The sequence below is a fragment of the Scyliorhinus torazame genome, chromosome 14, assembly GCF_047496885.1.
Source record: "Scyliorhinus torazame isolate Kashiwa2021f chromosome 14, sScyTor2.1, whole genome shotgun sequence".
In the NCBI taxonomy this organism is placed as follows: Eukaryota; Metazoa; Chordata; class Chondrichthyes; order Carcharhiniformes; family Scyliorhinidae; genus Scyliorhinus; species Scyliorhinus torazame.
The window spans coordinates 70,811,920-71,388,635 of record NC_092720.1 but is presented as its reverse complement, the minus strand read 5'-3'; the positions used below and the strand labels follow the sequence as shown (position 1 = coordinate 71,388,635).

The 576,716-nt window shown below is 47.3% G+C and overlaps 3 protein-coding genes and 1 long non-coding RNA gene across 6 annotated transcripts in view; 3 read left to right on the top strand and 1 right to left on the bottom strand.

The window, feature by feature from the left end:
* Positions 1–2,674, top strand: part of LOC140389803 (NADH dehydrogenase [ubiquinone] 1 beta subcomplex subunit 5, mitochondrial-like) — an 11,317-nt gene extending 8,643 nt beyond the window's left edge. Inside the window, exons 4-6 of the mRNA XM_072474339.1 lie at positions 115–176; positions 1,484–1,590; positions 2,473–2,674. Of these exons, the coding sequence (XP_072330440.1) occupies positions 115–176; positions 1,484–1,590; positions 2,473–2,593 (290 nt within the window). The 3' untranslated portion in view covers positions 2,594–2,674. The remainder of the gene's footprint in view (positions 1–114; positions 177–1,483; positions 1,591–2,472) is intronic.
* Positions 2,675–31,978: 29,304 nt separating this feature from the next.
* On the top strand, positions 31,979–228,800 carry LOC140389801 (ubiquitin carboxyl-terminal hydrolase 13-like). Its single transcript, XM_072474337.1, has 21 exons — positions 31,979–32,267; positions 46,938–47,063; positions 67,957–68,017; positions 92,026–92,147; positions 94,908–95,050; positions 97,214–97,398; positions 106,923–107,017; positions 109,285–109,472; positions 118,305–118,376; positions 123,474–123,567; positions 147,702–147,827; positions 156,205–156,358; positions 158,328–158,502; positions 177,054–177,142; positions 177,850–177,972; positions 195,232–195,375; positions 195,927–196,096; positions 198,777–198,930; positions 206,178–206,262; positions 207,373–207,716; positions 226,388–228,800. Exons 1-20 carry the CDS (start codon positions 32,157–32,159, stop codon positions 207,464–207,466), a joined length of 2,511 nt encoding a protein of 836 aa, XP_072330438.1. The 5' UTR covers positions 31,979–32,156; the 3' UTR covers positions 207,467–207,716; positions 226,388–228,800.
* Positions 228,801–248,540: 19,740 nt separating this feature from the next.
* On the bottom strand, positions 248,541–542,368 carry LOC140389799 (PEX5-related protein-like). Of its 3 annotated transcripts, XM_072474334.1 has the most exons (14): positions 542,215–542,368; positions 431,135–431,239; positions 358,468–358,579; positions 343,300–343,509; positions 333,173–333,296; positions 317,033–317,132; positions 309,648–309,743; positions 302,973–303,089; positions 301,738–301,881; positions 287,024–287,094; positions 275,880–276,077; positions 275,549–275,714; positions 274,538–274,695; positions 248,541–252,453 (listed from the first exon to the last, which is right to left on the bottom strand). In XM_072474334.1, exons 1-14 carry the CDS (start codon positions 542,233–542,235, stop codon positions 252,255–252,257), a joined length of 1,821 nt encoding a protein of 606 aa, XP_072330435.1. In that variant the 5' UTR covers positions 542,236–542,368; the 3' UTR covers positions 248,541–252,254. The 3 variants fall into 3 exon arrangements, with proteins under 3 accessions (XP_072330435.1, XP_072330436.1, XP_072330437.1); XM_072474335.1 differs by lacking the exon at positions 431,135–431,239; XM_072474336.1 differs by lacking the exons at positions 358,468–358,579; positions 431,135–431,239.
* LOC140389800 (uncharacterized) lies at positions 309,198–351,944 on the top strand. Its single transcript, XR_011934481.1, has 3 exons — positions 309,198–309,334; positions 334,597–334,681; positions 351,647–351,944. It is a non-coding gene; the product is annotated as an uncharacterized lncRNA (long non-coding RNA).
* Positions 542,369–576,716: the final 34,348 nt, after the last annotated feature.

Below are 576,716 nucleotides of genomic sequence, written 5' to 3'. Positions count from 1 at the left end.
TTCACTAGTGAATAAAAAGTAAATTCTCAAGTGCCATGACAAGAGTCAATTCTTCTTGGGAAGAGAAAAAATGTTTTTTTTAAAGGAATGTGTCAATGGTGTTGCATTTCACAGGTGAGGCTGAGCTTGCAGAGATCCCTGAAGATTATGTTCCAGAGCACTGGGAGTACTTCAAGGTACAATATGTTTCTTCTTATGAAAGCTCGCTGCCAACCATGAATTGCAATATTTCTTAACTGAGCTCAGCACAGTTTTAGATATACATTAATTAACAGTTAAGCTTGGCTGTGGAGGCATATCATCCCACTTTTTGTTGACTCATCTATAGAGGACAATAATCTAACTCCATTTAAAATAAAAGAAGCATGTGGAGATATTAAATAGTGTTGGGAGAGTGTTTAAATCTGTATGGCAGGGATGTGGGAAGTCTGGACTTGGTACTATAGAAGGAGAACAGAATTGATAAAACTTGGGGAAGGGGAAAATGGTCTTCTGTTGAGAAGATATTAGAAAGGACAATGGTAAATAGGCTTTGAGGTAGTGGGAACCCAAAATCTGATATGGAAAGGACAAAAGCTATTAGAAAGTTAAATGAGAGGTTGAATTAAATTTTCACAAATAGTCACAATTAAGTGGCATATCTGATTTGAAAACAAAATTGAACATTTTAGAAATAATAGCTATGGAGGGTGTCATGATTAGGGATATTGTTGTTTAAGCTGTAGTAAGTTTCTGGTAACACTTCTGTCTCCTATGTCAGAAGGTTTGAGAATTGAAACCCCATCAAGGACTTGTGTGCATATCCTAGATGGCACAGTATTAGGGAGTGCTCCAATGTTGAGGTTGACATCTTTTAGATCCTTTAAGTTTATCTAGATTATGTACTGAAGTCTCTGGGGTGGATCTTGAATCGTAACTTAAGAAGTGTGAGTGCTAATACTGAGCTGTCCCTAAATGTGACTTAAGGCTTGTATACTGAGATTGTCAAAGAAGAAGCATAGTCATAGAATTTACAGTGCAGAAGGAGGCCATTCGGGCCATCGAGTCTGCACCGGCTCTTGGAAAGAGCACCTTACCCAAGGTCAACACCTCCACCCCATCCCCATAACCCAGTAACCCCACCCAACACTAAGGGCAATTTTGGACACTAAGGGCAATTTAGCATGACCAATCCACCTAACCTGCACATCTTTGGACTGTGGGAGGAAACCGGAGCACCCGGAGGAAACCCACGCACACACGGGGAGAACGTGCAGACTCCGCACAGACAGTGACCCAAGCCGGAATTGAACCTGGGACCCTGGAGCTGTGAAGCAATTGTGCTATCCACAAGTGCTGGCTATGGAGAAAATTCATCGAGGAATTATTTTCTCATCTGCTGTAAATTCTGGGGAAGAAATGAGCAGAAATAAGTTTTTAATAAGGTGTTTAGATACCTCTTTAAAAGTAATTCCATGTCTGTAACACTATTTTCTATTTGCAGCACCCCATAACCAGGTGGATTTCAAAATATGTCTATGACCCACCTGAGAAGAGTTATGAGAAAATGATGGCCCTCATTTCTATTGAAACAGAGAAAGTAGACCTAAGGTAAGTTAGACATATATATATTTGTGATAACAACATTGCCGTCATTACTTTTGAAGCTGTATATTTCAAAATCTATACTACAACTGAAATTGTCTTGTACAAAATGACAGTGGTGGTATCAGCTTGCCAAGCATTCATGTAACACAGGCATTTAAAGATGAGACAAATGTAACTTTCAAACAATAACTACTGCTGGTCGTTTATAGAATTTAAAGCAATTGACACAGCTGAAGTCTCATTTACATCTCCTATGTTTGTCAATTCTGATTCATTTGACATAACCCATTACCCCTCAGTCTGCATCTACTAATTTTGGTGAGGAAGGATTGAATGCGAAGAAGTGCTCTTCTCAAGAGGCAGATTTACATTACTAATAATAACCTTTTATTGTCACAAGTATGAAGTTATTGTGAAAAGCCCCTAGTCACCACATTCCGGCGGCTGTTCGGGTAAGCTGATACGGGAATTGAACCCGCGCTGCTAGCCTTGTTCTGCATCACAAACCAGCTGTCTAGCCCACTGAGCCAAAGCAACCCATATAACCATGTGGATCAGCACTTCTACTTCGAGTAGCACTTCTACATAGGAGTATGAAATCAGAAATTCTTCAAAGTTGGTGTGTATTAGAACTTTTTGAAATCTAAGGCAATTGGTAGGAATTGTGCAAACATGGCACATCAGTAATCAGTTTATTAAGATAAATGTTGGGAGAGGCCTGGGAGCAAACACGCTCCTCATAGCCTTGGTGAATGCATGATTCTGGGGACAGGATCAAAAATGTTTAACAGATTGTAAGTTCGTTACCTTTTAAATACATTAAAAACAGTTTGGGAACGAAGTGTTTGGATTATTTAATTTGTGTTTTGCTTTCTATAATTGTAGGCAGAAGCATCTTGAGGTTCGCCGTCTGATGAGAGAGAGGGGTGATGGTGCTTGGTATCAATATGAAACTCTGGATAAAAATTTGATAGATAATTCTCAGAAGACAAACCCAGATTATTAGGTGAACAAAGATTGCTGGAGAATGCTAATTGCCATTCAAAGAATATGTGAAAAAGTTGTTTAATAAATTATATCATGTCAATATTTGCATCAATATTCTTTTGACAAATAAAGTCCCTCTTGGGGGGGGGAGGGGAGGGGGGATCCATGGAGATTTGGGCAGCCGAGGGTGAAGGAGTTCTACTCACACATGCCTAAAGTGTATTCCCGGATTGATTTCTTTATTTTGAGCAGGGTCTTTCTGGCTGGAGTAGTGGACACTGGGTATTCAGCGATTACAATCTCAGACCATGCTCTGCACTGCGTTGACCTGCAGGTTAATGAAGACAGTAATCAGCGCCCGCGCTGGAGGTTGGATGTGGGACTTTTGGCGGATGAAGGGGTGTGCGAGCGGCTGAGGAAATGTATTCAGAGCTACCTGCAAGTCAATGACACGAGGGAAATTTCAGCAGCGGTGGTGTGGGAAGCACTGAAGGCAGTGGTCAGGTGGGAGCTGATCTCGATCCGGTCCCATAGGGAGAAGGTGGACAGGGCAGAGACGGACGACTGGGAGATACAGGGACGGTTCGGATTCAGGCGGGGCTTTATTGAGTGGGTCAGATTACTGTATCAGGCTCCTCTGGCAAGTGTATGGACGAATAGGACAACATCGGACTATTTTAGACTGCACCGGGGGACGAGACAGGGATGTCCCCACTGTTCTTTGCGCTGGCTATAGAGCCATTGGCAATTGCTCTTGAGAGCCTCGAGGGGCTGGAGAGGACTGGTCCGGGGGGGGGGTGGAGCACGGGGTTTCGCTCTATGCGGATGACCTACTTCTGTATTTTACGGACCCAATAGAGGGGATGGAAGAAATCATGAGGACTCTAGGGGAATTTGGCCGGTTTTCGGGGTATAAGCTTAATATGGGAGTGAGGTATTTGTGGTCCAGGTGAGGGGAAAGGAGAGGCGACTGGGAGAACTGCTGTTTAGGTTAGTAGAGGGAAGCTTTAGGTACCTAGGCACCCAAGTGGCTCGGGAATGGGACCGGCTGCATAAATTAAATCTGGCCCGGCTGGTGGACCAAATGAAGGACGATTTTCGGAGATGAAACACGCTTCCGTTGTCTCTGGCTGGGAGGGTGCAAACGGTGAAGATGACAGTCCTCCCGAGATTCCTATTTGTATTTCAGTGTCTACGCATCTTTATTCTGCGGTCCTTTTTTAAGCGGGTCAACATAGTGATCAAGGGCTTCGTCTGGGCGGGCAAGACCCCGTGAGTAAGGAAGGTAATGCTTGAGCGGAGTTCAGGAGAGGGTGGGCTGGCGCTGCCAAATTTTCGCAACTATTACTGGGCGGCTAATATAGCCATGATCAGGAAGTGGGTGGTGGGGGAGGGGTCGGCATGTGTGCGTATGGAAGCAACTTCCTGTAAGAGCACCAGTTTGGGGGCTGGTTTAGCACACTGGGCTAAATAGCTGGCTTTTAAAGCAGACCAAGGCAGGCCAGCAGCGTGGGTTCAATTCCTGTACCAGCCTCCCTGGATAGGCGCCGGAATGTGGCAACAAGGGGCTTTTCACAGTAACTTCATTTGAAGCCTACTTGTGACAATAAGCAATTTTCATTTTCATTTCATTTTCAACTGCGCCTCTGCTGTTCCCGCCAGCACGGTACTCCACCAGTCCAGTGGTGGTGGCGGCCCTGAGAGTTTGGGGCCAGTGGAGGTGGCATGTGGGAGCATCGGTCTGGGCCCCAATCTGTGATAATCACCAGTTTGCCCCGGGGAGTATGGACGGGGGGTTCTGGTTATGGCGGAGAGCGGGGATTGAGAGAATGGGGGATATGTTCAAAGAGAGGAGCTTTTCGAGTATGAGGGCGTTGGAGGAAAAGTTTGGGTTGGCGAGGGGAAACAAATTCGGGTATCTGCAGGTGCAGGACATCCTTCGTAAACAGGTGTCAACCTTCCTGCTCCTACCGCTAAGGGGGATTCAGGACAGGGTAGTTTTCAGAGGGTGGGTAGGACAAGGGAGTGTCTCGGCCATTTATAAGAAGCTTATGGGATTGGAGGAGCCGCAGACCGAGAGTGGGAGGTGGAGCTGGGAGGTGAGGTAGAGGCTGGTCTATGGGCAGATGCGTTGAGGAGAGTCAACACGTCCGCAACATGTGCCAGGCTCAGCCTAATACAATTTAAGGTTGTTCACCGGACTCACATGACAGTGGCCCGGATGAGCAGATTCTTTGGGGTGGAGGACAGGTGCGCAAAATGTGCGGGAGGACCGGCGAACCATGTCCACATGTTTTGGACATGTCCAAAGCTTAGGGGATTTTGGCAGGGGTTTGCGGACGTCATGTCCACGGTGTTAAAAACAAGGGTGGCGCTGAGTCCAGAGGTGGCGATTTTCGGGGTGTCAGAAGACCGGGGAATCCAGGAGGAGAAAGAGGCGGACGTTCTAGCCTTTGCTTCCCTGGTAGCCCGGAGACGGATACTATTAGCATGGAGGGACCCAAAGCTCCCGAAGTCGGAGTCCTGGCTATCGGACATGGCTAGCTTTCTCTGTTTGGCGAAAATCAAGTTCGCTTTGTGAGGATCACTGTTAGGGTTCACCCAGAGGTGGCAACCGTTCAACTTCTTTGCGGGAAATTAATCGCCAGCAGACAGTGGGGGGGGGGGGGGGGGGGGGAGTAGTTTAGATTAGAGTAGGAGATCAATAAGGGTGGGACCTGTACGAGAGGTAAATGGCTTTTGCACTATGTTTATGGTTTCATTGTTTATATTGTTTATTTTGTTGTTGTTACTATACCAAAAATACCTCAATAAAATGTTTATTAAAAAAAAAACTTTAGAAACACCATCACATTCAAGGATATGGGACAAAGACTAGTAAGTGGGATTAGGGGAAGTTATCTTCAGTGCAAACTCGATGGACCAAAGCCCCTTTGCTGCACTGTACTGCTCTATGACCTAGGGTAATGCTCTGGGGACCTGGGTTCAAATCCCACCACTGCAGATGGTTAAATATTCAAACGATGATCATGAAACCATTGTTAATTGTTGTAAAAACCCATCTGGTCCACTAATGTCCTTTAGGGAAGGGAATCTGTCATCGGTACCTGGTCTGGTCTCACCTACATGTGACTCCAGATGAGGTTGACCCTGAAATGGCCTAACCATCCACTGGCAAGTCAGGATTGAGCAATAAATGATGGCCTAGCCAGCGACCCCCACAACCCATGAATTTTTAAAAAATTAAGTAACTGTGGAAAGTTGACAAAAGTGATTGTGAAGCTGGTAGATCATTGTAAAATCTCAACTGGTTTACTGATATCATTTTAGTGAGGGAAACCTGTCATCCATTCAGTTGTTCCACACCAGTACGATTGACTTTTAATTGTGCCTGAAGTGGCCCAGCAACCACTGTATGAAATCACTGTGGCGACTAAGAATGGGCATTAAATTCTGGTCTTTCCAGTGTCAATCCTATCCTGTTTTGTAAAATGAGGAAAATAAAGGTGGAGAAGAACATTTATGAAATGGGTGATAAGAGGTGTGCTTAATGCTGAGTTCCTTGGTTCTTGGGGTAACTATATTGGGACTGGGGTGAATCAGATGACAGCAGATTTTGGAGGGGAAAATTGACTGGGATTTCTACTCACAATTATAGTTCACTCGTCCCGATTTTCTGTGGACAGGATTAAATAAGGCAATGTCAACATTTTGCCAACTCATTTAATGCCTCCCATCTTCCTGCCCTAACACAGAGCTTCCCTTTTGTTCTTTTCCCCCACCCTCCAATTCTTGACCTCAAAACCCAGTATTTCGCTGTTTGGATGAAAGGTCATGACCCGAAACATTAATCCTGTTTCTTTCGCCACAGATGATCCCTGAACTGCTGTGTGTTCCCATCATTTTCTGTTTTCATTTCAGATTTCCAGAATCTGCAGTATTTTACTTTTAAATATCAAATTTAATTTGATTATTTTGTTATAATATTTTAAGATCTAGTTTTAATGGTAATGATCAAGAAAAAATAGCACAATTAAAACTTTTTTTGGAATAGTCGCACAGTTCAGTTACTCACAATTTTAAAAAATGTTTTCACAAAAATTATCTTTACATATTGCCAAAGCTGTATTTTCTGTCGATCAGTTCATATTGTGAGCCCTCCAACATGCATTCTAATACATTTCCAAGTAGGAGGAATTTCATTTTAAGTGTCTTTGAATGTTTATTTCAAAAAATTAAAAATAACAGGGATTGAAATGTCTATGGTTATGAATATTTGCTACTTTTCCTATAGATGTCTGTCTTTTACTGCCCTCTACTGTAATAATCAATGCACTGCAAATACATTACAGATATTCTCAGCATATTCCAACTGGACAGAAATTTAGCCAGATAATTCTGTAGTCATTGACACAACATTCTAATAGGGTTGTACCCAGAAATAATAAATTGATGTAGACATTCTAGTTGCCACAATTTCAAAATTCAACCTTGCATGACCTCTTTCCGATTATCCTTAGCATCTTAAAATATGGAAACGTGCCCAGGGTCCAGCTGCGAAAATGTTGACACTTCCATGACAAAAAACCTCTGTAGTCAATTTGATTGGTTGAAGTGCAGTCACTATTCAAATTCTTCCAGAGGGTCATGTCAGATGGGAATTTCAGACCAATAACATACTTTCAAATGTAGTCTTTAAACTAATGTGAATTCCAGGACAGATGATAGGCTGTTTCACAGCCTAAATAGCAGAATTTTGCTGTGCTTTAGTTCATGTTGTCCCTGACATCTCTGAAGCATGCATTTTTTTAAAGGCTCCCTGTGGATTTGTCACATTTCAACCAGAAGTCATTTTTGGCCTGTTTTATTGGCAATATGATTTGCATTGTATTCACATCATTGGTTTATTGTCACGTGTACTGAGGTACAGTGAAAAGTATTGTTTTGCGTGCAGCTCAAACAGAACATTCCGTACACAAAAAGAAAATACATAATAAGGCAAACATAAAATACACAATGTAAGTACATAGGCACAGGCATCGGATGAAGCATACAGGAGTGTAGTACTACTCAGTAAAGAAGATGTGCGAAGAGATCACATCAGTCCATGAGAGGGTCGTTTAGGAGTCTGGTAACACCGGGGAAGAAGCTGTTTTTGAATCTATTAGTGGGTGTTCTCAGACTTTTTTTACCTCCTGCCCGATAGAAGAAGTTGGAACAGTGGGAGGGATCTTTGATTATGCTGCCCACTTTCTCAAGGCAGCGGAAGGTGTAGACAGCGTCAATGGATGAGAGGCAGGTTCATGGGATGGACTGGGCGGTGTTAACGACTCTATAGTTTCTTCCGCTCTTGGGCCGAGCAGTTGCCATATCAGGCTGTGATACATCCAGATAGGATGCTTTCTATGGTGCACTTGTAAAAGTTGGTAAGAGTCAATGTGGACATGCCGAATTTCCTTCGTTTCCTGAGGAAGTATAGGCACTGTTATGCTTTCTTGGTCGTAGCATCGACGTGGGTGATCCAGGATAGATTTTTGGTGATGTGCACCCCTAGGAATTTGAAGCTGTCAACCATCTCCACCTCGGCCCCATTGATGCAGACGGGTGAGTACAGTGCTTTGCTTCATGAAGTCAATGACCAGCTCCTTAGTTTTATCATTGCTGTCACCCCATTACATTCAACTTGATCCTCTTCTTTTTCAAAATGGGAATTTTTGGGCAACTTAGGAATGGGATGAGGAGCATGTTTCTTTCATTGTACTTTATTTAAAACATTTTTTTTATTCCAACAAAATTATCATTACTACAAATATAACCCCAATACAACAGAACCAATCCCAATCCAACTTGACTACACCCTCCAACACCCCCCACAGGTTCTCCCCACATAAAAAGACCCTAACAGACTGACCAACCACCCCACTTCTCCCCCTCCATAATAGCTGATGGTTGGCAATTCCCTGAAAAAGGCAATGAACGGCTGCCACCTTGAGTAAAACCCACCCACCGGCCTCCTCATCGCATACTTGATCTTCTCAAGGTACAGAAATTCCATCAGGCCTCCTAACCAGGCCAAAGCCTTAGGCGACACCGGAGACCTCCGTCTGAGCAAGACTCGCTTCCGGGATATTAGCGAGGTGAAGGCAAAGACATTTGTCTTCATCCCCGTATGCAGCATCCACCAATGGCTATGTCTCCAGCATTACCAACAGAATCCTGGACACCATTTCAGAAAAGCAGACCCAAAAATTAACAAGCTTGGGGCAAGACCAGAACATGTGCGTGTGATTCGCCAGCCCTCTAGAGCATCGCTCACACCTGTCCTCCACCCCCGAGAAGAACCCACTCATACGTGCCGAGGTCAGGTGCGCCTTGTGCACCACCTTGAACTGTATCAGACTTAGCTTTGCAGATGAGGTGGTGAAGTTAACCCTATGAAGTGCCTCACTCCACACTGCCACCCCCGAAGACCAAACCCAGCTCATCCTCCTGACGAATGTGATATAAAATAGTTACTTTAGAGATATTAGTTACTGTAATGTAGAGATAGGCCAGTCTCATTCTGGTGAGTTCACAGACAAAGGATTTCAGACCGCATGGCAAAGCAAGGAGGAGGTGTGTCCACCAAAGGAGGAGAAAAGGATGCTGGGTAATAGGGGCCAGAGGAAGGGATTGGAAGTGAGCCAATCAGAATGTCTTGACTAGGTCAGGAGGGGTATAGGATGACCTATGGGAATCGTGTATGTGAAACTTGATACCATTTGAATTGATTTGCAGAGATCCCTTTGTCTCTTTGTTCATTCGCTTTCCGGGGTGTAGGAGACTGGATGTGTCTCATGCCTCTGTGAAATGAATCAAGCTTGCAAGCCAAATAAAATAACTAATGCTGTACCTGCAAATCCATCTCGACTTTTATTGAGGCCAGACTGACGGGTAAAGAAATTTGGGATTTGTCACTCCCACTTTCTCTTTACTTCTTCCAGCGATGCCTGCTCCATCGCCAACATCTGCCCATAAATGTCTGAGATCCTTCCCTCCCCTAGCTCGTCCAAGGACAGGACCCTATCTATAAGTGAGGGCGCCGGGACCAAGGGAAGTAAAGGAAGCACCTTAGGTACAAAATCACGCACCTGAAAGTATCTGAATACATTTCCTCTCGGGATCTGGAACTTTTCCAAGATCTCATCTAGATCGACAAACCTCCCCTTCAGAAACATATCCCTAAACCTCTCAAACCTCTCCCTCTCCCATTCCCTTAACATTTAATCTAGACAAACCTATGGTTCCTGCAAATCGGCGCCAACAGCGACAGGCAGCCTAATTTGAAACGCTACCTAAATTAATTCCAAATCCTCAAAGAGGCTACCACTGGGCTCATCAAAACGTTTACCAGAGAGAATGGGAGTGGAGCAGTAGCAAGGGCCCTCTGACTCGATCCTAAGCATGAAGCCCCCTCCATCCACTCCCATACAGAGTCTGGATCCTTAAATCACGCTCACACCTTCTCAATGTTTGCCGCCCAGTAATAACACAACAGATTAGGTAGTGCCAATCCCCCCCACCATGAATGTCTATCCCTTTGCAGAAATGTCCCATGAACCCAAGGGGTCTTACCTGTCAAACAAAAGTAGATATTAACTTATTGACCCTACCAAAGAAAGCCTTAGAAAGAAAGACTGGGAGACACTGGAACAGAAACAAAAACCTTGGGAGAATATTTATCATCACCGTCTGTACTCTTTTTGGCAAGATCAGAGAAGGGGCATCCCACCTCTTCAAATCAGCCTTCACCCCATCCACCAGACTGACCAAGTTAGGTTTATGGAGCGAGGACCAATCTTGGGCCATCCAAATTCCCCTTGCCCAACTTCTGCCTTGTGTTGTAGCCACCAGACACCACTCGCAAGAGGGGATCCTACTCTATCATATTGCACCAATTTCTACCCAAAAATGACCTATTAACCGGGCAGGAAGGGCCAAAACATCAAATTCCCAAGCTGGAGCTACCGCATGTGTTACTGCTCAACTCATAGCCACCACCGGAAGTCCCTCTCATTGTGCTTTTTATCCAGCACTATACCTTAGAACGTTTGATTTTAAATGTTCAGTTTTTACCATCAGACTATAAGTATTAGAATGGTGTCAGTTGTGATGCACACAATTTAATACAACCCAAAACAGTCCAAATTATATGACCAAGAGAATGGTAGCTTTGTGGTAATGTTACTGGACTAGTGATCAAGATGCGTGGTGGAAGGGAGAGAGGAATTCAGCGAAACTACAATTACTAGGGAAGCCGTACTGAGAAAACTGATGGGGGTATGACCTGACAAATCTTTGGGTCCTGATAGACTTCATCCTAGGATCTTAAAAGAGATGGTTAATGAGGTAGTGGATGTGTTGGGGTTAAGTTTCCAATATTTGCTAGGTTCTGGAAAGTTTTTATCACACTGAAAAGTAGAAAATATAACCCCTCTCTTCAAGAGGGGAGGGAGTCAGAAAACAGGAAACTATAGGCCAGTTAGCTTGGCATCTGTCTTGGGGAAGGTGTTAGAATCAATCATTAAGGAAGTTGTAGCTGGGTATTTAGAAAAATACAACAGTAAAAGGGAAGAGTCAGCATGGTTCTGTGAAAGGGGCATCATGCTTAACCAATTATTGGAGATGGAATAATATGTGCAGTGGATAAAGGAGAGACTGTAGAGGAAACATGCTCTCCACATGCAATCTGTCAAGACCCATCAAAATCTTATATGTTTCAATTAAGTCACCATTCACTCTTCTAAACTCCAGTGGATACAGCCTAGCCTGTCTCACCTTTCCTCATAAGACAACCCACCCATTTCAGGTATTAGTCCAATAAACCTTCTCTGAACTGCTTCCAACGCATTTATACCCTTACTTAAGTAAAGCAACCAATACTGTACACTATACTCCAAATGTGGTCTCACTCATGCTCTGTACAACTGAAGCATAACCTCCTTACTTACTTCCACTCATAATAAGTTAAAACATTCCATTAGCTTTCCTATTTACTTGCTACCCCTGCATACTTTTGTGATTCACTAGACACCCAGATTCCTCTGCACCTCAGAGCTCTGTAATCTCTCACCATTTCAATAATAAGCTTTTTTGTTCTTCCTGCCAAAATGGACAATTGCACATTTTCCCACATGATGCTCCATTTGCCCGATCTTTCTCTTAATCTATGTGTTTCCTTTTTGTAGCCTCTTAGGGAAAAAATATCCAGCCTGATCCACTGGTGGGATCTTCTGGTTCGGCTAAAGTCGAACCCCATGTGAGTTCTCCAACGGTGTCATGAGGAATGTAAATGACCATTGACTTTGGCTGGACCGGAAGATTCTGCTGGCAGCTGATGGAGAGCTGCTTCTACTGTGAGAAAACCCACCATGGGGAGGCTGGAGAGTTCTGCTCCTTATGTCACCTCTACAACTTTCCTACCTATTCTTGTGTCATAAGCAAATTTAGTAACTATTCCTTCAGTCCTTACCTCCAAGCCATTTTTTAAAAGTTATAAACAGTTGATGTCCCAGCACAGATTCCATGTGGCACACCACTTGTTGCATCTTGCCATCCTGAAAAAGACCCATTTATGCCTATTCTCTCCTTCCTGTTAACCGACCAATCTCCTATCCACGCCAATATGTAACTCCCTATAACATGAGCTTTTATTTGCCACCATAACGTATGATATGGCACTTTATCAAATGCCTTCTGGAAATCTAAGTACAGTACATCCACCGGTTCCCCTTCATCCACAGCATATGTTACTTCCTCAAAGAACTCCAATAAGTTAGTTAAAAATGATTTCCCTTTCACAAAACCATGGTGACATTGCCCCAATTACCTTGTGTAGCCATCTGGGATGGCCACTTCCAACTAAGTACAGAGAAACTCGCAAAGCCTAGCGGGTAAAATGGACAAGCCAAGACTCAGGCAGGCTCAGAGCCTGAAATGCATATTTGTAAGCAAGAAGGCCAGACGGTATCGAAACTCCGTCCAATTAGCATTTAAATGGGGCCGATTAGCATTTGATGGCCCGTCTTCACCAAAACAAAGGACTGGTACTCGAGCAACCGGGACAGTCCCAGACATTTCGGCGCCACTCCCTGTTCAAGGGAAATGCAAACAACGGGGTTCGTGACCGCTTGGGACACGCCCAGCCATCCAGATCACCGCCCACTTATTGGTTAGGAATCGAACAGAGTGATCAGGGATCACCCAATTAGTGGGGCCCAAACCGGAGGACCGTCCAAAAGAGCGCGAAAACCCCTAAGTATAAGAAGAAGAGTCCGCCACATGTTCATTCTCTCTTGGTCCTGGTACCCCGGTCACGGCCATCTCCAAGTGCAGCAACACCAGAAGCAATTCCAAGTTCAACGCTCGCTACCAGACGGATGAGCCTAGCTGAGCAGCAGCTACTCCTTCAGACTCGATAGATCCAGAATCGAACAGCGGCCACTCTTTCTCTGACCTAAGCCCGGCCCGAAGTTAAGTACAGGTTGTCTTAGTCGGTAGATGTAATTAACTAGTAGTGTTTATGTTGCATGACTAATTGTGTGTAAATAAAGTATCCTTGACCTTGAACTAGCTAACTGGTGTTTGGCTCTTTGATTGATAGCCGGTTGGAACTTGTGGTGGTATAATTTGCTACCTGGCAACTCTAAACATTAGGACATAGATAACATAGAAAGAAGGGCAAATTCACTGATTGCCATAATTGGAACAGAGCCACAGAAAGGACAGAGAAAAGAGTATAGGAAAGAAGTCACAACACTTGCCCTTATCCAAGTGCCCTGCTATAACTTCTTTAATAAAGCTTGTAACATTTTCCCAGTGACAGATGTTAGCTAACTGGCCTATAATTTCCCACTTTCTGTCTTCCTCTCTATTTGAATAATAGTGTTATATTTGCTATTTTCCAATCTAATGGGACCTTCCTTGAATCTAAGGAGTTTTTGAAAATTAAAATTAATGCATAAACTATCTCACTGCCCACTTATTTCTTTAAAAAAATATATATTCTATTAAAGTTTTCGAACACAATTTTTCCCCCTTACAAATCAACAAAAACGGTAACATGATAACTGATAGATAACACTGTTAAAATAAAATAGTGAACTAACAAAATAACGCAAAATAGTGCCCCCCCCTCACCCCATCTAGAACACAAACAATTTACCCCCCCCTTCCCTCCCCCCTCTCCCCTCCCCCCCCACCCCCCCCTCTGGGCTGCTGCTGCTGGCTATCTATTTTCCCCCTAACGTTCCGCTAGATAGTCGAGGAACGGTTGCCACCGCCTGGTGAACCCTTGAGCCGATCCTCTCAGCGCAAACTTCATCTGCTCCAGTTTTATGAACCCTGCCATATCGTTTATCCAGGCCTCCACGCTGGGGGGTTTCGCTTCCTTCCACATGAGTAAAATCCTACGCCGGGCTACTAGGGACGCAAAGGCCACAATATCGGCCTCTTTCGCCTCCTGCACTCCCGGCTCATCCGCTACCCCAAATATAGCTAACCCCCAGCTTGGCTTGACCTGGACCTTCACCACCTTCGAGATCACTCCCGCCACTCCCCTCCAATACCCCTCCAGTGCCGGACATGACCAAAACATATGTGTGTGGTTCGCCGGGCTTCCCCCGCACCTCCCGCATTTGTCCTCCACTCCGAAGAACCTGCTCAACCTCGCTCCCGTTATGCGTGCTCTATGTAGCACCTTAAATTGGACCAGGCTAAGCCTGGCACACGAGGAAGAGGAATTTACCCTACTTAGGGCATCAGCCCACAAACCCTCCTCAATCTCCTCCCCGAGCTCTTCTTCCCATTTTTCCTTCAGTTCTTCTACCAGCTCCTCCCCCTCTTCTCTCATCTCCCGGTATATTTCGGACACTTTGCCCTCCCCGACCCACACCCCCGAAAGCACCCTGTCCTGGATCCCTTGTGTCGGGAGCAGCGGAAATTCCCTCACCTGTTGTCTCGTGAACGCTCTCATCTGCATACACCTAAAGATATTCCCCGGGGGCAGCTCATACTTTTCCTCAAGCGCTCCCAAGCTCACAAACGTCCCATCTATAAATAAGTCTCCCACTCTCCTAATTCCTGCCCGGTGCCAGCTCTGGAACACTCCGTCCAACCTCCCTGGGGCAAACCTATGGTTGTTCCTGATCGGTGACCACACCGAGGCTCCCAACACACCTCTCTGTCGCCTCCATTGCCCCCAGATACTTAATGTTGCCGCCACCACTGGGTTTGTGGTAAACTTTTTCGGGGAGAGCGGTAGTGGCGCCGTCACCAGCGCTTTTAAGCTCATTCCTTTACAGGACGCCATCTCCAGCCTTTTCCACGCCGCCCCCTCTCCCTCTATCATCCACTTACGGATCATCGCCATGTTGGCGGCCCAGTAGTAGTCGCCCAAATTCGGCAATGCCAGTCCCCCTCTGTCTCTGCTACATTGCAGGAACCCCCTCCTTACCCTCGGGGCCTTCCCTGACCACACGAAGCTCATGATGCTCCTATCTATTTTTTTGAAAAAGGCCTTCGTGATCAATATAGGGAGACATTGAAACACAAATAGGAACCTCGGGAGGACCATCATCTTAATCGCCTGCACTCTGCCCGCCAGTGACAGCGGCTGCATATCCCACCTTTTAAACTCCTCTTCCATTTGCTCCACCAGCCGTGTCAGATTGAGTCTGTGTAAGGTTCCCCAGCTCCTGGCTATCTGAATCCCCAGGTATCGGAAGTTTCTTTCCACTCTCCTTAGCGGCAGGCCATCTATCCCTCTACTCTGGTCCCCAGGGTGTATCATGAAAAGCTCACTCTTTCCCATGTTAAGCCTATATCCTGAGAAATCTCCAAACTCCCTCAATATCTGCATAACCTCTGTCATCCCCCCCACTGGATCCGCCACATACAGCAGTAGGTCATCCGCGTAGAGTGACACTCGGTGTTCCTCTCCCCCTCTAACCACCCCTCTCCATTTTCTGGAGTCTCTCAGCACTATGGCCAGTGGTTCAATTGCCAGCGCGAACAGTAATGGGAACAGCGGGCATCCCTGTCTTGTTCCCCTATGTAGTCGAAAATACTCCGACCTTTGCCGATTTGTGACTACACTTGCCATTGGGGCCCCATAGAGGAGTTTAACCCAGCTGACAAACCCCTCCCCGAACCCGAACCTCCTCAGCACCTCCCATAGATACTCCCACTCTACCCTATCAAATGCCTTCTCTGCATCCATTGCCGCCACTATCTCTGCCTCCCCCTCTGCTGGGGGCATCATTATCACCCCCAATAGCCGTTGCACGTTGACATTCAATTGTCTCCCCTATACGAACCCTGTCTGATCTTCGTGCACCACCCCCGGGACACAATCCTCTATCCTCATTGTCAGCACTTTTGCCAGCAACTTGGCGTCCACATTTAGGAGTGAGATAGGCCTATAAGACCCGCACTGCAGCGGGTCTTTATCTCACTTCAGGATTAGTGATATCGTCGCCTCTGACATTGTCGGGGGTAGGGTCCCCCCTTCTCTGGCCTCGTTAAAGGTTCTTATCAGCAGCGGGGCCAACAAGTCCACATATTTCCTATAAAATTCCACCGGGAACCCGTCAGGTCCCGGAGCCTTCCCTGCCTGCATGTTCCCCAGCCCTTTGGTCACCTCGTCCACCCCAATTGGCGCCCTCAGGCCTGCCACCTCCTGCTCCTCCGCCCTCGGGAACCTTAGTTGGTCCAGAAACTGCTGCATCCTCTCTTTTCCCTCCGGGGGTTGGGACCTATATAACCTCACATAAAAGGTCTTGAACACCTCATTTACCTTCCCTGCTCTCCGCACCGTGGTTCCCGTTTCATCCCTAACTCCCCCTATTTCCCTCGCCGCTGTCCTCTTTCGAAGCTGGTGTGCCAACAGGCGACTCGCCTTTTCCCCATATTCATATCTCATCCCCTGTGCCTTCCTCCACTGTGCCTCTGCCCTCCCTGTGGTCAGCAGGTCGAACTCCGTCTGGAGTCGTTGCCTCTCCCTGTATAGTCCTTCGTCCGGGGCCTCCGCATATTTTTTATCCACTCTCAAAATCTCCCCCAGTAATCTTTCCCTTTCTTTGGCCTCTGTTTTCCCCTTGTGAGCCCTGATGGAGATCAACTCCCCCCTGACCACTGCCTTCAGCGCTTCCCATACTACCCCCACTCAGACCTCCCCATCATCGTTGGCCTCCAGGTACATTTCGATACATCCCCGCACTCTTCCGCAGACTCCCTCATCCGCCAATAATCGCACATCCAGTCGCCAGAGTGGACGCTGCTCACTCTCCTCTCCTTGTTCCCGATCCACCCAATGTGGGGCATGGTCTGAAACAGCTATGGCCGAGTACTCCGTTCCTTCCACCCTCAAAATCAGTGACCTTCCCAAAACGAAGAAATCTATCCGGGAGTATACCTTATGGACATGGGAGAAAAAGGAGAACTCTTTGGCCAGCGACCTAGCAAATCTCCACGGATCTACTCCCCCCATTTGGTCCATAAACCCCCTAAGCACCTTGGCCGCTGCCGGCCTTCTTCCGGTCCTGGATCTAGATCTATCTAACCCTGGGTCTAGCACGGTGTTGAAGTCCCTCCCCATTACCAGGTTTCCTACCTCCAGGTCCGGGATGCGTCCCAGCATCCACTTCACAAATCCCGCATCATCCCAGTTCGGGGCATATACGTTGACCAGCACGACCTCCATTCCCTGCAGTCTGCCACTGACCATCACATATCTGCCCCCGCTGTCCGCTACAATGTTCCTAGCCTCGAACGACACCTGTCTCCCCACCAATATGGCCACCTCTCTATTCTTTGCGTCCAGCCCTGAGTGGAACACCTGTCCCACCCATCCTTTCCTTAACCTAACCTGGTCCGCCACCTTCAGATGCGTCTCTTGAAGCATGGCCACGTCTGCCTTCAGTCCCTTTAAGTGCGCGAACACTCGGGCCCTCTTAATCGGCCCATTTAGGCCTCTCACGTTCCACGTGATCAGCCGGACTGGGGGGCACCCACCCGTCCCCCAGGCGGCGCATTCCCGCCTCGACCACCTTTTCTCTTACCAGCTCCCTTTCGATCTCCGCAGCAGCAACCCAGTTGTCCCCCCTCCCCCCCCTCCCCCCCCCCGCTAGATCCCCATCTAGCATGGTTACTCCCCCATATTGCTTCCGAAAGTCAGCTGACTTCAACTGACCCCAGCTTCTCCCGCTCTCTCCTTGACCCCCCCCCCCCCGTGTGAGGAGCCATCCTCCTTGCGCCTATCTTCCCGCCATCATGTCTCTGGCGCGGGAAAAGAAAAAGAAACCCTGCGCTTTCTAGAGCCATCCCGCCCCCCATGGCGCAGCTCCCCCTACCGCCCCGCTCGCATTCCCCGTCCCCCGCCTGTGTCTCTTCTTCCCCCCCCCCCCCACCGGCGCCCACATTTCTCAGTGTCCCCCCTCCCCAATTTACACCTCTATACATCAGCATTTTCGTTTCCCCTCCAACATCAGCCCCTCAGTTCTGGTCCAGTTTCTCTTTTTGAATGAAGGTCCATGCTTCCTCTGACGTTTCTAAATGGTAACGTCTGTCCTGGTGCGTGACCCACAATCGCGCCGGCTGCAACATTCCGAACTTCATTTTCTTCTTATGCAGCACCTCCTTGGCTCTATTGAAACTCGCCCTCCTTCTAGCCACCTCCGCACTCCAATCCTGATACACTCGTATCACCGCATTCTCCCATCTACTACTTCGTACCTTCTTGGCCCATCTCAGAACCACCTCTCTATCATTGAAGCGGTGAAGTCACACGATCACCGCCCTAGGTGATTCTCCAGCCTTTGGTCTCCTCGCAGGGACCCGGTGGGCCCCTTCCTCTTCCAAGGGGCCGAGGGAGCCTCAGCTCCCATTAGCGAGCATAGCATCGTGCTCGCGTAAGCCCCGCCGTCAGCTCCTTCCACTCCCTCGGGGAGACCCAGGATCCGGAGGTTCTTTCTCCTTGATCTGTTTTCCAGGACTTCAATCCTTTCGATGCACTTCTTATGGAGCGCCTCGTGCGTCTGCATTTTGACCGCTAGGCCCAGGATCTCGTCCTCGTTGTCCGTTACCTTCTGCTCCACCACACGAAGCTCTATCTCCTGGGCCTTTTGTGTCTCTTTAAGCTCCTCGATTGCCTGTAGCAACGGGGCCAGCACCTCCTTTTTTAGCAGCTCCACACACCGTCTTAAAAATTCGTCCTGGTCCGCTCCCCATGTCGCCCGGGCTCCCTCCGACGTCGTCTTGCTCCTTTCTTACTTCTGCCGCTGCCCTCGAGGATTCTCCGAGATCTGGCCGCCGCCGATATTTTTCTTTTCCACTGGGGGGGGGGGGGGGGGGACTCCCTGTTGCCTCACCCCACACCGGGTTTCGTCAAAAAAGAATTTCCCATTGGGGCTCTTAAAAGAGCCCGAAGGTCCATTTAAGCTGGAGCCACCGAAACGTGCGGCTTAGCTGGTCATCGCCGCAACCGGAAGTCGACTGGACACTTATTTTAACAGCCTAGAATGAAGTCCATCAAGAGACGGGCTCATAGCTCCAACAATTTACTCAATACTACTTCTCTGGTGACAATAATTTTCCAGATTGCTTCCCTCCTTTCCATTTCCTGCTTTATAGTTTTTTCTGGGAATGTTACTTGTGACAGTCTAACGACCTGTTCCAGGCAAAACTTTGCTTTGGGAACAGATGAAAATTTACCTTGTGCTCCACTAGGTGTTGAAAGAACAACATGGGTCATCATATTGTGTTCAAAATTATGAATTAGGAAAAGCTAATTTATAATGTTTGGTAATTGCTAACTAAAGGGAACAAATTTCACATCATCACCCAAAAATAAAAGAAATGTTTAGGATTATTTTTTGATATTAAGTGTTGATAGCTTATGGAATTCCCTACCAGGAAACAGAAACAAACTTTACGAAAAAGATAAACATAACTTACATATGGAAGATGCAAGGGAATGGAACTGAATTGAAAAACAAAAATGTTGGAAACACTCAGTAGCTCAGGCGGAAAGAGAAACAGTGTTAATGTTTTAGGTCAATGACTTTTCATAAGTTCTTTAGTTACCAATTTACCAGTCATTGGAAATTGCTTTTCTTGATCTATTTTGTCCAAGCCTCTCAATTCTAAATACTATCAGATCTCATAATAGTCTCACTTTGCAATGAGATTGGTTGGATTTATATTTCTGAGAGCTGGCAAGCCTCAATAAGTCAAATGGTCCCCTGTGCTGTAAAATTCCATAGTTCTATGACACAAAAGTGCTTCACGCCATCTCCATATGTCTTCATAAATTTCACAGAATTTACAGTGCAGAAGGAGGCTATTCGGCCCATCGAGTCTGCACCAGCCCTTGGAAGAACACCCCACTTAAGCCCACACATCCAACCTATCCCCATATCCCAGTAACCCCAGCAAACCTTTTTGGACACTAAGGGCAATTTATCATGGCCAATCCACCTAACTTGCACATCTTTGGACTGTGGGAGGAAACCGGAGCACCCGGAGGAAACCCACGCAGACACGGGGAGAATGTGCAGACTCCGCACAGACAGTGACCCAAGCCGGGAATCGAACCTGGGACCCTGGAGCTGTAATGCAACTGTGCTAACCACTATGCTACCGTGCTGCCCCACGTCAGCATGTATCTTGAGTACAACCAAAAACAGTTGCCAACACAAACATTTGGTACAAAATATAATTTTGATTTGTATATAATTTATTCTTAAATACATGTTTTCTCAACCAAAACTGCATTTCACAGAATATTCATTTATGTTTCACTGATGAATGTTAAATTTGAGCTAAAACAAGAGCTATGTTTCAAAATTACATTACTTTCTTCACTGACATATAAATTGCAATAAAATAGATTTGGAATTTACAATTTTTCTAGTTACCATTCCCTTCACATTCAAATAATTGCCAGGGAACTTCATAAAACAGTATTTTTAAGGAAGTCAAGATTTGTTTCTTAATGTTTTGTTTTGTTTGTTTTTGCACATGGGGTGTCAAATTAATGACGAACCATTTGAGTTCACACGAAGATTTTCAGCCTAGGTGTGTTGGAGAGCCTGTACAGTGCAGTATAATTTAATAACCAGCATTTGACAATTGATTTAATGAACACTGTTGGGCTTTCCTACCTCTATTTAGGAGTTTCTCTCAGTGACTCTCAACCCATAAGGCAATGTGTTAAAATACTGCTGTGCTACCAGGTTGTCTTAAAGAGGAAGCCTTTTGAGATCTATTTCAAATTTTTAGTGCAAACCAGATCTTAATTTAGATTTTATTTCTGCCAGGTTAGATTACAAGGAGTAGAGAAAAATCTGGACCCATTTTAGAGTTTGTGGTGAAGTAACTAGGTTTCTATGGAAAGGTGAACTATATGACAAATCTTGTGTCCTTTTTTTTGTTTGATGCAGAATTTATTCATTCCAATCATTTGAGAGACATAATTTGCAGTCAATGGACTTTTCAGTGTTTTCGATGGTTATTTTTGCGACGATTGTACGGTAGTAGGTCAATTAATTAAAAAAAATAATTTAGAGTACCCAATTATTTTTTCCAATTAAGGGACAACTTAGCATGGCCAATCCATCAACCCTGCACACCTTTTGGGCAGACTTATGGAGACTGTGCAAACTCCACACAGACAGTGACCCGGGGCTGGGATAGAACCTGGGTCCTCGGTGCTGTGAGGCAGCAGTGCTAACCACTGCACCACCGTGCCGTCCTGTACCGTAGTAGATCAAATTGGCAAACTTACTGGATAGTTTATTCCAGCATTATTTTAATGTAAATATATTGACTTTTGTATTGTCAAACAAGCTCCCAATTTTTCATTTTTGTCACTGTTATTTCTAGATTGAGGCAACAGTGAAATCAACTACACTTGTGGAAACTTGACTCTGCAGTGCACAGCACTCAAGCTTAGTGAGTCACACTAGCCTTCACCATATAGTACCAAATTATCCTTTCAATGCAGTGGTTTAAAAAAACAACTGATAATGACTTCCCCAGGTGCTGTTTATGATGAGGTAAACAGATTTGTTTCTACGCAGCCATAATTTAGTTTGTTTATGAGTCTAAAGTTCTGTAATCTTGTAATAGATGCAATATGCAATTGTGTACTACCTATTGATTAGAATGGCAGCTGAAGGTTTTTAAACTCCATTCTGTCAAATAAAACCTGATGTACACATCATCATCAGTGTTAATTAGTGTAGAATAATTATGCCAATAGCACCTCTGCACAATGAAATTGTACATGTTCTAAAGATTTGCTGTCACAATGAGGATGAGATTTGCTGCTACAATGGGGACAATTAAAATAAAGTCAACTTGCTACAGTATCAATTTATCCTATTAATACTCTTGCTCTCTTGTTCTGACTCAGAACAGATGAATAGTCTGCACTTTCAATTCAAATGATTACATAATTCAATTGTTACAGTGCAAACAAATTACTTTGAATCATCAGTAGACTGCATCTAAATCTAAATGATAACAGACCAGTCAATACTTTTCTTCCCAACATCTTCAGAGACATCATCCAAAACCATGTCAGGTTCCACATGCAGTACTAGCTCTATCATGTTCTTTCACTCTCAACTTTTCCATGTCTCCAATTTGGCTCACTACTTGACCGACATCCAATACTGGATGAGCAGAAATTTATTCCAAATAAATATCATCAATATCGAAGCCATTGCCTTCGGTGTCTGCAACAGGTTCTGTTCCTTAGCTACCAAGTCCATTCACCTCACTGTGTGTAGCTGAACCAAACTTCAGCTTATAACCTTGGTATCATCTGATGCCAAGTTGGGCTTCCATCCACATAGCCACTGCATCACCAAGACCGCCTTCTTCTATCGTTGGAACATCACCCAGTTCCTCTGCTGCCTCAACTCATTTGTTGCTGAAACCTTCATCCATGTTCCCTCAGAACTTGACTCTGTCAATGATTTCCTGGCTAGCCGCTCAGCTCCCACCTTTCATAAACGTAAGGTCATCTAAAACTCTTGCTGCCCATACCCTAACTCCCACCAGGCCCCATTCAACCATCACATCTGTGCTTGATGACTGACATTGGTTCATGATCTGTTAATGCCTCAATTTTAAAATTCTCGCCCTTGTTTTCAAATTCCTTCATTTTCTTGCCCCTCTCTATCTCTATAATCTGCTCCAGTTTCATAACCCTGAGATCTCTTGCGCTCCTCCAAATCTGGTCTTTTGCTCGTCCCCGAATTTAATCATTCTACCAATGGTGGCTTCAACTGCCTAAGACCTAAGCTCTGAAGTTCTTTCCTAAACCACTTCATTTCTCTTTCTCCTTTCTCATGTACTATCTCTTTGACCCTGGTTTTAGTCATCTATCATAACATTTTCTTATGTGGCTCAGTGTCAAATTCTGTTTGACAATCAGTCCTATGATACTCTTGGGACACTTTACTACATTGTCATCAAAGGAATTATACTGTCCGGAATTCTCTGGCCATTTGCTGGTAGCGGGAGTCTCTGGTCCCAACAGCAGTGCACCCCCTCCCATGGGCTTCCTGGCAGTGTGGAGTGGCTTCAATGGGAATTCTTCTTCACAGCGGCGGGAACAAGAATCCTGGTGCCAGCGGATGGCCCGCCACCTCTTGCCGATGAGAAACACTCGGCTGGGAGGCAGGAGAATTCAGCTGATTATTTTAAGTTGTTGTCGTACATTTAGTGTTTGAACCGGAACTGTTTCCGCAGGATTCCATGTTGCATACTTTGAAAGTATCAAATGTATTTAATACTTGATAATGACTAGTTGCACTCTGCAGTAAAATTACTATTGAATCCTCTTGGCAATCCATGTCTCATAACAATTGATACACTTTGTAAGGTTACATTTAAAAATTACAAACACATTAATAAGTACAGATACTTGAATAGATTTGACGTGGAAATAACTTGAAACAAAGATACATTTTGAAGTCCATAAAAACAATTAGACAATTAAATGGAGGAGGAGGCTCCACAATCATTCCTGCCACTAATTTTAGTGGAGCCCAGCATGCTAGTGTAAAAGACAAGGCTGAAGCATTTACAATCATCTTCATCCAGAAATGCTGAGTGATGGTCCATCTCAGCTTCCTCTTGCACAATTAAACAACTACCATGAGGTGGAGACTGCATGAACATCCCCAGTAGGTCATTGACAGTGCTATAAAATGACACTTGCTCAGCAAAAGCCTGCTCATCAATTTTGGGTGGCACGGCTGCACAGTGGTTAGCATTGCTCACAGCGGACTTCCGGTTGCGGCTATGCAGAGCTCAGTCGCATGTTCGGCAGCTCCCGCTTGGAACGGACTTTTGGGTTCTTTAAAGGGCCCCCAACGGAATTTCTTCGACATTTCCCGGTGTGGGAAGAAGACTGCAACATTTCCCCGACAGTGTCCCCCAGGAATGGTATGTCTCTTGGTTACCAGACCTGGCAGAAACAGTAAAAGATTTGGCTGGAGCTGCAGGAAAGATAAAAGCCTCTTCAGCATGCAGGCGGGGGAAGGGCAAGCTTAAAGGCTTCAAGCTGACTTGAGGGCCTTTATTAAAGGTGAATTCTAGCAGCAGAGGGAACAACTGTGAAAAGATCTCACCAAAGCCATTGAAGAAGCGGGGACGAGGCTTCCGGTGGCGGCCATGGAGGAGTAGGTCGCACATTCGGCAGCTCCCGTCTGGAACGGACTCTCAGACCTTTTTCAGGAGTTTCCACAGACTTTTTGGGGCAGATTGGTGAAGCGAACACTGCCTAAAGGATTCCCTCTCGAGACTTCCGGTTGCGGCTATGCGGAGCTAAGTCGCACATTCCCGCGCCGAAGACTGAGGGGGGGGGGGCCAGGGCGGGGAAGCGAGGATTGTTTCCCGTGCTTAGAACGGAGGGGGGGGGGGAGGGGGAGAGCCTGTGGATGGGGAGCGGGAGAGGAGGGTGTGCCACACAATGGGAGGAGTCGAAGGGGAGGCGGGAGTGGCCGGGGTCAGCAGGAGTCAGCTGACTTGTGGAAGTGCAATGGGGGGAGTAAACCAGCTAGGATGGGTCGTAGCCCCGGAAGGGGGGGGGGGGGGGAATCGAGTTGCTGCTGCTAAGGTCGAGGAGGAGCTGGAGCGAGTGGGGGGGGGGTCGAGACGGGGGGAATGCCGCTGTGGGGAACGGGCCGGGTGTGGGGTGTGGGCGCGCGGCTGCCCGCGGAGAGGTCATGGCTAGTCGGCGGGGGAGGGGGGCAGGTAGCCCCCTGATCCGGCTGATAACCTGGAAAGTAAGGGGACTGAATGGGCCGGTTAAGTGGGCCCGCGTGTTTGTGCACCTGAAGGGGCTCAAGGCGGATGTGGTTATGCTCCACGAGACACACCTGAAGGTGGCAGACCAGGTAAGACTGAGGAAAGGGTGGGTAGGTCAGGTGTTTCACTCGGGGCTAGATGCCAAAAATCGAGGGGTGGCGATCTTGGTGGGAAAGAAGGTGTCATTTGAGGCGTCGAGCATTGTGGCAGATAATGGCGGTAGGCACGTAATGGTAAGTGGTAAGTTGCAGGGAGAGAGGGTGGTACTGGTCAATGTGTATGCTCCGAGCTGGGATGATGCGGGTTTTATGCGGCGTATGTTGGGTCGGATCCCAGACTTGGAAGTGGGGGGCCTGATAATGGGGGGAGACTTTAACACGGTGTTGGATCCTGCACTGGATCGCTCCAGGTCTAGGACGGGTAGGAAGCCGGTGGCGGCTAGAGTGCTGAGGGGATTTATGGACCAAATGGGAGGGGTGGACCCTTGGAGATTTGCAAGGCCGGCGGCTAGGGAATTTTCATTCTTCTCACATGTCCATAAGGCTTATTCTGGATATCGACTTTTTCATTTTGAGTAGGCCGCTGATAGCGAGAGTAGAGGATACCGAGTATTCGGCAATAGCCATTTCGGACCACGCCCCGCATTGGGTGGACTTGGAGATGGGGGAGGAGCGGGACCAGCACCCGCTGTGGCGCTTGGAGGTGGGGCTGTTGGCGGACGAGGAGGTGAGTGAGCCAATCCACTTAACCTGCACGTCTTTGGACTGTGAGAGGAAACCGGAGCACCCGGAGGAAACCCACGCACACACAGGGAGGATGTGCAGACTCCACACAGACAGTGACCCAAGCCAGAATCGAACCTGGGACCCTGGAGCTGTGAAGCAATTGTGCTATCCACAATGCTACCGTGCTGCCCCTGATTGGGCTGGAGGAGCTGATCAAAGGGATAGGAAGCATGCAGGCGGGGAAGGCACCGGGGCCGGACGGTTTCCCGATCGAGTTCTATAAAAAATATATGGACCAGTTGGGCCCGCTGTTAGTTAGGACCTTTAATGAGACAAGGGGGGGGGGCTTTACCCCCGACGATGTCCCGGGCACTGATCTCCTTGATCCTGAAGCGGGACAAGGATCCCCTGCAATGTGGGTCTTACAGACCGATTTCCTTGCTGAATGTAGATGCCAAGGTGCTGGCGAAGGTCTTAGCCACGAGGATTGAGGATTGTGTGCCCCAGATCATCCATGAAGACCAGACGGGGTTTGTGAAGGGGAGACAGTTGAATGCGAATGTGCGGAGGCTTTTGAACGTTGTCATGATGCCGGCGAGGGAGGGGGAGGCGGAGATAGTGGTGGCGATGGACGCTGAGAAAGCCTTTGATAGGATAGAGTGGGGGTACCTGTGGGAGGTGCTGAAGAGGTTCGGGTTTGGGGAGGGGTTTGTCAGGTGGGTTAGGCTGTTGTATGAGGTCCCGATGGCGAGTGTGGCCACAAATAGGAGGAGGTCCGAGTACTTTTGGTTGCACCGAGGGACGAGACAGGGGTGTCCCCTGTCCCCCCTGCTCTTCGCACTGGCGATTGAACCCCTGGCTATGGCACTGAGAGAGTCGAGGAACTGGAGGGGGTTGGTGGGGGGTGGGGAGGAGTATAGGGTGTTGCTTTATGCGGACGACCTGCTGCTGTATGTGGCGGACCCGGTGGGAGGAATGCCAGAGGTAATGAGGATCCTTAGAGAATTCGGGGACTTTTCGGGGTACAAGTTCAATATGGGGAAGAGCGAGCTGTTCGTAGTTCAGCTAGGGGACCAGGAGAGGGGGATTGGCGAGCTCCCACTAAAAAGGGAGGAGAGGAGTTTCAGATATTTGGGGGTCCTGGTGGCCAGGAGCTGGGGGGCCCCGCATAGGCTTAACTTTACAAAGCTGGTGGAGCAAATGAAGGAGGAGTTCAAGAGGTGGGACGCGTTGCCGCTGTCCTTGGCGGGTAGGGTGCAGTCAATCAAAATGATGGTGCTCCCAAGGTTTTTGTTCCTGTTCCAGTGCCTCCCCGTGTTTATCCCGAAGGCTTTTTTCAGGTGGGTTAACAGGAATATAATGGGGTTTGTGTGAGCGTGAGGGACTCCGAGGGTGAGAAGGGTGTTCCTGGAGCGGAGTAGAGATAGGGGGGGGCTGGCGCTGCCCAACCTCTGTGGGTATTACTGGGCCGTCAATGCGACGATGGTGCACAAGTGGGTGATGGAGGGGGAGGGGGCTACATGGAAGAGGCTGGAGACGGCGTCCTGTGTGGGTACGAGTCAGGGGGCGCTGGCAACGGCACCGCTGCCGCTCCCTCCAAGGAGGTATACCACGTGCCCGGTGGTGGTGGCAGCCCTCGAAATTTGGGGGCAGTGGAGGCGGCATAGGGGGGAAGTTGGGGCCTCGGCGTGGACCCCATTACGGGGGAACCACCGGTTCGCCCCAGGAAGAACAGGTGGAGGGTTTTCTGGGTGGCACAGTGCAGGGATACGAAAGTTGGGGGACCTGTTTGTGGACAGGAAGTTCACGAGCTTGGGTGAGCTGGAGGAGAAGTACGGGCCCCCCCGGGGAACACCTTCAGGTACTTACAGGTAAGGGCGTTTGCCAGACGGCAGGTGGTGGAATTCCCGCGGCTACTGTCACACACAGTACAGGACAGGGTGCTCTAGGGGGGGTGGGTGGGAGTGGGGAAGAGCTCGGAAACGCGGATGCAGGAGGAGGAGGAGGCCTCGGTGGTGGAGTTGAAAGATAAGTGGGAGGAGTTGGGAGAGAAGATCGAAGAGGGGACGTGGGCAGATGCCCTAGGGAGGGTGAATTCTTCCTCTTCATGCGCGATCCTCTCAATCATCAGCAAAGTCCAATTAAGCAATTGGACAATTAAACAACTACCAGGTGGTGGAGACTCCATCAGCATCCCCATTCCCAGCATTGACAGTGCTATCAAGTGACACTTGATTAGCAATAGCCTGTTCATCAATATTCAGTTTGGATTCTGTCAGACCCACTTGACTCCAACATCATTATAGCGCTGGTCTAAACACAGACAAAATAGCTGAATTCCAGAGGAGGTAGTGAAAGTGACTATGTTTGACATAAAAGCTGTGTGTGGCATCAATAAGCCCAACCAAAGTTGAAGTCAATGGGAAGGAGGGGGAAATCTCTTCAATAGATGGAGTCACACCTAACACAAAGGATAATGGTTGTGCTATTGAAAGTCAATCATTTCAGCCTCAGGGCACTGCTGCTGCAGGAGTTCCTCAGGGTAGTGTCCTGGGCTCATCTACATTCAGTTGCTTCATCAAGATCTTCTTTTCATTAAATGGCAGAAGCGGGGTTATTTGCTGATGATTGCACAATGCTCAATATAATTCACAACTGTGAATGTGCTCGTAGATGCAGCAAGACCTGGTAAACATTCAGGCTTGGGCCGATAAGTGGTAAGTAACATTCACACCATGCAAGTGGCAGGCAATGACTGTCTTCAACAAGAGAGTATCCAACCATCTTCCCTTGATATTCAGCTACATTGCCATTGCTGAATCCCCTACCATCAACTTCCTGGAGGTTATCATTGATCAGAAACACCTTAACTAATTATATAAATACTGTGACACAAAGAACTTGGCACTTCAGACAGCCTAGACGATTATAGGGATGAAGTAAAAAAGGAAATAAGGAAATCAAAGCGAGACCATGAAATAAGATTAGCAAGTAGAGTTAAAGAAAACCCAAAGGTGTTTTACCAATATTTAATTTTAAAAGTTTAGTTAAAGAAAAATTAGGACCTTCTAGAGATGATGAAATGAGCTTGTGTGTAGGCGCAGAGGCTGTGGGAAGGATTTCAAATGAATATTTTATCTCTATATTTACAAAGGAAATGGATGATGCAGATATAGTAGTCCAAGAGGAACACTTTGAGATATTGTATGGGATAATCATAAAGAGAAAGGAAGTACTCGAAGGGTTGGAATCCTGGAAAGTTGATAAGTCGCCAGGGCCAGATGGACTGTTTCCGAGCTTACTGAAGGAGGGCAGGGAGGAGATAGCAGATGCTCTGAAGATGATTTTCCAATATTCACTATATACGGGGGAGGTACCAGAGGACTGGAGAAATGTAAACGTGGTTCCATTGTTTAAAAAGGGATTGAAGGAAATGCCAAACTATTACAGGCCAGTTAGTCTTATATTGGTGGTGGGCAAATTAGTAGAATCAATCCTGAGAGATAGGATTAACTGTCACATAGAAAGGCATGGACAAGTAGGAACATAGGAATTAGGAGCAGAAGTAGGCAATTCAGCCCTCTGAAATTCGTCAGATCGTCCTTAACCTCCTCAACATTTCCGTACTTTTATACTCCAGTCCTTTTGCAATAAACACTAACATTCCATTTGCCTGTTTAATTACATACTGTACCTGCATACTGACTTTCTTCAATTCATGAACAAAGACACCCAGATCCCTCTGCCCAGATGCATCTTGAATCTGCTTTCCATGTAGATTATAATTTGCCTTTCTAATTTTTTGGCCAAAATGGATAACCTCACACGTATCAGGGATAGTCAGCATGGATTTGTAAAGGATAGTTAGCATGGATTTGTGAAGGTCTTGCCTCACAAATTTGATTGAATTATTTGAGGAAGTGACAAGAAAGGTTGATGAAGGTTGTGCAGTGGATCTTGTGTACATGGATTTTAGCAAGTTTGACAACATGGCACTTTGGTCAAAAAAGTAAAAGCCCATGGGATACAGGTCAATGTGGCAAACCGAATAAAAAGTTGGCTTAGTAACAGGAAACAAAGGGTAATGGTCGCTGTTTGCCCTTCCTAATGGAAAGTTGTTTTGTGGTGTTCCACAGGGCTCAGTGTTGGGACCTTTACTGTTTCTGTTATATATTAACAATTTGGACCTGAAAGTGAAGGGCACGATTGAGAAATTTGCAGATGACACAAAAATTGGCTGAGTGGTGGATAGAGGATACCTATAATCTCCAAAATGATATTGATGGGTTGGTGGAGTGGGTGATAAAGTGGCAGAGTGAATTTAATACCGAGAAGTGTGAGGTTATGCATTTAGGGAGGTCAAACAGTTATAGGGAGTACACAATAAATGGGAATATCCTGAGAGGGGTAGATGAAGTGAGAGCTCTTGGCGTACAAGTACACAAGTCCTTAAAGCAGCAGTTCAAGTAGACAAGGTTGTAAAGAAAGCATATGGAATGCTTTCCTTCATTGGCAGAGATAGAGAACATAAAAATAAGGATACAATGTTGAAATTGTGTAAATCACTGTGAGGCCGCAACTGGAGTATTGTGTGCAATTCTGGTCAACACATTACAGGAAGGAATTGGTCTGGAGTGAGTGCAGAAGAGCTTTATAAGAATGTTGCCAGGGCTAGAAAAGTGTAGCTACGAAGAGAGATTGGATAGGTTGGGGTTATTTTCCTCGGAACAAAGAAGGCTGATGGGTGACTTGATTGAGGTGTGCGAAATTATGAGGGGAAGAGATAAAGTACCCATGGAAAAAACACAACCTGTTAGTGTCCAAGTCACACACTAGCTCACTTGGAAATATATTGTTGTTCCTTCACTGTTGCTGCGACAAAATCCTGGAACCCCTCCCTAACACCACTGTGAGCGCACCTACACTGCACGGACTGCAGCAGTTCAAGAAGGTGGGTCACTTCTCAAGGGCAATTGGGCTGGGCAATAAATGCTGGCCTTGTCAGCGATGCTCATTCCATGACTGATTTAAAAATGCAGTATCTTGGAATAACCACATTTGGATATATTTACAATTACCATTTTCTTTTCCATTGATTGGAACACCATGCGTTTCCTTCAAAAGATCTACAAGTATGTAATACTTACCAATGTTTTCTGTACGATCTAGCAAATAAATATTTTGCTTTCAGCCTTCCTTATGCTATGCACCACTTAACTGACAGGTGAACAAACAGGGAAACTTGTTCTTAGGCTATTGTCCATGGAATTCTGAAATTAGATATACGAATGTGTGCCAGAATTATCGCGGATGACTTTCCTTCTACTTTTCCTGCCATATTCATGGGAAATGAAAAACTTAATTGCCTTCTAGATAAAGCATTCTATGAACAATACAAATAAATAGTTCAAGTATCTCTATTTCCTGGTTGTCGGATATCAAATTCACAATGGTACCTTATAAAGATATTATAAGAATCTTCAAACTGATTCTCTGGAATCTTTAAACTGATTCTCTATTTTCCCTTTCTAACCAGTTTTGAAGTCTTCATGCTGTCTAAATATTTTCTTCTGTGTTCCACTGAACCGGAAGGTTTGGATTTGAGAAATGCAAACCCCCTTTGGGGGGTTTACTTTACATTCCTGCACTGTACCACTGGTCTATGCTACTTCACTCATCTGCAGACATCGGAGGGCTGCTGGTCCCCTACATGCCAACCATGTCTTTCCTAGTTGCTCGCATTTCTATGCTGCTTCTTATCCAGAGTATAGATTTACTTTATATTCCTGCACTGTACCACTGGTCTATGCTGCTTCACTCATCTCAATGTATTCCAGTTCAGCTCCATTAACTGCTTCCTCATTGTCTCAAAATTCACCTGCCTAAAATAGGTGTATTTTCCTGATGCCGCTGGGGTGGATCATGGGGACCGGCAGAGCAGAACGTAGAAGGGTAACCAACTGTTTCTCTCCACAGATGCTGCCTGACTTCCTGAACATCTCCAGCATTTTATTTCAGGTTTCCTGCTTCTGCGGTATGTTGCTGGGTGGTGGGTGGGTGGGGGGGATTAGATCAGCTGTGCTACCTTCTGGCAATAACCTCCGTTATCTAATTTCTTAAGGAAGTGAAATCTCAGTATGAACACTTTCAATAATGGGGTCTTTGCTTAGCCCTGACCTCCTGGGTGATTAATTGATGGGACGCCACATTGGGCGGTGGAGGTACAGGCAGATTTGTTGGTACACCGACTGACATTGTTGGTATTTAGGCATTCACAGTCGGGTCTCTGACTTGCCTACCTAACTCCCCGCCCCCCGGTCGGGTATTTTTTCAAGCAAAAGCGTCAGCAGGAGGTCCGATGGCTGGAGGGAGGGCTACGAGTTGGCTCTGGTTTAAAAATAGTCTGCCGTCCTGCAGTCTCTCTGGTCGCCCAGCTCCAGCTCGCTTCACAATCAATGTCTGCCCTGAACAGCATTCTGGGTTAGGAATGTCAACATGGCTGCAGACATCGGAGAGCTGCTGGTCCCCTACATGCCAACCATCCGAGTGCCGAGATCAGGGGACAGGGTGTACAAGAGCGAATGTGCCTTCTCCTTTGACTCCCCAGTAAGTAGGCAGCGGTGGGGCGGGCCGGCCGCGCACATGGGAGGCTTTCTCGTTTAAAGACGGCAAGTTTCATGCTGATATGTGAATGACTGCACCAACTTGCGATGCTGATCTGCATTTGGGAACTTGCTGATTTAGCGACAGGCTCTGGACCGCGTTGCTTCTCTGAACGCTGTTTGAGAAAGCAGTGGACAATGTGTGTGAGAGAGACAGGCCGAGGGGCCACCAACTCAGCAATCTAACGGGACCTGAATATAACGGAAAGGATATCAGGGGGGAGGGTGTGTGTGTACCCTGGTCACTTCAACCGAAATAAGGAGGAAGGCAGTGTGCCGGTCGCCGGCAGTCAGGCAACTAGTATTCCAACCTGTCACTTGTATTTAGACGAGCAATCTTCAAGTTAAACAGGATCTGTGAGGCAAACCTGAAGTAAAAGATGTTAACATTACCTCTGGAAGGAAAGGCAGTTAAAGCCAAAGATGGAGGAAAATAAGTTTCAGAACTTCTAAACTCTCGTGTAAATTGGACATTATGGCACGGAAGTAATAGCGCTTTATTTAATTTAGATAAAACAGAAGTGTTAAAATGTGGTAAAAGGTGACTCAGCTGTTTGGCGTTCATCAACAGTGCCTGAGACAAGTTATTTATATACAGAGATTTTGGGCTCGGGTGTCGCAGCTCTTTTTTTTGTCCTGAAGATTTTGTGTGTACCGATTAATATTAAAAAAAACAAGGAAGTGAATCAATTTCATTAACAATTTATTCTGGAATAGTAAACACTTCGTATGTGGTATTTTTAGTTGTTATATCTCGTGTTCTTTTATTTGAGGTGTAATGTGATCACGGTGAGTACAGAGCGTGTGTTGTACTCCATCAAGTGGCTACAGAGTATATGGAAAGTGCTCACATCCCGCTATAAAATCGAACCCAGAGCCAGTAATTGATTTGTCTTATAAATACTGGTTAAATGTTTTATTTGCTGTTTTTAAGCTCACCTGATGAAGGAGCTTTGCTCGGAAAGCTAGTGATTCCAAACAAACCTGTTAGACTTTAACCTGGTGTTGTAAGACTTCTTACTGTGCCCACCCCAGTCCAACGGCGGCATCGCCACATCATAGCTATACTAACACTGCAATGGAAGGCTAGGGAGGATCTTAAGAGGTGGGATACACTGCACTTAATGTTGGTGGGGAGGGTCCAAGTGGTGAAAATGAATATTCTGCCGAGGTTCTTGTTTATCTTTCAAGCTCTCCCGATCTTTAAACCAAAGGCCTTTTTTTGGAAAGTGGACACGATCATTTCTGACTTTGTGTGGGCAGGAAAGGTGCCGAGGGTGGGGAGAACCCTTCTCCAGAGGCAGCGGGGTGGGGAGGGGAGGGGGAGCGGTGGGGGGGGAGGGGGAGGGGTGGGGGAGGGGAGGGGTGGGGGGAGGGTGGGGGGAGGGGTGAGGGGTGGGGGTGAGGGGTGGGGGTGAGGGGGAGGGGTGGGGGGGAGGGGGAGGGGTGGGGGGGGAGGGGGAGGGGTGGGGGGGGAAGGGGGAGGGGTGGGGGGGGAGGGGGAGGGGTGGGGGGGGAGGGGGAGGGGTGGGGGGGGAGGGGGGGGAGGGGGAGGGGTGGGGGGGGAGGGGGGGGAGGGGGAGGGGGGGGGGGAGGGGGAGGGGGGTGGGGGGGGGAGGGAGGGGGAGGGGGTGGGGGAGGGGTGGGGGTGGGGGTGAGGGGAGGGGGAGGGGGGAGGGGGTGGAGGGTGGGGGGAGGGGGAGGGGTGGGGGGAGGGGGTGGGGGGAGGGGGAGGGGGAGGGGGAGGGGGGGGGGAGGGGGTGGAGGGGAGGGGTGCGGGGGAGGGGAGGGGTGGGGGGGAGGGGTGGAGGGGGTGAGGGGGAGGGGGAGGGGAGGGGGAGGGGTGGGGGGAGGGGGTGGCGGGAGGGGGTGGGGGGGAGGGGTGGGGGGAGGGGGTGGGGGGGAGGGGTGGGGGGAGGAGGGGTGGGGGGGGGGAGGGGTGGGGGGAGGGGTGGGGGTGAGGGGAGGGGTGGGGGTGGGGGAGGGGTGGGGGTGGGGGGAGGGGTGGGGGTGAGGGGAGGGGGAGGGGTGGGGGTGGGGGAGGGGTGGGGGTGGGGGGAGGGGTGGGGGAGGGGTGGGGAGGGGGAGGGTGGGGGTGGGGGAGGGGTGGGGAGGGGGAGGGTGGGGGTGGGGGAGGGGGAGGGGGGGAGGGGTGGGGGAGGGGGTGGGGGGAGGGGTGGGGGGAGGGGGAGGGGGGGGTTGGCATTGCAGAACTTGCTTCATTATTATTGGGTAGCGAATGTGGACAAGGTGTGGCAGTGGTGGGAAGGAGAAGTGGTAGAGTGGGTTAGGATGGAGGCAGAATCATGTAAGGGGTCTAGTTTGAGGGATATGGTGATGACAGCATTGCCAAGGCTCTGAGTAGCTATTCGGGGAGCCCGGTGGTGCAGTGCATGGTGAAGATATGGAATTAGTTGAGGAGGCATTTTAGGTGGAAGGGATGTTGGTGCTAACACCGCTGGACGAGAATCATGGATAGCGGGGGGGATGGATAGTGTTTACAGGAGGTGGCGAGAAGTGGGGCTGGTCAAGGTGAGGGGTCTGTATTTGGAGGAAGGGTTTGCCAGTCTGGAGGAGCTAAGGGAGAGGGTAGAGCTGCCAAAGGGGAGTGTGTTCAGGTATCTGCAGGTTAGGGACTTTGCGCGAAAGGTCTGGAGGGGATTTCCTAGGTTGCCGGGATACACACTGCTGGAGCGACTGCTGCTTCCAGATGTGGAAGTGGAGGGAAGAACTGGGGATATATACAGTGGCTGGGGGAGCAAGGAGACAAGCGGGTGGTGAAGATCAGGGAGAAATGGGAAGCAGAATTGGGAGGGAAGATCAATTGGGGACTATGGAGTGAAGCACTGCGTAGGGTAAACTGGACCTCCTCTTGTGCAAGGATGAGCCTGGTACAATTTAAGGTGGTGCACATGACTTGGGCGAGAATGAGTGGAAAATTGGGAAGATTCTGGGTGGGAGTGTTTGCAGTCTTAGCCATAGTGGAGGAAGAGGTGGACCCGGACCCCTTGGTGGCGATGTTTGGGGTTTCAGAGAAGATACAGAGGAGGGGAGAGGAGGAAGGCCAATGTCGTGGCCTTTGTCTCTCTAGACGGCGGCAAATTTTTCTGGAGTGGTGGTCGGCATCGCCACCGGGGGTAGCAGCTTGGTTGGGTTACCTGTACGACTTCCTGCGATTAGAGAAGATAAAGTAAGAGTTAATGGGCTCTTCAAGGGGGTTTGAGGAAAGATGGGGGATGTTTGTTACCATATTTGAGGGGCTGTTTGTCTTGGGGGGGGTGAAAAAGGGTAAAAGTCTGTATTGATGATCGTTGGCAGGTACGTTTCCCGGGGTGTTTATTCGCTGTAACCTGTTTTGATCATGTTTGTAATAAAATACATCTTTTTAAAAAAAACACTGCAATGAAGTTACTGTGAAAAGCCCCTAATCGCCTCACTCCAGTCCTGTTCGGGTACACAGAGGGAGAATTCAGAATGTCCAATTCACCTAACAAGCACGTCTTTTGGGATTTGTGGGAGGAAACCGGAGGAAACCCACGTAGACATGGGGATCAGGTTGGATGACAAAGTGGGAGGAGACTCATTTGGAGCATCAGTAACATCAGCGTTCATAAATATTGGGTCTTTAACATAGTAACATGTCTTAGGTTGCTGAACAGGAGTGTCATCAAACAAAATTTGATGCTGAGTCATACAAGGAGATGCTGGAATAAATAACCAAAAGTTTAGACATGGAATTACATTTTAAAGAGGTTTTTAACAAAGGAGGGATAAAGAAATGGAGAAGTTTGTGGACGGAATTCTAGATCTTGAGTGTCGCGACAACTGAAGGCATCATTGGCAATAGTAGGGCGCTGGATATGAGAGACAAGCATTGGAGGAGAGCCGAGAACTTGGGAGAGTTGTCCATTACAAACCCACTAATCCTCAATGTGTAAATCATAATTCCAGTCACCAGGGAAAACAGTGCTGAACATGCAATTCTGTTTGTAGTAGTGAAGAACTGAGGGCAAACCACATGAATTTAATATACATTGCTGTGACTTTGCAGTGGGAGGTCTTAAAGAATTCTATTATGTTATTTTTTTTGCTAAATCGTTGAAAAGCTTTACAGCATAGATGGCATCTATTCTCAATAAAATATTTTTATTTGCACAAAGTTGATTGCTGACAGTGTGACAAGTTTACACATTTTTGTTATAAATGGGGAGGTAAGAACTTGTGGTGGGAAAGGTTGGCACAAAACTGGCACCAAGGAGTAGGGTTTGGAAGATCATATAAAATGATTTAGAAACCATACTTATTTGCCACAAATGTGATTACACTGGACGAAACACACTACAAAAACTGAACAAATAGACTCGAAAATAGAAATATTCAGAATCAAATTCCGAATTAAATCAAAAGTATGAATTGATATTAAATAGTACATATATGGCAAAATCATTTACCTGATTTGAAGTCCAATATTGTTTGGAAAAAGTATGATGTCTCCATATGCAAATCATATATCTCTGCTAACTTTGCTTACTGTTGAATTCTAAATTTTATAAGGAGTAATAATAGTGTTATAATACTGCTGAAAAATAAAACATTAGCTAGGTTTGTGGGAATAACAACTTTTATATTTCTATAGAATCTTGAACTTAAAAGTTCACTGCTTCACAATGGCGTTAATAAAGCCACTTAAGGAGATATTATGGCTGATCACCAAAATGATGGCTGATCACCAAAATCTTGACCAAGGAGGTAGGTTTTCAGGAGCATTTTAAAAAAGAAAAAGAGAGGCAGAGATATTTAGTGAGGAAATTCTCGAGCTTGGGGCCTCTGTAGCTGAAGGTATAGCCAACAATGATGGAGGGAATAAAATTGCGGATACTAAAGAGGTCCAAATTGGAGGTGGGTAGATATCTCCGGGCTGTGGGCATGCCGGAGATAGAGGTGAGTAGAGGGTGAAATTTGAAAACCAGGGTGAGAGTTTTAATATCAAGACATTGGCTCCTGGTTAAGCAATTTAGGTGAGCATGCACAGGATTGGTGGGTAAACAGGTGCCACTTAGGACACCGGAAGCAGAGTTTTGAATGACTTATTTTGCTGAGGGTAGCATGTCGAGGGCCAGGCAGAAATATGCTGGAATAGTCAAGGCCGCAGCAATAGATGAGTGTTTCAATAGTGCAGGAAGTATTGTGGTGTTTCAGAGATTGAAATAGCCATCTTAGTCATGGAACAAACGTGGTCAAAAGCACAAATCCGGGTCAAATGCACCATCGAGCTTATGACCAATTTGAACATGAGACCACCGGAAATTAGAGCAGGAGTAGGCAATATGGCTCCTCAAGCCTGCTCTGCCACTCACTAAGATGGTGGCTGATTTGATCTTGGCCTTACCTTCACGTTCCTTCCTGTTCCTCATAATCTTTGACTTCCCTACAGTTCAAGAACCTGTCCATCTTAGCCTCAAAAAATGTTAATGACTCCGCTACCAGAACTCTCTTAGGTAGAGAATTTCAAATATTCACAACTATCTGAGAGAATGAATTTCTCTTCATACCCATCTTAAATTGACAACCGTTTGTTCTGAAACTATACCTCCTAATTCTACACCCCGAAAGGAGGTTCAGCCGTAGACAATTATCAAGGAGAGAGGAGAAGTTGGTGGGTTGTGGCAAGGATCTGTTACGATCCAAGTTGATGTTATAACTGATGTGAAGATTCCAGAATTGAACCCTACCACAAAAGACCGTAACTTATTTTATAAAGCTTGGAGGACCAGAGTCACAGTACCGCTAATTAGGTTCAACAAAAACATTTAACTATGAAAACATTGGATTATAATGCAATACTGCTTTATTCCCCTTTAGCTTAACAATTACACACAAGTTTTAGGATTAACATGGTTTACAAAGTACATATTTAAGCTACAATGGTCTTATTTAAACACAAAATCCCTTTTAAGCATCCAAGATGATTCTGATCAATACATACACTCTGCTCTGAACCCAAGTTAGTGTCTGTGAGTCAGGATCCCTCCAGATGATTGTCACATAAGAGTTTACAAACTTTACTCCCAAAAACATGCTTTCAAATCTTCTCTCATAATAATGCTTTCCCTTGGCAGTTTGCATTCTGAAATCCAGTCCACGTTTTCCAAATTACACTTTTAAACAGAGCTTCTGCTCTACCTTTAACAGCAAATCAAGTCCAGGATTTTCAACTCCCCCTTTAGAATTTCTTTTTCTTGACTGCTGTACAAACTGTTCACAATTGCTTTAATACTTGATTCTCAGACACTAGAAAATGGCATCAAACATTTCATTTACCACTGAAGTTTGCTGTCCCACTTCAAATTTAGTTACTGAAATTGTCTCTTTAACTCCGAACACTTTGTTTATTCTTCTTTGAATTCTTCTGAACAATACCTTGGTCTCTATTCTCTTAACTCCAGCCGTCTGAAATATTCTTTTTGTCCCAATTTCCTCATTATCTGGACTGTAACTTGTTCCTTAGGAAGCTTGCATCTTTGCAACTCTCTTGTCCTGTATAACTTCTCCTGGCAGAGTTGAGAGATGTTCACTCCCCAGTGTGCTGTCTCCACATGCAATATGTGCAGCTAAAACTAAGACTTAAAAGTTTTTCTGCCTTTCAAGTACTGCAGTTGCTAAGCAATGACTGCTACTACTATTTATTCTTCTCGCTGTAACCCATTCTAAGCACAATAGAACCACAGGTGGAATTAAAATCAAGCCCTACAAATACAAACACCTTTGTCCAGCATGAATTTAACTGTAATAATTGCCGTTCCATGCACAGAAGCACTACATTATACACACTTAAATCTATACCTCATTTCTAATGTTTACCAGCACAAATATAAATCCATCAAAACTACCTTTGTTTTCCTAACAGGTCAAATACAATGGCTTTGGTCTTCCCAATATTTAATTGGAGGAATTTCCTGCTCATCTGGTACTTGATATCGGACAAGCAGTTAAATTGGACAGACTAATTAGGAGCCGCATGCAGAGTTTGTGACTGTAGTATTATTTGTTATAAGAGGGCTTTTTCCCTACATGCCAAATAATTGTGTATATTTTTTTCCATGTTTTAAGAAGCAAAATGTCACAAGTAATTTGAATTAGGCAGCTTATGATTTCTGAAACATGATATAAAGGAAACGTGCATTAGATGTACCATTTTCACATAGCGACATATAGATTTTATATAGATAATGAATTAAACAACACACCAGGCTAGTGCACGGTCAATTCCAGCCCTAAGTGACAGCTTATAGTCTATGTTCAGGCCTCTGCAGTCCAAAAGAACAGAATCCAGAGGCTTGCTGGAGGAAGAATCAGCCCTCACAGTGGCCTTCTGGAGAGAAATTGGCTGGATCTTTTTTGGAGAGTGTTAGTTGGATCTCTTCAGTGGGCTGCCAGACTCAAAACTGAAACCAAACTCAAGCCTTGAGACTCTGGGATCAGATTCAATCACCAAGTGTTACCGGGCAGAGCACGGCCTTTTGGGCTAATTCATTGGCCACCAGTCAATCAATCAGACCGAGCCTTCACTGATGCCGGCCAGCCTGCAATCACCAGTTTAAATCAGCACAGCCTTCCTGATTCATCTGTTTGAATTAAGGGTACAGGTTGCTTGCCTTAAAATGAGGTGCCCATCAATCATCCATGGACCAAACGTTTTCCAGTGTCAGCCATGGAGTTATTGGCCTCACACAATGTGGCTGCTGGCTGAGTTTGGATATTTTGGCCCTTTCTGCCCATTTTACAGGGAAGTTTCAGTTGGAAAAGTGGAAATACGTGGTATTCTCCTTCTGTGGGGAATGTCGAAGGGGTACCAGATGAGGAGTGTGACAAACAAGCGACACTCTTCAGACCAGGAGAATGTGCGTGGCTCAGCTGGGGAAAGATGGCGGAGGAACCTATGGTGTCATTACCCGCACATCGCCCACACAATGGCTGACAGAGCAGTTGGCTGAATTGCTTGCCGCTGAGTTTAAAAAACAGAGACAGGCAGCCTCCGAGGACCTGGCGAGGGTGCTAGATTCGGGCTGCCCTGGAGAGAGTGGAGCAGAGTGCTTCGGTCCAAAAGGTGGGGGAGACGGGGACCGAACATGAGGATCGGATTGCCTCTTTGGAGACAGATACTGACGATGGCAGATGGTCAGAAAAAGTTGAGGGAGGAGTTCGACGACTTGGAGAACTGCTCAAGGAGGCAGAATTTGAGGATCGTGGGACTGCTTGAAGTTATTGAAGGTACGAAGACCACGGAATATGTGGCCATGATGTTCGAGAAGTTAGTGGGGGAGGGGGCTCTTCAACCGCCCTCCTGAGCTGGACCGGTCACACCGGTCGTTGAGGAGGCAACCAAGAGTGGGGAAGCTGCCACGGGCAATTATTGTGAGGCTGCACCGGTACCTAGACAAGGAGAAGATTCTGAGGTGGGCGAAAGAGATGTGGGAATGCATCTGGCAAGGCAATACGGTTTGAATTTACCAGGACGTAGGAGCGGAGATGGCCAAGCGAAGGGCCAGGTTTACTAGGGTAAAGGATTTGGATTTGATTTATTGTCACGTGTGAAAAGTATTATTCTGCATACAGTCCAGACAGATCATTCCATAATTGGAAAAACAATTAGGACTTGCGTAAATACACCGGTCCTATTCAGGAACAAGGTATGGTTTGGGATGATGTACCCTGCTCACTTGTAGGTCACACATGGGGAAAGGAGTACTACCTTGATATGCTGGAGGAGGCGAGTAACTTTTTAAGGGATTATGGACTGGGGCAACTTTGAAGCCTTTGGATTCTGGTTGAGTGTGCCTGTGACCTGGACTGGGAAAATGTTATTCAGTGGAGGGGAGAGATGGTATGTTTTCGCTTGCGTTTGTTAAGTTTGTTTTTGTTAGTATTACCCACTCTGTATTGTTAATTATGTTGAAGATGAAGTTTGCACTATTCTCCTCCCTGCGTTTGGAGGTGTTGGTGTTGGGAATATTAAAATGTGTGGGGTTTGGTGGGGAGAGGTGGGGGGGCCATGTTATAAAGGAAGCAAATCCTTTGTCTCGGATGGGGGTCACCATGCCACCAGGTTTGCTAGTTAATGGAAGCAAACTGGGAGGGGGAGTTGTGCTGGGTTATGGGGGGTGGGGGGAAGGGGGGTTGGTTTTTCAGGTTCTTTTTGTTTCTTTGTTTTCACTTGGGGTGGGAGGGTGGGTCTAGGGGGAATGTTTGTTTGGGGGGGGAGGGGGGAGTGACTGCCGTCGAAGGTTTCTTTTTGGTGGAGATGGTGAGAGGAGGATGACGGTAGGCATCTTGAGGCGACCTGGGTGGTGGCGAGTTAGGAGCCTGGGGGATCCCATTGAAAATTGGATAGGCTTGATTGGGGTGGGAGGTGGGATATAGAGCCCCCCAACCAGACTGGTCTCGTAGAATGTTAGGGTTCTGAATGGACCGTCCAAGAGGTCCCGTATTTTCGCTCGTTTACCCTTGTTTAAAGAGTAAACAAGGGTAAATTTGATTGATTTTATGCAGGAGATGCAGCTGAGGATAAAAGGTCATATGAGGTTGAGGAAAGGTTGGGTGGGGCAAGTGTTTCATTCAGGGTTGGATATGAAGGCAAGGGGGACGGAGGTGTTGACTAGTAAGAGAGTGGCTTTCTCGGTGACTGGTATAGTGGGGAACTCTGGGTAGATGTGTCATGGTGAGTGGGAGGTGCCCTTGGTGCTGGTAAATGTTTATGCCCCCAATTGGGATGATGTGGATTTCATGAAGGGGGTGTTGGCAAAGATTCCGGACATAGACTCGCATTGGTGATTATGGGGGTGGGGAGGATTTTAACACCGTTCTTGATCCTAGGCTGGATCAGTCATGCCCCAAGTACATGAAGATATCGTCGATGGCAAGGGAATTGTTGGAGTTTATGAAAGGGGTGGGGTGGGGGGGGGGAGCGCATCTGTGGTGGTTTGGGCGACTGAGGGCAAAGGGATATTCTTCTCGCATGTGCATTGGGTGTTTTCCCGAATCAATTTCTTTGTTTTGGACAAGACGCTGTTGGCGGGTGTGGTTTGAGCAGAGTATTCGGCGATTCTGGTGTCGGACCGTGCACTGCATATCATGGGTTTGTGTGTAGAAAAGGGGGCGTTTCCTTCCCGATAACGCCGGTCCCCTTGCTATTGGAGGTGGTACTGTTGGTTGGGGGGGGAGGGGGGGGGTGGGGGGGGGGTGTTGGAGAGGGGGGTGGTATCGGCGATCTATGGGAGGATTTTGGAGGAGGATAGGGTGACCCTGGAGATGATTAAGGCTAAGTGGAAGGAATAGCTGGGGGAGGCGATGGAAGAGGGACTGTGGTGTGAGGTGCTGCGAAGGGTGAATGCCTCAATCACATGTGCAAGTTGGGCTGATACAATTGAAGGTTGTGTCACAAAAGCGAGGATGAGCCGGTTCTTCAAGGAGGTGGAGGATGTTTGTGAACGGTGTGGGAGGGGTCTCGCAAACCATGTACATATGTTGGTCCTGCCTGAAGCAGGAAAGGTGTTGGGAGGGAGGTATTTAACATCATCTTGGGGGTGTTGCATGTGGATTTGGAGCCGGTTCCCCGAGAGGCCATTTTCGGGGTGTCGGACTGGCCCGAGTGGAAGGCGGGTGCGGGGGCAGACGCTTTATCCTTCACCTCACTGATTGCTCATAGGCAGGTCCTGTTGGGGTGGAGGTCTGCTTCTCCGCCCTGTGCCTCGGTGTGGCCAGGGACCTGCTACAACTTTTGACCCTGGAGAAGGGGGGCGAAGGAGGGGTTCTACAATTCATGGGGTTTGTTTATCATGCACTTTCGAGAGTTGGTTGCCATTGAACATTAAGGGGGAGGAGAGAGGGGGGATTTGTTTGTTATTGGCTTTTTGTTTTTAACCTGTGAGTCGATGTGCTGTTTTGTTGTTGTTTCTCTTTTTTTTCCTGTTTGTAAGGTGCAAATTTGGCAAAGAAAAATATTTTTTTTTAAAAAGGGGGGTTTCCAGCGATCACAATGGAGGCTAGATGGAGGATTGTTGTTGATAAGGGGCATGAGAGGTTAGGGGTGTCTATATGCACTGATGTGAAACTTAATATAAATAAGGTGTCTGCCTCCGTGCTGTGGGAGGCACTGAGGGCGATAATTAGGGGGGGGAGTTTACTTCAATCAAGGCGCATAGAGATAAGGTGGAGTGGTTGGATAGGCAGAGGTTGGTGGAGACCATTTTAGCAGTGGATCGGAGATATCAGCGGCCCCTGAGGAGGGGTTGCTGAAAGAGAGGAAGAAGCTCGAGATGGAGTTTGAGTTTTTGTCTCCGGGGAAGGCAGTGGGGCAGTTGCGCCAGGTTAGAAGGCCGTTTTATGAGCACGGGGAGAAGGCCAGTAGACTGCTCAAGTACCAGTTCAGGTGGCGTTGTGGTAAATTGGGCAGACAGGGTCGTCATTGAGCCGGCGAAGGTGCATGAAGTGTGTGAGGCCTCCTACTGTGGACTGTACAGGATGGAACCCGCGGTGGGGTTGGGGCGGGGGGAGGCCTTGGGCCCGGATAGATTTTCAGCAGAATTCTATAAGATGTTCACTACTGAGTTGGGGCCTTTCCTAGTGGAAATGTTTAATGATTCAGTTAATAAGGGGGAGCTTCCGGCTATGCTGAAACAAGCATCAATTTCGCTTGTGGTGCAGAGAGCGCACATGACAATATCACAGTTGCGTCATTTTCTTCCGGACGTGGAGGATAAATGTGGGCGGTGTTCAAGGGGGCCGGAAAACGACACTTAATAAGAACATAAGAACATAAGAGCATAAGAACTAGGAGCAGGAGTAGGCCATCTGGCCCCTCGAGCCTGCTCCACCAATCAATGAGATCATGGCTGATCTTTTGTGGACTCAGCTCCACTTTCCGGCCCGAACACCATAACCCTTAATCCCTTTATTCTTCAAAAAACTATCTTTATCTTAAAAACATTCAATGAAGGAGCCTCAACTGCTTCACTGGGCAAGGAAGTCCATAGATTCACAACTCTTTGGGTGAAGATGTTTCTTCTAAACTCAGTCCTAAATCTACTTCCCCTTATTTTGAGGCTATGCTCCCTAGCTCTGCTTTCACCCGCCCGTGGAAACAACCTGCCCGCATCTATCCTATCTATTCCCTTCATAATTTGTATGTTCTGGTCATGCCCAAAGTTGGTGGAGTTTTGGGAGACTTTTTTGGAGGTTTTGTCAGAGATTTTGGGAGGGAAGGTGCCCCTGAACCCGTGGGTGGCGATATTCAGGGTGTCGGATGATCCGGGGATGCAGAGGACAGGCTGATATGTTGGCCTTTGTCTCCCTGATAGCCCGGTGGCTGATCTTGTTAGAGTGGCAGACTCGGGAGCTGACCAAAGCAGCAGGTGGATGAGTGACTTGGCGCAATTCTTACATTTGAAAAAGATAACATTTGCCATTAGGGGGTCAGAGGAGGGGTTCTTTGCGAGGTGGAGGTTGTTCGTCACCGGTAGAGATTGGGGGGTGGGTGGGGGTGGAGTGTTGTGTTTGGGGTTATCGTTGTTTTATATTATGTATAAACTGGGGCATGTGAGGTGTTAAGGTGTTGAAGCATTTTTTTTTATTATGGCAAGTGTGGGTGAAGATGGATGTTTCCTGTTTTTTTTTAATAAAAAAATTGAAAATGCCTTGAATAAAAAAGTGCAACAGCAAAATAGAAGAAAGGAGAAATAAGGGAATATGCAGGAAGGGCCCTTACATGAGAGAAAGATTAAATCAGTGGCCAGAGGGATTCTCATTAACAAACACAGAAAACATTTTGCAACACTGAATATGCATGTGATTCCGGCAATTCTGCAAGGTGACCCAGTGATACGTTCCGCATTTCAGCTACAAAGAAGACCCTATGTATTTACTACTTTTTTGATTTGTATCCATTTATATAACCAAAGTTTCTGTGTAACAATAGTGAAACTGTTTTCTGAAGATGCATACTAACTAGAAATATATTTAAAATTAATCTACTAAATATCCACAGTCAACATTAGTTCCATTGTCAATCCTTTAAAAGTGCTACATTTGCTTTTATTATTTTTATTGGGATGTGACCATCACTGGCAATATTGTCCTCGAGAAGGTGGTGGTGAGCTATCTTTTAGAACTGCTACAGTCCACCTGGTGAAGGTACACCCACAGTGCTGGAGTTCCAGGGTTTCGCCTCTGACTTGCTCTTATCGCAACAGTATTTATATGGCTAGTTCAATTCCGTTTTGGGTCAATGATAACCCCCAGGATGTTGATAGTTGGGGATTCGGCAATGGTAATACCTTTTAATGTCAAAGGGTGATGGTTAAACTCTCTCATGAATCAGCCCAATCTTAAATGTTGTCCAGGTCCTGCTGTCTATGGTCATGAAGTTCTTCAGTAGTTGAGAAGTTGTGAAAAGTGCTGAATATTGTGCATTTATCAGCTAACATCTCTACTACTGACCTTATGATGGCGGGCAAGTCATTGATGAAGCAGGTGAAGATAGTTGGGCCGAGAAACTCCTGGGTGATATTCTGGGACTAGGATAATTGGCTTCCCACAACCCCAGTTATCCTCCTTTGTGTCAGGTAATTGTGTTTTCCCGTGATTCTCAGTGACTAAGGGCTGGAATTCTCTGTCCATTCACTCTGGCAGGATTCTCCGGTCCCGCTGAATGGTGTTTTGGATCAGCACCAAATTCTCCATTCTCCATGGCAGCGGTGGCAGGATAAACTCGGATCGGAGAATCCCGGCCAAGGTTTTCTACTGTTCCTTGATGCCACACTCTGTCAAATGCTGTATTTACGTCAAGAGCAGTCACTATTGTCTGACCTCTTGAGTTCAGCTCTTTTGTTCGTGTTTGGACCAAAGCTGTAATGAGGTCAGGAGCCGACCTGAGCATTGGTGAGCAGGTTATTGCTATGTAAGTGCCACGAGATAGCACTGCTGATGACACCTTCCATCACTTTGCAAGTGATTGAGGTTAGACAGATGGCCGGGTTGGATTTTTCCTTGTTGTGAACATGACATACCTGAGCAATGTTCCACACTGCTGAGCAGATGCCAGTGTTGCAGCTGTGCTGGGACAGCTTACTTAGGGGCACGGCTAGTTCTTGAACAAAAGAACTGTTTCTGGAATGTTGTCAGGCCTCATGGTCTTTTCTGTATCTAGTAACTTCAGCATTTTATTCATATCTCATCGGGTGAATAGAACAGGTTGAAGACTGGCATCTGTGATACTGGTGACCTTGGGAAGAGGGTTTTAGAAACATGTGTTGGATTAGCTCAACCTTGCAATACTGACATTGCATAATAAAACTTCTCCCATCAGTATACCAAAATGACATTGGTCATGACAGAAAGATATTACTGGTATGTTTTTAATCAGCAAGTAAACTGAATGTGGTTTAATGCCATTTTTATGATTTTGCAAAATGATATATATCATTTGAATTATAGCTTGGAGTTTAGCCTGTATATGACACTGAAGTTATTTGCCTTGCTGCTCCAAATTTTAATTTTCTCATTTATTTTCTTTTGTCTTTTAAGATTAAACCAATTGTGTCTTTTGTTTAAATTGCAGGAATCTGAAGGTGGCCTTTATGTGTGCATGAGTACTTTTCTTGGGTTTGGAAGGGAACATGTAGAGAGACATTATCGCAAAACTGGGCAATGTGTCTACATGCATCTGAAGAGAACCATAAAGGAGGTAACAATGGTATCAGTAACATCCAAGAAAGTTTATTTTTGACACTTGCCATCTTTCATAAAACAACTTTGATTAAAAAAATAAGATGCTTATGTGGAAGTGACATAAAGGTTGTGCTCTGTGCTGTGGCATAGTGGGATAACCCTGCTGCTTCACGGCGCTGAGGTCCCAGGTTCGATCCCGGCTCTGGGTCACTGTCCGGGAGTTTGCACATTCTCCCTGTGTTTGCGTGGGTTTTGCCCCCACAACCCAAAGATGTGCAGGCTAGGTGGATTGGCCACGCTAAATTGCCCCTTAATTGGAAAAAATTAATTGGGTACTCTAAATTTATTTAAAATAATAAAATAAATAAAGGTAGTGCTCTGACGAAGCTGGTGATGGTCAATGTACTTGTGTTTGCATATTAGGAATAGGCTGTTCTAGGGCGGCACGGTGGTGCAGTGGTTAGCACTGCTGCCTCACGGCACTGAGGACCGGGTTCAATCCCGGCCCCGGGTCACTGTCCGTGTGGAGTTTATACATTCTCCCTGTGTCTGCGTGGGCTTCACCCCCACAAAACCAAAACGATGTGCAGGATAGATGTAAATTGCCCCTTAATTGGAAAAAAAGAATTGGGTACTTTAAATTTAAAAAAAAAGGAATAGGCTGTTCTAGGATCTTTGGCAATTCAAACTTCTTTTTCTTTAAATTGGGTTGAAAATTGTACTTGAATGTAACGTGTTATTTTAGCTGACCCTTTCAAAAGATCACTGCTTTAAACCAAATAGTTCACCCATTCCTCTTGAAACAAGTCTTCTTAACACGTAAGGAAATGTAATCATTTTCTTTCACTTAATTCCTAACATATTTTCAAATTGAAAACAGGCACCATTTTAACAAGGAAAGGTTTTACTCTATGTACATTTCAAAAGATTGATCATTTAATATTTTGTTTAAAGGCCCTAATTAAGGATACATTATATATTCTTCTAGTGACCAGAAATTAAGGAATCCCATCTGGGAAGGGAAGTTCTGTCCGGTGAATTTCATTGGATTTTGGGAATGAGCCACAAACTGTTTTCTTTTCAATGTAGATGAGCATAGCATTTGGGATGGAGTAATTGCAGGCAAAAAATACACCATGTAGGGTAGCTCAAAGGTATTAGAGGGGGGAGAATCTCTTGGAGGTGGGGAGAAAATCTAAGAGGTATTTTTGAGTTTGCTATTACGCTTGGTTGAATTGTTGGGATATGCTTGACAGCCAATATAGTGCTGCTGAAGTACCCTGGGTTAATTGCCTATAATTTTGTTCCAGCAACATTTGCTCACTAATCGAGTTGCCCATGACTTGATGTTTAAACAACATCTTGAAAGCAGTCAACATATTTTTTTAAAAATAAGTTGACCGTAATTATCTTTCCATTGGATATGTTTTCAGCAGAGTTCACCATTGCGTTGGTTTATTTGATTGAAGCTGGTAATATTTCTGCTTATGTTCCTTATTGCTAATTTCTACACCTGTTAATAGATTTGTATCGTTGTGTTTATTTAAATGGCTTTCCTTTAATCTTTGATCATTTAAACGTAATATTTTGCAGCAAAATCAGAGAATACTGGATAATCTCAGCAGGTCTGACAGCATCTGTGGAGAGAGAAGGGAGCCCATGTTTTGAGTCTGGATGACAAAGCTTTGACATAGAGCCACCTAGACTTGAAACGTTAACTCCCTTTTCTCTCCACAGATGCTGAGACCTGCTGAGATTATCCAGCATTTTCTGTCTTTCAATTCCAGCATCCGCAGTAATTTGCTTTTAATATTTTAGGTCCGACACTTTGATTTTTGCTGTGTAACACAATGGAGTTTCTTTTGAGATGAGCATTTAATGTAAGAAATACAAAATATGATGAGTCAGTAAGAAAGAAGGCTGATGGAATCAGGAATTTTGAAAGTACCAGTAAGTTCATGCTGGGAATTCCATACATACTTCAGGTCCAAGATTTTGAAATACTAAGATGTTGCAAATCAGATGCACTCAGCCTGAGTGAAGGCATTAAGAGGAGCATCCAGAACTTGAGGATGGTTGAAGGAGTGTGGAATGGTTGAAGGTATGGCAAAGCACAAAGAAGATTGAAGACCAGGGCAAAAGCAGAGTGGCATGCAAAAATAAGACAAAGTACATCAAAGGCTTGATAACTTGGTACTGGAGAGCGGTAGAAAAGTGAAGCTTGGAGAGAAGAACTTGAAAGTATTGGGGAGAGTGAATAATAATACCAGGAAGGGAAAAAAAATATCATAGCCTGTTGGAGCACATTCTGTCAAAGGCATAGGGCAGAACTTGCCCAAAATTTGGCTAAGGGTCAGTTACGTGTGAAAACCGGCGCGAATCCCATCGGCAATTTTTAGGCACTATTGGAAAATGAAAAATTCACCGCATGAAAAATGCCACGCCTGTGGCACAAAGCGCCTGATTCGCCTCCCCTGGGAGGGGGAGGGGGGGGGTGGCAACTGCGCAGTTGTACCAAGGGGACAGCTCCTCAGCACTTGTTCACAATCAAGCCAGGAGGATGGTAGCGAAGAAGCCTGTTCCCCGCTTCACTGGAGAGGGACCTCACCCGTCTGCTTGATGCCTTTAGAGGAGTGTAGGGGAACAATCTATCATCAGACTGGCAGGAGACTCTCCAGCATGATCACAAACACCGCCTGGGAGACGGTGGGAGCACTGGTGCACCCTCCAAAAGAGGAGAGAGGTGCAATTCTGCAAAAAGATGAAGGACCTACTCCCTTTTGCCAGGGTATCCTCTCTGATCTCCACCTTGCCGTCAGCCCACGGAATGTAACCTCGACCCCACATGCTGTCACCTAGCAGGGCTCCAGCACTGGACCTCCCACAAGCTTCCTCACACTCCCTCGTATTGTTCCCCTCACAACCCCTCCGTGCTTACGCGTCATTTCCTCACATGCCAGTTTTCATCAACGTCTGACCCGCCAGGCGGCCAGCTGCCATCCTCCCTAATTGTGTTCCGGCAGCATTATCATATTCACAACCGCCGTGAGCGAGTGAAGGCAATTGGTGGAATGCCTGGGCTAAAGATCCTGACTCCTTTTGAGGAGAGAGCCCGGGAGACCACAGGGGAGGAGCAGGTGTGGGTCTGTGCAGAGAGCGAGGTGGGCCTGCTAGAGAAATGTGAGGGGCCACTGCAGATTCATCCACATGACCAAGTTCAAGTGCGTTCTGTGAATCCCAGACCATTGACTTGGCCATGTATCATGCTTGCCTTGCAGGCACATCATCCAATCAGCTTGGCCTATCCATCTGCAGGACCCCACTGCCCATTCGCAACATGACTTCGTAGAGGACGTCGAAGGAGGACACCAAAGGTGCATCGCAACTATCACCCTCACCATCCACCAGTGTGGAGACATAGTCCTCGGTACGTGATCTTACCAGACAGGCTTCTGGTGAACACCACACGGCTTCTGATGCACATCTGGTCGAGGCAGGAACTTCCCAGGGATCGGACAGATGGAGGTCTGCTGCATCCCAGGGCTCGGCTGTGCCCCAGCCAGGTGCCGTGCCTTTGGACATGTTCATCACTAAGATGCTTAAGATGCAAAGGCGTCTGTGTGGAGTTTGCACATTCTCCCTGTGTCTGCATGGGTCTCACCCCCACAACCCAAAAAGATATGCAGGGTAGGTGAAGTGGCCACTCTAAATTGCCCCTTAATTGGAAAAACAGAATTGAATACTCTAAATTTATTTCAAAAAATAAAAAGGATGCAAAGGCAGAGCCAGGAATACCAGGAGGTTGCGTCAGCAACACTCCTGCAACTGCAAGGCTGGATGGAGGGACCTCAAAGCCTTCTGTCACAGGAGATAGTGTTGGCAATATGTGGCACTCAGATTAACACTGCAAGGGTGGCGTCCGCAGTGGAAACCCTGGGGCTCGAGGTCAGATCCATGGCAGGAGATCTCTGAAGCATGGCTCAGTCCCTGAGAGCCATGGCTGAGGGCTTCAACTGCATAGTGCTGGCGATGGTGGGTTCCCAGGGTTGGAAGCGCCAGATGATGTTGAGTCATTTGGAGCTCACCCCAGCTGCTCTTCCATCACTTGGATTAACCCAGGAGCCCCCAAGCACCCGGAGGGGGGAGGATCTGCTGGAGCACACCCCGGGGCCTTCCATCCAGTAGACCCAGAGACTGCCCAGTCTATCTGAAACCCCCTTACCTGAGACCGGCGCAGTGGGCAAAACAGGGCTACAGCACCAGTGCCACCCGAAAGCAGACTAGGCCCACTAGAACCCAGCCCTCCAGAGAACATCTGCCAAGGACATCTCCAGCAACAAGGCATGGAAAACAGAAGGCTGCCTCTACCTCTAGTGTTCATCCTGGGGAAACACCTAGATGTAGTGGGAGGGTTCGGAACTCTAAGGAATTGTCGGGGCACAGTATGGGTATGGGTGAAGTTAGGCACTAGCAGCTGGGGACCATTGTCACATGCTGATTTGCCTCTAACTTAAATATTATTGTCACTCACAACTTTAATGCCTCAAAATCTTTTAGCCAACCTCTCAGTGGCATAGTGCTTCTCCCCATCTGGACACAGCAGTGCTCAATGGGTCTCCCTGCCTGCCAGACGGTTGGGTCCTCTCAGTCCGATTGTTTCATTCACAGTGATAGGACTCGGGCATGATTAATGAACTCTAGACCGTCGCCCTTAATCCCCCTCTAGAGCAAAGGGATAAAGGAAATTAGCGCAGAACCTCACTCTGGCATGAGCCGGAGATTCAATGTGTTGGCAGCAGATAGGCAGAAGTGAGACGTGAGCAGCAGCAGAGGAGCATCACAGCTTGTGAGGAAAAAGGATTTACAACTAAAATTTCTTTGGACGAAAGATTGTATTCCGAATTCTAACTTTGAAGAGTGATTTAGAGTAACTTGGAAAATGGATGACTGAATCCAAGTGTACAATCTCGGGGTATGACTACCCACCATTGTTTCATGTGTGCCAACCCTACGACCAATTGAAGAATGAAACTACCATATGGACATGGTTTAAGTCCTTGACCAAGAAAAACAAGGAATGACCGTGGCACCTTCATTACCGTACAAAAGCAAAGTAAGAGTATTTTCTGAATTGGTGCCGGAGCATTTAAACTCAGCTGAAAGTTTGAATACATTATTGACTTTCATGGATAAGATTTACAAAAAGGATGACTCATTGAGTGTGATGAGGCCTGGTCAGATTATGACAAATTTAGAAATTCAGAGGATACCTCTGAGAAGAGTGTATCGTGGAATTTAGCATACTGCATACAAGACTACAAAAGTTCAGTCTAGAAATTCCTCAGTCAGTGCTATCATTCAAGTTATTGAGCTGTGATAAAGTTACAAATGTGGGTAGGTTTCTGGTTTTGACGGGAGTTACATTTGCAGAAAGACACACCCGGTTAGGACAAATGTCAGAGGCTCTTCCTGGGCAAACATTCCTCCCAGGCAGCCTTCATGACACAAATGGGCCGACCAGCAATAAGACAGATTATGGGAGACACGATGTTAACTGGATGGCAATGTGATTTAGAAACAGGCCGTAAGCGTCTATATAAAAGATTTATAACTAAAATAACAAGGACAGAAACACCTTTAACATTATGGCAAGAGGAGTGAATTGTGAAATTTCAACAGAAAAATGGACCCAGGAATGCCCAGGGTGTGGTCAACTGGTATTTTAAGTGAGATTCAAAATTTAATTGTGCAGTGAACTGTCCTGAGTGATATATTAGGGTGTTTGAAGCCAAACACGAGACAGAAGACTGAGAGGAAGAACAAGAGGAAGATATTGACTAAGGAGAAGGCATTGTTTTAGTGATGAGAAGTTTCAGTTCGGTGATGGTCACAGAGATCTTCAATTATGCCATATTAGGCAGCAGATGAACATCGACATAAGAATTGGCAAGTCATGTTGCAGCTGTATAGAACCTTAGTTAGGCCACACTTAGAGTATAGTGTTCAATTCTGGTCGCCACACTACCAGAAGGATGTGGAGGCTTTAGAGAGGGTGCAGAAGAGATTTACCAGAATGTTGCCTGGTATGGAGGGCATAAGCTATGAGGAGCGGTTGAATAAACTTGGTTTGTTCTCACTGGAACGAAGGAGGTTGAGGGGCGACCTGATAGAGGTATACAAAATTATGAGGGGCATAGACAGAGTGGATAGTCAGAGGCTTTTCCCCAGGGTAGAGGGGTCAATTACTAGGGGGCATAGGTTTAAGGTGAGAGGGGCAAGGTTTAGAGTAGATGTACGAGGCAAGTTTTTTACGCAGAGGGTAGTGGGTACCTGGAACTCGCTACCGGAGGAGGTAGTGGAAGCAGGGACGATAGGGACATTTAAGGGGCATCTTGACAAATATATGAATAGGATGGGAATAGAAGGATACGGACCCAGGAAGTGTAGAAGATTGTAGTTTAGTCGGGCAGTATGGTTGGCACGGGCTTGGAGGGCCGAAGGGCCTGTTCCTGTGCTGTACATTTCTTTGTTCTTTGTTCTTTGACAGTAGACTGGTTGAGATGTTACCTGGACTAAGTGACAAATATTGGAACAAGGTTAAGGAATTTGAAAGATGCACGCGTTTCAGATTTGGGATGATAGCCTTAAATTGCTAAAAGAGAAGAAATGCTGTGTTAAGATGACTGGAAGGAATCCTTTTATTCGCATGGAAGTTGTATCCAGCAAAAAACCTTTATGATTGTGCCAACAATCGATGAAAAAGCTCATATGAAATTTGACATGGAAAATGACAAGACCATCGCATTTGAAAAAACTGTGGACTTACAATTTTGTAACCTTGCTAAGGTCGCACTTGGAATATTGCGCACAATTCTGGTCGCCACACTACCAGAAAGATGTGGCGGCTTTGGAGAGGGTGGTTTACCAGGATGCTGCCTGGTCTGGAGGATGTTAGCTATGCGGAGCGGCTGAATAGACTCTGACTGTTTTCATTAGAACGACGGAGGTTGATGGACGGCCAAATAGAGGTCTACAAGATTATGAGGGGCATGGATAGAGTGGATGGGCAGACACTCTTTCCCAGGGTGGAGGGGTCACTAGGGGGCATAGGTTTAAGGTCTGTGTGGCAAAGATTAGAGGAGATGTAAGAGGCAGGATTTTTACACAGAGGCTGGTGAGTGCCTGGAACGCGCTGCCAGGGGAGGTTGTGAAAGCAGATACATTAACGGCATTCAAAAGGCATCTTGACAAATGCATGGATAGGATGGATGTAGAGGGATACAGCACAAGGAAGTCCTGAGGGTTTAGACCAAGGGTGGTACCATGACCGGTACAGGCTTGGAGGGCCGAAGGGCCTGTTTCTGTGCTGTATTGTTCTTTAATACATCAAACTTATAGAACAGATGAGTGATAAATGTGATAAGAAGTATAGAAGACAGAATTGTAACCCATAGTGAGTATGGCGACAGATTTTAATGAAGTTGTGGCTATGGATGTTAAGGTATGGGATAAAAAGAAGAACATTTTAATTTTACACTTTGTAGACTTGACAACTAGGTTTAGTCAGTCGATGATCATATGTAGTAAAGAAGATAATTGTGGAACACATCGTAGAAAAATGGATAGTGACCAGACTTGGGCCACCGGCAAAGTTACTCACTGATAATGGCAAGGGGGGGGGGGGTGGATTTTCTAACTATGAATTTTGGGATATGTGTGAGACCATGAAGATAATTGTTATGAATACAGCAGCAGAAAGCCCATTTAGTAACAGGGTGTGCAAGATAAATCATGCTGTGATAGATTAAATACTTCATGAAATTTTAGCAGATAGGCCAGATTGTAAATTAACTTTGGCTTTAGCATGAGCCGTCCAGATGGTAGGGGGTTACAGTCCAAATTAGTTGGTTTTTGGTACAAACCCCAAAATTTCTTCAGTCATGAATGATCATCCTCCAGCTTCTGAGGGGCTACGAATAGCTCTACCTTTTCTGAGCATTTAACTGCTCTGCAAGCGGGCAGAAGAGCATTCCTTAAAGCAGAAATCTCAAAGAAGTCTTTGAGGCACAATGTACGGCCATCGGAACCTATTTTGAAGCAGGGTTATGCAGTATACTATAAAATAGATGGATTTAATAAGTGGTAATGTCCAGGAAAGGATGCATGGAAAGGTCCAGGAAAGGTTATAGGTACAGATGGTAAAACAATCATTTTGCAGCATTGAAACCAGACAGTTCAGGTACACCTATCAAGATTACAAGTGGGCACCGATTGCAAGTTTGCAGAATCAAAAAGGTTATTGAACATGCTGAGGAACCAGGCATTTCTCATACACATGTGTCACAGAATTATGAGGACCAGATTGTGGAAAGTGACAGTGTTTCTGAAGGGGAACATAGTAATTCTGACCTGATGAGGCTACTTGTCCGAAAGGACAACTGCCAAAAATTGACACTTATTATGGGCCATGGTTTATCAACTCCAAAATGTATTCTGGAGTCCACCTGACCTATAACTTTTTATTGATTTGGGCTAAGATGACCATTCCTTCCAGGTGATATTCAACGGACTTCTTAGGTGCTTTTAATAAAAAAAAACAAGCATTATTCTAAGAATTTAGTTAACATTTGTATAAACACACACAGCAAGAAGTTTTATCAATTACAAACATAAATAGCCCACACAGCTACAGTAATTTATGTATAACCCTTAATGAATTCCCCCTTAACTGTTCCAATTCAATAACAAAATCCCATAAACAAAAACATCCTTTTTACCAAACCAACTACAGTAATTTACGTATAATCCTTAATGAATTCCCCCTTATCTTTTCCAATTCAATAACAAAATCCCATAAATAAAAAAAGCCTTTTTACCAAATCATCAGATAACTATAATCAGTGAGTTACTTCCTTGAAAAAACTCTTTAAAAATGAAAATAGAGAGACAGGCCAAAACTTTCTGTCTGAGTCCATAGCAGCCAAACGTTTTGAATTCCTTCCAGAAAGTAATTATCTCTTTTAGGTTACCAAGCAGTCTGGAACAGCTTTTAAAAGGAAGATAAAGAAAGACAGTTCTTTCAACCTGTGCTGTTGTCCAAAGCTCAAAGCGATAGTGAAAACTCAAAACCCAGAGAGCCAGAACCCAGCTTTACCCACACAATGACATCACTGAAGCCATGTGATAAGACAAAACCTTTAACAAAGGGACACTCCCATGACACACTAAAGTGACATACTTACCAGAAGGGGCCAGTCAGTGGAAGGATGCAACTATTGTTGATACAGCAGGTAAGGCCACCGGAAAATATAAAGATTGATTGAATATACAAAATAAAAGGAAGGTTAGGCCCATGGATTGGGAACATGAAGTTCAAAAATGGAGAGCACAGAAACACTGTGTCAATTTGGACCATACGTCTAGCGGTGGACATGCCCATAGGAAAAGATCAAAGACTGTTGAAAGAACATCTCGATAGGAAGGGGAGATCAAGCAGCAGCAGTCTGGCAATGAGAGATGTAAGGCAGGATAGAGGGTGCAGCTTAAGTCAATAAATAATGTACAGATTAGGAATGCTAGAAAGAGCAGAAGCCCAAATGATTGAGAGATCGTAGATGATAAATTAATAAATCATGAAAAACAGCAGGAACTGCAAAGCTGGAAAGAATTTGGGATGTACATAGAAGTCCCAGATAGATGGATAGCATGGAAAAGGTGCTTCCTGATGGAACTTAAGGCCAAAGCAGGCTGGTGGTACAAGATTTTGAAGAAAACCTGGGTGACCAAGATGTAAGGTGCTTCGTCTACAGCAGGAAAGGTTATTTTGAAGATCCTCTTGGCTCTGTTAGCCATAAATGCATGGGAATGCAAGCTGATCAATATTAAAGCTGCTTTCTTACAGGGGCATCCTATTCAAAGGGAAATTGTTCTTTGTCCTCCGAGAGAGGCGCCAAACACAGGAAGGGTATTCTGGAAGTTATATAAATGTACATATGGGTTGAATGACACCTCCAGTGTTTGGTATTCCACCCGGGTCAGTTTTGTTAAAGTTGACTGTCTTCAGTTGAAAGCAGATACGGTGATGTTTTATTGGCACCATGGAAGCACCTTCGTGTTGCATGTGGATGATTTATTGTGGGGTGGTAGTAAAACGGGTACTAGAGAATAGGGAGGTTGGCAAGATCAAGTGGGTTGATAGAAGTTACCAATTATCTAACTGATGGAAGAAGGAGCTAACTCGCATTATTAAAGAGGGGCCTCTTTTCCTACAGGGAAGAGAATGTGAGGGTAGATAATTCTAAGAAGAGGTAATAGAGTGCATTTATTGTAGAAACAATATATATATTTGTGTTATGGCAGTTTAGGTCAAATTTAAAGATGATTTTTTTTTCTTTGAGATGGGGTACCTTGTTAGGAAAGAGTTAATGTTCCCCAGTGCTTAAGCTAGAATTGGAACTTTAATTGTTTAATAGACTACACATATTGTTTGTTCGACAGCACACATATATTTAAAAGGGCTCCAGGTGGCATTGTGGAGTGTTGGAGAAGTGATTGTTGAACACAATAAACTCGGAATTAAAGAAGTGAAGACTTGCTTTCTAGTTATTATGGTGTTACCATTGGAGCTTAATAGCCTATGGTGTACCTCGAATATTCCAGGGATCAGCGACCGGTTGAGAATGTAGCTGTCATTGACACTCCCTGGAAAATGGGCACAGTTGTTCATGAAATGCATATGATGGTCACTTACCAGCTGGATATTGAGGGAGTGGAACCCCTTCCGGTTGATGTCATGGGGCATGGAGAGTGACAAGGGTGCAGTCTGTTGGCCTTTGCACCTATGGCAAACCAGCTATATGGCAAACACTGTGGCCCTCTCACCCTGCCGGGCCTGATCCAGGTCAAAGTGGATGTAGTCCAGAGTTCATTCGTACAGCAGATGCATTTCTGGGTGAATACCTGTGAAATACCCAGAGGTCTCCCGTGGATCTTTGGTAGGAACCAGCGGTGAAGAGCAGGCAGGAGCGGGTCTCCTCTGTCGCCATGTGGCACCAGGTCCGCAAGGACATGGCACAGGTTGTGCACAATCTTCATAAGGCAGCGTCTTCAGCAGCACACAGCTCCATGAAGGACATAGGAGCTCGATAGACCCTTGTTGTTTTTAGCACACGTTGCTGATGGAGTCTGTGCTCCTCCAGAGCAGTGATTTGTAAGGCAGCCTGCTCCACTGGCTCCATCCTGATATCGATCAGAATCCTGCGAGGGGTGAGAGAGCAAGAGAGTCAGGTTGGTATTGCAGCTGCTGACCATAATTATCTCCTCTGACCCATTGGCCTTCCTTACCTGGAAGCAGCCAGTCCCAGAGCTTCGCTGGCAGTGATTGCACATTCAGTTACAGGACAGTGAGCAGGTTATTGCTAAGTAAGTGCCATTTGATAACGCTGTTGATGACCCTTTTCATCACTTTACTGATAATTGAGAGTAGACTGATAGGGCGGTAATTGGCCGGGTTGGATTTGTCCTGCTTTTTGTGTACAGGACAGACCTGGGAAATTTTCCACTTTCCAGGTAGATGCCAGTGTTGTCCCTGTACTGGAACAGCTTGGCCAAGGGTGTGGCAAGTTCTGGAGCACTATAGTCTTCAGCACTATTGCCGGAATATTTTCAGGGCCCATAGCCTTTGCAGTATCCAGTGCTTTCAGCCGTTTCATCATATCACGTGGGGTGAATTGAATTGGCTGAAGACTGACATCTGTGATGCTGGGGACCTCTGTAGGAGACCAAGATGGACCATCCACTTGGCACTTCTGGCTGAAAATTATTGCCTTTCCTTTTGCACAATTGTGTTGGACTCCATCATTGAGGATGGAGTTAATTTGTGGAGCCGTCTCCTCCAGTGAGTTGTTTAATTGTCCACCACTATTCACGACTGGATGTGGCAGGACCGCAGAGCTTAGATGTGATCTGTTAGTTGTGGGATTGCTTAGCTCTGGCTATTACTTGCAGCTTATATTGTTTGGCATGCAGGTAGTCCTGTGTTATAGCGTCACCAGATTGACGCCTCATTTTTCAGTGTGTCTGGTGCTACTCCTGGCATGCCCTCCTGCACTCTTCATTGAACTAGGGTTAAAGCTCTGGCTTGATGGTAACAGCAGGGTGGGGAAATGCCGGGCCATGAGGTTGCAGATTGTGGCTAAGTACAATTCTGCTGCTCCTGATGGCCCACAGCGCATGGATGCCCAGTTTTGACTTGCTTGATCTGGTCTGAATTTTTCCCATTTAACATGATGATAGTGCCACACAATACGATGGACGATATCCTCAATGTGAAGACGAGATTTGTTTGGGTAGGATGAGGTCCAGTATGGTTTTCCCTTTTGTTGAGTTCCCTCGCCCTCTGTCACAGACCTAGTCTAGCAGCTATGTCCTTTAGGGCTTGGTCAAGAGTGGTGTTGCCGAGCTACTCTTGGTGATGGCCATTGAAGCCCCCTACCCAGAGTAGATTCTGTGCCCTTGCCACCCTAATTAAGACCATAAGACCATAAGACATAGGAGCGGAAGTAAGGCCATTCGGTCCATCGAGTCAACTCTACCATTCAATCATGGCTGATTTCAACTCCATTTACCCGCTCTCTCTCCATAGCCCTTAATTCCTCGAGAAATCAAGAATTTATCAACTTCTGTCTTAAGGACACTCAATGTCCCGGCCTCCACCGCCCTCTGTGGCAATGAATTCCACAGACCCACCACTCTCTGGCTGAAGAAATTTCTCCTCATCTCTGTTCTAAAGTGACTCCCTTTTATTCTAAGCCTGTGCCCCCGGGTCCTAGTCTCCCCTGCTAATGGAAACAACTTCCCTACGTCCACCCTATCTAAGCCATTCATTATCTTGTAAGTTTCTATTAGATCTCCCCTCAACCTCCTAAATTCCAATGAATATAATCCCAGGATCCTCAGACGTTCATCGTATGTTAGGCCTACTATTCCTGGGATCATCCATGTGAATCTCCGCTGGACCCGCTCCAGTGCCAGTATGTCCTTCCTGAGGTGCGGGGCCCAAAACTGCTCACAGTATTCTAAATGGGGCCTAACTAGTGCTTTATAAAGCTTCAGAAGTACATCCCTGCTTTTATATTCCAAGCCTCTTGAGATGAATGACAACATTGCATTTGCTTTCTTAATTACGGACTCAACCTGCAAGTTTACCTTTAGAGAATCCTGGACTAAGACTCCCAAGTCCCTTTGCACTTCAGCATTAGGAATTTTGTCACCGTTTAGAAAATAGTCCACGCCTCTATTCTTTTTTCCAAAGTGCAAGACCTCGTACTTGCCCACGTTGAATTTCATCAGCCATTTCTTGGACCACTCTCCTAAACTGTCTAAATCTTTCTGCAGCCTCCCCACCTCCTCAATAATACCTGCCCCTCCACCTATCTTTGTATCATCGGCAAACTTAGCCAGAATGCCCCAAGTCCCGTCATCTAGATCGTTAATATATAAAGAGAACAGCTGTGGCCCCAACACTGACCCCTGCGGGACACCACTCGTCACCGGTTGCCATTCCGAAAAAGAACCTTTTATCCCAACTCTCTGCCTTCTGCCTGACAGCCAATCGTCAATCCATGTTAGTACCTTGCCTCGAATACCATGGGCCCTTATTTTACTCAGCAGTCTCCCGTGAGGCACCTTATCAAAGGCCTTTTGGAAGTCAAGATAGATAACATCCATTGGCTCTCCTTGGTCTAACCTATTTGTTATCTCTTCAAAGAACTCTAACAGGTTTGTCAGGCACGACCTCCCCTTACTAAATCCATGCTGACTTGTCCTAATCTGACCTTGCACTTCCAAGAAGTTAGAAATCTCATCCTTAACGATGGATTCTAGAATCTTAACAATAACTGAGGTTAGGCTAATTGGCTGATAATTTTTCATCTTTTTTCTTGTTCCCTTCTTGAACAGGGGGGTTACAACAGCAATTTTCCAATCCTCTGGGACTTTCCCTGACTCCAGTGACTTTTGAAAGATCATAACTAACGCCTCCACTATTTCTTCAGCTGTCTCCTTTTAGAACTCTAGGATGTAGCCCATCTGGGCACAGAGATTTATCAATTTTTAGACCTCTTAGTTTCTCTAGCACTTTCTCCTTTGTGATGGCTACCATATTCAACTCTGCCCCCTGACTCTCCTGAATTGTTGGGATATTACTCATGTCTTCTACTGTGAAGACTGACGCAAAATACTTATTTAGTTCCTCAGCTATTTCCTTGTCTCCCATCACTAGATTACCAGCGTCATTTTGGAGCGGCCCAATGTCTACTTTTGCCTCCCGTTTGTTTTTGATGTATTTAAATAAACTTTTACTATCATGCCTAATGTTACTGGCTAGCCTACCTTCATGTTTGATCCTCTCTTTCCTTATTTCTCTCTTTGTTATCCTCTGTCTGTTTTTGTAGCCTTCCCAATCTTCTGACTTCCCATACTCTTTGCCACATTATAGGCTTTCTCTTTTGCTTTGATGCATTCCCTGACTTCCTTTGTCAGCCATGGCTGCCTAATCCCCCCTCTGATAACCTTTCTTTTCTTTGGGATGAACCTCTGTACTGTGTCCTCAATTACTCCCAGAAACTCCTGCCATTGCTGTTCTACTGTCTTTCCCACTAGGCTCTGCTCCCAGTCGATTTTCATCAGTTCCTCCCTCATGCCCCTGTAGTTACCTTTATTTAACTGTAACACCTTTACATCTGATTCTACCTTGTTTCTTTCAAATTGCCGACTGAATTCTACCATATTATGATCACTGCCTCCTAAGTGTTCCCTTACTTTAAGATCTTTTATCAAGTCTGGCTCATTACATAACACTAAGTCCAGAATGGCCTGTTCCCTCGTGGGCTCCATCACAAGCTGTTCCAAAAAGCCCTCCTGTAAACATTCAATGAATTCCCTTTCTTTGGGTCCACTGGCAACATTATTTACCCAGTCCACCTGCATATTGAAGTCCCCCATGATCACTGTGACCTTGCCTTTCTGACATGCACTTTCTATTTCGTGGTGCATTTTGTGCCCCTGGTCCTCACCACTGTTAGGAGGCCTGTACATAACTCCCATTATGGTTTTTTTGCCTTTGTGGTTCCTCAACTCTACCCACACAGACTCCACATCATCTGACCCTATGTCGTTTAGTGCTATTGATTTAATTTCATTCCTAATTAACAAGGCAACCCCGCCCCCTCTGCCAACCTCTCTGTCTTTTCGATAGGTTGTGAATCCCTGGATGTTTAAATGCCAGTCCTGAACCCCCTGCAACCACGTCTCTGTGATGCCTACCACATCATACCTGCCAGTCACAATCTGGGCCACAAGCTCATTTACCTTGTGCCATACGCATTTAAATACAGCACCTTTAATTCTCTATTGACCGTCCCTTTTTGTTTTCTTAGTGTGGTGGACCTTGGTTTACTGAGCCTTTCCATACACTGTGTCATATTTTGTGAGATGGGGACTATCGTAACCTCTCCTGAGTTCTGTCTTTTCGTGCTTTTTTGTATTGCTAAGCAGCTACGCTTCCCACTGATTTCTTCACCTCTTGGTTCCCTGACTTTCCCTTCCCACCCAGTATCTAGTTTAAAGTCCTATTGACCACCTTATTTACTCTTTTCGCCAGAACACTGGTCCCAGCTCGGTTCAGGTGGAGACCATCCCAATGGTATAGGTCCCCCCTATCCCAAAACTGATGCCAGTGTCCCATGAAAAGGAACCCCTCTTTCCCACACCACTCTTTCAGCCACGTGTTAACTTCCCTTATTCTTGCCTCCCTCTGCCAATCCTGCTCACAAAGGATACTATCTATCCCCCTGATAATAGAATCCCCTACAACTACAACTTGCCTATTTACTCCCTCCTCTTGAATGGCCTGCTGAACCATGGTGCCTTGGTCAGCTGACTCATCCTTCCTGCAGCCCTGTTCGCCATCCACACAGGGAGCAAGTGTCTCGTACCTGTTGGACAGGGTCAAGGGCTGAGGCTCCTGAGTTCCTGACTGCTGGTTCCCTTTACCTGCCTGACTTGCAGTCATACCCTGCTGTCCCTGGCCACTGGCAGGATTTAAACTACTTACTCTGACAGGTGTGACTGCCTCCTGAAACACAGTGTCCAGGTAAGTCTCCCCCTCCCAGATGTGCCTCAGTGTTTGAAGCTCAGACTCCAGCTCATCAACTTTGAGCTCGCTCTTCAAGCAGCCAACACTTACTGCAGATGTGGTCGCTGCAGCTCGCAATGGGATCTGCCAGCTCCCACATCAAGCAGCTGAAGCACATCACCTGACCAGCCATCTCTAATTAATTAATTAGTTTAATTTAAGTGTACGAGTTTAGCTGTGTGTTTTTTTTAAATTTGGGGCAGATTTGCTATCAACCAATCAGATCACAGCTTCCCTCTGACGTCACTTTTGGGGAAACAAAGTGGAAAACAGGAAGTTACCATTAGGTTTTTATACTCACACAGAGACTGCTCCTCCTCCTCCGAACGGCTCCCGGAACTAGGCCCGAAAAAAGAGAGAGAACAAAACAGTCGGGAAAAAGCACCTTCTCCCACTCTGCACCGAATTACCTCACTGCACCAAATTACCAAGTTTCAAATTCCCCACTCTGTATGTGTCTCACTCACTCAGGCTGTGTCTCTTTGACCTGCACAACACTTCCTTTGTTTCCTCCCAAGTGGTGTTCAACATGGATTCATCAGTTGATGGTGGCCGGCATGTGGTAATCAGCAGGAGGTTTCCATGCCGATGTTTGACCTGAAGCCATGAAACTTCATGGGGTCCAGAGTAGATATTGAACACTCCCAGGGCAACTCCCTCCCGACCGTGTACCACTGTGCTGCCACCTCTGCTGGGCCTGTCCTGCTGGTGGGACAAGACATACCCAGGGATGGTGATAGTGGTGTCTGGGACGTTATCTGTAAGGTATGATTCCATGAGTATGAGTGTGTCAGGCTGTTGCTTGACTAGTCTGTGAGACAACTCTCCCAATTTTGGCACAAGTCCCCAGATGTTAGTAAGGAGGACTTTGCAGGGTCATCAGGACTGGGTTTGCCTTTGCCAGGTGCCTAGGTTGCTGCCAGGTGGTCCATCTGGTATATTTCCTTTTTATTGACTTCATAACGGTTTTTATACAACTGAGTGGCTTGCTAGGCCATTTCAGAGGGCATTGTCAACCACATTGCTGAGGATCTGGAGTCACATGTAGGCCAGATCCGGTGAGGATGGTAGATTTCCTTCCCTAGAGGACATTAGTGAACTTGCTGGGGTTTTAAACTACAATTGACAATGGTTTCATGGTCATCATTAGACTTTTAATTCCAGATACTTATTGGATTCTATTCGCACCACCTGCTGTGATGGGATTTGAAACTGGTTCCCCAGAGTATTACCCTGGGTCTCTGGATCACCAGTCCAGTGACAATACCATTGCTGGCCGTCCTATGATATCTTATGAAGTAACCATTCATCTTGCAGGAACTGAGCCACAGCTCATTGACAGCTATTCAACAGTAGCAAGATTTTCAGGTAGTCTGGATAATAATTCTTCTCTTTTTGTCCAAGAATGTTAAAGTCCGCTATTGATAGTTAATACAGCAGAGTCTGGAACTGATAGCTAGGACCTCTTAGTCCATTACACTTGGCTCTGAGGAGGATATTGTCTTTACACTTACACCATCAGTGCAGCTTGACTACCAATTGAAATTTGTCATTGTTAGTTCAGTGTGAAGTGAAGCTTATCCTTAGAGTTTTGAGTACCAAATTGATGACAAGAGCATCCCAGTGGAAAAAGATTATTCATTGACCTCACATAATGACATACCATTATAAAGCACACGAGAGGATTGCTTAACGGATGTGAAGTTATTGGTAATGAGATGTATTAACTAGATTTTGGAGACTCTTCTAACAGTGGGAGAAACAGCAGGTGAGGATTCTGACAGATGATGCCAAGATATGGAGAATTAAGAAGAAAAGCTGAAGGGGAAATTGATGGAGGGGTAGGGGTTGTTACAGATCAGAAAGAAAGACTCTTTCCTATTTGCTCATTAAATTTTGTTCTGGAGATAAACGGCATATTCTGGGCTCACAATGATGGTTTTAGGGAGCGCAGGTCAGAGAATCTTGGGGGAATAAAGCCTGGTCAATAGCCAATGCATCTTAACAGTGTGGTTTCCCATTGGAACCACAGAATCAAGCCTCACTGCTGCAGTAAATTCAGTTTCTCAGCGGAGGTTCACAGCAATAAAATAAATGATGAATGTGATTTAAAAAAATTTTTTTTTAGAGTAGCCAATTAATTTTTTTCCCAATTAAGGGACAATTCAGCTTGGCCAATCCACCCACCCTGCTCATCTTTTTGGGTTGTGGGGGTGAAAACTACGCAAACAAGGGGAGAATGTGCAAACTCCACACGGACAGTGACCCAGAGCCGGGATCGAACCAGGGACCTCAGCGCCGTGAGGCAGCAATGCTAACCACTGCGCCACCGTGCTGCCCTAATGTGATTTTGATGGTGTTGGCTAGGACCTTTTCTTTTTTTCAATTAAGAGGCAATTTGAAAAAATGAAATGAAAATCGCTTATTGTCACAAGTAGGCTTCAAATGAAGTTACTGTGAAAAGCCCCCAGTCGCCACATTCCGGTGCCTGTTCGGGGAGGTTGGTATGGGAGCTGGTATGGTACTTAGCGTGGCCAATCCACCTACCCTTCACATCTTTGGGTTGTGGGGGTGAGACCCACGCAGACACTGGGAGAATGTGTAAACTCCACACGAACAGTGACCCAGGGCCGGGATCGAACCCATGTCCTCGGCGATGTGAGGCAGCAGTGCTAACCACTGCCCCGCCGTGCCGCAAGATGGCGAGGACCTTGTGGGAACCAACGGGATATAGAAGGTTATAGGTGGTTGGTCTAGATAGGGCACATGATCAGCACAGGTTTGGCGGGCCGAAGGGCCTGTTCCTGTGCTGTATTGTTCTTTGATCTAACTCCCTCCTCCCCCTTCACCCCACCTCTAGCAACTAATGGTGACCAGATCTTTAAAGTACAGAATAAATGGCTGCAATCTCCGGTAGAACCCCTCAACTGCTGCCCTCACTGTGTACTTGACTGTCTCGAGGTATAAAAGCTCCATAGGATCCCCCAGCCATACTGAGGCATTGGGCGGAGAAACTGACCTCCACCTGATCAGCCCCTGCCTTTGTGCAATCAGTGAAGCGAAGGCCAGAACATCAGCCCCGCCCCCGTCTGCAGCTCCAACAGGTCTGACACCCCAAATATGGCCCCCAAGGGACAGGGCTTCAGTTCAATTTGCAGAATCGGTGACATGGTGCTAAAGAAGGGGATACAGAACCTCATGAGCTTAGGAAATGACCAGAAGATTTGCACATGGTTAGCCTGACTCCTCCCATAACGCTCACACTTACCCTCCACTCCTGCAAACAACCTACTCATCCTATACCTAGTCAAAGGGCAGCACGGTAGCCTTGTGGATAGCACAATTGCTTCACAGCTCCAGGGTCCCAGGTTCGATTCCGGCTTGGGTCACTGTCTGTGCGGAGTCAGCACATCCTCCCCGTGTGTGCGTGGGTTTCCTCCGGGTGCTCCGGTTTCCTCCCACAGTCCAAAGATGTGCAGGTTAGGTGGATTGGCCATGCTAAATTTACCCTTAGTGTCCAAAATTGCCCTTCGTGTTGGGTGGGGTTACTGGGTTATGGTGATAGGGTGGAGGTGTTGACCTTGGGTAGGGTACTCTTTCCAAGAGCCGGTGCAGACTCGATGGGCTGAATGGCCTCCTTCTGCACTGTAAATTCTATGATTCTATGAAATGAACCCTATACACTACCTCCAACTTTGTTAATCCTAATCTTGCACACAAAGGTGTAGCATTCACGCTCCGCAAAGCCTCGCACCATACCCCATTCTCCAATTCCAACCCCATCTCCTCCTCCCAGATTGTTAAAATTGAATTCAAATTCTCAAACAGTAGGATTTATACTTGTGTTCTGTTGAGTTAGTATCTCCGACTGCTGATTATTCATCCAGTAGCATAACAACTACACTACTCTGCGCCTTATCTGCAAAACCCAGTGAACTCATGGGCTGGTAACACAGGGATAAGCCTTTAACAGAAATATTCCTGAATATTTTGAACATTTAAAAATCAACTGCTTGTGCTTTTATGCTGTTATCTTACGTTCCTAAGAGTTCCTCATTGGCAGATCATCAGTTTAATTCTCTTGTGCTTTATTTTTATGCCCCTTATCTGTTGTTGCTGTTCCTCTGCGAGGATGATGCGCATTAGTGTATCAATATTTGAGAAGTTTCCTACGTGATATAATATAAATAATTTCTTTGTAACATGCTTTCAGCACAATAAACATGCATTATGAAGTTGTATAGTGTTAGACAATTCCAAAAATGTGTCTGACACAATCGATTAATTGATCGATTCATATTTATTGTCACATGTACCGAAGTACAGTGAAAAGTATTTTTCTGCAGCCAAGGGAACGTACACAGTACGTACATAGTAGACAAAAGAATAATCAACAGAGTACATTGACAATGCCACATAAACAAATAGTGATTGGTTACAGTGTGAAACAAGGGCCAAACAAGAGCAGCATAGGGTGTCGTGAATAGTGTTCTTACTATCGCTGTAATTCTCAAGTATGTGTGTTGTTACAGTCTAAAAAGATGCTCAACAAATGTTGGAACCTTACTGAATACTTAAAACTAACCATGTTCGACTTTAGCTGCCTTTTTGATGTAACTGTCATGTTAACTATTGAAAAATGAGAAAACACAAACCTCTTTGTGATAGTTGACTTAAATCTCACAAAACGGTTTTCTTTATTTCAAAATTATAGAAGGCCACTGGAGCTTCTGGTGGTGGGATACCCAAGAAGAAATCTCCTCGCATTGTACTTGGTAAGCTGCAACTGTGAATAATTCCATTTACTGATGCATAGTATTTCTGATTATTACTCTGAATAACAATTTAACAAAAGCAGGTTTTGCAATTTTTTTTTTTTTGCTAAACAATTTTATTGAGGCATTTTGGCATAGTAAACAACAACAATACAAAACAGTGTGTAAAGAACAATCAACATAGTGCAAAAGCCAGCTCCCCTCCCTAGCCTAACTACCCCCCCTAATCTACGTTGCCCTAACCCCCCCGCTCCCCGCTGACGATTAATTTTCCGCGAAGAAGTCGATAAATGGTTGCCATCTCCGGGCGAACCCTGACAGTGACCCTCTCAGAGCGAACTTAATTTTCTCCAGACTGAGAGAGCTCGCCAAATCCGATAGCCAGGCCTCCGACTTCGGGGTCTTTGAGTCCCTCCATGCCATCAGAATTCGTCGCCGGGCTACCAGTGAAGCAAAGACCAAAACGTCAGCTTCTCTCTCCTCCTGGACTCCCGGGTCCTCCGAAACCCCCAAAATTGCCACCTCTGGACTCATCACCACCCTTGTTTTCAGTACCCGGGACATAACATCCGCATCCCTGCCAGTACCCCCTGAGTTTTGGATATGCCCAGAAGATGTGGACATGGTTCACTGGTCCTCCCGAACATCTGGCGCACCTGTCCTCTAATCCAAAGAATTTACTCATCCGGGCCACTGTCATGTGGGCCTGGTGGCCGACCTTAAATTGAATCAGGCTGAGCTTGGTGCATGTTGCGGTCGTGTTTACCCTGTGTAGCGCATAAAGACTCCCGAGAGACGAATAGAGGTGAAGTCGATGAGGCTTTATTAAGCGTGACTTGTTCCCCGCAGTTCAGTAACAGACTGGCCTGCGGAGGAGAACTCCTGGTTCTTATACTCCGCCTTCAGGGCGGAGCTAGAGGTCAACAGCCAACCAGGACCCGGGATCTGTCAGCCAATGACATCACGGCTTCACAGTCCCACATAACCCCTAATGCATACTACCACATTCACCCCTTGTTAAAAATGAACCCGGCGGGATGGTGCTTCGCATGGTGGTAGAGGTTTACAAGGCTGGTCCTGGGAGGAAAAACTTTTGCATGTCATCACAGTATGTACAGGGTATTTTTTTGTTTTGAACTATTTACTGTATTCGTAAGAGGGAAAAAGGTAAAAAATTCTCGTTAAAGTCCACAACATTCTAGTGTTACACCGATGCCACAAGTGGGTCGGGCGGTCTGGTCGTCCTTGTCGATCGCCTCAGCCCTGGTGGTGGTGGTGCTTGTTCCAGTGTTGTCGCCTCCGGGAGCTTTACGGTTTCTGCTTCAGCTTCACTTCTGGTCGGACCTGGGAGGAGGACCGATCCTCCCGGGAAGGGGGCTGTCGCGGGGTGCGCCGGTGGCAGGGAGGGGGTGATAGGTGTCGGGGGGATGTGCGTGTTGCCGGCGGGCGCCAGATCTCGCAGGGAGACCGTGTCCTGTCGGCCGTCGGGGTACTCCACGTAGGCGTACTGCGGGTTTGCATGGAGGAGGTGAACCCTCTCGACCAACGGGTCCGACTTGTGCGCCCGCACATGTTTCCGGAGCAAGCTGGGTCCTGGGGCCGCCAGCCAGGTCGGCAGCGATGTTCCAGAGGAGGACTTCCTGGGGAAGACAAGGAGGCGCTCATGAGGCGTTTGGTTAGTAGTGGTACACAGTAGCGACCAGATGGAGTGGAGGGTGTCCGGGAGGACTTCCTGCCACCGTGAAACTGGGAGATCCCTGGACCGTAGGGCCAGTAGGACGGTCTTCCAGACCATGCCGTTCTCCCTCTCTACTTGCCCGTTCCCCCGGGGGTTGTAGCTGGTCGTCCTGCTCGAGGCTATCCCCTTGCTGAGCAGGAACTGGCGCAGCTCGTCACTCATGAAGGAGGACCCCCTGTCGCTATGGACGTATGCGGGGCAACCGAACAGTGTGAATATGGTGTTAAGGGCTTTAATGACTGTGGCCGCTGTCATGTCAGAGCAGGGGATGGCGAAGGGGAAACGGGAGTACTCGTCCACCACGTTCAGGAAGTATGCGTTGCGGTCGGTGGAGGGGAGGGGCCCTTTGAAATCCAGACTGAGGCGTTCAAAGGGACGGGAAGCCTTGATCAGGTGCGCTCTATCTGGCCTGAAAAAGTGCGGTTTGCACTCTGCGCAGATGTGGCAGTTCCTGGTGACTGTACGGACCTCCTCCACAGAGTAGGGGAGGTTGCGGGACTTTATAAAATGGTAGAACCGAGTGACCCCCGGGTGGCAAAGGTCCTCGTGGAGGGCTTGGAGACGGTCTATTTGTGTGTTGGCACATGTGCCGCGGGATAGGGCATCGGACGGCTCGTTCAGCTTTCCGGGACGGTACAAGATCTCGTAGTTGAAGGTGGAGAGCTCGATCCTCCACCTTAAGATCTTGTCATTTTTAATTTTGCCCCGCTGTGCATTATCGAACATGAAAGCTACCGACCGTTGGTCAGTGAGGAGAGTGAATCTCCTGCCGGCCAGGTAATGCCTCCAATGTCGCACAGCTTCCACTATGGCTTGGGCTTCCTTTTCCACTGATGAGTGGCGGATTTCTGAGGCGTGGAGGGTTCGGGAGAAGAAGGCCACGGGTCTGCCTGCTTGGTTAAGGGTGGCCGCTAGAGCTACATCGGAGGCGTTGCTCTCGACCTGGAAGGGGAGGGACTCGTCGATGGCGCGCATCGTGGCCTTTGCGATATCCGCTTTGATGCGGCTGAAGGCCTGGCAAGCCTCTGTCGACAGAGGGAAGGTCGTGGTCTGTATTAGGGGGCGGGCCTTGTCTGCGTACTGGGGGACCCACTGGGCGTAATATGAAAAGAACCCCAGGCAGCGTTTTAGGGCTTTTGAGCAGTGAGGGAGGGGAAATTCCATGAGGGGGCGCATACGTTCTGGGTCGGGGCCTATTATCCCATTGCGCACTACATATCCCAAAATGGCTAGCCGGTTTGTGCTAAAAACGCACTTGTCCTCGTTGTATGTGAGGTTCAAGGCTTTAGCGGTCTGGAGGAATTTTTGGAGGTTGGCGTCGTGGTCCTGCTGATCGTGGCCGCAGATGGTTACATTGTCGAGATACGGGAACGTGGCCTGCAACCCGTGTTGATCAACCATTCGGTCCATCTCTCGTTGGAAGACCGAGACCCCGTTTGTGACGCCAAATGGGACCCTTAGGAAGTGATATAATCGCCCGTCTGCCTCGAAGGCTGTGTACTTGCGGTCACTTGGGCGGATGGGGAGCTGATGGTAGGCGGACTTGAGGTCCACGGTGGAGAAGACCTTATATTGGGCAATCCGATTGACCATGTCGGATATGCGGGGGAGAGGGTACGCATCTAGCTGTGTGTACCTGTTGATGGTCTGGCTATAGTCTATGACCATCCTGTGCTTCTCCCCTGTCTTTACTACTACCACCTGTGCTCTCCAGGGACTATTGCTGGCCTGGATTATGCCTTCCTTCAGTAGCCGCTGGACTTCGGACCGAATGAATGTCCGGTCCTGGGCGCTGTACCGTCTGCTCCTAGTGGCGATGGGTTTGCAATCCGGGGTGAGGTTTGCAAACAAGGATGGGGGCTCAACCTTGAGGGTTGCGAGGCCGCAGATAGTGAGTGGGGGTATTGGGCCGCCGAATTTGAAAGTTAGGCTCTGCAGGTTGCACTGGAAGTCTAATCCCAGTAATGTGGGCGCGCAGAGTTGGGGAAGGACGTAGAGCCTGTAGTTTTTAAACTCCCTCCCTTGCACCGTTAGGGTCACTATGCAGTAGCCTTTGATCTGTACGGAGTGGGATCCTGCAGCTAGGGAAATCTTTTGCGCACTGGGACGGATGGTCAAAAAACAGTGTCTTACCGTGTCGGGGTGGATGAAGCTTTCTGTGCTCCCGGAGTCGACCAGGCATGGTGTCTCGTGCCCGTTGATCAGCACCGTTGTTGTCGTCGTCTGGAGCGTCCGGGGCCGTGCTTGGTCCAGCATCATTGAGGCCAGACATGGTCGTAGTGCTTCAGCGTCTTCCTCGAACCACGTTGAAGCGTCGATGCTGGGGTCCATTGTTGCCGTCCAAGATGGCGGCGGGGGTGAACAAAATGGCCGCCCCCATGCATCGCACATGACTGGGGGGTCACAAGATGGCGGCGGGGGTGGACAAAATGGCCACCCCCATGCGTCGCACAGGGCTGGGGGTCCCAAGATGGCGGCGCCCCTCCTCCCCTCGTGGTGGCCGGGACCCAAAATGGCGGCGCCTGCGGGTCGCACATGGAGCGCTGGGGGGGTTGGGGAGCGTTTGAAATGCGCAGGACTCCTTGTTCTCCGGGGACAGCGGTGGCCGGGACCCAAAATTGCTGCGCCTGCGGGTCGTACATAGGGCGCTGGGGGGGTTGGGGAGCGTTTGAAACGCGCAGGACTGCTTCTTCTCCTGGGACAGCGGCGACCTCCCGGGACCGGCACACAGCCGCGAAATGGCCCTTTTTCCCGCAGCTCTTGCAAATCGCTGCGCGGGCCGGGCAGCGCTGCCGGGGGTGTTTCGCCTGGCCGCAAAAATAGCAGCGGGCCCCCCCGGGACGACTTGGAGTCTGAACCGCGCAAGCCTGTGGGGTGGGGGGGGGGGTTTGTCGCGACGGGGGTCCACGGAGCCCAAGGGGCTGCCGCGCGGTCTGGGCCGTACGCGCGGGCGTTTCGCGCGGCTACATCCAGGGAGGCTGCAAGGGCCCGTGCCTCTGAGAGTCCCAGCGACTCTTTTTCCAAAAGTCTTTGGTGGATTTGGGGAGAGTTCATACCTGCGACAAAAGCATCGCGCATCAACATGTCCATGTGTTCAATCGCGTTTACCGGCGGGCAGCTGCAGGCCCGTCCCAAAATTAGCAGCGCGGCGTAGAATTCGTCCAGTGATTCTCTGGGACTTTGCCGTCTCATTGCGAGTTGGTAGCGTGCGTAGATCTGGTCCACTGGGCGAACATAGATGCTCCTTAGTGCTGCGAATGCCGTCTGGAAATCCTCTGCGTCTTCTATGAGAGGGTAAATTTCCGGGCTTACCCTCGAGTGCAGGACCTGTAGTTTCTGGTCTTCTGTGACCCGGCCGGGGGCCGTTCGGAGGTATGCTTCGAAACAAGTCTGCCAGTGTTTAAAAACTGCTGCTGAGTTCACTGCGTGGGGGCTGATCCTCAGGCATCCGGGATGATCCTGAGCTCCATAGTCCTTTAAGCACGCTTAATAAATTGTAGCGCACAAAGACTCCCGAGAGACGAATAGAGGTGAAGTCGATGAGGCTTTATTAAGCGTGACTTGTTCCCCGCAGTTCAGTAACAGACTGGCCTGCGGGGGAGAACTCCTGGTTCTTATACTCCGCCTTCAGGGCGGAGCTAGAGGTCAACAGCCAACCAGGACCCGGGATCTGTCAGCCAATGACATCACGGCTTCACAGCCCCACATGACCCCTAATGCATACTACCACACCCTGCTCAACGCCTCCGCCTATAAGCCCTCTTCTATCTCACCTCCGAGCTCCTGTTCCCACTTAAGCTTCAGCTTCTCGGCCTGCGACGACTCTGCCCCCATAAGTTCTTTGTATATATCTGAGACCCTCCCCTCACCCACCCATCCACTGGACACTACCCTGCCCTGCATCCTCCTAAGTGGCCCCTAAAGGATGGAATCTGTCTGCGTAGAAAGTCCCGCACCTGCAAGTACCTGTGTGGTAGTCTGTGTAGAGGTATTACGGTACCTGGTAATGCTGGAACACCATTGGTAGATATTGCATGTTTCCTATTGGTCAAGCTGTATGGTAGCTCCGCCCTGCAAGGCGGGGTATAAGAGCCTGTGCCATCCCAGCAGCCTTCATTCTGTACCTGAGCTGCTGGGGGAAACATCTAGTTTATTAAAGCCTTCAGTTGGACTACAACCTCGCTTTAGTGGTCATTGATCGTGCATCAATTTAATAAGCTAGATTTAAAAGGATGGAGCTCGAATCAAGCCGGAGTGTCTGCAACTCAGTCCCCACGCGGCGAACTCAGCGGCAATCCTCAAACATTGGCTGGCGTGTTTTAAAGGATATCTTGGAGCGGCCAAAAACACACCCACGGGAGAACAGAAAATGCAAGTCCTGCACTCGAGGGTGAGCCCGGAAATTGACACCCTCATCGAAGACGCGGAAGACTTCAATGCAGCAATAGAGCTGCTAAAGGGCCATTATATTCGCCCGGTAAACCAGGTCTACGCCCGACATCTGCTAGCAACGAGGCGACAAATCCCTGGGGAATCGCTGGAAGAATTCTACCATGCGCTCCTGGTGATGGGGAGAAACTGCAGCTGCCCGCAGGTTTCGGCGAGCGACCTCATATGAGTCTTGATCCGGGACGCTTTCGTGGCAGGTATGCTATCCTCCCAAATTCGCCAGCGATTGCTGGGAAAAGACACCCTAGGCCTCAAGGAGGCACGGGCCCTTGCAGGTCCCCGACCGCGCGGCAGCCCCCTGGGCAGCATAGAACCCCTCCGCAGCTGACCCCGAGACATCTCCCATTCCTGAAAAGCTTGTGCTGCAAAGCGGCCTGGCAACGCCAGGGGGCCCCGCTGCTACTTTTGCGGGCAGGCCAAGCACCCCCGGCAGCGGTGCCCAGCCCACGCATCCACCTGCAAGGGATGCGGTGAAAAGGGCCACTTCGTGGTGGTACGCCAGGCCCGTGTGGTTGCCGCGGTCTCCGGCGGCGAATGCGGACCGCTACCACAAACCTCTCCATGGTCCCCGTGCGGCCAGCGGGCTCCGCCATCTTCCTACTCCAGGGCCTCGTGCGGCCCCTGGGCGCCGCCATCTTGTCCCGCGGACGCCACGTTTGATGGACGGGCGCCGCCATTTTGTGCACACCCAGCCATGTGCGACCAATGGGAGCCGCCATCTTGGATGGTCTCCCAGGACCCCAGCTCGGCTGAACGCACACCGCCCGAAGAGAACACTCAGCTGCTGAGATTAGCCTCGGTGACCCTGGATCATTCCCGGCCTTGAACACTCTCAACTGCTACAGCAACAGTACTAATCAACGGGCACGAGACGTCCTGCTTAATCGACTCTGGGAGCACGGAGAGCTTCATACATCCTGATACGGTAAGGCGCTGTTCTCTCCTCGTCCACCCCGTTAATCAAAAAATCTCCCTGGCCTCCGGTTCCCACTCAGTAGAGATAAAGGGGTTTTGTGTGGCAAACCTCTCTGCCCAGGGAAGGGACTTTAAAAATTACCGGCTCTATGTCCTTCCCCACCTCTGCGCGGCCACACTCCTAGGTTTAGACTTCCAGTGTAATCTCCAAAGTCTAACTTTCAAATTCAACGGCCCTATACCCCCCCGCACTGTCTGCGGCCTCGCGACCCTCAAGGTCGATCCGCCTTCCCTGTTTGCGAACCTCACCCCGGATTGCAAACCCGTTGCCAATAGGAGCAGACGGTACAGTGCCCAGGATCAGATCTTTATTCAGTCAGAGGTCCAAAGGCTACTGAGGGAAGGAGTCATTGAAGCTAGCAACAGTCCCTGGAGAGCTCAAGTAGTGGTGGTAAAGACCGGGGAGAAGCATAGGATGGTCATTGACTACAGTCAGACCATCAACAGGTTTACGCAGCTGGACGCGTACCCTCTCCCCCGCATATCCGACCTGGTAAACAGGATCACGCATTACAAGGTCTTCTGCACGATGGATCTTAAGTCCGCCTGCCACCAGCTCCTCATCCGCCCTAGTGACCGCAAATACACTGCCTTCGAGGTAGATGGGCGGCTCTACCACTTTTTAAGGGTTCCCTTCGGTGTCACCAACGGGGTCTCGGTCTTCCAGCGCAAGATGGACCAAATGGTTGACCGGTACGGTATACGGGCAACATTCCCGTATCTGGATAATGCCACCATCTGCGACCAGCAGGACCACGACACCAACCTCCGAAAATTCCTCCAGATCGCAAAGATCTTTAACCTTACATACAACAAGGATAAATGCGTGTTTAGCACCAACTGCCTAGCCATCCTCGGCTACGTAGTGCGAAATGGAGTTATAGGCCCTGACCCTGAACGCATGCGTCCCCTTATGGAGTTCCCCCTCCCTCACTGCTCCAAGGTCCTGAAGTGCTGCTTAGGGTTTTTCTCTTACTAGTGGGTCCCCAACTGTGCGGACAAGACCCGTGGCCTTCTTCTCACGTACCCTCCATGCTTCCAAAATCCGCCACTCCTCAGTCAAAAAGGAGGCCCAGGCCATAGTTGAAGCTGTGCGTCATTGGAGGCATTACCTGGCCGGCAGGAGGTTCACTCTCCTCACTGACCAACGGTCGGTTGCTTTCATGTTCGATAATGCACAGCGGGGCAAGATTAAAAAAAAACAATAAGAGCTTGCGGTGGAGGATCGAACTCTCCACCTACAACTACGAGATCTTGTATCGTCCCGGGAAGCTAAACGAGCCTCCTGATACCCTGTCCCGCGGCACATGTGTCAACGCACAAGTGGACTGCCTCTGAGCCCTCCACTAGGACCTCTGCCACCCGTGGGTCACTTTTTCCACTTTATCAAGACCCTCGACCTGCCCTACTCCATCGAGGAGGTCAGAATAGCCACCAGGGACTGCCAAATCTGCGCGGAGTGCAAACCGCACTTCTACCGGCCAGAGAAACCGCACCTGATAAAGGCTTCCCGTCCCTTTGAACGCCTCAGCATGGACTTCAAAGGCCCCCTCCGCTCCACCGACTGCAACACGTACTTCCTGAACGTGATTGACGAGTACTCCCGGTTCCCATTCGCCATCCCCTGCCCCGACATGACCGCAACCACCGTCATCAAGGCCCTCCATAACATCTTTGCACTGTTCAGGTTCCCTGCTTACATACATAGTGATAGGGGGTCCTCCTTTATGAGCGACGAGCTGCGTCAATTCCTGCTCAGCAAGGGCATCGCCTCGAGCAGGACGACCAGTTACAACCCCCGGGGTAACGGACAGGTAGAGAGGGAGAACGCAACGGTCTGGAAGACCGTCCTACTGGCCCTACTGGTCCAGGAATCTCCCAGTCTCCCGCTGGCAGGAAGTCCTCCCGGATGCCCTCCACTCCATCCGGTCACTGTTTTGTACCACAACCAACCAAACACCTCATGAACGTCTCCTTGTCTTCCCCAGGAAGTCCTCCTCTGGGACCTCGCTCCCGACCTGGCTGGCAACTCCCGGACCCATCCTGCTCCGAAAACACGTGCGGGCGCACAAGTCGGACCCGTTGGTCGAGAGGGTCCATCTTCTCCACACTAACCCCCAGTACGTCTACGTGGCGTACCCCGATGGCTGACAAGATACGGTCTCCCTACGAGAGCTGGTGCCCGCTCCGGAGCCCCACGCACACCCCAGCCATCAGTCCCACCCTCCCTCCCACCAGTGCACCTTACAGGAGGATAGGTCCTTCCGCCAGCCCCGTCTTGGCCCCCCCACTCACCGACGCACCCCGCAGATGCTCCCTTCCCAGGTCAACCGTTTTCCCCACCAGCGCCGTCTAGGGGTGCCGAAGCTGCCACAGAGATCCAGGCCACGCTCCCGGAGTCACAGACGCCCGAGCCTCTACCGGAGTCAGCACCGAAGCTGCGACGATCACAGAGGACGACCAGGGCCCCTGTCCGACAGATTGTTTCATTTTAAAGTGTATAGTTAATTATGAATCATAAATTGTAAAAAGTAAATAGAATTGTAAATAGTTACAAAACGCTGTACGGAGGTATTACGGTACCTCCATAACTATAATCTCTACCACGTTATCATGTTGTAATATCAGGCCACCACCCCCGCCGGAGTCTTTTTTAACAGGGGGTGAATGTGGTAGTCTGTGTAGAGGTATTACGGTACCTGGTAATGCTGGAACACCATTGGTAGATATTGTATGTTTCCTATTGGTCAAGCTGTATGGTAGATCCGCCCTGCAAGGCGGGGTATAAGAGCCCGTGCCGCCCCAACAGCTTTCATTCTGTACCTGAGCTGCTGGGGGAAACATCTAGCTTATTAAAGCCTTCAGTTGGACTACAACCTCGCTTTAGTGGTTATTGATTGTGCATGAACCTGAAATCATTCCCTCTCGCCAGCCAAAATTTCTCCTCTAGCGCCCTCGGTTCCTCTCGAGCATCAATCTCTTCACCCACGGGGACTTTCCCGCCCACACAAATCCCATAATCATTTTATTGACCTTCTTGAAAAAAGACCGTGGAATGAAAATGGGGAGACACTGGAATACGAACAGGAATTTCGGGAGGATCGTCATTTTAACTGTCTGCACTCTCCCCGCTAGCGTCAGTGGGAGCGCATCCCACCTCCGGAACTCAACCCTCATTTGCCCCACCAACCGAGATAAGTTCAACTTGTGCAGACGGCCCCGCGCCACCTGTATCCCTAAGTATCTAAAACTGTCCCCTCCTCACCTAAACGGCATCCCCCTCAGCCGACCCTCCTGGCCCCTCCCCTGGACTACAAGCACTCACTTTTGCCATGTTCAGTTTATTCCCTGAGAACGGGCAAAATTCCCTCAGGATTCCCATGATTTCATCCATCCCCGCCACTGGATTCGTGATGTATAAGAGCAGGCCGTTGGCATACAACAACCCCCCCCCCCCCCCCCCCCCCCCCCCCCCCCCCCCCCCCCCCCCCCCCCCCCGTACCAGCCCCTTCCAACCCCGAGAAGCTCTCCGGGCAATTGCCAGCGGCTCTATGCTGACGCAAACAGCAGTGGGGAGAGGGGACACCCCTGCCTCATCCCTCGGTACAGTCTGAAATAGTCAGATATCATCCTATTCATCCTCACACTCGCCTCCGGAGCCTGGTACAGCAGTCTGACCCAGTCGATAAAGCCCTCCCCGAACCCAATTCGTCCCAGCACCTCCCATAGATAGTCCCACTCAACCCGGTCGAAAGCCTTCTCGGCATCCATTGCCACAACTACCTCTGCCTCCCTGCTCTCCGGGGGCATCATGATCACATTCAGCAGCCTTCTTAGGTTGGCCACCAGCTGCCTGCCCTTGACGAACACGGTTTGGTCTTCCATAATAACGTCCGGCACACAGTCCTCAATCCTAGCCACCAAGCGCTTGGCGAGTATTTTAGCATCTACATTGAGCAGAGAGATCGGCCTATTGGACCCACATGCCTCCGGGTCTTTGTCCCGTTTCAGTATCAGGGCGATGGTGGCCTGTGACATCGTCGGGGGGTAAAACCCCTCTGTCTCTTGCCTCGTTAAAAACCCTAACCGGCACCAGCCCCACTATCTCAGAGAACCTTTTATAAAACTCCACTGGATACCCATCCGGCCCCGGGGCTTTACCTGATTGCATGGCCCTCAAGCCCCCAATATTTCTTTGGTCCTAATCGGGGCCCCCAGCCCGTCCACCAACCCCCTACCCACTTTTGGGAAGGTCAGTCCATCCAGAAAGCGCATCATCCCCTCCGGCCCCGCAGGGGGTTCCGAGGTGTAAAGCTGACTATAGAAGTCCCAGAACACCTTGTTGAGCCCTGCCGGATCTCCTACCAAGTTTCCCCCCCCCGTCCCTGTCGATTACCTTCCCTATTTCCCCGGCCGCCTCCCTTTTCCTCAGTTGCTTTGCCAACATTCTACTGGCTTTCTCCCCATGCTCGTAGATCGCGCCCCTTGCCTTCCTAATCTGCTCCACCGCCTTACATGTGGACAACACCCCAAACTCCGCCTGTAGCCATCATTATTCCCTTAATAGCTCTGCCCTCGGGGTCTCCGCTTATCTCCTGTCTACCTGTAAGATCTCCTTTACCAGTCGGTCCGTTTCTGCCCTGTCTGTCCTGTCCCTATGTGCTCGAATCGAGATCAGCTCCCCTCTCACCACTGCCTTCAGCGTCTCCCAGAGCACCGCAGCTGAGACTTCCCCTGTGTCATTGACCTGCAGGTAGTTTTGCATACATTTCCTCACCCTGTCACACACCGCCTCGTCCACCAACAGACCAACCTCTAGCCTCCATTGAGGGTGCTGATAACTTTCCTTACAGACCTGCAGATCAACCCAGTGCGGGGCATGGTCCAAAATAGTGATCGCCGAATATTCTACGTCTGTCACCCCCGCCAGCAAATCCCTGCTCATGATTAAAAAATCAATTCGGGAATACATCTTATGAACATGTGAATAGAACGAAAACTCCTTCCCCGTCGGCCGACTAGCCCTCCATGGATCAGCCCCCCCATTTGCTCCATAAACCCCCTCAGTTCTTTTGCCATTGCCTGCACCTTACCCGTTTTTGAACATGACCGGTCTAGGCGAGGTCAAGGACTGTGTTAAAATCACCTCCCATAATCAGCCTGTGTGAGTCCAGGTCAGGTATCTTCCCCAGCAGTCTCTTAATAAAATCCACATCGTCCCAATTTGGGGCATATACATTGACCAAAACTACCCTCATCCCCTCGAGCTTAGCACTCACCATGACAAATCTGCCTCCCCATTTGAGATTGTACTACCCACCTCGAATTGCACCCGTTTGTTAACCAAAATCGCGACCCCCCCTGGTTTTAGTGTCCAGCCCCGAATGGAAGAACTGGCTAATCCAGCCCTTCCTTAATCTGACCTGGTCAGCTACCTTCAGATGAGTCTCCTGAAGCATTATTACGTCCGCCTTCAGCGGCCTCAGATGTGCGAACACACGTGCCCTTTTTACCGGCCCGTTTAACCTTCTAACGTTCCAGGTGATCAGCCTGGTTGAGGGGCACCGTGCCACCCCCCCCCCTTGCCGATCAGCCATCTCCTTTCTTGGAGCCGCCCCTAGCCCCGTGTCGCGCTTCCCCTGGCCCGCCTCCTGGCAGCCCCCACCTCCGACCTCCTCCATGTTACCAAACCCAAATCCCTCCCTTGTCAGCAGATCAACTACCCCCCTTTCCCCCCCCCCCTAGCAACAACACCCTGTAACCTAACCCCTGCCATAAACTAGCTATATACACGCCCCCCCACCTGGCTTCCGTAGACCAGCTCACCCAGCTAGCCTGATGACTCTCGACTCCGGCGCCAACAGGTCTCCCACCTATTGTTCCCTCTGACCCATCCCCCCCCCGCCCATCAACACCACTTCGCCAAACCAGCCATCCTCGAGCAAATGCTCTGAAGGAAAAAAAACCCAAGGAACAAAGAAAGCCCCGCCGCTAATGCAAATCGAATAAAACAAAATAAATAATAGGCACTTCCAACCACCCTGATCAGAACACAAAAAGCCCCCAGCACCAAAAACCGTAACTACCCTCTTTTTCCAGTGAAAACTCGAGTACAGAAGAGAAAAAAAACAACACAACACAAGAAAAACGTGTAAACATCGCTTAGTAACTTTTTAACTTGAGTCCAAAAAGTCCTCCCTTCGTGCGTGACCCAAAGGCGCGCCGGGTACAGCAGCCCACACTTCACCTGCTTCTTAAACAGAATCTCTTTGACTTGCCTGTAGCCTGCCCTCCTCCTGGCCACCTCCACGCTCAGGTCCTGGTATATGCACAGGACACTATTGTTCCAATGGCAGCTCCGCGTGTGCGTGGCCCACTGTAGCACCCGCTCCTTGTCCAGGACCCTGTGGAACCTGACCACCATCGCTAGTGGGGGTGGGGGGGGGGCCTTGCAAGCACTCTGTGCGCCCTGTCCACCTCCAACGGGCGAGGGAAGACATCATCCCCCAACAGCTTCTGGAACATGTCTGCCACATACGCCGCGGCATCCTCGCCCTCAGCGCCCTCCGGAGACCAACGATTCTCAAATTCTGCCGACGGAACCTATTTTCCAGGTCCTCCACCTCTCCAGGAGCCTTTTTTGTTGGTCTTTCAGCCTCTCCATCTCCACCTCCACCACCGTTTGGTGATCCTCATGCTCCTCCAGCGCCTTTTCCAGCTTCTGGATCGTCCGATCCTGGGCATCCAGCCTGTGCTCCAGGCGCTCGATTGATTTCTGAATCGGGTCTAAACTGTCCCGTTTCAGCGCGGTGAAGCCTTCCTGGATGACCTTCAGCAAATGCTCCGTTGTTGGCTGGGCTGTCTGCACCGGGGTCCGGACATCGGCCATATTGTCCTCAGCAGCAGCTTCCACACTGCCCTCGTTTGCCCACTTCTTCAACTGTTTGCGATTCTTTCTGCTCCTTAATTCCATACACCTGTGTCTGGAGTCAGTGCCTGAGTGCCTATGCCTTCAGATCCAGCGCTCAAAAGTACAAAAAAGTCGGGGGAAAAGGTCCAAAAGTCCGACTGGATCGAAAGCCACCAAATGTGCTACTTACTCCCTCATAGCTGCCACCGGAAGTCAGGTTTTGAAATTTTTGTAGTATAAAGCGTTAACAGATAGTTAGATCTAAAAATGATGTACTGCTGACATCAGTCAGTCAAGTGTTATAGGCGAGGTTGGAATTATGCCTAGGAACAACATGCCTTCTCTGTAACCTGTTTAGATGGAGTACTAATAAACAAATATTAGACAGGCAAATACCAGTGTATGTCTACAGTCTGTCTATTGACAAAGACCCATGCCTAGAGTCCAAGGTAGAACAACACATATCAGAAGATGGTGGCAGCAGTGGACTCAATGTAAAAATCATGTTGGCGTTATTCCTTTTGGCATCAATAAAAGTACATACTTATTGAATGGTGATGTTGGCATACTTATAGGGATCCTAGAAAAAAAGAGATGATCCTCCATTTGAACCACTCATTGTTTTTCATGCAACAATCTTCAACCTTTTAGTTAGAAGCAGTAGAAATACATCCTTCAGAAGTTTATATACTCAGCTGTAAGTTCCTTTCTTTCACAGAGATACCAACCACCAGGCCCCCAGGTACAGACTGATTAAAGTTATGAACCTCTTAGTTCTTCACAAAGTAAGGCCAGTCATGGCCGATGCAGAAGGCATTGCAGCAGACATCCCCACGAAGACCAGCCGGACCTGAATTGGCTCTTCCTAGAAAGTGACGAGGAAAAATCCATTGTAGTACTGAGTAATCTGGAGGTTGAGGTCATAACAGGAAGCAGCGAGTCGTGATAAGTGGGTCTTTCTCAAGTTAGAGGGCAATAAACCGTTAAGTGCCACTGGGACCAGTATTGGGGGTAAGCCGCCTTCTTGCTCTACTGTAGCCCATCTGATGTAGGTAATCACACAGTGCTATTAGAAAGGGAGTTCCAGGATTTTGGCACAGTGGCAGCGAAGGAATAGCGCTTGCTCTTCTGCCGTTGCCCTTCTGGATGGTGGAGATTGTGGGTGTGGAAGGTACTGTTGAAGGAACCTTGGCAAGTTGCTGCAATGCACCTTGTATAATTTACACACTGCTTCCTCTCTGTGACCATGGAGAATGGGTAAATGTTTTAAGGAAGTGGGTGAGGTGCTGATCAAGTGCGTTGTTTTGTCCTGGATGGTATTGAGCTTCTTGAGTGTTGTTGGAGCCTCACTCATCCAGGCAAGTGGGGAGTATTTGATCATGCTCCTGGTATGCTCCTGCATATGGGCAGGCATTCGGGAATCAGAGGTGAGTTAGTCACTACAGAATCCCTAGCGTTTGACTTGCTTGTGTAGTCACAGTATTTGTATGGCTGGTCAAGCTCAGTTTCTGGTCAATGACAGCCCGCAGGATGTTGATGGTGTGGCAAGCTAAAAGCAAAAGGCTGTGGTGCTGAAAATCTGACCTAAAAATAGAAGGTGCTGGAAAAACTGAACAGGTCAGGCAGCAGAACTGAGAGAGAAAAATACATTATGAGTCCAATCTGACCCTTTGCAAGTACAGAAATCCCCTTCCTAACAGCACTTTATGGGCACCCACACCATATAGATTTCCTTGGCTCAGGTAAATGGCTCACCACTAGCTCCTTCAGGGCCTTTAGGGATCGACATTGAATATTGGCCTCAGCAGTGGCACCTGACCTTCGTGAATGTAAGAACTAATAAGAATTCAAGCCTTATCCCTTGTACCTGTTGGAAGCATGGAACTTCAGCTGCAGCTTCTTGTCTCTAAGTAGATGGGCACCGTATCTGTATATGCAAGGACATGCTCTCGTGCTTGGCTGTAGCGCTTAGATTCATCTTGCAGTTTGTATATGTGATAACTTGAGACCACGAAGCAGATAGTCGAATGCTTTGCTTAAAAGAAGGAACTTCTTTATATAAATGAATAACAAAGTTTGACAATAACAGTAGCTCAGCAGAACAGTAAATAGTAACAGTAATAACTATGAAAACAGGAGCACTAGTAAAAGCACGTCTGGCTTACAAGTCACCATCTTGCAGACTGAAAAAACCCGCCAAAGCCCGCACCTGCTCAGAACCCTTAACAGACATCAGAGAAACAATTATGTGGGAGAAAAGCTTACAAGATCACTCTGTACTCAAAATGTACTCTGTAATAGTATACAATTTCAAATTTTCAAGAACATAGCCAGATATGATTTGGCTTTTTTGAAGATGAACTGTTCCAGCCAAAGAGGTGAAGTGGGATCTGTAATGACTTGGCCAGGCCTTTGAGATTGGCCAATTAGAATACGAGTTCCCTGATTAGTGGCCCAATAAAGAAACCCCTTTCTATGTATATAACAAGGAGTGTCAGATCCTCTACACTCCCAGTGTAGACAGCAAGTTGAATGCACCTGGTAGTTCGGCTGTTGGTTTTGTAAATAAAAGGAATTCTGGTGACGGGACTTCTGCCTCCGTGGACTTATTACAGTGGCGACGAGGAAAACGGAACGACCCGATGGAACCTGCTCATTAGCAGCCGCCACATCTTCAGGGTAAGCCACTGACAGGCAAAATGCCTTTATTTGGGAAGTTGGATTCTTTTGACCCTGGAAGACTGGGCCCAATATGTAGAGTGGATGAAGTACTTCTTTAGAGCAAATGACATAGTTCCGGATGAAAAGCAACGGGTCATTTTGCTGACCGTGTGTGAGTCAACAGTTTTTGCCATTATGCGCAGTCTCACTTTTCCGGAGGCACCGGACACGAAAACTTTCCAGGAATTGGCGGACTTAGTAAAAGAGTACTATGACCCTGAGCCACCTCTGATCTTGTGAAGGTACCGGTTTTACTCAGCATTCCGAGTCACTGGGGAGTCAGTCACTAACTTTTTAACAAGATTAAGGCAATTAGCCGGGGCTTGCGAATTTGGCCTGACGCTCAATAAGATGCTCCGAGACTGGTTGATGTGCGGAATAAATATTCAGCAATACAAAATTGTCTGCCAGCAGAGGCCGCGTTTGATTGCAAACCAGCATTACAGCTGGCTTTGTCCTTAGAAAAAGCAGCAAGCGGAGCGCATGAGTTACAGGGTACTCGATGGAGGTAGACACCCACACCAGTGAAACTGTGTTAAGGGACTACCGCTGGGGGATAGGCAACCCCACAGCCACCCTCAGGAACGACTCGGATACTAAGGAACCCAGGCCCACTCGCAGAACCGCTTCCAAGCAAGGGTAAATTAGGACCAGACAGATGGCAGACCCTGCAGCTTTTCACACGGCATGATATTGTAGTTGTTGCCAGAGATCGGAGTCAGAGAGAAGAAATAGAGGCCCAAAACCAACATCTTGGAGAAGGATACATAGGCCGGGGTACAGGAGAATCCACACACTAGAAGTCCCACCTACCTTCGACGAGGAACGACTAAATTGTGTAGCGATGGATAAATCAAAACCCATTAAATTAACCATAAGGTTGAATGGATGTCCCACATTAATGGAAGTCGACACAGGAGCAGCCATATCAGTGATAAAGGAAAGAGTATTTAATAAAATTCGTACTGGACTCCAATCTTCATCCCTAACCAGGACCTCGCCAAAACTGAGGACATACACAGGGGAACCACTGAGAGTGTTGGGCACAACACATGTGGCTTATGGAGAGCAACTGGTTCGGCTGCCTTTAATGGTAGTGAAAGATGCGGGACGAAGCTTATTGGGACGAAATTGGCTGGATTAGGTAAACGTTTTCCAGCAGATACCAAGAGGTTTTCTGAGAAGGGCTTGGAACAATAAAGGCGACATAACACATGGATCCAGAGGCAGTCCCAAAATTCTATAAGGCATGACCGGCACCCTTCGCGTTAAGGCAGAAAGTTGATGCGGAAATCAAAAGAATGGAGTGGGAAGGAATAATAAAACTGGTCTGTTTGCAGAATGGGTGGCACCCGTGGTGCCTATCCTTAAGCCGGACAGCTCGGGCGCCTTTGTGGCGATTTCAAACAAACGATTAATCGCTACTCACAACTGGACAAATACCCAATTCCCCGATTGAGGATTTGTTGCAAATCTGGCTGGAGGACTCTTATTCTCAAAGCTGGATATGAGCCATGCATATCTACAGCTGAAGCTGGGTGAAGATTCGCCAAAATTCTCAACGATAAACACCCTGAAGGGCCTTTTTCAGTATACAAGATTACCTTCGGGGTATCGTCAGCTGTGCGATATTCCAGAGGACAATGAGAATATATTACAAGGTTACCACAGGTCGCCATTTACCTAGACGGTGTACTCATTACAGGAAAAACAAGGGCAGAACACTTGCAAAACCTGGAGGGAAACCTTAAGAGGTTTTCAGCAGTAGGCGTGTGCCTAAAGAGGGAGAAATGTGTTTTTCTAGCACCTCAAGTAACTTATCTGGGGTATGAGGATGAGTCAGGGCTACACCCTTATGGAGGATCGGGTGAGGGCGATTAAAGATGCCCCAACCCCCACCACAATCCAGGAGTTGAGATCTTTTTTAGGACTGGTGACATACTGCGGAAAGTTCATACAGACCAGGGCTTCCATCCTGGACCCCTACACCAATTACTAAAAAATGGGCAAGCCTGGGAATGGTCCGCCCACCAAGTCAGTGCTTTCAAGAAGAGTAAACAACAGATTTCCTCAGAAAATGTCTTGGCACACTATGACCCCAGGAAAGAGTTGGTGCTGACTTACGATGAGTCTCCATATGGCGTTGGGGCAGTTCTGGCACCAAGTTTTATTTCACCAGTACCTGTATGGCCGGAAATTCACAATAATCACAGACCGCAAGCTGTTGCTAAGGTTGCTGAAAGAAGTTAAAGCGGTGCCACCAATAGCTTCGGCCCGGATCCAACGCTGGGCCCTACTACTGCCAGCGTACCAATATCAACTATCAACTGGAGCATTGGCCAGAAACCCGGGAACCTGGGTGGCAAACGCCGATGCATTAAGCAGGCTGCCATTACTGGACACCCCGCCATTGGTACCCAGAATAGAAGAAAAAGTGATGACACTACATTTCCTGGGCACCCTTCCAGTGGGTGCACAAAACATTTGTTTGTAGACACAAAGGGACCCGGTTTTAGCAAAAATAAAACAAATGGTGCTAACGGGGGAGATGAAAAGACTGGTCCAGGTGGAATTCCACCCCTTCTGGAGCAGAAGAGAGCAGATTACTGTGGAAGACGGAATACTGCTATGCGAAGCTCCATAATAGTTCCAAGTCAAGGCCGTCGAGCCATACTGGCTGAATTACATCATGGGCACCCCGGAGTCTGAAAAATGAAGATGCTGGCCAGGAGCTATGTCTGGTGGCCGGGCCTGGACACAGACTTAGCGGCATTGGTAGGTCGGTGTCAAGAATGGCAATATTGGCAGAAGGTGCCACCGGCAGCCCCGCTGCACCCATGGGAATGGCCGGGTAGACCATGGTCGTGACTTCATGTTGATTTTGCAGGCCCGTTTATGGGTTCAATGTTTTTTGTGATAGTAGACGCCCATTCCAAATGGCTGGATGTCTACAAAATGAACTCTGCAAACACAACAGCAACCATCAAAAAGCTTTGCACCTCTTTGCAACACATGGTATCCTGGAGGTGTTAGTTTCAGATAATGGATCAGCTTTCCCCAGCCAAGAGTTCACAAAATTCATGAAGTCACATGGCATTCGGCACATAAGGACAGCACCATACCATCCGGCATCAAATGGGTTGGCGGAGAGAGCCGTCCAGACCCTAAAAGTCGGGTTGAAAAAACAGTCAGCAGCATCAGTAGAGACTAAAGTGTCGCACTGGCTATTCGACTATAGGGCAACATCACACGCCCCAACAGAATAGCACCAACAGAGTTTCTCATGGGCAGACGACTACAAACCAGGCTGAGTCTACTATTCCCAAATTTAGGCGGAAGAGTTGAACGATACCGAGAGGCCCAATGCAGGGGCCTCGACAACACTCGCCGAGAAAGGCAGTTCAACGCGGGTGAAAAGGTATGGGGTCAGAAATTATGCCAATGGTCCCATGTGGGAAGCAGGAACGGTGAAGGCCAGGACAGGACCTGTGCCATATGAGATACGTGTGGGAGTAGTAAAAAAGCACCTGGAACAGGTGCGGGCCTCAGATTTGTTTCCTCCCCCAGAGCTGACTCAGACCAACAAACAGAGGACTGTGTAGAGTCCTCCCCGAAAAACTATTCACGCCCATCCGGCACCACTGGTGAGGACATAACACTCGGATATGGACACCATGGATGACGGCGCGGCTGTCCCCCTGTGGCCGGAGGAAGGGGGCGAACCGCCCCTCAGGCACTCTCATCGGAAAAGACCGGTGCCTAGCCATTATACCCCCATACGTCGGAGGCCACAGTGGAGGATCCGGACCGGCACAGAAACAAAGCAGGAGACCCGTGAGCCACGAGGACCACGGGAGATCCCAGGACTTTGGGGGGATGGGTGTAATGACTCAGGCCAGGCCTTTGAGATTCGCCAATTAGAATATGAGTTCCCTGATTAGTGGCCCAATCAGGGAATCCCTTTCTCTGCATATAATAGGGAGTGTCAGATCCACTGCACTCCCAGTGTAGACAGCAAGCTGAATGCACCTGGTTGTTCGGCTGTTGGTTTTATAAATAAAAGGAATTCTGGTGAAGAGACTTCTGCTTCCCTGAACTTATTCCAAGATCCTGTTTGTTATATTTAGAGTAGGTTGTGCAGATTTTTGTACTCTGGGTGGGGGAAGGCTTTCACCCTCCCCCATACATTACTCTATGACACAGAATACCCCAATCAGAAGTATGATACCAGAGATAGGACAGGAAATATTTAGTTTGAATTATGACAGGCAGAAGGTCTCTACATAAACAAAGCTTTGATAATTTTGGTTTAGAGTGTGTGAAATAAATATCCACGTGTATAGAGGAACAAATAGCTTTCGCTAAAAAAGCCTGTTCCTCCAAGGCTCCAGTAAGTTTATGGAAGTATATCTTTTCTAAAAAATTGAACAAGTTTGTGTAGAAAACTTTTACTTTTAATGAAGGCGTTCTAACCTCAACTTTCACAAAATCTCATCCATGTTGTTTGCATCAGACATAAATTAGCAGTTATCAAAATATAAGAGTTCAGTTGGGTCATGTTTTTGGAATAGGAGAATGTGTAAAGTAGAAGTTTATTGCAATGGTTCTTCAGACTTTTATGTAAGTTATTATTTTGTAGGAAAAGTGTCGTATTTGGTAACACATATTTAAAGAAAAACAAATATTCAACTCAGGCTGACATGTCATCTCTAAGCCTTGGAGATTTCCACAGATGATTCCTAATTCATATTTGATTGCTATCGTAATGTTCCCTTTGATGGATCCAGCATTCTTATGAACACATCATTTTCATAAAAATAGTATGTTGTCATTTAGTAACTGTTTGTTGCTTGCCATTTCAAATTGAGGGGCTGGGTTGCAAAGGATCTTCCATTTGAAATGAAGAAGGGATGGCTCATGATTCCAGTGTATCATCAGCAGGCTAATTCGGCTTAATTACCATCCACTCAAACATATGTACGTCATCGTATGACAGTAAAAAGTGTATTTGTTGGCTGAGTCTGACAATAGACGGCAGCTGTTTAGTCGAATGAGCATTGTGCTGTAAACAAAATCCAGTGCTGGCACAATAATAAAAGGGCCATGCCTGGTATAGATTTAGATTTGTTACAAATTGACTGCAGGAATAATCATGACCAAAATAGTTTTGGTCTCGATGGTCGAAGGCCAATTTACAAGTTTCCATCTGGCGGGAACGGGATTATTGAAGGGTTTTGAGGAGGTCCGAACCATCATGGCATATGATGCGAAGATGCTTCAGCAAGTGTGGCTGAAAAGAAATGTAATTGTTAAGTCAGGCAGAAGAAAGTTCACCAAACTGTCCCTTTGTGATTTTATTAGGGACACTGGAAGTACAGTGAGAAGGATTGATGGTCCTGTGCCCAAAGTACGGTGGTGCAGGACAATGCAAAGAATAAGAATGTTGTGAAAGAGAGCCTTACCTCATCAGTCCTGGTGAAACCATTGAGATTCTTCCTGCAGTGCAGTAACGTCCTTGGAACAAAGCTAGGTCCTGAATGAAGCCATGATTTCTGCTACCTCAGGAAATTGGTTTTCACAAACCAGTATTGATGAATGTATCTTGCCTTTGAATAGTACCATGTCCACTGCATTTCCTGCCTTCTCAATGAGCTGCCCTATAGGAGCATGATAGTGCTGGTAGGTTGGCAATTATATGTCAGTTTTCTACTGTGTGAATCAGGAGTAGAATCGGGTCAGTTGACTCATCTCATTGCCAAACCCTTCCTTAACTTGGACTGGTTCTGATCCAAGGGGCCGAATGTTGAAGTAGTGTGCTAATCCAGTCTCCCATTCAGTCCTCTGTTACTCACTTTTCAAGTTTCATTGTGGGGGCAGCACGGTAACATTGTGGTTAACACAATTGCTTCACAGCTCCAGGGTCCAGGTTCAATTCCCCGCTGGGTCACTGTCTATGCGGAGTCTGCACGTTCTCCCCGTGTGTGTGTGTGGGTTTCCTCCGGGTGCTCCGGTTTCCTCCCACAGTCCAAAGATATGCTGGTTAGGTGGATTGGCCATGCTAAATTGAGCTTAGTGTTCAAAATTCCCCTTATTGGTGGGTGGGGTTACTGGGTAATGAGGATAGGGTGGAGCTGTGGGTTTAGGTAGGGTGCTCTTTCCAAGAACTGGTGCAGACTTGATGGGCCGAATGGCCTCCTTCTGCACTGTAAATTCTATGAGAAGGAAAGGATACATGAAAAGAACAAAAGAATAAAGAACAAAGAAAAGTACAGCACAGGAACAAAACTTGCCTCGTACATCTCCTCTAAACCTTACCACTCGCACCTTATATGCCCCCTAGTATTTGACCCCTCTACCCTGGGAAAAAGCCTCTGATTATCCACTCTGTCTATGCCTCTCATTTTGTAGACCTCTATCAGGAGTTCCAGTTTTCATTATATCTTGAAGTAATTAAGGACCACAGTCATGACTGGGGCAGTATTGAGTTGAGGTGTATCATAATTTGCCAAAATGGCATAAAAACACTAACTCTGTAAACCATGTGCCTAATTATAGGTCAGCAGATGTTGAATCTTAATATTTGTGAGTCATTGCAGACAGAAATAAATGCTAATTTTCACTCCACCTGTGGATTTGTTGCCATTTAAAAATAGGGAAGAATTGCACAGATTGAACCGGTGCAGATTTTTGATTACAAATTAAAATCCGAGTGGTAGGAGCCATGGTTTCTGGTACTATCTTTTGATATGATTTGCCACCAAAGGTACATAAAAAGACAAACCTGTAGCCAATCTTTAATGGTCATGTACATTGAAATTACAGCGTTATGAGTGTTTATTTCATTCAACTTTTATTCCATCTCTCGAGCAGCTGTGATGCCAGTCAGAGATGACATACATTCGGTCATAGAAGCTGATGTGATAACTTACCTTATTTTATTCCTGCATTGTTATTTTTTACTGAAGTGACTTTTAATTTAAAACTTAAATAAAAACCATAACTGAATATTGCAACAGCTTCTGATTGACATTTAAATCACATGTATACATTGCAGCTTTCAGTTCCTATTGCAGCTTGTATATGTTGCTTGAAGCGTGGAGGGAGCAGGAACCCTCCGCTCAAACATTTGTGTTTGAATAAAGTAACCTTTGGGTAAACAACTTCAGCAGTGATCTGTTTCTTCTAAATTTTATTCCTTTTTATTTCCTCTCTCAGAACTGGAGAAGAATGAAAACATCAACAATGAAGATTATGAGTGCGAAGATGAAGCTAAACTTGTTATATTTCCTGACCACTATGAAATTCCTTTGCCAAACATAGAAGAATTGCCAGCGCTGGTGAGTGAGTGTGTTCAGCAACATATATTGTCCATCTCTGACATGCTCAGGATCCTTTGAATTTGGGGTGGGGAGAGAAGGTTGAAGGAAGAAGTACAACCCTTTTAGCCTGAGCATGCTAATCCTATTCTAAAGGAGATAGAAAAATCAGCAAAAAATGTGGTGTATAATTTAAGGAAACAGTTTTTAATACACAGGTCAAAGTTAGCCAAGTTTCTGTTTACATTCTGAATATGGTTTTAATCAAGAAGTGTAGAATGTGAAGTAATTTTACATCGCTGTCAGCATGTGTGAGATCCCTTTATTCTGGAAGTATGTAACTAATTCAGAGCAAATAGTTAAATCAGAAATTATACAGCTTAGCTTTGAAATGAAAGTAAGACCATACATTCGAAAAATGAGGGCATGCGCTGTGGAATGTTACAATAAGACTATGATACCCAACTGCACACCCTGCATGTTGATGCAAAGCATTGGAAAGTGCTTGGGATGCTTTAGTTTTTTTGTCATTCCAACATTGATGACTTGTTCAGTGCAAAGGAACAAAGGAGGTTGATAGATTGTAGGGGACAAAACGTCCCCATTGCTGATGACAACCTGATGACTACCAACGGGAACGATGGAATCGCGTACACATGTGCATATGGCAAGTTGTGGAGAGAACAGTCGTGCTCAAATTATGCTTCCAGTGCCTGGACAGGTCACGGAAGGAGGTGGCGAGGGATCAGTTTACAATGTTTGCCAACCAAAGTGGTGAAGATTTTGGCGGCCTGCTGTGCACTGCACTATTTTTTCCTCCTGGATGGGTGGTTATCTTTAGCCTGGCAGATGAGATGGATGTCACCTTGCCACCCTGAAAAAGGCAATGCCACAGTAGGAAAGGTGGCTAGAAAGCTGTTGATAGCTCACCTATTTGGATGCTGATAGCTGCCAGAACCCCTAAAAATATTTTTAATAAACTTTGAATTTAAGTCTTTTCAGAAGTTACAGTAACCTGTGCTTATAAAGTAAAGGTGCTTATTCTCATGCTTATTCAGTTTGCAGGGAGAAAAACCATTGGGCTTCAACTTCACAAGAGCCTAGATGCATCATTGATATTACTGTGTAGTTATAGAATTGAGGCAATTTGCAGCCCACCATTGTGTGATGTTAGTTGTGAGCATAAAGATTCAATTAACATCATCCATTGTCAAACCCGCCATTGCCATATTTTCTGACACATTACCACATTGGCATTGGAAACGTCGCCTGAGTATAGAAAATAAAACAATTATCGTACTACATCAACATGCTCTTTGGAGTTCACTGCACAAAAATATACTGGCCAATCATGCTCAGAAACACCGATTATGCTGCAGAGACAGTCTGTTCTCCGATTTTGGAATTTAACATGGATGATCTTGCTGGCTCAGAAAGTCTCCCATAGTGTCAAGTTTCTCATAATTCATGGATCATATGGTCTTAAGTTATTTGTTGCTATTTATAACAATCTGTCCCTCGCAGCAAGAAACAGGAAACAGTAAAGGAATGTGTTCAAAACCTAAATGCTCAATGAAATAAGGCCTTGTTTGGAACCAATGAACATTTTTCTTCCCTTTCCTTCCAATGTTATGGGGAATTGATGGCTCATACTGGGGTGCCAATATGTTAGCAACTGAGACCTGGAATTTCCAGCCCTACCTGCCACCTGGGTCTTCTGGTCCTGCCAAACATTTATGGACTTTGGGCTGGTTCATGTTGGGTCCTGCCAGGCAGGGCTGGAAAATCCCGCCCTGAGTATCAGCAGACGTTTTGACTTTATAGAGCATAAAAGCGGAATGCAATCTTGTCCACCTATAGGCTGTGGTAGCTCGAGGCAATACCAGGGAGACTTCCAGTATAACTGAACAAGAGTTTATTGGTAGCAAGTGAAAGGTAAACTATATACAGGCTCAGAGTCACTAAACAGGTCTTCACTCTCTGGTTCCAGGCTCCACTCTGCCCGGGACCCTGCTTCCAGGGCCCCGCAGTTTTTCCCCCATTGGTCAGGATTCATGTGCTCCCACGGGATAGACCCCAAGACGGTCACGTGGGCCATGTGGAAAGGTCCCTTAAAGGGACCATGTTACCACATACGCCCTTTCTAACAAATGTTACTGTATAATGATGATAATGGGCAGACCAAAGCTAAGATGGTCTGAGCTCCGTTGTAAGAACTTTTTGGTAATTCGAATAATCAGTAGCTAATTCCCCCAATAACTCTTTCAGGATCAATTCTGTGATTCTGAAAAGGTTAACGGTACTCCCGCAAAGTGGGAGCTGTGATTTTAATTGTGATTTTAATTTTATTTTCATTTTAATTTGCTCCAAAGGAAAGCTAAAACTATTTTACGCACACCACATAGCTCAGCTTAAGCAGCACCGATGTGAGACCATTCTGTAGATTTGGTATAATTTTAACTAGTATCAGTATCTGTGAAAGCTGCCATATTTAAAATGAACTAAAAGTCAATTGAATATCAAAAGATGCTGAACACTACAGTACGATGTGAACATGATGGCTCAGCATTGTTATCGTGGTGTTTTGTATTTGGGTGCATTGTTAAAAAGAAACTGTATTTTGTAAAGATACCTTGATATATTATCTTGCAGATCAGTCTTCAGTAGAATTCCAAATATACTTTTGATTTAAGTTGCTCACAAAAAGCTGCTGTCTTAATTTGAGAAACTTTATTGAGTCATTATTTTAACTGACTCACTTCCTCGTTCCCATCCCACCAGGTGACAATAGCCTGTGATGCTGCTCTTGCTGCAAGGTCTCCATATAGAAGACAGGACTCTGATTCTTGGGAAGAAGAACTCAAGGATTCAAAGCATGAAAACAATCTTCAACAACTGGACAATGGAGTCCGAATCCCACCCAGGTCAACAACCTTCCCTACACCGAATGCATAGCTGTGACTCAGTCAGTCTTCATTTTTATTTGTTTTGAATATTGTTCACTTATAAAATCATATATATTCATAAGGAACTTCTAGTGAAATGATGGAGTAAAATAAGATGCCATTTAAAATTGCTGAAACTTCCTGCTGTTTCAGTAGAGATTTCCTCACATTGTTTTATAACTGAATTGCCTGAAATAAGAACTTGCATTGATATAGATCCATAGAATCCCTACAGTGTAGAAGGAGGCCACTTGGCCCATTGAGTCTGCACCAACCCTTCGAAAGAACACCTCACCTGGGTACACTGACCCACCGTATCCCTGTAACCCCAGTTAACTGTGGACACTAAGGGGAGATTTCACATGGCCAATCCATTTAACCACATCTTTGGTCAGTGGGAGGAAACTTCGGAGCACCCGGAGGGAACCCACGCAGACGCAGGGATAACATAAACTCCACACAGGCAGTCACACAAGGGTCAGAATGAAACCTGGGTTCCTGGCATTGCGAGGCAGCAGTGCTAACCACTGTGCCACCCTGCCGATATAGTGGCTTTATGACCAAAGAATGTCCCAAAGTGCTTCATAGCCAATTAAGTAAAATGCAATAGACAATTTTAGCACCACAAGTTTCAATAAATCGTAGTGGGATAAGATTAGATCAACTATTTTAATGAAGTTAGTTGAGGAATAAAGGTTGACCAGGAGAACTCCCTTTTTCATATTCAAAAAATATCAAAGGTTCTTTTACATCCACCTGAGAGGGCACAAAGGGCCTCTGTTTAATATCTCTTCCAAATGAAGGCATGACTTGACAGTGCTGCACAAGCTAAGTTTAGTGTTCAAGTCTCTGCAGCTTGAGCCTTGAATTTCTGATGCTAGACTATTGTCTGCCAAATAACGCTATTACATCCCATCACTGGCTAACTATAACAGTGCACAACATTGATGAGTTGAGTTGTGATACTGTCAGCCTACCATTTCATCAGTAGATTTTTCCTTGAGACTTGATAGTTCTGCACTTTCACTGCTGAACTGTTACTGAGGTAGGGGTTGATATATGTGAAGTTATTGATACATTTTATGCTTGGGAAAGGGAATAATGGGATATAACTTTCGATGGTGTGGCAATTGAGTCAGGCTGCCAATTCGCTCGAAGTTAGGTACCTGAAAATCCAGCGATCCTATCTCATCCAACTTCCAACTCGGGCTGGGACACGCATGGAGTCTGCTATTGTGGACAGTTCAGACACAGATAAGAAAGCCACATCCCCACTTTTACAGCACTAGCTGCCTTAAACAGGTAAGTTTGAAGGTCCAACCAAGTTTAAAGGCCTTTGACAAGTGAGGGAGGATAAGTGGGTAGGGGTCGCATGGGGTGGGATTGGCTGGGTCGGGCAAGGGGGGATGGTGGTCGAGAGTGGGTACTGTGGATGTAGGTGGGAGTCGGGAGTCAGATCTGGTGGGATGGAGTCGGGCTGGTGGTGGGGAGTCAGGAGCTAGGCCTGGTGGCAGGTGGTGGGGGAATTCAGCAGTTGCAAATTGGGCCTGGGCCTGGAGGGGGTGTCAGGGGTAGTTGGGGAGGTATTGGGAGGGGATGGTGGAGTTCCATGAGGGGGTCAGGATGCGCCAGTGCTACAGTTAACCAGAAGCAAATTCTTCTAACTGTTTCTGGGTAACTATTGCTGTAACACTGTCAGGACCATCTGAAGTTTGAGAAATAAATTGCATTTTTGGATGGTTCCAAGTGCAGCACAGTTGCCCATTGGAAGTTTAAACTTCCGAAGCAATTGCTGTACAATCCTTCCTGGGTGTAATCCGGCGGGGGGTGGGATTCCCAATGCATCTTTGGAGCTAGATACATTGTCCTGGAACTGGGAATTTAGGGTATAACTTTGTCATCATGCTATCACTAATGAGTAATATTGTTATGGTATTCATAACTTTGTATTGGATAAATTTTCATCAGATTATTCCAAAAATGATTGATGGACTTAGGTTTTGCAAAAATAGAGCAGTCAGATTATTGAATATATTTCGAGGATATTTTTGTAATTATTTGAGTTGATTTTGAAAGCAAGAAACATTGGTATAACTTAAGACAGTGTTTTATCATCTCGTCCTCTCACACAATTCCTTACAGTGGCTGGAGATGTGCCTGGTGTGACCTGAGAGAAAACCTTTGGCTAAACCTGACAGATGGCTCCATATTGTGTGGAAAATGGTTCTTTGATGGCAGTGGTGGAAATGGGCATGCTCTGGAACATTATCGTGAGACACGTTATCCTTTGGCTGTGAAACTTGGAACCATTACTCCAGATGGCGCAGGTTAGTTATTCCTCTTAAATAATCAGATGTCATTTGATGACCTAGTCTATTGAATTATGACCTCCTCTTCCGGCACTGATTGTGAAGTGGGTCCTTTTGAGCTCTCTGATATGTAAATCGAGAAAATGCAAGTTGTACTTTGCATTCTTCTTCTTGCTGAATGCAAAATTGAAATTGCCTGTGGTCCCTTCTGACCCCCTCCCCCACCCTTGTGTCCTCCCCCTTTCCCTACCCCCCCCCCCCCCCCCCCCCCCCATCAACTTCAGCTGTGTTTGTTTGTGATCGGGGAGAGGGGTTTGTCCGCCCCCACCCTCCCCTCCAATGGCATTCCCTTTTTGTGACTTCCCAGCCTTTCTTCCTTCTCCTCCAAGCCCCCTGCCTCCCACCGGGTTGCGCATTCCTTTGGTTCCCCCTCCATCTTTGTTTTCCCCTTGTCTTTCCTCTTTTTCTCCCTCTCTTTCCCGTTTTCCTATCTTGCTCCCCATTGTTGGCCATGAACAGGTTTTGAAACAGGCCGACGAACTGCCCCCATGTATTTAGGAAGCCTTCCTCCGACCCTCGGGTGGCATACTTAATCTTCTCCAGGTGGAGAAATTCTGAAAGGTCCGCGAGCCAGTCTGCAGCTGTGGGTGGTGCTGCTGATCACCAGCCGAGCAGGATTCTCCAGCGTGTGATTAGGGAAGCGAAAGCAAAGGCATTAGCCCCCTTCCCCATGTGTAGTTCTGGTTGCTCCGATAATCTGAATATTGACACTATTGTGCATAGCTTCATCCTCGCCCCCCCACAACCTTGCCTCAGCAAAGGCTATTCAGAACCCAGCAAGTTTGGGACAGGCCCAAAACACGTGGGTGTGGTTGGCCGGGCCCTTCTGGCACCGCTCACATTTGTCCTCCACCTTCGGGGAGAACCTGCTCATTCGGGTTCTGGTCAGGTGCACTGTGCACCACTTTGAACTGCATTAGGCTGAGCCTTGCGCAGGAGGAGGTGGCATTGGCCCTGCTCAATGCTTCGCTCCAAAATCCCCAACCCGCCTCTGTCCCCGGTTCATCCTCCCATTTCCGTCTGGTCTCGTCCAGTGGTATTCAAGCTCTGCCCAGTAACTGTCCGTATATTTTCCCATATAGCCCCCCTTCTTTGCTGCTTGTGCCTATCAGGTCCTCGAATAGTGTGGTTTCTGGGGCCCCGGGTACCCTACTGTCTCCTTGCGTAGGAAGTGTTTTATTTGCAGGTGCCTCATTTCCTGTCCTTTCGGTAGTCTCCACTTCTTTGTCAGTTCGTCCAGTGTCGCCAGTCTGTGCCCTCCGTAAAGGTCCCTGACAGTCAGTGTGCCCCGTCACGTCTCCCTCTTATGACGGTGGTGTCAACTGCGAAAGAGGGCAGCAGCGAGGGAGATAGGAGGAATTAGGGATGAAAGGGGAGACACTGAGCGAAGGGCAGGAAAGATAAACGAGGTGTTTAAGACCTTTTATGAGGAACTGTATAGGTCTCAGCCCCCAGAGGGAGAGGAGGGGATGCGGCAGTTCCTGGACCAATTGAGGTTCCCGAAAGTGGAGGAGCAGGAGGTGGAAGGCCTGGGGGCACCGATGGAGGTGGATGAGGTTATTAAGGGACTGGGAAGCATGCAAGCAGGGAACGGGTTTATTCGCTGGGTTAGGCTACTTTATGGGACACCAACGGCAAGCGTAGTTACAGGTCGACATAGATCGGAGTATTTCCGATTATATAGGGGAACAAGACAGGGATGCCCGCTGTCTCCATTGTTGTTTGCATTGGCAATCGAACCTCTGGCCATGGCGTTGAGAGACTCCAGGAAATGGAGAGGGGTGATTAGAGGGGGAGAAGAACACCGAGTCTCGTTATACGCGGATGACCTATTGTTATACGTGTCGGACCCAGCGGGGGGGATGATAGAGGTTATGCGAATTCTGAGGAGGTTCGGGGAATTTTCGGGGTATCGGTTAAACATGGGGAAGAGTGAATTATTTGTGATACATCCAGGGGACCAGAGTAGAGAGATAGAAGGCTTACCGCTGAGGAAAGTGGAAAGAAACTTCCGATACCTGGGGATTCAGATCGCTAGGAGCTGGGGAACCTTGCACAGACTTAATCTGACACGGCTGGTGGAACAAATGGAGGAGGACTTTAAGAGGTGGGACATGCAGCCTTTATCGCTGGCGGGCAGGGTGCAAGCAATTAAGATGATGGTCCGCCCGAGGTTCTTATTTGTATTCCAATGTCTCCCTATTTTAATCACCAGGACCTTTTATAATAAAATAGACAGGAGCATTACGAGCTTTGTGTGGGCAGGGAAAGTTCCGAGAGTAAGGAGAGGGTTCCTTCAGCGCAGTAGGGACAGAGGAGGACTGGCACTACCGAACTTAGGAGATTATTATTGGGCCGCCAATGTGGCAATGATATGTAGGTGGATGATGGAGGGTGAGGGAGCGGCGTGGAAAAGGCTGGAGAGAAGGTCCTGTAAAGGGACGAGTCTAGAGGCGCTGGTGACGGCACCTCTACTGCTCTCACCTAAAAAGTACACCACGAACCCGGTGGTGGCGGCAACACTGAACATATGGGGACAGTGGAGGCGACAGAGAGGGGTGCGGGGAGCCCTGGTGGGATCCCCTATCAGGAACAACCATAGGTTCGCCCCAGGAAGAATGGATGGAGGATTTCAGAGTTGGTACCAGTTGGGAATTAGGAAGGTGGGAGATTTATTCATAGATGGGACTTTTGCGAGTTTGGGAGCATTGGAGGAAAAGTATAAGTTACCCCGGGGAAATGTCTTGAGATATATGCAGGTGAGGGCGTTTACTAGACAACAGGTGAGGGAATTTCCGCGGCTCCCGACACAGGGGATACAGGACAGGGTGCTTTCAGGGGTGTGGGTCGGAGAGGGCAAGGTGTCAGAGATTTACAGAGAGAGGAGGGAAGAGGGGGAGGAGTCGGTGGGCGAACTAAAAGGAAAGTGGGAAGAAGAATTAGGGGAGGAGATAGAGGAGGGTATGTGGGCTGATGCCCTAAGCAGGGTAAACTCCTCTTCCTCATGCGCCAGGCTTAGCCTGACTCAATTTAAGGTGCTACATAGAGCACACATAACGGGGGCAAGATTGAGCAGGTTTTTTGGAGTGGGGAACAGATGTGGGAGGTGTGGCGGGAGCCCGGCAAACCACGCACATATGTTTTGGGCGTGCCCGGCACTGGAAGGATATTGGAAGGGAGTGACGGGAGTGATCTCGCAGGTGGTGAATGCCCGGGTCAAACCTAGCTGGGGGTTAGCTATATTTGGAGTTGCGGAAGAGCCGGGAGTGCAGGAGGCGAAAGAGACCGATGTCGTGGCCTTTGCGTCCCTCGTAGCCCGGCGCAGGATCCTACTCATGTGGAAGGAGGCGAAACCCCCCGGACTGGAGGCCTGGGTAAACAATATGGCGGGGTTTATTAAACTGGAGCAGATAAAGTTTGCCCTGAGAGGATCGGCTCAAGGGTTCACCAGGCGGTGGCAGCCATTTCTCGACTACCTAGGGGAACGTTAGAGGGAAGACAGATGACCAGCAGCAGCAACCCAGGGGGAGGGGGGGGGGGGAGGGGGGGGGAAGGAGGTTTAGTTGAATATTGGGCAATTGAGAATGAGGTTTTGTTATTTGTGTATTATTATTATTATTATTATTATTGTTAAAAGTTAAAAATTTCTGTTTTGTTATTGTTATCGTTTCGTTTGTTTTGGAAGCGGGAAAAATGTTGTTCAGGGAAAAAAAATGTCAATAAAATATATTTTTTAAAAATTTAAAAAATGACGGTGGTGTCTAGCATGACTGGGGGGAATTTGTGATTGCTGCAGATGGGGGCCATGGGGGACATCTTAGTTAGCCCGAAGTGTTGTCTCAGTTAGGCCCATGTTATCAGCATGACCACTGGGCTCATTGTGTACCTTGTTGAAGGGGATGGGAGTGCTGCTGTAGCCAGGGCCCGGAGGGTCGTTCCTTTACAGGAGGCTTCCTCCATCTGTACCCACTCTGAGTCGGGTTTGTGTACCCATCCCCTCACTCTTTGTGCTGTTGCTGCCCAGTGGTAGTATTGTAGGTTCGGTAATGCCAAGCCACCTTTGATTTTCCTTCTTTGCAATGTCGGTTTGGGAATTCTTGGGTTCTTACACCCCCACACAAACGCCATGATTAGACCGTCTACATTTTGGAAAAAGAGCTTGGGTATGAAGATTGGTATGGATCTAAACAGGAAGAGGAACCTCAGCAGCACGTTCATCTTGATCGTCTGCACTCTCCCTACCAGGGAGAGTGGGAGTGAGCCCCACCTCTGTAGGTCCTTTTTTACTTCCTCCACCAGGCTGGTCAGGTTCCACTTGTGGATCTGTGTCCAGTCTCTGGCTATTTGGATCCCCAGGTAATGAAATCTGTTCTGGGCCGTTTTAAACTGGAGCCCCTCCAGCTCTGCCCCTCTCCCAATTGGGTTCACTGGGAATGACTCACTTTCGCCCAGGTTACGTTTGTAGCCCGAAAAGGTTCCAAATTCTTTGAGGATCTGCAGTATTGCCTTCAGTCCCTCCTGTGGCTTTGAGACATAAAGGAGCAAGTCATCCGCATAGAGTGAAACTATGCTCTCTGTCTCCTCTCCGGATGCCTTTCCAGCTATTCGCGTACAGCAGGGTTATCGCCAGGGGTTCGTTCGCTCGCGCGAACAAGAATGGGGACAGCGAGCACCCCTGCCTTGTTCCTCTCTGTAGCTGGAAGTATTCAGAGCTTATGGTGTTGGTTCAAACGCTTGCCTTGCGAGTGTTGTACTGGAGTCTCACCCAGGCGGTGAATCCTGCTCCTAGCCCAACCCGTTGCAGTAACTTGAGGAGGTACTTCCATTCAACTCTATTGACGGCCTTTGATGCGTCCAGGGAGACGGCAATATCCACAGTTAAGTATGTGGCCCTCCACGGCTGACATTATTACAACAGGTCTGAGCAATTAAGACCCCTTCAGATAACAAAAGGTGAGTTAAGTTGTGAAGTCGGCATATTATTATGGGGAGCAAGGGTAATTTTTTCCACTCTCGCTACAAAATTCTTATTATAAGATTTACACTGTGCCCATCCTGGGATGACAAAGATGAAGATACTAGCAAATAGCTATGTGTGGTTGCCTGGGATGGATACTGACATCGAGAATCTGGTCAAACAATATGACGGTGGCACAGTGGTTAGCACTGCTACCTCACAGCACCAGGAACCTGGGTTCTAATCTGACTATGTGTGCAGAGTTTGCACTTCCTCCCCCTGTCTGCGTGGGTTCCCATGGGTGCTCCGGTTTCCTCCCACAGTCCAAAGATGTGCATGTTAGGTGGATTGGCAATGCTAAATTATCCTGAGTGTCCAAAAGGTTAGATGGGGTTACGGGGATAGGGTGGGGGTGTGGGCCTAGGCAGTGTGCTCTTTCAGAGGGACGTTATGGACTCGATGGACCAAATGGCTTCCTTCCACACTGTAGGGATTCTATGTTTCTATGAAATGCAAACAAAAATTGTCATCTGCGGCCCTAATGCACCCTTACGAGTGGCCAGGTCGACCACTGGTGCATCTACAAATCGATTTTGCGGGCCCATTCATGGGCACCATGTTCCTGCTCATAATAGATGTGCACTCCAAATGGTTGGACATATACAAAATGACATCCACGGCCTCATCAGCAATGGTAGAGAAACTGTGGCAGACATTCGCCACCCACAGATTGCCCAAGGTGCTAGTCTCGGATTTTGGGCCTGAATTCACTCGCAAAGAGATCCAGCATTTCTTGTGAACTAACAATGGTGAACATCTTCGAACTGCTCCCTACCACATTGCTTTGCATGGACTGGCTGAGCGAGCCGTCCAAACATTCAAAGCTGCCCTGAAGAAACCGTCATCAGCCTCTCTACAAATCAAACTGGCCTGTTTCCTGATCGCCTATAGAACAACACCTCATGTCACCACAGGTATTATGCCTGCCGAGTTATTCATGAGCAGACGTATTAGAATAAGGTTGCATCTCGTATTTTCGGATTTGGCAGAGAGGGTGGAAGAAAAATAGAACATACAGAAGAGGCATCCCAACTCAACAAAAACTGAGAGAATATTTGAGGTGGATGACGTTTTATAAGTAAAGAATTTTGGTGCTGGTCCACATTGGATCTCTGGAATGGTCGTGGCCAGAACAGGTCCAGTGTAATATGAAATAGCTGTGCAAGGTAAAAGGGTGAAGAAACACCTGGACCATTTGAGAAGAGAATCGCACACGGAGCCAGTGGGGCAAGTCCAACCCCAGAATGCCTGTCAGTGATATTGCTACGGATGAAAATAATGCTGCAGCAAACTATCCTGAGGAAGAGCTAAGTGATGTTCCAGTGGGAACTAGAGAAGTTATCTGTACTGAAACACCGTTACAAGTCAAGAGTCAACCAATTGAGCTTCAAATCAAATTTACTTCTCCTCCGGAGCTCCGCTCATGAATTACGATGCTCCCAAAGGATCAGGAAGTCCCCAGACCGACTTACCTTATAAAGTATTGTTAAGTTCCATTTGTTGTATAATATTGTAAATAATTCCTGTCATAATATCCACTCATGTATATAATGAGATGTAGACAGGCAGTGATTGACACACAGGATAACCAATGAACACACACGACACAGAACAACCAATCACCACCACTATAAAGCCCACAGGGCACTAAGACCCTCTCTCTCTCTCTCTCTCTCACAGGACACAGCTACTGAGATAGTTAAGAGTGCACAAGCCAGTGAGCACCATCTCCATGTGGTAGAGAGCTAGTCTGGTCAAGCCAGTAGGAGGTTATCAGTTAGACTAATAGAGTGTCAACCCACAGCAGATTATGTACAGCAACCAGTAGGTTCAATAAAACAGTGTTGGACCATCTCCTGTGTCGGAAGCCTGTTTCTGGTTTCACTGCATCCAGTTGCAGTCACCGTTGAACCAAATCACTTAACACAGCAATTCCATTGTTATTAAAATGTGTTAATCAGGAACTTAAAGGGAAAGCAATATGGTTACGCGCCCCTTTAAGGGGTGAGTTCTCTGAGGGTTATGTGATCCCTTGGCCAAGCGGGCTGGAGCGTGTGAATCTTGGGGTTGTGCAAGGGTTTTCTGTGCCAATTTGGAGTCTGGAGTTGTGGAGTACGGTAAGCCTTTATCTCACTCTCTGTAAACAGTTACTTAACCTTAATAAACTGTTTATTTGTTGATCTACTTGGTGGTCACCAGGCTTACAGGATACTACACCGGGGAGTGTGCGGAAGGTCGGGTGCTTCGGCCCTGTTAGGTGGCAGCATGTGGGGTCCAGGTGAAATTCCGAGGTGATGGCAAGATTGATTGCAGAGAGGATACAGGCAGCACTTGCTCTGGTAGAACGGAGTCAGTCGTTTCCCTTCTTATGGCATTCACCCCTGTCCTCTGTGGAGGGTTCTGGCACTGACCAGAGCTGCCACCATCTCCCTGGTGGGGTTTGGTATCTTGCTGCACTGTCTCCTGCCAGTCTGAGGGTGGATTCTTATCCTGCCCCCGCCCCTGCGTCGGGATAATCTGATGTTTTGCACTTTTCATATGGGAAAATTGTTTCTCAAAAGTGCATAAAAATTGTGTTCCGGATCGTGCCCCCGGGGCCAGGGGGATTTGCACCGGTTTTTGTGCTGAAAGTGACACTTTGTCATTTGTTTTGAAAACTCCCCCTAAAGATTTTCCCCAGGTTGGTGCTGACTATTTTGAATAGTACATATTTTAACTTGTTGGGAGAAAGAGGTTTGTTAGCATAGTGTACACTTCCAGGCCCAGCTCCATTAACAAAATTGCCATCTTGTGCTCAAGAATTGTCTTATTCTGAGTCTTGCCATATTAGTTCTGGAAAAACATGTCCATTCTTTCAGTATTGGAACTGAGTGGTTTTTGAACCCACTCATATGCTTCGACCATTCTGATGTATCTCATGAGCACAGCCATATTGTCCAATTTCAAAGTTCAACAGTAACAGGGGCACAAACGATTCCAATTTTGCACTCCTAAAGAGTTTCTTCATGGCTAATCTTTTTTTCCATTTAATATAAATGCAACGATGAAGAACCTCCTAATGTTTTTCCTGCAGCTGTAACAATGCTATGTTGGGGGTGGGGGGGGGGGGTGGAGCAGCGGTGATGACCCCGGATGAACCAGCCCTGTCAGGTGGAGATCCTGTGAGAGGATGGTCATGTGATCAGTGAGAGGGAAGGATCATTTTGGCTGACATGCACAACTCACTGGAGCCAGGTCACCTGGATGAGGTGGCAGTGGATCCTCATCTCTGTGGTGCTGACCAAGCTCGCTGTCGGTAACTGCTCTATCCTCAGTCAACCCCGCGATCTCCGGGCCCCTTCTTCAAAGGACTCTGATGTCCAGCACCCCGCCGCCCTCTGGGCCCTTTCCTGGCTAATATGTGCCAATGTCTCCTGCGGGACAAAGAAAGGGCATTGTGAGCTGTGCACCTATTGCATTGTTGGAAGGGGGGAGCTCTATGGCAGGTGACATGTGTGAGCACCGCTGCTGGGCATGGCTAGGTTGTGCTGTTGGTCGCTGGGGCAGAGGCACGATATGGGGTGATGTGAGGTTCCGAACATCAACCTGTTTGCAGAAAAGAGGGGCTGGGGAGATCAGGAGGCTGGCAGGCAGGAGCGATGCCGGTGTCAACATACCCGTGCAGCCCGATGGAGGTCGTTGGTCTTCTTTCTGCACTGGACTGAGGTTCTCCTGGTCATGCTGCCCGAACTGACGGCTGCTGCCACTGCCTCCCAGGTGGCATTGGCGGTCCTGTGGCTGATCCATCGACCCCCTCGGGGGAACAGGATGTCCCGTCTTCCCTCCATGGCATCCAGCGGCCTGGCTAGGTCGAGCAGGTCTCCAGTGTGGCATGGCTGTGTGCTGAATGGACTGTGTTCAGAGGGTGTAGTTTATGTGCTGCTTCCCCTTGTTAGCGAGGAGCTGCTGGGCGCAGTCCAGGCGAATCAACTGGCAGGATGGCCATTTCTGCCATGAAGCCCATGGGGGATCATTCCTGGCCCTAATTGATGTTAGATACTGGCTGCGGTCTCGCGGGATCGGCTGTCGAGAAGAACCCGGAAGTCGCGCCCGCTACCGTGCTAGTACTTCTCCTATTATATCGCGATTTTAGTCTTGGGTTCCACTTCCAAGTGATTAGTGACAGTGGCCTAGTCTGCTCTGAACAGCCTGGCGGGAGTGTGACTGTGTGGTGCACCACAGAATCTGTCTGAAATCTCTGCCATCCCAGCAGGCAGGCCACTGAGAGCTGGCGGGTTTGGTCAGCCATGGTCCCTGCTGCTGTGTGTTGCTGATATTTGTGAACTCACCCCATCCTTGTCGCCAGAATTTTAGGTGCTATTTTCCACCTTTTAGCGCACATTTAGTTTTTTTTTTTACCTGCACAAGTGTAATTTCAAAGAAAATCTCATCCTGTAACATGTTTTTATTTTTGTTAACAATGCAGATGTGTACTCATTTGATGAAGAGGAAGCTGTACTGGATGCAAATATTGCAGAACACTTGATGCACTTTGGTATCAACATGTTGAAAATGCATAAGGTATGTGGAACATATTGCCACACACTCCTGATAAGGAGACAAAATTAGATGGTTCTGATCAGAGTCAAAATAATGGACCAGTCACCATCTTATTTCTGACCATGAATAGAAACTGGGTCAGTGAAATAAAATCAGATAAGCCAGGTCTTATGTGTTGGGATAAACATACTGAACACGAAAATTGCACTGAATGAAAGTCACTTTTTGGTGAATGTTGAAATGATCAGGAGATGTAACTTCCCACCTCCTTGGAGGGAATCAAAAGAAAGGTTGAGATGACAAAAATGTGTGATTGTCCCCAAACAGCTGTGTCTTTTCTTTTTTTTAAAAAATGTACTTTATTACAAACATGCATCAAAACAGGTTACAGCAAATAAACACCCTGGGAAACATACTTCCCAACAATCAACTATACAGGCTGTATAGATTTTTCCCATTTTCACCCCCATCCCCCTGCGAAGAACAGCTCCTCAAACACGGTCACAAACATCCCCCACCTTTTCTCAAACCCCACTGTTGAGCCCCTCATCTCATACTTTATCTTCTCTAACCGCAGGAAGTTGTACAGGTCACCCAACCAAGCCGCTACCCCTGATGGCGATGCCAACCGCCACTCCAGCAAAATCCGCCGCCGTGCAATCAGAGAGGCGAAGGCCACGACATCGGCCTTCCTCCTCTCCATGAGCTCCGGTTTCTCTGAAACACCAAATATCACACCAAAGTGTCATGGTCCACCTCCTCCTCCACTATCCTGGCTAAGACTCCCGCCCAGAATCTTCCCAATTTTTCTCAACCCCAACATGTGCGCATGATTCGCTGGCCCCCGCCCACAACGCTCACACTCATCTGCTACCCCCTGAAAGAACCCACTCATTCTCGCTCGAGTCATATGCACCCTGTGCACCACCTTAAACTGTATCAGGCTCCTCCTTGCACAAGAGGAGGTCCCGTTTACCCTTCGCAGTGCCTCACTCCGCACTCCCCAATTGATCTTCATTCCCAACTCAGCCTCCCATTTCTCCTTGATCTTCACCACCCGCTCGCCTCCCTGCTCCCCCAGCCACTTATACATATCCCCAATTCTTCCGACCCCTCCACATCCGGAAGCAGCAGTCGCTCCAGGGTGTATCCCGGCAACCTTTCGTGCAAAGTCCCTAACCTGCAGATACCTGAACTCAGTCCTCCTCGGCAACTCTACCCTCTCCCTTAGCTCCTTCAGACTGGAGAACCCATCCTCCAAATACAGATCCCTCACCTTGACCAGCCCCACTTCTCTCGGCTCAAACCTATGATTCTCGCACAGCGGCGTTAGCACCGACATCCCTTCCACCCTAAAATGCCGCCTCAACTGATTCCATATCTTCACCGTGGACTGCACCACCGAGCTCCCTGAATACCTACTCAGAGCCATTGGCAATGCTGCTGTCACCATAGCCCCCAAACCCGACCCCTTACAAGATTCCTCCTCCATCCTAACCCACTCTATCCCTTCTCTTTCCCACCACCGCCGCACCTAGTCCACATTCGTCACCCAATCATAATGAAGGAAGTTTGTCAATGCCAATCCCCCCTGCTGCAGCTGTGCCTTTTCATCTTGCAACCTGATTACAGTCAACGTGACCTTGGCACTGGTATCTGCCCTTGTCTGTGTGGGTTTCCTCCAGGTGCTCCGGTTTCCTCCCACAGTCTAACAATGTGCAGGTTAGGTGGGGATACGGGGATTAGGGTGGGTGCGTGAGCCTAGGTAAGGTGCTCTTTCAGAGGGTTAGTGCCGACTTGATGGACCGAATAGCCTCCTCTGCACTGTAGGAATTCTATGGTTCTGTTGGAGGGAACCCCTGACTAGATTTGTTGCTCATTGACAAAAACATCTCTATTTGAACCGATTTGCAGACAAGTGCAGCATGCTGGCACAGTTTAAACTTGCATATAGTGAATGTATATTTAAGTAGATTATAAAACTGCTTTGTTAAGTTAGGAGGAGGGTGTAAGATTGGTAGCAATCATATTGTTCTTGTTAGCACCGACCATTTTCTTCTTTTATGCTTGCTGGTGAAAGCACCGATCAGTATAGGGCAGAGTGGGTTGATTGGAATTTTGGAGTAGAAGGAGCTGCTTTTTAAGACAGCTTCAGAGGATAGGCAAGGTAGTAATCATTCATTGTAAAAAATGCAGCTGTATAATATCTGCTGATTAATGTTAGTGGATTGCATAAAGATTTGTCAAAGTGTGTTATCAGGAGATTATTTATTACATCTGTTTGATAGTCAGAAAATGTTAATCCTGTCGATGATATCAAGCCACGAATCAGTGAATGGGAAATGGTCCAAGAATCTGGTATGAAGTTGAAGCCAATATATGGCTCTGGATACACTGGCATCAAGAATCTTGGAAACAGCTGCTACCTCAGCTCGGTAATGCAGATAATCTTCAGCATCCCTGACTTTCAGAGAAGGTGGGTTTAAATAGACGTTTGTGTTCTGTGTAAGATAATGCTGTTTAGAGAGACATATTTTTGATTTTCTGTAGTTTGTTTACCATAAGATAGTAACTGTTGCTCTGTTGCTCCCCGCTGTGGAGTCGGGTAATTCCCGGGAGGCCGCTGCATTCGCCTTCAATCTCGTTAATGAAATCGAAGCGAATGCAAATGAGGGTTAATGATATTCTCGCCATATTTGGGCGAGTTCCAGAACTCCCCATCGGGAGCGGGTCCGGTGAATCGCAGACACGGTTTTGCCCTCTCGGTTATTCACCTGGAGGGCCCCGATCCACGCCAGGTGCAACGCGGTCGCTGAATCACACCCATGTCTCAGTGAGGATTCTTCATTGAGATTGGTTGAAGAGCCTTGCTACTTCTTGAGCTGCTTACTCACGGCACAAATGTCCTGCAGAGGGCACCGTACTGGAGCAGATGCTGGATCATAGCCAGTCCCCTCTCAAAAGTCCGTGAAAACTCTTGTTAACGAGGTGAATTGTAATGCCATTCCTTCAATGCTGACCACAAAACCTGAGCCTATTATTCCTTCAAGTTCTTCTTTCAAAGTATTTTACTCAACTCTACTCTTCAAACTAAAAGATAAAAATTGTGGAGAATTGACAGGTTTTTTTTTACAGCCATGAACAGCATCAAATACTTCCATTTCTCGGTAAAGTATGGGTTAATACAGATCAGCGAGTCAGTTCATGGTGCCATATATTAACAGGAAGGGGTTCCACTGCCTGAATATTCAGATTGTGTGCGACCACCACCTCCAAATCGTACATGTATGTGCCGGTACCCTGGGAGCATGCATGACAGCTACATCCTGGGCACTTGGAAACCCCAGTGTCTTTGAGGACCGTCCCCAACATTGAAGGGTTGGCTCGTGGGGGACAAGGAATACCTGCTGAGGTCATGGCTGATGGCGTTGGTGCGGAGACCTGATATAATGAGGCCCACGTTGTTACCCGTGCTGTCATTGAGCGGTGCATCAGCCGGCTGGCAATGTGGTTCCGATGCCATGACTACTCTGGCGGTGCCTTGCAGTACACCCTCCAGCGGGTCTCTCGCTTTGTGGTGGTCTACTGTGCCCTCCACAATCTGGTACAACAACGGGCCTACATGCTGGAGGAGGAGGTGGAGGGACATATGGCCTTGGCTGAGGAGAAGGATGAGGCGGTCTAGGAGGGGCTGAATGACGAGTCTGAGAAGGAGGCGAAGGATGGAGGATAGTTGGTGGCAAGGGTCTGACATGCGAGGAGGACGAGGAGGCCTGCCTCGCCTCCAAATTCTCCTAGAATGAGGTTGTGTCCATCAGTACAACCCCCACCCCCATTTTCCTCCTCCTCCTCCAGCCTCCCCCCACCGATCGCAGCACCCCCTCCCTGAGTACACTGTTCCCCCTCCAAGGGTGACCACTAAAGCGAGGTTGTAGTCCAACTGAAGGCTTGAATAAGCTAGATGTTACCCCAGCAGCTCAGGTACAGAATGATGGCTCCTGGGGCGGCACGGGCTCTTATACCCCGCCTAGCAGGGCGGAGCTACCATACAGCTTGACCACTAGGAAGCGTACAATATCTACCAATGGTGTTCCAGCATTACCAGGTACTGTAATACCTCTACACAGACTACCACATTCACCCCTGTTAAAAAATGAGTCCAGCGGGGGTGGTGGCCTGATACTACAAACATGGCTACGTGGTAGAATTAGTTATGGACGTACCGTAATACCTCTGTACAGCGTTTTGTAACTATTTACAATTTATGATTTAAATTTACAATTTAAAATGAAGCAATCAGTCGATCGGGGGCCCTGGTCGTCCTCTGTGATCGTCGGAGCTTCGGTGGTGACTCCAGTGGAGGCTCGGGCGTCTGTGACTCCGGGAGCGTGGCCTGGATCTCTGTGGCAGCTTCGGCACCCCTAGATGGCGCTGGTGGGGAAAACGGTTGACCTGGGAAGGGAGCGCCTGCGGGGTGCGTTGGTGGGTGGTGGGGGGGGGGCCTAGACGGGGCCGGCGGAAGGACTGATCCTGCTGTAAGGTGCCCTGGTGGAGGGGAGGGTGGGACTGGTGGCTGGGCTGTGTGTGGGGCTCCGGCGGGCGACAGGTCTCGTAGGGAGACCGTATCTTGTCGGCCGTCGGGGTATCCCACGTAGGCGTACTGGGGTTAGCTTGGAGAAGATGGTCCCTCTCGACCAACGGGTCCGACTTGTGCGCCCGCACGTGTTTTCGGAGCAGGATGGATCCGGGAGTTGCCAGCCTGGTCGGGAGTGAGGTCCCAGAGGAGGACTTCCTGGGGAAGATAAGGAGATGTTTGTGAGGTGTTTGGTTGGTTGTGGTACAAAGCAGTGACCGGATGGAGTGGAGGGCATCCGGGAGCACTTCCTGCCAGCGGGTGACTGGGAGATCCCTGGACCGTAGGGCCAGTAGGATGGTCTTCCAGACCGTTCCGTTCTCCCTCTCTACCTGTCCGTTACCCCGGGGGTTGTAACTGGTCGTTCTGCTTGAGGCGATGCCCTTCCTGAGCAGAAATTGACGCAGTTCGTCGCTCATAAAGGAGGACCCCCTATCACTATGTATGTAGGCGGGGAACCCGAACAGTGCAAAGATGCTACGGAGGGCCTTGATGACGGTGGTTGCGGTCATGTCTGGGCAGGGGATGGCGAATGGGAACCGGGAGTACTCGTCAATCACGGTCAGGAAGTACGTGTTGCGGTCGGTGGAGGGGAGGGGGGTCTTTGAAGTCCATGCTGAGGCGTTCAAAGGGACGGGTGCCTTTATCAGGTGCGCTTTCTCTGGCCGGTAGAAGTGCGGTTTGCACTCCGCGCAGATTTGGCAGTCCCTGGTGGCTGTCCTGACCTCCTTGATGGAGTAGGGCAGGTTGCGGGTCTTGATAAAGTGGAAAAAGCGAGTGACCCCCGGGTGGCAGAGGTCCTCGTGGAGGGCTCGGAGGCGGTCCACTTGTGCAATGGCACATGTGCCGCGGGACAGGGCGTCAGGAGGCTCGTTTAGCTTCCCGGGACGATACAAAATCTCGTAGTTGTAGATGGAGAGTTCGATCCTTCACCGCAAGCTCTTATCGTTTTTTATCTTGCCCGCTGTGCATTATCGAACATGAAAGCAACCGACCGTTGGTCAGTGAGGAGAGTGAATCTCCTGCCGCCCAGGTAATGCCTCCAATGTCGCACAGCTTCTACTATGGCCTGGGCTTCCTTTTTGACTGAGGAGTGGCGGATTTCGGAAGCATGGAGGGTATGAGAGAAGAAGGCCACGGGTCTGCCCGCTTGGTTGAGGGTGGCCGCCAGAGCTACGTCAGATGCGTCGCTCTCGACCTGGAATGGGAGGGACTCGTCGATGGCGTGCATCGTGGCCTTTGCAATGTCCGTTCTGATGCGGCTGAAGGCCTGGCGGGCCTCTATCGACAGGGGATAAGCTGTGGATTGGATCAGGGGACGGGCCTTGTCCGCATAGTTGGGGACCCACTGCTCATAGTAACTGAAAAGCCCTAGGCAGCGCTTCAGGTCCTTGGAGCAGTGAGGGAGGGGGAATTCCATAAGGGGGCACATACGCTCAGGGTCGGGGCCTATAACTCCATTTCGCACTACGTAGCTGACGATTGCTAGGCAGTCGGTGCTGAACACGCATTTATCCTTGCTGTATGTAAGGTTAAGGATCTTTGCGGTCTGGAGGAATTTTTGGAGGTTGGTGTCGTGGTCCTGCTGGTTGTGGCCGCAGATGGTGACATTATCAAGATACGGGAATGTTGCCCGTAAACCGTACCGGTCAACCATTCGGTCCATCTCGCGCTGGAAGACGGAGACCCCGTTTGGTGACACCGAAGGGAACCCTTAAGAAGTGATAGAGCTGCCCATCTGCCTCGAAAGCAGTGTAATTGCGTTCACTAGTGCAATGGGGAGCTGGTGGTAGGCGGACTTAAGATCCATCGTGGAGAAGACCTTGAATGCGCGATCCTGTTTACCAGGTCGGATCTGCGGGGGAGAGGGTACGCGTCCAGCTGAATAAACCTGTTGATGGTCTGACTGTAGTCGATGACCATCCTATGCTTCTCCTCGGTCTTTACCACCACTACTTGAGCTCTCCAGGGCCTGTTACTGGCTCCACTGACTCCTTCCCTCAGTAGCCTTTGGACCTCTGACCTAATAAAGATCCGATCCTGGGTACTGTAGCGTCTGCTCCTGGTGGCGACGGGTTAGCAATCTGGGGTGAGGTTCGCAAACAGGGAAGGCGGATCGACCTTGAGGGTCGTGAGGCTGCAGACAGAGGGGGAAAAGGGCCGCCGAATTTGAAAGTTAGACTTTGGAGATTACACTGGAAGTCTAAACCTAGGAGTGTGGCCGCGCAGAGGTGGGGAAGGACGTAGAGCCGGTAATTTTTAAACTCCCTTCCCTGGACTGTGATGTTTGCTACACAAAACCCCTTTATCTCTACTGAGTGGGACCCGGAGGCCAGGGAGATTTTTTGATTAACGGGGTGGACGAGGAGAGCACAGCACCTTACCGTGTCGGGGTGTATGAAGCTCTCTGTGCTCCCAGAGTCGATTCAGCAGGACGTCTTGTGCCCGGTGATAAGAACAGTCGTTGTAGCAGTTGAGAGTGTTCAAGGCCGGGACTGATCCAGAGTCACCGAGGCTAATTGCAGCAGTTGAGTGTTCTCTTCGGGCGGTGTGTGGTCAGCTGAGCTGGGGGTCCATCCAAGATGGCGGCTCCCATTGGTCGCACATGGCTGGGGCTGCACAAATCTATCTAACATGGCGTCCGCGGGACAAGATGGCGGCACCCGGGGTCCGCACGTGCCCCTGGAGTAGAAAAATGGCGGCGCCCGCTGGCCGCACGTGGACCGTGGAGCGGCTTGTGGTGGCGGTCCGCATTCGCCGCCAGAGACTTCGGCAACCGCACGGGCCTGGCATACCACCACGATATGGCCCTGTTTACCGTCCCTTGCCGGTGGATGCGCGGGCCGGGCAGCGCTGGCGAGGGTGCTTGGCCTGCCCGCAAAAGTAGCAGCGGGGCCCCCCAGGGTTGCCAGGCCGCCTTGCAGCACAAGCTTTTGGGGGAATGGACAATGTCTCGGGCTCGGCTGTGGAGGGGTTCCACGCTGCCCAGGGGGCTGCCGCGCGGTTGCGAACCACCGCGGGCGTTTCTGGAGACCACATCCAGGGAGCCTGCAAGGGCCCCTGCCACATTGAGACCTAGAGTGTCTTTTTCCTGCAATCGCTGGCGGATTTGGGAGGACACCATACCTGCCACGAAAGCGTCCCGCACCAAGAGTTCTGTGTGGTCGCTCGCCAAAACCTGCAGGTAGCTGCAGTTTCTCCCCAACACGAGGAGTGCATGGTAGAATTCTTCCAGCGATTTCCCCAGGGATTTGTCTACTCGTTGCTAGCAGATGTCGGGCGCAGACCTGGTTTCCCGGGTGAATATAATGTCCTTTTAGCAGCTCTATTGCTGCATCGAAGTCTTCCGCTTCCTTGATGAGGGTGTAAATCTCTGGGCTCACCCTCGAGTGCAGGACCTGCATTTTCTGTTCGCCCGTGGGTGTGTTTTCGGCCGTTCCGAGATATCCTTTAAAACACGCCAGCCAGTGCTTGAAGATTGCCGCTGAGTTCGCCGCGTGGTGGCTGAGTTGCGGACACTCCGGCTTGATTCAGAGCTCCTTCCTTTTAAGTCTAGCTTATTAAATTGATGCACGATCAATGACCACTAAAGCGAGGTTGTAGTCCAACTGAAGGCTTTAATAAGCTAGATGTTTCCCCCAGCAGCTTCGGTAAAGAATGAAGGCTGCTGGGGCGACATGGGCTCTTATACCCCGCCTAGCACGGCGGAGCTACCATACAGCTTGACCAATAGGAAACATACAATATCTACCAATGGTGTTCCAGCATTACCAGGTACCGTAATACCTCTACACAGACTACCACAAAGGGTTTGTGTAACATCACTCCAGGGTGATGTGTCTGTGTTGGCACTGATGATAACTCACTGTGAGGAAAGCTCTGGCGCTCCTCAGTTTCTGTTAAACTCTCGCAGGAACTCTATTTGATAGGACAGTGCCACCTGGAGTCGACTTCTCTGTCACCCAAGAGATCACCTCGCAGGAGAGCTCCGGTGAGACCACCATTGAGGTATCACAGCTATTGCCCACACCTTCCACCAGTGCAGAGACACCTCAGTGGACTCCTGACTTTCTGCTGACAGCGCGCTCACACCCATCCTCTGAACGGGGTCTGTATCGGAGCCTTTTGACCTTGGACCACTGTGCCCGGAGGGGTGGGTAGGGGGTGGGGGGAGTGAAGGGCAACAGGGGATGGGGGTGCAGGCAGGCCCGCTATGTAGATTCATGTGACAGAGACTTCACATGTATGAATGTGACATATTTTAATAGTGAACATTTCTCTGACAGATTTCCATTCCCCCTAGCTACAGATAGTAACCTTCCAGTGCCATAGTATCCTTGGTGGCACACCCTGGGTTGACCTCCTGCATTGCCTCCCTGATGTTGCCCTGTGGGACTCCATAGGATGGAGGGGCAGCTGGAGTGAGCTCGAGGCCTCTGAATCATCTGGCACTGCCAGTCCTGGAGGCTCCCCATTGTCTGCACCATGGTGTTGACGCCCTCACCGTAGCTCCTCAGTGACTGGGCCAAGCTCTGCAGTACCTCGGCAATGTACATGTATGCAGTAGCTGGAATATCACTGACGCCACCACCTGAATCTCATGGCTGTGCCCTATCATCTGCACCATCTCTGGGAGAACCTTGTCCAGAGGCTCGGCATCTGGCTGGGACCCAGCTGAGTCCTGGGATCCAGCTGACCTCTGACTGCTGTCTCCCTTGGATGTTCCTGCCTCCACCTGATGCATCAGTAACTGTGTGGTGCTCACCAGATTGTGCCCCAGAAACCTGTCAATTAATGCCGCCCACTGAGATGTCTCTGCACTGGTGGAAGGTGTGGGCAATAGCTGTGATACCTCAATGGTGGTCTCACCGGAGCTCTCCTGCGAGGTGATCTCTTGGGTGACAGAGAAGTCGACTCCAGGTGGCACTGTCCTATCAGATAGAGTTCCTGCGAGAGAATGAACAGCTCCGTGAGAGGGATGGATCATTTTGCCTGACACGAACAATTCACTTGAGACAGATCATCTGGGTCATACCTCGTGGTAAGTGACTGTTCTCTCCTCAGGCAACCCCGCGGTTTCCAGGGCTAGTTCCTCATAGGGGGTGAGGACTCAATTCTCCAGGATTCACCCCCCCCCATCTTGGCCCTTTCTCGATTGTTATGGCCCATCTTATCCTGCGGGGGCAAACAGAGGACATTGTGAGCCGCATGATTGATGGGTCGTGGGGGGAGGTCTATATCAGGTGGCATGTATGGGTGCCAGGGGTTCTGAGTACCAGGCCCGCAGATCGAATGTGGGGAGGGTGCGAGCTATCAGCCAGTGAGTGGTGGGGGGGCGGGCGGGCGGGGGTGGGGGGGGGGGGGGGGGGGGTGGAGGTGGGGGGGGTGGGTGGAGGTGGGGGGGTGAAGGGGGTGGGGGTGGAGTGGGGTTTGGGAAGTTATGGGGTGGTAGGCAGAACAGATACCAGGAGAAAGGTGGTAGCTTACCCTTCAGCCTATTGGAGGTCATTCGTCTTCTTCCTACATTGGATGGTGGTCCTCCTTGTCATTCTGCCTGCACTGACAGTCGCTGCCACTGACCCCCAGGCAGCATTGTTGACCTGTGCTCCGGTTTCCTCCCACAAGGCCCGAAAGACGTGCTGTTCGGTAATTTGAACATTCTGAATTCTTCCTCTGTGTCCCGAACAGGTGCCGGAACGTGGCAACTAGGGGTTTTTCACAGTAACCTAATTGCAGTGTTAATGTAAGCCTACTTGTGACAATAAAGATTATTATTATTCTGCTGGTCCTCAACCCCCTTGAGGGAACAGGGTGCCCCACTTCTCATCCACCATGTCAAGACGCCTGACGAGGTCGGCATCTCCAAAACGAGGAGCAGATCTGCGCACTGCAATGCTTATGTATTGACTGGGAGTGAGTGGTGAGGGAGCGTTTAAAAGCAGCTCCCCCTTGTTAGCGGTGAGCTGCTAAGGCACAAGTTGGTCAAATCAGAGAGCAAGGGAGCCAGTAATGTTGAGAATCTGTGGGGGCTCAATTTGAGCTTTTATGTGTCATTGAATACAGGCCGCAATCTTGCCAACGCGGCTGTCATGAAACACCCCATCAAATGCGCCCAAACTGGACTTTGAAATTTTGCCATTGAATCGCACCATACAGTTTAAAGCAGAGAGTGTAAATCATATTTAAATCATGTACAGAATGCAAAATAAAGTTTGAGGGGAAAAATAATAGGATGAAGACAAAGGAAAAAAATTACAAAAAAGAGATAAAAAGAATTACATTCATTTTACATTTTTAATTTACGACACAATGAACTTCTGAAGGAATGGAATTCCATCTTAATAATAGGTTTTCAGGACCAGAGAGGTTGTTTGGGAGTAACAGTCATTTATCATCCAGTTAAAACTTCACTTACCCCTGAATGCACCAATCGTAACTTTTCCTGGTGCCTTTACTGGGATTTACTGGATAAGTACCCCAATGATTTCTATTGATCAGGACTGTTACAGCACAGCCTATGAGGAGGTAGTATATTTCTGACAGCAAACTCTGGATTTCCATGTTTGTGGTTGTCAGATTGCCTCTATTATAATGGTGAATGTTGTTAGTCTCCCTGATATTATCTAAGCAAATTCCAAACTATCATGACGTAAATACTCTGCACTTGTTTTGCAGGTATGTTGGAAACCTCCAAAGAATATTTGATTATTCCCCTCTAGATCCAACTCAAGATTTTGATACACAGATGTAAGTATTAGATTTTGTAATAACACTGTACTTGTCCAGCTGTGTCTAAGTATATTTGTCAATTATCAATAATTTATTTAAGGGGGGGCGGCATGGTGGCACAATGGTTAGCACTGCTGCCTCACTGCGCCAGGGACCTGGATTCGATCCCGGCCCTGGGTCCGAGTGGAGTTTGCACATTCTCCCCGTGTGTGCATGGATCTCACCCCCACAACCCAAAAAAAGATGTGTGGAGTGGGGGGGGGGGGGATTGGCCACACTAAATTGCCCCTTAATTGGGAAAAAAAGAACTGTGTACTCTAAATTTAAAAAAATAGTAATTTATTTAAGACCGGGCTTTGCATCTTTGTAATTGTGTTTTCTAGGAGCAACATTGCTCACATAAAATAGGCAAAAAAACAACAACTTTTAAGCACATAACTCAGTAGAAATGTTTTGAAATTATTCTGTGTACGATTTCCAACTTTTACTATTCTGTGTACGATTTCCAATTTTTACCAAGATTTTGCTGATCGATAGCCAGTTCAGTTTGCACTCTGAACTTCAGAGGTTTTATTTTTTTTCTTTAAATGGCAACTGTGGCCACGTTAATGTTCTTTCCAGGACATCGCTTTTGAGATTATGGGTGACTCAAATTGCTCTATTTGAATATCACAGTTTAAAGCACTTTGGCTAGAAATATTACTGAATGAAAACTGTGAAGTTGTAATAGAAGCACAATCCTGAAAATGCTAGAGATGTGAAATACAAACAAAGTGTTGGAAATACCCTGGTTTGGCAGCATCCGTGGCGATGAAGATGATTCGTCAGATCTGAAGGAAGGAAGAAATGTGATGGTTTTATGCTGTTGAAAGGGAGGAGGGGCCAAAATAAATGGAAGTTCTGGGATAAGGTAGAGGACAGGAGAAATTAAGTGATAAAGATGTTATGGCACAAAAGGCAAAGGGGGTGGTAATAGTTGTAGTAAAGAAACAATGCATTTGTACAGAGAAAGTGTGCATGCCAGAGTAATGAACAGCTCTGTTCAAAAGTAAAAACAAGAGAACAAGATTCAAACTAGCAGAGGGCAAATAAACAGAATCAAAATGGGGACAGAATTCATGGTGCAAAATTGTTGAACTCAATGTTGACCTGAGAAAGGATGTAATTTGTCTCGTCAGAAGATGAAGTGCTGTTCCTCAAGATTGCGTTATGCTTTATTGGAATGTTGTAGCATGCCAAGGACAGAAATGTGAGCATATGAGAGGAAGGTGGTAAATTAAAATGGCAAACAACCACCAACAGCTCAAGGTCATGCTTGCAGACTGAGCGGACGTGTTCTGAAAAACAATCACCTAATCTGTGCTTAGTCTCCCCAGTGTAGACGGCACTGCATTGTGGTGAATACCACTAATTTGAAAGAAGTACAAGTAAATCACTTCTTCACCTGGCAGAAGTGTTTGAGCCCTTGGCTGGTGAGGAGAACGGAGGTAAAAATGCAGGTGTTACACCTCCTGCGATTGCAAGGGAAGGTGCCATGGGGTCGATTGTTAGGGGTGATTGATTGAGGAGGGGACCAAGCTGTCATTGGAGGAATGCTGATGGTGAGGGGAAGATGCGGTTGGTGATGGCATCCTGTTGTTGGTGTTGGAAATAGTGGAGCATCATCCTATGTAAATGGAGGTTGGTGGGGTGGAAATTGAGGACATGGGAACCCTAGTTCTAGGAGGGCAGTTATAATATTGAAGTTAGAATATTGACTATGCATGAGGTGAAGTGGTAATTTATTGTGTTTTGAAAGAGAATGGCCTAGACAATAGTTCATTGACTTACTAAGAGCGTTAAGTCACAGTAATAGAATTGAACAGTAGGTGAGAGAGTGAAAAAAATTTCACACCCACATGTTCTGGTCATGTCCGGCACTACAGGGGTTTTGGGTGGGGGTGACAAAGGTGCTTTCGAAGGTGGTGGGGGTCCAGGTCGAACCAAGCTGGGGGTTGTCTATATTCGGGGTTGCAGAAGAGCCGGGAGTGCAGGAGGCAAAAGAGGCTGATGTTTTGGCCTTTGCGTCCCTAGTAGCCTGGCGCAGGATACTGTTGATGTGGAAGGAAGCCAAGCCCCCGGGTGTGAAGACCTGGATAAATGACATGGCAGGGTTTATAAAGCTGGAACGGATTAAGTTCGTCCTAAGGGGATCGGCTCAAGGGTTCACCAGGCGGTGGCAACCGTTCGTCGAATACCTCACAGAAAGATAGAGGGAATGGAAAAGAAGAAGACAGCAGCAGCAACCCGGGGGGCGGGGGAGGGGGGAGGAACCAGAAGGACTCTCAGGGATGTTAGTGTATAAGTATAATATGTATAGGTTGTTGTTATAGGTAATTGTATACTGGACTGCTGAATTGTATTTTTGGAGGGTATTTATTTGGGACAAGGCAGTTGCCATTTAGTTTTGTTTTTTAATTTTGATGTTGTTTATATATTATTTATTTCTTGTTTAAAAAACTGGCCATTGTTATTTATATTGTTTATATTACTGTGTAAAAGATACACAATACTGTTATGGTTGGCCAAAAATTTTGAATAAAATATATATTTTTAAAAAAGAGAGTGAAAAAATTGTCATTTGGGGATGAAATTCAATGGTGTTAAACCCAATGGTTACATTAAGATCATACCTGTCAGTGTCCTCCCAGTGCTAGAATTTGTGTCGTCGGTAGGAAGGCTTCTCGTTAATATAGGAAAGACCGGCACTGCTTTGGGCGCATTTCCAGTGCAAGCCTGCTTGGGGATAGTGTGGGATTGTTCAGGTAGCACACTTCTGACCCTAGACTAAAACAAATTCTTCTTCAGAGGCTCAGGGCGTTTTGCTGGGGTCTCCACTAAACAAGGCTCCATCTCTTCCTTTATGGAGGTCAATGCGCCTCATCTCATTTTGTGTATCAGCGTCCACTGATATGTCAGGCCCAACTGAACCTGAGGAGTGGTAACTCCTGGCTTAGTTAATCCCCTGCCTCTGTCCCCTTCTTACCTGTTAAGGGAAGATGATGGTTCTCTCCCATGCAAGGCAAGCAGGAAACGTTTAGAAACTCCAGATTTCTGAGTTGTTGAGCTAGTGTCTCAGCAGGAGTTACAGAAGAACACCTTGAGGAATGCCTTTTCACCATCTGGTTTACCACGAGTTATATTGCTGAAAAGAGAGACATGTTGCCAAAGTCTTGTACTGATCATGACAAATACAAAAATGACAAATTTCAAACGATCACAGCAGTTTGGCACCTTTTCTCTTATGGTGCAAATTATTGTGATTGCCTTTGTCCTGATGAGTGCCAGATGTAAAGCTTCAGCAACATGTCTCTCTTTTCAGCAATATTCAAGTTCTGTTCTGCCAAGCGACTAAAGTTAGAATTTAATGATGTATTTCTAAAGAGCAGAACAACCTATTAATTAGCTTTTTAAAAAAATGTGATTAAGAATTATAAAAAGGTTGCATTCATTCAGGTGCCAACTTATCATGAGTGCCTTGTGCAAAAGGTAATTGAGCAAATTTTGCACAATAAAAAAGCTAAATAAATGGTGATTGTTCAAGGTAACTCCTGACGACTTTGCAACGTGGACATAATTATTTTGATCACGATTCAGGAAAATGTCACCATTTGCCTTTCTCATGATAAAACAGGCAGCCGTGCAGCTGTGGTCAATTGACAATTTCGCAAAATGCACTTAAAATAGAAGTTACGAAGTAGAAGAAGGTCATTCAGCCCATCATGTTCATGTTGGCTGTCTGCAAGAGCAAGTCCACTAGTCTCAGAACCCTGCCTTTTCCCTGTGGCCGTGCAAATTTTCTCTAATTATTCAATTCCTTTTTGAAAGATCCTACCGATTTATCAGTGTTGAAAAGTTTCTTTTCTTTTCACTTTTGATGAAAACACCAAATTTAAATCCCAAGAATTTTTTGGGAATGCAAGTTTATGCGGAGTTTGGTAGTGATCAAAGTGATGTGTTTTTTCCCAATGGAAGAATCGCACGTTATGGTCGGGAAACCTGCCCTTCCCGCTGGCTGGGTCTCCCGGTCCTGTCGAAGGCGACCTCTCGCGGAGTGTTCTCTGGCAGCGGGCGGGCCAGACGTATAAAACTCTGTACACCTCATTGGAACAGGAAGATCCCGCTGGTGAACGTCCTCTGCCAGCAAACACGGTTGCGGGACAATCCCAGCCTATGCTCTTAGACCTACATGATTGTAAAATGTACTCATATTTGCTTGTTTCATTTTTCTTATTCACAATAGCGCCACTGGATAAAGCACCTCCCAGAGCAGATGTAGACTAGTTTGCATGATTTAATGGTATATCCTTCACAGAATTGTTACGGTACAGGAGGAGGCCTGCACACCGGCTCACGGAGGGTCATTATTAATGTCATTTTTCCACAGTTTTAATCTCTTGTTACCCTGATGTGTCGTGACCTAGTTGTTTCATGAGCACCTGACCTACTCCTTCCCTGCACCTTCCCTGCACCAATACCACTCCAGAATTTTTCCCCCTTGTTTTCTACCACCCTGACATCTCCACAAAATTTGTTTTGCTCTTTAGGATCCAAAATATGGCCTGCAGCCTAGTGATACGCTGGGGTAGTGGTTGCCTCAGGAATTTAGAACAGAATGCGTTTACCCGGAATAAAAATTGTGGAAAATAATTTTGCATTGGAAGCAGTATTTGAAAATGGCATTATACATAACACAACACAACCCCCTAATTAAAGGAACAAGGAAGAGAGAGCACCGGTTTAAAATAATTTGCAAAAGAAGCAAATGTGATGGGAGACAAAAAACTTTCACACGCGTGGTTCGGATCTGGAATGCTCTGCCTGGAAGTGTGGTGGAGGCAGGTTCAATTGAGGCATTCAAAAGTGCCTTAGATGGTTACTTGAATAGAAACAATGTACAGGGGTATGGGGGAAAGGCAGGGGTATGGCACTAAGTCATCATGCTCATTTGGAGAGCTGGTGCAGACCAGATGGGCCAAATGGCCTCCTTTTGCCCCATAACAATTCTGCCATTCTGTGAAGATATGAAAACAATGTCTTGTAGATGATTGAACTGAACATTCTGATCTTGCGCAGGGCCAAGTTAGGACGTGGACTCCTCTCAGGCCAGTACTCTAAACCTCCAATGAAATCTGAGGTTATTGAACAGGTGATGAAAGAAGAATACAAGGTATTTGATTATCTGTGTGCTAACCTGATACCTAGTATGTCAAAGACGGTGTGCCAAGTAAAATAACTGGTTTCACACCATATGGTATTGCATGCTGCAAATCTTAAAGAGACGTGTTGTGTGGCATTGACACAGCTTTGGGCATGTTGTGGCATGCTGAATGTGATGCAAGCAATTCTACTTTCAGTACTCCAAATAGTGGGGGCACTCAATGCCAAAGAGGTAACAAAGTCTCTGGAATTCATTTCAAATATTATTGTAAGTAACTTATGGGCAACTTTGCAGCCAAAAATGCTCCATCCTTCCGCTGCACATTTGCTGGAGCTCCAGTAGAAGGTTGGAAAATAGGCCAGTGCTCAGGCGCATGAGTCTCATACGAACATTGGGGATTCTGCCGGGTTTTCTAAGGAGAAGGGGCTACGTCAGGAGGGGAAAGGGACAAGGGTTAGGACTCCCATTCAAGAACCAACCAAAACAGCATTGGCAGCTGGTATGCCCAGAGAGAATAGGAATACTTTATCGTGAAGGGTGCACATGGGCTTCGCCTGAAGGTTCAGGCCAGGATCACTGCTTGGATTCAGGAATTTAATCCTAATTTTCTTTTAAGTTAATGCAGCTGTGAAAATGGTTCCCTAGTAAAGGAGGCTGCTGGGGAGCTCTTCAGGAGGATTGAGGAATAGGGGTGCTGACTACTACCCTTAAAAGGACATTTTATATTGTAGCTCTGTGGGCAGGCACATAGCTGAGATGCATACCAGGATGTGTAGGCATATATCATTACAATGTGAAATAAGGACCCTTCTGCTGACTCAGAAAAGCCCACTGGAATAAGTGACAGAGGCTATCTGAGAGGGATCCAGGTGTAATTGCTGGGGTCACTTTCCAACAGACTTTTAAGAGCTCTTAGCATTATGGAGACTTAAAAACAGTTTTATTTCTGGCAATATTCTCACACTCTACTGCTTCTACTTTTAATTGAAAACTGATCACTTCCATAAATATTTTAATTGGTTAGCTTCAAGTCAGAGCCATTTGAGTTTTTATTGTTCTATATGTATTTCCAAATTGAACATGCTGAGATGGTTGCAATGAACCAGGCCATTATTTGGGGGAAGTTTTTGATTGATTGAAATGACACTTTTTTCCTTGTGCAGAGAAGTATCATTTAATTGGTTACTGTACCCACTAGTTTTGTATTTGTTGAATTCTGGTTACCTTAACCTATTCTGAACTGAACTAATGAAGGATTATAAAAATGTTAAAGAAACATTGAGTGCCGCTGCCGAAATGACCTGTGTGCGGGGTCTACCTCCAGGGGCTTGGTGAAGCCCTCCTTGCTGACCAAACTCCCGAGCATCTGTGCATTGTATCCCAAGGGATTTCTTCCCTCCGTACCCTCCGTCAACCCCACAATCCTCAGGTTTGGCCGATGTGAACGGTTTTCTTGGTCGTTAACCTTGTCCATCAACCCCTTCTGGGTTATGACCAGCCTTGCCACCTCGGCCACGAGTGCCGCAATCTGGGGCCGGATTCTCCGATCCCCCCACAGGGTGGGAGAATCCCCGGGGGTGGCACGAATCCCGTCCCAACGCCGGCTGTCGTATTCTCCGGCGACGTTTTTCGGGCAGCGGGCGGGACTCACGCCACGCTGGTCGGGGGCCATTGGCAGCGGCTCTCCCAGCGATTCTCCGGGCCCCGCTGGGCCGAGTAGCCCTCCGTTTTTGGCCATGTCCCGCCGGCGTGGGTTACGCATGGTCCCACACCGCGGGACATGGCAGGTAAGTCAGCATGGGCAGTCCTGGGGGGGGGGGGGCCGATCCGACCCTGGGTATGCCCCCACGGTGGCCTGGTCCGCGATTGGGGCCCACCGATCTGCGGGCGGGCCTATTCCATGGTGGCACTTCTTCCTTCCGCGCCGGCCCCTGTAGGGCTCTGCCATGGCCGGCGCGGAGAAGAGAACCCACCATGCATGCGCCAAAATACCACGGCCGGTCTGCGCATGTGCGGAATCACGCCGGCGGTTCCGCGCATACATGAGATCACGATGGCCGTTCTGCGCATGCGCGACCTCACGCAGTCCCTTCGGTGCCGTCTGGAGCAGCGCCAACCCCTCCGGCGTCCACCTAGCCCCTGAGACAGGTGAGAATTCCTCACCTTGGGGGCCCTTTGACGCCGGAGTCGTGGCACCGGTTTTCCCGCAGGCATGGGGACATAGTCACCGGAAAGAAGGATCCCGGCCCTGGTCCCCTTGGTCCGTGGCGACTTTTTCGCGGTCCCATGTCGTCGCCTTCTGGGACTACCGCCTTCGCTCTATATTGCCCATTGCCTCTCTCATGGTGTCCGAAGCGGCCCCACTACCGCCACAACATCCACCATGTGGTATTTTATCATCTTCTCTCTATGTTTCTGGAACTCGGAGCTATTGAAGCCCATCATTCTGTCCATCAACGCCTGGGTCTGCACTGGGAACTCTGCGGGGTCACTCCTCACTGGTTCTGTGCCTCCATGTGTGTTTCCCTGTTCCGAGGCTGAGATTTCCTTCCCCTGGTCTCTACAGGCTTTTCGGCTGGGCGGCTGATTTTTTTTCCCATCCTGCCTGGCAGTGCGATCGGTGGGGCGTTGATTTTGGGGGGACTTCCTGAAACTCTGGTGCCCATTTGTTGGGGTCAAAAAGTCTTAGTCGGTGTTCTTAGACGAGAGCCACTTTTCGTGGGACTGCTCAGCTCATGGCCACCGCCGGAAGTCTGATAACTATACATTTAACGAGAAACATAAGGTTGTGGTTGTTGCCATGCTTGAATTGAATTAAATTGTAATTTAATCACTTTTATGGTGGAGTCCTGAGGAAGTAGTTCCGCTCTGCTTCACGTTGGAATTTATTCAGGCCTTGCCACTTTGATTTACATTCATAGTTTATCATAAATGATAGATGATTTATGCTTCACATTGATACTAAATCTGTGGATTGTGATTGCACACTGAATTTAATCGTTTGACATTAACGGCTTTATGAACATGAGGAACTCTACTCAGCACATGTGATTATCCCTCTGCAATGGTGTTTTATCTTGGTTCCCATTTCTCTGACAAAATAGCCTGGGTTTTAATTTAGAGGTTCCTCCTGTGCAGTGGGGCTGTTGTGAGTTTGGGAAACGTACAACAATAGATTTCCTGACTGTCTTTCAGAATTTGACTGCAAGATACCTTTGAGTCTGATTCCCACCCACAGGAAGCCTGATTACCAGATAGGTGGGCTTTTGGTTGGGAAGCCTGCTTTACAGGGTTTAGGACTGCTGCCTCACAGCACCAGGGAACCTGGTTCGATTCTGACCTTGGGTCACTGTCTGTGTGGAGTTTGCATGTTCTCCCTGTGTCTATGTGGGTTTCCTCCGGGTGCTCCGGTTTCCTCCCACAGTCCAAAGATGTGCAGGTTAGGTGGATTGGCCATGCTAAGTTGCCCTTAAAGGTTACATGGGGTTGCAGGCATATGGGGGGGGGAGAGGGGAGGAAGAGAGAGGGGGGGGCCCTGGGGCTAGGTAGGGCGCTCTTTCAGGGAGTTGGCATAGACCCGATGGTCCGAATGGCTTCCTTCTGCATTGTAGGGATTCTATGATAGAGCAGGCATAAGTGGAGGAGGGAGGGGGATTGTGGGGCGGTAGGAGGATTATTGGGAAAGTGGATCCAGATATTGGGAAGGCCTAGATTGGGGGTTGGAAAGGGATTAATGGTGGTTTGTGAGAAGCAGATAGTGGTTGGGGCAGGGTGGGGATTGAATGTGGTCAGGAGCAGTTAGAGGTCAGAGGGGTATTATGGTAAATACCACTGGTCACACACTACATGTATTATGGTACTGCCACTGTACTACAGTTAACACAGTAAATTCCTGCCAGCTGGCTCCTCCCAGCAGGCGCTGTATACAAGTGTATGCTCTCCTGCGCTGCTTCCATTCTGGTTCCAGATGCAGGAGGCTCAACATCTAGTGCAATAAAGCCTCAATTTATTGTACTAGAATTTTAGAGATGAACGTCTTAATCAAGCCTGATTGCCTGGAGCTGAACCCTCACGCAGCCACAGCCACCTTCAAGCACTGGCTAGCCTGCTTTGAAGGATACCTCTGAGCATCCACAGAAGCCCTCTCAGACCCGCAGAAGCTCCAGATCCTCTACTCACGGGTGAGCCCACAAGTTTTCCCCCTCATTCGGGATGCACCCACCTACACGGAAGCGATGACGCTACTAAAAGGACAGTACATCAGGACTGTGAATCAGGTGTTCGCCAGGCACCTCCTGGCCATGAGACGGCAACTCTCGGGGCAGTCTCAGGACGATTTCTTCCGTGCTCTCCGGATACTTGGTTGGAACTGTAATTGCCAGGCAGTGTCGGCAGTCCAACACACAGAACTGCTGATCAGAGACGCTTATGTCACGGGCATTAACTCCAATTACGTTCGCCAACGGTTATTGGAAGGGGGTACGCTCGACCTTACAGAGACCGTGCAGCTCGCTAACTCCCTAGAAGTGGCCTCCCGCAATCTAGAGTCCTACACCTCCGACCGCGCGGCATCCTCGTGGGCATCATGGGCCCCCCCATCTTCCGACTCAGGTACGCCGCAAGCCTACGGCGTGCGGCAGCCAGCCAACTCCGGAGGCCCCAAATGCTATTTTTGTGGCCAGAAGAAGCACCCCAGACAACGCTGCCCAGCGCTGAGCGCGACCTGCAACGTGTGTGGCAAGAAGGGCCACTTCGTCTCCATTTGCCAGTCCCGATCGGTCGCTGCCGTTTCCAGGCCCAGCATCACTACACCCCCCATGTGCGATCCAGGGGCGCCAAATCTTCGCCGCCGCCCGCCACGTGCGGCCCGTGGGCGCTGCCATCTTGGACGTTGTGTGCCGCCACCTTCGACGACATCGTGGACCGCGCCTCAGGATCCCTGCTCGCCTGACCGTTCGCGGCCCGCCGATACCTTCGCCACCGCCGATCAGCCCAACATCTCCCACCATCTTCTGCAGCTCGCCTCCATCACCCTTGATCAGTCTCGGCCCCGCAACCTTGCGACCGCTACGACGACTGTAAGGATCATATGGCATGAGACGACCTGCCTCTTCGACTCCGGGAGCACAGAGAGTTTCATCCACCCTGCTACGGTAAGGCGCTGCTCCCTCCCGGTCCTCCCCGTCACCCAGAAAATCTCCCTGGCCTCTAGATCCCATTCTGTACGAATCCGGGGGGTACTGCGTCACGACCCTCTCCGTACAGGGGGTAGAGTATAGCAACTTCAGACTCTACGTCCTCCCCCACCTCTGCGCTGCTCTGTTACTAGTTCTCAATTTTCAGTGCCACCTCCAAAGCCTTACTCTGAAGTTCGGCGGACCCCTGCCCCCCCTCACCGTCTGTGGCCTCAGGACCCTGAAGGTCGATCTGCCCTCACTTTTCGCAAACCTCACGCCGGACTGTCAGCCCGTCGCCACGAGGAGCAGACGGTACAGTGCACAGGACAGGACCTTTATCAGGTCGGAAGTCCAATGGAAGTCCCTAACTTGAAGGTGGTTTGTGGAGGAGCTGTTGTCAAGTGACACTTAAACCCGAAACACTTCTTCAGTGTTTCCCTCCCTACCCCCTCCTCTAACCAAAAAACCCCCAACTGCTGTCAAGAACAAGAGGAAGGCTTGAGGGCAGGTAGAAGTCGAAAGAGGTTGAACCGTGACATCACAGCCTGCAGGTAAGGGACTGGCTGGTGACTGGTAAGTAGTTTTTCTTTTATTTTCCCTCGGGTGTTATCGTGCGGGGCGCAGAGGTTGCTGAGTGAGTGCTTGCTGAGAAGGGGAGTGAATAACAGGTGAGCTCTTTCTTTCTTTCTTCTATTTTTATCTAGAGGGGATGGCAGGGAAGGCAGTACAATGTTCCTCCTGCAGAATGTTTGAGGTGAGGGACGCCGTCAGTGTCCCTGCTGATTTCATCTGTGGGAAGTGCACCCATCTCCAGCTCCTCAGAAACCGCGTTAGGGAACTGGAGCTGGATGAACTTCGGATCATTCGGGAGGCAGAGTTGGTCATAGATAGAAGCTTCAGGGGTGTAGTTACTCTGAAGAATAAAGATAGATGGGTGACGGTGAGAGGGACTAGGAGGAAGCAGTCAGTACAGGGATCCCCTGTGGTCGTTCCCCTTAGTAACAAGTATACCGCTTTGGATACTGTTGGGGACGACGACTTACCAGGGGTAAGCCATGGGGTACAGGTCTCTGGCACAGAGTCTGTCCCTGTTGCTCAGAAGGGAAGGGGGGAGAGGAATAGAGCATTCGTCATTGGAGACTCCAAAGTTAGGGGGATAGATAGGAGATTCTGTGGGAACGAGAGAGACTCGCGGTTGGTGTGTTGCCTCCCAGGTGCCAGGATGCGTGATGTCTCGGATCGTGTTTTCGGGATCCTTCAGGGGGAGGGGGAGCAGCCCCAAGTCATGGTCCACATAGGTACCAACGACATTGGTAGGAAAATGGATAGGGATGTAAGGCAGGAATTCAGGGAGCTAGGGTGGAAACTTAGATCTAGGACAAACAGAGTTATTATCTCTGGGTTGTTACCCGTGCCGCGTGATAGCGAGACGAGGAATAGGGAGAGGGAGGAGTTGAACACGTGGCTACAGGGATGGTGCAGGAGGGAGGGTTTCAGATTTCTGGATAATTGGGGCTCATTCTGGGTCGGTGAGACCTCTACAAACGGGACAGTCTACACCTGGACCAGAGGGGTACCAATATGCTGGGGGGGAAATTTGCTAATGCTCTTCGGGAGGGTTTGAACTTGTTCAGCAGGGGCTTGGGAACCCGAATTGTAGCTCCAGTACACAGGAGGTTGAGAGTAGTGAGGTCATGAATAAGGTTTCAAAGTTGCAGGAGTGTACCGGCAGGCAGGAAGGTGGTTTAAAATGTGTCTTCTTCAATGCCAGGAGCATCCGGAATAAGGTGGGTGAACTTGCGGCATGGGTTGGTAACTGGGACTTCGATGTGGCCATTTCGGAGACATGGATAGCGCAGGGACAGGAATGGGTGTTGCAGGTGCCGGGGTTTAGATATTTCAGTAAGCTCATGGAAGGTGGTAAAAGAGGGAGAGGGGTGGATTTATTAGTCGAGGACAGTATTACGGTGGCAGAAAGGGCGTTTGATGAGGACTCTTCTACTGAGGTAGTATGGGCTGAGGTTAGAAACAGGAAAGGAGAGGTCACCCTGTTAGGGGTTTTCTATAGGCCTCCGAAAAGTTGCAGAGATGTAGAGGAAAGGATTGCAAAGATGATTCTGGATAGGAGTGAAAGTAACAGGGTAGTTGTTATGGGGGACTTTAACTTTCCAAATATTGACTGGAAACGCTATAGTTCGAGTGCTTTAGATGGGTCTGTTTTTGTCCAATGTGTGCAGGAGGGTTTCCTGACACAGTATGTAGATAGGCCAATGAGATGCGAGGCCATATTGGATTTGGTACTGGGTAATGAACCAGGACAGGTGTTAGATTTGGTGGTAGGTGAGCACTTTGGTGATAGTGACCACAATTCGATTACGTTTACTTTAGTGATGGAAAGGGATAGGTATATACCGCAGGGCAAGAGTTATAGCTGGGGGAAAGGCAATTATGATGCGATGAGACAAGACTTAGGATGCATCGGATAGCGAGGAAAGCTGCAGGGGATGGGCACAATGGAAATGTGGAGCTTGTTCAAGGAACAGCTACTGCGTGTCCTTGATAAGTATGTACCTGTCAGGCAGGGAGGAAGTGGTCGAGCGAGGGAACCGTGGTTTACTAAAGCAGTTGAAACTTGTCAAGAGGAAGAAGGAGGCTTATGTACAGATGAGACATGAAGGTTCAGTTAGGGCACTCGAGAGTTACAAGTTAGCTAGGAAGGACCTAAAGAGAGAGCTAAGAAGAGCCAGGAGGGGACATGAGAAGTCTTTGGCAGGTAGGATCAAAGATAACCCTAACGCTTTCTATAGATATGTCAGGAATAAACGAATGACTAAGGTAAGAGTAGGGCCAGTCAAGGACAGTAGTGGGAAGATGTGCTTGGAGTCCGAGGAGATAGGAGAGGTGCTAAATGAATATTTTTCGCCAGTATTCACACATGAAAAAGACAATGTTGTCGAGGAGAAAACTGAGATTCAGGCTACTAGACTAGAAGGGCTTGAGGTTCATAAGGAGGAGGTGTTAGCAATTCTGGAAAGTGTGAAAATAGATAGGTCCCCCGGGCCGGATGGGATTTATCCTAGGATTCTCTGGGAAGCCAGGGAGGAGATTGCTGAGCATTTGGCTTTGATCTTTAAGTCATCTTTGTCTACAGGAATAGTGCCAGAAGACTGGAGGATAACAAATGTTGTCCCCGTGTTCAAGAAGGGGAGTAGAGATAACCCCGGTAACTATAGACCAGTGAGCCTTACTTCCGTTGTGGGCAAAGTCTTGGAAAGGTTTGTAAGAGATAGGATGTAGATAGACTGTGATCACAACTCAGCCTTTTTGACCTTTCAACAGCTTTTGGCCTGGTCAACTATTTTTCTGAAGAATTATCTCATTATTGGCCGAATAGCAAAGTGGGTGGGAAAAATAGGATGGAATCCGTCGGCCCCAAGAGAGGCTTCTAAGAGAGGCCCCTAAGAGACAGGATGTATAATCATCTGGAAAGGAAGAATTTGATTTGAGAGAGTCAACACGGTTTTGTGAAGGGTAGGTCGTGCCTCACATACCTTATTGAGTTCTTTGAGAAGGTGACCAAACAGGTGGATGAGGGTAAAGCAGTTGATGTGGTGTATATGGATTTCAGTAAAGCGTTTGATAAGGTTCCCCACGGTAGGCTACTGCAGAACATACGGAGGCATGGGATTCAGGGTGATTTAGCAGTTTGGATCAGAAATTGGCTAGCTGGAAGAAGACAAAGGGTGGTGGTTGATGGGAAATGTTCAGACTGGAGTTCAGTTACTAGTGGTGTACCACAAGGATCTGTTTTGGGACCACTGCTGTTTGTCATTTTTATAAATGACCTGGAGGAGGGCGTAGACGGATGGGTGAGTAAATTTGCAGATGACACTAAAGTCGGTGGAGCTGTGGACAGTGCGGAAGGATGTTACAAGTTACAGAGGGACATAGATAAGCTGCAGCGTAGGGCTGCGAGGTGGCAAATGGAGTTTAATGCAGAAAAGTGTGAGGTGATTCATTTTGGAAGGAATAACAGGAAGATAGAGTACTGGGCTAATGGTAAGATTCTTGGCAGTGTGAATGAGCAGAGAGATCTCCGTGTCCATGTACATAGTTCCCTGAAAGTTGCCACCCAGGTTGAGAGGGTTGTTAAGAAGGCGTATGGTGTGTTAGCTTTTATTGGTAGAGGGATTGAGTTTCGGAGCCATGAGGTCATGTTGCAGCTGTAGAAAACTCAGGTGTGGCCGCATTTGGAGTATTGCGTGCAATTCTGGTCGCCGCATTATAGGAAGGATGTGGAAGTATTGGAAAGGGTGCAGAGGAGATTTACCAGAATGTTCCCTGGTATGGAGGGAAGATCTTATGAGGAAAGGCTGAGGGACTTGAGGCTGTTTTTGTTAGAGCGAAGAAGGTTAAGAGGTGACTTAATTGAGGCATACAAGATGATCGGAGGATTGGATAGGGTGGACAGTGAGAGCCTTTTTCCTCGGATGGTGATGTCTAGGACGAGGGGAATCATAGAATTTACAGTGATGAAGGAGGCGATTCGGCCCATCGAGTCTGCACCAGCTCTTGGAAAGAGCACCCTTCCCAAGCCCACACCCCCACCCTATCCCCATAACCCAGTAACCCCACCCAACACTAATGGCAATTTTGGACAATAAGGGCAATTTAGCATGGCCAATCCACCTAACTTGCACATCTTTGCACTGTGGGAGGAAACCGGAGCACCCGGTGGAAACCCACGCACACACGGGGAGAACGTGCAGACTCCACACAGACAGTGACCCAAGCCGGGAATTGAACCTAGGACCCTGGAGCTGTGAAGCAATTGTACTAACCACTGTGCTACTGTGCTGCCCTTAGCTTTAAATTGAGGGGAGCTAGATATAGGACAGATGTCAGAGGTAGGTTCTTTACTCCGAGAGTAGTAAGGGTGTAGAATGCCCTGCCTGCAACAGTGGTGGACTCGCCAACACTAAGGACATTCAAATGGTCATTGGATAGACATATGGATGATAAGGGAATGGTGTAGATGGGCTTTAGAGTGGTTTCACAGGCCGGCGCAACATCGAGGGCCGAAGGGCCTGCACTGCGCTGTAATGTTCTATGTTTCTATGGGAGGGGGTAATTGAAGCCAGTAACAGCCCCTGGAGAGCTCAAGTGGTGGTAGTTAAGACTGGGGAGAAACGGACTTCCGGTTGTGGCTATGCGGAGCTAAGTTGCACGTTCGGCAGCTCCCGCCAGAAACGGACGTTTGGGCTCTTTTTAGGGGCCCCAGCGGCATTTGTTCGATGGTTCCCAGTTTGGGAAGGTGATAGTAACATTTCCCCGGCATTGTATGGATTGGACCAGGAGTGGAGCGGTGAAAAAAGTAGTTTTGGAGTGGCGAAAAGTGCGAGGGAGGAAAATCAAGATGGCGGCGGGTGGAGGCCAGGTAGCGTGGGCGCAGTGGTCGCAGGAACAGCAGGAGTTTCTCCAGCGCTGCATCACGGAATTGAAGGCAGAGCTGTTGGGGCCGATGAAGGCTTCGATTGACAAGCTGTTCGAGACCCAGAAGGCCCAAGGGGCAGCAATCCGGGAGGTCCGGGAAAAGGCCTCGGAGAACGAGGACGAGATCTTGGGCCTGGCGGTGAAGGTAGAGGCGCACGAGGCGATGCATAAGAAATGGCAGGAGAAGTTCGAGGACATGGAGAACCGGTCGAGGAGGAAGAACCTGCGGATTCTGGGTCTCCCGGAGGGAGTGGAGGGGTCGGATGCTGGAGCATACATGGTCACGATGCTGAACACGTTGATGGGCGCGGGGGCCTTCCCGGCGCCCTTGGAGCTGGAGGGGGCCCACCGAGTCCTGGCAAGGTGGCCCAAGCCCAATGAGCCGCCGCGGGCGGTGCTGGTGCGGTTCCACCGCTTTGTGGACAGGGAGTGTGTCCTAAGGTGGGCAAAGCAGGAGAGGAGCAGCAAGTGGGAGAATACAGAGGTCCGGATATACCAGGACTGGAGCGCGGAGGTGGCGAAGAAGAGGGCCGGGTACAATCAGGCTAAGGCAGCTCTGCGTCGGGAGGGGGTGAAATCTGGAATGTTGCAGCCGGTGGGACTGTGGGTCACTTTCAAGGACCGCCACCACTACTTCGAGACGCCGGAGGAGGCGTGGACCTTTATCCAGGCCGAAAAGTTGGACTCAGATTGAGGGTCGGTTGCGAGGGGATGTCGAGAAGGGATTGATGTGATTGTTGTGTTTTGGGGGGATGTTCTGTTCTGTTTGGTACTGTTTTTGTTTTTGGGTGCTGGGTGGGGTAGGGTGAAATGCTTCGTAGTGGGGGTTTGGTGAGAGTGTGCGCATCAGTGGTTGAAAGAGGGGGCCCCATTGGGGGGGAGAGGAGGGGGAGACCCGAGGTGGGGGAGCTGGGATCAGGCCGCGAAAGGGAGCTGCGCCTGAGGAGGCGGGGCCGGCTTGGTGGAAAGCGCGGGTTTTTTCTTCCCGCGCTAGGGAAGGAAGGGAGCGGGGTCAGGGGGAGGGGTGGTGCTGGAGTTCCACCCGCTGATGGACAGGAGGAGGGGGGGGGAGGGGAGATTCTCACACTGGGGGGGTCGATGGGGTGGCGGGAGCGGCCGGGGTCAGCTGACTTATGGGAGTTCTATGGGAGGAGCAACGCAGCTAGTGGGGGGTCCTAGCTGACGGGGGATGGGGTGGGGGGGGGGTGCTGGGTTGCTGCTGCATTGGCCAAAGGGGAGCTGGAGCCTGAAGAGAGAGTCTGGGTGGGGGGTCTGCCTCTGGGGGTAAACGGAGAGTGTGGGAGGCGCGGGCACGCGGCTGGCCTTGAAAGGGAGATGGCTAATCGGCAGGGGGGGGGGGGGCGGGGGGGGGGGCGGGGGGGGGGCAGGAAGCCCCCTTTTCCGGCTGATAACTTGGAATGTGAGAGGCCTGAACGGGCCGGTCAAGAGGGCCCGTGTGTTCGCGCATCTGAAGGGACTGAAGGCAGACGTGGTTATGTTCCAGGAGACGCATTTGAGGGTGGCAGACCAGGTTAGGCTGAGAAAGGGGTGGGTAGGGCACGTTTTCCACTCTGGGTTGGACGCAAAGAATCGAGGGGTGGCGATTTTGGTGGGGAAGCGGGTGTCGTTTGAGGCGCTGAGCATCGTGGCAGACAATGGAGGTAGGTATGTGATGGTGAGTGGTAAGCTGCAGGGGGTGCGGGTGGTCTTGGTGAATGTGTATGCCCCGAATTGGGACGATGCCGGATTTATGCGGCGCATGTTGGGCCAGATTCCGCACCTGGAGGCAGGGAGCTTGATAATGGGGTGGGGGTGGGGTGGGGGACTTTAATACGGTACTGGATCCAGCATTGGACCGCTCTAGATCCAGGATGGGTAAAAGGCCGGCGGCGGCCAAGGTGTTGAGGGGGTTTATGGACCAGATGGGAGGAGTGGGCCCATGGAGGTTTGTTAGGCCGAGGGCCAGGGAACTCTCTTTTTTTCCCACGTCCATAAAGCCTACTCCCGGATTGACTTCTTCGTTTTGAGCAGGGCGCTGATCCCGAGGGTGGAGGACACGGAGTATTCGGCCATAGCCATCTCAGACCATGCCCCGCACTGGTTGGAGCTCGAGCTAGGGGAGGTGAGGGACCAGCGCCCGCTGTGGCGCCTAGAGGTGGGTTTGCTGTCGGATGAGGAGGTGAGCGGGCGGATCCGGGGGTGCATTGAAAGGTACCGAGAGGTGAACGATAATGGGGAGGTGCAGGTAGGGGTGGTCTGGGAGGCGCTGAAGGCGGTGATTAGGGGAGAGCTAATCTCCTCTAGGGCCCACAAGGAGGGGAAGGAGAGGAGAGAGGGGGAGAGGTTGGTGGGGGAGATTTTAAGGGTAGCTAGGGGATATGCAGAGGTCCCGAGGAGGACTATTCGAGGAGCGACGATGCCTCCAGGCCGAGTTTAACCTGTTGACTACCAAGAAGGCGGAGGTGCAGTGGAGGAAGGCGCAAAGGGCGGTGTATGAATACGGGGAGAAGGCTAGCCAGATGCTGGCACCAGCTTCGGAAGCAGGAGGCGGCGAGGGAGATTGGAGGAGCTAGGGGGGGGAACACGGTGTAGAGTGCGGTGGGAATAAATGGGGTATCTAGAGACTTCTATGAGGGGCTGCATAGGTCTGAGCCCCGACGGAGGAGGGGGGGATGCGTCATTTTCTGGACCGGCTGAGGTTCCCGAGGGTAGAGGAGGGGCAGGTGGCGGGGCTTGGGGCACCGGTAGGTGGCTGGAGGAGCTGACTACGGGGCTGGGAGTATGCAGGCGGGGAAGACACCGGGGCCAGATGGGTTCCCAGTGGAATTTTACTGGAAGTATATGGACCTGTTAGGCCCACTACTAGTGAGGACTTTTAATGAGGCGAGGGAGGGGGTGTCCTACCCCCGACGATGTCCAGGGCGCTGATCTCGCTGATCTTGAAGCGGGACAAGGACCCTTTACAGTGTTGTTCATATAGGCCAAAATTTTGGGGCAGTGGAGACGCCATGGGGGGAGGTAGAGGCTTCGGTGTGGTCCCCGATCCGAGAGAACCATCGGTTTGTCCCGGGGAGAATGGATGGGGGGTTCCTGAGTTGGCACAGGGCAGGTATTAGAAGGATGGGGGACCTGTTTATAGATGGGACGTTTGCGAACCTTGGGGCGTTGGAGGAAACATTTGGGCCCCCCCCTGGAAATGCCTTCAGGTACATGCAGGTAAGGGAGTTTGTAAGACGGCAGGTGAGGGAATTTCCGCTGCTGCCAGCACGTAGGATCCAGGATAGGGTGCTCTCGGGGGTGTGGGTTGGAGAAGGCAAGGTCTTGGCGATCTACCAGGAGATGCAGGAGGAGGAGGAGGCCTCGGTGGAGGAGCTGAAAGGTAAATGGGAGGAGGAGCTGGGGGAGGAGATAGACGAGGGTTCGTGGGCGGACCCCCTGGGTAGGGTAAATTCTTCCTCCTCTTGCGCCAGGCTTAGCCTGTGTAGCGCAACAATTACTCAAGTCGAGAAGAAATGAAAGATATGTAGAACTCGTTTGGCGATTCTCTGGGGATTTGCCGTCTCGTCGCGAGTCGGTGGCGTGCGTTCACGGGTACCGTACTACCCCTAATACATACCACCACAGCCTGATACAATTTAAGGTTCTGCACAGGGCGCAAATTACTGGGGCAAGGCTGAGTCGTTTTTTTGGAGTGGAGGACAGGTGTGTGAGGTGTTCGGGGAGCCCAGCAAATCATGCCCACATGTTCTGGGCATGCCCAGCGCTGGATGGGTTCTGGAGGGGCGTTGCGAGGACGGTGTCTAAGGTGGTAAACACCCGGGTTAAGCCGAGTTGGGGGCTCGCACTATTTGGGGTATCGGACGAGCCGGGAGTGCAGGAGGCGAAAGAGGCCAGTATTCTGGCCTTTGCGTCCCTGGTAGCCCGGCGGAGGATTCTGCTACAGTGGAAAGATGCGAGGCCCCCAAGCGTGGAAGCCTGGATCAGCGACATGGCAGGGTTCATTAAATTGGAGGGTAAAATTTGCCTTAAGAGGATCTGTGCAAGGGGTCTTCAGGCAGTCGCAACCGTTCCTAGACTTTCTAGCGGAGCGTTAGGAGGTGGTCAGCAGCAGCAGCAACCTGGAGGAGGGGGGGGGATACTTTGTGTTTACTACTGTGCTTATTATCGTTTAATGGGGGGCTTGTATATTGGGGGAATACGTGACATAGTTATAAGATGTTTATTTATGTGTTCTTTCTTTTTTCTTATTTCTGTAAGGGGGGGGGTTTGTTGAAAATATGTAAAAATTTGAATTAAAACCCCCTCCCACGCATATCCAACATGGTCAATCAGATTGCGCAGTATCTAGTCTTCTCCACAGTTGACTTGAAGTCCGCCTATCACCAGCTCCCCGTCCGCCTGGAGGACCGCCTCTGCATTCGAAGCAGATGGCCGCCTCTTTCAGTTCCTCAGGGTTCCCTTCGGCGTCACCAATGCGGTCTCGGTCTTCCATCGAGAGATGGACCGCACCGAATGGTTGACCAGTACGGGCTGCGGGCCACGTTCCCGTACCTAGACAATGTCACCATCTGCAGCCACGACCAGCAGGACCACGACGCGAATCTCCAGAAATTCCTCCATACCGCCAAATTCCTTAACCTCACCTACAATAAGGAGAAATGCGTTGTCCGCTCCACCTGCTGAGCTATTCTTGGCTACGTTGTGGAAAATGGAGTCCAAGGGCCCGACCCCGACCTCATGCGCCCCCTCCTGGAACTCCCCCTCCCCCACTGCCCCAAGGCCCTGAAACAATGTCAGAGGTTCTTCTCATATTACGCCCAGTTGGTCCCTAATTATGCGGACAAGGCCCGCCCACTCATCAAGTCCACAGTTTTTCCCCTGACGGCTGAGGCCTGCCGGGCCTTCAACCACATCAAGGCAGACATCACCAAAGCCACGATCACGCGGTCGACGGGACCCTCCCCTTTCAGGTGGAGAGCGATGCATCGGACGTGGCTCTGGCCGCCACCCTCAACCGGGCGGGCAGACCCGTGGCTTTCTTCTCCCGCATCCTTCATGCCTCCGAAATTCGGTACTCCTCTGTCGAAAAGGAGGCCCAAGCCATTATAGAAGCTGCGCGACATTGGCGGCATTACCTGACGGCAGGAGATTCACTCTCCTCACTGACCAACGGTCGGTTGCCTTCATGTTTAGCAATACACAGCGGGGCAAGATCAAGAACGACAAGATCTTGAGGTGGAGGATCGAGCTCTCCACCTATAACTACGAGATCTTCTATCGCCCGGGGATGCTCAATGAACCCCCAGATGCCCTATCCCGCAGTACATGTGCCAGCGCACAAGTGGACCGACTCCAGGCTCTCCGCAATGATCGCTGCCACACGGTTCTTCCATTTTATCAGGCCCGCAACCTGCCCTACTCCATCGAGGAGGTCAGGACCGTGGCCAGGGACTGCCAAGTCTGCGCGGAGTGCAAGCCGCACTTCTACCGGCCAGACAGTGCGCATCTGGTGAAGGCCTCCCATCCCTTTGAGCGCCTCAGCATTGACTTCAAAGGGCCCCTCCACTCCACTGACCGTAACATGTACTTTCTCAATATCATTGAGTACTCCCGTTTCCCATTCGCCATCCCATGCCCCGGCATGACGTCTACCAAGGTCATCAAGGCCCCACACACCATCTTCTCCTTGTTCAGTTTCCCCACCTACATCCATAGCGATCGGGGATCCTCCTTCATGAGTGATGAGCTGCGTCAGTCCCTGCTCAGCAAGGGCATCGCCTCGAGCAGGACGACCAGCTACAACCCCCAGGGAAACGGGCAGGTGGAGAGGGAGAACGCAACGGTCTGGAAGGCCGTCCTGCTGGCCCTTTGGTCTAGGAATCTCCCGGTCTCCCGCTGGCAGGAGGTCCTCCCCGATGCACTCCACTCCATCCGGTTGCTCCTGTGCACTGCTACTAATAAGACCCCTCACGAACATGTGTTTGCCTTCCCTAGGAAGTCCACCTCCGGGGTCTCGCCCCCAACCTGGCTGACAGTTCCTGAGCCCGTCCTCCTCCGGAAGCATGCGAGGAGTCATAAATCGGATTCCTTTGTAGAAAAAGTCTTCCTCCTCCATGCAAATCCACAATACGCCTACATGGCACACCATGACGGGCGACAGGGCACAGTCTCCCTCCGGACCTGGCACCCGCTGGGTCCCCACCCACAACCACCAGCACCTCCGACCCGGTACCGTCCCCTCCCCCTCTGGTTGCCTCCCCCGCCCCTGCGCCGTTCACCCTCCCACCAGCGACCCTCACCGCAGCCCCCACCCCAGCAGCATCCGTCCCCTCACCGGATCCACTACTGGGTGAAGTAGGCTCCCGGAGTCGCAGGTACCCACATCGGCGCCCACACCACAACCAGGGCTGAGGCGATCGTGGAGGAGGGTCACAGCCCCCGACAGACTCAATCTGTAACGTGGTTTTTCACCCCCGCTGGACTTTTTTTAAACAGGGGGTGAATGTGGTAAACACCACTGGTCACACACTACGTGTATTACGGTACTGCCACTGTACTACAGTTAACACAGTAAATCCCAGCCTGCTGGCTCCTTCCAACTGGCGCTGTATAAAAGTGTACACTCTCCTGCGTTGCTTCCATTCTGGTTCCAGCTGCAGGAGGCTCAACATCTAGTGCAGTAAAGCCTCAATAGTTTCACCATTTCGTCTCGTGGTCATTGATGGTACATATCAGGTATCTGGTGGCTTGGAGAGACAGACAGATTGCAATGGTTGGTTCACTAACTAGTTTGTTAGGCCTGAAGGAAACACGGTTGCTCCTTCTGACCCAAAAGCAGCCATGGAAAATCCCCCAGCTCATGGATCCTGCCTTTCTTTATCTCCTTTTAGCTGCTGAGTTCCCTGAGGCCAGGGCAACCCTGTGGTTAAAAATAGAATGACTGTTAAAATGAAGGCAGCCTCATTATAATATTTAAATGATCAAACCCATGAGCAGGTGGCTTGCATATCCCTTGTGCTATCTCTGTTAAAATCAAGAGAGATTTAAATGGATTGAGTTTCAGTTACAGCTTTTTTGCATTTTAACCTCCCCAAGTCACCTGTTTTTGGGAGTTTAAATTCAGTGTAGTGATTGGATAATTTTTGGATTAGTGCAGTAACGTTTCAGAATATCTGCATCAAATTGTTCATTCTCCTGGATTACATCCTGTTTTGTGGTTCTAAATTGAACACCAAAAATGTGCAATAAATGCTGAGGTTATTTTCCCAATACAACATAGGCTCAAATAAAGTCTGGTTTATTTATGCACATGCGGCATGTCAAATAAGTAAGCAGTAACAGTTAAGATGGCCAGAAGGTACCAATATGAATGAATTTGTCTTGCAAATAAATTGTAAATTTTAATACTCCATGGCGGGATTCTCCGATTGGCGAAATCGTGTTCGGCGACCGACCAGAGAATCTACGTTTACGCTGGAATCGGGGATGGTGCCGTTTTTCCGATGCTCCACTCCCTCAAAAATCGGGGTACTCCACACCTTATTGATGGCCTCAGGGCATCACCCGAGGCCCTCCCCCGATGTTCTGCCCAGATGGGCCGAGTCCCCGACGGCGTGCGGCGTGTGTCCTCACAACGTTCGGGGATCTCACGTGGCGGCGCCGCCACAATCGAGGGGGGGGGGGACGGGGGGGGGACCCATTCCACTGGCAGGGGGGGATTCGGCGGGGACTGGTGGGGGGTTGTCTGGGAGTGGTGAGAGGGGTTACAGGGGGGCAGTTTTTGGCGGGCCACCGCCGTGCACATGCGCAGCCACGGACCTGCCCATTCTGCGGCCGTATCTGCAGGTGAAGCCGGAGGCTTTACGCGGCGCGGCTGCTAGCCCCCCACCGGGCAGAGGATTGGTGCGGGGGCGGCAACGACGTTCTGGTCGTAAGACCAGATGAATCCCGCGGACACAGCCGCAGAGTCGGAGAATTCAGCCCCATGTGTCTATTCAAACACCAGATAGTTAATTACTTTATAATTACTTCTGGCAGTTTAGTTTCTGCTTTTGTTTCCTCTATTTTACTTAAGCTCAGTAAGAAGTCTTACAACACCAGGTTAAAGTCCAACAGGTTTGTTTCAAACACTAGCTTTCGGAGCACTGCTCCTTCCTCAGGTCAGCTCATCGGGTCGCTCATCGCCTGCAACCGCCGACAGCCAGCCTCGGTCACGATTGACCAGTCTCGACTGCACAACCTCGCGACTGCTTCGACAAGGGTGAAGGTCAACGGGCACGAGATATCCTACCTTCTGGACTCCGGGAGCACTGAGAGCTTCATCCAACCCAATACGGTAAGGCGCTGCTCCCTTGCGGTACACCCCGCTAATCAAAGAATCTCCCTGGCCTCCGGATCCCACTCCGTGGCCATCCGGGGGTACTGCATCGCCACCCTCACCGTCCAGGATGTAGAGTTCAGCGGCTTCCAGCTCTACGTCCTCCCCAACCTCTGCGCTGCCTTGCTACTCGGCCTGGACTTCCAGTGCAACCTCCAGAGCCTAACCCTGAAATTTGGCGGGCCCCTACCACCCCTTACTGTTTGCGGCATCGCGACCCTTAAGGTCGACCCACCTTCCTTTTTGATAACCTCACCCTGGATTGCAAACCCATCGCCACCAGGAACAGACGGTACAGCGCCCAGGACAGGACCTTCATCAGGTCTGAGGTCCAGCGGCTGCTCCAGCGGCTGCTGCGTGAAGGTATCATCGAGGCCAGCAACAGCCCCTGGAGAGCCCAAGTGGTAGTGGTGAAAACCGGGGAGAAAAACAGGATGGTCGCTGACTACAGTCAGACCATCAATCGGTACACGCAGCTCGACGCGTACCCCCTCCCACGCATATCTGATATGGTCAATCAGATTGCACAGTAACGGGTCTTCTCGACAGTGGACCTGAAATCTGCCTACCACCAGCTCCCCATCCGTAAGGCGGACCGTCCATACACTGCGTTTGAAGCCGACGGCCGCCTTTACCATTTCCTTAGGGTTCCCTTCGGCGTCACCAACGGGGTCTCGGTCTTCCAACGGGAGATGAACCGAATGGTTGACCGGTATGGGCTGCGGGCCACTTTCCCGTGCCTGGATTACATCACCACCTGCGGCACGACCAGCAGGATCACGACGCTAACCTTTCTAAATTTCTCCACACCGCCACACTCCTCAACCTAACGTACAACAAGGAGAAGTGTGTGTTCAGCACGAACCAATTAGCCATCCTCGGCTATGTGGTTCAGAACAGAGTTCTAGGGCCCGACCCCGACCGCATGCTCCCCCTCATGGAACTCCCCCTCCCCCACTGCCCCAAGGTCCTCAAACGATGCCTGGGGTTCTTTTCGTACTACGCCCAGTGGGTCCCAAACTATGCAGCCAAGGCCCGCCCACTCATTCAATCCACTGCTTTCCCACTGACGGCCGAGGCTCACCAGGCCTTTAACCGTATCAAGGCCGACATCGCCAAGGCCGAGATGCACGCGGTCGACGAGACGCTCCCCTTCCAAGTCGAGAGCGATGCATTAGACGTCGCTCTGGCCGCCACCCTCAACCAGGCAGGCAGGCCCGTGGCATTCTTTTCCCGCACCCTCCATACCTCCGAAATTCGTCACTCCTCCGTCGAAAAGGAGGCCCAAGCGATCGTTGAAGCTGTGCGACATTGGGGGCATTACCTGGCCGGCAGGAGATTCACTCTCCTCACTGACCAACGGTCGGTTGCCTTCATATTTAACAACACACAGCGGGGTAAGATCAAAACTGATAAAATCTTGAGGTGGCGGATTGAGCTCTCCACCTACAATTCTGAGATTTTGTATTGCCCCGGTAAGCTCAACGAGACCCCGATGACCTGTCCTGAGCTACATGCCGGACCCTGAACGATGATCTCTGTCACCCAGGAGTCACCCACTTGTACCACTTCATTAAGGCCTGCAATCTGCCCTACTCCATCAAGGAAGTCAGGGCTATCACCAGAGACTACCAGGTCTGCGCGGAGTGTAAGCCGCACTTCTACCGGCAAGACTGTGCGCGCCTGGTGAAGGCCTCCCGCCCCTTTGAACGCCACAGCGTGGACTTCATAGGGCCCCTCCCCTCCACCGACCGCAACACCTACTTTCTTAATATGGTCGACGAGTATTCCCGATTCCCTTTCGCTGTCCCATGCCCCGATATGAAGCCTGCCACCGTCATCAAAGCCCTCAACACCATCTTCGCTCTGTTCGGTTCCCCGGCCTACGTCCACAGCGACCGGAGATCCTCATTTATGAGCGATGAGCTGCGCCAGTACCTGCTCAACAGGGGCATTGCCTCGAGCAGGACGAGCAGCTACAACCCCAAGGGAAACGGGCAGGTGGAGCGGGAGAATGGGACGGTCAGGAGAGCCTTCAAGCTGGCCCTACGGTCCAGAACTCTCCCTGCCTCCCGCTGGCAGGAGGTCCTCCCCGACGCACTTCATTCCATTCGGTCACTCCTGTGCACCGCGATTAATGAAACCCCCCATGAACGTCTCTTTGTCTTCCCCAGGAAGTCCACCTCCGGGGTTTTGCTCCCAACATGGCTGTTCTCCTGCGCAAGCACGTGCGGCTCCACAAGGCGGACCCGTTGGTTGAGATGGTACAGCTACTCCGTGCAGACCCGCAGTACACCTACGTAGCGTACCCCGACGGCGGCCAAGACACAGTCTCCCTCAGGGACCTGGCACCAACTGGGTCCCCACACACTGCCCCGGTGCCACCCTCCCTCCCCCCAGCGCACCCCACCGCAGCCCCCACTCCAGGACAACCCGTCCTCCCCTTGCTCCCACCCGGGGATGAAGAGGATTTTGACATGCTCCCGGAGTCACCGAAGACCAAGCCGACGCCTGAGTTGCCAGCAGCGCTGCGGCGCTCTCAACGACAGATCAAGGTGCCCGATTGTCTAAATTTGCAACCTTCTCTGTAATTTTAAAACCAATCTGTATGTATATAGTTTTCCACCACCCCCGCTGGACTCATTTTTAACAGGGGGTGAATGTGGTAGTCACCACTGTTGTATTATATTGTATATATGGGTATTATGGTAAGGCCCCTGTACTACAGGTACGGGGGTAGATCCCTGCCTGCTGGCTCCGCCCAGGAGGCGGAGTATAAATGTGTGTGCTCTCCGACCAGCAGCCATTTCGTCAGCTGCTGTAAGAGGCGACACATCTCTGTGTAATAAATCCTCGATTACATTCTACTCTCGTCTCGTTGTAATTGATAGTGCATCAATGTTCTTTAAAATATTAGTTTGGGGTCCTACGCCAGTTGTAGCGCCCTGTGTTGTGTGTACCTATGGTGAGATATGTTCTGTCCAAACTTTATCTATTGGTACAAAATGTCAAACGGCATAACCAGCAGCTTTTAAAGGGCAAGCTTGAGGCTGCTTCAGCAAATGGAGCATTATTTTTAGAATGGGTTTTGTGGGATCAAGTGCTCCTTCTAACTCCACAAAAAAGCCTTCAGACCAGTGCCAGCTAATCAATAACTGCACCACGAACAAGTCATTAAATTCTTTAACCTCTTCTACCACCCAGCGAGTTATTGGCAGTTTGCCCAACATATTTAAGTAATCGCTGACCATGAAAATGATCTGGGCCTCATGATGTAATGTAGACCCTGACAAAGCAGTGTAGAGCCTACCATTGTAGTGTAGGCCCTGTCACTGCCCACCCAATGTCTGCCCTTGTGAAAATCACCCCATTCGCTATGTTCCTATTTTTCTCTTGCTCTCTTGTCTTTTGTTTTCCTGATTTTACTCGTTAATGCTTAATTGTGCGTTTACTTTTTTAAAATTCCTTTCTATCTTTTGGCTCTACCGTGTGTCAACTCCAATGCCTATCTTCAGCCATAGAGTCTTTGGTCAGGACCGTGCCAGGTTTTGTGATACGCCAATAATAGAGGCTGTTGCTCTCACTGATGCTGCATTACTGATTTAAATTTGTATTTCCGTCAGAACATGTAGAACCTGAACATGTTGTGCCATTTCTTTGGAGTAAAAAGCTGCAGATTTATGACCATGGTTCAATAAGATATGAGGTTCCAATCAGGGGGAAGTGCTGAATGCAGGGAAGGAAATGCACCAAGAAATGAATGAGGCCTCACATCTCCTCATATCTTTTGATTGTTGAGTTTGAATTGACAATGGCAGAGGCCTGGAATTAAGCAGGTAGATTGCTGGTCCACTTGGAATGAGGTATATATTTTTTCATTTATTCATTCTTGGGATGTGGACATCACTTTTGCCCATCCCTAATTGCCTAATCGACGCTATGATCAAGAAAGCACAACAGCGCCTATACTTCCTCAGGGAACTAAGGAAATTTGGCATGTCCATATTGAGTCTTACCAATTTTTACGTACGCACCACAGAAAGCATCCTATCTAGCTGCATCACCGCCTGGCATGGCAACTGCTCAGCCCAAGACAGCCCAAGAGAGTCGTGAACACAGCCCAGTCCATCACACAAATCCACCTCCCACCCATTGACTCTGTCTACACCTCCCACTGCCTTGGGAAAGCGGGCGGGATAATCAAAGAATTTTCCCACCCGGGCTACTCTCTCTCTTCCAACCTCTTCCACCGGGCAGGAGAAACAAAAGTGTGAGAACACGCACTAACAGATTCAAAAACAGCTTCTTCCCTGCTGTTACCAGACTCCTGAATGACTCTCTTATGGACTGAACTGATCTTTTCACACACCTTTTCTCCCGAGTAGTACTAAACCTGATGCCTGTGTCTATGTATTATGTATTTATGTATGTCCTATGTTTTTTCATGTATGGAATGATCTGTCAAGATTGTACGTAGAATAATACTTTTCACTGTACCTCGGTACACTTGACAATAAATCAAATCCAATCCAATCCCTTTAACTGAATGGCTTACTCAGCCATTGTGTGTCTGGAGTCTCATGTAGGCTAGACCAGGTAAGGATGGCAGATTTCCTCCCCTTTAGGACACCAGTGAACCAGATGGTTTTTTACGACAAGTAACAATAGTTTTGTGGTCACCTTGACTGAGAACAGCTTTATATTCCAGATTTATTAATTTAATTCAACTTCTACCAGCTGCAATAGTGGTATTTGAAAATGCCGAAACCTTTGCATCGAAGAAAAAAGTCAAAAATAATGTTTGTGTATGTTTTTTCTGCATTCCTTATGTGGGGGTAACTTTCAAATGACTAAGGTTTAGCTAGAAAAAGGCTGACCAGCGAGCAAGACAGTTCACGTGTTTGAGTCTCCGTCTGCTGCACTGAAGTATTACAGGGACAAAGGGACGGGTGTAATTCTTTCAACCATTTGAGCCTGTTCCCTCATTCGGTTAGATTATGGCTGATCTGTATCTCCACTTCATTTACCTTCCTTTATTTCATACTGCTGAGATTTGACAAAATAGCAAGCTTTTGACTCTGTTTTGTTCATTGCAGCCTTACCCACAAGGGATGATGCCCAGAATGTTTAAAGCTTTAGTTGGAAAAGGACATCCAGAATTTTCATCAAATCGACAGCAGGATGCACTAGAATTCTTCTTGCACTTTATCAACCTTGTAACCGTAAGTCACGAACTGGCAACAATAACTTGTCCTTTCCTCAGTTTCAAACATTGATCTAGGAGGTTTGGTGTGGCTGCTCATAGCTCTCTTCCTGGTGGATAGCTCCATTACACATAGAAATAATAGAATGCATTGCTGGGCAACTTATAATGTCAATGATACAAAAGCAAAATATTGCGGATGCTGGAAATCTGGAATAAAAACAGATAATGCTGGAAAAACCTAGCAGGTCTGACAGCATCTGTGGAGAGAAAAACAGAGTTAACATGACTTGTTCATGTTAACATGACTTGAACAAGTTCACATGACTTGTTCAGAACAAATGATGTCAACTTTATCTGTAACGTACTGCTGCTTTCAGTTCAGTTTCCTCGCAGTGATTCAATCTTGAATGGTTATTCCGTTAAATCTCCCAGAAACTAAAGCTTGCCAAGAACAAACTTCCAATCTCATATAAAGTATGGTTTATCAGATCCACATTTTTCAAATTGGGATATTGTAATTTTCCAACCTTTCTTGGAAAAACGTTCAGAAGAAAAACATTTTGATTTGAAATTAACCTTCAAAGTATGCCCTTGATTTTGGACACAACATGTAATTGAATTGAATTGAATTGAATTGAAATGGGACAAACTACTTGGAGGTGTGCTCTGTATACCACCTTCAGCTGTATCAGCCCCAACCTCGCGCACGAGGTGGAGGCATTCACTCTCGGGAGCACCTCACACCAGAACCCCTCCTCCATACCCTCTCCCAACTCTTCCTCCCACTTTGCTTTGATCCCTTCCAGTGGTGCCTTCTCCTCTTCCAAAATAGCTCTGTAAACTGCTGACACTACCCCCTTCTCCAGTCCTCCTGTCGTCAGCACTTCCTCCAGCAATGTGGAGGCCGGCTCCACCGGGAAGCTCTGGATCTCCTTTCTGGCAAAATCTCGAACCTGTATGTATATAAACATTTCCCCCTGCTGCAGCCCATACTTCGCTTCCAGCTCTTTCAGACCTGCAAACCGACCCCTAAGAACCAAATCTTTTAGTGTCTTAATCCCCTTCTCCTCGCATTTCCAAAAATTTCCATCCCACCTCCCTGGCTCAAATCTGTGGTTCCCCCGAATTGGCATGTCCCTTGACCCTGCCCCCAAACTGAAGTGTTGGCGAAACTGCCTCCAAATTCTCAATGAAGCTATTATTACCGGACTCCCTGTGTACATCTCCGGGGCTATCAGGAGCGGAGCTGTTGCTAGTGCTTTCAATCCCGACCCCCTGCACAAACTCTCCTCCATTCGACCCACTTGGAATCAACCCCTCTGACCCAGCTCCGCACCTTCTCCACATTCGCCGCCTAGTAATAATACATCAGGTTCAGAAGACCCAAACCCCCTGCCTGCCTTCCCCTCTGTAGCAGCACCTTTCTAACTCTGGCACCTTCCCTCCCCGTACGAACAAAGTAATCTTTCCTTCAATCTTTCTGAAAAAAGCCTTTGGCAGGAAAATCGGTAGGCATTGAAAAATAAACAGAAATCGCGGCAGCATGTTCATTTTAACCGCCTGTACCCGACCCGCCAGTGATAGAGGGAGACCATCCCACCTTGCCAGATCAGCTTTCACTCTCCCCACCAAACTAGAAATGTTGTACCTGCGAAGCCCCCCCCACCCACGGGCAACCTGCACCCACAGATACCTAAAGTGAGTCCCTGCCCTACGGAATGGCAGCCCCACCCCTGCCCCCACCCCCGGTCAAGACACCACAAAATACTCACTCTTGTCTAGATTCAGCTTGTACCCCGAGAAAGACCCGAACACTCGAAGCAGCTCCAATGTTCCCCCTATCGACACACTCGGTTCCGACAAGTATAACAGCAAATCATCGGCATATAAGGACACCCTATGCTCTATTACCCCACCCCCCCACTATTCCTTTCCATACCCCCGAACTTCTTAATGCGATGGCCTACGGCTCAATGGCGCGTCCAAACAGCAGGGGGGACATAGGGCATCCCTGCCTCGTCCCACGGTGGAGAGAAAAGTATCTCGAGCTGATGTTGTTTGTGCGGACACTCGCCCTCGGCTCCTTATTTAGTAGCTTTACCCAGTTCACAAATCTTGGTCCAATCCCAAACCGCTCCAGAACTGCCATCAAGTACCCCCATTCTACCCGGTCAAACGCCTTCTCAGCGACCAGTGCCACAATCACCTCTGTTTCCTTCCCCTCTGCCGGTGCCATAACGGCGTTGAATACCCTCCTAAAGTTTGAAAAGAGCTGCCTCCCTCTCACGAACCCCGTCTGATCTTCACCTATTGACTTCGGGAGGCACTCCTCCAGCCTCCCCGCCAGTACCTTCGCCAATACTTTTGCGTCCACATTCAGAAACGATATGGGCCTATACGACCCACACTCCGTCGGATCCGTAACTTTTTTTAGCAACAGGGAAATCGATGCCTGCCCCAAAGTTCGTGGTAACACATAACCTTCCCTATCGCCTCTTCAAACATCCCCACCATCAGGGGTGCCAGCTTATCCTTGGAATTTTTTATAATATTCCACCGGAAACCCATCCGGCCCTGCCACCTTCCCCAACTGCATCCTCCCAATCATATCCTTTATCTCCTGCTCCACTATCGCTCCTTCTAATGTAGCCCTGTCTCCCTCCCTTAACCTCGGGTACTCCAACCCATCTAGAAATTCCTGCATCTCCCGGTCTCCCCCAGGTGGCTCTGACCTGTACAACCTCTCATTAAATTCCTCAAAAACCTTGTTAATCAGATCCGGAGCCACCACCAACTTCCCTGCCCTATCCCTCACCTGAACAATTTCCCTTGCCGCTGCTTTCCTCTGAAGCTGACCAGCTAACATGTTCATCTCCATGTTCATAAACTGCACCCCTTGCTCGCCTCAGTTGGCGCACCGCCTTCCTGGTAGATAGCCGGTCAAAGCTCGCCTGTAGTTCCTTCCTCTTTTCCAGCTTCGCTGGGTCCCCATTATCTGCATAACTCCTATCTACCTCCAACATCTCATCTATTACTCTCTGCCGCTCCAACCTCTCCTCTTTGTCCACCCTGGCCTTAAACAAAATCACCTCACCCCTCACCACCGCCTTTAGAGTCTCCCAGACAACTGCCTTTGACAACTTACCTGTACAGTTGAAACCTACATATTCCTTAATTACCTTTTCAATTTTGTCACAGAACACTTGGTCCCCCAAAAGTCCCATATCTAATTTCCATCCCAGCCTCTGCGCTACCCCCTTCTCCAGTACCATATCCACCCAATGCGGAGCATGATCTGACCCTGCAATTGCCGAGTATTCTGACCCCTGAACCCCAGCCAGCAAAGCCTTCCCCACCACAAAAAAGTCGATCCGCGAATATACCTCATGGACTGCTGAGAAAAACGAGTACTCCCGTTCCCTCGGGTGCAGAAACATCCAAGGGTCCACCCCTCCCATTTCCACCATTAGCCCAGCCAACGCCTTCGCCCCTCCTGATGGGACCAGCGAGCGCGGCCGCGCTCAGGGCTACAGCGCGGCTCCTGCAACAAGTTCCAGTCCCCCCCCACTATCCGTCCGTGTGTGTCCAAGTCGGGGATGGCCCCAAACACCTTTGCGAATCCCACATCGTCCCAATTAGGACCGTATACACTTAACAGCGCCACTAACCTCCCCTCCAGCACCCCTGTCACAATCACATATCTACCCCCCTGATCTTCCACCACCTTCTCCATCTGGAAGCGTACTCTTTTGCTGACCATTACTGCTACCCCTCAAGCCTTTCTGTCAACTCCAGAGTGAAACACCTGACTACCCCAACCCTTTTTAAGTCTCACCTGGTCCTTCACCCTCAAGTGAGTCTCCTGCAGAATTGCTACATCGGCTTTCAAACTTTTAAGATGCGCAAGCACCCTTGACCTCTTGACCGGACCTCCTAACCCCCTCACGTTCTACGTGACTATCCTAACTGGGGGTCTTCACCCCCCCACCCTTCTTATCCACCATCACCATACCACCGGGCCCTGCCCCATGAGCCTGACCCGCCCCTATCCATTATTAACATTGAACCCCTTCCCCCCCCCCCCCCCCCCCTCGCTCACCTCGTAGGCCCATTGAAACCTGCTAACCAGGCTCCAATGTCTGCAGTCCTCCTCTCACCTCACCTCCGTTCACTAGCCGACTTTTGTTAGCTATCGCGGGTGGCTCCCCCCCCCGCCAAGATATACCGTCCCCTCCCACCCAGTCCCAGAGAAAGAAAAAACAAAAACAACAATCCAACCCATACAATTCACTAAAATAAGATCTAATCGTCGCAACACAGAATGCCAATCAACCCAACCAATAACTTTAACTCTGCAATAATGTGAAGAGAAGTAAATTACAATACACGTCAGTAAAAAGAAAGCATTTATACATTTTCCAGCTCCCCAATCACAGTCCACAGTCTCTCTTCCAGTTCCGTTCCTCACGTCTGTCCCAAGCCTTCTGCCCTCACGAACGCCTCAGCCGCCTCCGCTGCCTCCAAATAAAAGTCTTTGGCATCATATGTCACCCTCAGCTTCGCCGGGTATACCATACCAAACCTTTTTGTACAGTGCCGCCTTCACTCGCCCAAACGCCGCCCGTCTTTTTGCCAAGTACACCGTCATGTCCTGCTGGATCTGAACTCCAGCACCATCTCACTGCACTTCGCGCTTCTGCTTTGCCCAGCTTAACACCTTCTCCTTCATGCAGTACTTATGAAAGCAGATAATTACTGCTTTTGGCGGCTCATTCACTTTGGGCTTCGGCGTTAATGACCGATGAGCTCGGCCCAGTTCGTACCGGGAGGGGTTCTCACTCTCACCCATCAGCTCCGCCAACTTCTTTGTGAAGTACTCTGTTGGCCTTGGACCCTCTGCCCCTTTGGGCAAGCCCACAATTCTCAGATTGTGCCGCCTCGAGCGGTTCTCCAAGTCCTCGAACTTTGCTTGGAGTCCTCTATTGACCTCCACCACCCTCCACAGCTCGTCCCCCATCGAGGTGAACTGGTCGCTGTGCTGCGACACGGCCTCCTCCACTTCCTTCATCTTCTCGCCCTGCTCTCTCACCTCGGCTGTTTTCTTTGCCACAGCTACCCTCACCGGGGCAATTGCCTCCTCCACCAATTACTTCAATGCGACCACCATCTCCTTCCTCAAAGCCTCCATGTGCCTCAAAAGCTGCTTTTCCAGCCCAACCGCCATCACCTCGGTCATCTTCTCCATCGTAAGTAGTGCGGCCCCACCATGCGGTCTGGCATCCGCCATCTTGTCAGCACTTTTGCTCATCCTCTCATTCAACGGCGAGCCCGCGTTTCCTCCCTTCTTCGACGCTGCTCTTCGCATCCTTTAATGGCTTATTATTTTTCCTTTTTTTTTCCACCCTTCTTCCCTTCTTCAATCTTTTTTTCTTTTTTTAATAGAGAAAAAAAAAAAAATGTTTTCCCTTCCTTCAAAAAAAAAGGTGGGAAAAAAACTTTCACCATGTTTCTTTAAAACTTCTTTCTCTTCTTTTGTGTATTCCTCCAGAATTTCCCTGGGACCGGATTTCAATCTTCTTACCACATTCTAGGTGGGAGCCACCCGATGTGGGACATCTCACCTACATCGCGTCCTGGCTTCGGGCCTGCCGCCTCCGCCTCCATTTAGCTCCGCCCCCGCTGCTCCGACCTCCGCACGCGCTGGGCCCGACGCCTCAGCACCAGCTGCCCGACACCCGCGCAGGGTTCCTCGCCGGTTTTCAAACAGGACCCGCTTGCTACCCGGGGTGGCCCCAAAGGCCGCCAATAATCGGGGGGGGGGGGAGCGAAGATTCGGGGAAACCCCCAAAAGCACCGCAAATAGTGGCCATCGGCGGGAGCTCTTCTTGATGCGGCCGACCCGCTCGCAAACACCACCGGAAGTCACCATTCGGATTTCTATTTGGCAGATTAAATGTTGCCCTCCAAAATATTCATCTACACAGTTTTTTAAAGAAATTAATCCAATTCATTACCAATAAATTTAGTTGGATAAGCATGGGTTAATAGGGCAACCAATAGAGAATTGTTAAAGGCATATCATGTCTGAAAAACCTGACTGATTTCTTTGATAAAGTTCATGAAAGAAAGTGTCATAGCTGTTGCAGAGATGGACTTTCGAAAGGGATGATACAGTACCACATAACAGCACAGTCGCCGGAATGTGGTGACTAGCGGCTTTTCACAGTAACTTCATTGAAGCCTACATGTGACAATAAGCAATTATTATTTGTAAAAAAGAAGCACATTAAAGGAATTATGGTAACTTGTCGAAGGGACAGGAGACAAAGGACAGAATTTTCCACTCCTACCTGTTTTGGGAATCATGGGTGAGGGAGCAAGATTTGGCGGGAGGCCAAAAATCAGTTGCCGCACGGTGGGAAGCTAGTTTGGAATCTTGTTCTCCCGATTCTTATGACATTTTAAAAGCTGTTCGAGTGTCCTGCGGAGCTATGTTGGCATCACATGAATGCTCATTTAAAGGCCAACACACCAGAATTTTGTTCCCCCTCCAAATTAGATGCTCGCCAAGGAGAATTTAGAATGTTTACTTTCATGACTGTACATACGTGGCATGCACCTGGCAAGGTAGACCTCTCTGAGTTCACGTTCCTTTCACATATTGGTTGCCTGTAGCACACGCTACATCAAGACTAGGTATGGGCGAGGGGTGCGACTGAGGCAGGACTTGGAGTGGGGTTATGGAGCGGAGCAGTGTCATGGAGCAGAGTGAATGACTGGAGATGGAATTTAATCCTGAAAAGTGTGAGGTGTTACACTTTGGAAGGAGCAATTAGACAAGGAAATATTCAATGAATGGCAAAACACTGGGAAGTCCTGAGGAATAAAGAGACCTTGGCGTGTTTGTGAATAGATCTCTGAAGGCAGAAGGGCAGGTTAATAGGCTGGTGAAAAAGACATATGGACACTTGCCTTTATCAATTGTGGCATAGATCACAAAAGCAAGGAAGTCATGTTGGAGTTATATAGGACATTGGTGAGGCCACAGCTGGAGTACTGTGTGCAGTTCTGGTCGCCACATGTGATTGCACTGGAGCGGTTGCAAAGGCATTTTGCCAGGATGTTGCCTGGGATGGAATATTTAAGTTATGAAGAGAGTTTGGATAGGCTTGGGTTGTTTTCTCTGGAGCAGGGAAGACTGAGGGGCGACTGATTGAGGTGTACAAGAATATGAGGGGCATGGATAGGGAACAGCTGTTCCCTTTAGTTGAAAGGTCGGTTACGATGGAACACAAGATCAAGGTGAGGGGCGGGAGGTTCAGGGGGAATTTGAGGAAAAACCTTTTTACCCAGAGGGTGGTGACGGTTTGGAACACACTGCCTGGGAGGATGGTAGAGGCGGGTTGCCTCACGGCAAATCAGGTGCCTTTCATGTGGCGGTGAAGACTCGATTAACCGAAGGACCTTTACTGCTCTGTATTTTTCTGTGATTCTGTGACTTGAGGAATAAAATTTCAAATTTGCAAAATGTTGCAACACAGTAGAAAACTTCAGGAGAATGTAGACAGACTGGTGAAGTGGGAAGAGACATGGTAGATGTGATGTGGATAAGTGTAAAATGAGGAGGAACAACAGAGGGATTTGGGGATGAGGGGATGCATATTCATAAATGTTTTGAAGTGATAAGTCGACAATGTGGTTAAGAAAGCATATGAGATACTTTACTTTGTAAAACAAAGGAAATCATGACCTTCACAAATCAAGTGTTAGAACTCGGTTTGACCAATGTGGGCAGTTCGAGGCATCACTTTATGAAGGATGTCAAAGCTTTGCAGAGGCTGCAGAAAAGATTTACCAGGATACCAGGGAGGAGAGATTGGAGAAGCTGGGATTTTTCTCCTTGTAGCAGAGCAGATTTTGTGGAGGCCAGATATTCAAAATGATGAGTGTTTTCATAGAGCAAATAGGGAGAAATTGTTTTCTTTGGCAAGTGGATTAGTAACCAGCAGTCATATATTTAAAGTAACTGGCAAATGAATTAGAGGGGAAATTAGGATAATATTTTCCGGGTTGGATTGTTAAGATCTGGAGTGGTGGAGGAAACAGATTCTGTAGGAAAGTTCAAATAGGAATTTAATGTGCACTTGAAAAGGATTCATTTGCATGTTCATGGGGAGAAAGCTGAGATGTAGGACTAAATGGACAGCCCTTTCAAAGCTGCTGGTACAGTATGTTGGACAAAATGGCCGCCTGTGCTGTAAGGTTCAATGATTCTACTTTAAAAACAATTGTAATGCTTGGATTAAGAATCTCCCTCCACTTAGATGTGTTGCTGACTCTTGTGAAAATAACCTTTTTAATTCAATGCTCTTATGAACTCCTGTGCATCCCAGAGAAACAACAATGGCTCTGATGATCCCAGTGAAATCTTTCGTTTTATGGTAGAAGACCGGGTCCAGTGTTGCCAGTCCAGGAAAGTCAAGTACAAACAGAGAGTTGACTATATCATGCAACTTCCTGTTGTCCTAGAGGCTGCTAGTAACAAAGGTATGTATAAATTGGATGCTTATAACAAGCCTAGGGGAACACAAAGGTAAACTAGAGGGACTGTAAATGACCAAAAGATTCCCTACTCCTTAAACGCATAAGATGCCAAATAATTTACTGACTGTTGCATATTGTTTTTGAAAAGATTTGGAACAAAATTATTTTGGTTATTTATTTAGAAAGACACTTAGGGCAGTACGGTGGCACAGTGGGTTAGCCCTGCTTCCTCAAGGTGCCGAGGTCTCAGGTCCGATCCCGGCTCTGGGTCACTGTCTGTGTGGAGTTTGCACATTCTCCCCGTGTTTGCGTGGGTTTCGCCCCCACAACCCAAAGATTTCCAAGGTAGGTGGATTGAACATGCTAAATTGCCCCTTAATTGGAAAAAAATGAATTGGGTACACTAAATTTATTTTAAAAAAAGAAAGACACTGAATGATTTAAAACTGGGATAAATTTGAAATAATACTTCAGACTGAGTTATTTAATATGGGGCTAATCTGATTCTGTATTTGAAGAATTGCTTTATTTATTCCACAATAACATCTCTCAGCCTCAGCAAAACTGCAAAGTACTGTGTGTAATGAATTATCTTGTGTGCTGATGGTGATGAGGGGTTGCTGGTGCGATTAAATGATGTTCAGTTTCTCCATAAGCTGAATTCACATTATTCCATAACTGTCCACTGAAAGAAACGCAAAAACAACACAAATGAGTGTCATTTATGACAGTACATTTTTCCTGTTGCCCTGTGGCTTGGGTTCCTTCTCTGACTCCCCAATTGACATCTGGAACTCAGTGTGGGGGAACAAGGACATAACAATTGTCGTACTCTTCTGTAATTTGTTACAACATTTTTAACTCGCCTCACCCTCTATACACACACGCACAAAACAGACAGACACAGAGCGGAAAGAGGGATGTAAAAAAATACTAAAAGTAAAAAGTTACGAATCTGTGATTCAGATGGACATCTTCCAGTTAGATCTTTCGTCAGTCTAGGCCTGCAGTTGGATGATACCGTTGCTTTCAGTGTGTAATGTTTTTCGCTGTAGACTCATCAGGGTCTCGACACTTTTCTGCAGACTCAGAAAACAGCAGACAGGAAACATGAGAGAGAGAGATTGAGATTCTCCTCTCAGCGTTCTGCTGGGCTCTCTGAAAACCCTGCCCTTACAGGAGCCAATTGCTGTCTGTTGCCGGGCAGGATACTGTCCTTGGCCAATGCATTGGCCACCAGCCAACCAATCGACCCAAATCCATCCAAGTCTGAGTTATTAAGTTCAAAATCTAAATCTTCACAGCACAGTGTAATATTTTGCACCTTTTGAGTTATGCACTTCCCCTACTCGACTTAAAAGATAACCATTAAAGATCCATGGACCAAAACAATATCGGCAAAGTAAAAGAAATACGAAATATGGGAATCAACAGGAAGGGGCCTTACAAATTTAAAACACCCTATCAAATCGGGCCACCGCTGGTCATAACTTTATATTACAAAAGTACATTTATGGTGGGATAATTCACACAATTGCAGAAAATAAAAGCAAATTACTACGGATGTTGGAATCTGAAACCAAAAAGAAAACGCTGGAAAATCTCAGCAGGTCTGGCAGCATCTATAGGGAGAGAAAAGAGCTAACGTTTCAAGTCCAGATGACCCTTTGTCAAAGCTTTGGTTTCTTTTTGGTTTCATCCAATTGCAGTATTTCTTATGTGCATGTATGAAGAAAAGCGCAATAGTTTTATCATAATAATTAAAGATACATAACTTTACTTTCAGAGAGCTTGCCTTGGGACTCATTTGTGCTTATGCAATTGGATGCTATTAGAAGTACTTCAGACTACGTTCTTGGGGGAATACCTCTAATTATTACAAAAGCATTAAGTGACACTATTTTTGAATGTTTTATAGAATGTAATTTTTCAGTACAATTTAAAACAAAAGAATCATAATGCTTTTCTCCAGAGGAACTTTTAGCATATGAAATGAGGAGGAGAGAGGCTGAGCTAGCAAAGAGGCCTTTACGGGAGATTGTCCGTGCCAAAGTTCCCTTCAGTGCCTGTCTTCAAGCTTTTCAAGAACCAGAAAATGTCGCTGACTTCTGGAGCAGTGCACTCCAAGCGAAGTCGGCAGCAATAAAGTAAGTAAGCTGTTGGTTGTTTTATTGTGGGTACCCGGTTATAAAGTAGCATATCTCGCTGTGCCAAAGGCAGAGCACTGAAACATTTACTGATCATACTTGTACGTGAACAATGTAAATATATTTTGCAGTTCTTGGCTGGAAAACTCTGGCCCTTGCCCAATAGACGATTACTTTAGTAAGCAGCTCTCACAGTCTGGTGTGACTGTAACACAGGAAGATTATAGGTACCATTCCTCTTATCTGTGTAATTACCAGCAAATGAAAAATGAACCCTAGCATTGTTTGTCCAGAAGAAACGTGCCTTCCAGAAAACTAGGAGGACTAAGATTTTGGGGTAATTCTGATTCCCGAAAACAGTTGAGGTTGGGTTGGGTGGACTCCACTTTACAAAATGTCAAACCTGAGCATCCCCAGTTCCAGTTTTAATAGAGACAGGACAGGGGTTGGCAAACCACCTGCTCTCATGCGGTGGACCCCTCATTTAAATATTTAATTGAGACCGAGTGCCCTAAGATTCGAAGCCAGATTTTCCCTTTTGAGTCAGAAAATGCGAGTCAAGCCATTTCTGATGTCCCATTCCCGCCTTCTGTATAAACGTACAGACACATGCAATTTGCTTCCCGTGGTGTCAGGATTGAGCTGGACTTGGAGTCACCACTTCTTGAAGAAATTGGAGGTGGGGGAATGCCAATGCCATCAGGTTCATTGGGATATCAGCCCAGTTCTATTCTTGACTGTTTGGTCCCCTAGACCATGCCCCCTCATATCACCCATGCCCGCTTGCTGCCATCCCCCCTCCATGCATCCTTCATCCCCCCCCTTCATACCCTGATAGATACATGCCCCATACTGAAGTTAAAACACCACTATTCTTAGAACTCCCCCTACACCAAAAAGGGTCAATAAGACTCCTATGCAGACTCCTAGGTGCTATTCGGGTCAAACCACGGTTTCAAGTTATCCCCGGTTTAAACTATATCTACACAGAAGGTTTTATCTACTTACCGCTTAGTAGCTTCGGTCCTGGGTCACGCCTTGCTAAGAAAGTATAGTAGACTTTGTAATAACCACTATATCAGGTTACTTTTAATTTTAACTCACTTTATTTTTCTTCAACAAGATAACATCGCTGTTCTTACAATCAGTAAAAAGATCTTGCTTCTGGATTCGCCGAGCCGGTTGATCAGACCTTCCTGGTCTCCTTGACAATCTTTCTTCTCTATCTGTTGGTTTTTTTCCTGGGTGATTGGCTATTCTTTTCGGCTTTCGTGTTCAGTCCGTCCCATGTACCGAGGCCGAGGCAGCTGTGAGAGCTGACTGCCTGGCCATGAGCGATTTAGAGTATTTATTGCCCTTCAAACCGTTTCACTGACTACAGAGGAGGCTTTGGTGTACTCTACGAATTTAGCTGGCTGCTTCTTCAAGAGAAGCAGTCAGCTGCAGGGATTTACCATATAAAACACAACAGTTATCTCCAGATCTCCACTTTTAACTGGTGTTATTTTGTTTCTATTATTCACAAGTAAACATAATTTCAAGTAATTCAAATTTAAGATTCTGGCAATTCCAATCAATTGTTTGCTAAAATAATTAACTTTTATCAAAGGATGAAAAACTTGTTTTCTTTATGTAAAAACTTTATTCTGCCAGAATTTCTTTGATTCGAACGAAAGGTATCGGGTTACAGCATGAGCTGTTTCTAGGTGTTATCTCAAAGCCTGTGTGTGTGCAGTCTAAACGTTTGGCTGCTGTTAACCCTTTGAGGGACTTCTGCTTTATCATTTTTAAGCATTTCATTACATTTACGTTTATAGGATCTTTACCTATTACTTTGCTTTTTCTCATGTTCCTTCGGGTTTTATCATCAGACCTTCATGTTTCAAATGACATCTTTCCCATTTTACTTTACAATACCCACTGACCAGTATCCACTATAGAGGACTCATGAACCATATAATATTGGGAAGTGCTTATGAAACCACCAAAATAAATAATCATCCATTCAAACTCCACTTGAAAATGATTGTTCTCTTTGAACCTCATAAAATGGTCAATCAAACACAGAGCTATAAAAACTCCACTTTAAACACTTAATCCTCTTAAAATGCTCACAAATCTGTCAAAATAAATAAACAGCCAATTAAAAATGACTTCAAACAAACATAATCCTTTTAAATGGCTACAAAACTGTCAAGCAAGCAAAGCTCACAGTCCTCTAAACAGCTTTGAAAACAACATCTGGTGAATTTATTACTGGGGTTTGAAACCCCAGAGAGTCAACGATAACAGTGGGGCATAAAAGCGCGGAGAAAGCACTCTGAGAGCGGAGGGAATATCGGGGTAACCTCTAACCAGTCTATGTTCTGTATTCCATGTGTGACATTACAGGGGAGCAGTTAGGTGATTGGTTGGTGAAGATCCACTGTCTCTGCTTGTTTGTCTTTTAAATTGGTTATTTATTTTTAATTGCAAAGTTTTGTTAGCATCAGAAAGGTTTATAAATAGTAATAAGCTTATCCTGAGCAGTAGGATTTGTTAATTATAAATACATTAAGAAAAACTGATTAATTAACACACAATAAAAGAGTGCAAGGAGCCGGGATTTAAAAAGAGTGCAACAGGAGCTGGGAGTTCAAAAAGAACATGAGAGAAGCTGAGAGTTTAAATAGAGCTTGCGACTGCTTCTGGTGGTGGGACTAAATGGACCAATCAGATTTGGAGGAACTCAAGAATGACATCAAAGGGAACCAGGTGGAGGAGCCAGGACGATAAGAGTGCAAGAGGGAGAGAGCAGCGAGACTTCATAAAGAGGTGTGAGCGGGAGAGGAGGAGATGATTGTTGAGTGACCAGATGAGTAAATACTTTATAAAAAGTTAAGTAGCTCTGCCGTGTAGAATGTGCATTCTGCGGGATGTGGGGCACCGTACAGGCACAAAGTGCCCTTAATGAAGACATCAGCAGGAAATGTCATCAGCTGCAGAAACTTGAACTCTGCGTTGTGGAACATGAGTGGCTGCTGGAGTCAAAGTGGTGCATCCAAAAGGCTGAGGATTAGCACGTTTATAGAGGTAGTACCATTGTAGCTGAGACATGCACAGGGAGAGAATGGGTGATTTCCAGAATATCTAAGACAAACAGGCAGCTAGTGCCAGAATCCCCCGGCGCTATCTCGCTCTCTAATCACTTTTCCATTTTGGATACTGGTGGGCAAGATGATTCCTCAGTGGACTGTAGCAAGTGCCAAAGTCGTGGTGCCACAGATAGTTCAACTGCACAGGAGGAGAAGAGAAATAGTAGAAGTGTTATTGAGGGGCAGCACGGTGGCGCAGTGGTTAGCACTGCTGCCTCACGGTGCCGAGGACCCAGGTTCGATACAGGCTCTGCGTCACTCCTTGTAGCGTTTGCACATTTTCCCCATGTCTGCGTGGGTTTCACCCCCACAACCCAAAGATGTGCAGGGTAGGTAGATTGCCATGCTAAATTGCTCCTTAATTGGAAAAAAATAATTGGGTACTCTAAATTCATTAAAAAAAGAAGTGCTATTGTGGTAGGAGGTTCCATAGTTAAAGGCATGGACAAACGTTTCTGTGGTCGTAGATCATCCTGGATGGTATGTTGCCTCCCTTGTCCCAGGATTAAGAATGTCACAGGACATTCTTTTGGGGCAGGGAAGCTTTGAGAGATCATGGTCCACATTGAGACCAATGATATAGGCATAAGTTCCTGAAAGCAGATTTTAGGGAGTTGGGAAGGAAATTGAAAAACAGAACTTCCAGTGCAGTAATCTGAGGAATACTCCCAGTGCCATGCGCTAGTCAGCATAAGAATACAAAGATTGAGCAGTTGGGGTTTTTGTCTGGTATCCTAACAAACGTTGGGATTTGGTCTGGTATCCTAACAGCGGTAACTGGTGCACTCAAGGAATTTACAATTGAGAAGGGGGAGGTGTTAGAAAGGCTATCTTTATTAAAACTGATAAGGCACCAGGACCGGATGAGATGCACCAAAGGACACTAAGGGAAGCGAGATGGAAATTTCAGCGGCACTTGCGATAATCTTCCAGTCTTCCTTATACACAGGTGTGGGGCCGATGGACTGGAGAATTTCTAATGTTACACCCTTGTTCAAACCGGAGTGCAAGGGTAATGATGGCAATTACAGATCAAACAGTTTGTCTTCAGTGGTAGGGAAACTTCTGGAAACTGAAGAAGAGTCATCCAGACTCAAATAATTAGCTCTGTTCTCTCTCCACAGATGCTGTCAGACCTGCTGAGATTGTCCAACATTTTCTTTTCTTGTTCTGAAACTATAGTTCGGGACAAAATGGGACAAAATGAATAGTCACTTAGACAGGTGCAGGATAATTAAGGAAAGCCAGCATGGATTCATTCAGGGAACATCATGTTCAACTAACTTGCTGGAGTGTTTTGAGGTGGTAACAGGGAAGCTAAATAATGAGCAGAAGGAGTAGAAGAAAATCTTTGTTCACACAGGGGGTAGGTGGAGTCTGGAAGCACTTCATGAAAGGGTCTTGGGGGCAGGCTCAATCGAGGTATTCAAAAGGGAATTGGATTTCTGCCTGAAAATAAAATGTGCAAAGTACGAAGGTAAGGCAGGGGAGTGGGATTGGTAGAATGCTCTTCCAGTAAGCCAGTGCAGACTCAATAAGCTGAATAGCTTTCTTCTGCACAGTTCCTATGATTCTGTGAAACTCAGCCCAAGAATTCATAATAAATAGTAATTGAACTGCTGTATAAACAAACCATCCAGGGCTGAACACAATAGAGCCTTTGAAGTTGACTAAATAGACGTCTAGCCAACTGTTCAGATTTTTCAAAGGCTCAATAGATGTCTGGACTTTGAAAGCACAGGTTCTAGATGACACATTATTATCACATTCTCAATATGGTTGAATGCATAAAAGCCCTTTATCCAAAGGTGAAAGCAGTCTAATGCATCTGAACACCTACACAATGCTGGTTAATTTAATTGTTTGTTGAAAAACATTTTTTTAAAAATTCTCCTTTTTCACATTTTCTCCCGCATTTACACCCATCAACAATAAACAATAATCAGCAAGATATGTCAATCCCCATAATAACAACGATCCCATCCGCCCACCAACCCCCAAACCTCAACCCGCATGTTTACATAAACAAATGGCAAAAAGGAATCAGGGATTACCCGTAGTCACCCTTAATCTACACAGCTCCCCACCCCCCCAACCAACGGCGTCCAGCCTCTCAGAGAGTACCATACATGATACCCCAGAGTTGTACCCCCCCCCCCCCCCAAAGTCTCCAGCTCCTCCCGTCCACTGCCTCCTGTAAAACTCTCCTCCCAACATCGGTTCCTTCCCCCCAACTTTCCACCCCGGCTAGACCACTCGGACCCTGTTCTGCCAGGCTCCGATGGCCGCAGCCCCTCCCCCCACCTCACTCACGTTCACTGGCCAGCTTAAACCGGCCAGCATGTACGCCCCCGCACGGGTCCCTTTCCCCCATGCCCGGCCCTAGGAAAGCCCAAAGATCCCCTTTTAGCACACAAACCCCGCATATCCACCTACACCCAAAAGAGCCCTCATTTCGAGTGAAAGTCCCATCCCTTCCCTTGTCCAAATATATACTATATTGGCTCCTTTAGCCTCTACACCCGCGCGCAGTGATACAAAAAAGAAGAAAATACAGTCATGAGGTTACATCGGCACATGGCCATTCCTCAATTTGTCAGTTCTGCCACAGTCCTTCTGCCTTCGCAAACTCCTCCGCTGCTTCCGCCGTTCCAAAATAAAAGTCCCTGAGCTTATAAGTCACCCTCAGCTTCGCTGGATATACAATGCTGCACTGCACCTTGCTAATGTACAGTGCCCTCTTCACCCGGTTGAAGGCAGCCCGCCTCCTTGCCAGCTCCACCGTAAAGTCCTAGTATACACGTATACCAGCTCCAGCCCACTGCACCACCCGCTTCTGCTTGGCCCAGCTCAGGACCTTCTCCTTCACACTGTACCTGCGGAAGCACAGAGTCACTGCCCTTGGCGGCTCACTCGCCATTGGTACAGGCCTCCACGACCGATGAGCCCGACCCAGTTCATTTCGGGAGGGATCCTCCCCCTCCCCCAATAGTTTTGCCAGCATCGCGGCAAAATACTCAGTCGGCTTCGGTCCTTCAACTCCTTCGGGCAGCCCCACAATCCTCAAATTCTGTCGCCTGGATCTGTTTTCCAGGTCTTCCATTTTTCCTCGCAGATCCTTGTTAGTGTCCATCACCTTCCGCATCTCCTTCCCCATCGAGGCAAGTTGATCACCGTGCTGCAATAACGTCTCCTCCACTTCCTTCAGCGCCTCCCTTTGCTCTCGCACCTCCGCCACTGCGCTCGCCACCGCCGTCATCACCGGGGAAACCGCCTCCTCCACCAGCGCACTCAACACCTCCCTCATCTCCTTCCTCACCGTCTCCATGCATTTCGCAATCTGCGCCAATTGCTTTTCGAATTCCGCAGCCATCACCTTAATTATTTCTTCAGCCGTAAGCACTGCGGCCTCCCCTGGTGCTCCAGCCTCCATTTTCTTTGCTGACCCCGCAGTGACCTTTCCACTCCCCAACGGACTTTCAGCCGCTTTTTTCACGGCCGTTTTTTTGCTGATTTTTGACATCCTTCTTCTCTGTGCGCTGTCTCCCGACTTTTACTGCCGTCGCTGGCCCTAGGACCGGGCGTTACTCCCCGACAATGCCGTTCCCGAACGGGAGCCCTCCAACGCGCGGCTGCCTCCCGCCCACCGTCACCAGAAGTCCCGTTAATTTAATTGTTGCTTACATTTTAAGGACAGAACCCTGTGATCAGTTACTGCATTCAAAACATATTTTGAGGAAGGAGCAGCGCTCCGAAAGCTAGTGACATCGAAACAAACCTGTTGGACTTTAACCTGTTGTTGTAAGACTTCGTACAAAACATATTTATCATGCAGCAATAATTATGACATGTGAAGCTGGCAACTCCTTTTAAACTTACCTATGAAAAGGTTCCCGACGGACATCCGGTGGCAGCCGTGGGGGAGTAGGTCGCACATTTGATAGCTCCCGCCTGTGACGGACTTTTGGACCTTTTTCCCCCATTTCTTTCCGGATTTTATGGGATAAATCGGTGAAGAGTGAGGCAGTGAGGAGAAATCCCCCTCCGGTGTATGGCGAATTGGACCAGAAGTGGCCGTGTGAGAAGACCGAGTCCTATAAGAAAGACGCGAGCAGAGACAGTAACGCGGGGAAGCTTGGTGGAGAGCAAGGGCCATGGCGAGACGGCACAGGGGTCGATGGAGCACCTGGTGAAGTTTTTCGAAGATTGGTTCGCCAAGCTGAAGAAGGACACGCTGGACCCCATTAAGGCTTCGATTGATCAAGTTGTGCAGAATCAATACACCCATGGAAGAACGATCCAAGAGGTGGAGAAAAAGGTGTCCGAGCACGAGGAATACATAACCGTGCTGGAGACCAAGGTGGAGTTGATGAACGACCGCCAGAGAAGAATGCAGGAGAAGCTGGAGGACCTGGAGAACAGGTCCAGGAGGCAGAATCTTCGAATTGTCGGCCTCCCTGAAGGCAGTGAGGGATCGGATGCGAGGGCTTATGTGACGGACGTGCTGGAGAAGTTGATGGGGGCTGAGGTGCTCCCTTGGCCCCTGGAAGTGGATAGAGCGCACAGAGCCCTCGCGAAGAAGCCCCAAGCGAACGAGCCGCCGAGGGCGATGGTGGTACATTTGCACCGATTCCTGGACAAGGAACACGTTCTTCGGTGGGCCAAGAAGGAACAGAGCAGCAAATGGGAGAATTGTGAGCTGTGCATTTGTCAAGACCTGGGTGCAGATTTGGCCAAGAGGCCAGCTGGGTTTAATCGGGCAAAAACGGCCCTCTTTAAGAAGGGGATGTTGTACCCAGCCCGTCTGTGGGTCACACATGAGGAACAGGATTTCTACTTTGAAACACCAGACGAAGTATGGACTTTTATTAAAGAAAAGAGGCTGGAGGCGAGCTAAAAGACACTGTAGCCTTGGAGAGTACTGTGGTGGCGAATTGTTGTGCTATGCTGTATACGTATAAGTAGTGCTATGTGTAATAAGGGGCTGTTTGGATGGCTAAAGGTAACACAGTCATTGATCCGGAATTGGACCGGTCAAAATCCAGGACAGGGAGGAGGCCGGCCGCGGCAAAGGAATTGAAGGGGTTTATGGAACAGATGGGGGGAGTAGACCCATGGAGGATTGCACGGCCAAGGCTGAACGAGTTTTCTTTTTTCTCACATGTCCACAAGGTATACTCTCGCATCACCTTCTTTGTTCTGAGCAGGGCTCTAATACCGGGGGTGGTGAATACTGAGTACTCGGCAATCGCAGTTTCGGATCATGCCCCACACTGGGTGGATCTACGAGTTAGTGTAGAGAGAGGGCAACGCCCGCTGTAGAGACTGGATGTGGGGTTGCTAGCGGACGAAGCGATCTGTGGGTGGGTTAACAAGTCCATTCAGAACTACCTGGAAACAAATGATACGGGGGAGGTCTCTGCAGCGACGGTTTGGGAAGCTCTGAAGGCAGTGGTCAGAGGGGAATTAATCTTGATACGGGCCCACAGAGAAAAGGCGTAATGGGCTGAGAGGGATAGGTTAGTTGAGGAGATACTCCAGGTGGACAGGAGATACTCGGAGGCCCCGGACGCTGAGGGAGCGGCGGTGGTTTCAGGCGGAGTTTGGGCTGTTGTCCACAGGGAATGCAGTGGAACAGTTGAGGAAGGCAAGGGCGGCGATTTATGAGTATGGGGAAAAGGCAAGCACCAGCTCAGGAAAAGGGAGGCGACCAGGGAGATAGGTAAAGTAAAGAGTAGAGACGGGAATACTGTCCTGGACCCAGCGGGGGTGAACGAGGTGGTTTAAGGACTTTTATTGTAAACTAAATGAGTCGGAACCCCCAGCTGGGGTGGAGGGGATGAGGCTGTTTTTGGATCAGTTGAGGTTTCCAAGGGTAAATGAGTATCTGGTGGAAGGGCTGGGAGCCCCAATTGAGATTGAGGAAATAATCGAGGGGTTGGAGGGCATGCAGTCGGGCAAGGCCCCGGAGCCTGACGGCTATCCGGTAGAATTCTATAAGAAGTTTTCAGAGATATTGTGCCCACTGCTGGTGAGGACATTTAATGAATCAAGAGAGAAGGGAGTCCTCCCCCCCCCCCCCCAACAATGTTGCAAGCCTTGATTTCATTGATCCTGAAACGGGAGAAGGATCCGGAGCAATGCAGGTCATACAGGCCAATTTCTCTACTGAATGTGGACGCCAAACTGCTGGCTAAGATACTGGCCACAAGGATAGAGGACTGTGTCCCGGGGGTGATAGGGGACGACCAGACAGGTTTGTAAAGGGCAGGCAACTCAAGGCCAATGTTCGAAGGCTTTTGAATGTTATTATGATGCCCTCAGAAGGAGAGGAGGTGGAGGTGGTGGTAGCGATGGATGCGGAGAAGGCTTTTGATCGGGTGGCATGGAATTACCTGTGGGAGGCGCTGGGAAGGTTTGGGTTTGATGAAGGCTTTATTGACTGGGTGCGGTTGCTCTATCGGGCACCAGTAGCGAGTGTGCGTACGAACCGGCTGAGGTTGGCGTATTTTAAACTACACCGAGGGACGAGGCAAGGGTGCCCCCTGTCCCATTACTGTTTGCTCTGGCCATAGAGCCATTGGCCATGGCATTAAGAGCCTCTAGGAACTGGAAAGGGCTGGATCAGTGGGGGTGGGGGGGATCCTGCTATTGTATATTTCAGACCCGTTGGAGGGGTTGGGGTAAGTAATGCGAATCCTTGGCAATTTTTCAGGGTATAAGTTGAACATGGGGAAAAGCGAGATGTTTGCGATCCAGGCAAGAGGACAGAAGAAGAGACTGGGAGAGCTGCCGCTTAGAATGGTAGGAAAGAGCTTTCGGTATCTGGGAATCCAGCTGGCCTGGGAATGGGAGGTACTGCACAAGTTAAACCTATCCCGGCTGGTAGAGCAAATGGAAGGGGACTTTAAGAGATGGGACATGCTCCCGTTATCACTGGCAGGGAGAGTACAGACCGTGAAAATGACGGTCCTCCCCAGATTTCTGTTTGTCTTTCAGTGCCTCCCCATCTTCATACCGAAGGCCTTTTTCAAGCGGGTGAATAAGATTATTTTGGGCTTTGTGTGGGCGGGTAAAACCCCGCGAGTGAAGAAAGTGTTGCTGGAGCGCAGGTTGGCGCTGCCGAACCTCTGCAATTACTACTGGGCGGCTAATATAGCCATGATCAGGAAGTGGGTAGTGGGGGAGGAGTTGGCGTAGGAGTGGATGGAGGCGGCGTCATGCAAAGACATCGGTTTGGGAGCACTGATAACGACACCTCTTCCGTTCTCGCCGGCCCGATACTCTACACGTCCGGTGGTGGTGGCGGCTCTGAGAATCTGGGGGCAATGGAGGAGATAGAAGAGAGTGGAGGGAGCATCGGTTTGGACCCCGATTTATAATAATCATCGGTTTGTACCGGGTAGGCTAGATGGTGGGTTACGGCGATGGCCAAGGGCAGGAATCAGAAGGATGGGGGATCTATTTATAGATGGGAGCTTTCCCAGCTTGAAAGCCTTGGAGGATAAATTTGAATTGCCAGCAGGGAATGGTTTTAGGTATTTGCAGGTGTGAGACTTGCTGAGAAAACAGGTTCCGGTCTTTCTGCTGCTGCTGCCACGGGGGATACGGGATAGAGTAATCTCCAGTACCTGGGTGGGAGAGGGGAAGGTTTCAGATAATTACCAGGAGCTTTCGGAGGCGCAGGAAACGCCGGTGGAGGAGCTTAAGGGCAAGTGGGAGGACGAGCTAGGAGGAGAGATAGAGGCGGGTCTATTGGCAGGTGCCCTAAGCAGGGTTAATACCTCCTCATCATGCGCCAGGCTTAGCCTGGTACAATTTAAGGTAGTCCACCGGGCACACATGACAGTGACTAGGATGAGCAAGTTGTTCGGGGTACAGGATAGATGTGCGAGGTGCGCGTGAAGCCCAACAAATCATGTCCACATGTTTTGGGCATGCCCGAAGCTTGAGGGTTTTGGCAGGGTTTTGCTAAGGCAATGTCCACGGTACTAAAAACACGGGTGGTGCTGAGTCCGGAGGTAGCGACCTTTGGAGTGTCGGAAGAGCCGGGAGTTCAGGGGCCGAATAGGCTGACGTTTTGGCCTTTGCCTTCCTGGTAGCCCGGAGACGGATCTTGCTAATGTGGAGGGACTCGAAGCCCCCGAGTGTGGAGACCTGGGTTAGTAACATGGCTGGGTTTCTCAGTCTCGAGAAGATAAAGTTCGCCTTAAGAGAGTCAATGGTCGGGTTCACCCGGAGGGGGCAACCATTCGTCGACTTTCTTGCGGAAAATTAAAATGACAGCAGAAGCAGTATTCCAAGGGGTGGGGAGGGGGGAGAGGGCCGGATTGTTGTTTTATGGTTGGGGTGTGTGAAAATTGGGTTGGGATGGTAATGTTTATTATACCATGTTTATGTCATTGTTTTTGTTATTATCACTTGGTTCTAGGGGCTTGGACGGGGCAGAGTGTGGAAGGAGCATCCAGGAGGGCTTCTTGAAACAATATGTAGATAGTCCAACTAGGGAAGGGGCTGTACTGGACCTGGTATTGGGATGAGCCCGGCCAGGTGGTAGAGGTTTCAGTAGGGGAGCATTTCGGGAACAGTGACCACAATTCAGTAAGTTTTAAAGTGCTGGTGGACAAGGATAAGAGTGGTCCGGCACTGATGATTCTGTTTTCTCCTTTCCAAAAACAAATCCTGGAACACACTGTCCTGACTAGCAGGCTGCCTCAGCTTAAGTCCACTGCTTACAGGCACATTCTGAATGTGTCCACGGACTAAAAATAATGAAATAAAACCAAAGAAATAGGAACAAATTGAAATTAAAAGGAAGGATTCTAAGGTGTCCTGTGGGTACATTTCAGTCAGGGATTATTGGACAGTGATCAGAAGTGGGGATCTTGTTTCATTCAATTTTTTTTTTTGTCTTTCCTCCACACGAGCTAATACTTTACTCAGAGAATGGTTAGGGTGTGGAATGGACTGCCTGCTGTGATAGTGGAGTCGGACACTTTTGAAACTTTCAAGCGGTTATTGGATGGCACATGGAGCACAGCACAATGACAGGGAGTGGGATAGCTTGATCTTGGTTTCGGACAAAGCTAGGCACAACATCGAGGGCCGAAGGGCCTGTTCTGTGCTGTACTGTTCTATGTTCTATGAATGTGCTAGATTGGGGGAAGGCTAATTATAACAATATTAGGTGGGAACTGAAGAACATAGATTGGGGGCGGATGTTTGAGGGTAAATCAACATCTGACATGCCTGAGACTTTCAAATGTCAGTTGAAAGGAATTCAGGACCGGCATGTTCCTGTGAGGAAGAAGGATAAATATGGCAAATGTCCTAATATCCACTCATGTATATAATGAGATGCAGATGGGCAGTGATTAACACACAGGATAACCAATGAACACACACGACACAGACAACCAATCACCAGACAGGACACCACCACTATAAAGCACACAGGGCACTAAGACTCTCTCTCTCTCTCTCTCTCTCACAGGACACAGCTACTGAGATAGTTAAGAGTGCACAAGCCAGTGAGCACCATCTCCATGTGGTAGAGAGCTAGTCTGGTCAAGCCAGTAGGAGGTTATCAGTTAGACTAATAGAGTGTCAACCCACAGCAGATTATGTACAGCAATCAGCAAGTTCAATAAAACAGTGTTGGACCATCTCCTGTGTCAGAAGCCTGTTTCTAGTTTCACTGCATCCAGTTGCAGTCAACGTTGAACCAACTCACTTAACACATCAGCACATTTCATGATCCTTGGATAATGAGGGATATTGTAGGCCTCTTCAAAAAGTAAAAGGAGGCATTTGTCAGGGCTAGAAGGCTGGGAACAGACAAAGCCTGTGTGGAATATAAGAATATAAGGATTTGTAGAACCGGATTTGTAGTCCAGCATCTAAGGTAGCCGATATTCAGGACGCCAAAGCATGCAATGAGGCAGTGGGGCAGGGAACACTGACAAAGGAGAGTACTTGCAGGCACGGAGATGGGTTGAAGTGTGTATACTTTAACGCAAGAAGCATCAGGAATAAGGTGGGTGAACTTAAGGCATGGATCGGTACTTGGGACTACGATGTGGTGGCCATCACGGAAACTTGGATAAAAGAGGGGCAGAAATGGTTGTTGGAGGTCCCTGGTTATAGATGTTTCAATAAGATTAGGGAGGGTGGTAAAAGAGGTGGGGGGGGGGTGACATTGTTAATTAGGGATAGTATAACAGTTGCAGAAAGGCAGTTTGAGGAGTATCAGCCTACTGAGGTAGTATGAGTTGAAGTCAGAAATAGGAAAGGAGCAGTCACCTTGTTAGGAGTTTTCTATAGGCCCCCCAATACTAGCAGAGATGTGGAGGAACAGATTGGGAAACAGATTTTGGAAAGGTGCAGAAGTCACAGGGTAGTAGTCATGGGTGACTTTAACTTCCCAAACATTGAGCGGAAACTCTTTAGATCAAATAGTTTGGATGGGGTGGTGTTTGTGCAGTGTGTCCAGGAAGCTTTTCTAACACAGTATGTAGATTGTCCGACCAGAGGAGGGGCAATATTGGATTTAGTACTTGGTAATGGACCAGGGCAAATGATAGATTTGTTAGTGGGGGAGCATTTTGGAGATAGTGACCACAATTCTGTGACTTTCACTTTAGTAATGGAGAGGGATAGGTGTGTGCAACAGGGCAAGGTTTACAATTGGGGGAAGGGTAAATACAATGTTGTCAGACAAGAATTGAAGTGCATACGTTGGGAACATAGGCTGTCAGGGAAGATCACAAGTGAAATGTGGAAATTGTTCAAGGAACAGGTACTACGTGTCCTTGATATATATGTCCCTGTCAGGTAGGGAAGAGATGGTCGAGTGAGGGAACCATAGTTGACAAGAGAGGTTGAATGTCTTGTTAAGAGGAAAAAGGAGACTTATGTAAGGCTGAGGAAACAAGGTTCAGACAGGGCGTTGGAGGGATACAAGATAGCCAGGAGGGAACTGAAGAAAGGGATTAGGAGAGCGAAGAGATGGCATGAACAATCTTTGGCGGGTAGGATCAAGGAAAACCCCAAGGCCTTTTACACATATGTGAGAAATATGAGAATGATTAGAGCGAGGGTAGGTCCGATCAAGGACAGTAGCGGGAGATTGTGTATTGAGTCTGAAGAGAAAGGAGAGGTCTTGAACGAGTACTTTTCTTCTGTATTTACAACTGGGAGGGGCCATATTGTTGGAGAGGACAGTGTGAAACAGACTGGTAAGCTCGAGGAAATCCTTGTTAGGAAGTAAGATGTGTTTGGCATTTTGAAAAACTTGAGGATAGACAAGTCCCCCGGGCCTGACGGGATATTTCCAAGGATTCTATGGGAAGCAAGAGATGAAATTGCAGAGCCGTTGGCAATGATCTTTTCGTCCTCACTGTCAACAGGGGTGGTATCAGGGGATTGGAGAGTGGTGAATGTCGTGCCCCTGTTCAAAGAAGGGACTAGGGATAACCCTGGGAATTACAGGCCAGTTAGTCTTACTTCGGTGGTAGGCAAAGTCATGGAAAGAGTATTGAAGGATAGGATTTCTGAGCATCTGGAAAGACACTGCTTGATTAGGGATAGTCAGCACGGATTTGTGAGGGGTAGGTCTTGCCTTACAAGTCTTATTGAATTCTTTGAGGAGGTGACCAAGCATGTGGATGAAGGTAAAGTAGTGGCTGCAGTGTACATGGATTTTAGTAAGGCATTTGATTAGGTTCCCCATGGTAGGCTTCTGCAGAAAGTAAGGAGGCATGGGATAGTGGGAAATTTGGCCAGTTGGATAACGAACTGGCTAACCGATAGAAGTCAGAGAGTGGTGGTGGATGGCAAATTTTCAGCCTGGATCCCAGTTACCAGTGGCGTACCGCAGGGATCAGTTCTGGGTCCTCTGCTGTTTGTGATTTTCATTAATGACTTGGATGAGGGAGTTGAAGGGTGGGTCAGTAAATTTGCAGACGATACGAAGATTGGTGGAGTTGTGGATAGTAAGGATGGCTGTTGTCGGCTGCAAAGAGGCATAGATAGGATGCAGAGCTGGGCTCAGAAGTGGAAGATGGAGTTTAACCATGAAAAGTGTGAGGTTGTCCATTTTGGAAGGACAAATATGAATGCGGAATACAGGGTTAACGGTAGCGTTCTTGGCAATGTGGAGGAGCAGAGAGATCTTGGGGTCTATGTTCATGCATCTTTGAAAGTTGCCACTTAAGTGGATAGAGCTGTGAAGAAGGCCTATGGTGTGCTAGCGTTCATTAACAGAGGGATTGAATTTAAGAGCCATGAGGTGATGATGCAGCTGTACAAAACTTTGGTAAGGCCGCGTTTGGAGTACTGTGTACAGTTCTGGTCGCCTCATTTTAGGAAGGACGTGGAAGCTTTGGAAAAGGTGCAAAGGAGATTTACCAGGATGTTGCCTGGAATGGAGAGTAGGTCTTACGAGGAAAGGTTGAGGGTGCTAGGCCTTTTCTCATTAGAACGGAGAATGATGAGGGGCGACTTGATAGAGGTTTATAAGGTGATCAGGGGAATAGATAGAGTAGACAGTCAGAGACTTTTTCCCCGGGTGGAACAAACCATTACAAGGGGACATAATTTTAAGGTGAATGGTGGAAGATATAGGGGGGATGTCAGAGGTAGGTTCTTTACCCAGAGAGTAGTGGGGGCATGGAATGCACTGCCTGTGGAAGTAGTTGAGTCGGAAACATTAAGGACCTTCAAGCAGCTATTGGATAGGTACATGGATTACGGTAAAATGATATAGTGTAGATTTATTTGTTCTTCAGGGCAGCACGGTAGCATTGTGGATAGCATAATTGCTTCACAGCTCCAGGGTCCCAGGTTCGATTCCGGCTTGGGTCACTGTCTGTGCGGAGTCCGCACATCCTCCCCGTGTCTGCGTGGGTTTCCTCCGGGTGCTCCGGTTTCCTCCCACAGTCCAAAGATGTGCAGGTTAGGTGGATTGGCCATGATAAATTGCCCTTAATGTCCAAAATTGCCCTTAGTGTTGGGTGGAGGTGTTGACTTTGGGTAGGGTGCTCTTTCCAAGAGCCGGTGCAGACTCAATGGGCCGAATGGCCTCCTTCTGCACTGTAAATTCAATGATAATTTATGATTAATCTAGGACAAAGGTTCGGCACAACATCGTGGGCCGAAGGGCCTGTTCTGTGCTGTATTTTCTATGTTCTATGTTTTACGTTAAAAGTAGGAAGGAATTTAAGCAAGGGGTCAGGAGGGCTAAAAGGGGTCACGAAAAGTCATTGGCAAATAGGGTTAAGGAAAATCCCAAGGCTTTTTACATGTACATAAAAAGCAAGAGGGTAGCCAGGGAAAGGGTTGGCCCACTGAAGGACAGGGGAGGGAATCTATGTGGAGCCAGAAGAAATGGGCGAGGTACTAAATGAATACTTTGCATCAGTATTCACCAAAGAGAAGGAATTGGTGGATGTTGAGCCTGGAGAAGGGTTTGTAGATAGCCTGGGTCACATTGAGATCCAAAAAGACGAGGTGTTGAGCGTCTTGAAAAATAAGGTGGCTAAGTCCCCAGGGCCTGATGGGATCTACCAGAGAATACTGAAGGAGGCAAAAGAGGAAATTTCTGAGGCCTTGACAGAAATCTCTGGATCTTCACTGTCTTCAGGTGATGTCCAGGAGGACTGGAGAATAGCCAATGTTGTTCCTTTGTCTAAAAAGGCTAGCAAGGATAATCCAGGGAACTACAGGTCGGTGAGCCTTACGTCAGTGGTAGCGAAATAACTGGAGAGAATTCTTCGAGACAGGATCTACTCCCATTTGGAAGCAAGGGGTCGTATTAGCGAGAGGCAGCACGGTTTTGTGAAGGGGAGGTCGTGTCTCACTAACTTTTGATAGAGTTTTTCGAGGAGGTCACAAAGATGATTGATGCAGGTAGGGCAGTAGATGTTGTCTATATGGACTTCAGTAAGGCCTTTGACAAGGTTCCTCATGGCAGATTTGTACAAAAGGTGAAGTCACACGGGATCAGGGGTGAGCTGGCAAGATGGATACAGAACTGGCTAGGTCATAGAAGGCAATGGAAGGGTGCTTTTCTGATTGGAGGGCTGTGACTAGTGGTGTTCCCTGTGGGATCAGTGCTGGGATCTTTGCTGTTCGTAGTATATATAAATGATTTGGAGGAAAATGTAACTGGTCTGATTAGAACGTTTGCGGACGACACAAAGGTTGGTGGAATTGCGGATACGATGAAGACTGTCAGAGGATACAGAAGGATTTAGATCATTTGGAGACTTGGGCGGCGAGATGGCAGATGGAGTTTAATCCGGACAAATGTGAGGTAATGCATTTTGGAAGGTCTAATACAGGTAGGGAATATACAGTGAATTGTAGAACCCTCAAGAGTATTGACAGTCAGAGAGATCTTGGTGTACAGGTCCACAGGTCACTGAAAGGGGCAACACAGGTGGAGAAGGTGGTCAAGAAGGCATACGGCATGCTTGCCTTCATTGGCCGGGGCATTGAGTATAAAAATTGGCAAGTCATGTTGCAGCTGTATAGAACCTTAGTTGGGCCACACATGGAGTATAGTGTTCAATTCTGGTCGCCACACTACCAGAAGGATGCGGAGGCTTTAGAGAGGGTGCAGAAGAGATTTGCCAGAATGTTGCCTGGTATGGAGGGCATTAGCTATGAGGAGAGGTTGAATAAACTTGGTTTGTTCTCACTGGAACGAAGGAGGTTGAGGGGTGACCTGATAGAGGTCTACAAAATTATGAGGGGCATAGACAGAGTGGATAGTCAGAGACTTTTTCCCAGGGTAGAGGGGTCAATTACTAGGGGGCATAGGTTTAAGGTGCGAGGGGCAAAGTTTAGAGGAGATGTACGAGGCAGGTTTTTTTACACAGAGGGTAGTGGGTGCCTGGAAGTTGCTCCGGAGGAGGTGGTGGAAGCAGGGACGATAGTGATGTTTAAGGGGCATCTTGACATATACATGAATAGGATGGGAATAGAGGGATATGGACCCCGGAAGTGCAGAAGATTGTGGTTTGGACGGGCAGCATGGTTGGCGCAGGCTTGGAGGGCTGAAGGGCCTGTTCCTGTGCTGTACTTTTCTTTGTTCTTTGTTCTATAAAAATTTTCAAATACCTTAATAAAAATATTTATATTAAAAAAAAGAAAAGGTTCCCAACTACACAACTGCCTTCCCCCAAGTTTCACAAACTGACCAACCTGGCGTATTTCACACAGGCTTCAGGGGAATCCCCACTTTGCTGAAGATCTCAGATGCCAGGAAATTTAAAACTGAGACAGGCATTTAAAATAATGAACGTGAAGTCACTTTTAATGTGAGGTCCTGACCCACCGTGTCTCCTGAACCAGTCAAAAATGCCGGTGGGGGCATCAGCTGGGAAATTTAAATCTTTATTTTTTAATTTACAGAACAATCCACTTTGCTTCATTTCCTGAATATTTGGTTATTCAAGTAAAGAAATTTACCTTTGGTGTAGACTGGGTACCAAAGAAACTAGGTAAGCTCAGTTCCATTTTTATGAAGATATTCATTTTGTTCTGTAAATAATACCACTGTGGAACTGCCCTGATAGCTAAGTGGATGAATGCATGTTGTGATACTGCAAGATCCTAGTTTTAGTCTTGGCTTGTACTAAGTTCGGTGATTTCTGTTATAAGAAAATAAAATTACAATTGCTTTCACTATCTCCCTGCCATGGAGGAGAGTGGCTTGCAGAGCCATTTCAGAGTCAATCACAATGCTATGGGTCTGGAGTCACACATGGGCCAGATCAGGTAAGGACAGCAATTTTCCTTTCGAAAGGGGTAAGCTGGTAATTTTATGGTTGCCATTATTGATACTAATTTAAAGCATGGTAAGTTAAGATTGTATCCACCTGTGATCACATTTACATAGATGTGTTCGGTGACTCTGGCACCTGTACATAAAATGCATAGTAAGGAATCAGGAAAATAGTCCTTTTTACATCTATTTAGAATATTATTTAACAACAGCGATAGCCACTCATAACTGTGCTGCCTTTCCCTTGTTGCTACTAGGAATTGGTTAAGGGAAAAAAGTGAATATTCTAGTTTTAATCACCAACTATTCTTAGTTGTTGCTGTTCAGTTCTCTTGAACTTGAAAAGCATGATTGATTCTTTCAAATCATTTATCCCATAATATATACCACGCCTCTACAGTAGCTCTCTGCATTGTGCTTCAGATGTCTCCATAGATATGCCAGATCTGCTAGATGTCTCCCACTTAAGAGCAACTGGTTTACAGCCTGGAGAGGAAGAACTTCCTGATATTTCCCCTCCCATCGTTATGCCTAATCAACACAAAGGTAATCCATTCTATAATAACGTCTTTATTTCTTCTAATTGTAAACTTTTTCTCATTTTTAATAATTTGTTCACATTTTTGTGAAAGAGATTAATATGCATTTTTGCAGCAAGGTTTAATACCACCTAGAACAAAGTGTAGTACCGACTGTTACAACATTATGTAATGCTTTTTTTAACTCTTGTAATGTAGAAGAGACTTGGCAGTCGACGTTTGAAACTGCAACAAATTGTTCATCCCAAGGGCAATTTTTACAGCCTTATGGGTTTCATGAGATAAAACTATATTTGAAGCTGTATGGTAGAAAATGGATGAATACTAAATGTACCATGAAACCGTACCCATGGGTACGAGTTCTGTTTTTAAGTAGAGTCTACTAACGAATACAGAAAAGGCTACAGACGATTCACAACCAGATGTGGAACTATGCCAGAAGTATCAACAAAAAGTAATAATGATCTTGATCATTTAAGGCTAAGAAAGCTGACACTGAAATTAAAGTGTCTCTTTGGTTGGCATGAATGCGCTCTCTCTCTCACATTGATCCCTCCATTTTCACTTTGACACAATAGATTGTGCAAGGGTTTTAGAATAATCACCAGGGACAAATCTTCCGTAATAATTTAGTAAGCCTAAGAAAGATCGAAGTTTGTTGACATTTTGAGGTGTGGGTGCCTCGGTAATGGCTTTGATTTTCCAATTCGACTTATGCAGTCCCTTGTTGTCGATGACATGACCCAGATATTCACTTGAAGATTGAAAAAATTGACATTTGTCTTTTCGGACTCTTAACGCATAATCTTCTAATCCCTGGAGTGTGGCGTCTATGTTGCAGAGTTGTTCTTCGTCATTCTTCCCAGTCACCAAGACTTCATCCACACAACACTGGACTCCTTCTAATCCGCTTTAAGATTTGGTCCATAGCTCGTTGGAACAACACTGGCATTGAAGTGATGCGAATTGGCAATCTTTTGTATTGAAATAACCCTTTGTGAATCACAATCTTTAAAACGATTGTGAATCCTGATCCACATTCATTTGAAGATATGCTTGATTGAGGTTGATTTTATTGAATTGTTAGCCTCCAGCCAACCCAGCGAATTGGTCATCAATCAGGGCTGGGTACTGCTCTGCACACAGTACAAGATTAATAGAGACTTTCAAATCACCATAAATCCATACAGGTCTGTCCTTTTTCATCATGGGTATGATTGGCGTAGCCAAATCACTCACATTAACGGGTTCAAATATTTCCGTTCTGACCAGCCGTTCAAATTCTGTCTCTACCGTCAGTCTGATTGCTTACAGCACTTACCTAGCCTTTAAGCATCTTGCCAGACTTTCTTTCTTGATCTTTAGCTTTACTGAGGTATCCTTCATCCTCCCAGCTCACTGTTAAAGACAATGGTATGTTTCTTCAAGATTCTGGGTAAGCCTGATTCAGGCTCTGTCATGAGATTTACTTGGGCCCAAATTAATCTAGGCTGGAATTCTCTGGCTGTTCGCTGCCGGGGGGGTCCTGCCAGCAGTGCACCCATACCCACGGGTTTCCATTCAATGGGAATTTCCGTTGTCAGTGGCGGGAGCAGAGAATCCTGCCACCAGTTGGCATGTTGCCTCCCGCTGCCACGAAACACGCTGCTGGGAGGGCAGAGAATCCCACCCCTGATCGTTTCCACCCAAGTTCTTCCTTTTAGTGCCGGATGATTTTCTTTGACGATGTACAAGGACAAATCGGCCGTCTGTCCATTTAATTGTACTGTTACATCATTACAGCCCCTCAACGGAACCACTTCTCCAGTGTAGATTTTTAACGTAATCTTCGAAGGTTGCAAGACAATATTTTGGAGCTTTTCTTGATAAATAGTCTCTGGCATTAGCATGATGGCTGCACCAGTGTCCACCTCCATCTTCATTGGCTGACCGTCCAGCAATGGAGTGACCCAGTATTGGTTTGCTGCATCAGCAGTAGCCAATACACTTAGTGACCGTTCGTTTAGACTGTGAATTGCGTTCCTTCTTGTGTACGTTTTGTGCCATGTGGAACCTTTTCCTCAATTTCAGCTTGTCATTTGTTTTATTTGGCTCCTAAGTTTTGCAACTTTTGCCTGACGCTTGTTTCTTTTTCCAACAAGCACGTTCAATGTGACCCTTTCTGCCACAATTTCTGCACTTAATGTCTTTGCACTGTTGCCTTTTTTTTACCTGCTATAAATATGGCAATCAATGAGGTTGCCCTTCTTTCTTTAGATATTGGTATTACATTGCTCAGAATCGCCAGGTATCAAATTATACCACCACAAGGTTCAACTGGATATCAATCAACGAGCCAAACACCAGTTAGTTAGTTCAAGATCAATGGTACTTTATTTACACACAAGATTAATCATGCAACATAAACACTACTAGTTAAACTACACCTATCAACTATGACAACCTCTACTTAACTTCAGGCACCCGGCTTAGGTCAGAGGAACAGTGGCCTTTGTTCGAATCTGGATCTACTGGGTCTGGAGAAGTAACTGCTGTTCAGCTGGGCTCATCCATCTGGTAGCGAGCGTTGCACTTGAACTTGCTTCTGGTGGTGCTGCGATTGGAGGTGGACGTTGCCAGAGCGCCAGATCCAGGAGAGGTTGAGCACATGGGCAGCACGGTAGCATGGTGGTTAGCACAATTGCTTCACAGCTCCAGTGTCCCAGGTTCGATTCCCGTCTTGGGTTGCTGTCTGTGCGGAGTCCGCACGTTCTCCCCATGTGTGCATGGGTTTCCTCCGGGTGCTCCGGTGTCCTCCCACAGTCCAAAGATGTGCGGGTTAGGTGGATTCGCCATGCTAAATTGTCCTTCGTGTCCAAAATTGCCCTTCATGTTGGGTGGGGTTACTGGGTTATGGGGATAGTGTGGAGGTGTGGGCTTGGGTAGGGTGCTCTTTCAAAGAGCCGGTGCAGACTCGATGGGCCGAATGGCCTCCTTCTGCACTGTAAATTTTATGATTCTATGATTCTATGGCGGTTTCTCTCTCTTTATCCTTAGGGAGGTTCGTGCTCTTTTGGGCAGTCCTTCGGTTTGGACCTCATTAATTGGATAGTTCTTGATCACTGTATTCGATTTGGGCCAATAAAGGGGCGGGTGCCTTGATGGCTGGGCGTGTCCCAAGCGGTCGTTGACTCTGTTGTTGATGCTTCCTGAGTACAGGGAGTGGCACCAAAATGTCCGGGATTGTATTGGTTACTCAAGTATCAGTCTTTTGTCTTACGGAGATGGGCCATCAAAATTCTAATCGGTTGGGGGTTTCGATGCTGTCTGAATTCTTTGCTCACAAATATACATTCAGGCTCTGAGCCTGCCTGAATCTTACATTGTCCACACTTCTCTTTATGCTTTGCGAACGTCCATGTTTCTTATTGTAAGTGGCCATCCCAGATGGCTACAGCACCAACAATTCGCTGCCGAGTGCCCGGCTTTTGCACACCGATGGCAAGTGCGAGTCTGTGTCTGTGTTAGAGTTTCAGCCAACATCTTCTGAATCCTTGTGCTTGAACTCAACTGTCGAGCTCCTCTAGCGGATAATTCCATGGATACAGCAACATCCAAAGCTTTAAAGTCAGGTTGCTTTCAGTTAACCACCCCTTTGGAATAGCTTCACTCCTTAAACCCCAGATTAATCTATCTCTGAAGGTATAGTTTAGCAAATCCCCAAATTCACAGTGCTCAGCTAGTCTTTTCAGAGTAGCTGCAAACTGTATAATTGATTCACCACCTTCTTGGTTGCGCTTATAAAATCTAAATCTTTCTGTGATGACTGAAGGTTTTGGTGAATAGTGGCTCTGCAAAATTTCCACTATTTCTTTGTTTGTTGTTGTGCCTGGATTTTAAGGCTGTACCAGACTCCGAAAGAGGTTCAATATTTCCCCCCCATTGTGCTCAGGGACGTTGGGACTTTTATATCTGCTGCTATCTTGTTAGCTTGAACAAAATTCTCGAATCTCTCTGTAAACAAGCCCCTATTTTCTGTATTCTCATCAAACGGTGCCACAGCGCCAGGACTCCCGTCATTTTTCTTTATGGAAGGACCTTTGTGTGCTTAAAGTGCCATGAATTTTCAGCACTCCCTTGCTTCCTTTCTCCCCAAAACAAGGCACAACCTGAGCTCAGCTTGTTCCCCTTTGTGTTTTGTAACAGCCCTAGATCTAAATTTGTTGTTGCAGGGTACTTGCTACTCGCGTCTACCAAATTCATTTGAGGCGGAACATGTGGCAGACTTCTCGATAAGATTATTTCCTTCAGATTTTTCTGTGATTTTTTTTTTTTCCCACGCCTCTTTTGCTGCAACCATTGTTTGGCTCTCCTGTCACCAGCTTTCATGTCGCGATGATTTCAATTATTCAAGATTTCTTCGGTTACCTAAACACGCTGTTTGTCTACCTCGTTGTCCGTTCTTATGTGGTGGATTCAAAATGGAGTCTTCAGGCCTGAGAGGTTCAGCCAAAACATGGAGCTTTACTTAGGAGATGTTAACACTACAGGGTGTGATGTTAGACTGCCTGTTTGCCCGTGCAAACAGCTGATCTCTTAAAGTGCCCCTGTTCAGCTAAAAGGTTGCTTGTGAGGAAACATTAAAAACACGATGAATACATTGAGGTTGAGGGTCTAGGCTGGGCAGTGTCGCATTGCACCCAAGAGGTGACAAGGCCAGAGACAAACCCTTCTTCATTGGAAGAGGGGGCTTCATCTTATGTGCGTTGGGGGGGGGGGGAATGGGGTGCATGCCAGAAAATGCACCCAGGGGCGAGAGAGAGAAGAGAGTTGCTCCCAGATACGTTTGTGGTGGAGGGGTCTCCCAGAAGCTTGGAGGGGGGGGGGGTTCGGGGAGTATATTTTTAGCGCAGATTGAGGAGCCCTTTAAAGATGGTGCCCCGATCTCTGTGTAGCTGGGCTTGCCAGCTGTGTGAAGCCCTCCCCAGCTCTGCCACATACCAATGTTTTTTTTCCTGTGGCAAAGTGTCAGAAGATGTGGATAGAAACCTGCCTTTGTTTCTGGACAGAAGCCTGATACTTGGCCATTCACAGTAACTTCATTCCAATTTTAATGAAAGCCTACTTGTGACATTAATAAAGATTATTATTATTATTTCCACCCGAAAGTTCTGCCCACAGGCTGGAGTTTTCCGGCCGTTCCCGCTGACGTGTTGTCCGATTCCGCTGATGGCCAATCCCCGCCATGGGTTTCTTGGCAGCGAGGGGTGCATAAAATGGGCAACACCGTTGTCAGTGGTGGGACCAGCACCGCTGGCCAATGATGGACCACCTCTGTTGCCGCAAAACATCTGGTGGAAGGCATGGAAAATCCCGAAAATCCATCGAAAATCAAGCTGTCAAGGTTGTAACACATCACATTGGATACATAATTGACCTCTCCACACATCTTATTTGGAAAAAGACTTTGGGCTTGTAACAAGTCGCATGGCGAGGCAGCCATGTTTAATGCCTGCTTTTAAATCAGCAAAAGCTGTTCTGGGGACAGCCGTTAAACTAACTGCATGTCAACAAAGCAGCCAAGACAATAAACAACTATCTACCATGAAAGCGGGAGAGGGACCTTTCCCTCCAATTTCAAGTCCACCTTAGAAACAACCTCCTGGAAAGTCTGGCTTCACAGCTTACTGAAAGTTCACTGCTTTAGAAGACTTTCACTTCAATCAAAGCAGCTACTCATCGACAAAACCACAGGCCTAAGACAAAAGAGACGTTCATAAATTGTAATTGTCTTGTTTTATTCCCTCATCAGTATCTAATCTTTGTGTCGGCGATGGTGTAGGTGAGTCAAGTGAGTGAGACATTGTCCTCATTCGCGGCTGGTTTCTTCCAGTGCCACTGAAAAGTGAATAGAGTTTTGGCTGGATGGTCAAAGCTACGGGTCCTGCCACAGAGAAGGCCGGAGAAACCCGCCCATTGTGTTTTTTTAAACCTCCAGGCTGAGTGTGTGGTAATAAATAACCTTCCGAATTTTAAATTCACTTTTAAACTTACTGTTGGAATTATTCAAATTGGGACAATCATTCTGAGGGTTTTTAAAAAATCACACGCGCAAAACACAAACACATTTCGAAAGCCCATAAAATCAGTGACATCAGTATTAAAACTCTTCTATTGACACTTTTATTTTTTCCAAAGTTTTTGTAGTAGCAACACTTTGCTTAGAGCCAAGAGACAAACATGATCCAATAGAATCCCTACAGTGTTGAAGGAGGCCATTTGAATCACCTAACCTGCACCTACCTAGGCCTGTTTGCCCGTCCTATCCCTGTATCCCCACCTAACCTGCACATCAGGAGGTGACATACATTTTTGAAATACAATAAAATTTGGTTTCAGTGGCCACTGATTATTTGAGGAAGAGTACTGCTCGCGGTTTTGTATTTAAATCATCTTCTAATGAAAACTTTTCAGTTGTTTGCTGCTTGAATCTTGTGTTATGGCCTTACCTTACCTGCAAAAGTCCAGGCTGTCTGACTGAAAAATACGCAATTTCTGGAGAACAGAGTTTGTGCAACAGTTGAGGATAGAGTTCCCCCTTTTGTTCCTAACGACAACCTGAACATACGTTACAGCCAAAAGTGTGCCTAGTGTGAAAAATATTTTCTGTCTCGAGGTTCCGGCCCATTTTATTTTTATATTGCAAATGCAAAATCTCCCATGAACCAGTATCTAAAAACATAATTGTGAAAAATGATTTGCTTTAAAAAATGTATCTTGATGTATTTAAGAGTGGCAGCTTGGTGCAGTTTGACGTCTACTACTGAAAATGGGTTTACTACCACAAAGTATATTGATTTTAGAAGACTGAGAGGTAATCTCATTGGACATCTTGGAGAGCTTGACAGAGTAGATGCTGAGAGGCTGTATCCTTTGGCTGGAGAGTCTAGAACTGTGGGTCATGATCTCATGGTAAGGGGTCAGCCATTTAACACTTAGGTGAGGAGAAATGTCCTCATTCAGAGGGTTGTGAATCTTTTGAATTCTCTGTAGGTTAAAGGACTGTAGGTGCTCAGTTGAATATATTCAATACAGGGATCGATAGCTATCTGGTTACTAAGGGAATCAAAGGAAAGGGTGCAGAGGAGGTTTACCAGAATGTTGCCTGGTATGGAGGGAAGATCTTATGAGGAAAGGCTAAGGGACCTGAGGCTGTTTTTGTTTGAGAGAAGAAGGTTAAGAGGTGACTTAATTGAGGCATACAAGATGATCAGAGGATTGGATAGGGTGGACAGTGAGAGCCTTTTTCCTCGGATGGTAATGTCTAGCACGAGGGTGCTACAAATGTGAGGTAATGCATTTTGGAAGGTCTAATGCAGGTCGGGAATATACGGTGAATGGTAGAACCCTCAAGCGTATTGAAAGTCAAAGAGATCTAGGAGTACAGGTCCACAGGTCATTGAAAGGGGCAACACAGGTGGAGAAGGTAGTCAAGAAGGCATAGGGCATGCTTGCCTTCATTGGCCGGGGCATTGAGTATAAGAATTGGCAAGTCATGTTGCAGCAGTATAGAACCTTAGTTAGGCCACACTTGGAGTATAGTGTTCAATTCTGGTCGCCACACTACCAGAAGGATGTGGAGGCTTTAGAGAGGGTGCAGAAGAGATTTACCAGAATGTTGCCTGGTATGGAGGGCATTAGCTATGAGGAGCGGTTGAATAAACTCGGTTTGTTCTCACTGGAACAAAGGAGGTTGAGGGGAGACCTGATAGAGGTATACAAAATGATGAGGGGCATAGACAGAGTGGATAGTCAGAGGCTTTTCCCCAGGGTAGAGGGGTCAATTACTAGGGGGCATAGATTTAAGGTGAGAGGGACAAGGTTTAGAGTAGATGTACGAGGCAAGTTTTTTACGCAGAGGGTAGTGGGTGCCTGGAACTCGCTACCGGAGGAGGTGGTGGAAGCAGGGACGATAGTGACATTTAAGGGGCATCTTGACAAATACATGAATAGGATGGGAATAGAGGGAGACGGACCCAGGAAGTGTAGAAGATTGTAGTTTAGTCGGGCAGCATGGTCGGCACGGGCTTGGAGGGCCGAAGGGCATGTTCCTGTGCTGTACATTTCTTTGTTCTTTGTTCTTTCGAGGGGACATAGCTTTAAATTGAGGGGAGATAGATATAAGACAGACGTCAGAGGTAGGTTCTTTACTCAGAGAGTAGTACGGGTGTGGAATGCCCTGCCTGCAACAGTAGTGGACTCGCCAAAACTAAGGGTATTCAAATGGTCATTGGATAGACATATGGACGATAAGGGAATCGTGTAAATGGGCTTTAGAGTGGTTTCACAGGTCGGTGCAACATCGAGGGCTGAAGGGCCTGTACTGCGCTGTAATGTTCTATGTTCTAAGATGGAGCGGGAAAGTGGAGTTCAAAATGAAAGATCCACCATAATCTTATTGAATGATGAAGCAGCTCAAGGACCTTGTGCCCTATTCCTGCGCTGTTTGCTTGTGTACTTGAGTAAGCATTTTGAAATATCATTCCATTTGGATAACCCAATTTTAAATTACTTGTGAGGTCCTCTTGGGTTTTTTTTCTTTTTAAATTTAGAGTATCCAATTCTTTTTTTTTTCCAATTAAGGGACAATTTAGCATGGCTAATTCACCTAGCCTGTGCATCTTTTTGTGTTGTGGGGGTGAGAGGTATCAGAGTTTTAGATGAACTGGAGTTAATAAAGGCTGTCAAGGAGAATGGTAGACAAGTTGAGTGAAGTGTTAACAAAGGTACAAATGAGGGTTTCAGTGGCAGTAAAGTTGGAGAAGAGCGATATTTTGAAAATAAAAGTAAATAGTTTTGGTAAGGATTGAGTATGAGGTTTGCAGCTCAGCTAAATTTGACCTGCACACTGATGTTCCGCACTGTGAGTTAAGCTTGAGCAAGTGATCAGGAAGCGGAGTGATACCAGGATCTGAGGTACAGAACTTCTGGAGAAGCCGAATCACAGTAACTTCGATGTTGCTGGCTCATAAATTTCTGACTCATCTATGATTTCATATGTAGACAGGCAGTTGGACAACACAGCAATAGTCCTATAGATAGCGAGTTATATTTACTGAGCGCATTTAATGTAAAATAATGTCCCAAGGCATTTCACATGAGCATTTTTAGCCAAAACATGACACTGAACCACAGTAGATATTAGGTCAGATGACCAAAAGCTTGGTTAGAGAGCTAGATTTTAAGGATTGTCTGAAAGCAGGAGGGAGAGAAGGAGCGGGCTGGGGAGGAATTTCCAATCTTAGAGCCATGACAGCTGAAGGCATAGCCACCAATGGCAAAACACTTAATTCAGGGATGGTCTAGAGGCCAGAGTTACTGGAGCACGGATGTCTGGAGGTTGTTGGACCGCAGAAGAGTATAGAGATAGAAAGTGCAAGACTGCTGAAGGGTTTAAAAACAAGGATGAGAGTTTTAAAATCGAGGTATTTCTTAACCGAGAGACAATGTAGGTCAGTGAACACAGTGGTGATTGGTGACTGGCACTTGATGTTGAGTAGGACACAGGCAAGGTTTGGATGACCTCGAGATTACTTGGAATAGAGCATGTGAGGCTGGCCAAAAGGGTGTTAGAATAGCCAATAAACCTGGATGAGGTTGTCAGCAGCAAATGAGCAGAAGCAGGGGCAGAAATAGGTAATCTTATGGAATTGGAAATGGGTTGTCTTAGTGATGACTTTGAAATGCAGTTGAAAGCTTCTTGGGACTAAGGATGACACCAAGGATGCAAAGCCAGTTGCCAGGAAGAGGGGTGTAATCAATGGTTAGGGAATGGAATTGGTAGCAAAAGGCAGTGGCTTCTGTCTTCTCAATACTTGTTGGCGAAATGTCTGCTCATTATCATAGAATTTACAGTGCCGAAGGAGGCCATTCAGCCCATCGAGTCTGCACCGGCTCTTGGAAAGAGCACCCTAACCAAGGTCAACACCTCCACCCTATCCCCATATCCCAGTAACCCCACCCAACAGTAAGGGCAATTTTGGACACTAAGTGCAATTCATCATGGCCAATCCACCTAACCTGCACATCTTTGGACTGTGGGAGGAAACCGGAGCACCCGGAGTAAACCCACGCAGACACGGGGAGAACGTGCAGACTCCGCACAGACAGTGACCCAAGCCGGGAATCGAACCTGGGACTCTGGTGCTGTGAAGCAGTTGTGCTAACCACAATGCTACCGTGCTGCTCATCCAATACTGGATGTCAAATAAGCAACATGACAAATCAGAGACAGTGGAGGGTTCAGGAGAGGTGGTTGTGTGGTTGTGAGGTGGAGTTGGGTGTCATCAGCATACTTGTGGAGGATTCCAGTGGCATAATGTAGGGGCGCATGAGGTGGCTCCTGCTGGAGAACTGTAATTTTGCCCCTATCCTTGGTGCCACGGGTTGTTTTCTCCTCGGAAACTCACGTTGGCTATCCGAATAGAGATCTTTTATTGCTGAAATGCCCCCAAAAAGCAGCGAGCAGAAAGCTGGGAGCAGAAACACACCAACGGAGTCTGAAGCCTCTTGGAGCTCACTGGAAAGTAGGTGGTGGAGTCGGCTTCTGTATCTCCGTCCACTCCACTAATGGCCGAGGCTCTCTCTGGTACCTTGGCGAAAGAATTTGAGAAGCATCGGCAAATTGTGTCGGAAGATCTCAAAAGATCAATTGAAGAGGCCTTGCCCTCCATTCGAGCAACACTGGGGAAAAGTAATGCAATTGTCGAGGTCCAGGGAGCCACGATCAAGAGTATGGAGATGGTCTTATCTGAACACAGCAATCGGATTTCTGTGCTGGAATCTGAACTGACGTGGGTGGCCGAAATGAATAAATTACTGAGAGCCAAGATGACCTAGAAAACAGGTCCAGGAGGCACAATATCTGGATTGTGGGGTTACCGGAGGGGATTGAGGGCTCTACCACCCATGGAATACTTCTGGGGCATATTCTGCAAAACGGTGGGTGAGAGTGGATTCACATCCCCACTTGAACTGGACCGAGCCCAACACACACTTCGGCATAAGCCTCACCCTGAAGACCCACCTCATGCGGTGATTGTGAGATTCGACAGCTTTAAGGAAAAGGAGAAGGTTTTTCGATGCACAAGGGGACACCACAATTTGTGCCACTCCATCAGGTCTTATCAGGACATGGGTGCAGAGCTTTCAATTAAAAGAACCATGTTCAATGGAGACAAGGCCACCATAAGAGTGGAGTCCGGTTCAGGTTGGTCTCCCCAGCTCGTCCCCGAGCAACTTTTGAGGGAAAGGACTATTTCTTTGATGTGCTAGCAGATGTGGACTGTTTTGTTAAAAAGCACAAATTAGGCGCGTTGTAATTTTCTTTTGGCTCTGTCAATGGCATGTTGTATTGTTGGTGTTTCATGTTTTTTCTTTTTGTTGGGATTGCGTTCTTATACTCCTTGATTAGACTTATACTATGTGGGGCTCCATTCTTTGTATTTTGTTATTTGTATCTATTTGTTCAGTTGGGTGTCTCCCTGCTAACTAGGGAGTTAGTTAATGGGAGCGGTTTTGGAATTTCTTCAGCCAGAGAGTGGTGAATCTGTGGAACTCTTTGCCGCAGAAGGCTGCAGAGGCCAAATCGCTGAGTGTCTTTAAGACAGATATTGATATGTTTTTGATTCATAAGGGGATCAGGGGTTATGGGGAGAAGGCAGGAAAATGGGGATGAGAAAAATATCAGCCATGATTGAATGGCGGAGCAGATTTGATGGACCGAATGGCCTAATTCTGCTTCTATGTCTTATGGTCTTATGGAGGGTTCGCTGCAGTTCTTGTTTCGTTAGAGTTTGTTAAACATAAGTTGTAGTTTTAGCGTAAGTTTTTGTTTGCCTCGCTTCTATTTGTATTTGGATATGATCACATTCAGTGGCGATGGTTGTTGGGAGGAGATGGGGTAGTTTCCTGATGGCGTCTGTTGTTTTTTCTTTGTCCTGTCATTTTACATGGTTTGATGGCCATCTTGGGTGGATCTTTTTGCTTTACCTTTTACGTATCTTTTGGTTAATCTCTCTTGGTGGGAATGGCTGATTCTGGATTGAGGAGGGGTGGGAGACCTCCAATTTGTTTGGAACATTAGGGGTTTGAATGGCCCAGTGAAAAGGTCGAGGGCATTTGCTCATCTCAAGAGTTTGAGCTCCGATGTAGTGGTTTTGCAAGAGACCCACATGCGGTTTAGAGATCAGACTAGGTTGCACAAGGGGTGATTGGGTAGGCATTTCACTCTGGTTTTGGCTAGAGTTTTGGCGCTTTTTGCATCGCAAACCAGAGACTTTTTTTTCACATGTCCACCAAGCATATTCACGTATCGATTTTTTTGTTTTAGTTTTGGACAGTGCTCTCCCCCTTTCAGTGGTGGTGGCTGAATACTCAGCAATTGTTATTTTGGACCATGCCTGTACTTTATTGATTGGTTGCTAGAGTCTGGGCCCACAAAACATCCATGCTGGAGATTAGATATAACATTGTTAGTGGATAAAAAGGATTTCTGAGCGTATGTCCACTCCCAAAGAGGACGATATAAAACCTAACAAATCCAAGTTTTAGGAGGTTCTTAAGGCAGTCTTGGGGGAATTATCTCTCTTTTGGTGAGGACTACGAGGTTGGAGCAGCAGAGGCTGGTGGATCCCATTTTAGTGGTGGATCACCAGTACTCGCTTAATCCTACTCCGGAGCTACTGGCAAGTAGGAAAAAAACTACAGACCCAGTTCAATCTTTTGTTGACTGGCAGGGCGGTAAGTCAGTTACAACGCTTCAGGGGCTCTTTTTATGAATGCGGGGAGAAGGCCAATCGCCTTTTGGCTCACCAGCTCAAATAGCAGGCTGCCTTTCGGGAGTTCACACGGATACTCCAGTCGAGCGGCAACCTTGTTTCCGATCCTCCTCCGGTTAATGCAGCTTTTGAATCTTTTTACTGTGATCTTTATAGATGGACTGGTCATGTTCGGCTTTCCGGATGGTTTACCCATTCCAATGGTTGAGATGGATAGGAGCACGGAGTTGGAATCCCCATTAGGCTCTGACAAAATGTTAATATTTATTGGGATGGTGCAATCTGGCAAAGCCCCTTGGCGGATGGCTTTCCGATTGAACCAAGGCTGTAATGAGGTCAGGAGTTAAATGGCCCTGGCGGAACCCAAACTGAGCGTCAGTGAGTAGGATCTTGCTGAGTGAGTGCCATTTGATAGCACTATTGACAACACCTTCCATCATTTTGCTGATGATTGAGAGGAGACTGATGGGCGGTAATTTACTGGGCTGGATTTACCCTGCTGTTTGTGTACAGGACATACCTGGGAAATTTTCCACATTGCCAGGTAGGTGCCGGTTTTATAACTGTGTTGTAACTGCTTGGCTAAAGACACGGCTGGGTCTGGAGCACTAGCCTGGTGCACAAGCCTTCGGTACCATTGCTGGAATATTGTCAGGACCCATAGCCTTTGTAGTATCCAGTGCCTTCAGCTGTTTCTTTATTTAAAAAAATTTAGAGTACCCAATTACTTCTTTTTTTCCAATTAAGGAGCAATTTAGCGTGGCCAATCCACCTAACCTGCACATCTTTGGGTTGTGGGGATGAAACCCACGCAGACATGGGGAGAATGTGCAAACTCCACACAGACGTGACCCAGGACCAGGTTTCGAACCCGGGTCCTCAGCGCCGCAGTCCCAGTGCTATCCACTGTGCCACATGCCGCCCTTGACGCTTCTTTATAATACATGGAGTGAATCGAATTGGCTGAAGACTAACATCTGAGGTGCTGGGGACCTCTGGAGGAGGCCGAGATGTGGCACCCACTCAGCACCTCTGGCTAGAGGCCACCCAGTAGTCTCTCTTTGTGCCAAACATTCTCTTCAGTTTCTCTTTTCTTGTCCCATTTTCCCCTTCACTTTGACTTTCAGTCCCCTAATTTATTTTTACATCCCAACAATCTGTTTCTAAGCCCCAGTCAATTTCTGTTCAACCTTTACTCGTCGTGGTGAGAATGTGAAACACACCACCTCATGGAGTGGTTGAGGAAAATACCATGGATCCATTTAAGAGAAAGTTAGATACGAGGAGGGAACAATAGAATGAGATGAGATACTGGGGAAGGAATAGAATGAGCTAAGGTACTGGAGAAGGCCATTTTTGAGGGGAATGTGCTCCACATAGACCCATAGGTTGGAATTAACTGTTGCCGGACCAGACCCCAACAGTTACTAGAATACTGGACAGAAACCCAAATATTTAATTTTAATTTTGTAAGACTGAGGAGGGGATACTTCACTCCAGGAGTGATTTCATGAAGAAATAGGGATATGGTATATTAAAACAAACGTTATTACTAGCCCAGTGTTACAATAGCTTTAAAATCACACGAGAAAATAGCTTACAATTACCCGTTAAATAATGCTAATCTATACAGTGAACACGGTAACAGCTGACTTTATTCCCACTCAAACAACAAAAAAACCTCACCTCTCAATCCACTGTTAAAAACAGTTAGCCCTCGGGAATACCTGCTTTACAGACATGTTCTTTGAGAAAGAGTGATCTTATGCCACTGCTTTAAAGAAAAGATCTGAATTCTGTCAGAACTATGCAGAAATTCTGACTGTATTTCTTCAGAGGCTGTTTCAGCTGGTTTCAGATCACCTTCTAACCACACTCTTCTTAACTGCTTGGAAAGAAACTGCTAATCTACCTACAGACATATCTTTTAACTGAACTGAGGTGCTTGACTTCTGCTCACAACTCCATCTAAAACTCAACAAACACTGCTTTTCTGCAAAATGCCTGTTACCGTGGCTCTCTCAGTAATTACAACATTTTACCAAGCTGAAATCAAATTTTTTTCTGTGTAATCTCTCTTGCTTCTCCTTATCTCAGTCTATCACTCTCTGTTAGTGTAGGGAGCACTGCCAGTAGCCATGAATGTCTCAGCTGGGCCGTAGGTTACACAACTGGCACAGGCCCATGCAGCTGCGTCCAGAAGAAACTTTCTTTGGTGGAGCAGTTGTGGTGAGGTGTGCCTTGGGGGATGGGGAAAGGTGGGGGGAGGTGGTGTCAGAGGTCAGTGGTCCCAGAGCAGGCTCAAGTTACAGAGGTTAACAGTAGCAGTGACAGTGGCATTGAAAATAGGCACAGGTAGGGTACTGCTCTTTCTCCTGGGACAAAAGTTCAAAAGCACACTGGGAACCAAATAACTATTGGGTTGGGGAGTAGGCAATATTGTCTCATGAACTGTCTACGTGAGGCATGTTTTGTGTGTGAAAGGCACAATGCAAATGCAAGTTTTTATTGTTTCCTCAAACCATGACTTCTACAATGTTCTCCACGTGCCTTCAATTTACTTATGCTCCAACTTATTTGTTATCCCCCTACCTGAGTCTTGGCTGGCAATAGGCCCCACTCCCTTACACCTCAGCTCTTACCGATCCCAAAGGCACTCTTTCTCTGTGCATATTTAAAATCTTCATTCTCATTGAGAAATTCATCCCGGGCTTTGTACGATCTTATTTTTCGAACCGCCATTAACGTAATGTTTGAGCCATCAGTTGTACTCGGGCCTAATGTGCATCCTTCTGCCATCATTGAAAGTGAGGCCTGCTGCCATGTAGGCTGTAATCCCTGGAACTCTCGCCTAAACCCCACCACTTTCCATTTCACTTCCTCATTTGAAAATCAACTTTTCAAATTTAAACAGTGGTGATTAACCGGTGAGGGGCGAGCACTGGTGGCGGGTGAAACTCCCACCTCCCGCCCGAAAACGGCCAGAGAATGGCCGGGTCCCGGGCCGCGCATGCGCACAGCTGACGACCTGTAGCGGTCGTGCCGTGCAACAAGGCGCTGGCCGTCCGTGGACTTGACCCTCCATCTGCGACCCCACAGCCCACTCCGTGGCCACCCCCACCAGCCCCCCCAGCCCTCGCAGAAGCCCCACCGGCTAGTGGCACGGAGCACGGCTGAGTGTGGCGGCACTGGACACCGTCCGCTGCCGCCATACCGAGTTCCTGCATGGCTGAGGCCACACGTGTCCTGTGCCATCGGGAAGTCGGCCCATCGGCGGTGGAGCATCGCAGGAGGGCCGGCCGATGACGTGCCAATGCCGTTGCAATGGCGCGCAATGCGATTACACCATTTCTGAGGGGGCGGAGCAACAGAGAATCCCGACCCATGTTTTTGGCTATCATTCCAAACTATTCTACGGTTCAACATCTGTTTTTCCTTTTTGTAGCACCTTTTGTACATTTTCTCTATCAAAAGGATTAATGAATGCAAAGTTGCGTATTTTCTTCATGTTTTCAAGAGATTGCTGTTGACTCAGTGAGTAATTGTCACGTGGTATATGGAAGATCCAAAATTCAATCTCTGGAGTTTGCAGAGTTATCTGACTTCAGTCAGTCAACAATTGGGATCAATGTACCAATGGATTGGTGATAAGGCAAATTCGGCAGTGGTTGTTGCCCCTGATGTTAGTGAACAAGTTCTGCTTGTAGCAACGCTATGTTAGGACAGGGTTAGGTTGAATCTTGATGCGACTTGTATGAGATGCTGTGGAGTACCATGTTCCTCTGGACTGCAAAATCAGTCCATGTTTTTGAGGGAATTGAAAGGGTGGAGATTGAAGCTCCTGGTAAATGGAAGTAAAATAATGATTTGTTTTTAACTCCCAGGCAGTCTGCTGAACCATTTCATGGGGTATATGTATCAGTTTCACTCTCCTGTTTTAGAAAATGTGATTTTATTTTAGCCAATCAATGGACCATTCTCTGCTTTAATGCCTACATTTCAATTTTCACAAAAACTCCCCTCACATTTCTATTTAAAAAATAATTTCTATAGACTTGTGGTACGTTTTATGCCTTAAAGCATACTATCTCTTCAAGTAATTTTGCAAAGCTCTACTGCCAATTTGATTAATTATTTCCTTACAGTAATAGAGGAATGTGTAAAAACTAACCATATTTCCCGTGAATGTTATTCTAATCCAGGTATAATTTGTATTTTATTTTATTTTCATTATGGACATTGCATGGTTTGTTAGTGCTCACACTCTACAAATGGTCAACACAAATTTTTCAATCAATGAGCGTCAAGCATTGATATTATTTGAAGCAGTCCATACTTGCATTGTGCAGTCATTTGGCTCTCCTGTGATTTGCTACGTTGATGGAACTCCCTGAAAGCACCGGGTTTGCCATTATGGCCAATGTCCGTTTTTGTTCCTTTTTTTACAGCTCCTGAAATTGATGAAGCAGCAGTGATGCAGCTGGCTGAGATGGGTTTTCCACTAGAAGCATGTCGGAAAGCAGTGTACTACACAGGAAACCTGGGGGCTGAGTTGGCGTTTAACTGGGTCATAGCACACATGGAGGAACCTGGTAAGCTTAGAAGCCAGATAACCAATTCGCGAGTACAAATTATTGCGGGTTTCCTGACGAAACGTGCAGTGGTAAATTCAGTTTAAACTTTTCAGTGAGATGCTTAGTAATGCTGATGGACCAGCTTATCCAAGAATAAAACTAAAACGGGCTGGTGTGAAATATCTCAACATCTTCTCTGAATGAGACATTGCCTGTTTTGCTGGCTGTAGGGAACAGCAGCTGCCACAGTTATGTGTGTAGTTGATCACAACTCCTCCAGAAATTTGTAACCTTTGGGATCATTCCATATTTTAAATTAAAGTTGCATGTTTTCTGTAAGGATTTTGAATAAAAACAGTATTAAGGTGTCACGTGAGGTCAAAATGCCACCATATGCAGTTACAGAGGGTGGCTCAGTGGTTTTTACATGGTGCAAAACAAATGCATTGGCTTGGAAGATGTACTCTGTACTATTAAAATTGCAGATCTGAAGAGAGGATGGATTCTTTAATCATTAATTTTTTTCTTTATATTTAAATTTTTCAATGAAACCTCCTTGTCCCCATTAGATTTTGCTGAACCACTATCAATATCAGGATATAATGAGGTTAGCTATAATGAGGTTGGTCTAGCAGGAGGGGCGTCTTCAATGGAAAACCAGCCACCAGAAGAGATTGTTGCCATCATTACATCCATGGGATTTCCCAGGAACCAAGCCATTCGTGCATTGAAAGCAACTGTAAGTCTGAGTTCCCATCATATTTTCACAGCAAATAATTGAACACAAATGGCTTAACTCCTTGTATCATTCTGAAACCTGAGATTGCTGATGTGCCTAAACTGTTAAATATTCAGTAACCTTATAAAACAAAGCCTTTCATGTAAATTGGCAATTACGTTAAAGGAATAGTTCCTATTCAAGTGTAAACATCTGTGTTTTAAGTTGGTCAGTAAATGGGAGTTGGTGTGATATATAGCCATGTAGACCATGAAGAACTCTGTTTCCATAAGTGACCTGTGTTTAATTAGGTAACTCAGCACTGAGCATCAGATGGATTTTTCAGTGACCTTCATGTCCTTGAGTTTGATGGGAAATCAGCCCCCCATTTCTTCTATTGTATTATATCCAGTGTGTCTGTTGGGAATTTATTTTTATTTGTTCATGGGGTGTGAACATTGCAGTCATGGTTAGCATTTGTGGTCAATTCCTAGTTTCCCTTGGGAAGGTGGTGTTGCGCCGCTGCCTTCAACCACTGCAGTCCACCTGGAGTAGGCACACCCATAGTATTGTCTGGAGGGAGTTCCAGGATTTTAACCCAGTGACAGTGAAGAACCAGAACATAGTTCCAAGTCAGGAAGGGTGGCTTGGTGGGGAACTTATAAGGTGGGATGTTCCCATGTGTTTGCTGCCTTGTCCCCTTCTAGGTGTAGAGGTAACGGGTATGGACGTGCTGTAAAACCGCTTGGGTCATTATCCGTGTGGAGTCTGCACGTTCTACCCTTGTCTGCATGTGTTTCCTCCGGGTGCTCCGATTTCCTCCCACAAGTCCCGAAAGACGTCCTTATTACGTGAATTGGACATTCTGAATTCTCCCTCTGTGTACCCGAACAGGCGCCGGAATGTAGCGACTAGGGGATTTTCCCAGTAACTTCATTGTAGTGTTAATGTAAACCTACTTGTGACAATAATAAAGATTATTATTTTAAAAGGAGGCTTGGTGAGTTGCTGCAGTGCATCTTGTAGATGGAACACACTGCTGACACTATGCTGATGGTAGAGGGAGTAAATGTTTCAGGTGGTGGGTGGGGTGCCGATCAAGTTGGCTGCTTTGTCCTGAAAGGTATTGCGCTTCAGTGTCATTGGAGCAGCACTCATTGAGAGAAGTGGAGAGTATTCCTTTACATCCCTAACTTCTGCATTGGAGACTATGGACAAACATTGGTGAGTTCCTCTCTGCAGAATCCCCAGCCTCTGATCTGCTCTTGTAGCCACAGCATGGAAATGGCTTTACATGTATATTTGAGAAGAGACGTTTGGGTTTGACTATTACGTGCATTTTTCCACAATTAAATAACCAGATGACCAGCTGTTTAGTCTTGCAAATTGTTAGGATTCCTGTAAAGATTAAAAAGAGATGGAATTCCCAGTGACAGACGTAAAGAACCGAAGAACAGTATTCCAAGTTTTTGAGACTTTTACCGCAACAAATAAACTAAAATTAACCCAGATAAAAGATTATGTAACAGGCAACCAGTACATCAAACTAACAAAAAGGTACTATCACATTAAGTAACTAATGCAATTGAAATCCAGCAAGTCTTCGCTATTGTCAATTAATTTAACATTCTTTCACTTTAACGTCATCAGAAATGTAGTGTTAGTATATTTAACATTGCTGGTTTCACTTTAAGATAATTTACCATTGACGTCCTCTTCTGTAGCTTGTCTGCTGACATAAGTTTTGCCCAAGGCTTACACCCTCGCCCTCAATCTCTCTACCTCCTTCTCTTGGCTTTGCTTCTCCTGGCCTTGCCGACTGCCCCTCTCCTCCCTCTTGCCTCTTCGCCTTGCCATCTCCCATCTTCATCTCCTGGCATCTGTTCTTACCTTAGCCCTCGGGATCTGTTCTTAAGTGGCTCCCTACTTCTGGTTCTACTCCTGGCTACCCTTAGATATCACTACAGTGCAGATGGAAGCCATTCGGCCCATTGAGTCTGCACCAACCCTCTGAAAGAGCACCCCCCCTAAGCCCATGCCCCTACCCTATCCCCGTAACCCAGTAACCCCACCTAATCTTTTTAAGGGGCAATTGACCATGGCCAATCCATCTAACCTGCACATCTTTGGACTGTGGGTCGAAAATGGAGCACCCTGAGGAGATACATGTAGACGCAGGGAGAATGTGACCCAAGGCTGGAATTGAACCTGGGGCCCTGATGCTGTGAGGCAGCAGTGCTAACCAATGTGCCACCATGCCACCCTTCTGAACTCTGACTAAGTCCTGGGCTCCATGTAGCAGTAGAGGTTTGATCATGCCATTTGTTCAATACAGGTGGCTATTCAAGCAAAGCACATTGGTGGAGGCTGGGATTCCCCCAAGCCTCCGCAAGGCAGCTCACCATTGGCTGCGCAAGGCAGCTCAACATGGGCTGCTGGAAGGATCTTCTGGTCCCACCGAAGTCAAAGGCCATTTGAATTGCTCACTGCAGAACCAGCCACGGGGGGGAGGGAGGGTCGTCTTTGGTGGGACTGGAAGACCCGGCCACCAGGAAGGGCTGGAAAATCCCTTCCTGTATCTTCATTATTGATACTCTGGTACCTTTTCAACCTGATGATGTAACAGAGATGCTTTTCATTAGGACTCAGTAGATTTTATTATGAAAGAGTAAATTCCACCATTGCACGGCTATTTCTGTAGAATAACAACCTGGAGAGAGCATTGGACTGGATCTTCACACATGCAGACAATGAGGATGAGAACGAAACAGCATCGGATGTTGATACACAATCACACATTATTACAAATGCAGAAGCAGAACCAGCAGGGCCCAGAATCAAGGATGGACCTGGAAGTAAGTGTACTATTTTTAAAGTACATGCTAGCAGACCAGAAAGGTACAAAACAAACAAGAGCTTTATTGGAAAGGTATTTTCTCACAGGCTGCTAGAATAGACTGACTGGTAGCCCACCCAAGCTGCTGATGACGCCATCAGTACGACACCTGATCAAACTCTTAAAGTGACCTTGTTCCAACTAGGGCTTTCAAGCACAAATTTACAAAATGAACAATTAACACAACAGTCAATAACTTAGACGTTTTGGAGGACATTGATTTCTGTGTGGTTGTCGACAGACCTCGGGCGTCTGCTTTTTCGTGTTGACTGTAATTTCTGGTGTTTTTGATTGATTTTGGATATCGTCCATTGTTGCCTGAACCCAAGTGGATATATGGGGCTGGATTCGCCGCAGCCCTGTGCCGGCCATTCTCTGGGACCCAAGAATCGGCGTGACCGCGGATTATGCCACACAGCTGGGGGCCCATTGACCGAGGACAGCCCAGCGATCCTCCACTCCCGACCGGCCGGGTTCCCGACGGCGTGGAACTAATCTGCTACTGCCGGTCAGGATGCTCGCGTGGAGACTGCGGACTCAGTCCGTGGCTGCCCTGGTGGAGGGGGCGGGGGGGATCGGACACCGGGGGAGGCCTTATAGTTGGCCGAGGGTTAGATCCGCATGGTTAGATGATCGGGTGCGCGGCCAATCGGGGGGGGGGGGGCGTCCAATTTTTCTGCCTGCTTCCACGGTCCGAGTCCGCCATGGAGCTCGGCGTCGCCGCTGTGCGCATGCGCGGACTCCAAACCGGAAGTGCGGGGGCCCGTACCCCCAGCTATAGCTGCGAGAATTACTCCGGGTCCCTGCTAGCTCCCTGCAGGGCATTGAATTAGCTGATCTTTTTTCCAGGAATCTCTGGCGTTTTTACGTCAGCGTGGGGACATAGTCCCATTTTGGGAGAATCCAGCCCAGGGTTTGACTCGGTCTTGAAATGTCCTCACTGTCTTCCACAGTTGTTTCCGCTATTTTAAGGTTCTCAGGTATGGACAGGTCTTCACTTGGCACAGTTTGTCCGGACTCTCGGCTGACTCTGTCTCTGGCAAACTTGTTCTAGCTGACAAAATGTAATCAGTGTGTCTTCTCCACACTTCATTGTCCCGAGTTTGAACAGTCTAGGAGACCGGTCCTGTCTGTGCCAAGAAGAATGGACATCACTGGTGGTATAGTTCATTGCCAATACTTCCTGACCTTTCTGAAAAACACAGCGTTTAGCCCTGTTCTCACATTGCCAAACCTGACTTTGCTGGGCCAGTTTCTTTGTGGTATTGGCAAGTACAGGCTTGCAGACCACAAAGGTACAAAATAAACAAGAGCTTTAATGGGCAGGTATATTCTCACAGATTGCTAGAATAGCCTGACTGTTAGCACGCCCAAACTGCCGATGACATAATCGGTACGTCACATGATCAAAATCTTAAAATGACCTAGTTCCAACTAGGAACATACATGAATACACAACAGTAAATTCACTGGATTGCGTTAACACATGCTGCCGGGTAACAAACCTAGGTTTCCAAAATTAAACAGAAGTAATTTATAAAATGAATTATGCCACAGATTAGGCATGAGTAATATTGTGTAAAATTTAATGGAAAAACATAATGCTGATTTCTTGCATTAATTATCTGTCTGATTGTTGAAACTTACTCTCACTGTAACATGTGTCTAATATGAAAGGTTACATTTTTGTTGTGTGGTGAGATTCCCACCGAACACAAAGGGTGGGATTCTCCGACCCCGCGCCGGGTCGGAGAATCGCCGGCAGGCCGTGCAAATCGGCCCATGCCGGCATGCGATTCTCCGCAGTGCGAAGAATCGGCACCAGCGTGGTTGGCGTGGCACCAGTTCTACGCGGGACGTTCTACGTGGCTGGCCCGCCGATTCTCTGGCCCGGATGGGCCGAGCAGCCGTAGGAAAAGACCCTTACAAGCCGAGGTCCCGCCGGCCCAGAGCAAGTTAGAATGGCGCCGGCAGGACCTCGGCGTGTAAGGGTCGGGTGGCGGCCTGTGGGAGGGGGGAGGGGGAGTCCGATCCCGGGGGGGGGCCTCCGATGTGGCCCGGCCCACGATCAGGACCCACCGATCGGTGGGCCGGCCTCTGTGGCTGGGGGCATCCTTTCCTACGCTCCGGCTCCTGTAGTCCTGTGCCATGTTGCGTTGAAAGAGGCCACTGCGCATGCGCGCGTTTGTGCCGGCGACACTGCGCATGTCCTCGTTGGCGTTGGCGCAACTGCACATGTGCGGATTCCGCGGCGCCCAGTTCGCGCCGTGATCTGCAGCTGGAGTGGCGTGAACCACTCCAGCGCCGTGCTGGCCCCCTGTAGGGGTCAGAATTAGACGTGGGCGCGGCCCGTTCACACCGTCGTAAAACTCGACGGCGTGGACACTCTGCCGCGGGATTGGAGAATCTTTTGTTCTTTGATTTCCTATTGTAATGCAAAACATTTGATTGCATTGAAAAGTGATGATCAACTAATCACAGTTTAATTTTTCCTGCAGTTTATAGAATTCTTGATTGAGTAGAATGTGATAAAAATAACACCTAGTCAGTTTCATTGAAACTGGGACTTTCAAATTATCATGCGAAGACTTAATGCCTTTATTTGAAATTTCTTTTTCTTCTACTTTTACACGGGAACTAACTCATTTAAAATGAGCAATTTTCTTCATTCTGTATTTTATACACACCTCCTAATCCTATTGGTCCTGGGATTATCTGATTGACATGTAAACTGTTGGCAAGGCCAGCATTTATCACGCAGCCTCAGTTTCTCTTGAGTAGGTGGTGGTGAGCTGCTTTGTAGAATTTGCTGTGGTGTAGGAGCTCCTGCAGAGCCGTTGAGACAAAACCTGACATAGACCTTCTTGCTTTCTGTGCTATTATCCATTCTATATCAGCTTTGAGCTGAACGAAGACCACCCTGATGCCGCAGAATTCATTGCCAGCGTCGGGATGCCCCAGCTCTAGATGGTAATTGATAGCACACAGTCGGCTTGCACCCACCAGGGCATCAGGCAGTGCCCTTCATTAACAGGAAGGGGTTCCACTCCCTGAATGTTCAACCACCACCTCCGGATCATGCATGTGTGTGCACACCTCCCAGGGAGTGTGCATGACAGCTACATCCTGGCATATCCTGAGATGCCTGGCGTCTTCGAGGACCACCCCAGGATGACGGGTTGGCTCTTGGGGGAATAAGGGATACCAGCTGAGATAATGGCTGATGTTGGTAGTGCGTAGGCCAGCGACTGAGGCAGAGACCCAATATAACGAGGCCCATGTTGCCACCCGTGCTGTCATTGAACAGTATATCTGATTGTTCAAAATACGGTTCCTATGGGGGTGGCACGGTGACACAGTGGTTTCCATTGCTGTCTCACAGTGCCAGGGGCCTGGGTTCAATTCTAGCCTTGCTCATTGTCTGTGTCGAATTTGCACATTCACCCCATGTCTGCGTGGGTTTCCTCCGGGTGCTCTGGTTTCCTCCCACAGTTCAAAGGTGTGCAAGTTAGGTGGATTTGCCATGCTAAATTGCTCCTTAGTGTCCAGGGATGTGCAGGTTCGATTATGGAGTTACAGGAATAGGTTGGGGTGGAAGGGGGAGTGTAAATGGGTAGCTCATTTATAGGGTTGGTACAGACACGATGAGCTGAATGGCCTCCTTCTGCACTGTAGGGACTCTATGCAAGACTGCCCTGGTGGTGCATTGCAGTACACCCCCCCAGGTGGTCTCCCGCTTTGTGGTGGTTGCTGTGATTTCTACAACCTGCATCACAACCTGGCACAGCAGCGAGGCGACATGCGGGAGGAGCTCAGGAAGGACATGTGGCCTTGTCTGAGGAGGAGGAGAAGATGGACCAGGAGGGGATGGTGGACGAGCCCGGTTAGCATCTGCAGGAGGAGGATTGAAGACAAGGGTCCGGCATGCCTGGAGTAACAGGGAGACCCTCATCCTCACCCACCTCTCACAGGACAAGGCTTTGTCCATCAGCTCAACCCCCCTCATTCCCCTCCTTTCCCCCCATTTCCCCCCCCCCAATTCCCTCCTCCCCCCTGATTACTGTGCTCCTCAGTTTATGCAAATTTTGACTCCTGTCCTCCTGCTGACAGCGAGCTCACACCCATCCTTTGAACAGGGTCTGCACCAGGGGCTTTAATCTTGGACTCCTGTATGTGGGGGTGGGGGAGCGGAGGGCAATAGAAGGTTGAGGGTGGAAGCAGACCCGTTGTGAATATCAATGTGACAGGGGCTTCACATGTATCAGTGTAACATTTTTTAAAAGAGAACAGTTGACATTTCCAGTCCCTCTAGCTACAGTTTGTGACCCCTCCCACCACTCAATGATCAACAATCTTCTTGACATTACATGGTCTACTGCTACATCCAGGTTTGTCCCCAGGATGCACATTGGTGGTAGAGGCAGCTTGCCGCTTTTCGGGCCCTGCGGTCTTTGATGCCTTTGGCGGACGTCCTCTGGAGGACCTGGAGCCGGAGACCCCGGTCGACTTACCAGTGTCACTGGCATCGCCGTGCCACCCTGTTATGCCCGTTGCCCTTGAGATGCACCGTGTCAGGAGGGGGAGATTTGGAAGAACCGGTGATCACTATCATCTCCTTGGTGGCTGGCCCAGTGCTTCCTCCTCCCTGACAAATCCCGTGGGGCTCTGCTGGACTCCATGGGAGGGAGGGGCAGCTGGAGTTCCAGAGGCCTTTGTGGCATCCAGCTGTGCCTCACCTGGCGTCTCTCGATTGTCGTCACCATGGCGTCAACGCGCTCAGCGGTGCTCCTCAGTGACTGGGACATGCTCTACAGTGCCTCCACCTGCAACCAAAGAGAAAATGCTGGACAAGCTCAGAAGGTCTGGCAACATCTGTAGGGAGAGAAAAGACCTAACGTTTCGAGTCCATATAACCCTTTGTCAAAGCAGATGCTGCCAGACCTGCTGAGATTTTCCAGCATTTTCTCTTTGGTTTCAGATTCCAGCATCTGCAGTAATTTGTTTTTATCCAATGTCCACCTGCATCTGGGTCATGTCACTCATCGACTGGGACATGATGTCGCGACTCTCAGCCATGGTTGTCAAAGACTGAGCCACGCCTTGGACACCATCATTCAAGATGCCGACCTTGTGCTACAGGTTTTCCAGTGCGGTTGCTACCCTAGCAGTGTTGGCCTCAGTGCCACGCATTGTTGGCATCATCGCCTGCGTCCCAGCCTATTGGACTCCTCCAATTGGCTATGCACTTGCTAGAATGTCGCTGACATCCCAGCCCGAATTTCACTGCCGTGTCCTAGCATCTGCATCAGCGCTAGGATAACCTTGTACGGTTGTCCTCCTGGTCATGCTGCTAACACTGACTGCCGCTGCCATTCCGTCCCAGACAGTATTGGTGGTCCTGCTGCTGGTCCTCTGACCCCCTTGGGGGAATAGGATGTCCTGTCTTAGCCTGCACAGTGTCCAGAAGTCTGGGTGGGTCAGCATTGCCAAAGCGAGGAGCAGGTCTGTGCGCTGCCATGCTTGTCTGTTGACTGGGATTGAGAGGCGAGTCTGGTGAATCAGACAGTGAGACAGTAATGGCGAGAAGCTCGTGGGGGCTCATTTCCGGCACTAAGTGGTTTTAAAAATGAGCCGCAATCTCGCCCAGCGGCCATCGAGAAACGCTCCACCAATCACCCAAAATGACACTTAGAAATGTTTCCGTTAAATTCAGTCCTTCCTCACAGCTCTGACCTTTGACATTGTAAATTCATGCACTAACCCCAGCACTTGGATGTCTCTGTTAAGTGTTTTTAAATATGTTCTTATGATGCAAGCAATTCTGACCATTACAAACTATGTTAGAAGCATAAATCATATTGCTGCTGAATTACTTAGAAATTGTTCAGTAATTTCATAATGTAAAGGGTGGAATTCTCCCACCTAGGGTTAAATCCCGTGGTGGAGATGGGGACAGGGAGTGTTTCCCGCTGTAGAGTATGACGGGAAACCACGCCATCTCTTCTTGCCCCAACCTCATGAAATATGCACCGTTGTTTAGTGCCGTATTCCACAGAGCGAGCTTGATTGCGCATGTCTTGCCGTCATATCTGGGTGCCATATTGAAAAGGCATCCAACATCACTGATCTGCCATTGAAAAAAGAAAATGGATCTCCAGGAACACGTTGAGGCTGGAGGATGGACCTGCTTACTAACATGGAAGCTGGATGATCCACCTCTTCGATGCTCCTCCAACTCACAGCTGTGGAGTTCCAGGGTCCAGGCTCACTGGCAGCCTCCATCCCGAGATCGGGAGGCAGTACCAGGCATTCTTCAGATCAGTGCTGACTCCTGCATGGTGTTGCAGAAGTGTTCTGGACTGGTCTGTTTTCCTGCTGTCGTTGTAGAATCAGGTGTGGGGGGAGGAGATTCCGGTTGGGCCTTAATCTGCATTCCATTAGCGGGATGCAAATCAATTTCAGATGGGCCATCAGCGGGTTTCCCAATTCGCTATGATCGGCAGCAGTGGAAAATCCTAAGGGAAATTCATGCTGGTCAATTTTTAGGTTTTGTGACGAATTCTCCATTGAACCCGTCTGCTGGGGCATGGGAGAATTCAGCAACTGATGCACAACTGACTAAAGAGAAAATGCTGGAAAATCTCAGCAGGTCTGGCAGCATCTGTAGGGAGAGAAAAGAGCTAATGTTTCGAGTCCGATGAGTCTTTGTCACAACTGACTAAATTGCTTTATTTTCCAGAATGAGTTTTCGATCTCTGTAACGTGTAATTTAGTTATTTTATGCATCCCAGAATCACAGAATTTTTATAGTGCAGAAGGAGGCCTCATCGTGTCTGTACCAGCTCTCCGACTGAGCAGTTCACTTAAGTGCCATTATACCGCCTTCTCCCCATCACTCTGCAGATAAGAAGGTAATAAAGATAATGAAGGTCGGAACACTTTCTTTTCCCGCCAGTGTGGGTTGGCTTCAATGGGAAATCCTATTGACATGTGCCGGGAAGAGGAATCGCGCCGCCAGAGAACGGCACGCCACCGGGAAACACACGGCTTGGGGAATGGAGAATCCAGCCAACATCCTTTTTAAGTCCTACAGATTCTAAGTCAGACTGGGAAAATACTTCTGATAGGTATTTTCTGTATTTTATACTGCTACTGTATTTTAGATAAAATGTAGCTTAATTGTCCATGGTTTGCTTTAATCTGCAGGATATGAGCTGTTTGCTTTTATTAGCCATATGGGACCATCCACAATGTCTGGTCATTATGTCTGCCATATCAAAAAGGAGGGAAGGTAAGCACTAGTTTCTTTGGAAAGGATATTCAAACTGCTAAACTTATGTGAGCTATTATAACTTTATATTAGCATCAATCCAATTTTGAACAGCGAATTAGTGTAGATCCAATTTGTTTCTGTTGCTGGATCTGTAATAGGAATACTCGGGTTAGTGGGGCAATGTGTTTTGCTTATTAGTTGGTTGGAAAACTATGGAACAATGTTTTGTTGAAGAAAAAAAAATTGAAAGGTGTAACAAAATAATATGGTATGTACATTCTATGAGTCCACCAAAATATTTGAGGTCATTGCTGTGATTCAAGAATATATTTTTTCTTGCCCTTATTACCGCTAGACTTCATATTCCAATGCACACTTGGCTGGTATCCCAAATTCATCCAAAACTCTGCCGCCTGTGTCTTAATTTGCACCGATTCCTGTTCATCCCTGTGCTCGCTGACCTACATTAGTTCCCAGTCAAGCAACATCTTGATTCCGCCCCCACCCCGCAAATCCCTGCAACCGCCCTATCTCTGTTATCTCCTCCAACCTCACACCCCTCTGAGATATCTGCACTTCTCGAATTCTGACTTCCAAACCTGATTTTATTGCTGAATCATTTTTGGCTGTGCCTGCAGTCTCCCCCAAGCTCTGGAATATCCTTCCCACATCCCTCCAACTCGCTACCTCACTTTCCTCCTTAAAGACACTCCTTAAACCTACTTCTTGGTAATCTGACCTAATACCCCTATGATGCACGATCAATGACCACTAAAGTGAGGTTGTCGTCCAACTGAAGGCTTTAATAAGCTAGATGTTTCCCCCAGCAGCTCAGGTACAGAATGAGGGCTGCTGGGGCGGCACAGATTCTTATACCCCGCCTATCAGGGCGGAGCTATCATACACTCTAACCAATAGCAGGCATACAGTTTCCACCAATGGTGCTTTAGCCTATCGGGTACCGTAATACCTGTAATACCACACCCTATATGACTCACTGTCATGCTTTTTTCTATACTGCTCCTGTGAAGAACTTTGGGATATTTTATTACGTTAAAGGCACTTTATAAATATAAAATGGTTTTTTTTTTTGCATTAGTTAATTGCATCTCCATTTCTTCTATTCAGGTGGGTGATCTACAATGACCATAAAGTCTGTGCCTCAGCGAAACCCCCTAAAGACCTGGGATACATTTACTTTTATCAGCGGATGTGCTACTAAGCTTGAGACCTCTGTATGGAAAACCATAACCTTCTTTCCAAAGATCCAAAAAATTATAAACCGTCAAAGGTTTGGGGCAAACTGTGGATTCTGTCATTATTGTGTAACTACTTTATTTATAGAAAACACAATTATAAAGCAATAATATGTTTGATATAAGATTGAAAATGTTTATTGTTTAATATATTGACAGGTTTTTTTGTTTCTATTTTAAAACTGCATCTGGAGAAGCTGACGAAACATATCAGAGGTGTGTGCAATCAGTTTACTTTTACCTGACTTCAGCAAGTCTTTTTTTAAATGTATCAGAACATCTTCATTATTTCTTCCATTGCCCTCTTTCCCTCTTATTCTAGTTCATCTGTCAGAATAATTGTTCTATTTGTATGTTTTTTTTTTGAATGGGCACTCCATAAAAACATGACGATCTCATGGAATGCATTCACCTCCACAGACAAACACTAGTTTTAGGGTTTCCTCTCGAGATAGCTGTTTCTATAAGGGGGAGCTATTGTATTTAGCACCACTCGGATATTTAAATATATAGATGTGTGTCACAGTTACTGATTTGTTTAAAAGTTCAAACAAATCCATTGATTCGTATTGAAACCTACATTTTAAAAGTCGCACACATGATGTATTAGACTACAAAATCTAGAACCTTAAAATATTTACTTGGTTTTAATACAGGCATATATGACCTTCCATATGACCATTCTTACCCAAACCAAATAAAAAGTCCATACAGAAACAACATTTCTAGAATCCCACTCTGCCATCCATTAAGCTAGATGTTATTTCTTGTTGCACATCGAAGCAGGCTGTTATTCTATTTAAGGATAGCGCTTAGTGTTAGCAAACAATGGGTGGACTCTTCCTGGCCTGCCGGGGCGACTTCGAAAACGAGATCGGGAAGAAGGTCTGACAGAAAGGTGTTTTGTCAATATATTCCCGCCTCTGGCCGATTCCGTCAGAGGTGGAGTAGAGGCAGCAATGGCTACCTGCCCAGCTGCTAGTCACTTTGCATAATTAATTGTTCAATTGTGGGAAGGTTTGGGGACGCTGCTGGGGTCTCCCTGCTGAGGCCAAAGCCTGGCAGGTGCCTGGAAAAAGTTTACTAGTGAGCCCGCAAGCCCTCTTTCAGGCCCCCTCAATCCTGCCACTGAAGCTGAATGGATCAATGAGCCCTTGCTGTGGTCGCAGACAATCGTGTCGAGGGATTTAAAACTATAAACATCTTCAAAGGATACCACAAGATGGAGGTCCCCTGGCAGTCATCCTCGCTCAGTGGAAGCGCCCATGTCTTCCTTCCACCGCTGCCATCCATCCAGAGCTGTAATCCCTCTGGTTAGGCCTGCAGCCTCAGAAATCCTTAATATTTCTGCAGCGCAGCCGAATAGGAGGCCATCTCCAAGAAAATGGTGCTGGCGGATGTATGCTGGCATGTATGGACCTGGAATTGGACCCCGTCCTGCAAGTATTCTTTTATTAAAATTAGTTTTATTCAAATCAGGGCATACATAACAATATACAAACAATCATTCACTAACAAAATACAATCTCCCTAATTTGACACTTTTCCCCTTTTTCTCCCCTAAACCCTACCCCCCTACTCGCTGGTAACAAACAAATCCGTAAACAGAGACAAGAACAGCCTCCATCTCATCCATATTCCCCATCCGAGCCCTGAAGGACAAACTGAATCGTCTCCAGTTTAAGGAATTCGGCAACACCTCCCAACCATACCGACATCTTCGGCGGTTCCTCCGACCTCCATTCCAATAAGATTCACCTCTGGGCGATCAACGTGGCGAAGGCCGCCACATCAGTCCCCTTCCCCTCCATCAGCCCCGGAACTTCCTCAACCCAAAAATCACCTCAAATGGACCCTGTAACATCTTCAGCCCTACAATTTTTGCTAGTGTCTCAAATACTGAGCCCCAGAACCCCACTAATTGCAGACATGACAAGCACATGTGAACATGGTTAGCTGGTGCCCCTCTACACCTCTCACACCTATCCTCTACCCCTGCAAAGAACCCACTCATTGACACCCGTGTCACCTGGGCCCTGTGCACCATCTTAAATGTATTCTTAAAGGGGACAAGATTCTATCCAATAACTATAATAACAATCAGAAAAATTGTGTCATTACTTTGGAGATCCAATTTTAGTTTTAAAAGTTGTAGAGATATGATTTACATCATTGCTTCCATTTAAGTAGAGTAATGGCTCATTACAAACTTGCATCCTTTCTTTCTTTGGCTAACTAGCCCACATTCTTTAAATAAAAGTAACCTCGATTTGTCGCAGGATAAACTAAGCTATTTAACTGATAAACCAAAGAAAGCCTGTCACAAGAATTTTTTTTTCAATAAACATTTTATTGAGGTATTTTTTGGTATTATAACAACAACACAATAAGCAATGTACATGAAATTACAAACATAGTGCAAAAGCCATCTCCCTCCCTTACAGGTCCCACCTTTATTAACCCCCCTACTCTAATCTCTAATTTAAACTAACCCCCCCCCCCCCCCCCCCTTCTGCTGACGATTAATTTTCTGCGAAGAAGTCAACGAACGGTTGCCACCTCCGGGTGAACCCTAACAGTGACCCTCTCAAGGCGAACTTGATTTTCTCCAAACAGAGAAAGCTAGCCATGTCCGATAGCCAGGTCTCCGACGTCAGGGGCTTTGAGTCCCTCCAAGCTAATAGTATCCGTCTTCGGGCTGCCAGGGAAGCAAAGGCCAGAATAGAACATGGAACATAGAACACTACAGCGCAGTATAGGCCCTTCGGCCCTCGATGTTGCGCCGACCTGTGAAACCACTCTAAAGCCCATCTACACTATTCCCTTATTGTCCATATGTCTATCCAATGACCATTAGAATGTCCTTAGTGTTGGCGAGTGCACTACTGTTGCAGGCAGGGCATTCCATGCCCTTACTACTCTCTGAGTAAAGAACCTACCTCTAGACATCTGTCTTATATCTATCTCCCCTCAATTTAAAGGTATGTCCCCTCGTGCTAGACATTACCATCCGAGGAAAAAGGCTCTCACTGTCCACCCTATCCAATCCTCTGATCATCTTGTATGCCTCAATTAAGTCACCTCTTAACCTTCTTCTCTCTAACGAAAACAGCCTCAAGTCCCTCAGCCTTTCCTCATAAGATCTTCCCTCCATACCAGGCAACATTCTGGTAAATCTCCTCTGCACCCTTTCCAATGCTTCCACATCCTTCCTATAATGCGGCGACCAGAATTGCACGCAATACTCCAAATGCAGCCGCACCAGAGTGTTGTAAAGCTGCAACATGACCTCATGGCTCCTAAACTCAATCCCTCTACCAATAAAAGCTAACACACCATACGCCTTCTTAACAACTCTCTCAACCTGGCTGGCAACTTTCAGGGATCTATGTACATGGACACCGAGATCTCTCTGCTCATCCACACTGCCAAGAATCTTACCATTAGCCCAGTACTCAGTCTTCCTGTTATTCCTTCCAAAATGAATCACCTCACACTTTTCTGCATTAAACTCCATTTGCCACTTCTCAGCCCAGCGCTGCAGCTTATCAATGTCCCTCTGTAACTTGTAACTTGTGCGAGTCCAAGTCCGGTATCTTCCCCAGCATCCTCTTTATAAACTCCACTTCATCCCAATTTGGCGCATACACATTTACTAATACCACCTGCACCTCCTCCAGTTTCCCACTGACCATAATGTACCGACCTCCCACGTCCGAGACTATTCCACCCGCCTCAAACACCACCGGTTTATTGATCAGGATCGCGACCCCTCGAGTCTTTGAATCCAGTCCCGAGTGAAAGACCTGACTGATCCAGCCTTTCCTCAATCTAATCTGGTCAGTTACTCTAAGGTGCGTCTCTTGCAACATTACCACGTCCGCCTTCAGTCCCCTAAGATGCGCGAACACACGTGCCCTCTTGACTGGCCCATTTAACCCTCGAACAGTCCAGGTGATCAGCCTAGTTGGAGGGGGCTCATTGCCCCCCCCCCCTTCGCAGATCAGCCATTCCCTTTTTTAGGACCGCCTCCAGCCCATGCTCCGCGCCTCCACCGGCCCGCCCCCAGGCAACCTCCGCCCCCGACCTCCTCTCTGTCCCTTGGCCCAAGACCCTCCCTCATCAGCAGAACATTTCCCCCCCCACCCCAGTAACAACACTCTGTAAGCCAACCCCTTTATTAAACCGAACATATGCACACACCCCACTGCGCTTCCGTGAGCTAGCCAGCCCAGTTAGCTTGGTGGCCCCCATCCCTGGCGCCGGATAGTCTCCCACCTATTGTTCCCTCCCCACCCTCCCCCAGCTCATACAAACATACTCCAACATCAAATAATCCCGACACAATTGCCCGACAGAAAAACACCAAAATCTAAACAAGCAAACCTCCATCCCCCAACAGTGCAAATAAAAACCTTAACTAACTCAGCTCTGCCACTGGTCCCAAATCAATACCGAAGGCATTACAAACAGCTTCCACAAAACAAAAAATGAGAAACTTTTTTTTAAAGAAAAGAGGAACAAAAAAAAAAGCATGAATGTTGCAGCAAAGTTCAAAAGTTCTCAGTCCACCACCAGTCCTTTGCTTTTCACGAAGTCGAGCGCGTCCTCAGGCGACTCAAAATTAAAATGCTGTTACTCCTACGTGACCCAGAGACGGGCCGGATATAACAGTCCGAACTTCACCTTTTTCTTAAAAAGGATCGACCTAATCTGGTTGAAGCCTGCTCTTCTCCTGGCCACCTCCACACTCAGGTCTTGGTAAACCCGCAGGATACTATTGTCCCACTTACAGCTCCGTGTCTGTTTGGCCCACTGTAGAATGCGCTCCTTATCCAAGTACCTGTGGAATCGCACCACCATTGCCCTCAGGAGGGGGGGGGGGGTCTCGCGTTTGCGGCTTCCTCGCGAGTGCTCTGTGAGCCCTGTCCACCTCCAAGGGTCAGGAGAATGCCCCACCCCTTAGCAGCTTCTCAAACATATCTGCGATGTATGCCCCAGTGTCCGCTTGTTCGGACCTCTCCGGGAGCCCAACGGTTCTCAAGTTCTGCCTGCGGGACCTATTCTCTAGGTCCTCCATCTTCTCCAGGAGCTTCTTCTGCTGGTCTCTCAGCATCCCCGCCTCCAACTCCACTGAAGTTTGATGTACCTCCTGTTATGGGCGAGGGTTCAGAGAACCCCAAAGTGTATCATGGAGTTCACCTGATCCACAACTTTTTCTAGATTGTGGTATGGGGAGCACACGGCCCACTCTACAGGTGTCGTACAGCAGAAATGGAAACGTATTTTTTAAAGCAAAACAATGTTTAATCTATGAACTCAAGTTAACCTTTTTAAAACATACAGTGAACATCTTAGCAACCATTAATTCAAATACAACCCCCAAAGAATACAACACTAAGTAATCCTTTACGCTTTCCTTTTAACATCCATAAGACTTAAAACACCTTTTACCAGAAGCACATCAGGTTAAAGTCACTACTGTTATTAGTTTTAAATCACCAGGATCAATTTACAGTCTTTGGATTACAGAGAGAGACTCTAATGCACCTTCTGGCTGTGATTGCAGCTATCCAGCTCTGAAAACGAAACTAAAACACACCCTGCAGCAAACAGCCTAAAACGAAAGTAAAAAGCTGACAGCCCAGCTCTACCCCCTCTCTGACATCACTGCAGTAATAAACACCCATTTCTTAAAGGTACTCTTACTCCAGATATTTAGATACACACCCGTTTAGAAACACCCATTTCTTTAAGATAATCTCACATGACACTCCTGCTCAGCCAACGCCTTCCCTACCTTCTGGATCGCCCGATCCTGGCCGTCCAATCTAAGCGCCAGCTGCTCAATCGACTCTTTTATCGGGACCAAGCCATCCCGTTTCTGCTTAGCAAAGTTTTCCTGAATAACTTGCATCAGCTGCTCCGTTGACTGCTGGGTCGACAAACCAGAGGTCCGGTCCTCCGCCATGCTGTCTCCTGCTGCGGCTTCAGCGCAAGCCTTCGCTGTCTTTCTGTTTCTGTCTTTATGAGCACTTCTAGTCCTTCTCTCTATGCAGCAATGCGGGAATTCAGTACACAATTGCCTCTGTCTTCAGTTTTACAGTTCAAGTCTGGTAGAAAATCAGGGGAAAAGGTCTAAAAGTCCGACACGAGCGGGAGCCACCAAATATGCGACTTACTCATTGATAGCCGCCACCGGAAGTTCTGTCACAAGAATTTTTGATTCAAACCTTGTGAACCCCCCCCCCCCCCCCCCCCCCCCACCTCATTACTGGAACAAAAGGCAAATTTGTCAGATAAGTCTATTGATTTAAGGTAAGATTTCTCGAAATGAATTTTCTGCTGCTGAAGAATGAATTGAACAACTGGTAGTGAAAACTGGGCTGCAGTTTTGTCTTGTTGAAGATCCACCCAATTTGTGCCCCCAAATAGTTTCAAAATGGATTTGTTTGCAATGCACATAACAATAGGGGTGCCGTTTCATTATTTTTTAAAAATAAATATTTTATTGCGGTATTTTTGGTATTGTATTAACAACAAAATAAACAATTTACATGAAACTATAAACATAGTGCAAAAGCCGTCTCCCTTCCTTACAGGTCCCACCTTTAGTAACCCCCTACTTTAAGCTAAACTACCCCCCCCCCCCCCCACCCTTCTGCTGACGATTAATTTTCTGTGAAGAAGTCGACGAACGGTTGCCACCTCCGGGCGAACCCTAACAGTGACCCTCTCAAGGCGAATTTGATTTTCTCCAAACCGAGAAAGCTAGCCAGTTTCCTCTGCCAGGTCTCCGACTTCGGGGGCTTTGTGTCCCTCCAAGCTAATAGTATCCATCTCCGGGCTACCAGGGAAGCAAAGGCTAGAACGTCTGCCTCTTTCTCCTCCTGGATTCCCGGGTCTTCCAACACCCCGAAAATTGCCACCTCTCGACTCCGTGCCACCCTTGTTTTTAACACCGTGGACATGACATCTACAAATCCCTGCCAAAATCCCCTGAACTTCGGACATGTCCGGAACATGTGGACATGGTTCGCTGGTCCTCCTGCACATTTTGCACATCTGTCCTCCACCCCAAAGAATCTGCTCATCCAGGCCACTGTCATGTGAGCCCGATGAACGACCTTGAATTGTATCAGGCTGAGCCTGGCACATGTTGCGACGCGTTGACTCTACTCAATGCGTCCACCCATAGACCATCCTCTATCTCTCCTCCCAGCTCCTCCTCCCACTTGCGCTTCAGCTCCTCGGTCTGCTTCTCCTCTGACCCCATAAGTTCCTTGTAAATGTCAGACGCTCCCTTATCCTACCCACCCTCTGGAAACTACCCTGTCCTGAATCCCCCTTAGCGGTAGGAGCTGGTAGGTTGACACCTGTTTACGTAGGAAGTCCCACACCTGCAGATACCTGAATTTGTTTCCCCTCGCCAACCCAAACTTCTCCTCCAGCGCCCTCATACTCGGAAAGCTCCCCTCTATAAACATATCCCCCATCCTCTCAATCCCTGCTCTCCGCCATATCTGGAACCCCCCATCCATACTTCCTGGGGAAAACCGGTGATTATTACAGATTGGGGACCAGACAGATGCTCCCTCTGCTCCCACATGTCTCCTCCTTTGCCCCCCGACTCTCAGGGCCGCCACCACTACGGGGCTGGTGGAGTATCGTGCCGGCGGGAACGGCAGAGGCGCAGTTACCAACGCCCCCAGACTGGTGCCCTTGCATGAAGCCGCCTCCATACGCTCCCATGCCGACCCCTCCCCCACCACCCACTTCCCGATCATGACTATATTCGCCACCCAGTAATAGTTACTAAAATTTGGCAGCGCCAGCCCGCGCTCTCCCCGACTCCGCTCAAGCATTACCTTCCTTACTCGCGGGGTCTTGCCCGTCCAAACAAAGCCAGTGATCACTTTGTTGTTCCGTTTAAAAAAGGACTGCGGAATAAAGATGGGGAGACACTGAAATATAGACAGGAATCTCAGGAGGACTGTCATCTTCACCATCTACACCCTCCCAGCTAGTGACAACGGAAGCGCGTCCCATCGACGCAAATCGTCCATCATTTGGTCTACTAGTCGGGCCAGATTCAATTTATGCAGCCGGTCCCATTCCCGTGCCACTTAAATGCCTAGGTACCTAAAGCTTCCCCTACTAATCGAAACGGCAGCTGCCCCAATCGCCTCTCCTGTCCCCTCGCTTGGACTGCAAACATCTCACATTTCCCCATATTTAGCTTATACCCCGAAAACCGGCAAAATTCCCCATGAATCCTGATGATTTCTTCCATCCCTTCCATTGGGTCCGATACATACAGAAGCAGGTCATCTGCATAGTGTGAGACCCCCCCCCCCCCCCCCCCCCCCCCCCCCCCGCGCCGCCGAACCAACCCCTTGAGGCTCTCAGAGCAATTGCCAAAGGCTCTATAGGTAGTGCGAACAACAGTGGAGAGGGGGGGCATCCCTGGCCGTTTCATTATTAATAGTAGCTGTAAAGTGTTAGATCTAAATCATGCCCATGTGAAATAGGTGCTGATCATCGCTAGGTAGGGGTAAATATATACAAGGCCATGGCAAGGACATGTAATGTTAAAGTAGGTGCAGTTAAGGCGTTTTTAACAATTCTTATTTACTCTCCTGCTGACAATTAGGTTCTTTTGGAGATCTGTGCCAATTTTAATGCATTATTACCTTTGAAGAGTGTTGTGATATCACAGGGTCACAGATTACCATGATAATTTGTGGTTCTGCTACTGACACCACCGAACCCTGAAATTATTCAAGGGGCTTTTTGTTTCAGTAAATTACATGCTGTCTGAGTCTGGAGAGTTTAATGATTATTACCAAGGCTTGAGGAACAGAAACAACCATCCTTGTGTGCTACTGAACAACTGCCCCAGTTAATTGACTTGAGACCCTTGCACCAGGTTGGATGGAGACACATGAAGATGAAAGAGTAGCTGGCATATCAATAATAATAATCGTTTATTGTCACAAGTAGTCTTCAGTGAAGTTACTGTGAGAAGCCCCTAGTCGCCACATTCCGGCGCCTGTTCGGGGAGGCCGGTACGGGAATTGAACCCGCGCTGCTGGCATTGTTCTGCATTACAAGCCAACTATTTATCCCACTGTGCTAAACCAGCCCCTCCTGATAAATGCAACATTGTTTACTCCTAGAGAAAGTTATGAAGTTAACCAGGAAAGAATCGCATGACTATACAGACAAACCAACATGGTTGTAGATGGTACAACTCTGTTTTATTACTCTTGATAACAACATCTATAAACTTATGACTGTGGTTCGTAATTTACCCGTTAACCTGTGGACCTAGCCCTAACACTACCTTAGAGAGGAACTCAGCATATGGTGCATGTCTGAGTGGCACGCTGTGAGCTCTGTGCCCTGAGCTGTCTCCTGCTGGAATGAGCGGGAACTGTGGTGTTCCCCGTTTTATAGTGCGTGTGCTCTCACTGGTGATTGGCTGTGATGTTGCGTGTGTGTTGATTGGTCCGTTGATCTGTCCATCAGTGTGTATGTGTGTTTGCACCATGATATGTTTATCTGAATATCATGACATCCCCCCTTTTTACAAGAATATGTGCCTATGTGGTAATAAATATTGGTGTGTACTGAGTGCAGCTGAATATGTGTGTGCAATATCTACAACATGTACATGAGGTTAAACTATATACATAGGAAGGTGTCCGGTGCAACATAGCAACGAGGTTGTACCATAAACAAAACAAGTGCAATCATCAAACATCGAAAACAAACTCCTGTAACGACAAAAAGAGAAACACATGAACATTGTGGCATAACACTTTAGTGAGTCCAATGTGCAAAGAGGCTCACAAGTCCAGCCTAGTAGGTGGGTGACAAATTCGGGTTGACCGCCTCATGGGTGGGTTAGGATCCACCGGCTGAGGAATGGGCCTGGCCACAGGCGATAGAGGAATAGGCATGGTGGCAGGAAGCTCCACAAAGTCGACATCAGGGACAACAGGAGGGCGTGGCACCGGTGCATGATCACGTAGCAAGCGTGGAAGCAGCCGAAGAGCCCGGCGATTACGCCGGCGAATGGAGCCATCAGGCATACGAACCAGGAATGAGCGGGGAGCTACGCGGCGGAGAACTTCGGCAGTTGCCGACCAGCCACCCTCTGGTAGGTGGATGCGGACGTTGTCTCCAGGCGCCAAGGCAGGAAGATCAGTTGCCCGAGTGCGATGTGCCACCTTCTGCTGTGCACGCTGCTGTCACATCCTCTGCAGTACTGGAGCATGGCCGGGTTTAGGAACATGAATGGACGGTACAGTGGTCCTGAGGGCGCGATCCATCAACAGCTGGGCTGGTGAGAGGCCAGTGGACAGTGGGGCCGAGCGATAGGCCAGCAGGGCTAAACAGAAATCCGATCCGGCATGAGCAGCCTTGCAGAGGAGCCGCTTCACGATATGGACGCCCTTTTCCGCCTTGCCATTGGACTGGGGATGCAGAGGGCTGGACGTCACGTGTGTGAAGCCATACGAAGCGGCAAAAGAAGACCATTCTTGGCTCGCAAAACAGGGCCCATTGTCCGACATGACGGTAAGCGGAATGCCATGGCGAATGAAGGTTTCCTTGCATGCCCTGATGACCGCTGACGATGTCAAATCGTGCAGGTGTACGACCTCTGGATAATTTGAAAAATAATCAATTATGATGACGTAGTCCCTGCCGAGCGCTTGAAAAAGGTCCACACCCACCTTCGCCCAGGGGGACGTTACCAACTCAGGGGCTGAAGCGTCTCAGGGGGTTGCGCCGGCTGAAACTTTTGGCAGGTGGGGCAGTTGAGCACCATGTTGGCGATGTCGTCGCAGATGCCCGGCCAGTATACAGCTTTTCGGGCCCTCCACCTTGTAATTGATAATATGGAAAAATGTGTCATTTGAAACATAGAAGTCTGGCAATATCTGGTCTGAGAGCAACATGACAGAATACACGGAAAGATCCCACAAAGGGTTAACAGCAGCTGCCAGGGAAGGATTGTAAAATGCAGATATCCTTGGTCAAGCAGGCTTAGCAAACAAGACAAACAGGATTTTGAATGAAGTCAAAGACAATGGCTCACACCTTCATTGAAAGTAACTAACTTAGTAAGGATCTGGAAAAGAATGGATGAGCTTCAGTTGAATTTTGTGATAATTCTAAGTGTGAAAATTTGCTAATACCAGGTAAATTAAAGAAAACTGGAGGCTCTCAGTCTACGAGAAACTTAAATCAAAGCCAAAATCAAAGTCAAAATTGGGCTGAGGACACAATTGGAAAATAAAACTATAGAAATGACAGGAATTAAATTGAAACCAAAGCATTTTGAACATCACAAAGGAAACAATGTAATCAGATCTATGAGATGAAGTCATGTCAAAATGTATACTTAGTTGGATTAAAAGGTTGAGATCAAAAGGTACTTTTTACAATCAAAGAAAATAAGAGTTGCTTTACAATGACATCAAAAAACTTAATTGTTAGAAAGTAAATATAAACCTCGAGACCAGGGCAGGAAAGATTCAGAACCAGAAGCAGAACTCAGAGAGAGAGAGAGGACAAGCAGCTAGAGTCACAGTCAGCTCGGTCATGGGAAATGGACAGGGCAGAGCAGCCGAGCTAAAATAGCTGATACATCTAAAGAAGACCAGACTTTAAAGAAGATTGATTGTCAAGTTGGGCCTGAAGGTCCCTTCAACCAACCAGAAGGCTCCAGAAGCAAGATCTTTTTACCTTTATGTAAAGACAGTGATTGCATCTTTTAAAAAGAGAAAAAAATATATACAATAATAAAATAACTTAAAAGTTTTAACCTGAAACAGTGGTTATTCCAAAATCTACTTTACTTACTTAGCAATGCGGGACCCAGGATCGATGCTACTAAGTGGTAAGTAGATGAACTCTTCGGTGAAGGTATGGGTTATACCGGGGGATAACTTGAAAATATAGTTTGACCTGAATAGCACCCACTGAAGCCTGTATCGGAGTCGTGGAGTGAGAATCCCTGATCACCATTTAGAATGTCGGCCCTTTTTGGTATAGGGGGACTTCTAAGAATAGTGGTGAGTTTTCAAAAACAACCTGCACTTCTCAACCCCGAGATGGCCTTCGTGTAATTGTTCGAGGACAAGCCGGTGCATGCTGTGTGGAATCACAATCCGGTCCAACTTTAGGAGGACACCGTCAATGACGGCCAAGACGTCCCGGACATTGTAGAATTGTGGGCACTGTTGTTTGAGCCACCCGTCCGTCATGTGGCACATCACACGTTGTAGAAGGGGGTCAGCCGCAGTCTCCCGGCGAATACGGGCCAGACTTGCATCATTAGCTGGCAGATTGGCCGATGTGAAGGCCACATGCGCTTCGACCTGACATACGACCCCCCCCCCCCCGATTCGGGCGGTGTGCTCACTGCTCTGGACAGGGCATCCTTGATGATGAGGTCTTTTCCCGGGGTGTAGACCAGTTGAAAGTCGTACCTCCGGAGCTTGAGCAGAATGCGCTGGAGTCGAGGGGGTCATCTCATTCAGGTCCTTTTGTATGATGCTGACCAGGCGGCGATGGTCGGTTTCCACGGTGAACGGAGGGAGACCATACACGTAGTCGTGGAACTTATCTATGCCGGTTAACAAACCCAGCCACTCCTTCTCAATCTGCGCATAGCGCTGTTCTGTGGGGGTCATGGCCCACGGGGCATAGGCGACCGGGGCCCATGATGCAGTGTCATCCCGTTGCTGGAGTACCGCCCCAATGCCGGGCTGGCTGACATCAGTCGAGATCTTCGTATCTTGAGAAGTGTCGAAGAACGCCAAGACCGGGGCTGTGGTGAGCTTAATCTTGAGCTCTTCCCATTCCTTCTGGTGTGCGGGCAGCAACTGGAACTCCGTAGTCTTCTTCACTAGGTGGCGAGGCAAGGTTGGGAATGAACTTCCACAGGAAGTTGACCATCCCGAGAAAGCGTAGCACTGCCTTCTTGCCTGCCGGCTGCGGCATGGCTGTAATAACTGTCACTTTGTCTGCATCCGGACACACTCCTGACCGGGATATGTGGTCCCCCAGAAACTTTAGCTCAGTTTGGCCAAAAGAATACTTGGCTCGGTTGAGGTGCAGGTCGTGCTCTCGTATCCGAGCAAAGACGCGCTGGAGACGACTGATGTGCTCCTGTGGTGTGGTGGACCAGATGATGATGTCGTCAACATAGACACGCACCCCTTCGATGCCCTCCATCATCTGTTCCATGATTCTGTGAAACACCTCAGATGCCGAGATGATGCCAAACGGCATTCTATTGTAGCAGAACCTGCCAAAGGGAGTGTTGAAGGTACACAGCTTCCTGCTGGACTGATCCAGTTGAATCTGCCAAAAACCCTTTGAGGCATCAAGCTTTGTAAAAATTTTAGCCCAGGCCATTTCGCTCGTGATCTCTTCCCGTTTGGGTACGGGGTAGTGTTCCCTCATGATGTTGTTGTTCAGGTCTTTCGGGTCGATGCAGATCCGGAGTTCGCCAGAGGGCTTTTTTACGCACACCATGGAGCTGACCCATGGCGTGGGCTCCATGACCCGGGAAAGCACTCCATGGTCCTAGAGATCCTGCAGCTGCTGCTTGAGGCAGTCTTTGAGTGGTGCTGAGACTCTACGAGGTGGTGAATGACCGGGGTGGCGTCCGGTTTGAGCCGTATTCTGTAAGTGTAGGGCAGTGTGCCCATGCCCTTGAAAGCCTCCTGGTTGTGGGCAAGGAGCGAGTGGAGCTGTGCCCTAAAGTCTGCATCCGGGAAGTCTGACGTGCCTTCTGGAGACAGAGTGTGTACCCGCTGAACGAGGTGGAGAACCTTGCACGCCTGTGCGCCTAGCAGGGAGTCCTTCGATGATCAAACAATCTCAAAGGACAGTGTGGCTGTGTATGCATTGTGTGTAACCTCGAGCTGGCAGGATCCCATGGCCGGGATAACATTCCCATTGTAATCGACCATCTGACAGCGGGATGGCCGAATCCGTGGATTGACCTTCAAGGCATAGAAGGCTGACCGTGCAATAAGGTTGGCGGAGGCACCAGTGTCTAGACGGAATGTGATTGGTGATCGGTTGACCGTTAGGGTGGCACACCATTCATCACCCAGATTAACGCTGTTCACTGGCATCAGCTGGTGGGTCCTCCTTGGGCACATCCGATTCCTGTCAATGACCGCAACGCGGAAGGCTTCCCAGTCGTCGGTATCACCGGTCTGTACATCGTCAGGGTATGACACGGTGTATGGAGGCTGAATGGCCCGCACGTCCCTGTGAGGCTGGCGGAATTGGGGAGCGTTGGCAGGTTGAGCTGCTCGACAGCAGGCAGCGGAGTGTCCCATCTTGCCACAGCGGAGGCATTGTCGATTCTTTGCAGGACATTGCCGCTTTAAATGTGCGGATCCACAGTTGCCGCATGTCGTGACGTCATGGCGTTTGTTGCACCACCGAGCATGCGCAGTTCGGTCCTGCGTAGAGCGCGCCTGCGCGTCATGTCCCTCTGCGTCGACATCTCTTTTGGCGCGTACAAGCGCGGGAGGCCGCCGAAAGCGCGCAAAATGGCCGCCCTCGTCCGGGACGCGGGCCGGGAGGAACTCGATCGACTGCACCCGCTCGGCCTCGTAGGACCCCTGCCGTGCAGATTCGGCCGCCTGGAATTGGGAGTACCGGCTGGTCGTGTTTTCATGGAGGACACAGGCTTCGATGGCGGTGGCTAGGGTGAGGCTCTTAATTTTGAGCGGGAACTGTGGTGTTCCCCGTTTTATAGTGCGTGTGCTCTCACTGGTGATTGGCTGAGATGTTGCATGTGTGTTGATTGGTCCGTTGATCTGTCCATCAGTGTGTATGTGTATTTGCACCATGATGTGTTTATCGAATATCATGACATATCCAATGACCATTTGAATGCCCTTAGTATTGGCGAGTCCACTATTGTTGCAGGCAGGGCATTCCACACCCTTACTCCTCTCTGAGTAAAGAACCTACTTCTGACATCTGTCCTATAGCTATCATCTCTCAATTTAAAGCTATGTCCCCTCATGCTAGACATCACCATCCGAGGAAAAAGGCTCTCACTGTCCACCCTATCTAATCCTCTGATCATCTTGTATGCCTCAATTAAGTCACCTCTTAACCTTCTTCTCTCTAATGAAAACAGCCTCAAGTCCCTCAGTCTTCCCTCATAAGATCTTCCCTCCATACCAGGGAACATTCTGGTAAATCTCTGCACCCTTTCCAATGCTTCCACATCCTTCCTATAATGCGGCGACCAGAATTGCACGCAATACTCCAAATGCAGCCGCTCCAGAGTTTTGTACAGCTGAAACATGACCTCATGGCTCCGAAACTCAATCCCTCTACCAATAAAAGCTAACACACCCTACGCTTTCTTAACAACCCTCTCAACCTGGGTGGCAACTTTCAGGGATCTATGCACATGGACACGGAGATCTCTCTGCTCATTCACACTACCAAGAATCTTACCATTAGCCCAGTACTCTGTCTTCCTGTTATTCCTTCCAAAATGAATTACCTCACACTTTTCTGCATTAAACTCCATTTGCCACCTCTCAGCCCAGCTCAGCAGCTTATCTATGTCCCCCTGTCACTTGTAACATCTTTCTGCACTGTCCACAACTCTACCGACTTTAGTGTCATCTACAAATTTACTCACCCATCCTTCTACGCCCTCCTCCAGGTCATTTATAAAAATGACAAAGAGCAGTGGCCCCAAAACAGATGCTTGTGGTACACCACTAGTAACTGGACTCCAGTCTGAACATTTCCCATCAACCTCCACCCTTTGTCTTCTTCCAGCTAGCTAATTTCTGATCCAAACTGCTGAATCACCCTGAGTCCCATGCCTCATATTTTCTGCAATAGCCTACCATGGGGAACCTTATCAAACGCTTTACTGAAATCCATATACACCACATCAACTGCTTTACCCTCATCCACCTGCTTGGTCACCTTCTCAAAGAACTCAATAAGGTTTGTGAGGCACGACCTACCCTTCACAAAACCGTGTTGACTATCTCTAATCAAATTATTCCTTTCCAGATGATTATACATCCTATCTCTTACAAACCTTTCCAAGACTTTGCCCACAACGGAAGTAAGGCTCACTGGCCTATAGTTACCGGGGTTGTCTCTACTCCCCTTCTTGAACAAGGGGACAACATTTGCTATCCTCCAGTTTTCTGGCACTATTCCTGTGGACAAAGATGACTTAAAGATCAAAGCCAAAGGCTCAGCAATCTCCTCCCTAGCTTCCCAGAGAATCCTAGGATAAATCACATCTGGCTCAGGGGACTTATCTATTTTCACACTTTCCAGAATTGCTAACACCTCCTCCTTATGAACCTTAAGCCTTTCTAGTCTAGTAGCCTGTATCTCAGTATTCTCCTCGACAACATTGTCTTTTTCCTGTGTGAATACTGACGAAAAATATTCATTAGCACCTCTCCTATCTCCTCGGACTCCACGCACAACTTTCCACTACTGTCCTTGACTGGCCCTACTCTTACCCTAGTCATTCTTTTATTCCTGACATATCTATAGAAAGCTTTAGGGTTATCCTTGATCCTACCTGCCAAAGACTTCTCATGTCCCCTCCTGGCTCTTCTTAGCTCTCTCTTTAGGTCCTTCTAGCTAACTTGTAACTCTCGAGCGCCCTAATTGAACCTTCACGTCTCACCTTTATATAAGCCTCCTTCTTCCTCTTGACAAGTTTCAACTGCTTTAGTAAACCACGGTTCCCTCGCTCGACCACTTCCTCACTGCCTGACAGGTACATACTTATCAAGGACACGCAGTAGCTGTTCCTTGAACAAGCTCCACATTTCCATTGTGCCCATCCCCTGCAGTTTTACTCTCCATCCGATGCATCCTAAGTCTTGTCTCATCGCATCATAATTGCCTTTCCCCAGATATAACTCTTGCCCTGCGGTATATACCTATCCCTTTCCATCACTAAAGTAAACGTAATCGAATTGTGGTCACTATCACCAAAGTGCTCACCGACCTCCAAATCTAACACCTGTCCTGGTTCATTACCCAGTACCAAATCCAATATGGCTTCGCCTCTCGTTGGCCTATCTACATACTGTGTCAGGAAACCCTCCTGTACACATTGGACAAAAACGGACCCATCTAAAGTACTCGAACTATAGCGTTTCCAGTCAATATTTGGAAAGTTAAAGTCCCCCTAACAACTACCCTGTTACTTTCGCTCCTATCCAGAATCATCTTTGCAATCCTTTCCTCTACATCTCTGGAATGTTTCGGAGGCCGATAGAAAACCCATAACAGGATGACCTCTCCTTTCTACCTCAGCCCAGGATGACCTCAGCCCATACTACCTCAGTAGACGAGTCCTCATCAAACGTCCTTTCTGCCACCGTAATACTGTCCTTGACTAACAATGCCACCCCTCCCACTCTTTTGCCACCTTCCCTGAGCTTACTGAAATATCTAAATCCCAGCACCTGCAACAACCATTCCTGTCCTTGCTCTATCCATGTCTCCGAAATGGTCATAACATCGAAGTCCCAGTTACCAACCCATGCCGCAAGTTCACCCACCTTATTCCGGATGCTCCTGGCATTGAAGTAGACACACTTTAAACCACCTTCCTGCCTGCCGGTACACTCCTGCAACTTTGAAACCTTACTCATGACCTCACTACTCTCAACCTCCTGTATACTGGAGCTACAGTCCAGGTTCCCAATCCCCTGCTGAACTAATTTAAACCCTCCCGAAGAGCATTAGCATATTTACCCCCCAGGATATTGGTACCCCTCTGGTCCAGGTGTAGACCATCCCGTTTGTAGATGTCCCACCTACCCCAAAATGAGCCCCAATTATCCAGGAATCTGAAACCCTCCCTCCTGCACCATCCCTGTAGCCACGTGTTCAACTGCTCTCTCTCTCCCTATTCCTCGTCTCGCTAGCACGCGGCATGGGTAACAACCCAGAGATAATAACTCTGTTTGTCCTAGATCGAAGTTTCCACCCTAGCTCCCTGAATTCCTGCCTTACATCCCTATCCCCTTTCCTACCTATGTCGTTGATACCTATGTGGACCACAACTTTGGGCTGCTCCCCCTCCCCCTTAAGGATCCTGAAAACACGATCCGAGACATCGCGGACCCTGGCACCTGGGAGGCAACACACCAACCGCGAGTCTCTCTCGTTCCCACAGAATCTCCTGTCTATCCCCCTAACTATGGCGTCTCCAATGACTAATGCTCTACTCCTCTTCCCCCCTTCCCTTCTGAGCAACAGGGACAGACGCTGTGTCAGAGACCTGTACCCCATGGCTTACCCCTGGTAAGTCCCCCCCCCCCCCCAAAACAGTATCCAAAGCGGTCTACTTGTTACTAAGGGTAACAACCACAGGGGATCCCTGTAGTGACTGCTTCCTCCCAGCACTTCTCACCGTCACCCATCTATCTTTATTCTTCAGAGTTACTACATCCCTGACGCTTCTATCTATGACCACCTCTACCTCCCGAATGATCCGAAGTTCATCCAGCTCCAGTTCCCTAACACAGTTTCTGAGGAGCTGAAGATGGGTGCACTTCCCACAGATGAAATCAGCACGAACACAGGCGGCGTCCCTCACCTCAAACATTCTGCAGGAGGAACATTGTACTGCCTTCCCTGCCATCCCCTCTAGATAAAACAAGAAAAAGAAAGGAAGAGCTTAGTTGATATGTATGCATTCAAGCCGAAGAGTGTGCATACTGCATGGAATGTTTTGTAGGGCAGGATCAGGTGAAAGTAAAATAGTTTCTTGTGAGGAGAATAGTTCTTTTATCTTGTGAGGTTTTTTAATATTTTGATTGCCCATCAAGGTGAAAGAATTCAATGCTGGGAAACGTGGAAAAAATTACAAAACCCAAGACCTTGGTTTGCTGCCTTCTAGATTTCATAGTGGGTCACCTCTTCTTTAAATCACTCCTGCACCGATGATTACATACTGGTGTGTAGACTTGATTGGTTGACACCAGCTAAGATTATTGGGACGAATCATGGCTTGAAATGTATCAGAACCTATAATAGGGTTAGATATGCTAAATTATATTACACTGAAGAAAACAATCTCTATCCTTATGAACCCATTACAACATTGATGGTATCGCTGAAGACTTCTCATTTGTTGACTGGAGCAGAGTTACCATAATTGTTGCCATTATTTGGAGAAAAAAAGATGGTGGTAACCATGACGTGACTGTGGGCGGCTCTCAAGAAAGTAGACAGATCTTTGAAGTGTCGGATGGTCTTCCTTAAAATGAATTATGGAGAGACTAATAAATTAGTAATGAAAGTTCCAGGGTTTAATCATGTTGCTATTCGTAACTTTACAAACCATTGTAATGTTATTTTTTTTCACTTTTTTTTTCTTTTTTGTTAATATAAATTTAGGGTACCCAATTATTTTTTTGCAATTCAGGGGCAATTCAGCGTGGCCAATCCACCTACTCTGCACATCTTTGGGTGGCGTGTTGAGACCCACGCAGACACGATGAGAAGTTATTTTTCACTTGCCATAGCATCAGTAAAAACATTTTTCGATAATTACTTGTTGCACCTCTATACATTTTTTTTCTGCATGTCAAGTTTAAAATTAAAGGAACATTGAGTATGTCTAAAGTGAACCTTAAAAATAGACTGCTATATTACATTGAAGTACATGAGTTGCTGGATCGCTTCCAATGCTGTGACCAGTTTTGGTGCATACGTTTTTGCTCACATATTACATAATTGAGGCCAAATTTATTTTGATAGATATGTCAAGTCTAAATCAAAAATCAGCAATGCTATTTGGTTCTGAAACGTGAGACTGTTTTCATACTTTTAACTAAATCAATACATTAAGCCAATGGAAATTCTTTAAACATTGCTTGCAATTGAACTAATTTTAATCTCAAAACCAAGTTTTGTGCCTCTGAATCTACAACACCAAATAAACCTCAAATTCTATCAGCGCATGACTTCCAGTTGGCTTTTTTAATATGAGCTCCTGCTCACGGGTAGATTAAGATTTTAGAGATAGTATATTACAATATATTTTAAGAGTTTGTGAGCATATTATGAGGTACTTCTCAAACTGAGAAGTCACTTTATCTGCATTGCTTCATCTGCATTTATTAGCCTTTCTGTGTCTGCATCAACATTTAAATACATTTTTAAAAAAATTTTCAAATCCATGTAGGGACATTATTTCCTGGGCATCCCTGTATGATCCATTATGTTCAAAAATAAGCCATGAATCTCTCAAGCAGTAGATTGAGATAATTTAGTTAACTTTCATGGTGTCATTTTCTTAGCAATTGGAGGTGAAACTCTTACTGGCGTACCAGAAAAAGAATCCCCCAATAGAAACTTAGAAATGTTTTTGCACACTTGGAAGCTCCCATTTTTGTGAATTTGAATATATTTGGAAAGATTTGAAAATTACATTTCCTATGCGTTAAAACAAACTTAATGGCGTTTATCACCTTCCCATTGCACACCATCCTCATCCATCTGCTCTTTCCATTTCACCCATTCTCTCCTACTCATTCCCTGTATCCTCCCAGTCCTTCCTGTTTTGCCTCATTCCTTTCATTGCCTTCACCAAACCGTTCAAACTCTAACCTGTTCCTCATCTCCATTAGTTTGACTCTAAAGATGGCTGTCAGCCAGCAAGAAGGGTGAGGCAATAATGCGGGGTAAATTTGGCCTGGTGAGGAAAGATCACTGGTGAAAGTAGCAGGAATTCATAATTCTTATTAGCAAGATGGTTTTACGCATTTGGGAGTGCCAGCATTCAAATTGAATTAATTTTTTAAAATTTTCTATGAATGTTGTGAACTTTGCCTTCCTATATTCTTTAATCCATTGTGGCTGTCTTTTTTACAGCTTTGGTGAGGGTTACAGGTCTATGCTGTTTGACTGATGTGAACACTGAAGCCATTGTCTTCTCTTGTTCTAATTTTTTCTGTCATATTCACATCTACTTTTAAATGTTATTTACACGGTACCGGTGTTTTTCCACCATTGTTTAACAATAGCACCATTGAGGTTTTTAGAGGTAACTTATTTGCCAAACTGAGGCAAGGTGTCTCTGGACGGTTGTATCACATCTTCAACTGCTGCAGTTGCAGAAAATACTTTGTCATTAGCACTAATGTAACTGGAAAATGTTGGAGAACACTGGCACATAACCTTCATTGCTTCACAGTTACAAAGTTGGAGTAATTCAATAAAATTTTGTTGAAATCTGGTTTAGCAGAGTTTTCATTTTAAATGTATTCGCTAATGATGACTTAATGGGAATTATAAAATGGTCAATTTTCCCTAGGGTTACAGAAGTAAAGTCTGAGGCATTTGTACACATTGTAGAAAGTGTGATAGGAAAGCTTAACAATGAAGCAACATGTGCTCATCTCTAAGCATGTAGCACTTTGGTAATGCAGGAGTTAAGTGCAGAATATATGTTGAGGTACTAGAAACATTGATATTTGTTAATTAAAAACAATTTAATGATAATTTCAAGAATATGCTAGTATACCCTTCATAAATATGTTCCTGAACTGCTATTCTTCAAGTTTTCTTCTACACTATACAGGACAAGGCAACTTGCTCAATCAGCAGCATCCTATCTCTTCTTAACTCATCATTCCCACCACTACCGATGCATAGTAGCAGCACTGCTTCCCATATACAAGATGCACTGCAGCAACTGGTCAAGGCTGCTCCGCCAGCACCTTCCGAACCCGAGCCTCTTCCACCTTGAAGGACAAGGTCAGCATAGACATGGGAACATCACCAAGTTAGCCCCTAAGTCACACACCTTCCTGACTTAGAATTATATTGCCGTTCCTTCACTGTCATTGAATCAAAATCCTGGAACTCCTTCTAACCGCACTGTGGGTGTATCTACACCAGATGGACTGCAGTAGTTCAAGAAGGCAGCTCACCACCTTATTAAGGGCAGTTGGAGACGAGCAACACATACTGGCCTTGCCGGCAATGCCCTGATCCCATGAAAGTATAAAAGAAACTTAGATGCACATTACAGGGTTGATAGGTTTTTTATCGCTGCAACTCAATAAACAGAGTGGTGAAATATTAGAACAGGGGTGCTATTCCTCTGCTATCAATATACCAGTACACTTCCAATCCAAGTGATGCAGAGCAAGGCCAGCAGCGCAAATTCAATTCCCGTACTAGCTGAGGTTATTCATGAAGGTCCTGCCTTCTCAACCTTTCCCTCACCTGAGGTGTGGCGATCCTCGGGTCAAATCACCACCAGTCATCTCTCCCCCTCAAAGGGGAAAGCAGCTTATGGTCATCTGGGACTATGGTGACTTTATCTTTACATTTCCAAACTAATTGGTAAACTGTTTTGAGACCAGCAGGCTATGATAAACTAAACTGTTTTGCTTTCAATAAGGATAAGGATGTATCACTATTTTAATGCAGATGGTTCATGGCATTCCTTTGCGTTGAAGGATGCACCCGTTCCTTTATTTGTAAACCCAATACTTTATTAAAACACAGGATACACAGCCAGATGAAAGCGTGGGCGGAATTCTCCTCCACATGACGCCGTGAACCAAGATCAGGTGGAGAATCGGGCGTCAGGCCAGAATTGAGGTCTGTGCCTGGCGTGATTCAGGCTGGTGGAGATAATGAGGTTTGCGCTCTGCACGGGCAAGGGCATGCAAAACCAGCATTTGCATGGATTTAAATGTGATTAGCAGGTTTGACATAGTATGTTCTGCCCTTCCGAGGTGCTCCACATTCACCTGAGGCAGGAGCTGCGCTCTGAAAGCCAGTGATTCGAAACAAACCTGTTGGACTTTAACTTGGTGTTGTAAGACTTCTTACTGTGCTCGCCCCAGTCCAACGCCAGCATCTCCACATCAACGCTCCTCTCCGGCAGAGCTCTCTCAGAACTGAATTACTCCCAAGTATTTGCAAATGTGGACTGGGCACCATGGCTGCAGAGGGGGAGCAGGAGGCTAAAGAAACACTGGAAAACCTCAAAAACTGTTGGAGGATGGGTGCCTGGGCCAAGGCCAGTAGTGGGTAGTGACTTGGTGCCAAGTCCGTGGACTCGGGGTGTCCCCCTCGGGATCGGGGTGGCCTGGCTCAGACTGCCATTGCTACAGTCTGTCTCGTAAACACACCCCTTTGGTGCGACTTACAGGCTCCTGGCTGCTCACACTGCAGAGTGCTGCCTGTGTCCTTTAAATGCTCAGTGTCATAATATACACCAGTATATCATGGTGCAGGCACACACACTGATGGACACACAGTGGGACCAATCAACACACACAACACCGCAGCCAATCACCAGTTAGAGCACACGCACTATAAAGACAGGGAGCATCAGAGTTCCCGCTCATTCGAGCTGCAGCTTCCTAGTAGGACAGAGCTCACAGCCTGCAGCACAAACATTCACCATGTGCTGAGTGCATCGACTGGTTAGGACAAGGCAAAGGTCTTTTGTTAAAGCTAATATTGCGTTAACCCACAGTGAGAGTATGTTAAACAGTTAATGACTCAATAAAATAGTGTTGCACTATTTCAAGTGTTGGTGACCTGTATGTGTTCCACGGATCCAGAGCGCCCAACGCAACATGATACCAGGAGTTGAGGGATATTGGCACTTCTTAGACCTACCTGCAAGTGATCTGCCTTCCGCCAGCATTCCATCATCCTGCAACATGGACAACATCTGCCCACCCCCGCCGATCCGCATTGCCGGCAACCTCGGGGCCAACTTGAAGATATTCAAACAGCGCTTCCAGCTCTTCCTTGAGACCACAGACAGGGAGGACACCTCGGATACCAGAAAGATTGCTCTCCTCCTATCAACGGCAGGGTACCATGCCATCCACATTTTCAATTCTCTCACGTTTGCGGATGATGAAGATAAAACAAAGTTCAAGACGGTCCTCCTCAAGTTTGACACTCACTGCAGCGTAGAGGTGAATGAAAGTTTTGAGCGCTACGTGTTCCAACAGCGTTTGCACGGTAAGGATGAACCTTTCCAATCCTTTCTCACTCACCTCCGCATCCTTGCGCAGTCTTGCAGCTATGGGCCCACCTTCGACTCCATGATACCCGACCAGATTGTTTTTGGTGTTCAGTCAGACCCCCTACGACAGCAGCTCCTCAAAGTAAAGCAGCTCACCCTAGCGACCGCCATTGAGACCTGTGTCCTACACAAAAACGCCACGAGTCGGTATTCCCACATTCAAGCGGCTGAAATGGCGCGGCAAGGTCCCCATGAGGCGGAACGGGTCCAAGCAATTGAGCAACTCCAGGGCCTCAGCCTGGATGAGGGCAGCCATTTTGCGCGCTTTTCATGGACTCCCACGCTTCTGCGCACCAAACGAGGGGACGGCGATGTCGCAGAACGTAATGTGCAGGCGCGCACCACGCACGACCGCACCGCGCATGCGCGGTGGCGCAGCGAACGGCTGATGCTACGACGTGCGGCAACTGTGGCTCACCCATTTAAAACGGCAATGCCCTGCCAAATCTCGACAATGCCTAAGATGTGGCAGACGTGGCCACTATGCTGCCTTATGCCGAGCAGCTCAGCCTGCCAATTCATATCGCTTCAGCCAGCCTCGCAGGACTGTCCGGGCAATTCAACCCACGGTCACCGAGTCCGATGCGGACCTCCCACACAGCAGTGACACCGAGGACCCGAAGGCGCCTTTTCCAGTCGGTATCGTGACAAAAAACAGGGTGTCCCCGAAGCAAAGACACCAGCCGCTGTCGGTGTACAGCATGGATCCAGACGATGAGTGGTGTGCCACCCCGACGGTCAACCGGTCCCAATTACGATTCCACCAATCTCATTGCGCGGTCTGTCTTCCAAAGCCTTCGTGTCAAACCAGCCATCCTTCCATCAGCCTGCCAGCTATTGGATTACAATGGCAATGCCATTGATGCCAGTGGCTCATGCCAACTTGAAGTGACGCACAGGTCACACAAAGCCATCCTTTTGAAATCGTGGGCTCCTCGAAAGCCTCCTTGCAGTCACGGAACCAACCAACTGGGTCAGTTCCATGGTATGTGTAAAAAAGCCTTCCGGCGAATAGAGAATTTGCATTGATCCCAAGGATCTAAATTGCAATATCATGAGGGAGCATTATCCAATTCCCAAGCGTGAAGAGATCACATGCGAGATGGCTCGCGCCAAGCTCTTCACCAAACTCGACGCCTCAAAAGGATTCTGGCAAATCCAGCTCGACACATCCAGCAGGAACCTGTGTACATTTAATACCCCATTTGGCAGATATTATTACAACAGGATGCCGTTTGGGATCATATCTGCATCAGAAGTGTTCCATAGGATTATGGAACAAATGTTGAAAGGCATTGAAGGTGTTCGCGTTCATGTCGACGACATAATCATTTGGTCCACCATCCCGCAGGAGCATGTCAGTCGCCTCCAGCGCGTATTCAAACGTATACATGAGCATGGCCTCCGCCTCAACAGGGCCAAATGCTCTTTTGGTCAGAGGGAACTCAAGTTTCTCGGGAACCACATGTCCCAGTTGGGTATGCGGACACGGTGGCTGCCATCACAGTCATGAAAATGTCAGGGGACAAGAAGGCGGTCCTCCGATTTCTGGGCATGGTCAACTTTTTAGGGAAGTTCATCCCTAACCTCGCCTCTCATACCACGGCTCTCAGGAACCTGGTCAGGAAGACAACAAACTTCCAATGGCTCCCTGCCCACGAGCGCGAATGGAGAGAACTCAAAACCAAACTCACCACGGCCCCGGTCTTAGCTTTCTTTGATCCAGCAAATGAGACCAAAATTTTGACTGATGCCAGCCAATCCGGCATTGGGGCAGTGCTCCTACAACGCAATGAGGCCTCATCAGGGGCCCCCGTTGCATATGCATCACGCGCCATAACCCCCACGGAGCAGCGCTACGCGCAGATAGAAAAGGAGTGCCTGGGCCTTCTGACCGGTGTGGTTAAGTTCCTCAATTCACCGTCGAGATCGACCATCGCCCGCTGGTCAATATAATACAGAAAGACTTGAACGACATGACGTCTCGCCTCCTGCGTATTCTTCTCAAGCTCCAGCGATATGACTTCCAGCTGGTGTACACCCCAGGCAAAGACCTCATCATTGCTGACGCTCTCTCCAGGGCAGTCAACACTCCATGTGACCCAGCGGGATTCGTCTGCCAGGTTGACGCCCATGTGGCCTTCGTGGCCTCCAATCTACCTGCCACGGATGAATGCCCCGTCCAAATTCGCCGCAAGACGGCGGCTGACCCTTTGCTACAGCGTGTCATGCGCCACCTAACAGACGGGTGGCTCAAGGGCCAATGCCCTCAGTTCTATAATGTCAGAGATGATCTGGCAGTAGTAGACGGGGTTCTTCTGAAACTGGACCGCATTGTCATCCCGGATAGCATGCGCCAGCTCGTCCTGGAACAGCTACACGAGGGCCATCTTGGCGTGGAAAAGTGCCGCCATCGGGCCCGAGAGGCAGTGTACTGGCCTGGCATTAATGACGACATAGCCAACACAGTGCTCAACTGTCCCACTTGTCAGCGCTTCCAGCCGGCCCAACCACGTGCGACTCTGCAGCCCCATGAGTTGGTCACATCACCTTGGACCAAGGTGGGCATCGACCTGTTCCACGCGCTGGGTAGAGACTGTGTCCTGATCGTGGACTACTTTTCAAATTACCCGGTGGTGATACGGTTGCACGCTATCACATCGTCTGCAGTCATCCGTGCCTGTAAGGACACCTTTGCTCGACACGGCATCCCACTCACGGTTATGTCGGACAATGGCCCCTGCTTCGCAAGCCAGGAATGATCCAACTTTGCCAGGCGGTACAATTTTGCCCATGTGACATCCAGTCCCCTGTACCCCCAATCCAACGGCAAAGCGGAGAAGGGAGTCCATATATTAAGGGCAGCACGGTAGCCTTGTGGATAGCACAATTGCTTCACAGCTCCAGGGTCCCAGGTTCGATTCCGGCTTGGGTCACTGTCTGTGCGGAGTCTGCACATCCTCCCCGTGTGTGCGTGGATTTCCTCCGGGTGCTCCGGTTTCTTCCCACAGTCCAAAAATGTGCAGGTTAGGTGGATTGGCCATGATAAATTGCTCTTAGTGTCCAAAATTGCCCTTAGTGTTGGGTGGGGTTACTGGGTTATGGGGATAGGGTGGCGGAGTTGACCTTGGTAGGGTGCTCTTTCCAAGAGCCGGTGCGGACTCGATGGGCCGAATGGCCTCCTTCTGCACTGTAAATTCTATGATATAGTCAACGGCTCCTCTGCAAGGCTGCCGATGCTGGGTCCGATTTCTACCTCGCCTTGCTGGCCTATCGCTCCGTCCCACTGTCCACTGGCCTGTCGCCAGCCCAGCTGCTCATGGGTCGCACCCTGAGGACGACGGTGCCGTCCATTCATGTCCCAGACCTCGACCACGTTCCGGTCCTTCGACGGATGCAGCTGTCTTGTGCACAGCACCAGGCGGCTCATGACACCCGTGCAGCTGATCTCCCTGCTCTGGCTCCAGATGACAACGTCCGCATCCATCTTCCGGATGGTGACTGGTCTGCAACCGCTGTTGTCCTTCGGCAGGTGGCCCCCCCCCCGCTCGTTCCTGGTTCGTCTACCGGATGGCTCCATTCGGCACCGCAATGGACGCGCCCTTCGTCTCGTTCCACGCTCGCTACGTGATCCTCCACTGTTGCCTTGCCCTCCTGCTGACCCTGCCATGGACTATGCAGAGATCCCTGTCACTCTGCATCCTCCTCACTCTGACGCAGTCCAGCCCGCTCCTCAGCCGGCGGCTCCTGACCCACCCTTGAGGTGGTCAACCAGAATTCGTCGCCCACCTCAGAGACTTAATTTGTGGACTTTCAGACTTTCTGAATTGTTCTGTTCATTCGTTTGATCGTTTCCCTGGTTTGTATATAGTGTTCATCTCGTTATTCTTGTTGCATACTGTTTTTCTGCACCAGGCACCTTCCCATGTAAATAACTTAGTTCTCATGTAGATAGTCCTTTAAATATGTCTTTCGCACACACGTAGTTCGGGACATACACTATTTATTGCCACATATGTACATTCTTTTATAAAAGGGGATGTCATAATATACACCAGTATATCATGATGCAGACACACACACTGATGGACACACAGTGGGACCAATCAACACACACAACACCGCAGCCAATCACCAGTTAGAGCACACAAACTATAAAGTCAGGGGGCATCAGAGTTCCCGCTCATTCGAGCTGTAGCTTCCTAATAGGACAGAGCTCACAGCCTGCAGCACAAACATTCACCATGTGCTGAGTGCATCGACTGGTTAGGACAAGGCAGAGGTCTTTAGTTAAAGCTAGTATCGTGTTAACCCACAGTGAGAGTATGTTAAACAGTTAATGACGCAATAAAATAGTGTTGCACTATTTCAAGTGTTGGTGACCTGTATGTGTTCCATGGTTCCAGTGTGCCCAACACAACATTCAGAAGGCCTCTCGTGATCTGATAGCCCATCCAGCGCACTACTGGAAACCCAGCATTATCATCAAACTCAATCAGGGGCCTACCAGGTGTTGGCACTCCTCCGAACCGCTACCCCATTGCAGAAGAGGCAGGGGATCAGTAGAGCTCACCCCAAGCAGAGAATAACTGCACCAGCCTTCGGAACCCTCCCTGGTTCTCTGCCCCGCTTAGTCAGAGAACTCACCAGTCACTCCCACCACTTCGGATCACCAGCTGTCACCTCCTGGTGAGACTGACAACACTGACTGCCTCTGCCACCACTTCCCAGGCAGTGTTCAAGACAGCAGGCTTGGTCTGCAACTCACGATGGGGAAGAGGGTGTTCCTCCGCTCCTCACTGGCATGGAGCTCCACCTTGATCTCCCGATTTTGGGGGGCAGGTCTTCTCTGAGCCATCTTGGTGGCTGCAGTGAGTGTGTGGTAAGTTGGCTGCAATGAGTGTGTGAAAAGTGGCGCGCTTAAAGACAGCTCCAGCTGCCAGGCTCTTTGCCGTTAACTCCGGCCCCAGGGGCTCGAATGCCCGCTGGGCTGGGAATTGCTCAGAATTCGCGGCAGCAGATTGCTGGCTCATTAGCATGTCCCGAATTGCTCCAAAAATAACGAACCGCACACGATTCAGTCCGGCGTCATCTTTTAGGGCACGATTTAATGGCCGTGTTGCGCCCGGCATGGATCCGCGCACGTCAGTGAGATCACGAGAGATCCAGATCCATGCCTGGCCTCGGCCAGTTTGCAATCTAACTGGCCTCCACCTTTTGGTCGTTTCCAGATCCTGCCTGAATGTGGCGAGATGGCAATTATCACTAATTAAGGGCAATCTCCATTGCATTAACGAGATGGATGCTCTCCCGGGATCTAACCAGCATCCTAGCGAGAGGTGACACAGGTGTCATTTAGGAAACGTGGACCAGGCGCATCAGCACTCGGGAAGTCTCACAGACCATTGGAGGCCCGTGTGGTCAATAACAGGACAGGGTGCAAACCTGGCTCTCCCTCTTGAACCTTAGCACTGTAAGTCTAGCACCTCCACACTGCCAAATTGGCTGCCAAGGTGCCCAGGTAGCACTGCAAGGTTGGTAAGGGCACTGCCATGGTGCCTGGGTAAGTTGGCACTGTCAAGGGCCAAGGCCTGAGATTGGCCAGGCCCATGAAAGGGAGGATGAGTGGGGGTAAGAAGGGTAGGGGATTAAAGGTTGGCCTCCGAAAGGTTGGGGGGTGTGAAGTCTGGGGTTCCTGAAAGGGAAGGCTGAAAGAGCATGCAAAGCCTGAAAAGTAGTAGGGGGGGGGGGGGAGTGGAGAGGAGAGTTGGGGGAGTGGGGAGGAGAGTTTGGGGGGAGTGGGGAGGAGAGTTGGGGGAGTGGGGAGGAGAGTTGGGGGAGTGGGGAGAAGAGTTGGGGGGTGGAGAGTGGGAGTGGGGTGGGAGGGAAGGGAGGTGAGGGGAAGGAGGGAAGGGGCGTGGTGGTGGTGGGGGGGGGGGTGCACTCAGCGACCCCAGGGCAGGGTGTCTCCTGATTTGGAGGGGTGTGGGGGTAATTGCCATATGTGTGGGGGCTGACATTACGCATGGGTGAGGGACCCTCAACTGAGATCTGGGCATCCTTTCAAAATGGCAGCCTGATCTCGGAGGAATCAGTCTGGCCGGCGAGTTCGACGAGAATCCCGACGTGCAGAAGGAGGCCACTCAGCCCGTCGAGTCTGGACCAGCCCTTGCTCCGATACAGCATCCTACCCTGGGGCCAATCCCCTGCCCCCTATCCCCACCTAACCTTTTGGGCAATATTAACATGGCCAATCCACTTAGCCTGCACATCTTTGGACTGTGGGAGGAAACCATGGCATGATAGGAGACAGAGCTGTCCTGCTAAATTTAAGGGCAGGACTTGAATATATTTTTTCTTCTGTTTTCTCCCTGTCACCTGGCAAAATTGACAGTTGGGACATTGAAAACAGCGAGGAGAGAGCCCGGAGAGTGAAAATAGCGAGGAGAGAGAGACAGTCGGGAGAGTGAAAACAGCGAGGAGAGACAGTTGGGAGAGTGAAAACAGCGAGGAGAGACAGTTGGGAGTGAAAACAGCGAGGAGAGAGAGACAGCCGGGAGACTGAAAACAGCGAGGAGAGAGAGACAGCCGGGAGAGTGAAAACAGCGCGAGATGAGAGACAGTCGGGACATTGAAAACAGCGAGGAGAGACAGCCGGGACATTGAAAAGCGGGAAAGGAGCCGGAGATTTAAAGCGGGATAGGAGCCGGAGACTTAAAAGCGGGAGCGGAGCCGGAGATTTAAAAGCGGGAGAGGAGCCAGAGATTTAAAAGCGTGGGAGAGGAGCCGGAGATTTAAAAGCGCGGGAGAGGAGCCGGAGATTTAAAAGCGCGGGAGAGGAGCCGGAGATTTAAAAACGTGGGAGAGGAGCCGGAGATTTAAAAGCGTGGGAGAGGAGCCGGAGATTTAAAAGCGTGGGAGAGGAGCCGGAGATTTAAAAGCGCGGGAGAGGAGCCGGAGATTTAAAAGCTCGAGAGGAGCCAGAGATTTAAAAGCGGGAGAGGAGCCGGAGATTTAAAAGCGCGGGAGAGGAGCCACCTCCTCTAACCTAAGGCATTGAGTGAATATCAGGTAAGCTCTTTCTTTCTTTTTCTTGTTTTATCCACAAGTTATCTAGAAGGGAAGGCAGTGCAATGTTCCTCCTGCAGAATGTTTGAGGTGAGGGACACTGTCAGTGTCCCTGCTGATTTCACCTGTGGGAAGTGCATCCTGTGGTAGTATGCATTAGGGGTCATGTGGGACTGTGAAGCCGTGATGTCATTGGCTGACAGATCCCGGGTCCTGGTTGGCTGTTGATCTCTAGCTCCGCCCTGAAGGCGGAATATAAGAACCAGGAATTCTCCCCGCAGCTCCAGTCTGTTGCTGAACTGCGGGGAACGAGTCACGCTTAATAAAGCCTCATCGACTTCACCTGTATTCGTCTCTCGGGAGTCTTTGTGCGCTACAATTTATTAAGCGTGCTTAAAGGACTATGGAGCTCAGGATCGTCCCGGAATGCCTGAGGATCAGCCCCCACACAGTGAACTCAGCAGCAGTTTTTAAACACTGGCAGACTTGTTTCGAGGCCTACCTCAGAACGGCCCCCGGCCGGGTCACAGAAGACCAGAAACTACAGGTCCTGCACTCGAGGGTAAGCCCGGAAATTTTCCCTCTCATCGAAGACGCAGAGGATTTCCAGACGGCATTCGCAGCACTAAGGAGCATCTATGTTCGCCCAGTGAACCAGATCTACGCACGCTACCAACTCGCAATGAGACGGCAAAGTCCCGGAGAATCGCTAGATGAATTCTACGCCGCGCTGCTAATTTTGGGACGGGCCTGCAGCTGCCCGCCGGTAAACGCGATTGAACACACGGACATGTTAATTCGCGAAACGTTTGTGGCTGGTATGAACTCTCCCCAAATCCGCCAAAGACTTTTAGAAAAAGAGTCGCTAGGACTCTCAGAGGCACGGGCCCTTGCAGCCTCACTAGATGTGGCCGCGCGAAACGCCCGCGCCTACGGCCCCGACAGCGCGGCAGCCCCTTGGGCTCCGTGGACCCCCGTCGCGACAACCCCCCCCCCCCCCCCCCCCCACAGGCTTGCGCGGTTCAGACGCCAAGTCGTCCCGGGGGAGCCCGCTGCTATTTCTGCGGCCAGGCGAAACACCCCCGGCAGCGCAGCCCGGCCCGCGCAGCGATTTGCAAGAGCTGCGGGAAAAAGGGCCATTTCGCGGCTGTGTGCCGGTCCCGGGGGGTCGCCACTTTCCCCGGAGAAGAAGGAGTCCTGCGCATTCCAAACGCTCCCCAACCTCCCCAGCGCCCCATGTGCGACCCGCAGGCGCCGCCATTTTGGGTCCCGGCCACCACGAGGGGAGGAGGGGCGCCGCCATCTTGGGACCCCCAGACCTGCGCGACGCATGGGGGCGGCCATTTTGTCCACCCCCGCCACCATCTTGTGACCCCCCAGCCATGTGCGATGCATGGGGGCGGCCATTTTGTTCACCCCCGCTGCCATCTTGGACGGCAACAATGGACCCCAGCATCGACGGCTCCACGGGGTTCGAGGAAAACGCTGAAGCACTGCGACCACGTCTAGCCTCAATGACGCTGGACCAAGCACGGCCCCGGACGCTCCAGACGACGACAACAACGGTGCTGATCAACGGACATGAGACACCATGCCTGGTCGACTCCGGGAGCACAGAAAGCTTCATCCACCCCGACACGGTAAGACGCTGTTTTTTGACCATCCGTCCCAGTGCGCAAAAGATTTCCCTAGCTGCAGGATCCCACTCCATACAGATCAAAGGGTTCTGCATAGTGACCCAACGGTGCAAGGGAGGGAGTTTAAAAACTACAGGCTCTACGTCCTTCCCCAACTCTGCGCGCCCACATTACTGGGATTAGACTTCCAGTGCAATCTGCAGAGCCTAACTTTCCAATTCGGTGGCCCAATACCCCCACTCACTATCTGCGGCCTCGCAACAATCAAGGTTGAGCCCCCATCCTTGTTTGCAAACCTCACCCCGGATTGCAAACCCGTCACCACTAGGAGCAGACGGTACAGCGCCCAGGACCGGACATTTATTCGGTCGGAAGTCCAGCGGCTTCCTAAGGGTCCCATTTGACGTCACAAACGGGGTCTCGGTCTTCCAACGGGAAATGGACCGAATGGTTGATCAACACGGGTTGCAGGCCACGTTCCCGTATCTCGACAACGTAACCATCTGCGGCCACGATCAGCAGGACCACGACGCCAATCTCCAAAAATTCCTCCAGACCGCTAAAGCCTTGAACCTCACATACAACGAGGACAAGTGCGTTTTTAGCACAAACCGGCTAGCCATCTTGGGATATGGAGTGCGCAATGGGATAATAGGCCCCGACCCCGAACGTATGCGCCCCCTCATGGAATTTCCCCTCCCTCACTGCTCAAAAGCCCTAAAACGCTACCTGGGGTTCTTTTCATATTACGCCCAGTGGGTCCCCCAGTACGCAGACAAGGCCCGCCCCCTAATACAGACCACGACCTTCCCTCTGTCGACAGAGGCTTGCCAGGCCTTCAGCCACATCAAAGCGGATATCGCAAAGGCCACGATGCGCGCCATCGACGAGTCCCTCCCCTTCCAGGTCGAGAGCGACGCCTCCGTTGTAGCTCTAGCGGCCACCCTTAACCAAGCGGGCAGACCCGTGGCCTTTTTCTCCCGAACCCTCCACGCCTCAGAAATCCGCCACTCCTCAGTGGAAAAGGAAGCCCAAGCCATAGTGGAAGCTGTGCGACATTGGAGGCATTACCTGGCCGGCAGGAGATTCACTCTCCTCACTGACCAACGGTCGGTAGCTTTCATGTTCGATAATGCACAGCGGGGCAAAATTTAAAATGACAAGATCTTAAGGTGGAGGATCGAGCTCTCCACCTTCAACTATGAGATCTTGTACCATCCCGGAAAGCTGAATGAGCCGTCCGATGCCCTATCCCGCGGCACATGTGCCAACGCACAAATTAACCGTCTCCAAACCCTCCACGAGGACCTCTGCCACCCGGGGGTCACTCGGTTCTACCATTTTATAAAGTCCCGCAACCTCCCCTACTCCGTGGAGGAGGTCCGTACAGTCACAAGGAACTGCCATATCTGCGCAGAGTGCGAACCGCATTTTTTCAGGCCGGATAGTGCGCACCTGATCAAGGCTTCCCGTCCCTTTGAAAGCCTCAGTCTGGATTTCAAAGGGCCCCTCCCCTCCACCGACCGCAACACATACTTCCTGAACGTAGTGGACGAGTACTCCCGTTTCCCCTTCGCCATCCCCTGCCCTGACATGACAGCGGCCACAGTCATTAAAGCCCTTAGCACCATATTCACACTGTTCGGTTGCCCCGCATACGTCCATAGCGGCAGGGGGTCCTCCTTCGTGAGTGACGAGCTGCGCCAGTTCCTGCTCAGCAAGGGTATAGCCTCGAGCAGGACGACCAGCTACAACCCCCGGGGGAACGGGCCAGTAGAGAGGGAGAACGGCACGGTCTGGAAGACCGTCCTATTGGCCCTACGGTCCAGGGATCTCCCAGTTTCACGGTGGCAGGAGGTCCTCCCGGACGCCCTCCACTCCATCCGGTCGCTACTGTGTACCACCACTAACCAAACGCCTCATGAGCGCCTCCTTGTCTTCCCCAGGAAGTCCTCCTCTGGAACGTCGCTGCCGACCTGGCTGGCGGCCCCAGGACCCATCTTGCTCCGGAAACATGTGCGGGCGCACAAGTCGGACCCGTTGGTCGAGAGGGTTCACCTCCTCCACGCGAACCCGCAGTACGCCTCCGTGGAGTACCCCGACGGCCGACAGGACACGGTCTCCCTGCGAGATCTGGCGCCCGCCGGCAACACACACACCCCCTCAACACCAATCACCCCCTCCCTGCCACCGGCGTACCCCGCGACAGCCCCCTTCCCGGGAGGATCGGTCCTCCTCCCAGGTCCGACCAGAAGTGAAGCTGAAGCGGAAACCGTAAAGCTCCCGGAGGCGACAACACTGGAACAAGCACCACCACCACCGGGGCTGAGGCGATCGACAAGGACGACCAGGCCGCCCGCCCGACTCGTGGCATCGGTGTAACACTAGAATGTTGTGGACTTTAACGAGAATGTTTTTTTTTCCTTTTCCCTCTTACGAATACTGTAAATAGTTCAAAACAAAAAACCCTGTACATAGCCCAGTGTAGGGCACTGTAATGACATGCAAAAGTTTTTTTTCCTCCCAGTACCAGCCTTGTAAACCCCTACCACCATGCGAAGCACCACCCCGCCGGGTTCATTTTTAACAAGGGGTGAATGTGGTAGTATGCATTAGGGGTCATGTGGGACTGTGAAGCCGTGATGTCATTGGCTGACAGATCCCGGGTCCTGGTTGGCTGTTGATCTCTAGCTCCGCCCTGAAGGCAGAGTATAAGAACCAGGAATTCTCCCTGCAGCTCCAGTCTGTTGCTGAACTGCGGGGAACGAGTCATGCTTAATAAAGCCTCATCGACTTCACCTCTATTCGTCTCTCGGGAGTCTTTGTGCGCTTCACATCCATCTCCAGCTCCTCAAAAACCGCGTCAGGGAACTGGAGCTGGATGAACTTCGGATCATTCGGGAGGCAGAGGTGGTCATAGATAGAAGCTTCAGGGATGTAGTTACTCCGAAGAATAAAGATAGATGGGTGACGGTGAGAGGGGCTGGGAGGAAGCAGTCAGTACTGGGATCCCCTGTGGTCGTTCCCCTTAGTAACAAGTATACCGCTTTGGATACTGGTGTGGGGGGGGGGGGGGGGGGGCTTACCAGGGGTACGCCATGGGGTGCAGGTCTCTGGCACAGAGTCTGTCCCTGTTGCTCAGGAGGGAAGGGGGGAGAGGAGTAGAGCATTAATCATTGGGGACTCCATAGTTAGGAGGACAGATAGGAGATTCTGTGGGAACGAGAGAGATTTGTGGTCGGTGTGTTGCCTCCCAGGTGCCAGGGTCCGTGATGGCTCGGATCGCGTTTTCGGGATCCTTAAGGGGGAGGGGGAGCAGCCCCAAGTCGTGGTCCAGATAGGCACCAACGACATAGGTAGGAAAAGGGGTGGGGATGTAAGGCAGGTATTCAGGGAGCTAGGGTGGAATCTTCGAGTTAGAACAGAGTTATTATCTCTGGGTTGTTACCCGTGCCACGTGCTAGCGAGACGAGGAATAGAGAGAGAGAGAACAGTTGAACACATGGCTACAGGGATGGTGCAGGAGGGAGGGATTCAGATACCTGGATAATTGGGGCTCATTCTGGGGTAGGTGGGACCTCTACAAATGGGATGGTCTACACCTGAACCAGAGGGGTACCAATATCCTGGGGGGAAATTTGCGAATGCTCTTCGGGAGGGTTTAAACTAATTCATCAGGGGGATGGGAACCTGAATTGTAGCTCCAGTGTACAGGAGGTTGAGAGTAGAGGTCATGAGTAAGGTTTCAAGGTCGCAGGAGTGTACCGGCAGGCAGGAAGGTGGTTTGAAGTGTGTCTACTTCAATGCCAGGAGCATCCGGAATAAGGTGAGTGAACTTGCGGCATGGGTTGGTACCTGGGACTTCGATGTTGTGGCCATTTCGGAGACATGGATAGAGCAGGGACAGTTCCGGGGTTTAGATATTTTCAGTAAGCTCAGGGGAGGTGTGACATTGTTAGTCAAGGACAGTATTACGGTGGCAGAAAGGACGTTTGATGAGGACTTGTCTACTGAGGTAGTATGGACTGAGGTTAGAAACAGGAAAGGAGAGGTCACCCTGTTGGGAGTTTTCTATAGGCCTCTGAAAAGTTCCAGAGATGTAGAGGAAAGGATTGCAAAGATGATTCTTGATAGGAGCAAAAGTAACAGGGTAGTTGTTATGGGGGACTTTAACTTTCCAAATATTGACTGGAAACGCTATAGTTCAAGTACTTTAGATGGGTCAGTTTTTGTCCAATGTGTGCAGGAGGGTTTTCTGACACAGTATGTAGATAGGCCAACAAGAGGCGTGGTCACATTGGATTTGGTACTGGGAAATGAACCAGGCCAGGTGTTAGATTTGGAGGTAGGTGAGCACTTTGGTGATAGTGACCACAATTCAGTTACGTTTACTTTACTGATGGAAAGGGTTAGGTATATACCGCAGGGCAAGAGTTATAGCTGGGGGAAAGGCAATTATGATGTGATTAGGCAAGACTTAGGATGCATAGGATGGGGAAGGAAACTGCAGGGGATAGGCACAATTGAACTGTGGAGCTTGTTCAAGGAACAGCTACTGCGTGTCCTTGATAAGTATGTACCTGTCAGGCAGGGAGGAAGTGGTTGAGCGAGGGAACCGTGGTTTACTAAAGTAGTTGAATCACTTGTCAAGAGGAAAGAGGCTTATGTAAAGATGAGACATGAAGGTTCAGTTAGAGTGCTTGAGAGTTATAAGTTAGCCATGAAGAACCTAAAAAGAGAGCTAAGAAGAGCCAAGAGGGGACATGAAAATTCCTTGGCAGATAGGATCAAGGAAAACCCTAAAGCTTTCTATAGGTATGTCAGGAATAAAAGAATGACAAGGGTAAGAGTAGGGCCAGTCAAAGACAGTAGTGGGAAGTTGTGCGTGGAGTCCGAGGAGATAGGAGAGGCGCTAAATGAATATTTTTTGTCAGTATTCACAATGGAAAAAGACAATGTTGTCGAGGAGAATACTGAGATACAGGCTACTAGACTAGACGGGATTGAGGTTCATAAGGAGGAGTTGTTAGCAATTCTGGAAAGTGTGAAACTAGATACGTCCCCTGGGCCGGATGGTATTTATCCTAGGATTCTCTGGGAAGCTAGGGAGGAGATTGCAGAGCATTTGGCTTTGATCTTTATGTCATTGTCTACAGGAATAGTGCCAAAAGACTGGAGGATAGCAAATGTTGTCCCCATGTTCAAGAAGTGGAGTAGAGACAACCCCGGTAACTATAGACCAGTGAGCCTTCTGTTGTGGGAAAAGTCTTGGAAAGGATTATAAGAAATAGGATTTATAATCATCTAGAAAGGAATAGTTTGATTAGGGATAGTCAACACGGTTTTGTGAAGGTAGGTTGGGCCTCACAAACCTTATTGAGTTCTTTGAGAAGGTGACCAAACAGGTGGACGAGGGTAAAGCAGTTGATGTATATTTGGATTTCAGTAAAGCGTTTGATACGGTTCCCCACGGTAGGCTTATTGCAGAAAATACGGAGGCATGGGATTGAGGGTGATTTAGTGGTTTGGATCGGAAATTGGCTAGCTGTAAGAAGACAGAGGGTGGTGGTTGATGGGAAATGTTCAGCCTGGAGTCCAGTTACTAGTGGTGTACCACAAGGATCGGTTTTGGGGCCACTGCTGTTTGTCATTTTTATAAATGACCTGGAGGAGGATGAGTAAATTTGCGGATGACACTAAAAGTCGGTGGAGTTGTGGACAGTGCGGAAGGATGTTGCAGGTTACAGAGGAACATAGATCAGCTGCAGAGCTGGGCTGAGAAGTGACAAATGGAGTTTAATGCAGAAAAGTGTGAGGTGATTCATTTTGGAAGGAGTAACAGGAATACAGAGTATTGGGCTAATGGTAAGATTCTTGGTAGTGTGGATGAGCAGAGAGATCTTGGTGTCCATGTACATAGATCCCTGAAAGTTGCCACCCAGGTTGATAGGGTTGTTAAGAAGGTGTACGGTGTGTTAGCTTTTATTGGTAGAGGGATGAGTTCCGGAGCCATGAGGTCATGTTGCAGCTGTACAAAACTCTGGTGCGGCTGCATTTGGAGTATTGCGTGCAGTTCTGGTCGCCGCATTATAGGAAGGATGTGGAAGCATTGGAAAGGGTGCAGAGGAGATTTACCAGAATGTTGCCTGGTATGGAGGGAAGATCTTATGAGGAAAGGCTGAGGGACTGAAGGCTGTTTTCGTTAGAGAGAAGGTTAAGAGGTAACTTAATAGAGGCATACAAGATGATCAGAGGATTAGATGGGGTGGACAGTGAGAGCCGTTTTCCTCGGATGCTGATGGCTAGTATGAGGGGAGATGGATAGCTTTAAATTGAGGGGAGATAGATATAGGACAGATGTCAGAGGTAGGTTCTTTACTCCGAGAGTAGTAGGGGCGTGGAATTCCCTGCCTACAACAGTAGTGGACTCGCCAACATTAAGGGCATTTAAATGGTCATTGGATAAACATATGGATGATAAAGGAATAGTGTAGATGGGCTTTAGATTGGTTTCACAGGTCGGCGCAACATGGAGGGCCGAATGGCCTGTACTGCGCTGTAATGTTCTATTATTCTAAAGGGAGAAACATTCGCAAGGGACTGCAACCGGGTACAAGGGAGAGGGTAAGCAAGGCCATAGTTGATGTTGGGGGTGCTCTGTGGAAAAGTGAGAAATCGTGAGGACACTTATTACCCACGCCCACAAGGAGTGAAATAAGGTACTTATCTTTCTGAACCTCTTGGTGGCAGATGCTCACACAATACAAACCCTATGGCCTGTACCAGATGGATTGGGGCTGCATTTCGAATTGTTTCACGCCGTCCCTTAAGACTTTTAGTGAGTGGCTGGGGGCGGGGGGGGGGTTATTTACTGAGTTATGTTTACATTTGTAATTACTTTTATAAAATCATAAATGCCTTAATAAAATGTTTTTTTTAAAAAAAAACTTTTAGTGAGTCAGGAGCCAGTTAGTTAAACAAATAGACTTTGGTGTGGCTCATTAACCGAGACAACCTGTCCATTTCAGTAAAAAGCACTCTCCACTGTGCACTCACCTAGGTGATGCCAGTGATTTGCTGGTAGCTTGGGAAATTCATGTTCTAGTTGTCAAAGCCATAATGCTGGGTTAAAATAGGAGTTATTTACTTACCTGCATATTAGTAATACTTGACAGTTCCAGGGGCTTCCCTGCTTAACGGCAAACTCACCTGGGTAAAACCCAGAAGTAGGTGGGAAGATGTTGGGGTCCCACCCGAATGTCCTTTTTAGAGGATTCCATACCCTGACACACACATAATTCTGCCCTTTGTCCCCAAGTTCAAATCCCTCCATAGACCAGAAGAGGTTGCAGCCATAAGGTAGAGTGGGTCTTACATACATATGATGCAGAAGGAGGCCATTCGGCCATCAGCGTCTGCACCGACCCTCTGAAAAAGTACCCTACCCTGGTCCACTCCCCAGCCTGTCCCAGCAACCTCACCTAACCTGCACATGTTTGGACACTAAGGGCCAATTTAACATGGTCAATCCACCTGTGGGACTGTGGGAACAGAAACAAACTCCAGTCACCAAAGACAGGAATTTAACCCGGGTCCCTGGCACTGTGAGGCAGCAGTGCTAACACTGTGCCACCGTGATGGCATACATACAGCTCTGAGTTTGGAATTTTGTGCAATAAATCCTCCCTTTGACCATCATTAATGGTGTAACCTTCAGTGACTTGGCATGCACACTGGACCTTCCGTCCTAAACTTTCCTATCTCTACTTCCGTCTTCACTTAGGAAATCTTCTTAAAAGATTGTTTATGGCTAAAGCATTTGATTACCCCTTCCAACTTTTCCCTCACGATGTGGGATCTCTTCTTTTTCATTTTTTATATTTGTTCTTGGGCTAATGAGTGTTGCTAATATGTAATTAAGACACTCAAGGCATTCAAACTGTCAGGCCCAGTCTTGAACCTACCATAACTTACCAGTCCAACAAAGTTTATTTTCTTTGTTGTGTATTTGGAGGGCGGTATGGGCGGGGGGGGGAAGGTTACAGTGGTAGTGGTAGGTTGGAGAAAAAGATTTATTTGAACATGTTTGCATATAATAATCCTGCTTTGCAGTTTGTCTAACTGAATGTCGATAGAATACCGAGCCATGATAAAAGCAGTTACCTTGTTCAAAGTGAGTATTTTAATAGAGAGAATCTGGACAGGAAATAACTTGTGCATATTTGACTTTATTTAAATAACCTTCTGTACATATCAGAAATCCTCACGTGCTACACTGGCAGTCCTCATTTTGTGCAAATGCCAGTTTGAAGCCTTGAGAAGTGCTTGTACATTTGTATTACCTGCAAATTATTTCACATCCTGGTGATTTCATCACTCAATGTACAATGGAGCCAAAGTCCCTCAGAACTAGACAGTTCATTTCTTACAAATAGTTCCCAAATGGAAACAAATTGTTTCGGAAAAAAAGTTACCAAATTGCTGCTGGCACAGTCATGCTACTAAATTCATGTTAAACAATATAAGGGTATTGCAAAAAATAATCTGTGGTTGTGGTCCTGGTTTTAGGAATCAGAAAATGTGCAAATAAATAATTTCTGTATACTACCAAAATGCAATTATAAATATAGACCAACAGATGTGTGATGTATTAATGCAAAACAATTGACTTTAAAGAATAGGATAAGATTTCCTTTATGCTTTAGGTATAGCAAGATCATAAAAGCTTTACTAAAAAATAGGTACATCCTTTTTGCTACACCATGTGCAGAGGAAATATCTTACCCTTTTGTATTTACTATGCTGTATTATATTTTTAATAATTAATTGATTCAAGGTAATCCTTGGTGCTTTTGATAAATTCATGCATATGTCTATTTTCAAATGAAGCCATAGGTAGTTTATAACTATCTGAAATATTAAAGAGTAAATTATTATATTTGGCTGTAATTGCCAAAACAAAGATTTGACCTAAGTTGGCTGGGCAACTCAAAGTACCATATAATTGCTGCGATGCATAAAAGTAGGTTCTTATGTGCAATTCAAGCAATAATAATAGTTTGAACACTGGACATCGTAGTACAATAATTACATTTCTGTTGTTTTATGAATATGTTATAAGCAGCAGAGGCTGAAGTGTGCAGAGTTCACAATGTTCTGTCACATTCCATCCCATTGACTATTCTGCTGGATTATTGAAATTGTTTTAAGAACAAGTTTAAATATTTGACCTGTGTTCCGTTTAGCTAATTGAGTGTGATGTTCCAGCAGTTCTCGAGGTCTATTGTATTGCTGAAAACATTTATGAGGAATGTGACAGCAACGCAGTTCTCACTGGAACCACTCTTCTTACAAGCTTAGCCAAGCTTTCAATTAGTAGCAATGAAAATGTACACTTGATTACTGCTGTCTCTACTAAAATATTTATGTGGATAATAACTCGCCATGTGAAATAGCCATTGAATTTTTTTTAGTACAAATTGCAAGATGTATTTCATGCTACTCAATTATTGTTTAGATGCTTATCCCAGACCTTATGCAGTAACAGAATATACCAGATATGCTATAAACTACATCATAGTTAGGAAAAACAAACTGTAAAATAAAAATAGATGGAACATAAACAAAAGGAGAATTGTCTTTCAGATTCATGCAGTGAGATTTGTATGTCCTAGGAATGTAGTTAGGTTATCCAAAACCACAGAAGTGTTTTTCTTTCCTTATATTTATGTTAAGTATATTTTCTGAATGATGAGGCAGATATACATACACATAATGGGCCAATTCATTCAGTGCAATGCCGCATTTTAATTCTACCAGAATAAAGTATTCCTCAAGAAGTTATTATTGATCTAGACCTTGTTTTTTTAAGAATACAACGTGCTTTGTAACAGACTGATATTAAATTAATTTCCCTTTGACATGCTTTCTTTAAAATGATAAAATCCAAATCTTCAGGATGAATCCCTTGATTGTAGATCCGGTGACTCCTACCTTCAGCTTAAGTCATTTAATTTCATATTTCTAGTGTATTCTTTTGATTCCAGTTTCTATTGAGATTAAATACTAGGCATTTTAATCCTGGTGCAAAAATATGTAAAACTTACAGTGGCTTTGCTCAAAATACCACAACATTATAAAGACCATAATAAATTGAAACAATAACAATCATTCATGGATGCAGACTAGCAAATAAACCAATCACAAAATTAGTAAAACAAAACCAAATGTTTAAATGCTTTCATATTTTGTCTTATTCTAAATTGGATCCAACAAAAAATTTATGTTACTAGGTTAATCTGTAAAAAGTTGACTTTTAACATACAGCATTCTTTAGGGTAAAATAACCCAAACAGGAAGATCTATACTTAAATACCAGTTTTACAGAAACAAAAATATTCTTCCATAACAGAATTTTCTATTGAATTTCTCTGGATCCATTTTGATGCGGAAATGCATTCCTTCATCTTCTTTTTATGAACATTGCTTTTGTAAATAAGAGTATTTATCAAGAATATAATTAATTCCATTTGTTGTCTCTTTTCTAACATTTACCATCTTTTTCCATTACCACAGAAGGACTTGTGCCTCACCACTTCAGAGTTAACATAGGATATAAAATTGAGCTTGTCAATAATCCATACTGACAGATGCAACAAAGATGTAAGTTTGATGAGAGGGGAAATGTAGCAAAAAGCCACAGATGTGTAGAAATATAAAGCAACCTTAATTACTGAAATCAGCAAACGAAACTAATTAACGTTCAAGTTTCCTTTCATGACTTGTCTAAATTCCTACAATTAAAATGAAAAAAGATTTACATGGTCTCTGCACAGGAATGACATGAAAATTCCTGAAGTGTTCCTGTCCACCTGGTATTCCATTTCTTGCAGCAAAGCTTGGGGCAGATTGATGGTGCAGAGCCTTGTTTTGTTTAAGCAGGAAACCTTTGTCTAACTCAGGAACAAAAAACAATACAGCACAGGACAGGCCCTTCGGCCCTCCACGTGCGTCGACCACGTGTCTTATCTAGACCAACCGCCTGTACCCTTCTATACCCCGTTCGTTCATGTGTCTATCCAGATAAGTCTGAAAGGTCGCTAATGTATCTGCCTCAACCACCTCACTCGGCAGTGCATTCCAGGCCACCACCACTCTATGTAAAAAAGTTCCCCCGCACATCTCCACTGTAACTTTCCCCCCACTCACCTTGAACTTGTGCCCCCTTGTAATTGTTATTTTTGCCCTGTGAAAATGCCTCAAACTGTTCTGCAGCGGAGGGGTGTCCCGCTGCGGAGGAGGGGGTGGGGGTGGGGGGGGGGGGGGGAAATCACCTTTGATGGGACTGGAAAATCCTGCCGGCGGGAAAGGCCAGAAAATTTAGTCTGTTCTCTCTAATTAGAGCTAAACTGAATCCGACCTTAAATTTCATCCTTTACTTACGAAAGGAGCAGTTTGAATTCAACTTAAGGTTTTACTAAAGTGCATCCACCCCCAGCTTCCCAAGTGAGGGGAAAAAAAGTTTACAATGGTATTTGTTAAAGTCTGCAAACGCAGCTTTGATATTCTAATTATGAGTAGAATTTAACATTACCACACTTTATCAAATGTACAAAAAACATTGTTATGGTTGCTATTCAGCTTTTAAATACTTCCACCTAAAAGTTACACTGTATCTTAAAATAATGATTGCCTGTGAGTGACACATTTTAACTGAATTTTGATGAATTCCAATTTGTCCATCGTATGAAAATGACTGCTAAACCATTGAATAGCATTTAGGAAAGGGCCACATAGTCCCCATGAAAATCCTGCTGTAAACTTAACTGTAAAAATCCTGATACATACAGCATCCTTAACATTTACATGAAAATCCGTATAATATATAACTTGTGTAACCTCAAATGTTTGATGGAACGAAGATCAGTCCATATTAAAGGCTTTCAATAAGGTGTCAAGGTCTCCAACATGTGCTGCTTGAAAGAGTTCAGGCTGGTCCATCAGGGAAAGCGCTATCCTGACAGCTGTCCAGATGCTGCCTGAAATGAACTGATGGCAGAATTGTGTGCTTCGGCTCTTTCTCTGCAAGTTCAAGGCTGTAAGGAAGTTGCTGACAGCTTCTCTGTTTGAAATGCAAATAAGCGATATAAATTGTTTATGTTAATGCCAGAAGGTCATTGTCATATTAACTGTGAATTTGGTTTTATACAATAATAGCAAAATACACAGATGCTGGAACTCTGAAATAAAAGCCGAAAATGTTGGGAAAACTCGATTCAACCAAATGGGAACAAAGTCCCACAGTGAGCGTGTTTAGCTGCATGTTTCGTGGCGCTTGCAGTGCTGGGAAACACAAGGCTATTCAATGTGACTTGAGTTGCATAAGCGATCTCAACGGGGAACATAGCCCCATTTTGTAAAGTGGGGAGCTCCACTCACCGGAACTCCCCAATGTAGTGAGAGGTCGGGATGCTATTCTTTAACGGCGTCCTGATCGCCGAGGCCCATGAAGTGATCCCCAACCTCCCCCCAGCCCGAATGTACTATGGGAGGGTCGCAGCCCCTTCCCTCCTGAACTCCCCACAGGAAACACTCACACAGGGCATAACCCCGGCCTGATCGCACGCATGCAAAAAATGCCAGCTTGGCACCTTGGCAGGGCCAACCTGGCACTGCCCATGCCAGGTTAGCACTGCCAGGGTGCCCAGGTGGCCCCAGTGCCAGGGTACCACCCTGCCCAAAGGCAGCCTCCGATCTCCTGGAAGATCCCCATGAGTGCAATTCCATCCGGTCCCCATTTGAGGGGACCAATGCTGAATGGCGCTCACCAGAGGTATCCAAGGTGAAGGGGATGAATCCCAAAGCCTCCGGTACCTCAGGAATCTGCACATTAGAGTGAGACTAATTGTCTCACTCAAATATGCAGATTTGGCAAAACGAGGTCCCGCCCACAATGGGCTAGATTTACTTTGCAACGTCTCGTGAGATCACGTAGCGAGCCGGGTAGATCCGGGGAGCGGGATCTCCGGCTTTTATCGATCATGCTGCACTGCGGCGAGCTGCTTTTCTGACGCAGCGTGCTCATTGGATCACGCCCAGATCTGACAGCATCGGTGTGGAGAGAACAGAGTTAACATTTCGAGACTGCTGTGAAGTCATAGTGGAGTCTTTTCAAAAAAATAATCTTTTTGTCACAAGTAGGCTTACATTAACACCGTTTCTCCCTCCGCTGTTTCTCTTTCCACAGATGCTGCCACAGCAGCACACACTTAGAGTGTTTCTCTAACACACTTAGAGTGTTTCTAGAATTTCCTGTTTTATATATGAGTTTGAAAAATGTTATATTTAGGAGAATCACATGCATAAGTCCACAACATTGCACAACCTCTGAATCGGCAATGACAGTTGTACTAAAGGACAGCAGAATAGTTGTCATTACTGAGACTGCTCACGAGAGTGGCAAGTGTTCCAATCCCCAACAATGGCATCCATGGTTGTTTGGTAGTACAGAACTTGAGTATTGCTGAAAAAACACATTTTTCATCTTGTACTGAGCACACTAGCAAGAATAACCATGCAGGCAAAACAACAACTTTATACTGTACGAGAGGAAGGTGCAGATTGGTTGGTGAGTAAAGCATTGTCATGGAGAATGCACTAGTTGATGGTTATTGGCAATCAACTGCAAAGCATTGTTTGAAATTTAAACCAGATAACTAGACTCAGAATGGTCAATGCATTGCCCTGTGGAATGAACCAACGAATAGCTATCGCTTATTTTGTTTAGCTGAAACAGGTGCAATGTGTATAGCTGTTTTGTTTGATAAGAACAGAGCCCTGAATTAATATATGTAGCTTCCAGGACATGCAAATGCAGCACATCGTGAGCCTGACTGACAAACATAAATTGGTATTCTTGCGATTGCCCTGATCGAGGGCAAGATGAAATACTTCGACAAAACGTATTCTTCTAGCAATATTCAATGCCATCTATCATCTAGGTGAGGGCAAACATATATTTATGTAATTCCATCAGAAAGTTAATTTTAAAAATAGCAAAAGTAAAAAAGTTTTAATATATGCAGTTTTGGATTTCTTTTCATGCCTTATTGACCTAACATTTTACATTGGAGGTTCACAGCTATCCTGCCATTCACACCACCTCTAGAGACATATTTTGTTTCTTTACTTGTTCCGTTACCACATCTTTTGGCCTTGCATCAATGAAACCTTTTGTTATTTCACCTTTCCTGTCTTCCACTCTACCACAGATCTTCCTTTTAGTTCTTCCATCCTGCTCCCTCTCACCTGCTCGACACCTATTACCTGTCTAACTCTTCTCAGTTATGACGAAAAGGTCATGTCCTGAAATGTTAACACTTTTTCTCTCTCCTCAGATGCTGCCAGACCTGCTGAGTATTCCCAGCATTTTATTTTAGATTTCCACATATGCAGTATTTTACTTGAGATTAATAATACAGAGACGCTTGCCAATAAATTGGCCGAGCATTTCTTTTTAACTTGAGAAACATGGAAATGCAATAATTGCTTTTTCTAAAAAAAAGGCAGAAATTATCACTGATGTGATGACAACTTCACACACTTCATCCCAATCATGTGACTGATTTACCAAAAAACTATCTTTAAGGTAAATTTCTGTTTCTGTGCGTGATGGAAATATTTTAATTTAGCTTAGGTTGCATCATGAGCAAGTGGTATATGGAAGGATCAGCATGAATATGATTGAGGAAAGGTTAATCATTAGTAGAGCAGTGAAATTAAAGGACGTTTTATTTGGAAAAGCAGTTAATTATAATTGTTAGACAGATAGGCACAAGAAGGAGCTGGCAATAACTGACAGCCCTTTTCAGAAGAAGCAATAATTTTGCTGCAACCTTTAATTACCTATGTGTCAATCAGTGACAATACCCAAGGTGACTGCCAGTCCCCGACACTATGGTGTGAAATCAGAATTCCAGAAGCTGCAAGTTGAAGAGACTGGGGGGCTGGGGATAGCAAGGGTTTAGAGTTTTATGATGTGGGGCTATATCTCCACAGCATGCACCTTGTCGCCCCAACAGGTTTCCCAGCCAGAAATCAGCCGGATTGACAGAGACTTCCAGTTGGATAAGGAGCACGCTGGACACCTCAAGGCCAGGTACGTTCAATCCACAACCCCAGAGGGTAGTGGCTGCTCCTGTGAAAGCGAGGTACAAGATCTGTAATCCTTTTCATACTAAGCTTTGAAGTCATACAAATGTGGTCTAAGCAAGGTTCTATACAAGTTGGGCACAACTTTGTTCCTTTTCAATTCTATCCCTCTAGAAGTAATGACCAGTTCTGAGTTTGATTCTTTTTCTTGATCAGATCACTGCGGCTCCCTTGGTTGACAAGCAATGCTTCAAAAGCACTTTCTCCTTGAAGTTGTCCTCTGATGATAGCTGCCAGGTTTCCCGAAGCCTGGGAAATCCAATCACCCAGTGTAAAATGTTCAAAGCAGGTTATATCAGAGGCCGCCCACCCTTCCTCCCCCTTCCTAAAATACTGAAGTAGAATCGGGTTCAGTATTTTAAAATGTTCACCACCGTACTTCCCATCCCCCACCCCATCCGACCAACCACTTGGTGCATGCCAGAATTTAGTCCAACAAGTATGGTCTACACAAGATTCTGTTGTGTTATGCTTCTTCATGTAGCAAAAGCTGCTTCCTTGATGTATGCTCTGACAAAGGAAGGTTCAGACTTGGAGATAGGTTTAGCACATTTATTGAACAGTTAACAATTCTCCTACTTGAGTTTGACTCTCCTGCTAATCTTACGACAGTAACTCAGTCTAACTAACCAGTCTGCTCTAATCCACATGTGGGTGTGATGCTTCTGATCTGCCCCGTCCTTCTCTCTTGGTGTCGCCTGTGGAAAGAAAAAAGAGCATGTGTGCCCTGTCCTTTTATATGGGTTGCCCCCTTGTGGTAGTGTCACCTCTGGGTGTCTTGACCGCCCATTGGTCGTGTCCGATCTTACTGACCTATTGGTTGAATGTCTGTGTGTCATGATGTGTCTGGTGCTCCCTCTAGTGTTTACTTGGTCTTAGTGTATTTACATTAACCCCTTGTGTATTTACAGTGATACATATCACCACAGATTCTATACAGGTTTGGCCAATCTTTCTTGTTTTATTAGTTCTATCCCTCCAAAACTGAATCCCAGTTCTGACTTTGTATTTTTTTAAATTATTAACTTGCTTCATCCTTTGGTTTGCACATTCGCCCCATATCTGCATGGGTCTCACCCCCACAACCCAAAGATGTGCAGGGTAGGTGGATTGGCCATGCTAAATTGCCCCTTACTTGGAATTTTTTTTTTAAAAGATAGACTGTGAACAACAATGGTCCCAATATTGATCCCTGTGGAACACAACTTTCTATTTGTGTCAGTGTGACCGACTACCCTCAGTCCGTACTCTGTTTTTTAGCCAACTTGCTACCCTTTCTGCTACTTTTGTCCTGAATCTAAAACTTTGACCTTCAGTCATGAGTCCACTATGAGCAATCTTCATTGAGACTTCTGGTGGCAGCCATGGAGTGAGTGGTCACACATTTGGTGGCTCCTGCTAGGGGTGGAACTGTTTGGCCTTTCTCACCCGATATAGGGGGTGTTTGCTGGTGCAAAGTGCATGAACAGTGAGAGACAGAAATTCACCACCGGTAGGGCCTGTTTGTGGCTTATCGAACAAGGAGTGCAATGATCAAGAGGCAGCAGTCTGGTAAGGAGGACTTTCGAAGTGTGATAGAGGGAAAGATGGTGGAGAGCTCTGGGGTGTCGTTGCCTGTCCAATGGTCTACAGAACAATTGGTGGAGTTTCTGAACACCAAGTTCCAACAGCAGAGGCAGGAGACCTCGGAGGACCTGGCTAAGGTGGTGGAGTCGATCAGGGCGGCTACTGAGAGAGTAGAGCAGAGATAGGAGGTGCAGAGTCCGGCGCTCCAGAAGGTGGAGGAGTCGGTGGCGGATTGTGAGGACCAGTTGGCCTCATTGGAGGCAGAGATTTGTGCTCATGGCGGAAGGCCAGAACCATCTGAGGGAGAAGGTGGAGGACTTGGAGACTCCAGGAGCCAGAATATCCAGATTGTGGGACTGCCGGAAGGGATTGAGGGAATGCAGGCCACAATGCGAATATGTTTGAGAGGTTGGTGGGGGAAGGGGTCTTTGACTGACCTCCCAAGGTGGATCGAGTACACAAGTTGTGGAGGAGGACGACGAAGGGGGGACCTGGGGGGGGGGGGGGGGGGGGGGGGGGGGGGGGGCTGAGGGCGATGGTGGGGGATTGCATAGTTTTTTGCATAAAGAAAGGATTCTGCGGTGGACAAAGGAGACGAGAGAATGTACCTAGGAAGGAAATGAGGTGCGTATCTACCAGGGTTTGGGTGAGGAGTTGGCCAAGCGCCGAGCTGGGTTCAATAGGGCAAAGTTGGCCCTGTACAAGAAAGGAATGAAGTTTGATGTATTCTTTCCTGCTCGTCTGTGGGTCATACACATGTATCAGGAATTCTATTTTGATACAGCGGCGGAGGCGAGTAATTCATGAGGAAAAATGAACTGGTGGACTTGTGAGGACATTGAACTTTGGAGATGCCAGTACGGGAAATGTAGGTGTATATACCGGGCAGATTATTGTATTTACTGTGTTTGGGTGTGGATTGGGCAAATGTGTTCAACTGCTATTGGGGAATTGTGGGTGAGGGGTGGTAGGGATGGGAAGGCGGTGTAGGCGGTTGCCTCGAGTGGGGTCCACCATGGTAGCAGGTAGGCTAGGTAACAGGAGTGAAGTGGGGGTCGATTCATGGAGTGAGTGGGGGGTTGGTTTCCTTTCTCTTTGCTGGGAGGGCATAGGGGGATTTGCTGACGTGGGTGGAGTTGGTGTTGTGCAATTGGTTAAGGGGCGATGGCAGCGGACATCTTGGGGAGGCCCAAGGTTGAGCGAGGCGTGGACCTGGGCAGCTGGTTAAAGAGGGGCTATGGCTGATCGGGGGTGGTGGGGAGTCCCCAACCCAGTTGATTAAGTGGATGTTGGGGGATTAAATGGACCGATAAAGGGGTATCACGTTTTTGTTATCTTGGGTTACAAGTGGCGAGGAGTTGGGCCCAGCTGCATAAGTTAAATTTGGCGCAGGAATGAAAGTGCACTTTAAGAGGTGGGATTATGCAGCTATTGTCATTGGCTGGTCAGGTCCAGATGGTAAAGGTGACAGTGTTGCCGAAGTTTTTGTTTGGGTTTCAGAACCTCCCGGTCTTTGTGCCCAAGTCCTTTTTTGAGGTTTGTGTGGGCGGCTAAGGCTCCGCTGGCTAGTAGGGTGTTTTGGGTAGGGATCGGCGGGGACCGGGGGGGAGGGGGTGCTAAATATTGCCGAACGTGCAAAACTATTAGTGGGCAGCAAACATTGCAATGGTTAGGAAGTGGACGATGAAGGAGCGGTCGGTGGGGGGGGCAGATGGAGGTGGCCTCATGTAAAGGACCAGTTTGAGGGCACTATTGCTAGCGTCCTTTCCTTTCTCGCGGGCCAGATACTCCATGAGCCCGGTGGTGGTATCAGCGTTGAGGGTGTGGAACCAGTGCTGGCAGCATTTTAGAATGGAAGGCATGGCCCTGTGGGCACAATTTGCGACAATCATAGGTTTGCCCCGGCGGCGTTGGATGCGGTGTTCCGGGGATGGCAGCAGGTGGGGATAGAATATTTTAGGGAATTGTTTGTTGGAGGGAAGTTTGCAGACTTGGAGGAGCTGGAGTGGACATATCAGTCGCCGAAGAGGAATGGGTTCAAGTTAGGGACTTCACGAGGAAGTTGTTTTTTCTCCTGCGCTGCAGGACAAAGTCCCATCCGATGACGAATTAGGTGAGGACAAGGTCTCAGACATATATGTGGAGAGGCACATATGAAGAGAGAGTGCCCTGGTGGAGGAGGTTAGGCATAAGAGGGAGGAAGAGCTGGGTGGGGTTTTGTGGGCTGGAGTATGGAGTGAAGCTTTGTGGAGGGTTAATGTGTCCTCGTGGTGTGCAAGACTAAGTCTCATCTAGAGGGGGGGGGGGGGGGGTCAGGCACCAAAGTGGCAGAGGGTAGTGTGGTGGTGGTGGTGGTGGGGAGGGGTTGGAGTGGTCCACACTTAATTGGTTCAGGACCGGCCATGGCCAGCCTTCACAGATGCAGCATTAGTGTCAGCCCCCTATGTGCCTGTGGGAGAGAGCAAACTATGCACCACAGCATAGAAGAATGTCCAATCCACAGACTCAGCGGCCTATCCCCACTCAACACAGCAGGACTGGAAGAAACTGCTTGGTTTAGGCACTTTGCATTCACTAAATAAAATAGCTGTGCCACCAAGTGGCTGCATGCCTGAGCAGGGTAGGCAAAACCCATGGGAGACTGCCGAACAAGGCAGAGAACAGGTTCCAAAATCTTCCTATGCTGCACCCGAGGCTTCTGTGCAGTAAATGGAAAGGAAGAGAGATGACACCCACACCTGGAGGCTCTGCAGGCAAACTGAGAAGGCAGTCAGACTAGATGGCCTTACACAAGTGGCCAAATTATTTTCAAATGCACCTGTGCTGCTAGATTCACATGCTGCTCTATGTATCAGATTTTTCTGTCACTTCTCTTGGTGCTTTGGCAGGCCTGCCAGAAAACCTGTGGTCAATGTCAAGGAAAAGGGCAGCGATGACACCATCTTGGCACAGGACTTTGCGCAGAGCTTGGAAAGCAGCCTTTCCAGTCTGAAACTGGTGACTGGCCCCATTACCACTTGTGGACCCAACCACAACGCAATGTCTGATGGCCAATATCTCAGATTCTGCCACAGCATAACATAAATCCTCAACATCAGCAGTGGAAACTCCGATTGAAATCAAACAAGTACAACTTGCTGCCATCACGCAATCTCAGACTTGGAATCAGGAGGCGGTGGCACAGTGGTATTTTCACTGGACTAGTAGCCCAGAGACCCAGGGTAATGCTCTGGGGATCCGGGTTCGAATCTTAGCATGGCAGATGATGACATTTTAAAAATCTGGAATTTAAAGTCCGATGACTTACAATCAGGGATGGACAACAAATGCTGGCCGAGCCAGTAATGCCTACATCTCATGAATGAATTTTTGAAAAGTCAAAGCTGTGGATGCCAGTCTTCGCAGGATCTCACAGCTGAATGATGAGGGAGTGAATTCCCTTCAATTGAGGTGTAGAATCAACGTATGACACCTACAAAGCGACATCCATGCATTCAATGACATCTTGTACCATTGAGAAGTCTGCAATCTTTGCAAAGCTGTGTGTTCATTTCATCTTTTTCCCCTCTCACCAAAGTGAATGAAATCTATTCAGCTCTCATGGGATCGAACACACTTATGTAACAGTGGATGGAACTGGGGCATGTTGTTATCATCTAATCCAGGAAGAGGCACTGCTTGCCACACCAAAAAAAGACCCATTCATTCCTACTCTCCATTTCCTGTCTGCTAACCAAATCTTGCCAATATCATACATCCAATCCCACGTGCTTTAATTTTGCACACTAATCGCTTATGTGGGTCTTTATCAAAGGCTGTCTGAAATTCCAAATACACCGCATTCACTGGTTCTCCCTTATCCATTCTGCTAGTTACGTTCTCAAAAAACTCCATTATTTCCCTTTCATAATACCATGTTGACTTTGGCGAACTCTGTTGATATTTTCTAAGTGTCCTGTGATCACATCCTTTATAATAGACTAGAGCATTTTCTTTACTACTGATGTTAGACTAACCGGTCTGCAATTCCCTGTTTTCTCCCTCACTCCTTTTTTAAATAGCGATTACATTTTCCACCCTCCAATCTGCCAGGACTGTTCCAGGACATACAGAATTTTGGAAGATGACGACACATCTACTATTTCATGGGCACCTCCTGGGATGTAGATTATCAGGCCCTGGGGATTTGTCTGCATTCAGTTCCATTAATCTTTCCAGTACTTTTTTTTAAGCAATACTAAATTTCCATCTAACTAGACCCTTGATTCCCGAGCATTTCTGGGAAGTTATTTGTTTCTTCCTCCGTGAAGATAGAACTAAAGTAGTTGCTGAATTGACCTGCCATTTCCTAATTCTTTTTATAAATTCTCCTGTTTCGGACTGTATGGGACTTACATTTGTGTTCACCTATCTTTTTCTTTTTGCAAACTGATAGAAGCTTTTACAGACCACTTTTATGTTCCGTTGACTGTTTCACTGGCCGCTGGAAATAATCTATCACTATTTACCAAATCATAATCCTTCGCAATCTTTCAAGATCTTCAGCAGGGCACCCCTTGATTTGGCTTTTGTGAAAAAGCCCCAAGTTCTCAATGTTTCTTCATAAAATGGCAATCCCTAATTTCTATTTACATCCTTGTGAACAAACAGCAAAGGAAAATAGTCATCACTTTTTCCAGAGCATACCTTTATATTTAGAACAGAACACAATATCATATAAATTATAACGCTCCACTCTGCTGATAATGGACAGGATTCGCTGGTCCCCCAGCCACCGTGTGTCTCAGCGGTACACCCTTCGCTGGCAGTGAGATTCTAACCTCCCGCCGCTTGTCAATGGGAGCCCCGTGGGCATGGCGCTGGCGGCAGGAAAAGTGAACAACCGGAGAAATTAATGTTTGCGTTCCTTTAAGGCTACAAAATGTAATTCCTGTGAAGTAAGCACTTCACGTTCATTGAAACATCAATCAAGAATTCACAACCCATTCTTAAATTGTTCCTTTATATTTGTCTTTGGCACGGTGTGAATAAATCTGACAGACAAGTGATGTGTGTTACATATACTGTTTTTGTCATGTGGCTGACAGATCTTCCATTGTGTTCCTCTAGATGAGTTATAGGATATGCTGTTTCATTTCACTAAGCTGTCATTGCTACTTAATGCACATTGTCAAGGGAATTATTCTACAGTGATTCAAGTAAAATTCTGTTTTCATTCACATGGATTCCTGCAATTTTAAAAATAATCGTTTTCGGGATTCGAGTTCTACAACTCAAATTAATCGGAAATCCATTAATTAGTAGCCTCAACTATTCTAGTAACTTGCTTTATTTATACAGTTGAACGTTTATCTCCTACCTTTAGCAAAGTCTAGGAAATCCACAGAAACGGTAGGTAACGTGTAGCAAGCAGATTTGGGACAGGAAAATTGTGTTTAGTAGCCTATGTGGAGCCTGTATGCTTTTGGTGGTTTGGAGGGGTATTGTTGGGTGTGGCAGTACTGCAGAGGGTGCTGCACTGGAGCATCTAGGAAGGTGGTCACCTGGTTTTGAGGAGATGTGTGCTTTGGCAACACTAAATTAAGGTATAGATATCGGTCAGTGGGGCCACAGAGGACCCAATAGATGAGTGCTGTGGTCGACAAAAGGGTGTCCAGATCATCCCCTCATATTGGATTTCCATTTGCCATCCCCTGGCCACCCCGAGTCTGAGCCATCTATAGAATGAGGCCATTCAGCCCATCGAGTCTACACCTACCCTCTGAAAGTGCACTCAACATAGGCTCAATCTCTGTCCTATCCCCATAACCCCACCTAACCTAAACATCTTTAGAAACTGATGGCCAATCCACCTAACGTCCATATCTTATGGACTGTGGGAGGAAACTGGAGCACCCGGAAGAAACCCATGCAGATATGTGGAGAATGTGCAAACTCCACACCGACAGTCACCCAAGGCCGGAATTGAACCCGGGTCCCTGATGCTGTGAGGCAACAGTGCGAACCACCGTGCCGCCCATGCTTTGGACCCAGCCCAAAAGCTTCTTTCTTTAATGCAAGATCTGCTGTTACTGCAATTTCTGACAGTATGCTGGCATAAAGTTTGTAATTTCATGGAATGGTTACAGCACAGAAGGAAGCCATTTGCTCCGTCATGTCCATACCAGCTCACTGCAAGAGTTAATTCCAAACCATCCACCTTCCCTTTCTCCATAGCCTGAAATTTTCCTTCGTAGGTGTTTCTCCAATTGTTAAAATGATTTCAACAAAGGGAATGATGAGGTGATGATTAGGTCAAATAATATGGTAGGTAAATTTCTGCTCCAGCATTGCAATGGAGTTTTAAAAAAAATAAACATTTTATTGAGGTATTTCTTTGGCATTGTAACAGCAGCAATATAAACAATGTACATGAGAATATAAACATCGTGCAAATACCACCTCCCTCTCCAACAGGTCCCACCATTAAGTAACCCCCTAATCTACACTAACCTAACCCCCCCTCTGCTGACGATGAATTTCCGCGAAGAAGTCGATGAACGGTTGCTACCTCCGGTTGAATCCTAACAGTGACCCTCTCAAGGCGAACTTGATTTTCTCCAAACAGAGAAAGCTAGCCATGTCCGATAGCCAGGTATCCGACTTTGGGGCTTTGAGTCTCTCCAGCTAATAGTATCAATCTCCGGGCTACCAGGGAAGCAAAGGCGGGAACGTCTGCCTCTTTCTCCTCCTGGATTCCCAGATCTTCCGACACCCCGAAAATCGCCACCTCTGGACTCATTGCCACCCTTGTTTTTAATACCTTGGACATGACCTCAGCAAACCCTTGCCAAAATCCCCTAAGCTTTGGACATGCCCAAAACATGTAGACATGGTTCGCTGGTCCTCCAGCACATTTTTCACACCTGTCTTCCACCCCAAAGAATCTGCTCATCTGGGCCACTGTCATGTGAGCCCAGTGAACAACCTTAAATTGGACCAGGCTGAGCCTGGCACAGGTTGCGGATGCATTGACCCTACTCACTGCGTCTGCCCAAAGGCCCTCCTCTATCTCTCCCCCCAGCTCCTCTCCCACTTTTGCTTCAGTTCCTTGGTTTGCATCTCCTCTGACCCCATAAGTTCCTTGTAAATGTCAGAGACGCTCCCCTTTCCTACCCATCCTCTGGAAACTACCCTGTCCTGAATCCCCCTTAGCGGCAGGAGTGAGAAGGTTGATACCTGTCTATGCAGAAAGTCCCGCACCTGCAGATATCTAAATTTGTTTCCCCTCACCAATGCAAACTTCTCCTTTGGCGCCCTCATACTCTGAAAGCTTCCCTCTATAAACAAGTCCCCCATCCTCTCAATCCTCGCTCGCCACCATATTCGGAACCCCCCATCCATACACCCTGGGGCAAACCGGTGATTATCGCAGATTGGGGACCAGACTGATACTCTCACTGCCCCCACATACATCCTCCACTGCCCCCAGACTCTCAGGGCCGCCACCACCATGGGGCTGGTGGAGTACCGCGCTGGCGGGAACGGCAGTGACGCAGTTACCAATGCCCCCAGACTGGTGCCCTTACAAGAAGCCGCCTCCATACACACCCATGCCAACTCCCCCCCCCCCACCAGCCACTTCCTAATCATGGCTATGTTAGCCGCCCAGTAATAATTGCTAAAGTTCGGCAGCACCAGCCCGCCCTCTCCCCGACTCCGCTCAAGCATTACCTTCCTTACTCGCGGGGACTTGCCCCCCCCACACGAAGCCCACAATAACTTTATTGACCCGCTGAAAAAAGGACCGCGGAATGAAGATGGGGAGACATTGAAATACAAACAGGAATCTCGGGAGGACCATAATTTTCACCGTTTGGACTCTCCCAGCTAGAGACAACGGGAGCGCATCCCATCTCCGGAAATCACCTTTCATCTGATCTACCAACCGGGCCAAGTTCAATTTATGTAGCCGGTCGCAATCCCTCGCAACTTGAATATACCCAGGTACCTGAAACTGTCCCGTACCAATTTAAACGGCAGTTCCCCCAGTTGACTCTCCTGACCCCTCGCCTGGACCGCAAACATCTCGCTCTTCCCCATATTAAGCTTATACCCCGAGAACCGGCCAAATTCCCCTAAAATTCCCATCAATTGCATCCGATACAGGAGCAGGTCATCCGCGTAAAGCGAGACTCTGTGCTCCACCCCCCCCCCCCCCCCCCCCCCCCCCCCCCTCGGACCAGCCCCTTGAGGCTCTCGGAACAATTGCCAGCGGCTCTATAGCCAGCGCAAACAGCGGTGGGGAGAGGGGGCATCCCTGTCTCGACCCCCGGTGCAGTCTGAAATAGTCCGAAGTCGTTCTGTTCGTCCGTACACTCGCCACAGGAGCCTTGTACAGCAACCTGACCCAGTCAATAAAGCCCCACCCAAATCCGAACTGCCCCAGAACCTCCCATAAATAATCCCATTCAACCCGGTCAAAAGCTTTTTCCGCATCCATTGCACCACTCCCTCCACCTGCCTACCTTCCGGGGCATCATAATCACGTTTAACAGCCTTCTTACATTGGCCACCAGCTGCCTGCCCTTAGCGAACCCCATCTGATCCTCCACAATAACGTCCGGTACACAATCCTCAATCCTGGAGGACAAACATTTGGCCAACAGCTTGGCATCTGCATTCAACAGTGATATCAGCCTGTAGGACCCACATAGCTCCGGTTTCTTGTCCCGTTTCAGGATAAGTGAAATCATGGCCTGTGACATCGTCCGGGGCAGAACCCCCCCTTTCCCTTGCCTCATTAAACACCTTCATCAGCACCGGTCCCAATATCCCGGAGAACTTTTTATAGAACCGCTGGGTACCCGTCTGGTCCCGGGGTTTACCCGACTGCATGGCCTTCAAGCCCTCCATTATCTCCTCCAAGGGGCCCCCAGTCCTTCTACCAGCTCCCCATCCACCTTCGGGAAAGTTAGCCCCTCCAGGAAGTGCCTCATTCCCCCCGGCCCCGTAGGGGGTTCCGACCTGTACAGCCTGCTGTAGAAATCCCTAAACGCCTTACTCACCCCTGCCGAATCCCCAACCAAGTTCCCATCCCCGTCAATAACTTTCCCTATTTCACTAGCTGCCTCCCTCTTTCTGAGCTGTTGTGCAAGCATCCTGCTGGCCTTCTGTCCATGCTCATAGATCGTCCCCCTCGCCTTTCTGAGCTGTTCCACTGCCCTCCCTGCCCTGTGGTTAACAGGCCGAACTCCATCTGTAGCCTCCGCCGTTCTCTTAAAAGCCCTATCTCTGGAGTCTCCGCGTACCTCCTGTCGACTTGTAGAATCTCTTTTACCATCCAGTCCGTCTCTGCCCTGTCCGTCCTGTCCCTGTGAGCCCGGATCGAGATCAGCTCTCCTCTCACCACTGCTTTCAGCGCTTCCCAGACGACCGCTGCTGAGACCTCCCCCGTATCATTTACCTGCTGGTAATTCAGCATGCACTTCCTCAGCCTGTTGCACACCGCTTTGTCCGCCAACAGCCCTACATCTAACCTCCATACGGGCGCTGATTGCTATCTTTCCTGACCTGCAGGTCAACCCAGTGTGGAGCATGGTCCGAGATTGTGATCGCCGAGTACCCCGTGTCCACCACCCCTGCCAGCAAGGCCTTACCCAAGATAAAGAAATCAATCCGAGAGTAAACCTTATGCACGTGGGAGTAAAAGGAGCACTCTATCACCCTCGGCTGCCTAAATCTCCATGGATCCACCCCCCACCCCATCTGCTCCATGAACCTTTTCAGTTCCCTTGCCATTGCTGGTACCCTGCCTATTTTCGAGCATGACCGATCCAGGCCGGGATCAATAACTGTATTAAAGTCCCCTCCCATGACCAACCTGTGCGAGTCCAGGTCCGGTATCTTCCCCAGCATCCGATTTATGAATTCCACGTCGTCCCAATTTGGCGCGTACATATTAACCAGCACTACCTTCACCCCCTCCAGCTTACTGCTAACCATAATATATCGACCTCCCACATCCGAAACTATTCTACCCACGTCAAGTATCACCCGCTTATGAATCAAGATCGCAACCCCTCTGGTCTTTGTGTCCAGCCCCGAGTGAAAGACCTGACTGACCCAGCCTTTCCTCAATCTAACCTGGTCCACAACTCTAAGGTGCGTCTCCTGCAACATTACCACGTCTGTCTTCAGACCCCCTCAGGTGCGCGAACACACATGCCCTCTTGACCGGCCCATTTAGCCCTCGAACATTCCAGGTGATCAGCCTGGTTGGGGGGCAAAGTGCCTCCCTCCGCCGATCAGCCAGCCCCTTTCTTGGGCCCGCCTCCAGCCCATGCGCCGCGCCTCCTCCGGCCCGCCCCCCCCCCCGGCAGCCCCCGCCACCCACCTCCTCTCTGTCCCTCAACCAAAGTCCCTCCCTTGTCAGCAGAACAACTACCCCTCCTCCCCCCCCCCCCTAGCAACACCACTCTGAACCCTAACCCATACATAGATCATAGAATTTACAGTGCAGAAGGAGGCCATTCGGCCTATCGAGTCTGCACCGGCTCTTGGAAAGAGCACCCTACCCAAGGTCAACACCTCCACCCTCTCCCCATTACCCAGTAACCCCACCCAACACTAAGGGCAATTTTGGACACTGTGGGCAATTTATCATGGCCAATCCACCTAACCTGCACATCTTTGGACTGCGGGAGGAAACCGGAGCACCCGGAGGAAACCCACGCACACACGGGGAGGATGTGCAGACTCCGCACAGACAGTGACCCAAGCCGGGAATCGAACCTGGGACCCTGGAGCTGTGAAGCAATTATGCTAACCACTGTGCCACCGTGCTGCCCACAATAAACACAATAACGGATACAATAAACTAAACATATGCACACACCCCCACTGCCCTTCCGTGAGCTAGCTCACCCAGCTAGCTTGGTGGCCCCCACCCCCGGCGCCAAATAGTGTCCCACCTATTGTTCCCTCACTCCCCTCCACCCCCCGCTCATACAAACAAATTCCCTCATCTAATGATCCCCACACAATCACCCAACTGAAAGAAAAACACCAAAATCCAAACAAGCACGTCTCCATCCCACAAAAGTGTACATCAAGGCAAAAGGCATTGCCAACATTCACCAGAAAGAAAACCTGAAAACGAAAAACATTTTGCCCCCTTCTTACCCAGAACTCAAAAAACTGAAGAGAAAAAAATAAATAACCAATATAAACCAACAAGTTGCATCAAAGTTCAAAAATTCTCAGCCCCCCACCAGTGCTTTCCTTTTCGCGAAGTCCAGCGCGTCTTCGGGCGATTCAAAATAATGATGCTGGTCCTCATGTGACCCAGAGACGAGCCGGATACAGCAGTCCAAACCTCACCTGTTTCTTGAAGAAGACTGACTTAATTTGGTTGAAACCTGCCCTTTTCCTGGCCACCTCCACACTCAGATCCTGGTAAACCCGCAAGATACTGTTGTCCCACTTACAGCTCCGCGTTTGCTTGGCCCACTGAAGAATACATTCCTTGTCCGGGAACCTGTGGAACCTCACCAACATTGCCCTCGGAGGGTCCCCCGTTCGCGGCCTCCTCACAAGCGCTCTGTACGCACTGTCCACTTCCAAGGGTCGGGAGAATGGCCCCTCCAGCTTCTCGAACATACCCGCTAAGTATGCCCCAGCATCAGCTCCCTCAGACCCCTCCGGGAGCCCGACAATTCTTAAGTTCTGCCGACGGGACCTATTCTCTAGGTCCTCCACTTTCTCCAGAAGCTTCTTTTGCTGGTCCCTCAGCATCCCCACCTTCAGCTCCACCGCCGTTTGATGCTCTTCCTGCTCAGCCAGGGCCTTCTCAACCTTTTGGATCGCTCGATCCTGGGTGTCCAATCTGTGCTCCAGCCGATCAATCGACTCTTTAATCGGGTCCAGGCAGTCCCGTCTCTGCTTGGCAAAGCCGTCCTGGATGACCTGCATCAACTGCTCCGTTGATCGCTGGGCCGCCACACCAGGGGTCCGGTCCTCGGCCATGCTGTCTCCTGCTGCAGCTTCAGCACAGCCCTTGCCTGTCTTTTTATTTCTGCCTTTTTGTGCACTTCTGGTTCTTTTCTCCATACACCGATACGTGTAAACGGTGCCCAATTCCCTCAGCCTTCAAATTTGTAGCTTAAAACCGGAAAAAAGTCCGGGGGAAAGGTCCAAAAGTCCGACCAGAGCGGGAGCCACCAAATGTGCGACTTACTCCTTCATAGCCGCCACCGGAAATCTGCAATCGAGTTTTTTGACTATTTGTAATTCTAGTCATTTAGCTCACCATTAAGTTTCATTCTTGGCTAAGTGCTAGATTCAGGTTTTGGGGCCCCTGGAGACTTGTACACATCATCCAGGCTGGCATTTCCGTGCAACACAGAGGGAATGGACACCTTTCAGAAGAGACATGAAAACGTGGCCATGTATGCCTGCAGCGGTGGTGGGACGGGGAAGGGGTAGAGATTTTTTTTTTTTAAAAACACTAACCATTCCCTCCCGGCTCAAACCCCGGCACAGCGGCGAAAGCACCTACATCCCTTCCACCCTAAAATGTCTCCTCAGCTGATTCCTTATCTTCACCGCGGACTCCAGTACTGGGCTCCCTGAATACCTAGTTGGAGCCATTGGCAATGCTGCCGTCACCTTAGCCCTCAAACTAGATCCCTTACAAGATTCCTCCTCCATCCTAACTCACTCTACCCCTTCTCCTTCCCACCACCGCTGCACCTTGTCCACATTCGCCGCCCAATAATAATGAAACAAGTTTGGCAACGCCAACCCCCTTCCCCTCTCGCTGCCTTTGCCTCTGTAGCAGGGTCCTCCCCACCCTCGGCACCTTCCCCGCCCATACAAAGTCAGAAATGATTGTGTCCACTTTCCGAAAAAAGGCCTTTGGTATAAAGATCGGGAGAGCCTGAAAGATAAACAAGAACCTCGGCAGAATATTCATTTTCACCACTTGGACCCTCCCCGCCAACGTTAAGTGCAGTGTATCCCACCTCTTAAGATCCTCCCTGGCCTCCTTCACCAGCTTCGTTAAGTTTCACTTATGGAGCCCCGTCCATTCCCTCGCTACCTGAATCCCCAAGTACCTAAACCTATCCCTTGCTACCGTAAATGGCATCCCCCCTAAATTAGCCCGCTGTGCCAGCTCATTCACTGGGAATACCTCGCTTTTCAGTACATTAAGCTTGTATCCCGAGAACCCTCCAAACCTCCCCAAAAGGCCCATAATCCTTCCCATACTCTCCAACGGATCCAAAACATACAGCAAGAGGTCATCGGCACAGAGCGACACCCGATGCTCCCTCTGTCCCCTGCCACTCTGCCGTCCTCCTGAAAGCCATCGCCAATGGCTCTATGGCCAGTGCAAACAGCAGCGGCGACAGCGGGCACCCCTGCCTCCTACCCCTGTGTAAGTCAAAGCTTCGTGAGTTCATATCATTCGTCCTCTCCCTCGTTCTTGGCGCCATACTCGTATTGCACCCCTCTTGCCCTACGCAGTTGACCTACCGTCCTCCCCATTGTCAGCTTGTCAATTTGCCCCTGTAACTTTTTCCTCCTCGCCAATCCCTCCATGGTGGGCACCCTCGAATATTGCCTGTCCACTTCCACTATCTCGCTCACGAGACGGTCATCCTTTCCTTATTCACAAGAACCGTAAATGAGCAACCGCACCCATGCCACAAATTTCGGCCCAAACCCAAACCTTCGAACAAGTACCACTACTCCACCCGAACAAATGCTTTCTCCGCGTCCATGGACACCACCACCTCCGGTACCAGAGCTCTCGACGGATTCATCACCACATTCAACGGCCATCTTGTATTACTCGCGAGCTGCCTGCCCTTCACGAAGCCGGTTTGATCTTCTGCAACCACCTCCGGGACACAATCCTCCATCCTCCCCGCCAAAAACGTAGCCAATACTTTCACATCCGTGTTCAATAGTGATATGGGTCTATACGACCCACATTCCACCGGATCCGACCCTTTTTCTGGGATTAGTGCGATTACTGCCTGCTTCATCGTCTACGGAACTCCCCCTTCTCCAGTGCATCATTAAACGCCCCCAACAGATGTGGTGCCAGGTCCGCCGCAAATTCCTCATAAGATTCCGCCAGGTACCCATCTGGCCTTCCCCGACTTCATACCCCTGATACTATCCAGCACCCCCCTCAGTCCCAGGGGCTCCTCCAACGCCTGCCTCTTTGCTTCCTCCACCTGGGGAAATTTCAGCTAGTCAATAAACTACCCCATGTCCCCCTCCTCTCCTCCTGGGTCTGCCTCATAAAGTCCCTGGTAATACTCTCTAAATACCTCATTTATCTTCCCTGGCTCTGACACCACATCCCCAGCCCCAGTCCGGATCTTCAATATTTCCCTGGACGCAGCCTGCCTCCGCAGCTGGTGTGCCAGCATGCGGCTCGCCTTCTCCCCATACTCGTATTGCACCCCTCTTGCCCCACGCAGTTGCCTTAGCGCCCTCCCCGTTGTCAGCCTGTCAAATTGCCCCTGCAACTTTTTCCTCCTCACCAATCCCTCCACGGTGGGCACCCTCGAATATTCCCTGTCTACCTCCACTATCTCGCTCACCAGACGGTCATGTTCCGTCCTCCTTTCCTTATTCGCACGAACCGTAAATGAGATAATTTCTCCCCGGACCACTGCCTTCAGTGCTTCACAAAAAATGCCCGCCGACACCTCCCCATTCTGATTGAACTCCACAGAATCCCTAATCGCCAACAGCACCTTATCACAAAAACCTCCATCCGCCAACAACCCCGAGTCAAACCTCCACCCCGGACTCTGCTCTCGTCCCGTACTGAACCGAATATCCAGCCAGTGGGGTGCATTGTCCGAGATAACTATCCCCGCATACTCTGCCCCCTCTTCCCCAACCAAAATCTCCTGATTCACTACAATTAATCAATCCTCGAATACACCTTACAGACGTGTGAAAAGAAGGAATACTCCCTTCCCCCTGGGTTCTGAAAGCGCCATGGATCCACCATACCCATCCTCTCCATAAACCCCCCCCCCCCCAGCTCCCTTGCCATTCGTACCCTACCCATCGACCTGGGGCTCGATCTATCCACCCTCAGCTCCAGGACACAGTTAAAATCTCCTCCCATGATCAACTAGTATGTGGCCAAATCCGGGATTGCTGCCAGCAACCCCCTCATAAAACCCACATCATCCCAATTTGGGGCATACACATTTACCAACGCTACCGGTGCCCCTTCCAATACCCCACTCACAATCACATATCTCCCACCTGGATCCTTCACCTCCTTCGCATTCACAAATCCCATTTTTTTGCTCATTAAAATCGATTTCAAATCAAACCCCAAGTGAAAAACCTGTCCGACCCACTCCTTCCTTAACCTAACCTGGTCCTTCACACGGAGGTGTGTCTCCTGCAAAAAGACAACCCCCGCTTTCAAGCTCCTGAGGTGCGCGAACACCCGTGACCTTTTAACCGGCCATTCAGTCCCCGGACATTCCACGTTACCAACCTTATCGGAGGCTTGCGCCTCCAATCCCCTCTACCGTCTGTCATCTTCCCCACTTAACTCCTGCCCCTTTAATGCCACTCTGTACCTAGCCCATCCCAGATGGCCCCTTTCTTTGCCCTTGACCATGTCATCTCTTACTCCCTGCCGCGTCGCAGAAACCCCCCCCCCCCCCACTTCCCCTTTCCCCCCTCCCCCCGGCCACCCCTCTTGGCCTTCTCCCCCACCATCTCACTTATAAAATATTTTATGATACTCTTTGAACAGCTGGGGCACTTGTCCTGATCACCTGGTCAATATTTATCCGTAAACAAACATCTGAAAAATACTGTTTGGTCATTAGCACTTTGTTATTTGTGGGTCCATGCTATACACAAATTGGTCCCTATATTTCCCACATTACAATGGCTACACTTAAAGTACATAGTTAGTTCTAATACACCATCTGGATGTTGAGAAAGGCATAATGCAAATCCTTATCTCAGATTGCACAGGCGCAAATATTCTTCAACCACATAATGAGGTAATTAAATCAAATTTCACGAATCACATTCTATTGTTTGTGATATACACAAATGATCTGGACGAAGGTATAGGTGGCCTGATTAGCAAGTTTGCAGATGACACTAAGATTGGTGGAGTTGCAGATAGTGAGGAGGACTGTCAGAGAATACAGCAAAATATAAATAGATTGGAGAAATGGCAGATGGCGTTCAATCCAGGCAAATGCGAGGTGATGCATTTTGGAAGATCTAATTCAAGAGCGGACTATATGATCAATGGATGAGTCCTGGGGAAAATTGGTGTACAGAGAGAGCTGGGAGTTCAGGTCCATTGTACCCTGAAGGTGGCAATGCAGGTTGATAGAGTGCTTGCCTTCATCGGGTGTATTGAGTACAAGAGTCGGCAGGTCATGTTACAGTTGTATAGGACTTTGGTTAGGCCACATTTGGAATACTGCGTGCAGTTCTGGTCGCCACATTACCAGAAGGATGTGGATGCTTTAGAGAGGGTGCAGAGGAGGTTCACCAGGATGTTGCCTGATATGGAGGGTGCTAGCTATGAAGAAAGGTTGAGTAGATTAGGATTGTTTTCGTTGGAAAGACGGAGGTTGAGGCGGGACCTGATTGAGGTGTACAAAATTATGAGAGGTATGGACAGGGTGGATAGCAACAAGCTTTTTCCAAGAGTGGGGATGTCAATTACAAGGGGTCATGAATTCAAGGTGAGAGGGGGAAAGTTTAAAGGGAGGTGAGCGTGGAAAGTTTTTTACGCAGAGGGTGGTGGGTGCCTGGAACGCTTTGCCAGCAGAGGTAGAGGCGGCCACAATAGAATCATTTAAAATGCATCTAGACAGATATATGAACGGGCGGGGAACAGAGGGAAGTAGATCCTTGGAAAATAGGTGACAGGTTTAGATAAAGGATCTGGATCGGCGCAGGCTGGGAGGGCCGAAGGGCCTGTTCCTGTGCTGTAATTTTCTTTGATCTTTGTTCTATTTCATTAGCTATATTCCAAGACAGACCAAGATACTTTCAGATTTCATGCTGTTACCATGCTGTTAGCAACATTGCACCCACATTGGGAACATTTTCTTTGTTCGCTACATCTTCTCATGAAGTGATAGAAGCATTCTAAGAGAACAGATTTCCCTATTCACTATAAATAGCAATCAGAGGAAATCTTTCTACTGCATCGAGATTTGCTAAACACAGAGGAAATCTCGTCCCATTGTTTTAAAAACCAACACTGTTCTGCCTCGTTTCAGAATCTGGCAATAGATGTTCAAATTGGGGGGGGGGGGGGGGGGGGAGGTGGATGCTCAAATCCCCAGGACTGAGTGCCTCTCTTCAACAAACACAAAGTCAAATAAATTAATATTTCAAGGAAAACTCAATTTAGCTCTTACCTGTAAGCCCCCAGGTTTATGCAACTGATTCCCAGATTGTATCTTGATCGGATGAAGCCGGGCTGAATTTCCAAAGCCCTTTGGTAAGCCTCAACAGCCTCTTCACTCCGATCTCCATTTGCCAAGGTGGCTCCAAGTCGATTCCACAGTAAGTAATCCTTGGAAATATATGTGCATGTGTATTTTAAAGCATCGTCAGCGAAATTCAGAACGGCAAATTTCATTTATGACTATTTAATGCTTTTATACCACATTCCTGTGTGTTTTATCTGCAGTTGCTGGCTATTTAAAATAATATATTGTTAACCCAATACTTCAAATATGAATACTGCTGTGTAATAATTGTGCATTAGGAAACCTTACTGACAATTTTTGCTCAGGAATTCTATCCTAATAGATGTTGGTCTTGTGGCATTCCAGCAATTCGAACATAAAAGAATGTTAATTTGTGCTACAACACACAAGGGTGAGCACTTCTCGTACACGTGCAGATGCAGTTTCAGTGCCTGCGAAGCTACTTGTATTAAAGATGATGAAGATAGAACAAAGACAAACAAAAATACACCACTGTTCAGGTTCCCTCCAGCTTTACCACATCCCCCAACTCCCATCATTTATTCCCCCCCCCCCCCCCCCCACCACTCTCATCACTTCCTCCCCACTCCATTTCCTCCTTCTACTCTCCACCATCCATACTGCTTGAGCAGGAAGGAGTGAAGGGTCATGCTGGGGAAGTAGGAAGGGGCAGGGGGAAGCGGTGAGGGAAAACGAGGAGTGGCGAAGGGAGTGCCAAACGGGTTCAAGGGAGGAAATGAAGGGGGAAGTGGAAGTGATGTCAAATAAATACGATACTAAACATCTTACTCCCACTTCTAGCCAACAGAAGAAACAAATTTTCATTGTCAGTCTCTTTCCAATTTTTGCGAAGGTGAAAAATCCTAGTTAAAAGTGAAATCATACTGGAATGACTATAGTAAAAATATGCAATCATTCAAAACAGTGATATTTTACCTGTGGTCTAATTGTGAGGGCGGCATTGAATGCTTCAACAGCTTTATTGTATTCTCCACTGAGGTTAAAAAGTACACCTAGTCCAGTCTGCAGGTCTGGGTCTATCGTATCAGAATTCTGATGGGCTGCTTTCAGAAACAAATCTTTCACTTCTGCAAGGAATAGACTAAAAATATTTAAGTTAACTTGAGTGCCAAATAACTAAAGATATGAATGACTCAATCGTAGTTAAAATAGATTGTATGCAAATTTACTTTTTTCTGGCAATTGCCGTAATTATGTTTGCAAAACAAATTCTTCACCATTAACTAAAACACCAATTTGGATTTACCTGCCATCTGTTTCTTTACATTCCTTTCTTCCAAGAGCTGGAGACCCAGTTTTCCCCCTTATTAGATACTTGTATTTGGGGTTATGTCTAATCCAGCTTTTTAGGGCTTCACCTGCCTCTTGTTGTAGACCTGTGTTGGTGAGGCTTACTGCCAATGCCATAAGAGCAACCAAGTTGCAAGACTGCAGTTCCAGACATCTAGAAGGAAAAATGGATTTGCAGATTTTCCAAAGACTGGTGTGGCACAGCGGTTTTCACTCGACATCTTTTCAATGCTTTCGAAATGTCTTTACAAGATTATGACTGGAAAACTATAATTAAGACAGTTGATAGATTGGGAAATATTAACAGACTTTATGTGTATATGCGGCACGGTAGCGCAGTGGTTATCACTGTTGCTTCACAGCACCAGGGATTTGGGTTCGATTCCCGGCTTAGGTCAGTCTGTGCGGAGTCTGCAAGCTCTCCCCATGTCTGCGTGGGTTTCCTCCGGGTGCTCCGGTTTCCTCCCACAGTCCAAAGATGTGCAGGTTAGGTGGATTGGCCATGCTAAATTGCCCTCAAGTGTCCAAAAAGGTTAGGTGGAGTTACTGGGTTACAGGGATGGGGTGGAGGTGTGGGCTTAAGCAGGGTGCTCTTTCCAAGGGCCGGTGCTGACACATTGGGCCGAATGGCCTCCTTCTGCACTGTAAATTCTATGATTCTATGATGTAACAGCTAACATTTTTCTGTAGCCAAGGAAGTAAGGTAGACATATGAAAAAAATTCACACACTACTTTTCATCTATCATTTTGCCAACAAACTAAATTTAAATTCCCCAATTGATGAGGTTTGAACCAGATATCTCCAGGTCTTTGCATCATCCAGTAATGTAACAGTTATGCTACTTCTCTTGATCCATAATTCAGAGTCCATAATATTTTGCATACTCAGCTGTTTTGTGCCTTTGCATGCCTAGTGGGATTGTCAATTTATCATTTTTAGCTAAAACTGTCTGGAATCATGTCACCCTTGTCTTGAAATCATACTGAGCTCAGTCATAGTTGAGGTTGTTCTGCTTTTGTTAATTCCCTGATGTCCACCACCATTCATAACTGGATGTGGGTAGGATGATAATTATTTTATTTTATTCATTAATTGTGGCACTGTTTGGGTCTAACAATAGGCTATTGCTTCTGGTGTTTATCATACACGTAGCTGGTTTGTGGTAGTTTCCCTAATTTATAACCTGTACAATATTGTTTTGGCAGAGCTGGACTGCTCCCCACTCCTCCAACCCTGACCCAGTTTCCTAGGTTTGGGTTCGGTTCGTAACTCATCCATTGTAGGCTCTTGGCAGATCTGCTGCTGCTGCAGCACCACGCGAAGACTTGACCAGAAACTCCAATGATGCCAAAGATCAGGGAATTGGTACAAGCCTATTCAAATTTAGTAACAGTATCAGATTGGAGGCAGAGAAGACCATTACAAGATCTTCCTGGTCTACTGGGGAACATCAGCTGTTACACATACAAAGACCTATCACCATTTTCTGCATGTTTGACAAGGAGACGCAAGCGCAATACATGATCTGGGATCAATGTCGCCATCTACACGGGATGGGTGTCAAAGAGGCAGACCAAAACTGTATTGGCACAGTAAGGAATTCTAAGACTCTTACCAATGCTATTGAGGAAAGATGTACCTGTGACAAATGGATTAGTAAAGCACTGTCGTTCTGCGTGGTCCGTTAAATCAACGACTGCACAAAGGACTTTCAACAAATGGGAGATTTCTTAACTAAACATACAAACTCTCATTTACAAACCTACTCTGTTAGAAGTGTCAAGCGAGGGAGATATTAAGAAATTGGATCCAGAAATGAGACCACAATGTAGCGGGATGTACAATGTATGGTCTTATGGAAATTTAGTGGTTCAACTGACTGAGGGAAAATCCTGCTGGCACAGAGTGAAAGGGATACACCCACACCTAGCAGAGTTATATTGTCCCAGTCAGTAGTGGGAATACACAGAATGCCCCAGATCAATTTGGACACTCTTGTATTGCCAGCCATTAGCCCATTACAGAGTCTGATGACCTATTTGTCCATCAATGGGAGGATAGCTGCATATCAATAGAATGGCTCTGTTCTTTTGTATAAACTGAAGTGGGCAATCAAACAGTCCAGATAACACTGATGGGTTCAAGCCTGGAAACCCCAGCAGAGAACCTTTGTTTGAGGGGCTGGACAGAGCTTAGAGAGAGAGAGAGAAAGAATGCTGTTCTGAACAGTTACAGGTGAGAAGGCTTTGGAACTCAACTAAGAGATCATGAAAGTTACACCAGAGAAGGTTTTGGAAATCGGCCAGTAGAGGTCATGAAAGTTACAGAGAAGGCTTTGGAAATCGACCGAGAGAGGTCATGGAAATTGTCACCAAGGCAGGCTTTTGAAAAGGGTTCTGAATGAATGTCTCTAACAGAAGAAAAATGTCTTCCTAAATGCAAGTAATGCCTGCCTGTTTGTGTAAGTGTAACAAGAGCTGCAAGTTTGTTTTAAAGTGTTGTTTAATGGAAACTAGTGTCTTAAGGTTAAGATACTACATATAATCTGCTGTTGTCAGGGTTGAAATGGTTTTCCTTTCTTTTGTTTTAATAATGTTGTTATAAAATAGCCAAGCCCTATTTCTTTATGTTATCACTCCTGGAACGAATTGATCTTTCTGCACTATCTTAAAACTGGCCCAGTCTCTTAGCCACGGTTGAGAACTGACCAGGTGTCTGTAACAGAGATACTGGATAACCCTGCGAAGCTCCACCCCTGTGATGCCCAATGTGACTGCGTCATCACATAGTCACATGACGACCCTATCGACATTCTTCCAATTTAGTTTGGGCCCCCAACGGTGTGAGATGTAACAGTGTATGCATAGAACAATGTTTATACAAACAGAACAACAAATTTAGAGAAGCGTGTAACAGTCTGTACACACCATCAAACACCAATTTGGCTCTTACCACTAGTGCATGGCCCGTTGTGTGGGTGTCCTTTGTATGCACTCTTCTCTCTTCTTTCAGGATAAGTCGGGGGAATGAAAATGAAAGTTTTGGCAAAAGTCAAATGGACTGAATGACTTTGGTCAGTCCAGACAGTCTAAGACGTGACAAGTCCGGAAACCGCGTGTTGGACTTGCTCAAGCATCTGGAAATTGCATAGACACCAGTAAGTGCAGGTGGGCCTGTCCTATTGGCATTGTGCATTGTGGTAGAAATGCAAGGCACATTGTTCGTACGGTGTGAAGATCTTTGACTTGCCATGCAGAACTCCAACAACTTCCGGATTGAGGGAGGCACATGGGGCCTAAGGTCCAGAAAAAGAGGCCGATCTGAGCAATCAGCTGCCGGTGGTGGCTTGGGTACTGACAGCAGTTGACGCTGATTACATATGTACTGGCTGCCATTGGAGGTAACCACTTAGCTGTTGGGTTGCAGGGCCTTGTCAGTGACCACTAAATAGGCTGTAGCCTCATGCGGTCTGCATATGGACCATTTGGCCCTGTGTTTGTCATAGTGCTCCTAGTTTTTAATCTGCATTGCAGCTGTGCTCCATGCACACTGGGTACAAGTTCTGGCTGCAACATGGTCTTGGGGTTTGGTCCTGGTGCATCTAGAGAAGAGCCATTGAGCTGACGAGGGCAGGCCCTGATGGGAAGATTATACAGGCCGAGAAGTGTAGCATATAAATCAGTGATGTCCCATGCACATTTTCCCAGAAGCTGTTCGGTAGAGCATACATTTCTCTCAGTGAGTTCATTGGACTGTGGATATAAAGGGCTGCTTGTTACGTGATGATAAATCCCAAATGGAAGCAAAGGTACGCAATTCAGCAGAGATAAATTAATGGGCATTACTGGTCAATAGCTTTTTCGGTATGCCATGTGTGGCAAGGTGTCTCTGAGTTTCACAATTACTGAACTGCTGGTTGTACTTGGCAAATAGTCCAGTTCGAACCATCTAGAGCACAAATCCACCAATACCAGGTGTTGCTTGCTGCACCATTCAAAATGTCTGCTGCCGTGAATGCCCATTGTAGATCTGAGACCTCTTGTGAGTATAGGGGCTCTTTTGTTTGGTGTGACTTAAGCACATTGCTGGGGGAGCAACTGGAGATCTCTCTTTCAATGTCAGCTTGCACAGAGGGCCAATACAGCGGCTCTTTCGCCCTGGCCTTAGTTGTATCCAATCTGGATGTCCTTGATAGACTTTTTGGGTGTAGTACTGCTGGAGAGTGGGTGGAATGACAAATTGCTGACATCGCAGTCCGAAGATGTGCAGATTTAGTGGATTGGCTATGATAAATTGCTCCTTCGTGTCGAGGAATGTGCAGGTTAGGTTATGGGGATAGGGCAGGTGGAGGGGGGAGTGGACATGGGTAGAGAACTCTTTTGAAGAATCGGAGCAGACTCAATAGCCCGAATAGCCTCCTTCAGCATTGTAGGGATTCTATGATTAGGTCTTCTTGAAAGGTTAGCTTCTCACACTCCTCTCTAAAAGCAAAGAACACGTGGAGGTCAGGAGGAAACTCCCTCGATTCTGACAGCGTTGCATAGTGACACTATGCAGTCGGTGTATGTGACATCTTGCTGCAGCGCCTGCTTCAACTCCTGGATGTGGTGGGAGGAAAGTACCTCTATCTTCATGAGGTCGATGGCTGCCACATGATCAGCATGGTCTGTGGTGGGTACGAAGGCTCTGGAGAAGGCATCAGCTAGGTAGAGTTCCTTGCTGCACTTGTACACCACACTGATGTCAACTGTCAACATGGGGTGATGTGGCCTGAGTAGAACTGAGTGCAGGGTCAATACATATACATATCCTGACCACACCATCCTTTATCACCATGGCTACCATTGCCGAAACCCATACTGTTGACTCTTCCAGTGGGGTAATTACGCACATTTGGTCGCTGATGACCTTTTGCTTCATCACAATCGGTATCCTTCTTGGCACACATATTGTTGGTGTGACCAAAGCATCTAATCTCATGTGGGATATAACAGGTAGCTGCCGACTGTCTGACAATCAAAGGTGTCACTGCATCTGGTCATTTCTGGGGCTTGAGGTTGTACGGCGTGGACTTCTGGGTCAAGTTGAATGACCCCTAACAAGATGCAGTCCCGGAGTCCTAGTAGTGGCTTGAGATTTTGGGCCACAATGTGGAAGTTGAGGCTTCCCTGGTGATAGTCAGTCCACTGTAAGCCATGTGGTCGGACTGCTGGTTGGGATCCAGTGTTGCCTCCAGGTCTATTTCTCGCACTTTGTTTCTGGATAGAACATTGCTCTTTGCCCTTGTTGATTTTGACTTGGCATTAATCTGTAATGTAGTGAATATTTCTCCTTGTTGAGTGGCCGATTCCACACTTCTGCAATATAGCATGGATGGTTGCGTTGATGGTGCCTTGATCGTTTCATTCAGATGACACTGTAACTTATGCTAGTTTCACGCCCATTCCTGGGAAAGCGACTGGCAGGGGTACTGCTGGCTTCGGAGAGAGAGAGACTGCTGTCATTTGGATCTGCAGCATTTGGCGAAGTGATTCCACTTGCTACCGTGATTACACTTTTTACCAAAGGCGAAAGGTGCTGGGCGCTGCAGTTGCTGCAGGGCACCCCTGAACTTAAAATACTTGTGTCCTGCCAGAAGAAATCTTTATAAAATGCTTGACTGTTCATCAATTGTGCATGCAAGCTGCTGCAGAGGGCCTCCTATACTGCACATACTTATGTTTCCCTCCTGAACAGTGGGGCTTCCCCTCTGAATTCTCCGTTTGATCTCTCGGATTGCTTGTTTAAAATGGACATTTCTAAAACAGACTGTAAAGTCAGGTCTTTCTGTTTCAGTGGCTGTTTTCAGAGTACATAGTTTTCTATGCCCCCTCCCAACCGAAATCTAATGAATTTGCCAGTAAATGCTCCAAATGCACATTTTTCTGCTAAGACCTTTAAGTGTGTCCATGCAGGACTGGATTGATTCGAACGGTTTCTGATTAGTAGAATAGAATATACGAGGAGGATATTTCTTTGAATTTCTGTAGGGTAATTGTGGGGTCCTCTTTATGTTCTTCTGAATCGTCACTGCTGTGAGGTCTGCTAGGTTCAGCAGAGTATACACTTGGACCGTTTGCTTTTTGCAGACAATGCGGAACCACAGAAGGTGATCCATTCCTGCTTGAATCGGTCGGTCCCAATTGTCTGCCACCTTCTCAGCAAAGACAAGTGGGTCAATGTTTGAATGTCCCTGTGCCATACTTCCAGTCCTAACCTCATGTTGTTAATGCATGGTCCGTTAAATTAACTACTGCACAAGGGACTTTCAACAAATGGGAGATTTATGAACTAAACATACAAACTCTCATTAACACACCCACACTGCCCGTGGTCCCAGGTAATTCTGCGAAGCTCCACCCCCGTGATGCCCCTCATGAGTGTGTGATAACGTGGGGTCCTACCGAACCAAATGGGAACAGAGTCCCAGAGCGAGTGTGCTGAGAAATACCCCGCGGTCTAACGGCCATCCAGTTAGATACAGGGCCTCAGTGGGCAACGTGCGTCCGCGGCAGCACTCAGCCCCGTTTTCTGCACTCGCCAGAACTCAATGCAGCAAAAGATAAATGGCGTCCTAATCTCTCGAGCTCCCAATGTGACCCTGGACCCCCCAAAGCCCCAACTCACTATAAGGCAGTCCTTGGGCACTCCCCTCACCCCCAACACCCGCGAGGTGCACCCCCAGGCCTGATCACTGCCTGCCTGAAAATAGCAGCTTGGGACCTTGGCACTGCCTCCCCTGGCACTGCCATCTGGGTATCTTGGCAGTGCCAGGCTGTCACCCAGGTAGCACTGCCAGGGTGCCAGACTGGCAGTGCCATGGTGCCACCCTGCCCAGAGAGCAAGCACATGGGTACCTCCGATCCCCTGGGAGAGCCCCATGAGTACCATTCGGTCTGGTCCCCATTTGTGGACATCAGCACTGAACGGCACCCGCCCGGGGTCTCTTAACAGGCAGATTAGTCTCCCTCTAACAGGCAGATTTGCCAAAAAAGTGATCCCGCCCACAATCGTCAGGCTTCAATTGCGACGTCTCGCGAGATTGCATTAGATGTCGCGAGGCACAGGGAACCGGGTAGATCCTGGGAGCAGGGTCTCCCGACATTTACCAGCCGCATTGAAGCGCTGCTTTTCGGGTGCAGTGTGGCTTCTTCACGTCTGATTCAGGTTCTAGCCTGGATTTATGTCTTTCAGGATTCAGGATTTATACTTCATGGGGGTTTTAAAGTTCCCGCCCACAGCTTATTCTGTATCCTTGTTTTTCTCTGTCTTTCTTCAAAGTGGTGTAAAGCTGATGATCAGAAATCTTGTTTGATCTTAAGCCCCGTGATCTGCCGTCAAGTTTAGGGCCTTGTATACTCTGTGCCCTGACCTCTGAATGGCAGACAGGACATAGCTAGGTGCAACAATGTCAAAATCTGGGATATTGACAATAGGTTTGACTTGGAGCTATACATTTTGCTGTTGTTTGATCTGACAGTGGGACAGCCTTCCGAATTTGGGCTTCAGTCCTCGAATCTTACTGAGAAAATCTCCACATGATCATCTGGACTTGGATTGTACAAGCCTTGTCTTCATGCAATGAAACCCAGGATTATTGTGGATCAACTCCAACCTTCCAGATTACCTTGATCCACTGCAATTCGCCTACCGTCACAACTGGTCCACAGCAGATGCTATCTCCCTGGCCCTGCACTCATCCCTGGAGCATCTCGATATCAAGGACACCTACATCAGATTCTTGTTCATTGACTGCAGCTCTGCCTTCAACACCATAATAACAGCCAAGCTCATATCCAAATTCCAAAACCTAAGACTTGGCTCCTCCCTCTGCAACTGGATCTTCAATTTCCTGACCCACAGACCGCAATCAGTAAGGATAAACAACAAAAATTTCTCCACAATAGTCCTCAATACCAGGGTCCCGCAAGGCAGCAAACTTAACCCCCTACTATAACCCTTATACACACATGGTTGGGAGGCAGAATTTGGCTCCAACTCCATCTACAGGTTTGCTGATGACATGACCGTGGTGGGTCGGATCGCAAACAATGATGAGTCGGAATACAGGAGGGAGAACCTAATGGCATGGCGCAATGACAACAACCTCTCCCTTAATGTCGTAAAACTAAGGATCTTGTTATTGATTTCAAGAAGTGAAGTGTTGTACACACCCCTGTCTATCTTTGGTGCCGAGGTGGAGATGGTTGACAGCTTCAAATTCCTAGGTATAAACATCACCAACAATCTGTCCTGGTCCACCCACGTCGACACTAGGACCAAGAAAGTACAACAGCGTCTATTCTTCTCAGGATATTCAGAATGTCCACAATGACTTTTACAAATTTTTATAGATGTACCATAGAAAGCATCCCATCTGGCTGCATCACAGCTTGGTATGGCAACTGCCCGACCCAAGACCATAAGACATGACAGCGAGTCGTGAACACAGCCCAGTCTGCCTCGCAACCATTGACTCTGTCTACATCTTCCGCTGCCTTGGGAAAGCGGGCAGCATAATCAAAGACCCACCCTACCTAGGTTATTCTCTCTTCCATTGGGCAGAAGATACGCAAGTGTGAGAATACGCACCAATAGATTCAAAAACAGCTTCTACCCTGCTGTTACAAGGCTCCTGAATGACCCTCTTATGGACTGAACTGATCTTTCTACTCATCTTCTCTACAGTTGTAGCACTATTTTCATATACTTCACCCGATGGCAATGTTTATGTATTTACATCGTGTATTTACCGTATGTTTTATGTTTTCAAGTATGGAGCGATCGATCTGCCTCGACTGTACGCAGAACAATACTTTTCAATGTACCTTGGTACACGTGACAATAAATCTAAATCTAAATCTAATAACTTGGTTTAATATGATGCTGCTCGGTGGTGAATCTTTTAGAACTGAGTGGTGAGTTAGGGCATTTAGAATCAGTTACATATGGTAGGATTCAAGTCACATGTCAGCCTGAGTGTGTAGAAGTGGGAGATTCCCCTCCCTGAAGGACATTGGGTATGGGTCGATGAAATTAGCAGATTTATTGAATTAATTTTCCAAGTTGGTTAGATTTAAATTTGCACCGTTGTGTTGCTAGTCATGTGCCAAAACCACTGATTTCTACCTTTGTTATATGCAGCAGTCCAGTTTAAATCCTGCAACAAGGATTCACTGGAGGACAATTGTTTGATTCTAGAGGGAGCTATTATACCTAAAGGCAGCAACTTATTAGAAAAATACAGTAAATGAAACAACCAAAATCACCTTCGCTTTCTCATCTTTAACCAGGTTTCTTTTTCCAACATAACATGGGCCTAAACAATGTCATGTACATGCTCTTGCTATGTAAAGAAAAGGATGATAAATGAAGACATATATTTGTTAAAGCAATTTGATGAAGGCGATGTCTCATTTGTTACAACTTTGACCACAGGCTGAATTCTCCCATTTCGAGATTAGGTGCTGTGGTGGGGATGGGAATGGGGAGCATTTCCTGTGATGATGGCTGGTGGGAAAACAGGCCAGATCCTCCACCCTGACCTCATTAATTATGCAACTGGGTGTTTCACGCCATGTTCAGTGGCAGGGCAGGCCTGGATGACAGTCATGTCCTGGTGCCATATTGAAAAGGTGCCCAACATCATAGACCCACTATTGAAGAAAAAAGGTGGACCTCATGAAAAATGAATCTGCTGGACCTTTCAGAGATTGGAAGATGGAGATCCTCCAGTACACCTGATCTGGAAGGTTCACCTGCAGATGCTGTGGTGCTCCAGGGTTGCGGGTGGCCTCCATCCTGAACTCCAGAGGCAGCCCCAGGCATTGGCCAGATGAGACATGACATCAGCACGCCACGTTATTCCGAACATGTTTCATACCGGTGTTACTTTCCCGCCAGCTTCATGGAGAATCTGGCCTTTATCTGCACCCTATTAATGAGATGCTAGTGACATTCATGCTAGCCTCTGGTGGGTTTTCTGACCCGTCATGGTAGGTACCAGCAGAAGATCCTGCTGCAAATTCATGCTGGCATGAAACTGATTTCTGAGCCTCCCACCATCGAACATGCCAATGGGGCTTGGGAAAACTCTGCCCAGGTTTTATTCCCTATGATTCATCGACAAGTTGGTAGAGTGGGCAGATAGGTGGCAGATGAAGTTCAATGTGGAGACGTGTGAGGTGTTGCATTTTGGTAGGAGGAAAATGGGAGAGGCAATATAAAATAAGAGATAAAATTCTTAAGGGGGTGCAGGAGCAGAGGGACTTGAGTGTATAGATGCATAGATCATTGAAGGTAGCAGGACAGGTGGAAAGAGCTGTTAATAAAGCATATGGTGTCCTGGCATTTATTAATAGGGCATAGAGTACTGAACTTATACAAGAAACTAGTTAGACCTCAACTGGGATATTGTGTACAGTTCAGGGTGCCACATTATAAGAAGGATGTGAACGCTCTGGAGAGAGTGCAGTAGAGGGTTACAAAAATGTTTCCAGGGATGAGAAATTTCAATTATGAGGATAGATTGGAGAGGTTGGGACTGTTCTCCTTGGAGAGAAGGCGGCTAAGGGGAGATGTAATAGAGATTGAGTAGATAGGGAGAAACTGTTCCTAGTCGTAAAAGGATCAAGAACAACAGGGCACAGATTTAAAGTGATTTGCTAAAGAAGAAAATGTGATATGTGAAAATGCTCTGTCTGGAGGCAGGTTCAATTGAGGCATTCAAGAGGGCGTCACATGAATGTTTGAATAGAAACAACGTGCAGGTGTATGGGAAAAGGCAGGGAATGCTCATTTGAAGAGGTGGTGCAGACACATTTCTATGATCCTGGAGTCATTAAGGCAGTCACACATAACACTGCTCTTGTAAAGTCTCATACCAGATTCCTCACCCACTAAACCCAACTTCATTATCCAAATTTTGTATAACTAAACAAATTAGCACTTTAATCCATGGACCAAACTATGTCCTGCAGAGGAAGCAACAATTTATAAATTCCACCTCTCTATACAGAAAATAGTATATATAGACTTTTTACGCTTTGTTAAAATTTACCTCTGGAGAGCGACAATTGCAGCCTGTTCATTTTCATTATCTGCTTGTGTGGTACCCAAGTATTGCCAAGCCTGCGCACATACCAACAATGCAAAGAAGCAATAATAATGATTACATACACATTAACACAATACAACTTTAATACTTACATTAAAAGAATACAATTTTTAATAGATAAAATAAAATAGTTTCCTGTAAGGACTCCAACCCATTCTCCCAGTTTCTCCGCCTCCGTCGCATCTGTCCTGGTAATGCTACCTTCAAAAACAGCGCTTCGGAAATGTCTGCTTTTTTTTCTCAACCGAGGTTTCCCCCACACTGTGGTTGGCAAGGCACTGAATCGTGGCCGACCCATATCCTGCGACTCTTCCCTCACCCTTCCCCTCCCTCCCAGAACCATGATAGCGTTCCTTTTGGCCTCACTTTTCACACCACCAGCCTCTGCACTCAAAGGATCATCCTCTGGCATTTTCAACAACTCCAGCATGATACCACCATGGAAGTCATCTTTCTCTCACCATCAGCATTCCACAGGGACCACCCCCTCCGTGATACCCTGGTCCACTCCTCCATTGCCCCAACCCTTCATCCCCTTTCCACGACACCTTCCCATGCAATCACAGAAGGTGTAACACCTGCCCTTTTACCCCCTCACTCTTCAACGTCCAACACCCCAACACTCCTTTCAGGTGAAGCAGCGTTTCACTTGTACCTCCTTCAATTTGGTCTACTGTATTCGCTCCTTCCAATGCAGTCTCCTCTACACTGGGGAGACTAAACTCAGACTGAGTGACTGTTTTGCAGAACACCTTCACTCAGTCTGCAAGCATGACCCAGACTTTCCTGTCATCTTCTGGACACAACATTGAGTTGAATAACTTTAGACGGTGAACTTTCTCCTCCATCTTGACCCATTTTAAAATTTTCTTTCTTTGTCCCAGCCCAAACACCTCCCCCCTCCCCAATGGGCCACTTGTTCTTTAGTTTTGCTTTCACTGAGCACTGGCCTTTGTTCTCCTGTTAACACACTCTGCTACCTTATCTTTATCTCACTATCAGCACCTTCTTTAGTCCTAATGCTACCATTAACACTCGTGACCATGACAACTTTGTCAATCTCTCCTTAACTCCGACCTATAACTGACCGTCTAGTCTACTCCACGTTCCCCTTCAACTACATAATCCATCACATTTTCTTCCCTCTTTGGCTCTTAGAAGAGTCACGCGTACTCGAAATGTTAATTCTGTTTCTCTCGCCACAGATGCTGCCAGATTGGCTTAATTTATTTGGCACTTTTTGGACTTCATTCAGATGTCCAGCATCCACAGTATTTTACTTTAATTTTAGATTTTACTACCAGTTTCATCCTGTTTCAAATTACTCGACTTTTGTATATATATTTTTAATCTTTAATTAGATACAGAACAGATGTACGATTTTCAAATTGGCTGGTGAAAAATGACGAAATGGAAGTTCAAACTTAAATAAAGCACAAGATGGCAGGGCAGGGGATATGTTGCGGCTGTAACATATGTGGGAGCTCATGGACACTGATGATCCACAGCAATTATGTGTTTGTAAGTGGCTGCAGCTCAAAGAACTTTGGTGCAGAGTTGATAAACTGGTGTCTGAGTTTTGGACACTAATATATCAGGGAAGGAGAAAGTTACCTGGACACTTTGACAGCCAGATCCCTGAGGCTGGATATTTCGGATTTGGCCTGTGATCAGGGCTAGATGGATGTGACCTTGAGTGAGGCAGTTAGGAAATAAATATTCCAGGGACACAACCAGCTAAAAGGACAAGTAGAATGGAAGAGGAGGGATTGTCTTGATAATGGAGGATGATTTGCCATAAGAACATTATTGGGGCAATCTAGAACAAGAGGTCATAGCATTAGGCTGAGTAGCAGATTTAAAACAGAGATAAGGAGAAATTACTTCTCTCAAAGTGTCATGAATCTGTGGAATTTACTACCCCGGATTGCAATGGATGCCCGGACTTTGAGTAAATTTAAGGAGGAGATAGGTGGATTTTTAATTAGTAATGGGCCGAAGGGTTGTGAGAATGTGCAGGAAAGTGGAGTTGAGGCCGCGAGGAGATCAGCCATGATAGTATTGAATGGCGGAGTGGGCTCGAGGGGCTGAATGACCTCCTCCTGCTCCTAGTTCTTGGGCGGGATTCTCCGATCGCCGACATCGCTTTCAGCTGGAGAATCCCCGTTTATGCCGGAATTGGGGGCAGCGCCGTGTTTGCGATGCTCCGCCCCCTCAAAACCGGCATACTCGGGGAGTACGCCGCACGCCGTATGGATGGCCTCAGGACATCACCTGAGGCCCTTCCCCGATACTCCGCCCCCCATGGGCCACGTTCCCGACGGCGTGGGACACGTGTGCTCACACCATTCGGGGACCTCAAGTGGCCGCTGCGAACTGAGTCCAGCGCAGTCACGGAACCACAGAGTCCCGCTTTGTACACTGGGAGCTCCGCTTGCCAGAACTCCCCAGTGTAGCGACAGATCGGGATGTCATTTTTAAATGGCGTCCCGATCTGCTAGGCCCCTGAAGCAATCCCCGACTACACCGCCAGCCCGAACACACAATGGGAGGTTCCGCGGCCCCACCCGCACCCTTCCCAATACCAGTCAGGGCACCCTTGGCCCGATCGCGTGTACACCAAAAAATACCAACTTAGCACCTCGACAGTGCCAACCTATCACCACCTATGCCAGTTGGCATCGATCACCACGTATGCCAGTTGACACCAGCAGTTTGCACCACCCTGCCCAAAGGGGGTGCTGCTGGGGGCCTCTGATCCCCTTGGAGAACCCCAAGAATGCCATTCCGTCTGGGTTTTTTTATCCCCCCAAAAATATACTTGATTCATAAAATCTATCATAAACATTTCAGAACATTTCCATCAGATTTACACATTCCCTTGACTTTCTTCCATTCAATTTTGATAACCTTACACACATATCGCTCGTTACGTTACAATTCCTTCTTAAATATTTACATTGTCATGTTTCTTTTATACATTGGAGTGTTAATGACCCAGACCGAGGGGGGTTTACACTGTTACCCGCCCCTCGGTGTAAATTTGCTGGTAAGACCTTACACAGTGGTCTTTCCCCATTGCGCCTTGGCGGCAGCTGCCCCAAGCTTGAGTGCGTCCCTCAGCACGTAGTCCTGGACCTTGGAATGTGCCAGTCTGCAACACTCGGTCGAGGACAGCTCTTTGCACTGGAAGATCAGCAAGTTTCGGGCAGACCAAAGAGCATCTTTCACCGAGTTGATGACCTTCCAGCAGCAGTTGATGTTTGTCTCGGTGTGTGTCCGTGGAAACAGTCCGTAGAGCACAGAGTCCTGCGTCACAGAGCTGCTCGGGATGAACCTTGACAAATACCACTGCACCTCTCTCCAGACCTTCTTTGCAAAGGCACATTCCACAACGAGGTGGGTGACCGTCTCATTTCCCCCACAGCCACTCCGAGGGCAGCGTGCAACGGCACAGAGCCTTCGGGTGTACATGAAGAATCTGACGGGGAGGGCCCTTCTCACCACCAGCCAAGCTAGGTCATGGTGCTTGTTTGTAAGTTCTGGTGATGAGACGTTCTGCCAGATGACTCTGACAGTCTGCTCAGGGAACCGTCCAACGTCCTCCACAGTCTGCTTTTCCCTGAGGGCCTCGAGGACATTACGCGCTGACCACTGCTTCATTGCCTTGTGGTCATAGGTGTTTTTCTTCAAAAACTTTTCCACGAGGGACAGGTGGTACGGCACGGTCCAACTACTTGGAGCGTTCCGCGGCAATGAGGCCAGGCCCATCCTTCTAACACTGGGGATAGGTAGAACCTCAGTATGTAGTGACACTTGGTGTTTGCATACCAGGGGTCCACACACAACTTGATGCAGCTGCACACAAAGGTGGCCATCAGGATGAGGGAGACGTTGGGTTCGTTTTTCCCTCCCTTATCCAGAGGTTTGTACATGGTGTCCCTTCGGACACGGTCCATCTTGGATCTCCAGATGAATTTGAAGATGGCCTGGGTGACTGCTGCGCCGTAGGGTCGGGTAATGGGCCAGACCTGCGCTACGTGCAAGAACACAGAGAGTGCCTCACACCTGATGACCAGGGTTTTTTTTTCCCGCAATGGAGAGGGTGCGTTGCTTCCACCCGCCCACTTTCTGTCCTACCTTGGCGATGCGCTCCTCCCAGTTTTTGGTGCATGCCCCAGTCGCTCCGAACCATATCCCCAGCATCTTCAGGTAATCTGACCTGACAGTGAAGGGGACAAAGGACCGGTCGGCCCAGTTCCCAAAGAACATGGCCTCGCTCTTGCCGTGGTTTACCTTGGCTCCCGAGGCCAGTTCAAACTGGTCGCAGGCATTCAAGAGCCTGCGTACAGACTAGGGATCCGAGCAGAAGACGGCGACGTCGTCCATGTACAGGGAGGCCTTAACTTGCACGCCTCCACTGCCTGGGATCGTCACTCCTCTTATACCCGGATCCTTCCTGATGGACTCGGCAAAAGGTTCTATGCAGCATACAAACAGGGCCGAGGAGAGAGGGACAGCCTGCCTGACTCCAGATTTGATCTGGAACTTTTCTGATTCCCACCCATTGATTGAGACTGCGCTATAGATGTTTGTGTAGAGCAGTTTGATCCAATTGCGAATTCCCTCCCCAAACCCCATTTTGGAGAGCACATCCATCATGTAGGTGTGCGATATTCTGTCAAAAGCCTTCTCCTGGTCAAGGCTGATGAGGCAGGTGTCCACCTTCCTGTCCTGCACGTAGGCGATCGTATCCCTGAGTAGCGCGAGGCTATCAGAGATCTTCCAATGCGGACAGCACTCACCTGAAGTCTCAGAGGCGAAGGGGATGAATTCTAAAGTCTCAGGTCCCTTTAGAATCTGCACATTAGAGTGAGACTAATTCTCTTTCTAATTTGCAGATTTGCCAAAATGTGATCCTGCCCACAATGGGTGGGATTTACATCATGACGTCTTGCAAGATCGCGTTGGATCTTGCAAGGCATTGCGAGCCGCGTAGATCCCAGAAGCGGAGTCTCCAGGCTTTTATTGGCCACGCTGCGCCGCTGTAAGCTGACTTCAGGGGGTTGAGTGGCCTTTCGATCGCGCCCAGTGTTTCAACACTGGTGTACAAAATTATCCGGGGTAGAGATAGAGTAGACAGAATAAAATTATTTCCCTTGGTGGAGAATTCTAGAACCAGGGGACATATATTCAAGATCAGTGGCAGATGGTGTAGAGGGGACATGAGGAAGAGTTTGTTTTACGCAGAGGGTAGTGGGAGTCTGGAATTTGCTGCCCAAGTTGGTGGTGGAGGCAGAGACCATAAAATCTTTTTAAAAGTACAAGGACCTGCTTAAGTGCTGTACGATACAGGGCTGTGGACCGGGTGCAGGAAGGTGCGATTAGAAAGGGCACCTCGGGCTTGCATGGACAAGATGGGCCAAAAGGCCTCCTTCCGTGCTGTCACTTTACTATGATTCTATGCAGTGTAAATTCTCAAAGTCAAGCTTCCAGCAGGTCTAACCTGTTACAAATATTTCCCAACTTGCTACTCTTATGTGCTAGAACAAACAGCTTCCATAATGTATTAATTGAAAAGTAGAATTCTGCGGATGCTGGGGATTGGAAATGAAATTGGAAAAAACAGAGCAAGTTATACAGCATCTGTTTCTCCCGCTCTACACAGATGCTGCCTAACCTGCTGAGTTTGTTCCAACATTTAATACTTCTGCTTTTATTTCATAATGTTTTGCGCGGCTGAAGCAACACTCGTTTTTTTTCATGCAGTGAATGGCATGTACTTTTTATGTGGTTAAGATGCACTAGAAATTGTCTTAATTTCCCCTGTAAACTCCTGAACTCTCCAATTGATAAATTAAATGTTTTTGACAAAAGTGAAATGGAAGAAAATATACACAGGAGCAAGGTAAACCAGCAGGTACAATATCAATGCAATATTTAATGCTGATTTATTTTACCATTTGCCAAAAATACACAGAATTTCTGAAATACCACTTGGTAGTTCTGCTGGATTTGAGCCAATGCATCTAGTGTGGGAGCCGCTTCTGGTCTCAAGCTTCACTTGCCAGAATTTTTGTGTCAGTTTATTTGCATAGCCACTGGAAGATCGCCAGTGTTGTATTATGTACTCTGGGATAACACAGGCTGCAACTGGATGCAGCTTTGACCAAAAGATACTCCAGACCTTGAAGTTAGTTCAATCTGATTTATTGAACCAGTAGTACAGTTAGCACAGTTCTCTATGAGTTCGACTCTCTGCTAACCTAAGTGTGGTTACTCTATCTGACTGAACCAGACTAGCTCTTGCCACGTGCTGGAGGTGTGATACTGTACATACACGTGACTCACTCTGTAGATGTTCATCAGTGGAAAGAGGCAGAGTGTGAGTGCCTCGTGCCTTTTATAGTGAGATACCACCCCTGAGTGTCCTGCCTGTTCATTGGTCATGTCCTGTTCTCGGTGTTCATTAGCTGCCTGTCTGTATATCATTATCTGCATGTCTGCATATCATGACATCTTCCCTTTTTTTGTATGTTTTGTTGGCACATGGGAACGTACTTTCATGTGGTGGCATATATTAACATATTTACAAGCGGTGGCATATGTGAACGTATCTACATGTGAAGACAACTGTCTAATGTGAGAAAACAGAACATAGCAAACAAAACAAATGTTCATAAGTCCAGTCTCTGGGGCTTGCGACTGATCCTTGTCGACCGCCAGAGAGGTGGTGGTGGGGACGACAGCGCCTTGACAGGCGGGATAGAAGCCTGACTGGTGGCCTCATTGTTCGAGATATCAGGTGGTGGCAAAACAACGGACGGAAACGGAGAAGAAAGCGGTTGCGGGCAGGCAACGTTGCGCAGTGCCCGTCTGTTTCGTCGCACAACAGAACCATCAGCCATACGTACAACAGATGAGCGGGGCGCAGCCTGTCGAACAACAACAGCTGGAGCAGACCAGCCACCATCTGGTATCCTGATCCTGACAGTGTCTGCCGGGGATAACACGGGCAAATCGGTGGCATGAGCATCATAGCCCTGCCTTTGCTGGTTTCGGAGCTGCTTCTGCAGCACCGGGAGGTGATCCAGGTCGGGCAAGTGTATGGCTGGAAGTGTCGTCCGCAGGTCCCTGTTCATCAGGGGTTGAGCCGACGACATGCCAGCGGACAGTGGGGTCACCCTGTACGCAAGCAGCACGAGGTACATGTCAGAAGCAGAATCTGCGGCCTTGCAGATGAGCTGTTTCACAATGTGCACCCCTTTTACAACCTTCCTATTGGACTGCGGATAGTGTGGGCTGGAACTGACATGTTTGAAATGCTATGACTTGGCAAGCATAGACCACTCGTGGCTGTTGAAGCACGGGCCATTGTCACTCATGCCTGGAGAACGTCTCCTTACAGGCCTTGATGACGGTCCGAGATGTGAGGTCTGAGAGCTTCACGACTTCTGGGTAATTGGAGAAATAGTCAATAATCAACACATAGTCACGACCATTTGCATGAAAGAAGTCGATGCCAATCTTGGACCACGGGGAGGTCTCGATTTCATGCTGCTGGAGCGTCTCCTTACTCTGCGCTGGCTGAAAGCGTTGAGGACCATGTTCGAGATGTCCTGGCTAATACCGGGCCAGTAGACAGCCTGCCTGGCTCTGTGTCTGCACTACTCGACGCCCAGGTGTCCCTCATGGATTTGGCGGAGCACCAAGCTCTGGAGACTGAGTGGAATGACAATCCGGTCCAGCTTGAGGAGGATACCATCAATCACCGTCAGGTCATCCTTTACATTGTAAAATTGAGGGTACTGCCCTTTCTGTCAGCCATTGGCGAGGTGATGCATGACATGCTGCACGAGGGGGTCTTTGGCTGTCTCCTCGCGGATACGAACCACATTCTAGCACACAAGTGCACCAGTGATTCAATCTGCCGGATGATTTCCAGCGGTTCACTAGGCAATGTGATGGAGCGGGACAATGCATCAGCGATGATGAGCTCCTTGCCAGGCGTGTACACTAAGTCAAAGTCGTACCTTCTGAGTCTGAGGAGGATGCGCTGCAACCGAGGCGTCATATCGTTCAGGCCCTTGTGGATAATGTGGACCAGAGGCCTAAGATCCGTCTCGACAGTGAATGTCGGCAGGCCGTAGACATAGCCGTGAAACTTGAGAATGGCAGTGAGAAGACCCAGGCATTCCGTCTCGATTTGTGCATATCTTGTTTCGGTGGGCGTCATGGCCCTCGATGCGTAGGCTACCAGTGCCCAGGATGAAGTGTCATAGCGTTGAAGCAGCACGGCACCGATGCCATCCTGGCTCGCATCTGTCGGGATCTTCATCTCCCTGTCTGGGTCGAAAAATGCCAAGACGGGTGCAGTGGTGAGCTTGGCTTTCAGCTCCAACCACTCTGCCTGATGTGCTGCCTTCCACTCGAAGACAGTGGACTTTTCACCAGGTTTCGTAGGGCTGTAGTGTGAGGCCAGGTTTGGGATGAACTTGCTCAGAAAATTGACCATGCCCAGGAAGCGCAACACCACCTTCTTGTCTTCAGCGATCTTCATGGCTTCAATGGCCTTGACCTTGTCTGTGGCCAGGCGCACGCCCTGCTGAGAGATCTAGTCACCTAGGAACTTGAGTGTCGACATGCCAAAGCAACATTTGGACCTGTTCAGCTTCAGGCTATTAGCATGGACATGGCGGAATACCTGCTGGAGACGGGAAACATGCTCTTCAGGGGTCATGGACCATATGATGATGTCTTCCACGTACACACGAACCCCTTCAATGCCCTCCATCATCTGCTCCATGATGCGATGGAAGATCTCTGATGCCGAGACAATGCCAAACGGCATGCGATTATAGCAGTATTAGCCAAACGGTGTGTTGAAGGTGCAGAGCCTTCTGCTGAACTCATCCAGCTGGAATTGCCAAAATCCATGTGACGCATCTAACTTGGTGAAAAAACGTGCGTGTGCCATCTGACTGGTGAGTTCCTCCCGCTTCGGGATGGGGTAGTGTTTACGCGTTATATTCTTATTGGGATCCTTGGGATTAATGCAGATGCGCAGGTCTCCCGAAGGCTTTCTAACACATAGCATCGAGCTGACTCAGTCAGTCGGTTCGGTTACCTTGGAAATGATGCCCTGTTGCTGAAGATCCTTGAGCTGTGCCTTCAGGCGCTCCCTCAGCATAGCCGGGACCCGGCGTGGTGCATGGATCACTGGCTTGGCATCAGGTCGTAGCAGAATCTTGCATCGATATGGCAGCATGCCCATCCCATCGAACAAATCCGGATACGGAGTGAGGATGTCGTCAATGCCGGCCTGACGACCCACATTGGAAGATGTTGTGTAAACCCGCTGCACGAGGTTCAGCTGCTTGCAGGCATGCGCGCCAAGTAGGGATGCCCTGTCTGGCTTGACAATTTCAAAACGTAACCGTGCATGGGTGCTCCGGTTGGAGACAGGTAGATGGCAGGATCCCAGTGCCGTGAGCATTTCCGTTGTAGTCCAGGAGCCTGCTGGAAGGACCTTGGGGGGGCTTCCTGATGCATTTGAAATCTGCCTGCGAGAGGAGGTTGGCACCTGTGTCCAGCTTAAACTGGATGGAGCAGTTGTTGACCTGCATCACCGCACGCCATTCGTCCACAGAATCCACAGCGAGGTTGGATTGACTTTGTGATGAGTTGGATGCGGCATATTCGCATTTGGTAATGATGCCCACACAGTAGGCGGAGTCCAGGCATTCTTCCTCTGGATCCGTTGTGCTGCCAGGATCAGAATCCTGTAATCGGTGTTGCACACTATGAACACGCCGTCGTCGGAATTGGGAGCGCTGGACCCTGACTGGTGGTGCAGCCCTGCACAAGGTTGCATAGTGTCCAGGCTTCCTGGAGTTTAAACATCGCCTGCCTCTTGCAGGGCAGTGTTTCTTTAAGTGGGCGTTGCTGCAGTTCGAGCACGTCATGACGTCGGCATCCTGACGCTCCGCGCATCGTCGCACATACGCAGTGCGGGTGTCGGCCGCTTCGTTAGCCCGTTCATATCGCGCATGCGTGGGGCCCCGGGAAAAGCGTGCAAAATGGCTACTTTCATCAATGCTGAGGCGCTGCATCCGGGCGATGGCCTGCACACTCTCTGCCTCGTGGGAGGCAAGTTTCTCATTTTCAGCCGATTTGTACTGGGCATAGCGATTTTTGGCGTGCTCATGGACTGTGCATGTTTCAATCACGACTGGCAGGATCGTATGTTTGATTTTCAGTAGCTGCTCTCTCAGAGGATCAGAGTGAATTCCAAAAATGATTTGGTCTCTGATCATGGAGTCAGCAATATCACCAAAGTTGCAGGACAGCGCTAGCAGGCGGAAGTTAGTTAAGAAGGAGTTGAAAGATTCATCTTTACCTTGTAGATGCTGTTTGAATATGTAGCGCTCTAAGATTTCATTGGTGTCCACTTCACAGTGACTGTCAAACTTGTCCAGGATGGTCTGAAACTTTGTCTTGTCCTGGCCTTTGGTGAAGAGAAAAGAGTTGAAGAGTTCGGTGGCTTGATCACCCGCTGTTGAGAGAAGCGGGATCTTCTTTGCATCAGACGAGGTCAGAAGCTTCGGTGTACAGCAGAAACTTTTGCTTGAATGTCCGCCAGTTGGCACGGAGATTGCCGGAGGTCCTGAGCTGGTGAGGAGCCTGATTCTTCTCCATGGTGCCGGGATACATTCGCTGGTCATCACGGAACGGACTGAGGTAAACCACCTAGATTAAGCAGTCTCCTGGTAGCATGTAGTGTTATGTACTCTGGGATAACACTGGCTGCAACTTTAACCAAAAGATACTCCAGACCTTGAAGTTAGTTCAATCTGATTTATTGAAACAGTTAGCACAGTTAACACAGTTCTCTATGAGTTTGACTCTCTGCTAACCTAAGTGTGGTTACTCTGTTTGACTGAACCAGACTAGCTCTTTTCCACGTGCTGGAGGTGTGATACTGTACATACACCCTGACTCACTCTGTAGATGTTCATCAGTGAAAAGAGGTGGAGTGTGTGTGCCTCATGCCTTTGAAAGTGAGGTACCACACCCGAGTGTCCTGCCTGCTCATTGGTCATGTCCTGTTCTCGGTGTTCATTAGCTGCCTGTCTGCATATCATTATCTGCATGTCTGCATATCATGACAGCCAGCGTAAACCCATGTAAAAGAGAAGTAATGTTTTGGGTGCTAAGAAATGAGCTTTTAAGAAGCCAAGTTTAACAGCTCTTTGCAGCAATCAGCTGGGGCGGCAGCAGAGAAGTAGGATGGCATTTGGATCACTAAGTACAACACAGGAATGGGGAGCCATTTGGAGTAGGCTATTTGGCCTCTCGAGATCTGACTGTGGCCTCAACTCCACCTTGCTGTCTGGCCCCTGCCTACCACCCCCCCCTCCCCACCCCACTTACTCCTCAACTCCCTTGCTGATCAACAATCTGTCTAATGAGCTTATCATTCCAAAGATGAGGTTAGGTGGATTGACCATGCTAAATTGCTTCCTCATGTCCAAAGATGTGCAGGTTAGATGGGGTTATGAGGTTAGGGTGGGGGAGTGGGCCTAGCAAGGGTGCTCTTTCAGAGGGCCGGTGCAGACCCGATGAGCCAAATGGCCTCTCTCCGCAATATAGGGATCCTATCATTCTTTGAACATACTCAATGACCCGGCCTCCACTGTAAGACAGGACTGGTCAGGTAGAGCATTGGCCATTCCTTTAAGAGCCCCATAACTACATTTTCACACGACTGTCTGGCTAAAAAGAGCATAAGCAAGGGGTCTTAAAGTGGTATGTAATTACCTTCCTAAATTACAATTTTTTTTCCTTTATTTGTTTCATGGGATGTGGCCATCACTGGCTGGCCCAGCATTTATTGCCCATCCCTGAGGGCATTTAAGAATCAACCACATTGCTGTGGTTCTGGAGTCATGTTTAGGCCAGACCAGGTAAGCACGTTAGATTTCTCCCTCAAGGACATTAGTGAACCAGATAGGTTTTTATGACAACTGACAATGGTTTCATGGTCATCATTTGACATTTTAATTCCAGATTTTTTATTGAATTCAAATTCCACCATCTGCCCTGGCCGGATTCGAACCCAAGTCCCCAGAGCATTATCCTGGGTCTCTGGAATATTAGTCCAGTGACAATACCACTACACCACTGCTTCTCCCTACTTGCACATACAGTCCTCATACCTCTTCCTCCACGTCAACAAGATACCATGGGCAGCACGGTAGCATTGTGGATAGCACAACTGCTTCACAGCTCCAGGGTCACAGGCTCGATTCCGGCTTGGGTCACTGTCTATGCGGAGTCTGCACATCCTCCCCGTGTGTGCATGGGTTTCCTCCCGGTGCTCCGGTTTCCTCCCACAGTCCAAAGATGTGCAGGTTAGGTGGATTGGCCATGATAAATTGCCCTTGGTGTCCAAAATTGCCCTTAGTGTTGGCTGGTGTTACTGGGTTATGGGGATAGGGTGGAGGTGTTGACCTTGGGTAGGGTGCTCTTTCCAAGAGCCGGTGCAGACTCGATGGGCCAAAGGTCCGCCTTCTGCACTGTAAATTCTATGATAATCTATGATAATACCACCAAATTACTTGCAACAACTGTCCCAATACATCTGTAAAATAATCCAAAATTGCTACCCTTGCACACAATGTATGTGGGACTCAGGGCATCAAAGGGGGCATCCCACACAACGGGAGATACTCCCTACAAGGTGCATGCCATGAAATTGATAAGAAGGAACTCTGCTCTTGTATTGGGAGATTTAAGCCAGAATGCGAGCAATAGGTTTGTGATGGCGTACAAGATTGTTTTTACATGTCAGTTATGGGATGTGGGCATTGCTGACAAAAGACAGCATTTATTGCCCATCCCCAATTGCCATGGCATTTGTGAAAAACCTTCTCTGTTTCCTTAATCCCAACAGAGATATGGTCACCCACTCTTAGTTTGTACTATAATAAAAAAAGAATGTGTTGGAATTACACAACAGGTTTGGAAGCCCCTGTACAGGGAGAAACAGGGGATAGGATGCTCTGCCCCACCTCGCCACATTTCTGTTTCACCCCGCCGGCGGGATGCTCCGTTATGCTGGCTGGTCAATTGGGTTTCTCATTGTGGAGCAGCCCCACGCTGTCGGGAAACCCCCGGGCTGCCGGCAAAACGGAGCATCCCGCGGCAGAGAATCCAGCCCGCGGTCTATGCTTCATGTTAAATGACTCTTTTTCAGAAATTAGCTTGTACCCTCCTTTTTTGCAGATTCACGAAAATAACAGGAAGAAGACAATGAAGGAGAGACTGCACTTCTTCCACATTGACTGTGACAAGACAAACATGATGAAGATGAGGAAGTTACAATCTAGGCCACCCTGGACCTTCACTTTCCCTGTTTTCCTCTGATGCAATTTCTGCTGTCTCATCTCATTACTCGCTCTTTCATTCCCAAGTGTCATCTCAGATACTTTCAACTCAAAAGAACTAGATTATGTAAGTGAAGATGTCAAATTTTGTGATTTTTAGAGCAGGAAGAATCTGGAGAAATGGATAATGATGGAAATTGAGACCTCACTGTAAACTGTAGGTAAAAACCCCTTTTGAGAACCTCTATCTACCACATGCCGTGGTATGAACCCATCCCGTCAGCAACAGGATATTTATAGGACAGTTCCATGCTAATTTTTTTTTTACTAGAGAACATTGACACACTGACAATGTTTCCAAAAATATGACTGTCAGTGCGTTATGCTAAAATTAGCATTTATGTTCCTTGGGTACAGAGGGTTAATGCAGGGCAAATCCAAGAAAGAGGCATACCTTGGTGATACTCAAGCATTCCCCAGTTGCTCTCTAGAATGCTATTAATGAAGGGCCATGTGAAGAGACTTTGTATTTATATTACTAGAAACAAACACCGTGGGATGTTTAACTATGTTAACATCACCACGCAGATATAAATTGTTGTATATCAGTTTCAAACTTCACGGTAGGTTCCAATGGTTTTCAATGAAAAAGCATTATAAACTGTTTTGTATCATTGGGCATAGCCCCATTAACAGTATATCAAAGTTTGATTTGCTGGTGAAAGCCCCTTTCAAATGTTACAATTACAATCAGAGTATTAGCATATAATCCATTTAATTTCTGCTCGTAACAATAAAGTGATATATATACTTTATTGAAGAAAACAGTTCTCCAGCTACCCCAACTGCATACTGATAATTCATTTAATTGAAAACTGCAGTGGAATGCATTGAACATTATATGTTAATAATGGGTCCACATATATAGGAAATCTAGACCGGAATACTCTGATTGTTTTGATTCAATTTTCCTGCCGGCAACGCAGGCCCTCCAGCGGGTTTCACGGCAGCGCAGGGTAGTTACAATTGGTCGGAGGATAGAACCCCCGCTACCAGCGAAAGGCAGGTAGCCGAGGAACATACGGCTGGTGGACCAGGGAATCCCGCCCCTAATGTTCTTATATATCTTACCTCTTTGAGAACAAGCAAAATGCATCTCATATTTGTAAGAACACAGTGCTACACATTATGCATTACATAAACTTCTACAATTGTTAACATATTTCACTTTTTTAATATACTTATGATTGCTGAACATCATTAGCCTACCTCTGCATCATAGGGGTCCTGCAAAATTGCTGATTCCAACAGTAAGACTGCATTGGGCAGATCTCCTTCTTTCTGCTTTTTTATTGCTTCCTCAAATGCATTGGGCCAGTCTTTGAAGGGATTGTCAGTGTGAAAATAATAACCCTGTAAGCAAAGGTCAATTGAAGTGAACATCTCATGATGAAAATCATAAGAATTGTTTATCGAACTTCGAGAACAAAATTGTTCTGCTGACTGATAGCTTTATAGGCATTATACTGCATATAATTTATTCACTATTATCTTGCTATTCATGATTACATTGATTAAATTGCTTCATTCCTAATTATCTCCAAAAGGATCCATTCAACATTTGTTCGACTCCTTCCAGCCCTCATTAATTTGCTGTTTTAACTGGTTAGCACTACAATTACCGGGTGGAGGTCTTCCAAAGCAGTGCAGAGTATCCTGCTGCCTCTGAGCCAGAGGCTCCAGTTTTGAGCCCCATCTCAGCACGTGATGGCCAAGGAAGATGCGTTCATAACGTGACCAAAGAGGTTAAGTATCAACCTGTAAATTAATCCTTCTAACACATGCCAATGGCAGGCAGTGCAGATGAACAAGGAGCATGAGTAGGCCACTCAGCTCTTCGAGCTTGATCTGCCAGTCAATAAGATTATGGCTGACCTGATTGTAACCTCGACTTAACATTCCCACCTACCCCCAATAACCTTTCACCCCCTTGCTATTCAAGAATTTTTCTAGCTCTAGAAAGAGAGTTCCAAAGACTCCATAACAGTGGGAGAGATTCCTGGCCAGCTATGTGATGGAGAGAATATTGGAGCCTCTGCCATCATTATCCATGAGCTCCAGACTACAATATACATGTACAAAATGCATGTTGTCAGCACCTCAGACACCATGAGCAAACTGTAACTCACCACCATTACTACACGTACTCACATCAATCCACTATTCATTACTTGGGCTCTGTTTCATATGAGGCAGACAATTAGAATCCATCTTATGTAAAGAATGAGGTAATAGTACATTAAAGGTTTGAACTTTTTTCAGCTATATTTTCCTCACTTTTGTCCTGTACAGTATATTAACTCATTATTATACTGCAAGCATTCATTGTCACCATTTTCAGATATATTTTGAATATACAAGAGAATCAAACAACCAAACATTTAATAGTTACAAAAAATGTATTCTAAAGCAACATTTTGTGAAGGTCATATTTAAAAAATCACCTTTTCATGTGGGGAGACGGTTGTATTTGCTGGAGGCTGCTCACTTCCTGCAATCCAATTCCTACGTGCCATTTCCTCCCATTCATCTTGCATTTTATCCCAGAATTCTGTGTCAGACTGGGAGAGAACAATAAAATACAAAAGCTAAAGTGCTTCAATCACAAGATAATTTCAATTCAATAAAACCATAGAGAATACTTGGCAGCAATTTGTTAAGTGCAGATGTCCAATTAAACTGATGCTTTCTATAAGCCACACCAGAATGATGTACTTGCTAAATGGGATTGAATTTGACCGCGACTGCTGAAGAAGAAAATAGAAAGGGTAAGCCGACTTTACAATATATGGTGCTCTAGAGGCCTCTTTTAGGATAGGTTTCAAAGATATCCTTTGAGTGACAATCCAACCTCAAGAATGCTAGTTGCTTTTGATAATTATACATATTCCACTATGCATACTAATGGTGAAGTAAATTTTTTTCTGAAATTAATAATTTGTTTTTATCAAATTGTGATTACAATTGCCCTTTTCACAATCCTAAGAAGCAGGATATATCTACGGAGTAATATACCATCAATTGGTTAAGTCTTTGGCACTACTTAATTTCAATTATGGGCGGCACGTTCGCACAGTGGTTAGCACTGTTGCTTCACAGCTCCAGGGTCCCAGGTTCGATTCCGGCTTGGGTCACTGTCTATGCGGAGTCTGCACATCCTCCCCATGTGTGCGTGGGTTTACTCCGGGTGCTCCGGTTTCCTCCCACAGTCCAAAGATGTGTGGGTTAGGTGGATCGGCCATGCTAAATTGCCCATAGTGTCCAAAATTGCCCTTAGTGTTGGGTTGGGTTACTGGGTTATGGGGATAGGGTGGAGGTGTGGACCTTGGGTAGGGTGCTCTTTCCAAGAGCCGGTGCAGACTCGATGGGCCGAATGGCCTCCTTCTGCACTGTAAATTCTATGATTCTATGATAAATTGCCCCTTAAGTGTCCAAAAAGGTTAGGTGGGGTTGCTGGTTTACAGGGATAGGGTGGAGGCGTGGGCTGAAGTGTGATGCTGTTTCCAAGGGCCGGTGCAGACTCAATGGGCCGAATGGCCTCCTTCTGCACTGTAAAGTCTATGATTCTATCATCATAGGCCAATTCATTCATTCCAGGAACCAATCTGGTGAACCTTCAGTGCACTGCCTCCAAGGCAAATATGGATATGGCCACCAAAACTGTGCACCTTACTCCAGGTGTGGTCTCAACACGCCCTATACAACTGTAGCAAGACTTCTTTACTCTTGTACTTCAATTGCCTCACCATAACAGCTAATATGCTGTTGGCCTTCCTAATTGCTGTATCTGTCTGCTAACTTTGTGTTCCTTGCACAAATGTACCCAAGTTTCTCTGAACATCAACATTTAAAACGTTAACACCTTTTAAAAAAATCTTCCACACTTCGATTCTTACCACCAAAGTAAATAAGTTCTCACTTCCGCCCCCCCCCCCCCCCCATTAAACTCCACCTTGTTACCCACTCACTTAACCTGCCTATATCTCATATGAACATACAAATTAGGATCAGGAGGCCATTCAGCCCCTTGAGCCTGCTCTCCCATGACTGACCTGGTTGTGGCCTCAGCTCTAGTCTTCTGTCTACCCCCAATATTCTTTGACTCCCTGGTCAATCAAGAATTAATCTAACTCAGCCTTAAAAATAATCAATGACCCTGCCTCCACTGCTCCCTGGCTAAGAGAAAATCCAAAGACTAACAACCCTGAGGAAAAAAACTGTCCTCATCACCACCTTAAATGGGAGACCTCTTATTTTTTAAACTGTGCCCCTAGTTCCAGTTCTCCCACACTGGGAAACATACTCTCAGCATCTCCTCAGCATCTTGTAGATTTCAATAAGATCATCTGTCATTCTTTTAAACTCTAATGGAAACAGGCTAAATGTTTGCAACCTTTTCTCATACAATAACACCTTCACCCCAGGAAGTAGTGAACTTTTTCTGAACTGCTACCATTTCTTAAGTAAGGAGGCCTAAAGTGTACAGTACTCCCGAAGTGGCTTCAACAATGTCCTGTGTAACTTTAGCAAAACTTTCTTTTTATATTCAATTCCACTTGCAATAAACAAAACATTCCATTTGCCTTCCTAATCACTTGCTGTACCTGAGAACGTCCTTATTCTGATTCATGTACCAGGATACGCAGATCCTGCTGTGCCTCTGCAAACTCTCTCCATTTAAATAATATGCTACTTTTATATGCTTCCTTCTAAATTGGACATGGTCACAAATTTACATATCATGTTCCATCTGCCAAATTTGTACCCACTCATTTCACCTAGATATATCTTTTTGCAGACTCATGTTCTCTTCACAACTTACTCTTCTACTTATCTGTGTACCATCAGCAAATTTAGCAAATGTACATTCAGTCCCTTTATCCAAATCATGATATCATCTGTAGACCTCATCCCTGTGGTAATCCAGTTGTTATAACTTGCCAACGCGAAATGACCCACTTATCCCTACTCTCTGCTTTATGTTAGCTAACCCATCCTCTATCCACGCTAATATGTTACCCCTTATACCATGATCTCTTATTTTGTGTAGTAACCTTTAATGTTGCACCTTACAAATGCCTTTTGGAAATCTATCACATCTAAAGATTTCCCTTTATCAACGTTACTTGTTACTTCCTTAAGCAGTAATAAATTTGTCAAACATGATTTCCCCTTCACAAAACTCTTTTGAGTCTGTGTGATTGCATTAAGATTTTCAACGTGCCCTGTTATAACCTCTTTCACAATAGATTCTAGCACTTTCCTTATGACAGATGTTAGGCAAACTGGCCTCCTTTAATGCTTTTCATCTCCTTTGTTTCTTGAATAGAGGAGTTACATTCACTGTTTTCCAATCTGATGCGACCTTTCCGGAATCTAACTAATTTTTCAAAATTTAAACCAATGCGCAACCACTACTTTAAGGATGCAAGCCATCAAGTCCTGGGACTGCCTTTTGTTCTAAAAGTTTTCTTGGTATCCTTTCCCTGGTGATTGCAGATGTTTTCAGTTCCTCCCTCCCTTCCACTTCTTGATTTACAAGTATTTCTGGTCGTTATTTGTGTCGCCTACAGTGTAGATAGACACAAAAATCTGTTCAATGCTTCCGCCATTTCCTTATTTCCCATTATTAATTCCCCATTCTCATTCCCTGCAGATCCAATGCTAATCGACTATCTGCTTATACATTTCTAGCTAGTTTTCTCTCAGATGCTAATTTCTTCCTCATTATGTTTTAGCTATTCATTGGTTTTTAAATACTGTCCAATCTCCTGGCCTACCACTAACCTTTGTAAAATTGTGCACAGTTTCTTTCAACTTTATGCCATCTTTAACCAGCCATGGGTGGTGCGGTGAATGTATTGCTGCTACAATTCACCACTGTATTGTGTTGTATTATGTTGATGCCCTTATGGGCTCCGCCTGAGGCTCCGCCCCCTCAGGGGTGGTATATAGATCTGCAGCCTGTCGGCAGCACTCAGTACAGTGCAGTCGCAGACAGGCACTGATCTAGCTTATTAAAACCACTGTTCACTTCTACTAATCGTCTCGTGTGAATTGATGGTCGCATCAGGTGGTACATCCTTCTTCTAGAGTCTTTCCTTCTCCCTGGAATGTATCTATTGAAAGTTATGAAATATCTCCTTAAATTTCTGTCTCTGACGGCACGATCTATCCAAATGGGAACAGAGTCTCATTACAGGCGCATTAAGCCGGGTGTTTCCCGGCGCTCGGAGAGCCAAGAAACACTGCGATATTGAACAGGACTCTATTCCCATTCGAGTAGATCTGGGGTCTCAGCGGGGAACTCCCTGATGAGGCCGACCTAGTCCCAGTTTCTGCACTGAGGAGCTCCGCTCGACAGAAATCCTCAGTGCAGAAGGAGATCAGGAGCCATTTTTAAATGGCATCCCGATCTCTCAGCCCCCCCCCCCCCCCCCCGACGTGACCCTTGAACCCGTCCAAAGCTCCAACTCACCCACAAGGGGGTCCCCAGGCCCCCTTGCACCCATGCAGGGCACCACCCGGCCCGATCCCTGTCACGGGAAAAATGCCAGCTTGACACTGCCAACTTGGCAGTGCCCCTGCTAGTTGGCAGTTCCACCTGAACACCCTCCCACAGTGTGTTGGGGCTTGTGGGGGGGGGGGGGGGGGGGAGATGGCTTGGGGCCATTTTTAAATGGCCTCCCGATCTCTCGATACATTGAGGCGTTCCGGCGAGTGGAGCTCCTCAGTGCACAAAGCGGGGCTCTGTACGACCTCGCCCACGCATTTCCCGCTGAGGCCCCCACCTTAAGCGAGTGTTGTTTTATAGCGCGGGAAAAACCTGGCTAAATATGCTCGCTATGGGACTTTGTTCCCATTTAGTTAGATCATGCCAATTGTTTTTAATCTCTGAAAACCTAGAGCACTTTTTATTTTACCTTGTAAGGAGTTTTCTTACTTAAAGTTATAACTATAGTCCTCAGTATTTATAGCAGACATGCTGGCATTTTAATGATGTGACTGTAGTAAATGGTGTACAGCCGATAAGCAAAAGACAGTGGTGCAACAAACCTCACTTGTCACTTCATTGTAATAGTTGGGAAAATAATGAGACTATTACACTGCACTTTTACACCCTGCTTCCATGCTCGGCAACTTCCTTAATCAAAAACCAGTTTCAGCCAATTACATGCTCAGAGACCACTTTCAGGAGTACTGAAGTACCGATCTCCAATTCATTTTAATGGAGCTATCACTGATTGGAAGCTCATGGAGATGATCCAACTGAATAACAGGGAAAGGATTGAGTGGCAGAGTAAGGCTGGAAAGTAATGTGATAAGTCTGGCCAAAAAAAGCTGGCACAATTTTATTATAATAATCTTTATTAGTGTCACAATTAGGCTTACATTAACACTGCAATGAAGTTACTGTCAAAATCCCAGAGTCACCACACTCCAGCGCCTGTTCGGGTACACTGGGGAGAATTCAGAATGTCCAATTCACCTGACAAGCCAGTCTTTCGGGACTTGTGGTGGGCAACACGGTAGCATTGTGGATAGCACAATTGCTTCACAGCTCCAGGGTCCCAGGTTCGATTCCGGCTTGGGTCACTGTCTGTGCGGAGTCTGCACATCCTCCCCGTGTGTGCGTGGGTTTCCTCCGGGTGCTCCGGTTTCCTCCCACAGTCCAAAGATGTGCAGGTTAGGTGGATTGGCCATGATAAATTGCCCTTGGTGTCCAAAATTGCCCTTAGTGTTGGCTGGGGTTACTGGGTTATGGGGATAGGGTGGAGGTGTTGGGTAGGGTGCTCTTTCCAAGAGCAGGTACAGACTTGATGGGCCGAATGGCCTCCTTCTGCACTGTAAATTCTATGATAATCTATGAAACCGGAGCACCTGCAGGAAACCCATGCAACCACGAGGAGAACGTGCAAACTTTGCAAAGATAGTGACCCAAACCGGGAATCGAACCCGGGTCCCTGGCGCTGTGAAGCAACAATGCTACCACTGTGCTACCGTGCTTCCCTTTTCTGTGCAAAAGCAGTGTCTTTGCACATGACCTCTATGGTACTGGCAAATGGTTGGCATCATTTGCCAGATATAGGCATGCCTATAGGCACTGCATGAAGGGTGTAATGGTGGTGAATATTTTGCCCAAGTATCTACATTTAGTTTGCCTCACCTGACAAGGCAAGTACTGTTTAAGAGATCATATTTTACATTGTATTTCATGACTAGCTCTGGAATTTCCTCAGGAACAATACGGAAGATGTAATTACCATAGAAATTGAATATATTTGAATCTGTATTGGGGTATTTACAGAATTGTTTTTTGGATTCTCATTTTATTGATCGTTAAAGAGTCTCACTTTGTTTTTCGATATTATGGTTCAGAACAAGTTTTAGTCATCATAAATTACAAGCGGAAAAGGCTTCTGAATATAGTCACCCACACAAGACAATGCCAGTGAAACGTATGCAGCACTTCAAGCAGAATTTAAAAGGTGTGAAAAACTGAGTTAATTATTGACAGGGTTTCAATTGAGAAAGATCAAGCATTCGTACCCATTCATTACAGTTTAACAAAAAAAGGAAGCAATGTCACATTGTTTGGAATCTTTTCAATCCATTCATTCTGATGCTTGTGTGATGAAGGAGAAGTTGAAGGCCTGTATTGCGGCTCATCATTGAGGTTGCAAAGGGTAAGAAAGATGAAGTCAATCTGATTATGACACAGCTGCATATTCTATTCATTAAATGATTAAATAACATCAACTCTGTTGCTAACAAAGCAAAAAAGAGGAAGAAAAGAAAAAGTGAGGTAAGAGCATCAGCAGTTGCAAGGTTCAAGGTACGGTTGAGTTAATGTAAAAGACTGCGATAAACCCTAATCGTAGAAGAAAGTAAGGATACGCAGCATGCATTTATGGGGCTTAAAAATAAGAGAAGTAAGGATAATATCCGATCAGAAGTATTTAAAAGACTACTGCACACTGAAAGTATAGATCTTCCATTTTTGCAATCCATTCTGTAGAAAGGGGTATGTTATCTTTAATGTACAAGCTGTAAAGATTTGTCCAGTCATGTTCTGCACTCTTAATCTCAGGAAAAAAATTGTTAAAAGGTTCCGAGACCTCAACTGCAGCCTTTGCTCTTTCAAACTCTTCCTCTGTTGAATGATTCCGGGTCAGGGAAGCACTTCCCCAGCGCTGTTCCTTGGTCATCCGAGTCTGCAAATTAAGAGAAACATAACTTACATTACAATGGAAATGACCAAAAAGACTCATGAAAATTCTTATTTTTTCCAAATTTCTCTATTTAAACATCTGGGGCGGGATTCTTTGATCCTGAGCTTAAGTGTTGACGCCATCGTAAACACCGTTGCATTTCTCAACGGCGTCAACATGGCCTCAGGAGCAGAGATTGTGACCCCTCCAGGGGGCCAGCACTGCACTGGAGCAACCCACGCTGCTCCAGCTGCCGATCCCCGGCGTCAGATGGGCGCCGCGGGTCTGCGCATGCCCAGTGGGACCGGTGCCAATGCGTGCATGCCCAGTGGGAGCAGCGCCAATGCACGCATACACAGTGGCTCCCTTCTCCGCACCGGCACGCAACATGGCGTGGGGCTACAGGGGCCGGCGTGGAAAAAAAAGAAGCCCCCAGCCCGAGAGACCGGCCCGCCGATTGGTGGGCCCGGATCGTGGGCCAGGCCACAGCGGAAGGCCCCCCCCTAGGGTCAGACACCCCTCCGCCCCCCCCGGCCAGGCCGCCCCCGGATGGATCCATGCCGAGGTCCCGCCGGGTAAGAGGTGAGAACGGCGCCAGCGGGACTCGGCTTTTTTTGTGTGGCCGCTCTCCCATCCCGGGTGGAAAATCGCCGGGGGGGGTTGGGCCCACTCGACCGCCGCTGCGCCAACAGTGCGATTCTCCGCTTTCCGGAGAATCGGCGGACTGGCGTCGGAGCGTCGTGGTGCGACTCACGCCCCCGGCGATTCTACCGCCCGGCCCGGGGTGAGAGAATCCCGCCCCTGTTGTTTTGTCAGACGAAATTCATGAAATTACAAAGTTTTATGCTGTGCACTGTGGAAGAGACTTGGGGCCCGAGTCTCCTCCGTTCCTTTTGGGCCCCTCCCACTATTCCCGGAGAATATCAGGAGAGCTCCGAATCGGGAATTGCACCGGGTGCCGAATGGAGTGCAATGCTCCCAGCCTGTAGCACCAGACACAGTCTGGTTCACGCCCAAATTAACTTAAATATGCAATTCCCCGTTGAACAGGAGTATCCTGGGTTCCAGGATTCACTGCTCCCACTGGCACAACACAAGGCTGACGTGAATCACTACTGGTTTCCAAAAACGGAAACCAGTCATGATGGCCACACCGGGGGGGGGGGCTTGGAGGCCATTGAAGCCCCGGGTGGTTGGGGAAATGGCTGGTTAGTGCCCTTGAACCAGCAACCTGCTACTGCCTGCCAGAGTGGCACTGGCAAGGAGCGTGACCTGAAGGGGGTCCGAAAAGGGAGTGGGGCCATAGTCGACCCCATAGAAGGGCATCACTCACTTGGTGGGGGGGGGGGGGGCTGCTCAGATACCAGTGAAGATGGGTGGGGGTTTTAGCCAGGTCACTCTCATCCTTGTGTGGTGCTGGGGAGGGGGTTGGGGGTTGACCTGGCTTTTAGTGATTCGGGGCGGGGGGTTCAAGGGTTGGGGATGTTGCCCATGTCTGGAAGGTTGTGAGGTCCGTTAGTGGGGAGGGGGGAACCTTCAACTTTAGATTTGAGCCCGATCTCGGAGGAATCGGTCTTGCTGGCATCGTTAGGTTCCCACTCCAAAACAAATCGTAAACGTGGTTGAATTGCGAATTGATTCGCCTCAAACCAGCCAGCGGGAATTTCCTGCTGGAGACAATGGACAACGCTTAGAAATTCTTTGGAAGAATTGGGAAATGGAGATCCGATTACATGCACATTCATTGCAGACCAGTCAACAAAGCAAATAGCATGCTCAACTAAACTACCAAATTAGTCAATTATACAATAGAGTTTCCTTTCCTCTGCCCCTAGGAAATGGGAGCACAGGTCCAATATGTATAATGTCAACCCAGCCATATAGCCCCAGATTTATGGCTGGCTCCCTAACTGAGCAGTGATCAGCCTGCATCTGCAGTAGGAACATGCTCAAAGTTAGAGTGAAAGGAAGGTGGAAGGAAGAATTCCTAGACCATCTGTGATGGGGTCCTAAGAGACCCAGAAAATGCAAAATGGCAACAGGTTAGTACATGTAAATTATTTTACACCAAGTGCAATCTTGGAGACTTGCTGCAATTCAGGAATAAGGGGCTAATTTCTCTGGAAACGGCATGATGTCCGCCGACTGGTGCCCAAAACGGCGCCAATCAGATGGGCATCGCGCCGCCCCAAAGGTGCGGAATGCTCCGCATCTTTGGGGGCCGAGCCCCAACATTGAGGGGCTAGGCCGGCGCCAGAGGAATTTCTGCCCCGCCAGCTGGCGGAAAAGGCCTTTGGTGCCCCGCCAGCTGGCGCGGAAATGACATCTCGGGGCGGCGCATGCGCGGGAGCGTCAGCGGCCACTGACAGTTTCCCACGCATGCGCAGTGGAGGGAGTATCTTCCGCCTCCGCCATGGTGGAGACCGTAGTGGAGGCGGAAGGGAAAGAGTGCCCCCACGGCACAGGCCCGCCCGCGGATCGGTGGGCCCCGATCGCGGGCCAGGCCACCGTGGGGGCACCCCCCGGGGCCAGATCGCCCCGCGCTCCCCCCAGGACCCCGGAGCCCGCCCGAGCCGCCTTGTCCCGCCGGTAAGGTAGGTGGTTCAATTTACACCGGCGGGACAGGCAATTTATCGGCGGGACTTCGGCCCATTCGGGCCGGAGAATTGAGCGGGGGGGCCCACCAACCGGCGCGGCGCGATTCCCGCCTCCGCCGCCGAATCACCGGTGCCAGAGACTTCGGCAACCGACGGGGGGCGGGATTCACGCCAGCCCCCGGCGATTCTCCGACCCGGCGGGGGGTCGGAGAATGTCGCCCCAGATCCCGATTCCATTTAGTGGGAGGGTAACTGCCAGTCTCTTAGGCCTGCAGCTTTACTCCTGTTTTGATTCAAGGTCCAGGGATTGTCCTGTGGCAGAAAGGAGATTTGGGCAAGCTCCTACCTCAGCAGAGGTAGCACATCTTTGGAACACTGTGATGAGAGGAAAACTCACACTCATAAAACATCAGGCTATGCTGAAGGCTGGTCTGCACTTTGAATACTGCAATCAGTTTTGACCATGAGTATAAGGAATATATCCAAATAATGAAATATTCAATATATACAATACATATAATCTATTTAACATAGAATATATATAATCTATTTAATATATATTCTATTTAATATATAAATATATTTATGAAAATATAAATACAATATAAATAATCAATAACTGTCATGGATGTATTAGGTTACAGCAAACTCATATCTCACTGAATTCTCAGTATAATCTCTTCGAGTCTAGGCATGTTCAATAGGTTTTATTTTACACAGCAAATGGTCCCAGTTATGAACTGTGATCCTGAGAAATGGTGTGACACTTGAAATGCCAAGTTACAAAACATAATTAAATGTATCCATTCATTGTAAAGCAATACCTGGATAGGGTTTGCTTGTTTCCACTAGAGTTTAGAAGAGTGAGGGGTGACTTGATTTAAGTATATAAGGTCCTGAATGGTCTTGACAAGGCCATTCATAAATAGGAAGAATATTTTCCCTTGTGCAGAGGTCCAGGACTATAGAACACGGTTTTAAAATTTCTACCGAGGTAGAAAGATTCTTGTTAGGCAAGGGAGTCGAAAGTTAACGGGGGTAGATTGGAATGTGAAATTGGAAATACAAACAGATCAACCATGATCTTAATGAATGGTGGAGCAGACTTGAGGGGCCAAATGGTCTACTTTCTGCTCCTATTTCTTATGTTCTCATATTTGCACAAAGCAAACGATTCAATCAATTATAAAATTATACAGAAACTCGTGGAGTAATGTTTTGCTATCTATTACAAAAATAAAACCTTGTGGAAGTGCACTGAGAATTTATGCAGAAGGACTAGGCAGGCCTGTGCTATGTGGACCTTGTAAATGTCTTTGGGAAAGTTGTGTAAAATTTGAAGGACTAGGATATCCCTTAGGCTACCTGAACAACTACCTTGAGCTCCCTGGGGTCGGTTCCAGGTCCAGTGCTCTTTTTGATATATATTAAGGACCAGGACCTGAGTATACAGGACATCATTTCAGAGTTTGCAAATTATGTAAAATTTCGAAAAGCAGGAAGACAATGGAGATTATTATCTCCATTTGTGAAATGGGCAGAAACATGGCAGATGGAATTTAACACAGAGAAATGTGGTGCTGCACAATGTGGTAGGAAGATTGTGGAGAGGCAATATAAACTAACCGGAACAATTTTGAAAGGGGATGCAAGAACAGAGAGACCTGGGGTGTAACCACATAACCCCATATTGTATGACCTTCAAGTATTTATTCAATTCCCTTTTCAAAGTTATTGAATCTGCTTCCACCATCCTTTCTCGTCATGTATTGCATATCACAACACTTTATTGTGGAAATGTTCGTCAATCATTTTAAATGTGCATCTTTTGATGACTGACGTTTCTGCCACTCAAAACCATTCCAGATTTTGAATACATCAATCCAAACTCCCCATAATATTCTCTGTTCCAAAGAGAACAACCCCAGTTGAGAAAGCTGTCAAAAAGCATTAAGAATCCTTTTTTTTTGTAATAGAGGCAGAGAGAAAAAATGTAAGGAAACAATGTTAAACATTTCTGAAAACATTTCTTTTCGGGTGGAGTATTCTGATCAAGCTTGGGTGCCACACTTAAAGAAGGATGTAGAGCTCATTTACTAGAATGGTGCCAGGGTTGAAATATTTCAGTTCATGGAGGGACTGAAGAAACTGGGGCTGTTCTCATCAGAACAATAAATTTTAAGGGGAGATCTGAGTGCTGAAGGAGGTCATTCGACCCATCGGGACTGCACCGGCCCTTGGAAAGAGCACCCTTTCCAAGCCCACACCTCCACCCTATTACTGCAACACCACCCAACCTTTTTTTTCTTTTGGACACCAAGGGCAATTTAGTATGGCCAATCCACCTAACCTGTGGGAGGAAACCGGAGCACCCGGAGGAAACCCACGAAGCACGGGGAGAACGTGGAGACTCTGCACAGACAGTGACCCAAGCCAGGAATCGAACCTGGGACCCTGGCGCTGTGAAGCAACTGTGCTAACCACTGTACTACCATGATGCCCCAATGGATGGTTTCAAAACTTTGAATGGTTTTCAGTGGGAGAAGGATCAGTTACAAGAGGACACATATTTAGGTGCGAATTTCTGCCGAGTAGCAAAGACTTTGCTTATTAGCCAAAAGGGCACCAGAGCCCTGGATCTAGAAATCCCACCCCAAACCCGGCACCTCCTATTTTCACTGGGAAAGTGAGTGCAGGACATATTTTGCCTAACTGTAGTTCACAGAGGCAGCTGCACATTTAATAGTCCAGATGCCATGACTCAAAAGAAATGGTCATCAACCAGCTTTCGAAATGTAACTTGTGGGCTTTGCACATCAGAGGAAAAGGTCTAAATGTGCCAGAGTTCTTTGAAGAGGTAAGGTATCCTTTTGGTGGAGGTCAGGTACCCATTTCAGCTTGTTAAGAGTAGATATGAATGTGCATAAAAAGTGGATAAGATCTATGGAAGTGTCAACTTGTCAAGTAATTTAAATCTCCTTCTCCTTACACTTTTGAAATAAAGGAGCCTGCAATTGAAAAATATTGCTTGCAATGTCACTATCTGTTTGTTGACATATGCTTGAGGGTTATCATTATAGGATTACTGCTGTTTAACACTTCTATAACCCATCAATTTCACAGCAGAGAGTCTGTAAATTCACAGATTGATTTATAGTTCCAAGTGGTTATAAAGAAATGATCTGTCTTTGATGTGGAGCTATGGATGCAAATGTTTGTTTTTATAGTGGATTAAATACTTGAAAGGATTTAAATGTATTGGATGAGCATTTATCATTGAATGTTATTTTTAACACACAGAAATGTGTAATAAGTAGAGAACATTATTTCATCTCAGAATGACTCCCGAGGTCTAAACACGGTGGACAATTGATGAGTTGTCATAGGGGCTATGAAGGGCCATGGGAACAAGTGAGGATCATAGGTTAGCATGAGTTGGCATGAAGTTGACATAGGGGCTATAAAGGGACATGAAGGTGGATAAAGTAGCCAAATTTGGTGGGCATGAGGTGGCATGGGTAGGCAGGAGGGATGTGAGGGGGTGGGGCTAGATTAAATCCTAATCATGCACTTACCAGCTTGCCATCAGGATTCCCAGAGGCATCAGGATGATGATTGTTAACTCCGATAAATACATATTTTAGATGAATAAATCTATTGCAAGTCTTTATATTATTCAGGTGTATCTTTCAAGCCTGCTTCGCAGAGACAAACTCTCCCAGCTCATTCCCCTTCAGTACACCGGGCCACCAGTGCTGGCTCACTTTCGCTTATAAATAATTAATGATAATTAACAAACAGCATCCAGCACCTGTCCACCTTGTTACCTTCAAGTACTGGGCATTTAATATTCATTAAATAGAACCTATTGGATTCCAACTAGGATGTCATCTCCAAGAGCTGCTGGTCAAATGCAACAGCGCCAGTGGGAGTGGTGGCTGATGCCAGAGTTGCAGAAGACCTAGGTCACAGAGAAACCATGGAGGTCTTGGAGGAGGGGTAATTGAGACGGCTTCGTCGGAACCAGTCAGGCCATCCCTGGTGAAGGAGGGTTCAGTTTGGAGGACATGGGAGGGGACTTCCCACAGGCTTGTGATTCTGTGGAGGCCCTCCGATGCACACAGGGTTTCTGATCAGGAGGGACTGCTCACCCTTACTCATAGCCCTGCCGCTGCCTTTCACTGGTTGGCCTAAGTCCATGGCTTACCTCCATTTTGCTCTCACATTCTTAAATTCTCTGATTTTTGAAGTAACATTCTTAGTTTGGACTGCATCCATGCTGCAATGTTTAGACCTGAGATTGGGTATTTCATGGAGTGTTCCACTGACTTCATTCCACTTAAGAGCCTATGGGATAATATTTGTACCCACCCTCTAATTTTGAAATTCAAAATGGGACACGGGAACATCCAAAGGTACCTTCTTCTATCGCTCAACCATCCTGAGTTTGCACAAGAGACGAAGAAGAAAGTTAGTATCTCCTAGGACTCGTGCTGCATAGGTTGATCCTCACACACACGAGTTAAAACTGGTTCCTTTTTTTGCTCAACATTGGAGTGTCAGAAGCATCATATTCCTCTGGCGAAAAGCTCTGGAAACATCATTGTATAATTTTGTTTTTACAAGTTCAAATATTTCAGCATTGTAACATTGTTTAGTAATTTACTTCCCTAAGGTCACAGTAATACATTCTACCTGTGCTGTTGGCATTGGTTCCAGTTCTGTTGATGCAGAGTGTAGTTCCAAAGCATTTTTACTTGATGCCAGTTCGGATGGGATCCTATTTTCTGCTGACCTGAATGGGAGAAGAATTTTACTTTTATACCCAGAATTGTAACATTTAGCACATGTAGCGCATATTACGGAATGAAAATGCAATCAGAAATAGGTTCAACATTTCCATCAGACAGATGCTATAAGATCAGCTAAAAGGCAAATGGGAAATAAAATATCACACACCATTGCGGAAGTAAGGGAAAAGCTCTTTCAGTTATGTGAAGAGTCAGAGAAATGTCAAAGTATGTTTTGAACCATTGAAGCATACTAAGAACTGGCTACAAGGGACTGGGGCAGAAACGAGTTAGAGATGGATTTGGATCTTATTCGGAGACTGATCATCAGTGTGAAACTGCAGAGATTGGTCTTGAGACTGTTGCTCTTTATCTCTTTTTTATTAATAACCTGGATGTACCTGCTGGGAGCATGATCTGCAAATTTGCAGACAACATTAATCAACCCCCATGGTATTTCTTCCCCCACCCCACCATACCCCCACACATGGGATTTCCTCACCCTCCCATCCTCCAGCCGCACGGGACACCCCCACACCTCCAACCTGCGGGCCTGACTCTAAGTATTCCTCCCCGCCTGAGCTGACCACCGTCTGACTGAGAAAGAAATTATCTCCCTTAAATCGGTTGAGGTTTTTATTTATTTATTTTTTAATATAAATTTAGAGTACCCAATTCATTTTTTCCAATTAAGGGGCAATTTAGTGTGGCCAATCCACCTAACCTGCACATCTTTGGGTTGTGGAGCCGAAACTCACACAAACACGGGGAAAATGCGCAAACTCCACACGGACAGTGACCCAGGGCCTGGATTCAACCCGGCTCCTCAGCGCTGTAGTCCCAGTGCTAACCACTAAGTCACCGTGCTGCCCGGTTTTTATTTTTTTCACCTCTCCAAGAAAATCATCTGGCTTTGTGTGGGCTGGTGAGTGCACATATTGTGATAAACAAGGTATCAAAATTATATATGGGACAGAATGGATTGATCAAAGAATTTATAATTGTCCACATTGTTTGTATGCTTGTATCGAACAGCATTATGTGTGTTTATGTCGTCCTTTCCTTTTTGCACAAAATGCAGCCAAGCTTTGTAGAGATAGATTGGATTACATTGAATTAAAGTTACTGTTAGTGGCATATATTGCAAGCTACTGTTTTCTCGTTTCACTTGCCCTCGGAAATAAGTATCAGTCAGAGGCTTGGAAGCATGCAAAAAGCATTATTCGCTCACATTTTGAAAATAAATTAATTTTGCAAAGGAAACAAAAACCTAAAATGTTGTAACGATTAAACAGGCCAGTCAGCATTCAGGAAAGGTTTTTGTTCCTGTGAATTGTTTCGCTTGCAAAAATTTTAACCAAATAGTTTTAGCTTGTATATAATTGATTGTGACGCACGATCAATTACAATCAAAGACGAGTTTGTATCATAACTGAAGGCTTTAATCGACTAGAACTGTTCCCCAGCAGCTTTGGTACAGAAAATGAGGGCTCCTGGGACGGCACTGGTTCTTATACCCCGCCTGTCAGGGCGGGGCTACGTACCAAACAGCCAATGGTAAACGCCTAGGTTTAACCAATGGTCTTCAGCCTCTCGGACTGTAATACCTGATAATACCACATTTACCCCCTGTTAAAAACAGAGTCCGGCGGGGGTGGTGGCCAGTGGTAACAATCTCATTTTACATGGCATAATCAGATATGGAGGTACCATGATACCTCCTTATAGAGTTGTCAAGAATATTTACATGTAGTGTTCGTTTACAGTTAAAGTTAGCGAAGCAATCAGTCGGTCGGGTGGCCTGGTCGTCCTCCTGGATCGTCTGGGCTTCAGTGGTGATTCTGGTGGGGGTCCGGGTGCCTGCGACTCTGGGAGCGTGGCTTTGGCCTCCATGGCAGTTTCGTCAGCCCGAGGCGGCGCTAGTGGGGCAAATGGTTGACCCGAGAGAGGGGCGCCTGTAGGGGGCGGCGGTGGGTGGGAGGGACTAGGCAGGAGCGGCGGGAGGACTGACCCTCCTGTGAGGTGCTGTGGAGGGGGGGGGGGGGGGAGTAATGGTTCGGGTGCGTGTGGGGTCCCGGCGGACGCCAGGTTCCGAAGGGAGACTGTATCTTGCCGGCCGTCAGGGAACGCCACGTAGGCGTACTGGGGGTTAGCGTGCAGCAGGTGGACCCTCTCAACCAACGGGTCCGACTTGTGCGCCCGCATGTGCTTCCAAAGCAGGATGGGTGTCGCTAGTCAGGTTGGGAGCGAAGTCCCAGAGGAGGACTTCCTGGGGAAGACAAGGAGACGTTGTACAGACAGAGACCGGATGGCATGGAGGGCCTCCGGGAGGACTTCTTGCCAGCGGGAGACTGGGAGGTTCCTGGATCGTAGGGCCAGTAGAACGGTCTTCCAGACCGTTCCGTTCGCCCTCTCTACCTGACCATTTCCCCGGGGGTTGTAACTGGTCGTCCTGATTGAGGTAATGTCCCTGTTGAGCAGGAATTGACACAGTTCATCGCTCATAAAGGAGGACCCCCTATCGCTGTGTATGTAAGCGGGGAAACCGAACAGTGTAAAGATACTCTGGAGGGCCTTGATGACGGTGGTTGTGGTCATGTCTGGGCAGGGGTTGGCGAATGGAAACCGGGAGTACTCATCAATCACGTTCCGGAAATACGTGTTACGGTCGGTGGAGGGGAGGGGGCCTTTGAAGTCCATGCTGAGGCGTTCAAAGGGACGGGAAGCCTTTATCAGGTAAACCCTCTCTGGCCGGTAGAAGTGCGGTTTGCACTCCGTGCAGATTTGGCATTCCCTGGTGACGGACCTGACCTCCTCGATGGAGTAGGGCAGGTTGCGGGTCTTAATGAAGTGGAAAAAAACGAGTGACCCCCAGGTGGCAGAGGTCCTCGTGGAGGGCTCGGAGGTGGTCCACTTGTGCGGTGACACATGTGCCGCGGGACAGGGCATCAGGACGCTCGTTTAGCTTCCCAGGACGGTACAAGATCTCGTAGTTGTAGGTGGAGAGTTCTATCCTCCACCGCAAGATCTTGTCGTTTTTTATCTTTCCCCGTTGTGCATTATCGAACATGAAAGCAACCGACCGTTGTTCAGTGAGGCGAGTGAATCTACTGCCGGCCAGGTAATGCCTCCAATGCCGCACAGCTTCTACTATGGCTTGTGCCTCTTTTTCGACCGAGGAATGGCGAATTTAGGAAGCATGGAGGGTACGGGAGAAGAAGGCCACGAGTCTGCCTGCTTGGTTGAGGGTGGCCGCCAGAGCTACGTTGGACGCATCGCTCTCGACCTGGAAGGGGAGGGACTCGTCGATGGCGCGCATCGTGGCCTTTGCAATGTCTGCTTTGATGCGGCTGAAGGCATGGCGGGCTTCCGTCGACGGGGAAGGTTGTGGACTGGATTAGGGGTCAGGCTTTGTCTGCATAGTTAGGGACCCACTGGGCGTAATAACTGAAAAACCCGAGGAAGCGCTTCAGGGTTTTGGGGCAGTGCTCCATAAGGGGGCGCATGTGTTCAGGGTCGGGGCCTATAACTCCATTTTGCACTACGTAGCCGAGGATGGCTAGGCGGTCGGTGCTAAACACGCATTTATCCTTATTGTATGTTAGATTAAGGATTTTAGCGGTCTGGAGAAATTTTCAGAGATTGGTGTCGTGGTCCTGCTGGTCATGGCAGCAGATGGTGACATTATCGAGATACGGGAACGTTGCGCGTAAGCCGTACCGGTCAACCATTTGGTCCATCTCTCACTGGAAGACCGAGACCCCATTGGTGACACCAAAGGGAACCCTTAAAAATTGATAGAGCCGCCCATCTGCTTCGAAGGCAGTGTATTTGCGGTCACTAGTACGGAGGGGTAGCTGATGGTAGGCGGACTTGAGATCCACCGTGGAGAAGACCTTGTATTGCGCAATCCTGTTTACCAGGTCGGATATGCGGGGGAGAGGGTACGTGTCCAGCTGCGTAAACCTGTTGATGGTCTGACTGTAGTCAATGACCGTCCTATGTTTCTCCCCGTTCTTTACCACCACTACTTGAGCTCTCCAGGGACTGTTGCTAGCTTCAACGACCCCGTCCCTCAGTAGCCTTTGGACCTCTGACCTGATGAAGGTCTGGTCCTGGGGACTGTACCGTCTGCTCATGGTGGCGACGGGTTTGCAATTCGGGTTGAGGTTCGCAAACAGGGAAGGCGGGTCGACCTTAATGGTCGCGAGGCCGCAGACAGTAAGGGGGGGTATGGGGCCGCCGAATTTCACGGTCAGGCTTTTCTTTTTTTTAAATAAATATTTTATTGAAAATTTTTGGTCAACCAACACAGTACATTGTGCATCCTTTACACAATATTATAACAACACAAATAACAATGACCTATTTTATAAACAAAAAATGAATAAATAATAAATAACAAAAATGAAAACTAACCCTAATTGGCAACTGCCTTATCACAAGTAACACTCTCCAAAAATATAATTTAACAGTCCAATATATAATTATCTGTCGCAACGACCTATACATATTATACAGTATATATTAACAACCCTGAGAGTCCTTCTGGTTCCTCCTCCCCCCCCCCTCCTCCCCCCCCACTCCTCCCCCCCCCGATCCTGGGCTGCTGCTGCTGCCTTCTTTTTTCCATTCCATCTATCTTTCTGCGAGGTATTCGACGAACGGTTGCCACCGCCTGGTGAACCCTTGAGCCGACCCCCTTAGAACGAACTTAATCCGCTCTAGCTTTATAAACCCTGCCATGTCATTTATCCAGGTCTCCACACCGGGGGCTTGGCTTCTTTCCACATTAACAATATCCTGCGCCGGGCTACTAGGGACGCAAAGGCCAAAACATCGGCCTCTCTCGCCTCCTGCACTCCCGGCTCTTGTGCAACCCCAAATATAGCCAACCCCCAGCTTGGTTCGACCCGGACCCCCACTACTTTTGAAAGCACCTTTGTCACCCCCATCCAAAACCCCTGTAGTGCCGGGCATGACCAAAACATATGGGTATGATTCGCTGGGCTTCTCGAGCACCTTGCACACCTATCCTCCACCCCAAAAAATTTACTGAGCCGTGCTCCAGTCATATGCGCCCTGTGTAATACCTTAAACTGAATCAGGCTTAGCCTGGCACACGAGGACGACGAGTTTACCCTGCTTAGGGCATCTGCCCACAGCCCCTCCTCGATCTCCTCCCCCAGCTCTTCTTCCCATTTCCCTTTTAGTTCATCTACCATAGTCTCCCCTTCGTCCCTCATTTCCCTATATATTTCTGACACCTTACCATCCCCCACCCATGTCTTTGAGATCACTCTGTCCTGCACCTCTTGTGTCGGGAGCTGCGGGAATTCCCTCACCTGTTGCCTCGCAAAAGCCCTCAGTTGCATATACCTGAATGCATTCCCTTGGGGCAACCCATATTTCTCGGTCAGCGCTCCCAGACTCGCGAACTTCCCATCCACAAACAGATCTTTCAGTTGCGTTATTCCTGCTCTTTGCCACATTCCATATCCCCCATCCATTCCCCCCGGGGCAAACCTATGGTTGTTTCTTATCGGGGACCCCCCCCAAGGCTCCAGTCTTTCCCCTATGCCGCCTCCACTGTCCCAAAATCTTCAGTGTAGCCACCACCACCGGGCTTGTGGTGTAGTTCCTCGGTGAGAACGGCAATGGGGCTGTCACCATAGCCTGTAGGCTAGTCCCCCTAGAGGACGCCCTCTCTAATCTCTCCCACGCCGCTCCCTCCTCCTCTCCCATCCGCTTACTTACCATTGAAATATTAGCGGCCCAATAATACTCACTTAGGCTCGGTAGTGCCAGCCCCCCGCTATCCCTGCTACGCTGTAAGAATCCCTTCCTCACTCTCGGGGTCTTCCCGGCCCACACAAAACCCATGATGCTCTTTTCAATCATTTTTTAAAAAGCCTTCGTGATCACCACTGGGAGGCACTGAAACACAAAGAGGAATCTCGGGAGGACCACCATCTTAACCGCCTGCACCCTCCCTGCCAGTGACAGGGATACCATATCCCATCTCTTGAAATCCTCCTCCATTTGTTCCACCAACCGCGTTAAATTTAACCTATGCAATGTGCCCCAATTCTTGGCTATCTGGATCCCCAGGTAACGAAAGTCCCTTGTTACCGTCCTCAACGGTAGGTCCTCTATTTCTCTACTCTGCTCCCCTGGATGCACCACAAACAACTCACTTTTCCCCATGTTCAATTTATACCCTGAAAAATCCCCAAACTCCCCAAGTATCCGCATTATTTCTGGCATCCCCTCCGCCGGGTCTGCCACGTATAGTAGCAAATCATCCGCATACAAAGATACCCGGTGTTCTTCTCCTCCTCTAAGTACTCCCCTCCACTTCTTGGAACCCCTCAACGCTATCGCCAGGGGCTCAATCGCCAGTGCAAACAATAATGGGAAGTCTTACAACACCAGGTTAAAGTCCACCAGGTTTGTTACGATGTCACTCGCTTTCGGAGCGCTGCTCCTTCCTCAGGTGAATGAAGAGGTCTGTTCCAGAAACACATATATAGACAAATTCAAGGATGCCAAACAATGCTAGGAATGCGAGCATTAGCAGGTGATTAAATCTTTACAGATCCAGAGATGGGGTAACCCCAGGTTAAAGAGGTGTGAATTGTCTCAAGCCAGGACAGTTGGTAGGATTTCGCAGGCCAGATGGTGGGGGATGAATGTAATGTGACATGAATCCCAGGTCCCGGTTGAGGCCGCACTCATGTGTGCGGAACTTGGCTATAAGTTTCTGCTCGGCGATTCTGCGTTGTCGCGGGTCCTGAAGGCCGCCTTGGAGAACGCTTACCCGGAGATCAGAGGCTGAATGCCCTTGACTGCTGAAGTGTTCCCCGACTGGAAGGGAACATTCCTGCCTGGTGATTGTTGTGCGATGTCCGTTCATTCGTTGTCGCAGCGTCTGCATGGTCTCGCCCATGTACCACGCTTCGGGACATCCTTTCCTGCAGCGTATGAGGTAGACAACGTTGGCCGAGTCGCACGAGTATGTACCGCGTACCTGGTGGGTGGTGTTCTCACGTGTAATAGTGGTATCCATGTCGATGATCTGGCACGTCTTGCAGAGATTACCATGACAGGGTTGTGTGGTGTCGTGGTCACTGTTCTGAAGACTGGGTAGTTTGCTGCAAACAATGGTTCGTTTGAGGTTGCGCGGTTGTTTGAAGGCAAGTAGTGGGGGTGTGGGGATGACCTTGGCAAGATGTTCATCGTCATCAATGACGTGTTGAAGGCTGTGAAGAAGATGACGTAGTTTCTCCGCTCCGGGGAAGTACTGGACGACGAAGGGTATTCTGTCGGTTGTGTCCCATGTTTGTCTTCTGAGGAAGTCGGTCCGGTTTTTCGCTGTGGCGCGTTGGAACTGTCGATCGATGAGTCGAGTGCCATATCCCGTTCGTACGAGGGCATCTTTCAACGTCTGTAGATGTCTGTTACGCTCCTCCTCGTCTGAGCAGATCCTGTGTATACGGAGAGCTTGTCCATAGGGGATGGCTTCTTTAATGTGTTTAGGGTGGAAGCTGGAGAAGTGGAGCATCATGAGGTTATCCGTGGGTTTGCGGTAAAGCGAAGTGCTGAGGTGACCGTCCTTGATGGAGACGAGTGTGTCCAAGAATGCAACTGATTTTGGAGAGTAGTCCATGGTGAGTCTGATGGTTGGATGGAACTTATTAATGTCATTGTGCAGTCGTTTCAGTGATTCTTCGCCGTGGGTCCAAAGGAAAAAAATGTCATCGATGTATATAGAACATAGAACATAGAACAATACAGCGCAGTACAGGCCCTTCGGCCCACGATGTTGCACCGAAACAAAAGCCATCTAACCTACACTATGCCATTATCATCCATATGTTTATCCAATAAACTTTTAAATGCCCTCAATGTTGGCGAGTTCACTACTGTAGCAGGTAGGGCATTCCACGGCCTCACTACTCTTTGCGTAAAGAACCTACCTCTGACCTCTGTCCTATATCTATTACCCCTCAGTTTAAAGTTATGTCCCCTCGTGCCAGCCATATCCATCCGCGGGAGAAGGCTCTCACTGTCCACCCTATCCAACCCCCAGATACACAGTATCTGGTGTATAACATCGGTTGAAGGTCTTGTGCGGTGAGTAGGTCCTGTTCAAACTTGTGCATGAAGATGTTGGCGTATTGGGGTGCGAATTTGGTCCCCATGGCTGTTCCGTGCGTCTGAATGAAGAACTTGTTGTCGAAGGTGAAGACGTAGTGATCCAGAATGAAGCGGATGAGTTGCAGAATTGCGTCTGGAGATTGGCAGTTGTCGGTGTTGAGTACTGAGGCTGTTGCAGCAATGCCGTCGTCATGGGGGATGCTGAGGACTTCGATTTCGATCCTCTGCTGAGGACTTCGATTTCATCTGGTTGAAGGGTGTAGTCTGACAAGTTGACAATAGATTTCCCTGTATTGTTTTATCTCCACATCATGGCTACCATCGACACCGCAAACTGCCGGCTCAAAGTGGAGAGGATCTCCAGGAAGATCGCGCATATAGACACTGACATTAAGTTTCTACAAAGATGCAAGAAAGCAGACAAGATCCCGAAAGGGCTACAGATCACAAACCCACTCAAGTCGACCTACAACACAGACTTCGCTGAGGGACTCTGCCATCGCAACTCTCTCACACTCCTCAACCACCTCGTCCGCCAGCTCTACAGCAGACGACGCAACCTGGAAACCAAGATAGAGGCCATATTCTCAACTTGCGCTCAGGATGCAGCAGACCAGCTGCGGAACACCGCCAAACAGATGAGACAACAATACTATGCCACCTATATGCATACCAAGAACAGAAAGCTTGAGAAACTTGGCATCACCACCGGCAGCAACCAAGCCACCCCCGGTGTCACAGTAGAAAACAATACAGGGCAATCTATTGTCAACTTGTCAGACTACACCCTTCAACCAGACGAAATCGAAGTCCTCAGCAGAGGGCTTAATTTCTGCACCACCACCAAAATGGACCCCATCAGTCTCGCGGCAGACACGGAGGAATTCATCAGGCGAATGAGGCTCCGGGAATTCTTCCACAGACCCCAAGAGGCCAACAGCAAACCCAAGCAGACTACCAATGAACCGGAACAGCAGACCGAGAGATCTGCGGTGCGGCAACCGAAGAGGAAAGAGTCGAATTGGACCCCTCCGGAAGGCCGCTGCCTTAGACTCGACATGTATGCTCAAGCCGTCAGGAGTCGCGTCAATGCCAGATTCATCAGTCGCATTCACAAGACAACCCCGAACGTCACCCAAGCACAACGCAATGCCATCCGCGCTCTCAAGACCAACCACAGCATCGTCATCAAACCAGCAGACAAAGGGGGGGCCACTGTCGTACTGAACAGAACGGACTACTGCAAAGAAGTATACCGACAACTGAACAACCAAGAACACTACAGACAGTTACCCGCAGATCCGACCAAGGAACACATCCGCCAACTTAACAGACTGATCAAGACCTTGGATCCAGATCTTCAGAGCACCCTACGTGCTCTCATCCCACGTACTCCCCGCATTGGAGATCTCTACTGCCTCCCAAAAATACATAAGGCCAACACACCAGGCCGCCCTATCGTTTCAGGCAATGGGACCCTGTGTGAGAACCTCTCTGGCTACATTGAGGGCATCTTGAAACCCATCATACAAGGTACACCCAGCTTCTGTCGCGACACGACGGACTTCCTACAGAAACTCAGCACCCATGGACCAGTTGAACCAGGAACATTCCTCGTCACAATGGACGTCTCGGCACTCTACACCAGCATCCCCCATGACGACGGCATTGCTGCAACAGCCTCAGTACTCAACACCGACAACTGCCAATCTCCAGACGCAATTCTGCAACTCATCCGCTTCATTCTGGATCACTACGTCTTCACCTTCGACAACAAGTTCTTCATTCAGATGCACGGAACAGCCATGGGGACCAAATTCGCACCCCAATACGCCAACATCTTCATGCACAAGTTTGAACAGGACCTACTCACCGCACAGGACCTTCAACCGATGTTATACACCAGATACATCAATGACATTTTTTTCCTTTGGACCCACGGCGAAGAATCACTGAAACGACTACACAATGACATTAATAAGTTCCATCCAACCATCAGACTCACCATGGACTACTCTCCAAAATCAGTTGCATTCTTGGACACACTCGTCTCCATCAAGGACGGTCACCTCAGCACTTCGCTTTACCGCAAACCCACGGATAACCTCATGATGCTCCACTTCTCCAGCTTCCACCCTAAACACATTAAAGAAGCCATCCTCTATGGACAAGCTCTCCGTATACACAGGATCTGCTCAGACGAGGAGGAGCGTAACAGACATCTACAGACGTTGAAAGATGCCCTCGTACGAACGGGATATGGCACTCGACTCATCGATCGACAGTTCCAACGCGCCACAGCGAAAAACCGGACCGACCTCCTCAGAAGACAAACATGGGACACAACCGACAGAATACCCTTCGTCGTCCAGTACTTCCCCGGAGCGGAGAAACTACGTCATCTTCTTCACAGCATTCAACACGTCATTGATGACGATGAACATCTTGCCAAGGTCATCCCCACGCCCCCACTACTTGCCTTCAAACAACCGCGCAACCTCAAACGAACCATTGTTTGCAGCAAACTACCCAGTCTTCAGAACAGTGACCACGACACCACACAACCCTGTCATGGTAATCTCTGCAAGACGTGCCAGATCATCGACATGGATACTACTATTACACGTGAGAACACCACCCACCAGGTACGCGGTACATACTCGTGCGACTCGGCCAACGTTGTCTACCTCATACGCTGCAGGAAAGGATGTCCCGAAGCGTGGTACATTGGCGAGACCATGCAGACGCTGCGACAACGAATGAACGGACATCGCGCAACAATCACCAGGCAGGAATGTTCCCTTCCAGTCGGGGAACACTTCAGCAGTCAAGGGCATTCAGCCTCTGATCTCCGGGTAAGCGTTCTCCAAGGCGGCCTTCAGGACCCGCGACAACGCAGAATCGCCGAGCAGAAACTTATAGCCAAGTTCCGCACACATGAGTGCGGCCTCAACCGGGACCTGGGATTCATGTCACATTACATTCATCCCCCACCATCTGGCCTGCGAAATCCTACCAACTGTCCTGGCTTGAGACAATTCACACCTCTTTAACCTGGGGTTACCCCATCTCTGGATCTGTAAAGATTTAATCACCTGCTAATGCTCGCATTCCTAGCATTGTTTGGCATCCTTGAATTTGTCTATATATGTGTTTCTGGAACAGACCTCTTCATTCACCTGAGGAAGGAGCAGCGCTCCGAAAGCTAGTGACATCGAAACAAACCTGTTGGACTTTAACCTGGTGTTGTAAGACTTCGTACTGTGCTCACCCCAGTCCAACGCCGGCATCTCCACAACAATAATGGGGACAGAGGGCATCCCTGTCTTGTCCCTCTATGGAGCCGAAAATATGCAGATCCCCGTCCATTCGTGACCACGCTCGCCATCAGGGCCCTATACAACAGCTGCACCCATCTAACATACCCCTCTCCAAAACCAAATCTCCTCAACACCTCCCACAAATAATCCCACTCCACTCTATCAAATGCTTTCTCGGCATCCATCGCCACTACTATGTCCGTTTCCCCCTCTGGTGGGGCCATCATCATTACCCCTAACAGCCTCCGTATATTCGTGTTCAGCTGTCTCCCTTTCACAAACCCAGTTTGGTCCTCGTGGACCACCCCCGGTACACATTCCTCTATTCTCATTGCCATTACCTTGGCCAGAATCTTGGCATCTACATTTAGGAGGGAAATAGGTCTATAGGACCCGCATTGTAGCGGGTCCTTTTCCTTCTTTAAGAGAAGCGATATCGTTGCTTCAGACATAGTCGGGGGCAGTTGTCCCCTTTCCTTTGCCTCATTAAAGGTCGTCGTCAATACCGGGGCGAGCAAGTCCACATATTTTCTATAGAATTCGACTGGGAATCCATCCGGTCCCGGGGCCTTTCCCGCCTGCATGCTCCTAATTACTTTCACCACTTCTTCTACCTCGATCTGTGCTCCCAGTCCCACCCTTTCCTGCTCTTCCACCTTGGGAAATTCCAGCCGATCCAAGAAGCCCATCATTCTCTCCCTCCCATCCGGGGGTTGAGCTTCATATAATTTTTTATAAAATGTCTTGAACACTCCATTCACTCTCTCCGCTCCCCACTCCATCTCTCCTTCCTCATCCCTCACTCCCCCTATTTCCCTCGCTGCTCCCCTTTTCCTCAATTGGTGTGCCAGCAACCTGCTCGCCTTCTCCCCATATTCGTATTGTACACCCTGTGCCTTCCTCCATTGTGCCTCTGCAGTGCCCGTAGTCAGCAAGTCAAATTCTACATGTAGCCTTTGCCTTTCCCTGTACAGTCCCTCCTCCGGTGCTTCCGCATATTGTCTGTCCACCCTCAAAAGTTCTTGCAGCAACCGCTCCCGTTCCTTACTCTCCTGCTTCCCTTTATGTGCCCTTATTGATATCAGCTCCCCTCTAACCACCGCCTTCAGCGCCTCCCAGACCACTCCCACCTGGACCTCCCCATTATCATTGAGTTCCAAGTACTTTTCAATGCACCCCCTCACCCTTAGACACACCCCCTCATCTGCCATTAGTCCCATGTCCATTCTCCAGGGTGGGCGCCCTCCTGTTTCCTCCCCTATCTCCAAGTCTACCCAGTGTGGAGCGTGATCCGAAATGGCTATAGCCGTATACTCCGTTCCCCTCACCTTCGGGATCAACGCCCAGCACAAAAAAGTCTATTCGCGAGTAGACTTTATGGACATAGGAGAAAAACGAGAACTCCTTACTCCTAGGTCTGCTAAATCTCCACGGGTCTACACCTCCCATCTGCTCCATAAAACCTTTAAGTACCTTGGCTGCTGCCGGCCTCCTTCCAGTCCTGGACTTCGACCTATCCAGCCCTGGTTCCAACACCGTATTAAAATCTCCCCTCATTATCAGCTTTCCCATCTCTAGGTCCGGAATGCGTCCTAGCAGCACGGTAGCACAAGTGATTAGCACTGTGGCTTCACAGCGCCAGGGTCCCAGGTTCGATTCCCCGCTGGGTCACTGTCTGTGCGGAGTTTGCACGTTCTCCCCGTGTCCGCGTGGGTTTCCTCCGGGTGCTCCGGTTTCCTCCCACAGTCCAAAGACGTGCAGGTTAGGTGGATTGGCCATGCTAAATTACCCGTAGTGTCCATAAGGGTTGGGAGGGGTTATTGGGTTGCGGGGATAAGGTGGAAGTGAGGGATTAATGTGGGTCGGTGCAGACTCGATGGGCCGAATGGCCTCCTTCTGCACTGTATGTTCTATGTAATCTATGTAATCCGCCTCATAAAATTGGCATCATCCCAGTTTGGGGCATATACGTTTACCAAAACCACCGTCTCCCCCTGTAGTTTGCCACTCACCATCACGTATCTGCCCCCGTTATCCGCCACTATAGTCTTTGCCTCGAACGGTCAGGCTTTTCAAGTTACATTGGAAGTCCAACCCCAGGAGTGAAGCCACGCAGAGATGCGGCAGGACATAAAGGTGGAAATTGTTGAACTTCCTGCCTTGGACCGTGAGGTTTGCTAGGCAGAACCCCTTTATCTCCACCGAGTGTGACCCAGAGGCCAGGGAGATTCTCTGGTTTACAGAGTGGGTAACAAGTGATAACAAGCGCCTTACCGTGTCGGGGTGTATAAAACTTTCCGTGCTCCCAGAGTCGATCAGGCAAGACGTCTCGTGGCCGTTGATGAAGACCGTCATTGTTGCAGTTGCGAGTGTCCAATGTTGATTTTGGTCCAGAGTCACTGAGGCCAGATGAAGCAGTTGCGGGTTTTGATCGGGCAGCGTGCTGTCGGCCGAGCTGGGGGCTTAGGGCCCCATCCAAGATGGCGCCTCCCATGGGTTACACATGGTGGTCGGAGATGGACAAAATGGCGGCGGGGACGGATAAAATGGCGGCGCCCATCCGTCCAGCGTGGAGTCCGGGGGGCAAGATGGCCGTGCCCGTGGGTCGCATGTGGCCCAAGGATAGGGGGGTGGCGGTGAGTGCTGGCCGCCTGGGGCCCGAAGGGAGGTTTGCCGCGGCAGTCCGGAGTCGCTGGAGACCGCGGCCACGGCTCGTGCCTGGCAGACCCCCACAAAGTGGCCCTTCTTGCCGCACCCTTTGCAGGTGGCGGTGCGGGCCAGGCAGCGCGGGCGGGGTGCTTCGCCTGCCCGCAGAAGAAACAGTGGGGCCTGACGGAGTTAGCGGGCCGTCTTACGGCGCAGGCCTGCAGGAACAGGGGAAGGTCTGTGGGGCTGCCGCTGCGGGATGCCATACAGCCTAGGGGGCCACAGCGTGGTCGGGCGCATAGGACTGCGTGTTTCTGGAGGCAACATCCACGGACCCTGCCAGGGCCCGTGCCTCTCGAAGTCCCAGGGTGTCTTTTTCCAAGAGTCTTTGGCGGATCTCTGAGGAGCTCATACCTGCTACGAAGGCATTCCGGATTAAAAGTTCTGTGTGCTCGCTCCCCGAAACTTGCGGGCAGCCACAGTTTCTGCCCAGCACCAGTAGCGCACGGTAGAATTCCTCCAACGATTCCCCGGGGCTTTGCCGTCTAGTTGCAAGCATGTGACGTGCGTAGACCTGATTTACAGGGCGGATATAATGTCCTTTCAGCAGTTCGATCGCGGCATCGTAATCCTCCGCCTCCTCGACGAGGGTGAAGGTTCCAGGGCTTACCCTTGAGTGCAGGAGATGTAGTTTCTGTTCTCCTGAGGGGGTGCCTCCGGCCGTCTCGAGGTTGCCTTTAAAGCACACCAGCCAGTGCTTAAATATCGCCGCCGAGTTCTCTGCGTGCGGGCTGAGTTGTAGACACTCCAGTGTGATTCGGAGATCCATCCTTTCAGCTTAAGTGTAGTCGATTAAATTGATGCACGATCAATTACAATCAAAGACGAGGTTGTATCATAACTGAAGGCTTTAATCGACTAGAACTGTTCCCCAGCAGCTTCGGTACAGAAAATGAGGGCTGCTGGGACGGCACCGGTTCTTATACCCTGCCTGTCCGGGCGGGACTCCGTACCAAACAGCCAATGGTGAACTCCTCGGTTTAACCAATGGTCTTCAGCCTCTCGGACTGTAGTACCTGATAATACCACATTCATCCCCTGTTAAAAAAGAGTCCGGCGGGGGTGGTGGCCAGTGGTAACAATCTCATTTAACATGGTATAATCAGATATGGAGGTACCGTGATACCTCCTTACAGAGTTGTAATACCTGATAATACCACAGTTCGTGACATGTTATTTTCTGCCCAAGTGTGTTTGGAGTAAATGGTCTGTACCCCATGTATTTTACTCTGGAAGTTTAGGTATTAGTAGTGTGTTATGATTTGTTAATGGCAGAGAACAGCAGTGCAGCTTTAAGATCATAGCGGGCTCAGCCTGGTTATGGACACTGCTACATCCCCGTGGAAGCAAGAACAAGTGATGGGGAGAAGCCCACATTGCATCATGCACCCTGGCTGCATATAGGTCAATGGATCTTTGGCTACCCCACCAGATTTTCTGATCGCCTGCGACGGTTCCCAGCACAAGTGGGACCAGAAAATCCTGGCCACCATCTTGCATAACATTTTTACAGTGCAAGACTGATTAGTTAGGATTGATGTGGAGATGTCGGTGTTGGGCACAGTAAGAAGTCTTACAACACCAGGTTAAAGTCCAAAAGGTATGTTTACAGTCACTTCATCAGGTGAGTGATCTGTTGGACTTTAACCTGGTGTTGTAAGATTAGTTAGGAGGCAGACAATGGGAAACCATCTCTTGAGTAATATTGTTCATTCCTCACTGAAGTTGTAAATGAAAGGTTCTTACTAGCGAAGGAAGAGATAGTGCACAGATCCACAAGGTGGCGCAAAATGAACAGCATACCAGCCCTTGAGCAAGTTGCCACTACTAAATTGATTAGTATAGAAGGTGCTATTTACCATGAGAATTCCTGGGAGGCTGCCCTGTTGGAACGCCTCCTTTCTGAAACCCATTGATCCTCAGGATTCTTCGCACTTTGCAGATTCACTTCTTCCCATTTCTCTAAATGTGGGGGCACACTGACTGAACAAAGATTAGAAGAAACATTGTTATTGCTGTGGAAATAAAAAGTATTTAGCTTACATTCTGCTGTTGATTGACAATAAATTATAAATTCTTCAGACAGTAGACAACTTGGATCTTTCTTTCACCTTATGCAAGGTAATTGAAACTTTATTCATTTGATAAAAATAGTTTCCCCTCCCACTTAAGGAGAAACGTTAGTTACCAGTACAACTTACTGGTGGTCAACTGAGCAAAGCTGAGGGCAGCACGGTGGCACAGTGGTAGCACTGCAGTCTCACGGCGTCGAGGTCCCAGGTTCGATCCCGGCTCTGGGTCACTGTCTGTGTGGAGTTTGCACATTCTCCCCGTGTTTGCGTGGGTTTCGCCCCCACAACCCAAAGATGTGCAAGGTAGGTGGATTGAACACACTAAATTGCCCCTTAATTGGAAAACAAAAATTATTGGGTACTCTAAATTTATTTTTAAAAAACTGAGCAAAGTTGGTGTCAGTCAGCAAATCCACTGACATTGAAATTAGAATTTCGATGGCACGGTGGCGCAGTGTTTAGCACTGCTGCCTCACAGCACCAGGACCCAGGTTTAATTCCGGCCTTGGGTGACTGTGCGAAGTTTGCACTTTCTCCCTGTGAGTTTTCTCCGGGTTCTCCAGTTTCCCCTCTCAGTCCAGAGATATGCTGCTTAGGATGGACTGGCCATGCTAAATTGTTCTTTAGTGTCCAACGATGTGCAGGTTAGGTTACGGGGATAGTGCGGGGGAGTAGACCTGGGTAGAGTGCTCTTTCGGAGGGTTGGTACAGACTCAATGGGATGAATAGCCTCCTTCTGCGCTGTAGGGATTCTATGAATATTGTATTTCTCCTTCAAAGTTATGTCCAGAAACCCAGAAACTTCCTTTCTATCATTTTGTGAGACAACCAGTCAGTTTTGTGAATAATCAATTAACTTAATTATAGTTATGTACTCCTTGATAGAAAGCTGCTTAAAATTTCTATGATAGAAAATTGGCAACATTGTAATAAATAGCTAGTTAATAAAAAAGGCTGCTTGTAATGCATTTTACTTGACATAAGAACCACGTAGCAATATTGCATCACACACTGTGAATTATCATTGAAAGAAACAGGATAGAAGCACCAAGGTTAGCAGTAAGTAGTAAAATTCTTTAGAAGAACTCAAAAATTAAGAATCAAAATAACTATCGCAGTAAGAATGGGCAATGCTGCAAAATGTAGTTTAATCACGTCCCTCAATTACAGATTCTTCATAAAAACCAAGATGTGCCATATATTTTTCACAGAAAACGACAATAAAGGGAATCTACATGGCATAAAATGCAGCAATTTCATCCTGACAGAAGAATTTTAAACGATAATATTGAAAAGGTAAGTTCGTCGCTGTGCTCAATGTTGAATGTAAGAACTACATGAAAAGGTATATAAAAGGACCATCTAAAATGTCTAAAGACACTCCAGTGTGATTAACAATGGAGTAGAAAATTATTCTAATTACATGTTTTCCAAGTAGAAAACAGAGGCAAAAGAAAATCAGCTTTTAGGTTTGACATCCCATGCCTACACAGAGCCGTAAAGTGGCTTTCCCAGGCATTCTGGACAGTTGTATATGTGCTAATTATGGAGCTTACATCGATGGTGCTCTGTGTAAAATCTGATCTTGATGTGCTGAGCCAGTCCAACACCAAATTCTTCAGCGGTTCCCGACTGCTTTCCTGAATTCACAGTGGGGCCAATCATCCCATTCCCCAACCATTGTCCAATTGTCAGTGAGGCAAGAAGCCCATGTTCCCTATCGGCAATACACAAGGCATGCAGGGCATGGCAGGTTCTAACAGCTATCACATAAATGTTACTGACATCCAAGGCTCAAAGCTTAAGGCACTGTTTCAGAATAAGGGTGTAGCGCACAAAGACTCCATGAGACGAATAGAGTGAAGTCGATGAGGCTTTATTAAGCGTGTCTGTTCCCCCGCAGCTCGATTGTAAACTGGCCTGCGGGGGAAGACTCCGGCTTCTTATACTTCGCCTTCAGGGCGGAGCTTGAGGTCAACGGCCAACCAGGACCCGGGATCTGTCAGCCAATGACATTAGGGCTTCCAGTCCCACATGACCCCCAATACATACTACCACATTCACCCCTTGTCAAAAATGAACCCGGCGGGGTGATGCTTCGTATGGTGGTAAGGGTTTACAGGGCTGGTCCTGGGAGGATAAAACATTCACATGGCAATACAGTATTGGACAATTTTGTCCTGTTGCAATTATTTACAGAGGGTATAGGAAGAAAGCAAAATGTTCTTGTGAACAGTCCATATTTGTTTTACATCGACGCCACGAGTCGGTCGGGCGGTCTGGTCGTCCGTGTCGATCGCCTCGGCCCCGGCGGTGGTGGTGGTGCTTGTACCAGTGTTGTCGCCTCCAGGAGCCGTACGGTTTCAGCTTGGGCTTGATTCTTGGTCGGAGCTGAGGGGAGGGGAACCGATCCTCCTGGGAAGGGGGCGGTCGCGGGGTGCGGCAGTGGCAGGAAGGGGGGGGTTGGGTTGATGGTGTCGGGGGGTGTGCGTGTTGCCGGCGGGTGCCAGATCCCGCAGGGAGACCGTGTCCTGTCGGCCGTCGGGGTACTCCACGTAGGCGTACTGGGGGTTCGCGTGGAGGAGGTGAACCCTTTCGACCAATGGGTCCGCCTTATGTGCCCGCACATGATTTCGGAGCAGGATGGGTCCTGGGGCCGCCAGCCAGGTCGGCAGCGACGTTCCAGAGGAGGACCTCCTAGGGAAGACACGGAGACGCTCATGCGGCGTTTGATTAGTGCTCGTACATAATAACGACCGGATGGAATGGAGAGCGTCCGGGAGGACCTCCTGCCACCTTGAAACTGGGAGGTCCCTGGACCGTAGGGCCAGTAGGACGGCCTTCCAGACCGTGCCGTTCTCCCTTTCTACTTGCCCGTCCCCCCGGGGGTTGTAGCTGGTCGTCCTGCTTGAGGCTGTGCCCTTGCTGAGCAGGAACTGGCGCAGCTCGTCACTCATGAAGGAGGACCCCCTGTCGCTGTGGACGTATGCGGGGTAACCGAACAGTGTGAAGATGCTGTTCAGGGCTTTAATGACTGTGGCCGCGGTCATGTCAGAGCAGGGAATGGCAAAAGGGAAGCGGGAGTATTCGTCCACTACGTTAAGAAAATATGCGTTGCGGTCGGTGGAGGGGAGGGGCCCTTTGAAATCGAGACTGAGGCGCTCGAAGGGGTGGGAAGCCTTAATCAGGTGCGCTCCATCTGGCCTGAAAAAATGCGGCTTGCATTCCGCGCAGATGTGGCAGTCCCTCGTGACTGTACGGACCTCCTCTAAGGAGTATGGGAGATTGCGGGACTTGATGAAGTGGTAAAACCGAGTGACCCCCGGGTGGCAGAGGTCCTCGTGGAGGGTTTTGGAGGCAGTTAATTTGTGCGTTGGCACATGTGCCGCGGGATAGGGTATCGGACGGCTCGTTCAGCTTTCCGGGACGATACAAGATCTCGTAGTTGAAGGTGGAGAGCTCGATCCTCCACCTTAAGATCTTGTCGTTTTTGATTTTGCCCCGCAGTGCATTATCGAACATGAAGGCTACCGACCGTTGGTCGGTGAGGAGAGTGAATCTCCTGCCGGGCAGGTAATGCCTCCAATGTCGCACCGCTTCCACTATGGCTTGGGCTTCCTTTTCCACTGAGGAGTGGCGGATTTCTGAGGCGTGGAGGGTCCGGGAGAAAAAGGCCACGGGTCTGCCCGCTTGGTTAAGGGTGGCCGCTAGAGCTACGTCGGAGGCGTCGCTCTCGACCTGGAAGGGGAGGGACTCGTCGATGGCGCGCATCGTGGCCTTTGCGATATCCGCTTTGATGCGGCTGAAGGCCTGGCAAGCCTCTGTCGACAGAGGGAAGGTCGTGGTCTGTATTAGGGGGCGGGCCTTGTCTGCGTACTGGGGGACCCACTGGGCGTAGTACGAAAAGAACCCCAAGCAGCGTTTCAGGGCTTTTGGGCAGTGCGGGAGGGGAAATTCCATGAGTGCGCGCATACGTTCGGGGTCGGGGCCTATTAGCCCATTGCGTACTATGTAGCCCAGAATGGCTAGCCGGTCGGTGCTAAAAACGCACTTGTCCTCGTTGTACGTGAGGTTCAAGGCTTTGGCGGTCTGGAGGAATTTCTGGAGGTTGGCGTCGTGGTCCTGCTGATCGTGGCCGCAGATGGTTACATTGTCGAGATACGGGAACGTGGCCCGCAACCCATGTTGATCAACCATTCGGTCCATCTCCCGTTGGAAGACCGAGACCCCGTTTGTGACGCCAAAAGGGACCCGTAGGAAATGGTATAATCGCCCGTCTGCCTCGAAGGCTGTGTACTTGCGGTCACTTGGGCGGATGGGGAGCTGATGGTAGGCGGACTTGAGGTCCACGGTGGAGAAGACTTTATATTGGGCAATCCGATTGACCATGTCAGATATGCGGGGGAGAGGGTACGCGTCTAGTAGTGTGTACCTGTTGATGGTCTGGCTATAGTCAATGACCATCCTTTGTTTCTCCCCTGTCTTCACTACTACCACCTGCGCTCTCCAGGGACTATTGCTGGCCTGGATTATGCCCTCCTTTAGTAGCCGCTGGACTTCGGACCGAATGAAGGTCCGGTCCTGGGCGCTGTACCGTCTGCTCCTAGTGGCGACGGGTTTGCAATCCGGGGTGAGGTTCGCAAACAAGGACGGGGGTTGCACTTTGAGGGTTGCGAGGCCGCAGATAGTGAGTGGGGGTATGGGGCCACCGAATTTGAACGTAAGGCTCTGTAGATTACATTGGAAATCTAATCCCAGCAAGGTGGGGGCACAGAGTTGGGGAAGGACGTTAAGTTTGTAGTTTTTGAACTCCCTCCCCTGCACCGTTAGGGTAACTATGCAGAATCCCTGGATCTGTACGGAGTGGGATCCTGCAGCTCGGCAAATCTTTTGTGCGCTGGGATAGGTGGTTAAGGAACAGCGTCTTACCGTGTCGGGGTGTATAAAGCTTTCCGTGCTCCCGGAGTCGACTAGGCATGGCGTCTCGTGGCCGTTTATTAGTACCGTTGTCGTCGTCGTCTGGAGTGTCCGGGGCCGAGCCTGATCGAGCGTAATCGAAGCGAGCCGTGGTTGTAGTAGTGGAGTGGGGTCCGTTGTTGCCGTCCAAGATGGCGTCGGGGATGAACAAAATGGCCGCCCCCATACATCGCACGTGGCTGGGGGGTCACAAGATGGCGGCGGGGGTGGACAAAATGGCCGCCCCCATGCGTCGTACAGGTCTGGGGCGGTCCAAGATGGCGGCGCCCCTCCTCCCCTCGTGGTGGTCGGGACCCAAAATGGCGGCGTCTGCGGGTCGCACATGGTGTGCTGGGGGGGCTGGGGAGCGCTAGGACCGCGGGCGCTAGGACCGCGCGGAGCTCCCTCACCGCGAGCGCTAGGACCTCGAGCGCTAGGACCGCGCGGAGCTCCCTCACCGGGGACAGCGGTGGTCGGGGTCCAAGTAGGTGGCGCCGGCGGGTCAGGCGTGGGGCTGCGAGCGCACGAACGGGGGTTAGGTGGCGTTAGGGACGCGAAAAACTCCCTCCTCTCCGTGGGGAGTGTTGGCCGGGACCCAAAGCGGTAGCGCTGGCGGCGGGTCATACATGGGCTGCGGGGAGGGGGGTTGGGGAGCGTAGGCGGCGTGCAGGGCTCCCAGTTCTCCCGGGACCGCGGTGGTCGGGACCCAGAGCGGCTGCGCCTGCGGGTCGCACATGGCGTGCTGGGGGGGGTTGGGGCGCATAGACTGCTTGCAGGGCTCCCTGTGCTCCCAGGACGGCGGCGACCACGCGGGACCGGCACACAACCGCATAATGGCCCTTTTTCCCGCAGCTCTTGCAGATGGCTGCGCGGGCCGGACAGCGCTGTCGGGGGTGTTTCGCCTGGCCGCAGAAATAACAGCGGGCGCCCCCGGTGCGACTCGGCGTTTGGACTGCGCAAGCCTGTGGGGTGTCCGTGGGGGGGGGGGGTTTGCCGCGACGGGTACGTACGGGGCCCAATGGCCTGCCGCGCGGTCGGGGCCGTAGGCGCGGGTATTACGCGCGGCCACGTCTAGGGAGGCTGCTAGGGCCCGTGCCTCTGAGAGTCCTAGCGACTCTTTTTCTAGAAGTCTTTGGCGGATTTGGGAGGATTGCATACCTGCCACAAAAGCATCGCGCATTAACATGTCCGTGTGTTCGTTTGCGTTCACCGACGGGCAGCTGCAGGCTCGTCCCAAAATCAGCAGCGCGGCGTAGAACTCGTCCATCGATTCTCCGGGAGCTTGCCGTCTCGTCGCGAGCTGGTAGCGAGCGTAGATTTGGTTAACTGGGCGAACATAGAGACTTCTGAGTGCTGTGAACGCCGTCTGGAAATCGTCGGTGTCTTCAATGAGGGTGAAAATCTCCGTGCTCACCCTCGAGTGCAGGACCTGCAGTTTTTGTTCGTCTGAGACTCGGCCGGTGGTCGTTCTGAGGTAGGCCTCGAAGCAAGTCTGCCAGTGTTTGAAGGCTGCTGCCGCGTTCACTGCGTGGGGGCTGATCCTCAGGCATTCTGGAATGATCCTGATCTCCATAGTCCTTTTTAGGCACGCTTAATAAATTGTAGCGCACAAAGACTCCATGAGACGAATAGAGTGAAGTCGATGAGGCTTTATTAAGCGTGTCTGTTCCCCCGCAGCTCGATAGTAAACTGGCCTGCGGGGGAAGACTCCGGCTTCTTATACTTCGCCTTCAGGGCGGAGCTTGAGGTCAACGGCCAACCAGGACCCGGGATCTGTCAGCCAATGACATTAGGGCTTCCAGTCCCACATGACCCCCAATACATACTACCACAAAGGGTCAGCTCTCAATTAAAATAGAGATGAGGAGGATTTTGTTTTTCCAGACGGTCACTAATATTCAGAATTCCCTGTCCCAGAGAGCACTGGAGGCTGGGACATGGAATATATTCAAGGGGGGGGGAAGAGGGAGAGTGGCACATCGGTAATAAAGTGCAGTTTAAGGTCACAATCAGGTCAGCCACAATCTCAATCAATGGCAGAGGAGGCTGGAGGGACCAAATGACTGCCTGCTTCTATTTCCTACGCCCTTCATTTTGGCATTGCACATGTTCCACTCAGACCAGCCAAAAATGCCGTTGAGTTTCTTTGACATCATAGATATCAGCTGGGCACCCTCTGTACTGATGAGCTTGCCTAATCTGAAGATCTTGCTCACATCGATCCAAGCCAAAAAGGGACCACCAGGAGAGTGGCAGCAGGGCACTCAGTCTAAAGCTCCATTTGAGGTTACTCTATTTTTGTTTTCTTTCAATGGGGGGGGAGGGGTGGGGGGCTGAAAATGCAGCCCCATGTACAAGAGGCATCTTCTCAAAACGGTCATTCTCCCCCTTTAATCCCCCCCCTTCCGGCCTGTTGAACTCAGTCCCCATCTCCCCTTCACTAAGGACAGACCCGAACGGAACTGGGCTCCCTGGCGTGGTGGGACTGCCTCTAGTCCGAACAGTCTTCAGCACACACACTGGTGCTGGTGGGACACTCTCGAAGGCAGGAATTCTACCTGAAGTAGGGACAGAAATCTTGCCTTAAAACGCTGAACACGGCTCCCATCATTAAATGGCTACGGGGCAGCCGTCCAGAATGTGGACGTATTCCCTACTCTCCAGTGACAGCAGCGCCCCACAAAATCCAGCCCACTGATACATTTGATATCTTAATCTAATTATTCATAGCATCATTGCATATCTACCCTAGAACTTAAAATGTTCTTCAAATCAGGATCAAAGCTATTTCTCTATAAAAATTCTGTTCATGCAAACTTAGCTACTGGTACTCCACCAGGGAATAGATGTATAATACTAGTCTTTACTATTCTCTATTTTCTCAGCCAATTTAATTTAAACCTTGAATTTAACTGCTTTTGCTCAATACTCCATCAGAACATGCATATCTTACATCTCGTCTAGCTTGGTTTTCCACATCTAATAATGCATAGATGGGTTTTCCATTGATATTTGAGTTAATGTTAATTTCGCTGGCTTTTTTTAAAATGTTGCGGGAATTGCCATCTAATTCAGACTAATGGTGGCCCAGTGTCTACAGGAGTTAGCTCACATATTTCATTTCATTGTGAGAGTATGGAGAAGTTTTGCTCATTTTCCATAATAAAAATAGCTTGAAATATTGATATTGTGGTGGGTGAAATTAATCACATCAATGGTTACATTCCATCACTGCCACTTCATCGCGCAAACCTCCTATGAGTGTGTAAACAATAGGGGAGTCCATGTCAATCTTGCCAAATTGAAAATGATTCATCATGAAGGAGAATGGCAGACAGTTATTTTAAGTAATATAAAACATTATTTATTGCATACATGGAGTTTATTTTCTGTGTGGGGACCACAGTGTTGGTGGCAGAGACTCATTCAAAATATTCATCATGAAGAACAAATAACAACATGTCAACATGGGGAAATTGAATTTCTAGGAAAATCTGGGAATACCAGAATATTGGTTGGACTTTTTCCACAGAGGCAGTGGCCCTGCTCCCTGGCTGAGCCCGCCTGTGTCTGGCTGGAAAGCCATGAGCAGATTTTAGTCACGTTTTTAATGGACTGAGGTCCTCCTGGCTTCTGCCCTACAGGGGAGGGTATCTCACCTGCCAGTGCTGCTGACTAGTCAGAGGGCTGGCAGCTCTCCAATCCCAACAGCGCCATCGGGAGTGCTGACCACTGTTGGAACTGCCTCAGGCCCCAAGGAGGAACGGTGATTCAGGCTGGAAATCACAGTAATTCTGGGAGGCTTCATCAGGGCCAGGGCCAAACGGGTAGGCTCCAGCGAGGGGGATGGGAGGAGAAATCGGGAAGCCATTGGTGGGAGGGGGTGTGGGGTGGAAACAAGCATGGAAGACAATTAATTACTGTCGAGGAGTGCCTCAGTTAGGCACAGGATGCCTGAACAGCAGTCTTTAAAAAAAAAAATCCATATTCAGTTTTTGCAAGGAAATTGTGAATTTGTGCAGTAAATTTGAATAGAAAACTTGATTGGGCTCCAATAATAAATATATTGCTACTCATAGAACAAGTAATGATAACATACATAGGAACGCAACACAATTGTGCAATTTGCAGGTCAACGACCTCTTAGACGTTCTGACGATACATCATCGATGCTGCCTGACCTTAGGCTAGGTTTTTTGGCCTCACCCGCAGCAGGGATCACTGGTCCTGCTGAAAGTTAATGGACGTTTAGCTGAGCTGCCAAACGTCCGCGAGCGACAGGTCCTGCCACGGTGGGGCTGGAAAATCAAGACCTTTTCGGTTTTATTTCCAATTTCCAGCAGTATTTTGCCTTTTCACTTTAATTCCCGCTATTCATTCATATGAATCCACTGGTTAAATATAATTAACCTGTTGCATTGGAAAACTGTAATATTGTCAGGCTATTCAAAGCAAGAATGCACGAAACACAGAACATTGCCTTCAGTATTGCTAACTAAATTTCAGAAATTAAAAAGGTCTATTAACCCCAAATTAAAATCTGATTTTGAATTCTCTCATGAACACAAAATTCTCAGTGCTATTTGTTTCATAGGCAAATATGATTTGACATTTTCTTTATATTTGAATATCTTAATATGAAGAAAACACTTGGTGAAAAAAACTACATAAATAAAAAACCTGCCACTGATGGAAATCTGAAACAAATTCAGAAAATGTTGGAACCTCACAGCAGGTCTGTCAGCACCTGTAAAGAGAATAAATAGGCAAGTTATGGGGCAGCTATGCTTGAAGTTAAACTTTGGTGCTCTTGTAGGTTGATGGCTTGGGTTATGCCTCTTGCTCACCTAATGCAATGTGTAAAATTTCAATACATGGGAAGAATGTCCAGAAAACCAAAAACGATGTCAAAGTCAACAGAATAAACTTGAACAATTCAGGATTTATTCAATTCGTACCAGAATCCAGGGACGGTCTATGTGGGGCTTTGACATTCTGAATACTTTGTTCAATTTCAACTTTGATTAAGTCTGTGTTATCTTGCTCTTTTCGAAAGGGGGCAGGTTTGGTGGCTTCATTTCTTGACGCAACATCAGATTTCTTTGTCTTGCTGCTGCTCGTCATAGCTGGCTCCGTAAGGTCCAGGAGGTCCAAAGCCGGTGACAAAACTGTAACATTAAATGGTGCTATTAAACGTACGTGGACGGTAAGGTAGCCTTAGTAAATTTGATTTACATTTTCTTGTGGAAACATTTGATGAGAGCATTAGAGTCACATTTTTTCCCCTGAAAGATTACTTTATCGGTGTAATTTTCTGACTACTTCCCTTAGAGAACTTGGCTTGTCAGCAAGACACAGGCGCATTTTGTATACAATTATAATCTGAAATGGCTGGAAAACTGTGCACAGTTGCACCTGACTTTCTGATGCAAGTTGTTTGTGGATGAGATTCTTTAACAGCAGGAGGTAGGAAGAGTGCCAGCTATTAGTGATTGTTTTGCAAAAATTAAGATAAATTAATATTCTGCAAATAAGCAGGTCACCCATAATTAAATTCAACAGTAAATGATAGCTGTGATACCACTCTCCCAGTGGAGAAGCTCAGAGGATTGTGAGACAGAGAAAAGGCTATAACTTTGCCGCCTTGATTCTTCAACCTGTGCTTCCTGTAATTATAGATTCCCAGATCATTATGAAGAAAACCAAATTAAATATTTTTTTAAAAATGTAATCTTAAAGTCTTACTATAAGATACTTTCTGATTGGTTACAGGAATACACACAAGGTAGGCTTTCATATCTACAATTTCATGCTGCTCATCTTAATTACAATTTTTAAAATTAATTGGATGTGGGCATCACTGACCAGGCCTGCATTTGTTGCCCATTCCTTCATGGCTTTTGAATTGGGTGGCTAGGCTACTTCAGAGGCAACTGTGGGTCTGTGGGCCAGACCAGGTAAAGATGGCAAATTTCCTTCCAAGGACATGAGTGAACCAGATGTTTTTTTTTTAAACGATTATTGACAAATGGTTTTATGGTCATCATTAGACTCTCATTCCAGACTTTCAAATTTCACCATCTGCCATGGCAGGATTCGAACTCGGGTCCCCGGAGCATTACTCTGGGCCTCTGGAGTACTAGTCCAGTTGCCACTGCCTCCCCTGACATTTTGCTTATCCCAATTGCAACCTGAATTCATTGTGAATCTGTAGTACAATTATGCGATTATGGAAATATCCCCAGTAACAAGTTATCTGAATTCTTTACTTTCTCCTTCAGTCCTGTCAATTGTTGAAGCAAAGGGCTAAAAAATGGATTTCTCCTGTTTCCAGGGATGAAAGTTGCACCGGGGCCCACTGAGTCAGGCAGTCTGCAAACTTTGTGCTGCCTCCTCATTTGAATGATTGTCGCATTCAACTGAGACGTGGCCTACTGCTGACTAGCTGAATACTCAGCATGGCCAGCACATGCCCCAGCTACCTGTCCCGTTTAAAGGCAGCTTTCCCCTTTGTTTTGTAAAATATTTTTATTCTCCATTTTCACATTTTCTTCAGAATTTACACCCCACCAACAAGCAGTAAACGGTAACAAATACAAAGTCAATCCCCTTATCAACAACCATGATCCCATCCTCCCACCACCCCAAACAACGCCCCACCTGACAATATAAGCACCAAATAAAACAAACCCTCCCACAGTGGGAAAAACAAAGGAAAAAAAAAGAAAAAGGAATCACCTATGGTCACCATTGACCTATAGAGTCCACCCCCCCCTCCCACTAACATTCAATGCCATCCAATCCCCGAAAGAGTACCGTCAATGACACCCATGAATTGTAAACCCCCCCTCCCCCGACTCCTCCCCTCCACTTCCTCTTATAAAACTCCTCCCCCCAACCTCTGTTCCTTCCCCCCAACTTTCCACCCTGGCTAGACTAATCGGAACCTGCTCTACCGGGCTCCGATGGCCGCAGCCTCTCCCCCCACCTCACTCCCGTTCACTGGCCGGCTTAAACCAGCCAGCGTGGAGGCCCCTGCCCAGGTCCCTTTCCCCCTTGCCCGGTCCCAGGAAATCCAAGAAATCCCCTTTAGCACACAAACCACGCATACACACCCAAGCCCCAAAGAACCATCATTGCAAGAGCAAGTCCCATCTCTTCCCTTGTCCAAATATATACAACGTTGGCTCATTTAGCACATACACCAGCATGCAGTGAAAAAATACAGTTACATGAGGCTGAGGCACGATCAATTTGGCTGGAGACGAAGTTGAATTCAAACTGAGGCTTTATTAGTATCTGAAGTGTGGCCTCCTACAGCAGCTGACGAAATGGCTGCTAGCTGAAGGCCACGCATATTTATAACCCGGCTCCTGGGTGGAGCTAGCATGCAGGGGCCCAGGTGAACCTGTAGTGCAGATTCTACCATATAACCCTTAATATAGGAACACAGTGGTTTACCACAGAGGCTACATCGGTACATGACTATTTCTCAGTTCAGCCACAGTCCTTCTGCCTTCGCAAACTCCTCCGCTGCTTCGCCTCCATGTGTTTTGTGAACTGCCTTTCGAGTTCCACGGCTATCTCCTTAGTCATTTGTTCAGCCGTGGGCAATGCGGCCTCCCCTGGTGCCCCAGCCTCCACTTTTCTTGCCGTCCCTGCGGTGACCTTTCCACTCCCCGACGGATTTTCAGCCGCTTTTTTCACGGCCGTTTTTTAACTTATTTTCGACATTTCCCTTCACTGTGCCTTCCCCCTGCTTATGCCGCCTCCGTTGCCCCTGGGACCGGGCGTTAAACCCGGAAAATGCCGTTCCCGAACGGGAGCCCTCCAGTGTGCGGCTGCCTCCCGCCCGCCGTCACCGGAAGTCGCAGCCTTCCCCTTTTAAAGACAAACTATGCTCATGACACAGAAGCCACTGATGACTGCCTACAGGAGGATAATAAATGGAGCAAGAGAAAGGGCTATCAAGTTCTCAGATGCAAGGCTGAAGGCCTTCATTAAGAGATCAAAAGGAGGAGAGGGGCTCTCTTTTTGTGAAGGGTAAGGCTCACCCCGAGAAGGGAATGTGGTAGTATGTATTGGGGGTCATGTGGGACTGGAAGCCCTAATGTCATTGGCTGACAGATCCCGGGTCCTGGTTGGCCGTTGACCTCAAGCTCCGCCCTGAAGGCGGAGTATAAGAAGCCGGAGTCTTCCCCCGCAGGCCAGTTTACTATCGAGCTGCGGGGGAACAGACACGCTTAATAAAGCCTCATCGACTTCACTCTATTCGTCTCACGGAGTCTTTGTGCGCTACAATTTATTAGGCGTGCCTAAAAAAAAGGACTATGGAGCTCAGGATCATTCCGGAATGCCTGAGGATCAGCCCCCACGCAGTGAACGCGGCAGCAGCCTTCAAGCACTGGCAGACTTGCTTCGAGGCCTACCTCAGAACGACCACCGGCCGAGTCTCAGAAGACCAAAAACTGCAGGTCCTGCACTCGAGGGTAATACCCGCGCCTACGGCCCTGACCGCGCGGCAACCCATTGGGCCCCGTACGTACCCGTCGCGGCAAACCCCCTACCCCCCCCACAGCCTTGCGCGGTCCAAACGCCGAGTCGCACCGGGGGCGCCCGCTGTTATTTCTGTGACCAGGCGAAACACCCCCGGCAGCGCTGCCCGGCCCGCGCAGCTATCTGCAAGAGCTGCGGGAAAAAGGGCCATTATGCGGTTGTGTGCCGGTCCCGCGAGGTCGCCGCCGTCCCGGGAGCACAGGGAGCCCTGCAAGCAGTTTACGCGCTCCAACCCCCCCAGCACGCCATGTACGACCCGCAGGCGCAGCCGCTCTGGGTCCCGACCACCGAGGTCCCGGGAGAACTGGGAGCCCTGCACGCCGCCTACGTTCCCCAACCCCCCTCCCCGCAGCCCATGTATGACCCGCCGCCGGCGCTACCGCTTTGGGTCCCGGCCAACACTCTCCACGGAGAGGAGGGAGTTTTCCGCGTCCCTAACGCCACCCTAACCCCCACCCCGCGCCCCACGCCTGACCCGCCGGCGCCACCTACTTGGGCCCCGACCACCGCTGTCCCCGGTGAGGGAGCTCCGCGCGGTCCTAGCGCTCGCGGTGAGGGAGCTCCGCGCGGTCCTAGCGCTCGCGGTCCTAGCGCTCGCGATCCTAGCGCTCCCAGCCCCCCCAGCACACCATGTGCGACCCGCAGATGCCGCCATTTTGGGTCCCGGCCACCACGAGGGGAGGAGGGGCGCCGATGTGCGACCCGCAGACGCCGCCATTTTGGGTCCCGGCCACCACGAGGGGAGGAGGGGCGCCGCCATCTTGGACTGCCCCAGACCTGTACGACGCGTGGGGGCGGCCATTTTGTCCACCCCCGCCGCCATCTTGTGACCCCCAGCCACGTGCGTGTATGGGGCGGCCATTTTGTTCATCCCCGACGCCATCTTGGACGGCAACAATTGACCCCACTCCACTACTACAACCACGGCTCGCTTCGATTACGCTCGATCAAGCTCGGCCCCGGACACTCCAGACGACGATGACAACGGTACTAATAAACGGCCACGAGACGCCATGCCTAGTCAACTCCGGAAGCACGGAAAGCTTTATACACCCCGACACGGTAAGACGCTGTTCCTTAACCACCTATCCCAGCGCACAAAAGATTTGCCTAGCTGCAGGATCCCACTCCGTACAGATCCAGGGATTCTGCATAGTTACCCTAACGGTGCAGGGGAGGGAGTACAAAAACTACAAACTAAACGTCCTTCCCCAACTCTGTGCCCCCACCTTGCTGGGATTAGATTTCCAATGCAATCTACAGAGACTTACGTTCAAATTCAGCGGCCCCATACCCCCACTCACTATCTGCGGCCTCGCAACCCTCAAGGTGCAACCCCCGTCCTTGTTTGCGAACCTCACCCCGGATTGCAAACCCGTCGCCACTAGGAGCAGACGGTACAGCGCCCAGGACCGGACCTTCATTCGGTCCGAAGTCCAGCGGCTACTAAAGGAGGGCATAATCCAGGCCAGCAATAGTCCCTGGAGAGCGCAGGTGGTAGTAGTGAAGACAGGGGAGAAACAAAGGATGGTCATTGACTATAGCCAGACCATCAACAGGTACACACAACTAGACGCGTACCCTCTCCCCCGCATATCCGAAATGGTCAATCGGATTGCCCAATATAAAGTCTTCTCCACCGTGGACCTCAAGTCCGCCTACCATCAGCTCCCCATCCGCCCAAGTGACCGCAAGTACACAGCCTTCGAGACAGACGGGCGATTATACCATTTCCTACGGGTCCCTTTTGGCGTCACAAACGGGGTCTCGGTCTTCCAACGGGAGATGGACCGAATGGTTGATCAACATGGGTTGCGGGCCACGTTCCTGTATCTCGACAATGTAACCATCTGCGGCCACGATCAGCAGGACCACGACGCCAACCTCCAAAAATTCCTCCAGACCGCCAAAGCCTTGAACCTCACGTACAACGAGGACAAGTGCGTTTTTAGCACCGACCGGCTAGCCATTCTGGGCTACGTAGTGCGCAATGGGATAATAGGCCCCGACCCCGAACGTATGCGCGCACTCATGGAATTTCCCCTCCCGCACTGCCCAAAAGCCCTGAAACGCTGCTTGGGGTTTTTTTCATATTACGCCCAGTGGGTCCCCCAGTACGCAGACAAGGCCTGCCCCCTAATACAGACCACGACCTTTCCTCTGTCGACAGAGGCTTGCAGCCCTTCAGCCGCATCAAAGCCGATATCGCAAAGGCCATGATGCGCGCCATCGACAAGTCCCTCCCCTTCCAGGTCGAGAGCGACGCCTCCGACGTAGCTCTAGCGGCCACCCTTAACCAACGGGCAGACCCGTGGCCTTTTTCTCCCGGACCCTCCACGCCTCAGAAATCCGCCACTCCTCAGTGGAAAAGGAAGCCCAAGCCATAGTGGAAGCTGTGCAACATTGGCGGCATTACCTGGCCGGCAGGAGATTCACTCTCCTCACCGACCAACGGTCGGTAGCCTTCATGTTCGATAATGCACAGCGGGGCAAAATCAAAAACGACAAGATCTTAAGGTGGAGGATTGAGCTCTCCACCTTCAACTACGAGATCTTGTATCGTCCCGGAAAGCTGCACGAGCCGTCCGATGCCCTATCCCGCGGCACATGTGCCAACGCACAAATTAACTGCCTCCAAACCCTCCACGAGGACCTCTGCCACCCGGGGGGTCACTCGGTTTTACCACTTCATCAAGTCCCGCAATCTCCCATACTCTTTAGAGGAGATCCGTACAGTCACAAGGGACTGCCACATCTGCGCGGAATGCAAGCCGCATTTTTTCAGGCCAGATGGAGCGCACCTGATTAAGGCTTCCCGCCCCTTTGAACGCCTCAGTCTCGATTTCAAAGGGCCCCTCCCCTCCACCGACCGCAACGCATATTTTCTTAATGTAGTGGACGAATACTCCCGCTTCCCTTTTGCCATTCTCTGTTCTGACATGACCGCGGCCACAGTCATTAAAGCCCTGAACAGCATCTTCACACTGTTCGGTTACCCCGCATAACGTCCACAGCGACAGGGGGTCCTCTTTCATGAGTGACGAGCTGCGCCAGTTCCTGCTCAGCAAGGGCATAGCCTCAAGCAGGACGACCAGCTACAACCCCCGGGGGAACGGGCAAGTAGAAAGGGAGAACGGCACGGTCTGGAAGGCCGTCCTACTGGCCCTACGGTCCAGGGACCTCCCAGTTTCACGGTGGCAGGAGGTCCTCCCGGACGCTCTCCATTCCATCCGGTCGTTATTATGTACGAGCACTAATCAAACGCCACATGAGCGTCTCCTTGTCTTCCCTAGGAGGTCCTCCTCTGGAACGTCGCTGCCGACCTGGCTGGCGGCCCCAGGACCCATCCTGCTCCGAAAGCATGTGCGGGCACATAAGGCGGACCCGTTGGTCGAAAGGGTTCACCTCCTCCACGCGAACCCCCAGTACGCCTACGTGGAGTACCCCGACGGCCGACAGGACACGGTCTCCCTGCGGGATCTGGCGCCCGCCGGCAACACGCACACCCCCCCGACACCATCAACCCAACCCCCCCCTTCCTGCCACTGCCGCACCCCGCGACCGCCCCCTTCCCAGGAGGATCGGTTCCCCTCCCCTCAGCTCCGACCAAGAATCAAGCCCAAGCTGAAACCGTACGGCTCCTGGAGGCGACAACACTGGTACAAGCACCACCACCACCGCCGGGGCCGAGGCGATCGACACGGACGACCAGACCGCCCGACCGACTCGTGGCGTCAATGTAAAACAAATATGGACTGTTCACAAGAACATTTTGCTTTTCTTCCTATAACCTCTGTAAATAGTTGCAACAGGACAAAATTGTCCAATACTGTATTGCCATGTGAATGTTTTGTCCTCCCAGGACCAGCCCTGTAAACCCTTACCACCATACGAAGCATCACCACGCCAGGTTCATTTTGACAAGGGGTGAATGTGGTAGTATGTATTGGGGGTCATGTGGGTCTGGAAGCCCTAATGTCATTGGCTGACAGATCCCGGGTCCTGGTTGGCCGTTGACCTCAAGCTCCGCCCTGAAGGCGGAGTATAAGAAGCCGGAGTCTTCCCCCGCAGGCCAGTTTACTATCGAGCTGCGGGGGAACAGACACGCTTAATAAAGCCTCATCGACTTCACTCTATTCGTCTCACGGAGTCTTTGTGCGCTACAGGGAACAGCCAAGGGAGGTCGATTCTTGCAGTCTGGCTCCAAGGGCCTGGAATTAGAAGCGGGAGATGATCAATGACCACATGCAGCTAATCAAGGTCAGTAAAGGCACCTTCACATTAGCTCTTCTACCAACCACACCATCAAGCTCTCATGCTGCTCATCACTCAGGCCTAAAACCCAGATACCTCACCTTATCCCCACACACCCGTCAATGATACCAGCCTCACAAGATCACTCACAGCTTCAACATACCTCCAGCTATTCAACCAAAGCAGGCATATCACTCAAAACATTGCAACCCATTCTCTGACTCTCTCTTGCAGGACAATGAGGCCCCTAATTGCCAAACCAGGAGAGGTGTATCAGCCTTATCTGACTCTTTGGAGTAAACTGTGCTCTGTAAAATTGGACTGACAGTGTCAGAAGCTGATGCATCCAGAACTGCTGGGAATATTCAGGATGATGGTCTGTTGCTGCCATGGCTCTTCTCAAATCACACTCCAACCTCCCCCTGTTCTCTGGCATGAAGTGAAAGCTATAGATTGTGTGATAACAAACCTATTCCTTTTCACCCAAACCAACAGAACATAAATGGCAACCAACCGACGTGATGAGGATTTATTCAATTGCTACACATGAAGGTGCAATGGTGAGACGAAAACCAAGGACAAATCAGATCTACTCCAGTTCCTTATCTATCGTACAGTCTTACTGCATCTATGACAAGTTTGCAAATGCAGCCCAGAGCAACAAACAAGAATGACAATCTCACAGGTCACTGTGAGCAATTAAATGAACCTCCAGACAAGGTTACCATTGCATGATCTGGACGTACCAGCAGACTACCTTTATGCTTTAGAGACCCATACCTTCATCAGTTCTCTGCACTTAAATAATAGCACCTAAGCACACACATGGTAAATTGTTGTGCTTCTTTGGAAGGGGGGGGGGGAGGGTTAGTATCTTTATTTTTAAAAGGGGGGATGTCTTTAAGGGATATCAGCATTACATCACAAGAAGGGCAATTTGCCATGTGATCCAGTCTTAGTTTCACTTTTGCTTTGAGTAGAGAACACACAGCTCTGATCCCTTCAAGCTTTATACCAATGTATAACTGTTGTCATGTGCCTAATCTTAATAAATGAACACACAACGTGTTTACCCAATCTCTTATGAGTGATTGATGCCTTGTGGCTTGTACAGTCATCAATCTTAAGGCACTATATATTGATAATAACAGGACATGGTGGCAATGGTGGGAACTTTGGAGATGACTTAAGTCTCTTTAATTGCCTATCTCTGTATATTCCTAATTTTGCTCAAAAACCATCGTGAAGGGAATTGTTGAGAAAGAACATGCCTTTCCAGTGGTACAACACCATCTGTACCCCTTTGAAACATTGAAAGAGTCATTATCAGAAACACCGACATTGCAATTTTACAATCCTAGTTAGAAAACTACCCTGGGAATGGATGCCTCACATCAAGGTATGGGAGCACATATGCTACAAACAAGCAAACCAATTGCATTTGCTTCAAAATGTATGTCCATGATGCAATCCAACTGCTCCAAATCAAGCAAGAATCATTAGCTTTATTTTTTGGAATCATGCATTTTCATACTTATCTGTTTATGGTTGACTGATCTGCCACAAGTCACTGGAGATGATTCGCAAAAACAGTCATTGTCCTTGATAAAGATTCAAGGTTATGATTGTGAGATAAGTGCAAGCCAGATAACATGATGGTCATATTGGACACACTTAACAGTTACCTAACGCCGGGAAAACAGCAGATGTATCCTTAGATCCACAAGTTGACTTATTTGACGTTGAACTTAAAGATGTTCTCCAGTTTGATCTGATACATTTTGTGCAATGCAAATGCCAGCAGCTACAAGAAAAAATGGTGAAAGATTCCACACTACAGAAACTATGGCAAACCATCGTCGAAGGACAGCCAATTTAATGCAGCATGTCCACAAACACATTAGACCACTTTGGCCTTGTCGGAATGAGCTAGGCATCTCCAGGGAAGTCATTTTTGAAGGCAGGTAGGATATCATACCAGAAACTTTGCAATATTCTTCAACAATTCATAAGCGGGATTGATCGGACAAGACGACTCACAAGAGGCACAGTCCCCTAGCTGGGTATGAACAATGACACTCTAGGCATCATTAAGAAATATGAGCAGTGTCAAGATCATATACCAAGTCAGCACAAAGAACCACAACAGCTTTTAGATTTTAAGATCTATAAAATTCCAGTAAATGTTACCACACAGTGATTTTACATCTCCTGGGGTTGCTTCTGAGGTAAACTAACACTTTGCTTTTCAAATCAGGCTTTCTTCACACACTGCTTGCTGAGAGGTAAACAGATATTCGTGCTGTTGACTGAGATCTAAAAATCAGCTCTCATGCATAGGTTTCAGTATCTCCTTAAATATGTTTGTTCCCCTTGAACTCTCCCTTATCTGACCTAATAGAACTGCAGACACAATTACCTTTATCTCCTTTTTTTAGCTCAGAATTGAAAAGAAAAATATTCACTTCCCTGACACCTTTCATCTCTTCCTTTCATTCCGAAACAACCTTTTCAAATCTATACATGTTCTGCACCCATTGTCACTAAATTGTCTTAGGTAAACATCTGTTTGCAGTATTGCTAAACATGTCAAATGCGCATTTAGATTCACACAGTCACTCTGTCCCTGCTTTAAGTATCTTACTCATATATTCCCACTGTTTAAAATATATAACAAAACATCACCAGCAGAAAATAGTTCAATTTCTTGGATTTCCCTGACATTTTCACGACAACCTCCTACTCTCTCAGAAACTAGAGAGGAACTTTTAAAGCTACAAGAGAAGATGACCAACATGCACAATACAAATGTCAGTGCAAAAATGCCATGTTTACAGTTGGGATAACAACTGGCATTCAGGGTCCCACAGAAAGTAGGTTGCAACCAACCTAGGTGACAAGGATCTATTCAGTCAGTGCACACAAAGGCACAATAATGAGATGTAATCAAGGACAAATCAGATCCACTCCAGCTACTCATTGACTGTACAGTCTGACTGCATCTAGGACAAGGTCCCAAATGCGGTCCAGAACAACATCCAAGAATGACAATTTCACAGATCACGGTTAGAAATTAAAGAAACCTCCAGACAAGGTTACCATTACAGGATCTGGACATATCAGCAGATTACCTTTACGCCTTAGAGACTGATAACTTCATCAGTTCCATGCACTTCTGCAATGGTAACACACATGTATGACTATCACAGATTAAAAACATCAATCTATATGCACCAGCTGTGTACAAAATTTTACTTATGGATGTCAAGTTATTGGCACAGTGGTTAGCACTGCTGCTTCACAGCATCGGGAACCCGGGTTCAGTTCTGGCCTTGGGTGACTGTCTGTGTGGAGTTTCCACTTTCTCCCTGTGTCTGCGTGGGTTTCCTCCGGGTGCTCTGGTTTACTCCCACAGACCAAAGATGTGAAGGTTAGGTGGATTGACCATGCTAAATTGCCCCTTAAGTGTCCAGGGATGTGCAGGTTAGGTGGGGTTACGGGGATATGGCTGGGGAATAGGCCGAGTTAGGATGCTCTTTCAGAGGGTCGGTGCAAATGCGATGGGCCAAACGACCTCCTTCTGCACTGTAGCGATTCTACGGTCACAAATTAGGTGTAAATTTCTCTGCCATTACAAATTCCTATTTCCACATTATTTTGGCATTTGCCTATGTACATTTGTAAGATACAACTTCAAACAAGTGGAGATGCTGCAGACATTCAATTTTGTTACTCGCAACTCCTCAATTTGCACTTTAGAAAAGCCCCATGTTCCTGTCCTGCTTCTCAAATTGCTGCCAATTTTGGTTCGGATTATAATCATCATAAAAATTCAAAATATTAATGAAAATTAGGATAGATTGTTCATCTGGGTAACAGATGATCTCCGAATGTCCTCGTCAAATTATGGCCAACCCTCGAACATTGCTTCATTTGAAGACTAAACGGTGCCTTGCTTCCCATGCTATCTACCGTGCCAAAGGCAATTGGCTCATAATACATTAAAAGTTTGGCATTTTGTGCTGCAGTTACTTTCTGTAAAACATTTTCTGTAACACATTTCCTCCCAAAATTTGAGTGACCCTAATATTTTATAACAGCGAACTCCACATAAGCAGTGCCATAAAATAATAATGTATGTATTAAAATGTGCAAAATATATGGGAATACACACAAAATACACATATACATATGTATAGGATTCAGTCAGGGCGGCACGGTGACTCAGTGGTTAGCACTGCTGCCTCACGGCACAGAGGACCCGGGTTTGATCCCAGCCCCGGGTCACTGTCCGTGTGGAGTTTGCACATACTCCCCGTATTTGCGTGGGTCTCACTTCCACAACCCAAAGATGTGCAGGATAGGTCGATTGGCCAAGCTAAATTGCCCCTTAATTGGAAAAACAAGTAATTGGGTGCTCTAAATTTATAAATCAAAATATAGAATTGAAATGCATACCTTTTGTGTATATAAACATTGACATTTGCATTGAGGAAGTTATCCTCTCAACATAACTACTTCATGATGATGTAAAGCAGAGCTATTAGTATCACACACAGAGGGCAGCACGGTGGCGCAGTGGGCAGCACTTATGGGTTTCGCCCCCACAACCCAAAGATGTGCAGGGTAGGTGGATTGGCCATGCTAAATTGCCCCTTAATTGGAAAAACAAGTAATTGGGTGCTCTAAATTTATAAATCAAAATATAGAATTGAAATGCATACCTTTTGTGTATATAAACATTGACATTTGCATTGAGGAAGTTATCCTCTCAACATAACTACTTCATGATGATGTAAAGCAGAGCTATTAGTATCACACACAGAGGGCAGCACGGTGGCGCAGTGGGCAGCACTTGTGGGTTTCGCCCCCACAACCCAAAGATGTGCAGGGTAGGTGGATTGGCCATGCTAAATTGCCCCTTAATTGGAAAAAATGAATTGGGTACTCTAAATTTATTTTTAAAAAATTTGCATCACACACAGGTCAGATGGAGAGAAGACAAGGATAATGAAGAAGTTCTCCGAATGGTGGGGGAGGGAGCGAGGATGGGGGGCTTCATTAATAAAAGGCAAAATGTTGAATTGGCCAAATTCTAAGGAATGAGAGCTTGCTGAATGAGGTGATTGAAGGAAGATTGGAGGGATGTAGACCAAGAGGAAGAAAGTGAATTATGCTGTTGGACAACATAAAATTGAAAATAGGAGGATCCATGAGCAACTAATGAGCAAGGCCATGGGGCATGGAGAAATGAGCAGAGGAACTGCCCTTAGGCTGATCACCACTAGTATTAAAACAACAGCATGGCAGAGGTCTCAGAGCTGCTTGTGTATGTGTTTTGGCAGGTATTCTAGCACACAGTACATGAAAACACATTTTTGCTGATGGAATTTAAATGTGAATGTGACCAGATGATACTTAGCTACTTTTGTCCATGAGTGATTACATGACCTATTATGTACTGCTTCATATAAAGCTGAAAGTAAATTGCAGAACAAGCAACAGACCAATGGAGAAAATCTGCTAAGCTAACACATTGGCCAGGTTTCTCCAGCCGTTCGCCAGCAGTTGGATTCTCTTGGCTCACCAGCAGTGCACCCCCCCCCCCCCCCCGGTCTTGAGTTTCCCAGTGGCGACGGGTAGCTTCAATGGCAATTCCCATTGACATCAGCGGGAGCAGAGAGTCCCACCGCCAGTGAACGGAGCGCTGCCTCCCTCCACCGAGAAACATGCCGATGGGAGGCCAGAGAATCCTGTCCCTTTAGTATTCATGAATCAAACCAGATGTTGATTGTTGTTTTTAAATTAGATAGCCTATTAATGTCACTTCTCAAATACTTTCTCTGACACGCTTGCTTTTTCATACATCTATATCCTTTTCATGGTATCTTACTAGGATTAAATATATTTCAGTCAGCTTTAGCTCATTTAAGTTAGATGGGTCACATATAAGAAAGTGTGTGTGTCTTATTTTTACATTATGTATTACATAGTTGTAAAAATGGCTTTCAAGTATATTGCTTTTGCATTTTATATTTTCAGAGCTGAAGGAAAAAACAATGGTTGCGTAGTGGTATTGTCAATGGATTAGTAATCCAGAGACCCGGTGAAATGCCCTGGGGACCTGGGTTCCAATCCCACCAATAAAAGAAGCTGAAATTAAAAGTTGAATGATGACACCATTGTCGATTGTCATAAAAATCCATCTTTAGGGACGGAAATCTGTCATCTTTACCTGGCCTGGCCTACATGTGACTTCAAAACCTAAAGCCATGCCATTGACTTTTAAATACCCTCCGAAATGCCGCTCAGTTCAAGGGCATTTAGGGATGGATAATAAATGCTGGCCCAGCCAGCGATGCCCACATCACATGATGACCAGCTGATCCACTACTGCCTGTTTTGCAACCTCATCGAAGTTCATCCCAGATTGTTTCACGTGACTTCAGACTTTTGAATGAGGTTATATAGATACAAGATTAAATTTAAGGCAGACACCTTTGTTTTTATGCAGGTGGTGTAAGGCTGAAAATACCTTATCGGGACAGCCATAGAATGTGAATTATGAGAGATTTATGACAGCGAATAAGAGACATTTATTTTTACTTAGAGAATGCAGCAATGAAAATGAAATGAAAATGAAAATCGCTTATTGTCACAAGTAGGCTTCAAATGAAGTTACTGTGAAAAGCCCCTAGTCGCCACATTCCGGCGCCTGTTCGGGGACGCTGGTACTGGAATTGAACCCGCGCTGCTGGCCTTGGTCTGCTTTACAAGCCAGCTATTTAGCCCAGTGTGCTAAACCAGCCCCCAGCAGGAACACGCTGCTGGCCAGCACCGTCAGGGTGTAGACGGCGGTCCAGTAGGCGCCGGCAGCCAATAGAATTAGTGACTGGAATTGAGACCAGGTCAACTTTTAAATGATTGAAGGAAATAGTAACAAAAGGATATGGGAACAGGGAGGACACGCGATTGAGACTGACACAAGTGGAGGATAAACACCAACACAGATTGGCTAACCTAAATGCCCTGTTTCTGTTAACAATTAGAACTAATTAGAATTACATTCTGAATAAAGTCGCGAACTTTCAATAATTTGAGCATGCATGGTATAAAAATCACACAAGTTGTTATATAACACGACAGAGACATCCTAATTTTCATAAAATGTAATTCCAATTTCTGCAGATATCAATTAACTTTTTGCATATTAATCCCAAATAAATCACAATTACATGGCTGTTATTGGGCAAAATCATTTTAAAGAGTGATCGGGTAAAGTTTCTGCTCTTTGAAGTACTCAGGTTAATGGTCACCTGCTGTGTTTAATGTTGGTGTACGTGAAACTCTGTCGGCTTTTGCTTCAAGTAGAAAATCATCAATCGAGGGGCTCAGGAGGGGCCGACTCTCCTGTTGTTCATTCACCAGCTAAAAAAAGAAATAAAAGAAGCAGTCAGACAGAGGAAGCTGCAGGGGGGCTCAATAATAAAATAAACTTTCAATGAAAATGTTACGTCTATATTTCAAGACAGCCAATTTAGACAGGGGTCTGGTTTGTGCTGCCTTTAGAAATGTCTAGCTAAATATAGCAAGGTTTTATATTTTGTTTGATAAATTGTGTAATAGAACTTTAAATAATGCTAAATATTCTTTGGTGCAAATGATATTTTATTTGTGTAAATGCAATGATGTTTTTCTGGTAACTTGTGTTGTATTGTATTTAGTATTATTATGACAACTGAACCCTAATTTAACCAAGATGTAATCAACCATTGGTCAGAGTGAAATCACATATCTTCGAACTTAAACAAACATGTTTTTAACTACAGTAATTATCCTTCAACCTCCGAAGATATGAACTTTCTTTTTCCTGCTTCAGCCACTCTAACTCAGCATAAATTGTGACAAAGATCTCAGATTGGGCGAACGAAAATGTGACAGAACATAGGTGATGGGTGGCAGAGGGTAAAGGGATTCAAAGTGAAAACGGAATTTGTGGGAGTGATTGAGTGGGACCTAGAACTCGTTGGGTTGCCAGTGGGTAGCAGTAAGATCATAATCAAGCAAATTGCAGTAGGTGTGGTTTGAGGATGCAGAGAGCTGAAAGAGACATTAGGACCTGAGGCCATATTTTTTTCCAGTTGTTGGGTTCGATTCTCTGGTCGCATTTTGCTCGAGCAAGAGCAGAACACGGGCGGAGAATCCCGGGAGAGGCCTCTTGTGGGTTTCCCAGCAGTCTTCGCGGGATTCACCCAAGTTCTGCGAGTCATAGGATTCGGAACTCAGCTCAAAAGTGGCGTGACCAAATGGCACTCTCGGAAGTAGGTCTTAGACCTATTTAAGACCAACTCACCCAGGATACACCAGCCTCCCTCGATTCCACAGAGAGCCGGGCGCCGATCAGTGCTGGTCCATAAGAACGTGGACCAGGCACAATGGCATGGGGGAAGGGGGGGGGATCTCCCGTGCTATTGGAAACCCCTGGGTCATTAGGATCAGTACAGGGTGGCCCCCTGGCCCTCCACCTAGAACGTGGGCATCTTGGCACTGCTCAGCTGGTACCTTGGTGCTACCACCCAGGCACTGCCATGGTGCCTGGGTGGCACTGCCAACTGGCTAGAGCAGGGCCTTGGTGCCAGGGTGCCTGGGTGTAGGGTGGCACTGCCAGGGGTCAGGGTCTGAGGGGGGGGGGCATGTCCATGAAAGGAGGGTGGAGGGGTGATTTGAAGAACGGGATGCGCAAGGCAGGTAAGTAGGGGCCTCTGGGAGGTTGGGTGGGTGACGGGTGTGGGTCCTGAAGAGGGGGGCCCCCCACAGGGTGAAGTCACTTGTGGGGTGTTGGGTAGTGCCCGTGTGTTTGGGGGGTGACATTGCCAATGGGGGTGTGGGGGGGGGGGGGGTGGGCACACAAGCTCACTTAGAGATTGGGACACCCTTTCAAAAAGGTGGCCTGATCTCTGGTTTCAGCTCCCCAGTGCCAAGTGTGGGCTAAACCGGTGAGAAACCTCCCAGGTCCAAAAAAGTGACTGAAAGTGTTACTGAATAGCGGTGGGGAACCCGCTGGCAGAGCCAGCAGGAAACTCCCTCAAAAGCCCACCACAAATGAATTCAGCAAATTTGGGGGCGAATCGCACCCATAATCTGGTTGTTCAAGTAGGTTATGCTGTGCAGCATTCCTTTGGAATTGCAGTGCAGTGTTTCGTTTCAGAATGTTAGGCCTTAGCTGGGCACACTGAGCCAAGACGTATTAGGTAAGGATGTGCTACGGCTTAAGGTGTTCATGAATGTACTGAGGAGCATCTGATCATTGGAAACAATGGGGAGAGAGAAAATAGGAGAGAAGAAATGAGGGTCAGGAAAGAGTCGGAACGGAGCTCGACACAAAAACGTGACAGTGATCAAATTTTGTTTTTTCTGTGATAGTGTGAATGTTGGTACTAGCGACATTCTCCACATCAGCTGCAAGGAATGGAGGAGGTGTGGTCATGGGAAGGCAATGGGGTTAACCCACTGAAAACGTTAATTTAGAAAGGGAGTATAGGGGTACCAGGTACTTTAGATTTTTGCCTCAGCATTTGGGGCAGTTCAGAACTCGGGAGTCATGATTTGTTTCTTCATCGGAGCACGATTCTTGTTTTAGTTGGAGACGGGGCTGTTCTCCCTCAGCAGAAGAGGAATGGCCTTCAGTTTCTCCTTTTTCCACCTCCAGCTGCTTATGCATTTCACTTTTAAAGGCCATGATTAAAACGGATTCTCCCTTCCTTTCAGACTAGGACTCCCAGATTGTAACCGCTCTGCATAAAAAAACATTTTCCAGTTGATGCTGATCATCTTAACCCGTGTCCAATGGTTCTCAATCCTTCTGCAAACTGGAACGGTTTCTCTGTATCGGCTCGATCTAGATCCCTCATGATTTTGCGCACCCCTGTCAAATCTCCTTTCAACCTTTTCCCTTCTTCAGTCCCCAACTCCCTCATATTGCTTTTGAGCTTCCACGTCATCTTTGCAATGTGAAGATGTTTTCGGGGCCTGGTGGAACATTCAAAATCAAAACCCCCTTGCACAGTTGGTTTTATACAGCTTGCGAATGCCCCTTTTAAGGATTGCTGGCTGGTTAAGCCGTGCCTCGCACTTAGCATGCACCCTCCAACCATTTGCTACTGAAAATGGGGAACCAGTACACACAGATTTAAGATAATTAACAAAAGAAAACCCATAATGGACCAGAAGGCCATAAGACATAGGAGCAGAAGTAGACCATTTGGCCCATCAGGTCTGCTACATCGTTCATGAGATCATGATCAATACGAGTGGAGAGGATTTTTAAAGTTTACTCAGCAAGTTGTCTGAAGTACAACACTTGAAAGGATGATGGAAGCAGATTCAGCACTAACTTTCAAAAGGGAATTAGACAGCTGGTTAAAAAAGGGGGGGGGGGGGGGGGAATTCAGCTCTTCTATAGAGTTTGCAGACATGATGAACCAAATGGTGTCCTTCTGTGCTGTATGATTCTCAGTTGTGAGGTGTATTGGGGGAATTCCACTGGGGAAATCAGTGCTGAAGGTCGAAAACATTTAACCAATGAGAAGCTTAAAGAATGGGTCAAACTAGATAGTGGGTTGGGGCATCAACATTTTGCTTTTCTGTTCCCGGTACAAAATTGCTGATAATGCATCAAACGAAAAGCAATCAATTTCAGAACGTTGACATGGTGGCTAATGCCGGAGGTTGACAAATGCACATTGCAGCAGTTGCTGTTCTTATGATTGAGATAAACGTGTGTAAGAAATTGTGGATACTCAGGCATAAAATAGTCATGAAGTCATGAGTGCAACTGGTGGTTAGCACTGCTGCCTCACGGCACCGAGGTCCCAGGTTCGATCCCGGCTCTGGGTCACTGTCTGTGTGGAATTTGCACATTCTCCCTGTGTTTGCGTGGGTTTCGCCCCCACAACCCAAAGATGTGCAGGCCAGGTGGATTGGCCTCGCTAAAATTGCCATTAATTGGGAAAAATGAATTGGGTACTCTAAATTTTTTTTTAAACGAGTGCAACTGGTTCACGCTTAAAATGTCACGATTTTTAGCACTGTTTCATTTCATTCCACCTAGATTCCACTGCGAAAGGAGCAGGAATCATGCGGAAAATCGAATTCTATGTTGTTGGTCAGCAGAGTTCAGAGAGCTGTTCCTTGTCTACTTTTTCTACTTGACCCCCAGGTGGCAGCAGATACCCAAAGTGTTCCAATGCCTGCTGAGTAGGAGTATGAAAATATCCCAGCAACGGAATGGCTTTCTTCTGCACCGGGTGCATTGCTATGAGAAAAGTATCGAAAACGATAACTGGTCAGTATGTTTTTATACCAAGAAACCTAGGTAACAGTTAGAGTGCAGGCTATCACCAGGAGAAAAGAATAAATAAACGGCACGTTTCTCTGGCCAAGTTACACTCTCGTTCAAGCGAAATGAAGTTGGTGAATAACAGAAGATGGCAAAAGCGAGAACCCCGCCAGGCGCCAAACAATTTGCGCTGTAACCGGCCCGTTCCCGTAGGCAAAATTGGGATCTTGCTGGAGTGTGGCGAAAAACCAATTATCACCATGTAAGCCCTATTTCCATACAATTAACGGGAGCCACCGCTTATCCAACGGCCTCCCATCATTCAGCAGCCTCCCCAGCAAGTGGTCACGCTGGCGCCAATTAGTACTCCTTTTGAAAAACGTGAACCGGGTTGAAGGGCTTCTGTGGGGAGCCGAGGAGGTAAGTAGCTATCTTTGCTCACAGGCAAACAGCCCAGGGCCCTGGGCTTGCCACCCCAGTGCTCACCGGGGGTTGGGGACCCTCGGCTGAGAGTGGGGGATCCTTCACAGGGGGTGGGCCGCCTTGGGGGGGGGGGTTGGGGGGCAACCGTGCAGCAACCACGCATGGCACCACCATGCTAACCCCTGGATCATGTGTACCTGTACCGTGGGGCAACCCTTGTCTCTGCCTGTCTGCCCCACCGACCATTGACTGCTGAGGCCTCTGGCCGTGCGGCTGAAGGCTATTGCCAATAGGGAATTGGCAATCGTGGTCAAGTGAGCACTTCACACAGCCCAAGTGGATTCCCATGGGCCATGTAGCATGTGCAGCTCATTACCTAGCATCCCAGTCACAACCTGATGCCTGGACACTGTGCCTGAACACTGCGGGAGGCAACATCACACACTCAGCAACCAATATCCGAATACCCAGGGGAGGGACACAACTCCGGGGACATGTCCACGTTTGGAGGGCGGGTGAGTGCCACAGGAAGGGGGAGATGCCTGGAGAGATGGGCCAAGGGTTCGAAGGTTTGCCAGTCCAGAAGCAGCACCAGGCATACCTAAAAATGAGATGTCAACTTGGGGCTTCAACTCAGGACCACTCATATGCCAAGCCGTGGATATAGCATGCAATAGACAGTGATAAGCAGTCCCATAAGCAATGGTTCCGATCTATGTTCTGCAGTCCTGCAACATCCAGTTGTGAATGGTGGTGGATAATTCAACAACTCACTGGAGGAGAAGACTCCACAAATATCCCCATCCTCAATGATGGGGAGTCCAGCACATTTCAAAAGACAAGACTGAAGCGCAACCAGGAGTGCCAAGTGGATGATACATTTCAGCCTCCTCCAGAGGTCCCCAGCATCACAGATGCCAATTTTATTTATCTCAATGCTCCATGTGATATCAAGGAACAGCTAAGCCACTAGATACTGCAAAACCTATGGGCCCTGACAATATTCAGACTTGTGATCCAGAACTTGCTGCACCCCTATCCAAGCTATTCCAGTACAGCTACAGAACTGTTATCTACCCGGCGATGTAGAAAATTGCTCAGTATACCCTGTATACAAAAAGTAGGGTAAATCCAACACTGTCCCATCAGTCTACTCTCGATCAGCATAAAAATGGTGGAAGGTGGTGTCAACAAGCTATCATGTAGCACTTATCAATAACCTGCTCAGTAATGCTCAGTCTGGGTTCCATCAGGGTCACTCAGATCATGGTCACTCAGCTTTGGTCCAAATATGGCCACCCTATACTCTTCATTGAACCAGGGTTGGTCCCCTGGTTTGGTGGTAATGGTAGAGTGGAGGATATGCTGAGCCACGAATTGCAGATTGTGGTTGAATACAATTCTGCTGCTGATGATGACCCACAGCGCCTCATGGATGCCCATTCCGGAGTTGCTAGATCTATTCAAAGTCTATCCCATTTAGCATGGCATTTGTCACAGTAATCAGCAAGAGGTTCCTTTGCCTATGTTTTAACCTGGTCGATCATGAGGACTCCAAGGGCAACTCCCTCCTGACTGTATACCACTGTGCCGCCACCACTGCTGCTTCTGTCCTGCTGGTGGCACAGGACTTACCCAGGAATGGTGGTGTCTGGGACATTATCTGTGTGGTATGATTTAGTGAGTTTAACTACGTCAAGCTATTTTTTGACTAGTCTGTGAGATTGCTCTCCCAATTTTGGCACAACCCCTGATGTTGGTAAGGAGGACTTTGTAGGGTTGAGAGGGCTGATTTGTCCTTTCTGGTGCCTATGTCCATTTAGTTACCTTGGTAGCAATTGAATATAATGGAGTGCAGTGCTAGGCCAGAGGGTAAGTAAGAGTTTCTGTCGATCTGGAGTCGTATGTAGCCCCGACCAGATAAGGATGGCAGGTTTTCTTCTCTAAAGGACTTTGATGAACCAGCTGTTTTTTTATGACAATCAACAATTAAAAAAAAAGTATTTTGTTACAAATATGTGGGCAGCACGGCGGCACAGTGGTTAGCACTGCCGCCTCACAGCGCCAAGGTCTCAGGTTCGATCCCAGCTCTGGGTCACTATCCGTTTGCACATTCTCCCAGTGTTTGCGTGGCTTTCACTCCCACAACCCAAAGATGCGCAGGGTAGGTGAATTGGCCACGCTAATTGCCCCTTAATTGGAAAAAATGAAGTGGGTACTCTAAATTTATTTGTTTTTAAATTTATTACAAACATGTATCAAAACAGGTTACAGCAAATAAACATCCTGGGAAACATGCTTCCCAGCAATCAACTATACAGTCTGTACAATTTATTTTCTCTCTTTCTCATTAGACTTTTAATATTATATTGAGTTTAAATTGCACCATTTGCTGTGATGGGATTCAAACCCAACACTCCAGAGCATTATCCTGGGTCTCTGGATTATAAGTCCAGAGACAATACCACTGCACCACTGCCTCCTACCCTCCTAACAATTCCCTTATTTAATTTTAAAAAAATTACTAGAATTGAAATTTACTTTTCTTTGCACTTTTTACCTTTACAAAAATTAATGTTTTATGTATATAATTGTTTTACAATAAACTTTTTATTCACAAATATACTTGTACATGGAACACTGTCATGTACAGCAGAAGTAAATGGTAATTAAAGTTATATGTAAGGAAATATTGCTGATTTTAACATTTTCTTGAATCAATGAAAAATAACTGATCTATGGCAAGGAATCCATGAATTTGTGCTATTGTTCTGAGGATCTGTGATTCACTGATTGAGAGCACCTTGACATGTAAAACCATTCTTCTCTCAACGTTTGGTATTATCAAGCGATTCCTTTTGAAGCTCAACAGTAGTTAACCTTTTCTGTAGCTGTCCTAGTTTATGCATATTTAGTCATTGTCAAGTCAATTAGAATATTTCACTATTTCAGAAGGAATCAATGATGCATTCTATAAAAGCTCTCTGAAAGGGTAAGTTGAACAGTATTTGATTAATCAACATAAAGTAAAGGCCACAATGTGGCGTACAGCTCAAAGGTCAAGACCGGGACCACCGAAGGCGGCAATCCCCATCGGGGCCACAGGCAGGGGGGGGGCTCATATTTCACAAATCCCAGGGGAGATCAATTGAGGTGTCTCTATGGCTCTCGGGAGGGGCTGGTTTAGCACAGTGGGCTAAACAGCTGGCTTGTAATGCAGAACAAGGCCAGTAGCGCAGGTTCGATTCCCGTACCGGCCTCCCCAAACAGGTGCCGGAATGTGGCGACTAGGGGCTTTTCACAGTAACTTAATTGAAGCCTACTCGTGGCAATAAGCGATTATTATTATTATTATACATTCAAATGCTATTGTCAGATGAACCCATGAAGTGAGATCTGACTAAACCGATTCTGTTAAGGATTTGATTTGTACAATTAGTTGATATTATGAATAAAATACTTAGAATGATTATTGGTGCATCTCCGAATAAGTTGTCCTTCTTGCATCTATATTATGTGTTTCACTTTCATTATTTTATTTGGGGTCCCCAAATGTTCCATCTTGAAATTCTAACTTATTAATTCCTTGTAATAAGGTCAGTTTTAGAAGACTTCAGGCTTTAATCACACCACATATCTTCATTATCACATCATTATGGGGTTGTTTTCGGCATTTTTTCCACGTAAAGAATTTGTTCATAACCCATTTTAAAATGTGTTGTCTGCTACAGTTCGCCTAAAGGAAGCTTGTTTCTCGCTACAGCTCAATATTTTGGGTTGTGGATTCATAGGCAGAGGAGGAGCGATTGGCAGAAACACAAGGGTAGCATTTTCGAGGCCAAGAATGGCCAGTTGTCTGATCATTCAGAAAAAAAATATTTTGCACTCTTTCGGAGTCTTGGAGAAAGGCTTTAAAATAGCAGAACAAAAATACCAAGGGCAGATGAAGAGTAAAAGGATGTAAACAAGTTATCCTCAGCAATAGATTGTGTTTTGAGTTAGACAACCCACCAGGATGTGCAGGCATTTGTACTTCTTTGTTTTATAACAGTACCTGAACAGTATTTGTATCAATTGTTTCAAATGACTCAATCTTACTGTTCTGTGTATTTTACCTAATGTGGAATAATGTGGAATAAAACAGCTTACAAAACAAGCCACAATTTGCCTCACCCAGTGTTAATTTTATCTGTCTTCAGAGAGATTGATGGAGCGTTTGCCTATGCAAATCTAAGGAGGTTTTATTATTACCCTCTTGGGTTCTGCTCTCATGGCAAGTAATTTTAAGACAGTGAGAGTCAACATCCATAAGAGTACAGGTTCAGACTGCACCACTGAGTAGAAACAGAAAAACAATTTATTTTTGTGGAGGAACCAACAGCAGGGTGCGATCTTATAATTAGAGCGAGATCATCGAGGGTTAAAATCTGGAAGCATTTTTACATGCAAAGGATTATGGAAGGTTAGAATTGTCATAGGAATTGAAATAGTCAAGACGAAGAATATAGACTAATATAATACTTTTAATATGTATAATCATACAGCCATTTGGCGCATTGTACCTGTGCTGGCTGTTTGGTAGAGCTATCCATTAGTACCACTCTTCTGCTCTTTCCACAGAGCCCTGCCTTTTTTTCCTGTCAAGTATTTATCCAATTCTCTTTTGAAGGATGTATCTGCTTCCATCGCCCTTTCAAACAGCACATTCCAGATCAAACAAGATTTCCTCATGTTGCCTCTAGTTCTTTTGTCAATCACCTTCAATTTTTCATATCTGTTACTGACTCTTCCGCCACTGGAAACAGTTCCTCCTTATTTATTCTACAAAACGTGTTCACGGATTTTGAACACCTCAATCAACTTTCCTCTTAATCTTCTCTGCTCCAAGGAGATTAACCTCAGTTCCTCCAGCCTCTCCATGTATTTGAAGTTCCTCATCTATTGTACCATTCTAGAAAGTCTCCTGCATCCTCTTGAAATGTTTTGACATCCTCCCTAAAGTGTAATACAATAATGTAATGCTGAAACTGTATAACATGCTGGTTAGACAAGTGTAATAAAATTGAACACAATATTCCAGTGGATGTCTAACCAGTGTTACATAAAGATTTAGCATAATTTCCTTGCTCCTGTAGCTGAAATTTAATGCAAAGAAGTGGAAAGTAATACATTTTGGTAGGAAGAATGAGGAGAGGCAATATAAAATAAAAGACACAATTCTAAAAGGGGCGCAGGAACAAAGAGGCCTGGGATATATGTGCACAAATTGTTGGAAGTTGGCAGGGCAGATTGAGAAAGTGGTTAAAAAAGACAAATACAATCCTGAGCTTTATAAAGAGAGGCATCAAGTACAAAAGCAAGGATGTTATGATAAACGGGTATAAAACACTGGTTCAGCCTCAACAAGTATTGTTTCTAGTTCTGGGCACCACACTTGGAACAATGTGACGCCGTTAGGAAATGGGCAGAAAAGGTTCCAGGGATGGGGGACTTCAGTTATGAGGATGAGTTGGAGAAGTTAGGACTGTCCTCCTTGGAAAAGAGAGGGTTAAGAGGAGGTTTGATAGAGATGATCAAAATCATGAAGAGTTGATAGGGAGAACCTGTTCCCATTGTGGACCAGAAGACATTGATTTGTGGTGATTGGCAAAAGAAGCAACGGTGATGAGAGGAAGAATCCTTTTAAGCAGCAAGTGGTTAGGATCTGGAAGGCATGAGGATGGCAAAGACATATAATGTATTCTGGGCAGGGGGCAATGTCCATCACCAAGAGTGCTTTGGTAACACCACCACTGACCAAGCACTAAAGGGCATATCTGCTAGACTGGGTTGGTGGCAGGTGGTGAGGGAGCCAACAAGAGAGAAAAGCCGACTTGTATTGTCTTGATTAGTTTACCTGTCACAGATGCATCTGCCCATGACAGTATTGGGAGGAGTGACCACCACACAGTCCTTGCGTAGACAAAGTCCGATAATTACACAGATGTTACTCTCCATTATGTTGTGTGGCACCACCACAATACTAAATAGGATAGATTTCAAAGAGATATCACACTCAAAACCGGGCATCCATGAGGTGCTCCAGTTCTTCGGCGGCAGTAGAATTGTGCACAACCATAATTAGTAACAAGAATGGCCTGGCTAATCCCCCATTGTACCATTACCATCAAGCCAGGAGATCAACCCCGGTTTCCTGAAGAGTTCAGGACTGCATGCAAGGAACAGCACCAGGCGAACCTAAAAATGAGGTTTCAAGATGTTGAATCTATAACACAGGATTGGAACTATAGAAAGGTTATGGTACAGAAAGAGGCCTTTCAACATTCCCATCTGCACCAACTGAAAACACTATCTGCCCATTCCAATCCCACTTTCCAGAACCTGATCTGTAGCCTTGCAGGTTACAGCATTTCAAGTACTGATTCAGGTACATTTTAAATGAGTTGAGGCTTTCTGGCTCAGCCACCAACGCAGGCCGGAAATGCCAGACTCCCACTACCCTTTTTCCTAATATGCCCTCTAATCCTTCAACCAATCACCTTGAACCTGTGGCCCCCTGGTAATTGGCCTCTCCACTTGGGGAAACAGGTCTTTCCTGTTTACTTTCTCAAGGCCCCTCGTAATTTTGTACACCGCAATCAAGTCATCCCTCTGCCTCTTCCATTCAAGGGAACAACCCCAACCTACCAAATCTTTCCTCAAGGCAACAATTTTCAAGCCCTGGCAACATTCATGTAAATCATCTCTGCACTCTCGGCAGAGCAATTATGTCCTTCTTATAATGTGGCGACCAGAACTGTATGCAAAACACCAACTATCGCCTAACCAGCATGTTACACAGTTTCAGCATTACATTCCTGCTTCTGTATTCTATACCTCATCCAATAAAGGAAAGCATTCCACATGCCTTCTTTACCACCTTTCCTGCATCCTTCAGGACCTTTGAAAATGCACCCTAAAGTCGCTCACTTCCACTACTCCTCTCTCTGTCCTCACATTTATTGAGTATTCCCTAGTTTTGTTTGCCCTCCCAAAATACATTACCTCACACTTCTCCCGATTGAATTCCATTTGACTACTTGCATGCCACGTAGAGAAAGCACAATGCGACATACAGATGTTGGAATCATATCTTTCAAAACTATATTTTTCTTTTAAAATATGGAAGGACATATTGTTTGGTCACTTAATAAGTTCACTTTGGACTGTCAACAAGCATGTCTCTTCTACGAAATCACTTGATCAGTATGTTACTTGAGGGAGAAGAGCTGTTTGTTTGTTTTGAACTGCAATCACTTCAATTGATGGAGAAAAGAGTGGTAAAGGCAAAGGCTAGAGATTTACTGGAAATCACATGACAGACAGCTTTATGTTTTGGACCAGTTGTTTTGAAATCTGCGTGTTTTGGGGAACAAGGTGAGAAGGAAGGGTGCCCTAACTTACTCTCTCCCTAACCTACCTGAAATTCTGGGCGGGATTCTCTGATCCTGAGGCTAAGTGTTGATGCCGTCGTATACGACGTTACATTTCCCGAAGGCATCAACATGGCCTCAGGAGCAGCGATTCTGACCCCTACAAGGGGCCAGCACGTCACTGGAGTGACCCACGCCGTTCCAGCTGCCGGTCACGGCGTCAGATGGGCGCCGCGGATCTGCGCATGCGCAGTAGGACCGGCATCAATGCACGCATTCGCAGTGGCTCCTATCTCCGCGCCGGCCCCGATGCAACATGGCGTAGGGCTACAGCGGCTGGCGCGGAACAAAAGAAGCCCCCAGCCCAAGAGGGGAGGCCCTGATCACGGGCCAGGTCACAGCGGAGGCCCCCCTCCCCGGGGTCGAACCCACCTCTCTCCCCCCACCTGGCAGCCCCCGGATGCATGCACGCCAAGGTCCCGCCGGGTAAGACCAGGTGTGAACGGCGCTGGCGGGACTTGTTTTTTTTTTTTGCGTGGCCACTCGGCCCATCCCGGGCGGAGAATCACCAGACGGGGCCGCATAGAGCAGCCCCCGACCGGCGCCGCACCGACGCCAATTCTCCACCCTTCAGAGTATCAGCAGACCGGCATCAGGGTGGCGTCGCGCGATTCACGACCGTCCCGGCGATTCTCCGGCCCGGCCTGGGCTGAGAGAATCCAGCCCTCTGTGCGTGGTTATCAACCTGCAGCCAGAGAATCCTCATCAGAGTATATCTGGTCTGTGTTTGGAACCTTGAAAAGCTGGGTCGGAAGAATTGACCTTGTTCTATATTCTCCTCCATGCCAAAGTTCTGTTGGTGAGAACCTCCAGATATATACTGAGACCAGCAACCCATCTTCACATGAGGGGGTTCCAGATCAATAGCATTGAAATCCTGTGAACTTTGTCCTTTATTTTATGAAGCCTATTCTCCAAAGCACATCTCTGCAGAGACCCGATCTGTTTATCCATGTGAGTCTGTGCATGTGTGTCTGTGCGCGCGTGTCTGTGCACATGTGCATATATGCTTACGTGCATGTTGGGGTAATTTAAAAACGGATAGATCGTAATACTTCCAGAGTACAATTGTAAATGCAGCCAGTCTTTTCTGATTGTCCAATAAATGTTTATCCAAATTTCGAGAAACGGCTACATCCAAACTACAAGTAGTATTGCCAAAGCGGAGGGAAACATTTGGTTCACCTTTAATCAATAAACACTTTTCAACCCCTCCAGCTTCTCTCTTTTCCTTCACATGGTTATTTTCAGTGACAAGTAAAGCTGAGGGTTCAATCTTCGCAGAGTTGGTTTTATATGCACCATTATTTGTTTTACACTTTTATCTCATCGAAGTCTTCCTAATCACAGCTTTTATCTCCATTTAGTCATACAGACTTAAACAATTAGCGTTTTCCCGATTTCAACTTTTCTTCTTTACTTTCAGACATAGCAAGGTGAAGCCTGTAGCTAGGAATGTCCACGGTGGATATGTTGAATTGAAGAGACAGTGTTCCTTTAAATGGTGGTGCCTGCAACTACTTTTCACATCATTATCAGAATCAGAGAATTTCACAGTCATTGCTGTCCTCATCCTGAATAGCTGATGCCATGCTATTATGTACATTTTCCTTCAAAACAGGAACTGTGGGAAATATTTGTACTTAAAAAGGATGGCAATGATTTTACTGCAAGAGGCTGTCACAAGTTACTTATAGGAATGTCCAATTCACTTTCTTCTTCCGATTCACCGTTTTCGTCACTAGCTTTGGAAGAACTACTTGCCATCTGTTCAAGATTAGTTAGTGACAGGTCTATTAGGTAGCAGTTGTTTATAATTTCTTCATGATCAGAACCCAAATCGGATTCAGAACCCTGGTCTGAAGCTTCATCTCTGTTATTACCATTAGATTCGGACTTCTCTTTCTTAGGATCACCTTCCGTCTTGGAGTTCTCAGAGTCTGGTTCTCGGAATTTTATCTTTGACAAATATCTGTGAGGAATCATTCTCGTAGAGTTGATTTCATCAGTATCAGCAGAACCAGATTCACTACCATTGTCATTTGATGTGTGATTAATGTCTTTCAACATTTCTTTCTTTGAGTCATTTACTGCTCAATGAGTTTTCATAATTCCCACCTGCCCTACCTTTGGTAACTCATGGGCTATCCGCAGTACTTCTCTTGGGCTCTCTGTAATGATGGGTGAAACTATGACCTTCACCGCTCCCAAATAATTCCCCAAAAGTAAGTCTACTCCGTCCACTGGTAACCACCCCGACAATTACTGGACCTGACACTAAATCACACTCCAATTGTACTTTATACAATGGAACTGGGATATAATCTTCACCTATCCCATTCAGTATACCTTAGCTTTCACTGAGCTCTCTGGAGGGAAAATCTAATTCCTCTCCAGTATGCGTAGCACCTTAAAATAGTTATGGGTTTGGCTACATCAGTTTAGGAAAATGAAATGATCTCACTTTAGACAAAAACTCTGCATATCTCTCAACTACCTCATTCGTCATTCCTGCTCCCACAACAGTGTTTATCTCAGGTCTCCTAAGTCCATTGAAGTTACAGTCTGTCCTGTAGTATTCTCCACTTTTGTTCCCTCTTCAGAATCCTCCTTATAAACTCCAAGATGTCCTTTGGACCTTCCTTGCAAATTCCAACCTGTTGAACGAATGTGTCCCACCTTATTACAATGGTAACACCTAGCCTTTCGAATCTCACCTTCCTGATTTGAGGAGGAGATCTCGAAGCATTCCCAGCTATCCATTCTTTACCTTGGCTACCTGCCTTGCTTTCACTCTCCCATTGCCTATCCTTTTCAAAATGATGTGGTGATGGAACAAATGTTTAAATTTATGTTTCAGCTTATAATCTTCAGCCATTATTGCTGCTCGTCTAGCAGTCATCACCTGTTGGCTGTCACCATGGGTTCTCATCACAGAAGACAGGGAATTCTTGAATTCCTCAAAGACAGTGTTCGCTCTCAGAGCTTCGACTTCCAATGCTTGAACTCACCAACTCTTCTATCAAAATGTTTCTGCTTAACCCTTTTGAATTCGGCATAGGTCCTGGCCGTCTCTTTAAAGTTTGAATCTTTTGCCTATATGCCTCAGTAGCCAATTCATATGCACCCAGGATAACCTTTTTTACCGCGTCAGAATTCTTAGACGTCCTCTCTGACAGGGAAGCAGGAACTTCGTGTGCCCGTCCTGTCAATTTACTTTGCATGGATAATATCCACTTTGCTTTTGGCCACTCCATTTGGGTTGCTATTTTCTCAAATGCCCTGAAAAAGTTTCTACTTCCTGCTCTTCAAACTTTGGGAGGGCCTGTATAAATTTAAACATATCACCACTGGGTTCCATTCTAGGATTAAGCTCCCTTTTAATTTGCAGTGCCTTGAGCTGGAAGCCTTCCGCTTTTTCTTCTCTTTCTAATTCCCACCTCCTCATTTCAATTTCCATTTCCTTCTCCATTCTTTTCACTTCCCTTTCTTGCTCGAACTGTAACCAAATTCTCTCCAGCTCAATTTCCCCCCCCAGAAAATGTCTCTGGTGCTACACTACTTCGTGGACTGTCCTGTGTTTCTAACAGACCCAGGCATTCAACAAATATACCAAATATTTCTGCCTTCCTGGCTTTAATTGGTGCCTCTATTTTTAATTCACCTGCCAATTCTATTTTATTTAAAAGTGCTTCAAAAAGACAAGCTAAAGACAAGCCGTTCACCTGAAGAGAAATCTTTGCAGCTTCCAGAGCCATCGGTATATTGCTACAAACCTGGTGTCTCTTTACATTATATGTAACCTAAACATCGCCGTCTACCGTTTCAAAAATCCTGGATAAGCCCCAAAATTATGTTACGATGCCATGAGCGAGTCCGTGGTCGATTCCAGCCCACCTGACCCGGAGTCACAACACAAGTGAAGTTAATAAATATTTCTTAGAAAAACACCAAAAGTTTTTGGCCCTTAGCTGCCCAATAATTACAGTCACCAGGTTTGTAAATTTAAACACAATCGTGTTTACTAAAACCTGTAATTGAATTATGCAGCAAACACTACAGGTCATCTAATATCAAATTCCTAGCCCCCACTTTAACTTGCCCCCACCCTCTACGCACACACACAAGACAAATAAACATGAGGGAAGGAGTGAAAATAACATATAAAAGGATAAAGCGTCTTTGTTTCAGATGGTTGTTTCTCGCACACCTTCCTTCAAGGTTTTTAGTTTTGAGATTTAAATTTCCAGTCTGTAATGGTTTTCACCGTAGATTCATTCATTCAGGTTCTCTGTAGATTAGCTGTCCGGAGACTAGCATAGAGTACTCTTTTGTAACTTTTGAATTCCTTTCTTCCCCTACTTGATTTTAAGGTCCATTAAGCATCCATGGATCAAAATGATAACAGCAAAATTAAAGAAAGGGGAAATAAGGGAATCAACAGGAAGGGCCCTTACATGGGTGTGCATATACGCGCATGATGGGATATTTTTCAAAAGGAATAGATCATAATACTTCCAGAGTACAATTGTATGTGCACCAGTTCTTGCAACTTGCTTTTGGGGCGGCATGGTAGCACAGTGGTTAGCACTGTTGCTTCACAATGCCAGGGTCCCGGGTTCAATTCCTGCTTGGGTCACTGTCTGTGTGGAGTCTGCACGTTCTCCCAGTGCCTGCGTGGGTTTCCTCCGGGACGCTCCGATTTCCTCCCACAAGTCCCGACAGACATGCTTGTTAGGTGAATTGGACATTCTGAATTCTCCCCAGTGTACCCGAACATGCGCCGGAGTGTGGCGGCTCGGGGATTTTCACAGTAACTTCATTGCAGTGTTAATGTAAGCCTACTTGTGACAATAATAAAGATTATTATTATTTTTTTAAAGTTTTAATTTATAATAATAAAATCATTCAGGTTTTATTGAACTGACTGCCTGTTAATGTCTCCTTTATTCCGTGAGTAACGGTAGTGAAGATAAATAACTGGCCATTTTGTGAGTGAATTATACTTTTAAACTAATTGTACAACCGGTGGAGTAGCGGGGCTCAATAAAGTGCGCACTCCTCCCATCTCAGTCATAACTCTGAGTTCAGCGATTTTGCAGCCAACAGACCTGAACTAAGTTTTGCAGTCTTGCCACATCCAGTCGTGAATGATAGTGGACAATTAAACAACAAAACCTGAGGAAGCCAGCACTTCAGTGCAAAAGACAAGCTGAAGTATTTCCAACCACCTTCAGCCAGACGTGTCAAGTGGATGATCTATCTTGGCCTCTTCCTGAGGTCCCCAGCATCGTGGATGAGTCTTCAACCACCTTGATTCACTCTATATATCAAAAAGGCACTGGATGCTGCAGATGCTATGGACTCTGAAAGCAGACCAATAATAGTACTGAAGACTTATGCTCCAGGGCTTGCTGTGCCCCGAGCAAGCTGTTTGAGTACAGCTACAACACTGGCATCTACCCAATATTGTGGAAAATTGGACAGTTCTATCCGATCCACAAAAAGCACGACAAATCCCACCCGGCCATTTAAGGCCCCATCAGTCTACTCTCGATCATCAGCAAAGTGATGGAAGGAGCTCTGAACACTGCTATCAAGTGGCACTTATCCAGCAACAACCTGTTCAATGATGTTTAGTTTAGGTTGCTCCAGGACCACCCAGTTCCTCATTACAGTTTTGATCCAGATCTGGGCAAAGTGCTGAACTCTCAAGAGGTGAGTTGAGAGTGACTGCCCTTGACATTAAGACAGCATTTGAGGAGTGTGGCATCAAGGAAATCTCTGGTAAGACTGAAGTCAATGGGAATTAGGGTAAATGCTTCACTAGTGGGAGTCATATCCAGCACGACGTTTGTGGTTTTTGGAGATCAATCATTCCCAGGACATCACAGCAGGAGTTCCTCAGGGTCTTAGGCCCAACCATTTTCAACTGCTTCATCAATGATCTTCCTTCCATGAAAAGGTTAGAAGTAGGGATGTTCATTGATCATTGCACAATGTTCAGCACTATTTGTGATTCTTCAGATACTGAAGAAATCTGTGTCCATATGCAGAAGGGCCTGGACAATGTACTGGCTTGGGCTTATAAGTGGCAAGTAAAGGGCGGCATGTGGCACAGTGGTTTATTCATGCCACACGATGTGCCAGGCAATGACCATCTCCAATAGGCAGAATTTAACTAACTCTGTTTAACATTCAATGGCACTGCCATCACAGCATCTGCCATTATCAACATTCTGGGGGTTACCATTTACCAGAAACTGAACTGGGCCAGTCATATAAATACTGTGGTTACAGGAGGAGGTCAGAGGCTGGATATTCTGCATTGACTAACTCACTGCTGAATTTCCCAAAGCTTCTCTATCATCTACCAGGCATGATGAAATAATCTCCCTTGCCTGGATGTGTACAGATCCAATAACACTCAAGAATATAGATTAATAGAACATTACAGCGCAGTCCAAGCCCTTTGGCCCTCGATGTTGCGCTGACCTGTGAAACCAATCTAAAGCCCATCTACACTATTCCATTATCATCCATATGTTTATTCAATGACCATTTAAATGCCCTTAAAGTTGGCGAGTCCACTACTGTTGCAGGCAGGACATTCCACACCCCTACTACTCTCGGAGTAAAGAACCTACCTCTGACATCTGTCCTATATCTATCTCCCCTCAATTTAAAGCCATGTACCCTCGTGCTAGCCATCACCATCCGAGGAAAAAGGCTCTCACTGTCCACCCTATCTAAACCTCTGATCATCTTGTATGCCTCTATTAAGTCACCTCTTAACCTTCTTCTCTCTAACGAAAACAGCCTCAAGTCCCTCAGCCTTTCTTCACAAGATCTACCCTCCATACCAGGCAACATCCTGGTAAATCTCCTCTGCACAACAATGCTTCCACATCCTTCCTCGAATGCGGCAACCAGAACTGCACGCAATACTCAAAATGCGGCCGCACCAGAGTTTTGTACAGCTGCAATATGACCTCATGGCTCCGAAACTCAATCCCTCTACCAATAAAAGCGAACACACCGTACGCCTTCTTAACAACCCTATCAATCTGGGTGACAACTTTCAGGGATCTATGTACATTGACACCAAGATCTCTCTGCTGATCCACACTACCAAGAATCTTACCATTAGCCCAGTACTCTCTGTATTCCTGTTACTCCTTCCAAAATGAATCACCTCACACTTTTCTGTATTAAACTCCATTTGCCACTTCTCAGCCCAGCTCTGCAGCTTATCTATGTCCCTCTGTAACCTGCAACATCCTTCTGCACTGTCTACAACGCCACCAACTTTAGTGTCATCTGCAAATTTACTCACCCATCCTTCTACGCCCTCCTCCAGGTCATTTACAAAAATGACAAACAGCAATGGCCCCAAAACAGAACCTTGTGGTACACCACTCGTAACTGAACTCCAGGCTGAACATTTCCCATCAACCACCACCCTCTGTCTTTTTACAGCTAGCCAATTTCTGATCCAAACCGCTAAATCACCCTCAATCCAATGCCTCCGTATTTTCTGCAATAGCCTACGGTGGGGAACCTTATCAAACGCCTTTCTGAAATTCATATACACATCAACTGCTTTACCCTCGTCCATCTGTTTGGTCACCTTCTCAAAGAACTCAATAAGGTTCTGAGGCGCGACCTACCCTTCACAAAACCATCCCTAATCAAATTATTCCTTTCTAATAAATCCTATCTCTTATAATCCTTTCCAAGACTTTGGCCACAACAGAAGTAAGGCTTACTGGCCTATAGTTACCGGGGTTGTCTCTACTCCCCTTCTTGAACAAGGGGACAACATTTGCAATCCTCCAGTCTTCTGGCACTATTTCTGTAGACAATGACGACATAAAGATCAAAGCCAAAGGCTCTGCAATCTCCTCCCTAGCTTCCCAGAGAATCCTAAGATAAATCCCATCCGGCCCAGGGGACTTATCTATTTTCACACTTTCCAGAATTACGAACACCTCCTCCTTATGAACCTCAAACCCGTCTTGTCTCGTAGCCTGTATCTCAGTATTCTCCGCGACAACATTTGACTTTTTCCTGTGTAAATACTGACGAGAAATATTGATTTAGCACTTCTCCTGTCTCCTCGGACTCCACACACAACTTCCCACTACTGTCCTTGACTGGCCCTACTCTTACCCTAATCATTCTTTTATTCCTGACATACCTATAGAAAGCTTTAGGGTTTTCCTTGATCCTTCCTGCCAAGGACTTCTCATGTCCCCTCCTGGCTCTTCTTAGCTCTCTCTTTAGGTCCTTCCTGGCTAACTTGTAACTCTCAAGCACCCTAATGAAACTTCACGTTTCATCTTTACATAAGCCTCCTTCTTCCTCTTGACAAGTGATTCAACTACTTTAGTAAACCACGGTTCCCTCGCTCGACCACTTCCTCCCTGCCTGACAGGAACATACATATCAAGGACACACAGTAGCTGTTCCTTGAACAAGCTCCACATTACAATTGTGCCCATGCCCTGCAGTTTCCTTCCCCATCCTATGCATCCTAAATCTTGCCTAATCACATCATAATTGCCTTTCCCCCAGCTATAACTCTTGCCCTGCGGTATATACCTATCCCTTTCCATTGCTAAAGTAAACGTAACCGAATTTTGGTCACTATCACCAAAGTGCTCACCTACCTCCAAATCTAACACCTAGACTGGTTCATTACCCAGTATCAAATCCAATGTGGCCTCGCCTCTTGTTGGCCTATCTAAATACTGTGTCAAGAAACCCTCCTGCACACATTGGACAAAAACTGACCCATTTAAAGTATTCGATCTATAGCGTTTCCAGTCAATATTTGGAAAGTTAAAGTCCCCCATAACAACTACCCTGTTGCTTTCTCTCCTATCCAGACTCATCTTTGCAATCCTTTCCTCTACATCTCTGGAGGCCTATAGAATACTCCCAACAGGGTGACCTCTCCTTTCCTGTTTCTAACCTCAGCCCATACTACCTCAGTAGACGAGTCCTCATCAGACGTCCTTTCTGCCACCGTAATACTGTCCTTGACTAACAATGGCACACCTCCCCCTCTTTTACCACCTTCCCTGAGCTTACTGAAACAGCTAAACCCCGGAACCTGCAACAACCATTCCTGGTTGACAACATCCAAGATGCAGTAGCCCATTTGATTGCACTGCATTCACCACCTTAAGCATTCACTCTCTCCACCACTGACGCACAATGACAGCAGTGTGTGCAATCTACAAGGGGAATGAGCCAAGTCACCTCCAACAGCACCTTCCAAACACAACACCTCGACTGCCTAAAAGGACAAGGGTGGCCAATGCAAGTTCCTTGCCAAACCACACACCACACAGACTTGGAACAGTATCGCTCTTCCTTCAGTGTGCTGGGTCAAAACCTTGGAACTCCTTTCCTGAAAGCACTATTAGTGTACAACACCACATAGACTTCAGTGGTTTAAGAAGATGGCTTTCAATGGGCGATTAGGAATAAAGAACAAAGAAAAGTACAGTACAGGAACAGGCCCTTTGGCCCTCCAAGCATGCACTGACCATGCTGCCCATTCTAAACTAAGATCTTCTACACCTCCAGGGTCCGTATCCCTCTATTCCCATCCTATTCATGTATTTGTCAAGATGCCCCTTAAACGTCACTATCGTCCCTGCTTCCACCACCTCCTCCGGAGCGAGTTCCAGGCACCCACTACCCTCTGTGTAAAAAAACGTGCCTCGTACATCTCCTCTAAACCTTGCCCCTCGCACCTTAAACCTCTGCCCCCTAGTAATTGACCCATTTACCCTGGGAAATGTCTCTGACTATCCACTCTGTTTATGTCCCTCATAATTTTGTAGATCTCTATCAGGTCGCTCCTCAACCTCCGTCGTTCCAGTGAGAACACACCGAGTTTATTCAACCTCTCCTCATAGCTAATGCCCTCCATACCAGGCAACATCCCGGTAAATCTCTTCTGCACCCTCTCTAAAGCCTCCACATCCTTCTGGTAGTGTGGCGACCAGAATTGAACACTATACTCAGTGTGGCCTAACTAAGGTTCTATACAGCTGCAACATGACTTGCCAATTTTTATGCTCAATGCCCCGGCCAATGAAGGCAAGCATGCCGTATGCCTTCTTGACCACCTTCTCCACCTGTGTTGCCCCTTTCAGTGACTGTGGACCTGTACACCTAGATCTCTCTGACTGTCAATAATCTTGAGGGTTCTACCATTCACTGTATATTCCCTACCTATATTAGACCTTCCAAAATGCATTACCTCACATTTGTCCGGATTAAACTCCCATCTGCTTTCTCTCCGCCTAAGTCTCCAAACAATCTAAATCCTGCTGAATCCTCTGACAATCCCATCGCTATCCGCAATTCCACCAACCTTGTCCGCAAACTTACTAATCAGACCAGTTACATTTTCCTCCAAATCATTTATATATACTACGAACTGCAAAGGTCCCAGCACTGATCCCTCTGGAACACTACTAGTCACAGCCCTCCAATCAGAAAGGCACCCTTCCATTGCTACTCTCTGCCTTCAATGACCTAGCCAGTTCTGTATCCATCTTGCCAGCTCACCTCTGATCCTGTGTGACTTCACCTTTTGTATCAGTCTGCCATGAGGGATCTTGTCAAAGGCCTTACTGAAGTCGATATAGACAACATCCTCTGCCCTACCTGCATTAGTCATCTTTGTGACCGCCTCGAGACACGACCTCCCCTTCACAAAACCGTGCTGCCTCTCGCTAATACGTCCACTTGCTTCCAAATGGGAGTAGATCCTGTCTCGAAGAATTCTCTCCAGTAATTTCCCTACCACTGACGCAAGGCTCACCGGCCTGTAGTTCCCTGGATTATCCTATGCTACCCTTCTTAAACAAAGGAACAACATTGGCTATTCTCCAGTCCTCCGGACATCACCTGAAGACAGGGAGGACCCAAAAATTTCTGTCAAGGCCTCAGCAATTTCCTCTCTTGCCTCCTTCAGTATTCTGGGGTAGATCCCATCAGGCCCTGGGGACTTATCCACCGTAATATTTTTCAAGACGCCCAACACCTCTTCGTTTTGGATCTCAATGTGACCCAGGCTATCTACACACCCTTCTCCAGACTCAACATCCACCAATTCCTTCTCTTTGGTGAACAATAAATGCTAGCTTCACGATTAATGTTCACATCCCGTGAAAGGATAAACAAAAAACAATTAGTAGGGAAAACGTATTGGAGAAATTAGTGAGGCTTTTATCCGATAAATTCCTTGGATTTGTTGGCCAACATTCTCGGGTTTTAAAAAAGGTAGCTTCAGCAAATATGTATGCATTAGTCCTGATCTTCCAGAACTCCCAAAATTCTAGAAAGGTCCGCATGGATTGGAAAGTAGCTACTGTATTGCTGCTGAAGAAAGGCAGGAGTGAAACAGGAGTCTACAGACCAGTTAGCCTGACATCAGTCATAGGGAAAATGCTGTAAACTATTATGAAAGATGTGGTAGGCGAGCGGAGTGGCTGCGTCGAGAAGAGGCTCCCACCGGTCCACGATATTTCAGACTTTTCCGGGGGTTTCCCGTTGTTCTTTCTTCCCGAGGTTCTTCGGCCTTTGCGGCCTGAGGGACGGGCATTGGGTCAGTCCAGTTTGGAGCCGGTGAGGCGCCCCGCGGGAGTATCTGGCGGCCGGAGCAGGGGGCATCGATCCAGAGGTCGGATGCGTGGGCGGAGCTTGACACGAGGCGAGGCAATCGAGGTGGCAGGCCTGAGTCCAGAACGTGATGTAGAGGGGAACTAGAGCACACTGGGTGTCTCCCACTGAAAATGGATTTTTGAGGAGTTTGAAGTCTGGTCCCGGGGGAAGAGATTTTTTGATTTTGGAATTTGTGTAAAACATTTTTGAAAATAATTATTTTTTTAATTTTTGGATTGAAGAAAGGAAAAATAATAAGTCATTAGAGGATGCGAAAAGCAGCTAGGGAGAAGGAAGAAAACCCGGGTTCGCCGTTGAATGAGAAGGCCAGCAAAAGCGCTGACAAGATGGCAGATGCCGGACCGCATGGTGGGGCCGCACTACTTACGGTGGAAAAGATGACCGAGTTGATGGCGGTGGAGCTGGAAAAGCAGTTTGCGAGGCACATGGAGGCTTTGAGGAAGGAGACGGCGGTCGCATTGAAATCATTGATGGAGGAGGCAATCGCCCCGGTGAGGGTAGCTGTGGCAAAGACATCGGCCGAGGTGAGAGCAGGGCGAGTCGCAGCACAGCGACTAGTTCACCTCGATGGGGGACGAGCTGCGGAGAGTGGTGGAGGTCAACAGAGGACTCCAGGCAAAGCTCGAGGACTTGGAGAACCGCGAATTGTGGGCTTGTCCGAAGGGACAGAGGGACAGAGGGCCCAAGGCCAACAGAGTACTTCGCTAAGACGTTGGCGGTGCTGTTGGGGGAGGATGAGAACTCCTCCCGGTACGAGCTGGACCGAGCTCATCAGTCATTAAGGCTGAAGCCCAAGGTGAATGAGCCGCCAAGAGCAGTAATTATCTGCTTCCATAAGTACTGCATGAAGGAGAAGGTGTTAAGCTGGGCGAAGCAGAAGCGCGAAGTGCAGTGGGATGGTGCTGGAGTTCGGATCTATCAGGACTTGACGGTGGAGTTGGCAAAAAGAGCGGCGTTCGGGCGAGTGAAGACGGCACTGTACAAAAAGGGGGTGCGATTTGGTATGGTATACCGGCGAAGCTGAGGGTGACGTATGATGCCAAAGACTTTTATTTTGAGACAGTGGAGGCAGCTGAGGCGTTCGTGAGGGCAGAAGGCTTGGGACAGACGTGAGGAGCGGAGCTGGAAGAAAGACTGTGGACTGTGATTGGGAGCTGGAAAATGTATAAATGTTATAACTTTCTTTTTACTGACGTGTATTGTAATTTACTTCTCTTCACATTATTACAGAGTTCAAGTTATTGGATGGGTTGATTGGCATTCTGTGTTGCGATGGTTATATCTTATTTTCGTGAATTGTATGGGTTGGATTGTTGTTTTTGTTTTTTCTTTCTCTGGGACTGGGTGGGAGGGGACGGCATACCTTGGCGGGGGGAGCCACCCGCGCTAGCTAACTAAAGTCGGCTAGTGAATGGAGGTGAGGTGAGAGGAGGGCTGCGGACATTGGAGCCTGGTTAGCAGGTTTCGATGGGCCTACGAGGCGAGCGAGGGGGGGGGGGGGGGGATTGATGCCGGGAGATGTTTTTTCGAGAGGAAATGGGGTTCAATGTTAATAATGGAAAGGGGTGGGTCAGGCTCATGGGGCAGGGCCCGGTGGTATGATGATGGTGGATAAGAAAGGTGGAGGGGGGGGGGGCGGTGAGAGACTCCCAGTTAGGGTAGTCACGTGGAACGTGAGGGGGTTAGGAGGTCCGGTCAAGAGGTCAAGGATGCTTGCGCATCTTAAAAGTTTGAAAGCCGATGCAGCTGCAGGAGACTCACTTGAGGGTGAAGGATCAGGTGAGACTTAAAAAGGGTTGGGTTAGCCAGGTGTTTCACTCTGGATTTGACAGAAGGGCTCGAGGGGTAGCGGTGTTGGTCAGCAAAAGAATAAGCTTCCAGATGGAGAAGGTGGTGGCAGATCAGGAGGGAAGATTTGTGATTGTGACAGGGGCGCTGGAGGAGAGGTTAGTGGTGTTGTTAAGTGTATACGGTCCCAATTGGGACGATGTGGGATTCACAAAGAAGGTGTCTGGGGCCATCCCCGACTTGGACATACATGAACTGATAGTGGGGGGGACTGGAACTTGGTGCAGGAGCCAAGGTTGGACAGATCACGGCCGCGCTCGCTGGTCCCATCAGGGGGGGCAAAGGTGTTGGCTGGGCTAATGGTGGAAATGGGAGGGGTGGACCCTTGGGGGTTTCCTCACCCGAGGGAACGGGAGTATTCGTTTTTCTCAGCAGTCCATAAGGTATACTCGCGGATCGACTTTTTTGTGGTGGGGAAGGCTTTGCTGGCTGGGTTCAGGGGTCGGAATGCTCTGCAATTGCAGTGTCAGATCATGCTCCGCATTGGGTGGATATGGTGCTGGAGAAGGGGGTAGCGCAGAGGCCGGGGTGGAAATTAGATGTGGGACTTTTGGGGAACCAAGTGTTCTGTGACAAAATTGAAAAGGTAATTGAGGAATATGTAGGTTTCAACTGTACGGGTGAGGTATCGAAGGCAATGGTCTGGGAGGCTGTAAATGCGGTGGTGAGGGGTGAGGTGATTTTGTTTAAGGCCAGGGTGGACAAAGAGGAGAGGTTGGAGCGGCAGAGGGTAATAGATGAGATGTTGGAGGTAGATAGGAGTTATGTAGAAGATGGGGACCCAACAAAACTGGAAAAGAGGAAGGAACTACAGGCGAGCTTTGACCGACTATCTACCAGGAAGGCGGTGCGCCAACTGAGACGAGCAAGGGGTGCAGTTTACGAACATGGAGATAAGGCAGGCATGTTAGCAGGTCAGCGCCGAAGGCAAGCAGTGGCAAGGGACATTGTTCAGGTGAGGGATAGGGCGGGGAAGTTGGTGGTGGCTCCGGATCTGATTAACAAGGATTTTGAGGAATTTAATGAGAGGTTGTACAGGTCAGAGCTACCTGGGGGAGACCGTGAGATGCAGGAATTTCTGGATGGGTTGGAGTACTCAAGGTTAGGGGAGGGGGACAGGGCTACATTAGAAGGAGTGATAGTGGAGCAGGAGATAAAGGATGCGATTGGGAGGATGCAGTCTGGGAAGGTGGCAGGACCGGATAGGTTTCCGGTGGAATATTATAAAAAATTCAAGGAAAGGCTGGTACCCCTGATGGTGGGGATGTTTGAAGAGGCGATAGGGAAGGGGGGTGTTGCCACAAACGTTGGGGCAGGCATCGATTTCCCTGCTGCTAAAAAAAGATAAGGATTCGACAGAGTGTGGGTCGTTTGGGCCCATATCGCTTCGGAATATGGATGCAAAATTATTAGCGAAGGTACTGGCGGGTAGGCTGGAGGAATGCCTCCCGAAGGTGATAGGTGAAGATCAGACGGGGTGAGAGGGAGGCAGCTCTTTTCAAACGTTAGAAGGGTACTGAACGTCGTTATGGCGCCAGCAGAGGGGAAGGAAGCAGGTGGTTGTGGCATTGGACGCTGAGAAGGAGTTTAACCGGGTAGAATGGGGGTACTTGGTGGCAGTTCTGGAGTGGTTTGGGATTGGACCAAGATTTATGAACTGGGTAAAGCTACTATACAAGGAGCCGCGGGCGAGTGTCCGCACAAACAACATCAGCTCGAGATACTTTTCTCTCCACTGTGGGACTAGGTAGGGGTGTCCTATGTCCCCTCTGCTGTTCGCACTCGCGATTGAGCCGTTGGCCATCGCATTAAGAAGTTCGGGAGTATGGAAAGGAATACTGCGGAGGGGGAAAGAGCATAGGTTGTCCTTGTATGCCGATGACTTGCTGTTATACGTGTCGGAACAGAGTGTGTCGATAGGGGGAATATTGGAGCTGCTTCGAGTGTTTACGTCTTTCTTGGGGTACAAACTAAATCTAGACAAGAGTGAGTATTTTGTGGTGTCTCGGCCGGGGGTGGGGGGGCTGCCATTCCGTAGGGCATGGACTCACTTTAGGTACCTGGGGGTGCAGGTTGCCCGGGAGTGGGGGGGGGAGCTCCGCAGGTACAACATTTCTAGTTTGGTGGGGAGAGTGAAAGCTGATCTGGCAAGGTGGGATGGTCTCCCTCTGTCACTGGTGGGTCAGGTACAGGCGGTTAAAATGAACATGTTGCCGCGATTTCTGTTTATCTTTCAATGTCTGCCGATTTTCCTGCCAAAGGCTTTTTTCCGAGAGATTGAAGGAAGGATTACTTCATTCATATGGGGAGGGAAGGTGGCCAGAGGTAGAAAGGTGTTGCTACAGAGGGGAAGGCAGGCAGGGGTTTTGGGTTTTCCGAACCTGATGTATTACTACTAAGCGGCGAATGTGGAGAAGGTGCGGAGCTGGGTCAGATGGGTTGATTCCCAGTGGGTCAGGATGGAGGAGAGTTTGTGCAGGGGGTCGGGATTGAAAGCACTAGCAACAGCGCCGCTCCCGATAGCCCCGGTACTCAGGGAGTCCGGTAATAATAGCTTCATTGAGAATTTGGAGGCAGTTTCGCCAACACTTCGGGTTGGGGGCAGGGTCAAGGGAAATGCCGATTCGGGGGAACCACAGATTTGAGCCAGGGAGGTGGGATGGAAATTTTCGGAAATGGGAGGAGAAGGGGATTAAGACACTAAAAGATTTGGTTCTTAGGGGTCGGTTTGCAGGATTGAAGGAGCTGGAAGCGAAGTATGGGCTGGAGCAGGGGGAAATGTTTATATACATACAGGTTCGAGATTTTGCCAGAAAGGAGATACAGACCTTCCCGGTGGAGCCGGCCTCCACATTGCTGGAGGAGGTGCTGACGACAGGGGTACTGGAGAAGGGGGCAGTGTCAGCAGTTTACAGAGCTATTTTGGAAGAGGACAAGGCACCACTGGAAGGGATCTAAGCAAAGTGGAAGGAAGAGTTGGGAGAAGATATGGAGGAGTGGTTCTGGTGTGAGGTGCTCCGGAGAGTGAATGCCTCCACCTCGTGCGCGAGGTTGGGGCTTATACAGCTGAAGGTGGTATACAGAGCACACCTCACGAGGGCGGAGATGAGCCGATTCTTTGAAGGAGTAGAAGATGTGTGTGAGCGTTGCGGGGGGGCCCCGCTAATTACGTTCATATGTTTTGGTCCTGTCCAAAGCTGGAGGATTACTGGAAGGAGGTTTTCAGGGTAATTTCTAACGTGGTGCATGTGAAACTGGGCCCAGGCCCGCGGGAGGCCATATTCAGGGTGTCGGACCAGCCAGGGTTGGAAACGGGTGCGGAGGCAGATGTTGTAGCCTTCGCCTCGTTGATCGCCTGAAGGCGGATCCTGATGTGTTGGAGAGCAACCTCCCCAGCCTGTGCCCTAGCGTGGAATGGGGGGGCACCTGTTGGAATTCTAGTCTCTTGAGAAGGTTAAGTTTGAACTGAGGGGAAGGATGGAGGGTTTCTATAATTCATGGGCATTATTGATCATGCACTTTCAAGGACTGGATAACATCGAACATGTTGGGGGGGGGGGGGGGTGGGTGGGAGGGTTGGGGGGAGGGGAGCTGTGTGTGTTAATGGTGACTATGGGTGATTCCTGATTCATTTCTGTTATTTGTTTATGTGAACATGCGGGCTAATGTTTGGGGTTTGGTGGGAGGATGGGATCGTTGTTATTGATATCGGGATTGACATATTTGTTGCTGATTATTGTTTATTGTTGCTGGGTGTAAATTTGGGAGAAAATGTGAAAAAGGAGGAGAATAAGAAATATTTTTTTTAAATGAAATATGTGGTAATGGGGCACTTGGGATATAAATCACATTTAATCAGAGTCGACAGTTTTAAGAGAGAGAAATTGTGTTTGGCAAGACTGTTAGAGGATTTAAGGATATAGCCACGTAGGCAGTGGAGAACTAGTGGATGCATTGGTCATGTTAACTTTGATCAAGCCCTTTAAAAATGGTGGGTGGGATCGGATTCTCGGACATTGGAGGACCCCTTGAGATGACATTAGGAAAGGTGAAATCCACACCACAGAGGTCACTAGATATTTGGGGGCAGCTTTCTTCAAGGTTAGTGTCAATTGGTGTCACCTTACTGCTGACCAAAACCCAAGCCTTCATCTTTAGTCATCCAGGGAGTGCTTGCTTTGGATGCCCTTCATTTTCCCCTTTTGGGTGCATATCTATTTTATACCCAAATCATCTCTCCTTTGAAGGTCTTCCATTATTCAAATATTATTTTGCCAGCCAAATTTTGATTCCAATCCGTCTGGGACTGATCCGTTTCAACTCTCTGAAGTTCTCCCTCTGCCAGGTAAGTATTTTTTTTTACATGCAAATGCTCCTTGTCCTTTACACCTATTCTAAACCTGATGTTATTATGAGCATTGTTCCCTAATTAATCTTTCACTGTAAAATATTCCACATACTCAACTCATTCCCCAGATTTACATCCAGCATTATTTCATTCCTGAAAATACAAGTCATTAATTCATATCCCATGAAATCCTCTATCTTTTTGTTTTTTATACTATTACTATCCCAGCCTATATTTGGATAACCGAAGTCCCCATCATCATTACCCTGTGGTTATTGCAATTTTTCTGCAAACGTGCTCCTCTATCTCTGTTCCAAGACTTGATGGTACGTTACACACACCCAGGAGCATAACAGCTAGTCTATTATTCCTTAACTTTAATGAATAGGGGCAGCACGGTGGCGAAGTGGGTTAGCCTTGCAGCCTCACACGGTCCCAAGTTCGATCCCGGCTCTGGGTCACTGTCCATGTGGAGTTGACACATTCTCCCCGTGTTTGCGTGGGATTCATCCCCACAACCAAAAGATGTGCAGGCTAGGAGGATTGGCCACGTTAAATTGCCCCTTAATTGGAAAAAATTAATTGGGTACTCTAAATTTAAAAAAAAACTTTAATGAATAGAATCTGTCTTTAGCCTGTTCATCTACACCATCCTTCCCCATTATTTTATTCAGTCAAGAGTATCAAGTAATATGAATCAGAGGTGGATAAATGAGTGAGGTACAGATCAGATGTGATCTAATTGAATGATGACGCAGGCTCAAGGAGGCTAAATGGCCTCTTCCTACATAATCCTTTAAAGAGTGGCTGACACCGAGAAAGTAAATTAGGTAGACCCAAGTTTGTAGCAAAGGCTTTTATCTCAGCAAATAGCATTTAGATTTATATACCAACGTTTGAAATTCATGAATATATGACATATAATTCGTCACTGTAAAATTCCAGTGACAAAATATTGGTTTCAAAAAATTGTGTAAACAAATTATATTAGGCAATATTGTTTCTGACACTGTTATGCTACAAGAATCCATTGCTTTTCAAAAATGTCTTATTGCTTGACATGCACAATGACAAAACATGTAGTTGCAGGGTTTCATTTCAAACTATTGATTAGAATAATAATTTCATATTTAAATGTAGACTATGATATGTTAACATAACATCTGTCACTATTCTTCGCCTGTCAGTTTATCTTGGTAAATTTCATGGTTTGTGTCTCTAATAATAGATTCACTAGCTACACTTACAATTTGAATTTTACGTGACAGAATTTCCCAAGTCGCAGTCCTGTAAATGCAAGTACTTGTAAAAAAATCCATAATCCAATTGAAAAATGAATGCTCACATCTTTAGGGTAATAGTTAAGAATATTTAATGAAATACAGAATACCATCCTTTTGCATAATAGGAGTTGACATCAGTTTATTAAGTGTGGAGAGAAGGGAATATAGCAGGAATTACTTCCCCTATTTTAAAGGGGACCATATTCATATTTTTATTTTGCATGTAATCGCCCCCTTTTTTCCTCCAAACAGGCTACATAGTACTGACTATAAATCTAGGAAAATGGTTGGAGCTGTATTATTATTGAAAGGGGCAGCCAATAAAATTGACTTTAAAAAAAGTAAAGCTAGTGAGTAGTACTGTCCGGTGAGCATCATTTGACACACCTACTGCTGCTAAAAGACCTGTTTAAGTGGCCTGGACATGATTTTCTTTGACATTCAGATACTTCCCAGCTGAAAAATGTCTGGTTCATCCTCACAGAAATAGGGCTCAAGGGCAATTAGGAATGGGCAATAAATTCTGGACTTTCCAGCAACATCCAGGTTTCATAAATTAACAAAAACAAACTAGGAATTCAACAGTACAAGATCAGAAATAAAATCAGAAAACATTGGAGTTACTCGGCAAGTCGAAAAACAGATTTGACATTTGAAGTCAGTGTCTTTTGATATAGAGTGAGAACTGAACTGTACTGGACCATTCCATGTTGCAGCACAATCATGCTCTAGCACACTATACCTGTTCGAATACACAGAATTCATTGAGCTACAGATAATATAGTAACTAAGGCAATGTGCTTACCTGCAAATAGCTAAGAGCAATGAGCTATCTCATTAAATCTATTAGAGAATCCTACTGTTTTAGATACCCATCAGCTAAATGAGCCTACATATATGAAGTGATCCGACATCAATTTTATTGACTGGCCAAATTTTGGGGGGAAAACTAATTTGGCAAATTGGAAAAGATGTTAAAACTAACATAAGAAAATTAATGCGATTTTAAAGCAACAAAACATACAGTATAAAGTGACTGCACACTACACTGATGTATTACTTTGCAAGTTGTGCAGTACATAGAACATAGAACATAGAAAATACAGCACAGAACAGGCCCTTCGGCCCACGATGTTGCGCCGAACCTTTGTCCTAGATTAATCATAGATTATCATTGAATTTACAGTGCAGAAGGAGGCCATTCAGCCCTTTGAGTCTGCACTGGCTCTTGGAAAAAGCACCCTACCCAAACTCAACACCTCCACCCAACACCAAGGGCAATTTGGACATTAAGGGCAATTTATCATTAGCCAATTCACCTAACCCGCACATCTTTGGACTGTGGGAGGAAACTGGAGCACCCGGAGGAAACCCACGCAGACACGGGGAGGACGTGCAGACTCCGCACAGACAGTGACCCAAGCCGGAATCGAACCTGGGACCCTGGAGCTGTGAAGCAATTGTGCTATCCACAATGCTACCGTGCTGCCCTTGAGAACAAATAAATCTACACTATATCATTTTACTGTAATCCATGTACCTATCCAATAGCTGCTTGAAGGTCCCTAATGTTTCCGACTCAACTACTTCCACAGGCAGTGCATTCCATGACCCCACTACTCTCTGGGTAAAGAACCTACCTCTGATATCCCTCCTATATCTTCCACCTTTCACCTTAAATTTATGTCCCCTTGTAATGGTTTGTTCCACCCGGGGAAAAAGTCTCTGACTGTCTACTCTATCTATTCCCCTGATCACCTTATAAACCTCTATCAAGTCGCCCCTCATCCTTCTCCGTTCTAATGAGAAAAGGCATAGCACCCTCAACCTTTCCTCATTAAGACCTACTCTCCATTCCAGGCAACATCCTGGTAAATCTTCTTTGCACCTTTTCCAAAGCTTCCACATCCTTCCTAAAATGAGGCGACCAAAACTGTACACAATACTCCAAATGTGGCCTTACCAAAGTTTTGTACAGCTGCATCATCACCTCACGGCTCTTAAATTCAATCCCTCTGTTAATGAACGCGAGCACACCATAGGCCTTCTTCACAGCTCTATCCACTTGAGTGGCAACTTTCAAAGATGTATGAACATAGACCCCAAGATCTCTCTGCTCCTCCACATTGCCAAGAACTCTACCATTAACCCTGTATTCCGCATTCATATTTGTCCTTCCAAAATGGACAACCTCACACTTTTCAGGGTTAAACTCCATCTGCCACTTCTCAGCCCAGCTCTGCATCCTATCTATGCCTCTTTGCAGCCGACAACAGCCCTCCTTACTATCCACAACTCCACCAATCTTCGTATCGTCTGCAAATTTACTGACCCACCCTTCAACTCCCTCATCCAAGTCATTAATGAAAATCACAAACAGCAGAGGACCCAGAACTGATCCCTGCGGTACGCCACTGGTAACTGGGATCCAGGCTGAATATTTGCCATCCACCACCACTCTCTGACTTCTATCGGTTAGCCAGTTCGTTATCCAACTGGCCAAATTTCCCACTATCCCATGCCTCCTTACTTTCTGCATAAGCCTGCCATGGGGAACTTTATCAAATGCCTTACTAAAATCCATGTACACTACATCCACTGCTTTACCTTCATCCACATGCTTGGTCACCTCCTCAAAGAATTCAATAAGATTTGTAAGGCAAGACCTACCCCTCACAAATCCGTGCTGACTATCCCTAATCAAGCAGTGTCTTTCCAGATGCTCAGAAATCCTATCCTTCAGTACCCTTTCCATTACTTTGCCTACCACCGAAGTAAGACTAACTGGCCTGTAATTCCCAGGGTTATCCCTAGTCCCTTTTTTGAACAGGGGCACGACATTTGCCACTCTCCAATCCCCTGGTACCATCCCTGTTGGTGGTACATGTTCATGGACTTCTATATTTTGTGCTGTTGACTTTCCACCCTTGAGCCTGGTATAAACAGTCAGCCTAGCTCATGCTGATACTCTAAATATAGTGTGAAATTTAATTACCATTTATTCACAGTAATATTTTGATTACAAATTTAAAATAAACTAATGAAAGTCAGAATTATAAGTATCTATAATAAATAGGTTTGCAAGGCTCCAGGGTTGTCCTGGAATCTTCAGGAATTGAGCTGCGAGCAATCATAGGGGCAGTAAAAAAATGTGTCTTGGTCATTTTCTTTGAGCTCTTCCATTTGTTGAGCGTGATCGAAACAAATTGGAACAGAGTCCCGTGACTTGCGCGTTTAGCCGGGTGTTTCCAGAGCAAGAGGCAGCAAGAAACACAACACTATTTATCGGGACTCTGTTGCAATTCGGGGCCTCAGCAGAGATCTCCCTGCCGGGGAAACAATTAGTTCCATTTAAAAATGGCATCCTGATCTCTCCCCCTCCCCCACCCCGGTGTCATGATATTCAGGTGAACATCATAGCACATACATACATACATAATGATGGACAGATCAACGGACCAATCAACACACACAACACGACAGCCAATCACAGACAAGAGCACACACAGTACAAAACAGGGACACTTCCTGGGCACTCGAGCAGGAGACGGCTCAGGGCACAGACCTCATTGCCAGCCATTCAGACATTCACCATGTGATGAGGACCAGAGTTTACTATGTTAATAGTTGATTGAAATAAAACTGCGTTGTACCATTAAAAAAAGAAAAAAAAAGTCACCTTCGTTGCCACGGCATTCCGATGACTGTCATGTCGGTCAATGGGCCCTGTTTCGCCAGCGAGGAATGGTCATCATTTGCTGCCTCGTATGGCTTCACACACGTGGTGTCTAGCCCTCTGCACCCCCAGTCCAATGGAAAGGCGGAGAAGGGCGTTCACATTGTCAAGCGGCTCCTCTGCAAGGCTGCTGCTGCCGGATCGGATTTCTGCCTCGCCCTGCTGGCCTATCGCTCGGCCCCACTAGCCACTGGTCTCTCACCAGCCCAGCTGTTGATGGGTCGCGTCCTCAGGACCACTGTACCTTCCATTCTGGCACCCACAATCGACCATGCTCCGGTACTGCACAGGATGCAACTGCAGCCCGGTCGCCAGAAGAGGTCATATGACACACGGGCAACTGATCTTCCTGCCCTGGCCCCTGGAGACGAAGTCCGCATCCACCTACCAGAAGATGGCTGGTCAGCACCTGCCGAAGTTCTCCGACACGTGGCTTCCCACTCGTTCCTGGTTCGCATGCCTGATGGATCCGCTCGTAGGCGCAATCGCCGGGCTCTTCGCCTACTTCCACGCTCGCTACGAGACCTTACACTGACACCGTGCCCTCCTGTTGTTCCTGATATCGGCTTCGTGGAGCTGCCTGCTACCATGCCCCTTCCGTCGTCGCCCGTGGCCAGGCCCGTTCCTCAGCCGGTGGTTCCAGACCTACCCTTGAGGCGGTCAACCAAATTCGTCGCCCACCTACTAGACTGGACTTATGAGACTGTTTATACATTGAACTCATGCAACCACTGTGTTAATATGTTTATGTTCTTATCGTTACAGGAATTCATTTTATCGTTCAACATTTCCCCGTTCTTTGTTTATGGTACAACCTCGTTATTATGTCACACCCGTCATCGCCCCTTGTATATAGTTAAACCCCATGTACATGCTGTAAATAATACACACACACACATTTAGCTACATCTCTATTTATAACCACGTAGGCACATAATCTTGTAAAAAAGGGGGATGTCATGATATTCACGTGAACATCATAGCACATACATACATACATAATGATGGACAGATCAACGGACCAATCAACACACAACACGACAGCCAATCACAGACAAGAGCATACACAGTACAAAACAGGGAACACGACACTTCCTGGGCACTCGAGCAGGAGACGGCTCAGGGCACAGACCTCATTGCCAGCCACTCAGACATTCACCATGTGCTGAGTACCAGAGTTTACTATGTTAATAGTTGATTGAAAAAAAACTGCGTTGTACCATTCCCAACCATGTTGGTTCGTCTGTGTATCAGAATACCCAACACTTCACCCGGTGCAACCCCCGAACCTCCCCAAAGCCCCAACTCACCTAATAGGCAGGTCCTCAGGTCCCTCCAGCACCCCACCTCGCACGTGCAGGGCACCCCCAGGTCAGATCTGAAATGTTACTTCTGTTACCCTGAGACCCAGTATAAAGATATAAGACACTTTTAGTAATCCACCCCATTCACTAGCCCAGTTCAATAATAATGAAATTCCCTGCACACACAGCTTGGGTTCAATGGTCAATTGCTACTGGGACTCAGCTTGATGCAAATAGACAAGAAGTATATTTATCACTGAGATAAGTTGTTTAACTGTACTCATTTTGTTAAAAGCTATTCCAAACAGGATAAAATGTCCTCAAGATAAATGATGCAAGTTCTAAAAATAGTTATAATAGACAAACGCAGATGGTAAATGTTCATAGCTCAAATTAGCCATGATTAAAACTTTGGATCATAATTAAGCTGACACTTATCAAGAGGGAACTGGCATACCTTTTCTCGAAGCTGACTTGCACCTGTCTTACTCCACTGATGTATATTGAAAGAAAATCAGTTCGATCTGCAAAGTTTGCATTTCTGTTTCCTGCAAACTGATTCAGCATTTTTAGTTCTAATTTATGTCAAATTACTTATATTAAATGTTTCTATAAAGAAGTTGCATGGGGTGATAATCTGTGTGGCAAAAATAAGCTATTGCAAAAAAAAAATCATTCCTTGTAGTGCATCCAATTGTAGAGTGAATCGATGATGTACTGCGCTATTAAAAATGTTGATGCAAATGAGAAGCCCAAAGGGACAGCAGAAACAATGACAGCTTAGCTCTCCAACTGTTCAGGTTATGGAAAAGAAACATAAAACAACTAATCAGTAATTTAAAATATAAGCCTTGCAGTGGTAGAACGGAAGATAAGGGTACAGATTCATGCAAATATATTTTGAGAAACTGATCAAATCAATTAAATGTGGCAGACCACTAATTCACCATAAATTTTATTAGAATTTCAATAGCTGCGCCTAGAATACTTTGTATAATCATGGTTCTCACAGCATGAAGAAGATGCTGCATACATTTGAAACGATGCGGGAGAGAGCAACCATAATGATGGAGGGGATGAAGATGGGATTAAGGGATTATCATAGAATTTACAGTGCAGAAGGAGGCCATTCGGCCCATCGAGTCTGCACCGGCTCTTGGAAAGAGCACCCTACCCAAGGTCAACACTGCCACCCTATCCCCATAACCCAGTAACCCCACCCAACACTAAGGGCAATTTTGGACACTAGGGGCAATTTATCATGGCCAATCCACCTAACCTGCACATCTTTGGACTGTGGGAGGAAACCGGAGCACCCGGAGGAAACCCACACACACACGGGGAGGATGTGCAGACTCCGCACAGACAGTGACCCAATCCGGAATCGAACCTGGGACCCTGGAGCTGTGAAGCAATTGTGCTATCCACAAGGCTACCGTGCTGCCCCACGGGTGAGGGCCAATTATGTAAATTAGACGTGTTCTCACTGAAAAACATTGCAAGGTGATATGATTGCAGTTTTGATGATGACTAGAGAAAATATAGCCATTTTCACCTTGTCCAGAAGAACAGGCCAGACAGAAAGCACAGCCAGAGTTTGAAGAGGGGTAGGTTCAAAATAAATACGTATAAACAACTGCCAGGATATTCCGAGGAGTGACAGTCATCATCCACTCGAACCATGTCGCACCTCAAAACTGCACTGTACTTTTCACAGTAACTTCATTGTAGTGTTAATGTAAGCCAACTTGTGACAATAAAGATTATTGTTATTATTTCTTGCCGGGTCTTCTGAGCCCAGTTTTATCAGAAATGCAGAGAACAGCCTCCATTGGGACACTCTGCCACAGCACTGTAGAGTTGGGGGGCAGCCTTTACAAGCCTCCTTTTACAGCACTAGCATCATTTGATAAGTTGAAAGATCCATTGTGAATGTTAGTGAATGGATGAGTGGCAGGTGGATGAATGAGTGAATGGATAGGGTGAGAAGGTGGCTGAAGTAAGTAATTGGGCGAGGTGGCAGGCAGGTAGGGTGGTCGGGAGGAGTATTCGGATCGGGGTGGCAGTCAGGTCCTGTCAGGGAAGGTAATTGGGGGAATCAGGTTTAGTCGAGTTGGGTCTGAGGTAGTCAGGAAGGGTGGTCTGAGAGTTAGGGGTTAGCAGATAGTCAAGGAGTTGAGGGGGAGTTGGGGTCTATAGTTACTCAGGAGTTAGACTAGCTTTTAATCTGTCTAACATTTCCTGGGAAGTACCCATTTAAGTACCATGGAACTGTCTGAAGTCTCCGACTCTCAGTCAGAGGCATCTGGGAGTCCTGGGGAAGCAGGGGAATGGTCTGGTAAGTTTCGACTTCCGATGGGCAATAGAAACCTCCTGGGCAATTCCCATGGAGGTCAGCACATCAGGACTTCTTAGGGTCCCAACGTGTATTGGGTCCTACACCCAATCTCTGACAATCCGGAGACCAGAAGCTCTGGGTCATTATTTCAGTGTGTGAGTGGTCGATCTATGGAATTCCACCCAAGGCGATTGTGGAAGCAGAAGATGTTGATTCTTTCAAATGAGAATTAGATAGATTTGTTCTGCAAATGATACTTTGGGACACAGTATAAGAATAAACGAAACATGAGGTAAATTAAATAAAGATAATCTCTTGCATTTATATAGGGTGCAATTTCGCCAAAAGGGAACAAAGTTCCAGGGCGAGAGCGTTTAGCTGCATGTTTCCTGGCACTCGCAGTGCTGAGAAACACATGTCTATTCAACTCGACTCGCTTTGCATAAGGGGCCTAAACGGGGATGCGCGGCCTAGGCCGAACATAGCTGTTTTTTTTACAATGGGGAGCTCTGCTCGCTGGAACTTCTGATGGTGTCCTGATCTCAGAGGCCCACAAAAAAACTCCCCGAACTACCCCCAGTCCGTACGCACCCCCAAATCCCACACCAGGCAACCCTGGCCCGATTGCGTGTGTGCAGAAAATGCCAGCTTGGCACCTTGGCAGTGCCCCTGCCAGCTGGCAGTGCCAGGCTGGCACCCAGGTGGCAGTGCCAGGCTGGCACCCAGGTGGCAGTGCCAGGCTGGCAGTGCCAGGGTGCCCCAGTGACACTAGCAGTGCCAGGGCACCACCCTGCCCAAACAGCATGCAGCTGGGAGCCTCCAATCTTCTTGGGGAACCCCACAAGTGCCGTTTTGTCTGCTCCCTGGTTGTGGGGAGCAGTACCAAATGGCATTCGCCGAGGTCCCTGAGGCAAAGGGATTGACTCCTAAAGCCTCAGGTTCCTCGGGAATCTGCACATTAGAGTAAGGCTTACTGCCTCACTCTCATATGCAGATTTTCCAAAATCTGATCCCGCCCATTGTGGGCAGGATTCCCCATGCAACGTCTTGCGAGATTGTGTTGAATCTCCCAAGGCGTTGCGAGCCGGGAGCGAAATCTCCCGGCTTTCCTTGGCTTTGCTGTGCCGCGGCGAGCTGCTTTTCCGGCGCCGCATGGCCGGAGGATCGCGTCCATAGAGCTTTTCACAACCACTCGATCACTTTAGAAATAATCAAGTACTTTTGAAGTGTATCACTATTCTATTATAGGAAGCCCAGCAACCAATAGTCACAAACAGCAATGTGATAATGACCAGGTAATCACAGAATGGTTACTGCGCAGAGGGAGGCTATTGTGGCTCTCCAAATGAGCAACTTTTCAATGCTATTCTCCCACCTTCCCTCTGTAACTCTGCACATTCTTCCTTTGCAGATAACAGTCTAATTCACTTTTGAATGCTTCAACTGAACCTGCCTCCACCACAGTGCGTTGACGACCTTGAACATTCACGGTGTGAAAAATTATTTTTTCATATCGCTTTGCTTCTCTTGCCAATTACTTCAAATCTGTGCCCTCTCACTCTTGATCCTTTCAGGAGTGGAAACAATTTCCCCAGACCTACTCTGTCTAGATCCCTCATCGGTTTAAATGCTTCTGTCAAAAGACCTCGCAGACGTTTCTGTCCCAACCTCCCTCAGCTATCTTCTTATCTGAAGGTCCTCCTTGAAGTCGGTTTGTGATGTTGATTAAGGGACAAATAGTGGACAGGACACCAGAGATTAACTCCCCTTCTCTTCTTTGAAATGCCTTGGGATCTTTTGCATCCACCCGAGCTGGCAGTTTAACCTTTCATCTGAAAGATTGGCACCTCTGATGGTGCAGTACTGCACGTGAGTGTCAGTCTTGATTTATGTGCTCAAACCCCGTGTGGGACTTTAACTCAGAACCTTGTATCTCAGAGGCAAGAATGTTACCATCTAGGCCACAGCTGACCTCAAGTGCACTTGGGAGGAACAGTAACTTTGGAACTATGGTTCCCAAAAGCTTCTTTCACTGGCATTTTCCTCACCTCTGTGAGGGAAAACAGAAATGATAATGGTGGGCATCACTTTCCTTCAGGAAAGATGAGCAGCCTGAGTAAGTGGAAAGCAAGATGTTTGAAAAATTAAGTCATCTTCACCCATGTTGATCAAGAGCATTGTTAAATTATCCATTATTCATGTACTTGAGTGTAGAGATGGAAAAATTATACATGAACAAAGCATGATCAGGTTAGGTTGGGCCTACCATATCTGGAAGTTTGGATAACAGATATACGGTAGCATTTTAATAACGAATGGGAATTCAATCTGCGATGACTGAGCCCAGGAATTGTAATTCAAAAGTTATTATTTCCCCCTTTAGGCTTGTATGTATTTTATTTTATTTGAGGCATTAACGCTTTGAATAAGTGAACTTTGTTCATGGGCAAATTATTTTGCCTTCGTCGACTGGGCTTGCAGAAATTTCACTTGTGAGGTAACAAGGGAAAATAAAAGGAGAGTATCACAGAAGTTCTGAGAACCTGGGATCAGATTACGGAAATTGAGCAATGACAGGCTAAAACGACGCAAAGGAAAGACAAATGTGTATACTTGAGGCTGCAGCTAACATATTCAGCCTCTGGTAATGATTCATGTAAGCAGCCAGGCATACACTCAAATTCTATAAAGCAAAGGAGAGCAAACTATTGTGATGACAAACAGTCATATTACAATCAATGTACCTGATGGAAAGTGAAAGATGTTTGCCTTCCATTTGTAGCCTTTTCCAACAGTTTGAGCGGTGATGACTGAAGGACAGGAAATGTGTGGTCTGGTTTCCAGGTAGAAATAATGGGATTGAGAATGCTGAAAGTGTTTTTTCATATGAGGCAAAAGGTTAAGATCTAGAGAATAAAGGCAGAGATTGCAGTTGGGGCAGATTCAGCGGGCATAATTTCCCGGGATACATGAGCAGCATCTGGTCAGCTCAACTGAACAATCAATCTCTGTTGTGACAGCTTTTCAAAATTATTTGGGAAAAAAAAAAAATCAGCAAAATATAAAAGAACCATTTACATTGAGCTTTTTTAAAAAAAAAAATGTTTATCTTTTGTCTGAAAAGGTGTACACATTTTAGTGTGTAGACCGAGGAGCAAATCTTCTTCTAATAAGACAGGAAGTGCTGATGTGTTACAGTCTTTGTTTAGGATGGGATTAAAACTTTTGATATTTATTCTCCTCGCGAAAAGGGCAAATTGGGTTTGTGCTAAATAATATCTAAGCTTGCAGACTTTGGGCACTGGCCTGAATAATTTGAGGAGTTCAACTTTTAAATATCGGGTATATTCTCAACTCCGCAACTCGACTCCGGAGGAAAAACTGTCCAACCTGTCTCGATGTTTGTTTCAGGGGAAGAGGGATAATGGGGAATCGAGCCGGCTGATCCCGGAAGTAGTGGAAGCAGACCCTGAGAGACTCAAATCAGGGATAAAGGCAAGGATCTCCTTCTGTGAGGCTGGACGTTTATGGAAGCGTTGCTTTCGCTTGGAGGGGACATCATTCAACATTCAGGAGAGTACAAGCTGTAACAGTTGTCCAACCTGTACTGACACTGGAAGATTTGGTCCATCATGGGGAAATGTAGTTACTGCTGCTGTCTATTTACATTGTAAATGAAGAAGAATACATAACCAAGTGAAGGCTGGAAAAGCTTCACCGCCATGGAAATGGCAGCATTTTGGCAATATCAATTGCTCAGGTATTCTGTATTGAGGTTACTGGAATGCCTCAGGGTATGACTGAAACACACTAAATTTGTCATGATCCTTTGTACCCAGGGTGCAAAGTTACTCAGGGTGTGGCCATGCAAAGGACCTGTGACCAGGACCCTCACTGCTCCATGCAGTCATGGTATAACTGTGTGGCTCAGATGGAGAAAACCAGCAGTGTTGTTTAGTGGTCGGGAGTACAGCAAGTCATCTGGACGTGACATAAGCAAAATACAGACTACCTTGCATTTTCCCCTCCCCCCAACATTAAGCATTGATGAGCTCGAGAAATTATTTGTATATATAAGCAGACTAATGGGTGAGAGACAACATTTGAGGCTGGAAGCAGCGTGTGCCTGTTCTTTTGACATTTTTCATGCCATAATGTCTCAGAGGAGAAACTGTGCCAGATGGGCAGCACGGTAGCATAGTGGTTAGCACAATTGCTTCACAGCTCCAGGGTCCCTGGTTCGATTCCCGGCTTGGGTTGCTGTCTGTGCGGAGTCTGCACGTCCTCCCAGTGTCTGCGTGGGTTTCCTCCGGGTGCTCCGGTTTCCTCCCACAGTCCAAAGATGTGCGGGTTAGGTGGATTGGCCATGCTAAATTGCCCTTAGTGTCCAAAATTGCCCTTAGTGTTGGGTTGGGTTATGGAGATAGGGTGGGGATAGGGTGGGGGTATGGGCTTGGGTAGGGTGCTCTTTCCAAGAGCCGGTGCAGACTCGATGGGCCAAATGGCCTCCTTCTGCACTGTAAATTCTATGATTCTATGTGGGATGGGCTGCCCGCAGAGTCAGTGACCAAGACCTGCATATCCTGGTGAATGAGGTGCAAGGATAACACTCCGTTCTATACCTCCTTAGTCGGCACAACCCATCCGTTAAGATCAAGAGGCCTTGGCAGGAGATGGTTACTGCAGTAAGCACAAGAGGGGACCATGGGAGTTCATGGATAGGCCTGCTGCACTCTGGCAAGGAGAGTTGTTCGACACAAGGAGACAGAGGACCAAGTGATGGTTCACATCTGAATGCTGCACCTGTGTAGGTGACCTGGCAGAGCATGGAGGCTTATAAGTATCGTCAGGAAAACAGAGTTGATTTTAAAGGTTCTCTATTTGTATTGTTACATATTAGAAATAAGGTATGGATTTAAGTGGGTTTAATTTAATGGTTCGGTATAAGAAGAGTAAAACTCTCGTTAAAGATTCATATTAGACAAATGTTTTGCATGTGTTGGCTTTGGTCAGTTCAAACTATGCTTCTATTGTGCTGAGAGGTCATAGCGAGAAAAGCAAATAAAATCTTGGGGAAAGGTCAAATCTTTGCTTAGCAACCACGGGTACCTTTAGGGTATTAAGGATTTTGTGATTGTGTTTTAAGTGAATTCATGGCAGTTGGTTACAGTAAGCTAGAGGCTACGGGGGCGATTCTCCAAAATGGAGACCAAGTGTTCGCGCCATCGCGTTTCACGACGGCGCGAAACGGCACGGGGGTGACCGATTCTATCCCCCACAGGGGGCTAGCACGGCACTGGAGCGATTCACGCCGCTCCAGCCTCCCTTCCAGGCGCCAAATGGGGGCCGCGCCAACCCGCGCATGCGCGGGGACTTCTTCAGCGCGCCGGCCCCGACTCAGCATGGCGTCGGTGTTCAGGGGCCGGCCGCGCAACGAATTGGCCCGGGGGTTGGGGGGGGTGGGGGGGAAGAGGCCGGCTGCCTATCGGTGAGCCCCGATAGTGGGCCAGACCCTATCGGGCCCCCCGCCCCTCCCCCTGTGAAGGAGCGCTTTTCCCCACCCCACAGGCCGCCCCCCCCGAACATTCACGCAGAGTTCCCGCCGGCAGCGACCAGGGGTGAACGGCGCCGGCAGGACTCTGTCGTATTCGCGCGGCTGCTCGGCCCATCCGTGCCGGAGATTCCAGTGGCCCGCGGCCGGCGCCGCGTCAAACGCGCCGCTGCAAATGGCACCGATTCTCCGCACCTCAGAGAATCGCGCGCCGGCGTCGATTCTCCGGCCCGGCCTGGCGCGGGGCTCGGAGAATCGCCCTCAACATCTCTCAGCTTTTCTAGAAGAAAAGCTACCATGGTGAAATGGTTAAGAAAACCAGTGCAGAAATCTACAGGACAGCTAGTTAAGGAAACTAGAGAAATTAAGAGAAGTTTCCAGGAAGGCTGGAATAAAAGAACAGAGGAAATTGGAATGAGTGCAAGATACCGTTCAGTAAAGCCACAGATAAAACTCAGACGGAGTTGGCTTATCAGAGGCCAGAAAGATATCTGAAGTAATTCCAAGGGGCGGAATTCTCACCCCCCCCCCCCCACGCCGGGTGGGAGTCCCGCCACGCCGCCCCAGCACACCCGCACGCGATTCTCCCCCCCCACTCCCCCAAAACCGGCGCGGCGAGAATCATGGCTGGCTGCTGGGAGAATCGCCACTCACCGTTTGTGACGGGCGAGCGGTGATTCTCCAGCCCGGGTGGGCCGAGCGGCCTGCCCAACACGACAGGTTCCCGCCGGCGCCGTCCACAACAGGTCGCTGCCAGCGGGAACAGCGCGGCAACGCTGGGGCGGCGGCCTGTGGGGGGGTTCCTGCACTGGGGGGGGGCCTCAAAAGTGGTCTGGCCCGCGATCGGTGCCCACCGATCGGCGTGCCGGCCTCTCTGAAGGAGGACCGCCTTTCCTCCGCCGCCTTGCAAGATCCATCCAACATCTTCTTGCGGGGCGGCTTCGGGGAGGACGGCAACCGCGCATGCGGTTGATGTCATTTACGTGGCGCCGCTTTTACGTGGCGGCAGGGCGTGTAAATGATGCGACGCCGCTCCTAGCCCCCCCGGGGCGGGAGAATAGGGAGTTGGGAGCGACCACCGACGCAGGAGTGAAACACTCCGGTTTTCACTCCTGCGTTGGGACTTAAGTCTCCCGATGGGAGAATTGCGTCCCCAAGGTTTGTGGTATGTTACTACGGTTTAAGACACATTATTTTAAATAATTGTAGAGATCAGTGACTGGATCATGGAGATTGTATAAAAGCATTTAAGACAAAGGAAGTCAGAAAGGAGAGTTGGAAAATCAGGAGCTGAATTCCTTATTAAAACAGTGGAGTGGAAGCTTTGTTTGAAAGGATAGTTGGAAAACCTGGAACTATATTCTTAATGAAAACAGCTGATGGAAAGCATTGTTTGAACCAAGATTTTAAAGCATCTCTTTCTGAGAGTGTGTGTAGCCCTGGCCCTAAGTCTCCTGGGAATTATGGCCAAGTTAAAAGTGACAGTGTAGCCTGATGGGTATTCGTAAAGGCATCAGCAAAGTGAAGACACCAACAAAGCCTGATGGTTAAAAAGCTAACTCTGTATTAGCATAAGCAACATAAACAGCAGAGGACTGCAGTGAAGAACAGTATGTGCAGCTAGGGAGTGAGCACGGGAGCTGACTGGACAATGGCTGTTGCCATGCCTTGGACAGACAGTAATTAAAGACAGACCTTGTGTGTCTTGTTCTTGAGAGAATTACGACCCGAATGAGTCACGACTCTTTGAACATTCATGACTCAAAGACACCATCAAGAATAGTGATTTCCTTGTTGTTAAAAACTAATTAGCAGTCCTGTAACTCTGTACTTCCACTTTTTCTTTAAAAAATGTTACGATCTTCTGAGCCAGGGTTCCATTCTGGGACCTTCCCATCCAGTAGTAACAACAACTGGAATCACAACAGTCCGAGGTACTCCTGTATAGGTGCACACAGTGTGGATGTACACTGTTGCATTACAGCAATGAAGATATTTGTCTCAGGCAGCACACTATATTAGGCTAACAGGAGTCTATGTTGTGCCTGCAGGACAAGAGGGCCCACGATACGAGGGAGATGGCCTGGACTACGATGGGTCCATGAGGCTATAGGCGATCCATAATTTGGAGAAGGCGGCAATGAAAGTTGTTAGGGTTCCAGTCTGTTTGTCAGGGACAAAGAATTGCCCGTAGCAGGTGCTAAATGCGGAGAAAGAGGCACTTGGAATATGGTGGTAATGGTGGAGGTGATGCTGTTAGTTCACTGAGCAAAAGGGGACATCGGTATATGAGAGGGAGTGTGAAGATTAGCAACATGATAATAACATAGCAATTATGTATAGACACAGTGGCATGAATCCGTGCGTGCTCTCACAATGTGAAGGGATGTATCTCATTAACTCCTATCATGTCTCACACTGGTCCCAGCATCCCTTGGTCACCAGACCCCCTCACCCCCTGCCCCCCAGCTCCCCTGCCCCCCAAGCCCCCTCACACTGGTAGCATAGTGGTTGTTGGAATGGATGACTGCAGCACACCAACAGCTAGCCCCATCTGCTTTCTTCTGGTACTCTCAGTATAGTGGTCAAGAGTTGAGTAAGCACAGGGTGCTGCCTTGGCTGGCTCATTGGCAGCCACTAACATACACGTGGTAGGTCTGGGATGCAAAGGACTTTTCAACGTATATTTATGCACAATGTTGAGGCCAATGGTTATTATGGTCAGGACTTTAGCCAGTTTTATTGTACCTTTCAGTATGTGCTGTTGGTTTTCTTTCTTGCTGAGGACGGCCTTTCTCCTGAGGATACATGGTTTCCATGTGAAAAAGGTTTATTATATGGAAGCTGCTCACCAGCGACCGACTTATGTGAATTGTGAACTTTCAAGAGCCTAGGAAAATCTATTCCGAATTAGCAGGCTGATGGCAACGATACTTCTCCTGTAAATAATCAGCCATGGCCACATGGGTCAGCCCGTTCGCTGCTCTGCCATTTCAGCCCTTTTGTTCCTCATGTGTGTCACGTCCATGACCCTCCTCCTTCTGCTTCTCATCTTCCTCATTGTCCTTTTTCTCATAATACAGCTATGGGCCTTCCTTCTGACCCCTCTAGTTGTAGGTCACTCCTCTGCACCACATTGTGCAGCATATTTTTAATTAATTTACTGGATGTGGGTGTCACTGGCTAGGGAAGCACACAGATCACCACTATTCTTCAGGAGACCTTTGCAGGGATGTACTGTAGAACCCCATTCAGTTAAGAAACGTGATGGACATTTTGAGAATGGCAACAGCCTGTTCTATCATACGGAGGGTCACCACATGACTGAGCCTTTCAGGATCCACTTGGCCTTACGTGGTACCTCTAAGTGGTAGCCCTTGTCCCCCAGAAGCCAACCTCTGTTCTGTGCTGGTGTATGAAAAAGCTGAGGCAGTTGGGAATTCCTCAGGGTGAATGATTTGTGGCAGGTCCCGCACAGACCTGCAGGAATGCCTTGCTGTCGTCACACACCACCTGCATATTCAGAGAGTGAAAGGGTTTCCGGTTCACAAAATGCCAGGTTGATGAGTTGGCGTCCTTATGGTGTTGTGGGTGCAGTCTATTGCCCCCTGCATCTGAGGGATTCCTACTAATAGTGCAAACCGCGTGACTCTCTGCCTCGGAGATGTCCACATCCAATGGTAAGTTAATGTGCTCCCCAATCTGAAAAAAAAGGACATCAGTAAGTGCCCTGTATCTGTGTGCGGCTGACTGTGATATTCCACAGTGGTCTCTTGGTTGAGCCCTGGAAAGAGCCAGCTGCACAAAAAATCAGAGCCACTGGTAGAGAATGAGAATTGATTGTCTGTGGTTTGCGATCTTGCTGGACCATGATACACACATAAGTGATCAATTCCCAGCTTAACCTAAACCACCTTCCTCATTGCTTCTTAAAATGAAATATGTCCTCCGTGGTCAGCAGATTAACCTCAATTTAAAACCTGGTTGTCGTCCTCCGCCTCCCTGGTGAGTGTTGAGCTGCCTTAACTCCTGACTTTGTCTTCTGCTCTGGCCTCAAGTTGGTCACACTCGGGTTCCTCTAGGGTGAAAATGTGAGAAGGTGCCATCCTCATTTTGCAGCTCCTTTGCCATGATGTGCATATTTTCCTTCTGCGGAACACTCTCCCTTCTGATACCTGGATGCCCAAGTCACAGGTGAATAAAAGTATCTGCCCTTCCAAGGCAGATACGAGGTGGAGATGGTTGATAGCTTCAAATTCCTAGGTGTGCATATCACCAACAATCTGTCTTGGTCCTCCCATAGTGACGCTACGACCAAGAAAGCTCAACAGCGCCTATACTTCCTCAGGAAACTAAGGGAATTCGGTCTGTCCACATTGACTCTTACCAATTTTTACAGGTGCACCATAAAAAGCATCCTATCTGGCTGCATCACAGCCTGGCATGGCAACTGTTCGGCCCGTGTCCATAAGAAACTACAGAGAGTCGTGAACACCGCCCAGTCCATCACACAAACCGGCCTCCCAACTATTAACTCGGTCTACACCTCCCGCTGCCTTGGGAAAGCGGGCAGCATAATCAAAGACCCCTCCCATCCGGCTTATTCACTCTTCCGACTTCTTCCATCGGGCAGGAGATAAAAAAGACTGAGGGCATGCACTAACAGATTCAAAAACAGCTTCTTCCCCGCTGTTACCAGACTCCTAAATGACCCTCTTGTGGACTGATCTGATCTCTTCACACATCTTCTCTACTGAGTAGTACTACACTCCTGTATGCTTCACCCGATGCCCGTTTCTATATATTCACATTGTGTATTTTATGTTCGCCCTATGTACTTTCTTTTCATGTACGGGTTGATTTGTCTGAACTGTACACAGAACAATACTTTTCAGTGTACCTCGATACACATGTCAATAAACAAATCCAATCCAATCCAAGGCCACAGGCCCCACCCTCCAATTCCTTCAAGTGCCAGCCATACATCTGTGATAAAATTTGTGGATGTTCTGTGGCATGTAGTTAACCTTTTTAAAGATTTCTAAAAAGGTACTTGAACTCTCTAGAATTGTACTTTACCTCGGAGAAAGACTCTGGCAAATTTGCATCTCCTCCGCAGACATATAAAACCCATAATTTGTGTTTCAGAAACTGGGCGACTAAAATCGCACTAAACTGAAGGCAGTTGCACTTTTAAATGTGTAGCTGGATCCATGAATCACACATGTGGTTTCTCGCTGCAATCATACAGGGCCTTGGTGAGGCCACACCTGAAATATTGGGCGGGATTTAATGACCACTCCGCTGCGTGTTTTATGGCCGGCAAGGCGGCCCATCAGCAGGATCTAATGGTCCCGCCAATGTCAATGGGATTTCCTGTTGACAACACACCTCGCCACCGGGAAACCTACCCATTGTGTGCAGTTTTGGTCTCATTATCTGAGGAAGGATGTTCTTGCTATCGAGGGAGTGCAGCGAAGGTTTACAAGACTGATTCCCGGGATGGCAGGAATGACGTACGAGGAGATTGGTTAGGATTGTATTCACTGGAGTTCAGAAGAATGAGGGGCGATCTCATAGAAACGTAGAAAATTCTAACAGGACCAGAGAGGGTAGATTCAGGAAGGATGTTCCTGATGGTGAGGTTGTTCAGACCAGGGGTCAAAGTCTGAGGATGTGGGGTAGACCATTTAGGACGGAGAGGAGACATTTCTTCACCCAGAGAGTGGTGGGTTGTGGAATTCGTTACCACAGAAAGTAGTTGAGGCCAAAACCATGTATGTTTTAAGAAGCAGTTAGATATAGTACTTAGGGCGAAGGGGACCAAAGGATGTGGGGGGGGGGGGGGGGGGGGGGGAGTGGAATGTAGGCTATTCAGTTGGATGATCAGCTATGATCATAATGAATGGTGGAGCAGGTTTAAAGGGCTGAATGGCTTCCTCCAGCTCCTATTTTCTGTTTCTACCAGGTAAATACAACCCACTCCCACCCCCCCCCCCCCCCCCCCCCCCCCCCCCCCCCCACTCCTGGTGAAAACGGTGAGGGCCAGGTTTGAGGGCAGTACCTCTCGAATCGCGGCTCCAGCGCACTTGGCTAAAGTGCAGAGCTCACCACCTTAATCAAAATATAGGCCAAAATGGTAGTCTGAAACAGAAAGACACACAGAGAAAGCATCTTTCCTCAGATCTTATTACATTTCAAAAATGGAAAAGAAAATGCATAAATTGACTTTTGCAACTTTCTCAACTTTGAAGGCCATCTGAAATATTCTAATTAGTGAGAGAAAGAGAGATGAATTGACAATGAGAGATACTGCCTGAGAAAAAGGCGCCCATATCCTAAAACCAATACAACATTAAACTCAGTATTTTACCTGATAATTTTTATATTCTTTCACAGGATGTGGGTGTCACTGGCTATACCAGTATTTGTTGCCCATCCCTAATTAGAAACTTCGACACAAGTTCTGCCAGACCAACTCTTCCCACGCACTGATGGCACACCAGAGGAATCTGTCAGAGAGCCAATCCTCACATTCTTCTCCTAGCTCTCCACAGTGGTGTTAAAAACAAGACATGCAGCTGAACCCAGTATTTCCACCCCATGCTACAAAATTCCAAAACAATGTTCCGACCACGTCCTCAATGCCAAAAGCCATTGCTTTCCTCGGGACTGCTAAATACCAATTACTTACCTTCAACCAGTATATCCTGCATACTGCTCTATTGTGTAAGCATAGATTTAAAATGGTGATGAAAATAAATACAAAGGAATTAAGGGTAAAAAATATAATGACAAAGGGGACTCATTTTCATTCCATTTTACAGAAGAATGGAAAGCTGCAGAATTCGACCCTCAAATCACTATTAAATAATGTTCAGAGATCTTTATTAATAATAGAATCGGAGTTATTGAGTTACGCAAATCAATTACACGATCTGACATTCGTATTGTTATAAAACAACATCATTTTATGTCCAAAATAAAGAAACAACATCGAAAGAAGATGTGCTGGAATCTTTACCAACTGCAGCATTTTTAAGCTTTTTGGTTGAATGCAGAATCTCAGTTCAATGATTGTTTTCCATCACCAACCCCCTCCCTGCCCTGACTACTACCCCACCAATTTTGTTCAGCATGCACCGTCAGCATCAAATCTCAATGTTAAGTAAAAAATGGTTTAGTTATGGAAACAAATCTCCCCATGCATTTTTATTCACTCACGTGCCTTAGCCCAAAGTGCATCAATGTGACTTTTCTCATTTAATTTTTAACAGCCATTTGTTACCTTTGACCTGGATAGCATGTGTTGTTGACTGAGATACACCGAGTTGAACTAAAACTGCCGTAATTTATTTAACTAATTGTTGTGACCCCCTTGGGGACCAAGGACTGTGCTCCATTCGATTTCCCCCTTTCACAGCTGAGTATGAACTCCCCCCATAATTGGGGGCAAGGTTTCTCTTTAACAACGGGAAACTACTCTGTAAAAAAAAAAAAACCCTGACCTGGGTGTGGGTCAGGGAGGGTGACCCTTCGGGAGGAGGAATAGTAGTTTTGTTATTTTGTGTATACTGTAATAAATCAGTCATTCATTTCTATCCCACCGTGTGTTCCTGTTATCTCTTTGGTTCGGGTTCTACATTAATATTCACTAATGTCCTTCAAGGAAGGAAATATGCCGTTCTTACCTGCTCTGCCATACATGTGACTCCAGACCCAGACCAATGTGGTTGACTCTTAATTGTCTTTTGAAAATGGCCGGGCAAATCACTCAGTTGAATCCAAAGAAAACAAAAGAGATCAAAACCGACGAACCAACCAGCATTGAACAAGGCACTGGAAACGACAACTGCAAACACAGCCCTGCCAACCCTGCAAAGTCCTCCTAACGTCTGGGTGGGGGCTTGTGCCAAGATTGGGAGAGCTATCACACAGACTAGTCAAGCAACAACTTGCCATTGTCAAAGAGTTGCTCGAGTGGCTGGGGAAGGTTTAAACTAAAAAGGCAGAGTGGTGGGAACTATGCAAGGAGTCAGAGAAGAGGAAATCAAGGACAAAAACAAAAAGACAGAAAGGGGAATAGGAAAACTGATGGGCAGTAAAACCAAAGGCCAAATTCAGTGAAAAATATTGGGAGTGGGCCAAGTAATATTACAAAGACAAGCTTAAAGGCTTTGCCTTAACATGCGGAGCATTCACAATAAAGCGGATGAACTAATTGTGCAAATAGATGTAAGCGGGTGTGACATAATCAGAATTACAGAGACATGGCTGCAGGGTGACTAGGGATGGGAACTGAATGTCCAGAGGTATTCAGTATTTAGGAAAGACAGCAAAAATGAAGAGGTGGTGGAATTGCATTGTTGGTTAAAGAGGAAATTAACGCAATAGTGAGGAAGGATATTAGCTCTGACAATGTGGAATCTGTATGGGTCGAGCTGAGAAGCACCAAGAGGCAAAACAAGTTAGTAGGCATTGTATATACACCCCCAAATTGTAATGGATATGTTGAGAATGGCACTAAACAGGAAATTAGAGACGTATGCGATAAAGGAACATCTGTAATTATGGGTGATTTTAATCTGCATATAGATTGGGCAAATCAAATTAGTCACAATACTGTAGAGGAGAAATTCCGGGAGTGTACACGGGATGGTTTCTTGGACCAATATGTTAAGGAACCAACTAGAGAACAGGCCATCCTAGACTGGTTACTGTAAAGAAAGAACAAAGAAAAGTGCAGCACAGGAACAGGCCCTTTGGTTGGCGGAGGCCTGGAGGGCCATTCTGCCCGTCTGAACTAAAATCTTCTACACTTCCGGGGTCCGTATCGCTCTATTCACATCCTATTCATGTATTTGTCAAGATGCCCTTTAAATATCACTATCGTCCCTGCTTCCACCACCTCCTCCGGCAGCGAGTTCCAGGCACCCACTACCCTCTGCGTAAAAAACTTGCCTCGTACATCTCCTCTAAACCTTGCCCCGCACCTTAAACCTATGCGCCCTAGTAATTGACCCCTCTACCCTGAGAAAAAGTCTCTGACTATCCACTCTGACTATGCCCATCATAATTTTGTAGACCTCTATCAGGTCGTCCCGCAACCTCCTTCGTTCCAGTGAGAACAAACCAAGTTTATTCAACCTCTCATCATAGCTAATGCTCTCCATATCAGGCAACATCCTGGTAAATCTCTTCTGAACCCTCTCTAAAGCCTCCACATCCTTCTGGTAGTGTGGCGACCAGAACTGAACACTATACTCCAAGTGTGGCCTAACTAAGGTTCTAATACAGCTGCAACATGACTTGCCAATTTTTATACTCAATGCCCCGGCCAATGAAGGCAAGCATGCCGTATGCCTTCTTGACTACCTTCTCCACCCGTGTTGCCCCTTTCAGTGACCTGTGATCCTGTAACTTAGATCGGTCTCACTGTAAATATTCCTGACCAGGCATTGTCAAACTCGGAGTGGGTCGTGGACAGTGCCGGGAGGGTCGCGGAGTCGTCCGTCGTGGCGCTCCCGATCGCGCAAATCTACGCGCAACAGCTGCAGCAGCCGGCTGTTAAGAACGCTGGCTGCAAGAGGCCTTCAAAATGGCCGGTAACATGTAAAAAAAATACGGCCGCACTGCACATCCGTGCCAGATCATCAGCGCGCATGCGCAAAACTATGCGCATGCGCGCCGATGATCGGGCACGCATGCGCAGTGCGGCTCTTTTTTTAAACGATCGCAGCTTTTCGTTTTACAAGTTCAGGGGGGGTTTATTCATTAATTTTATTCATTTCATTTTTGTTTTTTTCATTTATTTTGTTCATTTTATTTTCTTTTTTTTACAACTTCGGGGGGCGGGTTTATTTGATAAAATGTTACAGGAAAAAAAATGCAGAACTTAGGACAGTTGGAGACTCCATTTTTTCTGACACTGGAAGGCTTCACCTTCATCTAACAGGTTCCATTGGAGGAACGTGTACGAGGGCCAAAGGTACCCAAAACCATTTCCTCCATTTTTGTCAGCAGCAAACAAGGTAAGAGAAAATGGCGGGTCACGCAGGTTGACCAGCGTGGGTCACGAAGGTTGGCCGGGTTGGGTCCCGAAGGTTGGCCGGTTGGTAAAAACGGATTCCCAGAAAAAAAAGTTTGAAGAACACTGCTCGAGGGTTCTACCATTCACTGTATATTCCCTACCTGTATTAGACCTTCCAAAATGCATTACCTCACATTTGCCCGGATTAAACTCCATCTGCCATCTCTCTGCCCAAGTCTCCAAACAATCTAAATCCTGCTGTATCCTTTGACAGTCCTTATTGCTATCCGCAAGTCCACCAACCTTCGTGTCATCCGCAAACTTACTAATCAGACCAGTTACATTTTCCTCCAAATCATTTATATATACTACGAACAGCAAAGGTCCCAGCACTGATCCCTGCGGAACACCACTAGTCATAGCCCTCCAATCAGAAAATCACCCTTCCATTGCTACTCTCTGCCTTCAATGACCTAGCCAGTTCTGTATCCATCTTGCCAGCTTACCTCTGATCCCGTGTGACTTCACCTTTTGTATTAGTCTGCCATGAGGCAGACTGAGTTTTAGGACTGAGTTTAGGAGGAACTTCTTCACCCAAAGGGTTGTGAATCTATGGAATTCCTTGCCCAGTGAAGCAGTTGAGGCTCCTTCATTAAATGTTTTTAAGATAAAGATAGATAGTTTTTTGAAGAATAAAGGGATTAAGGGTTATGGTGTTCGGGCCGGAAAGTGGAGCTGAGTCCACAAAAGATCAGCCATGATCTCATTGAATGGTGGAGCAGGCTTGAGGGGCCAGATGGCCGACTCCTGCTCCTAGTTCTTATGTTCTTATGAGGGACCTTGTCAAAGGCCTTACTGAAGTCGATATAGACAACATCCTCTGCCCTACCTGCATCAGTCATCTTTGTGACCTCCTCAAGACACGACCTCCCCTGCACAAAGCCGTGCTGCCTCCCGCTAATAAGTCTACTTGCTTCCAAATGGGAGTAGATCCTGTCTCGAAGAATTCTCTCCAGTAATTTCCCTACCACTGACACAAGGCTCACTGGCCTGTAGTTCCCTGGATTATCCTTGCTACCCTTCTTAAACAAAGGAACAACATTGGCTATTCTCTAGTCCTCTGGGACATCACCTGAAGACAGGGAGGACCCAAAGATTTCTGTCAAGGCCTCAGCAATTTCCTCTCTTACCTCCTTCAGCATTCTGGGGTAGATCCCATCAGGCCCTGGGGACTTATCCACCTTAATATTTTTCAAGACGCCCAACACCTAACACCTCTAGTTTTTGGATCTCAATGTGACCCAGGCTATTTACACACCCTTCTCCAGACTCAACATCCACCAATTCCTTCTCTTTGGTGAATACTGATGCAAAGTATTCATTTTATACCTCGCCCATTTTCTCTGGCTCCACACATAGATTCCCTTGCCTATCCTTCAGTGGGCCAACCCTTTCCCTGGCTACCCTCTTGCTTTATATGTACGTGTAAAAAGCCTTGGTATTTTCCTTAACTCTATTTGCCAATGATTTTTGTAATTGTAATGAGAACGGAATCATTGGCAATCTAGTTGTGCAAGACTCCTTAAGGATGAGCGACCATAATATGATAGAATTTTTCAGCAACATGGAGAGTGGTGTTATTGATTCTCAGAGTGGGGTCCTGAATCTTAATAAAGGAAACTAGGAAATGAGGTGCAAGTTGGCTATGAACGATTGGAAAAATTTACTTCAAGGGCTGACTGTGATAGGCAATGGCAAACATTCAAGGAGCGCATCGTAAACATTGACATTGACCAAGAAAAACAACAGGTCTGAGGGTTGGGAGCAAATCTCCAACAAGGGAGAATCTAACCATCATCTCTTGACATTCAATGGTATCAATACTGCGAACACCCCCATCAACATTTGGGGGGTTATCATTGAATAAAAACTCAATTGGAGTCAAATACTACAAGTGCTTAGAGGCTAGCAGTCCTGCAACGAATAACTCACCTCCTGACTCCCCTAAGCCTACCCACCATCCATCCACAAAGCACAAGTCAGGAGTATGATGGAATCCACTTTCCTGAATGAGCACCGCGCCAACAACACTGGATAGCTCGACATTGTCCAGGTCAAATCAACCTGCTTGATTGTTAGCCCTTCCACAAACATTCAATCCCTCCGCCACTGACTAACAGTGGCAGCTATGCGTATCATTTACAAGATGCACTGTAGGAACTCACCAAGCATCCTCAGGCAGCACCTTCCAAACCCATGACCACTACCATCTAGAAGGACGAGAGCAGCAAATACCTGGGAACCCTCCAAGTTCCCCTCTAAGTCACTCACCATCCTGATTTGGAAATATATCGCCAATCCTTCACTGTCACTGGGTCAAAATCCTGAACTCTCTCCCCAACAGTAATGCAGGTGTACCTACACCTCAGGAACTGCAGCAGTTGAATAAGGCACCTTCTCAAGGGCAACTAGGGATGGGCAATGGCCGGGAAGCGATAACCACATCCCGGAAATGAATTTTTAAAAAATTACAATGCTTACAACTCACCAGTTTGGCTTGAATCCAAATTTAGATCGGAGCTGAATGACAATGCCTAACTGACTTTATTACTTCGGCCCCAAGCAAGATATTCATAAAAATCTAAGTTTTAAATTATAAATAAAAATGTTAAATATTAAATCCTAATAGTGTGCATTAAGAATATTGGAAAATTAGGAAAAATGCCGAACACGTGTTAATTAAAGTTTGTCTAGTTAATATTTAACATTTTGTATCATTTACCTTTAAGGCAAAAATGTAATCAAGGTGCTCACAGAATTAATTCTGCTGATCAATTATACTAGCAGCAAAATGTTACGCTGGAAAATGGTCCAATGAGTGTCAGAAGCATACAAGACATGACTAAAACTTAGCTTTGTGCCTCATAATATTTACAGTGAACTACAGGGTCTCCAGGTACAGCCCATTGAACTCCAACCTCCAATTTGGACCAGCTGCCACACTAGCAACAGTCCTCAGGTGGAGGTGGGATTAGACCTACAATAAGGGGGTGAATGTGGGCCAGCAGCTGGAGAGGAGCATTTCTCCCCTTCATGACTAAGTTTTTGGGTGGTGGCCTCTAGAAATTCCTTTTTTTTAAAAAAAATATTTCATTGAAAATTTTTGGCCAACCATCACAGTACATTGTGTATCCTTTACACAGTAATATCACAATATAAATAACAATGGCCAGTTTTATAAACAAGAAATAAATAATATATAAACAAAAAAACAAAAAAACTAAATGGCAACTGCCTTGTCCCAGATAAATATTCTCCAAAAATATGTTTTAACAGTCCAATATACAATTATCTATAACAACAACCTATACATATTATACTTATATACTTATATATTAACATCCCTGAGAATCCCTCTGGTTCCTCCCCCCCCTCCCCCCCCCCCCCCCCCCCCCGGGTTGCTGCTGCTGTCTTCTTCTTTTCCATTCCCTCTATCTTTCTGTGAGGTATTCGACGGACGGTTGCCACCACCTGGTGAACCCTTGAGCCGATCCCCTTAGGACGAACTTAATCCGTTCCAGCTTTATAAACCATGCCATGTCATTTATCCAGGTCTCCACACCCGGGGGCTTGGCTTCCTTCCACATCAACAGTATCCTGCGCCGGGCTACTAGGGACGCAAAGGCCAAAACATCAGCCTCTTTTGCCTCCTGCACTCCCGGCTCTTCTGCAACCCCGAATATAGCCAACCCCCAGCTTGGTTCGACCTGGACCCCCACCACCTTCGAAAGCACCTTTGTCACCCCCACCCAAAACCCCTGTAGTGCCGGACATGACCAGAACATGTGGGTGTGATTCGCTGGGCTTCTCGAGCATCTCGCACACCTATCCTCTACTCCAAAAAATTTACTGAGCCGTGCTCCAGTCATATGCGCCCCGTGTAACACCTTAAATTGTATCAGGCTTAGCCTGGCACACGAGGCGATGAGTTTACCCTACTTAGGGCATCAGCCCACAGCCCCTCCTCAATCTCCTCCCCCAGCTCTTCTTCCCATTTCCCTTTCAGCTCATCTACCATAATCTCCCCCTCGTCCCTCATTTCCCTAGAGATGTCTGATACCTTACCGTCCCCCACCCATGTCTTTGAGATCACTCTGTCCTGCACCTCCTGCGTCGGGAGCTGCGGGAATTCCCTCACCTGTTGCCTCGCAAAAGCCCTCAGTTGCATATACCGGAATGCATTCCCTTGGGGCAACCCATATTTTTCGGTCAGCGCTCCCAGACTTGCAAACGTCCCATCTACAAACAGATCTCTCAATTGTGTTACTCCTGCTCTTTGCCATGTTCTAAATCCCCCATCCATTCTCCCCGGAGCAAACCTATGAGTATTTCTTATCGGGGACCACACCGAGGCTCCCGTCTTTCCCCTATGCTGTCTCCATTGCCCCCAAATTTTCAGAGTAGCCACCACCACCGGGCTTGTGGTGTATTTCTTCGGTGAGAACGGCAACGGCGCCGTCACCATGGCTTGTAGGCAAGTCCCCCTACAGGACGCCTTCTCCAATCTCTTCCACGCCGCTCCCTCCTCTTCTCCCATCCACTTACATACCATTGAGATGTTGGCGGCCCAGTAGTACTCACTCAGGCTCGGTAGCGCCAGGACCCCCCTATCCCTACTACGCTGCAAAAATCCCTTCCTCACTCTCGGGGTCTTCCCGGCCCACACAAAACTCATGATACTCTTCTCAATCCTTTTGAAAAAAGCCTTCCTGATCACCACCGGGAGGCACTGAAACACAAAGAGGAATCTCGGGAGGACCACCATTTTAACCGCTTGTACCCTCCCTGCCAGTGACAGGGATACCATGTCCCATCTCTTGAAGTCCTCCTCCATCTGTTCCACCAACCGCGTTAAGTTTAACCTATGCAATGTACCCCAATTCTTGGCAATCTGGATCCCCAAGTAGCGAAAGTCCCTTGTTACCTTCCTCAGCGGTAAGTCCTCTATTTCTCTGCTCTGCTCCCCTGGATGCACCACAAACAGCTCACTTTTTCCCATGTTCAGCTTATATCCTGAAAATTCTCCAAACTCCCCAAGTATCCGCATTATCTCTGGCACCCCCTCCGCCGGATCCGCTACATACACCAATAAATCATCCGCGTAAAGAGATACCCGGTGTTCCTCTCCTCCCCTGAGTACTCCCCTCCACTTCCTGGAACCCCTCAATGCTATTGCCAGGGGCTCAATCGCCAGTGCAAACAGTAACGGGGACAGAGGACATCCCTGCCTCGTCCCTCTATGGAGCCGAAAATAGGCAGACCCCCGTCCATTCGTGACCACGCTCGCCATCGGGGCCCTATACAGCAGCTGTACCCATCTAATATACTCATCTCCAAAGCCAAATCTCCTCAACACCTCCCACAAATAATCCCACTCCACTCTATCAAATGCTTTCTCGGCATCCATCGCCACCACTATCTCCGCTTCCCCCTCTGGTGGGGGCATAATCATTACCCCTAGCAGCCTCCGTATATTCGTATTCAGCTGTCTCCCCTTCACAAACCCAGTTTGGTCCTCATGGACTACCCCCGAGACACAATCCTCTATCCTCATTGCCATTACCTTGGCCAGAATCTTAGCGTCTACATTTAGGAGGGAAATAGGTCTATAGGACCCGCATTGCAGCGGGTCTTTTTCCTTCTTTAGGAGAAGCGATATCGTTGCCTCCGACATAGTCGGGGGCAGCTGTCCCCTTTCCTTCGCCTCATTAAAGGTTCTCATCAGTATCGGGGCAAGCAAGTCCACATATTTCCTATAAAATTCGACTGGAAATCCATCCGGTCCCGGTGCCTTCCCCGCCTGCATACTCCTAATTCCTTTCACTACTTCCTCTATCTCGATCTGTGCTCCCAGTCCCACCCTCTCCTGCTCCTCCACCTTAGGAAATTCCAGCCGGTCCAGGAAGCACATCATTCTCTCCTTCCCATCCGGGGGCCGAGCTTCGTATAATCTTTTATAAAATGCCTTGAACACTCCATTCACTCTCTCCGCTCCCCGCTCTATCTCTCCTTCCTCATCCCTCACTCCCCCTATTTCCCTCGCTGCTCCCCTTTTCCTCAATTGATGGGCCAGCAACCTTCTCCCCATACTCATACTGTACACCCTGTGCCTTCCTCCACTGTGCTTCTGCAGTACCCGTTGTCAGCAAGTCAAATTCTACGTGTAGCCTTTGCCTTTCCCTGTACAGTCCCTCCTCCGGTGCCTCCGCATATTGCCTGTCCACCCTCAGAAGTTCTTGCAGCAACCGCTCCCGTTCCCTACTCTCCTGCTTTCCTTTATGTGCCCTTATTGATATCAGCTCCCCTCTAACCACTGCCTTCAGCACCTCCCAGACCACTCCCACCTGGACCTCCCCGTTATCATTGAGTTCCAAGTATTTTTCAATGCACCCCCTCACCCTTAGACACACCCCTTCATCTGCCATTAGTCCCATGTCCATTCTCCAGGGTGGACGCCCTTCTGTTTCCTCCCCTATCTCCAAGTCTACCCAATGTGGAGCGTGATCCAAAATGGCTATAGCCGTATACTCCGTCCCCCTCACCTTCGGGATCAACGCCCTTCCCAAAACAAAAAAGTCTATTCGCGAATAAACTTTGTGGACATAGGAGAAAAACTAAAACTCCTTACTCCTAGGTCTGCTAAATCTCCACGGGTCTACTCCTCCCATCTGCTCCATAAAATCTTTAAGCACCTTGGTTGCAGCCGGCCTCCTTTCAGTCCTGGATCTCGACCTGTCCAGCCCTGGCTCCGGCACCGTATTAAAATCTCCCCCCATTACCAACTTTCCCACCTCTAGGTCCGGGGTGCGTCCTAGCATGCGCCTCATAAAATTGGCATCATCCCAGTTCGGGGCATACACGTTTACCAAGACCACCACCTCCCCCTGTAATTTGCCACTCACCATCACGTATCTGCCCCCGCTATCCGCCACTATGGTCTTTGCCTCAAACATAACCCGCTTCCCCACTAGGATAGCCACCCCCCTGTTTTTCGCATCCAGCCCCGAATGAAACACCTGCCCCACCCATCCTTTGCGTAGTCTAACCTGGTCTATAAGTTTCAAGTGCGTCTCTTGTAACATAACCACGTCTGCCTTAAGTTTCTTAAGGTGTGAGAGTACTCGTGCCCTCTTTATCGGCCCGTTCAGCCCTCTCACATTCCACGTGATCAACCGGGTTGGGGGCTTTTTACCCCCCCCCTTGTCGATTAGCCATCCCCTTTTTCCAGCTCCTCATCCGGTTCCCACGCAGCTGTGTCCCCCCCAGGCGGCGCCCCCCCGCCCACCCCACCCCATTCCGGCTCCCCCCTCTCCCCAGCAGCAGCAACCCAGTAACTCCCCCCTCCCACCCTCCCCCCCCCCCGCTAGATCCCCCACTAGCGTAGTTACACCCCCCATGTTGCTCCCAGAAGTCAGCAAACTCTGACCGACCTCGGCTTCCCCCCGTGACCTCGGCTCGCACCGTGCGACGCCCTCTCCTTCCTGCTTCCCTATTCCCGCCATGATTATCATAGCGCGGGAGCAAAGCCCGTGCTTCCCTTTTGGCCCCGCCCCCCCATGGCCAACGCCCCATCTCCTCCACCTCCCTTCCTCCCTCCACCACCACCTGTGGAAGAGAGAAAAGCCACCGCATCGCAGGATTAATAACATAAAACTCCTCTTTCCCCCCTTTTTACCCCCCTCTTCGCCCCCCATACTCGCCCCACCACTTTGTTTCAAACGTTCTTTTTTAGTAACCCGCTTATTCCAGTTTTTCTTCCACAATAAAAGTCCACGCCTCATCCGCCGTCTCAAAGTAGTGGTGCCTCCCTTGATATGTGACCCACAGTCTTGCCGGTTGCAGCATTCCAAATTTTATCTTCTTTTTGTGAAGCACCGCCTTGGCCCGATTAAAGCTCGCCCTCCTTCTCGCCACTTCCGCACTCCAGTCTTGATATACGCGGATCACCGCGTTCTCCCACCTACTGCTCCGAGTTTTCTTTGCCCATCTAAGGACCATCTCTTTGTCCTTAAAACGGAGAAATCTCACCACTATGGCTCTGGGAATTTCTCCTGCTCTCGATCCTCGCGCCATCACTCGGTATGCTCCCTCCACCTCCAGCGGACCCGCCGGGGCCTCCGCTCCCATTAACGAGTGCAGCATCGTGCTCACATATGCCCCGACGTCTGTTCCTTCTGCACCTTCAGGAAGACCAAGAATCCTTAAATTATTCCTCCTCGCGTTATTCTCCAGCACCTCCAATCTTTCCACACATCGTTTATGGTGTGCCTCGTGCATCTCCGTCTTCACCACCAGGCCCTATATATCGTCTTCGTTCTCGGCAGCCTTTGCCTTCACGACCCGAAGCACCCGCTCCTGGGTCTTTTGCTCATCCTTTAGCCCTTCGATCGCCTGTAATATCGGGGCCAACAGCTCCTTCTTCATCTCCTTTTTAAGCTCTTCCACGCAGTGTTTCAAAAACTCGTGTTGTTCAGGGCCCCATATTAAACTGCCACCTTCCGACGCCACCTTTGTTTTTGCTTGCCTTCCTTGCCGCTGCTCTAAAGGATCCACCGCAATCCGGCCACTTTCCTCTCCTTTTTCCATCCGTATCCAGGGGGGATTCCCTTCTGGTTTACCGCACAGTGCTTTTAGCCGTTAAAATTGCCGTTGGGGCTCTTATTAAGAGCCCAAAAGTCCGTTCCACCGGGAGCTGCCGAAACGTGCGGCTTAGCTGGTCATCGCCGCACCCGGAAGTAGAAATTCCTTTTAAGATCAATGTTTGTGCCACAGTAGGAACAGTGCTTTTTCTCAGTGTTGACAAATTTCCAGGAACACTCATTAGACCCTTCACAAACATATGGAAGGAGACTAATATCATAATTGTCATAAAAGCCCATCTGGTTCACTGATGTGAAATCCGCTGTCCTCATCTGGTCTGGCCTACAGATGAATCCAGACACACAGCAACGTGTTGTCTCTTAACCTCCCCGCTGAAGTGATCTAGCAAGCCACTCAGTTCAAGGGCAATTAGGAATGGGCAACAAATGCTGGCCTTGCCAGTGGCACCCATATTCCAAAGAATAATCACCATGCTGGCTCCCATGGACTCTGAATAAAGAATGTGCCAGGTTTAAGGAGAGCAAGTCTACTCAAACTATAAATGGAAATGGGAGCATTTGGTGGATGACTTCCCTTTTTTAGCATGATCATTCATCAGATTTTTGCGATTTATGTGGAATCTACTTCGGTTCCACAATAGTTGACTGTATATATCAAAGAATTAACTGATTACATTATGTGCAACTTCTCAGGTAGGCTTAGAAATATGGGACTTAATTCCATTCCAGTTCTTAAAAAACCTTGACCCAGATCATATCTACTGGATCCCTAGCTTGATCCAAAAATCCTGCTTGTTCGTTGTCTTATAAGATCACTCGTGTAGAAGGGGCAATGCTGAAGTGTGGGAACACCAGTGAGATGCTGAGCTCGTTCCTCCAGAAGGATTCAGATGGACCCGACTGTGGGGGCCAGTGTGGCAGGGATAGGGGCGTGCATGTGTGTGTGTACTAGGCCCAGAAGTTCAGTGCTGATCACAAAATCACTTCTGAATTTGGAGGTCTCGATATCCATCCATCGGAGTTATTTGATATTCTCAAGAATGATATACATCGGCATTAAATACAATGGTTATTTGCCAATTTATAGAGGTGAAATGTTGGCATTTATAACAAGGTAAATCGAGTATAAAAGAAGGGAAGTGTTCCAAAGCTTCCACACAACAACTGGAATAGTGAGTATAGTTTTCGTCTCCTTTCTTATGAAAGGGCACAATTGGATCAGAGAAGGTTCACTCGGCCGATTCTTGAGATGATGGGGTGATCGAATCAGGAAAGGTTGAGCAGGTTTGCTTATACCCATCGGTGTTTAGAAGAATGAGATGAGCTGTGATCTGCGACTGGCTGTAAAATTCCACCTATAAAACCTTGAGGGAATCTGATCGGGTGGATACGGAGATGATGTTTTCTCTTGTGGGGAGTCTGAAACTAAAGGGGGATAGAGTTTAAAAATTTGGGGTGCCCCATTTAAGGCTGAGATGAGGAGAATTTCCCCCCCCCCAAAAAAAGAGGGTCTGTGGAATTCTCTTCCTCAGAGGGCAGCAGAGGCGGGTCATGAATATATTAAAGGCTGAATTGGATAGATTTCTGATTGACAAGGGAGTCAAGGGCTATTGGGGGCAGATAAATAGAATTGAGGCCACAATTAGATTAGCCATGATCTTATTGAATGGCAGAGCAGACCTGAGGGGGCCCCCGAGTGGTTTATTCCTCCTCCTAGTTCTTGTGCTTTCTTGATGATCAGGCAGCAATATACTAAGCATCTATTAACCTAGTTGTTCTGATATCTCCACAATTCCTTGGTGCTCTGGGAGGTCTATGGTATCCAATTTCCATGAATGTATTGACTGTGTTAGTTTTCACATTCCTCCTTGTTCTGGCAGTCCAATGGATCTGAAGCCTTGCTGGGCAAAACTCTGCACACTGCCAGTTCTTTGACATTTTTGTCAAATGGGCAACAGCACAGAAAAGGGCCTCTACGCATATTGAATACCTGGCCGTATTTTAAGGGTCTTCGTGTTGATTTCCTTATTTTCCATGTCTTTTACTTTGTGGTTATAATTTTGATCCATGGATATTTAAAGGACATATACTTTTAAGTCAAACAGAGGAAGAGAGGAACTCAAAAGTTGCAAAGGGAACATCAGAACTCTGTTCGATTGGTTGGCTGGTGGCCAGTGAATTTGCCAAAGGCTGTAATCTGCCTTTCGACAGGCGGTGATTAGGTCCTACTGTGTGGGATGGTTTTCAGAGAAGCCAGGAAGGGACAATCGTGTCCTGGATGCAGAAAGAAGTTGTAAGCTGCTGTCTCTCTAAATGTTAACTACCTGCAGCTTTCTGAACCTGCAGAGAGGTTTTGAGAACTTGATCAATCTATTGTGAAAACCAATACAGACTGAAAGCAAAAACCTCCAACTGAAGGTCCAAATTGAAGAAAAGTGTACTGGAAGACATCCATTTGAAAGAGACTTTCATCCTTTTTTACTTTTCATATATTTTCGTTTACACCCCTCTGTGTTTGCCTACCTTGTGTGTGTGTGTGTGTGTGTATGTAGAAGGTGGGGTGATTAAAGGAGTTTTAGGAATTAGATAATAGTTAACCAGTTGTATTTCCTGCCTATTTACTCACAGTTATTGTTATTAATAAAAATTGTGTTGTGCTTAAATGGGTGGCAATATAGCACAGTGGTTAGCACTGTTGCTTCACAGCGCCAGGGTACCAGGTTCGATTCCCGGTTTGGGTCACTGTCTGTGTGGAGTCTGCACATTCTCTCTATGTCTGCATGGGTTTCCTCCGGGTGCTCCGGTTTCCTCCCACAAGACCCGAAAGATGTAATTTGGACATTCTTAATTCTCCCTCTGTGTACCCGAACAGGCGGCAGAATGTGGCAAATAGGGGCTTTCCACAGTAACTTAATTGCAGTGTTAATGTAAGCCTACTGTGACAATAAAAATTATTATAAATTTACAAATCTGGTGACTGTAGTTATTGGTCAGCCAGAGATCGGAAACTTTGTGTATTTTCTAAGAATGAATTTGTTAATTTCAATTATGCTGTGTCTCCGGGTTAAGTGGGACTGGAATTGACTGTGCACTAGCCCAGGTTGTTGTAATTGTATCCACACTGTTCCAAATCCCACAGACTCTGGAACAGTTCCTATAGATTGGAAGGTAGCTAATGTAATCCCACTATTTAAAACAGGAGGTAGAGAGAAAAGAGGGAATAATAAACCAGTAAGCCTGACGTCGGTAGTGGGAAAAATTCTAAAATTAATTATCAAAGATTTTATAGCTGAGCAGTTGGAAAACAGTTGCAGGATCGGACAGAGTCAGCATGGATTTATGAAAGGGAAATCATGCTGGACAAATCTACTGGAATTCTTCGAGGATGTAACTAGTAGAGTTGAGGAGGAGCCAGTGGATGTGGGTTATTTGGACTATCAGAAGGCTTTCGACAAAGTCCCACAAATAAAATTAAAGCGCATGGGATTGGGGGTAGTACTTTGAGATGGATAGAAAGCTGGTCGGCAGAGAGAAAACAAAGAGTAGGAATAAACAGATCCTTTTCAGAATGGCAGGCAGTGACTAGTGGGGTACCGCAGGGACCGGTGCGAGGATCCCAGCAATTCATAGTACATATTAATGATTCCGATGAGGGAACTAAATGTTGTAACTCCAAATTAGCAGATGACACAAAGTTGGGTGGGAGGGTGAGCTGTGAGGAGGATGCAGAGACACTTCAGTATGATTTAGGCAAGTTGAGTGATTGGCAAATGCATGGCAGATGCAGTATAATGTGGACAAATGTGAAGCTATCCACTTCTGGTGGCAAAAACAGGAGGGCAGATTATTATCCGAATGGCTATAAATTAAGAGAGGAGAATGTGCAATTAGACCTGCGTGTCCTCGTACACCAGTCACTGAAGATAAGCATGCTGGTGCAGTGGGCGATAAAGGGGGCAAATGGTGTGTTGGCCTTCATAACATAAGGATCCAATTACAGGAGCAGGGATGTCTTGCTGAAGTTGTACAGGGCCTTGATGAGACCACACCGGGAATATTGTTTGCAGTTTTGGTCCCCTTATCCGAAGAAGGATGTTCTTTCTATAGAGGGAGTGCAGAGAAGACTTAGCAGACTAATCCCTGGGATAGCGGGAGTAAAGTTTGTGGCGAGATTGAGTTGATTAGAATTATATTCACTGGAATTCAGAAGAATGAGGGAGGGGGGGGGAAGAGAGAGAACTCATGGAAATCTATAAAATTTTAACAGGACCAGACAGGGTAGATGCAGGAAGGTGTCCAGAACCAGGGGTCATAGTCAAAGGATACGGGGAAAACCTTTAGGACGGAGATGAGGAGAACGTTCCTCACTCAGAAACAGGCACGCCTATAGAATTCACTGCCACATGAAGTTGTTAAGGCCAAAACATTGTATGCTTTCAAGAAGGAGTTAGATATAGCACTTTGGGGGGGAGGCAGGGTGGGAGGGGAAGAGATAATCAGGCTATTGAGTTGGATGATCAACCATGATCATAATAAATGGTGGAGCAGACTCTAAGGACAGAATGGCCTCCTGCTGCTCCTATTTTCTATGTTGCTATGTTTCTACTATAACCTCTGTCCCATTGCCTATAAGACTGATTCTTCTCTGGTGCCCATCTCATGTGAAGCCAACTTTACTGGAAAAATGTCAAACAACTTCAGTTTCAGCCTCCTGGCCGGTGAAGGAATATCTCTTTGGATTTTGTTTCTGGGTCTGCATCATAATTCTTTTCTCTGTGATCTTGGCCCTGGAAATCTTTATTTTCTCAACACTGCATTAGTGCAAAGGAGACAATATTGCAACCCTCTCCCGCCTTTGAGTGTGTGCAAATGAACTAACCCTTTGACGTCATCCGATCCAAAGTTTGCTGTGGGGTTATTGTTAGAAATTGGATCACACCCAAACTGAGGGATTGGGGAAAAGGCCATCGCTTATAAGGGGAGAAGCAAATCAAAACATTTGTCTGTTTACAGATGGGGTACGAGGGGAAAAATCAGAGCTGTTTAAATTAATCTTGTCCATAACAATTCCAATTCTTTTCCACTCAAAATCACCTGTTGTTTTAGACAACATAATTTACAAGCACATAATTGGTGTTGAATATTTGTGGGTGCATTTGATACATTTCTGTAAAGCTTCCCTTTGCGACACTCACCATCCTGACTTGGAAATATATATCCTTTCCTTCACTGTCGCTGGGTCAAAATCCTGGAACTCGCTACCTCACAGCACTGTGGGTGTACCTACACCATGTGGACTGCAGTTCTAAAAGCAAGGGGATCACCATCACCTTCTCACGGGCAATGAGGGATGTGCACTAATTCCGGTCTAGCCAACGGCGCCCACATCACATGAATTAAATTTTTTTTAAAGCTTCTTAGGAAGCTCACCTGTGGCTTCCTTTGCTGACCCTGCTAAGTGTGCGGGTTCTGGGAAGGGGCCAAAAGTAATGGACATTTGGAGGGTTGGGGATGCATCTGGGGCACCCATGCTCAAGTCTGTGATAAACCTAGCAGATGTCTACTATCCCATGGAGGTTACCAAGTCCACTTATGGTAAAAACAGTCTCCTTGGCACTGAAGGATAGGATTTCTGAGCATCTGGAAAGACACTGCTTGATTAGGGATAGTCAGCACGGATTTGTGAGGGGTAGGTCTTGCCTTACAAATCTTATTGAATTCTTTGAGGAGGTGACCAAGCATGTGGATGAAGGTAAAGCAGTGGATGTAGTGTACATGGATTTTAGTAAGGCATTTGATAAAGTTCCCCATGGTAGGCTTATGCAGAAAGTAAGGAGGCATGGGATAGTGGGAAATTTGGCCAGTTGGATAACGAACTGGCTAACCGATAGAAGTCAGAGAGTGGTGGTGGATGGCAAATATTCAGCCTGGATCCCAGTTACCAGTGGCGTACCGCAGGGATCAGTTCTGGGTCCTCTGCTGTTTGTGATTTTCATTAACGACTTGGATGAGGGAGTTGAAGGGTGGGTCAGTAAATTTGCAGACGATACGAAGATTGGTGGAGTTGTGGATAGTAAGGAAGGCTGTTGTCGGCTGCAAAGAGACATAGATAGGATGCAGAGCTGGGCTGAGAAGTGGCAGATGGAGTTTAACCCTGAAAAGTGTGAGGTTGTCCATTTTGGAAGGACAAATATGAATGCGGAATATAGGGTTAACGGTAGAGTTCTTGGCAATGTGGAGGAGCAGAGAGATCTTGGGGTCTATGTTCATACATCTTTGAAAGTTGCCACTCAAGTGGATAGAGCTGTGAAGAAGGCCTATGGTGTGCTCGCGTTCATTAACAGAGGGATTGAATTTAAGAGCCGTGAGGTGATGATGCAGCTGTACAAAACTTTGGTAAGGCCACATTTGGAGTACTGTGTACAGTTCTGGTCGCCTCATTTTAGGAAGGATGTGGAAGCTCTGGAAAAGGTGCAAAGAAGATTTACCAGGATGTTGCCTGGAATGGAGAGTAGGTCTTACGAGGAAAGGTTGAGGGTGCTAGGCCTTTTCTCATTAGAGCGGAGAAGGATGAGGGGCGACTTGATAGAGGTTTATAAGATGATCAGCGGAATAGATAGAGTAGACAGTCAGAGACTTTTTCCCCGGGTGGAACACACCATTACAAGGGGACATAAATTTAAGGTGAAAGGTGGAAGATATAGGAGGGATATCAGAGGTAGGTTCTTTACCCAGAGAGTAGTGGGGGCATGGAATGCACTGCCTGTGGAAGTAGTTGAGTCGGAAACATTAGGGACCTTCAAGCAGCTATTGGATAGGTACATGGATGACGGTAAAATGATATAGTGTAGATTTATTTGTTCTTAAGGGCAGCACGGTAGCATTGTGGATAGCGCAATTGCTTCACAGCTCCATGGTCCCAGGTTCGATTCCGGCTTGGGTCATTGTCTGTGCGGAGTCTGCACGTCCTCCCCGTGTCTGCGTGGGTTTCCTCCGGGTGCTCCGGTTTCCTCCCACAGTCCAAAGATGTGCGGGTTAGGTGAATTGGCCAATGATAAATTGCCCTTAATGTCCAAATTGCCCTTGGTGTTGGGTGGAGGTGTTGAGTTTGGGTATGGTGCTCTTTCCAAGAGCCGGTGCAGACTCAAAGGGCCGAATGGCCTCCTTCTGCACTGTAAATTCAATGATAATCTATGATTAATCTAGGACAAAGGTTCGGCACAACATCGTGGGCCGAAGGGCCTGTTCTGTGCTGTATTTTCTATGTTCTATGTTGGCACCTTGGTGGCATCTCCTATTTCAGCAACCAGGTGCAGAGGAGATTGAAGAGATTAGCTGATCTCCTCGTTAGACTGCTGCTAGTCCTGGCTAAAGAGGCCAACAACAGGTTGAGACAGTTAGGCGGTCATGGGGGTCATTTACCCTGCCTCACTTCCACAATACACCCATGCCTGGGGGTCCCTGGAGAGGGAGCACTGCCAATACTCTTGAGGTCTTCCACCTCCAGTGGGCACTGGTGGGAGGTGGAGTGTAAAATCATCAACTCCAGGAATGTCATTTCAATTTGAGCTATAACTTCCAACTAGCTTCAGAAAGCGATGGCCCGCTGGAATTACAAGACTTTAATACACACTTACCTCCTCTGGGGCAGCACGGTGGCACAGTGGGTTAGCCCAGCTGTCTCACGGCGCCGAGGTCCCAGGTTCGATCCTGGCTCTGGGTCACTGTCCGTGTGGAGTTTGCACATTCTCCCCATGTTTGCGTGGGTTTCACCCCCATAACCCAAAGATGTGCAAGCTAGGTGGATTGGCCATGCTAAATTGCCCCTTAATTGGAAAAAATGAATTGGGTACTCTAAATTTATTTTTAAAACTGCTCTGAAACCTCCGATGGCCGCCAGGGGCCTGCATCATAAGAGTTCCCACAGGCTACAGTGCAGTCCAGCAGCGTCAAATTCAATAAGGCCTCGCCCTCATTTTGCTGCACTGCCTGCCGCATCATCCCAAAGCAGGATGGTTTAAAGGGCCCAGTGAAATTGACAGGCCCGGGAGAAGGCAAGTATCCAAGGAAGGTAGATGGGACTTGGGTGGTCGGCAATGGGGGTGGGGAGACAGGAGTCAGAGGTCGGGGAGGGTGAATCGAAGGTCATGGGAGGGACTGGAGGTCTGTGCTGGATCAGGCTTCGGAGGTCGATGTGGGGGAGCCAGATGTGAATTTATCAGAAGTTTGGATGGGAGGCAGAGAGTCCTTTGTCAGTGATGGAATCCCATGGGAGTGTAGGATGGTTAGTTGGGGAGAGTGGGGGGGGGGGGGGTGGGGGGGGGGGGGGGGTGGGGGGGGGGGGCGATGGGGAGGTGCTGCGTCTCATGCAGGGCTTGGTCTAGGTGTTTTAAAATAGTTATGCTTAAGTTACAAGAGGTTTTATGTCTTCTAACTCTTTCTGTCTGAATCATTCAAAGTTAGCGATTTAAATTGTTTTGCCAGGTGGTTCCCACTTCACTGCAATTATCCAGGGGAAGTTAGCATTTCTGGACACCGGAGTTACTTTTGGAGTTTTTTTTTGCCGTGATGTCTGCTTCAACTGAGGTACTTTGTTTGTCTTAACAGACAACAATTTCAATTGCTTCAAAAGTAGCATGTCAAGGGCCATTTGTTAATAAAGGAAACAAAATATTTTTAACCTCACTTGTCTTCAATAATCCAGGGCCCAATCCTGGCCTAAATATGCAGGTTGGCCTCGCATCTACCCCTTCTTGTACCTGGTCCTGATTGATACCGGTTTCACTATAACTCCCAACATCTTGCTGATGATACTGTAGGGGTGGCTGGACACGCCACTCATACAACATGCAGGAAGCAAAAGCATGAACTTGAGGTTTAGTATTCAGCTGTTATGTCTGACAGAAGTTATGGCAGGAATTCATTAGAATAGCTACAGATTTTCAACACCAAACATTTTTGTGAATATCGTTGCATGGGAAAGGGTCAAAAATACATTCTATCCATTTCATTGTGCCTAACAGGAAAAAAAAAAGAGTGAAAATTGAATGTGCCGTTTAATACAGAAATCATCAATTTAGAGATTTGCATTTACCAACAAGGGAATACTTATGTTAATACTGATGTACAACACAATATTTTGGTCTATAAAGATGTAGCACAAATAGTACTCACAAAAACACTGATGACAATATGAAGGAAAACTTAAAAGGCAAGATATCACGTGTATAGAAGGACAGAGCACATTACTAACATGAGCCATCACAAATGCCAATGGATCAAAAATAGCTAGGATCTTTAAGTAGAAAATAAAGCACAAGATGTGATTTGGCAAGAGGGAAAGAAAATGATTTGTGCTCAAAATCAGTTTCTTGAATATTTATTTCACAGGACTACCCTTTGTTAATTCAATGAATATTATGTACAGTTAAGGGTTTAAAATTGACATGGCTTGTAAGTTGCAGCACTTAAGTTCATCTTAAAAATAGGTTTTTAAATGAATACTTCAGCAACGGTACAGGGTGTTCAGCCTTCAAAAGTGTGTTACATGCGAGTAGACTGATAATGAGACTCAAGACTTTACTTTAGTCCAGGTAATGTAGCAGAAATGCTGCTCATCTAGATTTTTCAAAACTGAGAGCATTTGAGGAAATAATGAACAATGATGCACCCCCCTCGCCCCCTTCCCCCCAATAAACATTCAAAAGGATGGGTCCTTCTGATAGAAATGATTTGAAAGCAATTAATACAGGATGGGGATGGATGTTAATAATGGTACAGTTAGGCAAACATTAATTGGATATTACATCATTATGAACTGAATTAATCATTTTTAAGGAAGGGTCTTCATCTTAAACGGTGTTTCAAAACATTGTCCTCGTACATTCAGTTCACATGACTGAATGACCACATGCCAACTTGATGTTGGCATGATGCTGCCCACCTGTGATGTCACAGTGAGGAGGGGTTTTCCTTCTCCAGACTCCTCCCTCGGTATCTCCTTCATCACCATGGTAACACCCTTATCTGCAGCCCTAGCGCCTTTCCCCTACAACAGTGAAATCAACAATGACTTGTGTCAAAAGACTTGAGCTATTACTGTTCAATTTATAACTTTTCTTTTCAATATACGTTTTAGTCATGATAACACTTTTATAACATTCTTAGAATTGAAACAATCTTTTAAGTTTTACATTGGTAACAAAAGCATTATTTTGTAACCAAAGCATGAAGTGAGCAATGGAAACATCCAAGAACATCGTCACTACATCACTAATATTCTTCATGGAACCACTTGCTAGAGATAGGCCAATCACAAAAATGCATCCATTTTGCCCTAAGGCCGGCAGAAACATTGTACCACAGGTGGAAACTTTATGGCACACAAATTGCAAAGAAATATTAAGGAAAATATTATGATGCTGTCCAGATATTTATTGTATTATTATGTGAATTTTACTTTCTTGAAAACAAAGTTATTAATTTTATCACGTTTGTCAAATGCAGGCAATAACAAAATTATATTTCGGTGTTTCATTATCCACCTTGCTTCTGGGCTCCAAGAATTGTTTGTATGCCATTATTTACTTGTGTAAAGCTCTTATTATAGACATTTTCTTCAAAATGCATGTTTTGATATGATTTGAAGAAAAGCTTAACATCTTCTGGTGTGCATAGGATTTTGAAATGTAAATAATTAGTATTAGCACCATGCCATGTTCACAATCAAACAGTTACAAATTTAAGAACTAAAACAGGCCTTCATATCAACGTTTTTCACCTCCACAATTATTCTTTCAAAAATAGCAGCCAAAGGAATGTAATCAGAAGAATCTGCAGCAGAGAGTTCAAGCAATCTGAAATAACAGTCAGCAGCCACTTGGGTTTTCATATTCAACTATGTGTTGATTTACTTCACTCACAGTGAGGTGCTGTAATTTCCTTGTTCACTATTTAAATTGAAATATTCAAAACAAGTCACTATTGGGACTGAAATATTTAAAAATCTATCGTATTATGATAATTCTTTATATATTTTAAATAGTAACTTAATAGATTTGAAGATCTTGAAAATAAATATTGAATTAAAAAACTTGAGGAAAACAAGAATAAAATATAAATAAATGTGAAAACAATAAGTTTTTTTTTTACTTTTGTCGCCTAGTGTAATCATCAAGGCACTGGAAGAACTGCTTCACAATGTGGCCATGCTAAGCATACAATTCAGCTGTTGTGGGGTGTCAAATTGCTGCATCCTGCAGTTAAATTGCATGCCTACATCTTGGGTCAAAGCCAACCTGTTCTTATTGGGCCATGATCATAATGGCTTAGCTGTTTCCCTTCCATTGACGGCAACGTCATGCAAAATAACAATTACTGATGTTGAGCTGCTGGTGTCCACAAAGAACAGCATGACAAGAGTGCTGTGATTTTCTACAGTTTCTATCTGACAGAATTCAGGATGAAATAAATGTCAATGCAGCAGCTAAACTGCACTCTGGCTCACCGATAGAATTTTTATCTTCTGTTTTATTTTTAACAACAGAATGCTTTTACAATAGATCTGGGAATTGCAATTTGTTTAAAGTTGCTTCTGCACAAACAATAGCTTGCCAAGGGAAGTCCCCAGATATATTTCTTATTTTTATTTCTCATATTGAGTTTAGCGTTGTTACTAGCATTAGTTATGCCTTGTCCGAGTGACCATGCTCAAAATGAAACTTAATTGTCATCTTTTGCAGATAAGACCTAATTGGTTGTGTGAATGAGCGGCAGGGTAAACGACAGTAGCATGTTGTACATGTGTAATTTTGAGTTTGTTCTCGTGGATTGTTCATACACAAGAGCATCAAGATATGCTACACATGATGGACCAAAGGTGAATACTCAATATACTTGAGGGAATTGACAGCTTCAGTTTAATGAAATGAATGAAAAAAATGAAAATTGCTTATTGTCACAAGTAGGCTTCAAATTAAGTTACTGTGAAAAGCCCCTAGTCGCCACATTCCAGCGCCTGTTCTGGGAGGCTGGTATGGGAATTGAACCTTGCTGCTGGCCTGCCTTGGTCTGGTTTCAAAGCCAGCGATTTAGCCCTGTGCTAAACCAGCACAAATTACAAATGAATTCTTATTTTTCATTCTCATATAAACAACCTTAAATATTCCTAGACACAATTGGCTTCCTTCATTAGAAGATGTTAGTAAAATTGGGACAATTGGCCAAGGGAGAAACTGGCGATCAAAATTAACTCCAATTCCTTTCAACATTTGCAATAGGCAACAAAAGAATACCTGTCCCGATAAATATCAAAACATATAAAACAATTAGGCTATGTTAAGACATAAAATGTAGAATAAATACAGAAGTATTAATAAGTTACATAACACAAAAATAGGTTAACGATTTTTCAATGGGAATTCCACAGTAAATTAAGTTAAATGTTTACTGAAAATAATTATAATAATTAGAAGAAAATTAGCATTTATTAAATGTCAGTTAGCCAGTCGCAATTTTAATAAAATGTGAATAGGCTTAATTACTTGACTGCATCTCGGAAATAACGGATACAATTTTAACTGTGTGCAACTAGATGGATTTTGAATGGGTTATAAATTGGGACCAATAACTTTAATGACCAATGTGATCATTGAATTTTTACATTGTCACTTACTTATTATGAATAAGCAACCGCTGCCTAAATCCAAATTAGCAACTCTAGAATACCAGTTGCTTTATTTATATTAAAGAAACCAATAGTTGCTTGAATTATCAGCCAAAATTATATATGAAATAAAAAGCGACATGTAACAAAGTGCAAACATCCTGTAATAAAAGTGGTAGACCACAATTTTATGTCCCCCCACCCCCGCCAAAGCGGGGAGGAGCAAAACTGCATGGAGGGGATTTCCTCCAGGATCCTGCCTGCCCCTGCCCATATGCCATTTCATGGTTGGGGGGGAAGTTGGTGGGGGGGGGGGGGGGCAGAAAGAAGAGGGCCTCGGACAGGAAGCCCGTCCATGCCCCGCCAGGCCCTTAAGTCACCAGTTGGAGCATGGTGCCAAAGAATAAGTTAACAACCTCTATGTCGGGTAGGAAGGTGGTGGGGAGGGGGACACACACAAAACCTCAATCTGAAATTTGGGGCGCCCTTCCTTCAGCTACTTGGGATCTCTGGCTCTCCTTCCCACCCTGACCTATCCACAGACACCGCCGACCCCCCCTGAGCATCCCCTACCCACCCACCTGCGGGATCCCTGGTGCTTATCTGAAGTAAGGTCCTGGGACTTGGATTCCGGCATGGTGCTGCAGTACTTCTTCTGGGCACTGCAGTGCTGTGCCTGGAGGGGCTGGAGAGCTGTTGGCCAATTGGATTGGCTGACAGTTCTGTAACTGCTGCCTATCAATGCATAATTTAGCGTAAAATGGCAATGGGCCCGTCAGAGTTGGTGGGATGCATTCCCTGCCACGCAGGACGACGGCCAACAAATTCTCACCACCCTGAAAATTCAGGGCATAATTTAAAAAGCCTCAAGGAAAGACATGAAAACAAGTCATTCAAAATGTTAGCCCTAAACAAGGTCATCCAACTGCCAACTTTCATAGACAAAAAAAATTGTTGAATTGATCAGCTAAAAATGACAGGTAAAGTCTTCAAATCTATATGTACTAGATGGTAGAAAGTAACATGATCAAATGAATTACAATTGAATGGCAATAAGCACAGGGGCAATTTCCTGCACATGAATCAAAAGGTGCCCAGAATGGTAACAAAAATGGAGCTTGCTGTGATTCCCACAATAATGGTGGCGATTGCAAACATTTAGATTTTTTGTGGCAAACATTTCTGTGAGGTATCTCTAAGAATTTGGAACCAGTGCAAATATTTTTCACCAAAGTAAAATATCCTGGATTCTCCGTCCCGCCAACCCCGTTTTCTGGTGCAGTGCCCCCACCCACCCCCGGCAGGGGGATTCTCCTTTACCGCAACCGGCCAAAGGGGTTTCCCATTGTGGGCACCCCCATGCCGTCGGGAAACCCAGAGGAGTGGTGTGCTGCCAGCGAAGCGGAGGATCTTGCCAACGGAGAATTCCGCAGCATATCCATCTTCAAACACCAAATTATTCATGGCAAACTATTTGTACTCACAAATGTTTGGTGTTGTGTGCCATAAGTTACAAAAAGAAATCCAGAACTTTATTCTTTCGCCATTTAAAAAAATTGCCTTTCTGCTGAACCAAAACAAGGCAACTACACGTCACGTGGTCACATGGTTGGCCCTTTGTCTAAGACCTACCCTAATATTTCCTCAGCCAGTGGTATCTCATTCCTCAGACTCCTTGTCGTAAAAAATAGGAGATTCGCTCATCAAAATTCATTATGCGAGCAGAGTTGCTAACAGGCTCATTTCATATTTGGGACCACCCAGGGCCTTTTCAAAAGGGAACCAAATGTAGGTCATTTGCACCTGATAAGCTCACCTCTCCAGTGGAGTCGCTGGGTCTACCTTGATAACAGCTTCCCGACATCAGACCCTCAATAGGAATGGGAACTATTTCAATAATTAATGTCTGGGACATTCACTGCTCAATCAAAGCCAGTTCCAGACACTCGAGAAAGATCCCTTTTTGAGGTCAATGTGGAGAACGAAGGGCAAATAACTCGAGTGACCATTTTGAAATCTCTATCTGCTTTTGAGAATTGAGAAATCCTCAGTTTGTTATTTAATCAACTGGACAGTACCAAGCAGTCGGTTACCATCTCTCGGCTATCCTAGACTGTCTTTGCTGGAAGATCCCCTACCATCACCTACAGAACTGATCACTTCATCTGTGGAATCCACTCAACTGCAAAGTGAACCCTACAACTCCTGTCTTCAGTTAGCTGAACTTGAACTCTTAATGCAAAATAATGTCTCATTGCACTCTTACTCTGGGCTCACGTGAACTAACATTCATTTCTGTGGTCCTTGTATGAAGACTCCTGTTTCTATCCCCCGATTACTGCATGTGTGTGGTGTGTGTATATGTATGTATGTGTCTGTGTGAGTCTATGTGTATGTGTGTGTGTGTGTGTATATATGTGTGTATGTATATATATGTGTCTGTATGGTGTGTTGTGTGTGTGGTGTAATGGGAAGTTGTGGATACTCTTTCCCTCGGGTTTTGAATGTCAATTAAACTAACCTTCCAAGTTAAGCATAAGGTTATTAGTAAATTGGATCTCACAAAGCAAGCATTTGGGAAAATACACCACCACAAACTTTTAAAATAATTCAACTACTTACAGACAGGTGGGGAGGGGAAATCAGGGCAGTTCGACTGTTTCTCTCCTGTCCATAACAGTGCTCATAGATTACTCCAATTCTGCTTTAAAGCATTATAATTACATATCAGCAGTATATAATTGTATAGCTACTTTAACAAAATTAGGAAATGTAAAAATTAAGGATTCATGCGTTGTTCAGTTGAAGTATTGACACAGAGTTTCCTTTCCTGTACGTCTTGGAAAATTGATTCAAAACCAAGATGAAAAGAAGAGCGATGGCAAACATACCCTATTATATTGCCAAGGCATTTCCAGATTTTCAGACAGATGGGGGAGGGTGTAGGCAGGGGAGGTAAGGCAAAGGAGGAAGTATCTGTACTGAATGTGCAAAGGCACTGATGGAAGTGGGACAGGTGGACCTAATTGTGCATCCTTTTCTCCTTGGAATACTAGTTGGGAGTCCATTAGGAGTGACATCCAGAAAAGATAAGCAGGAAAATCTCAATTCACAGGATCTCAGCAGGATTTTGGGAGGTTAGGTAGAGAATAAATCCTTCCTTGGCAAAATGTCCAAGTCCCTTGTCATTATAGCTACTGCTGTCAGGGCCGGCTTTCACTTTATAACAATAAACTTGAAAGAGTGATATAGAACCGTCAGTGCTAACAGCTGGTAAATTTTAATGTAATTTTAACTTCCCTGTCACTTGCCAAAATCTATGATAAACTAAGATTTTTCTATGCAAACCATCAATGTTTTATTACTTATGATGGTAGAGGATGAAAAGTGCATGCACCAGGGAGAGGGCTAGAGTCTGGAACAGTGTGATATAAGGTGTGCCACAACTGTGGTGGTAGAGTTCCCAGTCTTGGTGGGTAGGGTGAGTGCTGCTTTCAGAGAGGTTTTGATCCCCGACAGTGCCGGGGATAGGTATCAAAATCTGACCGATTTGGGGTTGGGAGCACCTTGGGTTACTTTGACACTACAGGGCAAACACTGAAAGCCCAAGGTTCTTACTTCATTGATTGAGAAGAGTGGACATACCGAAGTCTGTCATTACTGGTGATGGAGCATTTTGGGTAGAAAAGACAGGCAGATAATGAAATAAAGGGCGAGCACAGGAAAAAGCTATCTAGCCCATCATGTTGTGTCAGATCTTGCAAAACCGGAGACAGTCTCCCAGCTATCTGGTGGTATTGATGAGTGGATTCCTGTGCCTGAAATACTGGGAAGGAGTGTGCTTTGGTCTGCAAAGCTTTAGGGCCAGACAGGGTCTGAGAATACAAAGCAAAGAGGCTACAGCATTCAGGAGGACTGACTGGGGCAATATCAGTATCTCGGAGCACCGACTAAATTGCTTGTGTTTTACAAAATAATCTCCTCGCAAATAAGGTTTTTAGATTAGAAAAAGATGCACATTTCACAATTACATTATCACCTCTGTATTTTGTTTTGTCAATAGCTACCACAGATACTCTCTCTCAGTATTCTAACCTTGGGTGGGTGTCTGTGTGGAGTTTGCATAGTCTCCTCGTGGCTGCAAGGGATTACCACGGGTGCTCCGGTTTCCTCCCATTGTCCAATGATGTGCAGATTAGGTGGAATGGTCATGTTAAATTGCCCCTTAGTGCCCAAGGTTATGGGGATAGAGCGAGGGGGGGGGGGGGGGGGGGTCGAGGGAGGGTACTCTTTCAGAGGGCCAGTACAGACTTGATGGGCCGAATGGCCTCTTTTTGCGTTGTAGGGATTCTAGATTCAGACTCGCCCTCTGAAGTGAAAACAAAATTAACAAATTGCTTGGAAACTTGGGAGGTAGTCTTTCAATTTATTACCCACATCTGAAGCTGGTGTGGAGGATTGGCTGCCCATTATAGAAACTGCATCATTTTCCTTTCAATTGTTTTCAATGGAAAATGAAATAGAGTTGTTTAATATCTGTGCCCAACCTACATGGCCAGTTTTAAGGCCAGTTTGAAGCACAGTCAGCAAGTTTAAAAACTACCTCAGTGCATTCAAATCTTCTTCAAAATGCACAACTGTAAAACTGCAATATACAAGACAAAACCAATCTTTTCTTAGTGGGAAGATCATATTGCAGCTCTGCAGTCTTGTTTAATGGAAGCCTAAGCTGTGCTAACAGGTTAGCGCAGACCAATTTCAGGCAAGAAGAAAAAAAAGACAGCCATATACTTTTTGAAAAATATCCTGAGTTATTTAGTTCACTTACTTGATCTATTTCATTATTCAGTCAAATCTAGAATTTTCTTGCAGGAAACTAAATGGTGCAGTCTTGTAAATGGTGTTTGGAAGTTGATGCAAGATCAATGACCACTAAAGCGAGGTTGTAGTCCAACTGAAGGCTTTAATAAGCTAGATGTTTCCCCCAGCAGCTCAGGTACAGAATGAAGGCTGCTGGGGCGGCACGGGTTCTTATACCCCGCCAAGCAGGGCGGAGCTACCATATCCTAACCAATAGAATGCATACAGTTTCCACCAATGGTGCTTCAGCCTATCAGGTACCGTAATACCTATAATACCACATTCACCCCCTGTTAAAAAAGAGTCCGACGGGTGTGGTGGCCTGAAACTACAAGAAATGGCAACGTGGTATAATTAGTTATGGAGGTACCGTAATACCTCCGTACAGTGTTTAGTAACTACTTACAATTCTGATAGCTATGTACATTTGATGGTTTACATTTACAGTTTACAATTAAAATGAAGCAATCAGTCGATTGGGGGCCCTGATCGTCGGAGCTTCGGTGGTGACTCCGGCGGAGGCTCGGGTGTCTGTGACTCCGGGCGCGTGGCTTCGATCTCCATGGCAGCTTCGGCACCCCTAGACGGCGCTGGTGGGGAAAACGGTTGACCTGGGAAGGGAGCGCCTGCGGGGGGCGTCGGTGGGTGGGGGGGCCTAGACGGGGCCGGCGTAAGGACCGATCCTCCTGTAAGGTGCTGTGGTGGAGGGGAGGGTGGGACTGGTGGCTGGGATGTGCGTGGGGTTCTGGCAGGCGGCAGGTCCCGTAGGGAGACTGTATCTTGTCGGCCGTCGGGGTACGCCACGTAGGCGTACTGGGGGTTATCATGGAGCAGATGGACCCTCTCGACCAACGGGTCCGACTTTTGCGCCCGCACGTGTTTTCGGAGCAGGATGGGTCCGGGTGCTGCCAGCCAGGTCGGGAGCGAGGTCCCAGAGGAGGACTTCCTAGGGAAAACAAGGAGACGTTCGTGAGGTGTCTGGTTGGTGGTCGTACAAAACAGTGACCGGATGGAGTGGAGGGCATCCGGGAGGACTTCCTGCCAGCGGGAGACTGGGAGGTTCCTGGACCGTAGGGCCAGTAGGACGGTCTTCCAGACCGTTCCATTCTCCCTGTCCGTTACCCCGGGGGTTGTAACTGGTCGTCCTGCTCGAGGCGATGCCCTTGCTGAGCAGGAATTGACGCAGTTCGTCGCTCATAAAGGAGGAACCCCTATCACTGTGTATGTAAGCGGGGAACCCGAACAGTGCAAAGATGCTATGGAGGACCTTGATGACAGTGGTTGCGGTCATGTCGGGGCAGGGGATGGCGAATGGGAACTGGGAGTACTCGCCAATCACGTTCAGGAAGTACGTGTTGCGGTCGGTGGAGGGGAGGGGGCCTTTGAAGTCCATGCTGCAGCGTTCAAAGGAACGGGAAGCCTTTATCAGGTGCGCTTTCTCTGGTCGGTAGAAGTGCGGTTTGCACTCCGCGCAGATTTGGCAGTCCCTGGTGGCTGTCCTGACCTCCTCGATGGAGTAGGGCAGGTTGCTGGCCTTGATAAAGTGGAAAAAGCGAGTGACCCCCGGGTGGCAGAGGTCCTCGTGGAGGGCTCGGAGGCGGTCCACTTGTGCAATGGCACATGTGCTGCGGGATAGGGCGTCAGGAGGCTCGTTTAGCTTCCCGGGACGATACACGATCTCGTATTTGTAGGTGGAGAGTTCGACCTCCACCGCAAGATCTTGTCGTTTTTTTATCCTGCCCCGCTGTGCGTTATCAAACATGAAAGCAACCGACCGTTGGTCCGTGAGGAGAGTGAATCTCCTGCCGGCCAGGTAATGCCTCCAATGTCACTCAGCTTCTACTATGGCCTGGGCTTCCTTTTTGACTGAGGAATGGTGGATTTTGGAAGCATGGAGGGTATGAGAGAAGAAGGCCACGGGTCTGCCCGCTTGGTTGAGGGTGGCCGCCAGAGCTATGTCGGACGCATCGTTCTCGACCTGGAAGGGGAGGGACTCGTCGTTGGCGTGCATCATGGCCTTTGCAATGTCTGCTTTGATGCGGCTGAAGACCTGGCGGGCCTCTATCGACAGGGGAAAAGCTGTGGATTGGATCAGGGGACGGGCTTTGTCCACATAGTTGGGGACCCACTGGGCGTAGTAGCTAAAAAAAAACCTAGGCAGCGCTTCAGGGCCTTGGAGCAGTGAGGGAGGAGGAACTCCATAAGGGGGCGCATGCGTTCAGGGTCAGGGCCTATAACTCCATTTCGCACAACGTAGCCGAGGATGGCTAGACGATCAGTGCTAAACATGCATTTATCCTTGTTGTATGTAACGTTAAAGATTTTAGCGGTCTGGAGAAATTTTCGGAGGTTGGTGTCGTGGTCCTGCTGGTCATGGCCGCAGATGGTGACATTATCGAGATGCGGGAATGTTGCCCGTAAACCGTACCGGTCAACCATTCGGTCCATCTCTCGTTGGAAGACCGAGACCCCGTTAGTGACACCAAAGGGAACCCTTAAGAAGTGATAGAGCCGCCCATCTGCCTCAAAGGCAGTGTATTTGCGTTCACTAGTGCGGATGGGAAGCTGGTGGTAGGCGGACTTGAGATCCACCGTGGAGAAGACCTTATAATGCGCGATCCTGTTTACCAGGTCGGATATGCGGGGGAGCGGGTACGCGTCCAGCTGCGTAAACCTGTTGATGGTCTGACTGTAGTCGATGACCATCCTATGCTTCTCCCCGGTCTTTACCACCACTACTTGAGCTCTCCAGTGGCTGTTACTGGCTTCAATGACCCCTTCCCTCAGTAGCCTTTGGACCTCTGACCTAATAAAGATCTGGTCCTGGGCACTGTAGCGTCTGCTCCTGGTGGCGACGGGTTTGCAATCCGGGGTGAGGTTCGCAAACAGGGAAGGCGGGTCGACCTGAAGGGTCGCGAGGCCGCAGACAGTAAAGGGGGTATAGGACCGCCGAATTTGAAGGTTACATTGGAAGTCTAAACCCAGGAGTGTAGCTGCGCAGAGGTGGGGAAGGACGTACAGACGGAAATTTTTGAACTCCCTTCCCTAGACTGTGAGGTTTGCTGCACAAAACCCCTTTTATCTCCAGTGTGTGTGAACCGGAGGCAAGGGAGATTTTTTGATGAACGGGGTGGATGAGGAGAGAACAGTGCCTTACCGTGTCAGGGTGCATGAAGCTCTCCGTGCTCCCAGAGTCGAGTAGGCAGGACGTCTCATGCCCGTTGATGAATACGGTCGTCGTAGCAATTGAGAGTGGTCGAGGCCGAGACTGATCCAGGGTCACCGAGGCTAATCGCAGCAGTTGAGAGTTCTCTTCGGGCATTGCATGGTCAGCCGAGCTGGGGTCCTGGGGGTTCATCCAAGATGGCGGCTGCCATTGGTCGCACATGGCTGGGGGTGCACAAAATGGCGGCGCCCATCCCTCCAACGTGGCGTCCGTGGAACAAGATGGCGGCGCCTGGGGTCCGCACGTGGCCCTGGAATATGAAGATGGCGGTAAGCGTTGGCCGCACGGGGCCCGTGGAGAGGTTTGTGGTTGTGGTCCGCATTCGCCGCCGGAGACCGCAACAGCCGCACGGGCCTGACATACCCCCACACAATGACCCTTTTTGCCGCATCCCTTGCAGGTGGATGCGTGGGCCGGGCAGCGCTGGTGGGGGTGCTTGTCCTGCCCGCAAAAGTAGCAGCGGGGCTCCCCGGGGTTGCCAGGCCGCCTTGCAGCGAATGCCTGTGGGGGGATGGGGGAAGTCTCTGGGTCAGCCGCGGACGGGTTCCACGCTGACCATGGGCCTGCCGCGCAGTCGGGAATGTAAGCTTGGGCGTTCCTGGAGGCCACGTCCAGGGAACCTGCAAGGGCCCGACCCTCCCTGAGACACAGGGTGTCTTTTTCTAACAGTTGTATGCGGATTTGTGAGGATAGCATACCTGCCACGAAAGCATCCCGGACTAAGAGTTCCGTGTGTTCGCTCGCCGAAACCTGCGGGCAGCTGCAGTTTCTTCCCAACACCAGGAGTGCACAGTAGAATTCTTCCAGCGATTCCCCAAGGGTTTGTCGCCTTGCTGCAAGCAGGTGCCGGGTGTAGACCTGGTTTACCGGGTGAATATAGTGTCCTTTTAGCAGCTCTATTGCTGCAGCGAAGTCTTCCGCTTCCTCGACGAGGGTGTAAATCTCCGGGCTCACCTTGAGTGCAGGACTTGCAGTTTCACTTGCAGCTCTCCGTTTTCGGATGCGTTTTCGGCCATCTCGAGATACCCTTTAAAGCACGCCAGCCAGTGCTTAAAGATTGCCGCTGAGTTTGCCGCGTGGGGGCTAAGTTGCAGACACTCCGGCTTGATTCGGAGCTCCATCCTTTCTTCTTTAAAAAAACTAGCTTATTAAATTGATGCACGATCAATGACCACTAAAGCGAGGTTGTAGTCCAACTGAAGGCTTTAATAAGCTAGTTGTTTCCCCCAGCAGCTCAGGTACAGAATGAAGGCTGCTGGGCGGCACGGGTTCTTATACCCCGCCTAGCAGGGCAGAGCTACCATACATCCTAACCAATAGAAAGCATACAGTTTCTACCAATGGTATCATAATACCTATAATACCACAGAAGTACGTTCCATTTTGTGCGGCTTGTGTGTGGAAATGCTGGTCAGCACCTGTCAATCCAGTCGATTTACCATCCTACACATGGGAAACCAGGGCAGAAACCTCGGATTGGTTTGAGGTTGACAGCAGTCTTTGAAGCCAAGCTATCCGTTCTCATTAATTGCAAGCGTGGTCTGGGTGAGCAGACTCTGAATGCTCCAAGATCTGCTAGAATTTAAGTCTAATAGACTGTTAGGCAATGCACCAAGACTACCTGTTTATACTGGTCACAGCTTTGCCAGACTATCCAGATATCCTCAGACACATGGAATGCTAAGGGCATGTATGATGTGATCAAAAAGGCAACAGAAAAGAAAACAGCTCCACCGAAAACAAAGGCAGAGGAGGTCAGCACCGATTGCAATGAACAGTTGGGGACATGGGTGAAACAATACCTCGAGTTGTACTGTAGGGAGAAACTGATCACCGAAAAAGCTCGAGACACCTTCGAGAGTTTGCCTGTCATGGCAGAGCGGGTTACCAAACCCACAGTCGAGGAACTTTGACTCGCTTTCCAACAGCAAAGCTCCAGGTGTTGATGCTTTACTGCTCAAACTTAATAAGCAATGGAAATAGGCATTCCTGCAAAACCTGCATGAACTTCTTGGAGGGAAGGAGTGGTGTCTCAGTACATGTTTGATGCAAAGACTGATCACTACATGAACAAAGGCAAAAGCAGTGATTACAACAACTATCGAGACAACATTTCAGGTTTGTGAACTTTCATCAGATGTTCTTCCGTCTGTGCGGAGTCTGCACGGTCTCCCCGTAACTGTGTGGGTGTCCTCCGGGTGCTCCGGTTTCCTCCCACAAGTCCCGAAAAACGTGCTGTTAGGTGAATTGGACATTCTGAATTCTCCCTCGGTGTACCTGAACAGGCGCCGGAGCGTGGAGACTACTGGATTTTCCCAGTAACTTCATTGCAGTTTTAATGTATACCTACTGGTGACAATACTAAAGGCTATTATTAATGGAAAGTAATAGGCCTGAAACATCGGCCAGATTTTCACAGAGGCGGATAGACTCGAGGCCTTCAAAAATGGCAGGCAAGATCCAAATTCAGAAGTCCCACCCCCATTCATACAAGTGGGGGAAGATGGCAGGAAATGAATCACAGGGGCAGTCCAAACTTAAAAGGGCTATTTGAATTAGTGTTGTGTTCATACAAACCTTAGTTTTGCTATTTCAAGGGTCTTAACCTGTGGTGTGAGAGACATGAATTTATGATGTAAACATCGTTGATAAAGCCTGATTTTATTTAAGGGCAGCACGGTAGCATGGTGGTCAGCACAATTGCTTCACAGCTCCAAGGTCCCAGTTTCAATTCCCGGCTTGGGTCACTGTCTGTGCGGAATCTGCATGTTCTCCCCGTGTGTGCGGAATCTGCACGTTCTCCCCGTGTGTGCGTGGGTTTCCTCCGTGTGCTCCGGTTTCCTCCCACAGTCCAAAGATGTGCAGGTTAGGCGGATTGGCCATGCTAAATTGCCCTTAGTGTCCAAAATTGTACTTAGTGTTGGGTGGGGTTACTGGGTTATGGGGAGGAGGTGTGGGCTTGGGTAGGGTGCTCTTTCAAAGAGCCGGTGCAGGCTCGATGGGCCGAATGGCCTCCTTCTGCACTGTAAATTCTATTAAATTCCCAGGTCTTTAAAAACTAACACAAAAAGGGCTGACATTGTCAGAGGTTTTTTTTTTTAAAACAGCTGCTGGACTGGTTTTATTAACAGGCCATCTGTGCAGGTTAGAAGAAAACATACTACTATTTGCACCTGCTGTTTCAACAGGGTTCATTGTTGCCATTTCCCACAGGCTATTATGGATGCTTGGCTGAGTTTCAAAAGCTCAAAATGCACTTATTGCAGCAGGGGGTCAAGCTCACGTTTTTGATAACAGCTTAATGAGTCTTTTAAAGGATTATCTACATTTGATGTGGTTACTGGCTAGATGTTTGTTTGGAAACCGATCAAATCCTTGAGGGGATTTAATATTTTTGTGTGGATTTCATGAATGAGAGCATTTTCTGGATCACATGTGTATGATCTCTACTAGATTGCTAGAAGTTTAATTTGCTAGAAGTTTAATTTTTTCTAATTTACATGGCTCCTGATGATTATCCATAGTGGATCCTGGGCAAATACCTGATGTGACATGGGTGGATAAGAAGTGGCATGGAGGGATGAGGGGCAAGTAGAAGGGCATGGGGATTGAATAGGAGGTGGGGGGGGGGGTGAGGCATTGAGGGCTGGAGCACCAAACAGCTTCTAAAATAATTGCCAACAAAGTCCCAGAGAACTGAGGTGGGCCTTCTAACTGGCCGGTCTTAGTACACCCACCACTGAGGCCGCCTCCAATCTGCTTCTATGTTTGACATGCCACACTCAATTAAGCGCCCACTTTCCTGGTTCTAAAGTTGCATGTCATAGGGCTTTTTATAATCGAGGCAGGTTTACCAAGTCAGGGAGTTTCCTGACTCGACGGTAGCTCAAATCTGCCCGATTAACTCTGCTTCTCTCTATAGATGCTGCTTTCCAGAATGTTCTGCTTTGATTTCAGATTTTCAGCAACTGCAGTAGCTTGCTTTTGCATCAACATAAGAGTTAGTTGACTGACAGGGTTTAGTTTATCTATCAATTGAAGAACCAGACAGTGACATTACTTATTGTGAATAATTTATGAAGTGATTCATTAGAAATTATTATGGATCCACATATTTGCACACATAGGTGTTGTTTTCCTATGGGTTGTATCATGTGAAACCAGTCAATATTTTAACTGTGCATGAGCAGCACAGAGAGAAATATATTGTTTCTCTTCTAATTAAAGGAGGACATGATATATTTCATCTTAAATTCCAAGGAGTTCACTTCAATAATTGACTGATTCAGGAGAGATGGCTGAATGTATTTTAGTGTTGGCTGTAATATTGTTCCCCTGCAAGTCTTGGCATTTGTCATACCTGAACTCTTCTGGATTGGCGGGTTCATGGCAGTTGTATGGCTGTGACGTAGCCCTGGCAACGTTTATTATTATTATTATTCAGTCATGAGGTTGAAGCTTTCAAAAGGTGTGAAGGAGAAGCAGAATAAGATTACTCTCTTGAGGATCGTCTTATGCAAAACCTGTGAGCATACAAAATGTAATTTTGATGTGCTTATGAGAAATTTTAGAGCCAAATCTTCCGAGGACTGGCTATTACCATTCGATTGCCCCTCCACTCATCACCCGGACCTCTGAACCAGGCCTCCTGAGAAATGTGGAGCAAACCTGCTCTTCGAATCCTTCTCCTGGTGTAGCAGCATTGGGGGAAACCAAGCCATGCTGCCTTTTTACAGCTCTAGCTGTAAAAGCTGCTAGTTTAAATCCCCCCAAGCCGCCAGAACAAGCTATGAAAAGGTAAATGGGTGAGCGGATGAGAGGGTGGGGTGTGTTTGGGGGTTGGGAAAAGGATAATCAGGTGGTCAGGGCTGGGATAGGTTAGTCAGGTGATCCAGTGGGGAGTTGGGGTTTTAGTAGCATAGTTACCAAGGAGTTAGAACTGGTTTTAATCCTTCCAACGTCTTCCTGGGTAACTATTCTGCTAAGCAAGTCAGAACCATCTGAAATCTCCCACTTAAATCAGTCTTGAAAAGTTCCAGATGCAGCTAAAACTTACCGGGCAATTCCCATGTAGTCATGGGGACCTCCAAAGGGCTGTCCAGCAAAATTCTGGGTACATCCGGGGTATGATCCTCCGCAGCCTAGAGACTCTAGGCCTATAAGACAAAAACTCTTGCTAAACACTGGTGCTGCTCTACATGCCATGTTTCCTATCATTGGAGCCAGTTAGTATTGGAGCCGGGAAGGAAGACGGATGGACAGGGGAGGAATAGAAGGGGGCCAGAGGAAAGGGGGAAACTTTCTTCCATTTTGAAAGAAATCTGCAAATTTACTTTCCTTCTCATTGATGTCAGGTCCCTCAGGTCAGCTGAACAATGGAGCTTCCCTGTTATTCACCTGTTCGGGGGTTGACGAGACCAGACCATGGAACTTGCAAATCCAAATTTAGATCACTGCATGCAGACGAGCCCATGGTTAGGTGATTCAAAGGGTGCCAGGTCATAGTAAAGCAACTCAGGCGGGCGAGATGGTAATAATTTTGTAAGTGGGGGATGCTGGGAAAGCAACAGCCCTGATTATGTCGCTGGGGCCTAGAGTAATAAAGATTAATTCTGTGGTGTTCTGCCCTGCAAAAATTATTTAAACTTACCTTCTGCAGAGATCCTTTGGTTCCATTACCAGTGGTCAGAGTAGATGGTGCCTATTCCAACCAGTTGGGGTTCAATTTACTTCATACGACCCCTATTTGCCTTTTATAAGACGTTTACTGCTGAAACAGACACCAAAGTCACCCAGTAGCAGGTCTCTGTCAAAGTGGTAGAAGATTAATTTTTGCTACTAATGGAGCAGTAAGTCCATCAAGGACTATTTGAGTGAGTTACCACCCAACTAATGGAATCCACCATATTAACACTTCATTGTATGCATCCTATGGTCATTGTTAAACAGATTGCTTTTTCTTCATTGTGAATAAGAACCTCGACTTGGTGACAAAATGACGCGATCTCGCGAGGCATCGAGATCTGGATCTCGCCCTCAATGGTCAGGATGCAGACTTGCATATTCAAGTGAGTAGGTAGTCGGTGTCCCAGGATCTCCCAGGCGATCGGAGGTCCCTGGGTGGTCGGACTCTGGGCAGGGTGATAACCTGGCTCTCAATACCACCTGGGCACCATGGCACTGCCAGCCTGGCACCTTCAACCTAGCAGTTCCCAGGTGGCACTGCCAGGCTGGCAGTGCCTCGGTGCTGGTGTGCTAGGTTACCAGTGCCAGGGACTAGGCCGTGGGCGTGCCCTGCCTGGTGGGGTGCGGTGTGGGGGGACCTGGGGACTGCCTAATTGGTAAATTGGAGGGGGGTTGTCTGGATGTCGCGGCAGAGGTCGAGAGATCAGGGCTCCATTTAAAAATGGTGTCTCAATCTCTTCCTGCACTGCCGAGCTGAGTGCCCAAAACAGAACTCTTTTTTTCCATTAAATTGTGCCCATTGTCTACTCCGGGATCACTAACCTATAATTACAAGAAATGAGAAAGAAATCAGAGCCCAGATCTAGCATTTAGCACTTGGTGACAATGCTGTAGTTATATAGGTGGCAGGAGTGTTATCCTCACTGGATGTTGCGTAAAAAAGCTGTATCCATTTTTTCTTTATGTTCCCCATACAGTGACATGAGAATACATTTGTTTTATTGGGATTTTTAAAATTAGGTGAGCCAGTAACCTTTAAAGTAATGCTGATCGTGACTAAAAGTGTGAAAGTATAAACTTGCTGAAATAAATGCAATGTGGAATATGTCTAAGCCTTTCTGATATAACAATGATACTTGAAAATGTTGTCACAAAAGATGCAGCCAAAAAATGACATTCAGCTGCTAACGGTTAAACCTGAGTGCATACTACATAGGTGGAAGCGGCTGAGTGAGTGAATGTAGTGCGAGGTTCATCCTACCCAAGGTCACGTGGGAAAGCAATTCATTGGCATTAGGAGAAATGCACGGTTAATTAGTCACCTTTGCATTCATGCATACTTTTCATCCAGAAGTGACATGAACCCAAATAAATGTCCATCTCTGGCACCTTCAGAGAGCGAGCTCCCAGACCATGAGAACATGTACCATTTTTGTCGCTTTTCTTCACACTGCAGAAAGTGTAAGGCAGAATTGCAACGGGAAACATTATTGTTACCTTGTTCAGAAAAGTCCAGTTCGTAACGCTGGTGTATAATCACAAAGAGAGGAGCAAGATGGGAGGTGGCCGAGCCATGTTGACATCGCTCATCCAGAATGAAGAAATAAAACAGACTCTTTGCAGCCACAAATTTGAAGAAGGAATTGGTTCAGTGGTGAACCAATGGTGCAGAAAGCCTTCTAACTTTAACACAATCATCTATGTGAACTCAATTTGGAAACAATGACACTTGACTAGAACTTGAGGGGAAGGCACTTCTACATTATGAGCAATGCAAAGAGAAAGTGGGAGCAATTCAAAAGGCATGGTACAAAACCTCAATTTTCCTTACATGAAAGTCTAATTGCACAAATCTGCAATTGGTTCAAGTATACTCCTACTGTTCATTTTTGTCCTCAGCACCTAAATATCTGAACTTCCACACTCTTCCACCAGGGTTTTTTTAAGCATAGGGTCGGGGTGGGCAGCATGAAATTGAAATAATGGGATTCCCTCTCGAGTTCCCACCCGGCCTGATCTCGTTCTCTCGAAGGTGGGACTTCCTCCCGAGTGAGCGCCTGAAGTCTCGCCTACAGCCAATTGAGCTGATTCATGCGTGGAATGGTTATGGGGCACTCGCTCGGCAGATCGCAGGAAGGGAAATCCCGCCATCTGAAAATCCAGGCCAATGGAATAATACCAATATGGACAGGAAAGCAAGCGGTGAGTACACAAGAGGTCTGCAAAGGAATATAGATAAGTTACCTGAGTGGACAAATATGCGGCAGATGGGATATAATGTGGAAAAATGTGATATTACCATTTTGGTAGGAAGAATATAAAAGTAAAATATTACATACATGGACAGGGATTACGGAATTCAGTGTGTACAGAGGGATATGACTATCCTCATAAGTGAAACACAAACAATTTGCATGCAGGTACAGCAAGTAATTAGGGAGGTAAATGGAATATCGGCCTTCATTGCCAGGGGAAAAAAAATCTAAAAGTAGGGATGTTGCTACAACTATACATGGCATTGATGAGACCACACCTGGAGTATGGTATACAGTTGCTTAAACAATGTATATAATGTAGTGATCTGTACATCTGTACATACATCTGCACATACATCTGTGCCGTAGTGCCTGGTGTAACAGCCACAGCATCACTTGAGGGCATCAGAGACGGGTATAAAGGGTCCAGCCCAAGGTAGGATCCGCCTCTTTCAGAAGCACGGGGTTAGCGAGCAGCAGCACACAGAGACAGCTCAGCATAGGCAGCTTACCTTAGCTTCACTGTCATACCTCTTGACTATTATATCTAGTTAAGCTCTGGAAACAGAACAAACCTACTGAATAAAGTATTTGTGTTAACTGGAAGTCTACAATCTTTATTCAGACTTAGAGAAGAACATATGTAACTTTTGACATTTGTCTACCTCAGCCATCTACATAGTGTACATTACTATTGTGTTGCCATATCTTGGTCACCCACTTATAGTCTGCCATCATCTTTTAATTTCTTTCAAAGATTCTCTGGGCACAGTATGTAGGGATGATCTTGAGGTATGCTGCAAATATTGCTCTCGTGAGGAGTGTGGTCTGGAGGCAAACAGGTCAAGCACCTCATACCTCATGCATATTATCCAGCAAATAAATGGTTCAGGTGTCAGACTTAGTGTGCAGACTCCATTTCCTGCTGCAACATTTAAAGCAATGCCTGGGAAAGAGTGAAAGAGGGGATTGCATTTTTCTATTTGTTCTTGGGGCGTGGGATTTGTTGCAATCCCTAATTGCCCTTGAACTGAGTGGTTTGCTAGCCCATCCTAATGGGGACAGTTAAGAGTCAACTGCATCTCTGTGTGGATCTAGAGTCACATGTAGGCCAGACCAGGTAAGAACGGCAGATTTCCTTCCCTGAAGGACATTTGTGAACCAGATGGTTTTTTACGACAATTGTTAATAGTTTCATGGTCATCATTAGACTTTAATTCCAGATTTTTGTTGAATTCAAATTTCACCATCTGCAATGGTGGGATTCGAACCTAGGACTGTAGACCCTAGGTCTCTGGATTACGAGTCCAGCGACAATACCACTATGCCACCACCTTCCCAATATGTAATAATATATAAATGTAATTGTATATTAGATTTGGGGAGCCCTTCCGTTAAATTTTCTATTACCCAAGATGTGACATATTCCCACACTGGTAAATTGTGTTTTGGAAAATTGATCCAATTTCACCGAAAACGGATGGTTCATAATGGAGGTGCCCATTAATACCCAGAAGATCCTCAAAACACCAGGATCAAAGGAGAAAAGAAAATGAAAAGGACAGCAAACTGTACTATGGTAGAAATGTTGACATGTTTTTTTTGAACAGAGAAATAGTGTCTACATATTCATAAAAAACCAATAAGGTGATAAGACATATTAGGATCAGCTCCAAAGTAATGATTCAAATTGAGATGCATAGCGCCTTCCCACATAAATGTTTCAACACATTTTGCGTGCAATTAATGGGGGCAATTCTCCCATGCCGCGCCATTTGGGAGAATCGCCGTGCACGGCACTTTTTCCCGCGGCGCCAGTCCAACGCTGTTCCGCCACTCTCCCAACCGGCGAGAACGGTGTCATCGAGGTCGGCGCCGCGCATGCCGGAGAATTGCCCGAGCAAGCAATAGATGTGATTCTCCCTGCCCCCCGCTATTCTGCGGCCCGAATAAATTTGTCAGCGAGTCGTGCTGGCTGACGAGGTGGATGGGCGGGCCCATCCCAGGAAGCAGGAAGCTGCGTCAACGGCCGGTGATGGCGGGCTGGGAGGGGGGGGGCGTTTCTGATGCGTATACCGCGATTCCCCATGGGAGAGGGGAGGGGTGAGGACAGGGCTAAGGAGGATGGGGTGTAGGAAAGAGTAGAGGGAAGAGGGAGGGGTTGGGGGAAGGAGTAGAGGGAAGGAGGAGGGGGTGGGGGAAAGAGTGGGGGGGAAGGGGAGGGGGTGGGGCAAATGATGCCACCATTCTGTCGGGGGGGGGGGGCCTCCAAGGGTATCCGCTGGACTGACACCCAGGCTGGAGTGCCATGGCAGGAAGGTGGCGAAGACACGCTTCCAAGTTGAGGCCATGGTGATGGGCTGAGGCCGCTGGCACTGCAATGAGGGGGGACAGGGTGAACTGGGCGGGGGACGGATACTGTGGGCAGGTGCAATGGTGCTTGCGTGAATGAACCGTAACCAGGAAGCCAGGACACCGATGCATCCAAAGGGCCCTGGCTGCCTACGTGCCAAAGCGCCCTCCTTACGAATGTCGTTGCCCCCCCCCCCCCCCATCTAGTTGGTGATGTTTGCACGACAGCCATCAATGTTTGCCGCCGTGGCGGCAGCGTCGTCCTGCAGATAGCCATTCGGCGCGGCCGACCCAGGCGGCCTCGTGTGTTCCGGGACCGCATTTCGTTCCAGAACCTTACGGATGCGGCATGCAGGAGGAGACTCAGCTTGAGCCGTGAGGCGGTGGCACATATATGCCAACTAATGGCACACTTGGCAACATGTGGAACGGGCGGAGGACATGCCATACCGGTGAGAGTCAAGGTCACGGTTGCCCTCAATGTTTTTGCAACGGGGTCCTTCCAGGTGCCAAGCGGGGACCTATGTGGAATCTCTCAGCTATTGGTGCACCGGTGCATCCGGGCCGTTACCGACGGCCTCTATTCCATCGCAGTAAGATACATTGATTTCCCGGAGGACCATGCACACCAGGCTGCCAGGGCAGCGGAATTCGCCTCAGTGGCTGGGATCCTGATGGTCCAAGGAGTCATTGATGGGGTGCACGTCAACATGCGTGCACCGTCGGAGAACAGGGACGTGTTCCGGAATAGGAAGGGGAACTATTCTATGAACGTCCAGGTGGTCTGCGACCATCGAATGAGAATAATGCACGGGTGCGCCCAATACCCGGGCAGCGTGCATGACGCCTTCATACTGGCGCAGTCATTCATACCCACTTTTTTGAGGCCCCCCCCCCTCCTCCCCGAATGAGGGGCTGGTTGCTGGGCGACAAGAAGTTATCCGTTGCGGCCGTGGCTGATGACGCCTATACGGAGGCCACAGACCAACGCGGAGACCCGCTACACTGAGGCCCATGATGCAACCAGGGGTGTTGTGGAGAGGTGCTTCGGCCTCCACAAAATGAGATTCCGGTGCCTGGACCGCTCTGCAGTACGACCCCGACAGGGTCAGAAGAATCTTTGTCGCAAGCTGCGTTTTGCACAACATTGCCCAACAGAGGGGCAATGCCTTGGAGGAGGATGCACCAGGTAAGCCCGATGAGGGCGACCTCTCTGAACATGAGGATGAGGAGGAGGGGGAGGGGGGAGGATGGGAGGGCGGCGGGGCACAGACACCACCGGGGAGCGGGATACGGCCGGGAGGCCGCACGACGCCACCGGCTGGGACAGCGAGCACGCGAGGCATCGATCGCAGCATGTTTCACACACTAGGGGGAGGGCATCGTTGTGCAGGGCACTTGCACCGTCGATCGCACACAAAGGCACCACCCAGCACCCCCTCCCACACCATCGCACAACCCTTTCACCCACAGCACCACTCTCATAGCACCCTACACCTGCGGCACATCGTGAATCTAGTAACACATTTACTTCCGTCAGCGGGTGTGAACAGTGCCATGTTGGATGATGACAACACGCTCTGCGATGAGCTGTGAGCTCCGGATCGCTACAGAATGTCTGACTCATGGCCATATCTGAACCCCCCCATCTCGGTGTCCCCATTATGCGTCACGGACACTCCATCACATGTCCATGTGGGGCAGCGGGCGTCGGTGCTCTGAGGACGACGGCGTGCTTGTGGTTGCGGGGGGTGGGGGGCACACCCGGCCTCACCGTTGTAATGAATTTCGAACACCATCGTCACCCGGTCCCCCTCACAACCCCCTCAGACACCGGACATAGGACAGACGCAGCTAGGTTTGGTGTAACAACTTTAACAGTGACATTGAAAGACAAGTGCCATAGCCCCATAACTAATATCTGCCCTGCACCCGTGCCAACTTACTACGTGTCTAACCTGTTGGCCTTACGGGCCCTACCACTACGTCTAGGTGTTTCCCCAGACGGTACAGCAGGAGTGGAGGTGGACTGCTGAGAATCCTCCCCTTCGACGTGGCTCCCCATCGGCACGCGTTTTCTGGGGCGGCCCGGCCTGGATGGGCCAGGCTGCTCGGCGGGCGTGCTGAATGGCATGGTGCCAGCCCGCTCTGCCCGCTGCCCACCAGATGCACCAGGGACAGAATGGGGGGAGTCCGAGTTTTCCGGTCCCTCCCTTGCTGGTGTAACCGGGACGGGCACTGGGACCTCCTCCTCCCTCGGAGAGCACAGTGGTCCCCGGGCCTCTGTATTGGATGGTGGTGTGCACGGAGGCAAGCCCCGTTGCACCACCGACACCTGGCGCTGCCAGTCCTGGAGGCCCACTGTGGAATCGACCAGGGTCTGAACGTTCCCAGCGATGGAGCTCAGGGAGTGCGACATCCCTGTCAGGGACAGCGCTACCTCCCGCTGGGCCTGTGCAACGCCATCCATCACATGGCCAAGGCTGCCGATGCTCTCAGCGATGGCCTGCTGAGACTGGGCCAGACCCCGGAGCGCGGCGGCAATGTCCAGCTGGCTCTGGGACATGGCTGCCTGTGAGAGGGCAGCCCTGTCGTGGGCCACGGATGACGCGTGCACATGAAGCCCCACGCCTTGAAGAACCTGACCCATGGCCGAAACCGTTGCCCCCATTGCCTCCATCGCGGACGCCACCCGGGCGGTGTCGGCCTGGATGACAGCCATGACCGGCACCACTCCCTGCTTGTGGATGTGGATGGACTCCTCCAGCTGCGTCTGCAGTTGCCGGAAGACAGCCGTCATCCCGTTGTCTGGTCCCTGGGGTTGCAAATGCATCGGGTCTGTGGGTGGGTCTGGCAAGCCCAGGAACCTGGGAACCGTCTGGGCGGCAGCTGGGTGCTGTGCCTGGGCTGCCCTCCGACCGTCCAACTGCTCCTACCTCCACCTGCTGTACCGGTTTAGCTGTGTGGTGCGCACCAGTCAGTGACCCAGAGGCCTCATCACGTACTTGCCCAACCGATGCGAGTGTATCTGCGATGGTTGAAGTGGAGGGTGACACGAGTGCCGCAGCCGCTAGGTCCTCGTCTGTCCCCAGGTCTGGGGTATCCTGGCTCAAACCTTGGCCCGGTGCATTCAGTCCACGGCCCATGGCAGGTGCCGTCCTCAATGCGTCACTGTCCTGAGGGGCTGTCCTGTCGCCGTCACTGTCCCGGGTCGCTGTACCCTCCTCGTCTGTCTCACTGTCATCTGTGTCATGACTGTCCATCCTGACGTCTGTCTGTCCTCGGTGCGTCACCCTTCGTTGGCACGGACACAGAGGAGGGCCCTCCTGCCCGTGATCCTTCCCCTCTGTCCAGTGTGTCCCTGTGGCCGGAAGAGGTTGGAGCTGGACGGCGGCGGGGTGACCGAGCAGTTCCAGGACGGTGATCTTCTGCCCTGTAGAACACAATAAGGCACGTATCGATAGACACACGGGTAGTTTGTGAAGGGGTGGAATAGCCGGCGTGAGGGGGGTGGGGCGTGAAGGGGCGTGAGGCGTGAAGGGGCGTGAGGCGTGAGGGGGGTGGGGCGTGAGGGGGGTGGGGCGTGAGGGGGGTGGGGCGTGAGGGGGTGGGGCGTGAGGGGGTGGGGCGTGAGGGGGGTGGGGCGTGAGGGGGGTGGGGCGTGAGGGGGGTGGGGCGTGAGGGGGTGGGGCGTGAGGGGGGTGGGGCGTGAGGGGGGTGGGGCGTGAGGGGGGTGGGGCGTGAGGGGGGTGGGGCGTGAGGGGGGTGGGGCGTGAGGGGGGTGGGGCGTGAGGGGGTGGGGCGTGAGGGGGTGGGGCGTGAGGGGGGTGGGGCGTGAGGGGGGTGGGGCGTGAGGGGGTGGGGCGTGAGGGGGTGGGGCGTGAGGGGGTGGGGCGTGAGGGGGTGGGGCGTGAGGGGGGTGGGGCGTGAGGGGGGTGGGGCGTGAGGGGGGTGGGGCGTGAGGGGGGTGGGGCGTGAGGGGGGTGGGGCGTGAGGGGGGTGGGGCGTGAGGGGGGTGGGGCGTGAGGGGGGTGGGGCGTGAGGGGGGTGGGGCGTGAGGGGGGTGGGGCGTGAGGGGGGTGGGGCGTGAGGGGGGTGGGGCGTGAGGGGGGTGGGGCGTGAGGGGGGTGGGGCGTGAGGGGGGTGGGGCGTGAGGGGGGTGGGGCGTGAGGGGGGTGGGGCGTGAGGGGGGTGGGGCGTGAGGGGGGTGGGGCGTGAGGGGGCGGGGCGTGAGGGGGCGGGGCGTGAGGGGGCGGGGCGTGAGGGGGCGGGGCGTGAGGGGGCGGGGCGTGAGGGGGCGGGGCGTGAGGGGGCGGGGCGTGAGGGGGCGGGGCGTGAGGGGGCGGGGCGTGAGGGGGCAGGGCGTGAGGGGGCAGGGCGTGAGGGGGCAGGGCGTGAGGGGGCAGGGCGTGAGGGGGCAGGGCGTGAGGGGGCAGGGCGTGAGGGGGCAGGGCGTGAGGGGGCAGGGCGTGAGGGGGCAGGGCGTGAGGGGGCAGGGCGTGAGGGGGCAGGGCGTGAGGGGGGTGGGCGTGAGGGGGGTGGGCGTGAGGGGGGTGGGCGTGAGGGGGGTGGGCGTGAGGGGGCAGGGCGTGAGGGGGCAGGGCGTGAGGGGGCAGGGCGTGAGGGGGCAGGGCGTGAGGGGGGTGGGCGTGAGGGGGGTGGGCGTGAGGGGGTGGGCGTGAGGGGGGTGGGCGTGAGGGGGGTGGGCGTGAGGGGGGTGGGCGTGAGGGGGGTGGGCGTGAGGGGGGTGGGCGTGAGGGGGGTGGGGGGGCGTGAGGGGGGTGGGGGGGCGTAAGGGGGGCGGGGGGGGTGTGAGGGGGGCGGGGGGGTGAGGGGGATGGGGGCAATGATGGGCTGAGGGACTGTATGCAGACTGGGGATTCTCACTTGGTTCTGCACCTCCAACCTGGCATGACGCTACCTCCCGGCTGGCAGCTCCCCCAGCAAGGTCCAGAGCCTTTTGCTCATAGACGGTAAGGGGGTGGAACTCAGGTGATCCCCTCCGGTTCTTGAAAGCTCCCTGTGGTTGTGAGCAGTCTTGCCCTGGGGGGTGGGGGGAAACCTCGGGTTAGGCGGTCATCAGCAGGACGCACACATGTTAGCACCATTATCACTAGGTGGGGACACTCGGATCCACGCCATGGCACCTCTCCACGGAGGGGGGGGGGGGTTCCCACATGTGTGTCGGGTGCAACGTGGGCCCCCAGGCACCCCCCCCCCCATGCGCAGGCAGGGGGGGGGGTGGACACGACCGGGTGGGGCGTTGCCCGGGGGAAGTCTCGGGGTACTTACCCTCGCTGCCCTCGTGCAGTTTTTTCCTGCAGTGGTCTCCCGAGCGGGAGGATGTGCCCCACAGCGCAGACCGCCACCACGCCAACCTCTCGCCATCCCCGCCTCACGGTGCTGCATGGCTGCCGGTGGCCACGTCTGGGGAATAGGATGGCCCTGCACTCCTCTACTGGTCTAGCAGTGCCTCTAGGTCGCTGTCCCGGAAGCGGGGAGCGGCATGGCGGGGCTCAGCCATCTCCGACTTCGGTGCCTGTGTGCCGATTGCGCACTTCCCATGACACGGCGCAGCGTCATCCTGGTGGCGCTGCTCTGTCACCACGCCCACCGCGTTTCTCGCGACGCCACGGCTGTCCCCTTTTCTGCCCCTGAATCGGTCGCTGCGGGGGCCGTTTCGCGCCGTGGTGAAACTTAGTCCCGCGATCGGAGAATCACGCCCAATAACTTTCAAGTGCAATTGCTACATCTATGTAAGAAATACTTGCATTTCTATAGTGCTTGTCATTTCTATAGTGCTTGTCACAACTATTGTCTAAATCATCCAATTAAGTATCTTTGAGGTGCTGTCTCTGTTTTTATGTAGGGAACATGTTTAGGATTTAACATGGAGGCGGTGGCCCTGCCCAGTGGCTGGAACGGTAAAGGTGAGCTCGCCTCCACCAGCCTTGGAAATCACAAAACTATTCTATGTGCCTCAGGCAATTAGTTGTCCAAGTTCCTGGCTCCTACCCCACCTGAGGCAGCATGTCCTGTCTCCAAGTCCTGCCGGCCAATTGGAGAATGAGCAGTCCCTGTTTAGGAACAGGTCCAGAGGCTGGAGAAGCAGATGTGGGGTGGCTCCTCGGGGCCAATCAGGCAGGCCCCATTCATGGAGGGGGGTGTAATCAGGCAGATGTGGCCCGTATAGGGCACAGGATGCCCAAGTAATAGGGAATGTTCCATCCCCCACATACCACAACCACCACCTCCATCCCCAAATCCCCTATCTCACAGAAAATCTGTTGTCCTGCCACCGCACTGGTAAAATTCCAAAAATGGGGAGGCAACAGGCTCACCTGCTCCCAGGGGACGTAAGATTCTGGCCTATGTAGGTAAATGTAACAATCATCATGCACACAGCATTGTCCCACTGGTAAAAAGGAGATTGATGGTCAATAAATCTGCTTTTGGTATTGCTTTTGAGGGTAAGCGTTGGCTAGGATACCACGTCAACACTATTCTTTTCTTTGAACAACACCAGTGCTATCTCTAAAGTACATCTGAACCATCTTGCCAGGTGGACAGTGTTTTGTTTGATACCTCCACCAAAGCATACTATCTGAATTAATGCAGCACACTCAGTCTACACTGAAGATTCATTTCGGATTAGATTTTCAACTTTGACTTAAAACCAATTCAGCCATGGTCTTATTGAATGGTAGAGCAGACTCGAAAGGCTTAATGGCCTATGTAATGTTCCTTGTATTGTTCTCCAGATGGCCAAAGTCATAGTGTTTACAAAGAACATTGAGTCATATGTTTAAACCAAAGTTAGTTTATTTTACACTACTTGAAACGGTTCACACACTCTAGTAACAGCTAACAAAATAATAGTATTGAATCTATGTTACAGTAATTAATTATCTCTCTCTAATACAACCAACACTAACACAACCTCACACTATCCTTCTTCATCAGCTTTTCCTAGACTGCTTAGAGACGCACGTAGTTTTATAAGACTACTCAGTGATGCCATCTAGTGTTACAAAGAAATGTACAGCACAGGAACAGGCCCTTCGGCCCTCCAAGCCCGTGCCGACCATGCTGCCCGACTAAACTACAATCTTCTACACTTCCTGGGTCCGTATCCCTCTATTCCCATCCTATTCATGTATTTGTCAAGATGCCCCTTAAATGTCACTATCGTCCCTGCTTCCACCACCTCCTCCGGTAGCGAGTTCCAGGCACCCACTACCCTCTGCGTAAAAAACTTGCCTCGTACATCTACTCTAAACCTTGCCCCTCTCACCTTAAACCTATGCCCCCTAGTAATTGACCCCTCTACCCTGGGGAAAAGCCTCTGACTATCCACTCTGTCTATGCCCCTCATAATTTTGTATACCTCTATCAGGTCTCCCCTCAACCTCCTTCGTTCCAGTGAGAACAAACCGAGTTTATTCAACCGCTCCTCAGAGCTAATGCCCTCCATACCAGGCAACATTCTGGTAAATCTCTTCTGCACCCTCTCTAAAGCCTCCACATCCTTCTGGTAGTGTGGCGACCAGAATTGAACACTATACTCCAAGTGTGGCCTAACTAAGATTCTATACAGCTGCAACATGACTTGCCAATTCTTATACTCAATGCCCCGGCCAATGAAGGCAAGCATGCCATATGCCTTCTTGACTACCTTCTCCACCTGTGTTGCCCCTTTCAATGACCTGTGGACCTGTACTCCTAGATCTCTTTGACTTTCAATACTCTTGAGGGTTCTACCATTCACTGTATATTCCCTATCTGCATTAGACCTTCCAAAATGCATTACCTCACATTTGTCCGGATTAAACTCCATCTGCCATCTCTCCGCCCAAGTCTCCAAACAATCTAAATCCTGCTGTATCCTCGGACAGTCCTCATTGCTATCCGCAATTCCACCAACCTTTGTGTCTTCTGCAAACTTACTAATCAATGTTGATATACATGAACATCATCATGTTAACCCTTTACTCTCCTTAGATTATACATATGATTACAGTCTACTCTTACAGCCTATGGCCCTATGTATATCCCTGTTCCTTCACTGTCGTTGGATCAAAATCCTGGAACTCCCTCCCTAACAGCAGTCTGGGTGTCACAATACAACATAGACTGCCGAGGCTTACAAAAACAGCTCACCACCACCTTCACGGGGTAATAAATGCGAGGCTAGCTGGCAAAACCCACATTCCGTGAACAAATAAATACAATTTTGATCGATCTGAAACCCAGTTGGCTGCCAAATCCCTCAATACCTCTCTCTGACAAGATACCTAATTGGCTCTTGCAGAAATTCAGCACTTTCCTGATGTGCTTAAAATTTTCCCAAGAGAGGTCCTGTTCATCCTATACGTCATTACTTTTCTGACTGGCACCTCATCGACCATCTGAAAACAGCATTGCCTCAACTGGTGTACCTTGGCTGCAGTGTGTACAATCTACAAGATGCAATTCATGTTCTTCCAATCATGCACCATTCTGACTCGGAAACATAATATTGTTCTTTATTGGCTCTTTGTCTGTACCCTGGAACTCACACCATTCTCCCTAACTAGCATCAAATGTGCATGTACAGCACACAGGCTGCTTTGTCCTCTTCAGAAATGAAATGAGAATATGCAATAAACACTGGCCTTACGAGCAATTTCTACATCCCAGGAATGATTATAACAAAACTCATGGAAATTCACCTCAGTGCCTTCTGATATTTAACATGTTACGTGTGCAAGTTCACTTTCTTGGATTTTAATATAAAGGGATGAATTTCTGTGGGAGTCTCTTTGGATAAATTAAACGAAGATGATCTTTCTTCATTTCGAATCTTGTGATTATAACGTTAGCTCAGTTAGCTGGACGGTTGCTTTGTGATGCGGAGCGGTGCCAACCCCAGTTATTCTTACAGGAACTCGATAATCAAGATTCAAAATGAGGAAAGACCATCTTAGTTTCATTTATCCTTCCATTCCCGTCCCATCGGAGGTTATTCATGAAGGCCCCGCCTTCTCAACTTTGCCCCTTGCCTGCAGTGGTGACCCTCAGGTTAAATCACCATCAGTCAGCTCTCTCCCAAAGGCGAAAGCAAACTCTGGTCCTCTGGCAACACTTTATATTTATAAGGATAATGCAGTGTGGCTGCTTTCCATTACATACTTTAATTGCTTCAAATTGAACAATAAAGAACCCGAGAGTAATTGGATAACAAGGGAGGTGGGTGACACAGAATGTCAAGCTCCTCAGAGGAAATGTAGCATTTCTAACCAAGAGCTGCTTACCACAGCATCATTAGTGCACACTGAGTCTATTTCTGGAATGCCTTGTCTGCAAAATATTGTCAGAGGTCTATAACTGCAAACCTCTTGCATCTGGCATCAATCAATTATATTCATCCAATGATGATATCTCAGCAATGATTCTATATTTTCAATAATCTGAGAGCCTTTTACATTCTTAGTCTGGATCTTTAAATTTAAAAAAGCACCAACCCCACCCCACATACAAAGAGCTCTGATCTTTTCCAAATGGGTATAAACTGCGACACAATGCCCTGAAATTCTGTGTCGGTTTTCCAGGCTTCTGCCACAGTTCTGGTGGGAGACCCGGAGAATGGGGAGAAACAGCACAGATTTTAGTTAAGGAAACAGCTGCAATAAGCGTACTGCACCCACAGCCAAATACAGAGATTCTCATGCACAGGACTGAAGTTTACCTCTCTAAAGGCAAACTAATAATTAGATGGCTGTCTTAAAAAAAAGCACAAATAGTTGCAATGTAGACTGGCATTCACTGGCAGGAAACATCAATAATTGAAGGTTTTGCATTGCTTAAGAGTCAGCTGGTAACGGTGACCCAGGGAAACACCCTGAAAATAAAAAACTTCTAAAATGGGTATTTAGTGAGAATGGGAGCCATGACCTTTTACACTACAGAATAATTCCAGGCTGTAGCAGGAGACATCTCGAACACCAGCTAATTAGCTGAAAGGATGACAACATAGGGTGGGCAACATGATTGCCCCATCTACTTTGTAATAATTTGGCCAAGTTAAATGTGCAACCCATAATAATCTGCTTAAAGCAGTAGTAATATTTTAGAATTTTACAATAAGTTGTTTGTAATTTCTACAAACCTGGAGACTGTACTTGAATGTATATTCTTCTATCATCTTTGTATTGATTGTCCCTTTAAGAGCAACAGAGTAAAGGTTGCATGACCTGTGCGACCAATCGGAATTCTTGAGTGTGGTATCACCCCATGGTGAGAAAGGTTTCTAGGAAAAGGGGAGTTTTGGGAGCTAGCTACAGCCATGAGGGTGCTCTACAATTCGTATTAACAAATATCTTTTACGCTCATTAATAAGTCTGTGAAAGTGCATCTTTATATCTGTGATGAGGATAAATTATCCTGATACTGCTTCTGCCCTGACTCCCTTAAGTATCCTTTCTTAATTGAAGTCTGGAAAAAAAAGTACTCACCAGAATACCTCTCTTTGGGCAAATCGGTCCATTTGACTCCTACATGGAGACTGGATACAATATGTTGAGCGCCTTGGGTATTATTTCCAAGCAAATGAAATAGGAGAGGAGGCAAAACGCAAAGTATTTCTCACAAGTGTTTGTGGAACTCAGACCTATAACCTTATTCACGGCATTACAGCCCCAAGTGCAACCAACTCCAAATCATTTAATGAGGTTGTGGATTTAGTGAAAGTTCAATTGCAACCTCAACCATCAATCATACTCCAGAGAGTCAAATTTAGTTCACGGGTGAGAGTCCCAGGTGAATCAATTGTGACTTACATGGCTAAACTGAAGCAATTATCAGAGGAGTAGTGTGATTTTGGAGCCACTGTAAATGATATGTTATTGGATAGGGTAGTCTGTGGTGTGAACAACAATGCAATTCAATGCAGATTTCTTGCAAAGGGCGACTTAAATTTTAAACGAACAATGGAGATAGTGCAGGCCATAGAAAGCACTGAAAAAGATGCACAAGAGTATAGAAAAAATAGTGGTGTTCGCCAGTTAGGGCAGGAACTTGTAGCAAACTGTGGCAGCAAAACCAGCAGCTGGGAAGCGAGAAACAATTTCAGTCATCAACAAAACAAAAAGATGCAGGATAGGCAATCAGCCAGTAAGGGGAATGTTACTAATGTGGAGGTAACCAAACTCCTGAATTTTTCAAATGTAATAAGAGGGGGCTGCCCGAACTGATGAGAAAATACAACAGCATCTTCTGTTCGGCTCCCCGATTCTTTAGTGCAAGACTGGTACTATATGCCTTATGAGGAAAAATGGAAATGGAGCTAACCAGAATGGAAGAGTTAGGCATTATCCAGCAGTTCAGTTCTCAGAATGGGTAGCACCTATAGTCCCCGTATTGGAACCGGACAAGACCATTCACATTTGCAGTGATTACAAGCTAACAGTTATCAGGTCACCAATATGCATAAATATCCAATCCCAAGACTGAATGTAAAGCTGGCAAGAGGTCAATTTACACAAAGCTGGATATGAGTCACGTGTATCAGCAAATCTAATTAAATTATGCTTTCCGGGGGTATATGTCATGATAAACACGCAAAAGGTGTATTCCAGTGCACGTGCCTGACTTTCTGCATATCCTTGGCATGTGCAATATTCCAAAAGACAATGGAAAGCCTGCTACAGGACTATCACAGGTTGCAGTATATCTTTATGATGCCCATATAACTGGATCCACAGAGGTCAAGCATCTGCAAACTTAGAGGAGGTGTTAAAGAGAAGGCTGGAAGTCACCTCAAGAAAGCAAAGTGTGCCTATCAAGCCACTGAGGTGACCTACCTGGGGAATCGTGTAGATGCACAAGGATTACACCCCATGAAAGACAAGGTCAAGGCGATAAAGGAGGTGCCTGCTCCCACAAACAACTGAACTTAAATCGTTTTAGTAAATGGTAAACTACTTTGGACCTTGTTTTTTTTTATTTTTTTTAAACCAAACTTATCAACAGTATTGGCTAAAGAAATACTTTCATTTTCCTAGGAAGGCTCTCCAGGAAGACGCTTTCAATAGAGTAAAGCATTTGCTGTATTCCTTAAAACTGTTAGTATACTTCAACCCATCTAAATAACTGATATTGACCTGCAACACCTTTCCATATTATGTTGGTGCGGTATTGGTGGGCAGCACAGTAGCACAGTGGATAGCACTGTTGCTTCACAGCGTCAGGGTCCCAGGTTTGATTCTCGGCTTGGGTCACTGTTTGTGTGGAGTCTGCATGTTCTCCCAGTGTCTGCGTGGGTTTCCTCTGGCTGCTCCGGTTTCCTCCCACAAGTCCCGAAAGACGTGCTGTTAGGTAATTTAGACATTCTGAATTTTCCCTCCGTGTACCCGAACAGGCGCCGGAATGTGGCGACTAGGGGCTTTTCACAGTAACTTCATTGCAGTGTTAATGTAAGCCTACTTGTGACAATAAAGATTACTTTATTGTCCCACGAAATGGATGACGGCTCTTAAAGGCCGATAGGGCATGTGTTAATAACTCTCTCAGAGGTCATAAAAGACACTCACAAATTGAGAAGGGATATCAATAGTCTTCGGCGTCAAGAAATTCCCATCATTTCGGATCACAAACCATTCTTGGGTCTCTTCAAAGAGGACAAGGCTATCGTGCCGATAGCCTCGGCAAGAATTCAACGATGCGCGCCATTTCCGCCTATGATTATACTTTCAAGTACCAACCTGGAACACACAAAACAAATGCAGATGCTCTTAGCCACCTACCCTTATAAGAAAGTATCACATGTACAAGAAATCATCATGACATTGAATTCTTTAGACACATTATCAGTCTCGGCGAAGCAGATCAGGAACTGAACAAATTGAGATCCGCTCCTGTTCAAAGTGAGACAAAATACTTATACAGGATGGATAAATGAGCCAGTTTCCAGGGAAATGAAACCATTCTTTATCCACAAGAATGAATTGCGTTATCAGGTGTGCATCATACTCTGGGGCGAATAAGTAGTCATTCCTGGACCAGGCAGAGAGATTCTCTTAACTGAAATACACAGCACTCATTCTGGCATCTCTAACATGAAGATGTTTGCCAGGAGTTGTGTGTTGGCCTGGTATTGATTCCGATGTCAAGAAGCTAGTCAAGCACTGTCAACAGTACCAACTGCAACAAACGTTGCCTGCTCCAGCCCCACTGCATCCGAGGGAATGGCCTGGCCGGCCATGGGTGCGAATCCATATCGATTATGTTGGTCCATTCCTGGGCATGATGTTTTTGCTCGTGATTGATGCGCAGACTAAATGGATGAACATTTTAGAGGTGAAATTACCTACATCGCATGCTACCATCGAAAGATTATGCCAATGCCTTTTAACTCACGGATTCCTGAATTCATGATATCAGACAATGGAAACATATTAACAAGTGTAGTTCAAATTTAACTTCAGGTTTCAGTCATGGCAGGAGAGCTCAGACCCGTGTCATGCTCCTCTTGTGAGATGTGGCAATTCAGGGACCCTTCTGGTGTCCCTGACTCCTTCATCTGCAAGAAGTGTGTCCAACTGCAGCGCCTGTTAGACCGCTTGACGGCTCTGGAGCTGCGGATGGATTCACTTTGGAGCATCCGCGATGCTGAGGAAGTTGTGGATAGCACATTCAGTGAGTTGGTCACACCGCAGATTAAAATTACTGAGGCAGATAGGGAATGGGTGACCAACAGACAGAGGAAGAGTAGGAAGGCAGTGCAGGGATCCCCTGCGGTCATCTCCCTCCAAAACAGATTTACCGTTTTGGAAACTGTTGGGGGAGATGGCTCACCAGGGGAAGGTGGCAGCAGCCAGGTTCATGGCACCGTGGCTGGCTCTGCTGCACAGAAGGGCAGGAAAAAGAGTGGCAGAGCTATAGTGATAGGGGATTCAATTGTAAGGGGAATAGACAGGCGTTTCTGCGGACGCAAACGAGAATCCAGGTTGGTATGTTGCCTCCCTGGTGCAAGGGTCAAGGATGTCTCGGAGCGGCTGCAGGGCATTCTGGAGGGAGAGGGTGGACAGCCAGCTGTCGTGGTGCATATAGGCACCAACGATATAGGTAAAAAATGGGATGAGATCCTACAAGCTGAATTTAGGGAGTTAGGAGTTAAACTAAAAAGTAGGACCTCAAAGGTAGTAATCTCAGGATTGCTACCAGTGCCACGAGCTAGTCAGAGTAGGAATGTCAGGATAGAGAGGATGAATACGTGGCTTGAGAGATGGTGCAAGAGGGAGGGTTTCAAATTCCTGGGACATTGGAACCAGTTCTGGGGGAGGTGGGACCTGTACAAATCGGACGGTCTGCATCTGAGTGGGACCGGAACCAATGTTCTCGGGAGTGTGTTTGCTAGTGCAGTTGGGGAGGGTTTAAACTAATGTGGCAGGGGGATGGGAACCGATGTAGGAAGTCAGTGGGGACGGAAACAAAAGGCAGGAAGGGAGAGTGTGTAAAGCATGACCAGAGAAAGCAGGGCAGAGAGCAAGGAAAGTCTACATTAAACTGCGTTTATTTCAATGCAAGGGGCCTGACGGGCAAAGCGGATGAACTCAGGGCATGGATGGGCATATGGGACTGGGATATTATACCTATGACTGAAACATGGCTAAGGGAGGGGCAGGACTGGTAGCTCAATGTTCCGGGGTACAGATGCTATAGAAAGGATAGAACAGGAGGTAAGAGAGGAGGGGGAGTGGCGTTTTTGATTAGGGAGAACATCACGGCAGTACTTAGAGGGGATATATCCAAGGGTTCGCCCACTGAGTCTATATGGGTGGAACTGAAAAATAAGAAGGGAGAGATCACCTTGATAGGACTGTACTACAGGCCCCCAAATAGTCAGCGGGAAATTGAGGAGCAAATATGTAAGGAGATTACAGATAGCTGCAAGAAAAATAGGGTGGTAATAGTAGGGGACTTTAACTTTCCCAACATTGACTGGGACAGCCATAGCATTAGGGGCTTGGATGGAGGGAAATTTGTTGAGTGTATTCAGGAGGAATTTCTCATTCAGTATGTGGATGGACCGACTAGAGAGGGGGCAAAACTTGACCTTGTCTTGGGAAATAAGGAAGGGCAAGTGACAGAAGTCTTAGTGAGGGATCACTTTGGGACAAGTGACCATAACTCCATTAGTTTTAAGATAGCTATGGAGAATGATAGGTCTGGCCCAAGAGTTAAAATTCTTAATTGGGGCAAGGCCAATTTTGATGGTATCAGACAGGAACTTTCAGAGGTAGATTGGGGGAGACTGTTGGCAGGCAAAGGGACGGCTGGTAAATGGGAGGCTTTTAAAAATGTGTTAACCAGGGTTCAGGGTAAGCACATTCCCTTTAGAGTGAAGGGCAAGGCTGGTAGAAGTAGGGAACCCTGGATGACTTGAGATATTGAGACTCTGGTCAAAAAGAAGAAGGAGGCATATGATGTACATAAACAACTGGGATCAAGTGGATCCCTTGAAGAGTATCGAGATTGTCGAAATAGAGTTAAGAGGGAAATCAGGAGGGCAAAAAGGGGACATGAAATTGCTTTGGCAAATAATGCAAAGGAGAATCCAAAGAGCTTCTACAGATACATAAAGGGAAAAAGAGTAACTAGGGACAGAGTAGGGCCTCTTAAGGATCAACAAGGACATCTATGTGCAGAGCCACAAGAGTTGGGTGAGATCTTGAATGAATATTTCTCATCGGTATTCACGGTGGAGAAAGGCATGGATGTTAGGAAACCAAGGGAAATAAATAGTGATGTCTTGGGAAGTGTGCATATTACAGAGGAGGTGGTGCTGGAAGTCTTAAAGCGCATCAAGGTAGATAAATCCCCGGGACCTGATGAAATGTATCCCAGGATGTTGTGGGAGGCTAGGGAGGAAATTGCGGGTCCCCTAAAAGAGATATTTGAATCATCGGCAGCCACAGGTGAGGTGCCTGAAGATTGGAGAGTAGCGAATGTTGTGCCCTTGTTTAAGAAGGGCAGCAGGGAAAAGCCTGGGAACTACAGACCGGTGAGCCTAACGTCTGTAGTAGGTAAGTTGCTAGAAGGTATTCTGAGAGACAGGATCTACAAGGATCTAATCTTCTTCATCACGGTCTAAATTACAGCAGACCTCATTGTCACTGTCCACACTATTGTAACTGTCCCTTAGTTTCCTCTCCGAAAAGACTGATTCGGGGCAGTCAGCATGGCTTTGTGCGTGGAAAATCATGTCTCACAAATTTGATTGAGTTTTTTGAGGGGGTGACCAAGAAGGTAGATGAGGGCAGTGCAGTAGACGTCTACATGGACTTTAGCAAAGCCTTTGACAAGGAACCGCATGGTAGGTTGTTGCAGAAGGTTAGAGCTCACGGGATCCAGGGTGAGGTTGCCAATTGGATTCAAAATTGGCTGGACGACAGAAGACAGAGGGTGGTTGTAGAGGGTTGTGTTTCAAACTGGAGGCCTGTGACCAGTGGTGTGCCTCAGGGATCGGTGCTGGGTCCACTGTTATTTGTGATTTATATTAATGATTTGGATGAGAATTTAGGAGGCATGGTTAGTAAGTTTGCAGATGACACCAAGATTGGTGGCACAGTGGATAGTGAAGAAGGTTATCTAGGATTGCAACGGGATCTTGATCAATTAGGCCAGTGAGCCGACGAATGGCAGATGGAGTTTAATTTAGATAAATGTGAGGTGATGCATTTTGGCAGATCGAATCAGGCCAGGACCTACTCAGTTAATGGTATGGCGTTGGGGAGAGTTGTAGAACAAAGAGATCTAGGAGTACAGGTTCATAGCTCCTTGAAGGTGGAGCCGCAGGTGGACAGGGTGGTGAAGAAGGCATTCGACATGCTTGGTTTCATTGGTCAGAACATTGAATACAGGAGTTGGGACGTCTTGTTGAAGTTGTACAAGACATTGGTACGGCCACACTTGGAATACTGTGTGCAGTTCTGGTCACCCTATTATAGAAAGGATGTTATTAAACTAGAAAAAGAGTGCAGAAAAGATTTACTAGGATGTTACCGGGACTTGATGGTTTGAGTTATAAGGAGAGGCTGGATAGACTGGGACTTTTTTCCCTGGAGCGTAGGAGGCTTAGGGGTGATCTTATAGAGGTCCATAAAATAATGAGGGGCATTGATAAGGTAGATAGTCAACATCTTTTCCCAAAGGTAGGGGAGTCTAAAACTAGAGGGCATAGGTTTAAGGTGAGAGGGGAGAGATTCAGAAGGGCCCAGAGGGGCAATTTCTTCACTCAGAGGGTAGTGAGTGTCTGGAATGTGCTGCCAGAGGTAGTAGTAGAGGCGGGTACAATTGTGCCTTTTAAAAAGCATTTAGTTACATGGGTAAGATGGGTATAGAGGGTTATGGGCCAAGTGCGGGCAACTGGGACTAGCTTAATGGTAAAAACTGGGCGGCATGGACTGGTTGGGCCGAAGGGCCTGTTTCCATGCTGTAAACCTCTATGATTCTATGATTCTAAGTGCTGAGTTTTAAAATTTCACCACTCTGTGGTATTGAGCACATTAGAACTGTGCCTTACCACCCAGCATCAAAAAGACTAGCTGAGAGAGCCATCCAAACTTTCATGTCTGGCCTAACGAAAATGTCAGGAGGAACCTTGGAAACCAAAATCTCAATTCTTCCTTACGTACCACTCCACATGCAACAACGAGAGTTCTATCAGCCGAACTACTAATGAAACGTCACCTCCGAACGAGACTGACCCTTGCGTTTCCAAATTTTCCAGCGGATGGAAACCAGTGAAAGTAATTAGAAAGTAAGCCATGATTCACATAGTACAGCATGATCATTTATGGTAAATTAAGCCATATACGAGAGAAACTTTGGTAGTGGATCAAGTTGGATCACTGGAACGATTGTTTCGAAGACCGGATCCCTTTCTTACCAAGTGGGCGTGGACTGACAAATTGTTCATAAACACGTGGACCACTTGAGAAGTAGACAGGCGCTCCAGCAGTGAGTGCTGCCACCAACTGTTTTTGAACCTGTAAGCATCAAAGTACTTGCGCAACCCGTTATCGACATAACTGATATCTCCATGGAAGGAAATAGTGATGAATCACCCATGCCAGGAGAGGTACCCAGTATTGCAGTTCCTGTTAGCACCGAGCCTGAGAAAGCATCTCACACAACATAATTACGCCACTTGACATGAAATTGAAAAACCTCTCAAAGACTTGATTTATAATTGTCTAATTCATGGACTGCGTGAATTAGTTATTGAAGATTGTGTAAATAGGGTGGGGTATATGGTGATTGTCCCTTTAAGGGCAAGACAACAGAATACAGGTCACATGACCTGTGCGACTATTCGGGACTCTAGTGTGTGGAATCACCCCATGGTGAGCGAGACTCCTAGGCAGAGACATTTTGGAAGCTAGCTATAGCCATGAGGCTGCTGAACAATTTTTATTAAAAAGTACCTTTTGTGTTCAAGAATGAAGTTACAATCGGTGGCACAAGTGGTTAGCACTGATGCCTCACAGCATCAAGGACCCGGGTTCAATTCCAACCTTGGGTGACTGTGTGGAGTTTGCACTTTCTCCCATGTCTGCGTGGGTTTCCTCCAGGTGCTCCGGTTTCCTCCCAGTCCAAAGATGTGCGGGTTGTCATGATATCCACATTAGCATATCATGGTGTAATCACACACACACTGATGGACAGGTAGTTGGACCAACCAACACACACACAACATCGCAGCCAATCACCAGTGAGAGCACACGCACTATAAAACAGGGAACACCACAGTTCCCGCTCATTCTATCAGGAGATAGCTCAGAGCACAGAGCTCACAGCGTGCCACTCAGACATGCACCATGTGCTGAGTGCCTCACTAAGATAGTGCTAGGGCTGGGTCCACAGGTTAGCTGGTGAAGCACGAACCTCAGCCAGCAGTTATTAGTTATTATTGTACAAGACAATAAAACAGAATTGTACCATATACAACCGTGTTGGTTCATTTGTGTATCGGAACACCCGACACAACACGGGTTAGGTGGATTGGCATGCTAAATTGTCCCTTAATGTCCAAAAGGTTAGGTGGGATTACTGGGATAGGGTAGAGGAATGGGCCTAAGGAAGGTGCTCTTTCCAAGGGTCAGTGCATATTTGATTGGCCGAATGGCCTCCTTCTGCACCCTAGGGATTCTATGAATTGAATCTTCCTGCATCAACTTGCCCAGTTAATTTTTTCCTTCCCAAAATAGGATTCAGGGGCCATACATTACCCCCAAGATCTGCTTGAATGTGTCTCTCACTCATACCATGGACAACCACCATGACATTTTAATGCCACCTGCTATTACCTTTGCAGATATCACTGAATTAATTATGGCAATATTCCACTCTCTGCCCTTTTGACCTGGATGCTATCACTCATACAAGGAGATTCTCTTTCTTAGCTTTTAATTACGGTCATTAAAATTCCCACTGGGCTTCCTTGACCCCTGGTGTTGGTGCTGCTTGTGCAAATGCCATTCGTTGTATAAGGTTGCAATGTCAATTTCTTTTCGGTGATTTCTATCAAGAACAAAGCTCATCAAATTGACAATAAAAAGCACCAGTGTCACAGAAAGGTAAATAAACCTATTGGACTTCACTGAAACTGGAATGTTATTTTAGTTACCTGAAAATGTTGCAGAAAGACTTCATAAACTGAAACGTTTAGTAAATGACTGGGTATCTCCATACTTTGCTGAGCTGCAATTTGAAATGCATAATTATCACAAAGTCTCGATTATAAATTCCGTGAATTACAGCATTTAATTTCCTCAGGGCTTCTCCCACTGTGCTGCTGCAACTTTGGCAAAAATCCAGTTTGCAAACGAGTTTTCTGTTAAACCACTGTACATATGGTGGAACAGCAGTAGAAGACCTGAGGACATACACTCTCAAAGTATCCTGGTGTCAAACCAATAAATGTACTCGTACCCCTCCTGGCTCCACAGAAATGTAACTAACATTACTGGTTGTTTTTTGAGCAACCTCCGGTAGTCCCTTGAAGGACCACTGGTGAGGTTACTCATGACCCAGAATAGCCAGTTTGAGTATTCTCAGCACAAGCTCTACCTGCAGACATGTAGACATATTTTTAACAGTGTCCTACAACTAACATTAGGTGCACTGCATGCAAATTGACATCCCAGCTCCCCGTTCAGGCAGGCACACTTCACACCGAGAAGACGCTGCCCTCCCAGATCTGTGCCTATCTTTCCCAGAACTCCATGTTTGAATCCATCCATCAGGTTTCCACCACTATTACAGTACCAAAACAGCTCTCGTCAAAGTCACAAGTGACATCCCATGTGACTCTGACAAGATAAACTATGCCGCCTGTCTTTCTCAACCTGTCTGCAGCCTCCGGCATGGCTGACCACATAAGTGGCATTTTCCTCATCAGGGGACTGACTGCGTGCTCAGCAGTTACTACTCCTTCTGCATCTGCGCTCCTTTGTATTCTACTGGGCTCACTCTTCGCATTTGCAATATATGTCACTGCGCTGGTGATTGATCCAGATGGGGATGGCGACAGATGGTCCTTGGGTGAGTGACTGTTATGCAGGAACGCGACCTTGTGCATTTGGATAGCGGTGGAGGCCTTAGGAAGAAGAATGAAAGATTAAAAGATTAAGAACGCAAAGCTGAGGGTGGTGAACCATGGAAGAAATTGAAAAACAAATTGTGAAAAGAAAAATCAACTTCCCAATTATTCCTGCTTACTCAGGGTACAGAAAGCAGCATTGGGTGTAAGAGTACAGTAAGAGCAGAGATGCATTTGACAGTTAAATGTCAGAAAAGAGGCTTACATTGCAGGTTAGGTTACAGGGTTACAAGGATAGGGCGGGGGAGTGGACCTGGTAGAGTGCTCTTTCGGCGGGTTGGTGCAGACTCAAATGGGTCAAATGGCCCCCTTTTGCACTGTAGGGATTCTATGATTCTAGGCTGATAAATACTTCAAGGAAAATCCATGGGTTCTAGAATGGAACAAATAAGGTTAATTTTGCTTTCAACCCAGTCCTTGCTTGCACTTTTCTACCCCCTCCCACCACCTATGCTACCACTGTCCCTTTTCTCCATTTTCCTCCACAGACCACTTATCTCCCTCCAAGAGCCAGCCTTATTTTTTACATTTTCTCTACATTACTCTCCTAAACCTAGTCTTGCTACAGCTTCAACCAGAGTTAGTTCCCCTTTCATTAAAAACTGAAATGTTTAAATGCATACTGTGTACAGATAGAAGTAAAAACAGGAAGTGCTCGGATTCAGCAGATTCAGCAACATCTGTGGAGAGAGAGTTAACATTTCAAGTCGAATGGCTCTTCTTTGGAATTGGGTACACCGCTGCATACAGACTTATGGGAGTTCCTGCTCATGTATTCCAGGACTTCAGCTTTTAATGCGACAACAATCGACTCAATCGGGACGATGCAGGATATCGACAAGCAAATTCTGCATTTCCAGCTCCCAAGAAGTGAGTGTACTCTTGTTAATAAAACAATTACACTGTTGTACATATTTATACCTTTCATTACGGGTGGAATTCTCCCACCTGGGACTAAGTCCCGTGACAGTGGTGGGGACGGGGAGTGCTTCCCACTGCGGAGGATGACAGGAAACCACACCATATCTCCTGACCCCCGACCTCATTAATTATACATCCAGAAGGTTAGGTCGTATTCAGTGATGTGGCGGGTTTGGTTGTACAGGTCCCGCCATCATATTTGGGTACCATATTTAAAAGGCACCCAAATTGACTGCCCCACACTTGAGGAAAGAGAATGGAACTCCTGAAAAAGAAGATGGATCTCCAGGAACTTGCAGTCTATGCTAAGGCTGGAAGATGGATCTCCTCAATGACACTGAATCGGAAAGATTCACCTGATAGACCCTCCTCTGCCCACCCACAACTGTTGAGTTCCAGGGTCACTGATGGCCTCCATCCCGAGCTGCAAAGGCAGCCCTAGGCATTCTTCAGTTAAGTCCTGATTTCTACACACTATGTTGTTCCAGACGTGTTCCAGACTGGTGTGTTTTTCCTCTGGCATGGTGCAGAATTGGGATGCAAAACAGTTTAATACCGGCCACCATCGTGTTTCCCAATCCACCATGGCAGGCACCAGTGGAGAATACTGCAGGAAGTCCAGGCAGGCATAAAACCTAGCGCGTGTTTCCCGATCCACCACGGCAGGCACCAGTGGAAAATACTGCAGGAAGTCCAGGCTGGCATAAAACCTAGCGCGTGTTTCCCGATCCACCATGGCAGGCACCAGTGGAGAATACTGCAGGAAGTCCATGCTGGCATAAAACCTAGCCAACTTTAAAATTACTAGTAAGATAATTGAGAGTCCATCAAAGGTAGATAGAAAGCCAACTTTGTGCCTACTGCAGTGTGTACTGTCGAGGCCACCTCTTGGTCGCAGTTTCCCTGATGTCATCAATTCTGAGATTCCGCTCAATTTGGGAATTATGCTGCAATTTTAAAACCAAACACGGATAAAAATGCAGCTTGACATTATTGCCTAATGTATCTTTTCAGAATTTGCACTAATTTCTATGTCACACATTGATTAATTCACTTACTTTTTGAAGTAATTAACAGTCAAAAAATAAATTCCATAGTAGTTGGGGTTGTTACTAGTCATGGACAGACAGGAATTAGGAAGAATTTTACAAGTGCGTGCTCTTCTTGATAAGTATTTGTGACAAATCTGCTATAACTGAGATTTTAGAATTTTCAGGGAATACAGAATGCACCAAATGGGGCCAGCTGCAGCCACTACACGGGCAGCCACTACACCAATTTTCATGAACATCTGATAGGAATGTGGAAATTGGACCCAGAAAATTGCAGGACCAGTTAGTTCCTGCTCCAAATTCAGCTGCAGGGGTCATTGGGGTGTTCACATGAACAGCCCACAAAGCTGATTTATAACATACAATTCAAGGCCCTCTGACGTAAATAGATCCACATGGCATTTTGAGGTAAGAATCGGTAAAATGTGCATCAGTCATGCTCTTCCCATTGCCAGCAGCCATTGAACAGTATGGCCAGCCTCAAGATTTTGGCTGAGATCAAGCGTGAGATCAGGTGCAATGCCTGTTCTTGTCAGATAGGATCTAATATATCCCTTTTCTGGGAACCTTGAATTGGATTGGATTTGAATTGTATTTGGAGCAATCAAGGAGCTGGATTAGGGGCTTGCGCTGTCCACTCAAGCTTTGTAATGCTTGAGAAGGGAATAATTTTTGTTTTTAAAGTATGACCAGCCATCCTTAGCTGGACTGCTGCAAGCTGTTCAGAAAAAATGTACAGTCTTTTTTTTTTTGAAAGGCCAGAAAGAGGATAAATGCTTTTCCTGGCTTCATAAAATCTGCCTCATTGGTGACTGCCTCTGTCCCAGATGTCCCCACAATTACCTTTGGTCTCTACGTCAGACTTAATTCTGCATCAGAGCTGCTAAATTCTCGTCTCACCTTCTCTAGTAAATTGCCTGCAAACACTCGATCTGCTTTCACTGCATGAGGTTTATACCGAAATGAGGCTAATCCTCAAAGTGGCTCCAGTTTCTCACTAGCACCTTGAGAAAGCAGCACAAGTACTTCACACCACCCACTCAATAATTAATTAATTAATCAAGAATTAATTAATAATAAATTGATAATTAATCATCTTTATTGTCACAAGTAGGCTTACACTGCAATGAAGTTACTGTGAAAAGCCCCGAGTCGACACATTCCGGCAGCTGTTCAGGTACATGGAGGGAGAATTCAGAATGTCCACATTACCTAACAGCACATCTTTCAGGACTTGTGGGAGGAAACCGGAGCACCCGGAGGAATCCCATGCAGACACAGGGAGAACGTGTAGACTCCACACAGTGACCCAAGCCAGAAATCGCACTTGGGACCCTGGTACTGCGAAGCAACAGTGCTAACCACTGTGCTACCGTGAAGCCTGATGTTTAAGTCAATCCCATAATGTATTTGTGTCTAGACATTTCTGTAGTACAACATAGCAAAATTAAGATTTCCTCCACCACCAGTTGTGGTTTCTGGTATTCACGAGGCAACGGGGTAGATCTTGACTCTGCACAATAATGTTAAATGACAGTAAGCCAGCAGCCCATTTTATAACTCTCCCAATCTTTTATTTCCAACTCATTGTCATTCATTTTACACTAAGGCACAAAGTTAAGGTCTATCATGACCGTCGAAGAAAAGGATGGCAATAGCAATGAGAACAGCTATTTACACAAATATTCTGTCAGGATAAACAGGAAATTAAATAATAGAAACTAAGTATTGAGAAAGCGGGAGAAAGGAATGGAACCATTATGTATAAGAATTTAAGACTTTGTCAAAGGGTTGTAGGTGCAACAACTCTCGAGAAACTCAAGACCAACTAGGAAAAAGCAATCCACTTGATCCACACCTATCTCCCAGCTTAAACCTTCACTCCTTTTGCGAGAAGATGGAGCAGTCATCGGTCTTGAAGCAAAAGTCAGGATGAGGAAGATGAGGAAGATTAGGGTAGGTCATAGTTGCTCAAAATAATATTTTGATTTTCATTAGTGCAGCCAGTACGGTGAATGAAGCAAAAGCCAGATTGGAGGAGTTGTATAAAGCGGTGAGGTGTGGGAGCACAATTGCAGGATAAAAGTTTATTCCAAGATTGTGAAAAGGAAGGGAAGATTTAAGATAGAGTTAGAAGAAAATGGACAAAGTTTTGGATGAGGTTGTTGAGGTGGGAATAGATATGGCTTTGAAGAAAGTGGGATATTGCGGACATTGTGAACCTCTCGATAAGACTGAGGAGGTTGGCAAGAATCAAGTGAATTGGTGGGGCTCAAGGAAGCAGGTGGTGGTGGCGGTGATCTGCTGAGGAAGCTGAGAGCAGAGTGGGAGAAAGCACAAAGAACAGGAACTATGAAAGCATAATTATCTGAAGGGCAGATGATGGAGCTGGGAATCTGGTGAGGTTGGGTCAATCAGTGCAACCAGTGACTCCAAACACACACAGCTTTGATTTTGGACACACATAGTTGGTATAATTTGAGATATGATGTGGATATGCCAGCGTTGGACTGGGTGGGCATAGTAAGAAGTCTTACAACAGTAGGTTAAAGTCCAACAGGATTGTTTCGAATCACTAGCTTTCGGAGCGCAGCTCCTTCATCAGGTGAGATAGTCAGATAATTTGAGATAGTCAGAGAAAGCCAAAAGAATTGGTGGAAGGCAAATGCAGATTAATGGATGTTTGAGAGTCTTCAGCAAGTGTTAGGCAAGTCCTAAAATGAGTGTGTGTTGCTCATTTGAGGAAAAAGGGATAACATGAGGAAAAAACTAAGATATCAATTAGAATGATACATTTGTGATGATTTGGCGGATATAGTACTATTTAAAGTGTAAGAGGCCTCGCAGATAGCAGTGAGCCAGATTTAGTGAGAACAAAGTTGTGAATGAAGAATGTTTTACAAGAGAGGTAATTTTTCAGGATGATTTGGTGAAGGATAGTTGCCTGAGGGCTGCTGGGTCGACAAGTCGGATTTAGTCCAGTGAAGTTTCTAGAAGAGCAAGGCTGCTTGGACAGCCGCTTCTTGACTTCTGCATCTAACTGTGCAAATGTGGTCACCGGAAGTTGCCATCTGATTTACACTTTAATAATAGTGAGTGCTGTCAGCATATTTTTTCACAAGGTTCATGCCAATTTGAATAGTCTTTCAGATAATAGTCTGAATGGCTGGCAGAATGGTTAACACTGCTGCCTCACAGCACCAGAGACCCAGGTTCGATTCCGACCTCGGGTGACTGTGGAGTTTGCACGTTCTTCCTCTGCGTGGATTTCCTCTGGGTGTTCGGTTTCCTCCCACAGTCCAAAGATGTACATGTTAGGTGGATTGGCCATGCTAAATTGCTCCTAGGTGGGGTTACGGGGATAGGGTGGGGAATTGGGCCTGGTAGGGTGCTCTTTCAGAGGGCTAATGCAGACTCGATGGGCCGAATGACCTCCTTCTGCACTGTAGGGATTCTATGATTAAGTAAGCAATTTGTGGGCTTGAAGGGGCAAGGTCAATGAATGGTGGAATAGGAGGAAAGTTTGAGATTGGCTTTAGTGAAGAGATAGACAAGGAAGAAACTGAGGAAGGCAATAAGTCAGTTAGCAAGACTACTGAGGTACAACCAGTCATGAATAAGAACTAAGTACAGTGGGTGTGGAAAAATAAATGGAAATCAGAAAATTGGGACTCATCTTTTTTATAATAATGTATCTCAGTTAAAGTGAAATGAAATGAAATGAATATTGAAAATCGCTTATTGTCACAAGTAGGCTTCAAATGAAGTTACTGTGAAAAGCCCCCTAGTCGCCACATTCCGGTGCCTGTTCGGGGGAAAGTACAGATACTGTTTAGTCCAACTGAGCCATTTAGAACGATGCTCAGTAATGAAAGAAATTCAGCTAAGTTTTGAAGAATAATTATTCAAACATTCATATAATAATTACCTACAAGATGAGCTGGTCTAATCTTTAAGTAAAAAAGCAAAACAGCGTAAGTAATAGCAATATCAACTCAATTGGAATCTCTGCAGGGGACTCGTGATGGAAGGATGATTTCCAAGTGGGAGGATTGGAGTCTAATAAATCTGAACAATGTTTTAATTGGGTCATTGCTATTAACAGACACGACTATTACTGGTCTCGCCGGAATTTTATTTATAATTTAGGGCTTCTTTTATGTTCATCAGTTTAGCATTGAAGAAAGGTATCTTCCGTTTTTAGCATGCTATCAGTTCCAACCTTTTCCAGGTCAAGCAGCATTAAAAAAAAAAAATCCTCTCTCTACTCAGAAGCAACAATGCTGTAACACTTTTCTCTTTTGCTGTTATTAGTGTATAAAATGATGTGACTACAAAGGTGCAAGTCGAAATAGACTTTAATTGCATTAATATATGTTGTATTAAAACCCAGTTCAGCTGGTTGCATTCACAAGTTCACATGTAGCCTAGTCAGCCGTTCTTAAAGGGATCAATCGAGGCTGCCACCAAAAAAGGTAGATTCAGTAAAATATATTTACCCAATTGTGGAGCTGAAAGGAGCTTCCTTTCACAGCTCTGCAGGAAAATCCCGGGCTGGTGCTGGCCACTGCTTTACTGATCAACCCTTTCCTGACTTGCCCTCTCCACCTCCTGACTGGCTTTGCCCCCAAATTCACAATACCTGCAGGACATCGTGCAGGCTGCAGTTCCTTTGGGCTTCAGTGGTGAACTGCTAGTCTTATCCAGCAGGTATTCACAGCTCTCAGATCGAAAGCCACTGGTGCATGTAGGTGTGATTAAATTCCTAGGTGGTAGATTTTGCAACATTACTGGACAACTGCAGCATCTTTTGTTAAAGTGATATATGGTTGACAGGCATTGTTCACCTTTAACCTACGCTAACAATTTCATTAGACTGCGTGAAGCAGGATGTTTATAGCAGCAATAACATCTCTCAAAGTAAAATATTCCAAGGTGTTTCACAAGACCACCATCGAACAAAATTTGATAAGGCACATTGGCTGATGACCAATGAACTGGCCCAAAAGGCCATACACTGCCGGGTAACAGGTGGTGATTGAATATTATGGCACTGGAATGTTTTTCAGACCCACCAAGTTCCATTTTGCTCTCTCTCTTTATTTCGGCAGCAAAGAGATAAAAGATACTCTCCAGAAAGTTGTTGCGAAGCCTCTTCAAACAAAATCCAGCTAAATTTCTCTCCAATAAGACTGTGGGTGTTGGATTCCTGAAGGCAGGACCTGAAGGTAGGCCATGATCTGAAGGCCATGAACTGCAGGCAAAGTCTGATGAAACAGGGACTCTGTCTCTCCTGGAAGATTCCCCGGGTGGGAACCTCATTTAAATAAATTTCAATGTAATTATTAGGCTTTTCCGCCAGATGTTTTCCCACATTTAGAATTCTCCCCTCGCTGGCGTGACGTCACATCGGAAAAGTTTATAACCGCTTTTGAAAAACATGAAGCCATCAAGGGAAACCTGCCAGGGGCACATATGTAGGTATAACCCCTGGAGGGAAAGGGACATGTCCTGGCAATACCCTGGTACTGCCCCTGGCATTGCCAGGGTGGTTACTCTAGGAAGATCCACTGGTGGGAGTGGGTGGGGGGTCTCCCCCTTATGTGTGAGCGGGGGTTCCATAGAATCCCTAAAGTGTAGAAGGAGGCCATTCAGCCCATCAAGCCTGCAACAACCCACCAAAAGAGCACCCTACCTCAGCCCACTCCCCCCTCAAACCCCCCCCTTAATCAACGCCCCCCCCCTCCTCTCATTCCTGTAACCCCACCTAACCTGCACACCTTTGGACTGTGGAAGGAAACAAAACTGGAACATTTTGCTCATCTTTTTGGTAGCAGCCAGCTGTGTCTTTAAGGTCACTGGCATCAGCTCAAATATGGGGCGGGATTCTCCACTCCCGCGCCGTCGTGAACCTCGACGGCGTTCACGACGGCCCCGATCTGCATGCTGCCTGCCATTCTTGGTGCATTTTGTTCCCGTTTGACATCTGTAAGGACAGAGAATTCACATTTTGTGTGTGTAAAACAGGCAGAGTGTCAATGGATTTCCAGGTGCTTAGATCAGAGTTAGACAAGTTAAATGCCACTCGTCAATCATTGGTTCAATATTTGAACCTCTCCCTCAAGTTCAGCCTTTTTACACATTTTTCCTTTATAGGTCATCAGCAAACTTAATAATTCAGCTGTTAATACCCTTATCTACTCTATTTTTATCCTCAAGACATTTATCATCTTGACAAATGGACATCTCAAAAACTGGAATGATTGCAATTAACAGCTAAAGCTGTTTCCCAGTAGTATTTCTTCAGTCTAATATTGCTAGTTAAAACACTAAAAGCAAAATTTTCTCATGGTCCCAATGGTGGGATGGAAAAGTCAGCAGGAAGTTCCTTCAGGTGTGGCCAAACCCTCCAGTCTTACAAAGGAACAGAGGACTTAGGAGCAGAAGTAGGCCATTCGGCCCCTCAAGCCTGCTCCACCATTCAATATGATTGTGGCTGATCTAATTTTAACCTAAACTTCACTTTCTTGCCCAACATAAGAACATAAGAACTAGGAGCAGGAGTAGGCCATCTGGCCCATCGAGCCTGCTCCACCATTCAATGAGTTCATGGCTGATCTTTTGTAGACTCAGCTCCACTTTCCGGCCCGAACACCATAACCCTTAATCCCTTTATCTTCAAAAAACTATCTATCTTTATCTTAAAAACATTTAATGAATGAGCCTCTACTGATTCACTGGGCAAGGAATTCCATAGATTCACAACCCTTTGGGTGAAGAAGTTCCTCCTAAACTCAGTCCTAAATCTACTTCCCCTTATTTTGAGGCTATGCCCCCTAGTTCTGCTTTCACCCGCCAATGGAAACAACCTGCCCACATCTATCCTATCTATTCCCTTCATAATCTTATATGTTTCTATAAGATCCCCCCTCATCCTTCTAAATTCCAACGAGTACAGTCCCAGTCTACTCAACCTCTCCTCGTAATCCAACCCCTTCAGCTCTGGGATTAACCTAGTGAATCTCCTCTGCACACCCTCCAGTGCCAGTACGTCCTTTCTCAAGTAAGGAGACCAAAACTGAACACAATACTCCAGGTGTGGCCTCACTAACACCTTATACAATTACAGCAGAACCTCCCTAGTCTTAAACTCCATCCCTCTAGCAATGAAGGACAAAATTCCATTTGCCTTCTTAATCACCTGTTGCACCTGAAAACCAACTTTTTGCGACTCATGCACTAGCACACCCAGGTCTCTCTGCACAGCAGCCTGTTTTAATATTTTATCATTTAAATAATAATCCCTTTTGCTGTTATTCCTACCAAAATGGATAACCTCACATTTGTCAACATTGTATTCCATCTGCCAGACCCTAGCCCATTCACTTAGCCTATCCAAATCCCTCTGCAGACTTCCAGTATCCTCTGCACTTTTTGCTTTACCACTTATCTTAGTGTCGTCTGCAAACTTGGACACATTGCCCTTGGTCCCCAACTCCAAATCATCTATGTAAATTGTGAACAGTTGTGGGCCCAACACTGATCCCCGAGGGACACCACTAGCTACTGATTGCCAACCAGAGAAACACCCATTAATCCCCACTCTTTGCTTTCTATTAATTAACCAATCCTCTATCCATGCTACTACTTTCCCCTTAATGCCATGCATCTTTATCTTATGCAACAACCTTGTGTGGCACCTTGTCAAAGGCTTTCTGGATATCCAGATATACCACATCCATTGGCTCCCCGTTATCTACCGCACTGTTAATGTCCTCAAAAAATTCCACTAAATTAGTTAGGCACGACCTGCCCTTTATGAACCCATGCTGCGTCTGCCAATGGGACAATTTCCATCCAGATGCCTCGCTATTTCTTCCTTGATGATAGATTCCAGCATCTTCCCTACTACCGAAGTTAAGCTCACTGGCCTATAATTACCCGCTTTCTGCTTACTTCCTTTTTTAAACAGTGGTGTCACATTTGCTAATTTCCAATACGCCGGGACCACCCCAGAGTCTAGTGAATTTTGGTAAATTATCACTAGTGCATTTGCAATTTCCCTAGCCATCTCTTTTAGCACTCTGGGATGCATTCCATCAGGTCCAGGAGACTTGTCTACCTTTAGCCCCATTAGCTTGCCCATCACTACCTCCTTGGTTAGAACAATCCTCTCAAGGTCCTCACCTGTCATAGCCTCATTTCCATCAGTCACTGGCATGTTATTTGTGTCTTCCACTGTGAAGACCGACCCAAAAAACCTGTTCAGTTCCTCAGCCATTTCCTCACCTCCCATTACTAAATCTCCCTTCTCATCCTCTAAAGGACCAATATTTACCTTAGCCACTCTTTTTTGTTTTATGTATTTGTAGAAACTTTTACTATCTGTTTTTATATTCTGAGCAAGTTTACTCTCATAATCTATCTTACTCTTCTTTATAGCTTTTTTAGTAGCTTTCTGTTGCCCCCTAAAGATTTCCCAGTCCTCTAGTCTCTCACTGATCTTTGCTACTTTGTATGTTTTTTCCTTCAATTTGATACTCTCCCTTATTTCCTTAGATATCCACGGTCGATTTTCCCTCTTTCTACCGCCCTTCCTTTTTGTTGGTATAAACCTTTGCTGAGCACTGTGAAAAATCACTTGGAAGGTTCTCCACGGTTTCTCAACTGTTTCACTATAAAGTCTTTGCTCCCAGTCTACCTTAGCTAGTTCTTCTCTCATCCCATTGTAATCTCCTTTGTTCAAGCACAAAACTCTAGTGCTTGATTTTATCTTCTCACCCTCCATCTGTATTTTAAATTCCACCATATTGTGATTGCTCCTTCCGAGAGGATCCCTAACTATGAGATCCTGAATCAATCCTGTCTCATTACACAGGACCAGATCTAGGACCGCTTGTTCCCTCGTAGGTTCCATTACATACTGTTCTAGGAAACTATCGCGGATACATTCTATAAACTCCTCCTCAAGGCTGCATTGACCGACCTGGTTAAACCAATCGACATGTAGATTAAAATCCCCCATGATAACTGCTGTACCATTTCTACATGCATCTGTTATTTCTTTGTTTATAGCCTGCCCCACCATAATGTTACTATTTGGTGGCCTATAGATTACTCCTATCAGTGACTTTTTCGCCTTACTATTCCTGATTTCCACCCAAATGGATTCAACCTTATCCTCCATAGCACCGATGTCATCCCTTACTGTTGCCCGGATGTCATCCTTAAATAACAGAGCTACACCACCTCCCTTACCATCCACTCTGTCCTTCCAAAAGGTTTGATACCCTCGGATATTTAACTCCCAGTCGTGACCATCCTTTAACCATGTTTCAGTAATGGCCACTAAATCATAGTCATTCACGATGATTTGCGCCATCAACTCATTTACCTTATTCCGAATACTACGAGCATTCAGGTAAAGTACACTTATGTTGGCTTTTTTACCTCTGTTCTGAATCTTAACACCTCGATCAGTAACCTCTCCTAAGTTATATTTCCTCTTAACCTTTCTCCTAATTTTCCTTGTCGTCGAACCCATAACTTCCTGTAACAACCTGCCGCGTCGCTTACCATTAATGTTTTCCCTTCCCGTTTTATTTCTTTTAGTATTCCTGGTCCTATTCACTGAGCTCCCCTCAGTCACTGTACCTTGAACTGTCGCCCTTTTTGATTTTTGACGATGGCTTCTCTGCCTTACACTTTCCCCCTTACTGCCTTTTATTTCTGTCCCTGTTTTACTACCTTCCAACTTCCTGCATCGGTTCCCATCCCCCTGCCACATTAGTTTAAACTCTCCCCAACAGCTCTAGCAACCCCCCCCCCTCCCTAGAACATCGGTTCCAGTCCTGCCCAGGTGCAGACCGTCCGGTTTGTACTGGTCCCACCTCCCCCAGAACCGGTTCCAATGTCCCAGGAATTTGAATCCCTCCCTCTTGCACCATCTCTCGAGCCACGTAGTCATCCTCTCTATCCTGACATTCCTACTCTGACTAGCTCGTGGCACTGGTAGCAATCCTGAGATTACTACCTTTGAGGTCCTACTTTTTAGTTTAACTCCTAGCTCCCTAAATTCAGCTTGTAGGACCTCATCCCGTTTTTTACCTATATCGTTGGTGCCTATGTGCACCACGACAGCTGGCTGTTCACCCCCCCCCCCCCCCAGAAAGTCCTGCAGCCGCTCCGAGACATCCTTGACCCTTGCACCAGGGAGGCAACATACCATCCTGGAGTCTTGATTGCGTCCGCAGAACCGCCTGTCCATTCCCCTTACAATTGAGTCCCCTATCACTATAGCCCTGCCATTCTTCTTCCTGCCCAGCTGCGCAGCAGAGCCAGCCACGGTGCCATGAACCTGGCTGCTGCTGCCTTCCCCTGGTGAGCCATCTCCCTCAACAGTATCCAAAGCGGTATACCTGTTTTGCAGGGAGATGACCGCAGAGGACACCTGCACTGCCTTCCTATTTTTGCTCTGTCTTTTGGTCACCCATTTACTATCTCCCTCAGTACCTTTCACCTGCGGTGTGACCAACTCGCTAAACGTGCTATCCACGACGTCATCAGCATCGCGGACGCTCCAAAGTGAGTCCATCCGCAGCTCCAGAGCCGTCAAGCGGTCTAACAGGAGCTGCAACTGGACACACTTCTTGCACGTGAAGGAGCCAGGGACAGTGGACGTGCCCCTGAGCTCCCACATCGCACACGAGGAGCATGACATGGGTCTGAGATCTCCTGCCATGTCTTAAACCTTTGGTTAACTTCAACAATTTCAATTTCCCCCTCCCAAAATTTAAATAAATAAATAAAAAATGAAGAAAAAAATAAATAAATATACCAATGAAAAGAAACAGAAAAACAGAAACACTACTTACCAGTCACAAAAAGCACTTCCTCCCCACCCAGCTTCGAATTCCCACCTCGATTCAAATTCCCAAACTCACTCTTAGCTGTGTCTCACTCCTGGCTCTGTCTTCTCTGGCTCACTGGGAAAACTCACTGGGAGTGAGTTTACAAGTGGCTCTTTTTAAACTGTCCTGAATTGACTCCCCTCCCCCACCTGCTTTTAGATCAAAGTAGATTAAAGTGACTGACACTTAACTGCCAACCAGTTATGAGAGTGGGTGGGGCAGCCCAACACCGATAACCTTTCACCTCCTTGCTGGTCAAGAATCTATCTATTTCTGCCTTAAAGATATTCAAAGATTCTGCCTCAACCACATTTTGAAGAACAGAATTCCAAAGTCTCATAACCCTCTGAAAGAATTTTTGTTTCCTCATCTCCATCTTAAATGGGCGCCCCTTTATTTTTAAACAGTGACCCCCTACTTCTAGATTCTCCCAAAGAGGAAACATTCTCTTCACATCCTCACTGTCAAGTCCCCTCAGGACCTCAAATGTTTCAATCAAGTTGCCTCTTACTCTTTTAAACTCTGACAGATACAAGCCTAGCCTATCCAACCATTCCTTATAAGACAACCCATTCCAGGTATTAGTCTTGTAAACCTCTGAACTGCTTCAAATGCATTATATCCTTCCAATAATGTGACCAATACTGTACGCGGTTCTGCAGATGTGGTCTCATCAATGCCCTGTATAACTGAAGCATAACTAACCTCCTTACTTATGTATTCTATTTCCTTCACAATAAATTATAACATTCTAGTAGCTTTCTTAATTACTTGATGTACATTCATACTAGCCTTTTACAATTCATGCTGTAAGACACTCTGCATCTTTGAGCTCTGCAATATCTCACCATTTAGATAATAAGCTTCTTTTTCATTCTTCCTGCCAAAATGGACATTTCACCTTTTCCCCACTTCATACTTCACTTGCCTGGGGCGAAATTCTCAGGAAACGGCGCGATATCTGCCGACTGGCACCCAAAACGGCGCAAATCAGTCGGGCATCACGCCGCCCCAAAGGTGCGGAATGCTCCGCATCTTTGGGGGCCGAGCCCCAACCTTAAGGGGCTGGGCCGGCGCCGGACAAATTTCCACCCCGCCAGCTCCGGCGGAAAAGGCCTTTGGTGCCCCGCCAGCAGACGCGGAAATGACATCTCCGGGAGGCGCATGCGCGGGAGCGTCAGCGGCCGCTGACGGCATTCACGTGGAGGGAGTCTCTTCCGCCTCCGCCATGGTGGAGACCGTGGCGAAGGCGGAAGGGAAAGAGTGCCCCCACGACACGGGCCCCGATCGCGGGCCAGGCCACTGTGGGGGCACCCCCCAGGGCCAGATCGCCCCGCGCGCCCCCCCAGGACCCCGGAGCCCGCCCGCGCTGCCTTGTCCCGCCGGTAAGAGAGGTGGTTTAATCTACGCCGTCGGGACAAGCATTTTAGCGCCGGGACTTCGGCCCATCCGGGCCGGAGAATCTCGGGGGGGGGGGCCCGCCAACCGGCGCGGCGTGATTCCCGCCCCCGCCGAATCTCCGGTGGTGGAGAATTCGGCAACCGGCGGGGGCGGGATACACGCCAGCCCCCGGCGATTCTCCGACCCGGCGGGGGGGGTCGGAGAATCTCGCCCATGATCTTTGTTCGCTCACTTAACCCATCTCTATCCTTTTTTAGCCTCCTATCCTTTTTTAGCCTCATGTCCTCTTCATAACTTACTTTCCTATTTGGCTTTGTGTCATCAGCACATTTAGCAAATCATACCAAATCCTTTATATGAATTGTAAAGAATTGAAGCCCCAGATGATAGCACGGTAGCATTGTGGATAGCACAATTGCTTCACAGCTCCAGGGTCCCAGGTTCGATTCCCTGCTGGGTCACTGTCTGTGCAGAGTCTGCACATCCTTCCCGTGTGTGCGTGGGTTTCCTCCGGGTGCTCCGGTTTCCTCCCACAGTCCAAAGATGTGCAGGTTAGGTGGATTGGCCATGGTAAATTGCCCTTAAGTGTCCAAAATTGCCCTTAGTGTTGGGTGGGGTTACTGAGTTATGGGGATAGGGTGGAGGTGTTGACCTTGGGTAGGGTGCTCTTTCCAAGAGCCAGTGCATACTCGATAGGCCGAATGGCCTCCTTCTGCACTGTAAATTCTATGAAATCTATGATCCCTGTGGCACTACTCATCACATCCTGCCATGCAGAAAATGATTGTTATGCTTACCATCAGTTTCCTGTTAGTCAGTCAGTCTTCTAGACCCCTTAAACTTGAGCTTTTGTTTTCCCGCAATAACCTTTGATGAGACACCTAATCAATTTTTTTTAATTCATGGGTTGTGGGTGTCGCTGGCTAGGCCAGCTTTTACTGCTCATCCCTAATTGATCTTCAACTTAGTGACTTGCAGCTGTGGCAGAGTGGTTAACAGTGCTGCCTCATGGCGCCAAGACCCGGGTTCGATCCCGGCCCTGGGTCACCGTTCGTGTGGATTTTGCACATTCTCCCAGTGTCTTTGTGGTCTCGCCCCCACAACCCAAAGATGTGCAGGGAAGGTGGATTTGCCACGCTAAATTGACCCTTACTTGGAAAAAATTTTTAACAAATTGAGTGGCTTGCTAGGCCATTTTAGAGGACATTTCGGAGTTAACTATCTCACTATGGACATTAGTGAGCCAGATGAGTTTTTATGACAATCAACAATGGTTTCATGGTCATCATTGGACTTCTAATTCCAGATTTTGTTTTTATTGAATTCAAATTTCACCATCTGCTGTGATGGGATTCAGACCCAGGGCATTGCCTTGGGTGCCTGTATTACCAGTCCCGTGACAATACCACAACACCACTGCCTCCCCTCTGCCTTCCAAAAACATAAGTACAGGACATCCACTGGTTCCTCTTCATCCACAGCACTGGTTACTTCTTTTAATAACTCAAATAAATTGGTTTCACATGGCTCCCCTCTCTCATCAGTTGTGGCTTAGCTTTACTTGCTCAAAAACAGGGAAGAGAAGAGATAGGGTTGAAAGGAATTGTATTTAGCATCAATTTGTACATAGCAGCTTCATGTATCTTTCGGATGCTTTCAGTCTTGCAAATAACCCAGTGGATTATGGGACATGTAATTGATGCACTGAAGGTTGTCCAGTAGGGTTCGGGACCAGCATACTCCAGGGCTGTGAACCCATCCACAGACAAGGCCAAGGCTCAGCGAGGCATGTCATTTGCGGAGCTTGCCGATCCGGACATCTGAGCCGCTTCACCCCACACCTGTCTCCACACTTTTCAGACCGCGTTATGGGGCTCTCTGTGGATGAGGGAGGCAGAGTGGATGGACTGCAGTGGGGCTATGGGGCATGACTTTATGGCAGTGCCACAGAGGTCCATGTCCCCTGTATCATTCATGGTGGTTGGTGTGAGCAGCTGAGGGTTGGTTTACTTACCCTGACGGAGTAGCTGAGGGTTGGTTTACTTACCCTGATGGAGCGGATGAGGTTGCCCATCGTGTTCAGGACTGAAGTGCCACCAGCCATCCCTTCACAAAATCCTTGAAATCTGGTAGCAAGAAAGGTATTCCAACAGCAGTGTCTTCTCCCAAGTCAACATTTTCAGCATTGAGCCATTAATCAATCAAAATCCACACTGCTGGGCAGGGCATGTCATTTTTATGCTTGACACCAGATACCCATAGGAACAGCTTTACTCAAAACTTGGTCTCAGTCTTGGAACTCACAGGAGCACAGGGGCAATATTTTAGGGATGTTCTCAAAGCATTCCTGAAGTATCGGATGAAAGGCATTCGGAGTTATTTCTCCCGCACATGTGCAAAAATATTATGCCTCAGTGGAAGAGATAGTTTACAAGATCCTGTAAAGCAGATTTTAAGTATCCTGAAATGCAAGCATCGGGAACATTGCACAAGGAACAGAGGGTCACAATGCTAACAGTTCATTCAGAGAGCAAGTGATTTGCAACTATGTAATCCACTAAACTCCAGTGAAACAGATTTTACAGTTAGTGACAAAGGAATGGCACTAACTGGTGACCTCAAAGAATGCTGCTCACAAATATCTAGTGATCTGTATGGCATGGATTTCAGCTCTTATTATTATTCTTCAAGAAAATCACAGTTGATCCCTTTAAGTTTTTAAAAAACATTCTTAAAAACAGTTGTATTCCACAGGTATTTTTTTAAAAGCGCAATTTATTCTTGCTGCAGTGCTTCAAAGGTCATCACAACAGTCTCTTCAGTCAGACAGGTACCCAATTTCTATTTCTGCCTGTAGCAGCATAAACTCCAACCAACCCCGAACTAATTAGGTGCCTTCGCTCTAACCCCCATACATCGGCAAGGTCATTTTTGTACTATAGCAAAAGGTTTAATCCAGGCGGAAGTGGTGGGATTTTAACATCAGTGTCACTCACATTAATCTAACTAGTTTCAGTGAAATCAGTACAAAATACAGTTGACACGTGGAATCTTCCTGGCCGACCATACCTCAGTGTCACACAATCTGTTGTGCTTCCATACTGAGTCTTCTGCAGCTCTGTTAAAGGGCGTTATCAAGCCGTACCTGCCTGGCAAGGCCAAATTGCTGCCTTTTAATGGAAAGCAGCATTGCAAAAAGAGCAGAGTCCATGATTTTCCATCTAATTAAATTAATAGACCTCTGATGTGCTTCTGTATGCCACTGGAAGTACTAGAGCACAGAATCAACCCTAACAATAAAATTTATCATTTTCAATGATGGTGGGAGTTGTGTTGAATACAGCTGTATGTCCAAAATTAAATATATGGTTGACATTCTAATTAGACTCCAAAGGGTCAGAAGAATCTCTACTGAATTACCGATTTTGTAATCAAAATAAAGTGTGGGAGAGGATTGACATGTTAACTCAGGACTAACAAACCTTTTTGTCTTCATAATTGTCATGATATTCAAACACACACATCATGATAGACACACCAACAGACAAATCAGAACACACAACACCACAACCAATGACAGAAAGATATAAAAGCACAGACACGACCCCCGGTGGTCAGTATTAGCTGCAGAGGAGAACCAGGACACATCTGTTGCCAAACACACTTAGGGAGACAGCACGTGCAGAGTATCCAGAACGAACTGTATTATAAGAGTTATAATAAAATAGAGTTGTACCACATACAACTGTGTTGGCTCATCTGTGCACCAGAGCACCCAACACCACATGGTACAGGAGTGGATCGATACCTGCCGGCATACCTCAGTGTACACAGACAACCAGCAGTGCCCAGGCATGATGTACGAGCTCCCGGTTCCGCAGCCGCTCCAGTGCCACGGCGACCTCCGCGAAAACTGGCGGCGATTCCGGCAAATGTTCGAATTGTTCCTGGTGGCAGCTGAACTCAAAGACCTGGATGATAGGGAAAAAATTGAATTTCTCCTCACCATCGCCGGTGCAAGGGCAAGAGAAATATTCAGAAGGTTCAGGTTCTTCAGGAGGCAGCAAAGGTACGATTACCAGGCAGTCCTGGGCAAATTCTCCAAGTACTGTGAAGAAAACGCAATCCAATCGGCACATATAGGTAAGAAAAGCTGCAGTACTCACCTCGTGGCTGGGATCCCGGAGCCCGAATTCCCAGAGGCCGAAATCCCGGGCCTGAGAAAAGGCTGGGTCGAGGTCGGCGGCCATCTTGCTAAAGGTATAACGCTAGCACAGTTGCGCGAGAAGTGCGCAGAACCGGAAGTTTCGTTTGCGCATGCGCGAGATGCTGCGCATGCGCAGTCAAGAAAACGGCCATCGGTAAAGGAACAGCGATCTGAGCATGCGCAGTCGCTTCCTACGTGCTACATACCGAGCGTCAGGATGTCAGAGGCCCCAGACTGCACCAATTTAAAAGGGAAATGTCCCAAATCCAATTTAAAAGGGAAACGTCCCAAATCAAAAAAACAAAAATCTGTTAAAGCTGTAAAACAACCTTCCCTCACCTGGAATGACAGCACAGTGCCGCAAATTGACCCAGGAGATGAATTTGACCTCCGAAGAACCCTCCGACAAGCAGTTACCTACGCACAAGCCGATGATTCCGACCTTGAATACTTCGATGACGATCTTTACAGTGTTTCCGGACCTCGCGAGCCCAATGATAGCTCCGTGGTCCTATATGACTATGACTCGGACGAACCTTTCGTGTTGCACATTGGCGGCCCCCACATTGAATCCGACGCAGATGCGGATTCATTTTTCGGATTTGAGGATCTTCAATCCAGCAGATATGACGTTCCAACTTATCAGTACCGGATGATGCTGCAGCCTGACATTAACAGACAGGGAGCGGTGCAAGCACACGGAGAGTGCCCTGCTGCCACACAGAGCGTGGTCCACGTCCCGCTCAACGTTCCCGACTCTATGAAAGAAGACATGCAAGACTCCAGAGCGCAGTCCTCGCATGAACCAGAAGTGACTCCAGTGTCACAAGCTTCCACAGCAAGCTCGTGGACAGACTCCACAATTGCAGAAATGCAAGACTCCAGAGCGCAGTCCTTGCACGAACAAGAAGTGACTCCAGTGTCACAAGCCTCCACAGAGAGCTCGTGGACAGCCTCCACGATAGAAGCAACGCAAGACTCCAGAGCGCAGTCCTTGCACGAACAAGAAGTGACTCCAGTGTCACAAGCCTCCACAGAGAGCTCGTGGACAGCCTCCACGATAGAAGCAACGCAAGACTCCAGAGCGCAGTCCTTGCACGAACAAGAAGTGACTCCAGTGTCACAAGCCTCCACAGAGAGCTCGTGGACGGACTCCACGATGGAAGGAACGCAAGACTCCAGAGCGCAGTCCTTGCAGGAACAAGACCATGAGGGTCTAGCAACCTCTCCTGACCAACCAGCGGCAGACGATGCAAGTCTGCCATGCTCACGTGAACAGCAAGAAGGCTATAACAGCCTACCATGCTCCACTACACAGCAGCATGAACATGACGGTCTCTCATGCTACAATGAAGGGCACAGCGCTGAAGACTGTTCAAGCCCAACTGAAGACAAGCCAAAGGAATCGCCTCGTCCAAGCCCGAAGAAAAAAGGTTTATGCGCTGACCTTCAGGATCATTATAGCCGAACAGAGATTAATAATGCTGCACGGCCACAGAAGGATGCTGAGGATTTGCTAACGAAATTAATTGAATGTTTAACTTGCAAGGAGCAGACTGAGAATTGCCAGTGTTTTAGTACGGATCGAAAAAATGGACAAGACATTGATCCTCAGGTAATGGAAATAACACAACCTGAATCATATCTACAGCAGGGACAAATGTCTCCCTTCAACACAACACCGCAAAATCCCAACTTCGGAGACCAGCAGTTAGTCAGTAATGACTCTTCAAACCTTGAGGGGAACATTAATTGCATTGAACCTATACACGTTCCACTGATTATTGAGCAGAACATTGGAGCAAGAATCCTGAGGACACCGACATCGAGTAGCCAGATAACGAATTTAAAACCCACAGCAGTGTCAAGTGAACCAAGTGTGCTTTCCACTAATGGTGAAGATGCAGATAAGGTCGACCCGATTATCCATTGTACCACACTAACCCCAGTGATTAAGCAGTTATGTATGGGGAGTATAAGGTGGGCAATTGAGAACAGTAAAAGAGAGACTGTGACCATGCCAGTCCCAGCAAAATCAGACCCAGAGACCATGAAGGCATGTGTATTAGACAAAGATACACATGAGGCACCTGAGAAGAAAAGTGAAACGGAATGTTCTTTGGAAAATAGTACAATGTCGATAGAAACATTGGATCCTATATTCGAGACCATACCTATGGGAGAATTTGGGGGTAATAAACAAGGTTCTGCAATGTCTGGGGGAAGATTTAAAATTCCAAAGAAGAAAAGCCCAAATGAAGGACAACGGCAAGACAATGACAGTCCACCGACATGGTGTGCACCACCAGATGAAAACTCTGACAATTTACCCAACCCTAGTGAACAGCAAGCTGCTAATGAGGATCTATCCACGGGATGTGAGACGAGTGACGACAGCATCCCACTTCCCATGCAAAAGGTGCAAGGTGACAGACCTCGCCTAGTGCGTACCGAGGCACTCGACGATCACGGTGGGACCACTGACGACTGCGGTGGCAGCGCACCGCTTCCACCCTCGATGGCTCGATCCTCTCCACTGGTTGGTGCATTCCTGCATGTTCCGACTCCAGAAGTGCAGCTTCAGGGAATCTCGGCTGCCTCCAGTGAACCTGTTGGGACTCCGGACGGGGGGCATCGACGGAAGGCAGACCGGACTCCAGATGGGGAGCAGCCAAGCGCCGACTCTGATTCGCGCACGCCAGACCTTGCTCCGGACGGGCGGTGTCGCGGCCTCGGTGAGGGTGACGGCGGATGCCACGGCGACAGGGAATGGATCGCGTGGCAGTCCCACTGGGTCGGCAGTGGCAACCAGCACCGGCGGTCCAAGATGGACACACCAATTCGCGCCATCGCCAGACGTTGATGCGAGCAACAATTCTCTCTCCAAGGCGACATGCTTCGACGTTTCTCTGCGGAGTCGCCCTTCCGGCACAGCAGGTGGCCGGAACCAGCGTACACGGTCTCGGCCAACTTCCACATCTGGCACAGTCATCGCCTTGCATGATATTAGTGATGGTGCTACTTCGATGGCAACGACCCATCGGCTACAAGATGCCGTCCACCACAAACATAAAAAGAAAAAGACTCCACCTTGTTCCTGGCATGCAGGGCGGATGGATTGGTGCGTAGGCGCAATCAGCGAGCTTTGCGCCGCCTTCCACGCTCGCAACTGAACCGTACGCACACGCCGGATCCTCCACTGGTTCCCAAGGATGACTTCGTGGAGATGCCACGGATCATGCCCCTTCCATCGCCACCAGAACCAAATCTCCACAGCTGAACCGGCTTGAGGACCAGCCCATTCTTGAGGCGGTCACCCATTAGACTGGACTTATAACGCTGTTCATACGTTCAAAAAGTCAAACACTTCTGTATTATAACCTGTTGTTGTTTATTGTTCCAGATATCGTCTGACCAGACCAATGTTCAAGTTTTTTTTTTCTCTCGCATCCAAGTTTTGTTATGGTACAACCTTGTTAGTGTGACGCACCCGACATCGCCCCATGTAAATAGTTACGTCATATACACACGCTGTACATAACACACACACACACACTCTTCGATGCACTCACGACACAATTATATTTATAACCACGTAGGCACATATCTTTGTAAAAAGGGGGGATGTCATGATATTCAAACACACACATCATGATAGACACACCAACAGACAAATCAGAACACACAACACCACAACCAATGACAGAAAGATATAAAAGCACAGACACGACCCCCGGTGGTCAGTATTAGCTGCAGAGGAGAACCAGGACACATCTGTTGCCAAACACACTTAGGGAGACAGCACGTGCAGAGTATCCAGAACGAACTGTATTATAAGAGTTATAATAAAATAGAGTTGTACCACATACAACTGTGTTGGCTCATCTGTGCACCAGAGCACCCAACACCACAATAATCACTTAGGTCTTTATCATGGCCCCTAAAATAACCACTAAATAAGTAGCTTTAGTACAAAACACTGAACTAATCATCACACCAAACCAATTTGTGCAACTAAATTCAGATAAAATCATTCTGTTCAACCTAAATTATAGATGAACTTTGAATTTTCCCCAGAGGTAATGGAGTAGTGCGAAGAAGAGTCTCCATCACACCTCCCTTCGCCTTCACCATCTCCTGTGCCCCATGTGTGCAAAGTAGGCAAACCATGTGGGGAAAAGGGTAAATGTGAATGGCCTATATTTTCAGATAGTAATCACAGCAAAGCTGCAACTTCAGGTGTCCATGTGTGATAATTCCAAGTTTTTATATTTCTGAAAAGGTTTGTGTTTTTAGCTTCTAATGTATATGATCCAAAAATCAGTTACTTTGCTGCCTTGGGGAAGAATAAACATTGAATTTTACTTCCTGGTTTGCTACCTGTGAGAATACTTCAGTGCGATTTGCTGCTTACCCAGGTTGATAGCATGTGATTGAATGCCTGTCGATCCCCTTGACTTGGGCCTTATTCAAATTAACAGCAGTTAAGAAATACTGGTTAGCACTGCTGCCTCATAGCACCAGGGACATGGGTTCAATTCCAATCTTGGGTGATTGATGTGTGGAGTTTGCACATTCTCCCCGTATCTGCGTGGGTTTTCTCCGGGTGCTCCAGTTTCCTCCCAGTCCAAAGGTGTGCAGGATAGGTGGGGTTAAGGGGATAGTGCGTGAGAGTGGTCCCAGACGGGGTGCTCTTTTGGAGAGTCTGTGTAGACTTGCTGCACCGGATTCTATGATTCTATCTACCTGGCGACCCATGACCTGGAAGAAGTATCTACAGGAAAACCATGGTGGCCTGCAGACACAAATGAGAGCTGCAGACAAAAGGAGAACTTCGGCAGAGGGGTGAACAGAGAAGACACAATTACGAGTTTTGTGTTTCTAATACAGTTAAACAGGCCAGAAAGCTAAAGGTAGATCTGATCAGGGATTGTGAATTGGACAATTTTACTGCTGTTGCTTCAATCTTGCCAGATCCAGACTATTGAACAGTGTTTATTAAAGGGATTGGATCGAGGAGCATCTGAGGAATTTACGCAATCAAAACTATTGTAAACCTAACCAAGGAGGTTCTGTAGGAACTTGCGCCGTTCAGGTGACAATCATTTCTGGGGACCTCGGATGGATTATGGCTGCCAGTGTATGTGACATGAGGATCGAATCAATTAAGTGAGAAAGTGCGAGATCCAAGGCTGAATTCAAAAATTTTGGAACTGCACATGGTGCCACATATCTGCAGAGTATGACAGAGGTGCTTGTGGTTATGGTAGATATATCTTTGTTGTATCAACTATTTAAAGTGAAATTCGCCTTTTTATTTGAAGTATCATTTGCCTGTTAATCCATCTTTAATTTCCATTGTGGAATTGTGTTAAAGCAAACGTTTAAAAAAGTGAAATCTTGATGGGTTTTTTCTTCATTTGGGGGATTGTTTGGTAAATTTGGTGATTTCGGTTTACGGTTTCTCCATGGGGATCATAATAGTACAAAATGCAACTTTGATGCCTGGGTGGTGGGAAACCTCTCAAAAAACTTTTTCCAAAATTTATTGATCTTATTTTAAGGGCCAGGGTATGGCCATGGTCATCAAGGTGCACCCCACACTTCCATCCTTGAAACAAATACTCCTCTTCTTTCTGATCATTCAGAATGCATTGTATCCCAGGCCACGGCCACAGACACTCTCCACTTAGAATTCTTAAACAGGGGCTGTTTAGCACAGGGCTAAATTGCTGGCTTTGAATGCAGACCAAGGCAGGCCAGCAGCATGGTTCAATTCCCGTAACAGCCTCCCCGAACAGGTGCCGGAATGTGGCGACTAGGGGCTTTTCACAGTAACTTCATTGAAGCCTACTTGTGACAATAAGTGATTTTCATTTCATTTCATTGGCCTTGGTTCCACCCCTCCACTTTGCTACCCCTGGCATTGGCCTTGGTTCCACCCCTCCACTTTGCTACCCCTGGCATTTGCCTTGGTTCCACCCCTCCACTTTGCTACCCCTGGCATTGGCCTTGGTTCCACCCCTCCACTTTGCTACCCCTGGCATTTGCCTTGGTTCCAACCCTCCACATTGCTACCCCATTATGTTTGGCCTCATTGTTCCACAGGCTAAGGGAAGAGGAGAATTAAACTTAGGATCTCATGTCTGATCATTATCCAGGGACGCCTGCTGAAACCTAGTTGTTCAACAGAACAGGACAAGATTGGGCTTGACTGTGATGCTTCCCATGATTAAAAAAAAAATAGACCTGCAATTATTTACCGCCTAGATTGGCAATTATTTACTGCAGATATTGACATGATGAAGAATGGTGATTTGGGAGGACGTGTTGGATGCCTGATGGCAATCTCGAAGTACAATTATGGGACAAGTGGCCTTTGGGAGGAGGGGCATAAAAGTAGAAAACAAACCCTGCTGAGAATCCCAAGTGAACTGATAAAATGACTGCTTTGAGTTCAAGCTGCTTCAGCGAGACAATTCCCACAATTTCCCGCCTCAGAGACAGAGCTATCAAGGGACACTTCATCTGCACCCGTGTTCCATGACAACTTCTATCCTTTACCAATTTGTTTTTTATTTTCATTGGCTGCATGACGGAAAGGAAAGTCCAGTTTTAGTGGCATTGATGCCACCTATTAATGTACAGTGCTAGATTCAACAACTTACCAGTTAAAAATTGCAATTTATAAAATAAAAATTTTGGTCCACTTTTTATTTAATTTTTCACGGGATGTGGGATTGTTGGCTAGACCAACATTTATTACATTTACAGTGTTTGAAACACAGAGGAAATCTTTCCCCCAAGATCATTCCCCCCTGATTTTGAGTGGAAAATCAAATTTTGGTCAAGTGTTGGATTAATGTACACATGATTATTAGGCAGCATGGTGGGTAGCATTGCTGCCTCACAGCGCCAGGGACCCAGGTTCGATTCCAGCATTGGGTCTGTGTGCAATTTTCAAGTTCTGCCCATTGTCTGCGTAGGGTTTCTCCAGATGTTCTGGTTTTCTCCCACAATCGAAAAAATGTGCAGGTTAGGTGGAATGGCCATGACCAATGTGTGGGGTTACAAGGATTGAGAGGGGGGGGGGGGGGGGGGGGGCTAGGTAGAGTGCTCTTTTGGACGGTTGTTGCAGACTCGATGTGCCAAATGGCATCCTTCTACATTGTAGGGATTCTACGAATATTCCTTACCATGTACCAAATTAGCAGGTAACACATGCGGTGGTGCAACCACAAATTTATAAATCTTGGGTAAGTTGATACTCATTACAATGATAAAAAAGAATGTTATTCCGTGTTAAATGTTTCTGCTTTTCTGGATTGCTGTCCAAGCTCTTTGAAATTTGCACTAATTTCTACAAAACACTGTCCATCAAGAGGTGTTTCTTCAGCGAACAAATCTATTTAAATGTAATCTTAACAGAATGCAGACATCACATACTTCTATGGTGTGGAAGCCCAATCAAATGTGGGCGCTACGGTGGTACTAGGGCACCACGGTGGTACAATAGTCAGCATTGCTGCCTCACGGCACCAGGGATCAGAGTTGGATTCTGACCTTGAGTGACTGTCCATGTGGGGTTTACAAGTTCTCCCTGTGTCTGCATGGGTTACCTCCAGTTGCTGCGGTTTCCTCCCGTGGTCCAATGATGAACAAGTTTGGTGGATTGGCCACGCTAAATTGCCTCTTAAGTGCTCAAAAGGTTAGGTGGAGTTATGGGGATAGGGCAGGGGTGTGGGCCTTGTTAGGGCACTCTTTCAGAGGGTCGGCACAGACTCAATGGGCCGAATGGCCTCCTTCCGCACTGTAGGGATCTATGAACATGGAAAAATAATTTAAATATTACAATGACAGGACTTAGAATCATAGAAAATAGGAGGAGGGTAGGTAATTTGGCCCTCTGAGCCTGCTCCCTCATTCAATATGATCCTAACTGCTCCTTTATCTCAGCGCCACACTCGTGTACTATACCATAACTCCTGGCACCATTAGAGTCTAGAAATCTAGGGCAGCACAAGTGGATAGCACTGTGGCTTCACAGCGCCAGGGTCCCAGGTTCGATTCCCCGCTGGGTCACGGTCTGTGCGGAGTCAGCACGTTCTCCCCGTGTCTGCGTGGGTTTCCTCCGGGTGCTCCGGTTTCCTCCCACAGTCCAAAGACGCGCAGGTTAGGTGGATTGGCCATGATAAAATTGCCCTTAGTGACCAAAAAAAGGTTCGGAGGGGTTATTGGGTTACGGGGATAGGGTGGAAGTGAGGGCTTAAGTGGGTCGGTGCAGACTCGATGGGCCGAATGCACTGTTGTATGTTCTATGTTCTAAATCTATCTATATCCTTCATAAATACATTCAGTGATTTGGCCTCCACAGCCTTCTATGATAAGAGAATTCCACAGGTTCACCACCATCTGAGTGAAGAGGTTTCTTCTCATCTCAGTCCTAAACAGCCTACCTTGTATCCTGAGACTGTAACCATTTGTTCTAGACCCTCCAGGACACAACATCCCTACATCCTATCTGTCCAGCCCGGGCACAATTTCATACATTGCACATAAGAATTCATTTTTAAAAATGAGCTAATGTTTTCAAACATCAGGTGTGCACAAGAGTATATTTTTACATTTAGCCATCCTTGGTCAGGTAGTTTTAAATTAACCAGTTGGGATTTATATTGCAGCACAGATGACGTGTTAATGCCTGTGGAATTTGTGAATCCCTGCAGGTGTAGAAAATTGTTCTGCTTCATACTGAATCACATGCTTAATTGAGCCAGCTGAGAAAATATATGGAAAGCGACTGTGGCATACTCCTGTTTTCAGAATGCACTTAACAAGCTGTGCCCAGAACACAAACCTTCTGTAATATCAGCAGATTTGAGTTTTGGGCTATATACTCTGTAGAGATATGCAAATTAGATCACAAGCTGCAATGTCAGCACTTATATAGCTTATGCAATTAGATATTTCCTAATTTAAGGAAACATGAAGGCTGGCGGAATATTGAAAGGATTAAACAATTCAATTTTTAAACTGAAATTTGACAGCTGTAGCAACCAGCTACTAATTAGTTAATATTCTATCTATCTATAGGGCGGCACAGTCGCACAGTGGGTTAACACTGCTGCTTCACAGCACCAAGGACCCGGGTTCGATTCCCAGCTTGGGTCACTGTCTGTGCGGAGTCTGCACATTCTCCCCGTGTCTGTGTGGGTTTCCTCTGGGTACTCCGATTTCCTCCCACAAGTCCCAAGAGACGTGCTTGTTAGGTAAATTGGACATTCTGAATTCTCCCTCAGTGTACCCGAACAGGCACCGGAGTGTGGCGACTGGGGGATTTTCACAGTAAGTTCATTGCAGTGTTAATGTAAGACTACTTGTGATACTAATAAATATTCTAAAGATTATTATCTTCTTGAATCAGATTTCATGGAAAACTGCAGCAAGTAAACAACTATTATTTTGGACAATCTTTCACAAATATTGGACGGCAAATTCAACAGCCCCCAAAATCGTGGAGCGTGAAGCATATTTGATTTGTGCCTGTTAATTTCAGCATCCATCCATATTGTTCACTAGCTGGATGTATCAGCAGGAGACCATTTAAAGCTAGCCTGCACTTTTTAAACTGGTGCTGGATTGTGGCTGGAGCAGGTGCCAGCAGTCATGTAGAAAGTGATCTGGGAAACATTGAAGAAGAATGCCACAACAGGACAGAATGGCTTCAAGGACGGGACACTACATTCAAGGTGCTGGCGGAGACAGCGGACAGGAGAAGATATGTGCAATGTAACAAGGGGCTTCCAGATACATTCTCAGAATGCCCTGGGAGCAGGAGACCGGTGCCCAGAGTCAAGCCCCGAGGATCTGGACTCAGTGCTGCCAGCCGTTCAATGGCCTCACACAAGTGGTCAAAGTCAGTGAATGCAGCTTCAAGTGCCAGATTGTACCAACTGCAATACGAGTTTCACATACTGCTCACTTCATCACACCCCATCAGGACTCATACCAGGCATTCATACGATTCATGGCAACCTCATAGCACTGCTGCAAGCTTCTCAAGTGTATCTCGTAGCTTAAACTACTAGCTCATGGCAGCCACATTACCCAACAGATTGCACAATACTCAGGAAATTTTCCTCTCTCTTGTACGACGTGGTGGAGCACAAGAGGAGGTAGCAAGAGTTCACCATTAGGGGATAGACCCTGATGGCTAGCTCCTAATTTGGATAGAAGACTCTGCTGCCATTCCTGCAATAGCTATCTCTGAGGCTGTGGTCAGCGGTGGAGTATAAACCATTGAAGATGGCTGTATCTTGATCTCTAATCATCTTCCTCTTAACCAACCACCCTGCCAATCGCACTTTCTTCTGATTTACAAGCTGTAAGCATGCACCTTTTACCTACCCACATGCCACCCCCTTCCCACATCACAACTGTACTCTTGTGCCCATTTCCTTTCAGAAAAGCAAAATTTGTAACCTGGTCATGCAGTGCCGGAACAGCAAGAAGCAGTGATGATGAAGGCACACTGTCGGTCTAGTTCATATTTGCAGCCTCCAGCTCAAATACTGACACTGTGCATAATTTAAAAGATAATAAAAGAGATGGGACCTGCATGCGGTGAGACACCAGGCGTAAGAAGCTGCAACCGGCCCAGGGCGCAAGAATAGCGCAGGTGTCAGCTAGCCAGAGGGAGAGGTCACACATCAACTCTGTTGCAGAGAACACAGACGAGCACTTCGACAGACAGTCTCCAGAACACTAATGGGCTTGCAAACTGAACGCTTGCTGCATTAGGAAGCCTGCCAAACGTTCTGTGGTCAATATCTTGGAGCAAAGAAAAGTCTGGCATGAAGTTGGCACAGGATTTTGTATAGGGCTTGAAGCCCACCTTTTCCTGTATGGGAATGGTGGCCACGCCCATTGGTACACTTGTGGCCCCAACCATGACGCAGCATCTGATGAGCAATGTTAGTTTACACTGCAGCGCAAGCAGAAATCACCTAAACTCCGAGTGCTGCAGTCGAACTTCGTGCAAACTGAACTTGTTGCCAAGCAAGTTCAGACTACTGCCATCATGCCTGCATACTGTACTCAAAGAAACTTGAACTGTTCTCCGAAGCAACTAATATCCCTATGCTGTTGTGTCAGAGAAGTGGCAATAGCCCCACAGAGCACAAACCTACTGTCCTCTCCATCCTTCCATTCTGCCACTCATCAGAACACGGGTAGGAGCAGGAGTAGGCCATTCGGCCCTTAGATCCTGCTCAGCCATTTATTGAGATCATGGTTGATCTGGTTGTGGTCCACCTTCCTGTCTGCCCCAATAATACTCGACTCCCTTATCTATCAAAATTCTATCCACCTTTGCCTTGAATTAAGTCAACTTTGCCTTGAATTAAGTCAATGACTCAGCCTTCACTACTGTCTGGGGAAGGGAATTCCACAAGACTTAAATTACCCTCAGAAAAAAATTCTCCACATCTCTGCCTTAAAAGGCAAACCTCTTATTCTCAAACGGCGAACCCCTCATTCTAGTCTTTACCATGAAAGAGGACATTCTCTTAGCATCCACCGTCAAGTCCCCTCAGGATTTTAAATGTTTTAATATGATCACCTCTCAATCTTCTAAACTGCAATGGGTATAGGCCCAATCTCTTCAAACTTTCTCAAACGGTATGTCCTTCATCCCAGTAATGAGTTGAGGGAACCTTCTCTTAACTGCTTCCAATGCAATTAGATATTCTTTCCAAATAAAAGAGACCAAAACTGTATGCAGTACTCCAGATGTGGTCTTGCCAAGGCCCTGCATAATCAAAGTAAAACTTCCCCAGTTTTATGGGTTCCATTCCCCTTGCAATAGACACCAACTTTCAATTTGACATCCTAATCACTTGCTAAAACAGCATACCAACTTATTACGATTCATTATCTATGTCACCCAGATCCCTCTGTACTGAATTTTGCAATCTCTCCCCATTTAAGTAATATACTGCTTTTCTATTCTTACTTCCAAAATGCACATTTTCCCACATGATACATCATCTAACACATTTTTACCCACTCGCTTAACCCATCTAAATCCCTTTGCAGATTCCTTATGTCCTTGTCACAAGTTACTTTACAACCTATTTTTGTGTCATCAGCAAATCTAGCAACTACAAGGCTGTATGAAAAGCTCGCAAACAAGGGGTTAAAGGGAAACCACATCGTTTACTCTTTGGGGATGTAGGAAGACTCTAGGCCTGGTTGGTGGAGGTCCAAGTAGGGTATTGGGCTTGGATCGAGTAACAAACTTCCTCTTGAGGCTGCTAGCATTTTCCCTCTGGGTTGCTGACATTCTGCACAGTCTGGTGAATGCAGGTGGGCAGGAGAGTGTGATGAGTGTTTGTTGGGCTGGTATTTAAATATGGCGGCGTGAGCTTTGAATCTATCAGCTGAGGGCAGGTGGACGAATTAGTTGCTGGCTCACGAGGAGAGTCGGAGGGGAACTTGCTCGTGCATAATTAATGAGCTTTCAAACACAGAATCTGGCATGGGATCCCGTTGTTCTCGTCACCCCACACCGCATTCAGTCACAAATGGATAATTCTGCCCTATTGATGTTGACTATAAAAGACACAAACAGACAGGTTTCCTGGAGTTTATTAATTTATTTTTAAAGAGAACAGTATTTATTGTACTTAACCCGATAGAAGTAAATAATGTTTTTTTAATTCATTCATGGGTCAGCATTTATTGCCCATCCCAGGTTGTTCTTGAGGGGACAATTAAGAAACTTTTAATTCCAGATTTTTTTTACTGAATTCAAATTTCACCATCTGCAGTGGAGGGATTCGAACCCAGAGCATTACCCTGGGTTTCTGGTTTACTAGTCCAGTGACAATACCACTATGTCACCGCCTCGCCCACTCCAAAAACACTCCACGGATACCTTGTTTCTTCAGCATCTCATTTGCATTTGCAGGTTTGCACAGGATACTTAATTTGTCTGGTCCCATACAGGACAATGGGCAGCAATTCTCCGCCTTCGGCCCATTGCCATCCTCTGGCGGATTTTCCAACCCACCATGGCAGGCACCAGCAGAAGATGCCACTGTCAGTTCACACTGGCATGAAACCGATTTCTGGCCCTCCGGTTGTATTCTCCCACCCTGCCTGCCATCAAACATGCCAGCAGGGGCTTTGGAGAACTCTGCTCATTGGATGGAAGATGAGCCAAGACAACAGTCCAGTAAGTTACATCAACAATAGGGACCAGACTGAATTTAGATTTCAAACTTAAATTTTAAAGCTACTTCTCTATAAGCGGCACGGTGGCACAGTGGTTAGCACTGCTGCATCAGAGCTCCAGAGACTCGGGTTCAATTCCAGCCGTGGGTGACTGCTGTGAGCAGTTTGCACATTCTCCTTGTGTCTGCGTAGGTTTCCTCCGGCTGCTCCGGTTTCCTCCCACAATCCAAAGATGTGCAGGTTAGGTGGATTGGCCATGCTAAATTGCCACTTAATGTACAAAAGATTAGTTGGGGTTACTGGTTACAAGGATAGGGTGGGGGCCTAGGCAGGGTTTTCTTTCAGAGAGTTGGTGCAGACTAGATGGGCTGAATGGCCTCCTTCTGCACTGTAACGATTCTCTCTCGCTCTCTCCACAAGTGCAGTCTGTTCATTAATAACTGATTAAACAATTACACTTCTTATTAACAATTTATGTGAAACTCATTAATGTTGGCACAGATAATGGCATATCACTCTACATTAGTACTGTACTTTGCAATTTTTGTTAGTTTAATAATTAGTCAGAAACAGCGAACAAACCAAGTCACCGATTATAAATGTCCCTTCACTATCCTGGCCAGAGTGCAAATTTGAACAGCGTATCTTGTAAGTATATCTATTCACTTCCCTATAATTTTGCAAGACTTGTAGCTTGATTACACAATGTATAGAATAAAGTAAAAATTAAGGACAAAGTTCTCCTGAAAATGACTACGGACGCGATTCTCCGGCCTCGTTGTGCTCTCGCTCGAGGGAAATGAGGCCGGTAAATAGCGGGAGAGGTGGAAAATGAGAACCAAATGGCGAACCAGGCACCAAACCGTTTACAATACAACCGGCGCTGGCGTCGGGGAGTACTCTTTTTGAAAAACATGAACATGGCAGGTGTGCTGCTGTGGGGAGCCGAAGAGGTGAGCAGCCTCTTTGCTCACAGGCAATGAGGCCAGGGGCACTGGGGTTGCTGCTTCTGTGCTCGGGGTGAGTGGGGTGGGACGCCAAGCCAACCCCTGCACCGTGTGTTCCCGTACCGGGGGCAAACCTAGTGTGATGATATGTATATGTATATAAAGATGTACACCACCTCTGACCAGCAGGTAGCAGTGTAAATCTACCATGTGACTGTACCTCGGGGAGTTGGGGGTTAGTCGTGCTAGTAGTCATACTTGAAGTAGCTCGAGGATAATTTGTTAGTATCAGTAGTTTATAATATATTTATAATTTATTCTAGTTATCTTTACCACGTTTTATAATAAATTACTTTAACTAGTCAAGAACTAGTTGTTCTATTGTGCATCATTCTACCGGCCATATCACAAGAACATGACACCTAGCCCCTGCTGTTTGCCTGCACCCCCCCCCCCCCATCCATAACTCCCACTGACTGCGGAAGCTTCTAGCCTTGCGGTTGAAGGCTATTCAGAATGGGAATTGGCAATCGTGGTTACATGCACATTTCAAATATCTCAAGTGGATCCCCGTGGGTGGGCAAGCCTAGGTGGGGTTCATTGTCTGGCATCACAATCACACCTTGATACATTAACACTGTGCTTGAACACTGCGGGAGGCAGCACCACAACCGCAGGGGACCACCTTCGATCACCCAGAGGATGGGTCCCAGCGGGTGTGTGTGGGCAGGGCGTGTCAGGTGGGGTGCGCGGGGGGATTTGGGGCATAAGATTAGTGGTCGGCCGCATTGCGGAACAAAGAGCCAGAGGCGTCAAACTGGTTGTGGTGAGGGTATTTTAATGTTCCTCATACAAGTGTACACCACTACCCCATTATATCGATGGTACCGCTCCACTACCTCAGCTTTCCCTCCCTTGCCCCCCCAAACCCTCTCCCCCTCAATGCACACACTCCCCCCTGCCCCTCCCCACCCCCAAGTGATCCTCAATCTGCTTGGCCTTGCTAGCTCTATCACTATGTCTAGGTGTATCCCATGGATGCTCATCAGAGGTGGAGGCAGCCAGCTGATTACCACACCCCATGACCTTTGATGCCCCTGGCGGGCATCCTCTGGAGGCTCTGGGGCCAGAGGGCCCTGGCGCACTTGGTGGCACATGCACAGACGTGCTGCTCTGTTCCAGGTGCTGGCCTCGAGACACATCCTCGTCAGAGGGGTGGAACCAGAGGCAGCTGGCGGCCACCCAGTGGCTCCTCCTCCCGGTCGGTGCCCATCGGAGTCTGGAATTCACCTCGGGGCTCGAACCAGCTGCCCCTGTGCCATCTGGCTCTGCCAGCTCTGGCAGCTCCCTCATGTCTGCACCATGGTGTCGATCCCCTCGGCGATGCTCCTCAGTGACTGGGCCATGCTCTGCAGCACCTCGGCCATTCATTTCTGAGAGCAAGATATGTCCCACAGCAACTCATCAAGGTCAGCCTGGTACTGGATCACGTCCCCCATCGAGTCGGACATTCTGCCGAGACCCTCAGCCATGGCCATCAGTGACTGAGTGACACCTTGGACACCTTCACTCATGCTGCCGACCGATCGCCACCCTAGCAGTGTTGGCCTCGGTGCCACGCATTGCCGGCGCCATCTCCTGCGCCCGTAGCCAGAGGTTATGTACCTGCTCGGGTGTCGCTGACATCTCCCTCTCGATGATGTCCCGGCTACTCTCCAATGTCTCCACCAGCTCCATGTAAACCTGTAGGCTGGGACCCAGCTGAGTCCTGGGATCTAGCACATCTCCAACTACTGTGCATCAGCGACTGTGTGGTGCTCACCAGATTGTGCCCCACCTTGCAGGGCAACCTCCCCCTGCCCCTCAATTACTAAATGTCCACATCATCCCCCCCCCCCCCCCCACCGCTCTCCACACCTCGCAGACATGAGGGTGACCCCACCCCACTTCTCTCGGCATTGCTCCCTTTCCCAAATGAGTATACCCCGCTTCAGGCCTCCCCCTTCATGCCCTCCTGCAGTGCAACCCGGATTTACAGAGGGATTTAGATTTACTATATAATGGGCAAATAACTGGGAAATTCAATGGAACAGTGCTAAATATGATCCCTGTCTGTCCATAGGGCTCACAGGAATGCTCAACATAGCACATCCCCTTTAAAAATATTACTGTCAGATTGCATTCTCCCACCACCCCAACCTCACGGGAAGGTTTTGCATCACTAGTACAAGTACGGATAGGTTTGCCTTTTCCATGGGAATGAATCAAGTACTTCCAAATGATGCACTCTTCACGTAATCACGTTTCAATGGGGCAACAGGATGCCCTGCTCACTTTTTCACCCGTTTTGAAATCTGCCCAAAAAGACCTTTCTGGAATGCTAAGTTGCGAACGGCAACAGCCACTTATTCAGCGTGTAATCAAATGGGATGTTGGCTGCAGTGAAAAATAATTTGCAACCCCAAGAGTTCAAATGAATGAATGAAAATCACTTTTTGTCACGAGTAGGCTTCAATGAAGTTACTGTGAAAAGCCCCTAGTCGCCACATTCCGGCGCCTGTTTGGGGAGGCTGATACGGGAATTGAACCGTGCTGCTGGCCTGCCTTAGTCTGCTTTAAAAGCCAGCGATTTAGCCCAGTGAGCTAAATCAATTTTTCATTAGTCTTTCTGACCAGTTACTGATTTGAAGGACAATTTTAACATTGGATGGGCAGGCTGTTAAAAATCATCTGGCACCCTGCATCCTTCCATTTTAACCTACCTTTCGAAGCAACCAAGGACACTTACCAGAAACAGGTGAGAGGTACTTTTTTCAAAGAAATGTTGATCAGGGGCGTGATTTAATGGAAAAGTTCTAAGTGTCATATTGGGCACGAGTTCCTGGATAATTCCTGACAGCTCACCTGACAAGATCGCGGTCCATATTTAACGGCACGGTGTTGCAAATGATCCCCCATGAGATTCACGTCGATGCTGGCTGTCCCGCCAGCTGATTCATCAGACTCGCGTCCGGCATCTCCCCGCTAACAATGGTCACCACGCAGATATGCTCCATGCTTTGGGGATGTGGACCTAGCCAGATTTCTGGACACTGTGTTGGCGAGATGGGACACCATGTTCCCCCGAGGGGGTCGGAGGACCAGCTGCAGGGCCTCCAATACCGCATGGGGGCAGTGGCAGCAGCCGTCAGTTCTGGCAGCGTGACCAGGACAATGGATGTACAGTGCAGGAAAACTACCAACGAGCTCCACCAGGCCGCAAGTGTATGTTAGCACTGGCCCCCTGGCATCTGCTCCACCTGCCACCCCTCTGACCTCAGTCCCTCCTCCAGCAAACAGGTCAGTGGTTGGCACCTCGAAACCTCCTCAAATCCGATCACCACGCTTGTGCCCCAGCACAGCCTGGCACCCACCAACACAACCCCTCACTATCCAGGTGCAGTGCCCATACATGCTCCCTGCCAAAGACCAGCTCCGCTCCCTCTCCCCCCCCCCTCCCCTCCCCAAATGCACCAAGCACGCTGCTCACAATGACTTTTCTGTTCCTGTAGGAGATGTTCGCCCATAATTGGAAAGGGCCCAAATGGGCGGCAGAATTCCAAATATCCAAATCCTCGCCTCCTGTGAGGAACGGGCCCTAGAGATCACAGGGTTAGCTGAGGAGAGAGCAGTCACCGACAGCGAGGTTGGCCTGTGCCACAAAGGTGAGCATCCCTGCCCCTTCACCTCAAGTTCATATCAAACAAAATGATCCTTCCCTCCCAATGACCACATGTTCCTTCTCCAACAGGATGCCGCACAAGTTCCAGCTCAAGCCCAGGAATGAAACGAGCATAACAGTTCAGGGCTGTGGTGATCTTCACGGCCAGCTGGATCGGGCGTCCTCCTCTTCAGAGTGGTGCCAAGTCCGCGAGGACATGGCACAAGTGCCGCACCATCTCCTTGCTGAGATGGAGACTCCTGTGGCACATGCTCTCCGTCCTCTCCTCGTACGACCAATGGCGCCCTCTGGGACCCCACTCATCCTGAAGGGCCAGGTTTGAAGGGTATGCGGTGGCCCCCTGCCCATGTCTGCACCGATGGTGCTGACTTCTCCAGCCCCTGGCCGCCTGGAATGCCACCAGTGTCGCGAGGGCTGCCGCTGCGGGATCAACAACACCACCCATATTGATATCTGTAAGGAATTGGAAAGAGACCGACAGTTAGGGCTTCCACCCCAGGGCCCTCAAATCCCCAAGACTTCCCCACCCATACGTGTCATGCCTTCTCTCAGAGTGCCATCCACCAAGCCAGTCGTGCTAGAGAACCCAGCTCTGCACACCCACCCCTGACCACAGCAGGAGCCCCTAGATCCCAGACTCCAGAGGGAGACCGTGGCCCTCCGCTGATCCACACACTCCCCCTCTGGTTGCAGGGGTAACGCAGAGCTGAAGCCCAGCTCTAGTGACTGCTTGTTGGTTTCTGCCTATGTGATGCTGACGCCGCCAGTATGCAGGCAAAGTGTCCAGGCAATTTGATTGGAATTCTAAGCAATAACTCTCGTCTCAGACACGGCAAGTGTACGCACGAGAATGCACTTGAGAATGTTTTGTTTATTAAACGGTCAACAGTAACAAAGATTTGAAAATCATAACGTTCCACATCTCACACTACGATCAATTAACACAGAAATGTCACTGTTCCATATCGATACCAATATCAAAGCTCATTTTCACAAAAAAAACACGGTATCACCCCTCGCATATTCCTCAACAGAAATGGGAGGATAAACTGAAGAATGTGTTATGTTACTGAGGCACGATCAATTTGACTTAAAGACGAAAGTTGAATCCAAACTGAGGCTTTATTGGCATCAGATGTGTGGCCTCCCACAGCAGCTGGCAAAATGGCTGCGAGCTGGAGGACACACCTATTTATACCCTGCCTCCTGGGCGGAGCCAGCAGGCAGGGGCCACAGGCGAACCTGTGGTGCAGGTTCTACCGTACAATCTCTAATATAAGTACAACAGTGGTTTACCACACATGGCCAGAACATTTTGCAGAAATGATCTGTCCATCAACGTGTTACTTGATCCGCGTATTAGTGCCATTCTCTGTCCAGGAGCTGGCAAGGCCCTCGCACGCTTCCCAATCTCATTGGAACCAAATCCTGGCATCCACATATTCCACTGCCGTTCAAGGTGCCGTTGACCATCCTTGACTTCTAGTGTGTTTTACCCACAGTAACATGCAGTACTCACCGCACCTTCAACAATAGCACCACCAATCTGCGAAAGCATTTCTTCAACGCCATCATGAGGTTGCCCATTTGGATCAATGTCACACACCAGGTCCCGCAGCATCTCCTTGCTTAAGATTACCTCCTGTATTCATACGTCCCCTCAGCCCAGTATTCCAGGACCCAAGTACCTCAGAAAAAATTGTCCTTCTTTCTGGGTACAGCAACAGAAGCTTCCAGGCATCTGAAGCCACCAGCACGAGCAAGCAGCAAACATAACCTGCAGCTGTGGAGGGTTCAATAACTAACAAGCCAATTCTTCATTCACAATAGCCTTCAGCTGTGAAACTAGAGGCTGCTCACAATCAAAGGGAGTTAAAGTGGCTGTCAGCATACAATCAAGAACAGGCAACAGCTGTAGTTTCCCCTGTTGTGGGTATACACAATATTGGAGGATGGCTTGCAGGCCCCGCAGACGCTACGCCACTCCAGCTCCAGTGTCCCTGGGCTGCATGCCAGGGAATGAAAATGGCTACCCACCTCCTCAGCTTCCCTCAGCAGCCTTTGTGCTAGCTTCCAGTTTTAAAAAAGGAGTGATAAACAACACCCATGTGATCTTGCGCCGGGGAACCAGTTAGTTCCCGGGAGGGATTTAGATTGGATTTGCATCTCGTTATGGAGATGGAGATTGGACGGAATTGGTGTCTCACCACATTTGTGCAGGTTCCGGAACCGGCCACAGGAAACAGACCAGTTAGATCGCAAACCAATTTGCGTCCTGTGCGGATTCTGATTTTGGCCACTCCCGCTAGTTAACCGGTATACCCGGATCAGCATCGGGCCCAAACTGGCCGTTTAATCGCGCCCCAGGTTTCCCCGAGAGGCAAAGTGATTATTGCTTTCCCGCCAAATGCTGCGAGGAAGGAGAGGAGTCTGAGGCGGATGAGGCCCAAAAGAGGCAAATTTATAAAACTCTGGAAAGAACAAAGCTTCTCCAGGACCCCCTCAGGGAAAGTTGCGATCTCCCTTGCCATACACACTTGCTCTTCCACACTTTGAATCCTTCTTAAAGCTCTCAACTTACCTGAATGCTAGAACCTGCTCCTTCAGAGCCTGAGTCAATTAATAAAACTGTAATGACATGCAGAACTAGAAGCTTAAAAAGGATGAAAGGTTGGTTTGATTCACCCTACAACGAAACTGGTGATCAGGTCGCAGAAGGTTGTGATTGAACCAGATTCTAATTAATTATAAATTTGACAAATTTCTGGCTGGACTTGCTCCTCTCGGTTGACTGCATGGAGCTCACCCAATTGTTTTAGCTTGCCTCAAAATGGGTGACCATCATTCACCTGAAGCAAGCCGACCTTTTTTCCAGATCTAAATGAGAGCCCTACACCGGCGTACGGCTATTTTCATGTGTGTTATAACCTGCCTGCTTACCATTGGCTGGGAACTAATGACAATCCCACAATCCTGTGGGAGTATGAGCTTTCCCAATGGGGGGGGGGGCGGAGAAACCATTAGTAAACTCCATGTATAAATAAAGCTGGCCAGTTTGGAACCAGCAGGAAGGAGTGTGCAGCAAGGGAAGTTGCTGCTGTTATATATATATGTTATTGTAAATAAATGATATTACTTTGTATCCTTAAAACTCGTGCTGGATTCTTCGTGCCCCTCACAAAACTGGCGACGAGGGTTAAAGTGAATAGCTGTCTACACTGCTGAAGCCACCTCCCTGGATTTTTGTTGGATACAGGTTGGAAGTTGTTTTCTATTATACCATGCCTCTGTACAGACATTTGGAAGTTTTTGATGCTGCGCTGGAAAGCTGGAACCAGTACGCACAACGGATGCGTTACTATTTCCGGGCAAACAATATCACCGACTGACTGACACTTCGCATCTTCGTTCTTTTCTCGGTCTGGTAAACTATTACGGGAAGTTCCGCCCCAATCTGGCAACTACGCTGACCCCGTTGCACCTTCTGCTAAAGAAAATTCACACCTGGGTTTGGAGTCAGTCGCAACAAACCGCTTTCCGGCAGGTAAAGCAACAATTGTCATCGTCTGGGTTGCTAACCCACTATGATCTTGGAAAGCCTTTGCTCGTCACGTGATGCATTCCCGTATGGTATTGGGGCCGTCCTGTCCCACAAGATGGAGAACGGGGCCGTGCGACCGATAGCTTTCGCCTCCCGCACATTGACTGCAGCGGAGAAAAAGTACGCGCAGATCGAGAAGGAGGGCCTGGCAGTGGATTTTGCGGTGAAACGCTTCCACCAGTACGTGTATCGCCGCCATTTCACTATCGTGACTGATCATAAGCCTCTGTTGGGACTTTTCAGAGAGGATAAGCCAATACCGCCCATTGCTTCCGCACGGATCCAGCGCTGGGCTTTGTTGCTTGCTGCATACGAGTATTCTCTGGAGCACAAACCAGGAATGCAGATAGCAAATGCCGACGCACTGAGCCGATTGCCTTTATCGACCGGCCCCATGTCGACCCCCACAACCGGTGAGGTGGTTGCAAACCTAAATTTTATGGACACCTTGCCTGTCACGGCATCACAGATCCGTGAGTGGACCCAGACGGAGCCAGTCCTGTCAAAGGTGCGGCACATAGTCCTGTACGGTGGGCAGTATAGACAGCTCCCAGGCGAGATGCGGGCATTTTCCTCCAAGCTGTCAGAATTCAGCGTGGAAGACAGCATCCTCTTGTGGGGGACGCGTGTGATTGTCCTGGAAAAAGGCCAGGAGCTGATACTAAGAGACTTGCACAATGGGCATCCAGGTGTGACCAAAATGAAAATGTTGGCCCGGAGTTATGTCTGGTGGCCAGGCCTCGACACCGACATTGAGAAGGTGGCCCAAAGCTGCTCCATTTGTCAGGAGCATCAGAAGCTTCCGCCAGCCGCTCCCCTACACCACTGGGAATGGCCAGGACGGCCTTGGGCGCGCTTGCATGCAGATTTCACAGGCCCTTTTCAAGGATCCATGTTCCTTCTATTAATCGACGTCCAGTTTAAATGGCTATAGAGGTGCACAAGATGCAGGGCACAACGTCCTGCACAACAATTGAAAAGATGAGTTTGTCTTTTAGTACGCATGGCCTCCCCGAGGTGCTGGTCACGGATAACGGCACTCCATTCACGAGTGAGGAGTTTGCGAGGTTCATAAAGATGAACGGCATACGCCATATCCGCACTGCCCCTTACCACCCGGCTTCAAATGGGTTGGCAGAGCAGACATTCAAAAGAGGCCTAAAGAAGCAGTCTTCCGGATCAATGGACACAAGACTAGCTCGCTTTTTGTTTACGTACAGGACCACCCCCCATGCAGTGACGGGGTAGCTCCCGCAGAACTCCTAATGGGCCGGAGACTTTGCACCCGCCTTAGTATGGCTTTCCCGGACATTGGCGCAAAAGTATGCCGCACACAAGAATGGTGGGGACAGGGATTTTCTCGGCATCAGCCGATTCGGCAGTTTGCGCCCGGTGACCCAGTGTTCGTTCGGAATTTTGCTGGTGGTGCCCAGTGGGTTCCTGGCGTAATCTTTCGCCAAACGGGCCTTATATCTTACCAGGTGCAAGCCCAGGGTCGTCTCCATCGAAAACATGTAGACCACGTTCGGTCCAGATGACTATCCCCTCCAAAGATTCCCCGCCCCCGGAGCTCATTTCTACAGCCGCAGAGACCAGAGACAATGGAAGGTAGTCCTCACAATCTTCCTCTGGTGCCTCACTCAAAGCCTGCGCAGGTCATTACAGAACCGAATGGAGATAGAGACGCTGATATGATGGAGGCAGCAGACTCGGACCCGAGATGGAGACACAGGACGCATCAGAGGGGGAATCCTCGGGTCCACGGGCCGTGGATGTACAACCGTTACGCCGTTCATCACGGAAGCCCCGGTCTCCGTCTCGTTACACGCCGCCTGATCCAGCGCCGCGTGAAAATGGTGTCCGGCCTGCGGCAAAACGAGTCCGACGCCCTCCTTCGCCAGGGTCTTCGGTGAATTCCTTGGACTTTGGAGGGGGTGGGGGGGGGGTATGTTATAACCCGCCTGCTTACCATTGGCTGGGGACTAATGACAATCCCACAATCCTGTGGGAGTATGAGCTTCCCCAATGAGGGGGGGCGGAGAAACCACTAGTAAACTCCATGTATAAATAAAGCTGGCCAGTTTGGAACCAGCAGGAAGGAGTGTGCAGCAAGGGAAGTTGCTGCTGCTGTTATATATATATACCAGCAGGAAGGAGTGTGCAGCAAGGGAAGTTGCTGCTATATATATATATATACACACACACACACACGTTATTGTAAATAAATGTTATTACTTTGTATCCTTAAAACTCGTGCTGGATTCTTCGTGGCCCTCACAAAAATGTGCATACCAAGTGGTTCATAAACGGAAATCCTTTCCGAAACAGACTTGTCAAGATTTTCTTCAAAGATGGTCACGGAGGGCACAAATGTGCTTTATTTCCTTCCCTTTATCCCAATCTCTCTTTTACAGATTAAATATATTTGATACAGAAGGTTTCCCAAGGCCCCTGCCAGTACAGCTCACAGCCTCTCACAGGCTACTTGCAGCCAACTCCCTCTTTGGTGCTTGTTATGCATAGCACCTGGCTTCTGTTTAATTTCCCCTAATAGCATTGCGATTGAATTTGCACCTTTGTACAGTGGGGAATGAAACCCGAATCCCATAACTATCCTAGCTGCATTGTGTTACCAAGTATGTGTTAATTAGAACTACCGTTCGTGGGCTTCTGGGTATCCTTCTTTGGCACCTTGTTGGCGATCCTACAAATTTAATTGAAGTCTTGTCTCCCTCGGGGCCATATTCGGGGTATCAGAGATGCCAGATCTGCAGATTGAGGTGGGGGCTGATCTTCTGGACATTGCCTCGCTGATTGCTCGAAGGCGGGCGCTGACGGTTGGAGGTCAGCTTCTCCACCCACTGCCTCGGTCTGGTTAGGGGGTGGTGACTTATGGAGACTTATGGAGTTTGAACGTCAAGCATGCCATGAGGGGTAGAGTTGAAGGATTTTACCAAAGGTGGCAGCTGGTAATTTTATACTTTAAAAAGCCGGTCACCGTTAGTTGGCGGGGGGGGGGGGGGGGGGGGGGGGGGGGGGGGGGGGAGTTTGTTATTACCCATTTGTATTTTTGTTATGTATAAAATTGGAAAAAGCTGTATAAAATTGGAAAAGCTGAATAAAAATTTTTTTTTATTTTTTAAAAAGATGTAATTCCCTTATTTCAGGTAATCTTTCTTTAATATCAAATAAAAATGACTGAGTAGCCCAAATCACTTGTTAAAATTTTCTTCAATTTATTTTTATTAAACATTTTGTTTTCATTATTTTAATTAGCGAATGGACTGAGGCTCTGTTTTATTTTTTTCCTGTGACATATTAGATACAGAAACTGCAGAGGGTAAAGCACGAACCTGGAACTAGACTAAACAAATAACTTGATAGACTAGTCGGAGACTAAATTCCAAATAAATACCAAGTACTCATGAAATATGAAAGTACTATTATTTAGATCAAAGACATCAACAAAAACACAGGAAATCATATTCAAAGGTAATGAGTTAAAATAGATTGGGTAATTTACTTCTGAACAGTGTATTCCAACAAGCACCGTGTACAATTGCAAATCTTTGTAATCTATAAAATACAATCGGATTAGAATTTGATGTAAAGATTACTGAACTCACTGTAACTGCCCAAGAAAGGCTTTAAAAGGCTTTGCAGCAAACTCCTTCCTGTAACAATCAATTCAAAAGCCTCCAACCTTCAGGAATATTGGGTCAATGGCTTTATTTTCCACATAACAAATGGAAATCAAAATGGTGATAGAATATCACTTGCTTGTTTTCTGTAATCCTAATTAGTTATTTAATTTAACAGATGAAAATAGCAATTGAAGGATGTGTGTAAACCTGGTCATTTTATAATTCCAGTATATCGGTTGAAGGGCATAACTCAGGAACAGACATACATCTGGCTTTGTAATAGATAAGCCTTGATATAAATGTAGGGGATAAAAAACTATTTTAAAGATTATGGTATTGAGACACTCACTATCTGTGCTGTGAACAGGAGTACGCCTCTTACGGCCTATGCATTCCCTGGCTATCCTTTAGCTCCTGCACTAGGAAAACCTGTCAATGACAACATCCATACTGTCAGAATGAAAATTATACAGCATTACTCTCTTCCGTCAGTACTCTGTGAGCAATTGAAATCTTCTCAAGTTACTCACCAGGTATAACTAAGTAATGACACCAATCTTTATATTGCATCACAAGCAAAACATTCTCAACTGGCAACTGCCTGAATAGAATTAACAGACAAGAAAAGCATTAACTACAAGTTTTTCCTCACATTTCCCTTTTTGTTGCAAAGAAAAATATACCTGACAGTATTGATGTTGTCACTGACAGGTTTTCCGAGCGCAAGAGCTAAAGGATAGCCAGGGAATGCATAGGCCGTAGGAGGCGTTGACAGCACAGATTACGGGGGCAATTCTCCGATATTGAGGCCAAGTGTTTGCGCCGTCGTGAAACGCCGTCGTGTTTCACGACGGCGCAAACAGGGCCCGGACACGACATATTCTGGCCCCCATAGGGGGCCAGCACGGCGCTGGAGCGGTTCACGCCGCTCCAGCATCCTTACGCGGCGCTAAACTGGCACCGCGCCAACCCGCGCATGCGCAGTTGTGGCAGCCCAATCCTGTGCATGCGCAGTTGGGCCGCGCCATCCTGTGCATGTGCGGGGAATGTCTTACGCACGTCGGCCCCTCACCAACATGGAGCCGATGTTCTGGGGCCGCGCACGGAAGGAAGTAGGCCTGGGGGGGGGGGGGGGGGTAAAAAGAGGCCAGACCCCATCGGAGGCCACCCCGGTGAAGGAGCCCCCCCCCCCCCGCCACAGGCCGCCCCCCCCAGCGTTCCCGCCGGCAGCGACCAGGGGTGGACGGCGCCGGCGGGCACATTTCGTGTCGTAGCGGCCACTCGGCCCATCCGGCTGGAGAATCGCCGCTCGCCGGTTCTCCGAGCAGCCCGGTGCGAATCGCGCGCCGCTGGTTTCTGGGGTGTGGGAGAATCGCGTGCGGGGGTCGGGGCGGCGTTGCGCGATTCGCGCGGCACCCCGGCGATTCTCCCACTCGGCGTGCGGGGGGGGGTGGAGAATAGCACCCTACGTTTCTCAATACCACAATCACATTACTTTAAAAAATACCTACAGAAGTGAGCTGGAAGGATGGAAATTTCTCGGCATCAATATCACAAGCCAGCAAGATTCAACAACATATGGAGCAGAGTGGAAGGATGAATGTCATTGGGGAGACAAAGGAATTGAAAAAAGGTGGCTGAAGGAGGGAAAGGAAGAGAGTAAAGAGGAAAGCACATCAGGCTTAAAAAGAGTTTACACCACGCGGAATTCCTCATCAGGCAACGTGATTATGCCTGTACCATGTGTGACAAGGGTTGTCAATTGAGCCACTTCAGACAGTCATGATGTTACAGAATGAAAAGTAACTAGACACTTTGGCACTTACATTAATGTCTTTAGATGGATGCTTGCCATATCATATCAAGTTGAGCAGGAGTGAGTGGATGCAGAAGAAAGGTTAAGGGCAGAGTTAACCAGGGGGGCAGCTTGCAGCCTAGTGCAACGGAAGGGAACAGAGATGCAGACTTTAGGGACCCTGCATACAAATTAAATTACCGTGGACAGGTAATTGCTTGAATGAATTGGGCTGTCTGCATATTACATAGACTGGTGAAATCCACTCTCACCTCGCAATGGGTTCCCATTCAAGACATCACTACTCTGCAGTCTGTCACGGAGCTTTGCATTCATCTTGATGGCAAATGTAAACAATAATTGTTTCAGTAACATATGGCAGCAGTAGCAGCATCTTGGAGAGATGCTCACATTGGAGCCATACATTTTCTGGGTTCAGTCACCGAAGCCTTGAATAGACCAGGAGAGCAATAGGGACTTAAATCAGTCATTATGAGTCACATCCCAGTAACAGGGGAAGCTCTGTGTGGTAAACCACTGTATTGTACTGTACTGTTGTATTGTTACATGCCTGGGTTTGTCCCTGCTGGTTCCGAACCACTGTAGTATATAATCGTGTATTGTGGTAAACTGCCACTGTATTATATGTAATGTGGTAAACTAGTGCCTGCTGGCTCCACCTCCCCCACTCTGCTCCATATGTTGTTGAATTATGCTGGCTTGCGATATTGATGCCGAGAAGTTTCCATCCTTCCAGCTCACTTCTGTTCAGTCGAAAGATGTTTTTTAAAATAATGTGATTGTGATATTGAGACACTCTATCTGTGCTGTCAACAGTAGTATGCCTCCTACGGCCTACGCATTCCCTGGCTATCCTTTAGCTCTTGCACTCGGAAAACCTAGATGGCTAGTCTCAAGACGCTGCCTCAGTTCAGGATCCAAGGCCAGGAGGCTTTCTGTTTAGTTTATTAAAGCCTCAGTTACGTTCACCACTCGTCATGTGTTCATTGATGGCACATCAATTTAATAAACTAAACATTTAAGATGAATTCATCACTCAAGCCTGATCGCCTGGAGCTGGACCCACAGGCAGCCGACATCGAGCACTGGCTAAGCTGCTTCGAAGCGTACCTCAGATCTTTCACCGAAGACTTCACCGACCTCCAAAAGAAGCAGATCCTCCACACACGGGTGAGCCCGCAAGTCTTTCTTCTCATCAGGGACGCCCCCTCGTATGCAGAGGCGATAATGCTGCTGAAGGGACACTATGTAAAGTTGGTAAATGAAGTGAATGCTAGGCACCTTCTCGCCATGAGAAGACAACGCCCTGGGGAATCACTAGCAGAATTCCTGCGTGCCTTGCGGGTACTCTGCTGGAACTGTGACTGCCAGGCGGTATCGGCTACCCAACACGCGAAGCTGGTGGTCAGGGACGCTTATGTCGCAGACATGAAATCAAACTACATCCGCCAGCGATTGCCAGAAGGGGGTACACTCTGCCTCCCAGAAACAGTGCAACTCTCAAACTCACTGGAGGTGGCCTCTCAGAACATGGAGGCCTACACCTCAGACAGCGCGGCACCCTCGTGGACGCCGCCATCACCTGATTAGAGTGCGGCTAAGCTTGTGCCGCGCAGCCGCCTGTCAGCGCCGGAAGCCCGAGGTGTTACTTTTGCGGCCAGGGTAAGCATCCCAGATAACGCTGCCCTGCACGGAACGCGACTTGCAACGGGTGTGGAGGAAGGGCCACTTTGCAAAAGCCAGCCAGACCCGTTCTCTCCCAAAAACTCCAAGGCCTGCCTGCTGCCTGTCGGGGCTGCCCCCAGCTGCCGCGCCCCCACCATGTGCAACCCGGGGGCGCCGTCATCTTCAACACAATCTTCGATTTCGGCCGCCACGTGCGACCCATGGGGGCCGCCGTCTTTAATCCCATCTTGTACTCCACCCGCCAAGCGCGGCCCATGGGGGCCGCCATCTTTGACACCATCTCCGATGCCGCCGCCATCTTGGGACCACTCCGCAGCCACCCGGGAGCCCTGCTCACCCGATCGTACGCTGGCCGCCGCTACCTTCAACCGGCCTACCCATCACCTTCCGAAGCTCGCCTCCATCACGCTCGACCAGTCCCGGCCTCATCACCTCACCAAATCTACGATGACCGTCCGGATCAACGGGCATGAGACGGCCTGCCTTTTCAACTCCAGGAGCACAGACAAGCTTCATTGACCCAGATACGGTCAGGCGCTAATCCCTCCCAATTTTACCCGCGACCCAGAAAATCTCCCTGGCTTCCAGATTACATTCAGTAGCAATCCGGGGGTACTGTGTCGCGACCCTTACCGTACAAGGCGTAAAGTGCACTAACTTTAAACACTACGTCCTTCCCCATCTCTGCGCTGCCCTATTACTGGGGCTCGACTTCCAGTGCCACCTCCAAAGCCTTACTTTAAAGTTCGGTGGACCCCTGCCCCCCCTCACCATCTGTAGCATTCGCAACCCTCAAGGTCGCCCAACCCTCGCTCTTCGCTAGCCTCACCCCGGCGCTACTGGGAACAGACGATACAGTGCCCGGGACAGGGTCTTTATCAAGTCGGAGGTCCAGCGACTCCTACGAGAGGGGATCATTGAGGTTAGTACCAGCCCCTGGAGAGCCCAAGTGGTGGTCGCCAATACTGGGGAGAAGCACCGGATGGTCATCGACTACAGTCAGACCATCAACCGGTACACGCAGCTCGATGCGTACCCCCTCCCCCGCATATCTGACATGGTCAATCAGATTGCGCCGTATCAAGTCTTCTCCACAGTTGACTTGAAGTCCGCGTACCACCAGCTCCCTATCCGCCCGGAGGATCGCCAATACACTGCCTTCGAGGCAGATGGCCGCCTCTACCACTTCCTCAGGGTTCCCTTCGGCGTCACCAACAGGGTCTCGGTCTTCCAGCAAGAAATGGACTGAATGGTTGACCAGTATGGGCTGCGGGCCACGTTCCCGTACTTTGATAATGTCACCATCTGCAGCCATGACCAGCAGAAACATGACGAAAACCTCCGGCACTTCCTCCACACCGCTAAACTCCTGAACCTCACCTATAATAAGGAAAAATGTGTTTTCCGCACAACCCGCCTAGCCATCCTTGGCTACCTTGTGGAAAACGGAGTCCTAGGGCCCGACCCCAACCCCAACCGCATGCGCCCCCTCCTGGAACTCCCCCTCCCCCAAGGCCCTGAAGAGATGCCTGGGGTTCTTCTCTTATTCTGCCCAGTAGGTCCCCAATTATGGGGACAAGGCTGCCCAGTGGGTCCCCAATTATGCGGACAAGGCCCGTCCACTTATTAAATCCACCGTTTTTCGCCTGACGGCTGAGGCCCGCCTGGCCTTCAACCGCATCAAGGCAGATATTGCCAAAGCCGCGATACATGCTGTGGACGAGTCCATTCCGTTCCAGGTCGAGAGCGATGCATCGGACTTTGCTCTGGCCGCTACCCTCAACCAGGCGGGCAGGCCTGTGGCTTTCTTCTCCCGTACCCTCCATGCCTCCGAAATTCGACACTCCTCCATCGAAAAGGAAGTCCAAGCCATTGTAGAAGCTGTGCGACATTGGAGGCATTACCTGGCCGGCAGGCGATTCACTCTCCTCACTGACCAACGGTCGGTTGCCTTCATGTTTAACAATACACAGCGGGGCAAAATCAAGAACGACAAGATTCGGAGGTGAAGGATCGAGCTCTCCACCTACAACTACGATATCTTGTATCGACTTGGGAAGCTCAATGAGCCCCCAGATGCCGTATCCCGCGGTACATGTGCCAGCGCACAAGTAGACCGACTCCAGGCCCTCCAGAATGACCTCTGTCAACCGGGGGTCACCCATTTCTTTCACTGTATCGAGGCTCACAACCTGCCTTACTCCATCGATGAGGTCAGGAACATGACCAGGGACTGCCAGATCTGCGCGGAGTGCAAACCGCACTTCTATCGGCCAGACAGAGCGCACCTGGTAAAGGCCTCTCGCCCCTTTGGGCGCCTCAGCATCGATTTCAAAGAGCCTCGCCCCTCCATGACCGTAACTTATACTTCCTCAACATTGTTGACGAGTACTCAAGATTCCCCTTTGCCATCCCATGCCCCGACATGACCTCTGCCACCGTCATCAAGGCCCTGCACAGTCTTTTCACCTTGTTCGAGTTCCCCACCTACATCCATAGCGATCGGAGTTCCTCCTTCATGAGCGACGAGTTGCGTCAGTTCCTGCTCAACAAGGGCTTCGCCCCCAGCAGGACGACCAGCTACAACCCCCAGGGCAACGGACAGGTGGAGAGGGAGAACGCGACGGTCTGGAAGGCCGTCCTTCTGGCCTAGAAGTCTCCCAGTCTCCCACTGGCAGGAGGTCTTCTCCGATGCGCTCCACTCCATCCGGTCGTTCTTGTGCACGGTCACCAACGATACCCTTCATGAGCGTATGTTTGCCTTCCCCAAGAAGTCTACCTCCGTGGTCTCGCTACCGTCCTGGCTGACAGTCCCAGGTCCTGTCCTCCGCCGGAAGCATGCGAGGAGCCATAAAGCAGATCCCCTCGTCTAGGTCATGCTCCTCCATGCCAATCCACAATATGCCTACGTGGCACATCAGGACGGGCGACAGGACACAAGTCTCCCTCCAGGATTTGGCACCTGCAGGTTCCCCAGCGACCATCACCACCACCCCCGACCCTACACCGTCTCCCTCCACCACTACCCGGCTACTTCAAGGTCTGGCACCTACAGGCCCACCGGTGGCTATCACCACCACCACCCCCCTCCACCGACTCAACGACTGGGTGAAGAAGAGGACGACACGCTCCCAGACGCGCAGGTCTCGACACTGGTGCCCACACCACAGCCGGGACTGAGGCGATCACGGCGGAAGGTCAAGGCCCCCGACAGACTTGAACTTTAAATCCACTTCACCCCCGCTGAACTCTTTTTTTTTTTAAATATAAACAGGGGTGAATGTGGTAAACCACTGTATTGTATTGTTACATGCCTGGGCTTGTCCCTGCTGGCTCCGAACCACTGTAGTATATAATCTGTGTATTGTGGTAAACTGCTACTGTATTATATGTAATGTGGTAAACTACTGCCTGCTGGCTCCGCCTCCCCCCCCCTGGGCTCGGTATAAAGGTGGCTAGTATCCGCCGCTGCCTCAGTTTGGGATCCGAGGCCAGGAGGCTTTTTGTTTAGTTTATTAAAACCTCAGTTACGTTCACCACTCGTCATGTGTGCATTGATGGCACATCAATCTGCAATGGGAATAGAAACGGATTCCATCTTGCATGATAACAATAGTGAGGCCAGATGGCCTTAGCAGATTCAGACTTGTAGTCTGCAGCCAGGCCCCCTCTGTCCAAGGCGCTGAGACACCATGAGCTATAGTCATCTCATTAGCCTTTGAATGAGCCACAGTAGCCTCCCTCCTCCCAGGTTACAGGCACCAGTGTAGTCATTGAAGTATTTTGGCATAAAGAAAACATTTCATGATATGCACCAGAAGTTCACATTCAGTGAAACATAGTTTGTTTACCTTTGTGTAAAATAAGTGAGCTTTCTGCAGCCAGTAAAAGAACAGTTTTAAAAATTTCAATACATCTCCAGTAGTTGTGATCTTGCAATATTAGGTGACATGAACGTCAATTTTGTTATTGAGCAGATGCTGTTGATTTTAAGGTTGAAAGACATGACTGTTGATGTGCGCACAGATTTTTGATCCGAAATTCTCTTTAATAAGCTGCTGCTAAAAACTTGTGGCTGCAGGCAATGTTGAATCCCTCTCATTCCTTACCATGCTTTATTCCATCAGAGTCTTCACCTTCATGTAGGCTGTATTGTAGTAAGCTGCCAGACCCAAGGAGGCATTTGGTAATTTGATCCTAAGCTCCAAAGCTTGATCAGGGCTCTTGTCAAGCCATGGATCTGGTTGTAGAGGAGTCCTGTAGCCAAGAGCAGACAGCTAAGCCAACGTGCAGAGGATAGGGGCTATCTGTTACCTTGCTTTGGAGGGACAGAAGTTAGGGATAGGCAGGTAGACGATTGATGCAGTAAATAAGAGTCCTAGCAAGTTCAAGGAAAGAAAGCTTGCTGGTCACTCACAATTGAACTTTCATATATTGTAAGCCTTTGCAATTCATGAAGGCAGTCGCATTGTGCGAAGTAGCCCATAAGGCGACATCGACACAGTGGATTTTTCAGAATCCTGCAATTGTGTGATCTCCAGAGCTCCAACCCACTGCTTCAGGATGTCCATCGAGTAATTTGATGTATTTGCTCGAGCGCTGCTAATGGAAGTATTAACCTCAGTGATGTTAGAAGTGGGGCTAGAATGTAGAGATAAGGAGTAGAAAATGAGCACAGATACATGAAGAGCAAAACACATTTTACGCCTGTAAGCAATGCATCAGATCGATTTGTTTTTAACATAAACACTAAAAATAAATGTTACTTTTGTTTTGGATCCATTTTAATGTGACAATTTATTTTCAGTTATGGAGTAAGGCTGTTCAGTAATAAGGAGACATATGAGCATTCAATAAAAGCAAAAACAAAGTGCTGGAAATACTCAGCAGGTCCAACAGCATTTGAAGAGAGAAAACCGACAGCATTTGAAGAGAGAAAATAGAGTTAGTGCCGAGACGCTATGCCTCTTCCTCAAGAGCTTTCAATATTGTTTTTTATATTAACGAACTGCATATTTTCAGATACCTCTGAACCTGAATTGACTTTGTCCTGAATACACAAGTCCAAAATGAAGTTGTAGTTTGTAAGTTGTAGTATCTATAGCTCACGCAGAGCGCAAGTCAAACGTTTGAATTTTTTTTTTTTTTAATTCAGTAACTCAAGGGGAAGCAGGTTCCAAACAAGTCACATATGTTCACAAAACAAACTTAATTTGCAGTTGCACATTGTCATTGCAGTAAATCAATTTTCTATAGAGATTTAAGCTATTGAGTGACAGCGGAACAGTGTACATGTCTCTTCCACTTAAAAGTTCACATAAACTGGGTGATTTCAGACCACCTCAATTAATCCATATCAATTAATCATTGTGGGCGTGTGAGATTGATGATGCTCGTTACGCCTCAAGATCTAACGAGATCTCGCGAGGAGCCACGATCTGGATCCTGTCCTCAATGGGAGGGTTCCGGATTTGCATATTTAAGTATGTGATTAAGCGCACTTAAATATGTTTGTGTTGGAGTTGCCCAAGGCGTTGGACCCAACGACCTCGCCTTGGTGACCCCATGCGGGCGTTGTTTAGCACCGGTTTCCATAAATGTGGACCAGGCATACTGGCACTTAGGAGGGGGGGGGGGGCGTCTCCCAGGCGATCACCGGGTGGTCAGGCACTGGGCAGAGTGATACCCTGACACTCCCAATACAATCCAGGCATCATGGCACTGCCAGCCTGACAATGCCACCATTGACAAATTGGTGGAATTATTTAAGGTGTTGAGTTAGTAAAAGCTGTTTTTTTTAATAAATTTAAGTAAGCGTCTCATTGTTTTCTGATCACTATACAGGTCCAGAGAAGCAGACACATTGCATCAATTACATCAGTATGCAAACTGCAAGCTGTTGTGTTGTGTTAACTTCTCAGATGCAAAGCATGTTCATTTCTCGATTCAATTTTCAACTGGAAAAAATGCAACGCATACACTAATAGTTGCCTGAAGTTATAAATCAAAGCCTGACTCAGGCTGTACACCAAGAAACTGAACTAAAAGGATAATGTCAACCATTCCCCTACGTATAATCTTCAACAAATGTTGTTATCCTACCATTATAGTGACAGGTAAGTGGCTTTTTAATTTATCATTGTGCAGGAGCCACAACAATAACCATAAGAACAGGAGTAGGCCATTCAGGCCCTCCAGGGCCTGTCCCGCCATTCATTGATATCATGGCTGAACTGTGGCCTAACTCCAATATACCTGCCTTTGGTCCATATCCCTTAAAATGTTTGCAAAACAAAAATCGATCTCTCAGATTAAAAAAATTAACAACTATTGTAGCTTCAACCCCTTTGTTTGAGAGAGTTTCAAACCTCTACCATCTTTTGCACAAAGAAGTGCTTCCTAACATCTTTCCAGAAAGGTCTGGCCCTAATTTTTAGACTATGCCCCCTAGATTTAGAATCTCCAACCAGTGGAAATAGTTTATCTTGATCTAATCCTTCTTTTCCTGTTAATATCTTGACTACTTCGGTCAGATCACCCCTTAACCTTCTAAATTCTAGCAAAAACATACCTAATTGGTGTAATCTCTCCTTCTAACTTAAGCCTTGGAGTCCACGTATCATTTTGTAAACCTACGTTGCACTCTCTCCAAAGCCAATATATTCTTCCTGTTTATTGTACTCCAAATGGGGTCTAACCAGGGTTTTGTGTAGCTGCAACATAACTTCTATGACTTTATACGCCAATCCTCTAGGTATAAAGGCTAGCATTCTATTGGCCTTTTTGATTATTTTCTGCACTTGTTTGTGGCATTTTAAAGATCTATGCACCTGGACCCCCAAGTCTCTTTGGACATCCACTGTATTTAATCTCTTCCCATTTAGAAAGTACCCTGCTCTATTCTTTTTTGGTCCAAAACGGATAACCTCACACTTGATTACATTGAATTCCATCTGCCACAATTTTGCCCATTCATCTGTCATTTTGATTGTCTACAATGGCGCCTAACATTGTATCACCAGCAAATTTAAATAAATGAATTTCTATGTCATCGTCCAAGTCGCTGATGAATAATGTGAATAATTGAGATCCCAACACCGATTCCTGTGGTAAACCACTAGTCACATCCTGCCAATTAGAGTACTTACCCATTATCTGTGGGTGCCTGCCACTCAACTAATTTCCCAACTTTAGTGACCACGGAGTCGGAGGTGAGTGGATAATGCCAAGTCTGAAGTGTCTGTTCCAAAGGTTACAGATTATTAGAGTGTCCATGGTTTCCGCACCCCTCAGCGGGGGAGTTCATACTCAACCAGGCTCACTAGGCTAATTCCTTCGACCCTGTAGGTCTCATGCAGGTTATAACATTTCGACCTGTCCAAAGACTCTTCCGACGGCGGTGGAGTAGGAGGATGTCTGCGTCTTTTTGTTCGTGGCTGCGCCTCTGGTGTCTCCTGGGCCGGACCAAGCGGCATATACCTGGACGGTGAACGTGGTTTCCGCACCAAATGCCGTGGTGGAGGTAGTGCTGAAGGCTGCTGAACAGCTTGTTTCCCGGAGATTTATGACACCTGGATCTCCATGTCAGAATCTGTATCAACGACCTCTCGCATCGCTGTATCCTGTCCCCCTTGGGGCAATGCTCTTGAATCTTGAAGAGTTGGAGTAGGTTGGTCAGAAATTGGCTGTTCCCAAGGAGCTCTGCGCACTACTGGTCTCCGGTTTCTGATATGATTGATGTTTTTTTCATGACGTGACTTTGAGCTTGAACTTGGTACGATACCAGATTTGGCGAACAACCTTTCCGGAGTTCCACAGGGCGACGTTTGCAAAGTTCCGAACATAGACTGCGCCAACTGATACAAACAACCTGGGCTGCTCGTGTCCATCTGGGTGGCACCCTTGCTGCTCTTGGCTATAGCATACTATCCCGCCAATATGTGGGAACATAAGACTGAGACGGGTCTGTAGTCGCCGGCCATTCAGTAATTCCGCTGGTGCTATACCATTTGCAGCACGTGGTGTGGTTTGGTAACAGAACAGGAATCTAACGGGTGTCCATCAATCCGGAAGTTTGCTTTTGCAGCCCGTTTAAATGTTTGCGCCGTCCTTTCAGCTTGCCCATTCGAAGTCGGGTGATACGGGGCCGGAAGGATATGGTGCACTTCATTTGCCTTCATAAATCCCATGAATTCCTCACTGGTAAAGGGTGTCCCATCGTCGATGACCAACATCTCTGGGATACAGTGCGTGCGGAGTGAGAGCCCTAATTTCTCAATGATCGCCCTCTAGGTAGTCAACACCATCTTATGGACTTCAAGCCATTTCGAGTGGACTCCCACTATAATCAAGAATCTAGGTCCTAGGATAAATCAACATGGAGCCACACCCAAAGCTGCCCTGGCCACTCCCAAGCGGTGCTGCAGGCAGAAACCTCTGGCTCTTGACAAACCCTGCAATGTTGAGCCACCCTTTCTATCTCTGCAGCTAGTTCCGACCACCAAACATAACTGCAAGCGAGCATCTTAATTTCGAGACCCATGGGTGTCCATTATTCAAGTCCCGCAAGATGCAGTCCTCGCCATTGCTTGGAATGATGACGTGCATGCCCCACAGCAGAATGCGGTCTTCATCACTGACCTTGGATAATTTGGTTTAAAATGCCCGCAGTTCCATGGGGCGTCATTGTGGCGCAGTGGTTAGCACGGTTCCTCACGACGCCGAAGACCCAGGTTCGAATCCGGTCCTGGGTCATTGTGCATTCTCCCCATGTCTGCGTGGGTCTCACTCCCACAACCCAAAGATGTGCAGGGTAGGTGGATTGGCCCCTAATTGGAAGAAAAATAAGTGTATTACTAATTTATATATTTTTTAATGCCCGTAGTCCCTAGGATGATCTTCAATGTTGGCCCCCATACAGGACTACGTGGTTGACTTTGGACAGGATAGGATCTGGCTGCATTCATCACCCTATCTGGGAAGCAGCAACCGGCGACGTGTCCATAAAGTTTAACGTGGATACCACTCTGACCGCGCAGGAGACGGTAGGTGCATCAGCAATAGCAGTCTACTGAACACCTCCGCATTTGCGATTTGGGTACCTGGTCGATGCTCTAACGAGCATTCGTATGCCGCCAGTAGAAGGACATATCTGCAGAGGCGATGGGTGGGATCGTTTTGTCCTCCTTAAAACGTCCCAATAATGGCCTGTGGTCTGTGAGGATCATGAAACTATGGCCAACATTTTTTTTTTGTGTTACGGCAAACACGACGACCTACCCCTCGTTCTCGATCGGCGCATAATTGTGCTCTGCCACGGTCAACGTCCTGGAGGGAAACGCGATCGGCCGCTCACCGTCATCACCCTTGCAATGGTGCCATACAGCGAGACACCACGGGCTGGATTGTCAGATTGTGAGGCTATGTCCTCACGCCGGCGTGGAAACGGTGGCATTTTACGCCTGAACATTCAGCGCAAAATGGCCACCGTTCCTCTGTGTAGCTGGGGGCTAGCATGCCGGCAGCGTATGCCAGCTCGCGCTGACGTTAGGGCCCGAAAAATTGCCGGGTCCGTGGCCGCGCATGCGCACGGTGGCGGCCTGCAGCAGCTGCGCCGTGCTTCATGGCGGATGCAGCCCGCAGACCCGCCCCACGAAATAGTCCACCTTTGGCCAGCTCGCGTGCCCCAGACCACACCACAACAGTGCCCCCAGCCCCTGATAAAGTCCCCCATTCCTGCAGATCGGCCCTCCCCCAACTGCAGCGGCGCTGGACTGGACTGTGTCCACAGCCACCACACCGAGTTGCCAACAGATGAGACCATGAGAAATCCACGCCGTCGGGAACTCGGCTGGTCGGGGAGGAGCATCAGGGGGCAGGCCTCAGGCAACGTCTGGAGGCTCTCGATATGCCGCTTGAGGGGGCGGAGCATCGCAAAATCTGTGCCACCCCCGATTTGATGGAGAACTTTGATTCTCCGGCCGATCGCCGAACGTGATTTTGGCGTCGGCGACCGGAGAATCCAGCCCCACATGTGACTATGAGCAGTTTGGCAGGGTTGCAATGCGTGAGCAAGACTGATGATGTCAACTGCTTCATGACTTTAGCAAACGCTTCTTCCTGTTGACCTCTCTCACGCCTACTCCTGATTTTCTTTTAAGCAAGGAGGAGGCGTAGGAGGGCAAACATAGTTGCGAGACCAGGGATGAACTTTCCAGAGTAGACTTTAAGAACTCCAAGAAGGAATGCAGTTTGGTCCTGTTCTCCAAGTGTAGGGGCTTGTGGGATAACCCTCACGTCTTCAGTGGCAGGGTGCAACCCATCCCTGTCCACACAGTCACCTAGATGAATTACCTTCTTCGTGTAGAACACATTTCTCCCTTCGAAGATGAACATCCGTCTCCAAGAAGCGGCGGAAAACCTCATCCAAATTGCTCAGGTGTTCTTGTTCTGATGTCACAGAGACAAAAGAAAAAAGAACAAAGAAAATTACAGCACAGGAACAGGCCCTTCGGCCCTCCCAGCCTGCGCCGATCCTTGATCTAAACCGGTCACCTATTTTCCAAGGATCTACTTCCCTCTGTTCCCCGCCCGTTCATATATCTGTCTAGATGCATCTTAAATGATTCTATTGTGCCCGCCTCTACCACCTCCGCTGGCAAAGCGTTCCAGGCACCCACCACCTCTGCGTAAAAAACTTTCCACGCACATCTCCCTTTAAACTTTCCCCCTCTCACCTTGAAATCGTGACCCCCTGTAATTGACCCCCACTCTTGGAAAAAGCTTGTTGCTATCCACCCTGTCCATACCTCTCATAATTTTGTAGACCTCAATCAGGTCCCCCCTCAACCTCCGTCTGTCCAATGAAAACAATCCTAATCTACTCAACCTTTCTCCATAGCTAGCACGCTCCATACCATGCAACATCCTGGTGAACCTCCTCTGCACCCTCTCTAAAGCATTCACATCCTTCTGGTAATGTGGCAACCAGAACTGCACGCAGTATTCCAAATGTGGCCTAACCAAAGTCCTATACAACTGTAACATGACCTGCCGACTCTTGTACTCAATACCCCACCCGATGAAGGCAAGCATGCTGTATGCCTTCTTGACCACTCTATCAACCTGCGTTGCCACCTTCAGGGTACAATGGACCTGAACTCCCAGATCTCTCTGTACATCAATTTTCCCCAGGACTCTTCCATTGACCGTATAGTCCGCTCTTGAATTATATCTTCCAAAATGCATCACCTCGCATTTGCCTGGAGTGAACTCCATCTGCCATTTCTCTGCCCAACACTCCAATCTATTTATATTTTGCTGTATTCTCTGACAGTCCTCCTCACTTTCTGCAACTCCACCAATCTTAGTATCATCTGCAAATTTGCTAATCAGGCCACTTATACCTTCGTCCAGATCATTTATGTATAGCACAAACAACAGTGGTCCGAGCACGGATCCCTGTGGAACACCACTAGTCACCTTTCTCCATTTTGAGACACTCCCTTCCACCACTACTCTCTGTCTCCTGATGCCCAGCCAGTTCTTTATCCATCCAGTTAGTACACCCTGAACCCCATACGACTTCACTTTTTCCATTAACCTGCCATGGGAAACTTTATCAAATGCCTTACTGAAGTCCATGTATATGACATCTACAGCCCTTCCCTCATCAATTAACTTTGTCACTTCCTCAAAGAATTCTATTAGGTTTGTACGACATGACCTTCCCTGCACAAAACCATGCTGCCTATCACTGATATGTCTATTTTCTTCCAAATGTGAATAGATCCTATCCTTTAGTATCTTCTCCAACAGTTTGCCTACCACTGACGTCAAGCTCACAGGTCTATAATTCCCTGGACTATCCCTGCTACCCTTCTTAAACAAAGTGACATTAGCAATTCTCCAGTCCTCCGGGACCTCACCCGTGCTCAAGAATGCTGCAAAGATATCTGTTAAGGCCCCAGCTATTTCTTCCCTCAGTAACCTGGGATAGATCCCATCCGGACCTGGGGACTTGTCCACCTTAATGCCTTTTAGAATACCCAAAACGTCCCCCTTCCTTATGCCGACTTGACCTAGAGTATTTAAGCATCCATCCTTAGCCTCAACATCCGTCATGTCCCTCTCCTTGGTGAATACCGATGCAAAGTACTCATTTAAGAATCTCACCCATTTCCTCTGACTCCACGCATAAATTCCCTCTTTTGTCTTTGAGTGGGCCAATCCTTTCTCTAGTTACCCTCTTGCTCCTTATATATGAATAAAGGGCTTTGGGATTTTCCTTAACCCTGTTTGGCAAAGATATTCCATAACCCCTTTTAGCCCTCATTATTGCGCGTTTGAGATATGAAAATGAAAATCGCTTATTGTCACAAGTAGGCTTCAAATGAAGTTACTGTGAAAAGCCCCCAGTCACCCCATTCCGGCGCTTGTTCGGGGAGGCTGGTAAGGGAATTAAACCATGCTGCTGGCCTGCCTTGGTCTGCTTTAAAAGCCAGCGATTTAGCCCAGTGTGCTAAACCAGCCCGATATTCCTCCAAAGCTTCATCAGTTTTAAGTCGCCTAGATCTTCTGCATGCTTCCTTTTTCACCTTAGCTAGTCTCACAATTCCACCCGTCATCCATGGTTCCCTAATCCTGCCATTTCTAACCCTCATTTTCACAGGGACATGTCTGTCCTCCACTCTAATCAACCTTTCCTTAAAAGACTCCCACATTTCAAATGTGTATTTACCCTTAAACAGCTGCTCCCAATCCAAATTCCCGAGCACCTACCGAATTTTGCTATACTTGGCCTTTCCCCAATTTAGCACTCTTTCTTTAGGACCACTCTCGTCTTTGTCCATGAGTATTCTAAAACTTACGGAATTGTGATCGCTATTCCCAAAGTAATCACCGACTGAAACTTCAACCACCTGGCCGGGATCATTCCCCAATACCAGATCCAGTGTGGCCCCTTCCCGAGTTGGACTATTTACATACTACTGTAAAAAAAACTCTCCTGGATGCTCCTTACAAATTCTGCTCCATCTACGCCTCCAACACTACAAGAGTCCCATTCAATGCTGAGGAAGTTAAAATCTCCCATCACGACCACCCTATTGCTCCTACATTTTTCTATAATCTGTCTACATATTTGTACCTCTACTTCACGCTCGCTTTTGGGAGGCCTGTAGTAAAGTCCCAACAATGTTACTGCACCCTTCCCATTTCTTAGCTGTACCCATATTGCCTCAGTGCTCGAATCCTCCATCGTGCCCTCCTTAATCATAGCTGTGATATCATCTCTGACCAGTAATGCAACTCCTCCACCCGTTTTACCTCCCTCTCTATCCCTCCTGAAGCATCTATACCCTGGGAAATTTAGTTGCCAGTCTTGCCCTTCCCTCAAGCACGTCTCAGTAATACCAATAACATCATATCCCCAGGTACTAATCCAAGCCCTAAGTTCATCTGCCTTACCTGCTACACTTCTCACATTGAAACAAATGCACCACAGACCACCTGTCCCTTTGCGTTCATCGTCTCTTCCCGGTCTACTCTTCCCCTTAGTCACATTAAGTTTATTATCTAGTACCTTACTGGCTTTAGTTGCTGCCTCTTTACTGACCTCTAACTTCCTAATCTGGTTCCCATCCCCCTGCCACATTAGTTTAAAACCTCCCCAACAGTGTTAGCAAAAGCACCCCCTAGGACATTGGTTCCAGTCCTGCCCAGGTGTAGACCACCTGATTTGTAATGGTCCCACCGCCCCCAGAACCGGTTCCAATGTCCCAAAAATCTGAACCCCTCCCTCCTGCACCATCTCTCAAGCCACGTATTCATTCTGACTATTCTTGAATTTCTACTCTGTCTCGTGGCACTGGTAGCAATCCTGAGATTACTACCTTTGAGGTCCAACTTTTTAAACTTATCTCCTAACTCCCTAAATTCTGATTGTAGGACCTCATCCCGTTTTTCTACCTAATCGTTGGTGCCTATATGCACCAGGACAACTGGCTGTTCACCCTCCTCCTTCAGTATGTCCTGCAGCCGATCTGAGACATCCCTGACCCGTGCACCCGGGAGGCAACATACCATTCGGGAGTCTCGTTTTCGACCACAGAAACGCCTGTCTGCTCCCCTTACGATTGAATCCTCTATGACTATAGCCCTGCCAGTCATTTTCCCGCCATTCTGTGCAGCAGAGACAGCCACGGTGCCATGAGCCTGGCTACTACTGCCTTCCCCTGGTGAGTCATCTCCCCCAACAGTATCCAAAACGGTATACCTGTTTTGAAGGGAGATGACCGCAGGGGACACCTGCACTGCCTTCCTGCTCTTTCTGTCACCCATTCCCTGTCTCCCTCACCAACCCTAATCTGCGGTGTGACCAACTCACTGAACGTGCTATCCATGACCGCCTCAGCATCACGGATGCTCCAAAGTGACCAAGACGTTATTGAGATAAACCATCAAAATTGGCAATCTTCGCAGTATATTCTCCGTGACCCTCTGGAAAATTGCACCAGCCAACGATACACCAAAGGGCAGCCTGGTATATTCATAAAGGCCCCTATTGGTATTGATAATGACATATTTCCATGATGCGGGGTCCAATTCGAGTTTTACATATGCATGGTTCATGTGTAATTTCATGAATGAACGACCGCCAGCCAGCGTGGCATTAGGTATCTGTCCAGCCTGGGAGCACTATTCATAGTCAGCTTTTAGTCGCTGCAGAGTCTCAATATCTTGCCTAGTTTAAGCATGGGGAAAATCGGTGAACCGTACCCTCTGGATAATATTGAGGCCCTCTAGTCAGCTCAACTCCACATTGGTCTTTTCTCCTCTGGATAATATTGAGGCCCTCTAGTCAGCTCAACTCCACATCGGTCTTTTCTCCTCTGGATAATATTGAGGCCCTCTAGTCAGCTCAACTCCACATCGGTCTTTTCTCCTCTGGATAATATTGAGGCCCTCTAGTCAGCTCAACTCCACATCGGTCTTTTCTCCTCTGGATAATATTGAGGCCCTCTAGTCAGCTCAACTCCACATCGGTCTTTTCTACTAGTACACAAGGGATTAGACAGGCACAGAAATATTTGGCTGCGCGTCCAAATCCACCTGAATTTTCGCACCCTTGATTTTTCCTAATCCAGGCTGGAAAACCATGGGATACTTCCCCAGCATCTCGTAGAGGCCTCCAGTCCCCATCCGGAAAGTTTGTTGCCAGTTCAGTTGGCGGTTCTGCAACCAGTCGCAGCCTAACAGGCTAGGCCGTGTCCCTACACCACAATCAGCAGGAGTCTTACCGACTGTTGTCTGTTAATAACTTGGGTTATCATGATCCCTGCAATTGCGAGTGGCTCACCTGTGTAAATTGCCAACCTCGCCTCAATGTCTTGCAAATTTAATTGTTAAATCCAAGACTGTATGCTACCTAATGTCTGCCGGCTAATGACGGAAACTGCAGCACCTGTATTGAGTTCCATCTCTAAAGGGTGACATTGACTCGCACGGTGATCCTGATAGGGGCCACTCTGGGTGCCACGATTCAATTTAGTTGCATAGATTCCTCATCCTGCTGGTCAATGTTGAAAGTATAAGCTCTGTGGAAAGTACAAGCCCTGGGCTGGCACCTATCTCTGTTGGGGCGGTGATTACTTTGGGATTTGCCCTCCCTGCGGTTCCTACATCCACATGGCCCACATCGCCTGGGCTCCCCTTCTACGGACTCTGGGAAGGTGTCACACCTGGCTGTCTCAGTCCTAGACCATCGTACCGGGCCCCTACAGTTATAAGCCCAGGGTGGGGTTTCCATCCGAGGAGGTGCTGCAAGTCAGGAGGGGGCAGGCCCAACAATGTTCACTTCCATACCCTGGAGTTCCTGCACCCCTTTACAGTGCTCTCCCTTGGTAGGGCGGCATGGCAGCACAGTGGTTAGCACTGGGACCCAGGTTCGATTCCCGGCTTGGGTTACTTACTGTCTGTGTGGAGTCTGTACATTCTCCTAGAGTCTGCCTGGGTTTCCTATGGGTGCACCGGTTTCCTCCCACAAGTCCCGAAAGACATACTTGTTAGCCGAATTCTTCTTCAGTGTACCCAAACAGGCGCCGTAGTGTGGCGACTGGGGGATTTTCACAGTAACTTCATTTGTAAGCCTACTTGTGACACTAATAAATATTATTATTACTGATAGTGAAATCTGCACGGCCTGTTATAAGTCCAAAGATGGCTCGACCAACAATTTCTTTGAGTTGTCATATTATTGATGCCAGACCTGGTGGTCTCGAAACATCTCAAAGAGTGAAGTGTCACAAAACCCAGCCAGTTTTCTCAGGTTAGGAACTCGGTCACGGATCTCCTGGGGTCCTCTCCGCCGTGTTATAACGGTATCTCGGCACAATAATTTGTACTCAACTCCATGGGCTTCCACCTTGGGCAAGTCTCTTATGTGGAATATTATCAAATGCCTTCTGGAATCCATAAAAACAACATCCCCTGTCCACGACCTTAGTCACCTCTTCAAAAAATTTAATGAGTTTTGTCAGGCATGACCTGCCCTTCATGAATCCATGTTGGCTTTCCCTGATCGGCCAAACTTTTGAGGTGTTCAGTTACCCTATCCCTGATTGTAGACTCCATAAATTTCCTCACCACAGATGTTAGGCTAACAGGCCTGTAATTCCTTGGTATCCCCCTTTCACCCTTCTTAAAAAAGGGTGCAATTTTCTAATCCAGAGGGACTACTCCTGAACCAAAGGTTAATTCTGTGTTTCACTTTTCGTACTAGAAATTAAGATACGTACTCTCATCAAATGCAGACATGTTAAGAACTTGGTTGGTTTCCACTGCATTATTTGGGTAATAGATCAAAACAACCTCCACTTCCAATTAACAATTTCAGTTGCATTTTCATGCTCAGCAAGTAAATGATGCTGGTGTTGGCAAAAGGAACTCTTTGCATTTCAGATGCCCAGAACATTTTCATCTTCATTGTGTGGCAATCTGGCTGAACAGATGGCAGACACATTATAGAACCTAGCCAATTTTCATTTAAGCAAAACTAATGGAATGATAATAGGATGGTTTCTATAATGAGCAGGTAATCTATTACCACTAGATTACCGTTCAGAAAGTTGTGATGAAAATCCCCTCCCTCCTAGGGTTGGGTCACTGTGACAAAGAAATCCAAAACTTCATTCTTTTGCCATGTTTAAGAAATTGACTTTCAGCTTAACAAAAAAAAATCACTGCCACAAGTCACATGACCACAGCATTTGTTCTGGGAGCTACGACCAGGAGTTACAAGAGCAAACTAATTCCTCATTCAGCCTGTGGAACCTCACAGCTCATTGTACAGACTCTGTGAAATCAATTAAAGCAGAGGAAGGGCAAACATATTACTTGCACAACCTGAACGATCACAAAAGAGAGAGATCAAAACTCATTGGGCAGGATTCTTCGGTCTTCCGGCTGTGTGTTGCCCAACGGCGGGAGGTGGCACGCTATTCACTGGTGGTGGGTTTCTCTGCTCCAGTTGCTGTAAATGGGAATTCCTGTTGAAGCTATCCCATGCTGCGAAGCTATTCCATACCGCCGGGAAACCAGTGGGTGGGGGAGGACCAGGGAATCCCGCCGCTAACGAACGGGCAGAGAATTCTGGCCTCAATGCAAGAAGAGATGATAATAATCACCTTGTCGTTTTCCTAAGGAGGAACAATGGAATTCAGACTGGAAGCACAGAAACTGATGTTAAGTTGCAATTAACCATTAATTGGTCAAGTCACATGACCCAAGCCTCTGGCCTTTTGCACAGCTATAACATTGCATCTTTGGGCCTCACATGCAGTCTGTTGTTGCACATCCAAACCAATGAACCCCATGAAGCAGAACTCCAGCCAGAACAACAGCCCGCTTCTCAAAGCCTCTGTAGGAAGATTTCTTACCATGACCTGCAGAAGAAACCCAGTAACTATGTACCTACTTCATCTTGCAGTATCAGCACCAACTGTAAAACAAACTCGACAACTCCGGTCTTCAGTGAGCTGAATTCAAATTCCTACATGAAAGAACTCTTTACGGAACTCGGACTGTAAAAATCACAAGAACTAATATTAATTACTGTGGTTCTAGTAGTGTTACTATCCATAGTTCTAAAACTCCTCTTTCTATTCTCCACTCCCTTACTGTGTGTATATGTGTGGTTGCGTGGGAAGTTGCAAACACTCCTCTCGTAGGCATTGAATGTGGAATAAACTAACCTTCTGCATTAATCATGACATGGCTTTGCTGCAGGTTATTAATAAATTGGATCTCACATACCTTGGGTTTGGGGAAAACACACCATTGCACGCACACTAAACACTTTCTGCTTAGGGACATTGATGAGAGGAAACAAGTACAGTCTGCCTGTTTCAATCCTGTCCTTAACACTAGTGTCAGTATCAAGCACACCCAGATCAGGTATAGCCAGACGGATCCGAATACAACTCTCTCTATTCTGTTCGGCAATAATCCTCAGTCGCAGCTCTCATCTCAGAAGTACATCTGCCACTGCACCTTCCTACCCCCTTCCAAATTTTGTGAGACGAGTGAGAGGAGCTGCGTGCATTGACTTTCCACTAGAGGATTGTATTCTTTTCATTTAGTTCAGTATAACCACGCAAGTCAAATTCGCTATAAGTAAAGTAGTACTGGCTACATAACAGCAAAATGCTCACTAGCACTCTGCCCGCTGCTCTAGATTGCTCAGTTCCAAAGAGGACTTCTACACAAATCTCTGGGGCCCAAAACCTTACATTTGGTAAGCCCTGCTTAAACTATCTGTGCTTTGGTGCATTGGGATGAAAGTATGCACTTAATATTAGGCAATATTATTCATGCCAATGTCACCTTTAAAATATTTTCACAACATTTAAGTGATCAGTTAACCCATCTGTCAGACTCCCAAAATAATAATATAAATTTCTGATCAGTGCTCAGTTAGTTGCTCTGGGGCATGGTGGCAGTGAGGGCCATAAAATAAGACACCACACTAACTAAAGGCTAGAAAATGACAGCCTGGAGCTGCTGTTCATTACTAGCCAGAGCCCACAGTTGGAAACTTTGTGTGTGTGTGTGTGTGTGTGTGTGTGTGTGTGTGTGTGGTTACTGGATGAGATCACAATCCTCTCAATTCCAAAGCAAAGCAATAGCTTGCTGATGCTCTCTCTCTAGACTCACATACAAAGACTGACCACAAAGACATTTGGTACAATGGAAAAATACAATAGCCAGAATCAGCATCTTTATGTAAGAATTGGAGAAAATAAACAAAAGACATCTTATTCAAACATTTTACAGCTATATATAAAATGTTCCATTTAAAGTTCTGGAGGAAGTATCTATATTTCAACACAGGTCTTTATTGATTAAGAAACACATGTTTAATGTTTATAGAATCTAAAAGTCTTCTGTTTGAATGTTACAAGATTAAGATAAAATTCCATTTTAAAATGTACTTTCGCACAACAGGCAAAAAACAGTTGAGTATTTAAACAGGAATCACATTAAAAAGAAAAAAAACAACATCTGTGGTAAAATGAAAACTTTCAATAAATTAGAGAAATGGTATCTTTAAAAGGTTTGAACTGTGGAATTAATCTGCCATAACAGTTGGGAGAGAAAAAAATTAATTTGAAAGAAGGCTGCTTATGTTATTTCACAACCAATGAAGTGACTTATTTCTTGCTCATTTTAGTTTTATTTGTTCACTGTTGTCAAAATTAATCAAGAGTTACAGGAACAACATTTTAAGGTTTTCTAAAACATATTGATCCATTTGTATTATACGTTACAACTGACTCTTGTCTGTCAGTTATTATCCTTGAGAACAGGCGCCGGGTGCTGTTTTGGAATGATTATCTATAAAAAACGGTGCAGTATCCTTTTCTCAAAAGAATGCTGTGCTTTGAAGTTGCCCTCACATTGCTTTTCATGCCAGTAACTTCTAAGAATTGAAACTTTGTTACATTGTGCTTTAGATGTGCAGAATAACGGAACACAAATCTCAATGGTTTCCTTAAAAATAGAATGTGCAGCTGATTTCTTTCTTGACACCATGGCCACAAATAAACTGGTGCTTTTAAAAATCAAACTTTCAAACTACTCTTGAATGCATTTAACACAGGCTGAACTTCGTCAAGCTTGTAGCATTTTTCTGTCTGCGAAATGTGGTTTTAGTGAAGCTATTTTGACTCTTACCAATCCCCTAATACAGCCTACAATGGATCAGTCAGCCATTACACATCTCTTCCAATTTTCACAATGAAAAAGAAGAGATGTTTCATGGGCAGTTGATCCAATACCACTCTTTTTACACAATCACCCAAAGTCAGTATTATCCCCATGATTTTTTTTTTGCACCAAGCAAATATCTCAAGTCATCAAACCAAAGTATAACTATCAAATCAAAATACTCTAATTCTCAAATTGCCTTTAATTTGCCACATGAATTGTCAATATAATCATCATATATTACTGTCACCTGTAATTAATAAATGGCTCGACATTTGGGAAGGGATTACAATGCTGTTCTGTTAATGTGGGAATTTAAGATTTATTAACTGTTTCAAATACAAATTTAGGAATACAGGATGCTGGAAATAGAAATAATGCATTGGCAAACTGACTTTTTGTGAATTGCAGTTGATCTACTGTTAGGGTAATAATTTGGGGTGATCTCTACATTATGTCTGATCTGTTACCAATCTACACTGGGAATTATTATTGCTCCCACCTTAGTCTCAGGAACAAACATTTGACAGAACTGGCATTGCTTGCCTAAATGTACAGACTTGAAAAATGCAACATCAGATAGATGTGTAATAAGGACTGTGCTGAATGGGAAAATTGGTCGTGGTGGTGCCTATTTGAACAGCATGTCTGATCTCATTTAGTTTGGAGAATTTTTGGTGGAAAGAGTAACGTGGGGCGCTGCATACACAAAAATAATATGGGGCGATCAATTCTGACACACCAGCAGTTTAATTAGTCCTGATGCAGATTAAACCCATTTTCACAGCACAATTACACAGTTGCTGAATGGCATCACTTTTTTTTGTGAAACATGCTATTACAGAAGTTTCCCGATAGTCAGAGACGCTTACTGAACAGATAGTATTAAAGTCTGCGAGCCTGTTGCCTTCATTTATACAGTCACTGTACTAACAGAGTGTCCTGTGACGGATTTTGATGTAATCACTAGTGCGGAACATGGGCACATCGTAAGATCAATACTCGCAGTACATAACAAAATTGCTTTATTAGGTATACAAACTATTGGCAAAATATTAAAAATGTTGCGATGAACGGCATTGTGAGCAAGAGTGAATTTCAAGGTTATGAACTAATTAGATCTCTGATGATGGAAAGGTTTATAAAAAGAAACACATTTATGGTTTCAGTAACGACAAGTGTCTCAAAATGATTCACAACGAGATTTCTAATTGAAGCACTGATCAGTTGGTTTGTTTGCATACAGCACCCACTCAGAACTCATGCATCTTTAATATGTGACGCTCCTAATTTATTGTTAATTATTGTCTCAGATTTGCGATATATCTATGTTACACACGTGGCGACACATCACTGCAACAGCAGGACCTTCCCCAAAATTGATTTTTTTTTTGGCTTTCTTCACCAACTAAGTGCTTGCATTAAAACGTACAGAACGCGGCAGATCCCTTCCTGTTTTCCCATCTATCATCCCTTGCCCTTGAATCGGCGAGAGTCAGGCATCATATTTCTGCGTAATACTTAAATGTATGAAAACATGTTCTCGATGTAAAACTACACTGCAGCTCATGTTAACCTTCTTTATAAACTGGATGGTAATTCCACATTAGACTAAAGGTAAGCTCTTGTCATTAATAAAATACACGCTCCTTAATTTAAACACCAATTATGTGCCTGCCTACCTACCTACTCCATCCCAAATGTACAACTGAAAACTCTGGTGTCTTATTGTACATCATTCTGTAACTATCACAGCCAAAAAACCCAGATCACCTTGACAATCATTTTCCTTTTCATTTTGCATGCCATTTACTCGTTTCGTTCTGATTGTATTTTGATCAGTGAAAGCCAACATTCATGCTGAGGTTACCTGGAATTATTCTTTGTATTTTAATTACACAAACGCGCATTCGGCTCCGTTGTGACTGACCTGCATGTGCCCCTGGTACATCCTGAATGAGGGTGGTTCTTCACTGCAGGCGAGCTGCACACTTGCTTTCTGTCTGGGAGCAGTCGGCGCTGATGTGCAGTTTCGGGCTTTCTCTTCAGAGGTGACTGGGAAAGTGACGGGAGCTGTCTGTCCCTGCTGCTGGCGCTGTGATATAACCCGCCCCTCTATCAGTCTCCGGTCCCGACCGCCTCCTCCTCCTCCTCCTCACGTGCCCGGTTCGGGAACCGTGCGTGCTCCGTCACAATGTCACGGGAAAGTATCAGGTCAGCAAGTCGAGACCTCGATGGCATTGCCTATTAATGGGGGAGAGAGAGGGGAAAAAAACATGTTCCAGGCAGCAGTTGCATGTGAGATCTCTCTCTCTCTCCCCCCCCCCCCCCCCCCCCCCTTCACTGTGCCCAACCTTAATCGTGCAGCGAGTTGTCACCTTTACCCCGCCAAGTGACCCGGGCAGATTGCATCTTTTCGGTGGAGAATCCAAAACTTGTGAGTTGCATACCAATACAAATAAAAGTCAAAACACATTTCCATTCTTTATAGAGGACGCTGTTACCAAATTGAGAAAGTTAAAGGCAGCAGTACCTGGGCCGGTGGATTTCCATGCTCCAAAATAAATCAGTCTGCTGCCCGGAAAATTTTGCATTGGTGTAGAATAGATGCTATTGCCAGAGCAATGCAGATCTTTTCGTTTGCAAACCGCCCCCTATAATATATTGAAGCATTTATACTTACTGAGCACTTCCTGTACTTAAACCATGCCTTGCTATTTCCATAACAAGTGGGTGCCACACCAGAGTAACAGATTTACCTCAGCAAAATTAAAATTTACTATATACTTATCTAATCATTTAGTGATCCTAGGTGTTTGTAATATGGGTGATGTATTGCCATGTTTCATTTTGTGGCCCTGGCTGTGCAGGATGCCTAATATGCAGCAAACCCATGATAACTTGGCAGAATGGAAGACTTGGCCACGAGAGCCCAAGGATTTGAAATGCTAAAGTATCAGGCCTTTACAAGCCTTTATTCTACTTCCTCACAACTGAAAGCTGATATTAGGGCATTTTATTTTGCTTTGAGCAATAGAGGGTTTGCCTCCAGGAATCCTTTGAGCTGATCAGCTGCAGCCCCAGCATTCCTTCTCCAGGCCATGACCTATCACTCTTCTCCAATCACAGCAGCACATATTACTAAAGCTCCTGCTGCTCACACACTCCACCCATTATAACCCTCATAATTACTTTTTGCATTTCCCAACACGTACACCAGCAACACTATTCTACCTTGACATCTCCACAATTTTTCACCAAGCCACGCACCAACATGCTTTCATTTTTGCAGGAGAAGCAGAACTGGCAGGAAGGGGGCCATCAAGCTTTAATGCCCTATTCCCATTGTCATGTGAGAATACCTTTAAGAAATGGGTGTTTAAGAAATGTACCTTTAAGAAATGGGTGTTTATTAGTGATGTCAGAGTGTGGGTGGAGCTGGGCTGTCTGTCAGCTTTTTACTTTCGTTTTAGGCTGTTTGCTGCAGGTTGTGTTTTAGTTTCGTTTTCAGTGTTGGAGCTGAAGCCAGACAGAGCAGGTGCACTGTTGATCTCTCTGCCATGAAAAGACTATCTCTTGATCATTTGGTGAATTCAGAATTATAAATGTTCTCAGTAGTGAATGTAAACCTAATGTGCTTCTGTTAAAAGGTGTTTCTTTTGTCTTCTGAATGTTGTTTGGGAAGTTATTAAGGATTTCTTAGTGTTGTATTCTTTGGGGGTTGTATTTGAATTAATGGTTGCTAAGATGTTCACTATGTTTTAAAGGTTAACTTGAGTTCATAGAATAAACATTGTTTTGCTTTAAAAAATACTTTCCCATTTCTGCTGTACCACACCCGTAGAGTGGGCCGTGTGCTCCCCATACCACAATCTAGTAAAAGTTGCGGGTCAGGTGAACTCCATGATACACTTCGGGGTTCTCTAAAGCCTGGCCCATAACAAATTGGTGGGGCACGTCCGGGATAAAAGTCTATCTATTGGATTGGCTTAGTGTACTTAAAGACAGTGAGGGGTGAGCATATTGTGGTTACTTTTCAGGTGTGGTATTTTAGTTTAAGTGGGGAGTGTGTTGTGGACAATGGCTCTTTCAGAGGCTCTGAAGTTTTTGGGGGTGGAGACGGTCACACGCAGTACCTTACGGATAGAGACTAAAAGCAGACTGTTAGATTTGGCAAAAACATTGCAGTTAACATTACCTGACAAAATACAAAAAGATGAGGTCATTATGGCGGTGGTTAAGCATTTAAAGTTGCCTGAGATACAGTTTCACTCATTGGAAATGGCAAAAATTCAGTTACAACTTAAACAAATGGAACATGAGAAAGAATTAAAGCAGCTTGAATACGAAAGAGATAGAGAGAAAAAAGAAAGACAGAGAGAAGAAAGAAGAAAAGAAAGAATAGCCTTGGCAGAACAAAAAGAAAGAGAAAGGGAGATACAGATCAGGGAAAAAGAAAAAGAGAGTTTGAACTTCAGAAAATGACCATGAAACATGACAGTCAGTTAGAATTGGCAGACATGAAAGGAAACGTACAGTTGGATGATAGTAATGAGGATAGTCAGAAAGAGCATCATAGTCGAAGGCTTAATGGGAATCTATTTAAATATGCCCAAGCATTGCCAAGGATTGATGAGAAGGAGGTAGAAGCCTTTTTCATTTCATTTGAGAAGGTAGCTAAACAAATGAAATGGCCACAGGACGTGTGGGTATTACTGATTCAAACAAAGCTGATTGGTAGGGCTAGTGAAGTGTTTGCATCACTACCGGAGGAGGTATCTGGGACGTATGAAGAGGTGAAAAAATCCAGCTTAGGTGCATATGAACTAGTGCCTGAAGCCTACAGACAAGGTTTAGAAATTTAAGGAAAGAATTTGGTCAAACATACATGGAGTTTGCAGGGCTCAAACAGAGTAATTTTGATAGGTGGATAAGGGCTTTGAAAATAGACCAAATGTAGGAAGCTCTCAGAGAAATTGTACTTTTGGACAAGTTTAACTATTCAATTCCTGATGTCGTGAGAACTCATGTGGAAGAGCAGAGACTTAAAACTGCGAGATTAGCAGCAGAAATGGCAGATGATTATGAATTAGTTCATAAGCTTGCTTTCCAACATCAATTTCAGCCTGTGAGGGATAGAAACTGGGGACATGAGAAATACTCAAGTGGTAAAGATAAAGATGATCTGATGGGAGATAATAAGGAGAGTGTACCTCAGACTAAAAAAAGAAATCCAGGAGGGTGAAAGAAACATGAAACGTTTGAAATGTTTTCACTGTAATAAACTAGGCCATGTAAAGTCACAGTGTTGGTGGTTGAAGAAAAGCACTGGGAAGGCTGATGTGGTAAAACAGGATAAGACAGTGGGGTTTGTTAAAGTGGGAAAGGAAAGCCCAAGTGAAGCGAAGGAGGTGCAAAAGATTGTACAGCCTGATCAAGAGGTGAATGATAAGAAGGTACCAGATATCTTTAAAGAATTTAACTTGTGTGGGTAAAGTTTACTCATGTGTATCAGGAGGAGCAGGTAAAGAAGTCACAATTTTAAGAGATACGAGAGCCAGACAATCTTTAATGGTAAGAGATGAGGAGTTATGTAGTTTGGGAAGAATATTGCCAGAAAATGTGGTAATATGTGGAATTCAGGGTGAGAGGAGTAGTGTTCCATATATAAGGTAAGATTGGAAAGTCCAGTGAAGAGTGGTGAAGTGGTAGTAGGAGTAATAGAGAAACTATCTTGTCCAGGAATACAGTTTATCTTGGGTAATGATATAGCTGGATCGCAGGTGGGAGTGATGCCTACTGTGATTGATAAGCCAGTGGAAAATCAGACAACTGAAGTGTTGAAGGACGACTATCCTGGGATTTTTCCGGATTGTGTAGTAACAAGGTCACAAAGTCACAGGTTGGGATTGTTCCGGATTGTGTAGTAACAAGGTCGCAAAGTCACAGGTTAAGACAGGTAAAATCAAAGAGTGAAGATGAAGTTGAAGTGCAATTATCAGAAACGATTTTTGATCAGATGGTTGAAACAGAATAAGAACAGGAGGAGGATGAGGCGGATATTTTTAGTTCAGGAAAATTGGCGGAGTTACAACAAAAAGATATTGAAATAAAACGGATGTATCAGAAAGAATACACGGAAGAGGAATCTGAATGTATACCAGTGTGCTATTACCGCAAAAGTGATGTCTTGATGAGAAAATGGAGAGCTTTACATATGCAGGCGGATGAAAAGTGGGCAGAAGTTCATCAAGTAGTATTGCCGGTAGGGTATAGAAAGGAGGTGTTGCGAGTTGCACATGAGGTACCAGTGGGAGGTCATTTGTGAATAAGGAAAACTCAAGCTAAAATTGGCCTGGACTACATAATGATGTAGTAAAATTTGTCAATCATGTCACACATGTCAAGTGATAGGGAAACCTCAAGCAGTGACAAAACCAGCGCCCTTAATACCCATTCCAGTATTTGAGGAACCTTTTACACGGTTCCTAATTGATTGCGTAGGACCGCTTCCTAAAACGAAAAGTGGGAATCAATATCTTTTGACGATAATGGATGTGTCTACTCGGTTTCCAGAGGCCATTCCAGTACGTAATATTACAGCTAAAAAGATTGTGGAGGCATTATTTAAATTCTTTACTAGATATGGACTACCCACAGAAATACAATCGGATCAAGGATCAAATTTTACCTCAAGGTTATTCAAAGAAGTTATGGATAGATTAGGAATAAAACAATTCAAATCAATTGCGTACCATCCAGAATCGCAGGGACCGTTAGAAAGCTGGCATCAGACATTAAAGACAATGTTGAGGGCTCATTGTCAAGATTATCCAGAGGATTGGGATAAAGGAATTCCATTCGTACTGTTTGCAATTAGGGATGCTCCTAATGAGTCAACCAAATTTAGTCCTCTTGGTCATGAAGTAAGAGGACCACTTAAATTTATTAAGGAGAAATTGGTGAGTGAGAAATCAGAACTTACATTATTGGATTACGTGTCAAATTTTCGGGAACGATTAAATAGAGCAGATGAATTGGCTAGACAACATTTAAAAGTTGCACAAAATGTGATGAAACGGGTAGCGGACAAGAAATCCAAAGTTCGTAGTTTTGCCAGTGGAGATAAAGTTTTAATATTGTTACCAGTGGTAGGTGAACCTTTAAAAGCTAGGTTTTATGGACCTTACCAGATTGAAAGGAAATTAAGTGAGGGGAATTATGTGGTAAACACACCAGATAGAAGGAAGACTCACCGAGTGTGTAATGTGAATATGCTTAAAAGCTACTTTGAAAGGGAAGGAGAGAAACAGGAGGTTTTAATGATTCTAACTCAAAGTGACCAACCAAATCCAGATGACTGTTAATTTGACATACCTCAAATTAAATTGGAAAATGAGGATGTTCTTAAAAATTGGGATAAATTGTTGAGTTACCTTCCAGAGGAAAAATGGACTGACCTGAAAGAGTTATTGATATCACATGGGCAAGTTGTAGAGATAAATTGGGAAGTACTAAAATGGCTATACATGATGTAGATGTGGGAAAGGCTGTTCCAATTAAGCAACATCCATACAGACTTAACCCTTTACAATTGGCACAGGTTAACAAAGAGATTGAGAGTATGCTTAAAAATGGCATAATTGAAGTGGGTTGCAGCCACTGGAGCTCACCCATAGTGGTGGTACCTAAACCAGACAGTACCCAACGGTTGTGTGTGGACTATAGAAAGGTTAATGCAGTTACAAGAACGGACTCTTATCCTATCCCACGTTTGGAGGATTGCATTGAGAAAGTGGGACAATCAGCTTTTATTTCCAAATTGGATTTACTTAAAGGTTACTGGCAGGTACCTTTATCCGAAAGGGTGAAGGAGATTTCAGCTTGTGTGACTCCAGGTGGTATATACCAATTCAAAGTTATGCCATTTGGCATGAAAAACGCACCAGCCACATTTCAATGGTTAACTAACAATGTCATTTCAGGATTACCCAATTGTGCGGTATACATCGACGATCTGGTAATTTTCAGCCAGACATGGACAGACCATTTAAAACATCTGATGGAGTTATTCGATCGACTTCAGGAGGCGGGTTTGGTGATAATCCTAGCCAAAAGTGAATTTGGAAAGGCCCAAGTCACTTTCCTTGGCCAAATAATCGGACAGGGTCGAATGGTCCCACGGGATGTGAAAACAAAAGTTATTGGGGAGTTTCCGATACCCTCGACACGATGGGAAATAATGCGATTTCTTAGTATGAGTGGATTTTACCGGAAATTTGTACCGAATCTTAGCAGTGTGGGCACTCCACTGACGGACTTGCTCAAGAAGCGTAACAAATTCCAGTGGACCGCGGAGTGTCAACAGGCATTTGACGGCGTGAAGGCTGTGTTAACCACTGCTCCTGTGTTAGCCATCCCAAATTATACCAAACCATTCAAAGTGGCGGTTGATGCAAGTGATGTGGGTGTAGGTGTAGTGCTTCTACAAGATGACGATGGTGGGCTAGAGCGGCCTATTGGTTATTTTTCAAAGAAATTGAATTCTCACCAGAAAAAGTATTCCACGATTGAGAAGGAGACTTTAAGTTAGGTGCTGGCTTTGCAACATTTTCACATTTATGTGACCAGCAATCCATCTGACACCGTTATATATACTGATCATAATCCGTTGACGTTTTTGGAGCGATTCCGGAATAACAATGCAAGGATGTTTCGCTGGAGTTTATTGTTACAGTCATTTCATTTAAAAATAGTAAATGTGGCAGGACGAGAAAACGTGATAGCCGATGCTTTGTCACGAATGTGATGAACGGAAGCAGTTTCAGTTGGAGGAAGGAATGGGAAAAAAATGGACTATATTATTATATCTGTTTGTGTGTGTTGTTTTTGAAATGAAAAAGTATATTTACTGTGTGCATTTGTTAAAGGATAGTGAAAAGGTGAAAAATGAAACCTTCTTGAAGTTGATAGTTTATTTTTTTTTCTTGCGGGGAGGTGTCATGTGAGAGTACCTTTAAGAAATGGGTGTTTAAAAAATGGGTGTTTATCAGTGATGTCAGAGTGTGGGTGGAGCTGGGCTGTCTGTCAGCTTTTTACTTTTGTTTTAGGCTGTTTGCTGCAGGGTGTGTTTTAGTTTTGTTTTCAGTGTTGGAGCTGAAGCCAGACAGAGCAGGTGCATTGTTGATTTCTCTGCCATGAAAAGACTATATCTTGATCATTTGGTGAATTCAGAAATATAAATGTTCTCAGTAGTGAATGTAAACCTAATGTGCTTCTGTTAAAATGTGTTTCTTTTGTCTTCTGGATGTTGTTTGGGAAGTTATTAAGGATTACTTAGTGTTGTATTCTTTGGGGGCTGTATTTGAATTAATGGTTGCTAAGATGTTCACTATGTATTAAAAGGTTAACTTGAGTTCATAGAATAAACATTGTTTTGTTTAAAAAAATACTTTTCCATTTCTGCTGTACCACACCTGTAGAGTGGGCCGTGTGCTCTCCATACCACAATCTATTAAAAGTTGGGGGTCAGGTGAACTCCATGATACACTTCGGGGGTCTCTAAACCCTGGCCCATAACATCATTTGAAAAGGAGGCCATGGAGATTGTGGGCACTGTGCATGCCTGCAGCATTGCATCTGTAGCTGTTGGAGGATCTGCTCCACAGGGTGTTTACCTAACTTAACCTCTTTTACTCTTTTCATAGAAATCTCTTCTTGAACATGCCCGCTAAAACTGGTAACCGAGGTAGTGTAGTGTACCAGTTAGAGGAACCTGCATTGGAATATTCACTGAGCACAAGTGCACAGGAGCAAGGTCAGAAGGTTAGGGAAGCCAGAAGCCAACTTTTCAGAAAACAACCTCACATCCTGGTGCGGAGGGCAGATGCTGACTTGAAGGTCCCAACATGTGGAAGAATATCAAATGCTGTGTATTACCACATTCTCGCTGCATTGGAGTGCCTGAAAGGAAGTCTTTGCACCAAGTCAGAGAGCATGGAGGAGTCTAGTGCCAACTTGTGTGGGGTAACTGAGAAGGGCATAGAAAAAATACTGTCAGCCATAGAACATTTGGTCAGCTCTATTGGACCCTACAGTGGTGGAGTCTGTGATAACACAAACTGCTTTCACCTTGACAGGGTTTCAGCATCGCTGTTGATTTTTAAAGTGTAAAGGAAATTATGGAAAGGGGCTTCCAAAGCATCCCATCCCTGCTGCTTTCTAGTCTCACACAGAACAGTGGGAGCACTCAGATGCAGCACCATGACAGAGGTATAGACATCATAAGTAGGCATATGCTGTTCTCTATCAGAATGATAACATGCCTGGTTCCTTCTCCATGTTGGTGCCAGACAGCTAGCTGGTCCAGATTGTCACAACTCAGCACTGAAATATTTTCTTCTGCTCAACACAGTTTGCCTTCGACACTAATCTCTATTCACCTTCTCCTCCATCTTCAAATGACATTCCTTCAATCCAGGATCCATCCTAAAACAACAATTTATCACCTCTTTTTTTGCTCTGCATGACAGAGACTATGATGTTTGTCTTAACTACCAGATTTCCATAAAATCCCATCTCATTCACTGATGTTCCAAAGGAAAGACAATTTGCCTTCTTTACCTGATCTAGCCTTTCTGTGACTGCAGATCCACAGCAATGTGATCGACCTTTAACTGCCTTCTAAAATAGGCTAGCAAGCCACACAATTAAGGGTAAGTAGGGATGGGCAACAAATGTTGGCCTTCCCATCAACACCCGCAACCTATAAATGAATTTTAAAATACCTCTCCTGTATGACTTTAATCTCCGTGAGTAACAAAGCAGAATGTAAATGTTGATTGTACTTTATTGTAAATTGAGTACAAAATGAAGACAAGCTAAGCAATTCTTTCCCAACATGGTCCTACCTTGAGTTGGCTACATGTGCCAATCCAGTGCTCCTCCAAGTACCATCAGACATCCAGTATAACCTGATGTGTTTTGCTGCTCATTCTCTTCAAAATATCATAGAACTGGGCTGGTTTAGCACAGTGGGAGAAACAGCTGGCTTGTAATGCAGAACAAGGCAGCAGCGCGGGTTCAATTCCCATACTGGCCTCCCCGAACAGGCACCCAAATGTGGCGACTAGGGGCTTTTCACAGTAACCTCATTGAAGCCCACTTGTGACAATAAGCGATTATTATTATTATTATTATGACTGATCTTACAAAGCTAATTCATGGCAGGGAGACAATTCTGGCTGTATCTCTGTAGTTTGTTCCTGAGAGTAAGTGGTATTGTCATTGGACTACTTGTCCAGAGACCCAGGGTAATTCTCTGGGGACCCGGGTTCGAATCCCACCACGACAGATGGTGAAAGTTGAATTCAATAAAACTCTGGTATTAAAAGTCCAATGATGACCGTGAAATGATTGTTGTAAAAACCCACCTGGTTTAGGAAAGGAAATCTACCGTCCTTACCTGGTCTGGCCTATATGTGACTCCAGATCCACAGAAATGTGGTTGACTCTTAAATACCCTCTGAAATGGCCAAGCAAGCCACTCAGTTGAAGGAAATTAGGCAATAAATGCTGGCCCAACCAGTGATGCACACAATCCCTGAACAAAACAAAAAATAAGCCTGGTCTCACGGGTATGGGGTAAGGTAAAGGTAAAGTCACCATAATCTCATATGACTGTAGGCTGCTTTTCCCTTTGAGGGAGGGAGATGACTGGTAGTGATTTAACCTGAGGATCACCACACCTCAGGTGAGGGGCAAGGTTGAGAAGGTGGACGCTTCATAAATAACCTCAGCCGATACAGGAATTGAACCCGTGCTGCTGGACTTGCTCTGTGGGGTAAGAGAGCAAGGGAAGAACTCCAGGCATGTGCTGCTGTCCAGGCATGTCCTGAGAGTCAGCAGTATTAGTTCAGGATGCCCAGGTAAGTCACTGAACTATGTGTGGAGGAGAGTTGGTGCACAATGGCTGTGCCACTTCCCTCCACATCGTTTAAGTGATATTATTTGCAGGTCTGTGGAAACCAGCGGTATGCCTTTCCACTGCTACATTTCATTCAGTGGGTTTGCAGATCCATTTCTGAAACAAATGCTGCATTTTCTTGCTCTACTCTGCAACATGTTATAATGTGGCAGTCTGTGCCAAGTTGTCCAGTGTTAAACATTCCAGAAAATTGATGCAAACAATTGCCATGAGACACACAGTCAAACTAGCTGGCAATGAACTGACTCAGGCTAGCACTGTGCCTTACTTACCTGCTGCTCCCCAAGCTTGTCGCTGCAACCTTCAGCCAGAACTGGCTTTTTAAAAAGTTGTGCTCTAATTTCCATGCAACCCTGCAGATTATTCCCATTTTGGATGGATTTTACATCACTCACTATTCCAAATGATATGCAAATAGGGGGACACAAAATCCTGGTGCATATACCTCTTTGTACCAACAGTGGGCACATCTCATTTTTCATTGGTATAATGATGGCACAACTCACAGTGTGACATTTTTAGGCCATTATGCTTATCACATTTATCAAATAGTATGTTCGTGAAATTGTGTTTCCAAGGTTCAGGATATCCCACTTTAATTGTAGTTTTCAAGAATACTCCCTGCAGGAATCAAAATTGATTCCACTCCACTGGTGTTCTGCTGATACATGACCACCAACAATATGCAACTTTTCCTGGAAGGTCACACACTACCTTTAATCTAAATAAAGCAGCATCACCCCATTGTTCAAAACACCATGAAGATTGAATGCTCTATGACAAGAGGCGAATGGGCAGATATTGTCGCTATAGTAGATGCATGTCCTACTGTTACATGTGAAAGAGCCAGGTGAAGGGCAGCCAGAAGTCAAAGATTTGGAAGAATTAATAAATAAATCCTGGAATGAACTATCTTTCTGGAAGGCAGAGAGGCAAGGGGTTGGTAAGATGTGCTTGGCTTAAATTCTTATGTTCTAATGATCTGGTGAATATGTGGATTAGTGTGGTGGAAGGCAAGGAGAAAATATTGCTGAAAGATAATAGGTTAAAGCAAAGGCATGTGAATTAGGGTAAATACATGGCTCATGCAAATAAACTTTGAAAACATGCAGCAGAATTGTTCTATAGATTCTACCTTGCCTAATTGCCAGTTGCAAATGTTTTAGTGTTAATGCATTTTTTGTAGTATCCAGTTCTAAGTATATGATATGATATTAAATGTACCTTCAGCAGTGTGTATTGGCATTTTGGTTCGGTGTTCATATATCCAACAATTTAATCTAGGCTTAAAGAGACTCAAAGTCTCTCTGATGCTTCCTGTACTTGTGCAATGTCTTTGCCATGTCTCTTGTCAACTGAGCATACATAGGTGACAAATGAAATGATTTCATTAAAGGATACAATTGTAAAAAAAAATGCAATTTGCCAGTGACTTTCTACTACCCACACATGTTAATAATAGAAACATAGAAAATAGAAGCAGGAGGAAGCCATTCGGCCCTTGGAGCTGCTCCACCATTCATTATGGTCATGGCTGATCATCAAGTTCAATACCCTGATCCCGCTTTCCCCCCCATATCCCTTGATCCCTTTAGCCCCAAGAGCTATATCTAATTCCTTCTTGAAAGTAAGTCTATATTGTGTAATTGGTGACCCTGTGTTGTTAATGGAAAGCTTTGCTCACTGCAAACGGGTCAGAAATAGAATTTAAAAACATATATAGAAATAGAACACACTAGCACTGATTCACCAAGTCACCCTCCCATTGAGCGAAGTTTACTAATGAAAATGCAGGATTGCATCCACATGTTTTGGGCATGTTCGAAGCTTAAGGGATTCTGGCAGAGGTTTACAGATGTCATGTCCACGGTGTTAAAAACAAGGGTGGCATCGAGTCCAGAGATGGCGATTTTCAGATTGTCGGCGGACCCGGGAGTCCAGGGGCGAGAGAGGCCAACGTCTTGGCCTTTGCCTCCCTGGTAAACCGGAGACAGATACTATTAACATGGAGGGACGCAAAAAATCAGGGACCTGGGTCAATGACATGGCTAGCTTTCTCAGTCTTGAGAAAATCAAGTTCGCTCTGCGAGGGTCAATGCTAGGGTTCATCCGAAGGTGGCAGCCGTTTGGCGATTCTTTATAAAAAATTAACTGACAGCGGGGGGGGGGGTGGAGTTTAGTCTAGATTACGGTTCTAGGAAGGTGGGACCTGTGAGGGAGGTAGAGGATCTTTGCACTGTGTTTATAGTTGTTTGTATATGGTTTACTGTTACTGTTATAAAATCACAAATGCTTTAATAAAATATTTTACAAAAAAAAGAAAATGCAGGATTGCTGATTTTACCCTGAGGTACTATTCTGTTGCTTGTTTTGATTGCATATGCTCAATTAGTGTGCTTAAACTTTTCTTAGTTTTTTACAGTCGGGAGTTTCTGCCAAAAGTTTTACTGCTGTATTTTTTCCTTTGGTATTATTCTTTTATGCATCAAGAAGAAACTGTAAAGTGTTGTGTGCATGATAAATGCTTAATTTTCAAAATAACTTTCACAATTCTGAGACATTACTGTATTTTATGGTCAGTGGTAAATGAATAGCAATTGCTGTTCAATGGGTTTACAGGCTTATCTATGGTGATATGGGGCGAAATTCTCCCCCAACGGCGCAATGTCCGCCGACTGGCGCCAAAAACGGCGCCAATCAGACGGGCATCGCACTGGCCCAAAGGTGCAGAATGCTCCGCATCTTTGGGGGCCGAGCCCCAACATTGAGGGGCTAGGCCGACGCCGGAGGGATTTCCGCCCCGCCAGCTGGCGGAAATGGGGTTTGTTGCCCCGCCAGCTGGCGAAAATGGCGTTTGTTGCCCCGCCAGCTGGCGCGGAAATGCGGCGCATGCGCAGGAGCGTCAGCGGCCGCCGACAGTTTCCCGCGCATGCACAGTGGGGAGAGTCACTTCCTCCTCCGCCATGGTGGAGACCGTGGCGGGGGCGGAAGGGAAAGAGTGCCCCCACGACACAGGCCCGCCCGCGGATCGGTGGGCCCCGATCGCGGGCCAGGCCACCGTGTGGGCACCCCCCGGGATTCACGGCGGCCAACGGCCATTCTCCGACCCTTCAGTCTGATTGCACTATTGGACTATTGAAGGAATATATTTCTGCTGAGAGGCATCTCTCATTGCCATTCCAAACACACAATCTCTCCTTCCTTGTTTCATTCACAGCAGCTTTGGCAGTATTCTTTTCTCACTTGATAATTTTTGCAGAATCAACAACTTCCCTCATGGATCCTTCTTCATTTCACACTCCAGACACTTGAGCCCTATCCATTCTGCTTACATTTTGATTCTTATACATCTCAGCATGTGCGCAACATGCCAAAGGCACAGACAGTTTCACTCTCTTTTGTAGCCACTCCTCCAGGCCAAAATAGACGTTGAGGTTTTTTCTCAGCACTGCTTAGGAGGACAGAGATTTAGACTTAAGAGGCCATGTCGCTGTAAAATATCATCTGGTTCAATTTATGTCCTTTAGGGCCTAGTCTGGCACCTATGTGCTTCCACACTCACATCAGTTTGGTTGATCCTTAACTGCACTCTGAAGTGGCCTAGCAAGCCATAAGTGCGTGGAATGCCCTGCCTGCAACAGTAGTGGACTCGCCAACACTAACGGCATTCAAATGGTCATTGGATAGACATATGGATGATAAGGGAATAGTGTAGATGGGCTTTAGAGTGGTTTCACAGGTCGGCGCAACATCGACGGCTGAAAGGCCTGTTCTGTGCTGTAATGTTCTATGTTCTATTAGGGTGCACAAGCCATTCAGTTTAAACCACTACAAAAAAGTATAATAAAATAAAACAGGATGGACCATCCAGCATTCATCTAGCTACCAGACACGACAAATGCACAACCTGCCCAGTCAACCCTGCAAAGACCTCCTCAGTAACCATCTGCAGACACAGGTCACAGGTTCGATTCCCGGCTTGGGTCACTGTCTCTGCGTAATCTGCACTTTCTCCCTGTGTCTGCGTGGGTTTCCTCCGGGTGCTCCGGTTTCCTCCCACAAGTCCCGAAAGACGTGCTGTTAGATAATTTGGACCTTCTGAATTCTCCCTCTGTGTACCTGAATCGGCGCCAGAAGGTGGCGACTAGGGGCTTTTCACAGTAACTTCATTACAGCGTTAATGTAAGCCTACTTGTGACAATAAAGATTATTATTATACATGAGTTGTCTAACAGAGTAATCAAGCAACAGTCTGACGTAGTCATCTACAGAAAATAACACCTTGCATCCAACATCCCAGACTTCCCCTCCACCATCTTTCTATGTGTCCCACCAGCATGATAGTTTCACCAGAGGTGGCGGCACAGAGGTATGTAATCGGCAGGGGAATGACCGTGGGAGTTCTCAGCATTGACTTTGGCTCCAGGAAATCTAATGGCATCAGGTTAAGCATGGGTTAGGAAAGCTCCTGCTGATTACCATCAACTGCGCCGCCCCAACTGATGAACCAGCACTTCTCATCTTGAACATCACTTGGAAAAAGCACTGAAAGTAGCAAGGCTACTGCATGAACTCTGAGTGGGGCACTTCCACGTCCATCACTGACAGTCATTCCATAGCAACACAACTAACCTGCTGGCTGAAATTGAAGGACATGTTTGCCAGAGTGGCCTTGTAACAGCTGGTGAGAGAAACAATATGAGGGAAAAACCTACTGACTGTCCTGCCTGTTCTCCTTAACCCTTCAACCCATTACCAATTAAAAGTCTGTCTAACTCCTCCTTAAATGTACTCCCTGTCCCTGCATCCACCGCACTCTGGGGTAGTGAATTCCACAGATTCACAACCTTTAGGGAGAAGGAGTTTCACCTCAAATCTGTTTTAAATTTGCTACCTCTTATTCTAAGATTCAGGGGCGGGATTCTGCAGTGAATATCTCATCACAGAGCAGCACGGCAGCACAGTGGTTAGCACAGTTGCTTCACAGCTCCAGGATCCCAGGTTTGATTCCCAGCTTGGGCCACTGTCTGTGCAGAGTCTGCCCGTTCTCCCATGTGTGCATGGGTTTCCTCCGGGTGCTCCGGTTTCATTCCACAGTCCAAAGATGTGCAGGTTAGGTGGATTGGCCATGCTAAATTGCCCCTTAGTGTCTTAAAAGATTAGGTGGGGCTAGTGGGTTGCAGGGATAGCATGGAGGTGTGAGCTTAAGCTTACGTAGGCTGCTCTTTCCAAGGGCTGGTGTAGACTCGATGGGCCGAATGGCTTTATTCTTGTTGATCTGTCCTGGTGAGTTCAAGATGAAAAGCTTCGACAGTGTGTCTCTTTTTTTCAGCAACACATAAGTTCTGTACTTCCAAGTGACTATTTCTCTCCATGTTTATTGTTTATAATGGCTCTTTAGTTTTACAAGGGGGAGAAGATGTTCAGTGGACTTCTCCATTGGCGGGTTCCTCCCGTCCGCTGGCAGAGTATCCATGCTCGCAGGTTTCCAGACGGCATGAGGTGGCCACAGCTGGAACGGGTATTCCTGCTTCCAGCAAGGGCGCGCTGTGCCGTGCCGGAAAACGCTGCTGGCGGACCGGAGTATCCCGCCCATTGTGTTTAATTGCCTTTTGCTTGATTGTGTGTGTCTATTGATTGCTCACTGTGCTGACAGTCCAGCCCTTGAATTAAGTTACTGTGAAACTGAAAGTAATTCGTATGCTTATGGCTGAAGACATTTTAAAAGCATTTGCAATAAAGCTCCTATTCACACATGGAACCTGGTGAGAATCATCTGTACATATCTCCGAGGCACAAAACACAATATTCTCAATCCTAACTTGTTTTCACATGTCTACCCCAATTCAGCATTTTAAATTGTTATCCTCTTGCAACAGAAAATAGGGGAAGAGATTATAGTGAATTGCATGGGATTGAAATCCTGACCAATATCTTTGCTCAGAACTGTCACTTTATTAGTTGAAGATATTTCTCAGGAATCGCAGATTGCTTTTATTAAGCCCGACTGACATTGTGCCCAATGTTTTGGGCATACTGTTCCATCAATAAAAGTGGGGCTGGGTGAGACCCCAGTTCACCCGTGGAGTCCTATGAATACTGTCTTCAACATCATGAGGAATCATTATCACATTCAAGGTCATCCCAATCGGGATGGGCTACAAGTGTCTGTCAGAACCTGTGCTGTAGAACTTGAAGCCAGTTTTCAAAATCAAGTATCCTGCTCTTGAGCAATATTGGGGCCTTACCTGGTGTCCTGATTGGAACTAGCACACTCTTAGCTGGTTATAGTTCTGTTGATCCAATGAACACATGTGGGTAAAATTACCTGGATACCTAGCGACACCCTCAAAGTACCCCCAAATCAGAGCTGTTGCTCAAAGTTAAAAACTCAACCACTTCCCATTGAAAATTCAGCCAATCCAGGAATTCCCTTCCAAGTGCTTCCCTCTTTTCAGACTCTCACACTATCTATTTGTAATTTTGAATAATTTTAAGAAATGCTCGAAATGAGATTTCCAAAGCTCTGTGTTTGTAAAGCTTGTTTTATTCCTGATATGACCAAGTGTACACAATTGCCAAATGGTGGATGTGGGCGCCACCTGGGGGTCCAGCCCAGAACTGTGGACTGGAACCCTGAAGAGCAATTTTAAAAAAGTAACTTAAATGCAGCCCCCTGAAGAAACGTGGGACTGGGAGCAGTATTTATTGTTTGCTGGGAGGACGCCCTCACAACTGTCCCCATGACCATGACTGATTTTCAATGGTTTCCCCCCTCTAGATATATCCCTGTGGTCTCATCACGTTAATTGCTGGAAATTCAGAGGAAGTCTGGTATCTGGAGCCTTTAGTACCAACCCCACTTCTTTCAATATGACTGGCCTTGTAAGGGGCCGAGTGAAACTCCAAATTTACCAAGGCCCTGACGTATCTGACCGCAAGCTGAAGTCCAGAGCGTTAGTGCACTTCCACTGGAATTATGCAAGGAAGTGGGAGGCATGGTACCACAATGGTTAGCACTGTTGCTTCACAGCACCAGGGTGCCAGGTTCGATTCCCGGCTTGGGTCACTGTGTGTGCGGAGTCTGCTCGTTCTCCCCTTGCCTGTGTGGGTTTCCTCTGGGTGCTCCGGTTTCCTCCCACAGTCCAAAGATGTGCAGGTCAGGTGGATTGGCCATGCTAAATTAGTATCTAAAAAGGTGGGATTATTAGGTTACGGGGACAGGGTGGAGGTGTGGGTTTAAGTAGGGGGCTCTTTCCAAAGGCTGGTGCAGACTCTATGGGCCAAGTGGCCCCCTTCTGCACTGTAAATTCTACGATTCCAAGTGCTGGAATGGTAGCAAATGGTAGGTGCATATGAATGGCATAGCTCAGGCCCTTTGTGTAACAGGAATAGGCTATCAGCAAAATGACGAGAATAGATTCATGTTTGACCACCTCAGGGGGGGAGCTTTGTTTGAAGGGCTGGGCCGAGATTAGAGAGAGAAAGAAATTATTTTGGGATCAATGACAAAATTAGATGGGCAGCCAAGAAGACAGGTCAGGAAATCTGGAAGTAGAAGGCTGTGGAGTGCAGCCAGTCAGGTCATGAAGCCAGTTAGGTTCAAGTTATAAGCAGCCGTGGACTGTTCATGGAAATTGCCTTAGAGAGAGAGAAAGCTTTGAAAAAGGATTCTGAAAGAGATGTCTTAACAGAAAGGTTGCTTCCTAAATGAAAGGGCTGCCTTTGCCTGGATGTGTAAGGGGAATGAGAGCTGTATTTAATGCCGAGTGTTTTTTAAAAATATATCTTTATTCTCCTTTTTCACATTTTCTCCCAATTTTGCACCCACCAACAATAAACAATAAGCAGTAACAAATATAATGTCAATCCCCATATCAACAACAACACTCCCACCCTCCTACCAACCCCCAAACAACTGCCTGCATGTTAACATAAACAAATAACAAAAGGGAATCAGGAATCACCCATAGTCACCATCAACACCTACAGCCCCCCTCCCCCCAACCCTCACAACCTCCCCCCCCATTAATGTTCATTGTTATCCAATTCTTGAAAGTGCATAATGAATAATGCCCATGAATTGTAGAACCCCTCCATCCTTCCCCTCAGTTCAAACTTAACCTTCTCAAGAGTCAAGAATTCCAACAGGTCTCCCCGCTACGCCAGAGCACAGGGTGGAGAGGTTGCTCTCCATCCCAACTGGATCCGCCTTTGGGCAATCAACGAGGCAAAGGCTACAACATATGCCTCCACATCTGTTTCCAACCCCAGCCAGTCCGACACCCCTAATATGGCCTCCCGAGGGCCCCGGTCCAGTTTCACATGCACCACTTTAGAGATTACCCTAAAAACCTCCCTCCAGTAATCCTCTAGCTTTGGACAGGACCAAAACATATGAACGATGCCAAGTGTTGTTTAATGGGACCTTGTGTGTTAAAGTTAAGAAACTGCATATAATCTGTGTTAGAAATGTAAAGTTTGAAAGTTTAAACATTATTTTCTTTTCTTTTTTTAATAAAGTTTTGTTCATAAAATAACAATGTCCAATTTCTTATATTATCACACCCAGAACAAATCTATCTTTTCTGAAAGTCTTAAAACTTAAAAACGTTAGACATCTAGTTCAGAATCTTAACCTTTGTTGAGGGCTGACCAGGCTTCTGTAACAGCCCTTAATGGCATAAACACCTCTATTGTGAGTAATCATGTTCAATATAATGATATATGTAAATATATTTTAATGTCAATGTATGCATGACTATGCACTAGCCCCATCAAACCGGCATAACCCAAAGTAATAAGCAACAAATAAAAATAAGGTTTGAAACGTGATACAAGAAGCACAACAGTGTAATTAATATTGTTCAAGGAGAATGCAAGACTTACGCAATAAAATTAGATGGTAAATGCAATTACTATCTTGCAGATACAGTAAGTATCAACTTGGCTACACTGCATTTGGAAGCGCTGTTTGTCAAGGCTGCTATTAAATAATCTCTCTCGTGAGGTGATATTCTGAATACAACAAATCTCTGTAGAGCTATTTAAAAGCTCCATTAATTGCTTCCTGTTCTGTAATAAAAGTTGCTATAGTTGATTTGATAGCTGTGATGTATGAATCTGTTTTCATTATTTTAAGCTATTCCATTAATGGGCTTGCCATCTCTGATCTCCAAATTTATCTGCTGTGTATGCAACAGAGTGTATTCTGTTTCCTGCCAACCTCCTATCTAAAATCCCATTCCCCTTTCTCCAGTCTGCTATTGGGGTAAATTACTTCTCACTGATCGAGATTTCCTTTTATTGCTTTCCTCGGGTTTCTCCTTTTCTATGGGCCCACTCAACCTCACGCTCTTAAAAAAACCTCCCAATCAGTACCACGGCCACTTGCAGGGTCCCGGAGAATCCCGGCCATGATGTCAGGAAGAGTTTTCCCATACTATGGGGAATTGGTATCAATAATAATGAATTTCATCTGGACAAAAAGACAACTAATGAGCTAGCAAAACAGATAAATAGGTAAGCATAGCATCACTTAAACTAGGAAGGAAGGGGACGTGGATAATCAAAGCAATTGGAAAGAGCATATAAAGAAGCTCTACAAAGAAGTTTGAAGTAAATAAACAGGAGCCCGGGGGGGGGGGGGGGGGGGGGAGGTGTCTTTGAGTGGTGACAAACTAGGGGAGTGGAAGCCATGACTGTGAGTGCTGTGCTTCAAGAAAATTTCCAGCACCAAAATATTTCTCATCTTATTCTGCTCATGGGCCTCGGGGTGTAAACAAATGACACATGCAAGGTTGCCCATCTACACATTTGATTGGGCAATGAGTCATGGCAAACTAGCATATGATAGAAAATATGAAATACCTAATAACTCAGACACTTCAGTTACATTTTTAAAAATTACTTTAAATGAAAAATAAATAGGAGCATCGGGTGGCATGACCACTTATAGCTAGATTCTACTGCAATTACTTTGAATAGATGACACAAAATAATACTGCACTCAAATTATAGCTACAAACCTGTAAGGTGAGAAGATTGTTTGACTCATTTTGTTTGCTTTAGTGGAAAAAATGTTTCCTGCTCATGAGGCAGAATTTAATGATCACCCAGAAAGTGAGTTTGGAAGCAGTGGGGGGTGGGGGGTAGCTGGGCATCCATTGGGCTTGCTTGCCACCTTCTAAGAGGAGTTTCATTTGTTCAAAGACACTGTGCCTGATTGAGGGATCCAGCATTGCCCTGCCCTTGGACCTCCACGTAGTGTGGAAAATTCCATCCAATAACTTTATTACTCCCTCACAGATGCTGCCTGACTTGCGATTTTCCAGAATTTACTGTTTTTATTTCAGACTCTTGGCATTTTGTTTATGAATTAAACATCTTCCTCAGTTGTTCACAAGATCAGTACGCCGATTGTTCATATTGGAATATCAAGAACACACAACCCATGACTTTCTGGCAACTGTAATACATCACCGCACATGCAATTAATTTATATGTGCTTTTGGTATGCAAAGCTCTATCTGGACGGACAGTGAAAGTGAAAATACACGGCAATAAATACCTGCAAGCCATCTGAACTTGTTTTTTTCTTTACAAGAAATTACTAATGGGGTCAAGCTCAGAATATTTAGGCTATGCCTTTGTCTTCCTAAACGTAATAGAGCCCGTACAAAGCCTCGTGTCACTTTCTTACTGAAAGAGCTAAATAAAAGGGCCAAGTATGATATGCGAGAGAATGGGCAATAAAATACAAACTGGAAAGTTTCAAATATGATCTGGGCATCCTATTTCACATCTGATCACTTTTAATAAGGTGGATATTTTGCTGCCATTTTCCTCAATTTCTACCAGCTCTATTGAGTTGTTTGCTCAAGCACCATAATCTTGAAGGCATGGTGATGAGAATTTTTTTATTTTTTATAAATGTTTTTTATTGGGTTTTTGAACAAAGTATATTTACCGTTATGTACACAGGATAAGATATATATATATATATATATGTACACATATATAGAAGAGAAGGGCACACCCAAACATACCAAAGAAAAGAAAGTAGTAAATAATTTTTTTAAAACAATAAAAATAAAATAGAATAACTGGTAGGGTATTGTGCATCAGCTCAACAGCAGCAACTCTGTACACCTGGCAAAATTATTTACAACACATAAGTGGGTGACTGTTGGTGGGGGGGAGGGAGGGGGGGGGGGTAGACTGGGAAGGTAAATATACATTCGGGTGCCGGAGAAACAATTACAGTGGGCAATACTCGAATGGGTTTGGTGTTGATGTTGTCGCTTGCTTCTCCTGGACGGATCTCGCTGCCGTCTCACGCTCACCTCCGCTTCTGCCGTTCCTCCCGCCTTTCGTCTTTATTCTCCTCGTTCCCTGCTCCTGGAGATGCCATGTTCGTTATTGTATCCCGTGCCTTCCTTCCGGCTCTCATTTCCCTGCCCCCCCCCCCCCCTCCCACCTCCCTGGTTCTCTCATTTTCCCTGTCTCTTCCACCCCCCCACCCCCCTCCTCCTGTGATTCGACTTTCTTTCCTCTTAGGTTTAGTTCGCCCCCCTCCCGGTCTATCTCTCCCTCGCACGCTTTGGCGACTTTCCACTGATTCTTGGCTACCTGGCTATTCTTCCACTTGTGCGTTGGCCACAAACAGGTCCCGGAACAATTGCGTGAAGGGCTCCCACCTTCTGTGGGAGCCGTCGTCTGACCCTCGGACGGTGAATTTGATTTTCTCCATTTGGAGAGATTCTGAGAGGTCGGACAGCCAGTCTGCAGCTTTGGGTGGTGCTGCTGACCTCCAGCTGCACAGAATTCTACGGCGGGCGATCAGGGAGGCAAAGGCAAGGGCGTCCGCCCTCCTCCTCAGGAATAGATCTGGCTGGTCCGAAACCCCGAAGACCGCCACTTTTGAGCATGGCTCCACCCTCATCCCCACCACTTTGGACATTGCCTCGAAGAAGGCTGTCCAGTACCCTGTAAGTCTGGGGCAAGACCAGAATATGTGGGTGTGGTTGGCCGGGCCTCCTTGGCACCATTCCCACCTATCCTCCACATCCGGGAAGAACCTACTCATACGGGTTCTTGTTAAGTGGGCCCTATGTACCACTATTAGCTGCGTCAGGCTGAGCCTTGCGCACGTGGAGGTGGAGTTGACCCTATGCAGTGCTTCGCTCCAGAGTCCCCACCCTATCTCATTCCCCAGGTCCTCCTCCCATTTCTTTCTTGTTGCATCCAGTACGGTGTCGGCCCTTTCCATCAGTCGGTCATACATGTCACTACAGTTTCCTTTATCTAGTATGCTTGCGTCCAGTAGTTCTTCCAGTAGTGTCTGTCGTGGCGGTTGTGGGTACGTCCTTGCCTCCTCTCGTAGGAAGTTTTTGAGCTGTAGATACCTTAGCTCGTTCCCCCTGGCTAGCTGGAATTTCTCTGTCAGTTTGTCCAGTGTTGCGATCCTGCCGTCCATGTATAGATCCCTGACTGTCAGTGTCCCTCCGTCCTGCCTCCACCTTTTAGTCAGTGCTGGTGTGAACCTATGGTTGTTGCAGATGGGAGCTTTGTCTGACATTTTGGTCAGGCCAAATTGCTGCTGTAGGTGGTTCCAGGATTAGAGGGTGGCTATCACCTCCGGGCTGCTGGAGTGTTTTTTGGGTGGGGATGGGAGAGCTGCCGTGGCGAGGGCCCGGAGGGAGGTCCCCGTGCAGGAGGCCTCTTCCGCGCGCACCCACTTGGCCTCTGGCTCCTTGATCCATCTCCTTATTCGCTCGGCCATCGCCGCCCAGTGGTAGAATTGTAGGTTTGGGAGGGCAAGCCCCCCCCTGGATTTTGTTTTTTGTAGGACCTTCTTTTGGATCCTAGCATTTTTCCCCGCCGCGCCCCCCCCCCCCACCCCCACCCCCACCCCCCATACGAACGCATAATGATTAGTTTGTCATGCGCTTTGAAAAAGGCCTTGGGGATGTAGATCGGGATGGATCTGAATAGGAAGAGGTACCTGGGCAGCACGTTCATTTTGATCATCTGTACTCTCCCCGCGAGTGAGAGTGGCAGTGTGTTCCATCTTTGCAGGTCCTTTTTTACATCCTCCGTCAGACTGGTGAGGTTACATTTGTGAAACCCTTTCCAGTCATGGGCTATTTGGATCCCCAGGTTGCGGAATTTGTGTTGGGCTTGTTTAAACGGCAGTCCCGTTAGTGCTGCCCCTTCTACTTGTGGGTGTACTGGGAAGATCTCGCTTTTGCTCATGTTGAGTTTGTAGTCCGAGAAGGCGGCAAACTCTTTCAGGAGCGCGATGAGTCCGTCCATGCTGCTCTGTGGGTCCGAAATGTAGAGGAACAGGTCATCTGCATAGACGGAGACTCTGTGCTCTCTGCCTCCCCTTCGGATCCCCCTCCAGCTTTTTGCTGCTCTGAGCGCGATTGCTTATGGTTCGATCGCTAAAGCGAACAGCAGCGGGGACAGTGGGCATCCTTGTCTGGTGCCCCTGGAAGTATCGGGAGTTGGTATTGTTGATCCATACGCTCAGCATGGGAGTGTTGTATAGGAGCTTTACCCAGGAGGTGAACCCTCTTCCAAGCCCGAACTGCTCCATTACCTCTATGAGGTATTTCCATTTGACTCTGTCGAAGGTAATGTTCGCGGTAAGCTGTCTACCTTTGACAAAGCCCGTCTGGTCCTCTGCGACCACCTCTGGTACGCAGTCTTCTCGCCTTTTGGCTAGAATCTTGGCCAGTATTTTGGCATCTGCGTTCAGCAGTGAGATGGGTCTGTGTGACCCACATTCTGTTGGGTCTTTGTCTTTCTTAGGTATCAGCGAGATTGAGGCCTGTGCTAGCGTGGGCGGCAGTGTGCCCCTAGCTAGTGAGTCTGTGAACATCTCCCGCAGGTGCGGGGCCAGAGCTGTCGCAAACGTTTTGTAGAAGTCCGCCGGGAATCCGTCTGGTCCCGGCGCCTTCCCCGCCTGCATGGAGCTAATGCTGTCCATGATCTCTCCCAGTTCTAGTGGTGCTTCCAAGCCCTGTTTTCTGCCCTCCCCCACGGCTGGAATGTCCAGTCCAGCAAGGAACCGTTTCATCCCGGACTCCCCCATTGGGGGCTCTGAGGTGTACAGGCCTTGTTAGAAGGCCTTGAAGGTTTTGTTGATCGTTTCTGGTTGTTTCTAATGTGCCTCTCGTATCCATGATTTGTGCAATTTCTCTGGTGGCTGCCTGCTTTCTTAGCTGATGTGCCAACAGGCGGCTGGCTTTGTCTCCGTGTTCGTATAGAGTCCCACGAGCCTGGCGGAGTTGGTGCACTGCTTTCCTGGTGGAGAGCAGGTCAAAGTTCCTTTGTAGCTCTATCCTCTCCGCCAGGAGCTCTACGGTCGGGGTCTCGGAGTATTTACCGTCTACTTCCAGTATGGAGTCGACCTGCTGCTGCCTAGCCGCCCTTTCCTCCCTACCTCTTTGCGCTTTGAAAGCGATGATTTCCCCTCTTAGTACGGCCTTTAGCGCTTCCCAGAACATGGAGGGTGAGACCTCTCCGTTCTGGTTGTTCTCCGTGTACTCTGCTATGGCCCGCGATATCCTTTCATTGAAGGCCTTGTCAGCTAGTAGGGCAACGTCCAACCTCCATGTGGGGCGTTGGGCCCTGCCCGTCTCCAGCCTCACGTCCATGTAGTGTGGAGCGTGGTCGGATATCACAATTGCGGAGTATTCCACTTTGTCTATCCCCGGAAGCACCGTTTTCCCCACCACAAAGAAGTCAATTCTGGTGTATACGTTGTGTACTGGGGAGAAGAAGGAGAATTCCTTCTCCCCTGGGTGGGTGAACCTCCAGAAGTCCACCGCTCCCATCTGCTCCATAAAGTGACTGAGTTCCCTTGCCATGCTCGAGGTTTTCCCCGTTTTGGGGTTTGATCTGTCTGTCTTTAGATCCTGTACACAGTTGAAGTTGCCCCCCATGATTAGTCGATGCATCGCTCTGTCAGGGATTTCTGCCATGGTCTTCTTGATGAAGCTCGTGTCGTCCCAGTTGGGTGCGGACACGTTAACTAGCACTACCGGTGCCCCATCCAGGACCCCGCTGACCATGACGTACCGTCCCCCTGGGTCCGTAATTGTCTTTGTCGCCCAAAACATCGTCCTCATGCCGATCAATATTGCCACCCCCCTGGCCCTTGTCCCATAGCAGGAATGGTAGGTTTGTCCCACCCAGCCCTTTCTTACCCGCAGTCGGTCCTGCTCTCTCAGGTGTGTCTCTTGGAGGAAGACTATCGGCCCTCATATTTCTTAGGGGGGTGAAGACTCTGGATCTCTTCACTGGGCCGTTGAGTCTCCTTACGTTCCAGGTGACTATCCTGGTGGGGGGCTCTGTCCCCTCGTTCCAGTGGGATTAACCATACTCACCTGGTGGACGTGCCCCTGCCCTCCGGGGTTTCCCTTTGTTAGGGGGCCATCCAGGATGGCCGCTGTCACTGCTCTCTCCATGCGGTCGGGTCCCTGCGCTCCGGGGTTTCCGCCCACTGTGCGTCCGCCATGCAGGTAGTCCCCTGCACTCTGGGGTCTGCCTTCGCCCAGAGACCGTACTGGCCGCCAGATTGCTCCGTTCCCGAGGGCCCAGTTCTCCTGCTTCCGATTTCGGGGGACTTTAATTTTTTTTTTTACGGATACCCCCTGAAAAAGCCCCGACTTCGTGGACCTGCGGGAGCCTTTTTGCTGCGACCGCTCCGCTCATGAACCGCGATGAGAAATTTCTAAACAAAGCTGAGTTATTGACCTAGAATTTTCAGCAACAGGCAGATTTGATTTGATTTATTATTGTCACATGTATTAGTATACAGTGAAAAGTATTGTTTCTTGCATGCTGAACAAACAATGCATACCGTACATAGGGAAGGAAGGAGAGACTGCAGAATATAATGTTACAGTTATAGCAAGGTGTGGAGAAAAGATCAACTTAATACGAGGTAGGTCCATTCAAAAGTCTGATGACAGTATGAGAGAAGCTGTTCTTGAGTCGGTTGGTACGTGATCTCAAACTTTGGTATCTTTCTCCTGATGGAATAAGGTGGAAGAGAGTTTGTCCGGTGTGCGTGGGGTCCTTAATTATGCTGGCTACCTTTCTGAGGCAGCGAGAATTATAGAAAGAGTCAATGGATGGGAAGCTGGTTTGCGTGATGGGCTGGGCTACATTCACGACCTTTTGTAGTTTCCTGCAGTCTTGGGCAGAGCAGGCTCCATACCAAGCTGTGATACAACCAGAAAGAATACTTTCTATGGTGCATCTGTAGAAGTTGGTGAGGGTCGTAGCTGATATGCCAAATTTCCTTAGTCTTCTGAGAAAGTAGAGTCGTTGGTGGGCTTTCTTAACCATAGTGTCGGCATGGGGGGACCAGGACAGGCTGTTGGTGATCTGTACACTTAAAAACTTGAAGATCTCGACCCTTTCTACTTCATTCCCATTGATGTAGACAGGGGCATGTTCTCCACTACATTTTCTGAAGTCGATGACAATTGCCTTTGTTTTGCTGACATTGAGGGAGAGATTATTGTCGTCGCACCAGTTCACCAGATTCTCTATCTCATTCCTGTACTCTCTCTCGTCATTGTTTGAAATCCGACCCACTACGGTGGTGTCATCAGCAAATTTGAAAATCGAGTTGGAGGGGAATTTGGCCACACAGTCATAGGTGTATAAGGAGTATAGTAAGGGGCTGAGGACACAGCCTTGTGGGGCACCGGTGTTGAGGATGATTGTGGAGGAGGTGTTGTTGCCTATCTTTACTGATTGTGCTGAGCTGTAGTCGATAAATAGAAGTCTGACATGTCATAATATACACCAGTATATCATGGTGCAGACACACACTGATGGACACACAGTGGGACCAATCAACATACACAACACCGCAGCCAAACACCAGTGAGAGCACACGCACTATAAAGACAGGGGACATCAGAGTTCCCGCTCATTCGAGTAGCAGCTAGCTAGGAGCACAGAGCTCACAACCTGCAACACAGACATTCACCATGTGCTGAGTGCATCAACTGGTTAGGACAAGGCAAAGGTCTTTAGTTAAAGCTGGTATCATATTTACCCACTGTTCAAGTATGTTTAAATAGTTAACCTTTTAATAAAATAGTGTTGCACTACTGTTGGTGACCTGTATGTGATCCAGAACACCAACACATCATGACATAGGTGGCTTTGTTATCTAGGTGTTCCAGGGTAGCGTGCAGGGCCATGGAGATGGCGTCTGCTGTGGACCTGTTGCAGCGGTAGGCGAACTGTAGTGGATCAAGGCAATCCGGGAGGCTGGAGTTGATTTGTGCCTTTCGAAGCACTTTGTGATGATGGATGTCAGAGCCACTGGGTGATAGACATTAAGACACGCTGCTTGACTTTTTTTTGGTACAGGGATGATGGTCGTCTTCTTGAAGCAGATAGGGACTTCAGATTGTTGTAAAGAGAGGTTGAAGATGTCTGCGAATACTGCCGCCAGCTGATCCGCGCAAGACCTGAGTGCTCGTCCGGGTACCCCATCCGGGCCAGTGGCTTTTCAAGAAGGCAGCTCTGACGCCTGCAGTGGTGTTCTCAGATATAAGTTCATCCGCGGCTTCTGGGGTGGAGGGCTCGCTTCCCTGGGTTTCTGTGGCTATGACTCATCTTTCATTCTCACTCCACAGTATAAATATTTCCCACTTTCTCTGTCTGTTAGCTTTGACAAAGAGTCATCGGACTCGAAACGTTAGCTCTTTTCTCTCCCTACGGATGCTGCCAGACTTGCTGAGATTTTCCAGCATTTTCTCTTGTCACTTTGCATGTTGGTCCCACCGTTGCACAATTAGTTCAAGGTCCCCTGGATTTATCATCAGAAAAGGCAGCAGTGAGCATAATGGCAAATCACAAATGGTGGAGAATGTTTGAAGAAATATCGTATGTGATTGGCCACTCAGATGTTTCTGCGCGCTCATTCCTTCAGTTTGTGACTTCAGGAGGAAGGAAGAAATGTTTCTGATGCCAGCATTTCCTGTCAAAGGACGTTTTTTTGAAAAAATGCAAAAAGAAAGAGTAAAATGGAGAAGGAGCTGAGTAAACTCTATATTACTCCTTTACTGCTTGGCACGAACCACGGGCAATGCTATATCCTTTCAAAACATAACGATTATATAATTATTTATGTAACAGGATGTTCTAATGTTTGAATTGATATTTCCTGACTGCTCATTTTCCCTGTCTTGAAAATTATTTTCCTATGTCCTGTGTTTTTGTGTACATGGAGTTATTGATATCATTGTCAAGAGGCAGATGAAGAAATCATCAACATCACATTGCTTTTGGATTAACTAAAACAAATCAGAAAGAAGTTTCATCTCCTTGTAACCTTAGGTAACCATCTATAAATTTTTAAAAGAAATGTTTTGTTTTATATTTCTATAAAGTTTTATGTGTTAGTGAGGGAAAATCAAAATAGCTGAAATGTACCTTTATAATCACAGTTCCAGTGCTACTGTCAGTATTATTTTATTTTAAATATAGCGTTGGAAAAAAGGTGAGGTGGCGTGGGGAGGGAGGCTTGGGGGGGGGGGGGGGGGGGTGCGGTGGACTACAACTATAACTCAAACTAAATTGAGATCTTAGGAAAGTAAATGTCCCTGTATCTATTCCCCTGTACCCCACAAAATCAATCACTGAGCTTTAACATCCTGCCAACTCAACAGATGGCTGCTCCTCGTTGTAAAGGGGTGCTCTATGAAGCAAGCAGCTGCTCAAGTTACATGGAAAGCTGTGTTCAAACGAGAAAAATAAAAGAAGCTCATCACATATTGGACGTAGCAATTGTGACATAAAATATTAACCAACCATCAGAGCAGCATGTATTGATGATTTGGTTGATCTCTGTTCATTGGGAATAACTCACCGCTGATTGAAAACATAAAACAAACTCATCCTTTCAGGCGATGTAGCCTAATTTATTTAGGAGTCTTAGAAATTTAGGATGATAGAGCATAGAAGAAGGAGGCCGTTAGTGCCTAATCCAGCTATTTGTAGAGTGATCCAACTAGTTCCACAACGCCATACTTTCCTCACAACCCTGCAAGTTCCCTTTCACCCCATTCTGCACAGGAGTTAGGCTCCTGATCCCTCCAAAGTACATTACAAAATCTGACTCTGGAAATTCTAGCAGGGTGAGCAGTATCTAAATCATAATTATTTAGTTAGGGAGGGTGGTCAGCAGGGAGGTGGTGTTGGGATGGCAGATGCAACATGGATTTTCATGACCATTATCTTCTAAATACAAAATAGTGACATTTTGATGTGGCTTTTTTTAAAACACAAGTAGCGGTAAGAGCATGTTTACACATTTCATTCCTAACGGAAGGCAGTACCCAATGGGGGGCATATTTGTTCCGTCTGACACACGCCCCTGTAATTTTTAAATTAATCTGAGAATTGGCAGGAAATATATAATAACATGTTCAGTTCTGAAATGGCAGAGGAAGCAATGTTTAAATCAAAGCTAATGGGCAGAAAATCATTGTAGGCATGCCCGAGTATGGTCTAAACTCACAGCATGCAAATCTATGCACCAGGAGTGTGATTTTATAAAACCAACTCTTATAGCTAAAGGTATAAAGCAATCCAATGGAAAGTTCAAAATATACACCATTTTAAAATGAGGAATGACAAACTTACAACTCATAAAAGAGAGTTAAACCTGAAATATTTATTAATGCCAGAAGACTTTGGTCTGGCATTTCAAATCTTGCAGCTAATCAAGGAATAACTCGTATTCAGTTCACCAACAAAGTGGTTCATTCAGCAAGTAGTCACAGATGTAAAATAAGTTGATCGGAAGGGACAAGTCATGAATGAGAGAAGAATAGGTGGAGAGAATTAAAAGATTAAAACAATGGCACTAATCTATTGGCCTCCTCACGCTCCGCTTGGGCTGCGATGAGGCCAGTAAATCCCACGAGAGGCCTCGTGAGATCTAACAAAGTCTCGTGAGACCTCGGGCTTGTATCCCGCCCATTGAGGGCAGGATCCAGATTTGCATATTCAAGTGTGCAGTTAGGCTGACTTGAATATGCTCATGTTGGAGTTGCCAAGGCGCGGACTCTAACACCTCAGAGACCCCGAGCAGAGGCTGTTTAGCATTGATTTCCACAAACGTTTGAGTCTCCACATCTCTGGTGGGAAGCAATCAAGGGGAATATCAAAAGGTTTTTCATCCTCAAGGGCGTTCAAAAGGTGAGAGAGAGACGAGGGGTCATGTCCAGGCTCCAGAAAAGTATGCAGAATTTGCTCCAGCTGCAGTCGATGGGGGTTGATGTCAAGGAGGATCTCCAAGAGGTGAAGAGCCAGCAAGCCTCGCTCTACACCTCGGAGGCCTCCAAGGTTATCTTCCGTTCCAGAGTCCGCTCCGTGGAGCAGGATGAAAGGTGCTCACGCTTGTTCTTCCAAAAGGTGCACAGAGAGACCTCTGTGATCAGCAGCCTGAAGGAAGAAGATGGCTCTGTAAAGTCATCGCAGTCTGACATCCTGAGGATCAGCCAACCCTTTTATGCCGGACTGTATGACCTGAAGCCAACAGATAGCACTGTTTGCTCCCTCTCCATTGCGGGCAAAACCCTGGTCATCAGGTGTGAGGTACTCTCGGTGTTACTGTACGTGGCGCAGGTCTGGCCCATAACCCGACCCTACGCCACAGCAGTCACCCGGGCCATCTTCAAATTTATCTGGAGATCCAAGATGGACCGTGTCCACAGGGACACCATGTACAAACCTCTGGAGAAGGGAGGGAGGAACGTACCCAACGCCTCCCTCACCCTGTTGGCCACCTTTGTGTCCAGCTGCATCAAGCTGTGCATGGACCCCCGGTATGCAAACACCAAGTGTCACTACATACTGAGGTTCTACCTGTCCCCGGTGTTACGAAGGATGGGCCTGGCCTCATTGCCGCGGAACGCTCCAAGTAGTTGGAGCGTGCTGTACCACCTGTCCTTCGTGGAAAAGCTTTTGAAGAAAAAGACCTTTGACCACAAGGCAATGAAGCAGTGGTCAGCACGTAATGTCCTCGAGGCCCTCAGGGAAAAGGAGACTGTGGAGGACGTTGGATGGTTCCCTGAGCAGACTGTCAGAGTCATCTGGCAGAACGCCTCATCACCAGAACTTTCAAACAAGCACCAAGACCTAGCTTGGCTGGTGGTGAGAAGGGCCCTCCCCGTCAGATTCTTCATGTACACCCGAAGGCTCTGCGCCAATGCACGCTGCCCTCGGAGTGGCTGTGGGGGAAATGAGACGGTCACCCACCTCCTTGTGGAATGTGCCTTTGAAAAGAAGGTCTGGAGAGAGATGCAGTGGTACTTGTCAAGGTTCATCCCGAGCAGCTCTGTGACACAGGACTCTGTGCTCTACAGACTGTTTCCAGGGACACACACCGAGACAAACATCAACTGCTGCTGGAAGGTCATCAACTCGGTGAAAGACGCTCTTTGGTCTGCCCAAAACTTGCTGATCTTCCAGTGCAAAGAATTGTCCTCGACCGAGTGTTGCAGACTGGCACATTCCAAGGTCCAGGACTACGTGCTGGGGGACGCACTCAAGCTTGGGGCAGCTGCCGCCAAGGCGCAATTGGGAAAGACCACTGTGTAAGGTCTTTCCAGCAAATGTACACCGAGGGGCGGGTAACAGTGTAAACCCCCCTCGGTCTGGGCCACCAACACTCCAATGTATAAAAGAAACATGACAATGTAAATATTTAAGAAGGAATTGTAACGTAAAGCGTGATATGTGTATAATATTATCAAAATTGAATGGAAGAAAATCAAAGGAATGTGTAACTATGATGGAAATGTACAGTCAAGACAATACAAAATGGTCTGTAATGTTTATGATAGATTTTATGAATAAAGTATATTTTTTGAATAAAAAAATAATTTTAAAAATTAAAAAACGTGGACCAGGCGTACCGGCACCTGTGTGCGGCACCCCAGTTGATCAGGGGCCCCTGGGTGGTAGGGCACTGGGCAGGGTTTACCCTGGCACCCAAATGCCACCTGGACATCTTGGCACTGCCAGTCTATAAGTGCTAATTTGCCCGGGTGGCATCTTGTCCTGGATTGGGCTCAGAGTGCCCTGCCTTTATGAGTTGGGGTACGGAGGGGCTCGAGGACCCCCTAATTAGTACGTTTGGTGTTGGGGGATCCGGAGGCTGTGGTGGAGGGTCTAAAAATTTGGGCACCATTTAAAATTGACGCCCGATCTCTTCCTACACTGGCGAGCGGAGCTCGTTAGTGCAAGAAAAGGAACTAAGTGTGGCCTTGAGGGTTGGGGGAGGGGGGGGGGGGGTGCATCCTTGCTGAGGCCCAGAAATGAGGCAGAGTTCTGTTTAAAAGCGGGGTCATTCTCGGCGCTGCTTAATTTCTGTTAAATTGCGGCCAATATCTTTTACGTTTTATTTCAGATCATTAAGTTGCTCAAATAAAAGTTTTGTTCATTGGTATTTCTCTGCGAAGAACACTTTCATTATTGTCTATTTTTTGCCATTTAGAATTTTCTTTCTATTCCAGACTTCCCTTATGCATGTTTTAACCTCGTCCCATCAATAATTGCTATTTTGGGATTTGCTGAGCTAAGCATGAAATGTTCTGCCCTCATTCAGCTGGAGGATTCTCACTTCTGTGAAAAATGTCTCATTAAAATGCCAGGTAGTAAGGCACTGTGCAATGAGTTGTGAAATAGAAAGGTAACTGGGAACAGTTTACATACATATATACATAGAACATACAGTGCAGAAGGAGGCCATTCGGCCCATCGAATCTCCAGCGACCCACTTAAGCCCTCACTTCCACCCTATCCCTGTAACCCAATAACCCCTCCTAACCTTTTTTGGTCACTAAGGGCAATTTGTCATGGCCAATCCACCGAACCTGCACATTTTTGGACTGTGGGAGGAAACCGGAGCACCCAGAGGAAACCCACGCAGACACGGGGAGAACGTGCAGACTCCGCACAGACAGTGACCCAGCTGGGACCCTGGCGCTGTGAAGCCACAATGCTAATCACTTGTGCTACTGTGCTGTGTTTCTTACAGATGTTAAATACCTCTATCTTCGAATCATAAAAATGAAAATAATCTTAAAATCACTTTCATTAATGTTCATGAGGAGAAAAAAAACCTATAATACCAAATGAAGTTATTTGCAGGTTTATGCTTTCACATCACATTGGATTGTGCAATTATATAGGCCAATCAACTCATTGAAGTAGTAGATCTTGGAGGTCCTGTTTCTCACAGAAGGAGGAAGCCCCCAACTGAATGATTACAGAAGAATCAAACATCAACTGAGTGACTCCATTTCCAACTTCACTAATAGCAAATGCTAGCAGGAAAACAGCAGGTGAAAATGACTCGGAAGAAATATGTAATAAGGACACAGGGATTTTGCACATCGTAGTAAAATATGAACAAAATTTTTCTTCACACAAACGATATGTACACTACCCAGTAGATCCTTACCGGGTTCCTCTCTCTGGTTGGTGCATTACTAGCCGACTTTATATACATTGGGTAATCGAGATATCCCGCCCCCTAGTGGAGGAGCTCGTACTCCGCAAGGAGCACGGGAGAGACCAGCATTCCCACCCCATAGGTCCCATGCAGGATATTACAAAAACTAGCTTTCTGAGGATGTACTGACACCTGCTTTATCCCTCCAAAGCGGCAGCATAAACGTTAGTGCCCTGTTTAGGTTACACAGTGAACCAGAGAGATCTACACATGATGAAACACCCAGCACGTATTAATGGCAGGTGCTTATGGAAGGAACTGTCCCAGGACACAACTCAATGGAGGGTAAGGCCATGTCCCTGCTCTGTGGAACAGGGCAGATGAGAGCTTTAAGGACACTAAACAAAGAGAAAACAATTTGTCTCTGGTCAGGGAAAGGTATTCCCTTCAGCCACAAATATTAAAGCAGGGGGATTTCTCCTCTTATCCAAGAGCCTGCCACCACTGCCCCTCTAAAATATGTCAACACTTTTCGTCCTCAGAGGTACTCCATTTTGAGACCCATTGAGGTTTCCTATCAGACTCAGCAGTGCGCACCTTGCCCAGTGGTGCTGCCAAGGCCTCACAGCTGCTGGCCCTCTAATTGGGCTGGCAACGTTGGAAATCCGCCTGCCATCCTCAATAGGTTGCTATGGATGGAAATGGTCAGTCAGCCGGCCACCTCCTACAAAATAGTTTTGCCAATGGCTCCCAGCAAGTACCGCCTTGAGGCAGGCCTGGTCCAGAATCTTGGGATCCTGAAGTCTGCAGGAAAGTTCTGACTAATGCTACCAACACTCTCAGGTCAGATTTAGTAATGTTCTGAGGCAGTGAAGCAGCTGCTTCAACAAAACTGCGAACATAGGAAGCATCATTACAGTCTGCCATTCATCTTCCAAGC

What these genes read in the sequence shown, in the direction of transcription:
- LOC140389801 (XM_072474337.1), top strand. Translation starts at nt 32,157, where the DNA reads ATGGCTGCAGACATCGGAGAGCTGCTGGTCCCCTACATGCCAACCATC. An exon ending in TAGAAGAATTGCCAGCGCTG is followed by an intron (nt 92,148 to 94,907) that starts GTGAGTGAGTGT and finishes CCATCCCACCAG; the next exon opens with GTGACAATAGCCTGTGATGC. An exon ending in CATTACTCCAGATGGCGCAG is followed by an intron (nt 97,399 to 106,922) that starts GTTAGTTATTCC and finishes TTAACAATGCAG; the next exon opens with ATGTGTACTCATTTGATGAA.
- LOC140389799 (XM_072474334.1), bottom strand. Translation starts at nt 542,235, where the DNA reads ATGTACCAGGGGCACATGCAG. An exon ending in TCCTCACTGTGACATCACAG is followed by an intron (nt 358,580 to 431,134) that starts GTGGGCAGCATC and finishes TTCTTTTTTTAG; the next exon opens with CTGGTGAATGAACAACAGGA. An exon ending in GAGCAAAGGCTGCAGTTGAG is followed by an intron (nt 303,090 to 309,647) that starts GTCTCGGAACCT and finishes GTTCTCTCCCAG; the next exon opens with TCTGACACAGAATTCTGGGA.